This window comes from Pipistrellus hanaki (assembly GCF_964339955.1).
Source record: "Pipistrellus hanaki genome assembly, chromosome: 3".
Lineage (NCBI taxonomy): Eukaryota > Metazoa > Chordata > Mammalia > Chiroptera > Vespertilionidae > Pipistrellus > Pipistrellus hanaki.
In genome coordinates, this window is record NC_140505.1 from 150,630,139 (window position 1) to 151,206,854 (window position 576,716).

General features: G+C 37.0%; 2 protein-coding genes across 9 annotated transcripts; both read right to left on the bottom strand.

Annotated features, from left to right (window-relative positions):
• Positions 1-6,846: 6,846 nt before the first annotated feature.
• On the bottom strand, positions 6,847-276,817 carry CNTN1 (contactin 1). 5 transcript variants are annotated; one of them, XM_084876636.1, is made up of 26 exons: positions 276,634-276,817; positions 211,960-212,007; positions 174,369-174,686; positions 133,657-133,791; positions 132,276-132,308; positions 127,015-127,147; positions 123,332-123,504; positions 121,188-121,283; positions 117,916-118,122; positions 113,814-113,913; positions 113,479-113,660; positions 110,350-110,474; positions 109,573-109,690; positions 108,473-108,623; positions 103,902-104,029; positions 103,262-103,437; positions 84,229-84,349; positions 65,463-65,621; positions 57,291-57,440; positions 48,451-48,521; positions 45,283-45,517; positions 43,215-43,318; positions 38,587-38,773; positions 36,103-36,215; positions 35,207-35,363; positions 6,847-9,319 (listed from the first exon to the last, which is right to left on the bottom strand). In XM_084876636.1, exons 4-26 carry the CDS (start codon positions 133,715-133,717, stop codon positions 9,243-9,245), a joined length of 3,057 nt encoding a protein of 1,018 aa, XP_084732762.1. In that variant the 5' UTR covers positions 133,718-133,791; positions 174,369-174,686; positions 211,960-212,007; positions 276,634-276,817; the 3' UTR covers positions 6,847-9,242. The 5 variants fall into 5 exon arrangements, 4 of the variants coding, with proteins under 4 accessions (XP_084732762.1, XP_084732761.1, XP_084732763.1 ...); XM_084876635.1 differs by lacking the exon at positions 174,369-174,686 and having other exon boundaries at positions 276,634-276,816; XM_084876637.1 differs by lacking the exons at positions 132,276-132,308; positions 133,657-133,791; positions 174,369-174,686 and having other exon boundaries at positions 276,634-276,816.
• Positions 276,818-447,484: 170,667 nt separating this feature from the next.
• On the bottom strand, positions 447,485-568,268 carry LRRK2 (leucine rich repeat kinase 2). 4 transcript variants are annotated; one of them, XM_084877800.1, is made up of 51 exons: positions 567,551-568,268; positions 567,164-567,249; positions 562,319-562,428; positions 559,795-559,883; positions 555,898-556,032; positions 553,427-553,561; positions 549,505-549,636; positions 545,779-545,898; positions 544,942-545,081; positions 544,769-544,848; positions 543,145-543,251; positions 538,230-538,359; positions 534,948-535,072; positions 529,817-529,929; positions 522,305-522,449; positions 521,992-522,131; positions 519,321-519,449; positions 519,076-519,246; positions 512,107-512,365; positions 508,733-508,921; positions 507,687-507,808; positions 506,702-506,771; positions 506,028-506,245; positions 504,232-504,482; positions 503,578-503,726; positions 500,101-500,194; positions 499,095-499,281; positions 497,562-497,743; positions 494,568-494,797; positions 493,832-493,959; positions 492,322-492,540; positions 488,399-488,600; positions 487,280-487,368; positions 483,031-483,218; positions 481,780-481,934; positions 480,647-480,793; positions 480,309-480,500; positions 479,039-479,185; positions 478,079-478,179; positions 474,529-474,719; positions 468,866-469,026; positions 466,459-466,629; positions 464,955-465,055; positions 460,716-460,910; positions 459,270-459,457; positions 457,582-457,651; positions 456,625-456,809; positions 453,717-453,869; positions 452,099-452,307; positions 450,215-450,286; positions 447,485-449,627 (listed from the first exon to the last, which is right to left on the bottom strand). In XM_084877800.1, the coding sequence occupies exons 1-51, from the start codon at positions 567,702-567,704 to the stop codon at positions 449,506-449,508; spliced, it is 7,578 nt and encodes a 2,525-aa protein (XP_084733926.1). In that variant the 5' UTR covers positions 567,705-568,268; the 3' UTR covers positions 447,485-449,505. The 4 variants fall into 4 exon arrangements, with proteins under 4 accessions (XP_084733926.1, XP_084733925.1, XP_084733924.1 ...); XM_084877799.1 differs by having other exon boundaries at positions 450,215-450,282; positions 452,095-452,307; XM_084877798.1 differs by having other exon boundaries at positions 457,582-457,654.
• Between the last annotated feature and the right edge of the window lie 8,448 nt (positions 568,269-576,716).

Here is a 576,716-nt window from a genome sequence, read left to right on the forward strand (position 1 = left end):
TACTACACTCACCTTTTTACTTAAAGGGAGCACTCTGAGGTTCCTCTCTGGAATATCTGAATTGCCAGCACCACTAGTCCTGTGCATTGAGGCCAATTTTACTTAAAACATGGATTACTCAAACACAAGCACTGTGATACCAGTTCATTTGATAACTCAGATAACTAAGGACTAAAGGGCAGGTACCACATGTGGTGTGGATACTCTGACGAGATCGGGCGCGTTCAGAGTGGTATGGCCGTAGACTGGTGTGGATACTCTGGACAAAGGGATGATTCACCTCCTGAGTAGGATGGAGTAAGATGACATGGAATTTCATCATGGTGCTCAGAATGGTACACGATTTAAAGTTATAAATTGTTTATTTCTGTAATTTTTCATTTAATATTTTTTGACTGCAGTTGACTATGGGTAATTAAAACAGCAGAAAAAGAAACCATGGATAAGGGGGGACTACTGTAGTTGTCTATTATTATATAACAAATTACCCACAAATCTTGATGGCTTAAAACATCAAATATTTGTTATCTCACACACAGTAACTGAGGATTATGAATCTGGAAGCAGTTTGGTTGGGTGTTTCTGGCACAGGGTCTTTCACAAGACTGCAGTTAAGCTTTCAGCCAGGGCTGTAGTCATCAGAAGGCTTGACTGAGGCTGAGCATATATTTGTGAGATGCTTTGCTCACATGGCTGTTGGTAGGAGCCTCAGTTCCTCACCATGTGGGCATCTCCACAAGGCTGTTTGAATGCTTTCAAATGTGGCTTTTGGCTTCTCCCAGAGCCATGGTCAGCAAACTGGGGCTCACAAGCCACATGCAGCAATTTGGCCCCTTGAGTGTGGCTCTTCCATAAAATATCACGGCCTGGGAGAGTCTGTTTTGAAGAAGTGGTGTTAAAAGAAGTTTAAGTTAAAAAAAAATGGCTCTCAAAAGAAATTTCAATCGTTGTACTGTTGATATTTGGCTCTATTGACTAACGAGTTTGTCGACCACTGTCCCAGAGCAATTGATGGAAGAAGATATTGGAAGCTGCCATTGCCTTCACTAGCAGAGCTGGGTGGACAAGGAACCCAGAAGGCTGATCAACCTTGAGGCTCTGGCAAGGGTCAGAGCCATATACCCACTATCTGGTTGAGATAAAAGGAGCTGAAGCAACTTTTACCTTTCAGTCTCATGTAAATCCTTGCTGATGGGCTATTATAGAGCTTTTCCTAGTTAAAACATGATTTAGAAGTCATATTCTAAAAGCGGAGAATTTTTAGGACATATTACACATTTTCTGATAGTTTCCTTTTTGTCTATGCATAAGAATACCAAGTCATAAAAATCTTTGTGCAAACAAATGGCTATTTCAATAAATATAAAATAAAAAGCTACATGATAAGCAAATGTTGCATTATAGTTTGAGTATTTTTATTTTTCTTAATGGTGAAATTAGTGGCCTCCAAGGTCCAATGCCATTTGGTAAGAATTTGCAGTAGATTGCATCATTTGGCTCCAATTTCTCAATGCTTCTTACACCCACCTTTGCTTATAGCCTTAAAGTGCCCACCTGCTCCTTGGCTCTGGGTTTATAATGTGACTTGATCTGATCAATAGGATATTAGCAGACCTAAGGCAAGCAAAGGCTTGAAAGAGCACATGTTTCTTTGCACCTCTGTCATTGTCATGAGAACATGCCAGCACTCGCCTGCTGAGAGACAAGAAAGAAGTGGAGCAGAGCCAAGCTGTTCTGAAGGCCCCAACTGGAGGGAAACTCTGACAGCTGATAGTCAGCCGCTCTCAGGCATGCGAGGAAGCCCAACTCTTATTATCAAAGCTACAGAGCCGCATACCTGATCCATTGCTGACCCAGCTTTGTGCCACTGAGGTTTCATGGTCGCATTTCTGCAACATTATTGTGGCAATAAATAACTAAGATAGCTCACTTAAAGTGGTATGTGGTTTCAGCACTTTAATAATTGGCTAATTAAAATGTTGGTCTACGTGGATCAACTTTTCCAGGTTCTGAAGACCTCAGGTCCCTTGGGAACTTCTGCTATATCCGGATGTGCTCATGTTCTTTCTCAGGAATAATGAGAAAAAGGTCAAAGGGATGGCTTCAAATGGTTTCCCCTCTACCCTCATTATTGGAAATGGTATACATTTAAAATGTAGTTAAAGGAAGGTTTCGATGCCAACAGGCCCTTTTTCCTATTTTTTTTTACATTCTGATATTACATTCAGTTCGACTAAATCAGCTCTACTTGATTGAGGGGAACTGACTTTGAGTTCACTGTGAATGCTAAGCTCTGTGCTAGGTATGAACAGATACCAGATAGCTATGCAATCATCTGACCTAAGAATTGTAGCAGTAAACTATGCATTGGAAAGTAATAGTGGGAGGGGAAATTTAAGATCTGTTGGGATTTTACTATGTGTCAGGCATTTTTTTAACTCTATCATCTTCTTTAAATTCTCATGGAGTGGGAAATGTCCAACACCCTCCTTCTCTTAATAACACCTGATATATTTTTTAGGGGAATAAGCCCTTATCCATTCAAGGTGGTCCTGGTGGGAATGGCTATCACAGTGTGTTTTCCATCTTCCAAAAGATTTAGCTGGAAGGTTAGCCAGGAGGCCCAAAATATCATATAATAAAAGGCTAATATGAAAATTGACCAGAGGAATGACTAGTCATTATGACACATACTGAACACCAGGGAGCAGACACCCATGCAGGATCTGCCCCCTGGTGGTCAGTGTGCTTCCATAGGGGGAGCGCCACTCAGCCAGAAGCTGGGCTCATGGCTGGCAAGCACAGCAGTGGTAGTGGGAGCCTCTCCCACACCTGTGGTAGTGCCCAGTGCTTTTGGGGGGATCCTGGACTGTGAGAGGGGGCAGGCCAGGCTGAGGGACCTGCCCAAGTGCACAAATGTCATGCACTGGGCCTCTTGTCTATATGATAAAAGCCTAAGTGACCATTATGGCAGAACGACCAGAATGACCAGTCACTACGATGCACACTGACCACCAGGGGTTGGATTGGATGCTCAATATAGGAGCTGCCCCCTGGTGGTGAGTGTGCTTCTATGGGGGGAGCACCACTCAGCCAGAAGCCAGGCTTTAGGCTTGTGAGCACCATGGTGGTGGTGGGAGCTTCTCCTGCCTCCACACAGCGTTATGGAACAGTGAGCCAAGTGGTGAGGAGCAGTGAGCAGGCAGTAAGAAGCAAGGGGTCCCAGACTGCGAGAGGGTGCAGGCCGGACTGAGGGGACCACCATGTCCCCTTCCCCAAAGTGCACCAGGCCTCTAGTGGATAAATAAAAAACACCAAACTCTGGGGATAATCTGAGTCTTTAGTGAGATTTGGTATATATACCAGGTCAAAAAGAGAATCCTAATATGTTTAAAAACCCTGGGTTGTAACAACCAGCAACTAGAGGCTGACCAACCAGAAGTCAGTGCTGGCCCTGCCCCCAAGCAAGTGGTAAGGGGCAATCAAGCAGGCATGCAGTGGGGTTAGGGGTGATCAGGTAGGCAGACAGCCCCTCACAGGGCTGGCCTCACCCCTCCCTCCTCCACCCAGCAAAAAAAGAGGGAGGCCCAGACCAGCCAAGCCATTGTACCCCAGCCTGTAGCTTGCAGAGGGAGGCCACTGGTGGCAGGGGGCAGGGGTGGGGACAGCACCACACAGATGGCAAGCAGTGGCAGCGGTGGGGGTGGGGCCAGCTGCTTGCAGCCCAGGGAAGGAAAGAACCTATAGGCCCTGATCTCAGGTCAGCCTAGGGACCTTACCCAAAAGGTCCCAGATTGTGAGAGGCTGGGCTGAGGGACCCCCCCCTAGTGCATACATTTTCATGCACTGGGCCTTTAGTATCTGTTATATTTTTACCACTGACCAGTAAGATGTAGGCTTTGAACTGTTAGCACCCATAATTCCTGCCACAAGGAGACAACCTGCTTGAGAATGAAACATGTGCACAGAGAGAAGCAGAATCAACAGATGGTAAGGCAGTTTCTTGAGAATATTACTTAAGCCTTTATATCCAGTCTATCTGGTAGATCCCATTATTTGAGCCAATAAATTATCTTTATAAGCTTATTTGAGTTGTCTATTACTTGCTAAAAAAAATCTGAATGATTGAGGAATGCTATTCTCATTTTATGAAAGAGAAAATTTAATCATCCAAATCTCACATTATTTGTCCAACATCTTACAAATAATGACAGAGTTAGAAGATGGTCACAGGCCTGTCCAATGCCCATGATCTTTGCATAACTGCATTTTAAAAAAAGTTTAAGAATGTTCACACAGCAAAACCCACCCTTTTGCTGTATCATTTTATCAGTTTTGACAAATGTGTAGATTTGAATCACTACCAACAGTTCCATTACTTCCAAGTGGGCTCTCAGGCTGTTCCTTTGTAGTCAAACTTTGCCCCTATTCTTACTGCCTGGAAACCATTGACTTGTTCTCAGTCCCTAGAGTTTTGCCTTTTCTAGAATGTCATATAGATAGAATCCCATATCGTGTTGATTCTGGCTTCTTTTCACTTAGCAGAATGCATTTGAAATCCATCTGTATTGTTTCATGTTATCAACATACATGTTTTCTGAAAACATGCTTAGAGCAACTTCTCAACCAGACCCTCATAAGAAGAGAAGCATACCAAGAAATAGAATTCCGCCAAGATTTATATTCACCTGGAATCTTCAAATATGACCTTATTTGGAAATAAGGTCTGTGTAGATGTAACCAAGGTAAAATGAGGTCACAGTGGATTTGGTTGGGTCCCAACCCAATGACTGGTGTCTTCATAAAGAGATAAAAATCTCAACACAAAGACACACAGGGAGAATGCCAGGTGACAAAAAGAGCAGAGATTGGAGAGAAGCATTGCAAGCCAAGAACCACCAAGGTTGGCCTTCAACCACAGAAGCCAGGAGAGAGGCATGGAACAGGTTCTCCCTTAGAGTCTCCACAAGGACCTTACCTTGCTGACTCCTTGATTTTTGACTTCAGGCTTCCAGAACTGAGAGCTGTATCCTTGTTGTTGGAAGACACTCTATTTGTGGTCCTTGGTTGTGGCAGCCCTAAGAAACTCATACAATGCCAGAAGATATTCAGTATTGTTCTTAAGCCAGCTTCCCCCAGAGCAAAGGCCTAGTTGAAGACACAGGACAGACAAAGACCAAGTGCCTTCAATTTGCATTAGGATGAGCTTAAATGAATTCCAGAGTCAAATAGGAGTTGAAAGATATTATCTTTCCAAAGTATTAAATTTATTACCAGCAACTAAAAAGTGAAACCTATTTTAAAAATATGATAAACAGTGTAGAAACCTAACCCTTGCTCCCCATCAACTAATTTAAAGTCAGCTCATTCAAAACTACTATGCTTTTATTCTGGGGGGGAGGGGAAAAGGTTGATATTGGGGAGGGGACACCTTTCATCTATCTTTTTATTAGCAACCTCCAGGAGATTATAGACTCAGGATATTAAGTATTAAAATTTAATTAACTTCCCAAGTCACATGAAGAAAAACGTTAAAAAAAAAAAAAAAAGTAAAGGAAATCCACATTCCTTTTGAGAAGAAATCTTCTGAAGTACATTTCAGTCTGCTGCTTGGATTTTAGATATAAACAAATTAGGGGATATTTTGAATAGATCAAAGTATATAGTATTTTAATACTTAAGATGTAGAACCAAAAAGTAAGAATTAATGAGCACATTAGTCATGAGAAAATAAACAGTTTAGGCAAGCCAGAAGAATAGATTTGTTTTGTCTTAAAATATATTTAAATTGTGTATATATGATGTTGATATTGTTGATTCAGTTAAAAATATAAATTAACTTGTAGTAATGAAAACCTGCAATTCTCAAACCTGGCTTCCTATCATAGGAATTGACAAATATTATCCATCTTAAGTATCAAATTATTACTGGTAACTAAAAAGTGAAACCTGTTTTTAAAATATGATAAAGAATATAGAAACATAATCCTTGCTTCCCATCAACTAATTTAAAGTCAGCTCATTCAAATCACTCCTGAACAACCTAAAAATATGCAGATTCTGATTTAGTAAGTCTGGACTGGGCCCACAGAATCTATTTTACTTTTCAAATTATCCATGTTACTGTGATGGGCAACCATGTTGGAGACCTTTGGGTAAAGTGGATAAAGCTCTCACCGAAAGCAAGCTTTGATCTCCCAAAGCCTGGAGAATTAGAGCTTGGGTCAATCCAAGGTCAAATACCAAAAGCAAAATATTAGAATAGAAGTAATCTAATACCTAGGGTCAAAAAATGGAGGCAGGGTCCAAACGCGAAAACCAGAATCCAGGGTGGAAACAAGCTTCATGACTCAGGAAGCGGGTCAAAATGCCAATGTGGAATCACATGAGAACACAGGAGAAGATTATAAAGCAAAACATAGGGAGCCCTGTGAGTTAGAACTTAGGGTGCAGTCTGGCTCAGGACTCAGAGAAGGCTTTTTTGTATCAAACTCCTGACTGTAGAGTCATGCATGCCTTTCTGCAAACTCCTCTATTAGAGCATCAGCTCATTCAGAGTTAAACCAGTTTTTTATTTTCCAGCATCTAGTCTAGTGGCTTGTTTTAATGTCTAACAGTAGACTGAGAGATAGTCACTGACATCTCCATAAATTGAAGTTATTTATATTTCAATATAATATTGCATTCAAGCTCACATGTGTGTCTTTGTGTCTGTGTGGATACTTTTTGTAGAACCCTTCGAACATTAAACTGTTGGTAACAAGTTATAATTATTCCTTGATATTTGACTTATAAAGGAAACTTTCTAAAAATCAATTTTCAACATTAGGTAAATTAAAAGGACAGTTTTTATTTCTTGGATAACATTAAGACATTTATTTCTTTATATTTTTTTTCATTCATAAAAAGGACAAAGCACAGTCCTATACTACTCCATTGAAAAAAAATGATAAAAAATAACTAAAAAAATCAATTCAATATTTATCAGTATCAAAGAAATCTACTATCACCTTTCCTGAAATACAAAGAAACAACAGATATGCCTATATCTATATAAAGTTTAATTCAGAATCTTGCATCTTAAAGCAGGTGATATATTAGTTTGACAATAGTTTAAAACGGATGGTCCCAGTCAAATTGGTACAACTGTATGAGGAAATGAAAAGCATGAGTTATGAGTGTATGAGAGATATTAATCTGCCTAATCTCTGTCACAAATTTAAAATTAAACAAGTAACTTCCAAAGTCTGTTTTCTTCTTACCTTTCAGAACCATTTCATGCAAAATCTAACCAGTTTTGCTCTTTATTACCATACATTAGAAAATAAAAGGCAAGCATGCATTTGGCAAAAGATTTAGTTGGTGATTATATAAAAATGCCCAACATGGGTCATACTGCAAAAGGAAAACCCCCCAAAATAACAATGAAAACACAAACATTTGTACAGAAGGCTTAGAGATTATTCATTTTCCTAAAGTATGAAGATATGTTCTTTTTCAAATAATTAAATATTTTATGAAATTTGATAATGCTCTTAGGACTGTTGACATACTTCTGCTGGGAAATAACCTCTTTCGTTTATTTTTAAAAAGTTTCATTTTATAACAAAGAGTTAAATGTCAACTAATGAAGTGATATTTTTTATAACAAAAGCTCTAAGCATTTACATGTAGATATATAGTACAAAAATTATACAAATTAAAGAAAGGGGGGATAAAATAGTAATAGATCTGTTTTGCTTCCTGTAAATATCTTTTTACGAACCTATAAGGTTTCATTTCTAAAAAGATAAACTCTATCTCTAATTAGCTCGCAAGGTTGTGCTAATAAAATAGGATTATACCTCTCGAAGCATCTGTCATTGCACTAATTCAGGAGCCAGCTAATCCTTATTACTTGATTTCTTTCACATCCACACTCAAACACATTTCGGGCACACCATGAAGAATGAAGAAATGTGTGTCTTCCTTTCACAACTTATAAGCACCAGCACTTGGGAGACCACATTGGATGAACACATTATTTGTCTCCTTCTGGCCTTTCAGTTTTGCATACCCTTCAAAGTACCATCAGCAACATACAGATTTGGTATTTTTAGCCAGTTTTCGGTATTGCCTTGAAGCAGGAATGAGTTTAAAACTAAATTAAAAAAAAATAAGGAATACTGTGGTTTTTCCAACCTATAGGTGATTTCTTGATCCTATGCTTTCAGTAAAGACAGGTTTTTACTTATAAATGCAGCACAAAAACCAAGGTACTAGAATATTAATACATAATTCTGATACTTACTTAACTGTCATTTATTCCTAGTGGTATAAAGACTATCACATCTTGATTAAAAAATGGAAGCCCTCTACTTTTCAACATTCATTATTCCACATATGAATAAATACAGCAATATGATAGATAGTATTCTAAATAGAGCTGTGATTTTTGAGGTTTCAAATTGATAATAAGAAAAGCATAACATAATTTCACAGTAGAATACAAAAGTAAAAAATAACCTTCATATGACATGGTAACTTTACTATTAAAAACTAATTTAAAAGAATTACCCATTCTAAAAATTAAATGTTTAGAAAATTACTTACTTTCAAAATAAGAATACTGATAATAAGTTCTAGAATTTGGTTTTAAATATTCCAAATCTTTCAACCCATTCAGTAAGATGATTTGGTAATGAGATTTAAGTCACAATGTTTCAGTTATACCCTATTCTTTTTAAGAAAACTGAAAATGTCATGAATGATAAGGGCCATTTGAAAATATGCAGGACCCAAAACAGAGGGGATAATACAAGAGACTGTATTACTCTTACATTTACCACATACAATCAACATTTCAACCTCTATTATATTTCACAACTTGTTATTGAATTTAAAGCACCTGTGTATGGTGATTTTACTTTCACTCTACAGCCTATGGAATTGAATTGAACACTGTAACTTGTCCCATTGGATTAAATCATGCAACTGTCACAGAATCAGGTTAAGTGGTTTATAAGGCATATTGGAACGAGTTAAAAATCATTTTATATCCCATTTAAAAGCTTATTCTTTTGGATGAAGGGGTTCCTGAATGCCTCAGTCATAACATGTGTTGTAAATCAGTTGGATAGTTTGTTAAAGAATAATGTATTTGGCTTAGGATGGAGCCGCAGGAATTGGAAGAATCTGTAGTCAACGCAGGGATGAAGGATGTTCTCTGAGCTGGGTCAGGAACAGCAGCTGTCAGACCACATTCAGAATTCCAAGTGGATAAGGATGCCAAAGGCAGGCAGCAGTAAGCCAAGAAGACTTGGTAATAGGGTGGATGTACCTACAAAGTAAACCAAAAACATGTATGAAATTTTACTGATAACTATCACTATTCTTATCAATGCTTCGGGGAAAGTCAGAATAAGTAGGCCTGAAAACCAAGTGGTTCTTACACACACACACACACACACACACACACACACACACACACACCCTATTTCACTATTCTTAGGTCATTTAAGAAAAATAGAAATATTTGATGGAGGATTTTATATGAGAGCACATGCTCTGTTTATACATGTTCATGTAAATCATTTAAGATGATAAGATCACAAATGTTTGTTTTCTTCATGATCTCACAGTCCCAAATTCCTACCAGAAGGTGCCAGATCAAAAATCATATATAAATAAGTTAAAAATCTATATGATATGTTAAAAAATAAGATAAAGAGGTGATAGTAAAAATACTAATAAGGTTATCTGGGATAATGACATCATAGATATAACTAAATAGATATATAACTTCACATCCCAATGGTTTTAAGACATTTTGATGGTTATACCCCATGATTTCAAAAAATATTTTGAAACTTTTGCATACTGATTGATTTTAGAGAGAGAAAGGGGGAGAAAGAGAAAGATTGATTTATTGTTCCACTTATTTATGCATTCATTGGTTGATTCTTTTTTAAAAAAAATATATATTTATTTTATTGATTTTTACAGAGAAGAAGAGAGAGGAATAGAGAGTTAGAAACATCGATGAGAGAGAATCATCGATCAGCTGCCTCTTGCACACCCCTTACTGGGGATGTGCCAGCACCAAGGTACATGCCCTTGACCAGAATCAAACCCAGGACCTTTCAGTCTGCAGACCGATGCTCTACCACTGAGCCAAACAGGTTTTGGCAATTGGTTGATTCTTGTATGTGCCCTGACCAGAGATCAAGCTCACAATCTTGGAGTACAGGGATGATGCTCTTAAAAACTGAACTATAATACCTGTCCAGGACAAACAGAAAAATAATTTGAATAATTGTAAATTATCTATTCAAATTTAAAGAATAATTGCTCTGAGATGTTATATTGTAAATTAAAAATAAAAATGATATAACATGCTATGGATTTATATTACATACTAGTAGCCTGGTGTATAGATTCATGCACATTTAAAGGAAATTAATTAGTAGAAATACTTTATTATCGCTATTCACCCTTTTTCTATACTAGAAGTGTCAGAGATGAAAGAAAAGTAATAAAATGTATATGAAAACAATATATAAATTGATTAATAAATAAGCAATAACAACATGTTATAAGGACAACAACACTGGGAGGTTGGCCAGCCAGGGAGGAACTGTGGAAGGGCTCCAGGGCGTGACCAGCCCATCTTGCCCAATCTCCATCGGCCAGACCCCAGCAGCAAGCTAACCTACTGGTGGTCAGTGCACATCATAGCGACTAGTTGAGTGGTTGGACACTTAGCATATTAGGCTCTTATACATATAGATTAGGCTAATAATTATATCAGAAGGGCTTGTCTTGTAATCAAGCAAGTTTAAAGGTATAGGTCCTGCCCATACTGGAATTCTTGAGAAAGGGATGAAAAATGGGACCAAGAAGGCATAATATTCCATTCCATTCTCTATAGCCATGAGGCCCTATCATCAATGAACACACTGCTGGAATGAGTGACAGGCTAAATACCATCAACAGCTTGTAAACATGACAAATTTGTGTGAAGTTTTGGAAGTTTACTTTAAAAATTAAATCATTATTATTTTACCATGTTAACAGTGGCCTAAACACCCCTTTATTTGGCATATTCCTCTTATATTTAGGAAGATTTTGGGAATTTCTCTCGAATCTATGGTCATTAAAAGCACATGCATTCTTCTCAGATGATAGAAGATTTGTGTTGGTCTATCTGCATGCATGCATTTCACTATTGCCCTGTTAGTAGCATTCATGCTACATGGAAAACATCATCAAACTCAGTTAAAATAGTTCTTAGAAATAAACAAGACACTAAAGATCAAAAAGTGAGGGCAGAACTGGAAGGGCAATAGAAACAATCCTCAAATAGCTACTTGTAGCCTCATCAATGCTGAAAGAAAGCTATCAATAACAGTGATTATACTAATCACTAAAAGTGACCATGAGAGCTCCTATTTAGCAGCCATGAGACAGATACTATCCTGACTCTTTATATACATTTTGACATTAATGCCACAGCCTAGAATAATAATGGTCATATTATTCTGGTTTTATAGATAATATAACATAGAATTTAGGTAAAATGACTTGTTCAAGGCCAAGGCCAGTAGAGTGGGTGGAGGCAAGATTAGATCTCAGATTAGCCTGGCTCCAAAGACCATACTCTGTACCTCTCTGCCACTTTCTGTAGACAGCTGTAAAAAGGGACCAATTCTAGAGATTCATAAATACACTACACCCGGAACTTAATGTGTCAAGGCAAAGGCACAGAAAGAAAAGAAATGACATAGGGGAAGGTACAACACCAAAGCATTTTGAAGAATCTTACTTTGTTGCAGTATTTTGTCCTCCATAGTTTTCTACATAGATATATTTAAAATATGCCACAACCCACATGCCATTTCGTTCTGATAAGATGAAGAGTAATAAACCTCAATCATATTCAATTTAAAAAGTCAGTAGTTTTCAATGTTTGACCTAATTTAAACGATCTGACCTGAAGACCTTTGTCTGGGAATGACTGCAGGGACTGGGCAGTGCTCCCTCCTTGCACCACAAATGACATCAGCAATGAGCACACATTCTCATACTTGCCTGACTTTGTGGGTTGGCTCAGTACAAACTGTGGCCGCGGAAAGAAGTTTAGTCCATTGTGGATGCCATTTTGAAGTTCTGGTGTTAGTATGAAAACCAAATACAATTTCATAATTTGTGGCTTCAGCATCAGGATATTTGATTTATTCTAAATAAACTCTTCATGTTTATGTGTGTTATATTTAATTTCTCTAATGGCTCAAGCTTATGTAATTGTGGTCTTCATCTCCAGTTCTCTTCCACATTCCAAATACAAATTAGAGACCTGACTGATTCGCTATTTAAAGTCATTTCATATGTGGGATCCCTATATTCTTGAGGGATTTTCAATATATATTGGTTTTGTATCTAACAAAGTGTATATCACCACACTGCTATCAAACATAATCTCAGTATTTACTTGGTAGGTAGTAAATATGTATTTTCCTTTTCACATATGTACTGAATGTCAAACATGTAAAAAGTCATCAATCTGGTGAATTGTTTTAGCCTGTTAGAACTACGGTCAAGCCATTTTAGACTATTATAGCTCTTCCACTGGATTTTCTTGATTTTTTAAAAAAAAAAACTGAACTGCCCAGACTTATTTCCTTCAGGAAGGGTTCCTGATACAGGAAGGTACATATTCAGAAGAAAAATTCCAAGTAAAAGTTAAGCAATGTTTAACAATCTCTTCATATTTTTTTATAAGAAAATAACTGTTCTAGTTAGTTTTTAATACAAATCTCTTTTCTGATGCTTAAATTTGTACACCATGGTTCAATCCGAACTCCTTCTTCTTTGCTATTGCTGATGATTCCATAATAGTTGGAATTTTATCCTTGTCATATCACTATGTTAACAATGGTTGAAATCTCTAGATTGTGAATAACTTCAGAACAGAGAATATATTATATCCAAATCATATTTTTAGCTGTGTGGACTAAGTTCAGTATGAAGTGAGTACTTTGCTTTTAGTAACAGGAGCACAATTGAAGAGATAGCTGATGTTGTACCACTTTGGGGCAACTAGAGAAGTTAACTCAGCACCTGGGACTTTCATGTTTTATACTTTCATCTCTTCTCTCTTTGCAGATTGCTTCATACTCTTGGACTAATTTTTCAAGATACCCAAGAGCACCAAGCTCACAACAATATGTTCTCAAGATAAAAGAGATGACATATTTTAACCCCAACTCCAGTAAGAAAACTTTCAAGGAAAGATTCTGATTTGCAAAGTACGGGTCACAACACAACCCCAGACCAATTGCCATGGCTGACTTAATGAATTTCTATGATTGAACTGGCTTGGAACAACCTCCCATCCCTCAACCAATTCCTGTGGCCAAGGAGGCAGGGTCACAAGATGTCAATTTTTATTCTGATCACAGGTACTTCCTACAATACTTTCCACAGTGAAAGGGCTGTGTGGTTCCAGGAGAAAAAGAGGGATTCTGGGAAAGAGAGACTACATTTCAACAAGAAAGTGTAAATACATACAGAGAGTCACCAAAAGCAACAGCACAATTCCTATCTCCCAAATTGTTGACCGTGTAAGATTTTTGTCAAGTAGCATGTCACAAGAATACCATTTTGTCCGCAACTTTGGAACTGTGCTTTGTGGTAATTAAGAAAAGTGTTTCATGCAATTATTAGCCTGCATTATTCATAACCTCTCTAACTGACTTCCCCCAATTGCTTAAAGTTAAGAAAAGCAATTGATCTATTTAGCTAGAGAAAACTTAAAGAGCATTTATATAAATTACTTAGAGTACAGGAGGCATTTTTATGAGTAATCCTTGAGAGCTGTTCATGATAGGTGCAGCATTAAAAGGTGTAAGACTAGAAACTAACTTCTTTTTTTATTTTTAAATATATTTTATTGATTTTGTACAGAGAGGAAGGGAGAGAGATAGAGAATTACAAACATGGATGAGAAAGACTCATAGTTCAGCTGCCTCTTGCACACTCCCTATGGGGGATATGCCCGCAACCAAGGTACAAGCCCTTGACCTGAATCGAACCCGGGACCCTTCAGTCCCCAAGCCAACGCTCTAACCATTGAGCGAAACCGGTCTCGGCCAAAACTAACTTTTTTTTATACATAAATCTGTATAGTTATATTTATTTTAAGATTTGGAATTTAAACAGTGATAATTACTACATAAAGGGAAATATGCTAAGAAATTTAATAAACTACAGTAACTGGGACTATGTAACGTCCATGTTTCTGAACTTATTTATTTGTAGAGGAAGGCCTATTGGGAGATTGTCATTTTACACATTTACTCAACCATAAGAATTTAGTCTGGAAAAAAAAAATGGTAGCGGTTAAGAGCTTTGTTTTTTGATTTGGCCCAACCTGTTGGAAATGCTGAGTCACTTTTTACCCTTGTACACTCAGCAAATTATTTATGTCTGTTTTTCCGTTTGATTGTTGAAGGTGAGGTGAGACATGGTACTTATTTTCTTAAATTTATGGCAGACATGCATGAAAGGAGGAAGAGCTTTTTCTTCCTTTGAGATACTGACACATAATGCATGAATGAGCTTTCAAAGATAATTTAAAAAATTCATGCACTCCCAAATTTTGTGCAGAATTTTATACTTGAGGCAAAAACAAATATGTTAAAATTTGTCTTGGCTACTGGAATTTTACAAAGTGTCTGAGACAAAACAATCTTTACTGGTTAATTCATTTCTGGAATTTTCATTTTGTAGTATCTTTTCTTACTTGCATATTTTCTCTTGCATGATTTCCCCCCATAGATTCTCACCCGATTTTTTGTCCTATCTACATGTTATCCATGGAAATTATAGAATTGAGCCAAGGTGCAAAATGTACAAATTTATAAAATAGTAGAGTTTTGCCTTCTTGGGAACTGGCATAGAATCTAATAAAACTTGTGTAATTTAGTAAGGTTAATGTTAAAATTTCCTTTAGGTTATATACCAAAATCATTTTAATTAGTTGTCTAATGCATATTCAGAATTAAAAGAGGGCCCTGACCAGTTTGGCTCAGTAGATAGAGCAGAGGCCTGCAGACTGAAGGGTCCCAGGTTCGATTCCAGTCAAGGGCATGTACCTTGATTGCGGGCACATCCCCAGTAGGAGGTGTGCAGGAGGCAGCTGATCAATGTCTCTCTCTCATTGATATTTCTAACTCTCTATCCCTCTTCCTTACTCTGTGTAAAAAATCAATAAAATATATATATATTTTTAATTAAGAGGTGTATTTTTTTTTAAGTTAGTTGGTTTCTATTCAAATCGGTCTCTTGAGAAAAAATCCAAGACAGTTTTCAACTTTATACCAATTATTATAAGCATTAACTGCCTGCCTTTGACAAAATGAATATTTACCCCAATTTGTTTTAAGACTTTCTGGAAAAGAAAACAAAAGAGAAATGTATTTGACCTTTGAAATACAGCTTTTTTTAAACAACTGATGATTGTTTTTGCCTTTGGATACTTATGTTTTCATACTATCTGCATGTACCAGCTTGTTTATTTTGCTTTTAATAATTTTATTTTTTTGTGCCTCCTTCAGATAGCAAATTCTAAATTATGTGGAGAAGAAAAACACACAAAACAAAACAGCTTAAGACCTACTTCCAATTCTGCCAATAGTGAGTTGTATAACTTTGGGCAAAAAAGATATGGCTCTGAAGCTGGTGTGATCTTTGGCTACTTTACTTGTTACGGATGTGGATTTTCCTTCTGTTAAATGATAGGGTTCAATGTTCTAAGTCCTTCGGTTCCTACTATGGCCATGAGTCTATGATTCTAAGCAAACCATATATATTTAAGAATATCAAGCATTGAGCCATAAAATTTGCAAACACATTTGTTATATTTCCCCTTATTTATGATAATCAAAGTTGATATTGCTTTATAAATATATATATTAAAAACTTGATCATATAAGTGATAGTGGCTTTGATGGGTTTGTCAATTTGGTAAAACCCACTAATCTTGCTGCTCCTACTTGTTTGGCAATTATAAACCCATATGCCAAGCAAAATAGATTTTTTTTTTTGGCAGGGGTACATGTCTTGCTGGCAGTTTATCCTAGCAGTTGTACTAGTTCCTTACTGTTGACTCTGGCCCTTTCCCTCCCAGAAAATACTAGATTGCCAGGATGCATTCCTCTTTGAGAAAGGAGCAAGCATTTCCAACACAAAAAAGACTGATTATTTGCTGGTAAATGTGAAAGTGAATTCTAACTGCCTATTGGCCAACAAGCACATGCTCACACATACTCAAATAACCTAATTTTGACATCATTTGGGGGTAAGTTGAGACTATAATCCTGAGGACTTTTAAAATTGGTTTGCCTACATCTTTAGAAATGCAAAGTGATGCTTCACAAGAGCATGGGATTGAGGTTAGAAAGAATTCTATTCGAGCACATGTGACCTCTCACAAGGTACTTCACCTCTTGGAGCCTTCATTTCCCTATCTGTAAAATGAAGAGCACACTACTTAATAGCAGGATATTTGTGAGGATTAAATTAAAATAGTTTATCGCCTAATAATTATGAAATTGAAATATGAAATTTAGTTTCTTCATTTAAATGTGACTTTATTTAGCAAATATTTGGTAAGAATAGCCTGGGTCATGAAGGAAAACTGAAGAAACCCAGACCTCATTTGGATTATTTTCTCTAAAATGTGCAACATACATGTAATGGGTATCATGGATTTATTTTTTTTTCTCATCTTATACAAAATCTTTAACAAACAACATTCCAATTCCTTTCTTGTGATGAATTCACAGACAACCAGAGCAGGTTGATTCCATCAGTTCATCTTTGCTTTTGGCTTTGGACATGGCTGTTTGACATAGCGCTCTTACATGGACAGCCCAGCTTTGTGGAATGCATCACACTACCACCAGGATCCATTTCTCTCAACCTTGATTAATGTTCCAGGGACAGGAGACTTTAGATGCCCCATTCTATGTCGTCATACACACAACACATGTTAAATTATTCCTTCCACTGCCCCGACTGACTTTGCCTTCCCCCAATCAGTTTTTGAGGCAAAAAAAAAAAAAAAAAAAAAAAAACACACCAAAAAACAGCAAGTAGAGCCAGAGAGAAAAATTTAAGAATCTGTGTGTGTCTCATGCCAAAGTGGAAGGATCCCTTTTAGTGCTGGGCTTGAGGAACCAGTTGAGCACATCTGTGACTAAGACTTTCTGGAAATTTGGGGGCTACAGATACATAGCCCATTGGGTTCACTTAGGGATGAAAAAGGACTATTCCCTGCACCTTCCCCACCCCTCACAGGGACACACTGGCTCATCTGATAGCCTTGTCTCAGCTGGTGTTTCAGAGTACTGACAATAAAGAGTAAGAATAAAACTAATTGGTCACGACAGTCAATTTTCCTAAATTTATTATACCTCATCAAAAGAAATTCAAACAAAGAGACGCAGGCTTTTTATGTCTTCCCACAAAGCCCAATGAGTCCATCTCAGTTGTTTTACATAAATTTGAATAAACAACTTTTTTCTGATTTTAATACCCAGGTTCAAGGTCATGGTGGGCACAATGTTTATTTCTAGGTGAGACAATGGAACCAGAGGCAGCTGAACATCATAACTATTTGTTCATAGAGAATCTTTTTTGCATCGGCATCCCTAAAGTCATAGGAAAGATGACATATTTTTTAGTAGACATACATTTGTCTGCCTATTTCTAGTATCAATCTTTGTTAGAGAAATCATTCCCTAGTTCTAGAAAAAAATAGGTATGTTGCCCTTTAAATGTCCTCAGAACATTTAAGAAGATGAGAGCTATGGGGATGCCTCTGTCAATCGGTGCTATGATCTCCGAAGTGAAAGTTGCATCCAACTCTTGTGGATCCTTGTGGGGCTCTAGTTAGCAGTAGCCATTGAGTGGCTGGCCTACTTGGGGGTGATTTCCATTTTGGTTTCGGTTTTTATCAAAGTGTAGATGCAGATTAACTCCAATTTAAATTTTATCTCTGCTTCTCTTTTTAAATAAAATCTTTAATGATGAGGAAAATTCTAAAATTTAAATATGCAGATATGATCATATGAGAATAATAAAAAGGAGATTTTTTTTTTCCTCACTGGAGGAGTGAGGATATTTTTCTCTCATTTATTTTTAGAAAGGGTGGAGATAGGGAGAAGGAGGAAGAGAGAGAGAGAGAGAGAGAGAGAGAGAGAGAGAGAGAGAGAGAGAGAGAGAGAAAGAAAGAAAGAAAGAAAGAAAGAAAGAAAGAAAGAAAGAAAGAAAGAAATAAAGAAAGAAAGAAAGTCAGACATCAATATAAGATAAACACATAGTTTGGTTGCCTCTAGATTGTGCCCCAACAGAGACTGGGATTAAACCTGCAAACAAGGTACATGCCCTTGACCAGGAATCAAAACCTTGAGCCTTAGGCTGATGCTGTAACTACTGAGCTAAACCAGCCATGGCAGAAGGAGATTTTTTAAGTACTTAAAAGTACTCACAAGTTTTCTAGACAGTCTGGCCCATATCATGTCATCAGCAAATATCTGTTTAATGAATTGTTTTTATCATTTATTAGTTGCCTGCTCTGTTCAGGGAAGTTTGTAACTTATTATTTTGTTTCATTCTTATAGCATACAGTTGAAGCATGTACTATTGTTATCCTCATTTGCAGATGAGGGTTCTATGGCTCAAATTTCCCCACCTAGAACAAGGCAAAAGTGGGTATTGAATTCAAACCTGATTCTAAGTCCAGTGCTATTTCTTTTTTCTACTCCACAGATGCTTCATTAATATCTCTTACTGTAAATACGGTTAGAGGATGCAATAACCCAATCTTCCTTAACACAATGAGTAGAGAGTTGGAAATTACTGTCTGTATCCAAATACTTCCGTAACTACAGGAGCTAAGGATCCTGGCCCCTCGCTGGGTTCACGTGGTGATTCAGAGGCACAGCTACGTTGGATGCTTTCCCGGGGTAAAACTGGGAGGAAAGTCCTGTTTGATCTTTCTTGATTAATCTTTGCTTTGGGGCTCTAACAAATGAGTGACTCACCTGTTTGAGGCAGTGCTTAGGTATTTAAGATTTTTCTTCCTACTGTGTTCCTGAACTCATTTGTTTGTCAGACCCTGGGGCCTTGCTGCAGGACCCAGTGCCATCCATCTGTCAACAAGGATTAGTTGGTGTCTCAGTGTGTCTCCAGATGCATATAAATTTCTTATAAGAAACTGTCTGAATTCATGGAATCTCTACAACGATTAAGCAGATCATAACCAGATGAATGCCTTCTCTTTTGCTTCTGCGGGAGAAACGATTTCTCAGCTGTTTTAACAATGGTCTGAAGTGTGTAAGGAGTTACTGACTGGAACACAATTCTCATTTTTCTAAAGAATTTCTGAGTTCGTGCTTGTTTAGCTTCTCATTCAGGAGATATAAAATAAGTCCAATCACTTTGTATGATATTTGCATGGAATGTCCTTTTGGTTCTGTTGATATATTTTTCAGAATTTCTTTCCCAATGAGAGGGCTCATTCTTAGTCTCATTTTCATGGTGGTAAACCCTGAAGTTTTAAGTTATTTGCAAATTCTTCGTGGGTTCGAATAAGTGGAATAAGATTGGCTTTCATCATTTCTGCACAAAGTTTATTTTTTTTTAAAAAATCAAGAGAGTAGTTACTCCTTGCTAACTACCAGGAATTCTGAGAAATTCTTTAAGAAACCATTTTGTTTATATTGAGTAAGTCAAATTCCCAAAAAGTGAATGGACACTAAAATTCTTCTTTCAAAATCTCTATTTCTACCAGTAGCTCCAGTCTTCTAGTTATTCCATTATTATATTTTGGGAGTCATTCACTTTTCTCTCCTCAAAACTTGTGTCTCCTGTCTCTTGACAGTGTATTTTATGCTAATTGATGATGATATGCTAAAATGTTCAAAATAACATAGGCATTGCGAGAAATATTATAGAACTTAGAAAGAGCACAAAACTACTTTTCTCTTCATCTGCACTCCTGTTTCCTATCCTACTTTTATAAAATTTGCCCATGCTTCTGCATTACTTAGCTCAGTTAATGATGTTGCTTTTTACTTAGTCATTTACAACAGAAATTGCAGAGTCGTTTTCAAAAATGCCTTTTCTCCCTCACTTGCAATATACCAAACTTGGTCACCAAGTACAATTGATTTGATCTCCAATATGAACCTAGAACTGCCCTATTCCACTCCCTCTACTGCTTCTGCTTTAGTAATCCAGGACCTCTTCACCTCCTGCTCAAACACAAGAAATAGTATAATATGAGGGGGAAAAATGAAAACCACAAATTCAATTCCCCCCTTCTCACAGATTGGCTATAACCTACACTCCAACTATATCTTCCTTCTGTTCTTTGTTGGATCCTACTTTCCAGAATCAGTTGCCATTCCTGATTGAGATGCCAGTTGCATGTATTCCCAGAGTTCCCACTTATTTCCGGAGACTGGAATGCCCTCCCATTCCCTTTTATGCCTTGAAAATTACTGCTGATCTCACAAAATTCATCAGAACGATCATCCTTTGAAACAATTATTTCCTCCTCAATGCTTGCTTCCACAACACTTAACATATGTGCCACAAATATTTTCTTTGCTTTTCTTAATCCCCACTGAGGTTAGGGCTTCTTTAACCAGAGACCATGTTTTTATTCACCTTCAGACTTGTAAGGACCAAGACTTACTTGACATATGTTTGGCACTCAGTATATTTTTGTGGAATGAGTTGAACTAATGTTCAAAATCTGTTTTCATTTCTTTCACTCATTTGGATTTTTCCCTTCTGCCATAGATCTATCCCTGATTGCCCTTTCTCTATGCATGTCCCAGAAATACGATTCCTGAGAAAAAGTAGCATGAGAAATTAGCTTCCCCCTATTGTCCCCCATGTGTTGTAGGCTCAAAATGAAATAATCATCCCATCTAACCAACATCTACTAAAGCTCTCAATTCATAAATGTAAACAAACATGGTCTTTAATTGATATTTTATATTCTGAGAAACACTTTGCTAGCCATAGATGGATTTTATAATACAGATCAAAAAGAACATAGAATTCGACAAGAGAAATTAGCAGCACACTAAACCTTTACTATTTTTTTGTTCTCTTGTGAAAGTTCTGCTAATGAAAGTGTAAGATTTGCCACCTTTCTTGTTTCCTATAGTGATTGTGGCCTATTGTAAGTTGCAAATATGTTTAGAATATAATCCTGGACCAGAAAAAATGAGGCTATTCCTTTAAGAGGACATACTTAGATAATAGTTTAATTTGACTATAAATTGGTGCTTTAAATATTTTTTATATTTGACTCAGATAAATTTTCCTCTTATAAACTGTCTCAAATCATATTCTCACTGGGATTTTCCATACTTTTTTTTTTTTTTTTTAGCTAACTTTGCCTTATACATATCATGTTACAGAAAAAATATATATTCTAGAATAGTAGGCATTACCAAAAATTCTTACTTGGTTTATAAGGAAATGCTTACAATCAAATCTGCCCTCTGAAATATTTATAATACTTAATTTACTATTATCAGTACCCTATGTTTATTCTTCTCCCAAAATTATTGCTGCAGTTCCTAGCATAATTTGTTACTAATTTTATGTATCTCAAATTTTAGTAAAATAAGTCTTCTTCCAGAAAAATATAGTGATATTAAAAATTATTATATAATATCAAATAATCGTATAATAATAAAGAGCATGCAATATTTCATATTTTCAATCTTTCTCTTAAGTTAATTTGCTTTATGTTTTAGGTTTCTCCTTGGATTACAATCTCTTCGCAATCTTAGAATCACATATGCCAGCTATCCATTTGCCATGAAAATTGTCATACTAAATATATTATCACTTTTTAGTTTTTCTTCATTTTTAACATTTAGATTTTATTGGCTCTCACATTTTAGAATACAATCTTTATAACTTTATATATTTTAAGGAGCATTTTTAGCTTAGGTTTTAATCATAAAGCATATATTGGAAATCTGATATATGTGTTTTATTCTTCTTGTTAAAATATTTATGATCTAAGTCTTCGTGAGACATTTTAACACACCAGTATTATTTCTAGATAATGGTTTTTTCTTTGATAGTTTAATTAAAAAAATAAATATTGAGTCAAAATGCTTTGCGAGGTTCTTTGGAGAATAATATATATTTACATAATTATGTAAGTAAAGATTTATATTATTTTAAAAAGCCTTTGTGATAGTTTACAAAGATAAATTGTGAAAGAGGAAAAAAGAAGAAAATTGAGAGGAAAGAGAAGTTTAGGAAAATTGAGCCCTAGTTGGTTTGGCTCAGTGGATAGAGCATTGGCCTGAGGACTGAAGGGTCCTGGGTTTGGTTGCAGGCTGGATCCTTGGCTCTGTTAGGATGTGCATGTGGGAGGCAACTAATCAGTGTGTCTCTCTCACATTGATGTTTATCTCTCTGTGTCTCTCCCCATCCTTTCCCCTCTCTCTAAAAATCAATGGGAAAATATCATCAGGTGAAGATTAACAGAAAAAAAAATTGAGACAAAGCTAAAAGATAATTATACTAAAACTAGAGGCCTGGTGCACAAATTCATGCACTAGTGGGGTCTGGCCAGACTGCCTGATTGAAGTCTATCAGGTCCAGGATGGATGGGGGGAGGGAACTCGGGAGGTTAGCCAGCCAGCCCCACCCCCAATTGAGGTGGGGGAGGCTGACTTGGGCTGAAGTTCACAATAAAGCAACTGGTCACTTGGCTTTTATATATATAGATAGCAACATCAACATCAACTAATGTTACCACTAATATTACTAATATTTATTAAGTGTCTCTGTTGTTCCAGGCACAGTTAAAAAGTACTGTATCTATATTCACATATAGATAGGAAGATGTTGATAACCTAGTTAGAGTGTGTATGTATAAAGAATAAGGTTTTTATTACATCTGCTCTAAAAGTAATATCTAAGCTGCCTACATAAGAAATGAGATTTACTTATGTATTTTGCTTTCTTGAGTGTGTGTGTGTGTGTGTGTGTGTGTGTGTGTGTGTATGTTGGGATGGTGGTAGTGATGAGAAGATGAATTTTTCTAGAAATTGGACAGAGTTGTCCTCTTTCTCATCCTTCCTCTAATAAGATTTCACCCTCTCTATTAAATAGTGTCCATTTTAAGGATATTAATTTAATATTAACTATTGAATTATTTTATTCAAACATTTATTAGTGTGGCCCAGCTTATGCACTCCTCTAGCCCTGCCTGAGAGGATTGCCAACCAAGGTTCCTTAAAAGAAGAGCACTATATAGTACAGCAAAACCTACCCTCAACAATTATGAAATAATATGACAGTAGATTTGATATAATTGTTTTTTGTTTCTGGACCCTTTTATATAATGCTCCTCAGTATAAGTCAATAACATAATGCTAAACTACAACTTAATAACATTCATTCTATAAGATGCAAAACAATGTCTTTTAAAAACACAACTCAATGAAGTTTTGGATTGATCAATTCAGAAAATTGATTGTATGTCCTGGGACTGGGATGAAAGGGATATGTATGTATATAGAGTATGCATTCTCCAAGGTGCAATATGGCCCCCATGGAGGTGAAATGTTTTTTTTATGGGTGAAAAAATCTAAATGTAAGATATTATAATGGCTTTGCATCTCCAAAGGGCTACAGAGCGTAAACAGACATACTGCACATTCATGGTATTAAAATTCCATAGGTGCTTCAGTGCTAGGAAAAAAAGAAGTAAGGTGTTGTGTTTTTTTGTTTTGTTTTGTTTTGTTTTGGAGACAATAATGAAAAAAAATGTTAAGAAACACTGGTATAGAGTATTATCTTTTGCAATCATGCTTTCATTTGAAATTGGGTGGCAAAAGATTAAGGTATGTAAAAACAGGTTTTTAATTAATTTATTTATTACTCACAATAATAGCGAGTAAAACCTTATTCATCATGTACTACTCACAATAATAGGAGGTAATAATTTATTTATAACTTATTACTCATAAAAGGTTAACACTTATTTCCATTCTATATCTAAAAATAGACTATACTTATGCTAAATAAGTAAGGCATTTAAATAATACAAATATATACAAATACATAGGAATATTAGAGTCATCTTGATTAGAAGAGTCAAATTTTGCAGGATATTGGAAAAATCAATGGGATAGGATCAATGGTAGATCTGGGTAGGGGAGAGTGGAGAAACTGTTAGGAGGAGATCTGAAGGAATAAACTGGAAAGGTAAAAGTCAGTATATGAAAATAGAATACTTGAAATGAAAAGTTTAATTTTTTATAGTGATTAGTAAGGTAATTTTTGCCAGGATTCTTATTCTCTTTGTCTATTATAGATGCATTGGCAGTCTGTGAATCTCTGAGAAACTAAAAATAATGCTTTCACATACATAAAATACAATATGTAGAGTTAAAAGGAAATAGATTACATTGAAATACATATATATTTCAATATAATATAAAAAGTAAATTACCAAAGTAAATATATGTTTATTAACACATTAAAATGACTTATTAGCACATTAAATAATAAAATCTAAGATCAGGACTAATAAATATCATATTTTTAAGTGATATTGCAACAGATAAATACTAGTATATAAGAACATTTGTGATTGTAATTGGTGATTATGATTTGTTACTTAAATTTGTGTTTGAAGAAAATAATCCGTTTCAGTTAGAAATTAGAGAAAATTACAATTTTTTCTTTTCTCATTTAAGTGTCAGGGATTCTCAAGTTTCAGTTTATACTCGTCTTGAAACTCTGTCTAGACTGTGATCCTGAGTGGCTGGCTGAGGCAGGGCAGAGAGCATTAGTTACCCTATAAATTAGGATCATTAGGAAAGAGGAATTAAGAGGCCATGGTATTGGTAGGTCATCTACACAGATGTTGATATCCAAAGATTTCACAACTTCAAGGCACATCTGGACTTTGAGGTATCTCCTATGGGTTAGGAGCCTTGTTGAGCTAGTTCTCTGTAATTTATAACACCCTTCTCTCTTCCTGCTTTATGGCCCTGTGACCAAGCCTGGTGATTTGCTTTAGAGATGAAAGTCAGTTATATAGGGCTTGGAGAGGTAGGTTATAGAAGAATGAATATTGGCTGGATAAAGTCATATTCTTGGAATATGTTCTAAATGATTTATTTGCTCTTGGTCTGGCTCATTTTGCAGAAGGTGTCTGTAAAAAAGTGCCTCTGGAATGTCGTTCATGCCATTGCATTGCTTTCAAACTGTGAATAATCCATCAAGGGGCCTGGCTTCTAGCCTTGCCCAACTATGGGAAGTATTTTGAGACCTAAACATTCCTTCATAAATCACTAATGTTGGTCCCTAATGTAGTATCAAATGGACCATTTTAATATGTTGATATATCACTTTCCAGTTTAAGTGTTTTATATTCCCTCTCACTATAGCATTAAAGGTTTCCAGATCTATTTGTGAGAAATTTCCAGGGTTTTATTTTTAACCATGACAAAATCATTTTCTTTTCTAAATGGTTTCAAATTTATGTTACAGTGGGTAAGTGTCAAACCACAGAAGAGAAAATTTAAAACCCAACTCTCTCAGCACAAACAATTGTCTTTATATTTTCCTGAGAGGGTTACAAATTTCAAAATAGCCTATAATGTTTCAAAGGAAAATTAATTTTGAAACAGTGTTTTGATGGTTGATGCACATAACAATTCAAGATAATAGAATTATTTTAACTCATTTATTTGTTATTCTTATTTCAGGGGACAATATTAAGTAATATCTTATGGTTTGTGGGGAGGTACATATAAATATTCCTTCCTTAGGATCATAAAATATTTAAAATCCCATTAGCATACAGAATAGATGGATATGATATATTTATGTAATTTTTATGTTACTATATACCAACATTTATAAAAATGCAAAATTGAGTTTACTAATAATTAAAATTATACCTATAAGGTATGCATTGCACAGTATCACCCATTTTTTCATGATCAATTCATTAATGCAAAATATTATGACCCATCATACAATTTGTTGAAACTATATAATGCCATTCTACAAAGCTTGATATATGCAAACAAGTTGAAATAAATTACTATTTAATAAATCTGGAATTTTGCTGATACCCACCAAATTCAGCAAAATAAAGCCCATCTCTGAATCAAGATATTTCTCTTAAGAACATTTTCTAAACTTCTTCAATACAATTACATCTTCACAAATGATAAATTCCTTTATTTATAACCCGCTTTTCCAAAGACTTACTATATATGGGAATTCCTTCTCGTGCTAGGTTCCAATTTTAGTCCCATTAGAAATAATTTTCCATCTTCTGCCCTATTAGTATTACTTTCTAAATTTAGAAAAGACCATCAAATGTAGTTCTTGAGGGGAAAGGTGTCTCAGTCATCTGAGTATTGTGAAGTAGCTAATCTAAAATATAAAACAAAGCAAAAAGTTTATAATTTCTTTATGGCAGTAATGACTTAAACTGTTTCTTATACATTCCAACTTCCTACTTAAATATTCTTTAACAGTTGTAATGTTATCCTATATAATAAAAGGCTAATGTGCAAATTGACCAAACAGCAGAGACTGGTCACTATGACACACACTGACCACCAGGGAGCAACACTCAACGCAGAAGCTGCCCCCTGGTGGTCAGTGCACTCCGACTGGGGGAGCATCACTCATCCAAAAGCCCTGAGCTGGGCTCACAGCTGGCGAGAACAGCAGCAGTGGAGGGAGCCTCTCCCGCCTCCACGACAATGCTAAGGAGGTCTGACTGCCAGCTTAGGCTCACTTCACTTAGGGAGCAGGCCTAAGCCATCAGCCAGACATTCCCTGAGGGCTTCCAAACTGCAAAAGGATGCAGGCTGGGCTGAGGGACACCCCTCACCCCCCTCAAGTGCACAAATTTCATACACCAGGCCTCTAGTATCTATCTATGTATCTATCTATGTATCTATCTATGTATCTATCTATCTATCTATCTATCATCTATCTACCTACCTATCTATCTATCTATCATCTATCATGTATCGTCTATCTACCTACCTTCTCTCTGGATAAACTCTGTTTACTGACTTTGGATCAAACTTCTCTCAATTTAATTTATTGATATAACCCTTGGAACTCTAACTTGTTCAATGTCATAAATCCTTGTTTTAATATCAGGATCAACATTTACTGTCTCCTGTTACTTAAATTAAAAAATAAATAATCCTGCCTAAGTTTTCTGCTACTGAAGCCGACTTTGTATTTTTCCTATAACTCTTTATCCCTCTTATTGCACATTCTTATTAAGCTGCTTTTTTGCCTTGCTTTTTTCTTATTCCCTTCCCTGCATTCATCCTTATTTACCTCATCATTTAATTTTGAATATTAAGAAATCTTTTTATATCTGCTTCCTTGCTAATAACTTTCCATTAAAAAATATTTATTGTTGAGAGCATTACAGGTGTCCCCCATTTCCTTTCATCCACCCCCTCCACCTGGTTCCAGTTTTGCCCCAGACCTTCACCACCCTATTGTCTGTGTCCATAGGTAATGCATATATGCATATAAGATCTTTGGTTAATCTCTTCCTGCCTCCCCTCCCCACTTCCCTCTGAGATTAGTCAATCTGTTCCATTTTTCCATGCCTCTGGTTCTATTTTATGCATCAGTCTATTTTATTCATTTATTTTGATTTTTAGAATTAATTATTGATTGATATGTATTCATTGTCATTTTACTGGGCATATTTTTAATTTTCTTCTTCCTCCTCCTCCTACCCTCCTCCTCCTCCTCTTCTCTTCTTCCTCCTTCTCCTCCTCCTCTTTTCCCTCCCCTCCTCCTCCTCCTCCTCCTCCTCCTCCTCCTCCTCCTCCTCCTCTTCCTCCTTCCTCTTCTTAAAGAATATCCTTCAATTTTTCATGTAATAATGATGAACTCTAGCTTTATTTATTTATTTATTTATTTATTTATTTATTTATTTATTTATATTTTTATTTCTTGCCAGTCCCTTATGGTCTACAAAGTTTCTGTTAAAAAATCAGCTGATGGTCTTATGGGCATGCCCTTGTAGGTAACTAACTGTGTTTCTCTTGCTGCTTTCAATATTTTCTCTTTATCTTTAAACTTTGGCATTTTAATTATGATGTGTCTTGATGTGGACCTCTTGGGTTCCTTTTATTTGAAACTATCTGTGGTTCCTGGACTTGTAAGTCTATTTCTTTCACCAGATAGGGGAAGTTTTCTATCATGATTTCTTCAAATAGATTTTCAATATCTTGCTCTCTCTCTTCTCCTCCTGGTACCCCCATAATGTGAGTGTTGGCATACTTGAAGTGACGCCAACAGCAATCAAGGCTCAACTACAACAAGACTGTGCTCACAGCCCACTCAGGGCGCAGCTAGAGTTCCCAGTTCGGGTGACTGGGGAGGTTGAGCCCCTGGCCCTACAGGACACCTACAACAGAAGGCCACTTGACCAATTCCAGGATACATAGCAGCTCTACCTAATACATAGAAACAAACACAGGGAAACATCCAAAATGCAGAGACAAAGGAACAATGACACAAATGAAAGAACAGAAGAAATGTGCAGGGGGTTGGGGGGAGCCTAAATGGAATGAAAGAAAACAAACTACTAGAGAGTTAAAAAAAAATGATTATACAGTTGATCAAGGATTTTAATTAGAGCTTCAAAGAACTTAGTAAGACTTTCAAGGACCTTAGTGAGAATTTTAAAGATATGAAAAAGAACCAGTCAGAAATTAAGCATATACTAACTGAAATAAAGCAAAATTTACAGGGATCCAACAGTAGTGTTGGAATGATATGGAATATAAGGAAGCAAAAAACACCAAATCAGAATAACAAAAAGAAAAAAAGAATAAAAATATATGAGATAGTATAAGAAGCTCCTGCACAACTCTAAGTGTACCAACATTTACATTTACATTTACATTATGGGGGTGCTAGAAGGCAAAGAGAGAGAGAGCACTTTCCTTTTTTTTTGTTCAGATGTTCACTTCTCAAGGGAGGCTTTCCCACCCCCAGCTCAGCAGTAAATCTTGATCACCATGAATAACCATAGAAATGCCATTTTAGTAGTTCAGGGATAGATTTGTGACCCAATTCTGGACAATATGGGAAAGATTTCCTGAGAGCCTCCTGGGAAATTTTAAAATAGAACTTCCTTGGACAGTATTGGGTCTGTATGCAATAATTACTAGCATTGCTGCAGCCATCTTGCAACCACAAAAATGACAAATCTGAGAATGAAGCTGATTATGAGCCTTCCCAAGTAAAGAAAGAGGGGGAAACTGGTCCTTGATTATATTTTTGACACTGATTTCACTAAGGTCTAAGGCCACCTATCTCTCAGGCAATTCTGAATTGAGAATTTGTTATTGACAGCTGAAAATATTCTAATACATACACAATGCTCATCGATTTAAATTATTCTTTAACTAGAAGTAATGAATCCTTCTTTCCTACTCTATTAATGATGTAATTTGCCAACTTTGGGCACTAATAACCATCTGCTATCTCCATTTCTGTACTCAGGCTGGTATGTGATGCAGATAGCTATATAATTATGCCAACTGGTTCTTTGACAAATTTCTTATCTGACCTTAACTGGTTTCTCAGTTTTGCTAGATAATTTAAAAAAAAATTTATCTCCACCTGACTTCCCTTAGATATAGCATGAACTAGCATGCCAAAATTTGAACTCCTAACTTTTATTTTCAAATAATCTATTTTCAGTAGATGATTCTGTTAAGGTAGATATTTCTGTTGGCCATTTTAAAAGATGATTCTGTTGGACAATCTAAATTCTTCAAGTTATGCAAAATACTTTTTCACATCCCTTATGAAATTATCAGAAAACATTATTGGATCATCTTCCAAATAAATTCTGACTATAAATACTTTTTATTTCTTCTACTGTGACCACAATAGTCAAAGCTGACTTCATCTTTTAATTGACTATCACCGATTCCTACTTTATTTCAAAGAAAAACTAGTATCCTATCTAATAAAAGAGTGATATGAAAATTGACCATCACTTCAACACACAAGATGACAGCCCCCATGTGGTAAAAGATGGCTGCTCCCATGTGGACACAAGATGACAGCCACAAGATAGCCTGCAGAAGAGGGCAGTTGTGGGTGATCAGGCCAGCAGGGTAGGGCTGTTGGGAGAGACCAGGCCTGCAAGGGAGGGCAGTTTGGGGGTGACTGAGCCTGCAGGGGAGGACTGTTGGGGGGAGGGTAAACAGGCCTGCAGGGGAGGACAGTTAGCAGCGACCAGGCTGGCAGGGATGGCAATAAGGGGTGATCAGGCCTGCAGGGGAGGTCAGTTAGGGGCAATTGGGCCTGTAGGGGAGCAGTTAGGCATTCATCAGGCTAGCCCAGGAGTGGTTAGGGGGTGATCAGGCTGGCAGGTAGGGGAGCGGTTTGGAGCCAGTAGTCCTGGATTGTGAGAGGGATGTCCAATGGCAGTCGGACATCTCTCGAGGGGTTCCAGATTGGAAAGGGTGCAGTCTGGGCTGAGGGACACACAATTCCCCTTCCTGTGTACGAATTTCATGTACCGGGCCTCTATTAACACTTATAAAATATAAACCTGATCATGTCACTTCCTACCCTAAGCTGTTTTGATGGATGGCTTCTCATCCCATTTAAAGAAAACTCCAAAGTCCTTAACCAGGACCTATAAAAACCTTGTTAAGATTCAGGTCCCATCTACCTCTCCAGCCTCATTGTATCCACTCTCCCCATTGCTTACTCAGCCCCAGTCACACTGGTCACCCAGCTGTTTCTTGAACATTTAAGCATGCATCTAGTATTTGTTCTAGTAGGAATAACTCTTCCTTCAAGTAAACTATATGGACCATTCCTTCACTTTATTGAATTCTCTTTTCCACTGTTATCTCATCAGAGCAGGCTTTTGCTGCCACTCTTATTAAAAACATGGGCCCTACCTAGTCCTTTTCCATCACTCCTTAGACACCTTCCTCTGCTTTACTCTATCACTTTCTTCAGTTACCCTCAGATATTATTCCTATCAGACAAAATATTGCATCATTACAAAAATGATTAACTGATTTTGCCTCCTTCCTTTAGAATTTAAGTTCCATGAGGTTTGCTTAAAGAAATAAAACTTTTAACTCCACTATTTTATGGACTTTTTTCTGTTTAAATTACCAAGGAGCTCTGAGCTGAATTTTGTCCTCTCAAAAATTCATGTGTTGAAACCTTAATGCCCAATATATTAGAATGACTGGATATAGAGAGAGAGTCTTTAGTTAAAATGAGATCATTAGGGTGGGCTCTAATCCAACATGACTGGTGTTCTTATAGGAAGGGGAAATTAGGCCATAGATATACACAAAGGAAACACCACATAAAGTCACGTAGAGAAGATAGCCAGCTCCAAGCCAAAGAAAGAGGCCACAGAAGAAGTGAAACCTGCTGACAACTTGACCTCAGACTTCCAGCATCCAGACTTGTGAAAAATAAATTTCAGTTATTTCAACCATCCAGTCTGTGGTACTTTGTTATGACAGCCCTAGCAAACTAAGACAGACCTTTCAAATGCAAAATTCAATAACTTCCTTTAGTCCTTCGCTTTTTAAATTCTCTTTTAACTTTTACAAGTTGGAAATAAATCATGCAAGTTAGCATATTTAAAAATATAATTTAAAATAATAAGAACAACAGCTTACCTGTATACTTACCAGCCAGGCAAGGAAAAACATTGTTACCACCCTAAGCTTCTTCCCGTTGCCTTCTCCCCCCTGCCCAGTCACAAGGCAACATTGCAGTGATATTCATGTTAATCATTTTTGCAGAAGTTTTACTTATGCCAGATAGGTACTCCACTTTTGTGGTATGGTTAGTTCCTACCTAAGACTACTATGTATATTAATCTATCTATCTATCTACCTACCTATTAATCATCTATCTCAGCTATTGTACAATATTATAAACTCAAAAACAATTTTGGTTTTTGAAAATTCTTACAGAGGAGATATTTGAAAAATTAGCTATGTTAATGTTGCATTTTAATCTAATAACATAGAAATTAAAAATAAACCATTTCGAACACCTTCTTGTTTTCTTTATACTGTTCTACTTAGGCACTGGAGAGAAGAACATGTGAGTAATAGAATTAAATATCTATCTCTTCTACCTAAAAAAAAAAATGGTTTCCTAGCCCTTCCACTTCTGCTACTGGGCCGAAGAGGACAAAGGGAAAACACGAAATATGTTTTTCATCAGTGCTTAAGTCAGTGGCTTTGGTTATATAGTTTAACTTAATAGTTTGGAGTTACCAAAAATAGTAGGCTAAATGTTTAGACTCCATCATCTGTGGTAACATCAGGATAAATTACAGATTTATTAGAAGACATAAAGTCAACAAAATGAATATATGGGAACTTTAAATCAAATGGTAAGATGTCTTGCTTTTGTAGAACCCACCCGAGACTTTGCCACTGCCCTCTTTCCAGGCCAGACCATCATCATCTTTAATCATTCTATGATAATAACCTTGTAGTTCATCTCCTTACATCTTACTCCCCTACATATATACTTTCCACAATCACTAAAGTGATTTTCAAGTACAAATATCTTTTCATGTTTTTTTCTACATTGAAGGTTTCTGTTGACTACTTCTTGCTCAAGTCCAGATGCTAAAATGTCCTTAAAAGTCTCCCTTTAATTTGACTAAAATATCCGTAAGGAATATAAAGGTTCAAAATGTGCACGTACGTACATAAATACTAAAATAGATGTTTCTCTGTGGATATTTATGACCAAGAATACTCATCAATCTGTATTGCAAAATTTGTAGCAAATTTGTAATAAGTCAAATTAGTGTATTAAAATTTATAATCAAAATACTGTGGCTATCTTCACATTTTTCTTAATTAGGCTCGCAACGATGTATAAAAACAAAAACTTATTAACAGGAATTATAGAACTTATTAGAGATAGCATGCTAATGATGAAACATTTGCAGTGTAGCACATGCCTTGATGTGAGCTATAAACATCTCCTAGGGAATAATTTATTAAGACAGCAGATAACAGTGCTCAGGTCAGAGAGAAGTGGGGTTAAAGATTACCATGTCCAATAAATTTTCTGTATTAACTCTCACATTACGTCTTACTCTCTGTAAGAACCAAGCTTGTGGATTAGCCCATGGCACGACATAAATCATGAATCTAAGGGGAAGTGCATCTAACATTCTAGATAGCTGAAAAATAGTGTAAGTTGCCCAAGTTATTTTAAACTAAATTCTACTCTATAAAAAAATCTAAGTTTACTCAAACATTGTTTGTTAAAACCCTGTTCTGTGCCAGATCTGTATCCTAGGTGCTGGGGATTCAAAGATTAAACAAAGTACAAAAGGAGCTTATTCCCATAGAGCTTACATTCAAGTAACAATTTCTTCATTCAAAACTGTTAGCAATATAAGTACCCATGAATAAGAGAATTTTAAACAGTGATACATGTTATGAAGAACATAAAACAGTGATGCAATATGACAAAAAATTAGAGTAGGGGGTGATCTTACATTGAAGGCCACATAATTCTCGGAGGAGGCGATGTCTGGGCACAAATAAAAATGACAAGAACGAGCCTGCCATGCCTTGATCGGAGAATTCCAGACAGCAGCAAGAACAAGCACAGATGCTTCAAGGTAGAATAATGTTGGTATGCTCAATCAGAGAGAGAAGGTTAATGGAGCAAGGGAGAAATTATTTACTTGAGGTGAGAGATTTTGATGGGGCCTGATGATATAGGGCACACTAGGCCACAGTTAGAAATTTAGATTTTATTCTGTATCATTTCTTTCTGAGAGTAATATGATTTGACTCTCTCCAGCTGCTGCATAGAGAATGGACTAAAGGAAGATAAAATAAGCAGCTCAGAAAAATTTTTAAATTGCATTTGGGCCAGTGAGAATGATTATCATCTGGACTCGAAGGAATGTGTAAATATATATAAGTGGTAGCACATTTTATGTATGTAAACTGTGCATTGTGGGCAATTGATGAATATTTGTTGAATGAATGAATGCACAGCATAACTCATATGAACATTAACCTAGCAATGTTTATAATTTATATGAACATTAACCTAGCAATTTTTATAATTTCCAAATTTTATAAAATGACATGATATCTAAACTAAAAAAAGTTAAAATGAAAATTTTTTAAATTTTAAAATTTTTAAGAAAATCTAAAATTTCCATTTGTATTACCATGCTTTTCTTACTATAAGATAATTTAAACAATTTAATACAAATAAATACAAATTATTAAAAATTCTAGATAAGTACATTCACCAAATATATATTTCCTAATGTTAATTCTACAGTTTCTTTATGCAATTATGGTCATACTAAAAACTATGGCACTGTATTAAAGGATATTTTATGAGTTTAATACATAAATGTTCATTATTTAGGTATAAATCACTAACTTTTTTGAAGTCAATTATTCTTGTATTTCAGTTTCTCATAAAATTTTCAAATTAACATCAATTTTTATTCTTATAATTAAGCTACATTATCCATCCAGGGTGAGAAAAAGTATCAAAATTTAAACAAATAATAGAGTTCTACAAATCCTAAAAAGGGAAGAAATCGCCAGCTCAAATATGCATTTTGAATTTACTAGTGCTGTGAGAAAAATAATTTTTTTTCATAGAAAGAATAGATAAGCAGATAGGGAGATGATAAAGGAATAATCATTTACTGTCTTTTTACTTTACTACTATATTAATATGGGTACGACAAGAAAAAGGAGGTTAGAAGAATATTAACAATTGTCCAGTGAATTTCCTTTTAATATAAGAGAAGTTTGGACATTATTAGTTATGCACTAATACTATGTCTCATTTTCATACATCGTAGTATTTTAGTTATGCTTTGACACCCGGATAATAATCAACAAGTATGTGGTATGTTGCACATTTATTTTTGTGACTCAGAAGGAAAGAAATGTCAAGCTTCAGGGCATCCTTGACATTTCAAATTACTCATATTGGTGTAAATATCAGTCCTACCTTTACTCTTGGGAATCCATGTAGCCTAGAAACTTACAAGCACCCAACTGAAATGGGTCTTACACGACTGGCTTACCTGAAATTTTGACTTGAGACACCACACCATCTCCTCCATCACTGTGTGCACGCACTTCCACAACATACTCTCCATCCCTGGGGATTGGAACTTCTATGAACTGCTTATGCGTTGAATACAGTTTGCCATCGTGCTGGCCATCAGGTCTATAGAGTACCTTAAAAAGTCCCCAAATAAGTAAAATTAATAAAGTGGTAGCAATGAGTGAATGTCCTAACCAGAATATTCTTACACTTTTATTAATTAAATTAGTCCTGAGGTAGCTATTTGTGATAATTTCTGGGAAATTAATGTTATTTTGCACTCACATAAATCAATTTCACCTATGTGATTTTTTTTAGATAACCTAAAATAAAGACAGTGAAGAATGTATTTTTTTAAAAGTAGGGCTCTTTCAGTATATTGAAGTACTCTAAAGAATTGCTTTACAATTTAAAATTTTTTTCACATAATTTCTAACATTGAGTGTACAATGAAAAATGTGATAGGGTGTGATATAGAGAATATACAGAAATAATATTTTTCTCTTTTTGTTCATTTTTAGATGGCAACTCAATGCATCAAAGAGTTCGCTGTGTGCTGAAGCTCTATCTTAGTCATTGTCAAACGAAAGTGGATTCTTTCTGTCTCTGTTCTTCAGACATGATTATTCTAACAACTCTGTACTCTAACGCAGTTATTTTATCTTGCTCACTTGATGCATCATTTTCTTAGACTGCGCTGGGGACCTTTTCTCATTTCAAAATTTATCATAGCACCGTGCCATCTGATTCTGTTACACAGTTAGAATGAGAAAACTGAAGGGGTTTTCTAGAACCAGCAAAAAGCCCAAACACCAGTCCTCTTTGTAAGAATGAAGCTTGTGCGAGGGAATACTCCAATAATCTTTTATCTACCTTATATCCTGTCACTGTAGATTCATTTGATAGTGCGACCACATGATCCCAGGTGATTATGTAGCGGGAACCAGACCTTATGGAACTGGTGATCCTTGGCGGCTGGCTTGGAGCTGTGAAAAGTAATAACATGCAATTGACCATCACTATTTCCAGCTTCAATTCTGCAGGCTGTATGGTGTCAGGAATTATAACTCTGATGCTAATAATGTGACATTAACAACAGCTAATTTGATGATTGCTTCCTATATGCCAGGCACTATGCTAAGTACTTTATAACCCTTGGTCCTGTGAGGTAGATAATATAACTTTTGTCATCCTCTCATCATCCTTCACTTGAGTTTCTTTTTGAACCAATCTTATGAAACTGCTGCTCTCAAGGTCATCAATTATAACCACTGAGCCACTTTAAATGGCAGCTTTTTAATTCTTTATTTAACATTTTTTAAGCATTTTACAGAATTGACCTTCTGATTCTGTCTTGAATCTAATTTTTCCCCCTTAAATTCATGACCCTTTCATGTCTATTTCTGCCTCCTACCTCTCTTTCTCATCACCATGTTTGCTGCCTCCATATTCTCTGCTCAATTTTTACACATTGGAATGACATAGGACCTGATCATTAGCACCCTTCTCTCTTCTCTGCATCTTCCCTAAATCTTACATCTGGACCATAGCTCTATGTACTTACAATGCTATCTCTAATCTCTAATTGCCATAAGCTCTAAATAATATGTGCAACTACAGATCTCTACTTTAATGTTTCAAAGTCTTTTCAAGTGTAATAAAATCAAGATGGGATATCTGGACTGTGCCCCCAGATGTGCCTCTCTAGAAGTCTTTCACCATCAAACCCCCAGTTTCTCAAACAAAAATCTAGTTATTCAGTTTTTCATTTCATTCATTGTCAACATTCAAACAAGCAGCAAGTTGTCAATGCTGCCTGCAGAATGTGTTCTATTTCTCTATGTTATTACTTACGTAGTTCTGTCCACCACCATTTCTTTCCTCGACTAATTAACCTCCTGATTGGCTATTCTGCTTTCATTCTTATCCATCACTACCCACTGTCTATCTAGAATACAGAATGATTTCTTCCAGAAAATGTTAATTAGGTATTACTCTCAGCTTTAAACTCTTCCAATAGCTTTTTATACTTACAAATTACAAACTCCTTCTCCTTACTACAAGGCCATTCATATCTTGATGCCAATGTACTTTCCCTTCTCACCTCAGAACTTACATCCTGGCCCCACTGGCCTTTCTAGACTTAAAACATATCAAACTCTTTCTGCGGAAAGGCTTTGTCTCATTATTTCCTCTGCCTGAAACTATCTCTCACCTCCTGCAGCCCCGGTACTCACATAGTGGGTCCCTATTATTACTCATATCTAAGCACCAATGACATCTCTCAAAGAGGCCACTCCTGACTGCCCAACTGGAATTTGGTTCTTGCCCAAATTTCAGTTTTAACACCTGTTTATCACTTTATTATCTTACCATCTGTTATTATCATGTTTATTTGCCACAAATTTAGTTTTATTTTTGTTTTGTTTTTCTCTCTCCTTCCAATAGGTGGTAATCCCATGAGAAAAGACTATAAGACTAGTTTGATGTCTTCTGTATACTCAACACCTAGAACAGGCAACTTAGCATACTTTTGATGAATAAATAGATAGAAAAAAAAGAACAAAGAAGTAAATGTTCCTTTCACAAATTTGAAAACTGAGGTTTAAAGATGTGAAGTAATTTGTTTTATCATTACACATTTCTTTGAGTGGCAGAAACAGATCCAAACCCATGTGCAATACCAAAGACTGGCTCTTACCACCATGTTCTTTTAGAAGTTTCTTTTTTTTTCCCCAATAAAACTATAAGTTTTTAAAACTATAATGCTAGTCACATCTTCAATTAACTGCAAAACTTCCTGAATATAAATTCTCCTATTTGATATATTCAACTTGGTTTAAGAAAGAGATATCAAGCTAAAGCAAGAGAAATGGGAATGACCAGATCATCTGAATAGGGTTTACAATCTTGTTTTATGAGCAATGAGAGCATGTGGTGATAAGGGAGTAAATGCAGAAAGTTGTAAGTCAATGAAAAGAAGAAAAAAAGCAGAATTTGATTTGTTTCATGCTGTCGATGTATTTTTATGAAGTTTAAAATTATAACAGAATGAATAAAAAATTAATTATCTAATGGTGGAAAATTTTGAGGGGAGTCATTTCAAAGGGAGGTTCTGTAATTTTTTTTCTAAAATGGAACATGAATGTATAAAGGCATTCCCCGTATTTTTTCATCATTGACATTAACTGTCAAGTTTCTTTAAAGTTTTCATGTGATTTTAATGGGGGGGGAAAAGGAAGAAAAATCAAATATGCAAAGACTGCTAGGTAATAAATTTCTCTGAAATGTACCTTCATGGTGACTGAACCGATTGCTATTTTTTGACAAGGCTAAAATGCAAATGTTCAAACTCACGTGCTTTCTTGGTAAAAGTCTCAATCATATCGCTGGGAGGGCCACACCCGGCACTATTGCACGCCCTGACATCCACAGAGTATTGGGTGTCCGGCAGAAGGTTCTCCAGCCTGGCCGAGTACTCTTGGCTGTTGACTTGAACTCGGTGTGCAGCTGCCTCTTTGTCGTGAGCTGCCCAGTACCGAATCTGCAAGCATTCAAGTCGAGTAACAGTTTGTCATGTAGACACTTAAATTGTGACAAGTTCTTTTCAGTTGACTCTGTCGCTATTGATTATTATATTCTCAAATATTTCTGAGTGCTATTTACATTTCTATTGGTCTTAGACCATAGCAAGGCTTACAATGCAGATGATTAAAGTTGTCAAAGAAAAAGCAAAGGCTCCTGTGATTGTTTTAAATAGCCCTACAATGACAAAAACAAAATAAAAATATCTGCATAAGATTTACCTTCAAAAGGAAAAACCTTTCTGTGGAGGTATTTGCCACAATAATTTTTATCATCTATTTCCTGCTTTATTTCTGTTCACATGACTTCAACTTTGTTATGAGCCATTGATAAAGCAGTTTGTCGGTAACACAACTTTTTTGACAAAAATAATCATTATGTGGCCTAGAACACACCAGTGAAATAACTTCCTGCTATCTCATTTCAGTAGCATGAATATATATTATTTATTTTGAACCTGCATAGATGCCAGATATGAAAGAAATATTACACTTAACTACTTGAATAGACATAGAGGTTATTTACCTTTAAAATAATTTTTTTTAAAATTCTATCCATGGTGGGATTAGAAATGATTACTTTTACAAACCAAAGTATCAATGACAACCTTCGTTTCCTCTTAAAGTTTAAGTAAAAGCTATAAATTACAATTTTCATTCTTTAAATAAGATGTTTCTTTGGTCAGAAATCTATAATTATATCTAAGTTATAAGTAAAAGGAAAAATTATTTATAAGTGTACTAGTATTTGACAAATTTTAAATGTCCTGTCTACAAAACAATGGCATTTTAATTTCAAAATTAACCAGTGACTTACAAATAATATCTAACATTTATATAATCCTGAACTTTTCATTTACCTAAAAACATTATAAAATGGAACTAGATGGCTTAAATTCAACTGGTAACAAAGTGAGGTTTATGTGTGGAATGAACACTTCAGAACAAAAGCTTGCTACTAATTGCTTATTGGTTTCCTTTGGAGTTTTTTTATTTTGTTTACAATAGTATTTTCTGATCACAGTATTTTGATAGAATCTCTTTGGCATTTATGTTATCTGACCAAGAGGATGGCCCAGGCCAAGGACTGGAATTGCACCAAGTGGCTCCAGAGGCAGAACTTGGTTGGCAGATTAAAGGCTTTCTAGCCTTAACCGGTTTGGCTCAGAGGGTAGAGCATCAACCTGTGGATTCAAGGGTCCCAGGTTCAATTCCGGTCAAGGGCGTGTACCTTGATTGAGGGTACACCCAGTAGGGGGTGTGCAGGAGGCAGCTGATTGATGTTTCTCTCTCATCGATGTTTCTAACTCTTTATCCCTTTCTCTTCCTCTCTGTAAAAAAATAAATAAATAAAATATATATATATATTAAAGGCTTCCTAAGGATGGCACCCTCCTGGGGAAGGCATGCATTTCTTGGGGCTGGAAATACTCAGGCAGTGACTACACTCTGAGAAGGAGGACGACGGCCTACATTTAGTGGATATTTTAACTAGGTGATACATAGCCTTCTTCCACTGCTTGACAAATAAATAAAATGAACATTTACATTTCTAATACAATGACAGGCACGGCATAGGGTCATTCACATATATCCTTTTCTCAACAAACCTAGGATGACAGTCACTCTGTTTTATAGCAAACAAAACTGTAATCCCTGGTGCACATCCATTTTTGCATGCATACTTGTTGAATGAATGTGTACCACAGTTTGAAGTCAACATTCCATAATAACATTTTATTCTATCCAGTTTGAGAGGAGAAGTTGTTAAACGAGGTTACTATAACAAAAGCCATTTCTAAAGAATACTATGCACTAAAATGAGTGATAAAATATTTCTGCCATCATATCCAAAATTCCATGGGGAATTTTGGCAATGCAAAAGGAAAGAACACTAATTGACGTTAATTTCCCAATTAAAAAGTTTATATTCTGATTAAACTTATAAAACAGTCAATATACAATTCTTCAGCAAAGACAACATATAATCATCTGGCATGTTTTTAACAAAGTAAAATATACATTTAGCACTTGGACTAAATGAGTGGGTTATATATTAAATAATATATTCTTTATTCTTTTTATTACTTAGGAAGGAATCCTATCTAATAAAGAGGAAGTATGCAAATTGACCATCACTTCACCACAAAGATGGCAGTGCCCATAGCCACAGATGGCAGTGCCCAGTCCTCTCAGCCCTGCTGGAGTCCCCTAGTCCTGGGGGGCAGCTGCTGAGAGCGGGCAGCATGAGCAGCCTGGCAGAATGATTGTTTCGTTGCTTGGACAATGAGGCAAGCATTCCACTCTGGCCACAGAGTGCCTCTAGGCAGTGGGCACAAAGTGGAGGTGGGGGTGGGGGGAGGGAGAAACGCTTGCATCTTCGCCTTTGCAACAAGCATTCTGCACCCAGCATGGAGGGAGGGGCCTCTGGTGAGGCTGTGCACAGAATGTTTGCATCATTGCCCCAGTGATAAGGAGAGCATTCTACTCTAGGCTGTGGAGGGCTTCTAGCCAGGGAAGGCAGTTGGGGGCCATGAGGCCACAGGGGAAGGCCGTTTGGGTCATGAGGCCAATAGGGAAAGGCATTTGGAGCCAATCAGGCCAATGAGGGTGCAATTGGGGGCAAGCAGGCTGGCAGGGGAGGGATGATGGGGGCCATGAGGCCAGCAGGAGAGGGCATTTGGGGGCAATCAGGCCAGTGGGAGGGCAGTTGGGGGCTAGCAGCCCTGCAGGCAGAGTAGTTCGAGGCGATTGGGCAGGCAGGCAGGTGAGCAGTTAAGAGCCAGAAGTTCCGGATTATGAAAGGGATATCTGACTGCCGTTTTATGCCTGATCCCACAGGGACATTCCTAGGCAATCAGACATCTCCTGAGGGGTCCCAGATTGAAGAGGGTGCAGACCAGGCTGAGGGACACCCCTTCCCTCATGCACAAATTTTACGCACTGGACCACTAGTACTAATATAAATAAATAAATAAAATCCTATGGTCCAAAATAGCATTCAAACTCCAAATACTGATGTCTTCTCTTAAGATACCTTGGACTTGTTTGTTACAAGGGCTTATAACATCTGGTGAATTTTTCTCTTCCATTTCTTTTCTAATAGCGGTAAATCTAGTTGTCAGCTTAACAAGTTATGAATACTGGGTCTTCTCAGTCCACACCTATCATTCTACTCTCTAAACTTCAGCTGAACTCTTTCGAAGATTAACTAAAGACACGTTGAGATCGACTCAAATCATAACCTACAGTACCAAAAAAGAAAAAACCTTCCTGTCAGTTTGTGAGTTTATAGCGAAAAATGTGGGTGCGTGCTGTGGTTACCTTTTAGAATCATGGCTTTGAGAAAGCCAGGTTATAACACTTTATTTGATCATACTTCAGTATTTCTGTTAGCACCCGGAGAATATTTATTTAGTGCCTATGACGTGCCCAGCACTGTCTTGCACTGAGAACAAAATAGACAAAAGCCTGCCCTCATGAAACAAATACTCCATGAACGGATGAAGATGGGGAGAACAAGAATGGAGAGGACAAGCTGTCTGGAGGTGGGGGTGGGGCGGGCAGCTTATTGGCTGCAGCTCCAGAGGGGCCCAAGCTGAGTACAACATAAAAAAGTCTGTGGTTTGGCATAAAGCCTTGAACTTTGAATCAGATAATCTGAGTTTAGACACTGCTCTGAGGCTTTTCCTTAGTGCTAACTGAGGCACGTCATTGAATTTCTTTAGCACCCATTTGCTCATTTGCAAAGGTAAGATGATGCCAATTTTTTCTTACTTTTCACTGTGCTTAAAAATATGAGATGACTTCACTTTTCTTACACAATCAAGTCTAATTTTTAGCTCTGTATCAAAAATCCCAATTATGGTTGTAGCTTCAAAATTTTTCTCCTTTTGAATAAAACAAGTTTCCTTTCTATCTGGCTAATAAGTATTGATTCTTCAAGATCAACTCAAGGAAAGTTTTCTTTAGGACATTTTGCGTGTTACCAATTATGTTTTCATAGGTAACATATGAGACACATAGTGGGTATTTTATAGTTCTTTCCTTTGGAAATAGAACTACTAAGCCAAATAGGATGAAGAATTTAAGGATGCTTTTATAAATTACCAAAATGCCTTTTCAAAATACTTAAAAAAATTCACCTTTATGAGTATGTTTATCTTAACCATGGGTGCTATTATCTTAGATTTTATTTTGGCCAATTGTTTGTCAACATGTAGGACCCCAAATCTCTCCTAGATAGGAATCTCTGCTTTACTCTTAGCAATTAGCTTATAAATGCCCAACATATTAAACACAAAAAGTATAGGGGTAATGGCCATGTACATCAATGGGACACAAAACATTGAAAGATGAAATGTCGACATATTTATTTAGCTTGATAAAAATTGAACTCACCTGATAGCTTTCCACTATTTTCTCTACAACGTGCTCCCAATGAACAGATATCTCAGAAGATGACAGGACTTTTACGCCTACTTCTGTTGGGGCTTCACTGGGAGCTGAAATTTGATGAAAACATTATATTCACATATAAGATGTCTCTAATATAAAGTTCATATAGCTCCATAGGAATTTTAATATTTTACATAGGTTTAACATTTTCAAAATAAAATAATTCCAATAATTTTATTACCTCTTTCTCTATTTTTCTAGTTTATTTTATGGTCATCGGTGACACATGCACACAGATATTCATATACACAAATGTGAATGTAAGACATACATGTACACATACATATACACATGCACAGATACTTTTACAAAATATGAAAAGCTTCATGGGTTTCTCTGATATCTGTGAGCAAGAACAACACTACTTTTTTAATTTCTTCAAAGTAACCTGCTTAAGAAACCCTGTGGATGTAAATTAAAATTCATTATATTTATCTTATTAACTCTACATGATCCAAAACAGGAAATTTGGTGTTCATTCGAATTAATTTTCAAGTTTCTCATACTTTCTATTTATATGAGCTAAAGACACACAGCAATACTGCCCTCTTTCTCTTTTATGTTTCAGCTAAGACTTTTCATTTTATTTTTAAGATCCTTTCAACAAGTTGTGACATCCACTGCTTCATGGGCTCGGGAAACTTTTATAAGCCTAATCTTTTATCTGGGCATCCAGTCAAATATGTATCAAATCAGCCTCTGTTCAGTAAAAAAGAAAAAAGTAATTGACATCCCTTATGAAACCTACACAAAGAAACTAAGGAAAACTTTAAGCAGCAGTGATCAATTTTTATTGTCTTTTATTAACAAAACATAATCCTCTTTTATGTTAAAAATGTCCTGCATAAGAAGACTAACTTTCCAAACCAAGATAAATATGTAGTACTGTGATTAATTTCTTAGTAGTAAAAAACAGTAAAACGGTGAACACATACAAGTTTCGGCACATGCAGGTTTTATGAGACTCATGAAACATTTAGGAGAGTAGTTTATTTTATACAGATAGCCATGACTAAAGAGATGACAAGATTGTTTTTGCCCGATTACTTTAATATCAAATAAAGCAATAAAACATTGATGTTGGGTGGGAACATAACTTGTAAAAATGCTTTCTACTTTTATTTTCTCTGTGAGGTGTACTCATGCTGTTTAGATTATTAACATGTGCCATTATATTTCTGCTGAAACAGAACAAGCATAGAGAATGTCTTACTCAGGACTAAAAAGTCCTGAATTGGTTATAAACTTAAATAATTTCTGTTTTTTGTTATTTCTATGTGTTTAATTAACTAACTTAAAGAAGTATATGTGTTTATACAGACACACATACATACATATATGATTTCTTTACATGTTTGTACTGGAAGAAAAAATCATGAGATGATTTCAATACGTACATATTAATTAGAGTCAGTATTTGTTATTTTTATCCCTAAATAGACTACTAACTTTTTATCTTTTCAAGAAAAAAAAAAAACTTCATGTGGCTTTCTGACTCCTTTAGCATAGAATTATGCATAGTAGATTCCCTTTAATAAAATTCTAGCACTCTATTTTAATAACAAAATGTTATATAAGTGCTGAAATTATACAAATTTATTTAAAAGAGGGTAAATTTTACCAAAAAAAAAAGTTAAAGAATTTCTAAATAGGAAATCTCATGAATACACAGACATACTAAATTTCTAATCAAGTATGGAGAATTTCTGATGGTAAAATTATAAACAGAAGGCCAGGAACATGGGGTCTAAGCCAGCTATTTTCATAGCGATATCCTAACTACTATAAATATGATTTTAAAAAAAAAAGAAGAAAAAGTTTTTGCAACATTCTTGCCATTGGTGTGGAGAAATTAACATTTTAATTTGGCTTAAAATAATACTCATGTACTACATGTATAGTGTCACAAAATATATCCTAATAAGTAAGGTTCAAAGACAGCAAATGAAATGCCTACCAGAGAACTAGGTTCTACCCCTTGTCATGTTAGTAAGGTCTTACTTTTACCTACCGTCTTGCGCTGAATTAATGACTGCTATGAGGCTGTATGGTCCATCTCCTTTGTTGTTGAAGGCCTTGACTTTGACTTGAAACGCACTGAAAGGTCGCATGGTCTCATCTTTATGGACATACCGTCCAATATCTGGATTTGTCACCGTAACTTTTTTCCATTCATCCCCATCAAATGGCTTAAATGCTACTATATAACCGAAATTGTTGCCATAGTGGTATTCTCTTGACAAAGGCTAAATAGATATTGAAATGTTAAATAGGCGTAAGCAATACATTTAACAAAAGGAACAATCCTATACCAATAATAATTAATAATAATAATAATTCACATGGAAGCATGTTTCTTGTAAAAAACTTATACTTAGTTTGTAAGTTAGGGCTGTCGAAAAATTCTAGGGTAAAACATGTGATGACTTCACTTTCCGAGACTGCTATTCTTGGAACATTCCTTGGGGTGGGGGGGTGTCCCACTCTGGGCCTTTGTGCTTTTAGTTCCTTCTATCTGGTGCCTCGGATACTCTTGCTTATGTTCGAAGATCTCCTCCCTCACTTTCTTGAGGTAAAAGTCACTTACTTGTTTTCCCTGTCCAGAGGACTGGCCATTCCCACACTCTTTCTATAATACTCCATTATCTCACTTCTCTGCTTTATTTTTTTCTCTCTTTAATTCTATCATAATATACTCCATGTCTTTTACTTATTATCTGCTTTAAAGAGGGCAAAGCTTTTGTCAGTTTGATTACCTCTCTGCCCATTGTGCTAGAACTAAACCTCAAGTAGTATTTATTCAATGAATGAATAAATTAATTTTAGGATTGAAAGACAGTAATGAAACTGGAGAATCTGTCTTGTAACCAAACAATAGAAACTGGCGAGAGGAAAAACAGAAGGCAAAAGGAGGAAGGGCTAACACTGCACTCATCAGTCGGAGACTGGCTTTGGGACGTTCTGACTCCAGTGCTGAAGTAAATGTTTAGTTTTGCATTATTCTCTCAGAATTTCTTCAATTGCCCAAGAAAGAAGTCTGTGTTAACCTGCCAGTTCATTATTTGTAAACACTGGCTTATTGCTAATTCTAGAGAATACTAATGATTTAGTCATCTTTAACTAATAAGGGAAATGTGCAAATTGCATATTTACAATTTTTTTTCACCAGAAAATCCAACTTAAAATGTCTCAAGAAAAACTCATAAATTAAATATAACATAGCAACTTGAATATACCTATATTTAACATGAATACATAAAAATGAATAAAGTTCAAAGAATAGAAGAAGTTGAACATGGTTGTATGGTATACAGTTGAACTATTGTACTTTGGGGGTCAGAGGTGCTGACCCGCTGGTTCAGTAAAATATATGCATGTAACTTTTGACTCCCTAAAAACTTAACTACGAATAGTCACCGTTGACTGGAAATCTTACCAATAACAAACTATTGATTCATACATATTTTGAATTATGTATCCATACATATAAAGAATACAATTATATTGTATTTTTTTAAAAGTGAGTTAGAGAAAAGAAATGTTAAGAAAATCATAAGGAAGAAAAAAATACATTCACTGTATTTATTGAAAAACTGTGCATAGTAGTGGACTTGGACAGTTCAAAGCCATGTTGCACAGGAGTTTACTATAGACATCCTGAAACATGACCCCAAGAATATACAAAATGTGATTTTAGATTTTTAGAGTATCTCAGGTGTAGCCTAACATTACCATAATAGTTTAAAGTGTTTTTTTTTATTGCTAGTTCTCTACTTAGTTTATGTAATAGAAGTATAGCAGATCGCCTATAGAGCTTTCAAAAATTCCAGCCAGTGTGGTTCAGTGGTTGAGCATTGACCCATGAATCAAGAGGTCACTAGTTAGATCCTCTGTCAGGACACATGCTTGGATTTCAGGCTCAATCCTCAGTAGGGTGTTGTAGGAGGCAGCCGATTGATACTTCTCTCTCATTGATGTTTCTATCTCTGTGTCCCTCTTTGTTCCTCTCTAAAATCATTAAAAACATATTTAAAAAATTAATAATTCTCAGGCCTTATTCCCAGAAACTTGATTTCAACTTTTTGAATAAGATTTCTAATGCTGAATTATTTTTTTTTACAAACTCCCCAATTTATCCCAAAGCAGATATCCAAGAAACATCAAGCCTTATAAAAAAAAAAGTAACATGTTCTTATTTTTTTTATTTTCTTCAATTTTATATGTTACATGGACAATAAAGTTTACATGAAATAATTTGATATATGGACAAGTGAAATAGATTTTTTCCTAAATCTTACTAAAAAATGTAATTTAAGGGACAAGTATAAAATGTGACTACATAGCAAAAAGTAAAGTCAATTTTTGCTAAATATCTACTTTTATATAAGCCAATTTGATTGATGAAAAGAATAATACCTGATATTTTTCATGTAGTTTTTGAAATCATTCAGAGCCTACGTTATATTATTTTACTATCTGCAGTGATTCAATACTGAAAGTTTAAATGAACACATGGAGCTGGATAAGATATGGTAGGCAGACATACATCAGATGTCCATGTCAGACAAGGTGATGTTTCCCCACCCCAGCATCTCTCTCACTTCAAAATTCCAGCCACGATGCCTTGTTTTTCAGACATTACAATCTCTGATGTGGAGCTTCCCTTTCGGTTTTAAAAATTCAATACAACGTTTTCGATACTCAATAAAACACACTTGGGAGACTTTTGGGACTGACCTGTCATGAATGATTGCACTTAGTGATTGAAGTATGTCTCAAGTGGGAAACAAACTCCAATTAAAAATTAGGTACTGATATAAAAAACTTTTAAACCAAATCTTTGGAGTTTTGAATGTCCAGGGAAAAAATTTACAGTTGTGTTACCAGGTCACAATGAGTTAAAAAAAGAAAAAGAAAAAAGTCTGGAATCAGATAGTTGAAAGTCGGTTTAATCTTTTGGCCGACAGTCCCCTCAGCATAAAGAATCTATTTCTGCACACTAATCCTTAGTAAGCCAGGAAAAACCCGACATATATTTTTAAAAAAGATAGTTTAGTAATTTATTTTACCTGTGGTTTGGGCATCGTCTTTTATTTCAATTTAGTTTAGGAAACAAAATTGGTTTGAGACTAAGTCCAGGTAAAGCAGCCTGTGATAAGTACAGCTTGTGGAGACTCACCGCCCATGTGATGGTCAGCTCTCTGTTGCTTCCTCCTCCACCTCCTACGTCTGAAGGAGCCACATTAGGTGCTGAAACAAACAAGCAAACTAAGTAGCAAACCACAAAACGTATAGGCTACAGAATGATTTTCTGATGTTAAGAGTTCTTATTCAATACATAAACTGTACATTTTTTCTTTCGCTGGGAAAGACAAACTACACATGAGATCCCCTCAATGATAATAACAACTAGAGGCCCGGTTAATGGATTTGTGCACTGTTGGGACCCCTCAGCCTGGCCTGTGCCCTCTTGAAATCTGGGACCCCTTGGGAGATATCAGACTGCCAGTTTTGGCCCGGTCCCTGCAGATCCACGCCAAGTGGCAGGTGGCTGGGGAAAAGCCCGAGCCCGGGCTGGGCACTGTGCTGCTCCCTCTCATCCTGGTTAGAGGCTCATGCCTCCACAGCTACACTCTCCAGCCGTAAGCCCAGTGACTGGCGCCCATTGGTGAGCTGAGCAGTGCTCCCGCTGTGGGGGCGCACTGACCATTAGGGGGCAGCTCCTGCATTGAGTGTATTTCCCCTGGTGGTCAGTGCACATCATAGTGACCAGTAGACAGGTCATAATAGTCAGTTAGTCATATATATATATATATATATATATATATATATATATATATATATATATATATAGATGCCTCACTGTAGCTGTAATAACCTATTTTACTGCCCCGATAACAACTGATTCAATGCCATACAAATGTGCCAGCTTTCTGTAGCAATAGATAGCAATGTAAATTTGCCTCCCCCATCTTCATTTTAAAAATGTTTTCTGTATCCTTTCATTTAATATGATTTTGAAAGATTAATTGTACTTTGTTGGAAAATATTTCAGAGCTCTTGGACTACCTAATGACTAACTGATGTGTTAGTTTTATACTTCAATCTACAAATAATTTAAGAAATGGTGCATATGCATTAACATAGGATAATCTTCCCCCAAGATATCTGGAAATATTAGAAATATAATATTGTTTCTTGTGCTCCCACTTCTAATTCCTAAAACTCTTCTGGAGCATTACCCATCAATGACTCCCAACTCTCCCCAATCCCATCTTTTTCTATCAAAACTTCAGTTTTCAATCTCCCTACTTGACTCTTTGCAATCTCTTCATCCTTAAAGTCATCTTTAATACTGTTTTCTCCTTAGTCTCCAATCCATCACACCCTTTCCTGCTACTAAACAGCAAATAAGAATGAATAAATTATTTTTTTACTCCATAATCACGTTTTAACAACCTATAACTGTTTTCCATGTCATATTTCTGAAATCACTCTCCCCCAAAGTCACAAAATTGCTTATAACTGCCAAGTTCAATGGCCTCTTCTTTATTTTTTTCTCCAATGACTTACTCCTTAAAAGTCCTTCAGGGTAGGTGCTGTATTTTACTGGGTTTGAATACTGCATTTTACTGTAAGCTGTATTTCATTGGATTTGCATCTAATTGGAATTGTACAGACATTAAGCATAGTTGTCCCTGAACTTGAGGTACTTAGAGACCAGCTACCCAGCTACATCAAAGCAAGCTGTTCATTTACCAAATTTCAAACCCTAACAAATAATTGTGATTCAAAGATGGATACTTCAAAAGTCCTCCTTATATTAGCCACATAAATTCCCTGGTGAATTATATATATTATTTGTTCATAAACAAAATGCATGTTTTTCTTTAGACTTGTAAAACTATATCATGATTTCTTTTTCTGATGGAGAAATTTATCTGAAGTTGGAGAGAACTGTCACCATATGAGTGATAGAAATGAAATTAAATTCACAGATGTTAAAAGATAATCTCCTTGTAGCACTTTAGATAAAACTCAGATTGAAGGCTGGGATATTAAATAACTTCTGGAAATGCTTTGAACCCCATAACTCATATTCTGAAGTTAAAGCTCTCCATGCTATAAACAAAGAACATGCTGTGTTGTATTTAATGAATAAATCAAATTTTGTGTTTAACTATACATACAAGTATGGTGGCCAGAGGCAAATACTCTCAGAAATAACCATCACAAGCACCCTATTGTACTGCAATTTATTTAATTAAACATTGCCTTCACCAAGACAAGTATTATTTTTCAGATCATTTAATTGTACTGCTTCCTAGTATAACTAATATTAACCTTTTTATTTAGAACAGACCTAAATAATGGAGTATATTTACATTATATTGAATATTTCTTTTTCCATTTTAAAATGTTTACCTTACGCTCTTTTTAACAGCCTTCGAATAACTAACTCAAGATTGATTTTTCTTTTCAAAACTTACCCATTGAACTCAGGATGCTTAAGTAGTAAAACAAGCAAAAGCACAAAAATAAAAAGAACTATATGCCTTAATAGAGTGTTTTTATATCTTTCTTGGATAAAATATTAACAGTTTCCTCCATTTAGCTTTGGATGTGCAGTTGGTGTCTTAGCTGCTAAGGGACAGTGCTCCGCAGGTGGAAGTGACACAGCCTACACATCTGACATGAATCTGAGAAGAGAGCAGCTCAGTGCTCCCCATTAGCTTCCGGCCCTGCAGGACCAGGAGGTCTGGGCCAAATAGAGATTCCTTTCAGGGAAGTAAATCACCAGAAGCACAAAGAAGCTTATTTAACTTTGGGCTCTAGGGCATTTAGCAGTGAACAAACTAGACATTTTCTTAACAATAAATCATTTTTAAAAAGGATTTAAACAAATATTTAAGAAAAATACAGAATTACTGAATTAATCAGGAATAAACAATATTTATAATTTTACTATGAAAGGTTAAAAATAGTGATTTTTTTTTAACTTGTCCTTTTGCCATGATTTCAGTCTAACAGGGATCCCCTAATGCTGTTTATAAGAGTGCTTCTATATTTCTAAATATATCCTAAAAGAAATAGATCTAAAATATATCTTAAAAGAAGACCAAGCCAATGCAGTGGCTGGTTTTCTCCCACCTCCCCCCAACTCTCCCCCCCACCCCCCACCCCATGGAAAGAAACTAATGCTGCCAATTTTACTGTTAGATTTGAATGCTTAAATAATTTGAAAATAAGTATAATAGTCCCCCATTATCTATTCACTTTCCTCAGTTTCAGTTGCCGATGGGCATTTTCAGTGCGAAAATATTACATGGAAAATTCCAGAAATAAACAATTTATAAGTTTTTTGTTTTGTTGTTTTACAATTTGTAAGTTTGAAATTTTGCTCTGTTTAAAACTCTGTTTCATGTGCATAGTGTGTGTTGAGATAAAACCTCTTGTCCTGCTAGGACATTAATCCTCCCTTTGTCCAGCCTAAACACTGTATATACCACCACCCTCCCATTAGCCACTTAGTAGCCTTCTTGGTTACCAGATTGTAGTGGTATGATAGTGTTGAGTTTAACCCTTATTTTTTTTAAAGAGACTCAAAACTATCAGCTAAATCAGGGGTCCTCAAACTTTTTAAAGTGGGGGCCAGATCACGGTCCCTCAGAGAGCTGGAGGGCCAGACTATATGAACTACTAATCCCTACTGTAACACCTTGGCTGCGCTCACTGCCCAAAAAACCTGGCGGGCAGGATCAGACTCCCCTGGGGGCTGCATGTGGCCCGCCGCGGGCCGTAGTTTGAAGACCCCTGAGCTAAATAATGTGCCTGGAAAATTAAGGGGATGAAAGTCTTACATCTGCTTTTTTCTGTCTTTAAATACATATTCTTTTTGAAGAAGTATTAATAAAGTCAAATGAACTATATAATATTTGTATATTTAAATGAGAATAACTCTTTTAAAAAATTATATTTTATTGATTTTTTTACAAAGAGGAAGGAAGAGAAATAGAGAGTTAGAAACATCAATAAGAGATAAACATCAATCAGTTGCCTCCTACACACCTTCTGGGGATGTGCCCGTAACCAATGTACATGCCCTTGACCGGAATCGAACCTGGGACCTGTCAGTCTGCAAGCCGATGCTCTATCCACTGAGTCAAACTGGTTTCAGTGAGAACAACTCTTTTTAGTTCTTATGATCTCTTGGTCTGATGGTGGAACACACTGTTAACACACCAAATGTGTCCACCCTGTTAAAATCAGTTCTTTTCCATAGTAGGTAAAAAAATATACTGGCCAAGATAGTTCACAATAATATGAGTGTCTTAGGAACTTAACAGTCTGAAATTTTAAGTTTGTTTGTTTATCTAGTCTTCATTCTCAAACAAAATTTTTAAAAATTTCTTTCACATCTCTTTTTTACAACATATTATTTATTTATTTAAATTATAGTTTACATTCCCTTTTTTCTTCTACACATAATTTTGAGCATCAGTTATGAACCCTGTGCTGTGTTAAGCACAAAGGATAATAATATGAATAAAATCTGATTACGGTCCTGAAGAAGCTCTCTTTTAGTATAAATTAAATAAGTACAACTAATTTAAATTCAATCTTAAAAAATCCCTAATTCATATAAGTTTTCTCAATGAATAAAGCCCAGTTTAATAAAAGACTGGTTTAGACCTTAGAAATGGTTTTTGCACACCACACTTAATGGGATACTTAGATCAACACTTTGGAATAAGTATAGTTGACTCTTGGACAACATGGGTTTGAAGTGCTTCTTTTTTAATATATGTTTTTATTTATTTCAGGGAGGATTGGAGAGGGAGAGAGATATAAAAACAAAAGTGATGAGAAAGAATCATTGATCGGCTGCCTCCTGCACACCCCCTACTGCGGATCGAGCCCACAACCTGGGCATGTGCACTGATGGAATCAAACGGTGACCTCCTGATTCATAGGTCAGCACTCAACCACTGAGCCATGCTGGTTGGACTGAATTGCTTCTTTTAACATATTTTACTACTAAGGACAGTAACTAATGCTAACATATACCTTTCTAACTAAAAAATATATTCTCATCACCAGTCCTCTCCTTTATCAAACATATCTTTTTAAAAAATATATCTTTATCGATTTCAGAGAGGGAGAGGGAAAGAGAGATAGAAACATCAATGATGAGAGAAAATCATTGATTGGCTGCCTCCTGCATGACCCCCACTGGGATCGAGCCTGCAACCTGGGCATGTGCCCTTGACCAGAATGGAACCCGGGACCCTTCAGTCCACAGGATGATGCTCTATCCACTGAGCCAAACCAGCTAGGACAAAGCATATTTTTAAAAAGTTAAAAAAAAAACAACTAATTAAATTAAATAACATAATAGCTTCATTAAATGTGAAAATAAAGCTCTGTATATAGTATGAAAGTGTTGATTCTGATATTAGGGTTTTTGCTTTTTTCTTTCTGGGGTTGATCAGGTAAATAAATGCCAAAGCTGTCAACCTCACCTGAATGCACTGTTTTAGGATATCAACTCACCAACCGCACCAGCAGATCGATTAGCTATGAGGACACGTCTTGGGATGACACATTACTTTGAAGGGAGCTTTTGTTATCTCTTTCGTACAGTCAAGAACAAATGGGTTATAAGGAATTACAAACACATCTTCTAATTCTTCATTTGGGAGCCATCCATTTTATAATGCACTTGTCTGAATCCAAGGAATATACCCAACTGTGCACTGTGATCTGAACATTAAGTAATTGGACAGATAAGAGCATGTGCTGCACTAGATAATGCCACGTCTTTCAATCAGCATAATGAGGGAGCCAGGCTTTTTTCCACATAACATCTGCTGGCATCTGCTGGAGGGTTGCCATAATGGGACATGACAAGACAAACATCCCCCTGTTTTAGAAAGTATTTTTGTTTTCTTGCAAGGATGATGCATATAAGCATCCAATTATATGCATATTCAATCTTTTGAAAGCAGGTTGAAAGTAAAATAAGTATAGAGAAAGTTGGTTAAATGGTATTATATTAAATATACAAAATGATTCCCGTAAGGTGATTAGACATTAGATGAAATTAGATGATCCTCTGTGATGCTTATAAAAATGGAAATATATTGCACAATAAGGTGATCAATTATAGAGTAAATGATATTTTTATAAGCATATAAAAGTTTAGAAGCAGCACTAACAGCATAATAAATTTTATTAAGTAAATATTATGTACTAGACAGTATTAACTGTTTTTATTACATGCCTTTATTTTTTATTTTTTATTAAATTTATTGGGGTGACATTGGTTAATAGGATCATATTGGTTTCAGGTGTACATTTCTATGATATATGATCTGTATATTGCATGTGTGCCCACCACCCAAAGGCAAATATTCTTTTATCACCATATATTAGAAGCCTATTGCACAAAGTTCATGCATGGTGGTGGTTTCCCTCAGCCCGGCCTACACCCTCTTGCAATCTGGGATCGATGGCTCCTAACTGCTCACCTGCCTGCTTTCCTGCCTGCCTATCTGCCTGATTGCCCCTAACCACTAGCCTGCCTGCCTCATTGCCTCTAACCACTCTACCTGCCTGATCACCCCTAACCACTTGCCTGTCTGCCTGATCACCCCTAACCACTCACTTGCCTTCCTGATCATCCCCAATGCTCGCCTGCCTGCCTCGTTGCCCCTGACCACTCTACCTGCCTGCCTGATCACCCCTAACTGCTCACCTGCCTGCCTGATCACCCCTAACCTTCACTGCCTTAGCCCCTGCTACCGCAGCTTTGTTTGGAAGGTCATTCTGCCATCTGGTCTAATTAGCATATTATGATTTTAATATTATCGATTATTATAGATTATTCTTCCCCTCTGGAAACCACTATACTGTTGTCTGTGTAGGAGTATTTATTTGTTTTTCTTGTTTGTTCATTTGTTGCTTTCAGTTTTATATTCCACATATGAGTGAAATCATATGGTTATTAACTTTTTCTGTCTAATTTATTTCACTCAGCATGATATACTCAAGATTTATCCATGTTGTCACAAATGACAGTATTTCATCCTTTCCATGGACAGTTTTGTACTTCAGAAATGTGTTCAGATAACATGTAGTTTATCTTATATTAGTAAAGAAGACACGGGGAAAATTAAGCTCAATGAGATTTTTAAAATGTGTGTATTTGAAACAAATATGTTATAATTTTTAAATGAAACAAGTTTACTTAGACCAACTTAATTACTTGATTATTTTTCTGTTTCATTTTGAAATGAATACTTGTTAAATCAAATTAAGTGCATTATCTCTTGACATGAAATTATATGGTTAAAACTTCTAGTCAGATCATGTCTCAGTTTCTTTTCTTTTCTTTTCTTTTCTTTCTTTCCAGAAAGGGCAGCTGTGTTCAGTCCATCACAACAGAAGCCTCTATTAAAAACATAGGAAGCTCTAGTGAATATAAGTAAAAACCAAATACAAGGATCCTGGCTACGTGATATCTGTGATCTATAAGACATCAACTTACATTACCTCTATAGCCTAAAGAGATTTCTGTGAGGTAGAGAAAAGGGAACAACCTTATCTATTTTAAAACAACAAAATGTAATATTTAAGTTATGTTTAGTTTCATAGTTAAGGATTAAATCTAAGCTTTTGCTAGAAGTCTAGTAACATCTCATATAAATGGCTGCATTTTTAAGTGTGAAAATAGTGCGTATGCTAGTGTTTTCTTCCTTTATTACAGCATCATCATTTTTAATCTGGTAAATTACATGAAACGTTAAGAGATCAATGGAAATCTTGTGACTGATTTGGTTTTAAAAACTACAGACTAATACTATTTAGAAGTTAGGTCACGGAATAAGGTAGCCAGAAATGTGTTTAAGTGATATTAAGATATTAAAGAAGAAATCTAATGATAATCTGTCATCCATTTAAAATCCCCTAAATAAAACACTGAAAATAAAATTTTGGCAAGGCATAGTAAAAATAAGCAAACTCAGAGAGCATAAAAATATTTTCTTTTTCAGAGATAGGGAATAATAGAAAAATAGCTATTATTAGAATAAGAACAATATTTTTGCCTTGTAATGCAGGGGAAAAGAAAATAGAGTAGAATCCTTCTTGTACTGAACGCTACTTAAATGCAGTTGGTATTTAGCATAAAAAATATGAACCGCCGAAACCGGTTTGGCTCAGTGTATAGAGCATGGGCCTGCGGACTAAAAGGTCCCAGGTTTGATTCCGGTCAAGGGCATGTACCTTGGTTGTGGGCACATCCCCAGTAGGGGGTGTGCAGGAGGCAGCCAATCGATGTTTCTTTCTCATCGATGTTTCTAACTCTCTATCCCTCTCCCATCCTCTCTGTAAAAATCAATAAAATATATATATATTTTAAAAATCTGTTCCTACATTGAAAGAACAGCCAAGGTTGAGCAGTGATGAAATAGCATAGTGAGAGTGACTCCTAATATTAAAAAACAAACAACACTATAGCTATTTCTCAGAGATGCTATGACTCTCCAAGTGGTATAGATCTGAGAAGTCCTCATCACATCCTCTCCACTCCTCACTCCCCCTATCCTCACTGTCCACACCGTCCATCCAACTATAAATGTGTTTGAGAGACACACAAAACTGTGAACTTTCTAAATCATATTCCATCAACAATCTGCCTGGTTAATACTCACAATTTATATTAATGTTTATATTCTAAATACCAATTTCACTTAAGTGGTCTCCAGTGGCATATGCAGTAGTTTCAATTTACCTCTTCCCCTATGTTAATTATGTAAAAACATTCTTCAATTTCATATTTTTTTTTTAGGGTCTTGATATAAAATGCACACACTTGTGTCAAATACATATACACACAGAGTTTGGATGAACCACTTACCTCAGAGCATGATTTCTTTCCAAATACATTCAACTACATATTAAAGTGGCATTGTATATATAAGTCTTCTAAACTTTAAAAAAGCTTCTCTTACATACCAGCACCATCAGTTTTAATTTTGATTGACGGTATACTGGGCTCTCCTATACCCAATGTGTTGGTTGCTACCACGCGAAACTCATATTCCATCCATGGGATTAAATCAATTGCTTTTGCCGCTTCCATATTTCCTTCAATAATTGGGGGATCTAAATAAAATGAACATTAAATAGAGAATATTATTTGAAGAACATCATCTTTATAATATCCCATTTTTATTTTACTATTTAAAAAAATCTTTATTGTGGAAAGTATTACATTTGTCCTCCTTTTCCCCCCATGAACCCCTTCTAGCCTGCCCTTGACCCCCCATCCCCACCCCAGGCCTTCACCACCCTATTGTCTGTGTCCATGGGATGGATGGATATATATGTATATGTCAGTTCTTTGGTTGATTTCTTCCCAATCACCAACCCCTGCCATCCCTCTGAGATTCCATAGTCTGTTTTATTATTTTGAGAAAATGTCATATATTTCATTGGGTTGACGTGAAAATAAAAACAAGGAATGACAAACTGTTAAGTTCAAGGGAATAAGAGGAAAGGTCATCAATAAATAATAAACTACAAAGAGTAATATGCATATGAATCATATATTTACCAAGTCTAGGGTAGGAGGTTTGACTACCTCCCAGGTCATGGCAGTGCTGGTAGTCCACAAGCTATACTTTGAATAGCAAAGAGTTGAATCATCAAGTAGAATCTAGAAAGGTTTCTGAGGCAAGGGTACAATTGAGGCAGTGAAAAATTTAATGGACTGCCTCTAATGTAGAGTATAGGTAGTGAATTATTTATTATTAGGGCACCTATGTGTTGATTAGTTGGTTTTTTAGATTTAAACCCAAGTCATTTGAGGCAGAGATAATAAATCTATATTATAAAAGGCCAGCTGCCGTAATGCCATAATGCTGGAACAACTAAACAACCGGTCACCAGGAGGTACATGGAGCACCTCTTGGTCCCTTCCCCCGGGGCCCAGGAGCCACTCGTGGTGGTGATGGTGTGGGGAGAAGGGAGCTTACGCTGCATTGGAGGGTCTCACAGGTCATACAGCGCAGTGGCTTGTGGCAGCAAGCTACTTGCACACTGCAGGCCTGGGGTCCCGCTGCTACGGTGGGTCTGGGTCTCACATGATTTTGTGCACTGGGCCTCTATTGTTATAATAATTCATTAAGATTTATCAAGTCCTTTTTTTAATTCATGCTTCTAGTTGCCAGATATTAAAGGGAAGATTATAAATAATGGGTTAGATATGTTCTAAGATTGCTCGAGATATGATAAACCATGCAACCTGGGCAGAATTATACATTATTTTAAACTCTCTTAAAATATTTCCATATGTATTTTTAGTAATTTGCCTACTCATACATATGCATGTAAATACCTGTACAACACTTATGTGGGGATTTTGTTTCTTTAGCCTTGTCTATGACTCATTATCTTGTTAGTTAGGGATTTTTTATCTCCAATGCAGACCATGAATACATACATCTTTAAAATATTGTATCATCTCCACAATAACTGCTAAGCATTCCAGTGTACAGTCTATACTTTTGGACAAATTATTGTATGAGTCAGACTATCCCATGACTCATCTTGCCATAGTTTTAAGCCTCTTGGACATTAATTTTTGCCATCAATTCTCTTCTTGTTAGGATCTTATTCTATATATTTGACACATATTTTTGACTTTCTGATTAAAAGTTTGGCTTTGCCTTCCCCTCTGTTTTGATCCTGCTTCTTTATCTCCTCTACCTTCCTTCATACAAATCAAAATTTGTTTGTCTTAGTTTATATATATAAGGGATTTTTTTTAGGTAATTGGAAGAAGGAAGGTGATGTTTTGGTTTGCAAAGGCCTCTTCATGGAGAAAAAGGAAAAATAGAGATAGTTGCTAAGACACTGGGTAGGTGGCCTCTCTTCCACCTCAGATATCCTTTGAGCGTCTAGTAAAAGGAGGGTCTCTAGTGAGTTGATGGTAGCCACCAAAAAGACATGTCTATGTTCAAGTAATCAGAACCCATAAATGTGACCATATTGAAAAAAGAGTCTTTGTGGAGCCTTTTAATACTGGAATAAAGTTAAGGACCTTGGGATAAGATCATCCTGGATTATTTAGATGGGCTTTAAACCTTGCCTTATAAGAGAAACAAAGAGGAGGGAAATATATAGAAGAGCAGGATACAATGCGATGTGGCCACAAGGCAAGGAACATTTGGAGCCACTGGTAGCTGGAAAAGACAAGGAATGTATTGTTCCCTAGGGCTCTTGGGAAGGGTGTAGCACTGCATACACTTTGATTTTGGACTTCTGATGCCCAGAAATGTGAGAGAGTAATTTCTGTTGTTTTAAGACACCAAATTTGTGGTTATTTGTTATGGCAGCCACAGGAAACTAATGCGGAAGTTTAAAGGCAGAAGTTGGTGGAACTCTTTGAGATTTTGTAATTTTATGAGATTGGGGAATCCAAGTGTAAGTGTGGTAGATGTCTGAAGGAGGCAATCTGACCCTCCCTTGATTTCTACGTTGCAAAACCTCAGCACCATTTACATGCCTGGAGAGTGGAAATGTTGGTACTATTCCAAAGGGTTCTCTTGGCAAGGGCATGGTGTTCTCATGGTGAGAGTTGCAATGGGACTTTTCCAAGCAACTGGCCAATCAACAGGTATAGGCAGGTGTAGGCTGGGTCAGAACAGGAAGAACCAGATGGATGTGCAGTGGAGACTGCAGCTGATAGACTGATTTGAGAATTTGTGAGGATCCAACATGAAAATACCCCCTCAAAAATGGAAGATCAGGGATATGTTCAAGGAGTAGGAAGTCATACTTAACCACAGAAAATATTTGGAGAAATGGTGATAAGGTAGTAAAAGTCAACTGGGTTCATTTTGTGGTAGCCTTTGTATTCCAGGTGAGAAGTAAGGCCAGTGACTTTACTAGGAATGACTACAACGAAGAAAGGAAGAATAAGCAAAAGGCCTTGGAGTTACTAGCATAAGATGATACACCTCGGTGGGAAACCTTTGGCCCAGTGATACAAATAATGCTTCCAAGAGAGGAAACAGGAATGGATGTTAGGAAAAATGTATCCTCTGAATTATTAGGAAATAATTTGATATTTATAAGTTAAGATTAATATTCTCAACCAGGATTTCTAAAGGTGTGAATACTGCCCTTTTTAGAACAAAACCAATTACAATAATTATTTAATATATACATATATAAATATATATAATTTTATTTCAGTGAGGAAGGGAGAGGAAGAAAGATAGGAACATCAATGATAAGAGAGAGTCATTGATTGGCTGCTTATTGCACACCTACTCTAGGGATCAAGCCACCAACCTGGGAATCAGACTGAGACCTCCTAATTCATAGGTCGATGCTCAACCACTGAGCCATAATGGCAGGGCCAGTAATTCTTATTGATATGCATTAACATCAGTACTTATGGGAGTATAAATATCTCAAACAAACATGTTTTTAGTATTCTATATAATAAAAACCTAATATGTTAAGTGCCAGTCATCCATGCAACCAAAGTATAATATGCCAATGATATACTAAGGCTGCTCAACCACTTGCTATGATGTGCAATGACTGCCAGGGGGAAGGTGCTCAACGCAGAAGCTGCTTCTGGTGGTCAGTGCACTCCCACAGGGGAAGTGCCATTCAGCCAGATGCCAGGCTTATGCCTGGCGAGTGCAGCAGCAGTGGCGGGACCCTCTCCTGCCTCCACATCAGCTCTAAGGATGTCCGACTGCCAGCTTAGGCCCACTGCTCGTGGGCTCCTGAACTGGGAAAGAGTGCAGACTGGGCTGAACCCCCCCTCCCCCCCGCGTGCACAAATTCCACGCACCATGCCTCTAGTATGTTCATAATATTCACCCAATGAAACTATATGTATATAAGAAGTCAGGATAAGAGCAAAAACATGACTAACATATATCAATTAAATAATGTGTCTGGAATTTAAAGTGGATCTTCTATCTGGCTTGCTTTTTTTAAACCAGATTGTAACAGGAGTTTTGATCCACACCACATCAAGATAATAGGATTTAAAACTTGTATTCTCTCTAACTTATTCTCAACTCTAATCTTGAGGTAGGTAGCCCATATAATTATTACAGATGGAAAGTCAAGACTGGTGGTATCCATAAAAGCCCCACAGACAAAATATTTCTTTTGCTTCATCCTCATTCATTCATTTGTAGCTATCATTTGAGTACATATACATGTTTTACCTCTAACACTCTTTTTTGTTTTGTTTTGTTTTCTTCTGAGCCCTAATATCCCTATAAATGGATGTTTACCTCATGCACTCTTCTCTGACCCCTTCAGCCTTAGGAGGACCAGTTGGATACATTTTCTTTTCCTAGCACCACCCCACAGAATGGCTGGGAAGGGAGTTAGGTTTACTTTGGAAGCAGATTCATGCCTCAAGCCAAATACAAGAGCAAAACAGTCAGGAGCAGAGAGACTTCATGTCCCTTCCCTTCAGCCAAATTCCTCACAACCTGATTGCTATTCCTAGAGTCAGAAAGAGCGGAGAGTACTTTGTACAATAAAGGAAAGTACTATGAATCAGGAATGGGGACTCAAGGTCCAGATTTGTTACTAGTCAGTTCTGAGTGAGGCCAATTTTTATAGAAAATCTCAATTAAAAAAATCAGAACACAATTCAGATCTTAATAGAAACACAAACATATGCACACAAACATATATACACACAGTGTCCACAATCTGTGGAACACATAAAAAGTATAACATAGATGTCAATAGAGATAAAGGAGAGAGAGAGAGAGAGAGAGAGAGAGAGAGAGAGAGAGGGAGAGAGAGAGAGAGAGAGAGAGAGAGAGAGAGAGAGAGAGAGAGAGAGAGAGAGAGAGAATATCTAAGGAGAAAATGACTGAAAATTTCCAAAGTTGAAGGAAGACATCAACTCAAAGATCCAAGATGCAAATAAAAATCATCGGGGTAAGTATGTTCCCATACAGCTTAAAAGCAACTATAAAGAAATATTGAAAGTAGCTAAAGTAAACAGAAAAACTAAATGAAGGAATATAAACTTAAGAACAATAGTTACTTTCTCATTAGAAACAATGCAGGCAAAAAGACAAAGGCACAATATTTTTAAAGTGCTTTCAATAAAAAGCAATTTCGAGTTTATATCCAAATAATATCACTTAAAGATAAAACCAAAGATACAACTTTCAATAAATAAAATAAAAACTGAGTATAAAAGAAAACTTCCTCAACCTGATAAAGAATATCTAAGATGACATATTTAAAGTATTAAAAGAAAAAAATACTGTCCACCAAGGCTGTTATATCTAGTAAAACTGTCATAAAAGATAAGGTCAAATAAAGACATATCCAGATAAGCAAAAACTGAGAGAATTGTTTGCTAGTAGATCTACCTTAGAAAAAAATAGTAAATTATTGAGGTTGAAATTTGACCCCAGAGAGTAAATTGTAAAAAAAAAAAAAATCCCTATGCTTAAGGAACACTGGTAAAGGTATTATATAATTATAAAAGATAGTATAAATACATATTTCTTCTTTTGTCTTCTCTTATCTGACTTTAAAGCATTATAGAAAACCATATTTACATATTTATCTATGTATACGTTTATTTAACCATATTCACATATGGGTAAATATATACGTATATACTTAGTATGATTGTGTATATAAACATACATGCATATTATGTTAAATTAAATTGTGTAAAATAAATAAATTTGTGTTGTTGGGGCTATAGCATTTAGAAATATAAAATATTTGACAATAACTTAAAGGGGCAGGTAAAAACAAAGTTATATTAGAATAAGAAAATAAACTCAAATTTATAGGAAACACTGAGGAGTACCAGAAATAGTAAATAAAAAGGTTAACATAACAAACTAAAAATATATGCTTGCTTTTATTTATTTTCTTTAACTGCTTTGAAAGACATTAAAATTATAGAATGTGAAGATTTTAGCAGATTATCAAGTTTGTAATATATATGTATATGCAATATGTTTAACAATAATATATAGCATGGAAGGGGTAAAATAGAATAGAGCTATCTAGGATTAACATTTCAATGTCTCACTGAATACAAGTTAATTAAAATATGAAGTTTATTCTTATAAATTTAGTTGTACCTGGTAAGCCCTAGAGTAGCTCATTAAGGATATCCATATTTATACTAGAGGCCTGGTGCACAGATTTGTGCACTGGTGGGGTCCCTCGGTCCAGCCAATTGAAACCATGGGAGGGCTCCAGTGCATGCTAGCCCGTCTCACCCCATCCTGATTGGCTGGAACCCAGCAGCAAGCTAACCTACCAGTCAGAACGTCTGCCCTTGGTGGTCAGTGTGCAACATAGTAACCAGTCAAATGGTTGAATGAACAGTTGGACACTTAGCATATTAGGCTTTTATTACATAGGATATCTCTATATCTATATATTTACTATCTATCTATCATGAATATTATTAAAATTAAAACATTACTCTATAAAATACTCATTTAATGCAAAATAAAGCAGTAAAGAAGGAATAAAGGAACAAAAGCAATTGAAACATTTGAAAAACATGTATAAATGTTGTTATTTGAATAACAACATTAAAATATTAATGGATTAAGGAACCCAATAAGAAGGCAGAGATTATCAGACTAGATAAAAAACAAGATTGAACTATATGATGTCAACAGAAAACATACTTTAGAATCAAAGATACAAAGAGGTTGAGAATAAGAAAACATATGAAAACAGGAACTGTGGGAAAGTTAGGGTAACTATACTAATATAAGAATAATCCTATTTAAAATGCTTCTTCTGTCTACATTGTATATGAGGTCTGTCATTGAACAAAATGTCATTATGCAGCAAATTATTATATATTTATATATTGTACTATTTATATATAGTACTATGCTCACAAGCATATTGAAATAAAATATTTCCATCCCTTTCAAATTCATTTGAACTTCCTATGTATATATGGAGGATCATTTAATACTAAAATATACCATAAACCCTTGTAACAGATTACAAGTTTATATTTGGTTCATCTCTCATGATAGGAAGAAATTATCAAAGGAAAGTACATCTAAATTAAAGTTTCTCAGTGAGTGATACAAATAAGTTCCATTATATTAAGGAAAGCAAAAGTAAGAACAGGCTTAGAATATATTGGGGTTTATTCTTTTCTCAATTTTTAAAAGAGAGAAACATTTAATTCAACATTTTGTCATTTTTTCCTCCCATGAGTGAAACTGAGCCCATATTTCTATGTATCTTCTTCATATACCTAAAAGAATTTCTGACAACCACAAGTTTGTTTTAAAAGAGTATCAAGACTGACAAACATACTTTATCGAAAGGGTGCTCTATCTTCATTGATGCTACAGGAGAAAATAAACTATGGTATTGTAATCTAGTCATGAGAAATGGCAATGGCAATAGTTATAGACAATGGAAGATACCCATCTATATATGTTTTCCTGATCAACTTTTAGAAACTCTTAATATAAGAAAATAAAACAGTTGAGACCCAAAACTTCTTGAAAATAATTTTTGAGAAAATTCAACCCAAGGAAGATCATTCTCAGAATGGAAAGGGTTATAGTGGTAAGATATGGATGATTAAATTAATATTTATGATCAATGTGGCTTTTTTATAATGCAGAACTTGAGTACCTACATAATTGAAAAATGGGTCATAAATAATAAGCTATAAATCCCTTTTGAGAGAAAGAAAGAGGATGGGTGAAGGGAGAGAAAAAGAGAGAGAGAGAGAGAGAGAGAGAGAGAGAGAGAGAGAGAGACAGAGAGAGAGAGAGAGAGAGAGAGAGAAAGAGAGAGAGAGAGAGAGAGAGAGAGGAGTGAAGGGGAGAGAGAAGGGGAGAGAGACTTCTCAACGAAAAGAAAAACAGGAGGCCTCTCTTGGCTTTCCTGTTACAGATTTAGAGATTCAGCTTTTCCTCCAATAACTAAAATATTTAAGTTCCTTGTATTGCTGCTTTTCTCTATCAAAGCAATGGGATTTTTTTTTAAAGCTAACAATAAAATGGCATTTCTGGGAAGATAATAAAATTCTTAAAAATATCCAGGATTTTGCTTTTTATAAAAGTATTCATTTAAAAACATGTACAGAAGAATTGGACAAATAAAACTCACCAGTCTTTGCATCTTTCCAGTCATCGGAAAGAATAGTCTTGGTCTGGATGGTGTATTTAGAAATAGGACTATGATTGTCTGAACCACGGCTCCAAGTGAGTGCCACCGAAGTGGCTCTGATGTCTTCTATCCGCAGACCGCCTGGCGGGCCTGGAGGGCCTGGAATGAAAAGTTGGGTAATGAATAGGTGAACCCCAAAGAGTGAACTAAGCACACATTCGAATACAAACATGTCTTCATTGCAATTAATCTAAAGATATAACCAGTGTTGCCACATTGCTTTTAAATATAAAGTGTAAGAAGTGATAATGATGGTATTTATGGTTTTCACTAAATGATTTCATTTGTTGCTTTTTGATAAATGCTGTCACTGTAAAATATCATTATTATTCAGGATACATACGATATTGTTTGAAACATAAAACACAATTTGCATCAATGGGACTTAATACAGACTGTAGCATAATGAGAATGAATGAACTCTTGCTCCATGCATGAATCACAGGTAGTACAGTTCAGTCCAAACATGAGAACAGTCAAATATGTCATTCTGCTTCCCCAAAATGGAACAAATACTTTTTTATAACCCTAAATATTATAGGTAGTTTATTTTCCTTTGAGTAGAAATTTCTGGGAATAATGTTATGCATTATTTTGGGTACTACATTTATACTGGTTTTGTAATAGGAATATAAATAGTATTTCTATTTTTATAAAATGTAGAAAAGAATTGTTCTGAAAACACCAAATTATATAATGTAGCATCTTTGGAAAGAAGAATTATCACTAAAATAGATTTGTTTGATAATTCATATTCAGTACAAATATTATTCATTTATCCTGTGAGAACTATGCTGGGTGGTAGAAATGAAAAGATAAATGAGACGTAGCTTTGGGGTTTCAAGTTTTCTTTGTCTTGAAAGGGATGAAATGAACCAGCAAACAAATAGCTATAATAGAAAGTAGAAAATGTCATAACAATGGTATACAATGTCCTTATTCTTCTTAGTTTTTTGTTTGTTTTTTTTTTGTTTTTTTTTAATGGCTTGGTCAGTGTGGCTCAATGGTTGAGTGTCCACCTATTAACCAGCTCACCTTTCAATTTGATTCAATTCCCTTTCAAGGCACATGCCTGGGCTGCAGTCTTGATCCCTGGTGTGGGGTGTGCAGGAGGCAGCCTACAAATGATTCTCTCTCATCACTGATGTTTCTATCTCTCTCCCCCTCCCTTTCTCTCTGAAGTAAATAAAAATATATTTTAAAAAATTAGAAACATGTCTTTTAAGTGGTGCAACACTTACGATGCCAAAAAAGTCTCCCAGTTATCAAAGAGCTCCTCTCCTTGATTAGACATTTCAGAAAGTGGCATCACTTAGGTTCTTTGCACCAGAGAGAAGGCCATCCCCAACGGAATTGGGCATGACAAATACAATAATCAACAGCTTTGGTAAAGTGGCCCCTTCACTTTTTCATATTGAGTGGAACATGTTCTTATCATTTAGCTAAAAATAAATATCTTCCTATTTATATATCAGATCAAATGCTTAGCCTAGATAACTGGCCACTTTTTCCACATATGGGCTTTGGTCTTTGCAGAGGTATAGACAACACCCCAAACCTTCACCAATTTCTGTGTGGGTGGTCTCAAGGAGGAGGATGTGTATGTTGATCAACACAAATGCATGAATAGTAATAGTAACACGACACCCCCCATTCATGGTAAGAAATTTTATTATTTGAGAGCAAATATAATAAAAGGTAAAGTTTTATTAATGCATAATTTGTGAGAGTGAACTTATACTTCTTGATATTAGCTAAAAATAACAATAGCACACTATCCAAAATAAATGACGTCGAGACCGGCTTGGCTCAATGGATAGAGCGTCTGCTTGGGGACTGAAAGGTCCCGGGTTCGATTCCAGTCAAGGGCATGTACCTTAGTTGCGGGCATATCACCAGTAGGGGGTGTGCAAGAGGCGGCTGATCAATGACTCTCATCGATGTTTCTAGCTCTCTATCTCTCTCCCTTCCTCTCTGTACAAAATCAATAAAATATATTAAAAAAATATAAAAAAACAAAAAAAACAAAAAACAAACAAACAAAAAAATAAATAAATAAATGAAAATAGACACATAAATAATATAGAACAAATTTGGCATTCGTGCTCAGAAAGAACACAGTGCATGTTTTACGTGTAGAAACCACATTGCAATACAGTGCACACTCATGATCAGAACCAAGAAATTTGTTACTTTACATAAAGCACTATCCCAACTCGATTATCGCCTGTTTTTACTATTAAATCACCAACCAGAGGCAAATAATGGAAATATCTTTATATGCAATGTAGATTACACACATTTTAGAGTTCACTGAAGCCAAAATTTGCACGTTACATAGAATGTTGCCATTGAGAAGGGTGATTGCCAGAATCACAGTGAGTCAGTGGCAGCATGCAGAGTCAGAAGAAACTGGATTTCCTGGCAAAACTCACTCAAAATGAGGAAAAGCTCATTTGAAATTCAGATGGTGCAGCCCAAAGGTACCTGCTGCCAAAGACATCCAAAGAGCCACCTGATGTGTATATTAATGCTCTCTTGAATTTGTATTTCTTTTAATTAGTGTGAATCCATAACTTAAATTTACATGATGCAAAATGTTGTTAGTAAATAAAGAAAATGTGTATTGTACATTTGAATAAAATAATTTATTTTATTTTTATTACATTGCAGTTATTGCTAAATCTTTTATAATTTTTACAGTAATCCTTATTTTACAGATGAGGAAACAGACAAGGATAGGTTAAATAAAATAATCACAGTCACTCAGCAAATAAATGGAAAAGCTAGGATTTGAACCCAAATGATTTGCCTTGAGATCAACTTTTCAAAACCAAGCCTTTAAAAACAGGTAAGTAAAGATAACTTCACCCACTTACAAATCAGTACGCAATACATCTCCAGTTTCTGGTGATCATTAAAAGGTATTTGTTCATCTTTCCTGAATTTTTCTAGCTTATTTTTTTTTTTTTAAATAAGTAGCTACTTACAAACAAAATACAAATATGGTCTCCACCCAGTTCTCATTCATATGCAATTAGAAGGAAAAATGAAAAGAAATGCAATTATTTATCAATTTGTCTTTTCCTTTTTATGAATACATTCAATAAAGAAGAGTTTAGACATTTAAGGAAAGGCAGCTAGGAAAAAAAAAAGCTTTTTGAAATGATTACTCACACAATACAAATTAGCTTACCATATTATTTCAATCAATAAATTAGACTCATTTTCTGATAGATCAAATGAGATAGAAGATATGAAAACGGGGCCCTTCAGAATTAAAAAGATGCATATGTAATCATACCCCAGGCATCAGGGGGTTGGTAGCAACACTTACACAGTAGAACTAACGTACTCTATCTCTCTTAGGCACTGACTGGTTTTCTAAACAAGTAGATTTGGAACCAGATACAAAAATGTACTGGTTTTGGCCGGGACAGGTTTGGCTCAATGGATAGAGCGTCGCTTGGGGACTGAAAGGTCCCAGGTTTGATTCCAGTCAAGGGCATGTACTTGGTTGCCGGCATATCCCCAGTAGGGGGTGTGCAAGAGGCAGCTGATGGATGACTCTCTCTCATCCATGTTTCTAACTCTCTATCTCTCTCCCTTCCTCTCTGTACAAAATCAATAAAATGAAAAATTAAAAAAACAAATAATCATCTCTTTAAAAAAAATGTACTGGTTTTGTGGGGACTTCACCCCACGTAGCACACACTTTTAAAATAAACCCTGATGTCAAGCCTAAAGGACAACTTGGCATTGCCTTCCTTTTTTCACTTGCAATTTCCCAACATGTAATGAAAAGCAAAACACCACATACAAAATTACCTTGGTTCATCTTTAATTTTTACTAAAATAGCAAATTTTGATAAGAAGTTTGAATATCATCACGGAAACAAAAATCTTTTCAGAACAAATTATCCCCCCTTTAAAATAAAATAATCTTAAAATTACAATGCAAAAGAGTATTAGTTATATTAGAAAAGGTGGCTTCTTTTCCAAAATATGTCAAAGTCCCTTTATTACTATAATATGATCCCTCCTCTAAAAAGTATTAAGACAGTAGTTGAGTTATAAGTTTATAAAACACACATTAATGTTGTGTGGTCTCATCAATGTGTAAGGCTGTGCTAAGAGGAAGCTGAATGTTAAATATCTTTACTTTAACATGTAATCAGAACGTGGTAGTTTTTATATTACTAACATTGATTAAAGTAGAATTTGATCCCAAGTAGAAATGAGAATGAAGCTAAAGGGAGGTAAATGAATCTGTATAATTCTAGTTGATATCGAGGCACTTTTTCTAAACAAGAAGATTCTCCCTTTCTTGGAACCAGTCACATTTATGGTTTCTTTCTAAATTTTATTCTTTCTTTCCAAACCTCTATCTCTATTTGGTCTTGGTGGTAAACTTTCAATTATGGGCTCTGTAAAAAAATGCCCACAAAGGGATTCATGCACCATGTCTCCATGGCGATGTTTACAGACACATGAGATCCTCAAATTAATTTAAATAACTTATTAAAATGACAATTGATCTGGATCCCTGGTCTAAATTTTAAGATAACTCTTTCTGTAACAATAAATCGAGACTAGAACAAATTTTAAAAACTTTTTTTAAAAGATGGGAATAAGTAACATCTTGAGATATGTATTTATTTAAAATAACTAATACATTATTTTAAAAAGAAAATTATTCATATCATATTCAAACTATTTATGTCTTGTCTATATTCTTCAAACTTTCTTAAGAGTTCTTTCAACCACCGATGGGGATGCTTGAGTTAATAATGAGAAGTCCATACAATATCCCACATCCAAACATAAGCCCATTTAAGAAGAGCAAAATGTTTCTTCTGAAGAAACAAGAATTTTAAGCATGTTTCTTTGACCAAAGGGGGAAAGCGAAAGCATTTTCAAATAATTACACTTAAGGTGTGGGATATTGTATGCGCTTCAATTTTAATCCTTTACTTCTGCTCAAATATTCTGATCAGAATCTCAATCTTCCTCAAAAAGAAAAGATCTAAGGCTGATGGTAAGAGTTAATCAAATTAAATACGTATGCGTGCTATTAATGGCTTAGCCATCTTCAGTCTAATCTTATTTTCATGATCATTTTCTCCACAGGCTGTCCACTTGCACTTCCCATCCCCAGGAATTGTTCCAAAATCCCTACAGAGCCGCGGATAGTCTTCATTTGTTAACTGCTGCGTGCTATCCTTTCTTGCCAAAGAATATGTATGGCACCAGGATACCAAAGGCCGCAGGAGTAATGCCCCTTAGCTTATATCCTAATTAAGATGAGTCATTAGTCAATTTGACAACCTTGTTCATTCCCTGCTTAGGTAAATCAAACAATCCACTCGATAGCAACACTGCTGTATTATAATTCATCGGTTTCCTCGTAATTTCTTTTTCAAATAATGGGCTAATTTCTGAGATATGTGATTTCAAAGAAAAACAGGCTATGAAAACACAAAAATTATACTTGGCCATTAAATGATGCACTGGGTTAGTTCACTAGGCAGGTTTCAGATATTAGTGAAGCTGTCTCATGACATTTTTAAATACCCTTTTGCCCAAAATATGTTTAGAAGTTTCAAAAGGGGGAAGAAAAATCCTCTAAGAACTAGATTGAGGGGAGGGATGGGGGAATTGCAAAAGCTACAAGATTGAGTTATTAGTAAAATGTAGTATAATATGTTGAAACAAAAAGATTTTCACACAGGTGGTGAGTGCCCACGATCACCAGGTCGGAGGCAGGCTGGCACAGACGGGGAGAAAAGGATCCACCATGTTTTTCTCTCCACCTTTTCTGCTTTTACCTGCAAGAGGAAAGACCAAGGCTGAAGGGAGAGTGCGGATGCCCGGGCAGGGGCGGGAAGCCATGTCCTTTGGGGACTGACCACATGTCCTTGATAGGTAATTTAAAATAATGACCAAAGAAAAACATCTCCCAGTCACTGGAGATGCCAGTCCAAGAGAGAAAAGGCCGAAGGGACAAGCTTTGGGCCAATCAGGCCTCTGCCTCCAAGTAGGGACTGACTCTCTAAAGAACAAGAGCCCCTCGGCAACCCCTCAAAACCCCAAACTCTTAGGCCCTTTGCAATTTCACTCCACGTAGTACAGCCTACCTATTAAAACGTATGCTTAGACCTTGAAGGGCAAAAAACACTGAGGATGAATTTAATCAGTAACTATAACAAATTAATCAGCGGTTGGGGATGGATGTCATGGTAACTTGTGTATTGGGTAATATTGTATTTATTTTTTATGCTACGCTAAGGGGAAGGAAGTAAAGGAACGTTAATAAAAACTGCTCATGGGTGATGTGTGAACTGTGATGTTATTATTCTCTTTCATAGATATGGAATCGAAAGCTTACAGTGATGAACTGACCGGTCTAAGTCTCCAGGTAACTTAGTGGTGAAATGGATTTCTAATCTATGCCTAATGCTAAAAGCCATCCCTGTTCCATTGCACCATGCAGATCTTGTAATGACTCTATGCATATGTTTGTAAATTATTATTATTTTCTGGAAATTCATGCAAGATGATTGTCCAACTCTTTCGCCGACCCAACACTAGAGTGTAGTTTGATGATTAGAAGTAGGCCACTTAATAACCAATAGTGGCCCCTGGTGATAGTCATTTCAATAGTTGAAACAGTATCAAGGAAAACGTGTCTCTGCTGATTGCTTGTTGAATATGTTTCAAAGAGGAGACTGTTCAGTCACACGGGGAGCCTTCCTAAACTGCTCCACAGCGGAGGGCCATTTCTGAAATAGGCACAGGAACTGCCCGCCTGTGTAAGAACCTATCAAACAGTGGTCCACCCGATTGTTTAAAGCACAGACATCAGACAGATTTGACATAGTCCTGTCAGTGATAGTCCCTTCCTCCTGGGGAGGCCCTCAGGAATGTGTGGGGGGCTCCAGTGGCTGGCTGGTTGTGAGCCAGTGAGTCTGTGAAGAGCTATTGCTCAGAAATGTGTTCTTTGGTGCCACAGACCCCAGACTACTGAGCGACAGGCACATGCGGGTGTGTCCCAAGTTCCTTGCTACTAATAATATTGAAAATTCAGATGTCTGAGCATTTTTTTTTTTTTTTGTGAAAATGAAATGGATTCAAGAATATTCCTGCAACATGCTCTCACTCAGTGGCATTCCAATGCACTTTCAACTAAGGGGGTAGGTGCCTCCAGCAGTGCTGTGGGGGAACTCCCATGCACCACAGTTAACTTCCTCAACTCCTCCAGGGTCCACAGAGTGACCCATGATGGTCAGCATGGGACAATAAGAAATAAAGGCAGTGTTTTACTTAGTAAACAAGACTTGGATTTATGCCCAAATCTGCATTCACTTATAAGTGTATTGGACAGTTAACCGTTATAATAAAAAAATGTTGTGTCAGAATAAATATTGAGAACTTGCTGCTGGGCTGATCTAGTGAGATGTCCTAAGTCATACGTAGATATGACTTAGGCCTATTCTGTCACGTAAGTACAGGATGCTATAGTCCCCTTCCGGGAGGCAGTGGACAGGGCAAAACTATGAAAGGGCTGGATTTGTGGGATGCCAAGATAAATTTAGTTGTTCCATCCTTCTAACATTTCTTTCTTTTTCCTTGAGTCGGTCTTAATTCCAGTGATGAGGGTAGTTTGAGGAGCTATGTGATAGAAATTTAAAAGGACTAAAGTTTCTTCTCTGCAACTTTTTAAACATTTGTATTGATTGATTTTAGAAAGAAAAAAAGAAGGGAGAGAGAAAAATATCAATTTGTTGGTCCCACTTATTTATGCATTCATTGGTTGATTCTCCTATGTGCCCTGACTGGGGCTTGAACCTTCAACCTCGCATTTTCAGGATGATGCTCTAACCAATTGAGCTGGCTGGCCAGGGCCTCTCTACAAGTTCTTAAATTGACCATAGACTTAGAGGATAAAAGCTTTTCTAAGTTTCTTTCATTCTTAGTTGCTTAGGAGCAAAATCTTTTGTGACATAATTAAATTCCCTGGGGCTGGGCTGATAAGGTTGGCTGGTTGCAGGGCGATGTGGTCATTGGACATTCCTGAGACTTGAAATGGCAGACTTCATACAGATCATATATAAGAATGGTGTTTTACTTAAAAGGGATTTCTCATCATCAAGCCTTTCCTTGGTAATGTTTTCAGTAATGAAGCTAAAGTGTTTTGCCTTCTTTTGTTTAATAAAATGAACCAACAGAGAAGCTATAATATTCAGATTTCAAATAACTTAAAATTTTATTCTACTCTCTAACTTAACTTCAAATTATCAATGTCTCAGAGAGTTTGGGGTAGAATATCTAATCAATTTCCTAAAATAAATCATACACTAATAGTGAAACAGATGTACAATAATAGCTATATGATCTGATTTTTATATTTGGGGTCATTATGCTTAAGGAATAGGAGCAAGGAAAGTAGGTGATATAGTAAATTTGAATCACTGATATTTGGCCATGTCTGGATTTGTAATATGAAATATAAAAATATTTCCTTTTTAAAAATTTCTTTGCCTATGAATAGAGATTACTGGTCCTCCCACTAGACCTCACAGCATTTTGTTAGGTGACATGATAAAATTCACATGAAAGTCCTATAGATATAACTACTATAAATAATCTAAAACATTTAAACATGTTGAATGAATTGTTTTTAAGGCTAAAGAGCACATTATACAATCAAGTTTTAAGACCATCTACTATAATTTATTTACTGGTTTTGCTATTGCAATTATAATTATATGATATTGGCTAGTAGAAAAAAATATATGTTTTAAATTACTATAGCTCCCCTTTACCAGCCATAAATATATCATCAGCAAAAACAAAATTGCAAAGTGTCTGTCAGTGACCCTATAGCATAAACATTTCTTACCCCCCACAAAAGGCCTACAATTTAATGTTTACACACTGATTATTTTATCTCATTGAATATTTCTGAATTAGCCTCTGGTCATATTATATCACAGCAATGCATTGGGTGTTGTATCTGAAATCAGGCTGCCTGAATTCAAATTTTGATTTTCTACTTGGTGGTTGTATGATCTTGGGCAGGTAACTTAGCCTCTTTGGGACTCAATTTCTTCATGAGTAAATGGAAATAATAATAGTATTTATCTCTTAAAATAGTGCCTGTTAAATAATAAGCCTGTAATAAATACTGCATATCCTTATGTACAAGGTTGGGCAAAAATAGGTTTATTATTGTCAATATGAGAATAAATTCTTGTATTCTTATTTATTATTATATTATTCTCCATACAAACAACTGTAAACCTGTTCTGTCACACCCTATAATATAATAAATACACTACATATAATATGACATGTTTCATTATAATATATACCATGTAATTATATTTTATTATTTAATGTTATACATTAAATTATATAATTATATATTTATTGTTTACTTTATATTCAAAATATGTTTTTTCATAGCATAAAGATTGCAGTTGCAAACATATTTTGCTGGCATAAATTGAAATTATTTTTAAAACACGAACTATTGATAATTACCAGTTATTCATGCTCATCAAGCTTTTGGACATCACTGATTATCTGTACTGTTCTTGCAATTTGACATCATTAGCATGATTGTCAGCTTACTTTGGTGTTGTCTGGCAAACACACGCTGACGTGTGTGAAGTCTGTGGAGGGCACCGGAAGGGGGCACCTGGCAGCATGGCACATTGATGGAGACCTGTGCCCCCACTCTCTCTCGGGGTACCAGCATGGAGAACAGCAAGTCTGCTGGTTGTTTTCTAAGGGAGTCAGGGACACAGATCAAGTCTGTAGCAATGAATTAATTCCAGTTTGCCAAGAGCTGACCAGTTTGATTACAAGACAGAGTCAGGAGCAGGTTGCTGAAGAAGAGGGCAAGGACTCCTCAAAGGCTACTTACCTCACTGTAACCCCGTGAGGAAAAAGAAAAGTGATCTAAATTTATAGCGTTGCACATTTCATAACATCATCTACCTGTTTATAATGCTCACACCATTGTTTTTTTTTTTAAATTTATAAAATGAAGTGTTAAACTAGAACATTTTCAAGACCCATCTTGAAGCTTAAAAAAGTGTGACCATTCTGAATGACTTGTATGCTTTGTTAATATGGCTAAAAATTTCCTTGAATTTACAGTAATTTACACTGACCTTACATTGAGAAATAGGATTTCAAATCATTGATGTACTTTTTAACTTCAGTAGGAATTGGGAAAGCTGTTATATTTACTCAAGTTTTTAAAAATATAACTACTAATGAATGTTAACTTTGAAGCAATCAAGTTACTTTCTAAGTTCTGTATTTATTATAAACACATATACATTTCAACTCATCATTTCCAATTTAGTATATAACTAGAGGCCCGGTGCACAAAATTCATGCACAGGGGTGGGAAAGTGTCTCTCAGCCCAGCCTGCACCCTCTCCAATTTGGGACCCCTGAAGGAATGTCCGACTGTCCATTTAGACCCAATACTAGTGGGATCGGGCCTAAACCAACAGTCAGACATCCTTCTTACAATCCAGGACTGCTGGCTCCCAATTGCTCACCTGCCTGCCTTCCTGATTGCCCCTAACCACTTCTCCCTGCCAGCTTGATCGCCCCCTAACTATTCCCATGCTAGCCTAATGATGTCTAACTGCTTCCCTGCCAGCCTGTTTGCCCCAAACTTCCCTCCTCTGCTGGCCTGGTCACCCCAACTGCCCTCCCCTGCAGGGTTGATCGCCTCCAACTGCCCTTCCTTGCAGGCCTGGTCCCTCTCAACTGCCCTTTCCTGCTGGCCATCCTGTGGTGGCCATCTTGTGTCCACATGGGGGCAGAATCTTTGACCACATGGGGACAGCCATCTAGTGTGTTGAAGTGATGGTCAATCTGCATATTACTCTTTTATTAGATAGGATAGAGGCCTAGTGCATGGGTGGGGGCCTGCTGGTTTGCTCTGAAGGTGTCCCACATCAGAGCCGGGGGGGGGGGGGGAGGGAGGAGGGCTCTTGGGGTGTGGGGTGACCTGAGCGAGGGGCCTGTGGTGGTTTGCAGGCTGGCCACATCTCCTGGTGACCCAAGCAGAGGCCCTGGTATCTGGAATTTATTTACCTTTTACAATGGAAACTTTGTAGCCTGGAGTGGAGCCAAGCCTCCTGCTCACTCCGTGGCTGCCACCATTTCTGTTTGGATTTGTTTACCTTCTATAATTGAAACTTTGTAGCCTTGAGTGGAAGCTTAGGCCAGCTTGGCTTCTTCCATTGCCTGAGAAACCCAAGCCTCCCTCCTGTTCTCTGTAGCTGTAGCCATCTTGGTTGGGTTTATTTGCATACTTTCTCTGATTGGCTGGTGAGCGTGACTGGTGGGTGTGGCTGGTGGGTGTAGCAGAGTAATGGTTAATTTGCATAGTACTCTTTTATTAGGTAGGATGGTTATAGAGAACTGAACTGCCTCTAGTAGCTTTTGAATTTGTTGATTCTCAATGGAGAGGAAAATGCTTAAAATCTGGGCGGGCTTCACTACTGATAGATGTATTGCTATGGTTTAGTGGCAACCAGAACCTGGATGCCTCAGAATGGCGCTCCATCATTGTTCCAGCCAGTGAGAGCAGGTAGGGTCATTTTCCTGTCTCATTCCCACTAGGGCTGATGAGCTGGAATCTTTAAACTGTCTCTGTGGCAAACTCTCTTGGACAGAGCAAATGGAAAGCAGCGGCAATTATCCAAGTATCTGAGGTAAATGTGTGTGTTTTTTTGACCCAAATTCTTGAAAAACTACTTCAAAGATTCTCTTTGATTTGACTGTGATGATTAAGACACATCTTTCTGCCTAAAGTGATTCTCTTTTCTGTATCTCTTCACATGAATGTGTTGTGTGTGCGTGTGTATGTGTGTGTGTGTGTGTGTGTGTGTGTGTGTGTGTGTATGTCTATGTGTGTGTATTGGGGGCGGTAGGTATTTGTGTATTTGTATGCCTGTCTAACTTTGTGTATATACTACACAAAACCTTTTCTCTTTTGTTTCAAATTTTATGATTAAATTGACTTAGTTAAAGCTCCTTTTGAATGACTTTAGGTGTCATACCTTAACAATAATTTTGAATATAAACCCACATTTGATTATGAAATAATAATTTCAATACATACAGGAATTCTTAAACACACTATGAATATTTACAGCTGATACCACAGAAATCTAAATCCTGATTTAGCACCAAGAGTTTCACAAACATTTAACATGACGGCAGACTCTGTGTCCCTTTTCTTTCACTAATATCCAGGGTCTCTGAATTAGCCATACAAATAGAACATTAAATAACTCAAAAGTTATAAATATAAACTTTTAAAATGCATGTCTTTGGCTTTACCTTTTACCACAATATTTTAAAAATAAATTACTATTTATTGGTATGTGCCAGATGATGGAAAGGAAAGGGGAAAAGAGCAGAAGCCAAAATCAGCAACTTGCTACTTCGCGGCAGCAGTTCTAGGACAGACTTGGTAATCTTTCTGGATCACATCAAATTAACTATAGAAAGTTTTAGAGTACTAAATTTTAGAGTACTAGCTATTGACATTTTAGAAATTAACTAGATATTTTATTTTTATATATCTGCAAAAGCCTATTATAATGAGAAAACTGAATTGGAGGTCCAAGATGATTGTCACAAAGGAGATGGGTAATACAGGGCAAGTCTCGTTCTTTCAGAGATCAGTTTCTTGTAAAATTAAAGCCTGGCCAGTGTGGCTCAGTTGGTTGGCCATTGTCCCATGCACTGAGAGGTTGCAGGATTGATTCTCAGTCAGGGCACATGCCCATGTTGGGGGCTTGATTCCTGGTGGGGGTCCCAATAGATGTTTTATTCTCACAACAGTGTTTCTCTTTGTCTCTCCCTGTCCCTTCCCCTCTCTCTAAAAATCAATAGAACATTTAAAAAAAATTAAATAAGAGAATGAAAGTTGTTTAGATGATTTTAAGGACTAATCTAGATTTAAAATTGCATATTCAAATTTGAACATACCTGCAGAGATTTTATATAGCTACTGTAAAGAAGTTGGAAGGAGCCCTTGCTGATTTGGCACGAGTGGATAAAGTGTCAGCAGACTAAAGGATTCCAGGCTCGATTCCAGCCAAGGGCATGCTGGTGTTGCAGTCTTGATCCCCACCCCTACCTCCCCAGTAGGGGATGTGCAGGAAGCAGCCAATCAAGGATTCTCTCTCAAAATCGATGTTTCTATCTCTATATCTTTCCTCTTACTCTCTGAAATCAATAATAATAAAAAAAAATTTAAAAAGAAGTTGGAAGGAAAATACATAATAAATGCATAATTTGCTAAGGGATCATTAGGACCCTTTGTATCTTAACAAAATATGTTTATCTATTTTATATACTTTTAAAGAAAGAGTACTAATTAATCTGAAACAACTCCAAGTAAATGATTCAAAAATATTTGCCTGGACAGTGAAGAAAGGGAAGCCTTGTATATGGTCTCTGTTAATATAGAATAGCTGGAAGTAATACATCCTCAAGAAAATTTTCTGTAAGAAAGACCATTAGCCAACCATTATGATGATGGTATAAAATAAAGCAATATTATTCAGACTAAAATGTATATTGACAGCTTGCATCATATTACTTATTTGGCTATGTTCATTTATCCAACACAGAATTTAAAAGTGGGTTAGTCATCAACCAAAATGACCTCCTTAAGGAAGAATCTGTAACCATATCATTAGGCCAAGTAATAAAAACTTCAGTGGATTACATCAAATAAAGGTGACATCTAACTTATATGCTATTTCATTCTGTTACTATATTTGGCCTTAGAAATAAAGTGGAAAGCTTTAGAGAAATACATACATACATATTCCCATTTAAATAAAAATCTGCAGATAATGGTCTAAGTTTCTAATATAATAATATAAAAATACAAATTTGATTTGGAGATAAAATGATTTTACAATTTTATATTACCCACTTTAACTTCACTTAACTTTAAAACATTTATAGTCTGGCCAGCATGGCTCAGTGATTGAGTGTTGACCTAAGAACCAAGAGGCCATGGTTCGATTTCCGGTCAGGGCACGTTTTGGATGCAGGCTCATCCCCAGTGTGGGGCATGCAGGAGGCAGCCATCAATGATTCTCTCTCATCACTGATGCTTCTTTCTTTCTCTCCTTCTCCCTTACTCTCTGGGGGGGGGGGGGGGGGGGAGGAAAGCATTTCCAGCCCAGCCCATGTGGCTCCGTTTGTTGAGCATCATCCCATGAACCAGGAGGTCATGGTTCAATTCCCTGTCAGAAAACATGCCCAAGTCATGTGGGCTTGATTCTCAGTAGGTGATGTACAGGAGGAAGCTTCTACCTCCCACTCCCTTTCCCTCCTCTCTCTGAAATCGATAAAAATATATTTTAAAAATTTCCAAATTTTGTGCAGCCTATATTGGGATTGAGAATGAGACCAAATGCTTCAGGTACTAAAAGTCTTTTCTCTCTCTCTCTCTCTCTCTCTCTCTCTCTCTCTCTCTCTCTCTCTCTTTCTTTTTAAATTTCAGCCTTGCACTTTATACATTTTGTTTAATGCATTTTATCAGATGTAAAAAGGGGGGGGGTCTGAAAATTGTAATAATTATTGCATTTTCTATTTTGGCCATTTTAATGGCAAACAAAGCCGATAGCATTGCCAAGGATATTTATAATATTACAGAAATTCCATGGAAAAACAGTAAAATATGAAGGTCAAAGCCTAATTTCTTGCTTTTGTGGATTAATTTTATGGTCCATTTTTGAATGCTGTCCAAAAGTGCACTCATGAAAGAGAATTGAGATCTGGCACGTTGCATAAATGTTCCCACAATGCTGCTGAATAAATCTTGAAAAGTCTTTCCCCCTAAAGGACACTTTTTTTAGCTGAAGAGTTTTAAATCCTCTAGGAATAGCTTTGCTAAAGAACATTCATCCAGGGATGTACATATGCGTCACACATGCTTGATTTAGCAAACTGAAATGCATTTTATGGGACTTAAGAAGTAAAACATTTGTTACAACAACACAGAAGGAAATTTGTATCAATCCTCTTAATTTAGATTTTTATAAAATAAATTTAAAATCATTTTAAGTTCTATAGCTGATTTTTTTCTTAAACTAAGAATAGTTTTAAATCCTGAAGAATTTTTAAATATTAAGCAATTAATAGTTGTTTGACTCATACATTTCTTTGCCTATATTATACACACATATATTATAAAAGCTTGGTTCTAATATATTATAAAATCTTGTTTCACTGATACAATATTATTTTTAATTGATGTCATGAGATGATTGTGACCATTGCTGACTATGTAATCTGGTGAAAATCATTAATTCTGTTCCTAGGAAAATGCACATACACATGGAACTTTATGTACAATTTCAGGATGTGTATGGACCCCTTGATGTCTGTCCAGGGCATCCAGGTTATAATATCCTAGACTAGATAAAAACAAGTAATTAAGTGGATAAATAGACTGATAATAATATTACTTAAGGCAGTTGTTCTTCATATAGTATAAGAAATATAATAAATAAAGTAATTTTATATCCCATGATTTAAATATGTAAAGGATATTTGAAGGTCTACTTTATATACATTTTAACACAAATTATATGGAAGTTCATTTCACTATTTTAATTGCAAATGTCTCTTGATATAAAATGAATACCTTTTATATTTTTAGAAATAAAGTTTTCAGAATAATTATGACTCTGCTAACTTTTAAAATGCTAAGCAGGGAGCACCCTTCTAGTTGATAGATGGAATGCTGGCCAGTTCATGAATTGCTTAATAAAGCCAATTAGATCTCCAAAAAATAAAATAAAATGCAAAGCAATACTTTTCATCTGCTCATATAATTTTATGAACATGATGCAGTGCAGGGACTTAAAATGCTATCAAAGTATATTTGCTAAGTTCCATTGCTTTAAGATATTGTTCTAGAGACTAAAGACATTCATTGTTAGAGAATGAAAATAGTTATAATTTTACATAATACCTGCTATAGCTTTATTTTATTGAGTAAATAATGCATATTATGCTGTGTAAAATACACATTATGATGATTATCAATAATCTAAGTATGTGTGAATAATATCATTAGTATTCTTCAATTATATCTGTAAAACTTTCTGAATACTGGGAGTTTACTATAACATAATTACTATATGAAGAAACTGATATAATATATTCTAACATAACCACTATTATAATAATATTATTATAATATTATTATTATTATTATTATTATTATTATATTCATTTAATACAGGGTAGTACAAAAGTAGGTCTTCAGTTGTTTGTATGGATAATAATATAATCAATATCTATAATACCTATCTATCTATCTATCTATCTATCTATCTATCTACTTACCTATGTATCTATCTATCAGCCTAATATGCTAAGTGTCAGACCAATTAGTGGACCTTTCTGTCAACCACTCAACCAGTCACTATGACGAGCACTGACCATGAGGGGGCACACATTCTGACCAGTAGGTTAGCTTGCTGCTGGGGTCCAAATGATTGGGACTGGGCAAGAAGGGCAAGACACACCTTGAAGGCCTCCCACAGTTTCTCTCCGGCTGGCCAACTTCCCGAAGTCCCTCCCTGGCTGACTAGGCCCTAGCAGCCCCCCATAGGGACTGGGCAAAATGGCCATGATCAGCCCAATTGCAAACCAAGCCAAGGGACTCTACCCATGCATGAATTCGTGCACTGGGCCTCTAGTAATTAATAAAGAATAATAGAAGAGCCCAGCTGGCTTGGCTCAGTGGTTGAGTATTGACCTATAAACCAAAAGGTCATAGTTTTGATTCCCAGTCAGGACACATGCCCCGTGTTGTGGGCTCGATCCCCATTAGAGAGTGTGCAGGAGGCAACTGATCAATTATTTTCTCTCATCATTGTTGTTTCTATTTCTCCCTCTCTCTTCCTCTCTGAAATCAATAAAATATATTTTTTAAAAAGAACACAAGAATAAACTGAACTCTGAATTAAATGAACTCTCTTTGATTTAGTATTTTGTAGCTTTGGAGTCTTATTAATATTCAAGTAAGTGTTATGTGAAATGAATGTCTAAGTTCAGTTGGTTAAAGAAATTTCAGCTAGAATTCTTAAAACTTTTTTGGAGAACACAGTGAACTAGAATAAAATACTTCTCAGCAATTTCCCAGTTTGACATGGGGACTCCATATTATCAATGCTCTATAGGGAACTACAGAAGGCACATGAGATTGGGTGGAATTGTATTGATCTAGATCTGGAAGAGGGGTTGAGAAAAACAAAACACAGAAAACATTTTATTTGTCTGTGCAAAAATATTAACCAAAATGTGCAATTAAATAATGGTGAAGACATATTTCTAGTAGGTAAAATATAAAAAAGTAGACTTTTTTCTAATAGAAAAATTAGACATAGACACAGAGAGAAAATGAGAGCTATGAAACTATGCATGGGAATTCTGCAGCTCACTAAAATTAATTAAAAATTATGTAAATTATACAACAGTAGAGAATATGACAGGTACACAGATTGTTATAAAACACTAGAGAAGTAGTAATTGTTGTGAAAGTCTAAAAGAGAGGCTCATATTTGGAACATCCAGAAAGGACTCATGAATTTGTTAATACTTGAGTCACACTTTTTAAAAAAATATATATATATTTTATTGATTTCAGAAAGCAAGAGAGAGGGAGAGATAGAAACATTAATGATGAGAGGGAATCATTGATCAGCTGCCTCCTGCAGGCGTGTGCCCTTGACTGGAATTGATCCTGGGACCCTTCAGTCTGCAGACTGATGCTCTATCCACTGAGCCAAACTGGCTAGGGTTTGAGTCACACTTTGAAGGATAGGTAAGATGTGAACAACAAACGATGAGAACAGGCCATGGAAGAAATGCAGTGAACCAAGGAAAGGAACGGAGGAAGAAATGCTAGGGTATTTTTGTAGATTAGTTGGATGGTGGGATTGGTTATGAGGAATGGTGAGAGATTAAGGCTAAGGGCTGAGGTAACCCATAGAACTTCTTGGGTGCTTAGTTAAAAGGAATGATTTTCATTGTGCAGACAGCCAGTGAAGAGCCTATGGATGATTTTGGAAAAGATAAAGCATGCCCTGAGGTGGCCTCACATGTTTACAGTATTCAGTACCAAAGGGGTTACATTTTCAATATGCATCAGCACTCTCTCAAGTATGTATAAGAACGAAAGCACTAGTCTGAACACAAGCACAGAATGGAAACATGACACACATATAAATTCAGTTTAGATTCTAAGATGATAGTAATGAATAGATAACATTGGCACAAGCATATTTTTTTCCATGAAAAAATAAAGAAGGAAACACCACTATATTCAGCACATAAAAAAGCATTAGCAGGAACTGAGAACTTCTGGTAAGCACTGTTTACAAGCACAAGCGTTTAGTAGGGGGTCTGTGGTATAAGTTTCTAGAAGGCATGTAGTTAGTAAAACAAACAAAATCAGTGTTGTTTACTACTTGTCTGGCAGAAATTACTCTTAGGCATGACAAGCTGTTCTCAAGAATCAATTCTCGGAGTATCTAAGACTTTGGGCCAGAGTTACCAGAAGATTATACATATTTCTGCAAGTGGAACAACTTGGGCTTTATCATTTTAGAATGTAGGGAACTCTTACCTCGCACAACAAGGTCTGCCGAAGCGGAGGTGTTGTCCACGATGGTCTGCGCGGTGCACGTGTATCTGCCTGCGTGCTTCAGCTGGGCATTGCGAATGAGCATTTCCCCATTGTTGTCCAGCTGGGGGCAAAGCAGCAGGCATTCAAGTCAGTACATTTTTTTTGACCAATTACATGGCATGTAAGATACAGGAAGGACATTTTTAGTCTAATAAAATGAACCCCATGAAAAGGCTTGTATTGTAGATATGCCAACCACGTGTCTTTGCTCAGGATACTTAAGCTTTGGGCTTTCTGGGGGGAAGGGTGGAATAAAGTAAGTTAATTACTCAAGGTCCATTTTAGCCCCAGTATCTTTAATATTTTATCATTTCTACTAGCAGAGGACCATACTGGGAGAAACCAAGGCATGACAGACACTGTGACTTGGGACCTTTTAAAGAGAAATATTAAGGTAAAAAAAAAAAAAATCTTAGTGATGAATGCCAGTGAGGACAAATTCATGCTATATGGCTAGGAAGAATTATTAACGTGGTCTGGAAAAATTGATCTACTTGACTAATTTCAGGATGTGTCACAGTTCATTTTACAAAGTCTACAGAAACTGTCAAAAAGGAAAATTCTACTTACATCTTTTTTCTTTTTTTTTTTGCCAAAATATAAGCTCCATATGGGTGAGGATTTTTGTCTTGTTCACTGCTCTATTCCCAATGCTCAAAAGAGTACTCAGTACTATATATATATATATATATATTTTGAAGGAGGTTCGAGGGGATTTTGCTTGGGAATAATAACACACCACCTCACTGAAATTTCTAAAATTAGCTAATATTTACCAAATGCCTAGTCTGTACCAGGTCCTGGGCTATGCACGTATACATATTATCTCATTTAATTCTCTTTGGAGATAGTTCCTATTATGTTCATTTTACTAAAGATAAACGTGAGAGTTAAGAGTATCCATGTAATTTAACTAAGGTCATTCAGCTTCTCTGGTAGTGAGAGCCTGCCTAATCCTCGCTCATTATCTCCAAAAAACATTCTCTCTCTTTTTTTTTAATTTATTTTTTATTGATTTTATACAGAGAGGAAGGGAGAGAGACAGAGAGTTAGAAACATCGATGAGAGAGAGTCATCGATCAGCTGCCTCTTGCACACCCCCTACTGGGGATATGCCCGCAACCAAGGTACATGCCCTTGACCGGAATCGAACCTGGGACCCTTCAGTCCCCAAGCTGACGCTCTATCCACTGAGCCAAACCGGTCCCGGCCAAAAAAAATTCTCTTAAGAGAATTTTAAAAAGTCAATTTGGCTTTCCTGAGAACCAAACATATTGATGTACTTTTCCAATCATATTAAAGAATGAATATTAAAGAATGAATGGTTAATAAGTAGGTTAATATTTTACATAACGCTGGAGGGTATTATTTATGTGATATAATAAACCTGCAGTTTTCTATTTTATTTTAATGACCCTATATGAATAGATACTTCACCTCATCATAGGCTCCCCCAGAGGCCCCTTCACATATTAAATTCCAGGCTGGATTTGGAAGGTGATTGGGCTTACAGTCCTTGCTTGGTGAACGAGGTTAAGAATAAGAGCAGTTTTAATCTGAGCAATTCAACTGGTTGTAACAGAATACTACTATCTCCATATAAAGAACTGGTCAGTGGTTACACACCTTGTTCCTTGATACTAGTCATTCTGAGTGAAAACATAGAGGTTATGCAATTTAATTTCATTCGGGGTCTTGCTGTCTCTTGCGATCTAGATGGGCTAAACATACGATGTCTAAGGTTTGTTGTATAAATTCTTGAGGTAGGCGAGTTCTTTCCTTCTGCTTTTTTTAGTTGTTTCTTTGCCAGTCGAAGGGTCTCCAGGCTAGAAATGCAGCCCTCTCCATATTTCTGTCATAAAATCTACTAACACCAAGTGTTCCCTAGTAAAGTGGGTTTACTGGAGAACTGAAGGTGCTGGAACTGGTTGTATCCCCCAGGATAGGGCAAATCAACAGAAAGAATTATCTTCCATTTCAAAGGTCTATTCTTAAAGTCCAGGTGGTTATATTTTCAGCAGGAATTCCCAGTGACTGTCTCCTCCCCCAGTGCTCTGCCTTCTTGCTGGTATCCACTGCCACTCCCATCTCTAGCTTCTCTCTGGTCTTCTCTTCTATCCCCTGGACTAAGAATTATGCTTATCTCCTCATGTTAAGCTGCTTAATTCTTTGATGGCTGCTTGGATTCTGACCACACTTATTTTTCAAAGCCTTTGCTGTTTTCAGTGTTTTTCATTTCTTTACCTCTTATTCCTCAATCCATTTTATTATGGTTGTCCTATTTATTCAACTCACTTTATTTCTACTAACATTTGACTTTTTCTTCCCCCAAAACTTAAATTTTTCTAGTCACCTATGACAACACACTTTCCAAATACTTTGAGAACATTCTCAACCTCTTCTCTTCTTCAACTTCCTTATAATTCCAGCATAAATACTGCACCATATCCATCCCTTTTCATCACTACTGCCTCTGCCCTTCTCCAATCTACCAACATCTCTGACTGAGTTACTATCTCCTGTTTGGTCACAACTTCCACCCCATCTCACGCTATTCTTTTCTCCATTTGTCACCCAGAGTGACCTTTTAAAAATGCAAATATGATCAGTCATTTACACTCTCGGTAAAGACAAATTGAAACCTCTAGAAAGTGTCCCCTTCCCAGATAAGAGTTTTACAATGACAAATCCGGCTGCATTCTGTAGATTCTGTCCAATATTCCTCCTCAACTCATGCCACTGTTTCAATTACACTCTGATTTCAAAGGAGCACTCCTCCTTTTCTAGGACTTAAATTCACCTTGTTCTCTCTGATCTCTGGTCCTCCATGGTAATTCCTCTCCTAAATCCCGCATTCCCCACTCTCTTACCACCATCACCCAAATAGCCCTTATCCTCTCCCCACCAACACCACTTTAGGTCATTTCCTCAAGCAAATCTTCCCATTTTCTCTTGTTATATTTTGTCATAGCACTTCTTACCTCATGTCATAGTATATATCTCAACTGCAATGAAATAACTGTATAATTATGTGGTTAAAATCTGAATCCATGGAGGACTGTGAGTTTAATGAAGGAGAAAACACACCTGTTTTGTTCAGCATTGTATCCCTGTATATATATCTCCATATGTGCTATATCCATAGGAACCAACATAGTACCAGGAACTATACATTGTTTGAATGAACTAGTCAAGTTGCTTATCAAGAATTCTGGCATCTGCTTTTTTAAGATAATATGTATTCCCTTCAGCTACAAGCAGAATTCACTTAGCAAGTTCATATAGCCTATGAAAATTGCAGCACCTCATAAGCACATAATGGGACTTATTTTATTTGGTATCAGCATGAAGTATACACTCTTGCTGCCTCCTCTGACTATCCCTTCACCCAACTCCTAGCCTCTGGAGACAACTTACACTTTATCATTTATTTTCTTTCCTGCAGACTTGTGTACATATCTATTGCAATGTCTAGATTCCTATATGTCCCACTTTTATCACTTGGCTAACTTCAAGTCATAGTTTAGATGCCCCTTTCTTCTCTGGAACCCAAAGGCAGGGCTAGGCATTGCTCTTTGTACATTTTTGTTATAATTATCTCTCTCTACTATAATTGTTTAGTTGTTCATTTATTTTATTAGACTGGAATTCCTTGAGAGAGGGACTAGATCTTAATTATTATTGCATACAAATAACTTATTGAAATATATGACATACATGAGGAATTCAACAAATAAATATTGCATAAATGAATTAATAAACACCTATTGCCTAAAATATTTTAATTAAATTGTTTTAGTAATTTAATACGATTTTTCAGGCAAGATAATGAATATATATATGAACAGAACAACCAGAATGACTGGAACGGACAGTCTCTATGATGCACACTGACCACTAGGGGGCAGATGCTCAATGCAAGAGCTGCCCCTGGTGGTTAGTGCACTCCCACAGCAGGAACCCAGCAGCCATTCATTCCCTCAGTAGTCCTACAGGTCCAATCTCTAGAGAACAGGCTAGGCACCATTGGACCAGTGCCACCAGCATGATCCTGACAAGGCTCCCAGCCTCTAGGAAGTCAGCTTCTGGGGACATGGCTGCTTTTCCTCCCTGGACAGTCCACAGGAAGAAACAATATAAAAATGGCCAAAAGGTGGCTCTCGACAACCAGCATAAATGTCAGCGAGACAGAAAGGATCCTGGGCCACCAAGGGCATCCTGCTGCCTGCCCAGAAGGCAATCACATCCCACCCCATCCACATACACACACACACAACTTGGGACCTCATCAGTGCACGAATTCACGGACCAGGCTTCTAGTAATGTTATAAATTTTTTAAAAGCTGAATTGAGAACAACTATTGTTATTCATATACATAAGATCAATTACCCATAAATAATATATTTCAAATTATTTATATACTAATTCCATGAAGAAATATAAATGTTTCAGAAATAAAAAGCAAACTTATAGAGAAGAGAATGCATTAGCATATAAGAAAATGGAAGCCCATTTTTCCAACCAAATGTTTTATAAAAAATTGGGCCATTTCCCAAGAGAGGCCTGACCTTTGTCCTCAGCTTCTGAAAGGTAACCTATATGTCTTTCTTCACCTGGGTACCTTGGGTCATACTGAATAGTCTAACAATGTGATTTAGTATGGGAGTTAGCAGCACCTGTTTAGTTTTAGAGGAAGAGCTGGGGCCTAACTGGTTTGGCTCAGTGGATAGAGCATGAGCCTGCGACTGAAAGGTCCCAGGTTTGATTCCAGTCAAGGGTATTATATATCTTGGTTGTGGGCACATCCCCAGTAGGGAATGTGGAGGAGGCAGCTGATCGATGTTTCTCTCCCGTCAATGTTTCAAACTCTCTATCCCTCTCTCCTCCGCTCTGTAAAAAAAAAACAAAAAACAATAAAATATATTTTGAACATTTATTAGAGTAGGAGCTGGGCTCCATCAGAAAGAACAAGATTGGGATTCAGGCGTCTTGGGTCATGTGATATCAGTCAACCTACAGACTGGGATTAACCATTTAGACAATCAATCAGTTATGTCTATGTGATTAAGCCCCAAGAAAATCTCTGGAACCAAAGCTCAGGTAGACTTCCCTGGCTGGTAATACTCCGTGCTTATTGCTACATACCAAGGTTGATAGAGTGATGTGTCTTGATTCTCTGGGAAGAGAACAGAGGAGGCTCTGTTTGATTCTTTTCCTGGACTCTGCCTTGTGCACTGCTTCCCTAGGCTGAGTTTAATTTGTATGCCTTTCCTGTAAAATACTATAACCATAAGTGTCATAGCTTTCAAGGAGTTCTGTGAATTACTCCCAGCAAATCAAAACTGAGACTGGTTTTGGCAACTCCCAGAATGTGTAGTAGGTTTCAGAAGTGAAGTTGACCTCAGAGACTGTGCCCAAGTTTGTACTTGGCCTAAATCCTCATACCATATTAGTAATAAATAGAATTATTCCAATGGATGAGGTAAAGAAATATTTTATTACTTATAACTTATATTTAAAAGTTATTTGAGGGGAAGAGGAAAATTGTGAGGAAGGTAACTTTTTCTAAAGACTAATTAGAACATAGTTCTGAGTAATTTTAGCAAAATAAACAATTATGGTAAAATAAAATAACTTAAACACTATATATTTATAAAAAAAAAAAAGACTAATTTAATAGGCTTTGACATCCTTAATAGCACTGTAGTTTGACACCGAATATTCACTAATGGAAAGATATTAAGTAAAATCATTTAAAACTATTATGACATAGATAATAATATTATGGAAAGAACAATGTTTGCATAAAAATAAAAAGCACTCAGTTCAATTATATGCTTCATTATGTAAACTCACTACATTTTTGCTTTATGTTCTAGGAGAATGATAATCCTATTATTAAACTGTTATTTCAATGAGCCATGTGATTAAATTTAAATTTTAAAAATAAAACACTTCAGAAATTAAAACATTTTCTTTTAAAATAAAGAAATTGAGAGCAAAGAAATAATAATATAAAAATAAACAAATTGTGGCACTGTAATTGCTCTCTGTAAAATATATTTGAGTACTCTAAACTTAACATTATATTTTTCTTAATAAAAGTGCTCTTGTTTTTCCACAGACTCTCAATTTGAAGCATAGTGTTCTTTATTTATTTTATTCTGAAATCAATACTGGGCTCATTACCTTTATACTTTTCACATATAATGAAAGACACAAATTATTTTATGTCAAAATATTATATTGAACTTACACCTATTGGCTCTTCATAGTGAAACATGAATTTTTGGAGGTGAAAAAGACAGGTTTTAGGAAATTTTGGGAATTAAGGGAACCATGGAGGAAGCACAGGGCTAAAGAGCAGCAGAAAGTACATTTCCATAATATAGGGGAGCTGAAAAGCTGCAACAGGTACATTTCCATAGAATGAGGGAGCTGGGAACAGCAAGAGGTCTATATTTACAAAATAAAGGGAAGGAAGCCCTTCATCCAGAAGGAGGAGAAGGAAGCCCAAAAGGAATAGGAAAATAATAAGGAAGGAGTGGGGGAGAACTTCACATGTCCCATGTAAGGTTTGATCTTTGACTGGTTACTATAGTAACTTCTGTGTTCAAAGATCAAACCTTACATGGGACACGTGAACCAATCAGAGGGGATATCGGGGCACCAGGATCTATAGCCTTTATAAGCCACAGGGAAAAGGAACTCAGTGGGACCCTTTCCCCACTTCCTACATGGGAGTCCATTCTGTGGGACTCTCCCTCTCCCCACGTGGGAGTCTGTTCTTGTTCTTTAATAAATCTCCACCTTTGCTATAACACTTTCTGTAGTGGATTCATTCTTCGATTCCATCAGACAGAGAATCCAGGTCCCAGTCCAAAAATTCCATAACAATAGTAAATTCTCTGAAAGTTTTAATTAAACTATTCTAAAAGTTTAATGCTAAGCTCATTTTAAAAGTCAGCTCTTTTTAAAACATTAGAAATTAGTTGGTAATGACAGGCCTACTTTTATAAAGCAATAATAAGTGACTTTAACATTTATTCTCATTTGCTCTATATTTGGGGAAGGTGTGGCATTAAAATGCCTCAGAAGGAAAGCAAAGGAAAAACATACTATATCACTTCCAATATAGCTGTGTGTGTAGAAAAGCTTTCCTGGAGGTTTTATAAATGGCACTAGCACTTTTCATACCTCAGGAGAAGTAGAAGTTCTCAGTGGTCAACAGAAAGCTTACAAAGCAAGTAAAGATCATGGACCTCAGCACATTCTAGCCACAAATTAGATACGAATGCTCTCTATATTTTTCACTAAAAACCACAGCTTGGCTGAGTTACAGAATGCTTCCCTTCATATGAGGAGAGTTGAATCACATACTGGAAATTGTGATAGCACAGCTCAGGGATATTCCAAAGTGTATATGTGGTTTACCACTTAGAAATTTCCCAAATTTGAATCAAAAGACTTCCAAAATATAAATGCCTATATCTTCCTTCCCCCTTCTGACATGAACTAACTCATTCCTGTAGCATAAATGAATCTTACTAAGTTATATTAACAATTGAACTAATCATAATGAAAAATATTACTGATATGGTACAGACAAGGGCTGCATAAAATGTATAATTCATAATGGGTTTATATCAACAAAAACATTTTTTTTGCTCTATAAAAGTTCAGAATGAAGGCATCTATATTGAAGGTTGGAAGAAAGCACATCCTTTTAAAAGAATAGTTTAGAAACTTATAAGTAAAAATTATTATCCTATCTAATAAAGAGGGAATATGCTAATTGACTGCCCCACCCTCAAACGTGGTCATGCCCACAGCCAATAAGGAGGGAATATGGTAATTGACTGCCATGCCCTCAAAGATGATGGTGCCCACAGCCACAAGACGGCAGCACCTAGTCCCCTCAGCCCCGCTGGGCTGCAGGTGCATGGCAAGGCCAGAGTCCCCCAGTCCTCTCAGACTCCCAGCCACCCAGGGCTGGCCTAAGGCACAGGCAAGCCTTGGATGGCAACTGCCCAGGGCAGGTTGAGACTTGCAGAGGTGTGATCACCAGGTTGTCTCCTGCCTCTGAGGGGTCCAAGACTGTGAGAAGGGGCAGGCTGGGCTGCCCCCTCTAGTGCATGAATTTTCAATCACTGGGCCTCTAGTATATGTATAATACATGCTGTACTCATGAAAAATATAAGCATTTCTTTTTTTACTTTTGACTGGTTATGTTAAAGAAAACTTAGCTATAGCAACATACAACTTTACGTTACATACAACTTTAAACTTAAACACCACCATCATCAACATGACCAACAGTAAATATTTAGTTAAGGACTCCTAGGTGCCAGGAATTACTATAAATACTTTACAAATGCAAACTCACTTGCTCTTAACAATAGCCCTGTGTGATAGGTAATTTTCTTAAGCATTTTTGTTTTGTTTTTTAAATATATTTTTATTGATTTCAGAGAGAAAGGGAGAAGGAGAGATAGAAACATCAATGATGAGAGAGAATCTTTGATTGACTGCCTTCTGCATGCCCAACACTGGGAATCGAGCCTGCAACCTGGGCATGGCATGTGCCCTGACCAGAAACTGGATGATGACCTATTGGTTCATCAGTTGACACTCAACTACTGGGCCACACAGGCCAGGCTTGACTATATTTTAGAGATGAGGGTGCAACACTACTACTGCTACTGCTGTGGCTGTTAATAGGATACTACTACTGCTACTAATGCAAGTGTGTTATGTGCCATTGAGTTGGCTTTGATTCCTAGTGACTCCATGAATGAGTACGATCCACAATGTTCTGTCCTCAGCAGCCCTGCTCAGCTCCTGTGGATGCATGCCTATGGTTTCTTTTATGTAGCCAAACCATCCCGATTTGGCTTTCCTCTTTTCCTGCTGCCTTCTATTTTCCCCAACACTATTGTCTTTTCCAACAAACCCTGCCTGAAATTGTTGGGAAAATACAAGGAATAGATGGGATACCAATAGAATTATTTCAAGCCACAGAAACTTATTCTATCAAAATCTTAATATGAATATATCAACAAATATGAAAAACAAAACAATTGCCTGCAGACTGGAAACACAGAATATATATCCCAACCTTTAAGAAGGAAGATGCCAAGAAGTGTGGTAATTATTAAGACCATTGCTCAAATTTCCCATGCAAGCAGAGTGATGCTTAAGGTGAGGCAACAAAAAGTCTTCCAGCTTATAGGGGGCAAGAAAAGCCAGATGTTCAAGCTGCTACAGATGCTACTATAAAAACTGCTATTACTACTTCCACTATTGCTACTGCCACTGCTATCACTACTGCTAATTTATTAAATGCCTTTTAGATATATTATATGTGAGAATTTGTTAGCGACTTTATCTTTGTTGTCTTATTTAATTTATAATTATTTGGGAGACACTATTAACATTTCCATTTTAGAGAGAAGAAATTTGAGATTTTGAGTTAAGCTACTGGTGGAAAGTTTAATAGTTAGCATACAGTCCTGGTTTCACCAGGTCAAGCTATCACCAAACTAGTGCTTTATAGATCAGACAATAGGATTTAAGTTCTTAGTTTGGTAGGTAAATGTGTATACTGCCTCATAGCAGGGTGAATAAAATGTGTTCTTATTTTATCTATATATTCAAAAATAAGAAAATAGAAAGAACAGTACAATGGCACCTGTATACCAACCAACTAGAGTCAATAATTGTAAACTTCCTGCCATATTTGTTTTATCTAATTACCTATACAGCTGGTTCTATATTTTATTTTCTCTATCCCCCACCTATTGTTGAAGCCTTAAAAAACAAATCAGATTTCACTCCTCAAAACATTACATTGAATCTCCAAAAAAGGTAAAACATTCTCTTGCACGATAAAAAAAAATAAAAAACAAAAAAACATTTTCACACACAATTAACACTAATTTCCTAATATTATCTAACATTCAAGTTAGTGTGATTTTAAGGAATACATCAGCATTAAGATAGAATGTAAAACATTTTATATATATATTTTTTAAAAGTCCCAATTTTTGGAAAGAATCTTTTAAATCTTTTGGGCATTTTTAAAAAGTCGCAGGACGCGGACAAATTGTTAAAAATCAGGACTGTCCCACCAAAATTGGTCTGGTCACCTTAATATATATATATATATATATATATATATATATATATATCCCTTAAAAACATTAAAATGAAATAATGTTATTAAAAATTGAAAAGCATACATAAATTAGGGAAGTGGTGAAGAAAAATTATTGGGAAATCACCCTGTATATATAGAACCAATGGAAATGTTGAACATCCTTAAATTTGACCATCTTGATGGCCAAAGAGTCCAATTATGATTAACTGGATTATTTTAAATTCAAACTCAAAAAAGAAGAAATTTTTCTTGAAGTCTCTGCCTTAGCATTTTGAATGAGGGACAAAAACATCAAAGCTTTGGATTTAGAAGCTATGTTTTAGAGTTGAAAGAAAACTTGGGTATCATTTAATTTGTATGGTTTTTAAATTGGCTCCCATTGGCCTCAGGGTTCTGAAGATCTTCACGGACCAGTTGGTAGAGGAAAGGATCAAAATGTGGAATTTTTTTTTACAGAAAAGAGTGAGAACCCTATGGTTAGGCTTTTGGCTATGTCGTCTCCTTCACATGCTCACATACATGCACACAATTTCTTCAGTCAGAGCAACCTTACATTCATTTTTATAATTTATTGGAGTTCTAATTTAAATTTTCTTTGCAAAAAAATAAATAAATAAAAAGAATTCTGCTGCTAAAATTATTTATTGTTATTTTCAAAACTTCTGATGTAGCCCAACATCCTCATGAGTCAAATGAGAACCTTGAGGCTCAGAGTAACTGTTTTGCCCAAGATCATATAACTAACTCTTCAATGGCAAGACCAGCTCAGTGGATAGAGCATAGGCCTGTGGACCAAAAAGTCCCAGGTTCGATTCCGGTCAAGGGCATGTACCTTGGTTGTGGGCACATCCCCAGTAGGTGTGTGCCAAAAATCAATTATATATATAATTGATTTTTATATATATATATATATATATATATATATATATATATATATATATATATATATGTATGTATGTATAGTGTTCTATTCTTAATGACAAACTGGAAAAAAAATTAATGGTGTTTTCTTTGGGGGTTGGGGGGGGGGCGGAAATGCAACAGCTAATGACAAATAGTATAGATTCTCATCTGCTCAAAATAATATAATCAGAAATGAAATAATCAAAGTCCACGATGTAAAATACTAACATTGCTAAAACTCTATAAAGTTTCCATGCTTATTTTCTCTTTTTTGAAATGCTCACTGTATTTTGCAAGAATAACAGCCAGAATAATTACTGCAGCAATATTTAAGTATGCAAGGGGTTCTATATAAAACAAATGGGTCTTTAATATTCTATGCATTTTTGGAGATTTCCCCAAGCCAATACATCTCTGAAGAACAAAGACTGCTTCTATATGTACTTAATTCCTTTCACTTAACATTGCCACCAACAAATGCTTACATAGATGAGGCTATGGGATGTTATGCTAGGCACATGTGTCAAACACAAGGCCCGCGGGCCAAATCCAGCCCGCCAGGCCTTGCAATGTGGCCCGCACCGCGCTGTCATCACTGCACTCCGCTGTCAGTTTATGACATTGTCAGTTTGTGACTGTTCAGTAAACCATTCGGCCCGCGATTTAGGCTGGATTTTAGATTTTGGCCCCTTCTCTGATTGAGTTCGACACCCCTATTAGAGAGTAACTTTGTCTCATGTGGTCTCTATACTAGCAGTGTGATGAGATTAGAAGATAACGTGAGAATAGGCATACCTGGTGAACATAGATACCCACTTCCATGCTAACTGATGGGAAGAGCAAATAAAACACAATAGTTAGGTTTAAGGAAAGGTATTAGGGTAGTAAAAGGGAGGTCAAAAAGGCATATGTTCACACAGACATGCAAAGGAGAAAGATATGACAGAATTCTCTAGCTTTTTTTCAATTAATTACTGGTAAGAACTGAGAAAATATTTGGCCAAAGGTAGAAGGCCTTTATGAGTTTATGTGTCACAGACTATGTCAAGGGATTATACACATTTACATATTTCTTTCTCTCTTCCACTGCTTATAAAAATATATGACGCTAAATTCACACAAAAAAACCAAAACAACAACCATGAAATCTACTCTCTATTCCATACTTTTTTTGGCAATGTTTACTTTAGCCTCATAAATTTTTTGTCCTCAGCATTCTCATCTGCTCAAAATAATATAATGCTCTTCCTGCTTAAAACCTGTCAGCAGCCAATCCATTTATTCCCAGTCTCTCTTTTTTAATCTTCCTCTAGAGTAGTGTTTCTCAATTGGCACAACAGACAATTTAGATCAGATAATTTTCTGTTGTGGGGACTATCCCCGGTATTATAGGACGTTTAGTCACACACGTGTTCAACAGATGCCCATACACACTGCCCTCCTCCAACCGCCCTGCAGTTGTCACGACCAAAGTCGCCTATGCAGAAAAATAGCTCTGGGTTTAAAGGCCTATATCATCTCACTGTGCCTGCTTTCTTTTTTTTTTTTAAATTTATTTATTGATTAAGGCATTACATATGTGTGCCTGCTTTCTGTAGCTCTAATTTGACCTTTGCCTTTTCCCATGTTACTGTTCTACCCTCGTGTTCTCTTCCAACCTGTTGTTCCATAACTCTGGACAACCTTTACCTTGCTCAACAGTGAACAGAGTAAATGTGAAATTAAAATAAATAAAATGACCCTGTTTCATTATTGTTATTTCTCCCTCTCCCCCTTCCCCCCCCTTTTTTTTGGCATGTCTTGCAGAAGCAAAATTTCTGTTCAAGTTCATAACATGCTCTAGGATGGAATATATATATGTCTCACACATATTTAACATATTTTTGTGACATGTTCAGTTTAATTAATAAAAAAAAGAAATATGGCCTAAGGCACATGTGTCAAACACAAGGCCCGCGGGCCAAATCCAGCCCGCCAGGCCTTGCAATGTGGCCCGCACCGCGCTGTCATCACTGCACTCCGCTGTCAGTTTATGACATTGTCAGTTTATGACTGTTCAGTAAACCATTCGGCCTGCGATTTAGGCTGGATTTTAGATTTTGGCCCCTTCTCTGATTGAGTTCGACACCCCTAGTAAAATCTGTCTTCTTTAATTATGAATGGTGTTGTCAATATAGTCAGAAGAAATGCACACCCACATATCTGCAAACATACACATAAACCTGCCTACCTAAAGGAGATCACTAAGAATTTTATAGGTAGATGACCTGAGACTCTGTGAATTTGATTAAAATGTATTGCAAGGTAGCTAATAGTATAGCAAAAATGAAGTAATTTGGATAACCTTGAGTGAACATAAAAGGCTCATTAATCAAGAGTATTCTTTCACCATTTGCAACAGCATGGATGGAACTGGAGATCATTATGCTAAGTGAAATAAGCCAGTCTGAGAAAAATAAATATCACATGATCTCTATAGGTGGGATATAATGATCAACATAATTTGATGAATAAGAATAGATCCTGAGACAAATGGCAGGGGAGGGAGAGGGGTTAGAGAGCAACCAAAGGACTTATTTGAATGCATATTAGCATAACCAATGGACATAGTCACTGGGACAGTGGGGGCTTACCCATGGTGGGGATGACTGGGGCAGGGAGAGTCAATTGGGGGAAAAGGAGACATATGTAAAACTTTAAACAATTAAAAAAAGAGTATAGCATAAATTCTGAGTTGAACATTACTATCTTACAGTGGTTATCTACATAAATGTAGGTATGAATATTAACCAATGGATGATAAGTTTGAGTAGAGAGGAGCACAGGGACTGCAGTCAGACCACCTGGTTTCAGATCCTCCCTCTGCTGCTGGCAAGGTGAATAATTAATTTCAGCAAGTTACTTAACCTTTGTAATCCTCAGTTCTCTCACCTCGAAAATGGAGAAGATCACAACAATAATATGCATTCCATAGAAGACTGCTATGAAGATCAACTGAGAAATACATGGAACACAATTAACCCAATGCTGGCCAAATAGTAAACACTCAACAAATGTTGACTATTTATTGTCTCTTTACTACCCTCAGCAAGGAAATACAGAGAATTTTTTTTTCTTGGACTAAGTGTCTTACACAGCAAGCAGTGCAATAATTAATTTATGAAATATAGGATCTACAATTAAAAAAAAAACTATCTGGCAAAAGCTATTGTAATTTTCAGTGGGGAATGATTCTCTAGTATTATATAAAGAGTATTCATAATAATCACTTCCAATCGGCCACATCTTGTGCCAAGCAATCTATAGGCATTCTCTCATTGAATCCTCACAAAAATGGTATGAAGTAATTGGTTTTGCAAACCCAATGAAGTAATCTGAATGAAGTAAGTGAATTATTAATAACATTTTACAAAGGGGGAAATCTGAGGCTTAGAGAGTCTTACTCATAGACTCAGTCACAGGATCCGAATTGAAAAAAAATGGAGCTTAGAGGTCTGGTTGTGGCCCAGCCTCCGAATTCATATTTTATTTATAAATCCAAAGCAGATCAAACAATTAGCTTCTTGGTAAAGTACAAGGTTAATATTTATTTGTAAGAGAATCAGAAAAAAAAATGACATTGGCAACAGCCAGAATTCCAAGTTTAAGAAACTCATGTGATCAACAAAGATAATAGCTCTGACAGGAAGAATGTTGTCAAAGAGTTTAAAGAAAATGACAAAGTTTATGACAAAAGATAGATGGCTATTAAAAAAATAATTTCTGACGATCAAATAAGTAGTAGACAAAAGTCCTTTCTAGAACAAGAGGGATTATAAATTATATTGGTAAATAAAATGACTCTGCCTTTGGTATTTTAGGGAGTAAATAGCTATGAATTAGAAAATCAAAATCGAAGCCATTTCATAGTTTGAAGTAAGTCTATGGGAAATATATTTGTTTAATTTCATAAACAATCATTCCAGACTGAAATTTGAAACCTTATGCAAGTCTGCCACAGAGTGGTCAAAATCTGGAACAGCAAGCTAAAATTAAAGCACTGAGTACTGAGTAAAATTATTTACTAAAATTAAAGTGGAAAATAAAAACTCAGGTTCTTGAAATAAAATGTTTAAACTGTGAGGTCTATAATCTCTTCATTAATTAGAGCTTCAGATATTAATGTTAGCAATTAAAATGATTAAAACATTTGACAACTATGACAGCAACCAAATGTTTACATCTGAATTTTAAACTCACAGATTTGGCTCTGATTTATTTTGGATCAGTGCTATATTTGTTTCTGCCAGTATTTTATTCACCCATCACTTTTCCAGACTTGTGGTATGTGCTCAGTACAATATTTTAAATGAACAAATGATACTCAATTATTGAAATATTACCACAAATTTTTTTAAATATCAAAATATTATTTAAGAAACCAATATATATACTGATATTTTTACCTGTAACTTATTAGCAATGTTCCTTGCTTTGCTATCCCTAATACCTGATATTTCTATTATGTTTTTCTTTTTTGGTTTTTAATTTTTTAAAAATTTATCTTCATTATTGAAAGTATTACAGCTGCCCCCTCCCCGCTTTTGTTCACTCAGCTTTAGATGGAAAGAGCCCCTAGGACCATGGTCTAATAAGGAGTGCAGAAGCAATTACTGGCCATCAGGATTATCTTTCACAAGGCGGATCAAACACAGATGGTGTTTGCCCTTGGATCCTGTGTTGTACATTTAGCAGTGAAGTCTGGCTTTGAAGTTTGCCTTAAAAGAGAAAGAAGGCGTGAGGGAAAGCTTTATGGGTTTCTTAGGTTCAAAAGACAGAACGAAGTTTAAGAACTTATTTTAAAGTATTCTTATCTTTCCCCCCCTTTTTTTTATATTTAGAGAGTTGGATCCCATCTGTTCATCTACAATAAAAAAATAAAATAAAATAAAATAAAATAAAATAAAATAAAATAAAATAAAATAAAATAAAATAAAATAAATAAAATAAAATAAAACTATCTGGCAAAAATGCCAAAGTGCTAAAATGTGCAGGAGATATTTTCGCTCAATTAAGCTGCATAGTTAGCCAGGGCACATGTTTCCTACACCTCATGCATCATTATCTGGTGGGCTGAGCTGAAACCAGGGTTGGTGAGCCCAGAGCATGGGTGTGCAATTAGAGTTCTCCTTTGGGTAAACTGAGGGGCAACTTCAGGGATCTCTGGCTGCCTTCTGCAAAAGGGGGGAGGGGGGCGATCGTGAGGGTCAAAGTCTATTACATTCTTATGGTCTGCTTTATTATTTATTTCTAATTAGTGTTCCAGCGATTTCTTTATTTTTCACTCATTTAAAGGAAAGAGCTCTTTTCTCCCCTCTCCCTTTGCTAGTTTCTTTTTTTGTGAAATGTTTATTTACATTAACCAACACAATGTAAATATTGTGCTAAAAACATCAAGAGGCTCGGCAAATAAGAGATTCAGCTTCATTTAGGCAATGTTTACCCCAACATCTGTTTAAATAGACTTCACAGCAGCTATTAACTACTTTTATAAATTACGGTTGTTATATTTTTGGAATTATTCAATTTATAAAACCAAAGAAATAAGCAAATGTAAAGGTCTATTTTCAAAAAAAATAAGATTTCTGTTTAGCTCACTTTAGTTTTTCTTACATTGAGTACACACTGAGTATCATTTGCTTTTCTTGCAAAACAAAACACAATTGGAAGAAATTATTAAAGATTTTGGGTCAATTTTACTAGTTTTGGGTATGCTTATGATTAAGCATATCAATATAGTTTGACATATAAGGAAAATATATCACATGATATAATGATAAAATAGTTCTCTGCCGATACCCAGTTGTCATTTTTTATTTATTTTACATATATATATATATATATATATATATATATATATATATATATATATATAATTGATTTCAGAGAGAAAAAGAAAGGGAGAGAGAGATAGAAACATCAGTGATGAAACAGAATCATCAATCGGCTGTCTCCTGAATGCCCCCTACTGGGAATTGAGCCCGCAACCCTGGCATGTGCCCTTGACTGGAATCAAACCGGGAACCCCTCAGTACACAGGCCAATGCTCTATCCACTGAGCCAAACCAGCTAGGGCACAGTTGTCATTTTTTAAAGTGTTAGTTCAGAACCAAAGACAATCAGTGAATTTACTATAGGCTTAGAGTTACAGCTAAACCTATTTGATAAAAAAGAAGAAAAAAAAAAGGAATTGCATTTGAGATACAAAAAAGCATTAACATGATGATGCATCAACAGTTATTCTATAAATCTATTTAATGATATTTAAGAATAAATTCCTCCATCTAGTTAAAATAACTCTGAATCTGACTCAAAGCTTAGTTTGGCTTTTTAAAATGGACAGTTCTAGAATTTTTTAAAAGAGCTAGACTATCTGAAAGCATAATATTATATATATATATATATATATATATATATATATATATATATATATATTTATGCCAATTTTCAGATATCATAGGACTGTAAAAATCTTAAACATTTTATAACTCAGAACTAATCTAAACTCAAATTTTATTAATCCTATATAATAAAAGGCTAATATACAAATCAACTGAATGGCCAAACAACTGGTTGCTATGACATGCACTGACCACGAGGGGCCAAATGCTCAACAGAGGCGCTGCCCCCTGGTGGTCAGTGCATTCCCACAGTGGGAGCACCACTCATCCAGAAGCCCTGAGCAGGGCACCCTGCTGGTGAGCACAGTGATAGTGGCAGGAGCCTCTCTTGCCTCCATGGTAGTCGGACATCCCCTCAAGGGGTCCTGGAAAGGGTGTAGGCCAGACTAAGGGAACCTCCACCCACCACAAGTGCACGAATTTTGTGCACTGGGCCTCTAGTATATTTATAATGACTTCTAAAGTTAAAGTTAAAGTTAAAGTTTTATTAACTAACCACATATTCAACACAGATCCTTCTAGAGAACAAACTGGTAGGAGCAGTGCTCAATTTGTTTCTTACATGCATTGTAAACTAGACAGCCCTATCAATGCTCCAGCTATGCCTCCAACAAGCTATTACTCTCATATTACCTCCCAGTCTTGTACCTCTATCTTCTTTCTTTTTGTTGTTGTTAATCCTTACTAAAGGATATTTTTTCATTGTTTTTTTTTTTTTTTTTTTTTTTGAGAGAGAGAAAGAGTTAAAGGGACGGGGAGAGACAGAGAGAGAGAAAAAAACATGGATGTGAGAGAGAGACACATTGATTGTTTGCTTCCCATAGACCCCCAAGTGAAGCTGGGGATTGAACTGCAAATGAGGTACATGCCCTTGACTGGAGTTGAATCTGGGTCCCTTCAGTTTATGGGCTGATGCTCTACCCATTGAGCCAAACCAGCAAAGGCCTATGTTCTTTATATTTATACATCCCTGTGCTTAATTGAAGGACTTGTATCATGCATGCTTTCCTATTCTTAAACTGAAACAGCCATTTAACCCTTTTCTAATCGCATGAATTTGTTCTCCAAACCTCTCCTCAAAGAATAAAATAAATAAAATAATCATTTTAATAAAGGAAAAGTTTAGGCTCTTACCTCATTTAAAGTTAATGTGAAGGCACTAAAACCCAGAGTAAAAATATACTAAGGCGTACTACATCAATATAAAAACTTGTATAATAATCCAGGGGAAATGGACCTACAGCACAAAGAATAGTTATTGATTAATATTTCTACCAAAATCCTCAGGGCTAGCCATTTTTCCGAAAGGGGCAGGAGTGCTCTTATGAACATAAGGAGACCCATCAAAAGCTTTTTTTTTTTTTTTTTTGCCTGTTTGTCTGTCTCATGTAAATGATTATAGTAACAGAGCTGTAGTGCAGACCCACGGAGTCACTGGGATGTTAATGTGATGAAATGTAAAACACATACCATATAATTCCGCTGGTAATGAATGTTCTCTTTGTTGAAATCAATCACGTAGCCATTGAAGGACCAAACGAATGTGAGATCCAGGGCAGGATCAAAGGAAGCAGCACACTGCATGGTGGCATTTTCTCCAACGGTGATATCAGCGTTAGTTGGGGACAGTATAATCCGAGTGGGATCTGGACATGTAAAATAAAGGAGCAAAGCACAATTCAAGAAAATAGTACCTGCTACATAAGGTTAGGGAGAGGTGGGGGAGATAGATCAACCGAAGGACTTGTATGCATGCATACAAGCAAACCAATGGACACAAAACACTGGGGGGTGAAGGCATGTCGGGATGGTGGGGAGGGGGAAATGGTAAGATATGTACACATATGATACCTTAAGAAAAAGAAGAAGAAAAAAGAGAATGAAAATCAATATATTTTGATTGCTCTGTGCAAAGGAATATGATGTTTTCAAAATCAAATGCCAGGAACAATGTCATTAAGAGATTTGGCCAGAGGCTTTTCAAATGGAAACTTAGCAGTACATGAACTGTCTTAGAAGCTTAGTGCTGACCCACATCTTATAAGTACATTAGAAATGCATCACTGTCAAACTAAAAAAAACCCACAACTATAATTAAATGCTTCTTTACCTGTAATAACAAGAGTCCCAGTGCTATTAGCCTTCCCTCTATCATTTTCTGCAAAGCATGTATAGATGCCACCATCATTCCTTGTAATGTTATTGATTTCCAAGCTGCCATCTTCCCAAATGAGTGTTCTATTAAAATGAAAACAAGGAATTCATAAAATTAATTTTATGAAATACTTTATTTTTGTCTTAGATTATAGACACTCGTATCATTAGTTTAGTACATTTTACACAAATTAGTTGACAGTGAGATTTTTATTTTATTTAAAAAACAGTTTTTAAATTTATTTATTTGAGAGACAGAAAAGCATTGATTTGTTGTTCCACTTATTTATATATTCATCTGTTTCTTCGTGTCTGTGTCCTGGCAGCCTGAGATTGAACCCTCAACCTTGGTGTACTGGGACATTACTCTAATCAACAGAGGGATGCGGCCCGGGCTGACAGTGAGCCCAGGTCTTGCAGAAATGTGACCTCACGACTTCAATTCAGACTTGGAAGTGAGGACAGACTAACATTTTCATGCTACAGAGAAATACAAATATATTTTATTTTTAGGAACCTAAAAAAAAAGATATTCTAATACCTCCCTTAGTAAACAGCTTCTATAACAGATAAATATTTAGAAAATTAATTATTTAGAATATAAACCTGTATCCTGCTTATCTGCCCCTTCCTTATAAGCTAGAGACCAAAACAACTTATTATATATAACTGTACTATAACGTTTATATATAATGTATATTTATCATATAATGCCTTGCACTTTGATTTAATATCGACTCGTCTGCCACCGGATATTTACCTTCTTTAAATGTAAAATTTCCAAAAACTTAATTTATCTCTGAAGCTTTGCAAAACACATGCCAACAATCCTTCATATATTCTATTTTAAGGGCCAAACTTGATAAAGGAATAATACTATATATCTACCTTGCTAATAACAACCTCTGATAAGATTTTTCACCAATAATATATTTCAGAATTTTCTTTCCTTTCTTTAACTATCCAGTGCCAACTTAATTTCGGGAAGGAGTATGTGCTTTCTGCTTCGTGAAGAAGAAACGTAAACAAAATAATATAAACCTAAGAGTAATTGCTTGAGACTGTGGAAGCTTTGACCACATGCCTCTAAGTTCTCCAACTATAAGGAGTGTAATTGACCCACTGCCCTAGATGCCACACTCAGAAGCTATCAGTGTGTTTGAGCCATGCTCACACTTTCCACAGGCAGCTCTCAGTCAAGGACTGAGCCCGGGAGGGATTTTAAGGCAGGCCAGTTCCAGGAAGATACCAAACTCCTGTGGCAGGCATTTTTAGCTGGACAACTCTCCAGTGGCCTTCCCATACTCCCCTCAGTCTACACTGAAGCCCAGGTCATTTGTACCCAGATTTCCTTCCTTCCTCGACTCCTTCATCTGGAGTAAGATCTGCATCTGGTCATCTACCTGCTGTCCTCTCGGTTTTCTTTCCTCTTCATTGCCATTAATAAATCTCTCGTGATTAATCCCTTGTTGGTATCTGCTTTCCATCGTTCCATGTGATCACAGTACCAACAGTATCATGCCACACTTGTTTCTCACTAGGCTCTAGTAAATCCTTAGCCAATTTCCACTCCACTTCCATTGAATTATTTTGCAAGCAAGTAAATAAAAGTTATAGTTAGGTTGCAATGAAAACAACGGCGACAGTTATTATTTTTAGAATCATGCTGGTAGTGTTAGTATTCTCAAGTATATTAGCTCTCAATTGATTGTTACATCTTTACAAGTATACTTCCTGCATCAGTGATTTCACTATACCTTCAGGCAGTTCTTCCATGGCACTAAAATTAATTTTTAATAAGAATATGTAGGGAACTTGAATTTTTGTAATAATGGTCTTTATTCTTTTTTTAAAATATGTATTTATTTCAGTGAAAGGGAGGGAGAAGGAGAAAGAGAGATAGAAACATCAATGATGAGAGAGAATCATCCATTAACTGCCTCCCACACGCCCCCTACTTGGGATCAAGCTTACAACTGGACATGTACTCTGACCTGGAATCAAACCATGACCTCCTGGTTTTATTGGTTGATATTCTCACTGATCCACACTGGCCAACAAGATGGTCTTTATTCTTAAATCAATGTAGATCTTATTCTTATTTTCAGGTAATATGATATAGACAAGTAGTCAGACAAGCTAGGAACTATCTGGTCTTTAATAAATTACTCACTAACCATCGCAAAAAATTAGAATAAACTCAATCTTATTTAGTAATAAAGTATACCGACTCTGGAACAGAATAGAATTTTGGAGATATTTTTCAACATTGGCTCAGATAAAGATCACTTTACAGCTAACAGCCATCTATCAGATATAAATGGACAATTACAAATAATTTCTGTAGGCAAATATATATGATCATAGCCCAAAATAAAATCACACAACTGAGAACTTAGTTATAATTTATCAAGACTTATGTCTCCTCTCTATTGATTGCAAATACTGTGTAAATCATTTTACAAGCCACTAACCAGGAAGATAAATTAATTTGTAATGTAGAACCACTTTTTATAACTATATTAATCAGAATAAAATTGTTGTTACGCTTAATGAGTTATTCAGTTACTCACTGTCTATTTTTCAACAGAAATATTTATTTCTCTAAAATAATTTATTACTTTAACTTTTCTTTATACATACTATTTTATTACTTTCAAACTTATATTTATATCAAATACTATATTGGTTATAAAGTGATAATTGATTAAAGTAGTGAACAAAATTGGATTCATAGATCCTTTTCTTAAAAAATAATACAATTTGATTCAAAGACCTTAAAGAAATTATGATAGGACTAAAATAGTAAAATTTTAGGAAGTAGAATTTTATTTTCTTTGAACGTGTTGATATTTAAGAAAAACACATCCATGAAACATGGTTCAGGGAAATCCTTGGCTGGAGAGGCCTATGATATTGGTGCTGACTAGAACTGAAGCCAAGGTCTTTACATTAAAAACTGTTTCCGCAGCAAATTGAACAAATTGATTTTTCCTTTAACATTAATTCTTCCAGTGTCATTTCATTAAATTCTTAATAACTCTCAGACGTATTAACTATAAAAGTTAACATGTTCAGGGAAGCAAGTGCTATCCCTACACTGTCCTTTCTTCCCACCCCACCCCTGTTCCCTACACAGCTACTCTGGTGATCATCCTAACACGGGGACTATGTTTGCATACAATCGTTCATATCACTGTGACACATGTTTAAGTTTTCCAGTTTGGAGATTATCCATGTATTTTCAAAAGTTCACTTTAACCTTTCAAGGCTTTAGATGCCTCAACAAAGAGATGATAATGTATTTCTTATTGCTTTATTGGATTATTGTTTATCTTATAAACTTGGCCAGAATACTCTTTTAAAAGGCAAAATACGTTTTTCCTTCTTTATTCAAGCCTTTAGTCAGATTTCCATTACTGGTCGATGAAGCCCAAGCCCCTTAGCACAGAAACATTGTTATTGATGATCTGGCTTACTATATCTCATCTCTTAAAACTGTTCTCTATTTTCTTCTAAAGACAAGCCATACAGATTTTAGTTCCTGCATTCCTTACACATCCTATACTCTCTGAATCAGGGCCTTTGCACATATTGATATTACTCTCACTGCCTGGAATATTTCCTGATTCCCCAACTTCACATCTCACTGCTCTTATTTCTCATCCTGTCTCCTCCCCAGTCTAGTTCTCACTATAACCGTAGCTGCTTCTTAGAACCTTACAGAAAGCATTCAGTGTGACTTTTATATAAATAATCTATGCAAGTCACATGCTTTCTGTGTTACCCCAAAGCCACCAAGACATTGATAGATAATCTATTTGTTAGGAAGAGGAGGAGTTCTGTTCACTTAAGAAGATGGGAAGAGCCAAAACCGGTTTGGCTCAGTGGATAGAGCATCAGCCTGCGGACTGAAAAGGTCCCGGGTTCGATTCCGGTCAAGGGCATGTACCTTGGTTGTGGGCACATCCCCAGTGGGGGGTGTGCAGGAGGCAGCTGATGGATGTGTTTCTCATCGATGTTTCTAGCTCTCTATCTCTCTCCCTTCCTCTCTGTAAAAAAATCAATAAAATATATTTAAAAAAAAAAAGATGGGAAGAGGTGATTAGTAGTTTGAAGTCCTCTTTGCATTTTCTTACTGAAACAGTTAGTAGGCTAATGGCATAAACTTAAATAAAATGTGAATGGATATAGATGCCCTTCTGAGGAGAAAAAGAAGTTAAAGAGATCCTATTTTATATCTATTGTTCATTTTTTTTGTGTCCTTGGGCAATTTACCAAGAATCTGAGTTTCAGCATTCTACATTCCCTTATAAATTAATTATAGAGGCCTAAAAATTAAATCCTGATTATAATAGACACTGACAGTATTGGGTAAGAACTTCATTCATCTTAGAACTGGAATATCTTCTGCAAAGAGAAGTTGGAACAAACAACATTTTCATTATTAATGTGAAAACAAATCCTCTGTAAAACGAATTTTCTCTAATGGTGAATTCTAGTTCGATTCCTAGTTTCTGAACTAACCTGCTGCCATTGACAAGCCACTCTGTTCCTTTACTCCACGAAAATTTTGGTTTTGGTGCAGCTTTGGGTTTGCATTCGATGATAACCCTTCCGCCTTTAGCAGCCAGGATCTTCTTCTTCATAGGATTCATTTCAAAAGTTGGAGCCAAAGCTAAAAGAAAGTAAAGTATTATTTTTCTCTTTTGTTAAAAAAAACTTCTGCTATCCATCTTCTATTTCGTTTTGATTACTAATCAACAGAAAAGATTAATTTCATCAAATATTATTAGCTATGACCAATACACATTTTGTACTAAATACTAATACCTTTTTCTTTTACTTAATAATTTTATGGAGGTATATTTAACGTATCATAAAATTCACCAATTTTAAATATATAATTCTTGGTGACTACTGTATTATTATAAGATTTAGTTACAATCAAACACTATATATGTTTATTTGAGGATAACATATAATTCAATTGTTTTGACTGAATTGCACAAGAGAAGTTAAGTAAAAGACTGGAGGAAATTGAGCACCTTCATTAATGATGACTTATGGTCATAATCAATACTCTCAACCACACTGTAAATGAACTGTCCCTAGTTTACTAAGGAGAGAAGTGATAGCTATTAAAATTTCATCATTTGCTAAAGGTGTCACAGGCAGCAAGTACCAGCAAGGAATCACATTAGAATCTAGTTCCTTGTGATTTGCACATATGCTTTTTTCACTAAGCAATATGACTCCTTTTTCATTGAACAAACATGTATTGAACACCAACTGAGTGCAGGTACTAGTGATGGTAAAATAAACAGAGAGAGCCCTGACTTCTGAGTAATAATGAATCCAATTAAGGTCATGACTCTCTTGTAGTTAATCTATACCTCCATGTACAGAAAAATAATTATGAAAACAAGATAAAGGTTACTCCATTGAAGGCATGCTCTAAGAAAAAAATAATAAATATTCTAGTCCAAACCACATTGTAAGTATTTTTAACTTAATAATGCCAGAATATAACATGAAATCTAGTATGTTCTGCAGACACCCTCTGGTCATTTTTTAATGTATCACTTTCTTGCTGAATGTTAACAGGAACCAGAAATGATACCGACCTAAGATCTTCAACTCCGCGTTCGCATAAATGGCCCCGTATGTGTTTTCAGCAATGCACTGGTACATGCCAGCATGATCAAATGACACGTCATACAGTCTCAGTTCTCCCTTATGATACTGAAGAGAACACAAAGGAAAAAAATAACATTTCCTCAATAAACTTCCACAGAAACGCTTTCATTTAGGTGTGGGCTTTGGTGTCTTCTTATTTAAGTACATTCTTCTGCCCCTCTATGAACCAAACCAAGGGGAGTGGGATGTTTATGGGGGAACTCCAACCCACTTACCACACTCAGTGGCTCCTATTTTACTCCTCCTACCGAGCTGAGAGCCCACCTTTTTCCCGCCCAGCCCAGCCGGGAGGCCACAGTGGGAAGGTGGAGAAGGTGACTCTGCTACTCCTTGTTCCCAGGGCTAACAATAGGACTTTGCTCTTACCTCTGTTCCTGTGGGCCAGGAAAACAGTGGCAAGAAAAAAGAGGACAATATCATGGAGGGGAGATAGATGAGTAAAAAGAGGGGTGAAAGTGGAACAAAGGGAAACATAAGGAGAGAAAGAGAAGGTAGACATAAGATTGCAGAAAGTTGTTGAAGCTGAAAGAAGATAATTTATGTTCACTTTCTTGCTTGTTTTTTTTAATGAAACTTTTAAAAATTATTATTAAAGGTCCCATGTCTCCTTACTCTATTGACTCTCCTGATATATTTATCCCAAGACCAAAGAAGCGTTACCTAAAAATGGACCCAAGAACCACAAAGTATTTGCACATACATACCACATGTCCATTTTTCAGCCATCGGATGGTAGGAATGGGCTTCCCCGTGGCTATACAAGGCCAATAGAGGTTACTGCCTATATCCACCTCTGTGTCGTTGATATGCTCTACCCATTCAGGAAATGCTAAAAAATAAATAAAATGAAATAAAATAAAATAAAGAACAGTGTAAATGTCAAATGTAATTCTCAACATTCATCATAATCTTCAGTATAAATAATGCCTTTAGTTGACCTTCATTACATCAGCTCTGTGTGTGTCATAAAATCAATGTGAGAGACATTGAAAGTGAATTTCCATAGGTCTGCAGGTAAATTTTAACCTATGTTATTATAGCAGAAGTTAACTATAATTCAATTTATTATTATTTTTCTTATTTGTGAACCATGTTATATTAGAAAGATAATAGGCGGATAGCAGTAAAGTATTTTATATTTATAACATAAATCTTTCAAAATGACAAAATTTTAAAGAATATGTCTTAATTATGACACTATCTCATCCTTTTTAGGATAAAGAGTCATTTTTTTCCAACTCCTTCAGGTGTATATTATCTTTCTTTTAATGTAACTTTGGCTAGTGTCCACAGTAACTTGACTTGTTCACTAAAATAACCATTACATGTTATAAACTACATACAGTAGCTATAAATGGTTAAATCTATGCTTAAGAGAAATTGATCTCAGCCTTCAACTGATCCAATCTATTGAGAGCTTAAAAATGCTAGGCATTTCCCCCCCCCCCAAAAAATAATATTTCTAGAGAGCAAACAAACATCCTGATAATCTTTTTCAGTATTAGGTTATTTAAGCGAAGTAGTTCAAATAGATATAAGTAAATAAGTTAATATAAAATAAAGGAGTAGATAGGAGAGGACCCTAGTAAAGTATTTTATTTAATTTTCTTTGAAAGTAACTTTAATTATATTCATTTTATGACCAAATCAATAAACATATCTTTTATAAAATACTTAATGTGTATAAATAACAAAGACCTAAAACTTTTTATTTTATTTTATATTTTCACCCAAAGGTTTGTTTTCATTGATTTTGAGGGAGGGAGAGAGAGAGAAAGAGAGAAAGAGACATCAATATTGGTTGCCTCTTATATGCACCTGGACAGGGGATTGAACATGTAGCCTTTTAGTATACAGGATGATTCTCCAACCAACTGAGCCACCCGGCCAGGACGAGACATAAGACATTTTTATGGTCTCACTGAACTCCATCAACATTATGTCTATATATGTATACATATATTTTTATAGCACATATAATATAATTTAGTATGCTTTTTGCTTATAATTATGTTTTACCTATAACATATGGAGATTACTTTTAAATAAATATTCATAAAACGGTATATGAACTGATAGAGATTTTATTCTGTATATAATCTTAGTAATAGATAAAACAGAAATATCAGCACCATTCCTGCCTTAGCCTCACACAGGTGACACAGAGATGTCATATTAAAAATGAGAAGAATAAATAATTGAATCAGCTTGTTGCATCCTATATAAGATTTAATTATGCAATCCTCTGCTTGTTTGATTAGACCAAAAGATAAAACTTTGCAAGCCTCATTAGTTCAGAGAAATAGCAATTTCCTTTAATATCTGCTCTGTCACCTTGATTCTTCTAAGAATTTACATATTAGATAGCTAAGAACTCTACCCTGTTGATAACTTGAAGGGTAGATTTCTTAACATGTTGAATTAAGACCTAGAAACCAGACAGAGTGGCATCTATATATTTTTTAAAATGTAAGAGTTCTAAGCAGAATTTTTCTCCCCTCAGGAAGCCACCCATGTATATTTGAAATGTATCAAATGAATTTTGCTGGGATATTAAATATACAAGTTTGGAAGGCAGTGAAAATGTCTGGGTCAGAGTTTTGTGACTGAAATTAAAAAATAAAAATAAAAATAAAAATAAAAATAAAAAAGAGGTTCAAAGACCAAATCCCCAGGGCTCCAATGTTGGAAGGGCATGGAGTGAGGAGGAGGAGAGTGGTGCCGGAGGATAGTAACAAAGCGTGGGTTCCGGAGCAGACACCCAGAAAGCGTATCATGGAAGAGGGAGGGATCGACTATGGCAACTGCTGTTGTTCCATCAGGAAAGATACAGCTGAGGATTGGCCATCAGCTTTGGCAAACAATGGATGTCATGGCGATCATAAAAGCAAAGGTTTCAGTCAAGAGGTAGAGATAAAAATCAAATCAGAATGTATTTAAGAGAGGAGGGGAAAAAGGAGGCAGCATTTTTAGAGTATACACAATTCTGCCACAATTTTTATAACTTTCCTTTGGGGGAGACAAGAAGAAAAAAAAAATAATGGAGCAGTAGCCAGAGATAACATGAAGAATTTAAAGAAGAAACAAGAGCCACTAGTGGAATAATCTAGTAAAGAGAAAACAGTACTATGCTATAAGGAGAAGGGACGGCTGGGACAATAACCTTAAATAAGTAAGAAGGGTACAATCTGTACACAAATGGAGATATAGGCCTCAGAGAGCAACTGAATTTATAATAAGAGATATGGGTAAAGATGCAGGTATTGGGTAGATGTGGATGGGAGAATGTAGAAGTTCTAATTGAATTACTTTCATTTTCTCTATAAGATAGGAGGCCAACTTACAGGTTTGAAGGAAGTAATGAAGTAATGAACATTTATCTAAAAGAGTAGGCAAGTAAGTGGACCTGGGAAATGTAGTATAATTGTCCGGGAACACTAAGATTCACTTAAAGTTAGTGATACATCATTTACAATGAATTAACCAACATGGGAGCATTTATCTCAAGTCAAATTCAAGTTCCTGGTTCCAGGCACTGAGAGGCAGGGAGCTTGATTTTCCAGGGTTAGCCTCTGCAAAGCTAGTAAGACAAAGTAGAGAGATGAGTGAGCTGAGAGGGTTCACAGGAAAGTGATACTGATGGATCACAGATATATACTAGTATACTGTATAACCCATATGCGCCACTTAATTAGACAGAACACATATTTCATGATTTTGCATCATGTAATATACTTCACTGTCATTAAATTATTAATCACTGTGTGCTACTAGTTTTTCAAGTAGTATGAAAATGGCTGTACATTTATAAAAAATTAAAACAAAATATCTACCTTGAACATAAATTCTTGCCTGGTGTCTGTCCTTCCCTTTAATGTTCTCAGCCTCACATTCATAAGTGCCTTCGTCTTCGAGCTGGATGTTGAAGATCTTCAGGACGGCCCCTGAGGTGCTGATCTCGGCAGTGCTGGGCATGGGCTCCAGGACCTTTCGCCACCGGATGTCAGGAACAGGGCTTTAAATAGGAGATGAAAGAGCTAAGAGTCCACAATGCTTAGGAGGCAATCTTATATTTATATTGATAGCTAAACATTGACATTATTTATTTCCAAAAAAGCACAAAATTAATGTATTTATATATACGTTAATGAAAAATGTACATACTTACTTGCCCAGGGCAAAACATTCCAAAGTCACATTTTGGCCCATCAAAGCATATATGTCCTTGAACTGAACTACAATATCAGCAGGATATGGTTTTGTTGTGCCTAATATTAAGAAAAAGAAAAACATCAGTGAATTAAAAACAAAATACTGGTTTTTTTTGTGTGTGTGTTTTTTTAACACTGTACTTTTTTATGGTATTAGAATTTATTCAATATAGATGGCTTTTCTCTACACAGGTTTTGAAAAATATCTGATCAGTCACAATGTGTAGATTTATTTTTATGCATATTATGTATATAGTATTAAGCTTGTCAAGCATTTTCTATCACATTGGCGCCTCTGACAGCTGTGTAAATCAACTCACTAAAAAAATTTCAAGAATTCTTTAGGGCACATCAAATATACATGTCAAACATTGTTCTGGGTGCTACATGGGTCTTAGGAAGAAAAGGAAAGAAGAAAGAAAACAAGGGAGAAGGGAAAAGGAAGAAAGGAAAGAAGGAGAGGGAAAGGGAGAAATAAGTGTCCATGGAGAATAAGGCAAAGGGGAAGTAGTTGAAAAGAGGGAAGATAAAAGAGAAAGAAGGAAAGGAATTGTCTATTCAGACATCACTGTGCTCATAAATGCAGGTACATTGACCGATTTATGTAACACATCAGTCCTAAAAGATGGACTGTTCCTTTGTTGGGGAAGAAATTGGCTCAGAAAGGTGAAGTACATTATTTAGGATCACATGTGAGAATGTACTTTATACCAAATGATACTAAGGAGACAAGGAAATACACAATCACCTGAAATATAAGCCAAAATGGAAATAAATAATCTAAAAAAAAAGTAGCAGCCAAGAAAGATAATTGGACGTGGGTAGGGGAATTTATTTCAGGTAAGGAAGGCATTTGAACTGGACTAGTGCAGGTTGAGGAAATAGCATATTATGACAAAGCTCCAGATGTGTGCAGGGGATTAAAAAAAGAAAAGATCTAGCAATTCAAATTATGTTAAAGTAGATGTAGTTAAAGATGATCTTGAACACCAATCTAGAAGGTTTTTAACTGTGATATTAAATCTTTTGAAATTACCAACAGGTTTGGTACAAGAATTATTATAAATCTTACCTTTGGTTTAGGGAGAAGACCTTTTTGGTAGTTTTTAAGGATGGAGAAGAGAAATATAGGATAGAGTTAGAGATCTAAGGAAGATTGTTTCATAAATTTATAAAGAAAAAAGATGAGAGTCTGACCTAGAACACTCACAGAGGGAAGAGAAATGGAAGAAGAGATCTCAATGGTGTGTTAGAGGGAGAATCCAGAGGGCTACTCTTGGATCAATGTTTTCTCAAGATGTAGATTAAATATCTAACTTATCAGAATCACCTGGGATGTTCGTTGAACTTGCAGATTCTTGGGACACTTCCCAGGCCTGCTGAATCAGCATCTTGGGGTTCCACATTTCCCTCAAAGGTCCCAAGTGCTTACTAACTGAAAACCACTAAACTCACTGTCCTGAAGATGAGGGGAGGAAAGGAGTTGATTAAAAATGCTACCCTAAAAAAATGCTACCCTGAGATAGTAGAAATATAATGAGATTGCTAAAATTAGGGATAAGAACACCAGAAGAGATTTAGACGTAAGATAACAGGTGTGTTTGAAACATTGTGAGCTGAATATCCTTGAGCACCTTCTCTGTGAAGAATCCAGGCAGCAGATAAAATTAAAGACTCTAAACACAGGGAAAAATTTTTTGAAATGTGTATTGGGAGCCACCTGCCTCAGGTGACTGTGGAAATGTGTAAATGGGTGAGAATATCTAGAAAAGATTAGAGAGAAATATAAGAAAGAGGAAGATCTGCATAGAATTTGTCTGGGAGGCAAGTGGGAGACGAAGAGTGGAAAGAGGAAGGACGAAGGAAAATTGGGCAAAGAAGGGATAGTTCCAGAGAGGCTGAAGAAACCAATAGTGTCACAGAATTAGACTGAAAACTTCCTTTGGATAAGTAAATAGAAAGTTGTTTGGGTTACTGAAGATTGTTGGCACTGAAAACAAAAGAAGACAGAGAAAGAAAGGAATGGAGGGGAGTTGGAAGATTTAGAAAAGAAAGGAAGTAAGTAATGAAGTCCCTAATAAATCAAATGTGAGGTGAATCAGAACATTTGGAGGAATTAGGTTAAACAGGAGGAGAAACACTTCTATAAGTTAAAAAGTAAAAAATAAAAAATTAAAAAAATCAATAGAAACACTGAATTTCTGGGAAAGAATAAGGAAAAAAACGGTTAAAAAAATAAAGTTTTTTATTTCATGGCTCTTTTTAACTCTGTGAAGTAGTGAGTGAGAGTGTCAGTAATCTCACAGGGTGATCTGACTATCAATTCCCAATGGCCACGTCATGATGGGCAGTCAGGCCTTAGGCCTATCCCTTCTTTAGTGAGAGGTTTTTAAGCAAACCTTGTCCATTGTTCCTGTGCACCTAGGCTAATATACCTTTGTGAGATGTCGGAAGACATACCTCTTTTAGATTTAACCACCCTTAAGAAAGAAACGTTATCTTTTTATTCTGTAATCCAACCTCTGCCTTGCTTCCTCCCACTTTCATATAATCTTCTTTATGTCCCCTCCTTAATCTCACATGCATAAAAGAAACTTCAAAACTGTTATTTTTTCTGGAACATTTGAGATCTTGTTTCCCAGCATATATCATCAGTTTGGTTCAGATAAACTCGTACAAAAATTCTCTACAGGTTTGGACATTTCTTATGTCAAGACTACTGAGATTAGGGAGAGAAAAAGAGCCAGAAAGTCAAGAGATATTTACTGAATCCCAACCAATGTGAAGTAAGCAAATATGTTGTGATCTGACTTTCTGAAGAGATGGTGCATTAAAAAAAGGAAAGCAATGCCGAAAATGGTTTGGCTCAGTGGATAAAGAGTCAGTCTGCGGACTGAAGGGCCCTAGGTTCGATTCCGGTCAAGGGCATGTACCTTGGTTGCGGGCACATCCCCAGTGGAGTGTGTGCAAGAGGCAGCCGATGGATGTTTCTCTCTCATCAATGTTTCTAACTCTCTATCCCTCTTTCTTCCTCTCTGTAAAAAATCAATAAAAATATATTTTTTTAAAAAGGAAGGCAGTTTAATAGGAGCCTGGGAAAAGGACAGTCAATTACATCAGTGTTTACAGCATATGTAAAAAGTACTACTACATATGCTAATTACTTACATCAGAAAGGCAATTTATATACCAATATGCTTCATGTAAATAGTTCCTTGAAAATATCAAATTAATCCAACTGCCTTTTTCTTCTCATTCTGTAATAATACAGTTTATAATCTAATTATTTATTCTCCTTTATAAACTTACTAATAAGTGTGAATGACCATGAAAACAAGCAGATATCAGTGATTCCCTTGGAATTAATATTCTGATATTTGGCTAATAAATCAATACTTTATATTCCTGAACTAGATGAAGTCAGTCCGAACTCTGCCATCTTAGGTTACTTTCATGATGCTCATCACCTCTACTGAAAAAGCTAAGGAAGGACCAATACTCTTAAAGTGAGCATCCTTTGTTTGCCCTGACTGAGCAGCCAGTGCATCTCCCAACTGGATATTTCTTTTCATTACACTAGGTATTCCAGAAGCAGACAACCTTGCAAAAACAGAATCTATATTTTATATATATATATATATATATATATATATATATATATATATATATATAAAAGACTAAGTGACTGGCCAGTAGCTATGATGCACAATGACCACCAGGGGGCAGATGCTCAATGCAGGAACTGCTGAGCAACAGCAACTTTGCAGAATGCCCTCTTGCACTCTAGGACCCGTTGGGGGATGTTGGATTGCTGGTTTCAGCCTGATTCCTGCAGGTCAGGCTGAGAGACCCACCTGCTGGAGGAAACCCACTCACTCCGTAGATGCCCCTTTGAGCCCCAGGTGCGGCTGGCTGGAAAGGGACTTTGGGAGGTCGGCTCCAGGGCATGTCCGGCCCCTCTTGCCCAGTCCCGTCCCACCCGCCACCTTCTAATTAATTTTCTTTCAATGTGCACAAATTCGTGCACCAGGCCTCTAGTATAACAAATAAAATACTTACGTTCAGGTAGTGGAATGAGTGGGATAAATTTGCTGAATACACTCTTTGTAATAGAAGGACTGGATACAAAGCAGGAATAATTGCCTTTGTCTGATGCCTCAACATTCGCAATGTAGAGATTGCCATTTGTCTGAGATACAAATCTTCGTTTATCCATTGTGATAAACACAGGAAATTCATTTAGAAGCCAGCGGTAGCTAAGATCATCTAGAAAAAAATATATTGTCTAATAAGTATTAAAGTTTTCTCCAAAAGCAAAGACTTCATTATCTAGTAATAACCTAGAACATAATCTAATCTAGGCTATTATAGAGCAGATGTTGGAAGGAAGACAAGACAGTGCAAATTTTCTCAAAGCTACTATAGTGAGTGAATATAAGCATATTGCTAAGCAATTATATCTCTCTTTCTCAATTATTTTATGGACTACTAATATTCTTCCAATGCATTGATGGACTAAATGAAACTCAGAGATATTAAATGTCTTGCTTAGAATTTCATGACTATTAAGTAGAACTGGATTTTTTTTAATCAAAGTCTGATTATTCAAAGCTCATGACCCACTTCCCTCCCTGCGTTTTAAAATAAAATCAATATTATTAACCATACTGTAGCTTTATGTCTTTTTTGTTTTTGTGCTCCTATTGTAAATTATAGATTTAGAAATGAGTTTATATAACCTGTTCTGGTCACACTAAAAAGTAAAAATCACAGAAACAGAGAAATGCATGCTACTGGTTTTGTTAAATATTAGGAAGCATACCATATGGTACCTCAGGAAATTCCTTTGGCTAAACCTACTGACTGGCGTGACCAAAAGTTGAATTTCTTCATGAATTTGCTCCTTTTCATGCAGTTTTATCTTCCTATCTCCCCCTCCTACTCTGAGGGAAGATTCCCCGGGTGTCATGCCCAGCAGGAATGCACAATAGGGAACTATGGGCATTTCATACTTCTCAGTCACAAAATGCTGATGCCCTTGAAAACGCCATGACCACGTGATGATAACTGCTACTAGGAAGATTATAAGAGGGGATCTCTATATCAAGTTAGATCGGATGTTAGATGTGAGATGACACACTACCCTGTTGCTTAAGAGAGTTCACTGTGACTGGTACAGCTGTCACAGGGAGTGTAAGAGAGAGCTGACTATGGAAACCTACAAGAATTTCTTAGGCATAATAACCCAGGGCTTTCCATTTAGATTAGCTAAGTAATTTTCTTCAGCAACTTATACAATCAGGGAAGTAAATGAAGATGATTACATTATGCTTCTTCTTAATTTTTAATTTTAAATGACAGAAGTGGTGTATTATCAAAATAAATAGAAAGTATTGGTAGAGCTCAAAGAGAACAAAATATTAAACCACCGTAATTCTCCAATGTAAAGTTATTATTAGAATATATCTTTTTGGACATTTATACCTGTGAATAATTCTATCATTTTAATAGTTATCCTTATGCTGATTTAGGATACCACAGAAGTATCAAGATAGGAAGAAACTTAGGGGACAGCTTAAACTGCGAAATTGGGTTCTTGAAATTAGGCAGAAAATAATGCCATGTAATCTTTGCTTCAAAATGATACTGGAGCAAACTGTAAAACATACTGTAAATATGTGATTTGTGAAATAATTCTTTCCTATTCTCATTTAAAAACATAACTCAATGTGTTGCCATGATTTCTGGTTATAATTAAATTCTCAAAATAAAAATAAAAAGTTAAGGAAAATATAGATTTCCTTACAAAAAATTTTTCTAAACTTACACTGCTTTTAAGACAGCACACACAAAATGTATTCAGAATAGTCTGGGTACTCAGTATTTATGTGAATATGGAGACTTGCATTTTAATTCTAAACTAACTTTGGTCAGCCAATTTTACCACGCTATTATTCAATTTCTCTAAAATTTAAGATTGTGTTTTGTATTCCCCTGATAAGAAATGAGTGAAGAAGAATGGAATAATGTTTATATATTTGAACTTTTAAGGAACAAAAACTAGGTCAGTGAAATTATCATGATGATGTGTGTATGAACATAAGTATTGGACTATTCAGCAGTTGCTCTGGCTGATTTAATGCCCGATGAGAATTCTCCACTTATTTAATACATACTGAGGACTAGCCCTAGCCAGTTAGCTCAGTTAGCTTACTTGGTTAGTTTTGTTCCCATATGCCAAGGCTGCAGGTTTGATCCCAGTCTAATTTATGGCATAATATTAGAACTATAAGAATATTAAACATACAAAGCAGTTCTCCAGTGTGAAAAAGTGATATTTCTATATTGCTTCAAGACAAATATAATAAATAAAACAAGTGAAAATTATTGAAAATATATAAAGACCTAGCCAATTTGGCTCAATGGATAAAGTGTCAGCCCACCGACTGAAAGGTCCCAGGTTCAATTCCTTGGTTGCAGGCTTGATCCCCATCACTCATTGGAGTGTGTGAGGGAGGCAACCAATTGATGTGTCTCTCTCTGTTTCTCTCTCTCTCTCTCTCTCTCTCTCTCTCTCTCTCTCTCTCTCTCTTCTCCCTTTATTTTCTCTAAAAAAATCAATGGAAATATATCCTCAGATGAGGATTAACAATAACAACAAAAAAGAAAATATATGAAATGTTCAACTTCAGCAGCTTTTATTACAGCCATATCAAATTACTGAAAACATGTATTCAAAGTTTGAATCTTGTAACAGGTAACACTTAATTTATCTCCTTTCTAAATTAGATGATTATTCTTTCAGATTGGTGCTCCTAATGACTTTATCCCTTTCTTATGTCTAATTACAGTTCACAGTATATTGTAGATGTTAAATTGTTAATAAAATGACTAATTACACATCACTCCTCAGTACCATTTTATTTCAGGAGTAATTTGTAGAAAGTCTACCATATTTTCTCCAGTGTAACAGAAATATTAATGGGAACACAATCTAACAAATATAATATGTCCCCAAAATTTATAGACGCACGTTGAATAATTAATTATAAAGGCAGTGTTTATTAAAATACATTTCATTTTTAAAATTGAGCTATCAGCTGTCAAAGTGTGTATACATTTTTGAGAATATTATTTATAAACAGAAACAATCATAAATCTTTGGGATAAGGGCCAAGTAATTAAAGAACCAAAGAAAACACCCTTTCCAACCACTAGTACATGAAATATTATATTGAGTCCAATTTAATTATAAATGTACCATTGTTGTTAAGAAAATTAAAGCTTGCCCAGTTCATTCCATAGACGCTCACATTCATAGAGAAAGTTACCTGGAAAATGGTATGGAGGATCACAGAGAAGCACTATTCCTTTTCCTTCTTTCACTCTGACCTCAGGACGTTCCTCAGGTGGGAAAGTATCAAGATCTAATTATGAAAACAGGAAGGAAGCGTTCACTCTCTCTGGTCAGCAGAGATAGTGATTAAAGTCCACCTTTCACCTGCTAACTCACTTGGGATGGTTCTTCTCGGGTGGTTTGGTGAAACCAAAGTCAATTCCCCGTTTCTTGGTGGTAGATTTACATACACTACAGACTTCTGTGGGGAACCTGAACTTACAGATACTGGTAGCAGCCAACATAACTCTTCTGACAACTCTAAAAATTCCAGATATCCTAAACTTTTGCTTCACCTTTAGGAAAACTCTCAATAAGAATATCTGGAAATACAAGGATAACAGACAAAACCAGAGATCTACCAAAGAAAGCAATGAACTTAGAGGCATGGACTTATTTGAAAGGTATATTTCCCTTTCTGAGTTAGGATTCCAAGGTGGAGAAGGAATTAGGGTGAAAGGCAGGATCCTAGGTGAGAAACATGAAAGTCAGCAATCTCTTGGTCCTTTTCAAGTTCTGCGTTTTTCTCCATTCTCATTTCTTTGACTCTTCCCTATGTATTTATTTGGAACTCACATTTTTCTTGGTTTCTGCATGCTCCACTATTTGATTTTTCATTAGTTTTACTGTAGCTCATTCTGTTGCCACCTTGCCTCATTCCGTATCTGTCATCAGTACTCAAATTATAAAATCTAATTGTTATTTCTCTCAATATATTTATATCTCTGAAAAGTCATCCTCCTAATTGTTACCTTTGCCCAGAAAAACCTAAATATCATATCTAGTCCTAATGTCTCACTTCATTGCCACCCCCAACCTCAGATACTTAGTTCATATTTCAACATAGATAACTTACCATAACCTCTGCATGTAAAATCATTTAAATAAAACCACCCTTTAAATTGGTTTTATTTGCTCCCATTCCATTTTTTAAATAGAACAGAATGTTTCTACCATTTGATTAGACTTCCTTTAAAAATTATTTAGTTTCCCTAGCCAGTTTGGCTCAGTGGATAGAGCATCGGCCTGTGGACTGAAAGGTCCTGGGTTCAATTTCAGTCAAGGGCACATGCCTGGGCTGAGGGCTCAATCCCTAGTAGAGCATATGCTGAGGCAGCCAATCAATTATTCTCTCTCATCATTGATGCTTCTCTCTTTCTCTTCCTCTCCCTTCCTCTCTGAAATCAACAAAAATATATTTCAAAAATAAATAAAGATAAAATGTATTTAGTTAAGTGCAATGCAATCAGTCGATTATTTCTACAAGGATTGTTTATTACTTACAGTCCCACTGTTGTCACACCCAACTTAATCTGACTGTTTCCTGACCCTGTTTCATTGCCTCCCAGTAATCACTACCATGTGGATCCTCTTAAAACATCATTTTCATCCTGTAATCAACTTTCCAAAAGATGTAAATGCTGACCTATACACTCATATACTGCAGCACCAGGAGGCCAGCTCCTCCCCGGAGGCACAATATCCCTTCAGAACAACTTCTGTTAGCTCAGCACAGTGTTTCTCAAAATATGTTTTATTATTGCCCAACCAAAGAGACATTTAATTTAGTTTAAATTTAAAACAACTGATTTGATTAAATCATGCTTTAATTTATTCACAGTGAAATAAATTAAAAGAAGGGATGAGACTTTGTCAGGTAGGGTTGCATTTTGGAAAGCCACAAACCAGGATGCTGTAATATCCAAGATGGTTTCTCCCCACCAAGAACCAACTTTCCCTTTCGAGTGGCATCACCCCCATGGAGAATACATTTCCATTGAAGCTAATCTTTAGAAACTTATTCAAGATCTTTCAGGATATGGCCTTAGCTTATTTTCTAATGTTACCTTTCACTATTTCAAGTGCATTTATAATATCTCTCAGGATGCTTTGCTCTCCTGCATTTTTTTTTTTCCCTCTCCACACAACTAAGGCCCACTAATCACCTTAGACCCATCTATGGACACTTCCTCTCACTTCCTTTCTTCCTTATTGCTCCTCTTGTTGAACTTTTATGATAACATCTAAATTTTACTCCTCCAAACCATACTTGTGCTTTGTAAGGTTACAATTACTTACATCCAAAGCTCAGGGTGGCTTCAGTGCTCTTGACGATCCCGTAGTTATTTGATGCTACACAGTGGTAGACTCCAGCATCTTTCTGTTTGTCAGGGTTGTTGATAACAAGGTTTCCTCCTACCATACTGTACCGATCATTTGTCAGATCAATATCCCCATTATTCATTCTCCATCTATGAGGAAAAGAAATACATTTCATTCAAATGAACTTTGCATAGCTAATATCATTCTAAATTAATATGGGGACAGCTCATTGTGAATTCAGGCAATTAAATAGATGGCTCACTGTGGTATTTCTTTACATGCTATAATTGCATATTCTGGGTTCATGATTTATAATTTAGCTCAGGCACCGAAAGTTAAATATTCAAGTGCATAAAATAGTCCCACTTTTTTTCATGAAGCATCTCAAAGGATAAATACTATATTTAATTTTCTAGATAAATTGGTTTCTTAGCTGATATACATGGTTTATAAATGATGCCCATCTTTGCACTAGTTCAATTCATGCATACATGGGTATGGTGTTTAAATATTAAAAGCATTACTTTGAGAGAAATAAATATAAAGTAATATGTCAGAATTTTCCAATAAAACAAACTAATTGAAATCTGGATTTTCTCTGTAAATGTCATAATCTGACCACATAATTTTAAAATGATAAAAATCAATTGAGTTTTGGTTTCCAAGCCACAGATGTAGTATTGTAGATATGGGGATTATGTTATAAATAAATTGACTAGAAACAGGAATCCAACTTTCCCGGTGGGATGATAAGAAGAATGCATGTGGACAGTAGTTTTCAATTAAGCTGCCCACCTGCATAATTTTATAGTGATTCTGTATCAGGGTTCATCCTTAAGGTTCCTTGTCTTCCACAGTGTTATAAGAGCTATCACCCTCGCTGGTTTGGTTCAGTGTACAGAGTGTTGGCCTGTGGACTGAAGGGTCCTGGGTTCCATTCAGGTCAGGGGCTCCCAGTTGCCAGCTGGATCCCCGGTAGGGGGCGTGCAGGAGGCAGCCAATCAATGACTCTCATCATTTATGTTTCTATCTCTCTCCCCTCTCCCTTCCTCTCTGAAATCGATAAAAATATATATTTTTTAAAATTGTAAGATAAGAGCTATGGTTAAATAGGGACTGTGGTTGCAGTTATTTCCTGGCACTGTTCTGATTAGGGTCAGAATCTTGGCAAAGAGGCCTAAGAATATTTGGAACATTCTTAGTTTTAAATTTTACAATGTAGCACATGATTTCAAAGCAAACATGGAAAACCTTGCTTTGTGATTTAAAAAATTACCAAATTGCCAACCAGTAAAATCCTCTCCCTTCCCCAGCTGATGGCACTCTTGTCTCTGTTCGAACCATCCAATGTCAAATTGCTTAGCCTTTGCCAAGTGAATGAATGGGTTTCCCTTTGGGCAGTTCCAGTTGTTAAGTTTTGTTTTGTTTCTTTCCCCAAAACAGTATGTTGACTCCAGTTTATTGCCTTAGCTTCCACCCAGGGGATCTGATTCTGCCTTTCATGTCATATAATAATCAGGTTTTGCTGTGTTTGGGTAAGTTCACTGGTCTCTTTAATTTTCAGAAACACCCACAACATTGTTGAAATCCCTCTCACAACATCATTAAATGCAATTTTATCTGAACCCTTGTTATTTGGGGAAACAAATAACAAAATCCTTAAGGCTGGGAAGTGGAAGGCTTAGTTCACTGTTATACCTTTTAGGATGTTATCAGGAATAACAAATTATCACAGTATGTGCCACAGATATAAAACCACTAATGACAAGTTGCATAATGACCAAGTTAGTAAGACTTGCCCCAAATATTAAGTAAATTTTTAAAACTTCAAATGTTCTTTCCCATCAGACAAACTAAATCCTTAGCTAATTTTTTTTTCTAATTATGCTGTGGATGGCAGACAGCCTTCAGAACAAACGAGACACATGCTTTTCCCTGCCAGCTCTACATTAATGTGTAGAGTCAGGCCCCACTTGTCCTGGCAACTTCTGTGCCGTGCCACCTTGGGAGGGGGTTTGCCAAGCGAAGTTGTGCTTCTTATCTTTATTTTTGAAATTTTGGTAAGAACACTTAATGGGACTGGAGGGAGGGGGAAATAGGGGGCTGCTAATAACAATGTATGAAACTATAGTTCTCCAAAGCTTTGCTTCTGTCTTTGTGGGGGATAGGGGTAGCATTGGGAGGGCGGCAAGGAGGAGCACATGTTTTTAGAACACTGACTACAACAACTCTTGTATCTGTTTGCCTCCTTTCCAGCCTGATATGCTAAGGTTCTATGTGTGCACGTCAAGGACACAAAGTCACAGAATAAGAACTACGGATATAGCTTTTGAGATGCTGTCAAACTACTAAACATTACACATTTCTTTGAAAATCATGAAACCTGTGTTTCAGTCCTGGGTCTCTGATTTACTCACGTTGAAGAAAGTCAATTTACTTATTCAGGGCTCAGCTTCCTCTCCTATAAAATCATGTGCTTGGATTAGATCTCCACTACAGCTCCTACTGGTGATATTGTTCCATGTCCATAAACTCCCATTATGTATGGCTTAGGGGTAGAAATAAGTCTATTCCATCAAATATATTCAAAACAAAGTATAATTTATAACATATATACTTATATTGCACTCCCATGCATGAAATTAAAACAATAAAAATAATTTAAAAGGGATAGTGATGTGGTTTCTAAATTCATATATTTTGTTTTAAGAATAATTTTATTATAGCCAGAGGCAAGTAAAAATGAGTCTAATTAGAATTAAATGGGGGAAAGTGGTATTCTCTTTTTATAACAATAGAAAAGCCAATTTTATATCCAGGGGAAAAACCTACTATTAAAATCAACCTTGTTTAATGACAACCTTCAATTATGTGAGGTGACATTAACATACTAGAGCCCCAATTTCTGCATCAATCACTTGCTTTGTCTTCATGGAACCATTCTATAAGTGAAATTCAAATCCATTGGCATCTGTTAAATTTTTGAATCTTATTTTTTGCATCAGGCTAGAAACTCTTAATGTATTTTTCTGAACCATCCAAAGCAGAAAAACTCATTGTTATATTTTTTTAAAAGTTATTTTTTATATCATCAATAGGTACCCCATAAAAATAGGAAAAAAAGATTTATATAGATTGTTCAATAGGTAGAGGCATTTAAGAAATGTGCTGTGTTGTCTGGACATATATTCGAGACTATTGAAAAAAATGTGTAGCTTTCTAGAATTATTTATGCAAGCACTTTAAATGAAGTAAATATAGAAATGTTATCCATCATTTGTAGGTATAAGTTATGTAGGCCAATACATATACGAACATTTTATCTTCACATGTGCATGATCTTCATATAACCTTTTGTATGATTAATATGATTTCCATCACACAATTTTTAAATTGATAATGTCAAATGGCACTGGCTTTATTTTTAGCAGAAATTAGTAAGTAAATTATTTATTTGCATATGTTTAAGAAAATTACTATCTACTTAGGCATTTAATAACTTTTTAAAAATCACTTGTCTGCCAACATTTTTGTTAATGTCCCTGGACTTTGTAGAAAGCCTTACAGCACAGCTGTCTCAGTTGACACTGGTCACCGATGCTGACCTGTAATCCCTAGTTCACTACCCCATTTGGAAAAAAGGAAGGGCAGAACGTTACTTGTAAACCGGGAAAGGGCTGGCTCGTGCCCTACAGTTGAGTGAAACTTTTCCTTCTGGTGATTCCTCTGGATAAATGGTATTAATTGGTTGCTCTTCAAAAATTGGTCCAAATCCTTTGTCTTCCTCAGAAACTGTAATGAAAATGAAATTATTTTACATTGTGCTGGTTTATAAGTAAAAATAAAATAAAATAAAATAAAATTGGGGCTATTAAAAAGGTGCTTTTTTTTTTTTTAGGAAAAAACAAGTCAGAACAGAATCTCTATTTTTATTCAGACTGAAGATAATTTGCTTCTATAATCCCAAGGAAAACATTTAGGTTTTTATTAAAAAAAAAAAAAATGTCCTGCCCATCTCGTATTATTCCCCCCAAAGCACTCTGCGAGGCCATGATTCACTGCACACAGCCCCTCAAACAAGTCATGTTTCCACGCCTCTGAGCTTTGCACGTGAGGTTCTTTTCCACAATCAGCATCAACATTTGTGCGGTCCTTTATGACCATAGAGACCACTCCTTTAGCCATAGAGACCACTCCTTTAAGAAGTCACATCCCACCTGGCCTAGCTCATTTGTATTCTCATAACTCTTTGTCCAGCGTATGGTACCTATCCTGTGATTCTCTTTGTTGTTGTTGTTGTTGTTAATCCTCACCTGAGGATATTTTTCCATTGATTTTTAGGGAGAGTGGAAGGGAGGAGGATAAACAAATATTGATGTGAGAGAGACACACCAATTGGTTGCCTCCCACACACACATCCCCACCAGAGCCAGGAATGAAGCCTGTAAAGAGGAACGTGCCCTTGACCAGAATCAAACCCAAGACTTTTCAGTCCAAGGACTGATGCTCTATCAACTGAGCCAAACAGGCTAGCACTACTGTTTGATAGCTTTCTATTCCACTAGCTTGTAAATACTTGGGGACAGGTGGCTGTGTCCATAATCTTGGTATAATGCTCTTCTTTGCTATCTGTGTAGTAGTCTGTAACAAATAAGGACTTAACAACTTTTGAACAGCAAAATAAATTAATTTCTAAATGCTCTGTGGAAATTTGTTCCTTTCCTGTGTTAGTTTTTATTTTTTCCTAAACATGTGACCAACACAGGTACTTAGCAACATCTAGAACAATCAACAAATTAACATGAATATGGGAACTGGCCAACTGGTTTAAAATCCGTCAAAAATATATATACATGTTGGAAAGCAGTTGTTCCTGACAGTGCATCCTCTCTGGACAAGAAGAGGAATACCTCACAGCCACAGGAGGAGAAGAGAATCACTCCACAACATCACTATGACAGCATTTACAGAACAGAGCAAAGAGTCATATGTCCCAAATGAATTAATACTGATGTGTATGGCTAGGAAACAGGCATTTCCTTACAAGAAATCACTGTAGTACATTTTCTAGATCCAAACTATGGCTCACTTCTCCAATTTATTGTGTCTGCTCTAGCATCAACCTTGAGGATGAGAGCTTTGTTCATTTCCCTTAACAAACAGCTTAAGTCATTTAAATCTTGCCTTGGTTGTATTTAACAGTGCATCTCCCAGCCTATTTATTAACCTCCATACCATGGGAAGAATAATAAAATATACTTCATTAGATTATTGTGATAATTATTTTGAGACCATATATGAAAGACCTGGCTTATAGTAAGCAATTAATGCTATTTTTCCTCTCAATGACAAGTGCTTTTCACAAATTGTTGTTTTCAGGCCACAAGATATTTTAAAAAAATAGGTTATTATCATGTTTTCAATATATATTATTATTTTTAAAGTATATACCCTTTTTCTTAGTGGGTAGACTCTTCTGAAAAGGAGAACAAAATTATAAGTGACCTTTCTCACATAATTGAAGAAAATAACTAAAATCACACTATGTTATCTGCTCTTAATACAAATTCATTTATTTTCTACAAAATGGTTATAAGTTATTGCAAGAGGAAGTTCGTTTCACAAAAAGATTAACACAAAAGAAAGAAGTCATATCTGAATATTTGCTGTCACAGTTACAGTCTCCTGCTTCTTCCCGCACCATCCTCAGCTTCGAGATTATTATCATCAGGTAGTTGGACGATCTAAAATGGGATGCTTCACCTCTCACTGTGTGGAAATGGCCCACTGTCATCTTGCTATTCTATGTTATTTCTGGAAAGTGTAATTACAATTCATGTTCGAGAGTAATTTTTTATTCATTTTACTTCCATTTTGAAACAAATTCTATTTCTCATTCTGTAATGTCATCTCAATCTGTTGGTTATCAAACATAATCTTACGTAATTATATTTATTGTAAAAAGAGTCTCAGGGAGAAAAATCTATTAGAAAAAAGCAATGGTGAAAAAACTTGAACAGAGTCGAATATTGGCATTTTTACAGTATTGACAATGCTGTAACAGGGTTATGGCCTGTGTTACAAGCTCTCTTGAAATACAGTAACTATTTCAACTCTCTCAAAACATACTTCTTCCAGACAGTGCAGGCTGTTCTCTGCTGTCAGCTTTTCTTCCCCGGTAAGAGAACAAGGACATTTAGGACTTGAGCTTTAAATGCTCTGGTGCCCCAATCTGCTAGGAACAGATTGCAGGTAATAGGTAAACGATAGTAATTTATCATAACTAAAATGAAAAGGAGTTGGTCTCAAGAACGTGCAGCAATTACTCAGAACAAAGACCAGGTCAGGTTAGCAGGAAGCTTAAGTTGACTAAATTTTCTCTTGTATGCCTTTACCCGCCCAGGAAGAGCCTACCACGTGTCTTCATAGCAACTATGTCTTTGGCACATAGTCCACCCCTTAAGCCTCTAAACCCTGTTTTGTATCACTAAGGATCTTCTCACACCCACCTTTCTGTCTGTGTATGTATGCTGCCTTAAGCTTGGGAATGTCAGAAGCTGGGAGGGGCCAGGAGGAGCCTTCCCTACAGGCTCAGAGGGAACAGGGCCTTGGTAACACTGGTTTCGAACTTCCAAACCTCCAGAGCTATGAGACTATTTTCTGTTTTTCCAAGCCACTCAGTTTGCGGATGGCAGTCCTAGGCAACTGATACATGTATTATACTTATTATATAAGTAGTTTAAGAACTATCTAAAGTTCATAATAAACTGTTAAACTTTAATGAACTAGCCTTCCCCAAATTAAATGAACATTCATGCTCTTTCTAATATAATTCCTATGAACAACCTGCAGAACAAGTGTTCTTTAAAATACAGACCTAGCACACCCCATATTTTCCCATCCCTGTACTTTCATTTGTGCTACTTCCTCTAAGATTAGCTCCATTTCTAGCATTTGAAATACTTACCTACTAGCTCCAGCATTAAATATTTCCTAATTCCTCAAAGTTGTTAGTGTTTTTTATATATATACACGAGTAGCCCTGCATAGGAATGTGCCAGTAGCTCTCTGCTGTCCTCTGGTAGTGCCCTCCCCGCCCCCTCCCCCCCCCCCCCCCCCCCCCGCCCCCAGCTCTCCCTCCCACTCATAGCTTGCTGCCCTCCTGTAGCTTTTTGCCACCCACTTGTAGTTCGCTGCCCCACCCTCCTGCAGATCCCTGATCTGGTCATTATGTGGTTGGTCTTTTATGCCTCAAGGCATAACAGATAATTAGCATATCCCTCTCTTATTATATAGGATTTTTATTGATTTCAGAGAGGAAGGGAGAGAGGAGAGAGAGATTAAACATCAATTATGAGAGAGAATCATTGATCAGCTGCCTCCTGCATGCTTCCTACTGTAGATCAAGTCTACAACCCCAGCAAGTGCCCTTGACTGGAATTGAACTCGGAACCCTTTAGTCCACAGGTGGACACTCTATCCGCTGAGCCAAACCAGCTAGGGCTAAAGTGATTTTTATATTTTTCTTATATATGTTATTTAACTTTTCTTATTCCCTATTCTGTGGTAAGGTTCTTTAAGTCCACATAATGATCTTTATATATATAGCCTACATGTGGTGATTCCTGACTAATGAGGTGGAAACAAAAATAGCTTTGGTGGAATTCAGGCTAAGATTTTCCTTTCTCTTAATCCTTATAGCCACCTAAAAGTGGGAGCTCTCTATAAATATCCTTGCTTTTTGTGAATATCCCGGCATGAATATCCTTGCTGCATCATGGAAGGTGTAGCCATGTTTGCTTGGTGATTCTTCCTGAGTATTCGCTCTCCTCACTACTGAGCAGTGGCTTTTATGTTACCAGTTTTACTGTATTTATTGAGCACATAGTATGTAGTTACTGTGCTAGGATCTATTGCCACATCTTTTTCTTAGTTTTAAGTCTTCATAAGAATCCTGTGACTTTTACATATTGGAAATTAGAGGTTTGCAGAAGGTGAATAGTTGAAAAGATTATGTTGTGAGTGAATACTAGATTGCAAATGCAACTCCCAGGTTGGTCTTACTCTAGGCTCTGATTTCTTCACCATATCATACTGCCTCTATTTCTGGCAAGAATTGTTCAGTGGTTGAAGTAGGTCTTGACAGGGTTATTAATACAGTCTGTAATAACAAGCAATACATTTTGCAACATCTTTGGACTCCTTAAACTGAATTTTAGAGTACCTTTAGTTCTCTCTCTCTTTTCTCTCTCTTATTCTCTGTCTCTCTCTGTCAGCAATGTCTAATAAGTTATTTTTTTGACTTATTAAAAAATAAGTTAGGTTTTTATAACATTTAAAATATTGTTTCAAAATTTAGTAGCAAATATTATTACAAAGAATACAAGAACAACACAGGCTACATTGAGTATTGTCCATCTGTTGCAAGCCTCTAACACAATGATTTTCAACTGCTATGCCTCAGGAATTTTTAAAACATTTGATACCTGATTATTTAGTCAGGGGCATGGACCTCTTTTCCCTTAGAATGTCATATTAAAAAAATGCCTACAGCCAACACCAAAATGGCCATCCAGTGTAAATGAATCAAAATTATATCTATCTTTTTTTCAGAACAGCAAAAAAATATATAATATATTTTTTGGTGTTCCTCAGAATTTTAGTAATTAGTTTATGTATGCCATGAGATGAAAAGGGTTGAACATCACTGCTCTAATAGGATATTTATGTTGTATCCATTCATTTATTTTGGCAATTACATGTTGCCTTATGACTTCAGATAAAGCTTCTTTCAAAATTTCCAATGGTTTTAACATTAACCATTTCGCTTTAAGTTTATAGAGTTTGTAGCTTAAGGCAGAGATGAAATATGATTGATTTGAGAAAGTTATTTTTAAAATGTACCCTTTCATCAACTTACCTCCATGACCATACCTTCTGTGCCATGTAAACTCTAAAAATGAAAGAAAAAAGATTTTAATCCCAAAGCAACTCTTCAAATTGTGGTTTCAAATATTACTCAACTACTGAGGTGCTAGTTAATGAAATGAGATTACCTGTTGTTTACTATTAAGGTTAAAGTATCAAAACAGCTTTGCAGACGTTTGTCTTTGCAGTTTAAAGTTGTAGTGCTAAAATTTATGGTCAACAAAATTAGTAGAATATTTAGTTCTAATAAAATTATTTTAGTTTTATTTAATTCATAAAATAAGACAGTGAAAATAAACCTACCACAAAAATTTTCTTTATTATATTTGCATAATATAAGTATATATGCATACAAACATATATATGTATAATTTCTGTGTCATATCAATATCATTGAATTTATTAAGTACTGCTTAAATTATAGATTTTTGGGATTCTTAAGTCATAATAATTACTCCCCAAAATAAAATATTGATAGCATTTTTAATTTCTTTAATAATAAATAAGATGCAATAGAATGTCCATTAGGTCAGCATTAAGCAATCAATGGGGATTGTTAAATGATAGAATCCATTTATGTCTTGAATTAATAGCAACTCAAGTATTTACTAAAGTTAAGGTAATAGAGATGGAGGTATTAGAAAAACTGATTGTTAGAAAACATGCTGCTTCAAAGAGAAATATGATATACCTCTCCTTGCAGAAAAGATTTCTGAATCCTTCAAATTTGTCTTTGAAAAATAGTATATGTTTGTCCTAAAAACTACAGCATTCTTAAAGCTGCTTTGTTATTCTTAATGTGCCTGTACATATTTTTAGATTATTTTAAAATTGTTTTTCATAAGACTGACCAGCCAGTTAATATAAAATAAATTATATTAACTTAATAAATAAATAAATAAAGGTAACAAAAGCTTAAAACCAAGTACTAATCATTTTGCCATATTTTACTTTTATTTATGCTAATGAGGTTATTTAAGTCTATTATATCTATATAGGAAAATACTATATAATAATGAGTTGTTAACTATCTTTTCCAAACTACACTAAATGCTTTCAAGTTGAAATAAGCTACAGTAGAACTATTAACCCCCAGAAACTGATAAATGTTATTCGCAGTGTTTTTCCCCTCCCAGATAATCTGATATTACACATTTACCAGCATACCACCAAATAAGATTGACTGAGTCTTGCGAAATTTTATTGAAAGTAAATTAAAAATAGAGTCAACCTTGACATATATTAATTTACTTGCATGACCCCACGGGTCAAAAGAAAATATTCTAACTTTCTACACCAGACTTAATGAAGTGGACACACACATTGATTATTTAGACATTAGTTATGGGTAATATGGAAAGGGTATTTCTTACCTGATAGGCAGGTTGTAAAAGATAATATCACCAGGTGACTAACCAGCAGCCACATTTTCATCTTGTGTTCAGTAGAGGTTAAGTGCAATTTTCAAAAACAACTTTAGCTTTATGGCAGTTGGATAATATTAAAAGCTGCATCAAGGAAAGAAAAGAAAAGAAAACAAAAGAAAAGAAAAGAAAAGAAAAGAAAAGAAAAGAAAAGAAAAGAAAAGAAAAGAAAAGAAAAGAAAAGAAAAAAGAAAAGAAGGGAAGCAAAAGGAAGAAAAAATGTTTGTCATTTGGGTGCAACAGCATTATTAACTTTACCCTACTTTATATTCCTTGTGTTTAGACAATGTTTTAGTTTATTTTTTTTTCTAGATGGCTAGGGGTTTTTTTTGTTTTGTTTTGTTTTGTTTTAATATATTTTATTGATTTTTCACAGAGAGGAAGAGAGAGGGATAGAGAGTTAGAAACATCGATGAGAATCATTGACCAGCTCCCTTTTGCACACCCCCTACTGGGGATGTGCCCGCAACCAAGGTACATATCCTTGACCGGAATCAAACCCGGGACTTTTCAGTCCGCAGACCAACGCTCTACCACTGAGCCAAACTGGTGCCGGCTGTTTTAGTTTATTTAAATACATTTGTAAACCCCATGTAGGAATGGAAAGAGTAGATTCAGTATCAGGCCCTCAGCTGCCTCCTAGTACTGACACTCTGTGACCATAAGCAAGCCAATCAATTGGTATGTTTTAGCTTCTAACAGTTTAACAATTGAGTATGATATTATCTTTTCTACAAATTGCACAGTTGTAAACATTTTAATATCAATGTTTTGATTAAAGATTGAATTTATCTGAAGGGCTGGTGGTACAAAGATTCAACTAATGATTTGTTTGTATAAGAGCTTTGACAAACTCAGACATTATACACTAGCATTATTTGTTGATAGTTTGTGAAAAAATTTTGCCAAGAATGTTGATTTTTAAATGTTAAAATATATTAATTAATAATAAAGTTGTTCCCGTTCACTTCTTTCATTTATTCATTCCACACATGTAAATAATTGCTCCTCATATGTTAGGAAGGGAGAATCTAGGATTTGTGGGGCAAAGTCATTAAAAGTTGGAGAGCTGTATTTAAGAGCAAGAGGAGAAAATTACTAATACAAACTAAGCTATAAAAAGGATATCTTACTTTTATAAATTCCCTCCAAATTTATGACCACGTGATTATGTTGGTGAAGCCTTATATATTACACCCAGGGCCTTGGAATAGCCTCACATGCATGAGGGGATCCATAACTTAAGCTTCATCATGTTTGTGGTAAACCCACCTCTATGAACAAGCATATAGACAAATGAATAAAAAAGAAAGACATCATTTGTTTACCCTTAAGAAATTCACAGATCAATGGGAAGCATGTATAAATAGTTCAGTGAGATAGCTGTTTGGATCTGTATACTATTAAGCTTGGGGACGTGTCAATCACTTTAATGAAAAGCATGGTAGGAAACATCAAGGTGGGCACAGGTCTGACTGTGGCAGACAGGGCATTGGGGTGAAGGTACTGCACTCTTCGATTTAAGTTATTTGATGGCTGCAAAATCCAACTGCTTCTTCTAGAACTTGTTGAGAGCAACATGTCCCAGGATCATAGAAAGAGACCTCTTCAATTGAGGTACAATGGGAGTGTCAATATAAAAAGACATTCATTCATGTTTTCGAAGGATATCTAATAGCCTGGGAAAAATCTCATGACATACAGTTAGATATTATATATAAATTAAGAATGAGCCTGAGAGCATTTCCTAAAAGAAAATACTTAGTGCTATAATGTTCAAGATTTAATATTTCAACACTTTCTATAATTGTGAAAATAAAGTGATGCTGATTGCTTGCATTGTAATGACATGCTAAAGATCCTTCTTATGTTTTTAGAACCTGTTTACCCCCATCCAACCACTCTATCCTGATTTGCCAGATGCCTAGCATTTTCAGAAACTTACAAAAATATTAATTATACTACGTGGGACAAGACAAATATATTTTCCCTTTTGGTATATAGATTACTCTGAAGTGAAAAATCATTTATTTTGAGATAAAGTTGGTGGAATTCTTGGAGAAAACAGTTAAAATGGGTCAAATTCACAATAGGATATATTTAAAATATTTTTACAAGGGAAAAATATTCAACAGACAAATTTTTACATTATTAAAAAATAATTTATGATCAAATTTTTTTTACATATGTGAGAACGTGACAACTATACATCTGTTCTCTCTTGAAAAATTTGGACCACATGTAGGTATTCATTTTTCAGCTGGAAAGACATCATCCAGCTCTCCTGTTTTTTTCTTTCTCTCAGAGAATAACCCAAATAAATTATTCAAAACAGCATAAACAATACATTAAAAAGCATGTAGCTGCCGAAACCGGTTTGGCTCAGTGGCAGAGTATAGGTCTGCGGACTGAAAGGTCCCAGGTTCGATTCTGGTCAAGGGCATGTAAGTTGGTTGTGGGCACATCCCCGGTAGGGGGTGTGCAAGAGGCAGCTGGTCGATGTTTCTCTCTCATCGACATTTCTAGCTCTCTATCTCTCTCCCTTCCTCTCTGTAAAAAATCAATAAAATATATTAACAACAACAACAACAACAACAAAAAAAAACCACAAAAAAGCATGTAGCCATAGCAATTATTCAAAAAAATATTTCATACTGCTATATAATTAAATGATGTACCATCAAGACAATAAACTAATATTTTATTGAACTAATTACTATACAATAATTTACACTGAATGAGAACAAGATCCTAGAAATTTTGATTAAATATTTGTAGAGAAAAACTAAATAATACTTTATGTAGTATATATATATTAGAAAATAGCCCCATCTCTATTTCAGAAAGAATAAAAAAGATTTGGGGATATGTCAGAAATCTATTCTGATATGTCTTTAACATAGCCCACGAAAAGCTAAGTTAATAAGAAAATTTAACCTACAATTTTACTCATGATGCTCACCTGGTCCTATATTACATCTGGTCCTAAAGAACATTTGCTATAAAGTTCTATATCAAAAGACACCACTGTCTCTACTCTGCACTGTAAAACCAGGGGACATTTTATCTTCAGATTTCAAATTTTAATTTCACTCTGAGATTCTGCCTCTGCTGCCCAAGTCACTTAATCTTCTTGAGGTGTCAGCTTCCCAGTCTGGACCATAGAAAATTAACTTCCTTCTTCAGACAATTAATGTGAGGACTAAATCATGTATGTTATGGATATGTGTTTGGGTATGTGTGTGTAAAAGTCCTTGGTACATTCCAGAAGTCAAAATATTAAGGTGGAATACATAAAATTTCCCAGAGATAAAATTAGTTTTGAATTTTTATTTTATTTTATTTATTTATTTTTTTTATTTTTAAAAATATATATTTTATTGATTTTTATACAGAGAAGAAGGGAGAGAGATAGAGAGTTAGAAACATCGATGAGAGAGAGTCATTGATCAGCTGCCTCTTGCACACTCCCTACTGGGGATATGCCCGCAACCAAGGTACATGCCCTTGACCGGAATCGAACCCGGGACCCTTCAGTCCCCAAGCCGACACTCTATCCATTGAGCCAAACTGCTCCCGGCTAGTTTTGAATTTTTAAATGCTAATCTTTTAGAAGGGGGATGGGGATAAAGAAAGGATTGGGATAAAGAAAAATGAATGAAACCAGGTTATGAATGGGAGGAATGAGGGTAACAGGCTAACCTCAGATACATGGGGATGGTAAAGAAGCAATGACATGCAAGTGTGCTAAAATGTTTACAAATCGCTAATCTATACGATATATCATCTTATCTGCCAAAACTCTGAGACTTCTGCAGGTAAAGTGAATTATGGGGACCATACGGATTGCCCAAAGACACACAGCTACTAACAGAGCCAGGGACTGTCCTTCTAGTCTAGACAGATTTAAATACTACTATTTTTTTAAAAGATACAAAATGTTCTTGCTCTAAATTGAAAGAATTGATATTTTGTAAATCCAATGATTAACATACTTTTCAATACAATCAATTTCCCGAAATAAGACCACCTACATTATTTGGTTGTACTTGTTAATAAAATAGACTTACCAGCAACTCCCAATAATAATTAGTCTCTGGGGAATAGCTGAAGTATCCGCATTTTAACCAAGCTTCCCAGGTAATTGGTAGGCACACTAAAGTTCAAGAACTATTGTACTAAGTGTGTTAGGTAAAGGTTAGGAATATTTTCACCACTCAGAGAGCGTGCAGATGTGTCCTGAATTAAACAGGCCACATCTTTAGCCACTGCACTCTAAAGACCAGAAGACATGCAACATTTAATAACCTGCCTCTTAAAATGACGTCTGCCCTGTCCTTTTGTGTGGCACATTGCATAGGTGAGAATTTAATATCGCCTATGACTACATCTGATTTACTTTACCATATCATAGTGAACAAGGCATTTTGATATTACGTTTTGACTACTACCTGGAAGGTTTCCTACTTTTACATGAGACCCTCTTATTGGACTATAATGACATGACTGAACGTGCTTTTAACTTCTTTTGTTGTAGTTCAAAGTGATCTGAGATAGCAGAGCCACTACAGAGCAATGTGCTCTGTGATACCTTCCCTGTGAATCATATCTAAAAACCCAGAGCAGGATTTAATAACGCTTCGACTGCAGCAAAAATCCCCCTGCCAGCGAGACAGAACTTTCAAACTTCTTGCCCTTTTGTTCCCTCACCTCCTGCAGCCACCATAATGCACAAAAGGACAAGACCTGGGAGGAAACCGACTTTGGAAGTCTCACTCAATTTACACTGGGAGCTTTAAAGACTTCCTGGGTTGTAATCTCCCTATTGTATGCCTCTATTTCTCTGCCAAGGTGGCCATATCTATTAAAAAGACATTATTGCTACTGTGTGTCTGTTTTCTGAGTCTCCACTCTAAGCCATTCTCCCTAACGGAACAGGATGTTAGCTGCTGCTCCTCTCTCCACAGTATTGGTATGCCCCGCAGATATAAGAGCAAGTGTTTATTCTACCTTGCCAATCTAAAGGTACACGTAATATCTTACTATCTTCTGACAAGAGGCCCACCCGGGAGAAGGGGGTTGAGGGGAAGGAGGCTGAGGATTTTGAAACTTCTATCAGCTGCTGTTCAGAGGAAGAGAGAAACTAAACAGAAGGCACAGTCCTCCTGGAAGAGCATGATGTAACTCTTGACATTCTATTTTTTTAAATGACAAGGAAGACTGAGTCATTGTACTGATACAATGACCTTATAGTATCAGTAACATGACTGTATGTCATTGTATTTATTCTTAACTGATGAGTGATTCCTACTCAAATAATGTAGGCCTTTAGTCTTAGAAACAACATTAGAAAATTATTTTTTAATGCACCTCAACTCAATTAAAACAATTCAAAAAGTTAATTTTGAAACATATATTACAGAATATAATTGAATGTTTCTTCAATCTCATCAGATATAAGGTTGTATTGCATGTTGTTCAAATACCAAAAAATGTGTTTCGTTTTCTTTGAAGAGTATAAAATAAAACAATCATGTAAAGGTAAGTGAATGTCAATTTTTATTTATTCATTCATTATCCCATACACATATATGAAGTGTTATCTACCAACTGGAGACATTTTTAGCAGCAGCATAAGTACAGCATAAGTTTATACTTTGATTTACTAGTGCTTATATTCAGTAAGGTGCTTTCTAGATTAGAGCATATCCCTAGCTGATTGTCTCATTCATTTTTCTATAACCATATTGCCTAACACTATGCCTTACACAGTAAGGATACTTAGCATCTGTGGAATAAATTTATTGAGCAATTGCTAAAGCAAATCACTGGTCTATATTTCATAGACAGATCTACACATGCAGAGGGGAAAGTGGCAAAAGTGAAAGCACAATGTAGCAAAGTACCAGTAAAGGTCATTTCAGAGAACCCTAAGAGTTTGACATGGCCTGAGCCTACACACATAGGAGCATTTGCAAAAGATTAGTTGAGATAAAAGTGTAGTCAAATTATAGGACTTTAAATGCTATGAATTGCACATTTGATTCCTTCCAGAGGCAAGGAGTTTCCATTACTAAATTATTCTGTAAGAAAAAAAAAAATACATATATATATATATGCTTAATATGCTAAATGTCCAACCATTTGCTATGACACACATTGGCCACCAGGGGGCAAATGCTCTGACCGGTAGATTAGCTTGTGCTAGGGTCTCACCGATTGGGTCTGGGCAAGATGGACTGGACATACTCTATAGCCCTCCTGCAGTCTCTCCCTGGATCTAAAACATTTCTTCTAATTAGTTTCCTTTCAATGTGCACAAATCCATGCACCAGAACTCTAGTACCATTATAATATTTAATTGTCAGTGCTTTGGTTGATGAATGTTCTATTCTTTTGGCTCTTTTCAATGAAAGAATAAAAATGAGTGACTAGCCAAAACCAGTTTGGCTCAGTGGATAGAGAGTTGGCCTGTGGACTCAAGGGTCCCAGATTTGATTCCAGCCAAGGGCATGTACCTTGGTTGCCAGCACATACCCAGTAGGGGGTGGGCAGGAGGCAACTGATTGATGTTTCTCTCTCATCGATGTTTCTAATTCTCTATCCCTCTCCCTTCTCTATAAAAAAATCAATAAAATATATATTTTAAAAATGAATGACTAATAAGTGAATAAAAAATACAAAATTTAAAAAATGCTCAGTATGTTTATGTGATTAAATTAGTATAGCTTTGTGATTAATAAGATTCAATGTTGGTACGAATGCAAAAGTAATATTTTTCTATGTTGCTACAAGAAGCTGCAATTAACACAATCATTTAAAAATAATTTAGTAATATGGATTAAGATTTTAAAAGAATCAAGATATTTTGATATAGTGATTCCTCATAGAGAAATCTATTCTAATAAAATAACGTGTCTTAACTCCATTTCTGTTATTACAACAGTACAATGAAGTATTAGAAAGGCTTTAAAATTATACTTGTAAGTGCTTTATAATCATCAGAATCAGAGTCAAATAAATTTTATTCTATATTATGTGAAAAAGCAGAACTAAATATTACAGAGCATGAACTAAAAAATACAAAGTATAAAAAAGACTCTCAATCAAATAGAAGAAAATAAAAGAGGTAAAAGATAATAGAAAAATGTGGGTATTAAAAAAATAAAATAAGATTTTATAAATACATAAGGTACATAAGAAATTATAATAACTATAAGGAATTAAACTAATCCTGTGCTAAAAGTCAGGGAATGTGTAAAACAAAAATAAAAACAAAACTCTCTAAACTCCTTTAAAAATTTTTTGCTAACATATACTAAGTATTTAGAAGAAATAAAATATGAAGAAATTACCAACAGTTCTGTGTGGTAGCATAATGAATGATCTCTACCTTCATTATATTTTCTCTGTATCCAAAATCTTTTGGAATATGTACATTATTTTAGCAATCAGGCAATTATTATTAAAGCAAAAATTAAGATGACTTATTTTTGTCAGTGTATTTCTTTTAAATGTGATTTTTTGACAATGTGTGATTATAAGCTTAAATTTTTATTTATTTATTATTTATTTAAAAAAAAAAATATATATATATATATATATATATATATATATATTTTTTTTTTTTAATTTTTTTTTTACAGAGAGGAAGAAGAGCTAGAAACATCAATGAGAGAGAAACATCGACCAACTGCCTCCTGCACATCACCTACTGGGGATGTGCCTGCAACCAAGGTACATGCCCTTGACCATAATCCAACCTGGGACCTTTCAGTCCGCAGACCCACGTTCTATCCACTGAGCCAAACTGGCTTTGGCTAAGTTTAAAATTTTAGCTGTACTCAAATAAATACATGGAAGTTTTGGTGCAACATAAAGAAACAAACTATTCCCAAAAATGAAGCTATTCAAGCGAACCTATAACAAACTTCCTTTGGATACAGCTGTAACAGATTAATTTTCTGTGTTGGTTTGCTTTTTAAATCAGAGCATGCTACCGTGACACTTTTTTTGCTATGAGATGGAAGAGAACTCTGTAAGGGTTTTCTTCTTCAATTATGTTTCCTAGCAACAACCTTAAAGCCAAAGTAGTGTCGTTGTTTTGTTTTTAAATCAATCACTCCTAACAGTAGCAAATACTTAAAAATATCTCTTTCATCCTGTGAATAAGCAATGCCAATTAGATTGTAAGGCAGCTGCAAAGGAAAAAGGAATATCAGCTCTATGTTCACTAGAATTCTCTTGATCCCTTTGTAATACTATGATGTCTATGCATTAAGTTTGGGAGAATATATGTGCAATTTTTTCAGTCATAGTTATAGGATTTCAGAAACACTTTTATTTGTCAATGACTTTAAAAAACACTGCCACCGTAACTATATCATTTTCTCAGGACCCGTGATAATTAGCAACTAATTCTAAAGAATATATTTAACATAAAAAATTCAGCCTTCTGATCAGATCAGTCATTCTGTGGAACAACTGAATAAAAGATGATCCTCAAGAATATCTTAAATATAATAAGTTATACATACATTTGCTATAATGTGTCAAGTATAAAATTCAAATAAATCCATGAAGGGACCAAAATGAAAAATCAATGCTTCATACCTTAAAAGCAGGTATGAAATAGTTTTCAAATGTCTGTATTTTGCTATAAACTATTTTACCTATATTAAACATAAAATATGTTAAATTCAAAGCATCTCCAAAGGATATTATGTGTATATGTGTACTGATATTTATGTCATCTATACTACATGGGCTTATTAAAGCTAAGTACCTTTTGAGCTTTAATGCACAATTAAATGTGACACAGGTTCTAAGAGGTGGACAACAGGAGAAAGAGGTTCAGATGAGATTGTGCCCTTTGAAACAAAGAGTTCCTATTGTTGCCTTTGAAAAGAATAGTTTCTACTGAAACAACTAGTCGTATAGAGAAGAAAAGAAGGTCCAGGACAATGTTCATATCACTGTTTTCTATGTTTCAATTCCAGACAATCTATAGAGAACTCTCTCTGAGAGTGAATCAGAAACCAGAGAGCATCTGGGATACTCTACACTTTATTTTTGCTCTTCACATCTTTAGACTTGTCTACCTTTATTGTTGTTGATGACATTTTTCTTCTTATATGTAAGAGGTTTTGATTCAAAGTAAGAAAAGGCACAAATATACTGATGAGGTTTGTTTAAACTCATGTGTCTAACTAATCAGAATGAATCACCAATACAGTTTTAAGTATTTCAAGATGCTTACTAGCTCCACTTGTTCTGTACATATTATTCCATGTGCCTATTGTCTTAATATTTATTTGGCTCTTTTGTTGCCTTCCCCAATTACAATCAAGGTTCACTCTCAGAAAATGCAGAAGTGATCCAAATTTATCAGATAATTATTGTTCCATGTCTATGTATCTTTCCTGTTCCTGTGCTGCTTTCTCTTTCCACTTGATGCTCTTTGTAACGAAGCTTCATCCTCCTGTCCTTCATTTCTCTCTTTTACCTAAAATTCTTCCTTTGAAAATTTATAGTAAAGTATAAATTACATAAAGTTTACTTCATATATTTAAAAACAAACAACACTTTGCAAAGGGGGCAAATACAGAAAGCAAGCCAATTTATTCTCCAACAGCTAATGCCTATATGTAAAATTAGTGTTGCCATATTTTACTTTCTAGTCATAGTCCATTAACCAGAACTCAAACTTGGAAATATTTAAGCAAAATGGTATGTATTAATCACCTACTCCAGGTCTACATAAGTATGAAAGTCTTGTATATACACTGTTACTGTGATACTCATGTTATCTATTTTTGGTTTCCTGGTCACTATTATGAATAGTGACTTTTTTGTAAGACAATGGATATAGCTACAATTCACAAAATAGGGGTACCATGTTTTAATCTTTTAGGGTGAAACTCAACCACATTATTTCTCAGATGTAAATATTTATCAAATTGATCTCTGAGGTATTGATTTTAGTACAGAATGCCATGCAAAAATGACTGATATTTAAGGGTGTCATAATTTTAAAATCTCTGGGACATAATATAACTCTAAATCACATATAACTATAAAAATATCTACTATTGAAATAGCTAATAGATCAACAAGCTCATAATCATCTCATCATCACCATTATCGCCACCAACAACAGCTAGCTAATCAATCACCAAGTTGTATGCAATCATACTTGAAAAAGTATACTCATTGCCATTACCCTTTCGGTTCCAATTTATACAGCCTCTATTTATAGAATTCATAGCAATAAAATTCTACATACTGCTCTCATAAAATACTGTAAACTAAACATTTGGATTTACTTGGGCATCAAATATAACACATATTGCAAATCTTCCTTAATTCTCACTTATGTGAATGTGGGGTATAGTACAGGCTTCTAGGCTTATCGTCTCCCCCTGGAAATCTGTAAAATTCCATTCTTTTTGGATTGTCTCATAGATGAGTTTGTGAATCTATTGATAGAAGTTTATTCAGGAGATAACAACTTCTCTCTCTTTTCTATTGAACTAATCCTAGAAGAACATAAGCCTAAGAATGAAAGCCTGAGGATAAAAACAGAAAAGGAAAAAAAAACAATTCCTTACTAAACCATCTGTGCCCTAGGATATTCCTGAGCTCTGTTTACCTCTGAATCTTTAGTGATCTGTACTGGACCAGCCTTCCTTCTTCAGCCAGCTGTAGTTGGGTTCTCTGTCCTAAGTGACGCAAAATCTTTCCCTGTGTCATTTACTTAAGAAGAAAATCTTTTTTTTTTTTTTTTTTTTGTCCACAGCACCAAGTGTACATATCATAGTAATTAAATCCTGCCTTTTTCAAAACGTTCCCTTTTCTAATATTTAAACTCAATCCATACTAGTCAAAGCAATTTACCACTACTATATCCTGAAAACTCAATGGCTTTGCTTTACTGAGTAAATGGATTTAGATCCATTTACTCAGAAAAGAATGCTCTCCTACTTCCTCCTAAAACCCACTTCACCAAAAAACTCAGCAAATTGAATCCTTTTCATAAAAGACTTCCTGAATCATAGATCTCACAATGACCTCTCAGCCTCTAAAATCTAATTGAATATAGATGTATTGATACTCAGCAAATTCTTGTTGAATGAATAAAAAGACTTTTAGTGTGTATCAGCTAAATAATTTCTCTTTTCTTTATTGATATCCTGTCTTACCTCTCTATTTCATATTTAGTTTATTTATTAATACTTATTGCCAGAAGTAAATCTGCCTGTAAGGAGAATACTGCATTACACTATCTTGTATTCCTTATAGCCATCAAATCCAAACTCCCTAGATTACAGGTATTATCACAGATATTTTTGTATTCATTTATTTGATTATGTATTTTCATTATAGCATACAATTATCACTAAGAATTTCTTGTTTCTAAAGCAAGTAATAAATGTCCAACTACAAAATAAAGTTGTACTCAAGATAAAAATCACACTATATGTAGGATTGACTGTAATGAAAAATTTATGTCTCTATGACCCACTTATCCTCTCTCATTCCAGGAGACTTTATTTTCCTGACATACTTAGGAAATAAAGAACAAGACTGAGAGTATTTTCTTGTTTCAGCCTTCAGTCCGTTTCTCACTTTCCCTCCTTGCTTTCCAACACATGTCTTGTTATTTTGTGTTGGTAATTCTAAATTTCTTGCTTTGCTCCTACCTCTTGTATCTATGCCATAGTGACTCATTTTCCATAAAAGGAAGGGAAGGGAGAGAAGACAAGAGAACCACTCTGGGTGCAGCATAAAATTCTTAAATGTATTTCTTTTTTGGGAATCCTATATCTGGTATTGCTTTGAACAACAGGACGAATCTTTGTTATTTTCTCATAATGTTTTATTAAACTATGTAACAGATACAAGAGAACATATATCAGATAAATGGATATTATTTAATTAAAAGAGAGATATATAAAAAATCTTTTGGAGAAATAGCAAAATACTGTTTAGCTGATCACTCTTCCAAAGGTGATACTGATGAATGTTCTATAAAGAAAGAGCAAAATATCCTGTGTATAACATTTTGATAAGTGATTTAATATATGCAATTAAAATCATCATAATGCATCAATATCTCAACTTGAAAAACCATGACATTAATTTAGTCCTGCACATTAGCCAACTCCAAGGAACAGCTTAGTTATTCATCAACCTCTGCATAAAGCAAGGCTGGGAGACCTGACCTCACTGCCCTTCAATCTCCCCAGTCGTGTTTATTTTATTTTCATAACATTATTAATTTCAGATAGAGCACAAAATATAATCCAAAATGTCCCATACAAAGCTAACTAGTGAAAAAAAAATCCGTTAACAGATAAAAAGTTCATTTTAAACATGTCAATTTCATGAAGATTAAGATAACCTCTTTCTTTGATTAGAAATATTTTTAATACATTCAGGTTTCTCACTTTAATTCTTTTACAAAAAGAAAATTCTACACTAGAAACCAATGTTCTGTAAAATTTAAAAAATGATTGCCAGATGGTATGGGTGTATTTTGTTAATTATCCACGAGTCTACTTAACTGAACATCCCATGTTGGGTATTAATCTAGCCCTTTGCACTCCGCTGTCCCCTCTCAGGGGACATTGGAATTCTAGCATATCACTCGGATGTCCTCTCTCAGGGGACATTGCAGTTTATTAGTGATTACGGGGAATTGAGTTAATTCAACGCACGTTTCCGCCATTAGCGTCGAGTAGCTGGTAGCCAATGTCCAGAATGGTTCGGAGTGCAAAGGGCTAGAATAGTTACAAAATGTACAGCACAACAGCAAGAAAATTAACTTTATAGTTTTAAGTGGATAATACTGAGTAAAATGACATTCTCTGGGCCCAAACTAGGAGAATTCAGCTTGAGCATTAGGCTGGCTATTGATGGAACAGGTCAAGATGTTCTGATAAGGTCACAAAACAAGAGCATTCCCCCTTGCAATTTTCTTTGCAAAATTTAGTTATTAGATCAACTCAAAACCAAGTGATTAATTCAATAGAAAATAAAGGCACCTTGAATTTTAGGTTTTGAAACATATATAGACAATACTTCAAGTAGGTTACATTTTAGAGAATAAGGCACAGAGGTAAACATGTTAGAATTATCAATTATTTTATAAAATGTAATGGGTTTTTAATTTTTGTGCTGATATCTCCCTTACTAGAGCTTTGTCTTGCATTTTTGATAGCTATAATATCCTAAAAAAAAATTAGGATGAAGAAAGCCATATTTATGGCTCAAATTTCTCATATGGAAAACACGTGCAAATGGATTAAGAAGCACAAATTGGTAGTTACAAAGTAGTCATGGGGATATAAAGTACAGAAGAGGAAATACAATCAATAATATTGTAATAACTACATATTACCAGGTGGGTACCTGAAATATTGGAAAAAATTAAATAGTGAGTTGTATATTTTATTAAATAATATTAGCAATATTTAACTGGTGGCTACTTCTTGTTTTCCAAGGTTATAGAAGTAACATTTATACTCAAAATTAAAAATAAAATATTTGTGATAAAATATCTGTGATATCAATAGAGTAAAAAGAAGTAATATTACCCTGAGATGGACACTGACTTTTACCTTCAAGTTCGAGCAAAGAGAAAGATATTTGTGAATTAAACAAAATTTCCTTAAAGATCAAGAGTAAGTTAAAGATCTTCTTCCATGCCTTCTATCTATGCAACATTATACTTGAGTGTTGTGTTTGAGGTAAGAGAATAAATATAAAAGAAGGAAAGAAAGCTGCTATTATACAAGACAATATGGTTATCACATATAAAATCTGGAATAAAAATATCAAATTATAATTAATAGTATAGTAATCTACACTAATAAAAGAGAAATATGCAAATTGACCATCACTTAGTGACACCCACCAGCCAATCAGGAGTGAATATGCAAATTAATTTCATCACCTCCATGAAGACTAACAGCAAGGAGGATGCAGCTCCACCGAGGCCTGCTTAGCTTCTGCCACAGAGACTAGGGAGCAGGCAAGCATAGCCGCAGGCAGCACCCAGCACAGCCTCAATGACCCAGGAGCAGTGAAGTGCAGCCTGCAGGCAGCACCCAGCATGGCTATTGCCAAGGTGTGGAGCAGGCAGACCCTGCAGAGAGCAGAGAACCATGGTGGGCAGGCCTAAGCTGTCAGTAGGATATCCCTTGAGGGCTTCTGGATTGGAGAGGGTGCAAGTGAGGCTGAGGGACACCCTCCCCTTACCGCTCATACACAAATTTCATGCACTGGGCATCTAGTTTTATTGTATAAGATTTATAAAAATAAGTTGCAGTCCTATAAACAAAGAGAAAATACAGTTAAAAATATTCACATTAAACAAACAAAAAACAACAACCCAGACATTTAGAGAAAAAAAACAAAAATTCACAAAGTGGTGTGAAATCTCTCTGGAAAAAATCACAAAGTGTTTTACTAACAGGTTTTTAAAAAGGTCTAATCAAATGAAAAGATATGGCTAAATGTCCCAATTTTAAGAAAGGGGTGAGAGGGAATTGTGTATAGGAAAATTCAATATATTAAAGATTTCACTTTCCCCCCAAATTAACCTACAAATCCAATACAATTCCAGTCAAAATACCAACAGTGGTAGGAAATTTAGTAAAATTATTTTAAAATTTATGTTGACCAGCACAACCCAAAATAGTGAAGACAATTCTAAAAAAGAAATTGGGAAGTCCTTATTTTAGAAGATCCATGATTTAGTATAACATTATAATAATGATGACTATAATAATAGTGCAGAGGTGGAATAATAAAGCAGTGGTACAAATCAGAGAGTACAGAAACAGATCCACCACACAAGGAGAATTGCTAATGACATGAACATCTTTGCAACTAGGAGGAAAAGGATGGATCATTTAATAATTGGACACTGGGACAACTGATGACCATGATGACCCCTTTTGCGTTAATTCTGAGTTTAATAAAGAAAATTTCAGCATAAAACTTCAAAGCTTTTAGAAAAACAAACAAACAAACAACAACAATATATTCAATTAATATATTGAATCCTCACAATGGGAAAGAGTTTTTTTTTAAAGGATAGAAGTACAAATCACAATGGAAAGAGTATATAAATTCGGCTATATTTCAAAACACAAACCAACTTTTGCTCCATCAAAAGATGCCATGAACAATATAACAATAAGCCGCAGCTCAGGGGAAGTTATTGCAAATCATATAAATAATGAAAGTTTAGTGTCCAGAATATGTTGGGAAAAAGCCAAATCAATAAATAAAGAAAAAGACAAAAAGGGAAGAAAATTAGAAAAGTAGGCAGAAATTTTGACTAATCACCTTAGAGAAGATGAAAGTTGCAAAGCTTATAAATGTATAAAAAGATGCTTAATTTCATTAGTGATTAGCGTGATGCAAAATAAAATCATAATAAAACACATTAACATTCATCAACTTGCAAACATTTTAAGAGTTTAAAATACCAAGTGATGGTAAGGGAGAGGCAACAGGCTAACTTATAGGAATATAAATGGTCACATTCATTTTGGAAACCAGTTTTGCCAAAATCTAATGGTATTGAGAATACATATGCCCTATGTCGCAGTCATGCAACTCTCAGGTAAAAACCCTAGCATAGTGATATCCAAAACATGAGGATCTTTAAAAATACTCAAATCAGGGTCATTTGGAAGTTAAAGAACAAAACATGAAATTACTACAAAATATCACAATTGAATTTCTGGCCATTTTATCCCATAGAAATGCAAATGTATGGTCAAACGCAAGTTTATAAATGACTATTTATAGCAGTTTTATATGTAACTAGAGGTCCAGTGCACAAAATTCACACACAGTGGGGGAGAGGGTGTCTTCTCAGCTCAGCCTGCACCCTCTCCAAATCGGCACCCATTGGGGGATGTACGAATGTTGGTTGAGGCCTGATCTTGGGAATCAGGCCTAAACTGGCAGTTGGACATCCCTCTCACAATCTAGGCATGCTGGCTCCTACACGCTCACCTGCTTGCCCGCCTGATTGCCCCTAACTTCCCCCGCTGCTGGCTTGGTCGCCCCCAACTGCCACCCCCTCTGCCAGCCTGGTCACCCCCTGCAGACTGCTCTTCATTGTTTGGTCGTCCTTCACTAATCCGCCTGCTGGCCTTGTTGCCCCACACAGCCTGCTTTTCAGTTGTCTGTCCGGTTGTTTAGGTCATGATGGCTCCTGGTTTTTTATATATTAGGATAGTTAAAAAACTGGAAACAAGGCAGATGTGATTCAGCAGGTGAATGGTTGAACAAACAATGGTACATCCATACCATGGAATATGATTAGTTAAAAAAAAAAAAAAAAAAGGAACAAATTATTCATACATCCAACAACTTGGAGGAAAGAATTATGCTAAATGAAAAAAAGGCAATTTCAAAGGAATACTATAAAATTTCATTTAAATAATATTCTTGAAATGACAGCATTATAGACATATGGAATAGATTAGTGGTGGCCCAGGTTTAAGAAAGGGTAAGAGGGTATTGGTTATACCTATAAAGGGGACACAGGAAGAATCTTTGTGGTAATGGGCATGTTCTTCAGTTTGTGTTAATGTCAATCCTCGTTGTGATATTGTATTATGGTCTTGCAAGTTTGCATCACTGGGTTAAAAGTTTATTTAAAAAATAAGATTTAAAAATATTTTTGCACAGACCCTATCCCAAGATTTTCAGTTTGGTTTAGAGAGAAGATTGGACACAAGTCACAAATTTTTTTTTTAAATATATTTTATTGATTTTGTACAGATAGGAAGGGAGAGAGATAGAGAGTTAGAAACATCGATGAGAGAGAGTCATCGATCAGCTGCCTCTTGCACACCTCCTACTGGGAATATGCCCCCAACCAAGGTACATGCCCTTGACAGGAATCGAACCCGGGACCCTTCAGTCCCCAAGCCGACGCTCTATCCATTGAGCCAAACCGGTTTCGGCACAAGTCACAAATTTTAATTGGCTAGATAAGTCTAAGGTGCAGAAATTATTGAGAACCAGTCTTGGAGTTGTTATGATATGTGTATAGAAAGAGACATGTGATTAAGAGTACTGACTCTTGAGCCTGATGGTCTCATTTTATTTCTACCCACATCATGTACTAACTTCATGAAGTTGACTCAGTTTCCTCGTTTGTGCATTGTATGTAAGTCACTTAGAATAGTGCCTGAAACATCAAGAATATCCAGTCAAAAAAATGATCATTCAAATTATATTAGAATGATAAAGTTTGTCTGACTCATTCCATGAAACTCAAAGACTGTGGCCAAAATGATTCTATTCTGTTTTGGCAAAGTAAAGGTAAAACGTAATGGTAAAACTTTACATGAAATATTTTAACTTTTATTATTGAGGATCACCTCAGAGAATTGAACTAGCATTCACTCAGTTGATCAGGCAAAATCCCTAGAGATTATCACTAATTATCCTGTTTCTCTCTTTTGATATATAATTTATTAATAAGTCCTTTGGACCCTATCCTCAGAATATTCCAAATTTAAATACTTAAATGCTTTGCCCCTTTCTCAACTTGCCTCCTTGTAGTCCAGTCTCCATAGGATTGCTAGAGCGCTCTTTTTAAAAAGTAACCTGTACCTCTCCCCACCCCCATACAAAAAAATGTTCATTGCAATAGGCTTCTCATTTATTGAGAAAGTACATACAAAATATTTTGTGTAGTCTGTAGTTCATACTGAAGGATTGATTGTGATAATATATGTATATACAAAAGAAATACAGGGATAGATTTAATATTCTGTTACCTATATATTTTTTTAAATATTTGAATGTTTATTTGAATGTCCCAAGATAAAAATCTTAGTTATTTAAATTTTTATTCTATTATTTTGTGATTTGTATGTTATCTATAATATCCATAAAATGAAGCATTTTATTCAAAATTAATATGTTTAATCAGAATTTTTTCCAATTTTCACATATATATTAACCTTAGTATTTTTTTGTTGTTGTTAAATATATTTTATTGATTTTTTACAGAGAGGAAGGGAGAGAGATAGAGAGCTAGAATCGTCGATGAGAGAGAAACATCGACCAGCTGCCTCTTGCACACTCCCTACCGGGGATGTGCCCACAACCAAGGTACATGCCCTTGACCGGAATCGAACCTGGGACCTTTCAGTCTGCAGACCGACGCTCTACCCCTGAGCCAAACCGGTTTCGGCAACCTTAGTATTTTTTTAAGGAATCTAAAATGAATAATGATAAAATAGTGTTAAAAATATTTCTAAATAGGAAGAAACAATTCTCAAGATCTACAACTGAAGCTAAACTTTTAATAGGTTGGAGTTTTTAATTCACTTTATAGCTTTTTTAAAGTTTACTTTTATTGTCGAAAGTATTACAGATGTCTCTTTCCTCCCTCATTTGACAATTTTTTTTAAGTATTCCAGAATAGTACTGTGGCTGGAGATTATGGGGATTACAGCTGCTGGTTAAAGAACACACAGTTGATCTTGATCCAGGAGGAATCAAAAATCCACGGAGAGGCCCTGACAGGTAACTGACAAGGACAGGTGTTCAGGCTGCCAGGAGGGGAACGCAGCAGCAGGGATCGGTGGCAGCAGAGGAGCCTGTGCCAAAGCATGAAGAGTGGCAAAGTGTGTCAATTAGGGAAGAGCAAGTAGTTCCAGGAGGGGGTGGCAGACTGCAGGAGTGGTACGGCTTGAAAATAAACAGAAGAGATATGCTTCTGCAGACATCAGTGTGGCTGCTTTTGAACCTGCTCATGCTACCCTTTGTAGCTTTTATAGAAATTGTTCTGACTATTGTTCCTCAGGCAGTCTTATTATCATTCTCAGGCACACAGGTACCTATTCAACCCATCTTCCATAGTGTTGTCCAAATGCACAGTGATTCCCGCCTTATAGGATGTGACCATGACAGTGCCAGAGATAATTGCAATAGATCCAAGAATTAACATGAAAATCAAGCTTTCCTATGAACTAAATCAGTAAATGCAAAACTTCTATCCCATAGGGAGCTTTCAACTTTCCTTCATACTGTAGAGTTTATGTCATGATTTCTCTCTTTCTTGTATACTCACTTCTAGTGAAAATATAATAATTGAAGTGCCAGTCTCCAAAACTTTGTGGGGTTACTGGAGAGTGCAACAAACTCATCTGTGCTTCAGTGGCTACTATTTCTGATTGGCAGTTTAAGACTAAATAAGAGTTTTTAGCAGAAAATCCGTTAAGTAGGAGCAATGGCTCAGTGGATATGAAATTGGGGCATAGCAAAAGATACATGGGAGGCAGGAAAACCTAAAATGAAAACTCTTAAATAAACTCAATATTTCCCCCCTGGTGTATATTTCCTGGAAATTATCCCCTTATATGTGGGTTCCAGCTGTGAAATTATAGGATATCACTCTTGTCAATAGATTGATATCCTATATAATGTCTTATCTAGGTGAAGGTGAAAAGATACTGCAAATCTAATTAAAGGTATCTGTTGGTTTTGAGTTAGTCAAAAGAGAAACTATCCTTCATGGGATTATTAATCAGGTGACAGTCCTTAAAAGAGGGCTGGTTCCTTCATAGGAGAAGTTCTCTGACTAGCCTTGAAGAAGCTGCCCTATGAAGCCAGTGAGGGCCCTGTGAGAGGGGTGTGTGCCCTCTAGTTGCTGACTAGAAAATGGGAACCTTAGTCCCACAAATACAAAGAACTAAATTCCACAAACAACTAGAAAGGAACTTGAGCTCTAAGGACCAGAGCTAGCTGAACTTGACTGACACCTCATGAGACTGAGCCAAGGATCCAGTTAAACTGTGCCCATAACTCCTGACTTACAAAAATAATGTATGTTTTAAGATGCTAAATTTGTGGCCATTTGTGTAAAGAAGAGAAATGCAATATCCCACAACCACCATGAAAGACAGCAAAAACAGAACACACACACACACACACAAACACACACACACACACACAAAATGTTAGATTGGGGGCCTAGCTAGAACTTTATGGTTCTGAGTTATCTCAGGAATGGAAAAGAACTATATCTGCAAAGCTCAGCCTTTTGTGCCTGACACGCAACAGTGACTGGCATTGAGATTTTTAAAAATAAACGCATGAGAATTTACTCATTGGGAATAATTTCTTTCATCAACTTTGTGTTATTTTACATTTAGGTTTCAGAGTTCTGACTTGAAGTTTTCTACAGTAAGCAACTTCATTTTCTTACTGAAACGATATCATTATTCTACCTCCTTTCTGAGACCACTTGCTTTCAGGTTATGCATTTTCTGCAAATGGCTTAGAGATAAGTAATTCTAGCCCCAGAGCTCTTTCTCCATCAGCTTTCCCTAAAGACTCACCAGACATTTCTACTGTGAACAAACTTCACTAAGCACTAGTGTGATAAAAACAGATGGATCAAGTTATTCCCCACAAAAAGGGATATTATTTCCCCACATTTTCTTCATTCTTTTCCACAGTCTGACCAATCTTAGAATGAGTCATTGGGTGAATATGTGTGGAATACATGTTTGGTTTTTAAATTCTTTGGAAAAATTATGTACATTAATCATTAATTTTTGCCTCTCAAGCTACCACCACAATATACAACACAATATGTTATCTAGCATCAGAATCATCTGTAAACCTCTAGTCTTTGTTGTGAATGCTTAATTTCAGCAGCCTACAAAGTTTTGCCTATAACTTCCTTAGTATAATTTTTAAAAAGCTATCTAGTGCATTTTGTATTGGAAATTGACACCTAAACTCTTATTACTGTGTGTGTAAATATTTTGAAAGAATATAATTTTCAGTGTATTATGAATTATATATGTGCTTTAAATATAAAGTTGTAAAACCTTGGATATACTAGATTAGATAAAGTTTAGAATAGTCCAGGACTTTGCCTCCTGGATCAAAAAAAGGTGTCATTTTTCTTATTTCCCAAGGTTACTTTCTTTGCCTTGATCTCACGGGACTTTTTCTCAGGAGATACATATTCTGAAAATATCTTTGGCTATGCTGCCTCTGGGTTCTTTCTCAAGTTCTTTTCCTTTCTTGACATACTCTGACAAGCCTTCGGGTATATTCCTCTTTTTTGAGTATTCTTTTACTTTGTCCTATTAAGAGAAATTCAGTGAGCTACTTTTCTATTTTGTCACCATATTCTTAAAAAATAGAGACTTTGTTTTCTCAAATATCAGTCCCAGGTTGATGTTTATGTCAATAAGGCAGAATTCTCAACCAGAAATCTTCCCGAAACTGCTTTCTCCAGAACTAGGTCATCATCTGCTTCCAGCTGTCAGAATAGAGAAGCGCATGGAAGAGCACCTGTTGATGGTTTTTGCTTTGACAGGCCTGGAAACTAGGCACATTGCTTCTGCTCACATTCCAGTGGGGGGAGAGAGAATGGGCACGTGGTCACATTTACTTTCAGGTGGCTGAGAAATGTAGTGCAGCGTAGGTGGGTGGCTAACAAAAAGGATAATTTTGGCTGACAACTAAGTCTTCATTTAAATATTCAGTTACTGAATTTATCCTTTGGTATGTGTTACAAGAACCTCAAATTAATCTAGATAGAACTCTGAATTCCCCATTCTCATGCCCAGCAAATCTTTCATTCACTGAATGGTACCATGATCTAACCAATTGTGTATATCAGACACATGTGTTCAGTAAAATATTAATTCAATGAACCATTAAAAGGTGCAAGGTCCTTTATAGGTTACTAGAGGCTCAGTGCACAAATTTTTGCATGGGTGGGGTCTGGCCAGCCTGGCCACAATAGGCAGATCCGGGCTGGACCTATTGGGAGGAGGAGATGGTGGGAGGTTGGCCTGCCAGCCTGCCCCCAATCAGGCCTGATCAGGGCCAGGCTGGGGGAAGGGGCTGCAGGCCAATCGGGGGGGGGGGTGGTGGTGACCAGGGATAGGGCTAGCCATGGGTAAGGGCTGTGAGTGGTGGGCCGGGCAGCCATGCCCCCTATTGAGGTAGGGGAGTGGTCAGGGGTGGAGTGTGGCCTGCCAGCCCACCACCCACAGATGGTGGGAAGGGTCGCAGGGTGGTGTGACTGGCCACCCTACCCTCAACTAGGGTGGGAGAGGCTGATTAGGGGTGGGAATGGCCAGGGAGAGGGGCTGTGGGAGGTTGGCTGGCCAGCCACACATCCACAATCTAGGGGTTCACTGGCTGCAGTGGGCTCATAGCGACCAGACATTCCGGTCATTACAGCCTTCAGGTTACTGGATTTTTATTTATATAGATTGGTGTAGTGCAGTGGTCAGCAAACTTATTAGTCAACAGAGCCAAATATCAACAGTACAATGATTGAAATTTCTTTTGAGAGCCAAATTTTTAAACTTAAACTTCTTCTAACGCCAGTTCTTCAAATTAGACTCGCCCAGGCCGACCACTGGTGTAGTGTAAGGAGCACAAAACTGGCTTCCAATTCAGACCTGCCCACTACTCAACTGTGAGTTCAACTCTCTACTGTAAAGTTCCTAAGAGACAGGAACATATGTCACAGCACCCAATGCCTGCTTGGTAAAGAAGAAAGGAGCTAAGGGAAGAAGAGAGCCTCATGTGAGGTTAACAGCTCAGCTCAGAAAATAGAACTATTATTGCTATCATTATGCATAATTTTTTGTTCCCATAGGGCCGTGGTCGGCAAACTGTGGCTTACGAGCCTCATGTGGCTCTTTGGCCCCTTGAGTGTGGCTCTTCCACAAAATACCATGGCCTGGGCGAGTCTATTTTGAAGAAGTGGTGTTAGAAGAAGTTTAAGTTTAAAAAATTGGCTCTCAAAAGATAGTTCAATCATTGTGCTGTTGATATTTGGCTCTGTTGACTAAGGAGTTTGCCAACCACTGCCATAGGGCAAGACCCACCTAAGGATGCAGTTTCCTCCTTCTTAGCAGGCTCCACCTTCTGCTCTACTTTCTGCAGTTTCTTTCTGGTGTCATAAATCTCCATAGCACCAGCACCGAAAGAAAAAAAGTTTGTCACGTCCATTTAATTTTTTTAAAATCGTTTTTTGTGAGAGAGAGAGAGAGAAACAACAATGTGGGAGAAAAACATAGATTGATTGCCTCAAGTATGTGCTGTAACCAGGAATCAAAACTGAAACCTTTTAGTGTATTGGATGAAGCTCCAACCAACTGAGCAACACTGGCCAGGGCATTACCTACCTTTTTAATAATTCATATTCATCTCATATTTCTCAAAAGTAACTACCTGAAATTAATATAATAAGTCCCTCTCTGCACCTTCACGCTGGTGGTTTATGACTGCAGAGAAAAATTGCATAAGTTTGCAGGTCAGTGCCCTATAAACTTATCATCTCCAGTTATCAGAATAAATGTTTCATGTTTCCCAGATCAATTTTTTTTTCATTTCCTAAAAAAAATATGGAAAGTGAACTCCACCCTTGTCAAGGTCTAGAAATTTTACACACACTCACAGTCTAACAGACTACCAAAATTCACTGAATTTTCCCACCTTATCTTTCTAGTTTTCTCCATTATCATTTATTACTTTCTTACGCTTAGCTTAGTAGTCTTAAAACTGGAGAAAGTGCAAAAATCATCTCCAAGGGGTCCCTGGGAATAGATTTAGGGGAAAGCTAAAGATACAGCTATGACAGAAATGAATATTCTACTTTCCAGCTACCCATTTCCTAATTATCTTATTGTACAAAACAAAGTCATAACTCTTACCCATTCAGAATTTTATGTGCACTAAACCACTAAAAGGACAATTGATACAAATGTCGAGAAATACTGATGCTACTACTAAGAAAGTGAACTGCAAGAAATTATTTTGTAAAACAGGTTGTTTCCAATTCTATGCACTCCACAAAAGTGATATATTTTTTATAATAAATGTTGGTAATAGACTGCTGTGTGATTGTTTACATATGATCCAAAGGAGTTCAAATAATTGAATAATATTATAACCCATCTCTTAATCTATTTGTTCACATCTATAAAAGTGAAAAGTCAAAATAGGATCATTACTAAATCCAGATTTGTTTTGGCAAGATGTAACATTTATGTAACACTTTCCCAAAAGTAGAGGAATTAATTAAAATGAAGAGTTCCACCTGTCACATTCGGCAATGCATTTCTAATAAAGCTATACTTTTTGTCACTAAAACTTTTCATATCGTAGCATATAATAATATAATTTTGGTCAAATGTACATAATAAAGATTGCATTGACAAATCATTCTAGAAGAAAAAAATAACCCTAAGACTCACAGTTAAAAGAAAAATGAAAAAATAAATTATAAATATATTTTATAAAATTATGATAGCTTAATGAATTAAATAATTTTAAGCATAAATATGCACTAATAGGCTAATTTCCATGGGATTGAAAATATGAATTTAAAAAAAGGACCACATACATTTTTTAAAATTCTATCAGAGCTATTTCAAATATTTTTAAATGCATAATGAAGAGCATAGATAGAATATCAATATTATTCAGACTCTAATAGATATATCTAAGAGTACTACAACAGGTTTATTTTTAAATGTCAAAATTTGTAATATACTGAAGATAACATATTTTACAACTATTTACGATGAATTTGTATATCAATTCATAAGTATATGAGAGGATATATAAGCTTACAAAATTCTCTTAGAGGTGTTTAAGAAAAAAGGATTTGGAAATTAATAGTCTATACCTTTATCACTACTTACTAAGGACTGCAATGCCTTCTTCTTCCTGTTTGGCAGCCATGCCTCATGCAAAAATGTTTTAAAAATATGCAGTCAGAATGATCTTTACTAAATGCAAAATGCCAATCAAGTCACTTCTCTATTTAGTACAATGCAATGGCTTTTCTTTATTCTGTGCACCTTTCCAGTGCTGGAGGCTAATTCCAGCAGGTCATAAATGCAAGAAGTTCATCTAAAGGTTGGTGGACCTTAAGCTTTCAGCAAGAGTTGAAAGATACATATTATTGCCTACTGGAAAAGCCCAAAAGCATTTCCCCAAACCTGAAAAAGATGCATAAATGATTACTTACTGACGACAGCTGAGGGCATTTTGATCTACATGTTATTGTCTCCTGCTGGCCAAACACCGGAATAGCCAAAGGCAGTTCCCCCAAACTGATAATGCCTACTGTATATTAAACCTTACTATATATATATATATATATATATATATATATATATATATATATATATATATATATATATATATTCTTTGCTATAGGGGAAAATGTGGGAATAAAAAGAGCCCTGGGTCCAGAGATAGAATATAGCTACTACAGCTAAACTTCTTGCAGCTCTCCAAGGATTACAAATTTATATTTCTAATCTCTTTATTAATTTCTATGCAGCACCTCCTCCGGGTTCCTGAACCCTCCCAGATGCTGGGAAAGACCCCCAGCATTCCAGTGCTGTATTACCACTACTGCCTTTTACCACCACTTCCTGGAAACTGAACTAGAAGACTCCCCAACTCTGCCTCTGGGCTCTTTCTCAAGTTTTACTTTTTTCCTGACTCATCCTCACTCCCTTCCTCCAGTCCTCCTCCTTTCACCATCTGCCCTTCTCCTAATTAGCTCCTAATCATCACTCAGCTTTTCATTCTGAAATCAATTATTTTAGAAAACATTTCTCAGCTCTCTGATTATGAGTTAGAAATCCTTTTATTGTATTGTCATAGCACATAACTTCAGGTTCAGAAACATAAATTATAATAGAAGCTGAGAGATTTCAGTTGCTTTATTGTGCTTTATTGGCTCCTCAAATTCTACTATTTTAAATGGATAGATGTTTGAATGATAGTCTTTTGTTTCATTATTTACCTAACTTATTTCTGATTCAGGTTTGTTGTCATGTAAATTTACAGTAGTTTACATCTTTAAAAAACAAGACCAAATTTGTAAATTAGAAACATAACATGAGGGGCTTAGAATAACTCCCAAATGATAAGATCTACAACAACAAAAAATACAAACAGAAAACAAAAAACTATACTGTTGCTTACCAGTAAAGCTCCAATGTCTAGCATAGTATCTCATATAGTTAGTATTCAATAAATTGATGCTGAATGAATGAATGAGTGAAATCGGACCAAGACAATGAAAATAAAAACTGCTTCTATTTCATTACTTGTTGAAATAATTTTGATGTCATAGGTCTACTACAAAATGTGCCTTGAATTGAGCTCCCTTTACCACAAGGCTAGGTCCCTTCAACCAGAATCCAGCATCAGTTCCTATTCTACATTTTAATTTGCCACCCAAAATGGATCACTTGTTTACGTTTCAATGAACATAATCACACGAAATGCTATTCACAGTCATGTGTTGCAAACTGATATTTTACTCAACAATGGGTTGCATATACCATGGTGGTGTATAACACCATAGATTTTAATGAAACTGAAAAATTCCTATTGCCTAGTGACATCATAGCCATTGTAATGTCCCTGCACAACATACTATTAATATGTTTGTGGTATAAACAAACCTACTGTGCTCCTAGTTATATAAAAGCATAGCCCACACAATTTATAGTATCAGCCTATCCCATCTAGTTTTGAGTAAATGCACTCTAAATATCTACACAGCAACAAGATACTTTAAAGATGTAGCTGGCCTAGATTAAAAATTAGTATCTCTGCTCATCCTAGTGACATTTATGAGGTAACACATTGAGGTATCTCTGAAGGTATCACTTCATCTATAAAATGATAATAAAAATACCTTTCATACCAACCTTAAGAATAGCGGGGGTATTTTTATGGGAAGGCACAATATATATATAATAAAGATTTTGCTAATTAAAGTTTGGTTTAACAACGAGTATGTAATTCTGCAGCAGAACTAACCCCATAGATCCCAAAAAGTGAATGATTGAAAGTCAGATCCCACGGGGCTCCAAAAATATCTATATAACTTCCTTTTTTATTATATAGATAACATGAAGTATTTAGTCCTTTGTGAAATATGATTTCATACACATACACATGAATGCATTATATATATATAATTGTATATATAATTATATACAGGATGGGACAAAAGTAGGTTTACAATGGTTTGTATGAAAAATATGAGCATAATTAATAATACAATAATAAACTATTTTGTATGCTCAAAACTTCATATATGTATGTGTGCATACCCTTTTGAGCTAGGACTTTCATTCTCAGTGCACTGGAAAAAGCAGTAAGAATAAAAAGGAAAGAGAAACGTGAAAGAATTTATGTATGTAAACTAAGGAAAGGAAGTTACCACTATATCTAAGTCACCCCTATGTTTTTATTAAAGTATTAAATTCAGTCACATGGGAACTCTATCAATACCTTTGATTAAGAGATTGATCTAAAGGGTCCCACTTCTACTACTATCACATGTCAACTCAAAGGCTCTGGACAAGACTTTCATACCAAGTCAAGAATTCACTGCATGGTAAATACAACCCCGATCAGAATTTCAGCAGGAATATTTCCATTTTATGTCCTAAAGCTTGAAAATGATCTAGATTAGGGGTGTCGAACTCAATCAGAGAAGGGGCCAAAATCTAAAATCCAGCCTAAATCGCGGGCCGAATGGTTTACTGAACAGTCATAAACTGACAATGTCATAAACTGACAGCGGAGTGCAGTGATGACAGCGCGGTGCGGGCCACATTGCAAGGCCTGGCGGGCTGGATTTGGCCCGCGGGCCTTGTGTTTGACACATGTGATCTAGATGAATGATGTCTAGATGAATGATCTAGATGTCCTTGTTAAAGACAATTTGATGAACAAAACTATTAACATTGAATTTACTTTATCATCCTTGTGCCAAAAAAGTTGGTGTTTTATTCATCAACACGATAAAGAACACAATGGAGAATGGATAATTTATAACTGATTTAGATTTGGTGCCATAATAATATAAACATGAGTAAATAGCCTCATACATCTCCCATTAAAAAAAATACTCTCAAAGCAATTAGTACATATCTGCACCAACTATAATCTCACTGACAGCTAAAAAATACAAAAGCTATCTATACTGATTAATATAGACATGCAACTTACTCAAGATTAGCTCATATTTTAATATCATCACTCTGAATAACTTGATTCCATTAACTGATAGGAACTATAATAGATTCAGACTATGTGTGCATCTTCTGAAAGATTTTCTTAAATACAAAGAATGACCAAGGGATAGATTGGAGGCATTAATAATTCCATTTTGTTTTATGACACACAAAAGAACAAAACTTTTAGGAACTATTCGCTCCTTTTACCACACTCCTGGTTAGCCCTGAAGAACATCGGGATGCCATCTAATACAACAGCTGAAAACTATTAAATCATAATTCAGGCTCCTGTCAGGAAAATCAAAAGAAGGAAAAAATATAATTCTGGACATGTCCTTAGAAACTTTAAGTGAAATGACTGCAAGCTGACAGTCTTTAGAAAACTATAAACATTTAGATTTATTATGAGTGGATGTCAAATGAAACAATATAGTACTTATTGGGTACCTTTGTATGCAACACAGCATAATTTAAATAGAAACTTGCAACAGCATATGCAATGCTAAGAATATAAGCATTAACAAATAAGCCACTTTCATTATCTAAAAAGTTGGTTGGTTGATCACCAATTGTTCATTGGACTCATGTATATTTCCCACTGGTATAGTTTTCTGTGTCTCCTGAGGAAAAATAAATAGACTCTTCAAAATTTAAATTTGTTTTGCTTTGATTTATATGACTTGGCTTAGGAATTACTTAAAATTCATTATTTCAATAATACAAATAATCATTAGATATTAGATATTATTAAAAAAGTATCTAAGAAGGTTGTTGGGATTCCATATTTCATGGTCAGTGTCTCCCCAGTAGACATTCTTCAGTGATAGGAGAATAAATCAGAGAGCCTAGCATAATATCTAAAACTAGTTAATTCTGTTCCCCCTGGAAAATCCCAACAAAACATTATTCTGGTGTTTGTGGAACCAGAGGATAGATGGCTAGGTTGGACTGACACATACTTGTGAGTCAGTTTTGTTGAAAATGGTTCAGAGGTTGATAATGATTTTCAGTTGGCAATATGCTTGTTTGGGGAGTCAATCATTAATGTAAATTTTATATTTGTTCATGTTCACTTTTGCTGACTAATTTACCTTGCATATATATTAATTATATAAAATAAACATTTTCAATTAAAAGTGTAGTTTTGATTGTTGTTTTTAATGTTAAGTTTATTCTTTTGGTCTTCATACGTTTTCTTTTAGAGGTGTAAAAGTTCTTAACAGTTGCATGGATCTTTTATTTTTATTTTACAAACAGTTGGAGAATTGGTGAGGCCAGATATTACTAACAAGTATTTTAAAGATTAGTAACCATTATCTTAGAAGGATTAAGCCAATTGTCTAAAATCTCAAAGAAATAAATTCAGGCTTTTTGATTCTTAGTGCACTGGGTTCATGGTACTACAACAATAACCTACACTAATAAAAGAGAAAGATGCAAAATTGACTGTACCTCTGAGACACACACCCGCCAATCAGGAACAAGTATGCAAATTAACCCAACAAAGATGGTAGTTTAATTTGCATACACAGGCACCAAGTGGCCGGGAGCGAGGCAGGATGCCTATATCAGTATAGCAGGCATTCCTCACTGCTCCAGCAGCTCTGGGCATCTGGGCACGTGGGAAGGCAGAAAGGGGGCTCTGGGACAGAGCAAAGCTGGAAAGGCAACTCTAGACAGACTGAAGGTGGTGCCAGCAGCCAGGGGAAGGAAGTCCCATTTTTGCATGAATCTTCATGCATAGGACTTCTAATATTTAATATTCCTCTAACTGTGCAGAAATGTTTTCTCTTGGTATTTCATCACTTATTGCTTAGTAATATATAATCTAAATATATCACAAATTCTAAACCAGCGCAATAATATATTTGTACATTTTGTCTGAAAAGAAATTCATGGAGGTTGGGAAAAGTGATTTTTCTCCTTTTTAACCAGTCCCTACTGCCCTTTTTTCAGTAAGAAGAGCTGAGGCTCTGGGTTGCATTTGTACTACAAAGCCATGCTGCATAACTCAGTGCAGTACAATTTCAGTAGTAGTTTCATTCTTGAGAAAATCTAAAATGAAGTGCCCTTTCCAGATGCCAGACATATGACACACATCCTTGAAAGGACTTGAAAACAATAATGATTTAATTGGAAAGCTTCACTGAAATATTCTCTTTTCAGTTTATTCCATCTGTATCTCCTTTAGAGAGAACTGGGTGTAGTCAGATTAAATTCCAACATAGCATTTGAATGTTGTGAATCAAAACAGTGTGGGTCTAAAGAAGGAACAAAACAAAACAAACAAAAGAACAAGTGAGGGTCTAGATGCTAATTCATAAATTATTCACATATTTATTTGTTCACATATATACTAATACTTCCAATGAAATTTGTGACAGCTTACATAGTCAATATAGCTTTTAAGATAGTAATAAAATAAGGAGACTTCAGTATGAGAGAAATCAAGTGAAATTTAGCTAAAATCTGCCAATGCAAGGAAAGGGGGGGAAAAGGAAAGGCAACCAATTATATAGCTCATACCTAATAAAAGTAATAATAATAACTTTAAATAAAATTATTTTTTCCTGAACACTAAGAGGATTTTGACTTTATAGAAATATTACTGGGGAAAATAATTTAAAATACAGTTATAAAAGAATATCTGATGCATTTTTATATAATTCTGGTATCAAATTGCAGCTCTGGGAATTCGGTCTATGTAGGTATAAAGCTTACTATTTCTATGACAGCATAGGTGCAGAGCTCAGAACAACTGACTGTTTAATACATTAAGTCCACTGCTTTCTATTTAGGAATGTGCCTGTGGCTTTACTAGTAAGATAAAATTCAAATTGCTATCTACATTATAAATTCACTGTTTTTAAACTTTTCCCTAAAGATCTTTGAAAGTAATAAAATTCAAATAATTTGCAGTTCACATTTTTAATTGGCATATAAATAGGCCACATAGTGTTTGAAAGTGACACAAATTGAAAGGAGTAACCATTAGTGAATTCAGATTTTTTTCCCTCTGGAAAAATAAATGTTAAAAAGAAAAGCATTGGCTGATTTGAATTACTTTACTACAGAAAATAAAAATAAAAAGCTGCTTTATGGGTTGATAATGCTTAAGAAGAAAAGAAATGAATACTTAAGTCTGCGCGAGACTTGATTGAAGCATTGGAGTTCGCAGTACTCTCACCCCTGACCCCTGCCATTATTTTATTACTGGTAGATCTGCTTGTCCCTTCCACATCAATTTTCCACATGAGTTTACTCTTTTTCTAATTTCCACTATAATGTGATTGATAAATCAATTTCTTTTATCACCTTTAAACTGAATATTTTCCATAGATTGTTTGCTGAACTTATTTTAGACCAGCTTCATCAGTTATCACATTATTGTTTCTCAATTAACTTAATCTGTATATGATTTTTACTACATATTAGTAAAATATTACTATGAAATATTTAATTTCCGTTCTGCCCATGTATTGTCGAGACATTTCTTTATAGCCCAAACTTAATCCCCCCATTCTTTTAACAAAATAACCTATACTAATAAAAGCCAAGGTTGTCCTCGCACCCTCGTGCACAACGTTGTCACAAGATGGCCGCATGCACAGTGGAGGTGGGGCTTGGTGGCTGCTCCATGTGGTAAGGTATTGGGGTCCTGTGGCTCTGTGTGGTGTGGAGGAGGCTGGGCCCAGCAACTCTGCCACCTTGTGCGGTGGAGGCAGGTCCTAGAGGAGGAGGCAAGTCATGGCAGGGTAGGGCAGTTGTGGATGATCAGGCTGGCAGGGAAGCAGTTAGGCGTCAATCAGGCCAGCAGGGGAGTGGTTAAGGGACAATTAGGCAGGCAGGCAGGCAAGCAGTTAGGTGCCAGTGGTCCCAGATTGGGAGAGGGATGTCTGACTGTTGGTTTAGGTCTGATCTCTGCTCCCACTGGGGCTGGTAGGTCAAGAACATGTCCCGCAGCTTCCATCAGCACTTCAAATCTCAGCAGCAGCAGCAGCTGTGGTAGCAGCAGTGGTGGCAGTGCCCAAATGAACTGCCCCAAGTGGGCAGCATGTTCCATCAATGGCCAGCCCAGCACACATACATGGAGATGAAGTTGCTGGCACCCACTTTCCTGCAGGCCTGAGCCCCTGAGCAGCTGGGGATGAGCTGGTGATCCAATGGCCTGACAGCCTGGTGGCAGAGGTACGTTCAGCCTGGGAACTGGCGAAGAGGCAGAAGATGGCCCAGATCACAGGAGACTAGGCTTCGGGACCCTAGTCACACGATTTTGTGTGCTGGGCCTCTAGTATATATATATATATATATATATATACACACACACATTGATACAGTCTCTACTTCAACTTTAACACATTACTCATATTTCTTCCTAAATTACAAGCCACTGAAAGTTCTGTTTTTAATAATATAACCAAAGCATTAATTTTAAGCATATCAGTGGACACATGACTGGCTATTATAAGGAAGGATTAATTTTATATTGATGCCAAGTATGTCTCTACAGATGCCCATTTCCTAATCAATGCTCATGAATGATTTCTTCCAACATTATATTTCTGTGGTTAAGCTCTAAGAATTCTATGTGTTTTGAATCATAGAGGAATAATTTTCTTTCGCTGAAGTTTTCTTTGTTAAGAATGTTTCTCAAAATTTATAATTTAGAGAAGCAAAAGCAATTAATTAAAGAACATTCTCCCTCAAACTAAAATGTTAATTACATAAAAAAACATTAAATCTGAATCAAGAATTCTATAATTAAAATGATACTGCAATTTTTATATTATTAAATTTTTAACCTGATGTGCTTTGAAAGTTATTTTTTTTATATTTACATAGATGTTTAAGTGAGTCCATAAATAGTAAGAGTCAATCATCAGAAACTCAGTTTTCACGTGTAAAAATTAAAGAATTTTAATATGAACCCTTTCAACTCTAAGATTTATTTCATTTTTGATGTCAGACTTGAGAGATAAATTTTAAATAATGTTCCTCTTAGATTACCAGAAACATTTTCTTCAAGACTGCAGGAATCATCTATTTAAGGACAATGTAAATAAAAGGAGGTCTTAACGAAAAGGCACTAATATTTCCAAAGGTGAGAATTCATCCTACTGAAGTAAAGAACAGAGAGAAAAATAACCCATATTTGTGATTTTTCTTACATTTAATAACTTAAAATATCATTGTGCCAAAGAATTTCTTTTTTTTTCTACAATAATGATTAAAATTTGTCATTTATTAAAAAGCCAACAATATTTGGCATTCATGCTTTCCTTTAATGGTCTAATACAAATGTATCTACATAAACATTTGGCCATCTTCTCTCTCTCCTAGATGAGTATGCTGGCACAAATGCCCACTTCTCTCAATAGCTTTATTATTATTTCTACTTAATTCTACTTCTTTTAAGAATTTCTTATGTATTTAATATCTTCAATAATTAAAAAAAACCTAAAAAACAAACAATTTACTATTTCAATTCATTTCAACAACGGGACACAATCCCAGACCCAACAAATCACATTCTTTTTGGCCTAGATCTCTGCTTATCTTACAGGTCACTTATTTCTAGCAATTTGTTTTATATGATTTGTCTTTTAGCTATGTGTGTGTGTGACAGTATGAAATACATTCACTTTTTTAAATATACCTTTTTAACTTATCTCATTATCCATTTCATTGTAACTATTATGAATTAATTAAGTGAGTAAAAAATTATTATCATATTCCCTGCCTAGGTGGCTAAGAGTGTTGGAGCATTGTCCCATGCACCAAAAGGTTGCTGGTTTGATTCCCAATTAGATCACATACTAGGTTGTGGATTTGATTCTAGGCCGGCTCGCCCTTCATTCCTCTTTCTCTAAAAATCAATAAACATAAGTCCTCGGGTGAGGATTAAGAAACAATATCACCAAGACATTAATGACTAATATTTACCAACTATTTGTAATGTATCAGACAGTATGCTAAAGGCTAAGGATCTGGACATGAACAGAATAATAATTGCTCCCAGGAAATCTAAAAACAGGTTGAATGTTATATAAAACTAGAGGTCCACTGCATGAAAATTCGTGCACTTAGGGAGATCCCTCAGCCCAGCCTGTGCCTTCTCGAGTCCAGGCCCCCCTGGGGGATGTCCCCCTGCCAACTTAGGCCTGCGCTTGGGGAGATCAGGCTGGAGCTGACAGTCAGACATCCCTTTAGCAGCCTGGAAACCCTCGGGGGGATGTCCACTGACAGCTTAGAACAATTTTAAGCACTGCACTTGCAGATGTCAACGGCTTGAGGCTGAGTGGAGCTCCCCCTGTGGAAGTGCACTGGCCACCAAATGGTATCTCCTGCGTTGAATGCCTGCCCCCTGGGGGTCAGTGTGCATCATAGCGACCAGTCTTTCCTGGTTATTCCACCATTAGGGTCAATTTGCATATTACCCCTTTATTATATAGAATAATTTAAAATATTTTCTCTTCGTTCCTTCTATTCACATAACTTTTAAGTAAGAAATGTATTATTACAATATCTGCAGTACTTTTGCTGGGAAGAAGATCTGGTCAATTTTTAAATAACCAGATGTTTTTATATTTATTTTTTTGTATGCTCACTCATTCCAACCATCCGAACCTGCCATTTACAACATAATCATTGTAAAAACTATCACAAAATGTACTCATTGATAGCAGTGGGAGAGCTGGCTCTGGGAGATACAAAAATATCTCAATCTTGATGGTCAGGCATGTTTCCTTAGGTACAGTCTTCATTGAGATTGAAGGCCACATTCATAGAGAAGCTGACATCATTAACATGACATTCAAATCTTGAATTACAGATATATCTTCAGTCTAGCTAAAACCCATCCTCATCCTTCCCAACATTTGCTTGTACAGAACTCTATCTCCTTCTAATAGTCCCCCCTCTTGCTTAAGTTAGTTTAAGATATATATATATTTTTTGTCATTAAAAAAAATCCTACTACTAAAGGATTCATATTACATTCTATATGTTCATTTAACATAACACATGTTCTCTCCACTTGATGATATGACAAGCCATAGTGTCTTAAAATTAATGAAATGTGATAACATTAATTCATATGATCATTCATTCAACACATAATTTCTGGCACTGTATCAGACACTGGGGAAGCAATGATGAACAAGAGAGATATATTCTTTATACAATAGGCTTTCCTGGTTAGTATCACTTTTTTTCTCCTGTAGGAGCTAAGAAGGAGGGCAAAAGGGTCTTAAAACATCTCCCTAAGGAAAAGAATTTTTAAAATATTCTATCACTAAATAATTTAGAAAAACCAATAACTACTTAATCTGAATTTATTGATGACCTATTATTTATTAATCTACTCATGAAATTAATTGGAAGGCAGATATTTTAGAAATGATCATATAGGCTAAAAATATCAAAGTTTTGGTCATGATGGCATAAGAGCTTGACTAGCAAACTAGATAGCAATTGATTGGCCTGAGAACTATAATTGACAGTATCAGAAAAATAAGCATTTAGGTTAGATAGGAAAATAAGAGGAAAGAGTGGTGTTAATTCCAAGTTTATATAGGGAAAATGGAAGAGGCTCTTCCACTTAGAACCCATGTATCTATCCTGAAGTTCAATCAGAATAGCCACATTAAGCCAAGCCCCTCCTACAAATATTACTGTGCATGGGATTTTGCTATTAATCCACTAGAGGCCTGATGCGTGAAATTCATGCAAGAGTAGGCCTTCACAGCCTTGGGGTTTCATCTGGAGGGTTGTTCTGCTGTTCAGTAGTTCAGTCGATTTGCATATTATGCTTTTATTATAATAGACAATAATTTAAAAGGTGCTTAACACATTACATTCATTGAGACATTGCTATTATCACTTAGTAGACAAAGACAACTTAAGGAATTTTCTTCTAAAGATAAGATTATATTCAGATTTTCTATAGTCTGACAAATTCTCTTTTTAGTAGGGTTAATGTTCTTATTCTTTACTTTTATTTATTATTTTTCAATATTATGTTCCAGCCAAATCCTCATATATTATACTAATCAATCTAAAGCCAGAACTTATAGAAAACACAAAACTAAAAAATAAAAAGTAAATTTTAATCATATAATAATTGCACAGAATAAATTTATTCAGTGGTAAGCATTTCTAAATTTTCTACTAAAATTTCCCCTCTGTATAAACCAGTTCATTATAATTTCAAAGCACTTCAAATAATAATGAACGTCATTTTTCCAGGTTCAAGTAAAGGGGAAAAAAGTAGTTGTTTTCTATTATTCTTATCTAATTGTTCTTAAACATGGGTACCCTGATACTAAACTATTTTATTATTGGTCCATCTAATTCACCTCTTGGCTGTCTTCTTATCCAGTTCCTCAATAGATTCTCCTGTTTGTAACCCTGCTTTTCTTCTTGCCAACTAATATTTCAACTCCCATCTGTTTAAATTCCTATGTTCTTTCTGGCACAGCTCTGCCTCCAGATTCCCTCCCAGCCTCCTACCTTGTTGCCCTTCCATCTGCTAGCATGACTAGTATCTTTTCTAACCTATTTCCAATCTAAATCATCTCCAATTCTCCATTTTATGTTGCAAACAAATTTCATCAACATTTATCTCTTAAAGGGCTATTGTGATTGTGTGTGTGTGTGTGTGTGTATATGTGTGTGTGTATATATATATATATATATATATATATATATATATATCGATATATCTTGGAGTTGTATATATAGTGTGTATATATATCATCAACATTTATCTCTTAAAGGGCTATTGTGATTGTAATAACATCGTGTGTGTGTGTGTGTGTGTGTGTGTGTATCTTGGAGTTATAAGGGGAAGTTAAAAGATATACAGTTTAAACATAAATTTAGTGTTTGAATTCTTATACCTTTTAAAGTCACTCATGCATCTCAACTCTTCTCAGTGATGATGTTTTCAAATAATAGAGCACTGCCGAAAGACACTGCTAAGGGCTTTTGGTATATACTCTTCAGAGTACTAACTACTTCTCTGTGGCCCAATTTGAGTTAGTCTTGGGCTTAACTGTTTGGTTCATTTTTCTCAAGTTTTGCATTCACTGATGAGTAGCAACTACATTCTCAAGTTAGTTCAATTCATTTTTTAGCAGAAATTTTTTTTTAATCTAGAATATTACCTAGTTACCTTCTGGATATCAAAGACATTATAATGTAAACAACAGTAGCACTTGTTAATTGCAGTTTCAGAATTTGATATTTAAGTAGCATGAGGTTGCATTTTCTTTTAACATTGATTTCGTTACTTGACAAGGTAGATGCTTATTTTCATGTAACAGATATGATATACTACAAATTGTAGAAGACTCAGGAAAATATTTAAAATTTTGGAACTATGTAGCTTTTCATAAAAGTAAAAACTTCTAATTCTCCATTCTTATTTCTGAAGGATATACCCTCCTCTGTTAACCACAGTTTGGAAAAGAATAAAATACGTTTATGGGAAGTTCACTCAGAATTTACCTGCTCATTTAAAATAGCATGGATGTTTATTAAAAGCACAATGATTTTTTAAAAATTGGTTTGTTTTTAGTACTGGGAGTATAATATTTCCATTGATATTAATTGGTGCTAAAAAACACATTAAGAAGCGTTTAATTTTGTTTTAATAAAGATTTTATTCTTATCCAGGTATAGTACACTCAGTAGGTCTGGAGAGTACCGCCATTGACAACTTAGCTTATTCTACTCACAGGTCCCAAGAGAAGGGGGCATGCCAAGCAATGGGGTGTGGTGGTGGGGTTGAGATCATGGGTGATGGTCAGGAGGCCAAGGGAGAGCAAGCTGGAACTGTGAGCAAGAGTCTTTCTGTGGCTTTTGCAGGAAGCAAGCAAAGTAAAAGCGGATTTAGGATTGGCTAGTTGGAATAATTTCAGGGAGCTCTGGGGCATGGGGTTGTCTTTAGATTTATGGTACTTGTCCCTGGATGATTAAGGCAGGAGGAAAGTGGCCCAGAGTGATTAATAACTTTCCCACAATCAGAGTTTATGGTTAATGTTATAGAACATGTAAGGTTAGATGTAGATGTGTAATTTTTTTATTATAACAGTGCAAAAATCCCTTATTAGTTTAAGCATTTATTTCCTATAAGAAAATTGACAGTTTATAATTTTAAAATATTTTTCTCAACTGACCTCATCCTCTCATCTCAAAAAATTAATTTTACATGAATTATAAAACCTTATACTACTAAATCATATTTCAAAATTCTTACAAGTTGATTTTAAGAGACACTAATAACATATACCAACTATGAATGTGAGTATATTTTCTTTCAAATATCTTATATTTTATGTTTCACTTCTATAGTTTTCATTCCATATCACCTTTCCCCCCCCCTTTATTACATATTTTTTTTATATATTCAGTCTCTTTTTCAACTGTATTTAATATGATTATAATTTGCAGTAATAACCACTAAACTCATCTTGGTGGTTCATCTCATATTGTGGTTGATATTCAAATATTCTTGTGAATTCCTTGTTAGTTTCTTCCAGTTGATAACCTATAAAAATTAATTATAACTACTCTGGGAATAGGGAATGGAGCACATCTCATTTCAGATTTCCCTCACATATGCCAGGAAATATTCTTCATCTGAACATCAAGTATTTTCCATGAAATTGATAAATGGCTTTGTTTGAGACACAGCAATGACAGAGAGGTTTAAACAAGTACAAGTGCAGAGTACATAGACCACCTTGCTTATCCAACCTCCCCATGTCAGCCCATTAATTGTGCTGCCCTGATCTTGTCAGCCAGCTTGGAGTTTTTCTTCTTCTACTGTCACCTCAGCCAGATCCAACAAGTGGCACTGTCATAATACTCATTACTCAGAATTTAGTGTATCATTAGGCAATAAATATATTTAAATGTATGCCCCTTCCATTCTGTCTCATTTTCCTTTACACCCCGTTTTATTTGCTCTTAATGGGGCACCTCAGCCAGGGGCATTTGAGCAGAACTGAACCATATGACTCAGCATTAGGAGACCTCTAAGTTGTAGAGGCAATCACTCCTCCTTCCTAAGGAAGCGATCCAAGTGTGAGTCTCCTCCTGTTCCTAAAGGAGATCAGCTGGAAGATTAAAACACACTGGACAATGCTGAGGGCTCTGGGCCACTCCCAGGAGTTGACAGAAAACCCACGTAACAGAGTAACACCATAGCAGAATTGAAATGCACTGTGAAATGTCTGAAAGGTAGCTTTTCTGACCTCTAATTACCATTCCTATGTAGTTCTCTCTCTCTTTAAAAAAATTAAAATAAGTGATGCCTGGTTTACAAAGCACACTTGGCCTTATCTATTATTTGGGTCTTAAGAGATTATGTAGCAAACATATTTTTTCAAAAAGCATCATTAACATACTTGAGGAAGTAGATATACATACATGTGACACTGAATTTTTAAATAAATCCTATGTTACAATGTATATATACGTGTGTGTGTACATATATATTTTTATGGATATATATATATATATATATATATATAGAGAGAGAGAGAGAGAGAGAGAGAGAGAGAGAGAGAGGAGAGAGAGTCTAATAGTTTAAATTACTATTTAAAAAATATTTAAAATCTTCACTATCCTTAGAGTTTCTTACTGAATGGTTGTTCTTGCTTCTTTTCCACCCTAAAGATATGTCCAGGAATTCATATCATATTCAATTCACATTATTTGCATATTTATTAACTATTTGCCATGATATTTAACCAAGCAGCTTTAATTCACAAAGTCTGACAAGCATAGTATAAAACTACATTATTTAATTTTTCAGAGTTGTAAATTTTATTTGGTTTTTACACAGTTGAATAAGTCTGATTTTTAAAACACTAAAGAAAGAAAGCTTTCTTTTGGTAAATTTCCAAATATGCCATCTACCCATTTGTCTCGGAGCAAGGCATGATAGACAGGGGGAAAACAGCACCACAGGTAGAAGCCAAACTCTTTTGTTTCTGACAGCAAGGTCTTCCTTCAAGGACATGCTAGTCCAAACCGTTTTCATTCCATCTGCTCGATTTGTATGCTGCACAGAATTTGAGTGTGAGTCCCTCGGACTTCCCTTTCCTTCTGGGAGGACTGAGCATTTGGGGCGTCTACCAACATCTTTCACCATAATTTGAACACGTTGGCATTAAGGAAATAATCGGAGCCACAGCAATACCACAGCCCTGCCGAAACTTCTCCACGAGGAGGTAGTTTTTTTAATTTTTTTTTATTGATTCAGCAGACTCTTAGTGCTGCCCCTCCCTAATTTGCAGGCTTCTGTCTAGCCCAGACCCACATTCCTCAGCTCTGGTACCTCCTTGAAAAGCTTTGCATGCAAAATAATATACCTTATGGCACCACAATATCAAAAAAACATAAAATACAGTCAGCTTTCAGTTAGCATCACAATTGAGAGCCCTGACACTGCATCACAATATTGAGGTCTGAGTCAACGGTACTGATACTGCACCGCTGTGATCCCCACTCAGCACATTCTTGTTTACAACGATCTAACCCAGAGAAAAACCTCGGACTTACCTCATATGCTGAGAGATCTCTCCTTCTAGGTATAATATTTATTGCAAATTACCCATCTGAATAAATGCAGCCACAGTTACACCACAAGCCGCCTCTCTCCAGCAGCGGGAAGCAAGTTAAAAGGACTTCAAGCTGTGACCTCAGAGGCAGGCACACCCGCTCCCCTCCTTCAGCCAACCTTCTGAGAAGAGCAGGTTAGATGACAGCCAAGCTGGCTCTCTGCACAGCGATACTTTCAAATAAAGCATTCTGTGCCTGGAGCCTGGGGGACTTACATCTTCCAAATTCGGCTGGACCTAGTCAATGCTGCTTCTGTGCCTGCAAATATTAAGCATTTCACTGCAGTCACTTTAATGCAAGAAACTATCTGAGGCGACTTCACAAACCCTGTCATTCTGTTCCGAGACTGAAGAATGAGCACCGCATGCATAATTCATGCATTAACATCTTCAGTGCACTTCCTGTAGCCACTGTTCTATCCAGTAATGGGCTATTGATCACCTCATTGCTAAGGCAATTGGAGCTCCGTGATTGGTTCACTTCCACAAGCAAAATTACAACCGAAATCGCAGGCAGAAGCCTCCTACCCGGCAGCACCCACGGGGGTAAAACACTCACATGGAGGAGATGACATTTGCATACTGCAGAGTGTTTAAACTGAACTCTCATCTGCAAAAACGCAACAGCATCTGTTGTCTTTTATTCAGAAGGCATATTTCTGCAGATTTAGGTTTATTATTTTACATCATAAGTAAGATCTCTGGAGGTGTTGTGTTTTTTTTTTTTTTTGTGTGTGTGTGTGTGTGTGTGTTTTGTTTTTTTCCTCTACCATTTTTGGAAAATTAACAAGGCTAAACTGAAAATTAAAAGAAAGGGGGGAAAAACACCACACACAGAAAAAAATGATGTGTGGCTATAAGTCATAAACACTTACCCGGGCTCATTTGAATAACCTTTCTTAGAAAACTTTAATTTAAAAAATAATACATTTCTCATTTCAATAATGTGGAAGACGTTTCTTTAAAAAAATGATTATAATTGGTCCACGTGTTCCTCATTGTTAACTGTTTTGGGCTGTAAGCACATCTCCTCTGGGTGTGTCAGTAGTTCTGAGAGCCCTTTCTCTTAGAATTTACGCATCTGAGAACACATCATGGCTTCTCTTAGTCTTTTTTACTGCCTCCGAAAAGCAGGCTTTTAAACAAAATGTGCATTTAATTATGCTAATGTTCACCAAGGAAAAACACAGGTAGCATTTTAAAATGCCATAGTAGGCCTGGCAATGAGGCTCAGTGGTTCAGCGTCATCTTATGAACCAGGAGATCTGGGTTCCATCCCTGGTTAGGGCACATGCCTGGGTTGTGGCTAGATCCCCAGTAGGGAGCATGCAGGAAGCAGACAATCATCAATGATTCTCTCTGATCATTGATGTCTCTATCTCTCTCTCTCTCCCTTCCTCTCTGAAATCAATTAAAAAAATAGATTTAAAAATTTTTAAATGTCATAATAGTGTTTGCAAAAATACTATAGTGAGAGATCCATATAAATTATGTATGCATATATAGGAAATATTTTTTATTTTCCAAAGTATCTTCAATGTTAAAATTAATTAAGCTGCAGTTGCTGTTTTTCACCAAAAAAAAAAAACACAAAAAAACGAATATGAAGTTATGAAGAACATTTAGAAGCCTAAGGCCATATCAGAGTAAAACCTTCAAATTTATGGGTGGGGGCTAGAGGACATGATAACTGTCAGGGTATACCCCATCTAACCATTACTAGTACACTGCAGGGAGCAATTCACTCTTGGAGGAGGCATGGTAACAGCGAATTTTGGTCAATAAACAAGTAAGAATTGCTATCAACCTTCAAGGGTAATACTGGTGCTGATGACAATAGAGATGGAGTTTAGGGATGTTCAGAGAGATATCTCTTCCTTCCTAGTGCATATAAAAGGTCATAATGCCTGGTAGGCCATAGATATGATAATGATACCTAATTGATAAAGGCTATGTTAAAATAGTCTACATGGCAATTTGAGAAATTTACCATCTAAGAACCATGTATATCCCATATTCTGTAATATTTAGTTCTGCCCCAGGTAGATTCTATTTGTATAGAATCTTTAATATAATCAAATTCCAGTAAACTACATAGTAGACCTTATTTTACAATATATATCTAAATGATATTCTTTATTCTTTAAAAAGAAGACTGGAATACCTCAAAAGCTTAAACAATACAAAATTTGTAGCCAAGGACTAATAAATATCCTGTTAAGAGTTTTACCAATTTAATAATCTATGGAAGCAATTTCATATGAAGATACTATCTCATTTAAAGATAGTAGGACATTTGAATTCTTAGCTTTTAAGTTATCAGATATGAGGATACAGAGTTCAATAATTAAGAAAATCTAAATTGCTGGCATAAACTAAGTTCACTATACATGTAAGCTCTGGAAATGAAAGCTTTCTGAAATGACAGGACTCGATGTATAATCAACTGGCTAGGAAGAACATTAACTTAATCCACCTCTCCTTCAGCAAGTGACAGGAGAGTCAGTATCTTTTCTCACAAATACCCACGACCTTCGTCAAAAATGAAGAGAGTAACTTTGCTTCTACTTGGAAGATTTGCAGACTCAGCCGTTTTAAAGGTAGGGAGAGAAAGATGAGAAACACACAAACACCTCATCAGTCTAGAATAGCACAAGATTAGAAAAGGGTACAGTATGAGAGAAGCAATGGAGATAGTAAATCCCAAAGAAATCAGAAGGAGGAAGCAAACAAGTCTGAAATGAAAACAACTGGGGCAAAGTGGTCCATTGCATCCCAGATGAAACAAAGGCGAAGGCCGTGATAAAGAGCCAATTTCCACTTTCCAGAAGTCTGGCTATCCCTGAGAAACACACTTAACCGATCTTTGCAAATGGATAGAAAGCAGAGATGGCTACTTTAGATAAATCTGATCTCTTTGTAGATCAAAAGGCCTCCCAATATCTTGAATTTATAATGCATGTAAAATACGGAGTAAACTCCATAATGTACAACAGGGTCAATAAAATGAATCAAAATTTATGAAAACATCAAAGAATATTTTGTCTACTAAATTTTTAATATCTCCTAAGATGCATAGCTAGCCTGCCTATTATCATTAGGAAAAATACAAAATGTATTTCCTTATAAGAAGATATAGTGTCATATACAGTTAGGAGAATAATTCAGCCTACCAAAGTTTCTACATTCCTGAGCTCAAGAGTTGTTCTGAGATTTAACACATTCTTTCTACTTTTCACTTTGTCCTATCAATACCATAGTCTTTCCCTAATTATAACGCATTCATTTAATTTTAAAATATGCATTATTTTACATAAAAGGAATTGTGCCAAATGCTAGGAAAATACATAATTATAGATCAGTGGATGATTCCAATGTGTTTATTCTTTAGTTAGGAAAATAAGTAAACACATAGATGTAGAGTGATTAATATAATCACCATAATACACATGAAACAAAGCAGACAGAACTGTGTCTATATCATTCATACTTTCTAGGGAAGTGTTAATTCTTCTTATTTTTATTCCACTATATGAGGCAGACCAGAAGAAGAGATATTGACATTACCAAATGCCCATGGGACATTAAACAATAATTTGTAGAGGGGGTAATATTTAAAGGAGCTGGGTTGTAAATTGCATTAACATAGTTCTTAATGTTTGACAAATCTGAGATTAATTTCAGAATTCTCTGAATTTGCATGACCTTCCATAAGCATCAACTTTATTATACAGAAACCAAGCTAAGTATCTTTTGATGAGAATTAAATTACTTAAAGCAAAAGAGTTAAAAATTCAGTTTGTATAGTCAGTCAGAGTTTAAATCCTACTTCAGCTTTCTAATCTTGAAAATGGGGATTTTATCAACATTATAGAGTTATTAGGAAATTCAAACATTGCAATATCTTTACAGCACTTAACATAGTTTCTGACACACTAAAGACTTTAGACACATTAATTCAATTACTCCTAATGCTTAGTCTTGAAAGAAAGGCTTGAGTGATAAGTCATTTCTAGTAAAGAGAACAACATGGACATTTGTAGGGAGGCAGCACAATGTGCTTAAAAAACTAAAGTAGCTATATTATGAGAATTTTGGATACAATAGACATTTTGTCAGGTGATAAGGCAATATTATATAAAACCTGATTTCTGCAGTATCTTTTTCTTAAGCTCTGTTAAAATCCTGATTACATAGAACATTTTTAACACCGTTAAAAAGTGTGAAGCTATTCTACAGAGAGATATTTCAAAATTGCTCCATGAGAATATGACTAGGTTTTATGATGGGAAGATAAATTAGTTGTAGTAACCAGAGGGAAAGAACACATTTAATAGGACACACCACTTGTAGTCCTCCAGAGTGATAAGGGCTTAAACAAGGCAGATACAATGATGTGGAGATTTAAAATATATATTCTAGAGATATTTATTTAAGAAATTCACCAGTAGGATTATGAGATTAGGAAGAATAAAAGATTTTTATGGTGGTGACTTGGGTAACTCAGTGAACTTCTCTTCCCTCACTTCTATGTAACATAAAAATAAAAATCTTTTAAAAATAACTACTGATATTATAAAAAGATATTGAGATTATAATATTAAATATAAGCAAAGGAGGGATAAACAAGGAAGCAAGAGAAAGAACTGTTCAAGAATTAAAAAGAGAAATTTCCAGTTGACACCTGGATAATAAATAGGTTGGGGAGTTACCAGAATTGTTAAGCAGGAAAGTAAAAGAAATAGCTCAAGGTAGAATGTGTACAATGAAAATAAGATGAAGCATGAAACCCAGAGACAAGACCACGTACACAGGAGCCTTATGTCAATTTAACATCTTGACATGATTAACACATTCATTGCAAAAGGGAAAATTGCTAACATATATTAAACATATACTAGAAGGCTGGAACAATGCTTAGTACTTCAATAAACTGATTGCATTTGATCATCAAAAAGCCCTTGTGAGCTAAGGTGCATTTATTTCCACTTGTCAAGAAGTCCCACTGAGCCAAAACTGGTTTGGCTCAATGGATAGAGCGTTGACCTACAGAGTGATCGGTCCCAGGTTCGATTCCGGTCAAGAGCATGTACATTGGTTGTGGGCACATTCCCAGTAGGGGGTGTGCAAGAGGCAGTTGATCGATGATTCTCTCTCATGGATATTTCTCTCTATCTCTCTCTCCCCCTCTCAGTAAAAAATCAATTAAAAAAAAAATATATATATATATATATATATATATATATATATATATATATATATATATTTTTTAAAGAAGTCCCACTGAAAGAAAAGTTAAGCAATGAACAGGTGAGCATCCAGATTTACGTTTTCCTTTCAAGTCTCTTCCCTGACATCAAACTGCTGACCAATCTCACTGAACCATCATAACAGAATGTTTTCTCTTCATCTCTGCCTTTTTTATTTCTCAGAAGATCATTAAATCATGTTTCATATGAAAAGTATATGTAGTAATCAATACTAGTTTAAAAATTTAGAGAAAGACACATTAGAATATGGAAAAGAAATGTATTATTGCTTCAAACACATATTTTATATATTACAGATTGCCAAATGAATATTATATCATTTTGTCTGAATCAGTTAACAAAGAAGATATTATTCCATTCTATAGGTAAGAAAATAGGCTGAAATAGTTTAAGTAACTTTCTTCAGGATATATAGACATAAGGAATAAGATAGAATTTAAGTTTCAAATGATCAAAGTCCATGCTTATTTCACTTTATCATACTTTACAGTATTTTTTAAAAATCATCAAGTAATGAATTAAATAAAGTGCAGAAACCAAATATCATAATTTAAATATATGAAAGTTTAAAAAAACCGTATGAATAATATTGCATATTGTCTAGAGATATGCACAGATACATGAAAGTAATGTCTGAAAAATATATAAACACTAAATCTCTTCTGTAGTTACTTCTTGGGACAGGATGGAGGAAGGAGCATAGAGAGAACTTTATATGTTTATATGTTTATTTATTAAGCTGGTAGTGGGCTTTCCTATACTATCTAAATATTTTAAATATTAATAATGAATTTTAAAGTTAGGAAAATAAAAAATATGTAAGACAAAGAACTCACAAGGTTTAGATGTGGATTTCCCCTCCCCACTCCCCGGCTTCTTTTTTTCCAGTTTGTACTTCTCTTTCCAAGATGGAAATCAGAAAGAAAATAAAAAAGTTCCTAATGACACCCAAATCCATTATTAACATCTCTTCAGTCATTAGAAATAAATTTAGTTAAATAAAAAGGAGAAAATATATGTAGGGAGTAAATATCAACACATCTCAAAAGTTTGAGAAGTTGGACATTGTCTATGTAACATGAAAGGGTTCCTAGTTACGTTAAAACACACATTTTCTTAACATTTCAGTTGGTTTACAGACATCAGTATTCCAAATTATTCCCCAGGTTTCACAAAAATGACCCAATTGTAGCTTCATCTCCATATAAAACAAATCTACTAAGCATCCTCCTATGGTTACAGATATAATTGAAAAATATAATTAAAGTCTTTTAAATCTATGAGAGTATAACAACTCCCAAATAATCCTAATAATCCGTATTTAATTATATTTACCTTTAGTTATCTTAAGAAAGGCTTTCTGTTTTGTAAGTGACTAAATCCTCTTGCAGGAAGACATTAAAAGTCAAGTAAGAGATATCGGAAGCCAGTTCAACCCCATGAGATTCACGGAAGCAGCTCAGGTACATGCCAACCTGTTCTCCCATATACACATTAGGGAAGAACTTTTAAAAGTATATCCTCCTTCTCTAGTAAAAAAATGTGAATATTTTCAAACTATTTTTGTTTAAATATATTTCTAGTTTAAAAATAATTAGACCTATCTTGGGGTGTGTGTGTGTGTGTGTGTGTGTGTATACACACACACACACACACACACACACACACACACACACACACACATATATATATATATATAATTTTTTAATCCTTACCTGAGGATATTTTCAACGATATTGATATTTTTGAGAGAGAGAGAGAGAGAGAGAGAGAGAGAGAGAGAGAGAGAGAGAGAGAGAACCATTGATCTGTTGCCTCCTATATACACCCTGAACCTAGGTATGTGCCTTGACTGGGAATCAAACCCTCAACTATTCTGGTATAAGGAACTATGCTCAACCAACTGAACCCCTGGCTGAGCATCACAATACTTTTTGTTAAAACAAAAGTTTGTACACTCCTAAGTCTTTTAGAATTTTTGAGGTTTTTTTTTTTTTTTTTTTTTTTAAAGGTCTTAACCCATAACTTACTTCTTTAAGAAGGTTTATTTGGGGGGGCGGGGGATTTATTGCATAAATTCATGAATGAATAAATGACAACAAAAGAGATGATACTGCAATCTTTGAATAACACATTAAAAACACGAACTCCTTTTATGAGCTTTATACAGGTTTTAGTTTTGTTATCACTAAAAAGGTAGGTAAGTAAAAACTTGTAAATAGATATATTTTTTAAATAACCACATCATGATTATAGCACACAAGTGCATATATGTGAATGGGCATATGTATAAAATTTTCAAACTTGTATGGAAGTACAGTATACTATATTTCACATTAGTAAAAATATAACTATACACCTTGTTGAAATTTTACAAACTGACACAGCTATGTGACCCACACTCAGATCAATTAATAACACATTACTATGAGCCAGAAGCCCTGTGTTCTCCTTCCCGCCCTTCACTGCCCCCTCCTACTGCCTCTGTACTCATGCTAACTATCTACATTAGTTTCACCTGGTTTTTCACACACCATTTAAAACTAATCTCTAGTGCTCCAGAATTCTCCAGTTACAGAATCCTTACAAAAATAAGTTTGAACAAAAGTTTTTTTATCCACAGTCTTCTCATTCATACTTAACTGTAGATTTAAGATGTCAGGTATAACTGTTTGCTTTATTTAATAAGGCAATTTTGTATGATCTTTTTTATATGAATAGTTTGGAACATATCTTATTTTTTTTTTATCAAACAACTAGGCCCATCCTGGCTGGTACAACTCAGTTGGTTGGGCGCCATCCCATACACCAAAAAGTTATCAGTTCAATTCCCAGTCAGGGCACATGCCCAGGTTTCTGGCTCTATCCTCAGTGGGGTGCATGTGAGAGGCAGTCAATCAATGTTTCTTTCTCACATTGAGTTCTCTCTATCTCACCCTTGTTCTCTCTCTTTATAGTTGATAAAAAAAAAAAACATTTTAAAAGAAAAACTAGGTACAACAGCAGGATATTAATGTAGCAGTAAGATCTTTCATAACATATTTGGTTTTCTGCATATGACAATCAACTTTGTTTCTTCATATGAAGTTTTATCTTTAAACTAGCAACTATAATTTCCTGGAAAAGATTTCATCATAGATATTTGTGCTATGAAATTTAAAAGTTACTCAGAAAAGTATCTTACAAATAGAACTAATATTTTAGTTGTAGGCAGTGGGTGTGTGAATCTTTCTCAACGTGATACCTTAATGCAATACATGACTTTAATTTAAAGTAAATAGTTGCTTTAAAATAGGGATAAAAGTCCTAATTTATATAAGGATAACTTATGATCTGGACAACCTTCTTGGTGCAAAATTGTGAGATGCAAAACTCTTGGCTAGTATATGACCCAATAATAATTCTGTGTGAAAAAAAATCATCTGAATTGAGTAATACAAACAAAAAACAGATTTATGAGGGGGAGGGGAAAGAAAAACTAGCTTGGGATATGCAAGTGTGAAGGCAAAGGACACTCGTCTTTCTTACAATGACTTGAGTCTTTTCTTTCACAAATATTGGTGCTGGGAACTTAATAACTCTTGCTCTCAAAGGCTTAGAATCAGTTGTCTTTTGGAGCTCTCCCATACTAGCTCATTAGAATCTATTTTAATGTTCAGGATTTTTGCAAAACAGTTGTCAAATGAAGTAATTATTAATAATTAAGTGATAAGATTTTTCTTATTCACCTGCATAAATTGAAAGATAAGGCATAATAAATTCAAACATATATTTCCAGCCAAAATGTCTTTTTCAAACTCCAGACCTATCCACCCACTTGCATAATTGATGTTTATTTTATACTTGCATATATCCTCAAGCATCTCAAACTCAGGAAGTTCACAAATGAACTGTACTTTCTTTCTCTAAATTTTTTTTTCTCCCTACTCTGTTAAAACATGTTACCACCATTCCACTCATTGGGTCATACCAGAAACTGAGATACTATCTTTTATACTTGTGGAGAGCATTATATTAAAGGAAATAAGCCAGTCAGAGAAAGATAAGTACTGTATGATTTCACTCATATGTGGAATTAAATGAACAAAATGAACTAACAAGCAAAATAGAGACAGACTCAGAGAAAGCAGACTGATAGCTGCTATTGGAAGGGCCAGTGGGAGGATTGAGCAAGAGACAAAAAAGAGCGATAAATAAATCATGGATATAAACAACAGTGTGGTGATTAACTAGGAAAGGGTGGGGTAGAGGGAGGTGCCAGAAGGTTTGGGGTGACTTGACTTGGGGTGGTGAATACACAATAGAGTGTACAGACGATGTGTGGAAGAATTGTTCACCTGAAACCTGTATAATTGTGTTAAGCAGTGTCACTCTGATAAATTCCATTAAAAGGAAAATATAAAAAATAAAAATAAATAAATAAAATACAGGGTATGGCAAAAGTAGGTTTACATCTGTGAGTGTACAAAAACATATAGCTTATTCTTGTATTGTTACTTACTAATTATTGTTTTATTTTTTGCATGAACAACTGTAAACCTACTTTTGCCACACCCTGTATTCTGATTTTAAAAATATTGACAATTTAGTTATCTCAAAGTGAGATACAAGCAAGTGGAAATATGAAGTTGATGTGTCTGAATTTCTAAAAAGATATCTTGCCTAGAGACAAAGTTTGAGTTCAATGAATTGTCAATATTTTCCTCAAATCTGGTCTTCTATAGTTATTCTTCTTGCAATAAATGGCACCACACTATAGGATGTGCTCATGCCTAAATCTATGGTTTTAATCCTCATTTCTGCCTCATAATTATATGCTGAATCTATCTACTTTTTTTCTATTTTCATTGTTAATAACCAAGTTAAAGTTATCATCATCTGTTTCTTAGACTGCTGAAATAGCCTTATAGAGGAGCTCCCCACAGCCATCCTGCTGCCAGGTAATCCATCCCAAATACCATATGAGATCACAGAAATGTGATCTTTTAAAAATGCAGGCGTCATCATGTTATTTAACCACATAAAAATGTGCAGTGTTCTCTCACTACAACTAATATAATATTCAAAAATATTCAACACAGCATTGGCTGTCTAGCTGACCCCTAATCAGTCCTCCAGCTCCACTGTGTTCTCCTCTCCCCTTTCCTCATGATATTCCAGCCACCCTGGACATCTCCCTGTCTCTTCCCAGTTTTAGGACATGAATCTCCTTCTGTCAGGAATGATATTTTTTTTTCCAAAATAGTATTTTGGCTAAGTGACTCATCTTTCAGGCTATGTCTTCTACTTTGCAAACTAGGATAGTTTCTTCTGCACTTTATTCTCACAATATGTTCTACCTTTCCTTTATAGCTCATTAAAATCATAATTAAAAACACACATTTGTAATTATTTACTGCCTAACTCTTTTACTGTAATGTAAATTTCACTACATCACAGACCATATTTGTTTTATTTGCTTTTCATTTATCACAGATCTGGTGTATATCACGTGATTGCCACATAGAGGGTATCAAATATTTACTGAATGCATGGATGACTGAATCAATGGCACAATGTGTGCTTGTATGATCTTGTAAGAGCTGATTCTTTAAGTTTGAATGACCGGTTACTGTGCTAGAATTATTACATAAAACTGAACTTCCTGCCTTTGAATAAATGGTTCATTTTCAACTTTGGTGAAGGATGCTTATATATTATACTTCTCTCTAAAAGGAGGATTTTGTCTCCTGAGGTTGTCAAACCTATGTGTCAGAACTCTTTGACCTATTGTCACCCATGCTACACCATCCACTCTGATTTTGTGCCCAAACTCATTTATTTTTAAGTGGGAAGTTTTATCATCTCCACAACTCTACCTCTGTCCTGACCTACTTGAATTTTCTGTTGTCTTAGATTCCCACTTAGGGTCAGCCTCATATAGAACACTGATTAACTGTGATTAATTCTAGTAACTCTAGCTGTTGTTTTCACTTTGCTTTCTCCAGGGAGATTCTCCTCAGCCCTTTGAGAATTTTCTTAGCTGGCGCCTAAATTTCTAGTATTTTTAAGGCTCATGTTTTCTAACTTTCCAGGGCATGATCTATTTCCATACTCTTAGCAATTAAGCTGACAGTTTCCATCTTCATAAGAACTGTGAAAACCTCAGTTGTTAAATAAGCTTATTAATATTTTCTAATTTAAAAATTTTATAAATATTTCTTGTCGAGAATATTATTTTTAAAAAATTAAGGAGTATTTTTTCTTCTAAATTGTATTGTCCTCTGTTTAAAATAGATCTCCCTTGCCTTCCCAATGAGTTGTAAAAAGAGAGAGAGGCAATGTATCTAATAGTTGAAAGCATAAGTTTTTGTTTTTACACAATGGGATTTAGTATCATGTTTTACACTTACTGTTTATCTACAAGTTACATAAGTTCCTTAAACCTCAATTGTTTATCAAATGAAAATACTAATAACAATAATAATGCCTACATTATAGGAATACTACAAAGTTAGATTAAATGAAAGAACATGAAAAGAACTTACCTAGTATAGTGCCTCAACATTGCAAGGGTCAACAGTTGTGAGTTATTGCATAAACTCTCTGCAGACTAGCAAATTTTTGTTGCTGGATCATAGGCATCCAGCACAGAACTTGCATAAAATGAGTTTACAATAAATGCTTATTGATTGATTGATAAATTCAACTAACTTTCCAGAGTCTTTTTGTTCTGTTAGATCTTAATAATTATCTCCCATTAAGAGAGCCATTCATTACTTTCTACCAAAAATGATATAAACACATAATTGCTGATTTTTATTTAAATTTTCCATTAACTCAATGCTAAGAGGAAAAAATACTTCTTATCAGATATTTAAAGTAATTTAAGTATTGAACAAAATCTGACCCTATTTTATATTCTGGCATGGTGAAACGGGTAATCTTAATGCAAATTCTAAAACATAATGTATTTTATTATATATATATATATATATATATATATATATATATATATATATATATATATATACTAGAGGCCCGGTGCACAAATTCATTTACTAGTGGTTCCCATGGCCTGGCCTGCCGGAACTGGCTAAAACTGGCTCTTTGACATTTCCTGAGGGGTCCCAGATTGCTAGAGGTTGCAGGCCAAGCCAAGGGACCCCACCAGTGAACAATCTGAGCCTGGGAAGGATGTGGGAGGTTAGCCAGCCTAGAAGGGACTGCAAGAGGGTTTCAGGGCATGTCCAGCCCTACTCACTCAGTACCAGTTGGCTGAACCCGGACAGCAAGCTAACCTACCAGTCAGAGCATCTTCCCCCTGATGGTTAGTGTACATCATAGCAAGCAGTTGAGTGGCCTTAGCATATCGTTACCATATTACACTTTGATTGATTGAATGAATGACTGGACGACCAGACACTTAGCATATTAGGCTTTTATTATATAGGATTGTTAAGTAACTACTCAACAGTACTAGTTCTTGTGCCTATAAATATCCATCTTTTATAAAACATAAAATAATAGATTTCATTATAAGTAATAGATTTTGTTATATATACATTTTTAAATAATTCTGGCTTGCTGAAACCGGATTGGCTCAGTGGATAGAGCATCAGCCTGCAGACTGAAAGGTCCCAGGTTCAATTCTGGTCAAGAGTATATACATTGGTTGCGGGCACATCCCCAGTAGGGGGTGTGCAAGAGACAACTGATCAATTATTCTCTCTCATCGATGTTTCTAACTCTCTATCCCTCTCTCTTCCTCTCTGTAAAAAATCAATAAAATATATTTTTAAAATAAATAAGTAAATAAATAAATAAATAAATAATTCGGGCTCACAATATAGAGATTTGTTTGTATAAGGAACTTTTCTAAATACTTTATATGATTGATCAAATCTAATAATCCTAGCAACCAGCCTCCTAATGTTTTGTTTGCTTTCAGTAATGCTCCAATAACCTAAGAGATAAATACATTAATTTAATTTAATGAGGTTCATTTGTAAATATATAAATCATTAAAAGATAAGATGGTATACTTGCATTTATGTCATATTGTTTTCAGCTTCTGACTTGAAAGTAGTGTGAATGGAATAAGGACTTTGATAGTCTGGGTCTCCATTTGCATAGCACCAGGGAACACCATCTGTTCTCATTTCCCTCTGCCTAAAGCACTTCCTTTGCCAGTACTGATGGCAATGAGTTTACTTAGCTTTTGTTTATATGAAAAAAGTCTTTATTTAGCCTGCATTCTGAGAGATATTTTTGCTAGGTATAGAATTCTAGAATGATAGTGCTTCTCTCGTCCCCTCCTCTTTCTTTCAGTACCTTAAAGATGTTATGATTTTAAAATATATATTTTATGTCAGAGTTTAGAGAGCTTTTTTTCTTCCAAGCCAGATATCTGGCTTGGAAAAAAATCAGTGAATGTTGACCCATATTCGAAATTGAGTAAGGAAGTAAAGTAAGTATAGGAAAATAGTGGTAAATCAATCAGTCCCATTCAATTCATTCTTTTAACCCCTTAACTCTCTGTCCCACATTTATTGACTCATTAGTTGTACATCTATTCAACTAATTTTTTTGGACACAAACTCATTTCCTTTGCCTCTTGCTTCTCTGCCCATTCCTTTTCAATCTCTCTTACACTAAAGCATTTTAATTATCATTCTTTAAAGATTAAAAGATAATAAATCATTTCTGATTGCATTCTCTCTCATTAGGTATTTTCACCCATTCGAATAACTAGACTTATCATGTATAATGAATCCATATTTATATCTTTAGACAAAACGTTTTTATCTGAGTTCCACACTGACCCATCAATCCACTCACATACTTTATTTATTCACTTGGATAACTAACAAGCATTTCATATCCAGGCAGTCCACTTCTGAACCCTTGAGTTTTCTCCAAAAATTTAGTTCTTCCAATATCCCCTATTCTAGTTAATTACCAGTCTGTACTCATCTGCCCATATCAGAAACCAAAATGTGGTATTTTTTCTTCTTTCTCTATGGCCACTAGCTCATTGGTTTGTACTTGATAAGAATATAATGAATCTGTCTACTTCTTTCTCTACTCATTGCTATTAATCTACTCCAAGTCATCATCATTGCTTCACTTGCCTGAACTATTACAATAACCTATTAAAATTTTCCTTAAGGAATCCATATTAAATACCCCATCACAGAACTAAAAAGGATATATAATAATATAATATAAGGCACTAGAGGCCCAGTGCACAAAATTTGTGCACAGGGGGTGGGGGGGGGGGGGGGTCCTTCAGCCCAACCTGCATCCTCTCCAATCTGGGAGCCCTCAGGGGATGTCCTATTGATGGCTTAGGCCCACTCCCTGAGTTTCTCTGCTCTGTGCAAACCTACCTGCTCCATGCCAATGCAGACCCTGGTGTTTGTTCTCTAAGAGGGACCTGCTAGCTGCTCTCAGCGGGGACTCCTGCCTGCTCTCTGTAGGGGCACTGCTGTCTTCTCTCTGGGAGCCTGATTGCCCCTCCAGCAGTGAGGGCTAAAAAGACTGGGCGATTCTGGCAGGGCTGAGGGGATCTGGTGCTGCCATCTTTATAATGGAATGACAGTCAATTTGCATATTCCCTCTTTATTAGATAGGATGATATGTACTCATCATGAGGATGTCATTAAATTATTTACTTGGTTAAAACTGCCCAGTGTTTTCTGACTGCAATTAAAACTTTCTTCTACATCTTCAACTGTTCATAGCAAGTCTGTATTGATCTTGCATGATTCTCCCATCATTCATCACATTCCAGTCAATCTGGCCATTCTCCTGTTCTCTCCTATTCACATTCTGCACAGCACCTATCTTGACCTAGAATGCTTTTCCCACAGCTCTTTTCTTAACTTCACCCCATCGCTGAAGTTGTATCTTAAAATTTACTTTCTTTGAGAAACATCCCCGATTATATTCCTACCCTTTGCTCCTTGTAGAGTAGGCTAAGTGTCTTGGGATTCATTCTCACAATATTTGTACTTTTTCTTGGTACCACTTGTAGTAATAATAATTAAATACTTACTTGTATAATTTTTGTAAATATATAAGATATAATTTAATGCCTGACTCTCCTAATGGCAGAGAATGCATTTGTTTCACCTACCTTTTCATCTCTGTTATTTATCACAGTATTTGGCAAATAGAGGGTGCTAAAATATTTTTACATTAAGAGAGGAATGAAATTATGGCACAATTTGTGATTTTATTAGCTATTAATAGGATCTGTTTTCTTTAGGATGGGTAATGAGCAATTGTGATAGGGATGGCCTAATGGATCTGGGTTGCCCACTTTCAAATATTTTATACTCAACTTCAAACTTTGGCTACTGATCGTACATCTTTTGTTTCTCTCTAAATTAGCTGTTCTTTTTTCTAGGATTTTTGCCACCTTGGCTTACCATACATGCACTACCTAATCTTGAATTGTGCTTTGATCCTTGACACCTACCGCCCTGACCCCTTTCACTTACACTTATGTAACCTGTTCTGGCTGTGTTCAAGCTCATCTTCACTTAAGTAACAGAGATTCACCTTTTGTATGACCCTACTGGAGTCAGTCCCTCCAAAACTTATTTTTGTCCCAGATTCCAACTTGTTCCTCAGCCTAAGACATAACATTCATCAATCATGGTTAATTTCAGTTAGTTCCAGGTTAGCTTTTTCAATCTGTTTTCCTGGAGAAGCTCACCTCAGCCTCATGAAACCCTTGTTTGCTGGTCCCTGTTGGTCTACTGCAGTGCCTTCAAACTCTACTTGACATGAAGCACTTGGAAACCTCCATGAAGCACAGGCCCCACTCTAGGAAATTCTGATATGTAAGATTGGGGAAGAAGCCCCCAAATTTGAATTTCTACCAACTTCTTGGGCCATGTCAATGCTGGAATTTTACTATTATATTTTATATAGCACTGTTTTAAAAGTCTGAGGCAAGTTTGTGAAGATCTGGTGTAAGTTTTGAAAAATGCAATGGTTATTTTAACTAATCTTAAATTGTTAATCACAATCTAAGCTACTTTCCTTTTTATTATTTAAACCATTAACTTCTTTCTGTAATCTATGAAGCCTCCCAAGCTTAGACACTCTTTTCTAGAATAGACATGTCTCTTTATGCTTTCTTTTTATATATTTACAAGTATAATTTTATTCTGCTAACTGGCCATTGGCCATAGTTAAATTGTTTTACATTAGGAAAAGATTTGCTTTATAGTGGTTAAATACATAATTGTTTCATGTGCTGTATCAGATATTTATTAGATGTGAATTCAGTTTATTCATCTGTCAAATTAGACAGATAATAGCTACTTTAATAATATCTTTGTCATAACAATGTTGTATTGATTGTTAAGTAACAGAATTTGGAAAAACCTTAGCACATTGTCTACCACACAGGAGTGCTAAAACTGTTCACTATTGTTGCAGAAAAAGCACTAAAATTGGCACTACATTTTATGCTACTCCATAGCATGTAGCATAAACATGGTATGAAAGGATGATCAAGAAAAGCTTAAAATTATGACTTAAAGTAATTCTTTGTTTGTTTAAAATTTTTAATAACTCTTCAAGTCAGGATGATCCAGAAAAATAATAAAAGCAACAGAATATATATTTATATCATATTTGGAGAATACATATTTTCTAGGCTATATACATTGAATATATACATTATCATATTTAGATAAATGTTTTAAGGAACATTTATAATAACATCTAGATTAGTGGTTGATTAAATAACTGGGTAATATAGCCTAGCCACACTGGTACATAAAATTAACCACCACAACTGCTTTATATCTACAGAAAGAACAAAAATCAAAATTTCTCTTTGTATTTAAGGATTTCCACTATTCAACTCAATTTCTCTCTTCTGATTCTTCTCTCCTCAATGATCACACTCATTTTTCAATTTCCATCATTTTGTGAAGCCTTCTCCAATTGTTCATCTTGAGAGAAGTAGTTTCCCTTCTTTGTCCACATGGTCACTATAACTTTCCTGCATCCCTCCTATGTTATAATTCTCTGTACATATACTAATGTTTATTGAGTGCAACTTGATTGCAGGGACGATCTTTCCTTTATTTCTATCCCCTAAAGCAGGGGTCCTCAAACTTTTTAAAGTGGGGGCCAGATCACGGTCCCTCAGAGAGCTGGAGGGCCGGACTATATGAATTACTAATCCCTACTGTAACACCTTGGCTGCGCTCACTGCCCCAAAAACCTGGCGGGCAGGATCAGACTCCCCTGGGGGCTGCATGTGGCCCGCGGGCTGTAGTTTGAAGACCCCTGCCCTAAAGAGACTTTTACCATGGCATTCAAGAAACATTTGTTGAATTTGTTAAATTATCTACCCGCAAAATGTTTTCAATAATGCTTTTATTAATAATTAGAGGCCCAGTGCACAAAAATCATGCAAAGGAGGTGAGTATCCCTCAGCTCAGCCTGCATCCTCCCCAATCCAGGACCCCTAGAGGTATGTACAACTGTCTGGTTAGGCCCAAACCAAAGGGAGGTCAGACATCCCTCACACAATCCAGGACTGCTGGCTTTCAACTGCTCACCTGCCTGACTTCTTGATTGTCCCTAAATGCTTCTGCCTGCCAGCCTGATCACCCCTTAACCACTGCCCTGCCAGCCTGATTGCCCCTAACTGCCCTCCCCTGCAGGCCTGGTCACCCCTAACTGCCCTCCCCTGCTGGCCATCTTGTGGTGGCCATCTTGTGCCCACATGGGGGCAGACATCTTTGACCACATGGGGGCAGCCATCTTGTGTGTTGGAGAGATGGTCAATTTGCATATCACTCTTTTATTAGATAGGATAGAGGCCTGTTGCATGCATGGGGGCCAGCAGTTTGCCCTAAAGGGTGTCCCAGATCAGGGTGGAGGTTCCCTTGGGATGTGGGGTGGCCTGTGTGAGGGGCCTGTGGTGGTTTGCAGTCTGGCTACACAACCCGGTGACCCAAGCAGAGGTCCTGGTATCTGGAATTTATTTATCTTCTATAATTGAAACTTTGTAGTCTTGAGAGGAGCCAAGTCTTCTGCTTGCTCCATGGCGGCAGCCATTTCTATTGGGATTATGTATCTCCTATAATTGAAACTTTGTAGCCAAGGCAGGACACGGCTGCCAAAGCTTGGCTTCCTCCATCACTGGGGGCTACTCAAGCCTCCTGCTCTCTCCAGCTCCATGGCTGCCACCATTTTTGTTTTGATTTGTTTAACTTTTATCATTGAAACTTTATAGCCCTGAGGAGGAGCTTGAAGATGGCGACCGAACAGTCGGACTTGTTCTGACTCTGGTCCCAGAACAGATAAAAGTAACATCTGAGTCGCTCAGGGAGGGTTGATTGGCAGCTGAGGGGCAGCAGAGGTTTCAAGGAAGCTAGGCAGCGATCCGCTGGACAGGATTTCCAGCCGGGTGGCCAGCACTGCCACAGCGGCGGCCACGGCGGCGGCGGCGGCAGAGGCAGCGGCGGCGGCGCTGTGAGAAAGGAGTGGCTTCTCTGAGGCCTGGAAAGCCCACTGCGGAGAGGTCCATCCAGTAGCTGAGACGCCCAAGTTGGCGCTGGCGCGTGGATTCAAAGGAGTTCTTCGGTCACCCACGGAAAGGTCAGAATTTGCGGGGAAAGCCTGAGAGATCGCGGTCCCGCGGTGCCGGCAGCCACAGTAGCCGGGGAGTTCCGGCCCTGCCTCCATGCAGCGCCCGCAAAGCTGAGCCCTAAGAAGGCTGCAGCGACATCTAGTGCTGGGTTTGGCATAAGCTTCCCCAGAAGCGGGAATTTTTTTTTTTTTTTTTTTTTAAAAAGCCAGGGGACACGGGACAGAGTGTTAAGAATCGCGGCTGTCCCGCCAAGGGCGGAACATCTGGACACCTCGGCGCCTGATCCCCTTCACCCCCTAGCTTCGGAATACTAGGGAAGATCAGCCTAGTTGGGCATATCCGGGGAATTTGCAGGGAGAAAGTGCCTCCCTGAAAACAAGGGATCGGAGCCAGAAGAGATAGTCTGGGAGCCAGCTGGCACCCTGCCAGCTAGAGCCATAGAGAAAGAAGGCCGGAGCAACCAAAAAGACTGGGAGGTCAAACCGGAAACACTGACACCTAAGAGCTGAATTACAAACTGCCCTTCTTTTTTTTTTTTTTTTTTTTTTTTTTTTCTTTTTTTTTTTTTTCCTTTCTTTTCTTTTGTCTTTTAATTAATCAAAAATAAATGGACACAAATATCTAAGATATAGTCTACTAAAAATTAAGGATTACCTTACAAAACTGAGGTGCAGTGGAAAGCTGGGAACTGCAAGACTGTCTGGTCCGAGAATCAGAAGTGCCAAATACATTAACTGAGGAAGTGAGTGACCAGTACTGGTCATTTTTATGCTAATTTTGCTATACTTTATTTTATTTTCATTTTTTACATCTTTTATTTAATTTTCATTTTTCATATCTTTTACTTAAGAAACAATTTTTTTTCTTTTTTCCTTACTTGATTTTACCTTTTCAATTACTACATTTTTCAATCTCTATCACTATTACTACTGCTATTTTGCAATTTTTTTTAAAAAAAATTTTATTTATTTATTTTTTTCTTTCTTTCTTTTCTTTTTTTTCTCTCTCTAGTACCATTTTATTTTTTCTTTATTTTACATTGGGAGTAACCTTCATTCTATTTTAATCTCTACTATAGCATCATTCAACCCTATCTCAACTCAACCTTTACACTATCACTCTCTTACTAAACTTTACCCTTTAGTCTACAGTTTATCCTATCCCTTTCCGGCTTTAGTTTTTCCTCTATTCTCTCTCTATACCCCCTGCTAAAGCTCTCACTATACTTATAGACCTAAGTTCCAACCCCTGATCTAAGTGTATAAATACCAATCTCTGCACTATATTAACTAGTTAAAAAAAAAAAAAAAAAATCCATTCTCCCCTCTATCCTTTTCGCATTGTATGTGTGAAGGTTGATTATTGTGAATTTTTATGCCTTTTAGTGAAATTGTTATGCTTATTCCTGTATTGTTATTGTTGCTTTGTATTTTTTTTTTAAATCCTCTGTTTTTGTTTGTTTATTTTACTTCTGTATATCATAGCCTTACTTAATAATAGTGGATATTGTAGTTTGTATTAATCTCCAAGTATTGTTACTGGCATTGGCTGGGTCCAGAGGTTTTTCTATGGCAATTTTCTCCATATATATATAGTTTGTTTCCCATTTCTCTTTTAGTTTGCTTCTTCTCTCTCTTTCTCTCTCTCTCTCTCCCTCTTCTTTTTTTCCCTGTTTTCCAACTTCATTTTGTCATTACTTTTTTCTTCTTCTTCTTTTTCTATCTCTTTATCCCTCTTTTTTTTTAATTTACTTAATTTTTTTTTTAATTTTAATTTTATTTTTTTTTAATTTTTCTTTATTTTATTTTTACCTTTATTCCTTCTCTCCTGTCCCCTAAGTTGCCTTTCTCTAGTGGTCACCTTTATTAGAGGTTATTAATATTGTAAATACATTCCTGTTAAGTGCCACTTGTGTTGTACCTGGTAGTGTTGTATTTTGTACCTCAAAATCAACGCAGGAGAAGGAATACCACATAACCAGACATCCTGAAAAGAGAGGCCATGGGGAGACAAAAACATAGTCCGCACTTGAAAGAAAAGCAGGCATCACCAGAAAAGGAAGTAAACGAGCCAGAGGTAAGCAGCCTGCCAGAGCAAGAATTCAGAGTAATGATCATAGCATGGCTAAAAAGAATGGAAGAGAAATTTGACAAAAGCCAAGAAGAAATGAGAAAGAACCATGAGGAAATGAAGGAGAGCCACGAGGAACTGAAGAAGAACCAAGAAGAAATGAAAAGTGACATCGCTACCATGAAGAACTCAATAGAAAGCATCAAGAGTAGACTAGATGAAGCAGAGGACCGCATCAGTGAGCTAGAAGATAAGATGGAAAAAAATACCCAAGTAGAGCAACTTCTAGAAAAAAAGATTAAAAAGCAGGAGGAGAGCCTACGGGAGCTTTGGGACAAAACAAAACAAAATAATATTCGAATAATAGGGGTTCCAGAAGGAAAGGAAACTGAGGTAGACATGGAAAAAGTATTTCAAGAAATAATGACAGAAAACTTTCCTGAAATAGAAAAGAAAAAACCCACACAAATCCAAGATGCCCGCAGAGTCCCAAGCAAAATGAATCCCAGAAGACAGACTCCAAGGCACATTATAATTAAATTGGCAAACAACAACGACAAAGTAAGAATCTTAAAAGCAGCCAGAGAGAGACAGAAAGTTACATACAAAGGAACCCCCATCAGACTAGCAACTGATTTCTCAACAGAAACTTATCAGGCCAGAAGGGAATGGGATGAAATATACAAAGTCATGCAAAGGAAGGGTCTGAATCCAAGAATACTGTACCCAGCAAGGCTATCAATCAAAATTGAAGGGGAAATCAGGAGCTTCACAGACAAAAAAAGACTGAAGGAATTTATCTCCACCAAACCAGCAATGCAAGAAATGCTAAAGGGTCTACTGTAAAAATAAAGAAATAAGAAGTGAAGAAGGAACACGGGTATAGAATAAAAATGGCGTCAAATGAGTACCTATCAATAATAACCTTAAATGTAAATGGATTAAATGCTCCAATCAAAAGACATAGGGTAACAGATTGGATAAGAAAACAAGACCCATACATCTGTTGTCTACAAGAAACCCACCTCAGAAAAAGAGATGCACACAGACTGAGGGTGAAGGGATGGAAAAAAGTTTTCCAGGCAAATGGAAATGAAAAAAAAGCTGGGGTAGCAATACTTATATCTGACAAATTAGATCTCAGAGTGAAGGACATAACAAGAGATAATGAAGGCCACTTCATAATACTAAAGGGAACAATCCAACAAGAAGAAATAACCCTGGTAAATATATATGCACCCAATACAGGAGCAACCAAATACATTAAAAAACTGCTAGAGGACATTAAGGGAGAGATTAATAGCAATACAATCATAGTAGGAGATTTTAATACCCCACTGTCACCCTTCGACAAATCATCTAAACAAAAAATCAGCAAAGAAATATCAATCCTAAATGACTCACTAGACCAGATGGAATTAATTGACATCTTCAGGACACTCCACCCCAAAGCCACAGAATATACATTCTTCTCAAGTGCACATGGGACATTCTCAAAGATAGACCACATTTTGGGACATAGGCAAAGTCTCTTCAAGTTCAAGAAGATAGAAATCATATCAAGTATCTTCTCAGACCATAATGGCATAAAACTGGAAATTAACTACAATAAAAATAATCCAAAGAAATCAAACACATGGAGACTAAACAGCTTGCTATTAAACAAGGACTGGGTTACCAGAGAAATCAAGGAAGAAATTAAAAACATCCTGGAAACAAATGACAATGAAAGCACAACAATCCAAAATCTTTGGGACACAGCAAAAGCAGTTTTGAGAGGGAAGTTCATATCCTTACAAGCCTATTGCAAAAAACTAGAAAAAATAGTAACAGATGATCTAACTCTACAACTCAAAGAGTTAGAAAAGGAGCAACAAGAAAAACCCAGTGTAAGCAGAAGGAAGGAAATAACAAAAATCAGAGCAGAGATAAACGACATAGAGACCAAAAAAACAATACATAAGATCAACAAAACCAAGAGCTGGTTCTTTGAAAGAATAAACAAGATAGATGGACCTCTAGCCAGGCTAACCAAGAAACAAAGAGAGAGGACCCAAATAAACAAAATCAGAAATGAAAGAGGTGAAATAACAACAGACCCCACCGAAATACAACGGATTGTTACAAAATACTACGAACAACTCTATTCCAACAAACTGAACAACCTGGAGGAAATGGACATATTCCTAGAAAAATACAAACTTCCAAAACTCAATCAGGAAGAATCTAAAAATCTCAATAGACCAGTGACTTGGGAAGAAATTGAAACAGTCATCAAAAAGCTTCCAGCAAACAAAAGCCCAGGGCCAGATGGCTTCACAGGAGAGTTTTACCAAACATTCAAGGAAGAACTAAAACCTATCCTCCTCAGACTATTCCAAAAAATTCAAGAGGAAGGAACACTTCCAAACTCCTTCTATGAAGCCAGCATCACCCTAATACCAAAACCCGATAAAGACAACTCAATGAAAGAGAATTACAGGCCAATATCCCTCATGAACATAGATGCCAAAATCCTCAACAAAATTCTAGCAAATCGGCTCCAGCAGAGCATCACAAAGATCATACACCATGACCAAGTAGGATTTATACCAGGAATGCAAGGTTGGTACAATATCCGCAAATCAATAAACGTGATACATCACATAAACAAGTTGAAAGATAAAAATCATATAGTCATATCAATTGATGCAGAAAAAGCATTTGATAAAATCCAACACCCTTTCCTGATAAAAACTCTTAACAAGGTGGGAGTACAAGGATCATACCTCAACGTAATAAAAGCTATATATGATAAACCCACAGCAAACATCATACTCAATGGGCAAAAACTAAAACCATTCCCTCTAAGAACAGGAACAAGACAGGGATGCCCACTATCGCCACTCCTCTTTGACATAGTACTGGAAGTACTAGCCATTGCAATTAGACAAGAGGAGGAAATAAAAGGCATCCAAATTGGAAAAGAAGAAGTAAAGTTATCCTTATTTGCAGACGACATGATATTGTATATAAAAAACCCAAAAGACTCCATTAAAAAACTAATTGGCTTAATAAATGAATTTGGCAATGTAGCAGGATACAAAATTAACACCAAGAAATCTATGGCATTTCTATACACCAACAGTGAGTTTATAGAAACAGAGACTAAAAAAGCAATTCCATTTACGATCGCACCAAAAAAATTAAGATACCTAGGAATAAACTTAACTAAGGAAGTAAAGGACCTATTTGCGGAAAACTACACGACACTGAAAAAAGAAATAGAGGAAGATGTAAACAGATGGAAGAACATACCATGTTCATGGATTGGTAGAATCAACATCATCAAAATGTCCATACTTCCTAAAGCAATCTATAAGTTCAATGCACTCCCCATTAAAATACCAACGGCATATTTCACTGACCTAGAAAGAACTCTCCAAAAGTTCATTTGGAACAATAAGAGACCCCGAATAGCCACAGCAATCCTGAGAAAGAAGAGTAAAGTAGGAGGTATCTCAATACCAGACTTCAAACTGTATTACAAAGCCACTGTTCTCAAAACAGCCTGGTACTGGCACAAAAACAGACATATAGATCAATGGAATCAAATCGAGAACCCAGATATCAACCCAAATCACTATGCTCAATTAATATTTGACAAAGGAGGCACTAATATACAATGGAGTCAAGACAGTCTCTTCAATAAATGGTGTTGGGAAAATTGGACATATACATGCAAAAGAATGAAACTAGATCACCAACTTACACCATACACAAAAATAAACTCAAAATGGATACAGGACTTAAACATCAGACGGGAAACCATAAAAATACTTGAAGCATCCACAGGCAACAAAATCTCAGACGTATGCCAAAAAAACTTCTTCACTGATACTACCCCTAGTGCAATGGAAGCTAAAGAGAAAATAAACAAATGGGACTACATCAAAATAAAAAGCTTTTTTACAGCAAAAGAAACCATCAACAAAACAACAAGAAAGCCCACTGTGTGGGAGAACATATTTGCAAATGTTACCACTGATAAAGGTTTAATCTCCAACATCTACAAACAGCTTATACAACTAAATAAAAGGAAGATGAATGATCCAATTAAAAAATGGGCAATGGACCTAAATAGAATATTTTCAAAAGAAGACAGAAGGAAGGCCAAAGAGCACATGAAAACATGCTCAAAGTCACTAATTATCCGAGAGATGCAAATCAAAACAACAATGCGGTACCATCTCACACCTGTCAGAATGGCCAACATCAACAAATCAACAAACGACAAGTGTTGGCGAGGTTGCGGAGAAAAAGGAACCCTCGCGCACTGCTGGTGGGAATGTAGACTGGTGCAACCACTGTGGAGAACAGTGTGGAGTTTCCTCAAAAAACTGAAAATGGAACTCCCATTTGACCCAGTAATCCCACTTCTAGGAATATATCCCAAGAAACTTGAAACACCAATCAGAAAGGATATATGCACCCCTATGTTCATAGCAGCACAATCTACAATAGCCAGAATTTGGAAACAGCCTAAGTGTCCGTCAGCAGATGATTGGATCCAAAAACTATGGTACATCTACACAATGGAATACTATGCTGCCATAAAAAAGAAGGATTTCTCATCATTTGCAGCATCCTGGATGGAATTGGAGAACATCATGCTGAGTGAAATAAGCCAATCAATGAAAGAGAAACACCACATGACCTCACTCATTTGTGGATAATAAAGAACATTATAAACTGGTGAACCATAAGATAGATATAGAGACAGTATATCAACAAGTAGACTGTCAAGTTACAGTGGGGACGGGAGGAAGATCTGGGGGAGATAATAGATCAACCGAAGGACTTGTATACATGCATATAAGTGCAACCAATGGACACAAAACTCTGGGGAGGGAGGGGATGTGTGGGAGGGAGGGAGGGGGTAAAAAAAAATCAATAAAATATATTAAAAAAAATAAAAAATAATAAAAAAATAAAATAAAAAAAAAAAAAGAAACTTTATAGCCCTGAGTGGAGGCCTGGGACCACCAGGGTGTGTAGAAAGCTTGGTTTCCTCCATTGCTGGAGAAACCCATGCCTCCTGCTCGCTCTGAGGCCATAGCCCTCTTGGTTGAGTTAATTTGTACACTCACACCTGATTGGCTGGTGGCCATAAATTGTGGGTGTAGCAGAGTGATGGTTAATTTGCTTATTACTCTTTCATTAGATAGGATGTAATGTTTAATTCACTTTGTCTGAAAGAACTACATTTTAAAATTGTAAACACATTGGCAAATTATCCATTTCTTGTTTTAACAATGATATGATTTGCTTAAAATTTTCAATATTTTTAGCAATGTATCACCAGTGGACTAATATGCCAGTGGACATATTTTTAAATGCACATTTATTTTTGAAAATATTATAGATGTCCCCTTTTTCCCCCTTGAATCCCTCCAATCCTGACCCTCCCACCAGGATTCATCACACTACTGTCTATGTCTGTGGGTTATGCATATATGCATATTTTATGACAATATTATGAGTTCAGTTTTATTTAAATGACATTTTCTCATCACCCATTCAAGAGAAAAAGAATACATTCATTTTCAAATTCATGGGGTAGGCTATAAAGCAGCAGGAACTCCGGCCATTCAGCCATCCATCTATCTTGAGAGGAATAAAACACTATTCCACTCTGCACTGGCTGGCACAACTCTTCACCAACAATCCACTATTTAGATATAAAGACAAACTGGCCTTTGTACTCTGTTTATGCTGTCACCGGGGCATTGCTCTCAAAGCACTTCACCAACGCAAAAATAATATTGCTCTCTCTTACAGGCATAGTTTAAAAATATTCATGAAAACTGTTGATCAAAAAGCATATTTATTTTACTTGTTTTCCCTGTTGTTCAATGATAGGAATATTAAACTAAATATCTTCATGGTGTCAAGATTTTCAATACTTTTCTCATTTTGTATACATGGGTAAATTCTAAACTATGGAACATTATTGGATATGTATAAAAGAAATGTTCTAGATGTATTCCCAGGAGATTGTTCTTTACTCCTTCCCAATCCAGTTTTTACATTTCTAATCTAATAGGCATAGAGGTCAACAACAGGAGCAATAATGTGTTACAGGTGTGATGATAAAAGATGAGGACTTGATCACAGGAAGCAGTAAAGACTGGCTGTTAAATCTTGACAATGAGAGGAAGAAGGAGGTCAAGAAAGATGTCATTCAATTGAGTGTTGGAATAGAGTAGCTATTTTCTCGATGGATAAGATGGAGGACAAGGGCATCAAATATTTCAGGAAGAGAAGGCCACATAAAAGAAGCATTAGGAATGGCACAACTTGGCTTATTTTATTTAAGGAATTGTCAATGGTTTCCTTTGCTGTGCAAAACTTTTTCATTTAATGTGGTTCCATTTTTTTATTTTTATAAGACAACCTATTAAACAGAGGCAGTGAGAAAAAAAAGTCACCCTTTTTCTATTCTATGAATGCAATATAATCTGACACTAGCTTTATCAGTAGCTGGTACACTCTAGGGTGCATATAACACTGTTGTCCTATATAATAAAAGCCTTTGCATGGCTTTAAAATATCACAAGTTGTTAACAAAAGCCTTTCTATGAGATATGAAGTTTTGAGTTATATCTTTCATTTTCTAAGTTTTTAAAAATAAGTGTGTATTTTTTTAAATTAAAGGGCTCCAGTTATAGAGCACTCATACACCCATTTGCTCTAAATATACAATCATTTAATTCATATGAATTTGTGCCAATTCAGATTCCTATTATTCCATGTCAGTACAATTATATTTTCAAAATTTAATGAGGAATACTGTATTTATATCTGAAATATATTATCTTGTTAGTTTGAGCTCATTTTTATAATTGTTGCAATAAATTTGGATACTTGATTCTGTCATTGAAAATAGTAGTTACTGGGTTACATAATGGCAATTGTTGTTATATTTAACTTTAACTTTTCCATGTTTGTATTGTGTTCTGTAGAATATGATTTAGGCTACCACTTTCATTGTATAAACCTAGAACTAGAGCTCTGATGCCAAATCTGATAAAGCACAAAAAAAAGGAGAAAAATACAGATTTGTCATAGGTGCTAAGTAATAAATAACATCTTATCAAATCAACTTCCAAATGAATTAAAAGAATACACTTTTAGATGAAAGAGCAGTTTGATGGCAGGAAGTCTATGGATTTATTACAACACGGTGTAGCAAAGGGAGATTTAATATGGACTGTGGAGAGAACACAGAAGCTGAGAACTGAGGGACATTAAGCCACTGGAATCACTCAACAGATGAAGTGTATGCTATGAGCAACAGCCCTGGGCAGCACTCAAGTGTGAACAAATAACAGATCTACCCAAGTCATGGGTCTGTGGCAGTAGTATTTCAAGATTAGATGGATCAAGGCATGTTAAAGTAACAAACATCAATGGTGTAAATGTAAAAAGTAAGAACCTCACAAATGTTCATAGCACATTTTCTAGTGAAATATACATTAATGTGGCCATATTACAAAGATGCTAACAATAAAATTATTTTAAGTAGAACCTTAGAACAAAACTTATGTAACTATGAGAAATGGTCAAATTATATAAGTTATAACATTAACATAATGTTTTTGAAGAATTTGTGGCATGGAAGTATTTCAAAAGGACACATAATATGACAAAGTAAAAGGAAAAGAAAATGAAAGGGTACCTAAATTTATATATGTACTAGAGGCCCAGTGCATGGATTTGTGCACCGGTGGGGTCTCTTGGTCTGGACTGTGGGAATCCCCCAAACAGGCTCTCTGACATCCCCCAAGGGGTCCTGGATTGTGAGAGGATGCAGACAAGGCTGAGGGACCCCAGTGGTGTACAACTGGGCTGGGAGCCCGACTTGCCCAGTCCCAATCAGGTAGATCCAGGCAGATTGGGGCCTGGTGGCTGTGTGAGGGCTCCAGGGCACATCTGGCCCATCTCGCTCAGTCCCCACAGGCCAGACCTCAGAAGCAAGCCAACCTACTGGCCAGAGGGTCTGCTCCCTGGTGGTCAGTGTGCATCATAGCAACTTGTCAAATGGTCAAATGAATGGTTGGACACTTAGCATAATAGGCTTTTATTATATAGGATGGCTTTAAAATATCACAAGTTGTTAACAAAAGCCTTTCTATGAGCTATGAAGCTTTGAGTTATATCTTTCATTTTGTAAGTTTTAAAAATAAGTGTACATTTTTTTTTAATTTAAAGGGCCTCTGTTATAGAGCACTTATACACTCATTTGCTCTAATCATTATAATGATCTTTTCTTCATTTCCCCTTTCCGCCACAGGAGGAGAATTAAATGTCTTATTTAATATTCCTACAGATGTCAGTGTAAATCTAGAACTCAAAATTAAGTTCCTTTAGGTTCTTTTCACTGCAACACATAAAAATGTATCTTGCTCCGCCAGTTGTCAATCTATCCCATATAACACATAGATACAGACAACAGTGTGGTATTACCCAGAAAGAAAGGAAAGCGGATTAGGTGGAGTGGGCAAAGAGGGGGGGCAGATAGGGACTGAAAGAGACTTTGCCTAGGGTAATGGGTACACGATGTAGTGTGCAGATGATGCTTTATTGAGTTGTACGTGCAAAGCCTATATAGATTTGCTAACCAATATCATCCCAGTAAATCCTATATATAATAATTATTCTGAAAAAAATACCTTCCTCACCATTATTTTTCTTTTTAAACTAGATGTCAATTGATATTGGTCTACTTAAGCTCAAACAAAAGACATTGGCAAAATAAACTTCCTCACCATTTATGAAGAAGAAAGAAACCCATCATTTCAAGGTTACATAAAAAATTCTAAGCTATTTAAGTGTTATTGACAGATAGCTGATTCAGTAATCAAAATGCAAATATATTAATTAGAATTGTATCTCCTTCCCTTGCCAAGTTTCTTCTCAGAATAATAACATTATTATAGTAGCAGAAAGTCATAGAAAAAATTAAAAATCATATTATATTATATAACTATGGAAAATTCAATCTCAAAGTAATCACTAAACCAATAATTAGATAGCAATTAATCTATTAGACACGATGCTGAATAATCTATGGAGGCTTGAAAGATGTACAAGACATAACTCTCTTCCCCGAGAGGTTTTAGAATCTTACTTTGGGAATATGTATTTTAAAAATAACAATAAAGGCATAAACTGGAAATTAAGAATATGGGACAAACAAGGGAAATGAAAAGGTATTAAATGTGTATTATGTAGTGGGTGCTGGTAGGTACTTATATATGTCATCCCAGTACTTCTCACAGCAGCAGGACGTGTGACCTATCTGACGAAGCAGAACATACAGAGATAAGAAGCTTCTCTAGTCATTTCATTTGTCCCTAGTGAGCTAGCTGGCACTTATTTCCCCAAGGAAGGTAATAACAGAACCTTTTATGAATGGCTAGATGATAGCTCACTCCCCCAAGAGCAGGTCACTGAGTACATTTCCAAGCAGTTATTTAAATTGGAGAAGGATCCTTTATGTAACTTCATGTTTTTTGATCCTCGCTGAAGGATTTCTGTTGGCAGGAAAGGATAGCAAGAGTTTTCAAGAGATCACCATGTGGCAAGGGAGAGCATGGGCATTGACCCAAGCTCAGAACCATGGTTACGAGGTTCCTAAGGAAGGCTTGAGGCTGGTAGACATTCCTGTCCCGGCCACTGTATGATGGTGGGCATTGTAGAAACAATGGCTGAGCTTCTAGATCAGCAATTTTAAACAGGTGTGCCACAAGAATTTTTAAAACATGCAATGCCTAACTATTTAGTCGGGAGCACTGACCTCTTTTCCCTTAGACTAGGGGTGTCGAACTCAATCAGAGAAGGGGCCAAAATCTAAAATCCAGCCTAAATCGCGGGCCGAATGGTTTACTGAACAGTCATAAACTGACAATGTCATAAACTGACAGCGGAGTGCAGTGATGACAGCGCGGTGCGGGCCACATTCCAAGGCCTGGCGGGCTGGATTTGGCCCGCGGGCCTTGTGTTTGACACATGTGCCTTAGACAGTCAAATTTAAAAATAATAACAACCAACACAATAGCCATTCAGTGTGAATGAGTCAAAATTACACTTATTTTTTAGTCAGATCAGAAAAAAAATTATATATATATATATATATATATATATATATATATATATATATATATATATATATATTGGTATGCTGCAGAATTTTAATAATTAGTTTATGTGTTCCAAGAGATAAAAAAAAAGGTTGAAAATTGCCATTGTAGATGCTAGGTGAAGTCATGATGTCTATAAGTGTGCAAGGATCAGTTTCAGTGAGGAAATCCCTGAAGCAGTGCATCATCACCAGTTAAAAGGTGATGGGGAACCGCTTTTCCATAGCAACTCCATATGCAGTTATAGAAAGCAAAGAAAGCAATGGATGGGCTTCGCAGTTTTCTCTCTGCTTGGGATTTGGAAGCAGGGCAGACTACATTAGAGAGATTAATCCTCTGGGAATCTTGGAAAATGGCAGTGGGGGTAGAGAGAACCTCAAGAGGTAGCCATTGGATGTCTTGCTAATATGAGCATGCCAAGAGGTATGACTGCACTTTATTGACAGTTGTCTTTAAAATTTATTTTTAAAAAAACCTTGTTTATTAATATTTTGAGAGAGAGAGAAAGAGAGAGAGAGAAGAAGGAGGAGGAGGAAGAGGAGGAGGAGGAGGAGGAGGAGGAGGAGGAGGAGGAGGAGGAGGAGGAGGAGGAGGAGAAGGAGGAAAAAGAGAGAAAGGAACATCAATTTGTTGTTCCACTTATTTATGCATTTATTGGTTGATTCTCGTGTACCCTGACTGGGGATCAAACCTGGAACCTTGACTTTTTGGAACTCTCTAACCAAGTGAGCTACCCAGACAGAGATGTTTTTAACTCTTTTTTTTTTTTTTTTTTTTTGGTGAAATGAAGGCTCAGAGAAGTTGTATAACTTGTCTAAAGAGTCACAGCTAGCAATTCAAATTAATTCTATTTGATACTAATATATTTTGTCCAAAAGAGATATCACAGAACTATATATTTTCCCCAAATAAAAGTATGCATCTAGCAAAACTTAGCAAGTTATTATTTGCTAACAATTAGTAAAATATTTTCTTAAACTCCATATGAATGCCACTATGTAATTCTGGGAGAAAAATAAAGCCTATGTTTGCTTTCTTAAAATTCACAGTCATTTTATTCATTTTGCATTGAAAATCCCCTGTACATTCTTGGATTTCCTTTTATTGAAGAAGACATTCTTGTTTTGATGAAATGGAATAAAGAGTCATGAGATTTCCTAACATTAGTCATGCTTGAAAAATAAAGCAATGGCTTTTAATATCTATTCTGTAATTCATTCTAATATAATTGATGAGAAACTCAATTTATTAAACATTTAAAACAATTCAATTGTGCAAAGGAAATAACAAGGAGAGCCTGCCAAAATTTACTATAATAAACAGCCTTTAATGACATTGAAAAATACAGCAGGGACTGCAACACTTTTCCCAGTTTCCCAAAAGTGCCAAGCAGAATAGTGAACACATATTCAGTGCTAAGCAAATTACTTTTGATTGATGATAGCTGCCAAGTCCTGAGTAAACTACAGTAATTAAGACAGCCCATGGAGTTGTTGAAAATCTTGTCTAATGGGGTGAATCCTTGTGACATCCAGGAAGTCCCACAGAATGTTTGATCATTTTATACAAGAGAAAACTTCCAACTTGAACTAAAGGAGTCAGAGAGATATGATGCAAGGCAGTTTCAATCTGCGATTATGGCTTTCAAAATAAAAAGGAGCCCAATACCAAGGAATATGGCAGCACCTGGAAGCTGATAGAAACCCTCAATTTAGAGCCAGCAACAAAACTAGAAGATCAGTTCCTACAACCACAAGGAACTGAATTCTGTCAACCACCCAAATGAGCAAGAAACCAATTCCATTCTCCCCTAGAACTTCCAGAATAGAATGCATCTTGCCTACACTTAGATTTTTATCTGGTGACACTTGTATTGGACTTCTGCCCTACAGATCTGTAAGGTGATAAATCTGTACTGCTTTGTGACACTGTGTGGTAATTTGTTATGGCAGCAATAGAAAATAGTACATTAAACGTATATATTTATCTGAGTCTAATCATTCCAATATTATATATCTTTATAAAACTGTATTTACTGTGATGTTTTTTCAGTGTCCTCTCAAGTCCATATTTTTATTTATGCTTATAACTTTTAAATTTGTAACATTTCTTTAGAAATTTATCTTTGAAGCCAAAACTGGTTTGGCTCAGTGGATAGAGTGTTGGCCTGCGGACTGAAAGGTCCCAGGTTCAATTCCAGTCAAAGGCATGTACCTTGGTTGTGGGCACATCCCCAGTAGGGGGTATGCAAGAGGCAGCTGATTGATCATTCTCTCTCATCAATGTTTCTAACTCTCTATCCCTCTCTATTCCTCTCTGTGAAAAATCAATAAAATATATTTTTTAAAAGAAATTTATCTTTGAAGCATTGAAGTTGAATTCATACTACAAACAATTTATTTTGCTTTCCTCCACTGACTTTGAATCTGGAACCACTTAATTCATTGATGAAGTTTGTTGGATCATGCAGGTGAATTCTGCCACCAAACCTCAGTGAATGCTGCCTCAAAATTCTGAATTCTAAAGGAAAATCTGTGTTTCTCCACTCAATGGGGAAGCCTAGAAAAGCATGCTTCTTTGATGTGCCTTCTCGAGTTTATTTCTTATATACCCTTACCCATAGAGGGCTGTCATTAGGATTCTTGTCCTCTGAGAGACCCTTCTGTTGGACTCCAACTGGAGTTGGCCACAGGCTTTATCTTTTGTTCCCAACTTATATTTTATTAAATATCCTCACTCAGAATAAATTTATCAAATATTTATCCAGTCGGTAAATTCAGTGCTAAATTCTGGCCCTACCACAATACTTTTAGTCAGTATGACTTATCCTTTCAAGATGTTCACAGTCTAATAAAAAAAATATGTAAACAAATTATTACAGCATACTGTAATCCCTTGGTTAGAGAGAAGTGGGGTTAAAGATTACCATGTCCAATAAATTTACTGTAATATCTCTCACATTACGTCTTATTCTCTCTAAGAACCAACCTTGTGGATTAGCCATGGCACAATATAACTCATGAGTCTAAGGGGAAGCGCATTTTCATTCTAGATAGCTAAAAAATGGTTTAAGTTGCCCAAGTTATTTTAAACTAAATTCTACTTTATAAAAATTATAAGTTTACTCAAACATTATTTGTTAAAACTCTGTTCTGTGCCAGATCTGTACTCTAGGTGCTGGGGATTCAAAGGCTAAACAAAGTACAAAGGAGCTTATTTCTATGGATCTTACATTCAAGTAACAATTTCTTCATTCAAAACCATCAACAATATAAATATACATGAATGAGAGAATTTTAAACAGTTATAAATGTTATGAATAACATAAAACAGTGATACAACATGACAAAAAAGTTAGAGTACGGGGTGATCTTACATTGAAGGCCATATACTATTATAGGTATACCAATTAATACTGAATCGAATCCACTGTATCAAAAGAAGTAATCCCATTCCATGTGCTTCCATACCAAGGGATTACAGTATGCTGTAATAAATTTTTCCATAGTATTATTAGACTGTGAACATCTTGAAAAGATAAGTCATACCTACTAAAAGTATTGTGGTAGGGCTGGAATTTAGCACTGAATTTACCTACTGGATAAATATTTGATGAATTTACTCTGAGTGAGGATATTTAATAAAATATCAGAAGGTTATAATTCTGTAGCACATATAATTTCATCCTGTATTTTTTACAATATTATAAAAACATTTCATAATAATGTTATAGTATTATGAAAACATAACAGTGTTGTAGATCAGCATTACCAAAAGACATCACAAATTAAGTAACTTGTAGCCTAAGTAGAGCTTCCCTTCTTTCTTTCTCTTCTTGTTTATTGTTTAACTAGTGGCCTGGTGCACAAAATTCATGCACATTAAAGGAGAATTAATTAGAAAAAATAGTTTAATATTGCTATCTGCCCTTTCTCTATAATAGAAGTGTTGGAGATGAAAGAAAATTAGTAAAATTTATATGAAAATCTTCCTCCTGTCAGAGTCTCAGGGCACACCATGAGACCCAGAGTCAAGTCCCCATCCACCTGTGTATGCCTTGAAATCACACAATACCCAGACCTGGCTGGCCCCAGCCCCATCAAGCCCTGCCAGATCGGGGGGAGGGGTGCAGCCTCAGGTCTTCTGGCCCGGCACTGGGCAGGGAACACAGCCTCGGGCCCCTGGGTGCACTAAGGTGGGGAGCGCAGCCTCCAGTCCCCCAGCCTGGAGCTAAGGGCATAGCCTTAGGTCCCCTGATCTGGCACTGGGGTGGAGGATACACCTTAAGGTCCACCATTAAGCCCCACCAAGTCTCAACTGGCAGTGAGGCAAAGCTTTGGGTTCCCTGGCCTAGCGCCCAGGCTGAGGATGTCAGGTCCCTCACTCTAGCACGGCTCCGTGCAGTCTCAGGTCCCTGATGATCCCTTGTTATGGAAACCCTGCCTCCACTGTGGGCATAGCCATCATGTAATGGCATGATGGCTAATTTGCATATTACCTCTTTATTATATAGGATTCATGTATTTCATTACACAGAGAATGAATGAGAATTTTGATTTTGAAATAAAAATTATTTTAAATTGCATTTATCTGAAGCATTGTTAACAGATTAATGATAATGCCAATTATGGTGGGAGGGGGAGGATAAAAACTATGCTGAAAGTAAGGGAAGTAACTCCAGAGTTGAGTTTTAAGTAGTTTGCATTTATTTACTTTTTAAAAATCAATGTTGTACTGTCAAACAAAGAAATAAAAAATAACCCGAAACAAACAAAATCTTTGAGAATTTAATTAGGCATGGAAGGCAATATTATTATACAAGTTATATCAATCCACATATTTTTCAATTTTACATAGCTATATTTGATTTTTAAAATGTTCAACTGAAAATGGCATTTCAAGTAACAGCCCAATGTGCTTCCATTTTTATACTAATCCTTTCATAGTAAGCTACTCACACTAAAGTATTAGTCTGTCTTTGGCTTTATGTAAAGCCTTAAATAAACAGAGTTAATGGAATTAGGATCCAATCTTCACCTCTTGATTCATTTAACTTTCTATGTCCTAAAGAATATTCAAATGTGAGTCCCCATCAATATTTCCATGCAAAATTAAGAATCCAACTCATTCTATTTTCTAACAAGAAAAAATTTTGCACTTTTCCCCCCCACAGGAGCAAACTTAAAACATCTCTGCTCTTCCTTTTCCTTTATTCCTTTGCCCAACCTATCCTAAGGACTGTCACATTTGCTTGCTGTCATGTCTTTTGGCAAAACATATCTCCCTATTTCTATTACTTCTAGCACTCCATGCCTTGGCAGGACTAAATACTTTTCAACAATCCTTCCAAATTCTAGTATTTTTTGTTGTTGTTGTTAATTTTTTAAACTGATACCTTGACTATATTGTGGATCTATATATTCAACTACAACTCTGAAAATTTAACTAAGTAGTTTGCAGGTAGAGGACATTGGTAATGAAACTAGAACACTCAATTTTATCCATCAAAATATGTTGGTAAACTTCAAGTGTACTAATTATACGATTTTTATTACATTTCCTCAAATGCTCTTCATTCCAACTTGTCACTATGGGACAGTGCATATCTATTTCACTTTTCATGCTTTTGTTAGTGGTCTTCATGTAGCAAAAAATTCCCTTCTCATCATCTCCTCAATCCAAAATTCAAAAAATGCTGATTAACACATATCTTTTCCAGGTAGTTTAACATAGTGGTCGAAAACCAAAACTTAGGTTTTAAAAAGACCTCAGCTGGTAAGTATGCCACTTACTAACTCTATAACACTAGACAAGTCCTAATTTTCTCATTGTAAAATGAGATTAAGAATAATAATAATACTTTTGCTTTAGTAAAATTTGAGGATTATTTGACATAAAGCATATAAATAAAGCATTTAGGAGAGTATCTGAATTATAACATTAAGTAAACAATATTGTTATTGCTGTTGACATTATTATTATTAATTCAATGGCATGTCCCCATCACACCATTCCACATCTGAGAACTCATTCCAGCTTTTGTTAACTCAGCAACATTGAGCATTACACTATTCAGTATTCATTTGTCTCTAGTGGCTCTGTGCATTTGCACAGTGATTTGTTGGTATGGGTATTTTCAGAGTGAATGCTGAGAGAACATTTAACAAGTAGCCATAAAACAATTTATCATATATTTTGATATTTTTATAATTGAAAAAGATTATAAAAATAAAATGAAAATATCATTGAGTGTTTGTCATGGGACAGAGATTTTCTAGGAGCTAAGAAACTAGAAATATGTTTGAACATTCTATTACACACAATTTTGCCACATATTCTACACACACACACACACACACACACACACACACACACTTGCATCCCAAATAAACAGCTTACCTTAATGTTGTTCTGAATTCAGCTTCAGAAATGATCCAAAGTGGATGTCTACAAATAAATAATTATAAAATTACAGTCAGTTAGCTTAAAGATAAAGATGTTTCTACTTTTAGTAATAATTTTAAATATTTTCTATAATAAACTAGTTGTTTTTTAATCAACTAATTTATAGAAGTTTATATTTGTAGTTTTGATGATTACAGGAACTTTGGCATATTTGTAAAATACATTTATACAATCAGTAAACATTTTTAAACTAAAGGAATTTGACTTTTTTATGGCTTTTAAAAACTATCGATGGTTTACATCCGAAATATCATCACTGAATTGTATTGAAAATTAAAATTTTAAGTCAATTCATAAAAATAACACTGCTGAACTAGCTCCATTTTATGATACATTAGGCTGTAATTTATTTTAGAGGAGCCTGAATATACAACATTTACACCATACATACACCATATGTATATGTGTGTATATATCTCATATGTCTGTACACATAATAGGTAAACAGCACACAGGTGTACATTTAAGAAAACAAACAGTAGATCTGAAATCTCTGGTAGAGGAAATCAAGTATTGGGGGCAATCAAATCAATCAAATTCAACCTAGCTCAAGTATTTAGATAAACTTGTATTTCAGTGATATTGACAACAATAAAAATTTCGTGTTGAGTTTTATAGTTTGTAGAACACTTTTTCACATTCTTGCTCAGGTCTTCAGTAACTCTCGTGACCATAAAAGTGTTTCCTTTCAAATACTGTCTAAGTAAGCTTGCTTGGTCTGAATTGACAAAGATGTGGTTACAGAAGAAGCTTCTCCCACCAAACACACATTCTGAAAATAGCATTTACATTTAAAACACATGTCATGAAAAAAAATAAGATAGATGTCATGTCCCCTCATGTATAAAACATGATTGTAAAATCTACTTTTCCTATGGCTGAAACTTGTCTCTCCCCCAGAATGATGGCAGATCTTAAATAAGGACTCAAATCTGTACATAACATATTAAATGTCATAAAGAAGACTGATATAGTACATTGAGTACAGTGGGAGTCCAGGTTTAGTTAGGAGGGATAGGGGGAGGCTTTCATGAGGGATAATATTTTAGCTGAGGGTTACCAGGTAAAGGGAGGGTTATAGAGCAGGAAAGGGAGAGAGTGACCATTTTAGAAGGACTGGCAGTTACAATGTGCTAAGGTATGAACCAGTGTTCCACTGTTGAGGAGCAGGAAGAAGACCAACAGGGCTAAAACACAAATAGAGGGGTGAGTCAGGGGTGCGTAAAGCTAGAGACATTAGGCAGGGCCATGGTGAACTATGAAGAAGGTTTGTTTTTATCTTACACACTACAGGGAGCCAATGAAAGGATTTATGCAAAGGAGTGAGTTAATGAGACATCCTTGAAAATGGTAGCTCTGTTGAGGGGAAGAGAAAGAGAAAGTGTGAAAGTATAGAAATCCACGGGTTATTACTCTGAATCAGGAAAAATAGATAGTGACTTTGACTACAGTGTTTGCTAAAGAGAGGTGAAAATGTCCCAGATGGTGTGGCGCAGTGGTTGAGCCTCAACCTCTGAACCAGGAGGCCATGGTTTGATTCCCACCCATGTTTCTGGCTTCATCCCCAGTAGGGGGTGTTCAGGAGGTTGCCAATCAATGATTCTTTCTCATCATTGATGTTTCTGTCTCTCTCTCCCTCTCTGAAGTCAATAAGAATATATATATATATATATATATATATATATATATATATATATATATATATATATATATATATATTTCTTTTTAAAAGAGATCTGAAAATGACTTTGTTTTAATAGGTGTGGGGGAATAGAATATAATCTGTGTCCCTCACTTGATTATAAGCTCTATGCGGGCAGAGACCATATCTCTTATTTTGATCATTATATTCTCTGCCACACAAAAACAAATTTGAACATATGAATGAATGGTAGGCAAGGAAAAGGAAATTGGAAAGCATGAGGAACTTCATAAAAGGATATTGTTTTCTGTGATAAGAAGCATTAGAAAGAATCAGGTTTGCAAATGAAATCATGAGTTTGGACTTAAACAAATTGTACTTGGGTTGCTATTAGACTTTTAAATGGAGATGTAAAATAAGAAATTTCAAGTGTCTGAAGCTCAGAAAAGAGGATTTATAAATTTGGAAGTCCCAGGATTATCAGTAACATTGAAGCAATGGGAGTGGATGCAATATCTATGGGGAGATTAAGGATAGCAATTGAATATCTGCGGGCTCTTACTATACATTAAGAACTGTTCTAGGGTTTTACATGTACCAGTTAAAGTAATCTTCACAATAACCCTATAAAGAATATTCTATTTTTTTATCACACTTTAAAGCTGAGAAAAGCCAAAGCACAGATACATTGTATAACTTGCCCAAATTTGCACAGCCAGCAAATAGCAGAAGTTGGGTGTGGTAGGCAGAATTCTAAAATGGCCTCCAACATTCCCAACCCTTGGTATACACACTTGTACAATTTCCTTTCCTTTGTGGGTCAGAACCTATAAATATGACGGGATGTAACACCCAAGATTTAGTTACTAATCAGTTGATTTTGAGGTCATCAAAATTAAGGAAATGGTCTTTCCTGATATCAGAAATGGGGAGTGTGAGAGGGCTCATGTAAGGGGCCATAGAACAGAGGATCACAGGTAGTTTCCGAGAGCTAAGAATAGCCTCTTCCCAAAGGCCATTAATAAAAGGGGAACTCAGCCCTGAAACCACAAATGGAATTCTGCCAACACCATTGAGCTTGGAAGACTATCTCAAGCCCCAAATGAGCCCTCAGAACAAACTAATGCCTTGATATCAGTCTGTTAATGCCCTGAGCAGAGGACCAGCTGACCTCAACCCAGACCAGGAAAGGAGACCTTCAGAACTGCAAGATACTAAATGAGTGATGTTATAAGCCACAAAATTCATGGTGATTTGTTATACAGCAATTGAAAACTAAAGCACATTATCAAACCTAGGTAGTCAGTTTACATAACCTGTACTGTTAAAGACTTAACTATACCGCATATAGTACACGAGTTGGGAAGGTGAGGAGAGAGCCCTGAAGAATACAGAAATTGAGAAATGAACACAAGAAAACAAATCAGCAAAGGAAACTTTCGAAAAACAAACAAACCAGGAAAAACAAACAAACAAACAAAAAAACACACAGTTGAAAAAACAAAAGAATGTGGCAAGAAAGAGGTCAAGAAGAAGAATTTATGGAAGGAGGGGCCCTGAGTGAGCAAGCATGTGGAATGTTGCCCAAAACAAATCAGATGAGAAATGAAGTTCATTCACTGGATTCAAGAAGATAGAAGGGGGTAAGATTTGTTTTCCTTTGGTCCTTTAAAAAAATGGATTTGGTATTTTAGAACCCCTTTTGTGTTTTAATGAAAGGGGAAAACTATGTGATGGTTGGGGACAAGAAATGTCTTCCAGACATGTTTTTATTAGTCAACTAATGGCCTGGTGCACAAAATTCATGCACATTAAAAGGAAATTAGAGGAAATATTTTAAAATTGTTATTTGCCCTTTCTCTATAATAGAAGTGTCAGAGATGAAAGAAAATTAGTAAAATATATATGAAAATCTTCCTCCTGTCAGAGTCTGGGGTGCGCCCCAGGACCCAGAGTCAAGTCCCCGCCCACCCATGTGCACCTCGAAATTGCGGGAGGCCCAGACCTTGCCAGCCCCACCCCCATCAAGTCCTATGGAGGGGGGGGCACAGACTCGGGTCCCCCAGTGTGGCCTCAGGTCCCCTGGCCCCAGCACAAGGGCACGAGGGCGTGATGACCATTGCATATTAGCTCTTTATTATACAGGATATTTTCATTTAGAAGAATTGTAGAGCTTTTCCTCAAGAATTACATAAACCTTGTCAATTATAGTAGACTTGAAAAGTAAATCAATGGAAATATTGTTTTGTCACAAAACTGAACTTCAAGGATGAACGATCTCGCCGAAACTGGTTTGGTTCAGTGAATAGAGTGTCAGCCTGCGGACTGAAGGGTCCCGGGTTCAATTCCGGTCAAGAGCATGTACCTTGGTTGCGGGCATATCCCCATGTGCAGGAGGCAGCTAATTGATGTTTCTTTCTCATCGATGTTTCTAACTCTCTATCCCTCTCTCTTCATCTCTAAAACATCAATAATATATATATATATATATATATATATATATATATATATATATATATATATATTTTAAAGGATGAACAATCTCTCGTGTGACGGGGAAAATTATATTAAGGTAATATTCTAAGGAATGTTTAATTTTACAAGATGACTAATGGAAAATAATAGAAGGGAACAGAATAGAGCATTTGATTTCCAAATCTCAGTTTCACTGATCATATTTATTCCTTCTCAAGGGAAAGGCATTCTTTTCTTCTAAAATAAATAGATAAATAAATACAGATGCAGAAACCAAAATATAAACAAGCATTAAAATAAATCAATAAGGATCCATTTTGTCTAGAATAGAGTACAATTGAAAACACACAGTGTACACAGATAATTAAATTTAGGGTCTTTTAAAAGCAATGGAGTTGCTTTTAGGTTCTCTTGTTCCAGTACTTCACTTTCGTGACTAATTTATGGAAGGCAAAAATAACAATGACCTACCCTCCTCTTATCACACATCAGATATTAAAACAACAAAATTTATACTATATATAAGTTGCTAATACATGGAGGAGAAATATTTGTCTCCAATGAAAGCATGAATAAAAGCAGAGCAAAGTTTCCTCAGGGATCTCCAATCATACTCAAGTTATGATTAGACCATATTCAATGGCCGAGCCTGAAGAGAGATTTAAATTTTCTATTTTGAATAATCAAGACAGGTACCAATAGGATAGAGACCCAAATGCGAGAGTTCATTTTTAGTGGGCCTTCTGATGGCTTCCATGAAATCTCTCTATGTCTGACTGCCCCCTTTGTCTCATCTAAGGCACTTCTTTTATCTTAGGTATGTTGTGAGTTCATCTGGTCCTAGCACTTCACCTATCTGTTCAAAGATGGCTCAGTAGGTCTAATACAGTTGTCCTTATATTTCAAGACTATCATTCCTTTTGCTGCTCGCTTACTCTTCAAGGATCTTGAATTTGATTAACATCCAATTCATTTTCATGTGTTTGGCTCCCACTTTTAGGTGTTTATGGATGAGACAGCTCTTGTTTACAGAGGTGTCCTTAGTAATGAGCATGTGATTGTTTTCTAGGGGAAGACAAAGCCTAATTCATTAATGAGTAATACCATCTTCATAAAGAAATGAGACTTCAGTCATCCTGCATAAAATTAAAAAAAAAAAAAGCCTACCTTTTTGTGTGACCAGTTATTCCAAGAAACACATCAGATTTTCTTACTCAATGAGCCCTGAACCTTTATCCCAAAACAGGAGTATTAACTAGAGTTGTTGTTATTTCTTCTTTTTTTTTTTTTTCCAACTGACTGTTGTGAAATACAGTCCTGACAAACATTAATGCTCCATTAATTGAGTGTCTTGACCTCTCCTTAAAGACCTTTTCTCTTGACTCAGAATTTTGAGATGAAATTTAAAGTGAAGCTTGGTCGTTTTTTTTCAAAAGAAAAACAACAAAATATTCTATGAAAATATAAGACCAAAAAAGTATGAGAAACATTTTTAAATTTTTATTTTACATGTTGGGTATACTAAACCAAATTATAGTTTCTAATAGTATTTTTAACTAATTTATTGGCTAATATTTCAACTCTTTCATCTCAAATATTCTAAGCCCTAATGGCCTTAAACTTCAAATCCAGATTCAGAGTATTTTTCATTTCTTTTCCCATTTGGGATGTATATCTTTCTAATTATGCCTGTCTTACACAAACTATAAGATAGATGGCTCCTTGCCCAACCTTAATAGTTTCTTATAATTTTCCTCAAAATACATATTTTGCCTTAGGCTGTACTCATTACACATAAATATTTCACATTGGTTTCAGATTATTTAAAATTCTACTATATTTGAATATGCTCTACTGTATATCCCTGCATGAGTTAGAGTCCATATCCCTGTGCTATATATCCCTGTATACACTAGAGCTAATCTTTGTAGTAACATGATCTGTAAAAGGATATCAAATGCTGTATAAAACACACTTTGTTCTGAGGTCCTTCCAGGAGAAAGATGCATGGTCAAGAATTTCTTAAAAATCCAGACTAAAATCTAACCTCAAATTCCTTAAAATTGCTCCAGAACTACACCTGTTCAGAGAGAATTGCCTTTTCAGCATAAAATGAGTCCTCATATGCTGGAGGCTAAGTTCAGGAGGTCATAATAAATGGGAAAAGTCCTCAAAAGGTTGAATGGACTCTTTCAGTAAGGCTAAAAATCTGCATGCATGCTATTACCTGCTGCTGGAACAGCCAAAGGGATTTCCCCTAACCTAATAATCTTTTACTGTTTACCAAACCTTACCTTTGATCTTTATATCTGCTTTGCTAAAGGGAAAGTTTTAGAATAAAAGGTCATGGGTCCAGACATTCAGAGAGCCCAGTTCACTAGAAAGTGGAACCTCCCCTGGCTCCCTCATGCCTCCCAAATTTATATTTCTCATCTAGTCTCTTTATTCATTTACCTCACAACCCTTTCTCCAGATTCCTGAACCCTTAATGGTAAAAGACCTCAGCACTCCTAACAATGGCAGGAGCAGGTATCAAAACTGGATGGCTCTCCTGTTTAACTCTTCTTAATCCAGCCAAAATGTATCCTGGTGTAATTTGATTGTATCTAGATTTTTATATCAGTAGAAAAAGATACTTTTTATAATTAATTTATTATTTTAAAAAGGGATTTGACTTCCATTCCCATTTTCATTTAACTTTGAGGCTTTGCTACATTGAATCCCAAAGTTTTTCTTTACTGAGTCACAATTAATAATAGGAGACCTTAAATCTTCATGTCTTGACTCTACAACACAAAGAATGTGTTAAGTGAAAGCAAACTTCTTAGAGGATGAACTTATAATTAAGGTCCAATCCCTGGCCATTGATATTTTGGACCTTGGAAAGCTGTATAAAAATAAATAAATAAATCTCTTTTAAAGCTTGCTGTGTATTCTCTTGCTCCATAACTAATTATACCTTTAGATGTAACTGTATAGCCAAATGAAACCAGCCAACTAGCTTTCAAATTATGTTTCCTTAGTAGAATTCTTTTAAGTGGGAGGTTAAAAAAAAGTGAGAAAGTTTAAATTCTTATTCAGTTAAAAGAATGAAAAGTAACATAAAAAACAAATAATAAAAAACAAACAGATAGGGAATTGAGTAATAGATGTTTGAAGCATGCATTCATCAATTTTTGAACATACATTGTTATAAGAAAAATATGAATTCTTTTCCATGTGAAAGATATGGTGTCAATTATTGGATTTAATGAACAAGATAGGTACTCATAGAATTCCATGAGTTTCAATAAAAATAGTTTCCAACAGTGACCTTCTTAGTCATTGTGTCATCAAATGCATGCTCTTCTGGTTATTAAATGGACTTTTCTCCCACTTTAATTTTTTAATAGAAGGGAAAAGGTTAGTAACTGAAAAGATTATTTATTTTGGAAAATGTTTTCTAGGCAGTCCTAATACAAATCTGGTAAAAAAAAGAACAAGTTGTTCTGCCTTAGGGTTTTTGTTTATATTGTTCTGTTTTTAACAAAGCCTAAGAATTGTGCATGGTAAAGGCAGCATACTGCAACTAGGTTTCATTAGTCATCTACAAAAAAATATTTTAGAAGGAAAAATATGACTCATTCTACTCTATTTAATACTGCCTGTATTTTCACCCCTACATGTAGAATTGAGCAAAATAAAAATTCAAGTGAATTAATATTTCAAAAGGGGTTAAAAGGCAAACTTTTTAGGTAAAGGGCTAGATAATAAATACTTTATGCTTGGTGGACCAGAAAGTCTCCATGACAATTATTCAACTTTACCATTGTAGTAGCAAAGCAGCCTATACAATACACAAATGAATGTGTGTGACCACATCCAACAAAACTTTATTCACAAAAACAGCACATGGCCCATGGCCTGTATTTGGCTGATCGTGAAATAAGAGAATAATACAATATGATCGTAATGTAGAAATGATGAAGCCACGACACTTTCTGACCTCTCATTGTTTTGTCCAAATAACATAGCTGCTACATTCGGTTAAATATGTTAGGTTCTGGACTACATCTTTAGTCACTGAAAAAAATACGACTTTTTCTTTCTTTTGGAATATTCTCAAAGACTATATTGTAATACTTATACCGAGCTGTTAAAACCAACAGTATTTTCTCTTATCTTTATCCTATATAATAAAAGCCTAATATGCAAATTGTCCCCTTGACCAGGAGTTCCACTGCTCCCTGTGATATGTGCTAACCACCAAGGAGCAGCAGGGAACATAGTGGGTGTCGACAATGCGGTGCTGGCAGTGGGCGGCAGTAGAGGCACTACTGCCCAATGAACCCCAATGAGAGCAGGACCATGGTGGGATGGTGGAGCAGTGGGTGGCTCCGGGCCAAGGTGGGGTGCAAGCTAGGCCCAATTGCCTTGCCAACTGCCCTACAAATAGTGACCAGTGGCAGCAGCAGGGGGCGGAGGCATACAGGGCCCGGGAGCCCAGGTGTAGCCCAGGGGCCAGAGATCAGCTGGGACCTGCCCTTCTACATCAGATGCTCACGCTTTGATCGCTGGTCAAACCTAGGGGACCTCAATCATGCAGGAATCACGTGCACAGGGCCTCTAGTATTAGTATAAGAAACTTCACAATCTGGCATCATACAATGACATATTTTTGTTATTGTCAGTAGAACATTACATATAAGAGCATAGATGGAATATAATTGCTTTGTTGTTGTTGTTTTAAAATATATTTTTTTATTGATTTCAGAGATGAAGGAAAAGGAAGAAAGAGATAGAAACATCAATGATGAGAGAGATCCATTGATCAGCTGCCTCCTACATGCCCCCCACTGGGGATCAAGCCTACAACCTAGCCATAAGCCCTGACCAGAAATCAAACCAGTGACCTCTTGGTTCCTGGGTCGACACTCGGCCACTGAGCCACACCTGGTTGGATGATGGAAATATTTGTTTATTTATTATAGAAATTTTCCACAGATGCAGTACTTGTTTTTGTTGTTGTTGATGTTGTTGTTGTCTTTTCAAAATCTGTATTATGACTATTTTTAATTTAAATATGTATGTTTCAGAAGGAACCTTTTTCTAATTATAATAATGTGCTATAAATGTAATACCAGTCCTGGCCTGACTTAAAGATCTTGTGCTACGTTATGTTGATCTGGGGCCAGGAGGGCACCTGGAGTGTTACAAAGAGGAAGGTCTTGAGGGAATTCTCTGTTCCCACACTATATGTAACATTAGCCTCTTCCTTGCCATAAGTCCTGGAAAGAGTTTCTTATTATAAAAACAGAAAGATTTTATACAGATGAAAGAAACTGAAAGGTAGAAATTGGTAGGACTTTGTAAATGAATGAATATGGAGAATGAAAAAAAAAGAGATAAAAATTAAAGATACTCTGAACATTTTAGCATGGTTGACTAGATGTATGGATAGTTAATTAAGGTTGGGAAGGAGAAAGATAACTTTTTTTAATGTTTAGTAAGAGATAATGAAGAAATAAAAAGAAAATTGAAATATGTACCTAAATTTTAGAGCACAGTGAAGGCTAGAACTAGGGATTTTTGTGTCATTTTTATATCACTATGAGAGCTAATACCAAAAGAATGAGAGGATATTAAAAAATAAGAAACCAAGACTAAGACAGGTGGGACCCCCAAGATGAACCAAAAAAAAACCAATACTGTAAATGTGTGATCAGGGAAGGGATATGACAGTTAAAAATAGTCACTGAAGCCAAATACAAACAAAAATGTGTTAATGAAAAGAGGTTCTCAAGAATGTGCCCTACTTCAGAGCGTTCCAGGAAGATGGGAACTGCACAGAAATGACTCCGCTGGCAATTCAAAAGTAACTAGTCTACTCTGCAAAGGGAGTCTCAGCCTCAACAGTGAAGAAAGAGGCCAGACTTGTGGAGGGAGGAAAGATTTAGAAACAGAATGTGCACACGAGGTTTTTAACCTAAACTTAGGAGAAGGCAGAAGAGGCGGAGGAAGGAAAAATAAAGATTGACTTTGTTTCGCCTCATGTTTGCTTTTAAGAATGTAAGCTCATTGGACATATTTATGTTGGTAAAGTACCCAGGGGGAAGGGAGCAATTGGAGCTATAAAATGGGGCATTGATGTTTGACAGGACTGTATTTCACAGCAGACCCAGGTTAGCAGTGGCTGCAAGTGAAAGCCTGCCTTTGTTTGGTTTCAAGCAGCCTTCCTGAGATAAAATGGGCAAAACATACAATTGACCCATTTTCAGCGTTCAATTAAATAATCTGTATTATGTTTACAGAGGCTTCACTTTTAAGTGTTCAATCATTGAGATAATCTAAGAACTCTTGGTCTTATCTCAGGACATTTAGGAACTCTGAACCCAGTCATGATAACAAAACATAAACAGAATAGAGAATTATCAGTGCTAGGGGCTGCAAAAACCTTACAGTTCATCGTGTAGAATGAGGCAAGTCCTCTAGAGAATGGCTTTTGTAGCTTTTACAAGAGATCATTGATGAGCTACACTGAACAAATGAAGTAAACTTTTGTCTTATACCGTTAAGAATTTGTCTAGACCTGTAACTGACTCATGATGTAACGATGCAGTAATACACTACATACAGTACGCTTTTGCCTCCTATTGACTGGTCTCTAAATGAAACAAAAATGAAGGTTTGTTTTCATTTGTTCTCTTGTTTGTATTTGGCTATACTCCCCAGGGCAATTTGGTGTCATTTCAACCTCATCTTTGGGTTGTAAAAACTTGCTGGTGCCTGGCAAATAACAAAACGCCATGTGATTCTTTCTGTAGTTTTTTTGTTTTGTTTTGTTTTTTTCATGAAATTCGGGGATTTCAATGCTTGCACACTTTGGTTTCTGAGCGATGATTCAAGGACTTATAGAATGTTCATGCTTTACCTGGAATTGGAAGAAAAGGCTCTTCAAATAGAGCAACAGTACAAAAATAAAAATAAACCTTAGCTGCATATGCTATCTATCAACAAGATTCAAGATTTAGAGAGATGTAAGCAAAGATCTATACTTAGTTTGTACTCACAAGTTTAATGGAGAAAAGAATTATAGAGGTAAGGCTAACCTTTCCAAGCTTCTAGGTAGTTGTAACTCATATCTAAAAATTTCTCCTAGGATGAAAACCAAAATTCTCAGAAGGAAATCTAAAGAAACATTTACAATATTTTTTTAAAAATCCATGTAATTCAACTTTTCCTCTGAATATAAGTTACCTCATCTTCAAACACAGTATGTAAAAATTATTAAAACAAAGCTCTTCCCCCATCTATAATAATAAAAGCATAAGTAAGTGGATTGGACAGCCAAACAACCTTCCAGACATCATTCTGGATGTCCTTCTGGACGAAGCAAGAGTGGCAGGGGCCAAGACAGAGGCAGTTAGGGGTGATTAGGCAAGCAGGCGAGTGATTAGGAGCCAGCAGTCCTAGATTGCGAGAGGGATTTCCAACTGCTGTTTAGGCCCAATCCCACAGGGATCCCTGATAGTGAGAGGGTGCAGGCTGGGCTGAGAAACACACCCTTTTTAGTCTCACTGCCCCACCCTAAAGAAGCCTTTCTTTCTATTGCTTCATCACAACTTTCTAACTTGTTGCTCCACTTTCTGCTGCACACTGATTCCAGATAAATATTCCATGTCTTAGCCTTAGTCATCTGATTGGCCCACTTAGATACATTCAATGATATCCAAACATCGGTTGAATATTAATTTGGAGTTTATAAAGGCATGGAATGATATTCACATCCCTTTTAGTGAGCTAAATACTAGTATTCAACTCTGAGTATTTCATCATTAGGTGATAGGAAACATGGAAAGATTATTATAGGTATAAAATTAATCTTCAATAAATAGGGACATGAAGAAATATTTCACATCTTCCATAATATTAATTCCATAATAAATTTTAGTTACTTGTTCTCTAGTTTTAAACTCCTGACATTACAACAAAATACGTATTACAGGTACTTAATCATGAAATTCATTGATCATAAAATTGATGAAATACAGTGTATGATTACAGACAAATGACAGTGATTACTTCAATCAAAGAAAGAATAAATTCTCATTGCTTTTTACATATATAATAATCATAAAAATAAATGTATCTGTAAGACTAAGATACCTGAGGTAGTCTAGAAGCAATTCTATTGAGAATCACTCGAATAATTCACAGATCTGCATAGCACCTACATTATATTATTTTGCAGATAAAACATTAACATGAGAAATAAGTTTATATGAAAAGTTAGAAGTGAAGTCAAAATTAATATTCCAATTTCTAGGTATCCAGGTTTTTGCTCAACTGACTTTAACATATAAGCATGATTTCCTGAGAAAGCTAAGGCATCAGGAGCCATCGAGATTTAAACTCTAATCCTCCTCTCTGACATTTGCCATCTGACTCCATTCCAGTTGCTCTGTGTGCATATCCCATATGTTCTTCCTTAAGAAATAATCTGCTCCCTCTGCATTGCTGCAAAAGTGCCAGAAAGACCAATGAAATGCATTCAACATAGTCTAAGATGAGGAAAAAAGTTCAAACAAAATAGGAAACATTTAAAATTTAATTAATTTTCCCAAGGAATTTTATTGTTTTCTCTGCCACAGTTATCCTACGCTTTCTTGGCACAGTAGAGGGAAAGAAAAACAGCCCACCCCACCTCTACACTTACACGTTCCTCTGCATAGCAGTTGGGGCAAAGGGAGGGGATAAGGAACATTTAATAAATGGTTTTTTGCAATAACAACAAATCTTTATAAAATTGCTATAATTAAATAATTGGTGTTACTAAATAATAACAATGGATGCTTTATTTTATTTGCAGACACCTATAGTAGAAACACAGCACTCATCCTAAGCCATTTGATTTTCTAATTGGTCATTCACCTCCTGGTGAGTGCCACCTAAATGACATAGTTAACTCTGCAGCTCAGATGCTCACAAAAACAGTGATACAAGTTTTTCTCACTTATTAATGTTATCATTAATTAGTCCAAAATTGATGCCTTTCTAAGCAAAAAAAAAATATATATATATATATTTGCCTTAGCAACCGTTATGACCAGATGACCAGATGACTTGTCACTATGACACACACTGACCACCAGGTGGGGGCAGGAGCTCCCCTGTGGTTAGTGCATGCCCACAGCCAACCTCCAGTAGCAGGCCAACCTCCCAGTCCTTCCCCCACCCTCCACCTCTGGCTAGCCCCAATCAGCCCCTCTCCCCCGACCAGCCAACCTCCCAAGGTCAACCTCCCACCCTTGGGCCAACTTGCCCTGATCCCTTTCTCCCCCTCCCCCCCCCCCCCCCATCGCCCTAAATGGGCTGGGCGAGATGGCCCTGATCGGACCCAATCGCCAGCCAGGCCAAGCAACCCCACCAGTGCATGAATCCGTGCACTGGGCCTCTAGTAGATTTAATATTTCTGAATGGCCTAAATTAGACCATATCTTCTTATATATAATTTCCATAATAGCAGAATATTTATAAGAGTAACATTATAAAAGATATAACACTAGACATTGACTTTAGTGTAGATAAAAATCAAGCTGCTAAGCATAATATCCTTAAGCCAGTGTTTAAAAATCTGCATATTGACCATTCAAGAAAGGACTCCAAGGAGACAGGCTGAAAAGAGGAAAAAAATTCATGTTTGTAATCCTGGAGAAGTGCTATTAGCCCAGATCCTAATATATTCTGTGTTTCTAAATCAACAAGCTTTCACAGGCCTCAATTAAAAAAAAAAAAAAAAAAGCTGCAGTAAATAAATTGGAAAAAAATAAATTAAAATTGAAACCCTAATAAGAAAGTTTCCACATTATTAATTTCATAATACATTGCTTCTGCTTATTTCACTGTCACTAGTAGAATTTAATTGCATCCTATTTCATTTTTTTGCAGTACCATGCACTTTAGATTATACACTATATCTCAAGTAACAAAAAAAGCATTAATCAACATAGGCTGGTCTCATTATATTACATCATCTCTGATCATCCTCTTTTATACATACATTTTGGAAATGTTTGTGATTGTATTTTTGTTAATTACATGTTATCTCTTTGGCCCCCTGTATTTCTTAAGGCAGCATCTCTCCTAAAAATTTTACTTTAAACCTTGATGTGAAAATTGACAGGAGCTCCATGGATACAATTTAAAAATTATGTTCATGCCTGCAAGATTTAAAGTTCTGAATACACACTCATATAGTTAATAATACCTAATGGCAGTAATTAAGCAACACTTTTAAATAGAAATTTTCTGGGTTTTTTTTTTTTCATACTTTTTTTAGTACAGATTTAGTTCTTCTATTCCTAGTTTCATTTCCAGTTCCAGATAATGCCACACCTAAATGGCTCTTTAGAATAGACGCAAAGGAATCTTAATTACTTCCTCTGAAAATTTGCTGAATGAAACACTGGACCTGAGAGCTATTCTTTTCCCAGAGGTCCAACTCAGTGAATCTCCCTCTCTAAAATAGCAGGTTACATCCCCAGTGGGGGGTGTGCAGGAGGCCCCTGGTCAATGTTTCTCTCTCATCAGTGTTTCTAGCTCTCTGTCCTTCTCCCTTCCTTTCTGTAAAAAATCAATAAAGTATATTAAAAAAAAATAAAATAACAGGTTACAAAGACTGCTGAGTATCCCAGGTAACAATAACATCTTCTGAGGCGCGAAAGTAATTTGATTGCTTTATAAAGAAGAAGGATTTGGTAATATTTGATGAGATACAAAGCCAGGCAGAACTAAGGTCACAGGGTTTCTCCAAGCTTGACAGGGTTATAGTTTCAGTTTTACGACCTCTTCAGTGTTAGTTTTCAGTTTTAAGACAAAGCAAAACAACCGGGCAGAATTCTCTTTTCATTTGCCTGCAACATCGTTCTGAAGCCCTTGCATCTCCAGCCATATATGTTCTCTGTCCTACCAGCCCCCAGCCCCCAATATTATTCTGTAAAAGAGACATTTACAAACAACTAGTGAAGATAGTGGGCTAAGGATAAAATTCACAGGTATATGTGTACAAATATTGCAATTTGTTATCGCCTTAAAAAAGTCTAAACCTAGTCCAGGGTGAAGACTATAAGACACCTAAGCCCAGGTACAAAATCTGCAGGAAGCCCCCCTAAAATCAGTAATCAAAATAAGTCGTATTTTAGTGTAACATTCTAAAATGTCAAAATGAATGCAAAAATTCATTATAAACAAAACATTAAAATTTAACTAAAAATCATCTGATATACATATCTATCTAAACAAGCCCTCACACTCACCAGTCCTTTCCTCTTCCATTGGTTATTTGTAGAATAGCTACACATAAACCTCAAGCTAAGTATCACTCAATGCTAAATCTAGAATTCTGTTGCTTTTCCTCCTTTAGCAGTGGAATTCTAATTGCTGTTTATGTGCAAATGTGAGATGTACCTTATATTTTGCTGCTGTTTCAAAATAATTTCAATTATACTCAGTAGTATTAATATCATGTTTACTAGGAGGTCCAGCATAATACAGCACTACTCTTCTCTGCTTATGAATAGTACTCACATTGTTCATTCAAAAATAAAAATATTCTTTATAATTACATTTTCACCTTAATAGAATCATTCAATTTATTTTAAATATTTTTAAGCACTTGAATCTACAAATGAAAAGAACAATGATAAACTCTTTCCACTTCCATGCAGATGCACTGTGGTCAATGTGACGTTGTCATTTATATAGAAACTAGAGGACACCTGCACCCTCACCGATCCCAGATCCTGCTTTTGGAGGAGGCTCACACTCCCCATCACAGCACAGTGCTGGGGGGAAGGCGGGGACCACCAGAAAAAACACTGTTTCTATGTGGCATGAGCACAACAGAATCAAAAGAGATAGCCCCTGACTGCACACAAGCCGAGGTCTCAGATCTTTAAAATTTGAAAAAATGTAGACAATGGGCACTGGAGTTTCTCCTTTTGACTTGGAATGGAGGGAGCAGCCTTTCTCAACTAGTGGAAACAATTCTGCAAAAATGAGAGGCCCATTTTTTTGTGTGCAATTGCAGGTCACCCAGAAAGAATGCTAATTCTTGGCTTTTGGCGCTTTCTTTAAAGAAATGATCCAGGCCTTTCTGCGGCGTGGAACACTGTGACCAGCCAGGAACTGTTGCAGATGAAAATACGCTTTCTTTGTTATAACCGCCAAAATGTAGTGCTTGTTTTAATCACACAGGGCACCCTTGAACCTGTTAAAAAGAAAAAAAATTGGGGGCATAGGATGGAGTCAGTCATGCCTAGCCATTTTCTATCTATTTCCTAACTTAGTATGTATTCACAAGGAATTTGTTGGATTCGTATGAGGAAGTGTTTTTAGGAAATATGTATCATTTAAAAATAGCTCAGGTATGGTGAAGGACTCTGGACATAGAAGAGGAGGAGCTGACTTGAGGGCCCTCTCAATCCTTACAAGCTGTATGACCTTGACTTCTGCTTTGAAGTATCCTTTTCCATTAAAACGGATTACTAATGCATATGGCAGAGATGTGGTAAGAATTAAGTAACATGACAAAGACAAAACAATTATAAATTATGGACTGCTACCCAAATGCAATAAAAGAGATTTTAAAGATAGCAAAATACTATAAGAATATGAAGTAAATTTGTAAAGGCAATCTTCATTTGAACTGAGAAGAAATGTTATTTTAAAATTAGTATTCAGTCCATAGAAGTATAAGTGATAAATCAAAATATTACAACAAAATAATTTCTTACATTAAGGAGGTTCCATGATAAATAAATTAAGTCAATACCTTCCAAATCATATTTCTCTTAGAGCAGTGGTCAGCAAACTGCGGCTCGGGACCCACATGTGGCCCTTTGACCCCATGAGTGTGGCTCTTCCACAAAATACCATGGCCTGGGTGAGTTTATTTTGAAGAGGTGGCGTTAGAAGCAGATTAAGTTTAAAAAATGTGGCTCTCAAAAGAAATTTCAACCGTTGTACTGTTGATATTTGGCTCTGTTGACTAATGAGTTTGCCAAGCACTGTCTTAGAGGTATCAATATGTTTACTTGAGAAAAAAGGATACCTGTCAAATATGTGTGTCATATGCTACAAATATTCTTAGAAGAATGTTTCCTATAACCCTCTTTGAAGTATAAAATGTGCATTTCTAACAAACCTGTTTAAGTTGACTATTTCAGATTTTTACTCTAAAGTTATTTGGCAGAGTCATTACTTTTCGAAGAAAACACAGGTATTTTGGGACATAGTTTGGGTAAAGGGAAGCCAAGTAACGGAGGATATCCCTGGCCTTTCACAGTGAGATCAAAGAGGCAAAGCTGTGTAACATATCTCTGATGGGAACTGCAAGATACTGTATTGTTCAGAACTGACTCCATGTTGTAAATGTTATATTAATGACTATTGAATAATTTAAATTGTAGTTCATTTATATCCCTATAAAGTAAAAGCAAAACAGAAAATCCAAAAAATTACAATTCAAAACATTTCCTATAAAAAAGAAGAAAAGATTTGAAAATATATTTTGAGGGTCACAATGCAAACCTTGGTAAAGAAACCACTCCAAACCAAAACATTTCCTACTAAAATGATCAGTCTTTAAAAGAAAATAATATTTTGGGCATCTGTTTAAAATAGGTAAGCAACATATCAGAAAGAGAAAATCAGATTGTCATTTCAATATATATATATACATATACAAACTATGCTGCAATTCATTATATATATATATATATATATATATATATATATATATATATATATATATAATTTATTAGAGGCCCTGTGTACAAAGTCATGCAGGGGGTGTGTCCCTCAGCCCAGACTGCACCCTCTCCAATCTGGGACCACTTGAGGGATGTCCAACTCCAAAAAGAAAGATGAAATGAAACCAATAAGTTCGATGTGTATCCAGTTGGTGGTAGAACCACACTGATAGGAACAACTCCAAACAAGAAGATGCTAATCAGCAGGCCTTGGGTTTCCATTATGCAAGATAAATAGTTCTAGAGATCTGCTGTACAGCATATCACTATAGTTAACAATACTGTATTGTACAATTTTTTTTTAACAAGGTAGATCTTGTATTTTTACCCCGCTAAAAAAAAAAAAAGTTTTAATATACATACAGCATTATTTGAAGATTCTTATTGAGCTGTTCTAGATGCAAAAAGAACTGCAAATAAATGCAATCACCTGCCATCAGTAATAATAATGTTAGTGGTAGTGTTTGTATTATAGAAACTGTTGTGTGCATAATGTTGGATAAAATAAATGTGTAATTTTGTCATCACTGATTTTCCTGACAGAAGACTGAGCACGGGAAACTGGAGAGATAGATGTAAAAATAGAAGAGCTTACCTAAATATCCTGAATCCTTAATTTCAATTGTAGAAAAGAGTATAAACTAATAATGTGTTTGATGTTCAAAACCAAAACAAAACATATATTGTTTTGCCAACAGAACAAAAGCCAAAAAAATAGTATCCCAGTAGCAGTAAGATTCCTTAGGACACACAGTAAAGTCTTGAACTACTAAAAGAATCATAGAACTTATAGGCAATGATTGGAGCTGGATTTGATGCTATTATGCACCAGTGAGTGGGGTACAAAGGAAACAAGATTCACCTTGAGTTGATAACTGTTGAAACTGGGTTGTGAATGCATAAGGGCCCAATACATTGTCTAGTATTATACATATAAATACATTTTTATAATACAAACAACAAAAAAAAAAGAACCAGATCATAGTCTCTTTGAATGCAAAATATTACATTGTGAGTGTCCATATGTCCATACATGTGTCATAATCTATAAAAACCATAATTTTGAAATAGCTACAAAAGGGCTACTTTCAACAGGAAATATAAATGCCCTCCCTTGCAGACCTGGTCCCCCACAACTGTCCTGCCCTGCAAGCCTGGTAGCCCCCAACTTATCTCCTCTGCCAACCTGATCACCTCCAACCACCCTCCCCTTGCAGGCCTAGTCCCTCACAACTGTCCTCCCATGCTAGCCTGATTGCCCACAACTGACTTCCCTTGCAGGCCTGATCCCTCCCAACTGCTCTTCTCTGCTGTCCAACTTGTGGTGGCCATCTTGTTTCCACATGGAGGTAGGATCTTTGACCACATGGGGGCAGCCATCTCATGTGTTGGAGTGATGGTCAATTTGCATATCATTCTTTTATTAGATAGGATAGAGCAGTGTTTTTCAACCTTTTTTGGGCAAAGGCACACTTGTTTCATGAAAAAAATCATGAGGCACACCACCATTAGAAAATGTTAAAAAATTTAACTCTGTGCCTTTATTGACTATATATAAAGTAATTCTCTTGAATAGGAATCAAATAAACACAAAGAAAGTATTTTATAATTACTTTATTATGAAATATTAAGTAAACAAAATAGTGAAAAATTATAAAATTCTTGTCTTGTCTGCACCTACAGCACACCAGGCAACATCTCGCGGCACACTAGTGTGCCGCGGAACAGCGGTTGAAAAACGCTGGGATAGAGGCGTGGTGTATGGGTGAGGGCCGGCCAGTTTGCCCTGAACAATGTCCTGAATCAGGATGGGGATTCCCTTAGGGTGTGGGGTGGCCTGTGGTGCTTTACTGGCTGGCTACGTTCCCCGATGACCCAAGTGGAAGCCCTGGCATCTGGGATTATTTATCTTCTATAATTGAAACTTTACTGTAGCCTGGTGTAGAGGCCAGAGCAGGCCAGGGCAGGCGGGAAGCTTGGCTTCCTCCATCACTGAGGGAAACCCAAGCCTTCTGTTGCTCCAGCTCTGTGGCTGCCACCATATTTGTTTGGTTAATTTGCATACTCATTCCTGATTGGCTGGTGGGTATGGTTTATGGGTATAGCAGAGGTATAGTCAATTTGCATATTTCTCTTTTATTAGGTAGGATGCTTTTTACCTCAAAAAACATTGGATGTATATCTTAGCTAGGGGCCTACTATGGACTGAATTGTGTCTTCCCCAAATTCAGATGTTGCAGCTCTAATCTCCAGTGTGATGGAAACTGTAGATGGGGCTTTTGAGAGGTAATTTGTTTTAGATGAGGTCATGAAGGCTCTCATGATTGGATTAGTGCTAAGGAGAGGCACTGGAGAGCTTTCTCTCTCCCCTCTCAACTATGTGAGGACACAATGAGAAAGTGGTCATCTGCAAGGTAGGAAAAGAAACCTCACCAGAACCCAACACTGAACCTGGAATTTCCAGCCTCCAGAACTGTGACAAAATAAATTTATCTTATTTCAGCTACCCAAATGAATAATACAGAGCCTTTCACTTGGCAGGCACTCAATAAATGGTAGCAGAATTTAAAATGATAGCATATTTCTATTTAGTTGCCTATAAAATTCTCAGAACACCAAAAGAACAGATTGTTTTGAACTTGAGATATTCTGATTATATATAAAAAATCAACTACTGTATAAAATATTCATAATACCAGAGGCTTAAAATGTAAATTATTATAAACATTAAATCACTGGTGTGATTACAGAATGACAATTTACAAAAATAGGGCGGCTACAATTAGAATCATGCTACTTAATAACCATCTAAGATGTTCCTGCCATGGGCTATAAAATTAAGGTGGATAATTTTATTCCATGCAACAAGATGAATAACACATATCTCGTCTGTTAAAGAGAAAAGAAGGGGAAACAAATTTACATTTGTTATTTTAATTAATCCTTGACAGTACCATGGGCTCATTCCACTACCATGCTATTTCTAGTTTCCTACATATAAACTAAGTAGCATGTTAATTAATCACCTAATATTTCTAGCTATTGAAAAAATATAAGACCATACATTTATTTCTAATACGTTGTATTTAGCATAAAAGAAGATATTTAATTTTTATATAAAGAAAAAAACTAAAAATATATAAATGGTTTTTCTTTTTCTTTTTATTCTGACTAAAAAGTGAGCAAAAGGTGCAGTCTTTTTTTTTTAATATATTTTATTGATTTTTTACAGAGAGGAATAGAGAGGGATAGAGAACTAGAAAAATCAATGAGAAAGAAATATTGATCAGCTGCCTCCTGCACACCCCCTACCGAGCATGTGACTGCAACCAAGGTACATGCCCTTGACCAGAATCAAACCTGGGACCTGCCGAGACCGGTCTGGCTCAGTGGATAGAGCCTCAGCCTGCGGACTGAAAGGTCCCAGGTTCGATTCTGGTCAAGGGCATGTACCTTGGTTGCAGGCACATCCCCAGTAGCGGGTGTGCAAGAGGCAGCTGATCGATGATTCTCTCTCATTGATGTTCCTAACTCTCTATTTCTCTCTGTAAAAAATCAATAAAATATATTAAAAAACAAAAACAAAAAAAACAAAAACCTGGGACCTTTTAGTCCGCAAACCTACGCTCTATCCACTGAGCCAAACCAGTTTTGGCAAAAAGGTGCATTCTTACTGAGGGGAGCATCAAGTTTACAGTTGTGGGGTACTAGTATGTGCTATTAACTGACTATGGGTTAGATATAAAAGTGTGTAAAATAGTGACAGTGAAACCAATAAACCAGGAGACAGTCATACTTCAAGTTAATTGCCCCATTAATGAGTATTTCTTGAAGTAATGAAGACAACACCTTTGATTTCTAACTTTAATAACTTAACTCTCATAAGGCAAATAGTTCCTACTTAAGATTTCTAATTCACCTTTCTTAAGGACAACGTTGTGAAGAAGAATGAATTCTTTGAGCTGAAAATATGCTTTAAAGTATATTTGGATCCTGGGAGATGTCACAAGAGAGTGGGATAGAGTATTTAACTCTGTAAATATTCACTCAGTTATTCAACATCTAATTGTTGATTATTGATTTTCTGCCTACTATGTGCTAGCAATCATTTAAGTCTGGGAAATCAGCCACCCAAAATACTTATATTTTGAGAGGCCTATCTCATCTCCTCACTACCTCCTGATTTGTTATAAATTTAATAATATATCACTAAAACCATTCCACTCTACAAAACTCTGTCACTCTTGCCCCATTTTTGTTTTACTCTCTTCTAGACTAAATCCAACCCTAGTTAAAATAACTTTTATTTATTTTGTGCCTGTACCTGCCTACCTAAATGCAGCTGGAAAATCAAATGGTACCATACAATCAGCGTGGTTTTACCACACACTCGCGAACAGTATCCTGAAAAGAGCTGTTAAACCAGACTATTCACTCTCTCACTCTCCGAGATTACTATTGCATACTTAACTCTTCTCTCTTTAAACTGTGCACATTTCCCCCCCATCTCCATCCTTACTAAGTACCATGTAAATGTTATTATCCTACAATATCAAAGTTTCCACTATTGATAAAATCCCATCCTCTAGCCTGCTTGCTTCACACCAGTCTCCCCTTTTCTTCTTGTTCAACAGTGATTTTCAACATCCATTGTTAATTCCCATCAATGTACAAACTTGCTGTTACTTCTCTTTACCTAGATTTTATTAGAAGAACAAATAAAAAAATAAGTGTGATATTTTGGGAAGAATAAATAATAAGAATAATCAAATAAATTTAAAACATTACAAAATTTATAAAAAATGTATTAAAAGTATTAGATCATATTATAAAGCAACAATAATATTAAAATGGTACCAAAGTAGAAATATAGTTCTTAATAGACAAGAAGTACATAAACAAATCTAAGAGTATATGTGATAATTATAGCATCTTGAAACAACGAAATAGGTAGAAGAAAAAACACACACTATAAACATCACAATGGCATGAAATTAGAAATCAACCATAATAAAAACACTCTAAAACATCCAAACACATAGAACATAAATAATATAATAGATAAAAAGAAAATATCCTTAAAACACAATTAACTGTTAAAAGTGTTGCTTGAAAGAAAAAATTGGGCAATGCACATAATTATACAATTCAAAGGAAGATATAGAAATAAATGATAATATATAAAAAAATTCAACTTTATAAATATACTCGAGGCCGGATGCGTGAAATCTGTGCAAGGGGCTCAGTCCTTGCAGCCGGGGCTTTGACGGGAAAGTCTTCTGGAAGGAAGTAGGGAGGGCTGTTTGGCTGTCTGATCTAATTAGCATATTATACTTTTCTATTATAGAGAAAAGTATAAAACAAACAAAAGTGAGATACCATTATTGCCTATATTATACATTTGATATATGTTAATTAATTGATATATTTACCAATAAATATAGTGTACCCCATACTGTGAAACATACAAGAAACTAAGAATTCTCATACTACTTGGAATATCAAGTGACTTGGCAATAGGAAATAAAATTGTAAAAAATGTGGTTATTTTAAATAACAAAGAATCAAAAACAATATAAATTTCCAACATTACAATATTAATTAAATAAATTATAATACATCCTTATTTTAGAACGTGATGGAGCAATTAGAAATCATCATCTTGAAGAATGTGTGAAGATATTTGACATTGTTCTAGGCATATGGTCAAGTCTACGAATTATAAGACAGTATGATATATATCGTCTCATGTTTCTAAAGTAATCATTATGAATAACACCAAAAAATGACAGAATAGACAGCAAAGTATTTATATTGGCTATTCTGTGTAATGAAGATATGAACAATTATAATTCAGTATTTTCCATTTTTATAGCAGTATATTCAGAAAGTTAGGAAAGCAATAAATATTGAAATATAAAAATAATGAAAAGGAAAGAGGCAAGTTTGTAGGAAGAGTAGGGTTTTCTTTTCTACATTCTTTTTACAGGAAATTAGCCAGAGTCATATGGAGTTTATTGCAGGATTAGAACAAATCCTACTCTATTCTGACCATCAATGCCATCACCACATTTGAAGATATTTAATTATTAAAGCCAATAAAGCGATGATACAGTGCATTGATGTAGAGATTCTAGGTTCTATATTCCAAGCACTGAGGCAGTCAGAATATTTCTGAACTTCAGTTTTAATTATAAAATTAATAGATTTAATGAGATATCCTGTTTACCTTAGTACCTTACTTACTTGTTTTACTTAGTAATATAGAAGAGAATAAAGGGAAATATAGTATTATTGCCTTTATAAATCAGATATTTTGTACTTAAAAATTGATTATAAAACATTATAGAATTTAAAATGTTTCATTTCAATTTTTAGTCTTTTATAATAGCATTTTAAAAGCTTAAGTAATAACCTTTAAAATTATTGGAAACTTCCACTAATAGAGATTAGAATTATAAACAACTTAATGTCCCATGGATTGTTTTACTTAAAATTAAATAATATATCCACAAATTAAAATTTATACTTGGATCAGATTCATTAATACTGGTTCCTAGGGGGAGAATATGGGACAAGTCCTATACAGATAACATAGATATTTTTCAAGATTGTATCAAATAAGGATAAAGTATCCATTTCTTAAAATATTTCAGTGTCTTTATATATTTCAACATTTTAAAAGGAGTTTCCAAAACCTAGGAAAGAACCTTAGAAGTCCTAAAGTTATATAGTCTCTTGACTCAAGCAAGATTATTATTCATAGGGACAGTGAGTGTGCTACACACGTTGTAGTTCTGAAACAGTGAATTTAGGACAAGTTCAACTGCACCAAGGCATGGGCTAATAAACATCCAACAAAGCAGTCATTGTAAGCCAGGGCTCATCTATTATCGCATGTGATCACATAGGGCACAATAAAGTTGTTGTTCTTGTGTTAGTCCACAATTGTCAAAGGGGAATTATATATTCTAATTTATTTTGTTAGCTTGCTTATAAAACACTTAATTAAGAATTTTATAAATAGAATTGTATTTTACAAATATAAAATAATATATTAATAATAAAATAGGAAGTTTCACTTTAATTATACTCAGATATATGAAAATAAATCATGATTATAAAAAATTTGAATGTGAATTTAAAAACCACAAAATATAGGTCACAAGATTGTGCAGATGTGCCTTGTCAATGAAGCCTTTGATTTATTAGGCTTTTTAGAGAATATGTAATCTCATTTGACCAACGTAATAACCCTTTACAGTTAAACAGATAGCACTGATTTACACATGAAGAAGCCTTCCCAGGCTAAGAGAAACAACCTAAAGCAGAATATTTTGGATCTGAGATTATTGTCTGATTTGTTCACAATATCTACTTTGTTCAAGGCTACTTGAAATAGTGTCTAGAACAGACTGATTAAACAGAAAACTTCCCTAGACTCCACCTTATTTAAAAGCTATGAACCTCTCATGATGTTTCCTCTTGCTGTCATGGCTAAATATCTTAAAATTTAAGCAAACTTAAATTGTAACTTCAGACCCACAGCTCTTTGGACACAATTCCCACTTAGATAATTAACAACCTCCTAATTTTCAAAATGTAGTGGTATTTTTTTTAGTCTTTATCCAATTAGATGTCATTTAAAAATTGAACATTTTTAAATGTTCATCTAGTTACTGTTGTTGCTATTTATACTTGTTTTCTTTTCTCTTTACTGGAATCTCTTCTCTTACTTAAATAATAATGCATTCTTTAACTGACCTTGGCCTGCTGGCCTCACTTTGCTTGCTCTCCCTCCCTGGATATATAATTTATGTCAAGTTTTAAATTACTGTATCTGTGCCACTAATACCCAAACCTGTTTCTAATCTTCATCACCTGACTAAGCTAAAGAATTGTATATCCTCTCCCCTTTCCCCTTGAATGACCTACAGGACCTCAAACATAACATCTTCATAATAAACATTGTTTTCTTTATAATCACTGAACTGTCTTCTCTTGTGTTCTTACACTTCCATTCCCTCACTAACTTTTTTCTCCATTTCTGATTCTCAGCTGATGTCTATGAACTCTGTTTCTTTTTTTGGGGGGAGGGGGTGGGGATAGATGCAAGCAAGAAGAGAACTTCTAAATATTGCCAATAGCACATCCACCAACATACTTTCATCTGAATCCATATATTACATCCTTTCTGTTGTTAATATGCATGAGATACCCTATTTCTATCTAGAGATAATCCCTCATTTTATACTTAGAACATTCTAGCTACTTAAAGAAAATACTGCAGAATACGTCTTCTCCTCTTCCCTGCCTCCTTGATTTTTCATCTCTATTAAATGATTCCCATAATCATCCAAACTTGATTTTTAAATATTTTCCATTTAAAAACAACAGCAAACCTCCCTTGATCCACATCTGTCTAATCACTATTCCATTTCTCTGCTTTCCTTTATAGCAAAACTCCAAAGAGCTGTTAATGCTATCTCACTCCCTTTTCTCCCATTCTCTTGAGCTCAGTTCAGTCAGGCTCATATTCTTACTAAACCGTGCAATAGCTTTTGTCAAATCCTCACCAAATTAATGGTCAATCCTCAGTTCCCATTTTCTAGGAATGAGTAGGAGCATTTGACAAAGTACATCACTTCTTCCATCTTAAGACAGATTCAAGGCCTGCCTAACTACATATACAAAACAGTGACGATCCTGTCCCAGCATCCCAAGCCCCAATGCCCTTCTTCCCCACTCACTCTCCCCATTAGCCAGCTTCACTGAAGTTCTTCACAGCACTTATTACTTGACATAAATCTATTTGTGTGTGTGTGTGTGTGTGTGTGTGTGTGTGTGTGTGTGAAAAGTAAAGTCAAGAAGGGAAGGGCTTTGTGTTTATACCAGACTTTGGTTCATATAACTACACATCATTTATATTGTTTCAATTACTCATACTATTATCTTAATTAATGAATTTGTTCAGACCCAGAACTATATCATGTGACGACAAAATGAATATTTCTATTTTTTTTCCTTTAGATCTACTTTCCAGGCTATTATCATTCCAAGTCATAAATTGAGTTATATAGTAAATAAATCTACAGCAATGGTCACATGCTAAAAAGAAGGAACAATAAATATAATATTCTGTATGACTTGATGAAAGTACAGGAAAAATCTTATTTTACTAATTATTTACATTAACCCATTAACATATCTTGTAATTTCTACTAAAATAATATAGTACTTCGGAGCACTTTATAGCACTTGATGTCTTATATGTTGAATTATAATGGTGGTTTTACCATTTTTATTATACATGAAAATGACATAATCATAAATGGGAGCTGTTTCCCAGGGGTGTTGGGATAATTAAATGAGCTAATGCGTGTAACTATTTTTAGGGCTATTATTTAAACATTTATTTTTATCATGAGCTCAGTGCTCACTCAGGACCTATCAGCTACCAGGTTATTAATAAAAATACTTATTGAACCGAACTTATATTCTGGCTCTTAGCTGACCCCCAAAACGGTCTTGTTTCCTTCATTTGAAAAAAAAAAAAACTTTAAGTAGTACAAACATACCTCACTATATTTGTAAACACATGCACAACACTAAGCATAATTATCAAAAGAAATATATTTTCAGTCAAAAATATCAGCAAGTTATGGTGGATAAAGCTGAAAGGTGGACAATGGAGATATAAGCTGTCTACTTAAATATACTATGTGTCTATTTTGCTATAATACTTGGGTCCAGTTGGAGCAATCAATGAATATTAATTTATGATGATAAACCTTAAATCTTTAAAAAGAGTCAGCTCTGTACAGTTGTTATATAACTCAGTCCCTAAACTGACCTATAGAAAGGAATAGAATTCCAGATAGTAAAGTTCTGGTGTTCTCTAGGTAGCACTAATTAATCAGAACTTGAATTTATTAGATCACATTCCTATAACAACTTTAAAAAAGTTAAACTGAAATAATTCATTAATGGGAAACTAAGAAGTTTCCTGTTTTCACATCTAGCACATTTTAATTTTAACATGTCGAGAAAAGATAGATTAAAGATATTGCTTCTTGCCGAAACCGGTTTGGCTCAGTGGTAGAGCCTCGGTCTGTGGACTGAAAGGTTCCGGGTTCGATTCCGGTCAAGGGCATGTACGTTGGTTGCAGGCACATCCCCAGTAGGGGGTGTGCAAGAGGCAGCTGGTCGATGTTTCTCTCTCATTAACTTTTCTAGCTCTCTATCTCTCTCCCTTCCTCTCTGTAAAAAATCAATAAAATATATATATTTTAAAATATTGCTTCTATAATTTTTAAACTATTGCTTATTGTAAAAGCATTTACTCTTCTACAAAATTCCTTATTTAGCTTGATTCCTCTGACTTTATTCCACTTTCTTTTGTGTAATTAGACTTGTCACAAAAGAGTTGATTAAATCAATAGAAAACAGATGTGATAAAAGATTAAATATATAAGACATTAGAAACCTATATATTGATGCCATTTTTATTACATTTATTGGGGGTGACATTAATAAAATTATATAGATTTCAAGTGTGCAATTTCATAACACAACAGGTGTATATTAATTAGGTTTCCACCACCCAAACTCAAATCTTCCATGATCATATATTTTACCCTCTTTACCTTTTACTACTCCCCCCAACTAGAAATGCAAATCAAAACTATAATGAGTTACCATCTCACACCTATTAGTATGAAAGCTCCTCAAAAAAATTAAGAATAGAGTACCATATGACCCATAACCCCTCTTCCAGGTATCTACCCCCCAAAATTTAAAGACATTTATTTGTAACTACCCATGTATATGCAGCTCTGTGTTCACTGTGGCATTATTCATGGTGGCCAAGACATAGAGACAACCAAAGTATTCCTCAATAGATTACTGGATAAAAAAGATGTAGTACATATAAACAATGAAATACTACTCAACCATAAGAAAATATGAAGTACTTCCATTTTCAACAACATGGATGGATATTGAGAATATCATGCTAAATGAAATGAGTTTGAAGAAAGAGTTAAGAGCCATATGATTTTATTCAAATGTGGGATATAAAACTGAAAGCAACAAGTGAGCATACAACAAAAACAAATAAATACCAAAATCATTTTGTGATTAAATGAAAATAATGAGAATAAAAGACAAAGCTTTATCCAAACACAGTTTTATTTTTGTTTTGTGCTTCAAATATCTGGACCACAACAGCAATACTTATAAGTGAGCTCAACAGTTTTAAAATAGAACTATTTCAACATGAAAATAAATATCTTGCAATAGAGTACAATATACTTGGACATCCAATTTTTAGAAAGTGTAAATTGTTTCAGAACATTCTGAGGACTGTGTTATATAATTTACCTGGTTTTCAAATCCCATCTGATACTCAACTAGCTGTGAGAACCTGGCAAGTTACTATGCCTCTTCATCTGTAAAATAAGAATATTACCAACCTCACCAATTTGTTGCAGGGATTAAAAATCACATGTCTTTCTTATATAAATTTGGAGTTACCTTTTATTATTTCCTCTCCTTCAACCTATTACATGAAGTCTTTTTTTCAAAGTCTGTCACTTAACCGTTAACATTAAACTTGGCCTTTGCCCAGCTGCTCTTTTCATACCCCGTCTTCTACTTGACCCCATCTTAGGTTTTCTTGAGTCCAGTCTTAGATCCTTAAAACATGTTCTAATCTCTTCAGGTCAATATGTTTAAAGCAAATGCTATGCTTTAGATATGCACATTCCACAGCCTTCTTCAAATATCTGCAGCTAACTCCCATTACTTACAGGACAAAGTACAAACTCCTGAATTTGTATTTTATGTCCTCCATAATCTGGGTCGCTTGCCTACAAGGCTTTATTGTCTAACATTCTTTCCTTTCACTCAATTGGGACACTCATTGCCAAGAAAGGTAATACAAATATTAATCTTCTTTAACAAGACAGTTTTCCATTGCCTGTAATGGTCTTTTTCCCATCTTTGTTTCTTCGACTTCCAATTAAGGAATATTTCTTTAACAGCAAACCATAGTCAAGTCCAATGGTATTAAATATGACACATTTCTTCTCACTCCTTTGTATTATTATGCGTGCTATCACTTTAGAGCAATAACCTCCTGACTAGACTCTACTTCTTCTCCCCTATGCAATTCATTATCCATACAGCAGCCATACTAATATTTTAAAAATGCAAATCATATCAGGTCACAGCATTGCTTAGAACCCTCTAGTGGATTTTACATTCCTAGAGAAATAAAACAAAAGCATCATGCATAACTCTGCCCCTGCCCGCCCTTCCTCTTCATTTGTGCTCTGGGATTTATCACCATGCCTTTGTTCAATAGGCTCCTGGAACCCTGCACATTCATTTTTCTTTGTCCATTTAACTCTGTCCCCACATATTTATGTGGCTTACTTCTCCGATGAGGCTTTCTCTGACCATCTTTTCTCACATAGTCACCAAAACACATATATAACACACTCACACTCACATTTGTGCACACATAATCACTCCCTGTCCCTTCCCCTTCTTTCTCTTCTGAGAATTCATCATTTTGTGAAATTATTATTTTTGATGTTACCACATCCCTAACTAACCTTCTGGAGTACAAATGGTCTTCTTTGTAACTGTATCCCTGACTGTATCCCATATGTTGAAAATGATCAGTAAACAGTTATTCAATAAGTAATCCTTCTATTTAAATGCTTAAAACCACTCTTTTAGTCAGAATAGAAATTCCTTAAGAAAAGTGATATTTTCTGAATGTTTTAAACTTTTTTAATAGAGTGGTTTGACAAGGGTAGCTGCTCAAATATTTGTTTGTGTGGTGTGTTGTGTGTGTTTTTTTTTCTTTTCTTTCTTTTTTTTCTTCTTTTTTTTGGTTCTTTTAATCAGGTAAACTCAAAAGTTAAAGTAAAATACATGCTAAGAAGTAAATGAAAATAAATAGAAAGTTCAAAGTGAAACAGAAAATGAAATATAAAGTAAATATATCTTTCTACCCATTTTATAGAAGAGCTAGTTTCTCATTCATATGCCATGAAAATCTGTTTTATGTAGAGTTTTATTCCTAAAGTTATCTGTCTGCCATATTATTTTGTACTGAATTTCAACTCTATTGAAATAAAAATAAACCACAAAGCTTCAAATATTAAATGAAGTGAATTTATCAATTACAGGCCCCACAAAGCCTGCAAGGGGACTTTTTGTCAGGTGCATAGTTCTAACCTAAGGCAATGACTTTTAATTTTTTTCCCTAGTGTCACCAAATTTCTCATTATGATGATATATATGGGTGGCACAAATCTCTAAAAACACCAATTACCTGAAAACTCCAAAAGACCCAAAATAATTAATATCAAAATGTTTTCAAAAATCTTCTAACAGCAAACTACTTTGCTGAGCTTTCTTTTTCCCCTTCTGCCTACTCAAACTCAATGCTAAAGCTTACAGTGAAAATGTTTTAAAAGCAGAAAAGGTTAATTGGGCAAAATGCCTAGCACAGTTATCATTCAATAATTATTTTTAAATAAATAAAACAACTTAAAAGACATTCAATAAGGAGCCTGATTAAACATCTAGTCCTAGAATATTATTATACTAGAGGCCCAGAGCACAAAATTCATTCAGAGGGTGGGGAGTGTATCCCTCAGCCCAGCCTGCATTTTCTCTAGTCTGGGACTCCTAGAGGGATGTCCAACTGCCCTGTTAGGCCCGATTGCACTGGGATCAGGCCTAAACAGGCAGTCGGACATCTTTCTCACAATCTATTGTAGGTCTGCTGGCTCCCAACTGCTCACCTGCCTGCCTTCCTGATTGCTCCTAATCACTTCTGCCTGCCATTCTGATCATACCCTAACCACTCCCCTGCCAGCCTGATTGATCTCTAACTGCTCTCCTGCCAGCCTGTTTGCCCCTAACTGCCCTCCCTTTCAGGCCTGGTCATCCCTAACTGCCTCCCCTGCAGGCCTGATCACTCCTAACTGCCCTCCTTTGCAGGTCTTATCACCCCCAACTACCCTCCCTTGCAGGCCTGGTCCCTCCCAACTACCTTCCCCTGATGCCATCTTGTGGCAGCCATATTTTTTTTCTTAATATAATTTTATTGATTTTTTTAAAGAGAGTAAGAGAGAAGGATAGAGAGTTAGAAACATCGATGAGAGAGAAACATCAATTAGCTGCCTCCTGCACACCCCCCACTGGGGATGTGCCTGCAACTAAGGTACATGCCCTTGACCAGAATCGAACCTGGGAACCTTGAGTCTGCAGGCAGACGCTCTATCCACTGAGCCAAACTGGTTTGGCTTGTGGCAGCCATCTTGTGTCCACATGGGAGCAGCTGTCTTTGACCACATGGGGGCAGCCATCCTGTGTGTTGGAGAGACTGTCAATTTGCATATTACTCTTTTATTATATAGGATGCACAAAATTCAACTGATTTGAAAAAGTGAGGTATAAATGTAGTTTGTGATAACTCATTTGTAAAAGATGCACCAAGTGGGACTTAAGAAAATCATAAATAAATAAATAAATAAATAAATAAATAAATAAATAAATAAATTACCAGTCACCAAATACAAACTATTCCACTCCAGAAACCTCCTGAATTTGATGCATCTTCTCTACTCTCGCTTTATTTATGTATTCATGCCTGGTATTCTTTTCCAAATATGCATTCTAATTACTAAGTCTATATCATCTCTATTGAATTTTTACATCATTCATAAGCACTAACACTTTATTGTCCAAACAAATGCACAAAAAGAGTAATTTGATAGCATAGCTAGTAAGTTGTAGAGCTGAAATCCTTAACTGTTGCTACAATTTCCCTGCCTCTGACACTCTAATTATTATTTTTTAAATATTGTTTTGCCTCCAGTGGTCATGTGGCAACAATTCAGACTCATTAGTGTTTCAAAGAAAACTTTTGAAAGTCTAGAACAAGTGTAGTTGTCCAAGCTCATCTCTTGACACTCCTTACCCCACACCTTGTGTTCCTGCCAAAATGAACAGAGAGACTTAGGACAGGCTGGGTCCTTTCTCAACCCTGTCATTTTGTGCATATCTCCACTGTTTCCCATTCACTCCCCTGCAGAATTCTTTACAACAAGGCTCAAAGGTTTCTCCGTCAATGAAGCCTCCCTTTGCCAGTATTCAATCTGCAGAGTAACTTGTTCTGCTCTCACTTTTTCCTAACATCACTTTCATTTATCTGGCACATACCTACCATAAGGTATCAGAATTTAATTATTAGCTAGTCCATCCTCCTTACCAAATGATAACCTCCTCCAGAGTAGAGTTTAGGACTTACTAATTATTGTGCCATGTTTCTCATCCAGGAATATTAGTTGCATGTCCACTGCAAGCTTAACTCAGTGCTGGGCACAAAGTAGACATTTGGTAAGAGGTTAGGCAGGAACTTATCATAGCACTGTATTAAGAAACTAAGATTAAAATTTTATTTTTTTAGTTGAATATGAGCACTGGAATCTGAAAAAAAATAAATTTAAACTTCAATAACCTTGACTTTATTAAACCTCTCTGATTTTTGGCTTTCTTGTTTATTGAATAAAAAATAATAATAACTTAATCCTCCCAAATCAGATATTCATGAAAAGAATAATTCTTATTAGACAGTCTTCAAGGTCAGGGGGATTTATAAGAGAACTACTAGCAAAGCCTAAAGATTTCTAAGGATAGAAGGCAAAGGACATGAAAGAGGATGAAATATGGGAATGACAGAAGAGTTGAAAAGCAGCAAAGACAAACTTAACTCCCTTGGAAATTTTGTTATTTTCGAAATATTAGGCCATCAAATGCAAGTTAACTTGGACCAAATTCTCTGCAACAAAGACAAAGCATTTTTCTCTTTCCCTCTTTGTGCAAACTCTTGGTTCAGCTATTGAGTGGCACAGCTGCTATAGCAAAATATCACTCTACCAAATGGTTTTAGTTTTAGTCCATTTAAGCTATTATTCTGAAATTCAACTTGGCAGTCACCTTCCTGCACAGTGAAAGGGCAGGATAAATGAAACTTCCCTGAAGTTCCTTTGTATCATTAGGCAGAGGAGAACATTATTGGCTCCCTGCAGCTGTGGCTAGGTTACACGGGTTATACTTGAGCATTTCAGGCCAAATTCTCACTGTAATGTGATATTATTGGGCCAGTTTGTCTAACTTGAGAGAAAGCCCTATTATAATTAGAAGTATATTAGAAGTATTTTTGTTTCATTTCTTGAGAGTATATATAAGGCTCCAGAAAAAGTTAAAAGCCTCAGATGTTTTGTCCCCAAGAATGCATGGGGAGAGAAATTAAAAGAAAATCTGCCTGACTGCCTTCTCCTGCAGGCCTGGTCCCCCCCACCCCCCACCCTTAAGTGTTCTCTCCTGCAGGCCTGCCCTCCCCTGCAGGCCTGGTCTCCCCCAACTGTCCTCTTCTGCTAGCATGGTCACCCCTAACTGCCCTCCTTTCTAGCCTGATTGCCCACAACTGCCTTCCCCTGTAGACCTGCCCCCCAACCCCCACCCAATTGCCCTACCCTGCTGGCCTGGGTCCCCTTCAACTGTCCTCCACTGCAGGCCTGGTTCCCCCAACTGCCCTCCTCTGCCATCCTGGTCACCCCAACTACCCTCCTCTGCTGGCCTGGCCACCCTTAACTTCCCACAACTTCCCTCCCCTTCAGGCCATCTTGGAGTGGCCATCTTGTGTCTTGGTGTGATGGTCAATTTGCATATTACTCTTTTATTAGATAGGATTTTATTACAAGCTTGGATTTTACATTTTCTTATTCATCATCCTCATCTTTATCTGACAGTTATTGCAAACTTATTTATCCTTATGAAGTTTAGAACCCATTATGTTGTTTAGTTCACACAAAAAAAAATTATGTTGAGCTTTTGGGGGAAAACTCATTAAGTATATTGATTAATACGAAAGGCACAGGTTTATTTATGTTATAAGTCTTCCTATCCAAGGACAAAACATAGCAAATATTTTATCTATGCATATCTTCCATTATATCCCTCACTGGTTTAGCATGTCTTCTTCATACAGATCTTGAATATTTATTGATAAGTTTATGTCAAGTATTACATAAGTGTTGTTTATACAAGTGTTGTTATTACCAATGAGGTCTGATCTTTCATTATATATTTTTAATTATTTAAAAATGTAAATAAGATTAAAAAATGAATACCCCCATACTAAATACCAAGCTCTGACCATTCTTACTTCCTATATCTTATTTAAAAAATCAAATATTACAGATTTGTTTTGAGACTCTCTGACCTTCATGGAATGGGGTTGCCAGATAAAATTCAGGACTCCTTGTTAAAATTTCATTCAGATAAAGCAGTGTTTCCCAACCTTCTCTCATGATGAGAATCACCTGGTGGAGTTGTTAAAATACAGATTCCTGAATCCCAACTAAGAAGTGCTAAACTAGAATTTTTGAGAACATATAGGTAAAATTGCATACCTAACTTAGTGCTCTGTATATAAAATCTGTCTTAGAGCACTAGTTAAGTATACAATTTTACCTATATGTTCCCAAAAATTCTAGTTTAGCACTTCTTAGTTGGGATTCAGGAATCTGTGTTTTAACAACTCCACCAGGTGATTCTCATCATGAGAGAAGGTTGGGAAACACTGAGATAAAGAATGATTCCATGTTTAGTATGTCTCATGTGATATGCAATTTGAATGTATTTTAATTTGCTAAATCTGACAAACTTACCCCCAAGGAATAAAAATATCCTGAATTTTTAACCATTCTGATTCATTTCAACTCTACTGCTATACATATGTGTTCTTAAGCACCTTATAGCATTGCTTTGCATGTCTTCAAAACTTACATAAATGATTCAAGCATGTTTCCATCGATGCTTTTTCTCTATAGCATACTCCAATGATTTGAACAGTAATTGTGGATAGCTGGCTGGCTAAGATATATATGTGTGCACTGTATACATTCTCTGGATTAATATTTAATGAATTTGACAATGCTTCATTATAAATTGTGAGTCAAAAGTACAGATAGTCCGCCGGGACCGGTTTGGCTCCATGGATAGAGCGTCGGCTTGGAGACTGAAGGGCCCCAGGTTCGATTCCGGTCAAGGGCATGTACCTTGGTTGCGGGCATATCCCCAATAGGGGGTGTGCAAGAGGCAGCTGATCGATGACTCTCTCTCATTGATGTTTCTAACTCTCTGTCTCTCTCCCTTCCTCTCTGTACAAAAATCAATAAAATATATATATTTTTTAAAAAGTACAGATAGTCCTAGTTTGTCACAAACATGGTTTATATTTTTTGTTATTCTTGTTTCAATGGTTTGAGGGTAGAGAAAGGGAAAGTATCTATGCTTTTATTTTCCACAATTGGAAATCACTTGTGCCTTTGAAAAATATTGATGCCTTAAGCTGCATTCTAAGCAAATAAAATCAGAATCAACAAGAGCCAGTCTAAAAGCTGTGCAAGTGAACAGACCCCACCAGTGATTCTTCTGTGGGGGTGAGATCCATTGTCTTAGCCAAAGATAGGCTTTTTAATAATATTTAAAACATTCTATTTAATATGAATGAATTTGTATTCTGAACCAAATGTACATTTTCAAGCACCTTGGTATACATTTTTAAAAGTCTTGCTACTTCTAAAAAATAGCACCAAATTTGTTCCATAAAAGCTACCATTTTTAATCTCTAAAGTTCACAAATGGTTTTAAGTATAAATAGAAGTTAACTGGAATTTTATAGAAAGGTCAAGTCTGTTTTGGTTCTGTTAGACTCCCTGATGTGTAATATTTGGGTCTGCAAAAATTGTACAAAATATCCTGTAAAATATTTTTTAAAATCTTTGAATGATTTAAATATAGGCAACCCGCAATATTTATGCCAACCTTTCTCTGTAGCATATTTTTTTCACTCTATTACAGAATCTTATGCTCTAGTCAGTTGATTGCTATCCTGTCCCTCAATTACACATTTTTTTCCTGCTGCATTATTTTGCTTATATTCTTTAACTAAAAAAAGATATTTTCACCTTTGTTGATAAATTATACCTATCTTCTTTTTTTAAAAAAAAATATTTTATTGATTTTTTACAGAGAGGAAGGGAGAGAGAGAGAGGGTTAGAAACATGGATGAGAGAGAAACATTGATCAGCTGCCTCCTGCACACCCCCTACCGGGAATATGCCCCTAACCAATGTACATGCCCTCGACCAGAATCGAACCTGGGACCCTTCAGTCCACAAACCAATGCTCTATCCACTGAGCTACACCTACCTTCTTAAGTAATTTCTTCAAAATCAGCTTCTCTTCCTCCTTCGAGATCTCCTAAGCCAGATGTTGGTTCTCCATTCCTGAATCCTAAAGGCAGTTTATTTGTATATTTCTTGGCATGTTTATTACATTATTATATTACAATAATATGTGTACTTGATTTTTTTCCTTAGTAATAAATTTTAATGTTAATAGAATCATATTTTATAATTATTTAGCATCTACTAAATTTCATACAATGGATTATGGGCATTATTTGCTTTAAACTTTAATATAAACATAGACTATGTAAAATTACTTTTTTCTATTTTCCTAATGAGAAAGCATGGGTAGAATGAAGTTGAATAGTTCTTCCAAAATTACACAATTAGCATAAGGCCAGTATTTGAACATGTCTCACTGCAAATGAGCACAATGCCTTATAGTGTCATAGATCTATTGCCTTTATGGGGTCTTGCTCAGAAACTCTTCAGTGGTAAACCCTAGGATATTTATTACATTGAATCTCATCATTTAACCTCTATCATCAGTTTGATCTTATCTAGGCCGCTTTTATATAATTACTAGAGGCTCAATGCACAAAATCACTCATGGTAGCCCACTGCTGCTTGCAGCCCCACCCACCGACCTCATGGTGACCAGTCATTTGGTCATCACGATTTTTTCAGACACTGGATTTTTATATATAGTAAATGTGGGATTCTCAAGTCAATATTTTTTAACATTTCTGTCTCCTCATTATACTTCAGAATTTTAATTAGAATATGTTCCCAGCTAAAGAACAAGTCCTAATCAATCGTTTTTATGCCTCCCCTGCCTTCTAGTGGACTCCAAATGCTTTGTAGACCTGAATTGACAGCCATTACATAAAGCAACAAATGATGATTAGCCTGGAAAGCTGAATTTTGTCAGATTAATTACCAGTGATACACACTGACTTTGATTCATGAGTATGGCTTTTAGCAAGGCTCTTAATGCGAGATGTTAATCAGTCAACACTAGTTTTCACAGTTTAATGGAAATGTAAAAGGAGAGTTTCAGGGAAAGCCCAGGCAAGAAGGACCCTGGTGTGCGCTGAAAAAAACAACATAAAATATAAAAGAAACATTCATTTAAAGTGTTTTGGGGCTACTTGATCATGAAATGAACACTCCTTTCACTGCTGGAACTGCAATCAAATCAATCACCAGTGCTCTTCACCAACCCAGAGATAAATTGAGAGATTGTACTCGGCCTTTCAGGAACAAACTTCTCAAACTAAATGGAGTTGTGTGGCACCGCGGGTAATTGCAAAATGGCAGGAGAAAGAAGAAAATGTACTCCTGTAAATATAAAATATTTAAAAGGTATTATAAATATAATATATTTAAAAGGTATTACATAGTATTTGATCAAATTGGAAATATTACACAATCTCTTCTTAATTCAATGTTGAAAATGTTACTGGAAATAAAGACATTCACGACCTAAGTCTTTTATGCAGTTTGTTAAGCTTGTTGGCTTTCTTTGTCTCATCTGAAAAAAATATCTTGGAAAAAGACCTCTTTACCTGGACACATTTGAAAATGACCACATGATAGGAAAATAAAAGCCTTATGTTTTGTTGCCAGTTTTTTGCTACTAAATATGTTTTTATTTCTGGGGGGAAATCTGATTTTTATAGCATATGACGGATTCAAGTTTTGACTATATATTTTAGCCTCTAGTTTTAGGCAATTTTTATGACCAAGAAAAAAAAAAATACCAGAAAAATAAATGAAACCTCATTTGGGTTTACAAGCTCTTTGTTACCAGGGAACACTGTACTTTAATATCACTGGACTTTATCCATCAAATTATACTAATCAAGTATGACATGACTCACAAAATATCATAACCAAATGCATTTGCTTACAATAATCATAAATAACCTCTCCAGGTCCACCTGTCTCCAATCAAAGCCCAACTTCATACCCAGGAGCCACATCTCTTTTATACAGACTATGGCTTCTCATCTCTCTACAGGTTGATTGGAAGACTAAATTTCCAAGTAAAAATAACAAGGCAGTTGTAATTTGTGTATCAAATTAAATATATATGCCAACTTTATATGCAAGGGCAGAGAAAGGGAAAAAAAGCCTGCTTCATTTACTAATATATACACAAAATTGAACATTTTGATATTTAAGAGGACTATCAAAGAATGCTACTGGGTTAGAAGTTTGACATCAGTGAAATAAGTTGAAAGAAAAGATTTTTATGGAATTAACTCCTGTCAGCTGATCCAAACATTTAGATAAATAATATTGTAGGCAAATCATTAACACTTCAGTGTTCTTCTCTTTCTTTTTCCTCAATAGAGGAACTAATCAATTTCTGAACCAATGGCGATTTCAATCTTCTTTTTCATTTAAGACTATTGCAGTCGGCATTTTCTTGTGCTCCCTTTATATTAGAGAAGAAAATAACTCAATCCTAAAATTCACTTTTCTCAGCACAACATGAGACTGGTCTATAAAATTATATGACACCTTCTAGGACTATTTCTTTGAAATTTGAGAACTTGGACAATGAATAAGTAAAATATATTTGATGCAATTTTATATATCATTATGATAGATCAAAATACTATGTTACCTTTCTATCTTGAACTTGTGGGTAGACATTTTCCTCATAAGATTATATATTATCATTTATTATTGGTCTTTTCATTATTTCCCACATCAAGTAATAGTTATAAAATTAAATTGGATATTTTCAAAGATAAACATAAAGTTGACATAACTTCTCGTAATAATATCTTATCAGATGCAGTTACTGAATACATTTAGGAAAAATAATTGCCCACATTGAATATTATAGGTTTAAAATTGCTTTAACCCTTCCACATCGTGGGGCAAATAAGTTAATGAACAATTTTCCTAGCTCTCCTCATTTGCAATTTAAATTTTTCTCTTTTGTGGTATAAATATTTATTTTCAATCACGTGAATATTTGCAGAGCTCTCCCTGCACCAGGAATATGATGATTACCTATAATATAATATAATGATTACCAAGCCAAATACCTACTTCCCAAGTGTATATCATTTACTGGAATATTACAAATCAATAGATGTGTGTTATGTGCTTATTTTGTTCATTTATTAGAATTAATTACACAACTAAAATCACTACTAATCCCCTCACGCAGAGATAACCAGTTAAAATACTGGAGTATGTAAATGCAGTAGGTATGTTTATTTGATTGAAGTATATGAAATCACTGTTTTTGTAAATTAGACATGGTCAATAGCAGCAATAGCATATAAGTCAATCTAATATATTTCATTGGGTGTATAAACTACCATCCATGATAGTTGGATATTTCTTCTCTCCTGAAGAAAAATCTCTCTAAGCAAAACATCTAATCTAGAGAATATGTACTTTTTTTTTCTTTTAATAATTATTTTTAAATTGTACTGAGGATATTTTGCTCAACTGTTGCTTTACTTCCCATTTATGTTGTTCTGAAATTAAATGACTGCTTCACCCATTTTCTCCTTTGTTTTCTATTATCTATTAAATCAATTTTATTCAAAAATGTATTTTACTGCAAGAGAAATTTCACTTGACCTACATTTTTTGCCTTTTGTTAACAGAATTGTCATGGTATTTTCTTTATTCTTAGGGGGAAAACACAAAATATATTGTTATATCCCATCCATCATTCCTCACATACTATAGTATCTTTCTCCCTTGTTTTCCTGTAAGTCTTGTCAATGGGTGGTCTGTTTAATTGACCTTGTCAAAGAAGAAATATTGGATTAATTAAACAATGCTTTCCCCCCCTAATTTTTAAGGGTCATCTTTTGGTTTAGGTGTGTTTTTTTCTTCTTCTTCTTTATTTTTCCTAAGTATATTTTCTTATTCTTTCTAATTTTTGCTTAGTTCAATACTTAACTCACTTATTTTCAATATGTAAAATAATTTTATTCTGAGTATGGCTTAGACCCATTACATCATTTAATATGTATTTTTTTTCTCTATTTTCCAAGCATGATATAATTGTGGAAGTGAATCTTGGATTTCCCAAGAGTTAATTAGGAGTCATTTATCTCTATTGTGGCAAACACTGAGGGTGTTTAGATACCAAATCCCCCTTTTCATCTGACCTCCTTCCTGTAGAAGTTAAACAGCTAAAATTCTCAATAAGTCCTTGCAATTTGGGGTGAATGTGTGGTCTAGTTCTAACCAATGATATATTACAAAAGCCGCTGTACTACCAGATAAGCTCTCTAAGAGATCTCATAGGGCTTATGGTACTGACTGGCTTGTTCCTTTGGTCCTCTGCTTCTGTGCCTGTTCCTGCCTGGAATGTGATCATATGCCCAAAAGTTTTACAACCATCTTGAACATGAGGGTGAAACCACATACTTAGGATACAAATGTAGGAGAAAGAGCAAAGATCCTTAGGGGTAGCCTGAAGCTGATCCATAGGTCCAAGTTGCCTATCTCTGGACTTCTTGATTCATTTAAAAAAATAGAGCCTTTACTTTGTTTAAACCACTTTCATCATGCTTTCACTTTCATGCAGCCAAAATTAATCTTAGCTGAAAGGATAGCTGTAGTAAATATTGTCAGTTCCCAACCCAGATCATCTTTATTGGTCAATGTGCCTGATCCCCAGCTGCTGTGAGCTTACAGCTATACTCTTCTCTGGAAAGCTGTCCTGGACTGAGAAAAGCTGCCTCACTCTGGGCATGGCCCAACATCAACAGTTTAGCAATAAAGCAATACAAAAGCCAGCCTCTCTGGTGAGCAACACACAAGTTTCTCAGCCCAGAATAAAAGGAGACCTTCAGATTTGGGGTAGAGGAAGAAATTAGATTGTTTGGACAGGGCAACATAAAAGATTTATAAATACCATACTGCCCAGTTGGTGTGACGCAGTGGTTGAGGGTTGACCTATGAATCAGGAGGTCATGGTTTGACTCCTGGTCAAGGCACATGCCTTGGTTGTGGGCTTGATGTTAGGGGTGTGCAGGAGGCAGCCATTCGAGGATTCCCTGTCATTATTGATGTTTCTATCTCTTTCTCCCTCTCCCTTCCTCTCTGAAATAAAGAAAAAATAAAATAAAATAAGATTACACCAATGCTTCAAAGTTTGGTAGGTCTCTAGAACCATTTTAATGTACTTTGTGAATATCCAGATTCCACTATAGACTTTTAAATCAGAATTTCTATAAGAAGAGGTTTAGGAATAGGTTTTCCAAGATGGCTTTGATGCTTTGCCAGATTTAAGAAACACTGGTTTACCTGACTGGAAAACAAGGATGGCTTAAAAAGACTCAAAAAATTCTGTCATTGACAATGACCACTTTGTTTCACTATTATATTATTCCTCTGAATGGGTCAGTTTTGTTTCTAAAGCTATTGGTTTCTATATCTTGGTTTCCCCTTCTCCCATCTATGGATTTCCATTCTGAGATTCTTTTGTTAGCATATGAAATCTTGGGAGAGTTTTGCATTTGTGGGAGGAGGATTATTTCTGCCTGAATAGTAGACAAAGATTGGATACTTTTGCTGAAAAACTCAAGTAAGGGGTGGGAAGTAGATTTCAGTAATCAAAATCATTTAAACTAACTATATCAATAATAAACCACAAACTTCAGAGGAGACCAAGATAGTAGCTGTGCAATTTAGCTGGGCCAGGACTTGCTGGCTCTAGTTCATGTTGAAAACAAAAGCAGGCTTGAATTCAACCAAATGTTACTTATTAATATAAACTATAAAAAAACTGATGGAAATTAAAGTAGAACAGAAGATGGTTTTAATAATTTCACTCACTAGCATTTAGCTTAAAAATCTACCCATTTCTTTCTGTGAGGTATGTCCTTCCTGGATTATATTCAACTTGAGTTATATTCATCTTTAAATCAAGACAGTTATAGAATACTAGAGGCCTGGTGCATGGATTCATGCACCAGTGGGGTCCATTGGCACAGCCTGCAGGGATTGGGCTGAAAGCCTCAGCCTAACAATGCGTGCCACTCCTGCCTGCCTCTCCTGTTCAGTCCTTACTGTGCCTGCTGTCACCATTCTGCTGTGGACTCTGGGCTGTGGTGGTCAGCAGTGAGCCCTGCGTTTGGCACCTGTTGGTCAGCTCTGCTGTTGGAGCACACTGATCACCAGGGGGCAGCTCCTGAATTAAGCATCTGCCCCAGGTGGTCAGTATGCGACAAGTCATAATGTGACCCTACTAGCATCTCTTCCACTTCCTTTTTATTATTTTTTTATTTTTTTTAATAAATCTTTATTGTTCAGATTATTATGAATGTTCCTCTTTCCTTCCCCTCCCATTGCTCCCCTCCACCAGGTTCCCACCCCATCCTCTGCCCTTTCCCCACCCCCCATTGTCCTCATCCACAGGTGCACAGTTTTTTGTTCAGGCTCTTCCCGCACCCCCCACTCCCCTTTTCCCGGAGAATCATCAGTCCAGTCCCCTTCCATACCTCTAATTCTATTATATTCACCAGTTAATATTGTTCATCATATTTTTTTAATTCCCCTAGCTTTTAGTTTCACTTGTTGATAGTTACATATTTATTGATCATAATTTTTATCTTTATCTTCTTCCTCTTCCTAAAGAACCCCCTTCAGCAATTCATATAATTCTGGTTTGGCGGTGATGAAGTCCTTTAGCTTTTTTTATTTGTGAAGCTCTTTATCTGGCCTTCGATTCTAAGTGATAGCTTTGCTGGGTAGAGTATTTTTGGCTGTAGGTTCTTGCTATTCATCACCTTGAATATTTCTTGCCATTCCCGTCTGCCCTGCATGGTTTCTGTTGAGAAATCAGCTGACAGTCATATGAGTGCTCCTTTATAGGTAACTACCTGCTTTTCTCTTGCTGTTTTTAATATTCTCTCTTTGTCTTTTGCTCTTGGAATTTTATTTTTTTATTTTTATTTTTTTTAAATATATTTTATTGATTTTGTACAGAGAGGAAGGGAGAGAGATAGAGAGTTAGAAACATCGATGAGAGAGAGTCATCGATCAGTTGCCTCTTGCACACCCCCTACTGGGGATATGCCCGCAACCAAGGTACATGCCCTTGACCGGAATCGAACCCGGGTCTCTTCAGTCCCCAAGCTGATGCTCTATCCATTGAGCTAAACCGGTCTCGGCGCTCTTGGAATTTTAATTATGATGTGTCTTGGTGTGGTCCTCTTTGGATTCCTTTTGTTTGGGGTTCTGTGCTCTTCCTGGACTTGTAAGTCTATTTCTTTCCCCAGGTGGGGAAGTTTTCTGTCACTATTTCTTCCAGTATGTTCTCAGTGTTTTGCTCTCTCTCTTCTTCTGGGACTCCCATAATTCTGATGTTGGTCCATTTCTGTTTGGGTTTATTCTCCTTCTATAATTGAAATTTTGTAGCCTTAAGCGGAGCCCTGAGCTGACCAGGGTGTGCAGAAAGCTTGGCTTCCTCCATTGCCTGGAAAACCCAAGCCTCCTTCCTGCAATCTCCATGGCTGCAGCCATCTTGGTTGGGTTAATTTGCATAATTGCTCCTGATTGGCTGGTGGGCATGGATGGTGGACGTGGCTAGTGGGTGTGGTGGAGTGATGGTTAATTTGCATATTACTCTTTTATTAGATAGGATTTTACAGATAATAAACAAGGCCTAGAGATTTTAAGTAACTTACCTAAAATCATAGCTACTAAGGACAGAAATGAAAGCCAATTAAATTCTATATAGTTCTTTAAACCTGTTATACAGATCTCTCCTCCAAACAGCTTTAAAGAAAAACATACTTGCTAGAAATTTTATCAAAATTTTACTGCATTATTTGTGTTTCCTTCAATATACATACAAAAGATTCCTTATTGACTGTGGCTTTGTTTTACTTTATTAAGAAACATATTCAAAGTTACTAAAGAGAAGTTATACTTCCTGGAAGCTTTTCCATCACTAAACTTATTTTAAAATAATATTTTTAACCTGTACAGAACTACAAAACTAATATTATACACATTATTTATAAAACAGTTTTACATTATACATAAAATTTGTATACTATGTAGGGAGAGAATGCTACATAATTAATTCTTAGCTATATAAGTGTGCATGTGTACATCTGCCAATTGGCAGACTCTCAGTAACTATTTCTTTACTACCAGTTTGAGGGCAGCATTTCCTGTCATGCACCTCAATAAACTACTAGCTACTTGAAGGCAAGGACAACATCTAATAGACACCTACAGTCCCTTTCCCAAAGTCATAGGGCACAGTATGCTTTGGATTAGATTATTTTTTCTAGATTTTAGAGTTTTGGAAGGGTATATACCTGTCTAGAGTAGCAACACCTAAACAAAGATATCAATATTTTTTCAGGGAAAATTCTAAATATTTACACGAGACAAAATAAAGTATAAATAGCCTCAAATCAATTCAGAATAGGTTTTCTCACCAAGTGAGTTCAGGTCACAATCAGATGCTGTAGCTAAATGAGTCACAAAGACTGCATGTTTAGAGCTCTGTTGATCTTCAGAATTACAAAAGAGGAAACGTTGACCTGTACTCTTTTGTACCCTGTGTAGCTACACCATGAGGTACTTATTAGTTGATGGAGAAGTCTATTGTTCCCCATAGCTCAGATTTGTGCAGTATGCCCCAATTCAGTAATAATCACCTTTTGGTAATAAATTACAAAAAATGAATTTATTAAGTTATGAGATTGAGTATCAAAGTAAAATTAATATTTGTTTTTGGTCATGAAAATAAGATCATATTTTAGAGTTCTTGCATAAAATAATTTTAAAACTTAGTGGAAAAGGTCCAACATAAAAGAGAAAACAGGAGCAGGCCCAGAGTGTTTTTAAGGCTATCACCTATGGCACTTATTTTGTTGACATACTAGTATTTGGGGTAGGGAATGTGATAGAAAAGGTGGAAAGCTGAGCACTTGAAATAGTTATGAATGAGGATTGAGAGTCCTACAACCTTTTCATAAGCATCATTGTCTGGAACAGGACTGATAAGTGAGAATATCTAGATTAACTGTGATGCTTGAGATTTGGAAGGAGAAGATGGTCAGCTAATAATCTCTTTTCTCAAAGGCAAAAGTGTACTATCTTTGCTTTATATTTTATACAATCATAGCTGGACTTTGGTTTAAATAATCTCATAATATTATTTTCAAAAAATGTTGAATTACCCAAAAAACAATTTTAGTTACAGTTTCTTTTTCAAAGGGATTTGTAATATGATTAAATTATCCAATAGTCATATTATTTACAATTCCAATAAAATTCAGTTTTAAGAAACACAAAATGGTCGCACAAATTAAATGCTAGTTGGCTGTGTGTCCTACTCATTTGTATACTACTCAACACTTATGTGTGTACACACACACACACACACACACACACACACACACCATTGAGACAGTAACTAGTACTTTGAGATCCATCAATAGTGTTTAGCAATAAAACAGTATACTCTGAAATAAATCTCTGAACATCTATGAAAAAAACTAGAACTTGTGACCAAATTACTGCTAGTAAACATGCTCTTCTAAACTTATCTTTTTTAGTCTGACTTACTTTATAAACAAATTTGAGCAGACTAGTCTAAGAAGAAAGCCACATTATTGAAGGTCAAAGTGTTAAGATCAGCTGAGTAGACTTTTTAACAATATTCTATTCGATACTCTTAACTTTAGCCTGGTACTGACACATGATAAATACTCAATAAATACTTGCTCTGTTGTCTAAGAGCTCCCATAGTTATGCATTATGTACTTCCTCTGAACCAATAGCAATATATTAAGCAAATAAGAGTGATTTATTTTACTGATCTCAAAATACAACGAGATAAGGCAAATTCCACAATTTTACATGAAATATAGCAAAGATCTGATCCTGATGCCAACTTAAATGCTCTTTTCCAAAAGCTACTGCTTCCTTTATTTCAGCTGCTATATTTAGCAACTGTTTTTATATGCCAGATGATCAAGTTAAGAAGGACTGCTATTTAGAAGTTGTTTATACAATAGCTTAGAAATAACATAACAAATTCTAGAGCTAGAAGAATCTTATGGTGACTAAAGGATTAGGCTTATATATAAAGCGTCCCTAAATATTGTCTTCTGAAAATATAAATATCCTCAAATTTAAAATCAAAGTGACTATTACTTCATTTTTCCATTGAATTCACAAATAAATTACTGATTTATTTAGAATGATCGAATATTATACAAGAATATGCATAAATATGCATTATTCCATCTGATGAATCAGCAGCCTTGCATCTTAAGCACATTACTTCTAACAGAATAAGCAGCACTTCTATCCTCAAGGGAAAGATGACTATAAAATTACTTTTAATTGTCCAGTGTTTGAAAAGTCTTGAACTGTAATAACATGCAGGCAATCAGAGAGGAATGATCTCGAATAGCCTATCTTAAAAAACTTAACACCTAATACCATCTGAGGTGAAGGTAAGCAGTTTCAATGAGGATATCTAGACACATTGAGAAATAGGCTTTGATGGAAAGAAATCCCAAATTTTCAACAGATGGAAAGCCAGGGAATAGACCTGCACAAAACAGTTTGTTCAAATAAATAACAGCAGAACCTGGGAAAACTGAAGGATAGGTGCAAAGTCTGTTAACTCTGATTTCAAATCCCAGCCTACAGTTGTGTCTCTAATTAGGAAATCTCACTCAGCCTCGGTTCCTTCATCTGTGTACAGGGAATGGTGATCTCTGTCTCACAGTGTCACGTGGGTATTCTATTCAGTTGCACAGCTCCACCATGTTGAGCTTCAGCCATTGTGCTTACAGGGCTTTTGTTTTGCCCATTGGGACAAAACTAGATTGATAAACTAGACAGATATGACTGAATTTAATGAAGCCCACCCACTGTTGACAGGAAGCCTCCTGAAATGTGTGTGTGTGTGTGTGTGTGTGTGTGTGTGTGTTTTATCACAGAAGGCATTTTAAAACGTTCATAACTTTCAGGAGTATCTTTAAAATGATTCAGCAGGTTATTGGTTTCCAGGCATTGCTTTAAAAAAGAAATACCCATCAGATGGGATAAAAGAAAAACAATATAAGACTTGATTCCATGGGAAAACAAACAAAATGCTGAGGTAAAATTAAAACTTAAGTTACTGCACTTATATTAGTCAATTAAAAATTTAGAATCTTTCTTCTTGAAAGATAAAATATATAACCCACTAACAAAGAAATCCCATTTTACTTAGCAGCTTTAAAGCTTATTAAAGGATGAATAACGCAGGCCTAAATATAACAAACCTAATTTTACAAGAAATTATAGCACAATTACTTTACCAGAGGTTCCTGTTTTGCTTGAGAAACACTAAAAGGGATTGCTACAATTTACTAGGTACATCATGCTTAAATTAGTGGTTTTATCCGATGGTGCTTGAAATGCTAAAGTTTCCACTTAAAATCAATGCAAGAAAAACAAAATCATATTTTATATAGAGCTGTGAAACTATTTTCCCCATGAAGTTATAATGCTCCTTTAAGGAAAGAATAGAATTGACTTGACACAGAAAAAATGAAGTACATTTGTAGATGATTTTATATTTGCTAATGTTGACACCCAGTTAATGAGCAGACATAGACATTCTCTCATATTAAATATTAATTTATATAACTAGCTGAAGTTAAAATAAGAGCTTACTGTAGAACTTAAAGTAAGAAAGACTTAAGTTGGAAAGCAAATGTATACAAAGAATATAATAAGCAAATTATTTGACAAATATTGTCCTAATCTCTTTATATGAAAGTAGTTCAATATCCATTTTAGATTAGTTTATTAAATTTACTATTATTATTTTTTAAGTCTCATGGATATCCTTTATTGATTTTATTGTCCCTATAACCAAGGGAAGAGAGCACAGTTTTCAACTACAATTACAAAAATAATTGTTACCCAATTTTTTAAAATATATTTTATTGATTTTTTACAGAGAGGAAGGGAGCAAGATAGAGAGCTAGAAACGTCGATGAGAGAGAAACATCGACCAGCTGCCTCCTGCACACCCCTCACCGGGGATGTGCCCGCAACCAATGTACATGCCCTTGACCAGAATTGAACCCGGGACCCCTCAGTCCGCAGACCGACGCTCTACCACTGAGCCAAACCAGCTTCGGCTGTTACCCAATTTTTAATCTATACCTTCTACCTCATTTCTATGCCTTTTTTCCCTGCAGGATAAGCCTGAATTCCAAACATGCTTGGGAAATGCAGTGAGTATTCCTATTTAGACATTTGTATTTGCTCATATCCAACAGCAAGGTACTATAAGCATAGCTTTTATTCCCCATGTGAATTGAGCCTCTATTTTTAAAAATAGATACATTGCTCCTCATATGGTGCAGAGGTCTTTCAACATTTGTTAGAGCTTGTATCTTATTCCAAGTATTTAGATTTGTAGGGAAAAAGGAAAGAAGGAAGGAAAGAAGGAGGGAGGGAGGGAGGGAGAGAGGGAGGAAGGGAGAGGAGGAGGTAGAAAGGAAGGGAGGGAGGGAGGGAGGGGAGGAAGGAAGGAAAAGAGGGAGGGAGGGAGGGAGGGAGGGAGGGAGGGAGGAAGGAAGGAAGGAAGGAAGGAAGGAAGGAAGGAAGGAAGGAAGGAAGGAAGGAAAGGAGAGAGGGAGGAAGGAAGGAAGGAAGGAAGGAAGGAAGGAAGGAAGGAAGGAAGGAAGGAAGAAAGGAAGGAAGGAAGGAAGGAAGGAAGGAAGGAAGGAAGGAAGGAAGGAAATGAGAGAGGGAGGAAGGGAGGGAGGGAAGAAAGGAAGGAAGGAAGGAAGGAAGGAAGGAAGGAAGGAAGGAAGGGAGGGAGGGAGGGAGGGAGGGAGGGAGGGAGGGAGGGAGGAAGGAAAGAAGGAAAAGAGGGAGGGAGGGAGGAAGGGAGGGAGGGAAGAAAGGAAAGAAGGAAGGAAGGAAGGAAGGAAGGAAGGAAGGAAGGAAGGAAGGAAGGAAAGGAGAGAGAGAGGGAGGAAGGAAGGAAGGAAGGAAGGAAGGAAGGAAGGAAGGAAGGAAGGAAGGAAGGAAGGGAGGGAGGGAGGGAGGGAGGAAGGAAGGAAAGAAGGAAAAGAGGGAGGGAGGGAGGAAGGGAGGGAGGGAAGAAAGGAAGGAAGGAAGGAAGGAAGGAAAGAAGGAAGGAAGGAAGGAAGGAAGGAAGGAAAGCAGAGAAAGAGAGAGGGAGGGAGGAAGAAAACCTACTACCCCTGCAAAGAAAAGGATGGACTATAGTCACCCTGACCTGGGTTCTCAAGGACAGTCCCCTGTTTACTAAACAGCCTCTGTCTTGTCAGATATTTTATCCTCGTATTCAAGTCTCTTTAATTTTAAGAAAAGGCTCTTGATTATCTTGTGTCTTTATGTGAGGTTTAGGGGCAGTGTTTGTAAACTATCTAATGTAATACCTGACATATGAAAACAACCTCAAGAAATGGTTGTTGGTTTCCTGTCTACACTTCCCTTCTTAACCATCCTTCTCTATCCATTTCCTTACATCACAGTCAAGACCGGACCCAAATAAACTAGACCTGAATGTCTGAACGTTGAGGCCCAGGTATTAGTGTTGCTGAAGTTATCCAGGTGGTTTTAACATCTAGCTAAGGTTTAAAATACTCTATCATCCTTGATTTTCAAAATGTTCAAAATGTCTGTGGAATTTCAATTCTTAATTTGACGAGTTGTTTGTCATGGCTAATTACATCTACTAGCATATTCTTTAATTGCTAGCCTAAAAGGCTTGAAATCACTTGTTAATGAGAAAACATCAGGGGCTTCCCACTTGCTCTCCACAGACTATAACAAAAAATTTAAAATCTACAAGCTTTATTTCTTCAAAGCAAGGGGGAATGTCAATATTTTCTCTAACACAAGGTAATCAAATTGGGCCTTGGAAGGTTTCTTGTGTCATTTATGGTGGTAAGGAAAAATGTGTGAGTAATGTTAAATCAAGGCAAAAATATTCTGTTAATGCAGCACCATCCTATACAATAATTAATCTGTTTCATTATTTTCTTCCATTAGTTATGCTTAGTTCTTTTCTTCCAAGTTTATATTTATCTATTTTCTTACCGTGTTTCCCCAAAAATAAGACATCCTCCGAAAATAAGACCTACTTACAGGTTTCCTTCTGAGTGAAATATAAGGCATCCCCCAAAAATAAAGCCCCCCTAGTCTAAACATGAGAGATTTGGTCCACTGATTCTGAAAGAAATGGAGTCACAAGAAATTCACCAGGAAATTCAGGAATTGGATTGTTATGATGATGTTCCAGAAGATGATGACATGATTGTCATTGAATAAATGAGTAAATTCTTGATACTGTAGGATTCACAGTTTGTCTGGTTTGTGTTGACAACTACCATACTACCGTACCGTATACAGGTAATAAATTTCCTTTATTTTCATTTAACAATAAATGTGTACCATATTCTTCTTCTTATGGAAAAATAAGACATACCCTGAAAATAAGACCTAGTGCATCTTTGGGAGCAAAAATTAATATAAGACACTGTCTTATTTTCGGGGAAACAGGGTATTATGTTTAGTTTTTGTAGTTATCTTCAGTTCGTTTCTTCCATGAGTAATACTCTTGGCATGATTATCATTTGCTGAAGGTGTCACCAGTTAACAAAGAAGGACTGATATCAGAGTTACTGAGGGCAATAATACCCACGGGGTGGTTCTCAAAGGCAGCATCAGCTGAGAGCTTGCTAAAATGAAAGTTGTGTGGCCCTACTCCAGATGACTGAGTCAGGATCTTTGAGAGCATCCTTTCTAACAAGCTATTCCAGTTCTACTTAATGCATATTCATTCTTGAGAATCACAGGCTTCCAGGATTTCTAAAGCTAATAAAATTTAATTTGTAATATATGGTGTTATATAGCCTCATTTCATCCCTTTCTGCATCCACTTTTTCCAAAAAAAAGTGCTTATAAAATAATTATTATGCAGAAGAAATGTCTTCAATTAGCTGCAGAGTAACCACGAGGACTGGATGAGGTTCTGATCTGAAAGGATCAATATCTATCTTTTTATAAGAAAGGGAACACTTGAAGTCCATTTTTATGTGAATAGATCACATACAGAACATAGAGTTTATTATGAAGGCTTAGGGGCAGTATTTAGAAGCTGTTTTAGCAGGTCCTGGAGAAATCAGATTTCCCCAGGAGCTGGGTTCTATAAAATTCAAACAGTAGCACAAGCTGCAGAATGTTAACACAGAACACTTTTCACCCGCAGTTGTAAGATCTTGACTTTTGGTTGCTTTATAATGAATGCCTATATGTTTGTTTATAAAAGAATTTATGTGTAAAATAGACTTCTTGACAACTCTTACATCTTATATGGTAAACAGTTCAGAATGGAATAAATGAAAGTCTCCAGGAAAGCTAATCAAAGTGTCATTTCTTAAAACAAATAATACATAAAATTGCCCAGCAGCATCTATTTCTGAGACTGAAAGCATACCAATGATAAAAGATTAGCAGTTAGAGGTGTTATTGTATCTTTTCTAATAAGGTTGGATAATATAACTTCATCAATTATAAACATTTTAATCTTGTTGTAATCCAGTAATATGCGATCCTTTGTAATATGTGATGCTTTGTGTAAGATTTTACAATTGCTACTCCCCAACCCATTAATTTCAGAAATGCTCCATACTAAAAATCCAGCAAGACTATTTTTTTATGAGTTACCCAAATTGCATAAATTTCCTGGGTTCACCAATGTTTTACATGAACCTGTAGTTCTTGAAATTCTAAAAATGTTAATGTGGAGAATTTTCAAATAGAAAAGATGTTTAAATCAACTCTCATGCTTATAATTAAAGAACACCTATTTTATGGATAAGGAAAAAAATAGATAATTTTAATTCTTTTATATTAACTCTTGACTATATATTTTTATTCATATGTGGTCAAGCCTGAAATATTTGTAGTTAGTATCCCAATCCTAACAATAGAATGAGGCCATAATTAACCATTCCCATCTCTTAGCATTTAGGTAGTCCAGGAGAAGAGATCTTTGGAATAATCACAAGAATCCCAATTGCTACCCAGGGAGGTCACTTGATCTCATCCTGTTTCTCTTAGCAGTGAGAAATAGAGCAGAGGGTCATTTGAAAATACAAGGGGAAAAGGGGAAGTTATAATTCTGCCATTTAGTACTAGATTAAAATAAAGCACTAAATATGTAGAAAACATATAACTTTACTTTCCAATGCTTCTCAGGGTAATAAATTTCAGAGTTCTGAGTTGATCATTTTATTTACTTTTTCATTTACTTTATTATATACATAGGAGAGATCCTCAGTTTTCTGCCTGAATAAATACTTTCTTCTATGATTTCATAATACTTTTTTTCACATAATAGGACTTTAAAAATATAGTATTTACAGCATGACTTCCATTTCCTATTGGAGTGGGCCAGCCAATCCTATCTGTGCACAAATTCGTGCACTGGGCCTCTAGGTAATAAATAATAATATAAGAATAAACTGTTTCCTGTACTCACAACTGTGAACTTACTTTTGCCCTGCTCTTTATATCTTACCAAAGAGGCTGAGCAAAAGAAACCTGATGCCAAAAGGTACACACTGTATAGTCCTGTTTATATAATTTTCAAAAAAAGGTAAAACTATTCTGTAAAATCTTAAAGTCAGAAAAGTGGCTGCCTTTGGAGACCAGCAAGATGGTGGTGATTGGGAAGGGCTAAAAGAGATCTTAGGTGGCTGACAAGGTTCTTTGTTATAATTCATGGCACTTCACTGTATTTCTGTTATTCTTTAACCAAATTTTTTAAAAAATATATACAATGCTTCATTGAAAGTAATTTCTTAGTTTCATCACCATTCAATTGTGCATAAACCAAAATTTTAAAACTATTTTTTAATAAGTGAATTAATTTTTAGTACTAAAATAGTTACCTCTCTAAAATAATATATTCAAAACAAAAGAAAATATAGTAAATCAATCCAGCCAGTATTTTTTTTAATTTCAATAAAAACATATTCTTTAATGAATACAAATATATGCAATAGAAGATTTTACTCCTTATAAAACTCTGTTATATTAATGTGGGTGTCCAACTGGAATATATAAATATTGTTAATATTTTTAGCAATCTTGCCTGATAAATCTAGCAAATCTGTACTTTCAGTTACCATAACAATTAATTCAGATTAGATGTCTTAGGACAGAATTACTGTTTGTGGTTTGTCATGTTAGGAAGCAAAATTAGGGCAGAAAATCATAAAAACTTTGGATGCTTAGTTCAAAGTTAAAACATCTGTTTTCAAATGGTACACTGTAATTGTTTAGTTCATATTTGGGAAACTGCCTCCTGTAAATCACTGTAGTGAAAGACCATTTTGTTTATGAAATATACGTAAATAAAGCATACATAAACTTAGAATGATTTAATCTCGTGTTGATACTAAGTATATTTGGGAGTCTAGGGATAAATACTGATGACCTTAAACAGAGAAAATTTAAACTGTGACTCACAAAAGTATTAAAACTAGCCATCCTAGAGAGGAAGAATGACACAGTGATTAATAACTTAGACTTAGGAGTCAGATAACTTAAATGTAAATTCTAGCTTCTCTAGTCATTAGCTTTATAATTCCTCTAATTTTTCTTATTTTTAAAATGATAAAAATAATAAATAAAATCCAATTCACTGCATTTGATTGTTATGGGATAGCACGTGCAACATATACAGAGAAGAAATCATTTGCACAAGTCATCTAGAAAAATCAGTCTTATATTCAGTATTTTTAATTTTCAAACTAGGCTAGATCAGTGTTCTATCAATAGGTAAGAACCCAAATATTTTTCATAATTTTTTTCAACAGTTGCACTATTTCTGGAAAATATATTTTACTTGGTCAGCAGTGTTGCTCAGTCAGTGGTTAAGCATTGACATAGGAATTGAACTTCCTGGTTCATTGACATATGAGCCAGGAAGTTCAATTCCTAGTCAGGGGACATGCATGGGTTGCAGACTGGATCCCCAGTGAGGGACTGCAGGAGGCAGCCAATCAATGATTCTGTCTCATCATTGATATTTCTACCTCTCTCTCCCTTCACTGAAATCAATAAAAAAATTTTCTTAAAAAATATATTCTTCACGCTATTCTCTAAGATTGTACAGAATATATACTAAGCCATACTGAAAAGTTAAATATTCTCTAATCTAGAATATCTAGAAAAAGTATTTTAATAATTCCGATTTAAAAAGACAAGAAAAAGAACATTATCACCAAAATTAAAAATAAATACATTTGAAAGTAAAAAAAAAAGGGGGGGGGAAGGGGGTGTAATATGTGTGTGTATAGTTTAAATAATCAAAATTAAAGCTTTTAAAATATGTTTAAACCAATAACAACCATCAGTGTGTTTCTTCTCAGATTGTTAAAAACTAAAGTGAAAATTATAAATAGGTATTGATACACTGTATTTTTACTGGATTTCTCAGGACTCTGAGTGGATTGTTAATATCAAGACTAATATCCTTTACTTGGAAAGAATGGTGGCAGATGGCCAGCTCCCTCAATGAGATGTTTTGGCTAGGCATAATATACTAACTTGCAACTATTCTTTTCAAGCTATGCCACTCTTATATGATTTTAGTCAAATTACTTATCTGAGCTTGTTTCTTGATATATTACATGTGATAATCATGTATCTCAACCTAACCTTTAGAATTGTTGAGAAAGATCAAATGAAGATATGCATGTAATCATGCTTTGTAAACTACTAGATATCACCCCCTGGAAGACTATTCATTAAATACAGGGAATGGGTAAATTTTGCCAATATTTAGCTCCAATACAGCTAAATTTATATATCTACATTATCCATGTAACTATACATTTCTTCTTCCTTCTAAAATTGAGAATTATTTAAAAGAGTTTCCCACTGATTTAACATTTGGAAATTATTCAGTGTCCTAAGTGCAGTTTTTCATAATAAAATTGCTTATTAAAGGACTATATTTTATCGATTTTAATGTATAAATCAACAAAATCAAGAAGTTAATTCCTGAAAAACTGTGAAGACTAACATAGCTTCTATGTATTTGTTTGTTTATTTATTTACTCACCCATTCATTCATTCCAAGGAATATATATAAATTTTTATTTTTTGAAATCTTTAAATGAGTTTAATTTTAACCTTCTTTTATTCATTTCTTCATAAAATAGTTCAACTACATGCCAGGTTCTTCATTCCACACAAAGAGGAATAAGGTATGACAGCTATCCTCAAAGACTTAGTGTGTGGGGGTAGTAGGAAGTAAACTATCAGTTACACTGTATATAAGAAGTGCTGTGGTTAAGGTATCCACAGGTTGTTATGGAAGCACTGAATAAGAGCTCAAACCTCAGCCTGGAGTTTAGGGAAGTCTCCTAGCAGTGGTCAGCAAACCGCGGCTCGCGAGCCACAGGCGGCTCTTTGGCCCCTTGCGTGTGGCTCTTCCACAAAATACCATGGCCTGGGCAAGTCTATTTTGAAGAAGTGGCATTAGAAGAAGTTTAAGTTTTAAAAATTTGGCTCTCAAAAGAAATTTCAATCGTTGTACTGTTGATATTTGGCTCTGTTGACTAATGAGTTTGCCGACCACTGGTCTAGAGAAAGCAGCAGTTGACCTCAGCCTTGAGGAGGTTAGCAGATCAATTAGAGGGCAGACAAGGAGACTGGTCATTTCCAGCAGAGAATAAACTACAGAGGGAGAGCAGAGTTTGGAAAAAGAGAGAAAAGGCAGAATGCATTAAGGGAGGCGTGAACAGTTCAGTGTGATTGATATTGTGAGAGACTAGAGATGGGAGAGATTGAGGTTGTGAGAAATCAGATTAAAAGAAGTAAACAGGCACTGTTTAATAAATGACTTTAGGTGCAATGCAAAGAACTTCATGCATCTTTTTATAGAATAAAAACAAAAGAGAGCCCTTTCAAAAGATTTTCAGCAGAATAGGCGCCTGATGAGATTGGCATTAGAAAAACAACTTTGGTTATGGTGGGAAAAATATATTTAAAAAGACTATAAGACAAGGGAGTGAAGTAGGATCTCTGAACTCTGAAAATCTGTCTTTCCTAAACAGGAAACAGAGATAAAGATTAAATAACTTGACCCAAATCACACAGATTGTAATTGGCCAAGCTGAGTTTCATGCAAAGCTCTGTATAACTGCAGTGTGCTCCTACAGACAAGGGAAGCTGCCTCTCTGGACAAGGGGAGCTGCCTCTCCTAAAAGAAACTATAATTCAAACAACTCTAAGCAGTTAGAGAAGAGTAACAAAAAAGTGAAAGAAAAGCAAAGGCATGATCAGGTCTACATCATCAAAGTCAAGTATGGGGCGAGCAATTATCTAGTGAAGGAAGGACCATCTGGGTAATTCTGGCAAAAGCAGATTTAGTGCCTGACTCATTCAGATAATTGTGCATACAAATGTGCCTGCTCTGGCTGAGTAACCTGGTCATTAATAAGGTCCATAGTACGTTTTTCCCTGTGGCACTTTTGGAATGGACAGTGGTAACTCAGAAAGAATTAAGGTACTATTCACTTCATGGGAAGAGTCACATAAATAATAATGGGATTTTAATAGACTGAGTGCATTTTATATGTCCCTATGAGCCAATTCATCACATAGGGAAATGTACATAATATACATAAGCCAAATCCCATTTCAAAGAAGGAAAAACGTTCAGCAATAATACCCTTGAATGTGTGTTTTTATATTCAATTATTTGTCAGGTAGCAGAAAGTTTTCTGAGCTTTAGAGCAATGAGAGGTAATATTACAAATAGGTTAGACTACAATAAAGTTACAAATTTATATAAACTACAAAAGGCAAAAATCAAGGTGATAGAAACTTTCACAGTAAACAATAGGTTTTTAATTGAACAAAGAAAACATGAATGCCCCAATAGTGAAATAAAATCCAAAAATTAAAAAATACAAAGAACTAATAAACCTGAACACATTTCTCGAACTCATCCAAAATTATAGAAGTACAACTTCAAAGAGCAATTAACTAAACTTTTACTATCAAAACAGTCACATTTTTAACCCAATACCATGTGTGAAAAGAATATTTTCACATTGGTTTATAGTGAGTATCAATCTGTCTATAAACTTTTTGCTGGGGCAGTGTGGTAATAAGCACTAGGTGTCTAGATATATGTATGTGCTTGACAAGGTAACATTTAAGAAGTTATTACAAGAAAATGGTCAGAAATAAAAAATTAGTGTATATTCGTGTTCATTTTCATAAGTGTGAAAAACCAGTAGCAAAATCTAAAGTCTTTGTGTGAAAAAAATATTTGGCATTCATAAAGATATGGTTAGTAAGAATATTAAAATGAGATAAATAAATATTTATGTCATGATGTTAAGTGGGGGGAAAGCTAAATGCAAAATAAAAGTATTCCCATTTATATATTTTAAATAGCTATGCATATTTATTCAAATAAACCTGAGAGGTTAAGAGTGGATCTCTTTGCACAGAATTTTCTTTTATTTCCAATGTTTTCTGAGCGATTCTATATAGCCTTGTAATCATGAAAATGTTATTTTAAAAGTAATATTAAATGTATATAATTTTGAAGGGAATTTTACATAATAGTTCACTCACACAACCATAATGAAATGTCCCATCGACTGGTTGTATTTTCAAGGTCAAACAACTGCTAAGTCAGGTTCTAAGAATTTGAACCCAAGTGCTCTTGCTACAAAGACAGTGCTTTTTAAGATATGACCTAAAGCACAATGAGAATTTCAAAGCAGAGTAGAACTAACAATATAAATTTAAAATACACCATACCAAAACTAATAAGCTGCCTCGTAGATTAAATGGGGAGAGACACACATTTGATGAGTTGCCTACTGTACGAATCTAGGCATACAAAGACAGGTGAATCTGGTACCAGAGAAAAACAGACAGAGATACAAATTAGAGTTGAGAATAAAAATGAATAAATTAGTTATTGAATAGATAGTGGGTACTTGGAGGGAGAGGAAACAAAGTCATAAAAAATTAATCACAAACCTTTGCTAAAGGCCAATTTAAGGGTGATGACTACTGATGGGAAAAAGCAAAAACTTGTTTTCACTATGTACATTATCATTACTGTAAACAGAACTTCTGCAACTGACAGCTATTATTTTTGAGTAATTGCTATTGGTCAAGCCCTATTTTAAATATGTTACATTCATTATCTCACTTAATATTCAAATAAACGCACACAAAAACTGAGGTAAATGCCATTATAATCCCCCAACTGACTTACCAACATTCACTTATCTGCATAATGATACATAAATATTTACAAATGGTTTCCTTACAAAGCCTTAGCCAGTCTTTGGCAGGATAATACTTTGGAATGGCTAATGAAGAAGAGATTAGAAGTAGAAATGCAGAAAGAGAGTTTTGTTTGCAATAAAATAAATTGCCATCAATTTTCAGGATTCATTGGAAAGCTTGAAGCAGGAATATGAGATAGGAGGGGCACAAAGAAAGAAGGGTTAGAAAAAGTAAGAAAAAAATTGTGACATCAGATTATAGTGGTATCAATAAATATTCAAGGAGATGAACAATATGGAAAATGGCAGACCAGAAGAGAAGAAAAATGAACAATCCTATATAATAAAAGCCTAATATGCAAATCAACTGAATGGCACAATGACCAGTGGAACTGGTTGCTGTGATGCACACTGACCATCAGGGGGCAGACACTCAATGCAGAAGCTGCTCCCAGCTTGCAGGCCTCAGGCCACACAAGGCAGGTACCAGCAGGGACCCCAATCGCCCTGCCAGTTACCCCACAGATCAGCCCTGATCACCAGCCAGGCCTAGGGACACTAAATGTGCAGGAATTTCATGCACCGGGCCTCTAGTATACTATAAGAGAATACAAACATTTGGCATGAAGAAGGAGAGCTTATAGATGACTTAGAGAGGATAGATTCTGTGATGTGAGGCAGACCATGGCCAACTTACATGTAGAAATGCAGGGGAATGGGAAATGGAAATGGAAATGAATACTCTTTATTTTTTAAAAGCAATTACATGGCATGTTTTGTGTAGAAAAAATATGAATTTTCTATCTCTTATCTTGGTCTCTAGTTGGCCTCCAGAGACACAAGATATGAAAGAATATATAGAATCACCTATACAAAGTCATAACCCCTATTGGAAAATTGAATCATTCTGTGCAAGCATATAGAAACATTGGTGTCATCCATTATTCCTCATGGAAAGAATAAGGAAGCCAAAAGTAGTTTCCAAAACACAGCCTTATATCAACTAATAAAGGATCCCCACGTCATCACTGCATCCATCCAGTAAACAGCTCCTTATGGTGACAGTTCCTCAATAAGAATCTTTGAGCCCTACCCAGTTTGGCTCAGTGGATAGAGCATTGGCCTGCAGACTGAAGGGTCCCTGGTTTGATTCCAATCAATAGTATTATACATGCCTGGGTTGTGGGCTCAATCCCCAGAAGGGAGGTGTGCATGAAGCAGCCAATTAAATGATTCTCTCTCATAATTGATGTTTCTAACTCTATCTCCCTCTCTCTTCCTCTCTGAAATCCCATATAATAAAAGGCTAATATTCATATCGACCAAACAGTGGAACAACTAGTCGCAATGATGCACACTGACTACCAGGGGCCAGAGATTCAACGCAGGAGCTGCCCCCTGATGGTCAGTGAGCTCCCACAGGGGGAGTGCTGCTCAGCCAGAACCAGGCTCATGGCTGGCGAGCACAGCAGTGGTGGCAGGAGTCTCTACCACCTCTGTGGCAGGGCTAAGGTCCAGGACTTGCAAGAGGGTACAGGTTGGGATGAGGTACTCCCTCTACCCCCCTGAAATGCACAAATTTTGTGCACCTGGCCTCTAGAATACATATATATGTGCATGGAGGAAGGGGGTCTCCTCAGCCCAGCCTAAACCCTCTCCAATCCAGGACCCCTCAAGGGATGTCCTGGGGATTGGGCCTAAACCGGCAGTTGGACATCCCCCTCACAATCCTGGACCACTGGCTCCTAATGCTCACCTACCTGCCTACCTGGTCACCCATAACTGCCCGCCCTGGCCTGATCACCCTTCACTGCCTCTGCATGCCAGCTTGATTGTCCCTAACTGTCCCCCCTTGCTGGCCTTGTCACCCCTAACTGCCCCCTCCTGCTGACCTGGTCACCTCCAACTGCCCCCACATTGGCATAGTTGCCCCTCACTGCCCCTGCCAGCCTGGTTGCCCCCAACTATTCCTCTCTGCCAGCCTGGTTGCCCCTAACTGCCCCCCTGCTGGCCTGGTCACCCCCAACTGCCCCTCCTGCCAGTCTGGTTGCCCCTCAATGGCCCCCCATCGCCACTAGCCTGGTCTCCCCACACAGCCTGGTTTCTCAGTCATTTGGTTGTCCCTCACTAAACCCCCTGCCGGCCTGATCATAGATAGCCATCTTGTGAGGGAATGATGGTCAATTTGCATATTACCTCTTATCTATCTATCTATATAAAAACCTAAGTGACCATTGCAACCCAACAGGCTACATGGGATGACGAGGCCAGCAGGGGGATTAGTGAGGGGCAACCAAACAACTGAGCAGCAGGCTATGTGGGACAACCAGGTCCGCAGAGGGGAGGGAGAGTAGTTGGGGGTGACCAGGCCAGTGGGGAGCAGGGGGTGACCAGGTTGGTGAGGGGGGCAGTTGGGATGGCCAGGTCAGCAGGGAGGGCAGTTAGGGGCAATCAGGCAGGCAGGCAGGTGAGCAGTTAGGAGCTAGTGGCCCAGAATCAGGCCTAAACTGGCAGTTGGATATACCCTGAGGGGTCCCAGATTGGAGAGGGTGCAGCCTGGGCTGAGGGGGACCCCCCCCCCATTCATGAATTTTGTGCATATGGGCTACACATACACACACACACACACACACACACACACACACACACATATATATATATATATATGGAGAGAGAGAGAAAGAGAGAGAATATCTTTGAACCTACTTAGAACTGGATTCAATTCAATGGTAATGGTTTTTTCCTGCAAAATACTTCCTGTCTAATTAGAAGACAAACCAGATTACAATAAGGATTAAGTAACAAAATACCAGTAAGACTTTCTGAATAACTGAATAACATTGGCCTGTATTATTACTGATATCAATATTGACTAAATTTTGTTACCAGAACCAAAAGCTGTAGAAAATTGAACTACTCTATTTGAGAGAAAAACACTATACAATATAATTCACAGTACATTATTACAATACTAGTAGCCCTGGGCACAAATTCGTGAGCCAGCAGCTAGCTGCCACCCTCCAGTAGCTCTCTACCCACTGCCCCACCCTCCCGTAGCTCCCCCTGCCCCCCCTTCCTTAGCCTCCCATCAAAGCTTGCTGTCCTGACACCTTCTCTAGCCCTGGACCCCACCCTCCTGCTGATCTGTGATCTGGTCATTATGTGTTCAGTTGTTATGCTTCACAGTGTAAGGACCATTGGCATATTACATCTTCACTATATATGATTAGCATTGAAATAATGGATTTTTGGAAGACTTTACCCAAATTACTTGTGTCCTTTAAATCTTAGTTTTCTCATCTAAGAAAATGGAAATGCTATTATCAGAATTAAATAATTCCAGGCAATAGGAAAAATAAATGCACATACAGCTATAAAAGAAAGTCCATGAAGCACACATAGACATAATATGAAACAGCAGCACAAATTTAAGTATCAGGTCCACACGTAAAATGTATACAAAGAAATAAGTCAAAACTACTCCAAAGGCTCTGAGGATCCCTTAGCTCTACATCCTGCAAAGTGGGTGGATTCTTTTCCCCCAAATTCCCAAATGCTGCTAGCTATATTACCACCCAAACCAATTTATTATAAAAAAATCAAGGTACAGGCATAAGCAAGCCATTATGTCTCAGTGAGTTTAATAAAATATCCCAGATATATGTATTTGCTACTTGATATGTGTGCTACATTTCAAACTAATAAGATTCGAAGCTGAAAAAATGCAGGGAAATAGATGAATATCAAATAGCACTCTAAGAATGTATTCAAAATAAGATTTGGAATTATTGGTCTTCATGTGCATCACGGAAACATTATTTCATGCAGGGTTTCCTCAGTCAGAGGGCCTCTTCTCTGGCTTTTTTCCCCCAATGGAGAATTTGTTTCTCCTTTTCCCCTCCCACTCCATGCCTCCAGATTGCTTCGCAAGGCCAAGGTAGCCTGCTCAGCACCCGGCGCGGGGCTGGGCGTGCAGGAGCTAAATATAGCTCCACCTTGGAGATGCGCGCACACAAGCCCGGGTACAGATGCCCGTGCTGGGTTTGGCATCAATAACAGAGAAAGCGATGCAGCTGCCCCCTCTCCCTCTTTCCCATCAGCCCGGGGTTTTTTGTTTGTTTGTTTTTTCCAATCATTTTCAAAGCGGGGTGTCATCAGCCCCCGAAGTGATGCAGCAGCGTCTCATGTCTCTGCAGTTCTCCAGCCCGCTGCTCCCAGCCATCCGCTGGTCCCAGAAAGCGGCGCTGAGCCAACACCTACTTCCCGGCTGCGGTCACCCTGGCAGCCTCCGCCAGCCCATCGGGCACCATGACTTCCCTCTCCGGGAGTCCCCGCGGAGAAGCCCACCTTTCAGAAACTCTGCGGGAAGGTGGCTCCCTCCCGGGGGACCACGCCGGGCTGGGAGCAGCTGAGCCTCCGCGGCCCCTCCCTCCCCGGCTGGGTCTGCCGCAGAGAGGGGAGCCGGGCCCGTGCACTCTCACCGGAGGCGGAATGAATGGAACGAACCCCTCCGGTGGCGGGGACGCCCCCCACCCCCGATCTCAGGGAGCCAGCAAGCCCCTTCTTCCCCTGGGTGCAACCATTGCCTGTATTTTTTCTGGGATGCGCTAGAGTCTGGACGCAGGTAGGAGAGGAGAGAGAGGTGCAGAGGGGAGACAGGCATAGGGGGGAAGAGAAGCTCGCCTCTCCCCAGTCCTGGAAGGCGCACGGGTCCCGGCGCTTGGCTGGCTCGCCCGCTCCTCCCCAGCCCCTCCCCTCCCCAGCCCGGCAGACATGGCACCCCTCGGGCGCATCCCCGGTGGCTGGAGAGGAAGCCTCAAAGTTGACGAGACACCGAGACACCGATGGGGGTTCGGAACCCTCTCCTCCGGCGCCGCCGCCCTGCCCACGCACCTGCTCCCCAGCGCCAGACCCCCCGCGCTCCAGACCTCCCCGACCAGAGCTGCGGCGACCTCGGGAGATTGGGGGGTGACGAGGGCGGGGCAGGATTGGGGGGAAGGGGAGGAAAGGCACCAGCAGCGTGGAAATACGCGTTCTCTCGACCCGATCGGCAAAGAAGGACCAGTCCTGCCTCCTCCTACCTGTTCCCGGCTCCGGCTCGCCCCGGCGCGGCGCCGCTGGACCATCACCTACAGGTTTCCTGCTTCCGCCGCCAACACCTGGGAGCGCATCGCCCCGGCCCGCGCCCCTCCTCGCCTCGCCGGAGCCCACCGGAGCCACTTGACAGCAGAAGCCCAGCCTTGGAGAGCGCTTATTGGCGCCGTGGGGAGAGCGGGGCGGGCACCGAGGAGAAATTGTCGTCTCTGATTGGACAGGCCGGATGTCACTCTCAGCCCAGGATTCTCAGCCCAGTACTCTCAGCTGCGGAGCTGAGGCTGCTAAGGGTCTCTGCAGTGCTTATGGCCAAAACCTGCGGCTCGGGGGATCAAGGACCCCTAAGAAAGAGGGAAACTGGTTTGATGACTTGTCATTGGATAGTCCCGAGAGGGGTGGAGAGGCCAGGCATAAGCAGACACCCAACACTTCCAGCGCTTCCCTGGAGGGACCATCTGCTCTGAGGTTTGACAGACAAAAAATATGAGGAGCATTGCCTCCATCAGGAAACAAGAACCTCGGTGGAGAACGGAGACAAATAGGAAAAATACATACACTTATTGTAAAAAATGAAAATCACGAGGAAAAATAAAAACAGGGAAGGAGCGAGCGTGAGGGGTTTTTTGTTTGTTTGTTTTGTTTCAAGTTTCCATTTTTTTGCCTAAATGCAACGTGGCCGTTTTGGTGTGTGTGTGCAGAGAAAAGGTTGAACTGCTTACCTATAGTGCAGAGAGACTCCCTATATCCTCTGATAGGAACAGTGTAAGCCCCTAGAACAACTTCTAAAGAAAGAATAAAGGAAGGAAACTACTCCTAAGGCCAAACTGTGTGAGGGGCTTGCCTTGGACAGTTCATTGGGTAGCAAAAGTCTTGAAATACCAGCAGACTGACTGATAGTCTGTTCCCTTTCTACTGATATTAGCCATCATTCCTTTTGTGCTTAATCCCTGAGGCTGCAGAGCATGGACAAGTCAACCCAAGCCTAGGTGATCCCTAACCTGCCCTCTAGGTTCAGGGCACAAGGGCAAAACAAGTTTGTGCCCATCTTCCAACTTTGCCATGGCCCAGGTGAAATCAGGAAGCAATGGAATTTAAGGGACTTCTTAAACAGGGGGAAATGACTTTAAAAATCACAAGTAAAGTTATGGGTAAGGAAGGGTCTAATTTTAGCTCCACGTAAAGAAACAATCTCCCTCAATGGCTGCATGCTGTCAGCAAAATAGCCAAATTCTTCATCCACCTAAATTAAGTAGCTATCTTAACTAACTCTGAGAATAAGACACAACTTCCATCCTTAAAGACCTTATAGACTTGAGTCATTAGATAGCTGGCTATTAGAGAAAATGACTTTGTTATTAAATGCTAAATCACTGTAAACTCTTAGCTTAGTACTTATGGTTGTTATTTCTATTAGACTAGACTCTTCATAAAAATGCTATCTTAATAAAACTGGAGAAAACAAATTAATGTTTTGGGGAGTGAGAAAAGAACCCTAGAGATAATTTATAGTGAACAATAAATATGGTTCTTATGCCAGAAAGCCTCTGAACATTGAATGAGGATTAAAAAATAATAATGATAAGTTTTAAAACCTCATCAAGTCATGTTTCTACTTAATATACCATTAGTCTTGCACCTCCACCCCAGGCACCCACACCAATTATTCCACTGAATTGTACAAATCATTCATTACTTAGTGTATTTACTGAGCGCTTAGTCTATGCCACACCCTGTGCTAATTACTAGCGCATTAAACAAGAATTATACATTGAATTTGTTAAGGAAGGACTGAGGAAGCGATTAAGATAGCAAAGTATATAACAGGGAATGTATGTTTTTCAGCACTAACATTTTTGTTTATTTCTAAGCATTTGAGTCCCAATGAACTCTAACGGACCCTCCTCTAGATTTAAGCAGCGAAGAAAAGGCATAGTAGCAAGGAAATAAAATGAGGATCCAGGTCAACACAAGAGTGGAAACTGAGAGTGAAAAGAATGTTAAAGAAATCTCTTCTATCCTAAATTTTTCATTCCTCAACTCATTCATTCTTTCAACAAATATTACTGTTGTCACTACAGAGATGAATGCCATAGGCAAATTCTTATGAAGTTTTTTGTTGTTGTTGTTCTTCAAACAATGTAACTTTGTATTTTTACACACAACTTGGGAATAGTATTAGGAGAATTGCTATCTGGTCATCAGTCACTGCATATATTTTCAGATAAAACAGACCATCTCTGGGTTATTAGTTATTATCCTATAGAGAATACATGCATATCTGTTCTTATTACATATATCCTTAAGTATATGAACATATCAAAAGTATCTGCTGCAGAGCATTTTAAATTTTCCAAATCACTTTCATATACAATCGTCCTCTTTCTTCTTAAGCAGGAGATTCATTATTAGCCCATTTCACAATTGAGGAAATCAAAATAGCAAAGAAAATGTAAAAGTAATCCTATACAATATAAGGCTAATATACAAATCGACTGAATAGTGAAATGACCAGTTGCTATGATGCACACTGACCACCAGGGGGCATATGCTCAATGCAGGAGCTGCCCCCTGGTAGTCAGTGTGCTCCCACAGGGAGAGCACCATGAAGCTGGTGACCATGGTGGTGGGAGCTTCTCCTGCCTCTGCTACAGGGCTAAAGATGTCCCCAAGGGCTCCCAGGCTGGGCTGAGGGATGCCTCCCCTGAGTGCACAAATTTTGTGCACCGGGCCTATAGGAAAAAAATAATTATGTATATAATGCTTGGTATATACAAGACATCCAGTACATTCTTATTGATGAATATATGGCTTACAAAATGTCAGAATTTGAAGAACTTTAGAAACCATTGTGTCCTACCCATTATGCTATGAAGCAGAGAATCATATAATTTTGCTCAACATGTTGAACCTAGTTAAGGTCAAAGCTGATCTGAAACACATGTGTCAGGGCTATTCACTCATTGTTTTTTCCACCACAGTGAACAATAACTTTTCTGGTATCTTCTTTAGAAGAATTCTTGCTATTTTTCCTCCCTGAACCACCCAGCCTTTGAAGTTTTCAGGCCTCACAATGGTGTACTCATCCTCCAGCATCTATGAAAACATATGAAAGCATGCCACTTTAACTAGAAATTAAGCCGAGCATAAAAAGTAGCCAAGGCTCAGTTCACTTGTAAGTGTGGGGTCTGCCCCCTGAGATTGGCATCAGAGTGATCAGGGCTGGCGTGTCAAGGTATAAAGAAAGCTGATGGAAATGGCTGGTGAGGCAGGCAGATTACCTCAGGCACATATTGTCTCTAAAGTGAAGAGGAAAAGAACCGCAGAAACATTATCTGAGTCCCCTTATCTGGCAGCCTTATATAGAACCTATTTTGAATTCTTCAAAAGGAACAGTAGGAAAAGTTTGCCTTGTTCCCTGGATGGCTCTGATTCCCTAACCACTCAACAAGTTCCAGAGCACAATATATCGGGCATTGCATTGCTAAGCTTCCCTTAGCCTTATTATTAAATTTTTCTGCCACCCCCTCCTTCTTCCAGCATGCATTGGCTCTCATTCTTGAAACATTGCAATTTCCTCCAACCAGTGATTAAATCTCAGGGAGAGGAGAGGAAATGCAGCAACAGCACAGCTTTCCACAGCATGTATTTATTTTCATTCTCCTCTGCCCCACCCACAATTTTCTCACTTCAAAGCTCCCCAGGGGAACAGTTGCTAACATAGCCTAATATAGTAAAGAAGCGGGAGGATAAGGGGAAAGGGTGTTTTCCCATCAAAATTTCAAGCTACACTCCACACAGCAGGAAAACAAAGGAGGCTCTGCCCACTAGTTTGAAGAGAGTCATGTTAAACCCAGACTGCAGCATCTCAGAGAAGATCACATCAGTCCACTGGCCTAGCTTTTACAAAGCCAATTGGGAACACAAGCATAGGGATGCACACACACACACACACACACACACACACACACACACACTCTCACACACACACTTACTCACACACACACTCACTGTCAGTACCATAAGGCTGGAAGAAGAGTATTAAATTCTGGAAACACACAGCAGCAGCTTGCTACTCACTCGGGACCACTGAACCTTCCCGAGATTCGTAAGATCAGAATGCCTTTTGTTTTGTGAGTGATTGCTATGCACCAAAAAGGCAGATCTGCAGAAAAGCCACATGCTAACATTGCAGGCCCATCTTCATTCAGATTCCATTGTTCCAGAATAGAATCCATTTTTTCTCTTTAATATTTGATATGAAGTGTACCAGAACAGCTTGTTAGTTCATACATCAGAGCCAATATACCCTCCAAATGTTTCAACTCAAGGAACTCATACACAGGAGCCAATACTCAATTGTTAAAATGAAGCTTTAGCCTCTCTTAATTCATGGAGAGGAGGCAACCTTCATTAAGATGTAATTTTTCTTCTTTTCTAACTGTCATTGTAAGATACTAAATTTTTATTTTATTTATGTTCTTGAAATGATAGATAAGTCAGCATGTGGAGTGGACATAGGATGGGACATTAGACCTTTGTTCTACTCTAGTCTAGTAACTAGCTGACAATAGAGGAATCGGACTTTAACCCTTAGTTTCCTGTGCCATAAAATGAGGGGCAGAGTTATACAATTCAAAACTGTTTGCTAAGAATATGGTGTTAGCATCTTTATACAAGATCATCTACCCTAATATTTGTCCTACCCTGAAATCAACTAAACGAGGTGAAAGGACAGGAAATAATTTGTCAATTTCACCCAAACGTATTGACCTAAAGTTGTTCATACTATCCCCATTTTTTGTGTTTAATATCTAGTCAATCTCTATTTACAGCCCAATTTTCATTTCCAGTATCGATAAATTCTGTTTTCCTTTGTCAAGTTTCCACTATTTAGAAATTTTATTAATCATTTCAAATATCAATCTTGGCTTCATTATTTTTCTCTAATGTATATTTGTCTTGTATTTTATTGATTTGTTCTCTTATGTCTATAATTTCCTTCCTCTTACTTAGTTTTCTTCTTCACTATTCTTGAAATGGAAGTATAAACATTGATTTTTCAGCCTTTCTTTTTTTTTTTTTTTTAATATTTGCCTTTGTGGCTATAAAATTTCTCTAAGTAGTCCCTTAGTGTATCTGACAAGTTTTAATGTCTTATCTTCATTGTCATTCGTTTAAATATTTTCTAATGGCTGCTTTTCTTTATTGTTGTTTTTTGTTTGTTTGTTTGTTTTTTATCCAAAGATAATTTAAAAGTGCATAGCTTATACTCACTTTGGGTTTTTCTACTTATCTTTTTGTTTGAAAAAAGTTAGTTTAATTTTGTTGTTGTCATAAAAAATACTCTTTTATTAGGGCTTTGTTTATAATGTAAAAATTGCATTTTTGGTAAATGCCCCTTGTACTCAAAAAGAATATAGAAGTTCAGTTTCTGGTAATAGAGAAATGGGTACTATTGAGCCATGTACCCTATACATAGATGTAAGCTATAAGATCTGGCAAGAAGAAAAAAGCTACTTGAGAGCATGGGGGAATAACCAAAGCAGAAAGAACATGCAGGAGTATCTATGCATGGAAAAGGGAAATGGCCGTGGGTCAGTTACCCATTTTATACAGCTTTGATGTTGAGAAAAGGTCCCAGTAGGTTCCCCTTCTCTCTCTCTCTCTCTCTCTCTCTCTCTCTCTCTCTCTCTCTCTCTCTCTCTTCCTCTACTCACTAATTTTATGAAGAATTATATACTTTGTTCTTGGTTCTTGACTCTCTTATCACTTAGCCTTTTCTCTTGTGTGATATTACACATTCTTCTGGTTCTAACTTCCTCCTGTATATAATTTTTCTACATCTCCATTTCCAATCTTGGCTCTACTCTACACTGCAGCCACATAAATTCATTTCTCTAGTAAATTTTTCAACCTGGATGAATCAAAATCATATCAAACTCAAAATGACCAAAACTGAAATAATTACCTTGGTACAAGTTACAAAGAAACATTATTAAAACAGAACCTCTGCATGTCTGGGAGAGGACAAGGAGATATGTTTAGGTGAATTGCTAAAGGAAGAATTTATTTTCTTTTTTTCAGTATCCAGAATTCCTGGCTGAAAAAAAAAAGTGTGGAAGATATTACTAGTAATGTAAAATATCAAGGCACAGTCAATAATTGTGATAATATGATTATAATTAAAGCATAATCATGAAGAAAATGAGAAGCAGATTAGAAGTGGCACTGGCCTTCTCACTTTTCCTCAGATGAATGAGGCACACTCCACATGTAGGCCCTTTGCATATACATTTATCATAGGTGGGTATAATATTTTGTTATAAGGATTTGCTGATGTATCTCTTTATTGCAAATAAAAGGCTCCATGAGGCTAGGGTGATATTTGGTTGATTGGGAATCCTGGTACAAACTAAGAAGCTAATTACTTCTCTAGACCTTCTGTTACATGTTATCTATCTGAGAAAACTTCCAAAAAGAAGGCATACAAATCAGATCTTTAAACACAAAGAGAAATTAACTAGATAAAGGGTAAGAAAACCAGACATACAGTTTTATAATTAAGAAACATAATTTTTAGTTTTCTTATAGCTAAATGGAAAGTGTAGATTTTTAGGATCGCATTAACACTTACTAGAGACAGAACATTTCTATCACTTTTTATCTTAATGAGCTATTAACATGAAGGTTAATTGTGAAAATACAGCAATTTGGTGGTAAAAGCACAGAAAAGTATAGATCAACCTAGACAACTAGAGAATACGTAAAATTTAAATTTGAGGACTCTGAGTTCTTGCTTGTTTCTGAAGAAAATGAGGTCATAAATGCCATTAGTTCTTTTGCCCTTTTTTGAGTATTCAGTAATAACGTTGAGAAACACTTAGTATAAGTATCTCAGCACACAAGGACAATGCAAAACATAGCTTAAGAGAATAGCATTACCTACTGCCAGTAAATGAGAATAGCTACCATCCAATTATCTTCCAAATTCTGCTTAAAAGAAAATTAACTTTAACCTTTATGTGAATATAATTATTTTTTCCCAAAGATCTGTACCAATTGTTACTGACATAAATTTGGCCCAATCTGGAACTCCTCTACCTGAAGGGAGTTTATAGCCATATATATATTAGACTAGAGGCCTGGACCATGAAATTCATGCATCGGGGAGGGAGGGTTCCCCTCAGCCCAGCCTGCACCCTCTCCAATCTGGAACCCCTTGGGGGATGTTCTACAGCCAGTTTAGGCCCGATCCCAGGGATGGGGCCTAAACTGGCAGTGGGAAATCCCTCTCATAATTCTGGACCGCTGGCCCTAATAGCTCACCTGCCTGTTTGCCTGGTCCCCCCTAACTGCCCCCACCTTACCCCTGCTGGCCAGATCACACCTTACTGCCTCTGTGTGCAGGCCTGATTGCCCCTAACTGCCAGCTAGGTTGCCCCCAACTGCCCCCTCTGCTGGCCTGGTCGCCCTTCACTGCCCCCCCCCCCCGCCAGCTAATTGCCCCCAACTGCCCCCCGCCCCATGCCCGCTTGGTCACCCCATACAGACTGCTTGTTCAGTCATTTGGCCGTCCATCACTAACCCCCTGTCAGCTTGGTTGTAGGAAGCCATTTTGTGAGGGTGTGAGGGTTAATTTGCATATTATCTCTTTTTTATATAGGCTTTTTAGACATATTGTTAATGTCAAATGGCACCAAACATTAGACCTTGGTCTTTGAGTTTTGGCTAAGAAAGAATTCAGAGCCAAGACTCAAATACAAGGAATCTTTTATTTAGAAAATCACTGAGGTAGAAGTGAGGGTGAAAGAAGTGAGCCAACTGAACTGCTTGGGCTCAGGGAACAAGTTACTGAGGCAAAAGTAGGGCCCTTGGAGCTTAGGAGAAAGAAAGCAAAGGTGTGCACTTTGAGGAAAGGAAGGGGGAGGAAGGGTGTGGGCATGCTAGAGAGAAAGAGAGTCAGAACATGCTGGGGAAAGGAGATGAGGAAAGGCATAGGAGAGAGAGAGAGAGAGAGAGAGAGAGAGAGAGCGCCATCCTGGAGGCTTCAACTAGAGGGTTTTTTTCTGGAGGTCTCTGGGGAGGATCTAAATAGAATATTTATCTCCCTTCCAGGTGTGTCTCCTCAAGGTCTGGTCTCTGATTGTTCAGTCAAAACATTGGATCTTTAGTCATCACACCTGGTCTTGATGTCAGCCATGCTGTCACCACATGGCCTTGCAGCTTTGCTGTGGAGCTGAAACAAAACTGAGGCCTACAAGTTATCTCTGGGGCTTAATACTTAAAGGAGTTGTTGTACGAGGACTTGTATGGAGCTCCAAAGAGACTGTTCTCAGCCCCCCTGTTGCTCCTCTAAGGGGTCTACCACATGACTAGTGACATGCCAGTGGAGGAGAGGTCAGGAGAGGTTCAGACCACTTCACCAAGGATTTGTTGAAGGAGGAAAGGTCCCTCTGGAGGTGAGATCCTGGCCCAGTTTCTCCTGTTGCTAGGTACCTGGGAATTTCCACCCTGGTGACTTCCCACACCTGGCTTATCATTCCTACTCTGCTCATATCTGTCTGTCTACTATATCAATATCGCATATCTCTTAGGCATACAGGGCAATCTCGGTTCTCAAACTTAATTTATTCCAGAAGGCTGTTTGAGAAGCAATTTGTTAAAAAATCAAATCATTTTTTCCCCATTGGAAATACTGTAAATTGAATTAATCTGTTCCAGACAAATGATTCCCTGTTTTAATCTTTATTAAATACTGTACATGTCTAATGTACTATTTAAACCACAAATAAATACTTTAAAAGCAAAAAGGATGTGAAATATAAATGAAATTTAGCAAAAAGGAAATGAAATTCAATTGTCTGTGATTTTTGTTTCATGAGCACTTTCACACTCTTAGCAACCACAGCATTCTTAATGGCCTCTTATGCTTTAAAATTGGGCTAATAGTTGACTTCACCATACCATACTCCGTAGCCAGATCAGACATGCGTACACCTCTATCATACTTTGCATTTATTTATTTGTAAGCTCTATCATTGTTCTCAACTCTTCTTTTCACCTTGCTGCTATCACTAACCTTCTTAGGCCACATGGTGACTTACTGTATCTATTTAATAACTAGAGGCCCGATGCATGAAAATTTGTGCAAGAGTAGGCCTTCCTTCCCCCAGCTACAGGCACCAGCTTCCCTTTGGAACCTGGTATCCAGGCTGCCTCACTGGCTTTCCTCCTGTACCGGGCACCTGGGACCTGGGCTGCGTCCCTCCTCTAGCTGCCTGCAAGCACCCGGGACCTGGGCTGGCTTCCTTCTGGCACTGGCTTTGTCAGGAAGGACTTCTGTAATGATGTCTGGTCTAATTAGCATATCACCCTTTTATTATTATAGATAAGCATCAACAAAAGCAAAAATTGATGGAATTATTCAGCACAATTTCCTGAGATGTTAACATGAGGTTTAGCAGTAAACTAACTCATACTAGCTCATTCTCTCTTCTGTTTGTTGCCTGACAGACATGACTGATCATACAGGTATCAGCATGAGAAGGTTGTCGGTTCAAGAACTGAAGTTTTATTCGACAACTAATACATTTTCCCATGAAAAACTTGGTTGAGAACTGAATTGTTCCCAATGGGAAGTATTTGAGAATCGAGGTTTGACTGGATATATATGTGTCAATTGTTTATATGTGATTGTGATAAGCTAAAAGCTGCTTACCATACCTCCTTGGATTACATGAATGCCTGAGGGTTTTGTGTTTTTTTTTTCTATGTTGCTATTGCTCTTTACAATTCTATTAGATATTCTAGATTAAAAAAGTAGTTGTTATACTATCAAGAATCCCTTTGTTGCCAATCAGTGGTTGAGCATCTTCCTATGAACCAGGAGGTATCTGTTTGATTCTCTCTCAAGGCACATACCCAGTTGCAGGCTTGGTCCACAGTATAGGGCAGGGGTCTTCAAACTACGGCCCGCGGGCCACATGCGGCCCGCAGAGGAGTCTGATCCGGCCCGCCAGGTTTTTTGGGCAGTGAGCGCAGCCGAGGTGTTACAGTAGGAATTAGTAGTTCATATAGTCCGGCCCTCCAGCTCTCTGAGGGACCGTGATCTGGCCCCCACTTTAAAAAGTTTGAGGACCCCTGGTGTAGGGCATAAAGGAGGCAGCCAATCAATGATTCTCTCTCATCATTGATGTTCCTATATCTCTCTTCCTCTCCCTTTCTCTCTGAAATGAAATTTTATATATATATATCTGTTAGTCAACAAAGGCATTTTTTAATATATATATTATATATATATGCCTTTGTTGACCTACAGATGTCTAATATGAACTCAAAGAAACAGGGCATAGATCAGATCAGTTAGAAAAGGGAAAAAAGACTGCAGTGCTTCATTTGAATCGTAGACTTGAAAACTACATGAGAGACTAAAATTTTCCATGTGTTTCAGAGTTCTTTGTAAAGGTTGTTTGGAAGAGGTCAACAGAATTCCACCTGGATTTCCCCTCACTCTGAGTCCCCTCCTATTTAAGTCCTCTATGGTTCTATATTCTCTAATACCTTGCATTACAACTTAAATATCAAACTCTTTTCCATTATAAGTAATCGGGCTCTTCCCTACCTCTGAACCATATCTCCGCTCTCTTAGTTCTTTGCTTAATATGTACCAGCCAAGCTCAGTTGGTGTGGCTTTTTTTTTTTTTTTTTTTTTTTCTAAAAAATTCTCCTGCTGGCTCTATATATGATTGGATTTCTAGGAGTTTTTCCAAGTCTAATCTTCAATCTCACCTCCCAGATAAGACTTTGTGATAACATGACTGGACAAGGGTGAACAGGCTGCCGCATGTTGCAGCACAAGCAACTGCTCTTAGACCACCCGCTGAACCCCTGCTGACCCTAATGACACCATAAAATTAAACTGTAAGTTTGCACCAGGTGCAACAAAAGAAATGGAAACTTCCTACCAGTCTTCCTTTTAGCTCTCATTCATTCCTCCTTCCCCTCTTTGAGATCACCCTAAAGTATATCGGCAACAATTTCTGCAACATGAAATGTCAATTAGATTGCATTGTTTTCCCAACGTTCAATTAGAGGCTCAAGTCCAAAATCTAAAAGTCATCCTACATTCTTCCCTTTTTCTCACCTACCAATCTACTCCATTAATAATTCCTATTAACCATTCCTCCCGATTTGATAATGTATCACAGGGGCTACCATTCTGATCAAGACTACCATTAATGTGTCCTGAGCCTCGGACGGACAATAGCCTACTAATTGGTCTCCTCCCTTCCACTCCCAGCTATATGCAAAATCATCCAAAGTGATCATTTAGAAGCAGGAATCCCTTTAGATCACTTGCCCATTAAATACTCTAATGACCTTGCATTACAATTTGAAAGTCCAACTTTTTTCCATTACAAATGATCTGGCTCCGCCCTACCTCTCTAACTTCATCTCAAACCACTCAGTTCTTTGCTGGCCTTGATTCGGTTCCTCAAACATGCCAAACTCAAAACCTGTTTCATTTTTCCTAAAAAGCTCTTTCTTCTCCCAGTTCTTTATATGATTGGCCTTCTATGAGTTCCCAAGTCTAATCTTCACTGCCATCCCTCAGAGAAGACTTCTGTGACAGCACTCCTAAAATACATCCTCTAATTCAGACTCTCTGTTACAACACACTGCAGTTTCCCTCCATAGCATCTTTCTGTAGGAAATGATATTAGGTATTTCAATGTTTACTTGTATATTTTATTTCTCTTTATACCGAATGTATGCTGCATAAGGACATTGACCTGGTCTTATGCACTGTCTCCCCAGTGCTAAACATGGTACCTGCTCAATAAATATTTCTGAATAAATAAATAATTATGACACATGTCTACTTTTTAAAATATCCATGGAAGGCTGTAAAAAAAAAAATCAATGAACTCTGTTGGTGAGCACGCACACTGTCACAGACTGACAGGTCCCTCTGGATGGACTGTCCTGTAGAGCTGTCCATCTGGACTTTTTAGAGCAGGCTGCTTGGTTTTGCTCCTGAGGCAGTTGGTGGGCTCAAGACAGTTAACACTTAGTTGATGCAGACAGTCCATTTAAGGAAAGCTTTCTAATATTTTTATATTCAACAACCTGGTGTTTTCTCTACCAGCAGTGGTAATTTATTAATTCCTTCAAATAATTAAAATAACCTCGTAATTTTTGCTTATGTACCCAAACATTTACTCCCCTCATACACTAAATGACCCTAAATTTAGAGCAAGCATAAGATTTAATTTGGGGAAGCAAATAAGAGAGCTGAAGGGCTATTCAATTTAACCATAAACTGACCAGATTTAGAAGCAGGATCACAAGATTGAATCCAAAGATACTAACTCTAATTTATTTCTGTTATATATTTATGAGAAATTTTCTTGAAACATACTAACTTATTCAGAGAAAGATAATATTCTAAGAAGATGAAATAATGTTGCTCTGATGCAAAGACATGAATATTTTCAGGAGAATATAAACATGCAGACTGTGAGACTTGTCTTGCTAGGACTGCATATGGAGGTTTACCATGTATTTCCTAGAGTTTCAAATTAAAAAAAAAATTGTTCTGGTTAAATGAACATAACAAAATTTCACACCTTAACCATTTTTTAAATGTATCTTTATTGTCCCCCCCTCCCCATTGACCCCCTCTATCCTGCATACACACCCCCCCAGGCCTTCATTACACCATGATCTGTGTCCATGGGATATGCATATAAAATTTTGGGTTAATCTCTCCCCACCTACCCACCCCTGCCTTCCCTCCAAGATTCATCAGTCTAGTCCATGCCTCTATGTCTCTGGATCTATTTGGTCATCAGCTTACCCTGTCCATTAGATTCTACATATGAGTGAGAGCACATGATACTTGTCTTTCTCTGACTGGCTTATTTCACTTAGCATAATACTTTCCAGGTCCCTCCATGCTGTCTCAAAGGGTAAGAGATGCTTTTTTTTCTGCTGCATAGTATTCCATGGTATAAATGTGCCATAACATTTTTATCTATTCATCTACTGATGGGCACTTGTACTTAATCATTTTTTAAGTATAGAGTTCAGTGGTATTAAGTGCTTCATATTATTGTGCAATCATCCATCTCCAGCACCATGCATCTTATAAAACAGAACCTCTATATCCATTAAATAATAACTCACTATCGCACTTCCCCCAAGCTCCTGGCAACCACCATCCTACTCTCTGTCTCCATGAGCTCGACTACTCTAAGTATCTCACAAAGTGGAATCATATGACATTTGGCTTATTTCTCTGAGCATAATGACGTCAAGTTTCATTCATATTGTAGCATGAGAAAGAATGTTTGTCAATTGGAGTTGACATACAATATTATATTAGTTTCAGGTATACAGTATAGTGATTCAATCATTATATGTGCTATGAGGTAATTGCCCTAATAAGTCTAGTATCCATCTAGTACCATACCTAGTTATTACAATAGCACTAATTCCCTATGCTGTACTTCACATCCCCAAAACTATTTTTATAACTGGCAATTTATACTTCTTAAACCCATTCACCTTTTTTACCCACCCACCCCAACTCCCCTCTCATCTGTGGATCATCCCCAAGTAACTTATAAACAGAATATTTTATATATCCACAGTCTAGTGAAAAGATAAAAAGAAATCAAATAAAAACAAATCTTAAGGACATTTGTAGTAGGTTTTATAACTGGATTGTAAGATGGAGCAACTAAAAAACATTGGATAATATTGAAACTCAGAGAAAGCAAATAGCTTGCCCAAGGTCATAAATCTAATGAGTGTCCTGACTGTTGTTGAAATTCAGATATTTGGACTCTGATCTCACCAGTCTCTCAATTACATCATGTCATTTTCCTACAGCTTACTCCTTAAACATGAAACAGGGTATAGGATATTAAAACATCACATTTAATTAACTAACCAAGAATTAAAGAATATACTAACAAAACTTGTCTAAAATATTAATAGTTTCATAGTTAAGCATGTGACAGGCAGCAGCAGTTCCAGGTTCCCTTTTTACCAGCCTTAAGCACAGAAATGTAGACATGCTAATAGCTGGCCAGACTTGTAACATCCTGTCCCCATATATCAGCCATCAAACCCACAGAGAATGAAAAGCCAGACATTGACACATAAAAGAGAACATCAAAACCACCCAAGAGCTGGATTGTGAAATTGCACTTTGCCAGGATTCCTTAGTTCCTCTCTTCCCATAACCCCCCTATCAAAGCTCATTGCTACCCTGAGAGATTAAGATGAGCTTTGGTACAAAATTCACCCAACTTCTAAGGTGAGTGGCACTTGAATAAATCTCTTTCCTTCCATCAGTAGTATGTTGTGTATTTGGCTTTATGGCAGCATGCAAAAGAACCTGAGGGTCGTTTGGGCTGGTTTCAAACAGTGCTTAAGTTCAGCAAGTCAACAATTACTTTTTCTTTCCTCCTTTGTTGTGCTGACTTTCCTGCTCTCATGGTATATGTAAAGAATCAAATCAACACAATAATGTGCACATTGTGACTTATAAACAGGATATGCCCACTTATAAGATGGAGTAGTACAAATTTGTATTCTATAAAGCCTCAGGCATTAATCCCAATAAAAATGAAAAGGAGGGCAACTCTAGTTGCTTCTACATTTCCCTTACATTGTAGGAGCAGTGAAATTTTGCTGTTTAAACTAAAAAAAGAAAAAGAAATAATATTGTTTATTCAACCTAGTAAGTAAGCATACACTCCCAAACTTTTATATATATAATTATTCCCAATGGTAGCCAAGTAATTTTTTATTTTATTCTGAAAATCCCAATTGTTTCCCAAAATATGAGAAAACAAGACAGATATTCATTTCTCTCTCAAAGGGTGAAAAAACAAACAAACTTGAATTATCACTACATAGGAGTTTCTCTAGGTAAATTCCAAGTTTCTGTGTAGCCCTTCATTATAGTGGGAAAGAAGAATAATGTTGCTGTAATAGACTCACCCATTTTCCCTGCCATCCATACAACTAACCATCCTAAATAAATTAGGATAAATGGACAAAAATAAGTGCTTAAGGAATTTCAGGAGAGCTTTTCTATTGAGAAAATTAATTCCCAATTCTACTGAAAATTTTAGACCAAAAAAATTATATACCATAAACTTATTACAGTCAGAATTCAAAACCCCTACATTTCTTAAGCTAAAAAAGAGGAAAGATCCGTTGATTCACTACCAAGTAATTATATGTAATATTTAAGAAGATTAAGGGTAGTGGTGTTGTCCTGTTCTATTAATGCTTTTCCACTTACATGCTAAAGTGTTTAATGCATGTACCCCCCAAGTCAGACATCTATTTTACTCAACCGTAGTGCTAATATGGATTGTTTTTTGTGTGTATGTACTAGGAAAAATATAGAAAAAGATTACTTTATGAACACACATAAAAACCATGTCTTTATAACTTCACCCACTTTTGTAACTTTAGTGTTAAAGAGTCATTTTTTTTTCTGTTTTCCTAAGGGGGGGTGGGGGAAGACAAAGTGAAGCTAAATTGATGATTAACAACAATTCTCAGCCCTAAAGGGAAATCCTGATTAACTAGTACAATATTGTTTCCTTTCAAGTTTTTCTTTGTGTTAGTAATTACCAAATGAGAAGGGCTATAATATAATAATTTCACAGACCAAATTCCAGCTTTTATGTAACAATAGATGTTCTCACACCAGTTAAATTCTTGATGAGAAATATATTTTAAAATACAGTCTATCCTAAATCCTAACATTTCTTGCCTTCTCTAGTACTAACTACCACTTTAGACCAAACTATAGTCAATTCTGGCTTGATAACTACCCCTGGCTTTCTGCCATTTCTTGGTCCTCTGCCCTCATTCAGCCACTCAGCAAGAGAGAGAATGATACTTTCACACTGTAAATAGATCATGTCATCCCTATGTGGAAAAATATCCTAATAACTTTCCAGCTCTCAGAAAGAAAGAGGAAATTTTTACCCATATCCTGAAAAATCCCTCAATTACCTGGCCCCTGCCTATCTCTAGTGAATTCAAAAAGAGATACACATGATCAGACATAAGGTGTAGGCAATAAAATGTTCCCAGGAAACAGACCTGTGAAAGAAATTATGGTTGTCATTTTTATAGTAAATTTAATTCTCTGAGACTAGATAGAAAAAGGGGTGGGCATATGTAGGTTCAAATTATAATTGAAACAAAGTAAAAAGAAAGGGAATGTTTCCAAACAGAGATAAAATAAACTTTTATATAGAAAAAGAAAGAAAGAAATTAAGGGATGTTGTATGTGTTGTTTAAAGAAAATCTGGTCATTTTATTTCAAAATGACTTATTTTTTTGCATAACTTTAATGTGAGCATTCTTGGCCATGCCACACAGAAATGAAAAACAATTTTCACTTTACTTTCATTTAAAGTTTAAAAGAGTTCTGGTGTCTCCTTTGCATTTATAAAAGTCTATAATAAATACATAAATAAATAAATATTTTTAAAGTAAAGGAGAATAGTCCACAGGACAATATACCAAACTATGGATAGATTAGTTCAGACTATTGTATAAATTAAGCCTCAAAATTTATAAGTTATAATGGATCTGATAATTGCTTGGCATTCACTTTAAAATTGAACTCAGCTTCATAGTACCCACCATACAACAGGAACCACAAGAGGAACTTACTGAAATGAGTCACCTCCACTTGCACAAAACAAATACCCTAAAGAGCCACCACTCTGCACAAGGAGAAGTTGGCCTGGGGAAGGGGGGGTCGGTGCTGGGACAGGGGGTGCAGAAGCAGCAGCTGGAAGAACAGTTGGCTGCACACAGGTGATAGCCCCTGGGTTGGTGCCAGTTCTTCTGGCCATCATCTTGCCCCTCCCAGAACCCTCTGCAGCAGGCTCTGCAGACGAAGATGGGAAGAGCCATTGCAATACCACAGCCTTAGAAGTCTATTATGTGTCCCTGGCTCCAGACTCTGAAGCCTAAGCCAAACTCCCAGAGTTAAACTTCCACAAACAGAACTTTGTCTCCTTTCGATCCCTGCTGTGTCTCCATAGCTGACCTCAGGGCCTGGCACAAAGGAGGTGCTAAGTGTTTATTAAATCTATCAGTTGTATATCTTCATGGTGAGCCAACAAGTGAATAATCCTATTCCATATTTATAAGCTTCCTTATCATTTTCTACAATAATATTATTAAATTAGGGGCTGACATTTATTGAGTGCTAGGTGCCAAATACTGTTCCAAGCACTTCCCATGAGTGAACTTATTTGCTTAAGGACTTTAAGTACGGGTTCTTCGCTCTTCTCCTTTGCCTATTTCCCAATCTAAATTTCACTCTTAGATGCTGCTGTGCTGACCACAAAATGTCCTCCACACAAAATAATTCAACTTGCCCAACCTCACACGTAGGGCCTAACCCAGCTACCCCCAAACCTGGCAGAGTAAAGAGCCCTTAACTCTAGCAACTGTCTGCCTTTATTGTATCAACACTGCATCATAATGATTCCCAAGAGGATCAAAAAGAAGTTCAACCAGAACAGATTTTGTTTGTAAGTATGTTGTTTATGCATTTCAGCTTCTGAGTATATGGAATGGCAATCCGAAAGAATCACCACGTAGACCCTAGACTTTTAATGATTTGCGCAAGTCATTTCATGATCTGGTCTCTCTGCCTTCTAATCAGTGTCATTTTCTGCCACTTCCCCCTCCTGAAACACCATGCTGTTTTGTGTTCCCCTGTTCCCTTAGCCATTGCACTGCTAATTGCATCCTACATTGGAGTCCTCAATATTTCTCCCAGACCTTGGCATGGTAATGGGTGTTAGGTACTCATAAACCCTCATTAGACTAACAAGGGAATGGATAAAGAAGATTCATGCTCGGCTGGTGTTGCTCAGTGGTTGAGCATCTACCCATAAACCAATAGATACCTGGGTCAATTCCTGACTCCCAGTCAGAGCACATGCTGCAGTGCAGGCTCAATCCCCAGTAGGGGACATGCAGGAAGCAGCCAATGTTTATAAATCTCTATCTCTCGCCTTTCCTCTACCTAAAAAAAAGAGGAAAAAAAATCAATAAACATTTTTTTAAAGAAAGAATGTTCATTGCAGAATAATCATGAAAGTTCTCTGACTCTTGTGAGCAGATACAGTGTAATAAAAAGAAACAAAGAGCCCCTTTTAACCCCAACATTGTTTTGTTTTTCATAAGAATTCTCCCAAGGTAGCTTTCAATCCCATCTCCCTGACACTCCTCTCTTTAAAGGCTAGATCAATTAAAATGTAGAAAAGGTTTAGAAAGAGAAGGAGTAATAGCAACTATGTTCCCAAGACCCCTTTGCAAACACCTTCTTCTCTCTCTGCCCCAGCCCAAGTGCAGTCTGCTCTGGGCTTCTGGAGTAATCCTCCTTATACTCTGCTCTGGACAGTCCTTAGCATATGTTTGCCGAAGCAAGAGTGGTAAAGGGGATATTTCTGTGAAGCACTTGAGACATTGTGACATATTTGCAGATACAAGAAATCTCAGGAAGAAACTCTAATAAACATTGTGAAACATCTGAAATATTTTTAGGTTAATAATGTGCATAAGCCTAGATCAACATTATATGTAGACTCTTAAAGGTCAAACTAGTCTTCCTCGTGGGAAATACATGGATAATATCTGTTTGGCAAATTTTAAGAACCAGATGTTGGTATGGCACATTTTTTCTTCCTCCATCCTACCTTTTCTTTGCCCACAACACCACACAGACTGACTTTCACAGCGCAGCTCTGGCCATGTCACTCCCTGACATCAAAGCTTTTAATAGAACATTGCTATTATGAAATAATATACAAGCATATTCATGTGATGCTCAGAGGTCTTCAAAGTTCAGGTCAACTTCTCTTCCCCTTATAGTCCATCATTCATGTATACGTACTTGATTTTTCTAGAAAATCATTCCCCTGGCTATCCTAATTTTGTCTTTATTCTTTGCCTAGAATGGCTCTTCTCTGAAATGCCTCATCATTCAGTAGTTCTCTTTAGCGTATGTATTACGCTAGCATATTTAACAGTCCTGTGTGCATGCATGAATATGTGCATGCATGTAATGTTGATGAACTGTAAGCTTTTTGCAGGCATGGTTTCTTATTTATCACCTCCACAATTCAGAACATTTCGAATAGTAAATAATAAATGCATATGAATAAAAGGGTAAATGACTACAGGTCCTACTAGAACCACCCCTCTGATTAGACATGAAGATGTTTCAGTCTCACCGTTATCACCCAAACATCAGATGTCTTTCCACCTGTTGCTCGTTATCCACCAGTCTGATTGCAGAAACCTGCTGGACAAAAGAATCCCCGCTCTCTGGAGAGTACTGCCCTCTTCTGACATTGCAATCTGCCTGCGCTGTTCTTTTACGTGGCTAGTCAAACTCTCAGAAAGGGAAACGTTATTTTCACATATTTTCATAATTATAGCCATGTGGGACTGTTACAAACCATGCCAACAATTTTAAAACACAGACACTGATAGTTCCCGTTCTGCTCCAGAAACATCCAAATCACAGCAATTTCAGAAATGGCCCGTAGATTGGAGTAGAGATTCCACCGTGGCAGTCATTTACTCCCGAAAGTCACAGGGATGCATTTGCATATTTGAAAGTCAGGCTTATTCTTAGAAACTAACAAAGGTGCATTCATGAAAACGAGGGAGCACATTCCACTCTCTTGACTCCCCAGAGAGGCTTAGGTTCAGCACTTTCACTTCTGCAGCACAATCCATTACTTTAAAATACATGTGCTGACTTCTCTTAAATAGTGTTGGCAGGACAACCCTCCACGTCGCCTGTGGCTTGTGAGACGGAAACAGAATGGGTCTCTTCATGAAGATGGTGTGTGTGTCCTGTGTGTAAGTGTAATTGGGTTTGGGTTGGAAAACTCTTTAAAGGGGGCCTTTTAGATAAGCAAATGCAAAGTCAATTCTGTTCCAGAAAGGAAGATTGGGTAATGAGGTACCAAATGCTCTGCATAATAGCCCTCGAGTTTATATGAATAGGGAGGTCCACATGGAAAGGAATGAAACCAGGTGGCAAGACTACGCCTTCAGACAGTGAAGGCAGATGCTGGGCCAAGGGGTACTACACAGGGATTCCAGAAACTATTATGTCCACTCTCTGGTAAAGGGGGGATTCTCATGCATCTCTTCTTCAGTCTACATGGTAACCTTTCCTGTTCTCAGGCCTTTAAGAAAAACTTTGTAAAGCAGTAAACTTGAAGGAATAATTGGATGGATGTGTTCTCACATTTAGGAGAGAACCGATGTCCTGGAGGAGTGATGTTAACTGGGCAAACAGTGATCTATAGAGGAGCCCAGAGAAGCAGCCTGAATTGAAGATGCCAGGTGATATATTTGGGGAACAAGAAAATGGTCCTGAAAGGCACCAAAAAAATATTTGGGTAGGGAAACTTGGTAAAAGACAAAATTTCCTGGAAATAAACCATAGAAGGAAAATGTAAACTATTGATATTAAGGCGTGTGTGTGTGTGTGTGTGTGTGTGTGTGTGTGTGTATGTTTTCTCTAAAATGAATTATTTATTTTATTTTTAAAATTTATTTTTATTATTGTCAGTTTTTTAAAATATATTTTATTGATTTTTTTACAGAGAGGAAGGGAGAAGGATGGAGAGTTAGAAATATCGATCAGCTGTCTCCTGCACACCTCCTACTGAGGATGTGCCTGCAACCAAGGTACATGCCCTTGACCAGAGTAGAATCTAGGACTTTTCAGTCCACAGGCCAACACTCTATCCACTGAGCCAAACCAGTTAGGGCTACTGAAAGTTTTAAAGAGAGAAGTGACAAAGAAGGCTATAGAATTTAGAGACATTAAGTTCTTGAGTCAGATATTAGCAAAATGATTCACAAGTGTAAGAATTAATGCTCAGTAATACTTTATCAATAATGTTTACCTTCAGGAGTTTCTCATTATTCAGAGAAATTCCGTTTGGCTTCTAGGACCAAACCATAAACATCAATGCTATATTCAGTATATATATATTTTTTCCACTCCTGGTCAACAGAAGCAGCAGTTCAAAGGAAAACATTTATGATCAATCAATAACCCCAAGTCTGACCTCTAAACATCTCTAATGATGCCTTTGCTTCTTACCCTGGAAGATAAAGATTGTTCAAATAACTGTAAAAGGCACTATGTAAAAATAGAAATAGTAGTCAAATAGAAAAAGTCAAAAATAGAAATGGTACAAAAAATGTAGACTATAATGAATTCTACAGAAAATATATACAGATCATAATTATATATTTAAAAATGGGCCATTGATAAATATAAATAATTTTTAATAATAAAAAGTATTTACATTTTCTTTTTATATTTAAACAATTAAATACTTTATCTTTTTACTAACTTTACTGAGGAAAAGTAGTTGACATTTTTCTAACATCTTAAGGTTAGTTATTTTAAAATTAATATTATATTTTCAGGAGCACATTTTTACCTGCCACTCATCTATTATAGAAGAAAAAAATACAGTGCTATATACTTCATCTTTGATCTTTTAGCTTTATACTATTCAATTGTTGCTTTTTAATAACATCAATATGTAATCTTAGGGAAAATAAATGTAACAATGGCATTCTGCCCATTCTTCACTGGTATCTTTACCAAATCTGGCCCTCCAAGGCACATGCACAAAACTTTTCTTTTTATTTTCCACATTGAGAAGACCCCCTATGTCAAACACCTGTCTGACTTTCTGAATTTTTATTGCCTGTGTAGTAGGCATGTATTATGCAACTTTCCCTCCTTCTTATTGTGTAACTAGAGGCCCGGTGCAGGAAATTTGTGTAGAGGGGTATCCCTCAGCCTGGCCTGCACCCTCTCCAATCTGGGACCCCTCAGGGGATGTCTGACTACTGGTTTAGGGGCATTTTCCAGCCATTAGGAAAATCACACAGAATGTCCTTGATGTACAAACAGTGTGGTTTTATGAGTTGCTTTAATAATAATGGCCATTTCTTTAAATAATATCTGCTTACATACAACATAGCTGGTACTATGTGAATTCAGAATGTTAATATCACAAAATCATTGAAAGTTATAGTGGAAATAACCTTGAATTGTCTAGTCTAAACTTTTACAAATATTGTAATTCCCTTTTCAAAGATTTTTGAATGCTTTTTGTCCTAAGAAGCTTAACCAACTTTTGAGGCAACCCATTTTCTGTGAAAGAACTGGGGCCCTCCAATGGCAGGCAGGCATGTGGCATGGCCAGACGTGCCTGGGGGCAGATCTGGCTGTGACACGTGCTTTGTCACCCATGGGACTGGGAGACTCCAACAGTGTTGAGGGGACTGGGCACCGCCATCTTGTGGTTATGTGTGCCACCATCTTTGTGATGGTGTGATGGCCAATTTGCATATTCCTTCTTTATTAGATAGGATAGAAATCCTCTTTCATCTGGGGAGCTTATTCTACATGGGCATGTGAGTCTTGTAACTCCCCATAAAACACTGAGAAAGAAATATGACCTAGGCCTGGCCAAATTTCCATCATGTTCTTGGATGTTGTGACTGATTCAGGAATAAGTACAAGACTTAAGGCAGGCCAAGCAGAACCTTTCCTAGAACATTTCTTCTGGGATCTCAGAAAAGACCTACCCTGTTGGAGTTGATAGACTGATGGGATAAGAAGTGGGGCTTTGGTGAGCCATCTGACCTATCATGGAGCTTAAGCTTGTTCAGGAGATGAAAAGCAAGACAAAGTACTAATATCCTCATTTAAGCCCCTGGGTATAGCTGTGATTAGAAGAGTGCTTTCAGACTTCTTGGCACATAAATCAACATATCCCCTTTTGTGAGACAGCTACTTTGATTTGGGTTTCTGTCATTTACACTGGAAAGACTCCTAACTAATAAACTGATCTATGCCCCATCCATGGGCCAGGATGCCCTACTATTTTATTTTAATATCTCCATACCTGCAAGACTTGCTTACCTAGATTACCTATTTATAGACTTTTAACTTACACTGTGTGGTCTTTGCTAGATGTACACCTGGTACCTGCTTGATTTCATGGGCTTGTCTGCTCCAGAGCCTGTCCCTGTCCCACAGTAGGTGATGGTAGATCATGAACAGTTCCAGCCATGTCTGAAGAGACAAGAGTATTCCTCACAGAAAAAAATAACAGAAGCAAAACTCACTGAATTTCACCCTAACCTGTTTGGCTCGGTGGCTGTAGCATCATTCTGTGAACTGAAAGGTTTCAGGTTCGATTCTGGTCAAGGGCATGTACCTTGGTTGCAGGCACATCCCCATTAGGGGGTGTGCAGGAGGCAGCTCTGATCAATGTTTCTCTCTCTTCGATGTTTCTAACTCTGTCTCTCTCCTTTTTCTCTGTAAAAAATCAATAAAATATATTTTTAAAAAACTCATTGAATTTCTGTTGACTCCTAGATAAATAAACAAAGTTTTATTTTGTCACAGTCTAAACAAGTTACCAGGATATCTTAAGTTTCAATTTTCTTTTGCCTAAGACATTTAATATTTCTAACTTATTGTTTATTCTAAAAAAAATACCTCCTCACCAAACAAGTCAGATTAGTTAATCTTATGATGCCCATTTATTTATTCATTCATTCAACAATATTTATTGAAAGATAATCTAAGAAAATTATTATTCTAGGCATATATCAAAGAAACCTATCAAAGAACAGGGCAAGCTTTTTGCCCTCATGGAATTTAGAGTCTAGGGAGAGGAGGTAACTAATAATAAAACAAAAAAAAATGTAAAGACAGAATGACATAATGAAGAGGGGAGTAATAGGAATACTTGTGAGGTGTGATGCTTCTTAAAACAGGGTCAGTGAGGCTTTTCTGATGGAAGACACATGAGTGTAGCAACCTGAAAAAAAAGGGACAAAAGGATCCATTAGACTCTCAGGGGAAGTGCATTTCATTTGAAAGGAACTCCATGTGCAAAACTCCTGAAGCTGCTTTTTCTCTGAACAGCAACAAACCCGATGTGCTTGAAGCAGAATAAACAATGAGGGAAAGGTGGAAAGATAACAAACGTAAAAGGTTGGGAAGAGGAGGGCTTTGTAGCCACAGCAAGGACATTGGTTGTTAATTGACTGAGTTGGGAACGCATTGAAGGGTATTGGTCAGAGACGCAATAGGGCCTGAGGTTACATTTTTTCCGAAGGTCATTCTAGCTGATGTGTAGTAAATAGACTGAATACTGAAACAAGTGCAGAAGTAGAAAGACTAGCTAATAGTTTAGTGCAAACAAGGTTATAATGGCTTGGACAGTGGTGGTCATGGTAGAATTGATGAGAAGTAGGGATATTCTAGATATATTTTGGACACAGATCAAATGGGATTAGTTAATACGCTGAACATAGTGGAGGAGAAAGGAGATGGTAGTGTTTTCCCCTGAGCAATGAGATGGGGTGGCCTGCAAGAGGAGCAAGTTGGGGCAGGAATATAGGAAATAACTATTTGGATTGGACCTATTACACTTGAGAGGTCTATTAGACATTCAAGTGGAATCGCCACGTAGACAGTTGAGTAAAAGAGTCTGGAGTTCAGCAGAGATAACTGGGGTAGAGGTATAAATCTGAAACTTACAGCATGTTGAATGCCAGGAGTCTGGCTGAGATCACCTAGGGAGTGATGAGCGATGTCTGAGTACTGAGTCACGGAGCCTTCCAAATTAGAGTTAGGAGAGAGGAGACAGAACCAGCAAAGGAGATTGTGAGAAAATAGCTTAATAAGGAAGGAGAGTACTGAGAGGGTATGGAGAGAGAAAAATATTCCAGAAGCCAAGTAAAGAAAGTGAGAATGAGGAAATGTTCAGCTCTTTTCAATAGTTGATGAGAACAGAGAATTGACCGTTATACTTGGCAATGAACTGGTCACTGGAGACCTTGACAGAAGCTGTCTCAGTGAATTAAAAACCTGATTGGCACAGGTTCAGGAAAAGATTGGAAGAAAAGCATAGAGATAGCAAACAAAGGCATTTTTAAAAATGTATTACTGAAAAGGGGATTAGGAAATGGGACAGCAGCAAGAGAGGCACAGGTTAGAGATTTTAGATCATATTGGTGTGATGTCGGGGAAGATCAGGTAAAAGATGGGAAATGATGATGCCATAAAAAGAAGACAGTAGTTGAATTAATGTATCCAAACTGGCAAGAAAGGTTGGGATCCAGTGTTCTAAATGAAGATAAGATATGTCATTGGGAGTGATGGGGGAAAGGCATATTTACAAGTGGCTATCTAGGGATAATGCTGGGAGCATGTGGAATGTCCTCATCTTGTTTCTTCTATTTTCTATGGAGGAAGAAAAGCCAGCTATTGAGATCCAAAAGGAAGAAGGAGGTACTTGTGCTTGGAGGAGACAAATGAAGGAATAAAATAGCCATCTAGGATAGTGGAAAAGTAAATTATATATTAAGGAAACATGTGGAGATGCTGGCAACATTGAGGGCCCATTTTGAGAATTAACTCAGAATAATGGAAGGAAATGGATAAGAGCTTGCAAGGTCATAGTTGATTCACTATATTCCAGCACAGTAATGTTGGCCACACTGTTCCATCTTTAAAGGTCCCCAAAGTTTCAGGATGAATGCAGAAAGAAGGAATCACATAGGCTCCTTAACCTTGGTTTGAAAGTATTTGGGGTGGGGACAACATGGTCCAGACCAGAAAACACAACAGGGCATAAGATAAAAATGGAGCAAGAGTTAAATCCAGATAAGTAGCCTAGAAGTAATGGGTGATGGGAGGATGTAACAGGCAGAGCAGTGACCTTAGCTAAGTGAAAATGAAACAGAAAGACTGATTAGAAACTAGGAGTGGAGCTTGGAGAAGTAAAATTGGGCATAGGGAACCAAATCAAGGAGAGTAAGATAGGAGATGACAGAAATCCTGAGGTATGAAGCCAGTTATATCTGGTCCAGCAGGTTAATTAGAAAGGAGTGTACTTCTCTGCATTGTAATCTTCCCTATCAGAAGCTACACTAATCTGTATCTTAAAGGAATAGCACTATGCCTGACTCAGAATAGAACAACTATCCCAAATGCTTTCTCCATCAGTCTATTCTGTTTGATGGACGTCAAAGACTCCTTAGATTGCCTTCTCTGATTTCCGCATTGCAGGTTCCACAGTTAAAACACCATGTATATGGTCTGTAGCCAAAACACTAAGTTCCCTTTGGAGACTCAGGCTTTGAATGAAAAATGCACATCTCTATGGCTTAAATTCACTTCACTGAGCAATAATTGCTCATTTAAATGCGAGAAGATTAATCTTTATGACTTCCAAAGGAAGAATTATGAGAGCATGGAAAATGAAAGAGCTTAACAGTCAAAAGGAACTTGAATTTATTCTGGTTTCAGTTTACTTTAGTTAATTTTTCACAGGTCTTGGTTTCTTCATCTATATAAATAGGTAATAACATTTATCTAGGAAATTATTTTAAAGATTAGATCAGGTGATATATGAAAGCACCTGTTGCAATGCCTAAAACATAGTAAGTCCTCAAAAAATGTTTTCTATATTTTTGCTTTCCTCTATCCTTTTCTTTTTGCTCATTCTGGTGGGAGCAGAAATAAAATATTGTGCACTATCTATAATTATAAGAAATATGAATCATGCTCTAGTAACCATGATTGTTCTGTTCTTTTTAGAAGAAAGTACATTCTAACCTGGCTGAGAGTTGTACGCCTTGGGACATGGGAGCCAACATCAAATGCAGTCCATCCTCCTTTTCTGAGAACTGCCTAGATGAACAACCTTGCTGGTGAAACAATCTAATTCCAGAGGTGTCCAGAGGTGCCAGGAGGCACCCACCTTCTCTGACCAACCTCCAGCCCACCTTGCCTATAACCTGTAACCATTATACCTTGCCTGCTTTCCCAGGCTTATAATTATTACTTTCCCATGTAATCTTTGTCCTTCTACCCAATATGAATATTTGAGGGCAGAGCATATTTCTGTGGATGGCCTGCTGCTCTCCCATACTGCTGGCAGTATTGGAATAAACACTCATGTATGATTCTACCCTCTCTCCGCTTAATTGGCTCAAGCAGTGACAGGCAGTCCATACCCATTGGCTATCCTGTTACAGCTCCTCAAAAGGTCCCTTTCCCATCCCTTCCTTTTCATCCTTTCCTTTTTTGGGCAGTAAATCTCATCGCTAAGAGGTGTTTACTGGGAACATCTTATTTAAATATATTATTATTTCCTGTCTTCCCATCAGTCAGTACACAATGTGATAAAGGTCTAAATTCATGTACTTACAGGAAACATAAGTCTGCTGTTTGTTACAGAATCCTGTTGTTTTAATTCTGCTTTTAATTTCTTAATTACATTGATTTTATCATATCTTTACCCCTGAAATTTAGTATGACCTCAGAAAGTTCCCCCATTGACCCTCTTTTTATGAATGTTATTTGGGGTGAATAAAGTAAGAATGCATTTTCTACAATCGATCAGGCACTTTCTTTTAAAGTAACATAAGCATTTTAGGTAGGAATGGTTATTTTACTTTTGTACATTGCTTTATAAATATTAGATCTTAGGTATCTTAAATATCTGATGTCTGGAAAAAATAGTCCCCTTTAAGCAACTACCATGACAGTATATTGTCTCTTCCTCCTGTCTACATGATACATGTTATTTTTGCTTGGACAAAAAAAATTATTGAACTCTTAGCAGCCACATCAGCTTTCTCATCCTCCTGGCCTTCCATCACCTCAGAAACATCACAAGGTTGTGAAATTATCTCTTGGCAGCAGGATGATTAATGGCCTTTGTTGTTGAGTCTGGTCTAAATCGTCAAATTCTCTTTGTTGAAAGTCTCCCAATAGTTTGTACTTAGCTTGATTCAAATAAGTATATTCAAGATTATGATCTACCACAGGTTTAATGAAGTATTTTATAATATCCTTATCTGTGATGTAGGCAGTTTAGTTCTCTTCATTGGAAAACGTGAAACAAAATATTCTAGGTGATTGTACCTTCTTTCAACAAGGAAGACACAAAGCTTTGCACTTTCACAGGCATTCTTAAAAATTGTTGCATTGCTATTGCACAGAAGAAGAAAAAAATAAATTATATATAAAATATAAAATTTCATTTAAATAAAATTTTATTAAGACATTATTGTAAATGATTTTTCTACCAAGAGTTGGTTTCTACAGCCAAATTGCCAATGCATGGTAATACTGAGGATATAAGAGATAGATATGAGGGCGCAGGGGAGAGATGGGCAGTTGTTACTCCATCGGTATGATGTTTCAGTTACCCAAGATGAATAAACTTTAGAAACTTGTCCGCTGTGCAACACTGTGACTATAGTTAACCATATGGTGTTGTGCAGTTTAAAATATGTTGAGAACAAATCTCATGTTAATTGTTCTTGCCAAAACACACACACACACACACACACATACACACACACACACACATACTCACTCACACAGTCACCACCCCCACACACACACACACAGTCACACACACACACCACCACCACCACCACCACCAAAACAACAACAAGAAAAGTTTTGAAGGTGATAGTTATGTTTGGTGGTGTTAGCATAGGTGTATGCATAACTCCAAAACCATCAAATTACATTAATTCAAAATATGTAAATCTTCGTATTCTACTATTTAAAAAAGAAAATAGACACTGAAATGTAAAAGATTTGTTTTATGAGAAACCATAAATGATTCAAATACATTAGGAAGTAACACAGAGAAAATAAAATACATCAAGTAATGATAAATAAGCTTTTATAATATAGTATAAATATGTGTAGGTAAGATAAACTATTCTGGAGGAAAAGGAATTAAACTTTTACTCAGAGAATATTCTTTTAAGACCAAATCAGAATTAACACAGGAGAATATGAGGTCCCAAAGTACATATTTTAAAAATAAGAGGTTTGAGTAGACAATCACTGTAATCTTCCTAGAGATCTCCATTCAAGGGACTTAGTTGTTGAAGGGAAGAAAAAGGTGATTTAAAAAAAGCATGAAATAAAATACCAGAAAAAAAAATTTTCCTACTTGCTTTTGTGACAGAGATGGGAATGGCTTGTAAGCTAGTAATGGTTTGTCATTCCAAGAGAACAGACCCGCTCATTCAGGCAAACTGCCCTCCTATAGAAGAAGCCATGTATCTGGCTTTAGATTTTGATTGCACACAAGAAATATTACCTTGGCTACAGTGTAGTCTTCAATGCCAGTCTTTTAGAAACTCATCCTTAGTTCCCTGACATGAAGTTTAAATTAGTCAGTCATGTTGGGAATGATTAAAATATGTTAAAATATGTTTTCCACAAAAATAGATTTCTCCATTGGAAAATGACCAAATTAAAAAAATAAAACCCTCCTCTAAATTTTATCTTACCTGCTAAGAAACATCGCCATTGTGCCCCAGAAACACAGTAAGATCTTATATGCCGAGTTGCTTCTAATTTAAATCAACAACATTAAAAGCTGTCCATCCATGCCATTTTTTTTCTATCTTCAAGCAAATTGTTCAAAATAACTTTGAGCAAAAAAGAATAGTTGTAGGGTTTTATAAGATGTTTGACATTCAATTCCCCGAGAAGGCAAACCTTCCCCAAAAGCCAGAGTTATTAAATTTGATGGAAGCTCATAAAATATTCATTTTTGATGCCAACATGGTGTGAACTTGTTTATTCAGCCAGTCCATCAGGGAATTAAAATGGATAAGAAGCCTGGTGGGGGCGAGGGGTTCACAGCGGGAAGCCTGTCAGAGTTAATTCCCTGGAAGTCAGTGGAGGGAGCTTGGCAAGAGGATGCCTACCATCCATGTGTTCTTCGCTGCCCAGTCTCCTCGGCTCTGCAGCAAGGCTCTCAGACACGGGAGAGAGCTGACCAGTGCATTTTGTGGTCCATTTACTTTGGAAAAAATCAGTGATTTATTCACATCTTGGTATGTGACCTTAAAATATCTGTGGATCATAATAACACTTGGCCTTCTTGATGTGTTCTCTGAACCCAGGATGTAAAACTTAATTTTGGGGGGAACCTTCCCCAACATAATCTTATTAAAAATTTCAGTGATTGCTTAGTTATGATTACATATTTGGGATACGCTTAATTTTTTCAGCAAAACATTGCAAATAAATGCATTGTCAGTAGGTGTCATGGAGTCTGGAATTGCTTGGGCAATTAACCATTTTGTTTAACATATTTTTTGTCTTTAAATATATTCTAGGGATACTATTATTTAGTTCAAATTACTTTGAATTCCAAGGGACTTTAAAGTTCTTTACTGGTTGTAAATTGCCTTTTATATTTATAGTAGTGTTTGGTAAGATAGTTTGAGTTAGGTTCTGCCATTATAAAATCCAACCACCTAATGCAGTGCACGTGATTCTTCTCAGACAAAAGAAACCATAGATTTTTGTCCTGACTGGATAGCTCATTTGTTTAGAGCAGTGGTCGGCAAACTGCGGCTTGAAAGCCACATGAGGCTCTTTCGCCCCTTGAGTGTGGCTCTTCCACAAAATACCACGTGTAGGCGCACATGTACAGTGTGATTGAAACTTCATGGCCCATGTGCAGAAGTTGGTTTCTGGCTCTCAAAAGAAATTTCATTTGTTGTACTGTTGATATTTGGCTCTGTTAACTAATGAGTTTGCCGACCATTGGGTTAGAGTGTCCCAATGTCAAGGTGCCAGGTTTGATCCCTGATCAGGGCACACACAAGAATCAACCAACGAATGCATAGATAAGTGGAACAATATATTTATGTTTCTTTCTTACTCTCTCTTACTCTCTCCCTATATCTCTTTAAAACTAATCAATAAAGACAAGTAAATAAAAAACATGGTTTTTGCTCCCTGTCCCTAATCCCTCATTATTACATTTCATATTATTCTTACACATATTTGACTAAGTATTGCCACTTTTTAATAATTTAAGGAACAGGAAACTCATGCTTCAAAATTCAATGCTTGGCATAGATATATTCTTTACTAGTCCTAGCTATTTGTAATCTTAAATATTTTATTTGATGGTCAGACCTATGTAAGTGCAAATGTGAAAATATATTTTTAACCAGGTGCTCACTAGGATAGACAATACCATATATATACACCACACACACACACACACACACACACACACACACACACACATTCAGATACACCTCCCTACATGCAGCCCAGGTATCAGTTGGTCTCCATCCCTTCCTTTATATCTATGAGGGGTGGGGACAAATTTTATTCTGACAAGGAAAAAGTTTGGGATAGAGATTAGAAGATGAGAATTATCAGAGGGATAATGAGGACATTTTCCTTCCCCTGGTATATGAGACTGATTTTCAGTTCATGAATAGTTAAGACAAAAACTTAAGCTTAAAGGGAAGTTGTGAAATGCTAAACATAAAGAGCTGCCTTGGGGGTGTAGGTAGAAAAGTGAGGCTTGTGGTGGCATTAGGGCGCCCTCTCCACGATGAGCTTGTATCTCTGCAGAGGGCACTGCACCATTCAGATACCAGGATGCTGACAGCTGAGGCAGCCTGCAGCAATCAGCATTTTTGACATAGATTTTGATGACATTATGAAGGATAGTTCTGGCACACTAGGCTTTTACAAATGCTTTTGAACTGTCAATATTCTGGAGCAGAGGTTGGGCAGCTTTTCCTGTAAGACTAGATGGTAAATACTTTTTCTTTTCATACCACATGCTATTTTTGTCACATTGTCTCCTCTCCCCATCACCATCCTCCTCTTCCTCCTCTATTTTCTTTTTAATAAGTAAATCTTTTTAAAAATGTAAACAGGCCCTAACCCGTTTGGCTCAGTGGATAGAGCATCCACCAGGGGACTGAAGAGCTGCCTTGTTGGATTCCGGTCAAGGGCATGTACCTTGGCTGTGGGCACATCCCCTGTAGGGGGTGTACAGGAGGCAGCTGATTGATGTTTCTCTCTCATTGATGTTCTAACGCTCTATTCCTCTCCCTTCCTCTCTGTAAAAAAATTAATTAAATATATTTTTTAAATGTTACATATTTTTAGAATGCAGACAGTAAAAATACAGACTATGATTGGATTTGGCCAACAGTCTATAGTTTCATACTTTCAGTCCTAAAGGGTAAGCAGAGAGTGAACAATGATCTGGAATGAGGACAGTGATTTGTCAAAATACTCTTACTCTTGTTACAAACCACTCCCAAATCCCGTTACTTAACAAATAATAAATTCATTTGGCTCTCATCAAGGTCCAATGTGAAGGTCGGCTGGGGTGAAGCCAGGGGGAGGGGATTATACTGTCCCACCTAGTTCTTCAGGCACTCTTTCATCAAATGGCTATCACGTACGCCCTCCAGTCTTCCAATGAATGCTTTGCATCTGGCTAACAGAGGAAGGAAAAGCAAGAGATGGGGGGATCTCAAAGGAGATTTTCAAGGCTAGGTTTGGAAGTGTTGCACATTGCTGAACCCAGTCTCATTCCCACACCTGCAAACAGGGCTAGAAAATGTAATGTAGCAGGGTCGGTGGGAAGCAGAGGCAAACATAGGCATTGGGAGCTATTAACAGTCTGAGAAGCAGTGACAAGCAGACAGACAACAGCAGCAGCATGCAAGCCTCTGAAGGTCTGGGAGGTGGAAGTGAGGAGGGGAGAAAGGGAAGGGTACAGAAAGATCTGATGTGAAGGTAAGTCACTACCTACCCAACAGCCATCTTAGGATCTCGCTCTGTTAACATGCCATGTGCAAGGATACGAGTATCACTGAGGAATTTGGAATGACAGAGAGGTAGATAGATGATCAATTGACAGTCAAATTAGATGTACACAGGAATCAAAAGTTAGAAAGCATCATTTTCCAACTTGACAGTTTCCACCAGCAATTTTTTCAATTCAGAATGAGAGTTGGGGTCAGGCTGAGATAAACAATCTCTAATGTTATTTATATCAGTCAGAGCATTAATGAAAGTTTAATTATTTTTATTCACCCTCTCCAGTGGCTAGGATATTTGTTTACAAACTTTGTGTTATTTACACATGAATATTTTAATTTCATCTCATCTTCACAGTCAAGAGGAAATGACTTTTGTTTGACATTGTTTATTTTGTGAGAAAACATCCTATATAATAAAACCCTAATATGCAAATAGACCAAACAGCAGAACAACCAGAGGAACAACTGGTTGTTATGACATGCACTGACCACCATGGGGCAGCTCCTGCATTGAGTGTCTGCCCCTGGAGAGGGAGGCAACCAGCAGCAGTGATTGGGGGGCTGGGCCAGCCAACAGATGCCAGCTAAGACGGGTGCCAGTAGGGCACCCCCCGGTTGCCCCACCAGCTGGTCGCACCACGATGGCCCTGATTTCCAGCCAGGCTTAGGGACACTACTCTATATATTGGGGACAGACTCTTAGATTTAAAAATTAAAACCTGTCAAGGCTACTCTAACACTGAAAAAACTGGATGATACATTGATGACATGCATGGACTCTGGCTTGCACATTTTGTGGTCAGCCCTGATTCTGACACTTATAACTGTGTAACAAAGCCAATTGCTTAACTTCTCTCTGCTTCAGTTTTTTCTACCCATAAGATGAGGAAAATAGTACTACTGCCTCAGAAGGACTGTGTTATGTACTACTTTTTTATAATCAGGACAAAAAAAATGTAGCTGCCCATACAACAGCAAGATGCCTTTCACTCGTATGAAAAGTATGGTCACTGGTGCATGCAGTATCCTGGATTGTGAGAGGGATGTCGGACTGTTGGTTTAGGCCCTACATCCCCTAAGGGGTCCCAGATAGTTAGAGGGCTTAGGCTGGGCTGAGGACCCCCCCTACCCATGCATGAATTTTGTGCACTGGACCTCTAGTACTTAAACAACTTTCATTAATATAACTGTGGGAAGATGAGCAACTATAGGAGAAATTTATACATATAAAAGCAGAAAGGTTTATGTAAGCATTAGCTACTGGTAGCAGCCCATAAATCAGTATAATTATCTAGAATACTACTAGTCCCAGGTTCTTTTGAAGAATATATACATTTTCATTGCATTATTTAGTATGTTTATCAGGCAACATTTCACTGCATTATCTATCTATAATAAAAGTGTAATATGCTAATTAGACTGGACATCCTTCCGGATGACCTTCCAGACGAAGCAGTGGCGAGGCAGATTTGACAGAGACCCCCAGCTGCCACAGTGGGCAGAGGACAAGGCCGAGGAGGCAGAGGCAGCAGAGGCCCCCCAACTGCTGCGGGGGAGGGGGTGAGGAAGGCCAAGGCAGCCACAGCAGCAGTGGGGGCCGATCCCCTTGCACAAATTTCATGTATCAGGCCTCTAGTTGTATTATAATTATCTAGAATGCTACAAATATCAGATTCTTTCAAATATATATATATATATATATATATATATATATATATATATATATATATATATATTTTTTTTTTTTTTTTTTTTTTTTTTTTTTTCACTGCACTACCTATTATGTTTATCAGGCAACATTTCCACTGTGTTATTCCTGCTTTTATTTAAGAAAAGAAAAAAACAAACTCTTATTTAGGCAACCAAAAAGAATGCATTGAGCCTTTGCTCTTCTTTCCTGGCAGGGAGACTATGGGGAGCTATGGTCTCTGAATGACCAATTGAGAACTGGGAGTGATGATCTCTGAATGACATATAGAGATATTGAGATTTATGGTCTCTGAATAATATATAGAGATTAGCTTCAACCAAACAGCTTTCAGTTACAGGAAACAGAACCCAATCAAGATATATTTTAAGAAGACATTGTTTTAAAATGTAAGGAATTGGGTGCTTAAAAAAAATCACTGGAGCTGTGGAAAAACACACTTTACCCTGGGCTTTCAGGCATGACTTCCAAATCAATACTATTGAACTGACTGAGCAGGGAGCTACAATCTCTACTGCAATGAGGAAGATGGGAAAACAAGGAGGCCATCTCTGAAGCTGTGATCCAGAGAAAAGCTATGATGGAACGAGCAAGAAGCCAGCACCTCCACAACGATCTCCTGACAGTCCCTGAGGTTAGTGACTAGAGAATAACATGTTAAGTTGGACCACCAGTGCTCCTTGCATCTGCCTTCCTAAACCATGCTCTAGAAAAGAGCTTGACCAACCTGTGTTTTCCAGGCCAAATCCAGTCATCAAGCACACACAGACTCCTCTGTTCACATTTTGTCTGTGACTGCTTTCACTACATAAGCAGAGTTGAGAAGTTTTGATAGAGCTTGTGTGACCACTTGTGCCACAAAATAAAACAGACATTATCTGGCCTTTTACAGAAAAAATTAATGTCAACCTCTACTATAGAAGGCTATGATTAGAAGGTTGTTCTAGCAAAAAGTCAACAAGTATACAGTGGTGCTGGCCAGAAACACCACCCAAACAAGCTGGGAGACTTCTGTCTGCCATATCATGGTTAGTTTCGTCAGCTAGAACCCAATTATCAACCTCAACCTCAACTTCAAAGGAGTTTTAAAAATAGAGTTTGTGCTTTCCAGTATAGGAAGCCACATTAGAACATGAGTGCCATTTCACTCTTTCCACCAAATCCAATCTTTTTTTAAAAATACATTTTTATTGATTAGAGAGAAAGGAAGAGGGGAAGATAGAAACATCAATGATGAGAGAGAATCATTGATCAAGTGCCCTGCATGTCCCCTACTAGGGATGGAGCCTACAACGGGGGCATGTACCTTTACTAGAATCAAAATGTGAACTCCTCGTTCATAGTATGACATGTAACCACTGAGCAACACCAGCCTGGCTAAATCCAATCTCTATTATAAGCAACATACACTTGCTCCTATATTTAAATTTACAACAACAATGGCAAACTAAAATACCCACCATCAGACAAATATAAATGCATTCACCCTCTCCCTCATAGGAAAGAACCAAAGTCTCACCAATCACTGGTGATTGTATTTTGTATAGACAAAATGCCATCTAAAACATGTTGTCCTCCTTTTTTTCTCTTCTCTTTGCTCGAAGCTGAAAAAAATGTATGTAGACTTGAGCTATTTGAGACATGATTTGGGCAGAAACCACAATCTAGGAATGGGAAAGGAGACAATGAAAGAAGCTCTCACCTCTGGCAATAGCTCTAACTACTGTCCAGTCATAGACTACAACTCAAGCTAATAAATGAAGAAATCAACTTATATCTTAAGTCACTCTATTTTTAACTCACTACAGCAGCTTAGATTATTTTCATATGTATAAACCTATAAATTTAATTATAATCGAACATCAATGACACATCCTATCAAAAAGAGTAAAAGAAGAACCCAAAAGCTTACCTATTAATAGCCCTCTGTTGACATGAAACCTTACCAATAACATAAACAGTAGATTAACACTAGTTTCTATGTTATATGCATTATTTATTCTATTCTTATAATAAAGCAAGCTGGGGAGAAAGGTAAAAGGGGAGGAGAGAAATTAATTAGTGTGTGTTAATTAATTAATACACTAATTAATATATATATATATATATATAACATAGCCTTCATTTGAGGTGTCTGGCTTGTTCATGGTTTTGCAGAATATCATTTGGTCAATATAATCTTGTAATAACTTTTACCACTAGGAACCAACTCAGGGATCACTTGACTCCAGATGTATTCCTCCTTGTTCCCATGTGAAGCACTAGCCTATTTCCCTGTAATAATTAGATAAATCACTGGAAGACATAATTATTCTGTGCTCATCCCGTTTGATGCTATTATATTTTGTTTTGTTTTGCTTGTTACAAGAAAAGCCTGACCACAATCATCACTATGTTCCCTGTGGAAGCATGTCTTCCTTCAATGACTGGAAAAATATTACCCCAGACAGGAACCGGGTCTCCTATATATTTCACAACCTCCTTCTCAGGAAAACAATTGGCATTTCTAATCCACTTGCTTAGGCAACACTGTATACTTGCCTGAGCTCTGTTCTGGAAAACCAGTTACTCCTCGCCCCATCATTTATCTGTCAGCTGAAAGTCAGTTAGAAGTCTAGCAATCATTGACCAGAAAGCCTTTTCTTGATTATTTAACTCTTTTTCTTATAAATGCCACTAGCAAGAGATAAACCTTTCAGTTGATCTGCTTAGGTTCTTTCCTTTGAACAACCTTGAAATAAAATTTTGATATGTCCACATAATTAAGTTGGCATCATTGTTTTTTGTTTGTTTGTTTTTTTATAAATGGCAAGGATATTTGGAAGGTGACATTGGTACGGAGGTTGGAGCATCATTTTCATTCCCACTCCCTGGTTCCTCAACTTTTATAACTATAAAAAAGTAGCATTTGCCATATTTCTCCTACCTTTAAGCCTTTATATGTGTTTGTTTTTGTGTCTCTAACATTGGCCTGCTTCTTACAATGATTGCAAGTCATAGTTCACTTGATAGTAGTTTTCCCTTTCCTTAACAGTACTTAACATAATGGTGCTCCTTACATTCAAGGCGCATTAGAGCAGGAATCACTGCTTACCACCAGAGAATGCATTCTCCAAGAGAACCTCTTCACCTCACGAGATACTGTCTTCCAGAAAGTGCTGTCACCGAGTCTACTATGTGGTTTCATTAGGGATGTTTTCTTCGAAGTAACAGGGGACTTAGTACAACCAGGAAATTCCTCAGGCTTCGGCAAGGTTTTCCCGTCAAAGCCAGTCCGTTGATGAGAAACAACATTCTGAGGCATCCTGAAATTGTGAATGAGATATTCAATACGTCTACGGAGAAGTGTCTGATTTGGGGATAACACGCTGCAATGATGTGGTTCGAAGTAACCCACCAACCCCCAGATGTGTCTGGCGCCTCTGGGTTATGGCCACATCATATATGCAGCATTGTTCCTGGTTTTGGCAAGCAGGACATTTATCGGTCCTCTAAGCCCGCTGGCCTTGGTGAAGGGAAGCCTGCACATACATGCATGCTCCTGGCCATCACGGCTGTGTTGTTCCGGAGCCCCCTTGTGTACACACTCACTGGACTGGCTGGGGAGAGAGGCTGACAGGGACATGCATGAATCTTATTGGTGTGCCTTTTTGAAGTTCTCACATTTGTGCTTTTAGTAAGCCTATTGCTTTATAGAACATTACAGATGTCACAGTTATAACAAGACAAATTTACCAATCTGCAGTTAGCTGGTGCAGCTGCTGAGCATTTTTTATAAAGGAAGAGAAATGCAAAATCCCTGAGTGTGGGAGACAAATGAGATTCTGTTCCTCAGGTGTTAGAAGCAGGCTAATGAGACAGGAAAAATAACTCTTTACCAGCTGAAGAGCTGATGCCGTAGGCATATCCTAGTAAATATAAACTACAGCTTATACTGTAGTGCAGCTCTTGCGACATTTTGTACAAGTCATGCTCTGCTCTCAGACTTCAACATTGGAGAGTTTGGGTCTTTGTAAATCTCAAACATGTGGACTTTTCAGGATCAATATATTTGCTCTGAAATTAACAGTCTACTTCACAATTTCTTTAAAAAATTCGACCACAGTACTTTAAGCCAATCACATTTAATCCTAAACCCACACTACATATCCTAATGCAAACTACAAAATAGTTCAGGAGGTATGTATGGGTGGGGCTGGGTCTCTGAGTGATACTGATAAATGCTACACAACTTGTGGATGCATAAGATCTTTCTTCCAATTTGGTGACTCTGCTACTCTAATAATCAGTCATTAGGACATTATTAGGATTTCTTTTACTATGATTTTGTGAAAACTTATTTTATTAATTTTAATTCTGTGTCAGCAGATCCAAGTTTCTTTCATTGAATCAATAACTAATTACAAGGGGTTAAAAACCAACACTTTTTTGTAGCATTTGGGGTAACGGAAAGAAAAAGAAGTCATGCAACATACTGAAAGAATTATAGCCAATAGGAAACAAAATCAAAGAAACAAGATGTCACAAAAGCTAGTTTATAATCCCCATTATAGTCTAGTCTCAGCCTTTTATCCACTTCGCAGAACCATTTATTTCTCTCTTTTGAATTTGCTTTATTTCTATTGTTTCTGCTTTTGCTGCATATCATTCCCAATAAATCCTTTATCTTTATTAGGTTATCACTGCCCAGTGAAATGCATGCTTTAAATAAATGCTACCAAAAGAAGGTGCATAGTGATTTTTTTATACTCTGTAACTGAATCACTTAGTAATGTTCCAAACTTTACAATCACTTTATGACATCAATTATATACATTTTGTTAATAACACAAAAAGTACATTTCCTATTTCAAAGTTTATAGGAATTTCTTTTTCTTCTATTTTTGTTGTTATTGTTGTTTAATCTTCATCGGAGAATATTTTTTTCCATTAATTTTTAGAGAGAGAGGTAGGGAGGGAGAAGGACACAGAGAGAGAAACATCAACGTGAAAGAGACACATAGATTGGTTGCCTCTGTGCAGGGGGTCCAAGCCTGCAACTGAGGTATGTGCCCTTGACCAGCATCAAACCCAGACTCTAGTACACAGGCCAATGCTCTAACCACTGAGCAACACTGGCTAGGACAGGAATTTCTTTTTCTTGATAACAAGTGTATTGATATATAATTCACATAATATACAATTCACTCTTTTAAAGTATAAAATTCATGATTTCAGTATACACATTGTCTATTAATGTAGCCAATTTATCCACCAAGCCTTGCCTTCAGTAAGACATGTCATCCCAGTCCAAAAGTGATAATTTCAGGAGCTACATACCATGTGTTACCGGTGTCCCACTTTCCAATGGTAACTGGTTTCTTCCCACCTTTACACCAAAACTTGATCAGATATCTAACCCCAGATCCCCATCCGTGATGATCCATTGACTATAATCACTTCCTCTACACCATACATGTCAAACACAAGGCCCGCGGGCCAAATCCGGCCCGCCAGGCCTTGCAATGTGGCCCGCACCGCGCTGTCATCCCTGCACTCCGCTGCGTTCCATCACAATGACGCGCGACATAGGAGGCTTGTGATCTCGCCGGCTGCCTCGCCGGCCGCTGTACTTGCTATCTATTACGCATGCGCATAGATAACAAGTCACTCGAGATTCAGGAGGCGTGACCTATAGTCTGGCATCCGATGTGGTTGTGCGGGTGGCAGAGCAGAGGAGAGAGTGAGTGTGCGGGCATAAAAAATACACAGCAGAAGCTGCCAGTTCCTGGCATAAAGTGCAGGCATAAAAATCGCAACAGAATCTGCTATCTGTACCCAGCCAGGCATTTATTGACTGACTTTTTTTTTCTCCACTCCATCTGCCAAATCAAGCTATCCCTGTGCAGTTTTCAACTTTTTCCTTCTAACACAGATTTCCAATAAACTACATCTTTTACTGCCAATATTGATCCCAAAATGTCCAGGAAAAGAAAAGTTGACGGTGAAGGCAGACAATTTAATGACAAATGGGAAAATGAATACATGTTTGTGCTTAGAGAGGGCAAACCAGTGTGTATATTGTGTTATGAGACAGTGTCGGTGATGAAAGAGTACAATATACGTCGTCATTTTGACACCAAACATAATGTTAAGTATGGCAAATATACTTTGGAAGAAAAGCATAAAACTGTTAAAGAACTAAAAGGCAAACTACAATCACAGCAGCAAATGTTTACAAAGGCTACAGCGAAAAATGATGCTGCAGTGAAAGCAAGCTTTATAGTGGCTGAAGAAATTGCCCATACTTCAAGGTGTTTTTCAGAGGGTGCCTTTTTGAAGCAATGCATGCTAAAAGTGTGTGAGCAAGTATGCCCAGACCAGATACAGAGTTTTCAAAATGTCAGTTTGTCAAGAAACACCATTGCAGATAGAGTTCAAGAACTCTCAGGAAATCTATCATCACAGCTGGCCGAACAGGCATGCAGTTATCTTGCTTTTTCACTTGCTATCGATGAAAGCACAGACAACACTGATACAGCGCAGCTGTCCATCTTTATACGTGCTACGAAGACCGACCTCTCTGTCACTGAGGAACTTTTGGATGTAGCTGCCATGCATGGGACGACGACTGGTAGAGATATATTTGAGGCTGTGGAGAAATCTATAAATAATTTTAAATTACCCTGGGAAAAGTTGGTGGGGCTAACTACCAATGGCGCACCTTCAATGTGTGGAGAAAAGAAAGGCTTGGTTGGACTAATGAAGGAAAGAATGCAAAAAAGTCACTGCCACACACCCTTGATTACTTATCATTGCATTATCCACCAAGAGGCTATGTGTGGAAAAGTTCTGGACATGAATGACATAATGACCACAGTCATTAAAACTATTAACTTTATACGGGCATGTGGCCTGAATCATCGCCAGTTCCAGCAGTTTTTACAGGAGGTGGGTGCAGAGCATGGAGACGTGCCATACCACACAGAAGTAAGATGGCTGAGCAAAAGCGCAGTCCTCAAAAGATTTTTTGAGCTCAGAGAACAAATTGCTCTTTTCATGGAAAGTAAAGGAAAGCCCTTGCCTGAACTGTCGGATCCCGCCTGGCTATGTGATTTTGCTATGATGTGTGACATATGCGAGCATCTCGCCCAACTGAATCTGAAGCTGCAGGGACGCAAACAAGTCATCATGAAGATGTCTGACATGATCACAGCATTCCAGCGTAAACTTCAACTATGGAAGTCCCAACTGGAACAGGACAATCTTGCCCACTTTCCCGTTTGTTTGAGTATCTCAACCACTATTTCTGGTACTTTTCCTTGCAGTCGGCTGGCTACCAAAGTTAGCCGTTTACTAAGTGAATTTGAGCGGCGCTTCTCTGACTTTAGAACACAGCACTCAGGCTTTGACATCTTTGCCAATCCTTTTACAGTTGATGTCAACAATGTGCCCCATCACCTTCAGATGGAGATAATCGAGCTTCAGTCTGACAGTGGCCTGAAATCAAGGTTTCAGGATGTTGAAATTGAGGACTTCTACCCTCTACTGCCCCCTGACTCAATGCCAGAGCTCCGACTTCATGCTGCCCGTATTCTATCCATGTTCAGGAGCACCTATCTTTGTGAACAGATGTTTTCAATAATGAATCTGAACAAAAACAAGCACAGATCACGCATTACCGATGACAACCTCCATGCTGTTTTGCGGGTTGCTACAGCCCAAGAAATAAAACCGAACATTGACTCATTGATCCGGGGAAAACGGTGTCAGACATCTAGCCAGAAAACAAAACAATGAGCATTTTAGGTACATTCCAATATTACTGTTTTGCTTGATACCAATATTACTGTTTTGCTTGATAGCATGTGAGTTGGTTAACAGCACTGTTAAGGAAAAGATTGTTCCACTCATTTTAAATTCACATTTCTGGTTAACATTGTCAGTTTATGACTGTTCAGTAAACCATTCGGCCCGCAATTTAGGCTGGATTTTAGATTTTGGCCCCTTCTCTGATTGAGTTCGACACCCCTACTCTACACAGTGCTACATGTGCCATTATTCAGAATTTATTTGCAGGAAATAAGAATCTCTACACCTTTGGTATCTTAAGCATAAAGGAATAAAATAGCTAAAGGGAATTATGTACTTATAAAAAGGACTTGATCTCTTTTATTAGGGTCAGAAGAAAGTGAGGAGAAGGGGAGTCAGAATTTTTACCTTCAATTTTGCCTTCCATGAATACTTCTATTACAATTATGTTGATTTTTGCTGTAAAGAATAATCTTAATTCTTTGATTGGTTTTCTGCTCTCCATCCTCTAAATCTATCATCTCCTAGACTTTTTTTGTTTAGCTCCTTGTTCTTTCTTTTGTATTCAGTGAGTACCATTCAAGTTGGTTCCCATATTTTCCTGAGGGTCATTTTGGTACCTTAACTTCATGCAAAGTATATAGTGTTCACCCCCCAAAAAAATATGCAAATTTAACAGCAGATAGCTCAATTAATATTTCTGTTTATTTTTACAGATTTAACCCACTGAAATTAATAATTATTCAAAGTGTGTAAACATTTTTGGAGGGCACCCTGTATATTTTAACTCATTGATGAAATTTTATTTTTATTTGTTGTTTTTCATTTTTTTATACTTTAGTTCATTTCTAGATGTCAAATTATTTAATTGTGGCTATGTTTCTTTATGGTGTCCGAATGCCAAAATGTTGTCCTACTAATTCATTTTCCAGAGTTTGTTTTTCTTTACTCTTCAGAGTAATGCTTGTTTTCCCAGTGCTGCAGCATTTTCTCAGAAATCCATATTGAGGATCTTTTTTTTCTATTACACTTTTCAACAATAAATGAGGCCAAAGATATAGAGACTCAGTGGGTGCCACAAACAGAATACATAGATCATTTTTTGTTAACATGTGTTATACTATTCACCTGCTGGAATAGTATAACATATTCTCAGAAGGTAAGCTACATGCCCAATATTATGTGTCTATTACATCTAGGGAATTTTCAGAATCACAAAAGTCGGATGTGCAAAAATTGAACTTTCTCATGATTTCTCAATAAATGAACTAAACTTAGTTCCCAAGCCTCCATTTTGTTTTTACTGAATACAGAAATCTTAATCTTAATAGTTCTCATTAAACTCAGTCTGCACTGCATTTAAACAAAATTGTAATTCTGTTAATTCAAGAATATTTGCTCCCTCTTTCTCTTCCCTTCTTCTCAGGGGAGGAAGTACTTAACATGCCATTAAGACTATAAAGAAAAGCTGATATATATATATATTCATAACCATTTGTTCCCTAGTTGTCCTTCATCAAGATATATAATCCATATTGGCCTTTAAAGATTCTCTCTGTCACCTGCTGCTGGTATCCATGGTACTGCCTTGTTCCCAGATTGCCAGGACAATATATTCTTCATCCCAGCTCCAAGGCATATTCAATGCCACCTCCACATTTCAGACTTCCTCTGTATCATTTCCAAGGACATGGAAGTAACTCAAATACTCATCCACATTGGCTCAGGGCTCATGAAGAAGAGTAGAAAAGGGGTAATAGTTTCTCTCTTCCTAGCACTGCCTGGCATCCATTCTCACTCTATATGACTAAGGTGCTCTGCAGGAGCATTTCCCTCCTAAAAATCCAGGTAAGAGATAGGGCACAGGATATCCCTGCTATCTAATTATCAAACCTACCTAAAGGTTTATATCAAGCCTGACCCAGACTTCGGCCTTGAGATAGGCAAATGCAAGATACTTTTCCCAGATTCCCAGGGACCAAGCTTTCTCTCCTTTCTCCAATTTCAATCTCTTTCCCAAAGAACAGAAAGGGCTTTTATTTTCTCTATCTTCCATGGATAAAAGGGGAAGATGTATATAGTGGAGAGAATCAGAAAATGACTCCTTATCTACTCACTTTCTAATCCAAATTGCATTTTCTTCCTTCAAGTTTTGTCTCAATATGGTCAAAGCTTCTATTTTTATTATTATATAGTTACTTTTGAATACCAAATCATTTTTATTTTTCTTATATTTTGAGACCATTCTTTCCAATATATTGTTTCTTAAGAATTCATTTAAAAATTAATTTTCCCCTCAAATTTTTAGTGCCCTTCTTTTTCAGAGGCAATTGAAAAGCATTTAAGACAATAAAAACAAATAATTGTTTTGATGGATAAGTGGGTAAATGGATAAATAGAATACAATGTTAGTGTAAAAAATTAGGAGAAATAGATCCAAATTTTATACTAATACCCGAATATTCCTCTTATAGGCTCTTTTATGAGTTGGACTATTCTTCTACAGCCTGCCTGCTATTCTAATATGAATTCATGTAATATAGGCAATTAAAATATCCTCCTGGATTCCTTAAGACTTCTGTCTACTCCAACCTAACCTGCACCACTTTACTTGAGGGCAGGTAGAAAAGGTTGAAAAATCAGCCTCTGACCACTTTAAAATTAAGATGAGCATAGCAGAGGAATTACTTTCTTTTTCTTTTTTCTAGTTAATAAAGAACCTGAGTCACTAATCAAAAGATAGACAATGGGTGGGGGGAGATCGTGCAACTTTTGTTCAGATGGGTGGGTTTATTTCCTTTCCTTTAAGAAAATGGCAACCATTATATTTTTCTCACTCCAAATCACATCCAACTAAAAATTAATGAAGATTTCTAAAGTTCCTGGAAATAGATGATCTGTTAAGCAGTAGTAGATTGCATGATGGTGTTAATCTGATTCTTCTCAAGATTCTAAGTAGGAAGTGTGGGTCTGAGAAGGCTGTATTAGACACTGCTTATCATTTTTAACTCTAGAAAATTTTAATAGCAATCTTATTAAGAATAATTTGTTCCTTGATAAAATTAAAATTCTACAATAGTAACAAAGCAATAATGCAGCCAGCCTGAAATAACCCTGCTGAAGTAAGTTTGTTTTGGGCAGGACTGGGGCGGGGGGGGGGGGGGGGGGGGGGCGGGGGGGGGGTTGGAGGGAGGGAGGTTGACTCCAATGGTTCCTTTTGTGCTCTGGAAATGTTAATCATCTCACCCTGTCTCTGCACCTGGAAGTAAAAGAATTCGGCACTTTGTGAGGGAGAATCCTTGCCATGACCCAGTTCTCATCCCCCACTGCATCCCTTTCTCTCCTCTGAAAGCACTGATTGAGTTAAAAAAAAAAAAAAAAGAAAAAAGAAAAAGAAACGCTGCAGAGAGAGAGATCGTCTGCGATGTGAAGAGAATTAGAATTGAACCCAGAGGTACAAGCGTAACTGGTGCTAAAAATAGCTCACACTGTAGAAAGTTGATTAACACAAAGGAAAAAAAGATATTAAAATGTTCTATTAGAATCTCTGCAGCTCGGAGACTCTATTTCAATTGTTAAGGTATTATGAATGCAAAATGCAGAAGGCTGTAAACCTTACTAGGAACAGGAAAATAAAAGGAGGGAGCCACAAATGATTCCTTTCAGAAGCAGCCACAGAAAGAGTTTGACAGGAACAGGAAGTATTATTACTGCAGATGTCCCAGTCCATTATTATAACTGACTCATTATCATAAAAAAAAAAAAATGGCCCAGCTGACAGGCTCAGTGGTTGAGCTTCGACCTATGAGGCAGTTGGACACAGTTCGTCACAGTTCGAGTCCCAGTCAAGGCCCATGCCAGGGTTGCAGGTTCCATCCCCAATATGGGGTATGTAGGAGGAGTCAATCAATGATTTTCTCTCATCATTGATATTTCTCTATCCCTCTCCCTGAAATACACACACACACACACACACATACACACACACACACACTAATAAAAGGGTAATATGCTAAATAGACTGGATGTCTTCCGGACTTTCTTCTTGACAAAGCAGGACCAGGGCAAACCACCCGAAGTCCCCAGTGCCTGTGGCCGGCCAGAGGGAGGAAAGCCCAGGTCCCAGATGTGGAGGCCAAGGCAGAGGCAGTTAGGGGTGACCAGGCCAGCAGGCATAGTGGTTAGGGGTGATCAGGTAGGCAGGCAAGCGATTAGGAGCCAGGGGTCCTGGATTGTGAGAGGGTGCAGGCCAGGCTGAGGGACCCCCCAGTGCATGAATTTCATGCACCAAGACTCTAATATATTGTATTTCTTTGTGATCCCAGAAATTCTTTTGGATATGAACTTTTCAAGCTCCATATCCTAGATTTTAGGTATTATTATATGAGCTCTAGACCACATTAAAACAGAGTATCAATATAATTCTTAGTATCAATTGGTAATATAATCTATCCACCTCTAGAATAGCATAACCATCTACCTAGCTACTCAGTGTAGTAACTTTAAAGCCACTTGACTCATTTCTATCTACCACTCCTGGCAGTCAGTCACCAAGTCCTGTCCATTCTGCCTCTAAGCCACACTCAAATCATTCCACTTGCCTTCTTCCCCATAGAGACAGCTAGTTCAGACCTTAAAAATGTCTTGCCTAGACTATTACAATAAGCTCACTATGTTTTCCCCAAACTGGTGTGTTCTCATCCATCTGTTCTCCACATTGCAGTTAGAATCTTAGATCAAAAACACATCTGATCATTTTATTCCTCTTCTTGAAAGCTTTTGATTTTTTTCCCTATAGTCTAAAGTTCAGTGTCCTCAATAGGTTTCAAGGAACCTTCACAAACCACACCCTGCTTAACTATTCACCTTATCTGATGGTGGTTCTTCCCTTTATCCTCTCTGCTCTAGCAAGCTGGACTTATAGTGTTCTTAAACAAACTGGAGGCCCAATGCACAAAATTCATGCAAGAGTAGGTCTTCCTTTCCCAGCTGCTGGCATTGGTTTCCTTCTGGCACCTGGGCCCCAGGCTTCTCTCCATCCACTGGCAGGCAGGCACCGGGGACCTGGGTTCCCTCGCAGTCCCAACTTCGTCCAGAAGGACATCCAATCTAATTAGCATATTACACTTTTATTATTATAGACTAGAGGGACGATGCATGAAATTAGTGCAAGGAACTCGGCCCTTGCAGCCTGTTGGCTATCTCAGCCAGCCCTCACAGCCTGGGCCAGCCCTCACAGCCCTGGCTTCATCCAGAAGGTCATCCAGAAGGATGTCTGGATGGTCATTCTGCTGTTCAGTCTAATTAGCATATGAGCTCTTTATTATATAGGATATACAGCATCTTTTAACAAAGCGGTTTTGCATATGCTCTTTCCTCTGCCTGGAAGGCTGTCTCTTTGTCTAGCTAACTTCTACTAATTCTTGGATTCATTTTCTAGGAAAACCTTTACTAATATGTAAAAAGACATGTTTTCCCAAGTGTCTTCATAGCCTTTATCATACTATTATTTGTTTGCATAATGTGTCCTTATTCTGATAGAATCTATGACAGTGGTGACATGCTCACTCTATTTCTTGGCACTCAGTATAGTGCATGCCTAATGAAATAATAATTATTTACTAGATCAGGGCATTTTTGCCTGAAGGAGTGTGAAAGGAAGAAAAGCTTTACAAAGGAGTTATAGTTGAGATAGATCTTGAAAGATAAGTAGGACTTGTCAGATAAAAAGAGTTGGTGGATTGTTCTCAGAACTGAGACTAGCATGAACAAAAGCAGTGACATGAATAAAATATTTGGGGAATGGTAAATTCCTGTGAATAGAATAGATGATGGAGAGGAAAATGTTTACAGATACTGTTGGTAAAGCTAATTCAGGTTCAGGATGATAAAAGGCTTTTATGGCACCCTACATAGTTTTTCTAAGAGGGAAGCAAAATGATCACAATTATTAATAAAAACAAAGCAAAACACAGATGTGTTAGTCCATTACTATTGAGAGCACCTGATACAACAACACATACCTTTTCTTATTTATTTTTTTTTTTTTTAGTAAAATTGGTGTTCTGGTTCTATAAATTGGCAGTGTTTGAAATAAACAGATAAATATACCAAATGAAAAAATGTATGAATGCTTTAAATATATCTGGAAAACACTAGTATTTTTATATCCTTCAATGGGACACAGTTAATAGATAGCCATGCAAGAAGAAACGACTCTTTGCTGCCATCTGATGGCTGCCCATTGTGCCACCAGGTCATCTTTTCCGGTCCCACTTCCAAGCCCCTGTGAAGAGAGCAGGCCACCTCAACCAATAAATAGTCTTTTGAGGACCCAACAGAACTTGTTCAATCTGGCATGAGGCTTCTCTGACCTTCATAGTTCTTTCTTGAAGTGGTCAGGGCTTTAACTTCTCTTTTTAATATCTAGCAGGTGGAATCACAGTAAGATTAATTAATGTAAGAGATGCAACAGACTCCTTTGAGGCAAGGCAAAGCCAACATGGAATCCTGAAGAGACTTCTGTTCCTGAATGCTGTCAACACAGAACTCCTTGGACACTGCCCCTAACCAGAGAAACCTCTTGTGATCCATCTTCTCCAAATGGTTCCCTTATATAAACAAACTAGTCTTTTTGACCATTGATCAATTCATTTATTTTATAAGTGGTTGAGATACTTTACAAGAAGGAAGTCACGAAGCTTACATTATAGTCAGGGAAATAGAAAATAAAAAGAAAACAGGCAAATAATTCAGCAATCACAAAATGTAATAATAATTTTGAAGGAAAAAGGGGTTTTCTTCAGATAAGCACCTACACTGGGAAAGGTGCTCAGGGAAAACCTCACGAGGATATAGCATTGAAGTTGAGTCCTGAAGAGAATGTAGGAATTTGGGATAAGTGCATTCTAGACATAGAAAATAGTATGTGTAAAACCAGGAGATAAGACACATCTTGGAACATTGAGCACTTAGGGGATGTTAGCTATGTGGTGTAGTGAGGAGAATAGTGGAAGATAAATTTAGGCCTATATAGGATGTGTAGGCACTGAAAGAATTATGGATTTCATTTTTAATTCAGTGGGGGGAAAAACATCGGGAAGCTGTAAGCAAGAAAGTAACATCTTGCAATTTATATTTACACTGCTGGCTAACAATGTATTTATTATAAGAGGACAGGCATGAAAGTGAGAAAACTAGGAGATACTGTAATCCAGAGAATAAGTGATAGCATCCTGTACTCTGTGATGAAAATGGGCTTTCTGGGAAGTGAGTATATTCAAGAAATCTTTTGGTAATAAAATCAGTTGGACTTACCCAGGTGAGTAAAGAAAAAGGAAGATGTTCTGACATTAGCAATTGGCAGGAGAGTGATGTTGCCATGGACCAAAATGAAGATGAACAGGGGAGAAAAAGGAGTTGGGGGAAAATGCAAGATTTCTGTTTTGGAGAGGATAACTTTTAGACATCCTAGTGAAGATACCATGTAGACAGTTTATGAGATTTCTGCTCAGATTGAAGGTCAGAACTTGAAATATGAATTCAGAAGTGACCACTGTAAAGGTATTATATTAATCCATTGAAAATGTCATCTAAGAAATATAGACAGCAGAAGAAGATAAGTCAAAAGAGAGATGAGAGGGTCAAGTTTAAAGGTACATTGAGTTTGCTGTTTATAAAATTTTATATATTGTGATTTTAAACAAAAGAGCAGTTCTTTTCTAGAATCCTTTATTCCCGAGCTGGGTCAGAGGCACATCTGGCATTAGCCTTCTTCTTTTTTTTCCCCCAGATTGAATCTTACCCTTTGAAATGATTAAGCAATTTCAACTAGAAAATAATTTTTCCTTTTAAATCACATTTACGTGCTACTTAAGTTCCCGAAATGAATACAAATAAGTTGGCTTAAAAACATTTTGTTTTTAAATAAGTAAACAAATCTTTGTAATGGGAAAGAGTTGAAAGTTAAATTACTATGTACAAAAAAAATCAAAACAACACATGGAAGTCTTTCAAGAATTTTCTTTCTGGCTTTGGAACATGTTAGAGTTCAAAAACTACTTTGTTTGCTTTGATTAAGTTCAAAACTTGTTTATTATTTCTAGGCGGGACTTACAAACAATAAATAAAAATTATGAAATGCCCAACTAACTTCCTTTAACCACAATATAAGTGAGTGGCACAGAAATAGGAAGCATGACACCGAAAGGTGATGCTAGGTCATGGAAAGCAGGAAGTTATGCTTCCAAGGCAGGTTTGGATGCAAGATACACTTCTGCTGAGCTGCACATCTGTGGGCATCTCAATTAATCTCTTTAATTCTAGGAATGCATCTGTTTAGTGGGGAAATAAAACTTACATGCGGTTCTTTTGAGTATTAAAGATAATGAATATAAAACATCTGGCATGTAATAGATGTTCTGTAAATGGTAATAGACTGATGATTTCCTGGTCAGCATATGTGAGTAAAATGAGCTGAAGATTACTCCAGAGATGTGTTTTTCTATCTTTCAAAGGCAGTCTTTTCATGATTGTTTTTTATGCTGCAACATAAGAAAGATTTACTACCAACTCACTTTGAACCAGTAAGACATGACCCAATTTCCTAAAGCCAGATGGCAAAGCCACTTCCGGTGGGGCAGATGGGCCTATTGACTTTCATTCTCATGAAAACATCAAGCTTAGAAGATACCCTGGAACTCAGCTAATGAACCAATAAGAGAGAGAAATGCCTTAGATATTGGCCTGGGTATCAGGGAAGAAAAAAAAAAAACTATCAGAAAGACATGTGTAGTTTTAGACACTCACACAGTATTTGAGGCATAAAATAGAGTATTCAAAGGAAGCCAAGTTGCTTTCATTGGCAGTTGGGATATTCAAGAAGCATCATCAACTAACCCTTTTTGTGTGAGATTGCAGCAGCACTTCTGAGGACCAGATGTGCTTATCCTGAAAGGAAATGGAAAAACTAGACACATTCATATACACTAGTTAGGCTATATCAAAGTTAATTTATAAAGGCAACTATTTGCTGGAGCCACACTGGTAACAAACATTAAAGAGAAATATTACAGCAATGGGAATATATATATATATATATATAAATATATATATATATATATATATATATATATATATATATATATATATCAGGAACTCTTCTGCCTTTAAAACAAACATAAATTATATTGAAATAATAACAAATCCAAATTCTACACTATGAATAGAAAATATGTATTTAGCATACAGTGCATTTAAACTCCAAGAGATGTTTTATCTTTGTAAGAGTGTTGGCTATAAAATAGAAGACAGATTCTTGTAAATAAAAGGAAAGAACTTTCCAAAGTCAGATGTTTCTGGAAATGGAATTAATTCTATTGAGTTCCTCTGGAACTCATACATGCCTTACACAATGTGGAGAGAATTAGAATCAGCTCCCTATAAATCCTAAACCATATGACCTTGTGTATAAATCCAATCCTTAATTTGTCTCTCTTTACATAGGTCACACTTCATAGCCTTATTCTTTTTAAGCATCACCAAATTAAAAACTGTAGATATTATTTTCAGAATAGCAAGTGAGATGTTATAAAGATGGGATTAGAACCCAGGACTCATTCCAACCATGCTGTTTCTACAACATCATAACGGTTCTCATTTGTCACAAACTAACTTACAATCATTAGATATATAGATCTATTTATAAATCAGTCTTGTAGAAAAATGACAGCTGAAAAGTCATTAAATGTGAAGTTCAGAATATATTGCATCTGTAGAAGACACTGCCATTTGCCTACCAAATATACATTTTCCCTGAACATCTTACTTACTATCCAAAACCCCAATTTCATTTAAGGCATAATTGGATCCTTGTGTTCCTTGGCAATTAGGAGTGACCAGGCAATCCTATTCAGGTCAAGGTTCTATAAATGGAAGTGCATTTTATTAGGCTTTGGGGAAAGCTACATTTCCCCACCTTTAAAATACTTTCATTTTATATTTCCATTGTGAAAATGCAAACTAGCTATAGAAAAAAAGAGATATGAAAAATAAAACTAAATACATCTACAGTTCAATTTATACAGATAACCAACCACTTGATGATTAGTGTTTAGTCCAAACATGTATACACTCTCCTAAAATAATTTTATAAAAATAAAAGTGAAAAGTGTACCGTATTTTCCGGCATATAAGACAACCCTTAATTTTACAGTTAAAACATAGGTTTAGGCCTATATTCGCTGTATAAGACTACCCCCTACTTCCGAGGCAACACCAGTTCTTTTTTTAACAGACTGCCTCTCTGACTCTGGCCAATCTGAGCAGGCTTTTTACTAGAACACAGTGTAGCTTCGGGTACAGAACATGTATAATTTGCATGCATACTCTATGAGTGCTATTCCTTTTGTAGATTAGAGATGCTTCTGGAAAAGCTAATTTTATAGATTTAATATGTGTGGAAATAATATGTTATGCTAGCTATGCTTAGGATGAGGCAGATGATGGCCAGATAGTAAGACTGTGCTCAAAGGGAAGCACTTACATTAAATACAACATGGGGTGATAGGAAATTCTAAATTATTATTATTTGAAACTAGAGGCCTGGTGCATAGATTTGTAACCTTGAAAGTAAATTAATTAGAGCTTGTTTGGAGGTTCTAGCAGGGGAGCGCAGCTACTCGTATATCCTTGACCGAAGACCGGTCCTCTCCTCTTGGGGGAAAGTCGTCCTCTTCGACAGAGCTCGCAGCTTCGGGAGGGACGCACATGGATCGGTGAGGGAGGAGGGGGACACCCGCCTAGCCAGCCAGATCAGCCGAATCAACCCTGGCGATCAATGGGGTGACAGATGTCGCAGCCAGATCGCCCTCACATCCGAAAGTAAATTAATTAGAAGGTGGCTCACAGGCGGGACTGGGCGAGACAGGAGGGACATGCCCTGGAGCCAACCTCCCACAGTCCCTTTCCAGTTGGCTGCACCTGGGGTGATGCCAGGGCTTGAAGGGCATCTGCAGACTGGAGTCCCTCCGGCAGGTGGGATCCCTTGGCCTGACCTGCGGGGATCAGACTGAAACCGATTGTCTGACATCCCCCAAGGAATCTCAGAGTGAAAGAGAGCACTCTGCAAAGTTGCTGTCACTCGGAAGCTCCTGCATTTAACATCTGCCCCCTGTTTGTTTGTGTGTATTATAGCTGCTGGTTGGAGCGTCTGCCCCCTAGTGGTCATTTGCATGTCAAAGTTGCCAGTCGGACAGTCTCATAGGCTTTTATATATGTAGATGTGCAGATAAAAAAATCTTGAGTATCAGAATATACAGGGAAACATAATGTACATCAAATGCTTATACTATTTAAGGCACCTGATCAGGTTTGTATTCTTTTTGTTGATTAAATCAGTGTCTGGATCAGACCAGTTCTCACTGCTGCCACATTTCCTCCAGAAATCTTGGAAGTGAATTCCAGTGATGATCTTCTCCATTTCCCCATATCCTGCTGACCTTCCCCAGCTCTGCAATCCACAAGCATTTCCAAAACTCCAAATTAAAATAAAACATTTAAACAAATTATTGGACATTCTCAACAATTTGGCATTTCCTTTTCTGGATGGTATGCACATCTATAGTTCAGTGAAAACAAACTGTAAACTTCAGGGGAAATACGGTTATGTTTGGGATTATTAGTTTAGGACACAAAACTCATATATGAATGCTCAATAGTTAGAATGAAAGGAATAGAATATCTCACAACTTAATAAACTTATTAAATTTATTATCTTTAATAAACATATACATTTATATTCATCTTTATTTTATATGTTATGTATAAACTGAATTAATAATATCTCTAGGAAGATAACAATTGACAAATTGGACTAAGCACCTTGCTAACTACAACCATAATTTCTCCAGATTTTCATATGGAAGTATAATTATGAGTGTCATTCCCAAGCAAAATTCATTATTTTAACAAAAGTGCATTGGTCTTCCTGACTTGGAAATGAGGAGACAGTGGTAAGGAGCAGGACAGTATTAGAAAAGGGAGTGTAGACTTTACCCTCAGAAATAATCATGCTTTACTTCAATTATTCTTTTCCCTCCTTGATAATCAGTGCTAGTACACTATTCATCCTCCTTCCACACAGCAGAAAATTGGCATACAGTCTCCTCTCAATAACTGCAGAATAAAAATAAAATGAAATTCTAGTACTTTCTCCACCATGAGAAAATTGCGTGGTTTTGGGTAAATCACGTAATCTATCCTTACCTGTAAATTACCAGAAAATGTGACAAGATTGTTCCCTAAGGTTCCTTTCAGCCTAAAAATTCTATAAATGGGAGTTTATATGTACTCAACTTCCATGCCCTGCCACAGATATTGTCATGATGTTATTGCTATTTCACAGAGATTTTAACTTTTTATTGTATTATGCCATAGATAACAGATTAGATCAGCAGTCTAGCTCTGAAACTAATTTGTTCTGTAACATCAGCAAGGCCATTACATGTCTCTGCCTCAGGAGTGATTGTCTGTATGATATGGTTGGTGATGCCTGCCACTTGCTTTAATGTAATACCATTTTGTTGAAAAGCTCTTTGTAGATGAGCAAAGAACACCATCGTGGACAGTTGAAAATTAATAGTATAAAAGATCTTAGGAACATCATCTCTACAATACCCATGGTTGAATAATCAAAATGGTTTTGCCATAAAAACAGGGCATAACAGAGACATAAACACACACTTTATTTGATGTTTTTAAATGCGTTAGTTTAATGAAATTATTTTTACGAATATACTATTAGGCTATACAGGGAAAACCATAATACATAATTTCATAAAACTATATTTAATTCATAATAAAAACTACATTGTTGAATTTTAATGTTAAAAATGCTGAATTAAGTCAGATGTCACCACAAGTAAGAAATATTCCCAAATTTCTAGAAATTTGGTCTACCCCAACAGTGCCTAATCTGGTACTTACCCTCTTCTTAATTCTCTCATTTTTTTTATATTAAACATATTTTTAAATGCAAGTCCTTCGTTACTGTTCACAGAAATCAGAATGTTATCATAACTTAGCAGTGATCGAATAGGTAATGTGTTGGACTCTAAACACATCCACTGATGAGTACAGGCGAGTCCTGGTTGTTAAAGGAGCGCTATGTTAAAGAATCACTAGAGCAAATGACTAGGCATTAAGCCAGAACTAGAGATGACCTTGCTTACTTTTGTGTACTTTACTCTTTTTAAAAAGTTACAAAAAAAAAAAAACAAAACAAAAAACAAAACACAAAGAAATAAAGAAATAATCTATGTAGCATGCTGGTTAAGAGAATGACACTGAAATCAAGCATGTTAAACCCAATTCTGCCACTTCCCAGCTAAATAACAGCAAATAAACTGCCCAGTATCATTTTTCTCGTTTCCCATCTGTGAAATGCAATAACAGTGTCTGCTTCATGGAGTTCTGGTGAGGATTATGTGAGCTAGTGTGTATATCAGAACAGTGCTTGGTTCAGAGTAAGTGTTCCACAAACGAAAGTTATTGCTATCAGCATTATTATTGGTTAAAAAGAGAGTGTGCTTAAAAAGGGACAGCTATGCACTGAATGCTTTTGTCCCCCCAGAGTCATATATTAAAGCCCTAAACCTCAATGTGATACTATATGGAGGTGGGGCCTTAGGAAAGTAATTAGTTTAGATGAGGTCCTGAGGGTGGAGCCCCCATGGTGGGCTTAGTGTCCATGAGAAGGGGAAGGCACTAGAAGACTTTCTCATCCCACCAGGTGAAGATATAGCCAATTGGTGTCTGTCTGCAAACCAGGAAGTGTCCTTACTGGATGCCAAATCTGCTGGCAACCTTGATATTGAACTTCTTAGCCTCCAGAACTGTGAGAAATAAATGTCTGTTGTCTAAATCACCCAGTTTATGATATTTTGTTATAGATTACCCTAACTGACTAAGACAGAGAACACTGAAAGTAGGAACAGGAAATAATGTGAGATTTTAAAAATTAATAAGGATAAAAAAATGAATTGGATGTGATTCCAAACATTATATAAAGGAGAGATATTTCTGTTTTGGAGACATATGTACAATATAAACCAGATATTGGGTATTCTTCAGTAATACCTCTTTTTAACAATGCAGATTAATTCTATTGATATTCTAATGTCTGACATTTTGTTTTCCAAAAGAGTAATAAGACAGTGGCAGTGAGTTCAAACTAGGATAACAGAAATTAGAGTGAGAGTTACAGTTTCCAGAAGAAAGCATCTGTTTCCTTTTGTCATGCAATTTTAAAAAAACTTTATCACATCCATAATGCTAACCTAAACATTTTTCTAGAGAAACATAAACTCATAGTGGAAAAAATACATGTTCACATAGCTGTGGTGATTTTTAAACTATCTATAATAATAAAAGCATAATATGCTAATTAGACTGGCTATTCTCCGGACAATCTTCCGGAGGGAGCTGGGACTGCAAGGGGAGCCCAGGTCCCGGGTGCCAGAGGGAAGCTGGTGTCGGCAGCCAGGGAAGGAAGGCCTCCTCTTGCATGTATTTCGTGCATCGGGCCTTTAGTTGTTTAATAAAGTAAGAGTTTTACAACTCTTTATCTGTCCAACTCTACTATAAATAATTACTACACCTGGAGCCCAGCAACTTAGTTGGAGGTTACAAGACTAAAAACCAAACTATGTATGTAGATGGATGAGTTCCCTATAGATTTTGGAGATTAGGCCCTTATTATTAGACTGCTTAAAAAGGGACAGCTATGAACTGAATGCTTTTGTCTCCTCAATGAAATCCCTAAACCCCAATGTGATAATATAAAGGACCTAAATAGATACTTTGAAAGTGGACATACAGAAGGCCACGAGACATATGAAAACATTCTCAAAGTCACTAATTATCCAAGAGATGCAAATCAAAATGACAATGAGATACCATTTCACACCTGTCAGAATGGCTATCATCAACAAATTAACAAACTGACAAGTGCTGGCCAGGATGTGGAGGAAAAGGAACCCTCACGCACTGCTGGTGGGAATGCAGACTGGTGCAGCCATTGCAGAAAACAGTATGGAGTTTCCTCAAAAAATTTAAAATGGAACTCCCATTAGAACCAGTAATCCCACTTCTAGGAACATATTCCAAGAAAACAGACCAATTAGAAAGGATATGTACACCCCTATATTGATAGCAGCACAATTTACAATAGCTAAGATTTAGAAACAGGCTAAGTGCTCATCAGCAGATGAGTGGATTAGAAAACAGTGGTACATCTACACAATGGAATACTACACTGCTGTAAAAAAAAAAAAGAACTCACCATTTGCAACAGCATGGATGAACATGGAGAACATTATGCTAAACAAAATAAGCCAGTTGGAGAAAGATAAATGTCACATGATCTGACTCATTTGTGGAATTTAATGAACAACATAAATTGATGAACAAAAATAGAACCAGAGACATGGAAGCATTGAACAGACTGTCAGACTTCAGAGTTCCCTGAAGTTTAGAGTTCCCTGAGGGAGGAGAGGCTGAGGCAAGATGGGGGAGGGCGGGGATAAGAGATTAACCAAAGGACTTGTATGCATGCATATAAGCATAACCAATGAACATAGACACAGACACTATGGGTTGAGGTCATGTGCTGGGGGGTTGGGGTGGCTGGGGAGAGGTCAATGGGGGAAAAAGTAGACATATATAATACTTTAAATAATAAATTTAAGATTTAAATTTAAAAAAACAAAGAGAGAGAGAAGAGTTGAGCTTTTATATGTAGAAGAGATCTGTTGACAATTTTAAAGAAGATGAATGGAAATCTGGAGTCCATAAATCATTAAAATGTTTTCCAGTTCTAGGGGTTATGACACATGGCAACAATGTAGAAGCTCTGATAAAGAGAAATGTTACACATATTTTTCTAGGATTTGACTGTGTAGGTCACATTCCCTATAGTAATACTTTTAATGTGGTATTACTAATCACTGAGCCTAAAGTTTCAGTCAAGCAAAATAAATATGCTCTAAAGATCTGCTATATAACATGGCATGTGGGGTCAATGGTAATGTACCCTAAAATGTTTATTAAGAGGGTAGATCTCACATTGTGCTCTTACTACAAAAAATTAAAATAAAATACAGAAGAAGAAAAGAAAGTATATATATAAAATCATCCACACAGAACAGACAAAACCTAGCTTTGCTTTACAACACCTTGAATGACTTGGAAGTAGAATTCGGGGATCCTAATTTGACATCATATACTCAGCAAGCTATTTTATAGACAGCATAGCTTTATTCCACATATGTCAAACACAAGGCCCGCGGGCCAAATCCAGCCCGCCAGGCCTTGCAATGTGGCCCGCACCCCGCTGTCATCACTGCACTCCGCTGTCAGTTTATGACATTGTCAGTTTATGACTGTTCAGTAAACCATTCGGCCCGCGATTTAGGCTGGATTTTAGATTTTGGCCCCTTCTCTGATTGAGTTCAACACCCCTACTTTATTCCATCAATAAGAAGTAAAGGACCATTACCGAAACGCTATCACGCCAAAAGCTATACTAGGACATATTACAATAATTTTTAATTTTCAGCAACTCGATGAACTCATTTACTATTAAAAAAAAGTAAGAAGAATTAAAGAGTTAAAGAGGAGGATGAAGGTGTTAAAAAATTTATCATATGTAATATTCTTACCACCCTATGTTCTTGTATTTCTCTGGGGATACTTTCCTCAGATTAGGTGATTTTTAATAAAGCAAATGACATTTTGTCAGTAAAAGTAATATTTTTATTAATGTTTTATATAATTTCCTGTGGAATCCTTTGTTCATTTTAAGAAATTTAATGGCCCTAATGACTAATTCATTTCTTTCTCAGAAAGTTTCTTCTAATAAAAAATCAGTTTTTTTCTAATAGACTGAATTAAAGTTATTTTTTAAATTCTTCAAGGGAATTTGACAAAATTATACATTTTTTAAATGAACCTACTTTAAATTAACCTAAATTTTAATATATATTTAAGCTTTTAAAATTTATTTAAGCTTTTGCTGTATTTTAAATGTTTGCTTCTAGTAATAGTTCTTTAAACCAAATCTGTTAACTCTATTGGAAATTTCAGAGACTGAACAAAGGTAAAGGAATTTTAAGAATCCATCAAAAAGTCAAATAAAATTGAGATTATCCACAACTGAGCTATGCATTTTTTGAATAATCTGAGTTAGCTTTAGACTTTCTCCACCATTCTGTCCAAGTTGCTCCTACATTAACACAGTATCCAGTCTTCACACAATACCACGCACAGATGCATGTATGCTAATTGCCTGGAAGTGTGTATCCATGAGTGAATCCCCGATCATAAATCTTGTTTGGAATCTAAATATAATTTGTTATGTTTAATCTAAACTGAGTGAGAGTTATGCATATTGAATATGTAAGACTTTTTTGGGGTGGGTTTTGTGGTGTGTCTTTTGCAATTTAGATTTAGAATTTTGGAGAAAGTGTATATCTGAAAAAGTCATATCCATTATATATTTTAAGTTATTCCATAAAGAGGGAGATAGACAAATTGATATTTCAAAGATTTTTTTTCATTAACAATATTGTATTAATAACTATTAGCATAAATATTGGTTCTTAATGTAGTGATATTAAGAGAAACCATTATCAAGTCTCATTCCAGCTATTAGATTAGTAGAGACAGTCAGGGTGTATGGTATAAGAGACATGGTAGAGACTCAGGGTTTCCTTCTCCTTCAAAAGTCACTTAGTCATCTTTCTCTGTTTGTTGGAGTCCTCCAGGGATCCAACATCAATGCTTCTCAAGCTAGACTCAATCGCTAGGTGATTTTCCCAGTACCATAGATTATCTATAGTGGATGTATGACTCCCTAATATACATTTCAAGTAGAAACTACCCCCTGAACTTCAGGCTCAGATACCCACTCTTTCTATGGCATTTCCACTTGATTACTAAACAGATGTCTTAAAGTTAACATATGCAAAACTCTTCCTCCCAAACTTTTCCTCTCCTAGTATTTTCCCATCTTAGAAACTAGGCATCACCCAAATATTCAGGCTCAGTGTTTTATTATGATTTCTCTGTCCCATTCTTGCCACTTCTCATTGTCACAGCCCCAGCCCTCAGCCCCAGAGAACAGCATATTTTATCTGGTTCACTACAAAATTAAAATTATCAGCCACCTTACTTTCTCTATAGTAGTCCTCACAGTATAATCCACATGATAAGGATTAGTAATAAACCTTTTAAAATTTAAATCTGGTCTTGTCAATCTTCATCCCTCCTTTGGTTTTTCATAACACTTAGGAAAGCAAATCCATTGTCCTTCCCAGGTCCTCCCCAGAGTCCTGATCTGATAAGTTGCCATTTTTCTTTCACTCACTCCTCTTGGAAACATCAACCATATTCTTAACTCATTGCCTTTGAATTCAGGATTTCATTGCCTGTTTATTTGTCCCCTGAATAATAAAATAAATGGAGAGATATTCCAGGTACATAGATAGGAACACTCATCTTGTCAAAATATCAGTTATTCCCCAATGGCTCTATAGACTTAATACAATACAAAATCCTATAAAGTGATTTTGTGGATACATATAAAAAAAACTAATTCTAAAGTCTATATGAAGAAGTAAAAGACTCAGAAGGGCCAACATAATATTGAAGGGGGAAAAAAGACAAAGTTGGAGGACTAATACCACCAGATTTCAAGTATTACTATAAAGCTACAGAAATCACTGTGCGATATCAGTGAAAAATAAATAGTTAGATCAATGGGATATAATGGAGAACCCAGAAATAGATCCACAAAAAAGTATAGTCAACTGATCTTTGACAAAAGAGCAAAGGTAATATAATGAAGAAAAAAAAAAGAGTCTTTTCAACAAATGGTGCTGGAATAACTGGACACCAACATGTATTGTAATATAATAAAATAAATGACACAGACCTTATACCGTTTACAAAAATTAAATCAAAACAGATTATAGACCAAGATGTGTAATGTTAACTATTAAATTCCTAGAAGATAACATAGAAGAAAATGTAGGTGACTTTGGATATGGTGATTATTTTTTAGATGTAAAATCAAAGGCACAATCTAGGGGGGGATTGACAAAGTGGACTTCACTATAAGTAAAATCTTATGTTCTATGAAACACAGTGTCTAGAAAATAATAATAATAAAAAAAAAGCCACACACTGGGAGAACATTTTTACAAAAGACTCATCTAATAATTTTTACCTGAAGCATATAATGAACTATATAACCACAACAAGAAACAACTCATTTTTTTTAATGAGTAAAAGAACTGAACAGACACCTCATCAAGAACACACACAGATGAGTCCCACCCTATAGTGAGCAGAAGGTGACCTTCTCTTTCCTCCTGGGAGGCTCCGAGATATCCACCACCACCACCACCACTGCTGACAGCCTACCACCCCTCTGCTCTGTCCGCCAACCCCAGCATGCCACAACGCCCAGCAACTGCCACCTTAGTCAGCTTCTCTGCCAGGACGCAGCCCCTCTCAGGAAAAAGCCTTGGCCTTGGTGCCTGCTGTACCTGTGCCACCAGCCATAATGACTCCACAACCCTAGCAAGTGGGCCAGAGCTACCAGCCCTACTGCTAGGCCACCGTCATCAAGCAGATCAACCTGGAGTTCTAGCCTACTATGTGTACCTGTCCATGGCCTCCTGTTTGGCTGTGATGATGTGGCCTTGAAGCACTTGTTCTTCTTGGGGCAGTCTAGCAAGGAGAGGCCATGTTGCCAAACGGCTGATGTGTCTGCAGAATCAGTACGGAGGTCTCATGTGCCTGAGTGAGATCAGGAGGCTTGACCTCAACTATTGGGAAAACAGCTTAAGGGCTATGGAGTGAGCCTTGCAGCTGGAGATGAGCGTGAACCAGAGCCTGCTTGATCTACACCAGCTGGCCACCTAGAAAAAGGATGCCCACCTGTGCCCCTTCCTGCATGAGGAGGTGAAGTTCATCAAAGAGTTGAGGACCATATCACCAACCTGAGCAAGAATCCGTCCTTGCCTACAATCTAGTGGGCAAGCGCAACCAGAAGAGATGAGCTTGGACTGCCTTCTCCATAGACACCAGTGACTTCCCCTCGTCACCCTGCCGAGCATGCATGTGCAATATTGCCCTTGCAACACATTCACTCTATTTTTCTTCAAGTTTTGCCATTGCATGTCTTATATAGTGATCGTACTCATATGTGGAATCTAATGAGCAAAATAAACTGACGAACAAAATAGTTCTAGAGATCACATGGAAGAATGGAACAGATTGACAGATCTCAGAGGGGAGGGTTGGGGGGATGGGAAGAGATTAACCAAAGAACTTATATGCCTATATGCATAACCCATGGGCACAGACAACAGTGCCATAAAGGGGGAGGGGGGGAGGGAGGAAGGGAGGGAGGGGGTAAGAGGGGAACATCTGTAATACAGTCAACAATAAAAATAAATTTAAAAAAAGATATACAGATGACAAATAAGCATATGAAAGGATCCTCCATATCATATGTCATCAGGAAAATGCAAATTAAAACAACAAAGAGATATTGTTACCTTCCCATTGGCTAATATCAAAACACAAGCAACACCAAATGCTGATGAGGATTTGAAGCAATAGAAACTCTCATTCATTGTTGGTAGAAATGCAAAATGATATAGCTTCCGGGGCTGACCAGCAGCCCCTGAGGGATGCATGAACAGATTACCAGTATTTTGACACACGTTTCTGTGAAAGAGAGGGCTAAGGCACTACTTGACTATCACCACCAAGTACCCTGTTCGCCTGCCTTTTTTGGCTTTTATTGTTCTAACAGCTTGAACTAAAATTAACCTATAGATACAATCAGCAGGGTAAGTGTCCTTGAGAAAGTACATGCTTCTATAAAGTCAGGACTTTAAAGACTAAACATAAAGGTTCTAGCAAAACACCCAGGGGATTGGACTTGTTTGGAAAAGTCAAGGTAGGGGCTGCTGCCTTCCTTTGTCAAGGTCCCCCAGAGGACCCTGACCTTTCAGAGAATCCTCCTTACAGACATTCCAACCAAGTCCTGTGCTTCCCCACAGTTAGCAGTATCTTACAAAACTAAGCATCATCTCCCCATAAAATCCAGCAATCATTCTGCTTGGTATTCATCCAAAGAAGTTGAAAACTGATATCCACAAAAACCCTGCACTCTGATGTTTATAGCTGCTTTATTCATAACTAGAGGCCCAGTGCACAAATTTGTACATGGGTGGGGTCTAGCCAGCACAGCAGTTGGCTGGCTGGCTCCGCCGTCTGGTCAAACTCCTGGTTGGTCTAACTCCCACCGGAGGGGACAATTTGCAAATTAGCCTTTTATTATATAGAATTACCAAAACTTGGAAGCAACCAAGACACCCTTTAGTAGTTGAATTAATAAACAAACTGTGATACCTCTAGACAGTGGATATTATCAGATTTCATTTGTATATCTTCTCTGACTTCCTGACAATAAGAATAAAAGTTTTAAAACATTTTTTAAAAGCACATAAAGCCAAATATTCATTTCTTAGGACCAGATGTATTTTGGAATTCAGAATTTGGGGTATTTAACTGGAATTTATCAAGATTATATATTCTGTGGCATTATCCCATATTTAAAAATATTAATCTTTCTGTGGGCAATGTATGAATATTCTTCCCAAGAGGAATAAATAAAGACTATAAATAGCCTTATGTCAATTGAGGTCAAATTTTGTCACTAAGTGAGTTCAGTTGAGGTCAGAATTTTGTTGTCAATTAGCTATGAAAAAAAATTGATCTTTGAACTTTTGGAATTGCAAAAGTACAGATAAAGTGCATGTGCATAAAATATGATAATTTGTGTGCAAAATATTAATAGTTTACTTCAGCTTACTTAATATTTTCTATTAATTTTTAATTTTCTACAGAGATTTTTTTTCCGTTTTCTAATATGTGTCCTATTTTAATAAAATGTACAAAAAATGTGAACTATATAGAATAATTAATAATGTAATTAACTTTCATAGAGTGAACACATTGGGTAACCAGTATCCAGATCAAGAAACAAAACATTCCTGGAAGGACTTCCAGAAGCTCTCCTCTGCCTCGTTCCAGCCATCCCTCTAACACTGCTAGGGTAACTACTCTCTGTTTTCACCAGAGATAACTTTTGCTTGTTTTTATACTTTTAACAAATTGAATTATAAAGTATATATTATTTTGTGTCTGGCTTATTTGTTTGAATATTTTTTATAAAACTTGTCTGATCCTGACTTGTATAGCTCAGTAGGTTGAGTGTCATCCCATGCACTGAAGAGTCACTGGTTGAATTCCCCATCAGGGCACATGGCCAGGTTTCAGGCTCAATCCCTGGTTGGGGCGCATGCAGAAGGCAGCCATCAATATCTCTCTTTCACCTCTCTCTCTCTCTCTCTCTCTCTCTCTCTCTCTCTCTCTCTGTCTCTCTCTCTCTCTCCCTCTCTCTCTCTCTCTCCCCCCTTCATTCTCTCTCCCTAAAATCAATTAAAAAGCATATTTTAAAAACCCACAAAATTATCTGCATTATTGTATGCAGTATGCATAATTGCCTTATGTAGGATTCCTTATGTATGATTTATCCATTTTAGTTTTGACAGACATTTGAGTTTTTCCATTCTAGATCTATTAAAATTAGTGCTACTATGGACATTCTTGGTAAATATATTATATATGCACATTTCTTTTGGATATATTCCTAGGAGTGAAATTTTGGGCCATAGGGTTGCAGATATTCAGCTTTAGTGGATACTGCCAAACAGCTTTTCAAACTTATTTTCATATATTATTTGTATAATCAGGACAATAATAGTATGAATTTTAAAAAAAATCTATCTGTTCCTTGGAATGAGCACTTGATTGTACCATCAGTGACTTGTGTTTTAGGACTGTCTCTGCCACCAACTAACAATGACTTTGGGCAACCCACCTCTTCTCTCAGGCTGTTTCCTTATCTTTAATCTAGAAGTTTGGAGTAGATGACGGCACGAGATTTATCCAAACTCTAAGCCTATCAGCAAATCTCCTAGAGCCAAATGTCTGAAGGATGGAGTCTGCTTCTTTTGAAGTTAGTTACTCAAACTCAAGCAAACAAGCTAGCTGAGGTCACACATTAGTTAACAGGTCATCATTTATAGAAACAACTAGCGGGGGATCCCTCCACCTAGCCTGCCCCCCTCACAGTTCAGGAGTCCTTGGGGCAGCAGGCAACCTGGAGATCAGGGGAAGGCAATGCTCCCATCACACCTCTGCTGCTGCCACTGCCAGCAGTACAAGCCTCAGCTGGCCCTGGTTACCTGAGCCTTGGGTGGCCCTGGGAGGCTGGGCAGCTGCCATTTGAGGCTTGCCGGCATCTCAGGCCTGCCCTGGGTGGCAGGGATCTGGGACCTGAGGGGACTGGGAGAGTGGAGCACCCAGACCTGCGTAGGGGCAGGCCCAGTCATGCTGCACACTTGGCACCCCAGCAGGGCTGAGGAGACTGGGCGCCACCATCTTGTGGCTGTGGACACTGCTATCTTTGTGATAGTGTGAGGGTCAATTAGCATATTCCTATAGAAACAATGATAAGAGAGAATCATTGATCAGCTGCCTTCTGCATGCCTCCTACTGGGGATTAAGCCTGCAACCCAGGCATGTGCCCTTGACTGAAATCAAACCCAGGACTCTTTAGTCCACTGGGTGACACTCTAGCCAAAACAGCCAGGGCAATTTTCATTCCTATGACCACCACAATTTTTGCCCCTCTAGGTATGTTTTGCACAGTCTACAGCTGATTTGTACAATCTCGCAGCAAACCACATTCAAATTCCTAGGAGAGAGAATTCAGTCAATGCTAGTTGTACTCATCACCAGTCCAAATACAGTCATCTTTGTCCATATGGAGCAGGGTCTTTAGAAATATGGAATTTTCTTTTCCAGGACTTATGCATTCTCATCAGAAGGGATTGTGATTTAGCAGGCAATGGTAGTTGAGTTAGTATTCCTCACATGGACAAAGTAAGAAAGAAAAAAAAATAAATGATGATGGCAGTGAGATGACATAGAAGGGTATGTTGAAGAAAATGTAAGTGCTTCACTATGATTATCAGGGTAACTAGAAAATAGGTAGTAAAAGACTAAAAAAGAAAGTACTAATATAATGCTTCACATATTGTGACTAGAGAAAAATACCTAGCATAAAGTAACTCTTCAGGAAAGGGCACCACAAAAAAAAAAAAAAAAAAAAGAAAAGAAAAATAGGTTAAGACATTTGCACTAAAAAGAATAAAAGATGGTGGGAAAGATAACATCAAGAGGGAAATCATTAACATACCTTACACTAATTCTTCAACTATTTGCATGTGATTTATGAGAACTGCCTATTAATTCTGTGCTTAACATGAGAAATGTTCTTCCTTTCTATGCTACTATTGTGGCTAAATTTGACCCTGAATTATAAATCACTAGTGCTTGCTAATTTGCTGTCAGTGTCTACGTTCTGTTAGTTCTTAATAACAAAATAAGTCGCTGGTAATAAGAGAGAAGAGTCTCTGCAGAAATACACATAAAATGATTCAGAGAATATTGAAAAAGTTCTGAAGGCGTAAACCACGGGGGAAGTCATCTTTGCCCTGCTATGTCAGTAGACAAAGCTCTCGGTAACATTGCATACATCACTGGATGGGTCAGTGTGAAATAAATTAACCTACCACACTCTCGCTCTAGAAAAATGTTTAGCTTGTCCAGGCAGTAGATGAAATAGTTTTAAAGTCCTTCAAATGTACCTTTGCTGTTCTTTGTTTTTTTTTTTTATAAAGCTGAATGTCATAAAGAAAGGACTTGTTTTCCTTTATTTGGTTAATTCTTTTAAATGTCTCTATTTGAAGCCGGGACCGGTTTAGCTCAGTGGATAGAGCGTCGACCTACGGACTGAGGGGTCCCGGGTTCGATTCCGGTCAAGGGCATGTACCTTGGTTGTGGGCACATCCCCAGTGGGGGGCGTGCAGGAGGCAGCTGGTCGATGTTTCTCTCTCATTGACATTTCTGACTCTCTGTCCCTCTCAATTCCTCTCTGTGTAAAATCAATAAAATATATTAAAAGAAAATAAATAAATGTCTCTATTTGAAGATTAAAAATATATATATAAGTTTAAGTAAAAACACTGGGAAGTAATAACTGTTGTATTTCCCTGACAAAGAATGAATTCCTCCTGTCCTGTTTTGATTGTCCACATCATTGAGTTTGATTACTAATCAAAGTTGAGATTTGGGATGGACTTGGGTCCTGCTTTACATGTGAGTCTGTTATTAATATACTTGAGGCTCAGTGCATGAAAATTCATGCACTGGAAGGGGATCACTCATCCTGGCCTGCCCCTCTCACAGCCCAGGAGTCCTCAGGGCTGGGAGGTGACCCAGTGATCAGGAGAAGGTGACACCCCCATCACACCTCTGCTGCTGCCACTGCCATCAGTGCAAACCTCCACCAGCCCTGGTCACCTGAGCCTCTGGCAGCAATGAGTGGATGGGCAGCTGCCATCTGAGGCTTGTCTGCACATCAGTTCGGTCCTGAGGAGAGGACTGGGCACTGCCATCTTGTAGCTGTGGGTGCTGCCATCTTTGAGGGTGTGGCAGTAAATTAGCATATTCCCTCCTTATTGGCTATGGGTGCCACCATCTTTGTGAGGGCATGATGGGCAATTAGCATATTCCTTCTTCATTAGATAGGATGTTCACTTAGCCCTTCAAATTTAGCCTCCTTAACAAAATGCTTCTGAGTGTTGATTAATTTAATCATTTTTATTATGCAAATATTTCCTCCTTTCTAAATCAGTTTAACTTAGAAAATGAATTCTTTTTTTTTAAAATATATTTTATTGATTTTTCACAGAGAGGAAGAGAGAGGGATAGAGAGTTAGAAACATCGATGAGAGAGAATCATCGATCAGCTGCCTCTTGCACACCCCCTACTGGAGATGTGCCCGCAACCAAGGTACATGCCCTGGCCCAGAATCGAACCCGGGACCTTTCAGTCCACAGGCCGACGTTCTATCCACTGAGCCAAACCGGGCCCGGCAGAAAATGAATTCTTAGTCCAATTTTCAGCATAAGATTTGAAAAAATCTTATCAGTATGTTGTGTCATAATTGGCTCAGGTCAGACAATAAAATAATTCATAGAAATATAGAACTAGAGACAGCTAAAGGGTTTTGGTTTTAGTTATAGACATTTTATAATAGCTTTCCTTGGGGAGAGGATGTCAGGATTTATGCCCACTGCCTTATTCCACATTTCTCCACAGCCGAGATCATAACTGGTTCATACAGATTGAATCTGGTTGAATTATGACCTATTCATCAGCTGCATTGCTGACTTAAAGATGAATACATGCAAATTGGGAGTTTAGAGAAGATATTTAGATATTTGAATATTTTGGAGTTTACATATTTATCTACAAGCAACCATAATTCAGTTGCAATCTGAATTCAGGAACACTTTATTGAGTAACAATTTGAAAAACACATGTCTGTAAACCAAAGGCTGTATCTGCCGTGATTTCCTTCTCTATGAATGCATAATATATAAATACTAGGTTTAGCATTTAAATGTTTCTTCTCTTGCCCTTTTTTCCAATTCTCAGTTTGACTATTGAAATAAATTCTCCAAATAGCAGTCAAGTTCAAATAAATAAATAAATAAATAAATAAATAAATAAATAAATAAAATTAGAATTAGAATAAACTACAGAAGCCATACCTCGACCTATAAGAATACCTTGTACATTTGGGACCTGCCTGTACTCTGGCCTCATCCCAGGACACACTGTCTCAGTAAATTAAGCAACACACGTTATTTTTAGCTTTTTGAACACACCAAGCTTCTCTTATGTTGTTTCTTCTGCCTATAATACTCTTTGTGCTATTTGTACAGCCAGCACTTTCTCATTTTTCAAGTCTCATCTCCTCAGAGAGGCCTCCCATGGTGCTTTATGTATGTATGTATGCATGTATGTGTTTTTGATCATCACCTGAGAACATGTTTAGAGAGAGGAAGAGGGAAAGGAGAAACATTGACGTGAGAGAGAAATAGAGAAACATTGACCAATTGCCTTCCACAGGTGCCCTGACTAGAGATCAAACCCAAAACCCAGGTATGCGCCCTGACTAGAATCAAATGGGCAACTTTTGGTGCACAGAATGCTGCTTCACCAGCTGAGTCACTCCTGCTGGGCCATGCGGCCATATTTCAGGTTCCACTTTATTTCCTTTGTGATTACAACTTGTAACCATTCTTCAGTGCAAGAATATTTCCATGGCATATTTACAGAGCAGGGTGCACAGTAGATGCTCAGATAAAATGTATTGAATAAATGAATGAAAGAATAAGAAGTAATTATAATGAGACATAAATAAAATGAGCATTCTTTTTCTTTCTTGAGATGCCCTTATTCCCATTCAACATCAGAATTACTTATTTAAACAAGTACAGCTTTTGCCCCTAATTTTCTTCATAATGTTTACATTCTCCTCACCTATTTACTTAATGTTCTTATAATTGGTAGTTAGATTTAGATGCCAGATTGGATTCAGATTTAATACTGTTAAAATTAAATATAAAATGGAGACCTCACTTGAAAATCCTCTGAGCAGACAAAACAATTTAGGTCATGTAAGCAAAACTAATTCTAGTTTATTTTATGAACATAAATAAAACTTAACTTTCATTATTTCTTGTAAATGCTTCTGATAATTATAAAAGAAACTTAAATCATCTTCTTAAAAATGGTATGAAATCACCACTTTTACCCAATCCTTTGCCATCTGAAAATCTCCATTAAAAGAGCCAATACTTGCGAAGGTTACACGAATTTTAGTTGTTACATAATTCCTGTTTTCATTCTTTTTTTTTTTTCTTTCACTTATCTGATTGGATAAATTCCACTCTCCTCTCTTCAAGTTGTATCAATTTTATCATTCAGAGAGGAGATTGGGTCTGGACATATAGATTGGAAATCCTCAGTGTATAAACACATCCACCTGTGTTGATGAAATCATCTAAGGAGCCTGAGTAAAATGAAAAGAGGAACACGATGAACATTTGGAGACCTCAGAGTTAAAGAACTGGCAAAAGTGAAGGTTTTATCTCAGGGGTGTCCTCGGTGTACCTATCTATTATTGATAGAAGTGGGCTCCTTGGGGTCCCACGGGAATAAGAATTTCCTGAGACCCCCTGGGAGGGTGAGGTACAGTGGAAAGCTTTATTTCTGTGGAGTGAAACCCTTAGGTTTCCAAGACCCCATCTCCCTCCATCCTGCCTTACAAAGTCCCATATTGTGTTCAGCCAAGCTAAGATCAAAACCACTGCCCAGAGCTTCCACTCCATATTGGCACAGTCCAGTCCAGCATCTGGCTTGTTCCCAGCTGCAGTCCATTGCATGTGGGGTTGCATGGCCATGGGCCATGTAGTTTCTAGGGCCACATGATGGGCTAGCGTAGGTCATGAACAAGTGAGTGCAAGGAAGCAGTTTCGAAGCAAGAGGAACAAGAGAGAGAATTGTTTGTCTCAGGGGTTTTACCTTTCCAAGACTTGCATGTTTCAGTGGCTTCACCCCCTACCTAATAATCTTTGTTCCCAGGTTTGACCGACAGGCAAGTACCTTTTCTATGCCGTCCTGACTTCACTGTCCTAGTGATCTGTAGGGAATGGACCTGGGATTTCCTGAAAGGAGTGTGAAACGTGAAGCTTCCTGGTGAAATTTCCACATGACCATGCTTATAATGTGTGGCCTCCCCTTTGGTCCTCTCTTATATTAATACTAGAGGCCCGATGCACGAAGATTCATGGAAGAATGGGCTTTCCTTCCCCTGGCTGCCAGCACTGCCTTTGTTCTAGCCCGGAGCTGCCTTTCCGCCTTCCCACTCAGAGGCCCAAAGCGGCTGGGGTGGTGCGGAATGCATCCTGCCCCACCTCCAGCTGCTTGATGCCTGCAGGGGCAAATTAACCTGCCATCTTTGTTGGGTTATTTTGCATACTCACTCCTGATTGGCTGGTGGCAGTCATAAAGGTATGGTCAATTGGCATCTTACTCTTTTATTAGTCTAGATCACATGTGTCAAACACAAGGCCCGCGGGCCAAATCCAGCCCGTCAGGCCTTGCAATGTGGCCCGCACCGCTGTCATCACTGCACTCCGCTGTCAGTTTATGACATTGTCAGTTTATGACTGTTCAGTAAACCATTCGGCCTGCGATTTAGGCTGGATTTTAGATTTTGGCCCCTTCTCTGATTGAGTTCGACACCCCTAGTCTAGATTAATAACTATCCAAATACAATGGTAACAATGATGTCCACAAATGCAGAGCATTAGTTAAAAATGATGTATCAGAAAGAAGAAAAAGGATTCAAGCCCAAGCTGGTTTGGCTCGGTGGATAGAGCATCAGCCTGTGGACTAAAGGGTCCTGGGTTCAAGTCTGGTCAAGGGCACATGCCCAGTTTGAGGACTTGATCCCCAGTAGGAGGCAACTGATTAATGATTCTCATAATTGATGGATATATATATATATATATATATATATCCCTTCCTCTCTGAAATCAATAAAAATATATTAATAAAAAAGAGAAGGGATTCAAGGAAGAGTGAAAATAATATCAGCTCCTATAAAAAGAATTATAAGGAGGCCACTGGTGTCTGAAGCAGAGAGAGTTGTAGCAGAATGAAAGAGGCGATGCAATTTGCATAGAGAAATAAGGAAAGAGAACAAAGCCTACATTTTCAATAAGTTTAACAAAAGGGAAAGAAGAAAACCAGAGAATGGCCTCACCAGATGAAGAGGAGAACATGAACATAGTGGCGAGCCATGATCTGACTCAGTTTCTCCTTAGAATTCCTATTGCTAGAGCCACCTATTTACAGCTAGGCACTGCAATTAAAGAACCCCAAATAACTTGTTTATCTTTAAATATAAAGCACATTAAAATAAAAAATAATTCTTATTGTTATAAAATAAATACATTACTCACAAATTGCTTGCAAAATTGTATTTATTTTTAAAAATCTAGGCAACAAAAATTAACGCACTTCATATTGACAATTCACTTTTGGGTAGAGATACAAATGTTTCTTTATTCTCTCAGCTGAGTGCTGATATTTGTACATTTGTAAAATAAACACCCGCCTGTTACAACTGGGAAGGTAATGTTAACATTAGGATTGTGATGAGGATGTAGATTGATGGCACTTGTTGGAGCAAGAACACCCTATGATGTGCCTGTATTTGTAAGGAGAGGTGTGGCCACCAGGACAGTCAAGAAGAACTTGTCTGTACTCGAATGTTTCTGCTTGGCAGCAATGGCAGGAATTTTGCAACTGAAAGATGTCATAATTGTAGCTAAAAATAAAATATCCAATAATTAATATTTTTGGAATGTCTTTGGAAATAAAGAGATCAATGCTTAACTTCTAATTGTCTAAGTGACTTATTTACCAAGCCTCCCAATCAATTTATTATTTTTCCCTACACCTTGTATTACTATACATTTCTTATATAAATCAGTGATAAGTGGTAGTAAGATTAAAAAAAAAGAGGAAAAGAAATTCAAAATGGATATTTATAATCTCATAATTAGAGCATTATGGTATAAAAAAATAAAACTGATTTAAAAATATGCAGTTTAACAACCAATTATTATTCTACATAAATTAATTTATATGTGAAAGTGTACATGAAGGAAAAAATGTAAAATGTTATAGCTAAAATTCATGTGGCAGTTTAAAAATACACTTTTAGCAAGAGTAATTACTTAACTACTCTCTGTAATCACTATACAAATATAAATACAGTTGCAATCAATGTATTATGTTTGATATATAGAGAAAGCTACTTCAAAATGATTCATTACTTATTAGGATTCTCATATCCTAATATTTTAAATATTAAGATCCTGATCATTAGCTAGCATATGAAAATTTTCCATGGCCCAGGCCAGTGTGGCTCAGTTGGTTGGGTGTTATCAAAAGTTTGCACCAAAAGGTTGCCAGTTTAATTCCTGGTCAGGGCACATGCCCCTAGGTTGTGGGCTCAATTTCAGGTAGGGAGCATGTAGGAGGCAGCCAATCGATGTTTCACTTTCACATCAATATTTATATCTCTCCCACTCCTTTCCTCTAGCTCTAACAACCAATAAAAAATATTAATTTTTTACATATATGTTTTAAAGATTTCGTGCCTCAATAATGTTGCAAAATTAACACACAGTACATGATCAAAGAAAAACTCACCTGATGCTCTGTTTACATTCCCCTGTGCATCTTGTCATCTCAAATCTTTTCTTGCAACCATTGTATGAAACAGTCACATTGACGGGTGAAGTTCTGCAACTAGTATTACCTAAAAAAAAATGAATCAGAGAGTCAGAAAGGTTTAACATTAAAATTGCTAAGCCTCCATTTTTCTTAACCATAATTAGAGAAGAATAATAAATATTATTATTCACAATTTTACTGACAATATTAACTATGTCAGTACTCAGCACAGTTAACAGTTTAATACTCAATAAATGTTATCTTATTATTATTGCTATTATTTCTACCATAAGAGGAGAAGAGGACAGAAGAAAGAGGAAGAAGGGAAGAAGGAAGAAGTAAAGGAAAGAAGGAGGGAAAGGAAAGTGGAGGGCATGGTTATTTTTGGTATCTATTTTCTCATTGCTGATCATCCTTATGATTTCATACTAGAGGCCCAGTACACGGAATTTGTGCACGGGGATGGGGGGGGGGGTAGTCCCTCAGCCCAGTCTGCACCCTCTTCAATCTGGAACCCCTTGAGGGATGTCCGACTGCTCGTTTAGGCTAAACAGGCAGTCGGTCACCACTCTCACAATCCAGGATTGCTGGCTCTCAACAGCTCACCTGCCTGCCAGCCTGGTCACCCCCTAACCACTCTCCTGCCAGCCTTTTTGCTCTTAACTTCCTTCCCCTACAGGTCTGATCACCCCTAACTGCCATCCCCTGCTGGACTGGTCTCCCCCAACTGTTCTCCCCTGCAGCCTGGGTCTCCCCCAACTTCCTTTCCTATAGGCTTGATTGCCCCCAACTGCCCTCCCTAGCAGGCCCGGTCACCCTAACTGCCTTCACCTGCTGGTCCAATCATCCCTAACTGCCCTACCCTGCTGGCCTGGTCCCCCCCTACTGCCCTCCTCTACCATCCTGGTCACTCCAAACCTTTTTGACTCTCTGATTCATTTTTTTAATGTAGTTGTGCCTGCTCACCCACAACTACCCTCCCCTGCAGGCCTCTTCTTCCCCAACTGTCCTCCCCTGCTGGCCTAATCGCCCCCAATTGCCCTCCTCGCACTGGCCATCTTATGGCAGCCATCTTGTGTCTACATGGGAGTGTCCATCTTGTGTGTTGGAGTGATGGTCAATTTGCATATTACTCTTTTATTAGATAAGATATCAATTTACAACTACACCTGCTAATGTTAGGAGAGGAAGTTAAATTTATTTCCATGAAAATTAATTGTTTTCCTTGTAAACATAGCTAGTTTTTACTAGGAGGGATTTTACAACCAACACGAATAAGTAACTATAGTATATTGTGTGCAAATATCCATCGTCAGTTTATGCATATAGATTAGAATACCTATTGTGCTAAAAACACATGATACTTTCTCTTAATGATCTGCCATTTGGTTTAAAGAAGCTAATTTTTTTTTTTCTAACAGTTTATATTTCCTCTACATGGGGAGCTTAATTTTACTTACATTTATAGCAACATTTTTTGGAATCATACACTCGGTCTGCCTATAAGGGTGAGAGAAAAAGAAAAAAGACTGACATTTTTCTGTATTTTTCTATAAACAACGTAACATTTTTTAACTTATTGAAGTATTATTTCAAAGGGAGAAAATGGAACAAATGAACATGCCATTCAAAGAGCGTGGATGTGAGAGAGTAGTAATAAAAATGAGACTATTTACATTAATTTTAGCAACAGTGAGTTGAAAGGGACAAATAATACTTGAATAAAATTTTCTTTAAAATAAAATGCAAAGGAATTAAAAAATCATCCCTTAGTTATTATAATTGAAAATACTTTAACAGTGATATTACTACCAGACACTAAGTATCTCGCAGGCAGGAATTTTTTTTACCTCACACATTATTATACTCTTTAGCCTATCAATGTCTCAGAATAAAAATTCAATAAATGTAAAGTTATTTTAGAACTCTAATATTGATTAGAGTTCTAAAATAAAGCTTTCAACTATATTATATCAATTATACTGTATCTTCAGAAAGAAAAATAAGTTAAGCTTAAACCTTTCTTAATAACTTGCATTTAAGTATTTATTAATTCAAAATCCTTTCCACATTTGGGCTCCATAAAAATAAAGACTGGGGCACTAAGAAAACTCTGAACAGTACACATATATGGAGTTACATAAAATTTTTGTATTTTTACAGAAAATTACTAACCTGACTCTATAAACCTTGAAAACAAACTAGGTTGTTTTTGTTTGTTTGTTTGCTTAAAAATAACAATATGCTTTCCACAGCAACTAACTTCTAGAATAGCCCTAGATTAAATTTTAGAGAGGCTGCAAATATATCTTTGATATAAAAAAATACACATGACAATAAAAGGTGGATGAGAAATCTGGAATGAAATCTATAAGAGGTCTATTGGCCAGATATAAACTTTTCCAAATGAGAAAAAAACCAGGTTGTGTTTGTATCGAACATAAGAAGTGAACCTTGTTGTTTTGCTACTTGAGAAGATGACTTACTTCTGCACACCAGGTCTGCTTGGGGCAGTCCTGGACCAATGCACGGAAACCAGTTTTGTCACAGGAGTAGGAGATACATGGGTTGTTGGGGTCATCAAATGAAGCACCAATCTGGGGGGTGGGCATGGGGAGAGAACAAAGTAATTAGTCACCTTGATTTCTTTTTGCTGTTAATAATAAAACCTGTATTTTTTAAAAAAAAATCAAAATTCAGATGGTTAGTGAATTTTCAGAGGTATGTTTAGGCATTAGGTTAATATTTAAGGAAAGATGGATTGAAAGCCTTCTACTTCCATGAGTCAAAGTTTATCATTGAGAGCACAGAATGTGTCAAGGTTCTCAAATTAAGGCCTGATATAGTTATTCTGTTATAGTTTTTTTTAAAAACATATTTTATGGATTTTTCACAGAGAGGAAAGGAGAGGGATAGAGAGTTAGAAACATCATTAAGAGAGAAACATCGATCAGCTGCCTCCTGCACATTTTCCAGTGGGGATGTGCCTGCAACCAAGGTACATGCCCCTGACCAGAATCGAACCTGGGTCCCTTCAGTCCACAGGCCGATGCTCTATCCACTGAGCCAAACCAGTTAGGGCTCTGCTGTAGTTTTTAAGTGTTTTCAAGAAAGATTATTTTATTTCTAACAGTCAATTGACTAGTTTTTATGCTCTCAGTTTAAGGGGAAACAAAAAGGAAATCCAAATGGGGGCAGAAGGGGCATAAAATAGGTTTATCACAAATGACAAGTAACATCTTCATCTTTGCTTGTGTTTCTATACTATTTTCTTTTTATTGAATTTATCTGGATAACACTGGTTAACAAACGTATACAGCTTCAGGTCATATACTTTTAAAGCTCTCTAGATGTCTTTATAATGAATTTATGCTCAAAATTCAAACACCAGTTTGGGAAATTGCATTTCTTTCAGGACTTAAAATCACAAAATAAACTTTCTGGTGAACTAAATAACAATTTCAATTATTTTTCATATAAATGCATCGAGATAAAATGTTTCCTTTGTTCTTTAAACATCGTAATATTTTATGTTTAAAAACTATCATACATTCTCAAGTCAGGCCACTTTTGGAAACTAAAAATTAAGAAACTAAAAATTGAGTGTAATAAATAAGTTACCAAATTAAAACTCGCGTGGGCTTTGTTTCTGTGTATTTCCTAACATGCCACATATACTTTATTTCAGGGTTGTTGTTTTTTAACACTTAGTACCACCAGTTAAAATGTATTAAAGTCATTTTGAGAATCATCTGGTTTTTATGGCTTCCTGGTACTTTTTCCAAGAAGTTAAGCTCCTTTCCAAAATGCCAAATCAGTTGTCAAAACCCACCCCTGTATTGCTATATGCACATAATGGGGTTCTAGTCTTTGGGGTTTTCTTATTTGGTCTCTGACAGTTTGGCCATCTGATCTTCCTGGTTATAATTACAGTTTAACTCTGTTCATTGATTTGAATGTTACAGAGTGTGTCTTCTCCATCTGGCAAGCCCTGGGGGAAATATTATTCAGAAGCTCCAGTGCTGGTTGGTTAATGATCAAGTATATTATCTCCCTGGGAAAAGAGCCATGCTGAGTGTTACATTTGACATTCCTTTTGAAAACTGACTAGAGGGGGAAAATTCTGCCCCACAATTGACAATGAAATTTTCATGTCATAAGCTGAAAGAGGCTGCATTTATTCATAATGACATTGATAAAAATAGGGTAAAGCAAGAGGAAAACGACCTTACCTCATAGTCGGTGTTGTTAAATAAACATGTTCTGGGTTCTGAAAAACAAATGTATTATTTTATCCTAAAGAAAACATTATAATTATTTTTTTTATTTATAAGACAGAAATTGTAAATGGGATTGTACTTCTCAGCCAATCATAATGTTCTTCCCATAACATCAACATACTTCTTTAATCTGCTGCTTATATTCATTGCTGTTACTTCTGGGTTTCCCAGTTACAAAGATAGCAAATTTTTAAGAGGGCAACTACTGATTCTGTTTTATTTATCACACCTATCCTGCATAGTGTTTGACACATATTAGTAGCTTAATAACTACCTCTTGGATATGGAAGCAAACAACTATTCAATTCAATCCAAATAAGGTGAATACACACCACAGTATCCAATTTCACAGCAGGTGTCATTATCTTTGAACTTCACCAGCCTCTCTCCATCTTTGCATGTGGGGGGAGAAGGACACTCCTTGGGTTTACAGTCCACCGCGTTAGCCTTGGTGCAGGAGCATTTGTGGCAATTAGCAGTCCATGTATCTCCAGGCTACAGAAACGAACCAAGTTTAAACTTTTACTCCAAGACAGGAATGACAGCAAATTTGGATTGAAGTAGAGAAGAACTATGTACTTACTGATTTCTTTTCTCCCGTTGGACCATGGCAAACTGTTAACATGAAATGACAAACGCTAATTAAATTTGGCAAAATATAACCATCTGTTACTTGTAGATAACCATCAGGTGGCCAATACTGTAATTAGCACTACGATTTCAGAGACACAGAATCATGGAGGATTATAGTGCCATAAGTGGAAAAATCATAACCACCTACTTTGGGCAAATTGTCCCTAACAAGCATATATTCCCTATGTTTAGAAACCCCAGGAAATGAGAATTCTAAATTTCTCTTGGCAGTGGTTAATAAACTTTATGGCTACTGTTTTGCTTCCTGTTTGACTTCTGCCTCCATAATCCTAGAAGTCATTTAGACTTTATAATTACGTTTCAAGGGACTTCTCCATTTTTAAAGTTAACAATAGCTAACACTTGTAACTCTCATCTTGAAAATTTCTTCTTTCAGATTAAACACTCTGGAATTCCTCTATCAGTTTTTTCTCCAGTCTTTCCCCTGGTATTCTCTTCTCACTCCACAGGGTCCACTGTAACATTAAGTAGATGACTTTCAAGTGTCTAGCTCCAGTCCAGACATCATGTGTGAGATGGACCCAGATCTCATTCCATCTAATAAATAGCATGCTGGCCAATCTGTAAGAACCTTAAATTCAATGTGCACAAAACAGATTGTATTATTTTGCCCCCAAAACAATTTCTCATCTAAACTGGCTTCCTCCTATTAATGGCCAAATTATTCTTCCAACCATTTACTTAAAACTTAGGAGTCATTTTGATTCCTTCCTGTCACTTGCTATCCAACCTACTGCAAAATCTTGCATCTTCATCTTCATTTGAATCCCTTCTGTTCCTGGCTCTGCTTGCCATATAATACTCTGGGATCTTAGTATCACTGATGTAGCACACTTGGGTTTTTCGGGGGTTACTCTGATTCAGGTATTTTCCTGATCGAATTAATTTTCTATAGGATAGTTAGGATAATTTTCCTAAAGTCTAATTTTCATCTCACCACTTCTTTGATTAAGAACTTTTGACATCCCCATATAATCTTATAAAAGATTATTAATTTTAGCATTTTAGCTTCTGATATTTGATCCAATCTACCTTCTCAACCTTATCTTACTACTTTCATTCATATGCCCTGGACTAGTGTATATATTGTTCTAAAATTACAATTCTGTTACATATGTCACATTTTTTACTGTAAAATTTGTTATCAGCCATATATAAAAATTGTCTATGTTTCTTTAAAAATCTCCAATTTCCCATTATATTCTAAGGTCATAGAATGATTTCTTTTTGGTAACTTTTGCCATTCTACAAAGCACATCACTTTGTCTTGAGAATAGTAGGAACTCAAAACCCTCTGAAATTATTGAACTCTGTTTAACATCAATTTTTCTCACTACAATTCAGCCCTCAGAAAAGCTGGAATTATCTAGTTTAAAAGAAACTACCAAGTGACATATGTTAATCAAGATATATAATTACATTATATATTTTACATTGTAGGTATACTCTATTTTGATTGATAACATTTATTTGGTTTTGTTTCATTAGCTTGTGTGTCGGGGGGTAAAACAAACCACTATTCATTATTTATTTGGTGAATAAAAACTAAATTCATCCACTTTATGTTTTCTTATTTTATAACATCTTCAAATCTGGTGGCCTTTTATTGATACAACCTCTGAAATTTGATTTATAAGAAACATTAATGCAGAATGATTGTTTTTCAAGTGCAGGTGTTCTTACCTGGAGGTGGTGGGAGTGGTTCTGGACAGTCTGTGTAAAAGCAGATAGCTCAGATTAGTCCCTAAAGTCCTTAGAATAGTTTCGGGGTAAATAGAGTTATCTCATTACTGAAAGTAATTGGCTACATTGCTAGCCTACAAACAGACACATTCCTATCTATTTTCCCTTTCTGCTCCTCCAGGAATTTGAAATTCCACCATTAGAGGGTATTTCCTTTAAATCTCAAATTTTAATGGCAGGACATTTTCTAAAGGAAAAATGTTAAGTCATCAAGGTAAACTTCTCTTCAAAATTTTCTTGGGAGACAATTCTGATGACTATGACAATAAAATACATAATCAAAAAAGAAAAAGAATAATTGATATATCTGAAATATGTATTTTTAGTTACCAATTTATTTAATCCTTTAAGCATTTTTATCTTCTTTTTGTCTTCTTGGACTACTTCAACCTTGCTCCATCTCTACCGTAACCAAATACTTTAAAATATATTTTTAATTTATTTCTTACAGAGAGCAGGAGAGAGGGATAGAGAGCTAGAAACATCGATGAGAGAGAAACATTGACCAGCTGCCTCTTGCACACTCCTTATCGGGGATGTGCCCGCAACCAATGTACATGCCCTTGACCGGAATCCGAACCTGGGACCTTTCAGTCCGCAGACCGATGCTCTACCACTGAGCCAAACCGGTTTCGGCCCTAACCAAATATTTTAAAATAGTCATATGTTTCTTTCTGAGGCTTCGCACATCACTTATTTTATTCAACCCAACAATTTACTGATAAATTAAAATTCCATTTTCAAACAATTAATAATCCGATTAGTACTTTTATTCTATCTACCAAATAAAAAGTCTGGCCCAGAAGCAAGAGAATATTTGAGAAGCACTTAAAATTTCTGCATATTTAGGTAGAGAGATGCCAACAAATAATAGATACAGAAAAACAGAAAAGAAATTAAACATGTGAGAGTTTGGGGGATCAAATGTCCCTCTTTACTGAGGGAAGCGAGGTTAATCCCGAACTAAAAAAGTTTGGCAGGTTAACAGAAACCAACAGCAGGAGAGAGTAATGATCTATTGGGCATAAATACAGCAGAAAAATCTTTCCTGAACCAGAATTTCAAGAATATATTGGATATTCGCAAGAAAAAACATAAACGAACAATCTCCTAATCTCCATCTTGTTATCAGAGTAATTTCTCTAAAATACCTATCTGATTATATTATTCTCTTAATACAAGTCTAATAGAGATCCCATTTAGTGCAAGGAGTAATGTCTTGTTTAAGTTTGTAAATAAGGTCCTTCATGAACTTTCCTCTATTTACCTTTTCAATACTATTTCTTCCCTGAACTTCACACAGTCATCACCAACATCTGGTTGACTCCTGAATTCACTCATGCTGTTTCTTGTCCTGTCTTCTCAAGGGCTATTTGGTAGAATTCCCTTCTTACTCTGGCCAATATTAAACTCAAGCATATCCTTTGTGATCCCTTCACTCAACAGTACCAACTAATAGATGTGTATTAACACTTTCCACTCACTGTACCCCTGTGGCCATAATTGTACATGTTTATGGGTTAGCATTAAACATACTGCAAATATAGTTTTGGTCCTCATGTCCCCCCTCTTACACTCCCCCCTACACACACACACAAAGTAATAAAATGGAAAGGGCTATCTTTTATTTATATTCTTGCCATTAGTATAATATTTGCTATAGATTCTAACACATATAAGGTATTAAAGAAATGTTAGTTAAATGAATAATAAAGAAATTAAAATTTTTCCCATACTGACCTGCTCTCGTTTTATTTTTTTGATCTCCTGCTGCTACTATAGTGGTTTCTGAGGGGAAAGAAGAGGATGGCATTGTCACTTTATTTATCAGAATATAATGTATGCACATCAAGCCTCTGTGTATATGAGTGTACAAATAATCACACAAATCCGTGCTCAAGGAAAACTTTGGGTAGAATAGATAGTTCATTCCAGTATATTTGGGTCATTTCATTTAATCTAGTTAGGACACTTTGGGGTTTGTTATTATCCCATCTGTCAACAATAGCACATTTCATAATCTCATACTCAGAGATTTCAAACTAAGAGCTTTATAACTAATTCTCCAGGAGAGGAGTTCTGGAAGAAGCCTAATCAAAAAAAATATCCTAGAAAAAAAACACAGCTAGTTGAGCTTCAAAGTCATATTCCAAAAGGAAACTTAGCATAACTTCCTATCCTTACTCTCCTTTTTATTTTCCACCACTCCTCTCCCCCAAACTCAACTCCTTGTATGTAATCACAGGCACACTGGTCATGAACAAGTATGTATTGCCAGTGTTCATAAGGTTGCATTCCAGTTCCAGACTCTTGTGGAAGCAGTGACAACTAAGGGAGGAATAAACATGGTGCATACAGTGGACTGGAAAAGATAAAGAGTTTAACTTCTGGTAACCTATCCTGTCTTCTGAGATGCCACCAAGCAAAGTTTATTTATTATTATTTGGCTTACCCATGGTAGAAATTCCAAAAGCAGTGGTCGTTTCAGATGCTTCCTGGGAGGTACCTAAAATGAGCAGCAAAAGAGCAATGAGCTTTTTCTGGTCTCAAAAGAGCATGTCCCAAGACATCTCTACATGGAACAAAGTCATTTCATCCCAGCACTTAAAAAACTCTCCTGCCTTTTGTCTCAGCAGAGTTGAGTTCAAAATCTCAACCTTATTGCAGTGGTCTTGACTCCTCTTGCAATAATCTTATATAAAAGTATTTCTTGCCTATTTAAGTCCATCTGGAACAATTTTTCTTTTAAAGTTCAATTGGATACTCATTCAAAGAGATGAATATTGGATATATGAAACACGTGGGAGAAGAATGTTTAGCATGTAAACTTCATTTGAGTCAGTCATTTCTATTACCTGGGCTGGAACTTATTGGGCCACCAGAAGTACTTCCACCTGCTGCCACAGTAGTAGCTACAAAGGTAAATGAAGAACATTTCATTTCATTTCAGATGCATATTATTATGATTATGTTCAAAGATCAACAGCAAGAGAGAAAGTAAATCAGATGAAAGACTGGGTGAGTGCTGCAGCTAGTCCGGAGGGTACCTTTGTGAATTACAATAAACATCCCTTTCAGCAGATGAGGCCTCATGGATTTACACCTTGTTGTAGGGATACTGGCTGAATTTTAACCTCTATTCCTCTGTTTAGCAGGTGCCCGTGTTCACCTTTACAAACCTACCTGGGAGCTCTTATCTGAGCTCAGAAATTCAGAGCAAAAGACAAGCTTAGACGGCTGGAAAAGTACATTTTTAATGGGAGTCTGCTCTATTTCCCGGGCCTTTATCTTTATTCTCAATAATCCCCTATGTTGGGTAAAAGGCATGAAAGTTATTAATGAACAAGCAACAGATGTGAACCACTGATACTTTCCTGTTTGCATTCCAACTCCAGTGGTAGCCCCTAAGAAAAGCAAACAAGAATGGGGTCAAGACTGCTGTGTTGATGTTACAATAGACAATTCCAGAGAAGGGCTCTTACTTTTTTAGGCTTAGCTACTTAGATCCAATTACTAAATATTTATTTGCTTGCTAGTAAATTTGTAAACTAGGGCCTTTATTGAAATGCCTAATCCTTGATCATAAATTTAGAAGCAATTAAAAAACAATGTTTTTTAATGCGTTTATTTCCTTCCATTGAAGAGCAGGAGAGATAAGTCACTGGAAGAAAATCATGTGACTGTAAGACAAACAGTAGATCCCAGAAGTACCTGTAATAAAAGGGAAGGATGAGCCTTACAAAGGTTTTCTCACCCTAAGAAGAAGAGTGTGATATTGACAAGTGTTCCTGTTTCTCTTAATAGAAAGCAGTTTAACAATTTTTCTTGCCCAAATATTAAGCCATGCATATCATTCAATGCACTTTCTAATGTTTGCATGTTTAAAAAAAAAAAAAAAAAAAAGGGAGGAAATGTCCTAATTTCATCATAGATTTTATTTCTCTAGGTCTAGAATCATCTAGAATCTAAATACTAAATTAGGGAATGTTTGTCTTACAGTCACATGATTTTCTTCCAGTGACTTATCTCTCTTGTTCTCCAATGGAAGGAAACAATTTTTTTTTTAAATTAATTGCTTCTAAACTTTAAAATTAGAAGCGAAAACAAATCTTATTCAAAAGCACACATGTCCCCTGAAAATTCTGGTTGATCCCATATGATTTGAGATTCTGAATTCCCCAATTTAGAACCAGTACAGTTTTCTGGGTCACATCCCAGAACCCCAATATTCTGTCTTATGGGTTTGACTTAATCCAAATCAATTATTGCGCCCCAATTCTTTCTCTTTTAAGGCTCCTTTGCATTTGACTACCCCTTAATGCCCAAGGAATCATGTTTTAATTTTTGTCTTCTCATCTCACCTCTGTGTGTTTATCCTAAATAAACTCACAGTTTTAAATCTCATTTGTAAGCAAATGACTGGCAAATCTCTTCTCCAGTGCAGGCCTCTCTTTTGCACTCTAGTTGTGCTTCTCATTCCTGCTGAGCATACAGCTTGGATACTTCAGACCATTTTAAATTGAAACTTAAATTTAACTTCAGTATAATTTCTATTAATTATCTTTTTTTTTCTCCCTCCAGGATATCCCCAAATTTTGTGGATGGCACTATTGTCACCCACCCAGACAACCAAACCAGACTGGAACCCATCTAAACTTCTTCCTCTTTTTCGTCTCCAAACACCACCCTCTACAACCATGTCAAACTTGTGGCCCACAAGCTGCTATCAGGCCTCTTACTTTGGAGGAGAGATAAGAATTTTCTTTCCGTATTACTATTTACCTGTCATTAATTTGATTTTATGATGGTCTAGTGAAGGCTCTTGTAAGCTTAGGCAATCAGGAGGTAATGTAAGGATTGGCTTACCTTTCTACCTGAAATTGATTGACATAACATATCTAATAGTGTAGATATATTTTCAGAAGACTATTTTAAGAAGTTACTTTGAAATACAGGTATTAGCCTAGAGCACTTACCTGTCGCTACTCCAATGGTAGTTGTTTCCCTTTCCCCAAGGAAAGTTGTGGCCTCTGAGGGAGAGAATGGGGAAAGAAGTGATTAAAGAATATTTCAGAATCATGGAAAAGATATGATGGTATCTTCCAATGAGTAGTCTCAGAGGGGAAATCTAATTTGTGGGAAGAAGTGGGGAAGATTCTATTTCAAATTGTAGACTCACCTGTTTTGGAACTGCCTGGGGCAACAGTTGTGCCAGGAGCTACCCCAGGGGTGCCTAAAACACAAAACCAATGTTTTCACCATGTTTTCTTTTTTAAAAATGTGCACCTAAAAAGAACCTAAGTACAATGCCATTTTATCTAACTGGCTTGCTGTCTACCTCTTCTTTGCTGGTGAGCTGTATGTATTTTCCCATTAACCATTTTTTATTCCCAAGACTTTCAGAGGGATAATGTTCTCAACCTGAGGCAACTTCCGGGCAATATTCTATTTTGGTGAACTGGTTTAGTTTCTCCCACACTCACCTGTTTTCCTCCCAGTGACTTCACTTTCTGGTGATACAGTGGTACCTGCTGGGGGGTGGAAATGGAAGAAGATATGAGTGTTCTGAAAATTACAGCTACTGAGAAAATATTGTGCTGTTCTTTGTTTTCTTTGTGTGTGTGAAAAGCCAACATCTAATGGGGCAGACATGTTTCCAGGGTTTATGTATTAATAGCTCTTCTTTATATATCACAAATAGAAAATGTTCTCACTTTCCTCTTCAAGTCTCATAACATCTGTAAATTTCTCAGAACTATTTAGAAAATCATGCCATGTTCAAGGATTACAGCTGTAATTCAGAACTCTGTTATTAGCAGTTTAGCAGGACAAAATTTTAAAACTTAAAAAGAATCAGTTGGCCCAAAATACAGTATTAATAAGGAAAATGTGAACAGCTCTCCACAAAGTCTTTCTCGGCTCTCCTATGAGCATCATAATTAGTGGTTAGCAGAAGGCATGTGATACTTCCTCTCACCCTCTCTGAATCCATCTCCAGTGACACCCCTACCTCCTGTGGCAATTGTAGCCTCTGAGGGAGAAAATAGGAAAGAAAGTTCTGGGTGTTTGGGATGTTGGGAAGAGAGAGGTATTTTGTATTATATTATCACAGCAAGCCTATAAACCACTTAATTTCCATTGTGTCCACAGAGATGGTTTTCTTATATTTCAACTCCCCCTGTGTTGGAAATGGCTGTTTTAAGAGATCTTTTAGCTCACTGCATGACACACTGAGAGATGCATGTCCAATGGACCCCACTCAACGAAGGCAGAATCCAGTGGATCAGATGGACAAGTGTGGAAACCAAACACCTCATCGCATAAGGATCAAAAAGGGGTTTTATATCAGTGAATAAAATAAGACAAAAATATCAAATTTTATGGAGCTTGTATTTGATTGTAATTGCTCAAGAACTGCAGAAGTGGACAATGTTTTAGAAAAGTGAAATGTTATACCGAACACCTTTTTTTCTTTTGCTTATTTTTTAAAACTTAAATTTTAAAAGAGACATCAGGAATCCATAAAAAGCTAAAAATTTTCATGAAAATGGTAAGTGACAATGCTAATATACTGAGAAGTATGGTACTATCTTTTTTTAATGAGGAGGATACTTTTAGAGTTATCTTTATTTACTTGATTTTGTATGTTTACGCACAACCAATGTAAAATTTAACTATCATGTAAGAAACTCAATACACCTTTGTTATGATTTCAGAAGGCATAAGAATAGGAAAAGTAAAATCTCTATGCTACCAAACTCTAATTTGAAATTTATGTTTTATTAATCTGACAAATTATGACTTCTGCTATCTTATATTCAATTCTAGTTACTGTAACACAATTTCTTAAGTGTATATTTATAACGTTATATTTTCTTACCTGTTACATCACTAAAAATTAAAAATACATTTTTATTTATCTCAACTCAAAGATTAATTTATATTAAATTATAGTTTAGGAAGTATATCACAGTCATTCAGTTACTTTGCAGTGCTCAAATGGAAAAGATAGTAATATTTCAAACTACATTGTACACAAATAGTTTTGTGATTTTAATTTCAACTTACCTGCAATGAGTTCTGGTAGAAATTTGTTCGCTGAGCCAAAAAAAGAAAAGATAAAATTCATGTTTCAATTAAAAAGTATACTTATTGAATTGCATTTTAAAAATTCACTTTAGTGCTTCAATGGACTATATAATTTAAAAAAACAGAAGTGCTATTTCCATAGGAGTTTATCTAGAAATTCAAGTCAGGAAGAGGGATCTATTGGGGGGGAAATCTGTAAAGTGTTCTTGTAAAAAATCATTCATAAGTTACAAATTATTAAACTGAAAACAGAACCACTGCCTTTTTCCCAAGTTAAATCTTTACAAACAGTACCTCTTGTCTGGTTCCCTTTAATTTAAGAGTAAAGTCTTAAACTTGGGAAGAGCGAAAAAAAAAAAGTAATAAAAAAATAAAATACATACTGTGCCCTAGTAGTTAGATATCCTAGTAGCCATGGTACTAATTTGTAATATACTCTTGGTGCTCAATAAGTAATATAAATCATGTGAATTCATTTACATTTACATAACCATTGAATGAGTAAAGAATAAATATGAATTTAGTCTGAATTAAATTTTTGAATAAATTATTTCCAGGTTGCTAGTTTGTAAAATAAATTTACATCAGTGGAGTTTTTAATAGTAATTAGAATAGATGTAGCATAAATCTTTACCAGAAAAAAATTATTAGCGATCTATTCCTTAAATAATAGACAATTTAGTCACTAAATCTTAGGTTCTATTAGATAACCTAAAAGTGAGACATGTCTTTCTCAAGTACTATGATACATTCCTACTCCAGAAACTTAAATAATAATATACACTAGCCTTGAATAAATAATTTAGTCCATGTATTGTTGTGAGAAAATTATCCTAGAAGTGTTTGTAAATTTTATGTCAAGTTGGAATAACTGAAAAAAGAATAGAAGTGATGAACTTTTTATTTATAAAACAATAGAATTATAGTTTTGTCAAGTAAAATGCCTGAACCCTTGCTGTTTTGAAACAAATGCCAGAATTTTTCTTGTATAAAAAATTTTAAACCTTTTTTTAATACCTGTTGCTGTAGTTATTATAATTAGAAAGGGGGAAATTTAAGTTTTGCACATATAAAAAGGCAAGCTTTTCTTAATAGGTCATTAAAGATCATTGTATATTTGTCTTAGAGGATGACATGTGCATGTGGTAAAGATCAGTCTCTGGAGTCAGGAAGCAATGGGTGAAAACACAGGCCTCGCTATGATTGGCTGATAAACCTGGATCAACCTAGGTAATGGCTTTTTTTAAGTTCCTCATGAGTAAATGAGATAACCATCCTATTCAAATAGTTAAACAAAATAATATATTTAAAGAGATTTTAATTATGTAACTGGTATTTTTATTAATTACTTTATTATTTAAAACTAGTAAATGAACATGAAAATAAATAAAAAACATACATCCAGCATGCCCTGCAGGAACTACAATGGTAGTTCCTGATGGAATTGTTGAGCCAGGGGTTCTTCTTATGGAACCTGAGACTAAAAATGGAAAGTCATAAGCAGTGTTTTTATTTTGGGGGGATATAACCTGGATATTGTCACTGTAACTACTTTGAGCCCAAGTGTTGTAGTTCCAATACTGGTGAGAAAGCACCTATCCTACTTATTTGCAAGGGTAATATGCAAGAAGACCAAATGGGAGAACAACCAACCAACCAACCAATCAAAACACAATATGGTAATGATATGCTAAGGCTGCTCAACTGCTGGCTATGATGTGCACTGTCCACCAGGAGGCATATGCTCTAACCAGTAGGTTACCTTGCTTCTGGGGTCCAGCCTATCAGGACTGAGAGAGATGAGCTGCACATGCCCTGGAGCCCTCCCACAGTCCCTCCCAGCCCATTTGTGCACCACTGGGGTCCCGCTAGCAATCTAGGACCCCTTGGGGGATGTCGGAGAGCTGGTTTCAGCTCAACCCTGCAGGCCACTCCCCTTAGGAGGGTGCCAGATGCAGGACTCATGGCTGCAGAGTGCTGCTGCAGCAGCACCAGCCTCTCCTGATAGGGACTGATTGAGCACAAGCCCTCAACAGTCACAGTGGGGCCAAGATGAGTGGGAGCAGCAGGTAGGAGCTGCAGATGGTATTGGACTGCAGGTTTTGGCCCAATCCCTGCAGGCCATCCAGAGAAACCATGCACCAGTTCAAATATAAGGCCCTAAATATTGGATCTGGTTTTCTGATTTTTATATTTATAGTACACAGATATTCATGATTAGATGTGTCAGAAAACCTTATGTTGAGACACAATCTGAGTCAATAGCATCCCTTCCGACTCTTCTGTTTTACCAGGTATGGTTAATCTGGTTGTGCTTCCACCTGCTTCAGTGATTTCTCCATATGATTCTCTAGTTATGCCCAGGTAAAGAGACAATTGATTATTATCTTTACATGATTCACTTTTGCAAAAATAACAAACTGACATCCATTTAACTAGACTTCAATTTTAATGTTGATAGTTAGCCTAGAATTTAATTTTATATTCCAAAATATTCAGGCTTTAGTAATTAATTTAAGCTCATCATCACAATTTGGGTGTCAGGCATATTTGTGCGGGATCACCCAGGTGAGCCTTGCCTGATAGGTAACCAGTAGGAAGTACCATGGAGGCAAACAGAGGAAGCACAGCTAGAGCAAGAGCCTCTGGGGTCACTGTGCTTCCTCCCTCTGCCTCCATGGTACATCCTACAGACACTCTGAATGCACCTGGTCAATAAAAAGAGTAGCAGGAATGGAAACATCAAATTATTAAGAAGTGTGAAAAAGCAATTTAAAACAATAATGTAAAATAAACTTCATATATAATTAAAAACTTCAGGGCATAAATAGTCTAATCATTACAAATTTATATGCATAGTTCCAAGTTATTAGACCAAAACTCATATTATTAAAACTCTTAGGTCTATTTTTGAATAAATTCACTTACCTCCAGAGTTGGAAATAACATTTCCTGGCAAACCACTGGTTCCTGACATTCCAGCTGTAGGGCCAGTGGTTCCAATCTCTCCCTCAGATGGCCTGTTAGTGGCACTTCCTTCAGATGATGGTTCAGGAGGTTGAGATCCTGTAGCAGATGTTACAGATTGTGATGTTCCAATTGTTGCTCCTTTCCCGGAATCCACGCCATTGGTTCCAGGCATTACACCTGTTGGGCCTGTGGTTCCGATTCCTCCCTCAGATGGCCTGTAAGTTTCAGATCCGCCTGGTGATGATTCAGGTGGTTGAGACCCTGGAGCAGATGTTGCAGATTCTAATGTTCCACTTGTTTCTGATTCCTCAGTTGCCACGACACTGGTTCCTGCCATTCCACCTATTGGGCCAGTTGTCCCTGTCCCTCCATTTGATGTTCTGGTTGTCCCTGGTCCAGCAAATGAAGAGTCAGTATCTGCGAAATCTCTGAGAGATGTCCCAGTTGTCCCTGATCCTGCAGGTTTTACACCAGTAGTTCCTGACATGGGACCCATTGAGACAGTTGTTTCTTTCCCTCCAGCTGATTGTCTGGTTGTTGTAGGTCTTTCAGATGATGATCCAGGAATTGCAGAACCTTTAGCAGGTGAGCCAGGTGCTCCAGACTCATACGTTACAGTTGGCCCTGATCGTCCAGGTGTTACTCCAGTGGATCCTGGCATTTCAGCTGATGGACCAGTCCTGCCTTTTCCTTCTGCTGGGGTTCTGGTTGTCCCAGTTGCTTTGGATGGTGATTCAGTTGTTCCAGAACCTCTAACAGATGACCCAGTTGTCCCAGATTGTCTTGTTCCACTTGTTCCTGATTCCCCAGGTGTGATACCATTACTTCCTGACATGCCACGTGTTGGGCCAGTGGTTCCTATCCCTCCCTCAGATGGCCTGTTAGTGGCACTTCCTTCAGATGATGGTTCAGGTGGTTGAGATCCTGTAGCAGATGTTACAGATTGTGATGTTCCACTTGTTCCTCCTTTCCCGGATTCCACGCCATTGGTTCCAGGCATTACACCTGTTGGGCCTGTGGTTCCGATTCCTCCCTCAGATGGCCTGTTAGTTTCAGATCCGCCTGGTGATGATTCAGGTGGTTGAGACCCTGGAGCAGATGTTGCAGATTCTAATGTTCCACTTGTTTCTGATTCCTCAGTTGCCACGACACTGGTTCCTGCCATTCCACCTGTTGGGCCAGTAGTCCCTGTCCCTCCATTTGATGTTCTGGTTGTCAATGGTCTTGCAAATGAAGAGTCAGTTTTTGCGAAATCTCTGAGAGATGTTCCAGTTGTCCCTGATCCTGCAGGTTTTATACCAGTAGTTCCTGAGATGGGACCCATTGAGACAGCTGTTTCTTTCCCTCCAGCTGACAGTCTGGTTGTTGTAGGTCTTTCAGATGATGGTCCGGGAATTGCAGAACCTTTAGCAGGTGAGCCAGGTGCTCCAGACTCATACGTTACAGTTGGCCCTGATCTTCCAGGAGTTACTCCAGTGGATCCTGGCATTTCAGCTGATGGACCAGTTCTGCCTTTTCCTTCTGCTGGGGTTCTGGTTGTCCCAGTTGCTTTGGATGGTGATTCAGTTGTTCCAGAACCTCTAACAGATGACCCAGTTGTCCCAGATTGTCTTGCTCCACTTGTTCCTGATTCCCCAGGTGTGATGCCATTACTTCCTGACATTCCACGTGTTGGGCCAGGGGTTCCTATCCCTCCCTCAGATGGCCTGTTAGTGGCACTTCCTTCAGATGATGGTTCAGGTGGTTGAGATCCTGTAGCAGATATTCCAGATTCTGATGTGCCGCTTGTGCCTCCTTTCCCGGATTCCACACCATTGGTACCAGTCATTACACCTGTTGGGCCTGTGGTTCCGATTTCTCCCTCAGATGGCCTGTTAGTGGCACTTCCTTCAGATGATGATTCAGGTGGTTGAGGCCCTGTAGCAGATGTTCCAGATTGTGGTGTTCCACTTGTTCCTCCTTTCCCGGATTCCACGCGATTGGTTCCAGGCATTACACCTGTTGGGCCTGTGGTTCCGATTCCTCCCTCAGATGGCCTGTTAGTTTCAGATCCGCCTGGTGATGATTCAGGAGGTTGAGACCCTGGAGCAGATGTTGCAGATTCTGATGTTCCGCTTGTTCCTCCTTTCCCGGATTCCATACCATTGGTACCAGGCATTACACCTGTTGGGCCTGTGGTTCCGATTCCTCCCTCAGATGGCCTGTTAGTTTCAGATCTGCCTGGTGATGATTCAGGTGGTTGAGACCCTGGAGCAGATGTTGCAGATTCTAATGTTCCACTTGTTTCTGATTCCTCAGTTGCCAAGACACTGGTTCCTGCCATTCCACCTGTTGGGCCAGTTGTCCCTGTCCCTCCGTTTGATGTTCTGGTTGTCAATGGTCTTGCAAATGAAGAGTCAGTTTTTGCGAAATCTCTGAGAGATGTTCCAGTTGTCCCTGATCCTGCAGGTTTTACACCAGTAGTTCCTGACATGGGACCCATTGAGACAGTTGTTTCTTTCCCTCCAGCTGATTGTCTGGTTGTTGTAGGTCTTTCAGATGATGATCCAGGAATTGCAGAACCTTTAGCAGGTGAGCCAGGTGCTCCAGACTCATACGTTACAGTTGGCCCTGATCGTCCAGGTGTTACTCCAGTGGATCCTGGCATTTCAGCTGATGGACCAGTTCTGCCTTTTCCTTCTGCTGGGGTTCTGGTTGTCCCAGTTGCTTTGGATGGTGATTCAGTTGTTCCAGAACCTCTAACAGATGACCCAGTTGTCCCAGATTGTCTTGCTCCACTTGTTCCTGATTCCCCAGGTGTGATGCCATTACTTCCTGACATTCCACGTGTTGGGCCAGGGGTTCCTATCCCTCCCTCAGATGGCCTGTTCGTGGCACTTCCTTCAGATGATGGTTCAGGTGGTTGAGATCCTGTAGCAGATATTCCAGATTCTGATGTGCCGCTTGTGCCTCCTTTCCCGGATTCCACGCCATTGGTACCAGGCATTACACCTGTTGGGCCTGTGGTTCCGATTCCTCCCTCAGATGGCCTGTTAGTGGCACTTCCTTCAGATGATGATTCAGGTGGTTGAGGCCCTGTAGCAGATGTTCCAGATTGTGGTGTTCCACTTGCTCCTCCTTTCCCGGATTCCATGCCTTTGGTTCCAGGCATTACACCTGTTGGGCCTGTGGTTCCGATTCCTCCCTCAGATGGTCTGTTAGTTTCAGATCCGCCTGGTGATGATTCAGGTGGTTGAGACCCTGGAGCAGATGTTGCAGATTCTAATGTTCCACTTGTTTCTGATTCCTCAGTTGCCACAACACTGGTTCCTGCCATTCCACCGGTTGGGCCAGTTGTCCCTGTCTCTCCATTTGATGTTCTGGTTGTCAATGGTCTTGCAAATGAAGAGTCACTTTTTGCGAAATCTCTGAGAGATGTTCCAGTTGTCCCTGATCCTGCAGGTTTTACACCAGTAGTTCCTGACATGGGACCCATTGAGACAGTTGTTTCTTTCCCTCCAGCTGATTGTCTGGTTGTTGTAGGTCTTTCAGATGATGATCCGGGAATTGCAGAACCTTTAGCAGGTGAGCCAGGTGCTCCAGACTCATACGTTACAGTTGGCCCTGATCTTCCAGGAGTTACTCCAGTGGATCCTGGCATTTCAGCTGATGGACCAGTTCTGCCTTTTCCTTCTGCTGGGGTTCTGGTTGTCCCAGTTGCTTTGGATGGTGATTCAGTTGTTCCAGAACCTCTAACAGATGACCCAGTTGTCCCAGATTGTCTTGTTCCACTTGTTCCTGATTCCCCAGGTGTGATGCCATTACTTCCCGACATTCCACGTGTTGGGCCAGGGGTTCCTATCCCTCCCTCAGATGGCCTGTTAGTGGCACTTCCTTCAGATGATGGTTCAGGTGGTTGAGATCCTGTAGCAGATATTCCAGATTCTGATGTGCCGCTTGTGCCTCCTTTCCCGGATTCCACGCCATTGGTACCAGTCATTACACCTGTTGGGCCTGTGGTTCCGATTTCTCCCTCAGATGGCCTGTTAGTGGCACTTTCTTCAGATGATGATTCAGGTGGTTGAGGCCCTGTAGCAGATGTTCCAGATTGTGGTGTTCCACTTGTTCCTCCTTTCTCGGATTCCACGCGATTGGTTCCAGGCATTACACCTGTTGGGCCTGTGGTTCCGATTCCTCCCTCAGATGGCCTGTTAGTTTCAGATCCGCCTGGTGATGATTCAGGAGGTTGAGACCCTGGAGCAGATGTTGCAGATTCTGATGTTCCGCTTGTTCTTCCTTTCCCGGATTCCATACCATTGGTACCAGGCATTACACCTGTTGGGCCTGTGGTTCCGATTCCTTCCTCAGATGGCCTGTTAGTTTCAGATCTGCCTGGTGATGATTCAGGTGGTTGAGACCCTGGAGCAGATGTTGCAGATTCTAATGTTCCACTTGTTTCTGATTCCTCAGTTGCCAAGACACTGGTTCCTGCCATTCCACCTGTTGGGCCAGTTGTCCCTGTCCCTCCATTTGATGTTCTGGTTGTCAATGGTCTTGCAAATGAAGAGTCAGTTTTTGCGAAATCTCTGAGAGATGTTCCAGTTGTCCCTGATCCTGCAGGTTTTACACCAGTAGTTCCTGACATGGGACCCATTGAGACAGTTGTTTCTTTCCCTCCAGCTGATTGTCTGGTTGTTGTAGGTCTTTCAGATGATGATCCAGGAATTGCAGAACCTTTAGCAGGTGAGCCAGGTGCTCCAGACTCATACGTTACAGTTGGCCCTGATCGTCCAGGTGTTACTCCAGTGGATCCTGGCATTTCAGCTGATGGACCAGTTCTGCCTTTTCCTTCTGCTGGGGTTCTGGTTGTCCCAGTTGCTTTGGATGGTGATTCAGTTGTTCCAGAACCTCTAACAGATGACCCAGTTGTCCCAGATTGTCTTGCTCCACTTGTTCCTGATTCCCCAGGTGTGATGCCATTACTTCCTGACATTCCACGTGTTGGGCCAGGGGTTCCTATCCCTCCCTCAGATGGCCTGTTAGTGGCACTTCCTTCAGATGATGATTCAGGTGGTTGAGGCCCTGTAGCAGATGTTCCAGATTGTGGTGTTCCACTTGTTCCTCCTTTCCCGGATTCCATGCCTTTGGTTCCAGGCATTACACCTGTTGGGCCTGTGGTTCCGATTCCTCCCTCAGATGGCCTGTTAGTTTCAGATCCGCCTGGTGATGATTCAGGTGGTTGAGACCCTGGAGCAGATGTTGCAGATTCTAATGTTCCACTTGTTTCTGATTCCTCAGTTGCCACAACACTGGTTCCTGCCATTCCACCTGTTGGGCCAGTTGTCCCTGTCCCTCCATTTGATGTTCTGGTTGTCAATGGTCTTGCAAATGAAGAGTCAGTTTTTGCGAAATCTCTGAGAGATGTTCCAGTTGTCCCTGATCCTGCAGGTTTTACACCAGTAGTTCCTGACATGGGACCCATTGAGACAGTTGTTTCTTTCCCTCCAGCTGATTGTCTGGTTGTTGTAGGTCTTTCAGATGATGATCCGGGAATTGCAGAACCTTCAGCAGGTGAGCCAGGTGCTCCAGACTCATACGTTACAGTTGGCCCTGATCGTCCAGGTGTTACTCCAGTGGATCCTGGCATTTCAGCTGATGGACCAGTTCTGCCTTTTCCTTCTGCTGGGGTTCTGGTTGTCCCAGTTGCTTTGGATGGTGATTCAGATGTTCCAGAACCTCTAACAGATGACCCAGTTGTCCCAGATTGTCTTGCTCCACTTGTTCCTGATTCCCCAGGTGTGATGCCATTACTTTCTGACATTCCACGTGTTGGGCCACGGGTTCCTATCCCTTTCTCAGATGGCCTGTTAGTGGCACTTCCTTCAGATGATGGTTCAGGTGGTTGAGATCCTGTAGCAGATATTCCAGATTCTGATGTGCCGCTTGTGCCTCCTTTCCCGGATTCCACGCGATTGGTTCCAGGCATTACACCTGTTGGGCCTGTGGTTCCGATTCCTCCCTCAGATGGCCTGTTAGTGGCACTTCCTTCAGATGATGATTCAGGTGGTTGAGACCCTGGAGCAGATGTCCCAGATTCTGATGTTCCACTTGTTCCTAATTCCTCAGGTGCCACGCCACTGGTTCCTGCCATTCCACCTCTTGAGCCAGTTGTCCCTGTCCCTCCAGTTGATGTTCCGGTTGTCCCTGGTCTTGCAAATGAAGAATCAGTTTTTGCGAAATCTCTGAGAGATGTTCCAGTTGTCCCAGATCCTGCAGGTGTTACACCAGCAGTTCCTGAGATGGGACCCATTGAGACAGTTGTTTCTTTGCCTCCAGCTGATTGTCTGGTTGTTGTAGGTCTTTCAGATGATGATCCAGGAATTGCAGAACCTTTAGCAGGTGAGCCAGGTGCTCCAGACTCATATGTTACAGTTGGCCCTGATCGTCCAGGTGTTACTCCTGTAGATCCTGGCATTTCAGCTGATGGACCAGTTCTGCCTTTTCCTTCTGCTGGGGTTCTGGTTGTCCCAGTTGCTTTGGATGGTGATTCAGTTGTTCCAGAACCTCTAACAGATGACCCAGTTGTCCCAGATTGTCTTGCTCCACTTGTTCCTGATTCCCCAGGTGTGATGCCATTACTTCCTGACATTCCACGTGTTGGGCCAGGGGTTCCTATCCCTCCCTCAGATGGCCTGTTAGTGGCACTTCCTTCAGATGATGGTTCAGGTGGTTGAGATCCTGTAGCAGATATTCCAGATTCTGATGTGCCACTTGTGCCTCCTTTCCCGGATTCCACGCCATTGGTACCAGGCATTACACCTGTTGGGCCTGTGGTTCCGATTCCTCCCTCAGATGGCCTGTTAGTGGCACTTCCTTCAGATGATGATTCAGGCTGTTGAGGCCCTGTAGCAGATGTTCCAGATTGTGGTGTTCCACTTGTTCCTCCTTTCCCGGATTCCACGCGATTGGTTCCAGGCATTACACTTGTTGGGCCGGTGGTTCCGATTCCTCCCTCAGATGGCCTGTTAGTTTCAGATCCGCCTGGTGATGATTCAGGTGGTTGAGACCCTGGAGCAGATGTTGCAGATTCTAATGTTCCACTTGTTTCTGATTCCTCAGTTGCCACGACACTGGTTCCTGCCATTCCACCTGTTGGGCCAGTTGTCCCTGTCCCTCCATTTGATGTTCTGGTTGTCAATGGTCTTGCAAATGAAGAGTCAGTTTTTGCGAAATCTCTGAGAGATGTTCCAGTTGTCCCTGATCCTGCAGGTTTTACACCAGTAGTTCCTGACATGGGACCCATTGAGACAGTTGTTTCTTTCCCTCCAGCTGATTGTCTGGTTGTTGTAGGTCTTTCAGATGATGATCCGGGAATTGCAGAACCTTTAGCAGGTGAGCCAGGTGCTCCAGACTCATACGTTACAGTTGGCCCTGGTCGTCCAGGTGTTACTCCAGTGGATCCTGGCATTTCAGCTGATGGACCAGTTCTGCCTTTTCCTTCTGCTGGGGTTCTAGTTGTCCCAGTTGCTTTGGATGGTGATTCAGTTGTTCCAGAACCTCTAACAGATGACCCAGTTGTCCCAGATTGTCTTGCTCCACTTGTTCCTGATTCCCCAGGTGTGATGCCATTACTTCCTGACATTCCACGTGTTGGGCCAGGGGTTCCTATCCCTCCCTCAGATGGCCTGTTAGTGGCACTTCCTTCAGATGATGGTTCAGGTGGTTGAGATCCTGTAGCAGATATTCCAGATTCTGATGTGCCGCTTGTGCCTCCTTTCCCGGATTCCACGCCATTAGTACCAGGCATTACACCTGTTGGGCCTGTGGTTCCGATTCCTCCCTCAGATGGCCTGTTAGTGGCACTTCCTTCAGATGATGATTCAGGTGGTTGAGGCCCTGTAGCAGATGTTCCAGATTGTGGTGTTCCACTTGTTCCTCCTTTCCCGGATTCCACGCCATTGGTTCCAGGCATTACACTTGTTGGGCCTGTGGTTCCGATTCCTCCCTCAGATGGCCTGTTAGTTTCAGATCCGCCTGGTAATGATTCAGGTGGTTGAGACCCTGGAGCAGATGTTGCAGATTCTAATGTTCCACTTGTTTCTGATTCCTCAGTTGCCACAACACTGGTTCCTGCCATTCCACCTGTTGGGCCAGTTGTCCCTGTCCCTCCATTTGATGTTCTGGTTGTCAATGGTCTTGCAAATGAAGAGTCAGTTTTTGCGAAATCTCTGAGAGATGTTCCAGTTGTCCCTGATCCTGCAGGTTTTACACCAGTAGTTCCTGACATGGGACCCATTGAGACAGTTGTTTCTTTCCCTCCAGCTGATTGTCTGGTTGTTGTAGGTCTTTCAGATGATGATCCGGGAATTGCAGAACCTTTAGCAGGTGAGCCAGGTGCTCCAGACTCATACGTTACAGTTGGCCCTGATCTTCCAGGAGTTACTCCAGTGGATCCTGGCATTTCAGCTGATGGACCAGTTCTGCCTTTTCCTTCTGCTGGGGTTCTGGTTGTCCCAGTTGCTTTGGATGGTGATTCAGTTGTTCCAGAACCTCTAACAGATGACCCAGTTGTCCCAGATTGTCTTGTTCCACTTGTTCCTGATTCCCCAGGTGTGATGCCATTACTTCCTGACATTCCACGTGTTGGGCCAGGGGTTCCTATCCCTCCCTCAGATGGCCTGTTAGTGGCACTTCCTTCAGATGATGGTTCAGGTGGTTGAGATCCTGTAGCAGATATTCCAGATTCTGATGTGCCGCTTGTGCCTCCTTTCCCGGATTCCACGCCATTGGTACCAGGCATTACACCTGTTGGGCCTGTGGTTCCGATTCCTCCCTCAGATGGCCTTTTAGTGGCACTTCCTTCAGATGATGATTCAGGTGGTTGAGGCCCTGTAGCAGATGTTCCAGATTGTGGTGTTCCACTTGTTCCTCCTTTCCCGGATTCCACGCCATTGGTTCCAGGCATTACACCTGTTGGGCCTGTGGTTCCGATTCCTCCCTCAGATGGCCTGTTAGTTTCAGATCCGCCTGGTGATGATTCAGGTGGTTGAGACCCTGGAGCAGATGTTGCAGATTCTAATGTTCCACTTGTTTCTGATTCCTCAGTTGCCACAACACTGGTTCCTGCCATTCCACCTGTTGGGCCAGTTGTCCCTGTCCCTCCATTTGATGTTCTGGTTGTCAATGGTCTTGCAAATGAAGAGTCAGTTTTTGCGAAATCTCTGAGAGATGTTCCAGTTGTCCCTGATCCTGCAGGTTTTACACCAGTAGTTCCTGACATGGGACCCATTGAGACAGTTGTTTCTTTCCCTCCAGCTGATTGTCTGGTTGTTGTAGGTCTTTCAGATGATGATCCGGGAATTGCAGAACCTTTAGCAGGTGAGCCAGGTGCTCCAGACTCATACGTTACAGTTGGCCCTGATCTTCCAGGAGTTACTCCAGTGGATCCTGGCATTTCAGCTGATGGACCAGTTCTGCCTTTTCCTTCTGCTGGGGTTCTGGTTGTCCCAGTTGCTTTGGATGGTGATTCAGTTGTTCCAGAACCTCTAACAGATGACCCAGTTGTCCCAGATTGTCTTGTTCCACTTGTTCCTGATTCCCCAGGTGTGATGCCATTACTTCCTGACATTCCACGTGTTGGGCCAGGGGTTCCTATCCCTCCCTCAGATGGCCTGTTAGTGGCACTTCCTTCAGATGATGGTTCAGGTGGTTGAGATCCTGTAGCAGATATTCCAGATTCTGATGTGCCGCTTGTGCCTCCTTTCCCGGATTCCACGCCATTGGTACCAGGCATTACACCTGTTGGGCCTGTGGTTCCGATTTCTCCCTCAGATGGCCTGTTAGTGGCACTTCCTTCAGATGATGATTCAGGTGGTTGAGGCCCTGTAGCAGATGTTCCAGATTGTGGTGTTCCACTTGTTCCTCCTTTCCCGGATTCCACGCGATTGGTTCCAGGCATTACACTTGTTGGGCCGGTGGTTCCGATTCCTCCCTCAGATGGCCTGTTAGTTTCAGATCCGCCTGGTGATGATTCAGGTGGTTGAGACCCTGGAGCAGATGTTGCAGATTCTAATGTTCCACTTGTTTCTGATTCCTCAGTTGCCACGACACTGGTTCCTGCCATTCCACCTGTTGGGCCAGTTGTCCCTGTCCCTCCATTTGATGTTCTGGTTGTCAATGGTCTTGCAAATGAAGAGTCAGTTTTTGCGAAATCTCTGAGAGATGTTCCAGTTGTCCCTGATCCTGCAGGTTTTACACCAGTAGTTCCTGACATGGGACCCATTGAGACAGTTGTTTCTTTCCCTCCAGCTGATTGTCTGGTTGTTGTAGGTCTTTCAGATGATGATCCGGGAATTGCAGAACCTTTAGCAGGTGAGCCAGGTGCTCCAGACTCATACGTTACAGTTGGCCCTGATCTTCCAGGAGTTACTCCAGTGGATCCTGGCATTTCAGCTGATGGACCAGTTCTGCCTTTTCCTTCTGCTGGGGTTCTGGTTGTCCCAGTTGCTTTGGATGGTGATTCAGTTGTTCCAGAACCTCTAACAGATGACCCAGTTGTCCCAGATTGTCTTGTTCCACTTGTTCCTGATTCCCCAGGTGTGATGCCATTACTTCCTGACATTCCACGTGTTGGGCCAGGGGTTCCTATCCCTCCCTCAGATGGCCTGTTAGTGGCACTTCCTTCAGATGATGGTTCAGGTGGTTGAGATCCTGTAGCAGATATTCCAGATTCTGATGTGCCGCTTGTGCCTCCTTTCCCGGATTCCACGCCATTGGTACCAGGCATTACACCTGTTGGGCCTGTGGTTCCGATTCCTCCCTCAGATGGCCTTTTAGTGGCACTTCCTTCAGATGATGATTCAGGTGGTTGAGGCCCTGTAGCAGATGTTCCAGATTGTGGTGTTCCACTTGTTCCTCCTTTCCCGGATTCCACGCCATTGGTTCCAGGCATTACACCTGTTGGGCCTGTGGTTCCGATTCCTCCCTCCAATGGCCTGTTAGTTTCAGATCCGCCTGGTGATGATTCAGGTGGTTGAGACCCTGGAGCAGATGTTGCAGATTCTAATGTTCCACTTGTTTCTGATTCCTCAGTTGCCACAACACTGGTTCCTGCCATTCCACCTGTTGGGCCAGTTGTCCCTGTCCCTCCATTTGATGTTCTGGTTGTCAATGGTCTTGCAAATGAAGAGTCAGTTTTTGCGAAATCTCTGAGAGATGTTCCAGTTGTCCCTGATCCTGCAGGTTTTACACCAGTAGTTCCTGACATGGGACCCATTGAGACAGTTGTTTCTTTCCCTCCAGCTGATTGTCTGGTTGTTGTAGGTCTTTCAGATGATGATCCAGGAATTGCAGAACCTTTAGCAGGTGAGCCAGGTGCTCCAGACTCATACGTTACAGTTGGCCCTGATCTTCCAGGAGTTACTCCAGTGGATCCTGGCATTTCAGCTGATGGACCAGTTCTGCCTTTTCCTTCTGCTGGGGTTCTGGTTGTCCCAGTTGCTTTGGATGGTGATTCAGTTGTTCCAGAACCTCTAACAGATGACCCAGTTGTCCCAGATTGTCTTGTTCCACTTGTTCCTGATTCCCCAGGTGTGATGCCATTACTTCCTGACATTCCACGTGTTGGGCCAGGGGTTCCTATCCCTCCCTCAGATGGCCTGTTAGTGGCACTTCCTTCAGATGATGGTTCAGGTGGTTGAGATCCTGTAGCAGATATTCCAGATTCTGATGTGCCGCTTGTGCCTCCTTTCCCGGATTCCACGCCATTGGTACCAGGCATTACACCTGTTGGGCCTGTGGTTCCGATTTCTCCCTCAGATGGCCTGTTAGTGGCACTTCCTTCAGATGATGATTCAGGTGGTTGAGGCCCTGTAGCAGATGTTCCAGATTGTGGTGTTCCACTTGTTCCTCCTTTCCCGGATTCCACGCGATTGGTTCCAGGCATTACACTTGTTGGGCCGGTGGTTCTGATTCCTCCCTCAGATGGCCTGTTAGTTTCAGATCCGCCTGGTGATGATTCAGGTGGTTGAGACCCTGGAGCAGATGTTGCAGATTCTAATGTTCCACTTGTTTCTGATTCCTCAGTTGCCACGACACTGGTTCCTGCCATTCCACCTGTTGGGCCAGTTGTCCCTGTCCCTCCATTTGATGTTCTGGTTGTCAATGGTCTTGCAAGTGAAGAGTCACTTTTTGCGAAATCTCTGAGAGATGTTCCAGTTGTCCCTGATCCTGCAGGTTTTACACCAGTAGTTCCTGACATGGGACCCATTGAGACAGTTGTTTCTTTCCCTCCAGCTGATTGTCTGGTTGTTGTAGGTCTTTCAGATGATGATCCGGGAATTGCAGAACCTTTAGCAGGTGAGCCAGGTGCTCCAGACTCATACGTTACAGTTGGCCCTGATCGTCCAGGTGTTACTCCAGTGGATCCTGGCATTTCAGCTGATGGACCAGTTCTGCCTTTTCCTTCTGCTGCGGTTCTGGTTGTCCCAGTTGCTTTGGATGGTGATTCAGATGTTCCAGAACCTCTAACAGATGACCCAGTTGTCCCAGATTGTCTTGTTCCACTTGTTCCTGATTCCCCAGGTGTGATGCCATTACTTCCTGACATTCCACGTGTTGGGCCAGGGGTTCCTATCCCTCCCTCAGATGGCCTGTTAGTGGCACTTCCTTCAGATGATGGTTCAGGTGGTTGAGATCCTGTAGCAGATATTCCAGATTCTGATGTGCCGCTTGTGCCTCCTTTCCCGGATTCCACGCCATTGGTACCAGGCATTACACCTGTTGGGCCTTTGGTTCCGATTTCTCCGTCAGATGGCCTGTTTGTGGCACTTCCTTCAGATGATGATTCAGGTGGTTGAGGCCCTGTAGCAGATGTTCCAGATTGTGGTGTTCCACTTGTTCCTCCTTTCCCGGATACCACGCCATTGGTACCAGGCATTACACCTGTTGGGCCTGTGGTTCCGATTCCTCCCTCAGATGGCCTGTTAGTTTCAGATCCGCCTGGTGATGATTCAGGAGGTTGAGACCCTGGAGCAGATGTTGCAGATTCTGATGTTCCGCTTGTTCTTCCTTTCCCGGATTCCATGCCATTGGTACCAGGCATTACACCTGTTGGGCCTGTGGTTCCGATTCCTCCCTCAGATGGCCTGTTAGTGGCACTTCCTTCAGATGATGATTCAGGTGGTTGAGACCCTGGAGCAGATGTCTCAGATTCTAATATTCCACTTGTTCCTAATTTCTCAGGTGCCACGCCACTGGTTCCTGCCATTCCACCTCTTGAGCCAGTTGTCCCTGTCCCTCCAGTTGATGTTCCGGTTGTCCCTGGTCTTGCAAATGAAGAATCAGTTTTTGCGAAATCTCTGAGAGATGTTCCAGTTGTCCCAGATCCTGCAGGTGTTACACCAGCAGTTCCTGACATGGGACCCATTGAGACAGTTGTTTCTTTGCCTCCAGCTGATTGTCTGGTTGTTGTAGGTCTTTCAGATGATGATCCAGGAATTGCAGAACCTTTAGCAGGTGAGCCAGGTGCTCCAGACTCATACGTTACAGTTGGCCCTGATCGTCCAGGTGTTACTCCAGTGGATCCTGGCATTTCAGCTGATGGACCAGTTCTGCCTTTTCCTTCTGCTGGGGTTCTGGTTGTCCCAGTTGCTTTGGATGGTGATTCAGTTGTTCCAGAACCTCTAACAGATGACCCAGTTGTCCCAGATTGTCTTGTTCCACTTGTTCCTGATTCCCCAGGTGTGATGCCATTACTTCCTGACATTCCACGTGTTGGGCCAGTGGTTCCTATCCCTCCCTCAGATGGCCTGTTAGTGGCACTTCCTTCAGATGATGGTTCAGGTGGTTGAGATCCTGTAGCAGATGTTCCAGATTCTGATGTGGCGCTTGTGCCTCCTTTCCCGGATTCCACGCCATTGGTACCAGTCATTAAACCTGTTGGGCCTGTGGTTCCGATTCCTCCCTCAGATGGCCTGTTAGTGGCATTTCCTTCAGATAATGATTCAGGTGGTTGAGGCCCTGTAGCAGATGTTCCAGATTGTGGTGTTCCACTTGTTCTTCCTTTCCCAGATTCCACGCCATTGGTTCCAGGCATTACACCTGTTGGGCCTGTGGTTCCGATTCCTCCCTCAGATGGCCTGTTAGTTGCAGATTCTCCAGGTGATGTTTCAGGTTGTTCAGACCATGTTGCAGATGTTCCAGATTCTGATGTTCCACTTGTTCCTCCTTTCCCAGATTCCACGCCATTGCTTCCTGGCGTTAAATCTGTTGATTCTGTGGTTCTGATTCCTCCCTCAGATGGCCTGTTAGTGGCACTTCCTTCAGATGATGATTCAGGTGGTTGAGACCCTGGAGCAGATGTCTCAGATTTTGATGTTCCACTTGTTCCTGATTCCTCAGGTGCCATGCCACTGGTTCCTATCATTCCACTTGTTAGGCCAGTGGTTCTGATTCCTCCATCAGATGGCCTGTTAGTTGTAGATCCGCCTGGTGATGATTCAGGTGGTTGAGACCCTGGAGCAGGTGTTCCAGATTCTGATGTTCTGCTTGGTCCTACTTTCCCCGTTTCCAACCCATGGTTTCCTGCCATTGCACCTGTTGAAGCTGTCGTTCCGATTCCTCCCTCAGATGGCCTGTAAGTGGCACTTCCTTCAGATGATGATTCAGGTGGTTGAGACCCTGTAGCAGATGTTCCAGATTCTGATGTTCCACTTGTTCCTCCTTTCCCGGATTCCATGCCATTGGTTCCAGGCATTACACCTGTTGGGCCTGTGGTTCCGATTCCTCCCTCAGATGGCCTGTTAGTGGCAGTTCCTTCAGATGATGATTCAGATGGTTGAGGCCCTGTAGCAGATGTTTCAGATTCTGATGTTCTACTTGTTCCTCCTTTCCCGGATTCCACGACATTGATTCCTGTCATTCCACTTTTTGGGCCAGTTGTCCCTGTTGTTTTTGTAAAAAGAAAATTTCTAATTTGAAATTTGAAATCCTTGTTGATAAATTTTTAGTAACCCACAACCTATTATTTAAATAACAAAATATTTTATTGAACTCTTATGTATTTCTAGTATTGAAAAATTACATTTTCAATTAGTGAAATGCAAAACTGGCTGACATATCTTATAATTATTTGGCAGTTTTAATCATCATGCATTTTTGCTTGTTGCCTCAGTGGGTTTATTTTTGTTGTTGTTGCTTTTTGTTTTTTTATAGAACAACGCAGACCTTAGATAAAGAAATGTAACTAAGTAGATGAGCATAATATGTAACTGAAAAGAAGTATCTAACTCCAAACCTTCATTTAAGGATCAATCATAAGATGAAATTTTAGATTGTCACTGTTGCTTTTTGCTTAAGTCCACTATGATGTATCAAAAAATATTCAAGTGATTTCTAATTGAAATATCAATTATAATATGTTATATTAAACTTGTTTAGTAATGGAGAATGTCTGAACTGTCACATCAATGTTATTATCTGTGACATCTTTGGTCACACTGACATCCCAGTAGTAATTCCCAGACTCTGATGTTCCCCCTGACAAACGCAGTATGAGGAGAGCATGTGCATTATTGTGACAATCCAATACTGTGCTACTTTTGAAGGGAAGATTTGGAGAAGCCAGAAAAATGAAAAATCTTAAAAAATGTTAATCTTTTTGCCCTAACTGGTTTTCTTCAGTGGATAGAGTGTCAGCTTGCGGACTGAACGCTTCTGGGTTTGATTCCAGTCAAGGGCATGTGCCCATGTTGCGGGCTTAATCCCCAATGGGAAGCATGCAAGAGTCAGCCGATCAAAGATTCTCTCTCATCATCCGTGTTTCTGTCTCTCTCTCTCTCTCTTCCTCTCTGAAATCAATAAAAATATATGTTTAAAAAATAAAATGTTAATCATTTTTATGCCCCTATTTTTCTCCCCTCGTTTTTAGATGATTAATTTGAGTGAAGTCAGCAAGTTCTGGTTTAATTTAGTCCTTGTTGCCAAAGCCACGACCTCTGAATGACACCCTTTGCTCATTGACTTGCCTTCCTTAGAGGGTGTCCCTTCACTGCTTGGTGCTTTAGTGGTTTCCCCAGTTGATGACCCAGTCTCTTTCAAAATAAACAATAAATATATGTATCCATGAGCTTTGGTTAAGCTGAACAGATTTTGCTGTTCTCTTCTTTTAAATACTTTGCATATATTCGCTCACACTTAAAACATTTCAAGTTCCTAAATTTCACTCTTTCTAAAAATTAATTATAAGAATCATCTGGGTTGCTTACTACATATATAGATATCCTAGCCTAGTGGTTCTCAACCCATTGCAACCAACTATAAGGCTTTTAAAAGACAATTGTGCCTGGGCTCTTCATCTAAGAGTTCTGATTCAATTAGCCTATAAAAGGCCCTTTAATATGCATTTTCAAAAAAAAAAAATTCTAGTCAATTCCAATGTGCAGCCACGATTGCAAACCATGACCTGAGCCCCAACCAGACTCAGAACCTCAGAAGTTCAAAGGCAGGAGTCTGCAATATAATTCTCTTTGCTCTAAGTTGCCTGTGAGCAAATGTTAGTGAAACACAGTCATTAAGCCCGTCGAGCAGGGACGGTGACGGGATGAACATGCAAATTTACTAATAGCTAAGAACCTAGTAGAAGCTGCCGTTGGCTTCCCTATGGGCAGTAAGAAAATGCTTCAGAGCCCCCATTTCCATACCTGCTCTGCCTCCTGATGTTGTGCCTGGGGCAGTTGTGTCTCCTCCATTGGTGCTCTTGTGCCCAGGTGCGGTGGTGAAGTCCTCTGATCCTTCTGAGGTCCCTGGCGTAACAGCAAGGAAGGGGCATTACTTCGGGAATGGTAGGATTCTACAGATCACTCCAGTGTGACAGAATGGAGGATTCTAATGTAAAGGAAGTCTTAGGTGACACCTAGGATTTCTGCAGCGAGATGACCTAATGTCACAAACAGCTTCGTCTTTAGTCCGACCTGTAATATGTTCAGGACCATTTCACAGGCGTTCAAGTGCACATCCTAACTTGCCTGATTTTCCTGTGCTTGTTGCTCCTGTGCTCAGCTCCCCAGGTGTGCTCTCTTGTTCAGTTTCAGTAGGGGCTGGTGGTGCAGTAGGGGCTCCTTTTCCAGCTGTGGGGAGAATAGCAGTTTAAAAAGTACCCTCGACATAAATCCACTCATTCACTCTAATACACATCCTCTGAGGCAGGTAATGTTATTCCCAGTCAACAGACGTGGGGAAGTGACTTTCTCCAGGTCACTAGGTTGGCTGGCAGCAGACCTAGAAGCCAAACCCAGACAGTCTAGCCCCAAAGTTTACTGTAAACTTTGCTTCTCAAACAATCTGTGGTAAAAGAGCAATCTGCCCTATGTGGGTGTTTTGGGAAATGCCATGAAAATAGAGAAATATGTTTTTAATAAAATCATTTCAAACATAAGCTTGTATTTTGGAGGTATTAAAAGGCACTGTGTGAAACTGCTGTTTCTATTTTTTAAAATATATTTTTATTGATTTCAGAGAGGAAGGGAAGGGAGAGATAGAAGCATCAATGATGAGAGAGAACCATTGATTGGCTGCCTTCTGCACACCCCCTTCTGGGGAACTAGTCTGCAACCCCCACCTGTGCCCTTGCCAAGAAGTGAATTGAACCATGACCTCCTGGTTCATAGATCGACACTCAACCACTGAGTGACACTGGCCAGATGAAACTGCTGTTTCTAAATACCTGTTCTCCGTTTCAGTTCTTACCGCATCACGACCAGTAATCAATAGTTCTGATGGTACTCATTTGTGGACCAAACTTTCAACAACCCTATTTTAAACTACTACCTGATATCAAAAATAAATAAATAAATAAATAAATAAATAAATAAATAAATAAATAAAAAATTTACTGATTGAATTGTCACTATTAGCCAAATAATTCTGATTCAAATTTTAAGGACTATCGACTAAACCGTCATTACCCTAAAGTTTCAGATCTAATTGAAAATAACCAGTTTCTTAATTTCTGTTGCTGTAGATTCTTCTAACACATTGTTTTCATGTAAACTATATCTTATTCTAAAAAGTGTATGACAAATTTTAAATAAAGAAACTTGCTTTAGGAAAATAAATATAGAAAAACAAAAGCTGGCCATAGATTAGCTCTTAGAATCAGGCCATGAATTAGATCATAAAGGCACAAAGAGATGTCCCATGCATACTCTAAAGGCATAGCTTTTAGTGATATGTAAAGGAGTTTTTATTTATCCTAAAGCAACCAGAACAATGGAAGGATTTTACATAGTGCAGTGACATGATCACAGTTGCATTTCAGGAAGTCCATTCTAGCCAGAGGTATTGACTAAAGCATACATTGGAAGAGAAATAGAGAAAGATGTTCTCAACATTGATAAGCACTGATTGCCAAAGGGGCTTGTGAATTAATACACTGTGCTGGGTTTCACTCTAAGAGATTCTGATTTCAGGGAGGTGGCCCCCCAAATTTTCCTTTCTAAAAGGAGAAGTTGTTGTTGTTGTTGGTCTGGGAACCACACTTTGCACACCACTGTGTTAAGATAAGGTGAGGTAGATGGACAACTGCAGAGACCAGATGGACAATGCCTAATACCTGAGCAGAGGCAAATATGATGCATAGCAGAAATTGTCAGAGTATTTACATTAACTGATGAGTATTATCTATGTTTAAAGAATATCAATAATGTCTTATTCATGAAACTAGTAATAGTTGGAATTTAGTCAGTGATGCGCCAGGGCAAACATGTCCTCATTTGGCTTTTTTTTTTTTTATGTATACTCTATGCACTGATCAGGAAATAGTGGAGCTATTGCAGAGGAGGCTAGGGGTTCTGGGTTCTATTCCTGCTTCTGTCAGCTTTGACTTGAGACCTTTTATTAATTTCTTTCTAATGGCAATGAAGAGATTTAACTACCATGGTGTTAATGTGGATTAAATTACGTTACATATTTGAGCATAATTTAGAAATTCTAGTATACTTTAGAAATATATCACTAATATTTTAGTTAATATAGAGAGACTAATTTTGAATATTTTCCCTAAGTCATCCAGGTGACTTAGTGCTATTGCTGGACCCCCATTTCCAAATGCAGGTCTCAGGGTACAATTGTCCCTGACCAGAAACAGAGGACTGCTTGTGAAAAGAAGCTATGGAAGGAATAGAATTTGACTCATTTCTTTCTTCTTCTTCTTTTTTTTAAATATATTTTGATATTTTACAGAGAGGAAGAGAGAGGGATATTGAGTTAGAAATATTGATGAGAGAGAATCATCGATCAGCTGCCCCTTGCACACCTCCCTCTGGGGATGTGCCCGCAACCAAGGCAAATGCCCTTGACCGGAATTGAACCCAGGACCCTTCAGCTTGACTCATTTCTTTATCTCACCTTCTCTGAGGCCTGTGTCACCTGGCTTTGTTGCTTTAGCTCCTGTGGTTGTACTTGTTGATGATCCAGTGGTCCCTGAGGAAGGCAGAAAACAAACACATGCCAGAAAGAGTTCATGGGTGCTGTCAACACTCCAGGTAATGGGTGTGTATACCTGTCACAATGTGATATACTTTAAGGAATCAACCTGTGAAAAAAACCAAAACTCTACACTTTAATTACATATAAAGCACTCTTATGTCATCCTGGAGGGTGGGAGTGTCATCCAGGGGTCGATGGGACAAAAGAAGACATTTGTAATACTTTAAATAGTTAAAAAATAATAATAAAACAAAAGAAATATAAAAAAGGGGGACAGACATATGTGATGCTTTCAACAATAAGTAATTATTTTAAAAAATTTAAAAAGAACACCTACATCTGATATAACATCTAAGCCAGCTATTTTTATGCTGTAAAATATTGTACTGAGCAGCACTGCCTAAAACCAGTTGCTTAGATGTGGTTGTGTACTCTCTTCTGGACTTAATGTACCTGATACGTGCCAAGGACTGGTGAAGAGGGGACCCACTACTCCAGTGGTGCCTGCACTTCCAGATGTGAAGTTGATGGGAAATGGAGTACCCATAATGCCTGAGAAAAACAGGAAATGAACTCAGCTCAAGTAAACTTGGGCTTTGCTGCCAATGGGTGATTTAACTGTCCAGTCAATTCCTAGCATAGAAAATCCAATCAAGAACCCAGTACTTTCCACCCAGAGTTCCCTACGATATTTTTCTGGTATTATTTTTGAAGCTAGAGTGTTAACACCCTCAAAAATATCTTTAATACAAAATAGGTTTGTAAGCTAGTTTAACAGCCACAAGAAGGAAGCCACATAGCACCATGTTAACCATTAGAGAGAATGCTCAGACCAGGATCTGCTAGGCGGTATATGACAAAGGGGCCCCAGGATGCACAGTTTTCACCCCTGCACACCAAGGTAATCTATTGACATGATTTTTTAAGATGGTTTTCAGCCCACAAGGTGGAATAACCACCCTACTACAGTCAGTCTCTCTGAAATCAGACTAGAGGATGCAAGGAGGGCAGTAGATTTGTGGAAGATAAAAATTAACTGCTTACATAAATTAAGCACCCATCAGCGAGCCTCACAGCCTTAAGCCTCTTATTCATAATTTTTGTTCTATTAAAACCTCTTGTCTGTCAGTCATTGGCAAGTTGGGATTTTGAGCACCAGCTCCCCCTTCTCCTGGGTGGTGCCATCCCAATAAAACTACGCCCATTTCTTCGCTGAAAATCCTGGTGTCAGTTCTCATTGGCTTGCTGTGCACGGGTGGGCAGGATCTCCCTCTCGGCTAGTTTGATTACACTTTCCTCTAAGATTTTGGTTTAGTCCTTGCTATTTTTTTTCTTTAAAAAAACAGTCATGTTCTCTGCATTTAGAATGGGGTCACACTAAGTTTGCATACTTCTGTCTCAACAAGGTCGCTTTCAAAGAAATGGAACCTAATCACACTGTCATTCAGGGATGTAATAACAATGATGAAGTAGCATCACCAAGTAGCTAATTGTACTTTTACACTTAAAACACCTAAAAGAACACAATATATTTATATTTATTTATATATATATATATATATATATATATATATATATATACATATGTTTTCTCTTATCTTATACTAGAGGTGTGGTGCACAAAACTTGTGCACTCAGGGGGTCCCTCAGCCCAGCCTGCACCCTCTCACAGTCTGGGAGCCTTTAGGGGATGTTCGACTGCAGGGGAACAGGCCTAAGCCAGCAGTTGGACATCCTTAGCACTGCCTCATGGAGGGAGTACACTGACCTGCAGTGAGCATTTGCCCCCTGATGGTCAGTGTGCATCATAGCAACCAGTTGTTCCAACATTTGATTGATTTGCACATTAGCCTTTTATTATATAGGATTCTTTTTTTAAAAAAAATAAACTTGATATTATTTAGTGCTATTGTAGATATTATATTAATAGTTAATAATAAGGAAGAAAATAATTAATCAATATAAACTGGCCAAACACAAGTTAAATTCATTTTTAGAGAGTTAAAAACCAGTGGGAAAAGTCCAGTGTAAACTATTTGTTGGTAATATTTTTCCAAAAGTTAAATTCTCATATAAATTTTTTTCTTAGAAATCCAAAGTTACTAGTAATTTATACTACTACCTATTTTTAACATATAAAAGTCAGGAATTAATATTCTGACCTGTAGTAAAAGCTTCACTGGGTAGAGTTAGAGTTGTTCCTGATAAGAAAAAGAGATATATTGTGAATTTTTCTGACCTCAAGGGAAAATACAGAAAGATTGGTCCCTTGTTAATTTTTAATAGATAGTAGTTTGCAATGTATTTAGTGTTGAGAGTAATAAGATTTTATTTTATTTTTAAATAGTGACATTATAACATACATTTCAATTTATGTGTATAAAATACACATAGACATATGTTGAATTCTACTAAATACAGAATAAATGGTATAAATATGCAGGAGTGAGCAACAGTAGGTTTATAGTTGTGAGTATGTAAAAGAATTTATTCTTGTATTATTATTTATTTCTTTTTCCACTCCTGTATATTCTTGATGACAAGTTAATTCTCTATTAAGCAGAGGCTGATTTTATTGTTTGTTTCTTTCAATTCTCTCTCTTTCTGACTATCTGTGCCTCCAATAATTTTCTACAAAATACAACTTAGCCTGTTAGGGCTTGGGGTAAGAGGAAGAATTATACTTTTGAGGAATTTCTTAATGATTTGATAAATTTGTGGAGATAAATTTGAAATGCCCAATATGCTCCTGAAGAAAAAGACCATGTTTTCATCTTTGCATCTCCAATACCTGTTCTATTGGCAAAAAGGTGGTAGGAGCTTATAAAATGTTTGTTGAGAGGGGTCTGTGGAGTTAAAAATAAGACTATTAATTTCTGGCTTTCCTCAATAATTAAGAGTCAGCTGTTTTCTGTATTTTAAGTCTTAATTTCTATCGAGAATCTCTGGAAAGCTGTTGTTTTTGTGGTTATATCCCTTTACAATTTTATAGTGTTTTGTAACTTAAAAAAGAAGAAAAAAATACATTTCTCACACAGTCTCTCTATTTAATTCTCACTCTGTCCAGCCACATTGGCCTTCCTTCAGTCTTTTATACCTGTTATTTTTACTTCTCTATACAGTTTCCCTCCTTTTCATCTACTTACTATTTATTGGTCAGTTCTCAAATCAGCCATCTTTACTTCAGCTTTTTCTGACCATCTTGACTTAATCAAACCCCTGCTCTACCCTCTTCACCCACATTCGAATCGCTTCACAGCTCTTTATGCAAGCTTTTATGTGTTTTTGTAATTACTTAATTGATATCCTGACTAGACTATAGGTTTTATGAATGCAGGAAGCATGTCTATTTTAACTCATCTTTATATCTCTAATAATATTAGAGTATCTAGCACATAATAGATGTTTGGTAAGTATTTGTCAACAGAATGAATGAATGAATGGATGGATGAATGAATGAATGGATGGATGAATGAATGAATGGAATAACAGTATTGTAACTATTCTACATATGAAGAATTGGACACAGCCCTAACTGGTTTGTCTCAGTGGATAGAGCTTCGGCCTGAGGACTGAAAGGTCCCAGGTTCAATTCTGGTCAAGGCATATACCTTGGCTATAGGCACATCCCTAGTAGGAGGTGTCCAGGAGGCAGCTGGTAGATGTTTCTCTCTCATCCATGTTTTTTAATCTCTTTCCCTCTCTCTTCCTCTCTGTAAAAAATCAATAAAATATATTTAAAAAAATAATTTGACTCAGAAAAATGAAGTAACTTATTCAAGACCACTGCTAGTCAGAGACAAAACTGAGACTAAAATCTAAGTCACATAGTACCTAGGACTATGACACTAGTCTACTTTAAAATTGGAATCTGTAATTTTATGCTACTTCAATAATGGATTTAAATTAAACTTTATTCTCTTTCTTAAACATAGAAGCATTAGGAATAGAATCTAGAAAAAGATGTCCTGAATTTTAATCCTCTTTCTGCTCCTTATTAGCAAGGAACTCCATATATACCTTTACCTCTTTGTGCTTCATGGGACCCACTTCATAGAGTTTTCTGTACCAAATGTGATATTATGTGTCACATACTTAGAACAGTGCTCAGTAAATGTTAGCTCTGTGTCAAGATCTGTCAATTTAAACAGGGGGTAAAAATAGAACTGCATATATTTCTTCTTAAAATAGCATACTTAATTGGAATGGTTGGGTAGGCATCTCTCATGATATTTTAACCCTTTGAAGCATTTACTATATGAAAAAGCAAATGGATATGTAAAACATGAAAAAAGCTTAAGCTTTTGTACATTGCTTCACGTATGCTTTTAGATATTTCTATAATGTTTTTCTAATTTCATCAAAAGTGCACTTTAATCCTATGCTATGTACCTCAATGATAGGCTCAATAATGAAATCATACCTCAACTTCTACCCAAGATGCTCGAGTATAAAGTCAAATGAGCCATCAATCCTCTCTTGAGGACCTAGTCATTTCTTCTTCTATTTGACAGTAATGCCTTTGATCATCTGAGCAAGATAATTTTTTATTTGCTTGTTTGTTTATTTGGGAAGACAGGGTATATTTAGAATCACTATTCCAGAGTTTCATTATTATCTTTTTAAAAAAATTTAAGTATAGTTGAGATACAATATTATATTAGTTATATTAATATCAGGTGAAAATATAGTGATTCAACATTTTTATATCTTACAATGTGATCACTTCACTAATTATAATGACCATTTGTCACTGTGCAAACTTATCATAATAATACTGACCATATTGCCCTTCACTGTTTTCACCCACCTCCTCATTCTCTTCCCTCTTGTAGCCATCCCTTTGTTTCTGAATTTATCTTTGTTTTGTTTGTTTACTTGTTTTGTTTTAGATTCCACATATAAGTAAAACCATATGGTACTTGTCTTTCTCTGTCTGAGTTCACTTAGCATACTACCATCAAAGTCCATCCATATTGTCACAAATGGCAAGACTTCGTTCTTTTTTAATATTTCATTCTTCATCCATTCAGCTTTTGATGAGCACCTAGATTGCTTCCATATCTCGGCTATTATAAATAGTGGTGCATGAACATAGAGGTGCATATATTTTTTTGAATTAATGTTTTTGTTTCCTTTGTATAAGATGTCAAGTAGTAAAATTGCTGGGTCATACGGTCTTCTGAAGAATCTCTACACTGTTAGATTTATGGAAAGAAACTTTAAAATATTTTATTTAATCTTTTCAAGTTTTGGTAAATAAATAAATAAATAGTAATTGCCAGTGAAAAGTACTTAATTCAGAGAAGTATTTGATCCAGTATTTGATCAAAAGTACTTTACCCAGGGGACCAGATCATAGCAAAGAGCTGCATTCCCTTCATATCTCAACAACTCTGATATCTCTCTACATAATACCAGAAAAAAAAATGTCTTTTTCTTCTGATCTTTGTTAACCTGAAAAAATATTGAAAGTTAACTATTATATAGATTAGGGTTGGGCGCAATTGGGAATACAGAAATGGCAAACCATGTCTCTGCTGTCAAGGATATTCACTGGACTTACATTGGCAATCATTTCTCAATATATATAAATATTGAATCATTATGTTATATACCTGAAACTAATATAATGTTATATATCAATTATACCTCCATAAAAATATCATGGATTTAAGTATATGTATATATAGATTAGAGGAAAGAAAGAAATAATAAGAGGAAACGAAATAGTGTGAAATTGGAGGAAGTAAAGGTCATAAATATTGGATACTGGGAATGTTAATTCTAATAAGTAAATTGAGATAAAACAATTTTATTACTTATAAAATATGTTGTCATTTTATAGGCTTTCTAATTCACCTACCTATTGTCTCACTGCTTGATGTTGTAATCTCTGGAATGAACGTTGCTGAATTAAAGAAAAAAATTGAAAAAAAATTACTGTTATGTAGAGGGGAAATTGTTTCTGAGAACATCTATGGTCATATGTAAAGTGGGTCAAAATGAATGTTTTTGATAAGTTTGATCATATAAGTGAATGGATGTTAAAATGTGAAATTAAAGTTTTAAAATCTATAGTACACATGTAAATGGTAAAAAAAAAAAAAAAAAAAAACACCTTATTTTGTATAACATTTTTCTGAACTCTTCATCTAAGACATTTTAAAAAATAATAAAATAAACAAAAATTCCCCCTAAATACTACAGAAAAGGGAAGTTTTGAATTTTTTAATGCCCTCTTGATTAAGGTGTGGTTCTATATTATGGCTTACCTGTGCCTGAGCTTCTAGTTGACAATGTAATTGCTATACAAAGGAGGAAAGAAATATTTTAAAATATATGTTAAAAAGGTGTTGAAAGACATGTTGTATTTCTAGAATGCAAATAAATTAAATGTAACTTATTTACCAGATATTCACACATATTAATATATTTTTGTACTCTACTGGTTACCGCTTTAATTAAAGTTATTTGGTGCTAGGAAAAAAGAAATAGTAAATTATTTTCAAAGAATTTAACAGAGTTTTCTTTAGTAGCCACTTTTCCCAAATTAGTAATACAGGGAAGGTTCTTTTTAGGACACATCAGCTCCAAAAAGAGATGCTTCTTTACTCATATTACAATTTAGATGTAGAACATACTATTTGGCATTTATGAAATAAATAAATAAATAAATAAATAAATAAATAAATAAATACAGATATACATACATATTTGAAAATAGGGCCAAAATGCCTAAATGGCAAATTCAGGTAGTTGCGAATTTAGAAGTTAAAAAACAAATAAGCATTTATGTTTTACCTGTTGTGGTGCTTAATCTGGAGGTAGCTGTTGTAGTAGAAACTGTTTAGGGAAGACAATTGTTACTTGAATCATTTTTGCTGGGAAATTTAGTTAAAGAAACAAATTGCCATAAAATTAATAATAAATTTCTGAAATTATGTGTAAAGATTAAGTGAAAAAACAATCTTTCATTTAAATCAAAAGATCACTACCGTATATATTTATTGCAAGTCTACCAAAGTAACTAATTATTTTTGGTTAGTATCTTAACTAAAATCTCATAGGAGCCTTATATGGGTGAAAAAACAAAGTTTAGAACCTTGATATATATAATAACCTTAGTGTTAAGTAGGTAACCAATATTAACTAAAATGTAAATAGCATTTTACCAATTATCACATAACTTTATAAATATTATCAAAACCTAAGGTTTCTGATTTACTGTGCTACCTCCAAATATCAATCAACAGGAAATAAAAGCCCTCATTGAATCACACAAGAAGGAGTAGGAAAGTATACTGCAGCAACTCAAATTCTTAGATTGCCAATAAATTAAAAGTCCACAAGCTACAGTGAAATTGCATTTTGCCCAGCACTCCCTCGAATGGACATAACTGAAATGCTCTCATAGCTTACAGCAAATATGTAAGCTAAGAAAAAGAAAACTTTTTATTTCTATGTTTTCAAATGATCTCCCAGGGTCATCATGATTTTAAACTATTTACTTCATGGAAGACCACATTTACTGCTTTTTCATTCCATTTATTCCAATTATTTTCTTAAAATGTCAAGCTTTAAATTATGTATTTAGCTAACAAGCAAACAATATCTATTGTATGTCCTAATCATATTTCTAACTTAATTCACAGGAATATAATGAAATAATATTTTGACGTATTTTCAAGTAACTTAATTTTAATTTGAAATCTTTATATCAGCAGACTTATCAGCCTATCTTTTTCCTGCACAGATTCATCTAAAACTATAAAAGTTATCCACAAAACAAATCAGAAATACATATTTAAAACAATGATAATTTTACCTGTCACTGTTGCATTTTCAGAACCAGTTTCTGAAATAATAATAAGTTATTATTATTAATGCAAAACCATAAATAAATTTAAATCTCAAGTTGCCTATGGGTTGCGTCTTTTGTATCTTACTCTTTACATTTTCTAGTACACAAAAGAGTAGCTCATGTGTTCTTTAGAAGCTCATTGGATTTATTTTTAAGATGTGTCGCTCATGAGCGATCCTTCCATTATTTAATTGTACCTGTATCAATCCACACTTGCCACTCCACCATTTATTCAACTATTTTGGCTGATGTCTCACTCCCTGAATTCCCAGAACCTACAAAGAGGCAGGGCACCCATGCAACAGAAGAACCACCTGCATGCCAGTGTTCGCAGTGACTTGGCAGCATTGGGTTTGAACTGACCCAACATCATCAAATACACTGCAATGGAATGAATGGCCTCCCTTCACTGAGGGGCAGCAGGTAGCATTAAGCACCTATTCTTCTTTTGCTGACGAACTGAGAAGATCCCAGACCCTTTATCTAGTCTTCCCTAAATCAATTACAGTAAAATGCAATGACTCACCACTGCACTCCAACTCTCCTGCGATGCAATAGCTGAAAGTTAATGTTTAAAGAATAATAATGAGATTGACATTTTTAACTCCTAGTGACATGCATCTCCAAAATGTAAAACAACAAACTGTCTACCAGTGAAAATCAAAACAGGAACAAATAAGAGAACAGTTAACCATTCTTTCCCCAAAAAGCGTGGTATTGATTCAAATTGCTTGTTTTGTTTGTTTGTTTGTTTGTTTGTTTGTTTGTTTTTTCACATACTGTTATTTCTAATCATTTCCCTAAGGAGTTCTTGGGACCTAAAAGAATGCCTTGCACTCAAGCTGTAGAATTAGTTCTCCCTCTTTCAGTTTCAAACATGACGTGGCTTCTTTGCTTCCATTTCTCTGTCTGAAAGGCTTTTGACATGATCTTACATTTATAGAAACAAAACTTTTGTTTTACCTAAAACTACATAGTGACATTTTTTTTTTCTTATCTTCTGCATTATTCGGTATAAGATTTAACAAACCATTTGCTGATATGTGGGATTACTGAATATATAAAATAACTAACTGAACTGATGTAAAACTAAAGCTGGCCTTTTTCTTTAGAAATGAATTAAAAATTACATGCATATATATATATTTTTTTCTTGGTTTCTTTTCTAAATTAAAATGCAAGAAACAGAATTGCTTATTAGAAAGTAAGGAGAGAATGTACCAGGTTCTTCCACAGTTGTCTTTGATCACTCCACCTGCTGGGATGACGTCATTGTAGAAGCAGCTGCACTCGGATAACTTGACGCATTTCATGGTGTTCTCATCCAGGTAAGGAGCGCTCTCCGGGCACTTAGCATAACAACCTGTGAGTGAAAATGACCCACACAGTTGGTCTCTATGTACTGAAACTATAGATCACACCGAATTATAGAGTCGTGAAGTTACTTAAATGATTTCAGGAGCTAAAGCAGAGAATAGCAAAATGACAGCACATTCTTAAGAATGACAATGGGCAATGGGATTGTAGCACTGGATCTCCTCTCTCTCTGTCTCCCTCCCTCTCCTCTCTCTCTCTCTCTCTCTCTCTCTCTCTCTCTCTCTCTCTCTCTCTCTCTCTCAACAGATCATGTACATCTAGAGAAAATATTTTCAATGTAGAAATATTAATGTCATAATAAAGATAACTAATCATTAAATTACAAAGTGTAGGACACTAAATTTTCAGGAGTTAACAACAATTTCAAGTTTTGGGTTTTTTTTAAATATATTTTTATTGATTTCAGAGAGAAAGGGGAGGGGGAGAGAGCTAGAAATATCAATAATTAGAGAGAATCATTGATCCACTGCCTCTTGCATATCCCCTATTGGTGATTGAGCCTGCAACCTGGGAATCGAACCATGACCTCATGGTTCCTAGGTCAATACTCAATCATTAAGCCATGCCAACTGGGCATCCAATTTTATAATATCAATATAATTTGTACTACTTCATGGATATTATAAAAATTCACCTTACCTTCTAAAAGTGCAGAAAATTTCTGGCCAATAACTTGATCTTTGCATGTTTTTGCAGTCACCGTCCCGCAAGGCTCATAATGCCAGCTGCATTCTCCAGGGGCATTATAATAATCACAGTAGACAGCTGTAACCGAATTATAGCCAATTACTTCCTCTTGTTAGGCAACAACTTTCACTTTCACTTCCCCAAGTAGTTTTAAAAAGGAATTTGAATGATATTACAATAAACAGAACTAAAGTAAGCCATTCTGTCTTATCAACTTCCTTTGTGTTTATCCAAATTATTATAGAAGCCCAAATAGTTCACACACACACAAAAAAGCAAATAGAATCATAATAACACTTTTCTTTGACATCTAGCATTCAGGTTGGCTTTGGGTGGGAAAGTAATATTAATTTTCCCATTTTGAGATAATTCAGGTCATAGTCTAGATTCACAGTTTTAATGTTCAAAATTTAAATTAGAAAAATAAATCTATGCAAAAATTAGGCTTTTTAAAATATGTAAGTAGCAGTTCCCAAATGAGGTGACTAAATATTTCAATATTATATAGAGCTGAGCATAATAAACTGAATAAAATGAGGATTCAATTTTAACATTGCTCATTTATCATATTTTCTCATGATACCTTCCTTTAGAAGGAAGAGTTGACTAATTCCTATTAAAGTTACCACTTTCCATATATATCAAGATCCAGTTTGCATTTATCTTACAGTGTATCTTGACTAGGGCTCTACAAAAGTTTTGATGATAAAGAGTGAGGACTCTAATCAATAGTGACATATGACATAAGTTCTTAAGGACTTGTGACTATAACAGGTTATGTAAACAATTTATTGTCCATCTAAGTTTTAATGAGATATTTTCCATCAGTCTTCAATTTCCTCCCCCTGCAAAACCAAGAACTTCTGCACGTAACATTGAATTTCATGTGATATGCTAGGTTGCTATGTTTTTCTTTAAAAAGGTATTTTCCCATTATGACTTATTCATATGTTTTTAAACCTTTCTAAGTACAAGATTTTATATAGATAGATAGATATAAATAATAGAGTTTATATGTAATTTGTAGTATATATAGAGAGAAATTATGAGAGGAATGATTACTAACAAAACAACTCTACCTAAGTATGATTTTAAAGGACAATTTGTGGGCTCGACTTACGACAGAGGTCGGGCTTTCTCCACTGGACACAGACCCCAACCGCGCCGCACGCCTCCGCATACATGGCCACGGCCGTGCAGAATCCCATGTACTTGCCCTCCATGTCGCACGCACAGGCCTCTTCCATGCACGCATCGTAGTAAGTGGTGGGGTCCACCTGGAGCAGAGCACAGGGCGTGAGTGTCTGGGCACCCCAGGGCGGGCACCCCGGGGCAGGCCCCGCCCTCAGAGCAGCACTACCTTGCTGTGGCACTCCCTGAAGGTGCTGTCCCGGATGATCTCGCATTTGCGCACAGCCCAGGCCTTGCAGTAGGGGTTGGAGTCACATGGGAAAGTTTGGGTCACGGTGTCCGAGCATTCTTGAGACGTCTTCCAGCTATTTCCGAACTCCAGTGCTCCGGTAGCTACTGAGGAGTGTCGTGTGGTGAAATCATCCTTGAGATCGCCGTTGCTGTTTCCACAAAGACCGCACACCTTGCCCTATAAACATCAGAGAGGGAAATTAATGGGAAGTTGTTAGGGATATAGACACAGAGGTGTGTAAATATATAGGGAGATGAGAGCAGAAAGGGAAAATTGAATGTGAAGTTGTACGAGGGACATATATAGAGCTAGATGGGTAATGACATACATATATATTATAATCATTAATCTATTATTTAAAATTTAAAATTTTGAAAAGAAAGAGTTTGTGGATAAGATTCTGCTCCATTTAATCCAAGAAACCCTATATTGTAAAATGATCTAGTATCAAGTAAGATAAATGACTTAAGAATTAAAACATTATTATATTCACGAGCTTCTAAAGGTACATGAGAATCCCCCTAGGTTGTTAGAATATTTGCTCTCAGGAATACATCTAATTCTATATATACATCAACTACCTCAAAAGTGAATGATGCAATAATTTCAAATTACCAACCGTGCTTAAACTAAAGCGCCTCAGGTTTATTACATTTATTTTAACTGGATTCAATTATCTTTCATTATAGTTCACACTGCATGCAGATTGAACATATGTGGGAGGCTTGTGCTATATCAGAGACTACCCTCCTCCCACTTTCTATCTACAAATATGTGCATAATTCTCAGTAACAGAAATGATTTTCGCTTCCCAATTAATTACTTATTAGTGATGTACATACATTCCAGTATGGCTCCAATATAACAGTCATTCTTGTGTTTTTGTCCCAAATCACGGTTATTCCAGAGGCAAATTTCAGAATCAAGTACAGTCCAACGGTATGCACAGTGTACGCATTTCCATTGAGTTCACACTCCTTACTTTCCGACGTTTTGATGGCTGTTACTTTGCCATCTTGCAAGATAACATTCTGATCCTGTAAATAAAAACATATACTTACAATTAAATCTCTTTTATTTGGCCAATCCCAATCTGAGAGGAAATGGAAATAAAGAGAAATGGCACTGTACCTGAAAAGCCACTACGATCTTTCTTGAGCACGTGAGCCCATCTTCACAGCAAGGGACGCTTTCAGTTAAAATGCGGAATGTGCCGTTTTCACTGCCACAATAATCCTTTGAAATTCAATTATAGTAAGTTTATGAATATCAAGAATGTGGAACTCAATGGCAATATTTGTACCAGACAAATAGCTCACTCAGTGACACCTTAAACTCAACAAATTACCATAAGCTGGTAATTTATCATGGGATGTTACAGAATTCCCAAAAGACAATGGTCACCTGGCTAAGTGCAGACTAGTTACCTCTCTTTGACTCAGCCTTTTCTCATTTCTTCTATTCAGGTTAAGAATTATGTTATAAATAAGTAAGTATTTAAGTTATAAAAGTTTGTAATCATAAATATATAGCTGGGTGCTGTAAGTAGGTAAAGGTATGTGGTTTTTTTTCCCAGTGATTTATATGAAATTTAATATTCAATTAAAACTAATCAATACCAACAATTAAATTTCGCCCATTAGATGTTATTGAGGAAGGAGCTTAGTTGTATGTAACAAACTCTGGAATCAATCAGATCAGGTTTGAAAATGGCATTGTCTACTTAGCAATTTACATTGCTTATCCTTTCTAACCTTCATTTCTTCAGCTTAATCGTAGGAATACTATCAGCCTCTTAGTATCATAATGATTAAATGAATAAAATACATAAGTTTGCTTGGCAAAGAAGCACTCATAAAATGCTGTTGTAACACATAGTGCTGTTCTTGAAAAAAATATCTAACATTTAATAAGCAGTTCATATGTGGTCCAATATTTTTTCTAATTTCTTTTCAAGTAAGGACTATTTCCATCCCCGTGTTATTGATAAGGGATCTGAGGCACAGAAAAGTTAAGGGATGTGCCCAAAGTCACACGTGTGAGGAATGGCAGAGCCAGGATTCAAATCCAGGAGGACTGCCTTCAGAGTCACATTACTTTGTTACATTTTATTGTCTTTGAGAAACAGGTAAGGTGAATTTAAAGTATTTTTTTCACATTTTCATAATAAAATAATCCAGAGCTTATATACAAAAAATTATAAATAAGATATATAGAAAAACTGTGGCAAAACACTTGCAGTTACCTCAACAAAGGAATACTGGCAGAGACCATCGAAGCTGTAACTTTTTTTGTCAAAAGTTTGAACATGACCTTCCCCATAGATGTGGCAGGTACTTTGACATTCATTTTGTGTACATTCCCAAGATCCTTTTATGCAAGTACTAAAAGAAAGCAATGATAGAGTGTATATCAATTGTATTATTCCAAGATGTATCTGTGCATACTGTTTTTGTATAAAAGCACAAAACAGTTTTTCTGTGGACTTAAATTTTGTAATTGTCTTCATTATATTTTATGAGGGTCATCATCTATGCTGTTATATAAAGTTCCATTTAAATATATAGCATTGTTATAAATACATTCGACCATTATTTTTGAAATATCCCAAAGTATGACTTTTTCTCTCCCATAAAAATAAGGGCAGACAGTACACTTCTTACTATCCCCTCACACACACACACCCCCACCCCCACCCCCCAAAAAATAGCAATCGTTAGGCACCATTTGTTGCAGCCAACTGAAGTGACACTTCCTTGGCTGTACTCTCGTCCACCAAAAGAGCAAGGGCAGTCATCAGGAAAGACACAGTTCCCTTTGGAATCTCGGACCATTCCTACTGGACAGTAACACCCACGCTTGCAAGGCAAGTCCTCCTACAGGAATAAGTACAAAACACACATCAAAAGGCACTGCTCTAAGCACATGGCCTTATCAGCACTCATTTCCATACATTGATGTACCAGGCATGCATTTAGTGTCAACACTGGACAAGTCAAAATAAGCAAGCGATAAATAATATGACCTTGTAATTATTATTATTTTTTTTTTGGTCTGCATTTTAGTTCCTTCTGCGCTGACACAATGAAAAGCTCTAAAGAGCTAAACGCTGATGCCATGCCACTTACCCCAAAATTAGGTATGTTCCGGGTGCTACATGTACTGTCAACTCTTCTCTTTGCGTTGGGATCACTGCAGTCAACGAATTCAGCCCCTCCAGGGCAACTCTCTGCAGGATAAAGGAAGGCATTAATCAAGGGCCTCTTGATCTGTTTATTTTATTTATTTATTTTCATTTTAACCAAAAGAGGTAGCGTAAGCCTTCGCTATGATCTCAACACTTACGGTAGCTGGTTAAATCAATGGGAGTCTGGCAAAGAAGAATTCCATCCCGACAGACACTAGACAGAAAAGAAAATGATGCGTTTAAACATCGAATTTCAGTAACAAAATCGTAATACCCTGTTACAATAAATTTAACCCCTCATCCATGAACCACCCGTTTAAGCGCATGTGGTAGCATGAATGAGGCACAGTCCTCAGAAAGTGCAAATGAACGAAAATATAAGATATAGCCTTGGGTGTATGAGAGGCATGTCCAAACAACATTATATGGACATCAGAGAAAGCTTGATTCTCCCAAGAGTCAGTACCCTGCTTGCTCTGTGATTCCAAGACAATGTTCATTCATCTTCGCAACTGCTGCAGTAAGCACAAGGCTTGGCACACAGTAAATATATATTTGATGTGTTTGTTGAATGATGAATGCTGAGAGACAACTAGAAAGTATTGCCTGAATGGGAACTCATTTTTACATAGTGTGCAGGTTGGAGCTGCTAAAATATTCTTCTACTAGTATTTAAAACCAAACAACAATAGGAGAGACTGGTTACAGCCATGACAATGCAATGGACACTCCTAGTAAAGGGTGTCAATAACCAACCTTACTCACAAATGACACTGACTTCTCTGTAGAAAATGGATTAGAGGAACCAAGAAAGAAAGTGAAGGAAGCTATTGCAGTGACAGGTCTAAAGAAGACATCACGCTAGCAAGAGACTATTTCTCTGAAAAGGACAATCCCTGGATTTCAAAGCTGCAACAAATATATATATAATCTCCATACCATTTATTGTCATTGATCTGGATGAGTTTGCCTGGTTTTATGACCTCATCATTCATGTGGCAGTCACACTGAGACTTTGAAACACAATTTCCTTCGTCATCCTGGTACATCCCATCAGGGCAAGCGCATCCGTCTACCGGGACATCTTCTATGTCACAGCTCCTATCCCTCTCTGACAGGGATCGGCAAGAACTGTTGCAGGCTTTTACGTTGTACTTGAAAACGAAGCCACTGGGACAGGAGTGATCTGTCGGGAAAGAGTGAACATGTACATATTCAGAAAAATTAGCATCTTTACTTCAACTTGATGTTTATAGATATTATAGTAAATTGTTCATCAATGGTTTTTAAATATATTTTTATTGACTTCAGAGAGGAAGGGAGAGGGAGAGAGAGACAGAAACATCAATGATGAGAGAGAATCATTGATTGGCTTTCTCTTGCATGCTCCCCACTGTGGATCAAGCCTGCAATCCAGCATGTGCGGGCTCATGACCGCCTGGTTCTTAGGTCCTCTCTCAACCACTGAGCCACACTGGCTGGGCCATAATTGAGATTATTTTTAAAAATTCAAGAAAAAGTACTCATTCATTCTTTATCTCCCCCTTCTCTCCCAGTTAATACTGAGTCCCTACTATATGTTTGCATATTTTGCTGGGGATAAAGCCCATAAACAAGAGCGGTAAACACTACTCTCAAGTGGATTATGTTGCTGGGGGAAGGACCCTTTTGTTACGTGCTGTGTGCAGCCAGAACCTGCTCTTGGTGAAGAGGAGGGACAGCATGAAGGCCGCTGAGAGAGGTAATTCTATGTCTGGGCAACAGCCTAAGCTAGAAGAGGAGGAAATTCTTATAAAGACCCTGAGTCAGCAGTTGGAACCCACAGGGCCCTCTTAGGCAGTTTGGTGTTTTAGAGCCATGACCAGCCCCTGCCTTGTGTTAGACTGAGTGCCACACAATCGGTTTTGCTTTATTGGTTTTCTTTAAAGATGACACTGACTTCTCTGTAGAAAATGGATTAGAGGAACCAAGAGAGAAAGTGAAGGAAGCTATTGCAGTCACTCAGGAGAAAAAAATCATGGTCTCTCAGACTAGATTGATGGCAATAAAGATGAAGTGATATGAATGGATTTTAGAGAAAGAACTTATTGATTGACTACATATCGACTATGAGGTTTTAAGTATGATCTATATGAGATGCCTTTGTACAAAACGTTATTTTTGTCAATTGAGTACTTTCTAAAGTTGCATTCAAATAGTGCAGTATTTTAAAACAAAGCAAGGTTTTATAGATGATAGTTGAGAGTTTACTGATTTAATTTTATTCAGTTTCTAATAAATAAGTTTTTAAACATTTGACTCTGACTTAGAAATGCAGTAGGAGTCAGAACATTATTTAAATTTTGGCAGATAATGATTGAACAGAAATGTATATTTATACATAAATACATACATATTCTGTTCTGTTTAAATATGAACATATTAAATCAAGATAAGAAATACATAAGGAAGTAAAAATGCAAGGATTGCTCAAAGATAAAATATTTTATATGTGTACGTATAGAGACAAAGATACGCGCGCACACACATAGGCACTGAATGACCATATGTAAATCACACGCTAATCCCCTGTCCTTCAGCAGGCTGAGTTGCTTTGATTGGTAATTCTAATTAGATTTATTCCAACGAAGATGGGGCAGATTCCCAAAGAAATATCAGAATTTTATTTCAAGAAAAAAGGGAGGACATGGATCTTGAGTAATCAATACAACTAAAGAACAGAAATGTGCACTATTAATATTTTTAAATTGTTATTGTTTTCCTTGGTGTATTTCCCCAAAAGTGTAAATGTAGTATCAGGACAATGAAGATTTTTATAGTTCCTTCTGCCTAACATCATACTGATTTCGCAAATGCCACACCAGTGCCTGAAGATCATCCTCCCCTGCCCAGGACCAGGGGTACATTGTTTTAAACCACACTTCTGTCAACTAAACATCTGTTCCGTAGCAGAAACAGAAAATTCTCTTTGAAAGAATCTAGTACAAATTTGTTAGCATATGGGACTAAACTCTCTTTCTCTCTCTCTTAAAATTGAGAAGGAAGAATTATCTGAAGCCTTCATCCTTCTTACCGCATCGTCCAGTTCTCCATTCCTCTATGTGTGTTTCTTTCTCAGCACATGTTTTCACATAGTTGCCTAAGATTGTACACAGGCATTCTTGACCATCTTCACAAGCACAAGTGTATTTTTTGCATTCCTTTAAAATAAAAACAAATTATATTACTCTAGGAATATAGTCAGAAGAACAGATAAACTGAGTATGATGCTTCAGTTCAAAACCATTCTGCTTCCCTAAATAAAAATTGTTTTTTTGAAACTTTGGGAAATATTTCTTTTTAAAAATTTGCAAGACGGCATATCAATCATTAACTGAGTTTTCAAAGAACTTAGAGAAGACAGAAAGAGAACATCATTCAAGATTTTACTCATTTTTGGACCACATTTTAAATTAAAATTGGTATATCTAACAATTGAATAAATTAGTAGAATCCAATGTTAAATTTAAACATATCTTCATCTACTGTCAATGGCTGCTTTTAAATTTTTTAAATATCTATAAGATTTTTTTTATATTAACAATGTATTTCCTTTAAAAGTTGTTACTGTTAGACCCTCACATACCTCATGATATGGTTTAGGGTTCACATATGGATGGCAGGAAGCAAAAGGCCCATTTGAATCAAGAAGAATTCCACATTGCTTTTCAGCAAACCGTTCTGGAAGAAAATTAAGACACCCCAAAATTATATTAATAACTTTATATTTTTAATTACAAGACAAAGTGCAAATGTTAACAAAGTTTCATCTTTATTTAAGTAATTGTATTTTATAGTGTTTTTGTTACAATAAATTGAATTTGTTTTCACTATTTAAAAAATAGCATGATATAATCAGAGACACTTTAAACCAAAGAGGAAAAAAATCTTCATTAGATTTGGAATTTTATATAAAATCAGCTAATCAGAAATGCAGTTTATATACATAAATGGCAAAAAGAGAACCAGATTATTTATTTTGTGTATTTTAATTTAAAATATAAATTTATGTCTGTGTTAACAAGTTGGGTAAATGAAGCCACCACAACACCTCTCATTTCACCGCTGTCACCCTGTGTAATTTCCTTAATAAGATAAATGGTTTGGTATAACTAATATATTTAATAGCAGTGGCTGGGAGAGCTGGATCTGGCTACAGCTCTAATGTTAAGTGGCTCACTGTTAACAATTTCAAGCAATGATCATTTCCATGGGCCTTGTTTAATAAACCAAATAATCTATAAAGTCTCTTCTACCCCTATTATTCTATAACCATGGAGAAAACTGATTAAGAAAGGGAAAAAATGGATATAGAAAATGACAACTGAGATGACCCGCCCATTCCCTGTGAAAGATGTGTTTGCTACAAATGCCCTCGGCCAGCCAATTTCTCTAATGTTTTCTCTAATCATGGGACAATACACCAAACACCAATTAAAACCAGATTTATCAGTTGGAGCCCTATCATTACCAGAATAAGCATATAATTCCTAGCACGCGATATTTAACTACAGAGTTTGGCATTTAATTCACATTACCTGTTTCTATGCTGATGCATGAAGCTGGCTTTCCTTTAGGACAGGACATCATTTCCCAAGAATCAGCAAAAGCCTGAGACGACTTCTCCAATATATTCTGACTTGACATGAAATCATCCTCTGCTCTGTTGTTGTAGGAGCCACAGAGTCCTGAGTAAGAGCACAGGACAAAGGTTTAACATTCCCTTCCCTACTCAACGTTTTGGACTCATATCCTCACTTCATACTCAGTTCTTTAAGTCAAAACTGTAGAAGTTATCTACAGTTTTGATTAGTCTTTATACATGTAAGTGACCATGGAATTTGCCGTAATTGTTCTTGTTTGTTTTGTTTGATGTCACTGACAGGAGGTAAGAGCTGATTTCTTAGTAGAAAGATCTTCAGTGGAAGATGTGAACACCCAATCAGAAAAACAAGTTATACTGTAGTCTGAAATATGATTTTCAGAAGGTTGATATTCATAATATCTTAGTTTATTCTTTTACAGACCAAAAACCCTAAAAATGCATATTATCAAAAGGATATTTAACATATTATCAAATATCACTATATTTGGAAAATAAAAGTCTTAATTTAAAAAACTAAAATGTTGAGAACCATTTAGAAATAGGTTTTGTAGTAAACAAGGTTGTCATTACTATAAAAAAGCAAATTGAAATTTTACTGAAATATAAAAATGACTTATGGTTTAATATCATTAAGAGACAGTTGAACATTATAATAGATGATTGTCATATTAGGGCCTTGGAAATAAAAACATAGGCAGAGGACTTACCAACGGTGTCTGTGAATTGGTTAGGTGGCATGGAAACATATAATTGCATCACGGGATCAGTTTGTATTTGCATTTTTACATGAAAGTTTGTTTCTACTTGGAAGTATGAGAGAGATGCCTTGAAAATCTGTATTTGGTCTGTTAAAAGAATTATTGACATTATTAACAGATTTAAATTTATTAAAGTGTTTTTATTCTTTAATACATGTTTAAAACAGAAGCATATTATCATTAAAACTTGAATAAATGAGTGCCTCTTACATTTATTTTAAGTGGTATTATGAAGCTTACCTGAAGAGTAATAATGTTGATTTTCAATTTTGTCATTTGAGACTGTTCCATCTCTATGAAATACATATTTGTCAACTGAACCAGACTAAAATTGAAAATAAATTGTTAGTTCACATCAATTTATAAAATTATTTCAGTTTAATGCAATGAAATACATAATAGATGCCATGAAAACGGGTTTAATTTTATTGGATTAATTCCTAAATATCTATAATAACCATTTTTTAAGCATTTTCAATTCATACTTTGCTTCATTATTTCTCATACCAAGTTTTTGAGAAATTTTGTAAAGGACTCTTCCTCCTCAATTGTAGGTGAGACAACTAAGACCCTTGAAGGTAACTTGAATTTCCAAAGGTTAAAAAGCTTGTACGTGCAGGCTGGCTGCTCTTCGTTCTCATCTAGGTCTATTTTCACTTAAATGTTAGTTTCTCATACATGAAATTCTAAACAAATATAATTGCCTTCTTAAATGACCCACAGTATTTAATAGTTTTCTAAGCACATGAGATTGATGTATAATGAGCATGTTAGTTGTGTATCTATAGTATATTTTTATTATTTAAAGATCCTTGGAACTATCCAACTCTTCCAGAGACTCTACCAATTTTCTGCATGATGTTTTTTTGTGTTTTAAATTTACATAGTCAAGCCTCTTTTCTGCAACCTCTGAAATTCTGAACTTGAGATATAAATTATTTGGTTGTGCTCTGAGTAAGTTTTAGGAAGCTGACGACTTACCACATTTAAGGCGACTGTAACACTGTTTAAGCATGTTCCTGACATACCACTTGGACATTCCCGAAGCTCAACACTAACAAACCAGTCTTTATCCTGTTAAAAAACACATTTCAGTTAGATAGTAACTAAAATGTTATTGATTACATGTTATCCCTATTTTATTTATTCACAATGCATGTTTGCATTCTTTATCTTAAATTGATTGGGGTAATATTGGTTAATAATATACATCTCAGGCATACAACTTTATAATCCAGCGTCTCTAGATTCCATTGTGTGCTCACCACCCAAAATCTAGTCTCTTCCTGCCACTACAATGCCTCTGTATAATCATTCTGCTTTGAAAATAGAATCTAACTTCAATCCGTGGTGTAGATTAAAATTGGTCAAGAGCTTTACCGATCAGCTCTCTCCGTGTGGTCTATGATTGGTGGTTTTTCATAGCCATTGTTTTTTTCTTAATCTTTATTTTCTGTCTTCTCTTCCAAGGGAGTGATGTTGTATTGTGGAGACTAAGGTGAACTAGAGGCAACCTCGCTTGGTTAGTCTCTGGACAATCCACATTGTCTATTTAGACCCGATGTAAGAGACAATTTATGAAACCTCAATATAACTCATGTCAAACATTGACTTACAGTTCTCATTTTAAGATCTAGGAATCCCTAACCTATAGGAAGCAAACATTCCATACATTCTGGCTTATTTCCTTCTCACTTTACCCGTCCCCCATCCTCGTGGATTACATGAAGCATACAAAGAGAAGAAGAGAAAATTTGAAAAATTGACTTTTAGCAGCAGCAAGTACATTTCTCAAAGTACTGGATATTGACCCACATCTCTCACATCAGGAATCACAAATTCTGTTCATCTTTGTTTCTTACCAGGAAGGCTAACTAATATTACTTATCCTCATGCTAACCGAAGGTACAAGCAATGAAGTGGGATTCCCCCTTTTATTAAAATTCAAACTACTTAAAATTTTAATACTGAAAAAAAATTTAAACCTAAGGACAGCTTCTATCACACTGATAATATTGTCATAAAAACTAAAAATAAATGCAAAGAATCATGATGAAAGAGAAAGATGCTCCATCTACAATAATAAAAGCACAATATGCTAATTAGACCAGATGTCCTTCAGGACAACCTTCCGGATGAAGCTGGGGCTCTGAGGGAAGCCCAGGTCCCAGGTGCCAGAGGAAAGCCTGTGCCAGCAGCCAGGAGAAGGAAGGCCTACTCTTACACGAATTTTGTGCATTAGGCCTCTAGTAGAATATAAAGAATACGTAGTTTCATTTGAGACACTAGTGAACACATGCAAAGAAAAGTAGCACAAGTAATTTTCCAGTGTATTTAGAGAATAATTAGTGATGAAAAGGCTTTGTTTGTTTTTATGCAGGAATTTCTAAAGAGCACAGGTAATACTCGTTGCCAATGTCAATGTGATAGCAAACACACTGAAATATATAACCAATACCTGAAAGGCTGTTTGTAAAATGCATTTGTTGTGTGTTTTTTGTTTTGTTTTGTTTTTGTTTTGTTTTTTAAACAATTGAAGGCAAAGATTGTGTTTCAAAATAATTTAAAAATAGTAGGAGCCTGTATTAATTTTTTGAAGTATCAGAGGTTCTTACGTACATAGATGGCCAAAAAGTGACAGTTTCCAGGATGATTATATTTTTCACCATCAAAGGTGGTAATTGAACTTCCTTCCACCTTACATCTTCCAGGACACATTGCTTCAGTGCAAGACCACTTTGCTTCTTGGCATGTGCTATTAAAATAAAATGGTAATGTTAAAGACCACCAATCATGTCTTTAAAAAAATCACACCTTACACTGACATTTAATTAAGCTTTCTTAGGCCATGTACATTCCCCGTTCAACATCTCAGTTCTGATGTAATGCCTCATTGACACTGGTATCTTGGTATTTTAGCAGTCATGAATTCCACTGAATAAAATGATAACATCTGCCTGCATTAAACAAATAAAAACTTGTAAGCTGAATCTCAGGTGCTTAAATAGAACATATTTCACTGTGAGTCTTAAAGCATCTTCTACTTGCCACATTGTAGACCTGTACTTTCCAATATACTACAGAGTCATATACTAGTAGCTATTGATTATTTGAAATGTGGCTAGTTCTAATTGAGATCTACTTTACATGAAAAATATACAGACTATGAAGACAACATGAAAATAATTGTAAAATCTCATGTTAATGTTTATACTAGTTTTATGTTGAAATAGTAGTTAAAAGTGTTAGTTATCTATATGGGTGACATTCATGACTCACATTAACTTCTCTTGAGCAGCATTTTATATATATATATATATATATATATATATATATATATATATATATATATATATATATATATAAAGAGCCAGGGTCTGTAATGTCCAAAACTACCAAATGAATGACCAAACACTGAAAGTCAGTCCTGCAATCAGTGCTAAGTTGCTGTAGTGACCCAGCACTGACTGCCACCTCTGCAGGCCCAGCAACGCAGCACTCACTGCTGAGAGGGCTGCAGATCAGACCAGGAGAGAAGCCCAGAGAGAGAAGCAGAGTGATCCGCAGCCTCTGTGGCAGCTGTTGATCAGCCCTGACCTCTCTTTCTCTTCAGGCTTTGTCAGCAGCAGTGGGGGCTGCTGATCATCTCTGCCTCTTTGATCAGGCCCAGAGATAGGGCCTGGAGATGCTGACTAGCATAAAAACCGACCAATCAGAAACAAATCTGGGTGAATTGCTAGGAGTCAATGGCTGCCTAGGAGGTGGAGCTTTTGACGATGACTGGCATAGAAACCGACCAATCAGAACCTTATCTGGGTGAACTGCGAAGGCAGAACCTAAGGTGGGGACTGATGAGGGGTTTTAAGGATGACAGTTGTTTGTGTAAGGTATAAGAAAGTGGTTCAATTTTTTAATGACCAGTTTGGAGGTATATTGCATATGGCTGACTATCAGTCCAGATATAGGGATCATATATTTTTGTCTGCCAAGGGCATCTTCTCCTGCTGAAAAAGGCTTTCTCCACCCCCATTTAAGCAATCCTATCATATATAATCTATCTATATAAATAAAAGGCTAATATGCTAATTAGACTGGGTTGACCAGCCATCCTCCAAACGTCCAACTTCCTTCTGGACAACGCCATGGGGGTGGGGTCCAAGGCAGAGGCAGTTAGGGACAACCAGGCAAGCATGGGAGGGGCAGTTGGGGGTGAGATCAGGCCAGCAGGTGATGGCAGTTAAGAGCCATCAGGCAGGCAGAGGGGTTAGGGGCAATCAGGAAGGCAGGCAGAGGCAGTTATGGGCAATCAGGTAGGTAGGCAGGTGAGTGGTTAGAAGCCAGCAGTCCCAGATTGTGAGAGGGATGTCCGACTGCCTGTGAGATCAGGCCTAAACTGTCAGTAAGACATCCCCCAAGGGGTCCCTGATTGAAGAGGGTGCAGGTTGGGCTGAGGGATCCCCCTTTCATGCATGAATTTTGTGCACCAGGCCACTAGTTATTAATAAATTATTACCACATGAATCAAACCTTTTCTATTTATAGGGAAATTATTATAGTATAAATAATAGATAATTTTTCATTGAGTTAAATTATTTACCCAGAACAACATAATATATTTCTAGAAAAGTCCTTTTGAATCCTACAGAAATTTGAAGTTTCAGAGAAAAGTAATAATGAGGAATGGAAAAATCTTTCTCATCAGCAAATTCTTGCTGCACTTAAAAGGAAGAATCAAGCTAACTTTTCAAAGAGGAATAATCTACATTAGCCTTTGGCACATTAAAATCTACTCCAGATTAAATTTATCTCCACCAATGTAGCCTTATATAAAATTATTTTAAAGTGTTGGGTTGTTTCTGATTATACATTTTATTAAATATTCTTGGCAATTAGAATGATTACTATTTCATTATTGTAACCATACTCTTGTATTATTCTTTGTTCTGTATTTGCAACCACCAACTGGATCAATACTCAAAACACTATTTCAATGAGTGAAACATATTATCTTTTAAAGACAGACAGAAAGTTCACATGTTTTATATAAATATCACACTAAACATTCCTCAAACAAAAAGATAAAATATTAACAGAGAAAATCCCCTGAGCCTGCTAAATTTGTCTTAAGGGCAGAGTTAGGGATTATTTTAAATTAGACTAAAATATTCATATTTTTTCACTTATCAACAAAATGAGGACGAAAAGCACACACATACCACTGAGACCCACAAGGACCTTCTCGGACTTCTCCTGACTGGTAGACTTTTCCATTAGACTCACAGGGACAGTTAGCCTTTAATACACATCTTCCTTTCTCTCCAATGTCATCCAATAGGTAACCTAGAATACATTATGTAAGATGAATCTCAAAACATGAACATCAGTAAATTCTCAAGCAGTGCATTGTGAAATTACTGTTGATCTAGTTCTTCTAGGTGCAGACATGCACTTAACATAGTAATTTATATTTAAGCAGTTACTTCTTCTTTGAGAACTTGCAAGTATATAATTTTCTGAACCACAGAGCAGTCCTACTGAGCCAAATATAGAATCAGAGGGTAATCTGTGGGTATTACAGATCCTCAGGTACTGCGGAGATAGAAATCCACATTAACTTTAAAGGTCTCTCTCTACCCCTCATCTGCAGTTTGCTAGAAGGCTGTACTATGAATAATCGAATTCATTAAGTATCTTGTTAGAGATAAGACTCCACTAGACTGAGTCACTTCTGTATCAGTTCTTTTGGTGTAAATAGTATTACCTTCTGGGCAGGTGCAGCCACTCACACATTCACTGTCTTGAAAAGGAGCCACATTAGAACAAGTTGCAGGATTTGAGAGGCCACATTCTTTGTAGATATGTTTTTCTGGGCATTGAGGTTTTTCTGGAGAAATATAGAAATATTGATACATGAAAATTAGAAGAAAATTTAATGTGATAAATATATAACATTCTAATGATAATCTTTTCAAATAGAATTATTTGAGTCTAATTTTCAAGATCTATGTTTTTAAAGATAGTATCACTATATTATGCCAATTGACCATGCATTATTTTATAATACAAAATTTAATGTGGAGGAAATGTATGCTGTACATAATATCATTTTATCTTACTTTGATCTTATTTGTATTCTAGCTTATAAGGACTGAGCTAAGCATATGTGGAAAGTATATTTATCTATGTGTGAAGCTTGTATTTATGTTTTACTAATTTTTTAAGAAAATCATAGTACAAATTAATATGCTTTTGATAACATTCCCAGGACTTTTTACATTTTTTGTACAATTTTACTCATTCCCCACAGTGAATTTTATTTATTGTAAATATTATTAAGTTCCTCATTAAAATCTTAACACTTCACCAAAGGGCCTCAGTGTCATCACAAGGACAAGTGAGGACAAGACTCTATTATCTCTGAGATGCTTCCCAGGGCTTCCAGTCTGAGAAGATCTCTATGAAACATAGTTCAACTTTAAAGTCCCACACAGGGCTGATCCAAAGTAGTTTTATGATCATTCGTATGGAAAATAGTGCAATAATTAATAAATAATAATACAACAATAAGCTCTGTGTTTTGTGTACTCACACCTGTAAACCTACTTTTGTCCACCCCTGTATAAACTTCCTGGTTGGAAATCTACAATAAAATGAAAAACCTACCGCAAAACACATCAGAATCGTCTCGCCAGGATTCGTATTTGCCAGGACCATCTGAGGCACAAAGGCGGGACAGTTCTGAATAAGTGTCACATGTCGACTTTTTGTCTCTCTTTTGGCAATACTCATCAATGCAGACCTTTTTGTAGTCACTGGACAAGGCAGAAACCTTTGTACATTCCTCAAAGTAGGTTCCAATAATTTTGTTACAGTACTGCAAAACAAAATATGAAGTTTTAATAAAACATTAAAAATGGGCAAATGAATAAGAAGAAATCAATTCAGAAGTACTTTTTTGCATAACATCCCATAGTTTTGACAGGGAGGATTATTGATGCTGGTTGAAATGAAGAATTTTTAAGGATTATAGTAGATACAGTCACTCCTAAGATAGTACTTCACTTGTGGCATTTGAGTTGCTATAAAACAACTTCAAAAACTATACCTGAATTTATTCCAAATTTCTCTAAAGATGACATGAGATTTAAAACTTGAGAAAGTGGAAGAAGTGAGAAAAGGAGAGATTGATATCAGAAATTGAATGGTAAATGATTGATAATACAATAGACACAAGGGATATTGGCCTTTTAACTGTTAGTTTGCTTATATTTGGTGAGCAAACGGTTGACAGTAAAATATAGTGACTCTGTTTTCTTGGTATGGGCTATGTGAATTTGCTCTGGAAACAATATATTTGTTCTCATGTTGGTTCAGAAAGTAAAAACATTAATAAATCAAAAAGTTCAAATTTCAATATATCTTAACTACCGCATAACAATCTTCTATTTCACCAATTTTTGTTTGTTTTTGTTTGCTTTCTTTCAGGAAATGTGAAAGTTATTGCCAAACAAATGCACAATTTGCACTAATTAAGTTCTGAGACAATTGATAATATTCTCTAAGCAAGATACAAAATAAAGTTAAATAACACCTTCAAAGATTGTTTTTTTTATCTATTGTTCTTTATTATCTTTATCTATAAATTATAGGTCCCTTTCGGGCAAGAAATATAACATTGAATATAATATAACATAGATAATACCAGGTCTTAATATCATAGGTCTTTATCAAGTATTCATTGGCTTTAACATAAACTTATATAAACATTCAACTAACATTTTTAAGCAACAGGGCTAACTTCTCACACAGTGTGCAACTACCACAACAAATGAGACATTATCACACAACTCATACATAATCTTATAGAAAACATGTGAGAAAAACATGGGAAATCATAATAGATGGTGTCTTATCGTAAGAACCAAGGAGTGACATAGGAAATGAAAGAAAGAGAAGGCATTCTAAGTGCAAAGAGGGTTTCACAGGAAAGAGAGTAGATGATCTTGTATAACGTCAGGGTTTAATTTTATTTGCTAGATGGTTATAAATGCACTGTCAATAAAACAAAAATCTCTTCTATCTTTTGATTTTGTGAATTTTGTTCTAGATTGAAACTGGAACATGTGAATGTTCATTCAGTCATCAAATGAACCTTTGAAATTCAACATAACACAAGGTTGGAAAATGCACAGAGTAAATAATGACTATTTTCAATTGTAATAAAAAAATATTACCGGTAGCTTTTTCAAAAAGAAGGTAAAGGATATAAAGGATGACAATTCAGACTGGTTCTCTGGGGCAAAAGTAAGAAAGCAAGAACAGAAACTAGTTCTTAGGGACACAGTAGATGGATTTCTAAACTGTAAGAGTCAAGTCAGTACCCATGAAGAGATAAATAATGCAGAGGTGAAACATGTCAATTTACAGATAAATTAAAACACCATGCAAAGGGAATTAGAATTGTCACACTAGTACATAGTTAATGTTAGGAAGAACGTTATTTTGTCATCTATAGTTAGACTAAAGCTCACACTACAGGAACATTGGAGGGGAAGCAGTCACAGAATTCTAAGATGTGAAAGATGAGAAAGGAGGCTGGCTATCTAAATTGAAACCCAGGGGAATATTGCAGAAAATTTCTATTAGATGAAATACTAATTTCTGGGTGTAGGGGGCAATGGTAAGATATGTACAGAAATACCTTAATAAAAAAAATGAAAAAAATACTAATTTCTTACCTCTACTCCAGCTTCACAAGTTTCATAGGTTTTACTAGTAGCTTGAGGACAATCATCAGAAATTTTACTATTGGCAATGTGCTCATTTATATCTTCTCCTTAAAAAGAAAGCAATGTTTGATTCACAATATGCATCACATCTAAACATTATCGCCAAACTAAACATAGATTTGACAACATATAGACATATGTTTAACATTTTTTTACATTCTTTAGACAAATGCAAAGTGTTGTTACAGTTATCCAAACATAAGCATTTACTTTGTAATTTTCTTTTGGGAAGCAATATTCTTGTACATAATACATTGAAATCTTACCTGGAGTGGTGTTGAAATTACCACAAAGACCGCAAGTTGGGTATTGCTTGTGAAGAGTGAGCTTTAAAAGAAATGGAAATGTATATATTTATAAAATATTGAAAATATCTTAAGACAAGTTTTACTCAAATCAAAGAACATGGTTCTTTGTATTTTATTCTATCTAAGCTGGTTACTGAGGGATGTACTATAGGGTGTGTGATTTTTAAGAACCTGGCTCTAGAATTTGGAATAAATCCCGACTTACCACTTACTAACCATGTGTCTTTGAGAAGGTTATTTAACTTTTTCATTAGAATGAATCTCCTGAATTCCATCATCTTTAAAATAAGATCAATAATAGTATGCACTATTATCAAGATGTTTTTAATATTAAGATAATGATTAGTACAATGACAAATACATAGAGATTGCTCAATAAACTTTAGATCTGGTTTTATAACATATTGTTTTTGTAACTAAAAGCAACAAAAAATAGCATAGGATTATAAGATAAACTTACTGAGAGTGTGTTATTTTTGTCCCACAGTAAAGACAAAATTCCTCTACGGCTGTTCAGGACATTATATTCTCCATATTTTTTAATGTGAATCAACTTGTTGTTATATGGTATCTGTACACTGAAAAGTATAAACATACAAGTACATATAAATGTAAAAAGTATTCTAGTAACACCTTTATCTGGTAATTAATTTTTCTAAAGTTAGAAAACCTGTCTAGTAATTATAAAAGTTTTATTTTTTATATCATTTCAGAAGAGATACAATGGCTATTTTCCAATATTGGAAAGACTTTTAAAGAACAATGAATAAATCTTTGGGACTTTGGAGTAATTAATAACAACAACAACAACAGAACACAGTGGTTCAGTATGAGAAAATAATGATGAAATAATTCTAAATGTTCACAAACAGAATAATATGCCACATTTTATTACCTGGTAACTATTTAAATATGCTATTTCTTCCAAATGTAAATTACTATGTCTGGAAATCATGGCCTAAGGGCTTTAATCTGTTATAAAACCTCAAGTTTCTATTTAATGTTAAACATACAAATGAAAATTGAAACATTCTTTTAACAGTTTTTTTTTAATACACATGTTGCCCAAAATTGAGATACTCAAAATAGTCAACTTCTTTTTCCCTACCTTGTTACAGAAATAAATATATTTTATAATCCCACATATATCTGTATTAAATAATTACCAAACTCCTTTTCAAAAATGTATTAAAAATATCAACATGCATTAAAATAGGAAAAGAGTACATCATCTTTCACCATCTCTTCCCTATTCAACTTTTTTGTTTGTTTTGCTTAGGTTACTTCAAATAATTCTACAGCATTTATCCAAACACTACCGCATTTACCTTTCTCCGTTAACTAAGATGGTATCACCAGATATGGAGATGTCATTATTGTCAATCAAAACCATTATTTTTTCAATCTCACTATCACTGTTTCGTTTGATCTCAATATTGAAATCTCCAGATTCAACGCAGTGGCGGCAGAAAGTGTATGTGCATGATGACTTGAAGGAAAAGATATGGCCGTTAAAAGCTTTGTACGCTCCTTTGTCCCAAGTAACAGCTTCACCTGTAAGATATTTTGAATAAAATATTCGTAATTATTCAGACAATTAATGTACTATCTAGTTCTGATTTATTAAAGTATTTATTCACCAAGATTTTAAAAATCACTGAAAGATTCTACTCTCACAGCCATTAGCTTTATTCATTACTTTTCTTTCACACATACTGCAAAAACACACTCAAAGTAGCACCTGAGTCCTTGGGAATACCCAAAGTTGGCTAACTGGCAAAACAAAAGCTGAGTCCAGTTTGGCTCACTGGGTAGAGCGTTGGGCTAAGGACTGAAAGGTCCCAGGTTCAATTCCGGTCAGGGGCACGTACCTTGGTTTCGGGCACATCCCCAGTAGGGGGTGTGCAAGAGGCAGCTGGTCAATGTTTCTCATCGACGTTTCTAACTCTCTATCCCTCTCAATTCCTCTCTGTGTAAAATCAATAAAGCATATTTAAAAAAAAAAAAAGATGAATAAAACATCTTGTTTCCATTGGAAAAGGGAAAAGGAGTGTTTACTATGGGGAGGAATCTATGGAGGGAAGTGGTGGTCTGCTTAATTGTTGTCTGCTTAATTGTTTTGCTCTTTATACAGGCAGTCTTTTTAATGTTGTCTGAGTTGGTTAACATTTTTATCAAATGAGTGTAAAGAATTCTATTATTTTTTTCTATACATATATACAATTTGCACATGTGTACGTGTGTATGCATGTGCATATCTACAGTATTTATATGTATATAGTGTCTTTGTATGTATCTTTGAGGAAAAAATAGTACTGATGTAATGCTATTCACCCATACAACGAACAAATAGATGATGGCAAATTGGTTACTTTCTAACCTCACTAGAGGCCTAGTGCATGAATTCGTGCACCAGTGGGATCCCTCAACCTGGCCTGTGGGATCAGGTCGAAACTGGCTCTCTGATATCCTCTGAGGGGTCCTGAATTGCAAAGAGGTGCAGGCCAGGCCGAGGGACCCACTGGTACATGGGAGGAGTGTGGGAGGTTGGCCAGCCAGGGAGGGACTGTGAGAGGGCTCCAGGGCAAATCCAGCCTATCTAGCTCAGTCCCGATTAACTGGACCCCAGCAGCAAGCTAACCTACCAATTGGAGCGTCTGCCCCCTGGTGGTCAGTGCTCCTCATAGCAAGTGGTTGACCTGCCTTAGCATATAATTAACATATTACACTTTGATTGGTTAAATGGCTGATTGGATGACTGGACACTTAGCATATTAGGTTTTTATTATATAGGATTAGGTACTAGCTTAGGTATATCAATATGAATAAGAATCACAATAATTTTTACTTACCAATAATTGTATTTGTTTCTGAGTATGTGGGAGTTGCTTCTGGAATATGAGATCCTTTTTCTATTCAATACAATGCATAGGTTAATTAAATTTCAGGATATATATATTGATTTTAAATATACAGTTCATGTGGGCATCTATATGGAAATTAAGAAGTTGGTACTAAAAACCATCAATGGGGTTTTATTCTGAATATATAGTTTTATTTTGTGAGAGCTGTGATTTGCCAAGGTCATATACATAATTATCTCTGAAGTTCATATTTTTTCTTGGGACAGTCAGCCATAGTAAACTCAGAAATTAAGAGCTTATTCGCCAGGACCGGTTTGGCTCAGTGGATAGAGCGTCGGCCTGCGGACTGAAGGGTCCCGGGTTCGATTCTGGTCAAGGGCATGTACCTTGGTTGCGGGCACATCCCCAGTAGGGGGTGTGCAAGAGGCAGCTGATCGATGATTCTCTCTCATCGATGTTTCTAACTCTCTGTCCCTCTCAGTTCCTCTCTGTGTAAAATCAATAAAATATATTAAAAAAAAAAAAAGAGCTTATTCATTATGGGTGTCTAAAATTACAAATACATGTTACTTCCCTAACAGAACTATTTTTTCCAACTATAAGTTTTCATTGGCCATTGCCCAAACAGACCGAAGATATACTATATTAAACCAGTCTACTATATAATACTATAATTCAATGATCTATATATAAAGAAAAACGAATTTTCCTGATCAAAGGGAAAAATAAGTACACCATGAAATTTGTTTCCCATGACTATTTATTTCTAATACACTGGCCCTTTTATGTTACCAAGTAAATTTATAAGAAATCTTGGAGCAAGGTCTAAATGCAAGTATAATAAAACAATAACAAAAGTAAAGATTTTTATATAAATCTAAAAACATTTTTCACAATGCCATTTATTGTGTATCTTGAAGCCACTTTTCTTCACAACAGGTTGTCTTTACTAGGAGTGAGTGGAAATAGATTTAACTCTTTATTCAAAATTAAATTTTAAAATAATGTATCTAAAATGATGTAGAAGTTACACTATATTTTATTCAGGTTGACTTAAAATGATGTACTCTCTCTTATCCATGAAATTGTTTCAAATAATCACTTGGTCATCTAAACTTTAGTACTCAGAAGAGCACTTAGAAACTCAATTCAATATGAGAAACACATAATAGGATATTATTGATTTACTAGTATTATTACTTATACTTTATGTAGATATGTACTTTTTTTAAAAACTGAAGTCATAACTTAAACTACCTGGAGGTCCCGTGGTACTTCCATCAGATGAGCTTTTCACACCTATTTAATACAAAATGATTAAGTTGTTTATATGTGTCTTTTAGTTGTGAAAAATGAAAAAGGTTTTAAAATCTGATGAAAAAACTATAGATCCAATTTTAGCAAAGCTAATGCTAACACATTTAAAATCACGTGAAGCTGCATAAGATAGATAGATAGATAGATAGATAGATAGATAGATAGATAGATGACAGATAGATAGATAGATAGATAGATAGATAGATAGATAGATCGATCGATCGACAGAGAGAGAGAGAGAATTATACACTGAACAACCTGCTGGAGTAACAAAATGAAATGCCTTGCCACTAAATGGACTGACACAAAATAACTCTGTTCCAGATCAATGTCCTTAAAACTTATTCAGGAAAAAAGGTCAGGATTGCAGAGAAAGGGTTCCAGGTTTCCTATCCCAGTTTCAGTCAAACTTATTCCCACTTTAAATTATTTTACATTTGGGAAATCTAGCTGAAATTTCAAAATGTCAAATGAACAAAGGGTTCTGCATTCTCACAGCTGGAAGTGTGAAAACCACTCATGTAGATGAACAAAGATATCCATCTCAAGATGTGAAACGTCAAGGGAACCACAATCTGCCATTTCAAAGCCACTAGGTTTATTGCCATGAAATGCACTACCAGAGAGAACACTAATCAATAAAGGTCTGTCTGATTGAGCAAAATGAAAGCAGTTGAAAGCTGACGTTGAGCAGAAAAATCTCAAATTAATAATTACTACACAATAGAAAGATAAGAGGCAATTACTTCTTAGTACATTTCTCAGGGACAAACCCTAAATTTGTATACCTGAGCTAATGGCAGCAGATCTCAGGGTCAGAAATTCTGGCTTCCTTAAACCATTTGTACCAACTGTGCCTAAAGGAAGTCAGGGGCACTAAAAAATGGGTGATTTTAAACTTCTCAGTTCTGTTGAAGTGTTGACCTCTAAATTGATGTCTAAAACTTAAGAACAGCACAAAATAATTATTTTTTTTCTATATGACCAAGACTTTTTTAAACAGATTGATTGATGACCAATTTTGACTGAGGTCAACCATTATTACACTACACTGTATCTAGTACTAAGTAGACTTCTCTAAATTTCCAGAGGTCCAATTACTAAATCCAATACAACATGTTGTACTGATGCTACCTGCTAATTTTTAAAAAAGATTGTCACCGGGAAATATTTAAATACATCTTATGACTCTTTGCTTTTTATGCACAAAACCTGAAGAGTAATCTCTAGAACTTGATTTTCCAGTGTTTCCTATTTCATTTCAACCAAAGCCTTTTTGTTCAAGACCACTGATGACAACTCCACATGACAGAAATACTAAGACCAAACAAACCCTTCTCTTACCACCCAGTTTAAAATTAAAGAAAAATGAAACTGTTGTCAGGATCAATCAGCAAAGGATGTAAATTATTTGTTAGTTTGTTTGTTTTTAATAGAGCCCGGATCAGAATTTCTGAGCCACTGACATGGGAGCCAAAGCCCATGGATTTATGCACAAACTTTTTGCTGTTCTTCCCGTTTCCACCAACCTCCACATCTTCTGAGATAAATAGCTCTGACACAAAACATATCTAGATTTACTGTACTTGATTGACTTATATTTCTTTGACTTGCTTCAATTCTTTAATATAAATTTCCATTTATCCACACTTTTATAAATCTACTTTTTCCTGACATTTGTTTTTCAAGAAAACTAGTTTGAATATGAGTAATAGAACTTGTAAAGTTATAGGGTAATATAACTTATGAAGCATTGCAAACATCATAGAAACATAAGACCAAAAGGTTTTTGTTCTTATGTCAAAACTTGTGAACAAGAGAAATAATTTAGCAAGAGAATTTTTTAAAAAAATATTATTTATTGACGAGAGAGAGAGAGAGAGAGAGAGGGGGAGAGAGGGAGAGAGAGAGAGAGAGAGAGAGAGAGAGAGAGAGAGAGAGAGAGAGAGAGAGAAAGGGAGAGAGAGAAATATTAGTTGGCTGCATTTGCATGCCCCTATCGGGGGTCAAGCCCAAAATCCCAGGCATGTGCCCTGACTTAGGATGGGGGGCAGGAAGAACCAATGACCTCTTGATTCATGGGATGATGCCTAACTAACTGAGTCACACTGGCCGAGCAGGAATGAGAGACTTTAAGTGGCTTTCCCCAAGTCCACAGAAGCTTCCTGAGAAATCCTGAGGATAGAAACTGGATATCTCCCGTCCAGTCCAAGCCCCCTCAATAAAGCATTCTATCTTTCTGCCTCTTTATTAAAACCTTTAAACTCCTGTTGAGGATAACACAGATCCTTTAAGAATCAAGCGTAGCTTAAAAATCTTCCCCATGTGTTCCTCTAACAGTAAGTCGGTATTTGTCAAAAACACGACCAATCCTGCTTTGCTCATGGATGATTTTTTTCTACCAAAAGAAGAAACTAAGAAACAACCTAGAATACTGGCAGCACAATTAGAGCCAGCTCCATTTTTTGTTTGTTTGTGTTTTTTTTTTTTGTTGCATTCTCATCAAATACACTTGGGCCAGATGGATCCTTACCAGCTTCATTTTTATTTGAATCAGTGTAATCAGTGTCACTAGCAGTCGTACCACCAGAGTCCCTGTTGTCAGAACCACTTGCTGTGCTTGTTTCCTCTGCAAAACAATACGATCATTATCAGAGAAAAGTTGCATTCATTGACTAGTCACTATACATACTGCTTGAACTACGCCTACATTTCAATTGTAATGTATATCCCCCTTCCTCTCCATGTATCTTTCCACAGATGCTTCCACATTGTGTAACCAGGGGTGTGCATGGCACCCAGTTGGCCAGGAGATTTGATGGAATTCCATTAGCGTTTCATTGAGTTCTGTATAACATGAACAAACAACGAACCGTCTCACTATGGTAAACACGTGTGAATGATCATTAGTCATACCAAGTTTGTCAATTCCAAAACAGATGAACGGACAGACAGGAAATGGTGTCCTTCCTGAAAACATCTCAACTGCACCCTTCCACCCAAGGCTGCTTCTCCTTTTTCAGATATCGTGAAATGAACTCAAATATTAGATTGTGGTATGAAATATTGAAGTTATTTTCCTCACTGAATCTCCTTTCTCATTTATGAAGAGCTATGAAATATAGATGTTCAGGGACAAGACAGGTAAAGTAAAAGCCTGAATCGACCAATAAGGAGTAGTTTATTGAACCAGAGAGGACATGCCTCATCTAGAGAAATTTAATCCCCCCAAAAAGAAAAATTGCAAGGCTAAAAACTGTTTAGAAACCCCTGCTTTCTGCTATCACTCAGCAAATTGACTATGAAAGTTAAAAGAGAAAATACTGGTATAGGAAATGAATTGTGGTTGCAGACAGAAACATGAGTAGAGAGATTAAATTTGGGTCCAGAAAGCATTTTAAATTAGTAACTTATACATTATAAAATGACTGATCATCATGATAATGGCACTACGTAGAAATATAACAGGAGAAAAGAAAAGGTATCGGGGGAAAGTTTGGTTTAATGTACACATCTTCGCTAAAATTCTCTAAAGACGGAATTCATCACTTTCAATGGCACTGGTATTAGTGACTAGATTATTCCTACTCCACTGTTGCTATTAAGACCATGAACCTCAAATAAAACAAAGATGATCAGGTTCTCCCAAGTGAAAAAGAAACCCCTGTTTCCTAGACAAGCATTTGTCTCTAGCTGTACCTGTTCGCATGTCCTCTAGCTCTAAACTCTCAGTGTCTCTCCGCTCTCGCCGCCTGCCCTCAGCCTTTCCTGGAGAACCATCTTCTGGGTTGAAATATGAAACAGTAACAGATTTCCATCCGTCTGAGTCATCAAAGGATGAACCTCCAACCAGCAAATCACCTAGTGTGAGAACAGGAGATTTCATTTGAAAACAGCATTGCTGGTACAATAAGGTGATTTGATTGCAACACTATGAAAAGCCATATTTTATTTTCTATCAGCCTAGTTTTTCTGGCAGCAATTGAAACAACACATGCTACTGATTGACTTAATCGCCATAGTCACATCTTTTTGCCTTGGTTTTAAGACTTCAAGAAAGATGAATACAATGGTGATGGAAGGAGACTTAATTTGGGTTGGTGAACACACAATATAATATATAGATGATGTAGTCTAGAATTGTACCCCTGAAACCTATATAATTTTGTTAACCAATGTCACCCCAAATAAATTCAATTTAAAAAGGAGATGAATAGAGCTGGGAAGATGCATCAGATGTGTCCTAGAAATTCTTCTGTGGACAGGGCAGGGACTTCCCTCTGTTTCCTCCTCCATTGCTAAGCTCCAAGTTTCAGTGTCCAAGTTTCCCCCATCAAAATACTAGTGTGGACAGTCAAATCCACACTAACCTTGGCTTAGTAATAACTGATAATTTTAAGATAACATACCTGTTTCTCTTTTCCTTATATCTGCAAAGAAAAAGATTAAAATGTCTACTCATAATTTAATGGTAGCATTCACCTCTTCAAGTCTTAGCTGAAAAGTCATCTTAATGAGGCATACTCTGAGGATTTAAAATTGCAACCCCATCCCATTCTAACACTCCCAACTACTTTTATTCAGTCCAGGATTTTATCATCTTGTCATATACCATGTTACTACTTACAATGTTTATTGTTTATTGACTGTTCATTCTACATTTTATGCTCCATCAACTTAAGGTGTTTTTTGTTTTGTTTTGTTGCTTGTGTGTGCTGCTGTTTTGGTTTGGGTTTTGGGTGTTTTTTTGTTTTTTTTGTTTTTGTTTGTTTGTTTGTTTGTTCTGTTTTTGCCTGTTTTATTCTCTGAGACACCTCAAGTGTCTAGAACAGTACCTGAAACACTAAGGACACTCAAGTAATATTTACTTAGCAAATGCATTCAACAACAAAACACTCTTGTTAAGGTAATATACACTATATTACATAAGGTATTTTATGCTCTCTGTCATACCATTTATATATTTTTTGAAATCTTGCAAATAAAATTAAAATACTTTAGAAGTGATAATGACTTAGTGAATACACTATTCCAATAAAGTTGTGGCAAACATGCATTTTGGTCACTGACAAGAAAATGAAATTCATGATTTATATATAAAATTTGAAGACTATGTAAAAATAGGTACAAATAAAAATAAGACATAATTCTCCCTAATGAAAATAAAGGAAAAGAGACGCCCCTCCTCTTTTGTAGATACTTTACTTTAGAAAACTTGTGAGCTCTTTATCTACCTTTCTGATCTAAAAATGCCTTATAAGAAAAATATAAAAGTAATCTTGGGCTATTTTGATTGTTGTATACGTTAGACTGGAATTATAGTAAATTTATATTGGTATTAGCAAAAATATTATTGTTAGATTTAAGAAAAAAAATCAATGAAAGCAGTATCAATTTGCTGTGGCTTTTTATTTTGCTGGCTAGGGAAACAAAATAATGAATACTATTCCATGATGTTCAATTGCCCAAAGGAATCAGTAGTAAAACTGTTAGGACTAGATTGAGTTTAATTAAAATAGGTCACTAAGGAATTAATACCAGAGTACAAAATGAGAGCATTTGGTTCAATGAAAATATAGAAAAGTAAAACCTTAAATCCACATCCACATTTCTCATCTAGGCACGTGATGTTAGAAAAGCTAATAATCAAAGCAATTTTCCATTTCAAATGTCACCACTTTATAAACAACTTATAAATATTAAAATGTCTGACCCAAAATATACAAAAATACACTAGAATATGTTTGTTTGTAATAATAAGGAAGATTTCATGCAATGTTTTAGCGATTTTCCCAGTAAGATATGCCTTCTTTTCAAAGAAAAGCACTGCCACTGTGTTGTTACTTGGTGTAAAGAGTATAAGAAAAGAAAACCAAATAATTTACCTGTTCTGTTTTTAGCCACTTCATCATCTAAAGAAAAAAAAAAAAAGAATTGCTGTCATTACTAGCATATTTGACAGATTTGATAATAAAAAGTGAATCTTGATTGCAGTCATTTCTTATCCTTGGGAGGTATTCCCACAGAGATAGGCTCATTGAGTTCAACACTCAAGACATGAATATGGAAATTATCCTTTAACCATGGTATGTCTATACCCCTTCAAAACAACCTTATGAAAAAAAAAATACGTGTGCCAGTCCCCCCGCCACTTTAAAGGATAGCCGAGATGCATGAATTAGAAAGCAGCAAAACACAATAATTCTTGGATGACTGCAAAGCATTTATTGTTATTTAGTGGGTGAAACGCAGATATAATATTTTAGTGAACAGATTTTTTTCATGTGACAAAAATACTGTGTAAACTAAATTCACTTAATTTGAATCAAATGACCTCAATTTTTATTTATAACTGGATCCCATAAAATTAATGTGCACATAGTTTACAAATGGTTTAAGGGTTATTATGGTTAACCAAAGTGAGTTTTCTTCATATTTAAATGAGTAGCATATAAGTTTGCAAACCAGTCAAGCTTTAGTAAGTATAACTGAGTTAATGACTCACAATAAGAGTATATACAACATTTGGCATAATTTGCATATAAAGATAATTTTATTTTAAAAAATCAAAATCATTCTTATCTAAATAATTTTCTTAACAATTATGTGAAGTTAAATACAACAGAATGGCCACATAATTTTGCATAAAATTGCATATTAATTATATATTCAAGAAACTTCAAAAAACATTTTAGATAACATTTTTATTTGGAGACTTAATGGATTGCAGGTTGTTGGTAAATTTTCAATGCTTCTCCATACTCTATAATTTTTACAAATTTCCTAAACCCATTCTGATCACATGATTCAAGTAAAAGTCAAAGCATATGGTTGTATACTAAGATAAACTTCTAAAAATTATAACTGTCCCAGAAAATCAAGGATTTGTGGTCAGCAAACCTATCTCAGACCTATAGGTGTAAATTAAGATGAACAGCAAAAACAGCCAGTTAAAGATAAAGGGTTTCCTATGTGTGCTGATAAGTTGTTACTAAAACCAAATTTTGTATACTTACACAAATACATGCACACATATTTACCTGGAGGCTAAGATGAAATGCTTTACAGATATGGTTTAAAGAGAATATAAATGTTTCTAAAAAATGTATAATAACATATCCTCCATATAGGTTAAATACCTGGAAGAGTCTCTCTAAAATACAAGTTGCAGTCAAAAGTCATCCCTAAATCTTCTTGCAAATAATAGAGTTATCATAAAACCCATGCATGAATTTTATCACCCTGAAAAACCCCATAGTGTCTCAGAATGCACCTATTACTACAAATACTCAGCTAATAAGCTTGGATTGATGGTGTTCTCACCCCAGTTGATGAAAGAAGTAAGATTTGGAACTATGTATAAAAAAAGCAAATATAATGATCCTATCAGGATATAAGCTGGATGTTCAACAGAAGTAGGAGAGACAGAAAGGCAAATCAAAAGCAGATGCAGTAACTCAGAAACCATCTTTGGAGTAGGGACCAACAGTTTTGTTCAGATCAGTAGATCCCAAGGGCAGCATTGCTTATATGTATTGAGATAACTGCTATTCATTTTGATGTCCTCAAACAAAGGTGAAACTATGTTTGCCCCAGCCAGTTTGGCTCAGTGAGTAGAGTCTCAGCCTGTGAACTGAAGGGTCTTGGATTCGATTCCAGTGAAGGGCACATGCCCAGGTTATGAGCTCAATTCCCAGTAGGGGGTGTGCAGGAAGCAGCCGATTAATGATTTGCTCTCATCATTGATGTTTCCCTCTCTCCCTCTCTCTTCCTCTCTGAAAGCAGTAAAAATATTTTTTAAAAAAATAAATAATCAAAGTTTAAACTATGTTTAGAAGGCCCCTATCTTCTTGGGTAAGACAAAATATGTGTGGATAATTTCAGAAAATATATCTTGTAAAGGATTTGGTTACTTTCAGAAAGAAAAAAATCTTTTAGGCATTAAAAAATCATATTTATGATTCTAAATGATTTTATCAATTCAAAACAGATATACACTGAATGCATGTCCCGTTTTAGATGCTGTTCTCAGCATTGTGAATACAGACTGACCAACATTGATCAAAATTCTATCTTTGAGGAGTTTACAGTTCTGTGGGATATGTGAGAAAAGAGCCCTGGCAGATCACTCACAAAATCAAGTGTGTATGAAACATCAATTTTCCGTATTCCATGTTGCTGGGAATATAAATTGGTGCAGTTATGGAAAACAGCTTGTAGGTTTGTCAATAAATAAAAAATAGAACTACCATGTGATCCAGCAATTCCACTTCTGGGTATTTATCCAAAGAAAATGAAATCACTGTCTCAAAGAGATATCAGCATCTTTGCACATTTTTCACAGTAGACAAGACCCACAAACAAACTAAGTAACCATTGACAGATGATGGCTAAAGATATGGGATAGTATTCAGCCATAAAAAAGGAAACCCTGCCTTTTGTGACAACATGGATGGACCTTGAGGTTATTATGCTAAATGAAATAAGTCAGACAGAGAAAGACAAGTATTATATGGTCTCCCTTATATGAAACCTGAAACCTCTAGCTCATGGAAACTAAACATAGAATGGTGGTTGCCAAGAGTTTTTGGTCAGGTGATGTGGGGAGATATTGACTAAAAGTACAAATTTCCAGTTATCAGATGAAGAAGTCTGGGGGATCTAATGTACAGCATTATGACTATAGGTAACAATATTGTGTTACATACTAAAATGTCACCACGTGTGTAGATCTTAAATGTTCTCACCACAAAAAATAGTTATTATGTGAGGTGGTAGAGGTGTGACCTAACCTTAGTCTAATAATCATTCCTCAATGTATATGTATATCAAATCATCCAATTACACTGCATACCTTAAGCTTATACAATATGTCAATTATCTCTCAATATGGCTGAAAATATTTCTGTGTCAAAAGCAGGCTCAGAATACACATTGAGAACTCTAAGATCAATTTCTGAAAGGTACTGACCTGACTTCAGGTTAAAAAGTAGGGCTTCACCATCTGTAAAAAATAAAAAAGTAAAAACATCATTTTAAAATTATAGCATATTTTTAAGACAAGGAAATTAATCTTCTTGTTTCATTCTTTTTTATAAGTGCAATATATGCTATCATCTTTTTATATCTAATAATTGTTATATTTCAATATTAACTTGTTATTTTGGAGTTTTTTATTTATTAAATAACATCTATATAGATCTAAGTACTGCATTTACCTGTCAACATACTTAAAGTTTCCAATGTCAACTCATTCTTGGAAATATATAGCCAAACAAAGTAAACCCACAAATTGATTAGTACTTTATATCCTTGTAACACTATTAAAATCTTTTACAGTTTTCAATCTGATCTAAATTTCTCCTGATTTTATTTCCCCTAAACATTTTTGGTTAATGTTTACAAGTAGTGAATTAAATTTAAAAGAAAGAAAGAAAGAAAATCAACTATAGATTTTACTCTACTGCGAGGATGGAATATCCTGGGGGGAAAATAAGAATTAAATATACATATACATTTCATGCCAAATCTACATCTCCTGTCACTGGAGTTTTTCCACTTAGCTAAGGAAGTGTTTTGTTTTGTTTTTTCTTTTCTTCTATACACTGATGGTTGGTTAAACAATACTACCTTCTTTACCTTCCAGCTCTCAAGCCTTCCCATCCTGTGATCTACTGAAAATCGAGAAAGTCTGGTTTGGAACAGAAACCTCATTGACAAAGAGGAATAAAAAGACACTTGAAAGATTCTGCAAAAAACAGTTTTACAGGTTTTTCTATTTCCTACCATAAACTTAAAAATAAATATATAAAAACTCTGAATTTTATCACTAAATCATTAACTTAACAAATTATTTGAAAAGAATGCATTTTTACTCTGCTATTTAAAAAATAAGAAATGCATTCATGCAAAGGCAAAAATGTTTATGTGTATGCAAAGGAGAAGCAAAAAAAAAAAGATAACAAAATGCTAATAAGATTATGAAAATCACTATTACTTAAAGCAACTATTTTCTAAAGGTCCATCAGGTGATTTCCCAGGTGAAAAAGTTTAAGGATAGAAACATTTTCTCTTAATCTTAACAAATAATTGCAGTCCCCTCTATTCTGGCTTCTCATAAAAATGTAAATTATATCCTACTCCTAAGTTTAGAAAATACGTTTTAAGTGTAGATATAAAATGAGTCTTCTCCCTTTTGCAGACCTTCCTTCTTTGTTTGGATGTTAATGTTTTTCTGCCCCTTTCAAAAACAGAACTAATTGGCAAGAAATGCATTTGTTTCTAACCTTTTTTTTTTTTCATTTTTCTCAATTTTTTTAATTAACAAAATTAATCAAAGATGCCCTACCTTTCAATTAATTTCAGAAATCAGTTAATTGATTGTTTAAAATATCCAGGGAAGATCTTAGTTTAAGAAATTTTCCCTACAAAATGTTCTTTTGGTGATGAGCCAGTATTTTAATTTGTGATATTTTCATGATTTGTGAAACAGCAATTACTAACAGTGCAGGTCTTTAGTCTTAATGTGGCTATAACTTCAAAATAGTCATTAAAGGATCAATTGTGATAAAATTAGTAACAAACACTACATACATCTTGAGTAACCTATTCACGGATATTTCTAAGTAGATATACCATGAAGACAGGCTTGTTAAAGCTGAAATAATGCCCGATAGATTGAAAATCCAGGTGTGTGTTTTTTAATTTAATATATTACTCTAATTTATTAGAGTTTAAAATGTTGAAAAAATTTTCCAACGACAAAAATGTTTGAAGTAGAAAACACCCAACATTGAAGCAAATGTATACCTAGATCTATCACATTTGAAAGGATCTTTCAGTTAGTCCCTTACCTTTGCAGAAGACACAAAGTGTCACAACCAAGTACAAAAAGGTCAACTTCATAGTAGAAATTTGGGACCTAGAAATAGAGACAGGTCATCCTGGGAAACAGATCCACAGAGTACCCTCAGACTGGAACTTTTATACCCACTCATGCCACCATCTCTCACCATGGGCGAGGCGTGGTAAACTTAGTGATGACAGAACAAAGGTAAATAACACAGCATGCCAAAGATGAAGTCCATTTCAAGTCAGGTTTGTGTTTTATTTATGTGACATCTTCTGTAGCAAACCCAGTCAAGTTCATGCCAAGCCCATCCCTGTGCAAATAGCGAAGGCAGGAACCAAAAGCCTCAGGATTAATTACCAAACAGGCTGATGATATGCATTTATCTGTACCTATTCATCGTTGCACAAGCCTTAATACCTCAAGAAACTCAAATATTGTAATTAAATATTTCAACTGCCTCTACCTTCACAAAAATCATATTTTAAACATTAGACTACCTTGAAACAAAGAACTCTTTATTTATTGATATGTCAATAGATATTTTGAGAAATGTTTAACCCTCACAGAGATATAGGTATAGATATTGACATACAGTACTAAGGTATATAAATGCACCATGGCTATAGAAATAGCATTATCATTCACAGGATACATAATGCTCCAGCAAGATACATTTTTATCATTAACTTCATAATCCTATATATCCTATATATACTATATAATGAAGAGGTAATATGCAAATTGACCCTCACGCCCTCACACAAGATGGCTGCCCCCATGTGGTCACAAGATGGCCACCACAAGATGGCCGCCAGTGCCAAAACCAGTTTGTCTCAGTGGATAGAGCATCGGCCTGCAGACTGAAAGGTCCCAGGTTCAATTCCAGTCAAGGGCATCTACCTTGGATGCGGGCACATCCCCAGTAGGAGGTGTGCAAGAGGCAGCTAATTAATGTTTCTCTCTCATTGATGTTTCTAACTCTCTATCCCTCTCTGTAAAAAATCAATAAAAATATATATTTTTTTAAAAAGATGGCCGTCAGGGGAGGCCAGTTGTGGGCAATCAGGCCAGCAGGGGAGGGCAGTTAGGGGCGACCAGGGCAGCAGGGAAGGACAGTTGGGAGTGATCAAGCTTGCAGGTAAGGACAGTTGGGGGCAATAGGGCCAGCAGGGGAGCAGTTAGGTGATCAGGTTGACAGAGAAGTGGTTAAGGGAAATCAGGCAGGCAGGCAGGCAGGCAGAGGAGCAGTTGGGAGCCAGCAGTCCTGGATTGTGAGAGGGATGTCTGACTGCCAGTTTAGGTTCAATACCACAGGTCTAAATTGGCAGTCGAACACCCCTCAAGGGGTCCCAGATTAGAGAGGGTGCAAGTTGGGCAGAGGGTCACCTCCTCCCCAGTGCATGAATTTTGTACACCAGGCCTCTAGTGAACATATAAATAAGTAGAAGAAATTAAAATGAGAATATCAGAAAAAGAAAGTTTTAAGACAGTAATAAAGTTAAATAGAAAGTACCATGCATCAATTTTATATGTAGATATTCTGGAGTGAAGGAAGGAAGTTCAAGTTAGGGTTTAAGAGGAAAATGTCTGGCCTGTGCTAAGCAAGGCAGAGAGGAGTAACAATCTAGGAATCCCCGTACCAACCAGGTGGGCCTGAAAAATAGAAGGGCCAATTCCTTCTCTTTGATGAGAATCCACTTTATTTTTGCTATCATCACTACCAAGAAAAGACTTCAGTAGCTAAAGGGAAAACTTCTGTGTATGCTCTCCAGAAAAGTAGGAATAGCCCAGATAAGGGGGAAATACATATATAGACCCTTGCCTTCCCCTTTATCCACTCATTACCTGAGTAACCTTAAGGAAATAAACAAGTGGATAGTGAACACTTTTACTCATTTGCTCCCTGCTCTAAGAAAGGGATATTTCTTTTTCTTTTTCTGTTTTTACTAAAAATAATATATTTTTATTTGCGGTTTTGTTGTGCTGTGAACTTTGCAGAGAAAAAAAAAAAAAAAAAGAAAGAAATGTCACAAAACAACCAAAGAAAACTGAGGCTCCAAAATTGCATTCTTAGGAGCCAGTTATTATTATTGTTAGGCTTACAGGCCTATATATAATCCTCCCTATTATTTTGGGGGATAAAAAGAACAAGCATATCTGAAAGTAGCCTCTAAAGGACAAATGAGAGTGAGCATCTGAGTGAGGTGCCAAGGGGTAGTTGAAGTCTGGAAACCGGACACTGAGCATACTCCTGTCTTTATTTGTCCATGAACTATCCGTTTCGCTCAGCTTGGTCCATAAATGCTCCATTCAGCAGCATCCTGAACTCATCAAACCCTCTGATTTATAGCTATCCAGCACTGGGTTGCTCTTTGAAAAGTATTTTCTTTGTTCTTACCAATTTTTTTTCTTTTTTTCATCAAATTTATTGGGTTGACATTGGTTGATAAAATTTTATAGCTTTCAGGTGTACAATTCTATAACTCATCATCTGTATATTGTATTGTGCATTTACCAACACAAAATTAAGTCTCTTTTCCCCATCCCCAATTATCTCTTATATACTCTCTCCTACTTTTCCTTACTCCTCTCCTGCAGAAAGTCACTGTTTGCTGATATTGTCAGAGCGCACTCAGGCCGATGGACCTTGGGCATTAGCAGAGCTGACGCTAAGCACCTTTTGAGTTAGTGATGGCTCAAGGTAATTCCCTAACCTGATAATCCTTTTACTGTTTACCAAAGTTTACCTTTGGTATGTATGCATTTAGCCTGCATGCACAACTAAAGGGAAAATGTGTATTCAAGTAAATAAAAAGTGGGCTGGCCACATGTCAGTATGCTCTTCATGAAAAAGACACCACCACCACCGGCCCCCAGTGCCTTCTAAATTCATATTTCTTGTATAGCATTTTCATATGTGCATCTGCCCCTCCTTCAGATCCTGAACCCTGCCATGCAGGTCGTGGCACCATCCCCATCTAGCAATCACTATACTTTTGTCTATGTCTATGAGTTTTGTATGGGGTTTTTTGTTTAATCCCTTCACCTTTTTCATCAAGCCCTGCAACCACACTTCCCTCTGACAGCTGTCAGTCTGTTCTCTATCTATCAGTCTGTTTCTGTTTTTGTTGGTTTATTTTATTTATTAGTTTCCACATATGAGTGAAATTATATGGTACATGTCTTTCTCTGAATGGCTTATTTCACTTAGGATAATGCTCTCCAAGTCCATCCATGCTATTGCAAAGGGTGATATTTCCTTCTTTTCTATACCCAAGTAGTATTGTACTGCATAAATGTACCACAGCTTTTTTATCCACTCTTCTGATGAACACTTGGGCTACTTTTAAATCTTGGCTATTTTAACAATGCTGCAATGAACATAGGGATGCATATTCTTTCCAATTAGCGTTTTGGGTTTTTTTCAGATATATTTCCAGAAGTGGAAACACTGGGTCATAAGGCAGTTCTATTTAAAAAAAATTTTGATGTAATTCCATACTATATTCCCCAATGGCTACACCAATCTGCATTCTCACCAACAGTTCACAAGAGTTCCCTTTTCTCCGTTTCCTTGCCAGAACTTGATGTTTGTTGATTTATTTATGGTAGGCATTCTGGCAGATGTGAAGGGCTATCTCATTGTGGTTTTAATTTGCATTTCTCTGATGATTAGTGACATTGAGCATCTTTTCATTTGTCTATTGGCCATCTGTATGCCCTCTTTGGAGAAATATCTATTCTGATAAGGTGGGATTTCTTTTATATTGGGAGAAATGTGAAAAATATCATGGAGAGGATATTTTTTAAGGACTGAAGCAAGAAAAATAAATGGGAGTTGGACATGCAGAATCAGGGAAGGATTCTAGATGGAAAATGCATTTTGAACAAAGTCAAATGCAATTTCAAGCATTGTGAAGTCTCAACTCCAACTTCTCTCTTTCCAGGTCACTCATTCTAGTAATCTAATTCCAACAGTCTTCTGGCTTCACTCTTCTCAGCAATTCAGATTCCCTCTTACGCGGTTTAAGTACTATCACTTATCATTATTTCCTTGCATAAACTTTTAACTTCCTTGGCCTTGTTTATACTTGCTTGGAAAAACCCCAACCATGGTTTAAATGGCTTAAATGGAATTCCTCTCCTCTATATTTCACGTGGATTAATATGACAGGGTAAAAATACAGTTATGCTAATTTATTTTTCTTAAACCTGTTACCAAGTGTGCCCTTAAAATAACCGTGTAATTATATTTTCTAGTCCATTTGCTTTCCCATGCTTCTACTTTATAGTTTCTCTTTTCTCTAATATCCAATACCTCCTTCTTGTCCTTCCTCTTAGTTAACGGCCTCACTTCCAAGTTTACTGAGTAAAATAAAGCCATCAAAAGAGAAATACAAGCTCCTTTTACCACAGATTCCTAATTACTGCTATTTGTACCTTGTACTCTACCTTCCTGACACAGTTGAACTCTCTATGCTGCCTTCTGAGGCTCCCTCCCATTTGTGTACTGGATTCCATCCAACTATATTATGCCAGTAATTTACTCATCTCTATTCTCATCATCAGGTTTCCCTCCCCTTTTGCATTATTCCCAACAGTATAAACACTTCCATTATTTGCCCTTCTTTTTAAAAAACAACAAATATAACAAACCAAAACACTGTATGGTATCTGAATTATATCTTAATAAAGCATTTATTTTATTTAAAATATGTCTTCATTGATTCTGTTTAGAGAGAGAGAGGGATAGAAACATTGATGAGAGAGGAACATCAGTCCGCTGCTTCCTGCACACACCCCACTGGGGATTGAACCCCCACAATCCAGACATGTGCCCTGACCAGGAATCTAACCATGATCATTTGTGGGTTGACACTCAATCACTGAGCCATACCTGCTGGTCAATAATGCTTTTGTTTTTAAAAACCATTGAACCTACTCCCCTTTCAGCTCTTTTCCCATTTCTCTGCTCCCCTTAACGGTGAAAGTTCACAAAGTTACTTGGGTTCATTGCCTCCATTTCCTGACTTCTCATTATCTCATGACTAACTCAACTCCCATTAAGTTTTCACTACATCATTGCATTGGACAGAATGTGCTCTTGTCAAGGACAATGGAATCCAACAGTCAGTTTTCAGTCCTGGTTTTATTGACCTTTTAACATTTAACACACACAGTTGATTAATTCTTCCTTCTTGTTATACTCTGGCTTCTGCAATTCCAGGGTTGTGTGGTGTTTTGTGTTTTCTATCTCATTTGCTGTTTTCTTTTATTCTTCTCTTGCTGATTTTTCTCACTTCCATAACTTATTTTCTTAAATAATTCTTACTTTTTAATTATAGATGATGTATAATGTTCTATTTGTTTCAGGTGTACAATCCAGTGATTAACGTTCGTATAATTTACAAAGTGTGCCCTCGAGTCCCCCTGATATAAGCACACCTGTTAGAATCTAGTGCCTCTTTCCTCCTAAAGCCACTCCAAGGATTTCACTGTAGATTATTCATTTCACCTCCTAAGATTTCAAATACTCCATCATTGATAGCATTATTTCTAAAAGGAAAATGATTTTTATAGGAGGCCGACTGTTCCGCCTATAAAAATTTTCTGGAACTTTTTATTGGGTAGCTTGTTTTTACAAGTAAATTGAGCATTTAACTCTTTGGCAATAGCATATCAACTTGACAAAATCATATACTAATACCAAAAGCTATACTTCATAACTGATGTACATAGATTAAAAGCATATCCATCAATAGAACAATTGTCAAATGTTTCCTTCTTGATTTAAAAGGATGTGGCTTAAATGTCTGTACACCTAATGATACACTGTCAGAGGAAAGATCAACAGTCAAACGAACAATGGCATAGATAGTTTGTTCTTTTAACAGCATTTGTACTGGAAGGAAATACAGAAAATGTTTAACAGTATCTATTTGGATTGTGGAACAAGAAGTTCCCTATTTTCTTAAATATTATAATCTGAAATTTCATTGGAAAACCGAGTTTCTGAAAATGAGAAAATGTTTGGAAGTTTCATACCAAGGGAAATAATAATAATATAATTACATTTTTAAATAAAATGTTATTTAAATGGATATAATTATTACATATAAAAATACTTAACATTAGATATATATGAATAAATAATTTTCTATGGTAAATAACCACCTTCAATTTAACTTCTCAAAAATTTTAAAGTAGTTTATTTAGTAGGCAGAAGTAAGTGGTAATGTTAAAATAGACTTACAAAATAATGATTTTATGAAAGTAAACAAGAAATGTCAAGATTTTGAGCATATTACAGTGACACTGATAGTTACAACTTAGTGTAAATTTCCCTAAGTAAAATATTAAGAGTCATTTGACCAGCTGCCAGTTTTATCACCTGACCAGTCATTTGAATATAGGCTCTCTTCTGATAAAGAAATCTGTGGTGAGACATATTCCTGACAATAATAGTTTTATGTTTGTGTCTTCTGTCTCCATTTGTATCATTGAAATGGTTTGTGCTCAATCTAAAGCCATAATTTTAAAGATCATCCATCTATCATTGGTCCTACATGATTACCCCCACATTATTATATCAATTGCTTCTTCCAAGTTCATTCTTCTACTTTTGAACATTCATTGCTATCTTTCCATTCCCATTGCACCTTTTTATTGGACATACGCCTCTACCCACTTCAGTCAGCCTTCCCTTCTATAAACTATTCTCTAAATGGTCACCATATATGGCTGCATGACCACATTCACTTGCTTTATTCAATCCATATAGATCCTTATTTAATGGCCTGTCCCTTTGATTCCACTGATTACCTCCTTTTTTAAACTATCTTCTAGCCGAAGCTGGTTTGGCTCAGTGGTAGAGCGTTGGTCTGCGGACTGAAAGGTCCCAGGTTTGATTCCGGTCAAGGGCATGTACCTGGGTTGTGGCCACATCCCCAGTAGGGGGTGTGCAAGAGGCAGCTGGTCGATGTTTCTCTCTCATCAACGTTTCTAGCTCTCTATCTCTCTCCCTTCCTCTCTGTAAAAAAATCAATAAAATGTATTTAAAAAAAATAAAAAATAAATAAACTATCTTCTCAACCTGTCCCTTCTTATATCTCTTATGAATAGGGATATTTTCCAGACCCTTCTTTTTTCAGTATACCCTCTGCATTGGCCATCTCATATTCTCCCCTTTTAAAAGTAATAGTGTTATGGGATGAATTGTGTCCCCCAAAAAATTCATATGTGAAGTCCAAATTCCCAATAACCTAAAAAATGTAACCATATTTAGAGATAGGATTTTTAAAGGGATAATTAAATTAAAAGGAGGTCATTAAGCTAAACCCTCATTGAATCTCAGTTGTATTCTTGTAAGAAGGGAAATTTGAAGAGAGCCATGCACACGGGGAAGACAATGTAGAGACGCAGGTAGAAATGATCATCTGCAGGCCCGGGAGAGAGGCTGGGAGCCAACTCCTTTCCCGCAGCCCTCAGAAGGATCCAGCCCTGTGATACCTTGATCCTTCTTAGAATTCTAGCCTCTAGACCTGGGAGAAAGTAGGTCAAGGTGCCAGCAGTTTGCGATAGCCACCCATAACAAACTGATACAGATGACCTCTCCACAGAAGGCTTACAAATAGACCTACGTCTCCACAGTGTCCTCTGGGTCTTGGATTGGCATCCACCGCTGCCTGCTGAACATTTCCATCTGTACGTTTTACAAGAGGCTTAAGTAAACATGTCAAAAATTAAATGAAAATGATCATCTGACCAAACCTACTCCTCTTCTCTACTTCCTAGTATGTCTCAATATACAACAATCTCATCTTACATTTTCAGAATTATTTTGCTCGTGTGGTCTTAATTGTCATGTTAAGATGGAATGAAGCATTATGTAGTGATGTTAACTAGAAATGAGTGATTCATTTAGTTATCTCTAAGCTATTATACCCTATTAAACCATATGCTCTATTAACACTTGACAGGCTAGGGAGGGAATCAAAACTAACGGTGAAGAAATAAGAACTACAGAAATTTAAATTGTCCTGTTTTCAGGACAATTTTACATCATTTAGTGGAAGTCAATTAGTGTGTTTTATTTTTTAATAGAGAGATAACATACATGAATACATATGTTAAACATAATATATCCTTTATGGAACTATTATATAACAAAACCCCATTTAACCACCAACTAGGTCAAGAGATAGAATATTTCCCAGCATCCCTACTCCCCACCTGCTGGCTTCTCAACAGAATTCTCTCCCTTCTTATAGAGATAGTCACTCTCTTGAAACTGTAATCATTATATCTCTGCTTGCTTTATAGTTTTATCACCTATACATGTATCCATGAACATAAGGGTTTTTAATTTATATGAATGGAGGTATTCTGTGTACGTTCTGTTTTGTTTCTCTACTTTATGCGATTCATCCAAGACTTTTTCTTTGATGTTCTGTACTTGCAGTTTGGTTTGCCTGTGTGAAGATGGCTTTTAATTTATTCTAATTTAGGTTCTCCAGGCTTCTTGTGTATACATAGATTGGTATCTTTTATCAGCTCTAGCTCTTTCTTAGCCACTCTCTCTTCAAACATACCTTCCTTACATTCTCTTTTCTGACACTTCAAGCAGCCATACGTGAGACATTCTTATCCCATTGTACAAGACTCTTGAACCCTCAGTTTATATATTCAATCTATTTTTCTATCTATAGTGCAAAATTTACTTGACTTACTTCCAGTTTATTCACTTTTTTTCATCTATATCTATTATATAATGCTATCAAACCCAACCATAGCACTTCTAATTATAATTACTAGTATTGTGGTTTTTTTTTTTTTCTTTTTTAGAAGTTTCATTTGATTAGTTTTCACATCCCTTTGGTTATATTTGTAGTTTCTGTACCCTGAAGAAATTTTCAAGTTTATTTTTAATCTCAGAATTCTAGGCTGCACAATTCCAGTATTTAGACTCTTAGCTGGTCTCCTTTTGCTCTGAGTTGATTTGGAAGCTTCTCTCTCATGTTGTCCTCTTTTCTTGTGGGCTTTCTTTATGTACACTGTTTATTGCCTTTAAATTAATTTATATTATTTGTGAGATGGGATGAATGTACATTTCTACATAAAAGATTTAGGTTTTCTTTTTTTCAGGCACCTAAACACTACCAGTGGAGGTGCTTTCAATAATTAATCTCCAGATTTTTTATAAAAAACACATGTGGTGTAAATCTAGTCTGGAAATCTATCATGACTTCAGAGTTACAGTGCCTCAGATTCTTTTATCACTCCTTTCCTATGCTCAGCAACAAGACAATTTGAGTGAGGAGCTGCAAAAGTATGAGTTAGGTCTGGTTTGCCTTTATTCTCAGAGCATACCTCTTTTGGGTTATAGCTGTCCACGCTGGATGGGTCCTTATTTATGACTTCTGTTTCATGTATGTCACAGGCCCTTCAAACTGTCATCCCTGGTTCATCAGAATCAACAAATGTGTTCAAGCAATTGGTTATTTATACATGCATTTATTCCTTTAGGAACATATTGAAACTTTAATTTCCTATCACAGATGTTGTTCAACGCCACCAGGAACTGAAGGAAGCATCCCCTTAGTTGCTAGGAAGATTGTCAACTTAGCTTCCAGCCTTCTCCTAGAGATATCTCAGCTGAAAGTGTTGTTCTGCCCAAGGTCATTCTGCTCAGGCATCCTACTTCTGATGACTGGTTTGTGTGCGTACAAAGGCCTGGGCCTCTCACCCCAACTTCGGTCAGCTCTGGGGCCTATTGCAGCTTCAAAGTTTTCTTTGAGATTAACAGAAGCCTTGTCATGTCTGTCACACCCACCCATTCTGGTAAGAGAATACACTTGTATGATTTCAGCATTTTATAAGTTAAATAATTAATGACTATGGGCCAATTCATGGTCATTTTTTGTAAATGTTTTTTGTGTGATTGAAAAAAACACCCACATATGGTAAAGATATTAGTTGCAATGTCTATTTATGTCTATCATGTCAAGTTGTTGATTGCTTTGGTCAATCCTCTGTCCTCACTAATCAGTTCTTCTTCAACATGGTCCAATCTTCTATCAATTCCTGAGCAGTATGTTAAAATCTTTCACCCTGATGTGTCTAATATTCTTTGTAGTTTTTCTCATTTATGTTTTATGTGTTTGAGAATATGTAATTATATAAATTCAAATGCATATCTAACCTAATAATAAAGTAATATGCAAATTAACCATCACTCGGCAACACAAGCCACGCCCACCAGCCAATCAGAGCGAGTAAGCAAATTAACCCAACAAAGATGGCGGTTTATTTGCATATGTGGAGGGAGGGAGGAATGAAGACTGAAGACAGCATAGAAGGAAGAGGGAGGGAAAGTGGAAAGCAATGCATCTGCGGCTGCTGGAGGGAAAGCACTGGCAGCCCATGCAAGGCGGGGTTGGGCAAGGTGCACAGCAGCAGCGCTCTCTAAGCTGAGGAGGCAGCCGTGGTGGGAGGCAGCAGGGGCGGTGGGCGCAGAGGGACAGGAGTGCAGGGCAAGGCGCACAGCAGTGGTGGCAGCGTGTGTGGCCTCAGAGACAGGGGCGGAGGTGGCTGTGGGTGCAGTGGGGCAGGCGGGGCAGGCGGGACAGGAGGGTGCGCCCCACCCATTCTGCCTGCCCCGCCCTGGCTGCTGCAGCAAGAGAAGTGGGAGTGGCAGGAGGGAACTCATCAGGCAGAGGCTTTAAGCTTGGCCAGGGGCTGCTCACCAAGCAGAAGCTTTAAGCTTGGGAAGGGGCCGAGCATCTGATGGGAGAGGTGGGGGTCCCCTTCCCAAGCCTAAAGCCTGGGGCAGAGGCTTTAGGATTGGGAAGGGGCCGAGCCTGAGATCAGAGTTTCTGGGCGGGGGCTGGGGGGTTGACAACCCCTTCCCAAGCCTAAACCCTGGGGCGGAGGCTTTAGGCTTAAGAAGGAGCCGAGCCTGCAAAGGGAGATGAGGGTGGAGAACCCCTTCCCAAGTCTAAACCTGGGGCCCAGCCTGCGATCAGAGGTGCCGGGTGTGGAGGAACCTCTTTCCAAGCCTAAACCCTGGGGGCAGAGGAGGCTTTTGGCTTGGGAAGGGGCTGAGCTTGGGATTGGAGGGAAGGGGAAAAATATCAATGGAAACATATCTTCAGGTGAGGATAAGAGGGAAAAATAAAGAAATGTCATATCCACCCTAACTGGTTTGGCTCATTGGATAGAGTATCAGCCTGCAGACTCAAGGGTTTCCAGGTTCAATTCCGGTCAAGGGCATGAACCTTGGTTATGGGCACATACCCAGTAGGGAGTGTGCAGGAGGCAGCTAATCGATGTTTCTCTCTCATTGATGTTTCTCTCTATCCCTCTCCCTTCCTCTCTGTAAAAAATCAATAAAAAATATATTTTTTTTGAAAAAGAAAAAGAAATGTCATATCTTATGAAAGACACATCTTAAAAATGCTTAAAGAAAGTTGTCGTTTTTCATGGTGAAGGGACTGGAGTCCATGTTGATGAAAATACCTTGGCAGCTATGGTGACTGGCAGTGGCTGCAGCAGTGGGGTGATAGGGCTGGCGCCTTCCCCTGATCAGCCAGGTCACCTCAAGCAAAGGGAGGCCAGACTGTGACTTAGGTCCACTCCCAATGCTTAAGCCATCTGTAGGACATCCCCTGAGGGCTCCCAGTATGTGAGAGGGGGCAGGCTGGTAGGCTGAGGAACCCCTCCCCAGTGCACGAATTTTGTGCACCGGGCCCCTAGTTATATACATAAATGTAAGTTACATCTTCACAGTGAATTAAATATTTGTCATCATAAGGTTCTCAGGAAGGGGGAGAATTCCCCAATTCTGCCCTACTTTACTGGTAGTTCTATGGCTGGACTAGTAATAAAATAATGAAGTTGATAAAGCATTAGATCAACAAGAGAAAAACCAATTTGACATGTCGGAATGGGGTAATCACCACAATGCGATGCTCAGATAATAAAATGAGGCTCAAAGAGATGGTTAAAGGGGGCACCCTTGTATACTTTTTAGAAAGAATGAACTTGTGAAGAATTGACAGGACAAAAAAATAAAATGTTAGTGCTCACTAGAAAGGAATCTAAGGAAGGTTGGGGTATCCATTATGAAGAATTTAAACAAATTAGAAAAGAGGCAGAATATTTAATTAGACAGACTTATAAATTAGACAGACAAGTTGTTTAACTCTGGCAACAAGGGGTTGTTTTCCGGTGCAGGGAGGACACCTGTCACAGGGAAGATTTAGTTCCTGAATCCCAGAACACAGGGAGGGGAAGGTTCCCTTCCGGCACTGGCCCCTTGTCCAGTAACTTTAATTCAAAGTAATCAATATGCCGTAGCAGGACATTTCGGGGTGCACTGCCTAGGGCCTCAAAAAAGTGGTCCTGCTTATTTTGGTAATGATGTCTACCGTAAAGTGCATTTTGTCTCAGGTAGCTGCCTTGGCTTCATTTTAGTTGTTACGTGTGCATGTACGTGTATGATTGTGTGTATGTTTCTATTATTTCCTTTTCAATATTCATGTATTCTTATAATTTAGATGTATCTTATAGTGTACAGATGGACTTAGTTTTTATCATCTGAAAATCATGTCTTATTTCATTTATTTACATCTATTGTAAGCACTGGTATATTAATATCTATATCATATTTTTATGTCCGATTTTTTTCCATGTTTTGACTTCACTCATTTGTTTTCATTTGGATTAAAAATATTTTATGAGTCCCTTTTTTCTCACCAACTAGTTTGGACTGTATAGATTCTACTTATAAGTGCATTTCTTTTTTCAATAAATAGTCAAGCCCTTTGTATGCAGGCTTTGCCTTCATGGATGTGAAAGGCCTACTGTTGAGTCAAAAGCTACACTCAAATTTTGGACTGCACAGTAGTTGACAGCCCTAACCCCTGGTTGTTCAAGAGTTAGCTGAACTCTGTTCATAGTCTTTTAGCTGTTACTCTAGAGATGACAATACATATATATTAATATTTATCAGAATCTAAATCTTTTTTTTCTTTTTTTTATAGGAGGTGCTCTTTTTCTTCTTTTTTTAAACGTATCTTTATTGTTCAAAGTATTTCAGATGTCCCCCTTTTTATATCTTTGCCCTCTTCCTAGCTAATTCTTCTTTGCATGTGACTTGCCTGGGAATTAATTACATGATTTCATGGGCATGATCTCATTTTACCCTCATCCCTCGAGAAAAGGTGGCTACAGCACTCTTGCCATTTTCCGGATGAGGAAACTGGTTCTCTGGCCACTTGGGTGACTTGGTCTGGTCCACCAACCTAGTAAATGCTGAATCTGAAATTTAGGCCAAAGTCTCTCTATCTCTAAATGTGGAATTCTTCTCACTGGTTCCTTTTGGGACATTTTTTTAAATTTTTTTTTTTTTAAAGTGACTCTTTAGGTAAGTTTTAATAATTGAGTAATAATGGCAGCATTGACTAAATGAACACAGAGCATCCAAATGAAATTTTATTAAAGGGGATGGTCTTCATTTGAATGTACAAGTTCCTTTTCTATTTCTTTTTAGGCATACTTTGTTTAACCTGAGTTGTAGTTTTTCATCAAAGAAGCTCACATCCTGAAGTATAATAAGAAACTTATCTCTTCTCCAGGTCCATCCACGCTGTCACAAAGAGTAAAATTTTCTTCCTTTTTAAAGCAGAATAGTATTCCATTGTGTAGATGTACCACAGCTTTTTATCCACTCCATCTGTTGATGGACACAGGCTGTTTCCAAATCTTGACTATTATAAATAACGCTGCAATGAGCGCAGAAATACACATATTCTTTTGAATTAGTGTTTTGGGTTGCTTTGGATAAATTCCCAGAAGTGGAATTTTAGTGAAATAAGCCAGTCAGAGAAAGATAAGTATCATATGATTTCACTCATAAGTGGAATTTAGTGAACAAACTTAACTACCAAGCAAAATAGAAACAGTCTCATAGAGAACAGGCAGTCTTCTCGCGGCGGGGGTGGGGAGGGGGGGTGAGCAAAATGGAAGAAAAGGAATTCATGGATATGAACAACAATGTGTGGTGATTGTGGCAGGGAAGGGAAGTGGATGGAGGTGTAATAGGGCAAGAGGCTAAGGTGATGGGGGAAAAATAAAGAAAAAGGAAAGGAGGAAGGGAGGGAGGGAGGAAGAGAGGGAGAATGGGAGGGAAGGAGGGAGGGAGGAAGGAAAGGAGGAAGGAAGGGAGGGAGAAAGAGAAGAAAAGAGAAGAAAAGAAAGAAAGAAAAAAGAAAACATCTCTTTCTAAAAACAGTTACTTAAGTCAAAATAACAATGTTCTTATTCATCTGTCTGAAACCAGATTTTCTGGTTCAATCCTTTGACAAAGATATATGTGTCTGGTGATTGGCAGCAGAAATCCAGCTGCATCGTATGGCCAGATAACCCTTTTTTGCCTATAAGTATCTTCTATCTGTAGTTGCCTAATTACTCTGACATAGGCCCCATCTGCACTACACTCTGTATAACAGGAAAGCAAAGTACTGACAGCGTGAGACAATCAATTTGCAAAACATTCCCTCCAAGGGCTTCCACTGTGGTAAAGTACCTTTCCACCGAATACACCAGAGGTACGTTCTCTAGGAGGGGGATGAAATAAGCTCACCTTCCCAAGATAAGTGCACATGTGATTCCTCTGCCTCCAATGCTTAATTCCACTCTGAATGGCTCTGCTGAAATATCAACACAGGGTGTGTGTGTGTGTGTGTGTGTGTGTGTGTGTGTGTGTGTGAAAGAGAGAGAGAGAGAGAGAGAGAGAGAGAGAGAGAGAGAGAGAGAGAGAGAGAGAGAGAGAGAGAGAGAGATTCTCCTGGATTTTCTACTCTCTGGCCAAGTATTGATAGATGCATTTTCTACTCTCCTGTAGTACATCTATCACAGCATTTATCACCTGGTTTGTATTTTCATAAATAAAAGGGGATAGCAGCCTCCTCCTCTGGGTGGTCAGAGGAGCAAATGTGGGGAAGCTCAGGGCAGAGGGACCCACAGAAGGTTCTCCATGTTAGTTTTCAAGACTCTGATGGCCACGCAGAGTCTCGTGGAGGCCAAGCAGCAGCCCCCAGGACCCAGATGCTGAGACTCCTTCCCGTTCCCTGTTCTTAGTCCTGGGCGGAGATTCCCCCAAGCAACGACTCCCAAGAAACCACACAGGGGGAGGAGGGTGCAGGAGAAGCAGGCTCTGCTCACCCCTCACACTTGCTCAGGCTGCAGGCCTTTGCTTCTTGCCTGTGAGCCAAGGTATTAGGAACCCTCTGAATGCCATAAGGCAGTGGTTCTCAACCTTTCTAATGCCATAACCCTTCATGTTGTGATGACCCCCAGCCATAAAATTATTTTCGTTGCTACTTCATAACTGTCGTGACCCACAGGTTGAGAACCGCTAGCAAGGTCGCCTAAGACCATCGGAAAACCCAGATATTTACATTACGATTCATAGCAGTAGCAAAATTATAATTATGAAGTAGCAATGAAAATAATTTTATGGCTGGGGGTCACCACAGCATGAGGAACTGTATTAAAGGATCGCAGCATTAGAAAGGTTGAGAACCACTGCTAAGGAATAGGGAAAATTCAAGTATCTGTGTACCGTCAGCAGCCAGATTCTGAACGCTATTGGAAGCCAGGGCACCCAGAGTGGGAAACCAGCCAGAATGGAGCACGAGGAATTCCATTCTCCCGAGTGATTAGTGATCATGGTTTGAGATTTTACTGTATTGCTGACGGCTCCCATGAAAAATGCTCCCTTTCCCAGGCCGCGTTAGGCTGTCTGCAGTGATGTATTACATCGAGATGAAGAGTCCCAAAGGTTTGGGGCTTTATCTCTTCTCCGTATCTGAACATTTGTACGCTCACCATCTTTTTTTGCTACTTCTGCTGTGTTTCATCAATTTCTGTCTTACTCTCTCACTACAAAGTTGATTGTAGTTAACATGGTTCACGCATAATCAATAGCACTTGCCAGGGTTAGATGAAGGGCTCCGTTTTGTTTTGTTTTTTAAACGCAAAACTTTCCCGAAAACATCTTTTCTTGTTAAAAATAAATGCTTATGTGTTGATAGTGATGAGCAGATTATTTTAAGGCTCTGATCAGGAACATGTTTAAATCACGGTGCCTGTTTGCTTTTGCGTATTTTTTTTTTTTAACTCAGCTGCTATAAAATTGTATTCTTTGTTCCAGTATTTAAGAGTAAACAATTCTTTTAAAAAATATTTTGTGCATCTCTTCAGAGGCAGATGCAAGGAGACAGGAACATCCCCAGAGCTCAGCCCCCACCACCCTGAGCCTCCTCAGCAAAGTCTGGAGCGGGAACCCCAGGAGCTGCAGAAGCGGGGAGAGGAGGAACTGGACACAGCCCCCTCTCCAGGGGGTCAAGGGCAACACCCAGCTGCTTATCAGCAACAGGAAGCTGGTGGGGAGGCTTTTGACAGGCACAGCAACATGTTGACTAATGAGTTTGCCAACTACTGCCCTAGACTCTGGATTCCAATAATTACAGGCTGTTGTTCCTTGTGATTAAGCCCTAAGGCTGTGGTCGGCAAACTCATTAGTCAACGGAGCCAAATAGCAACAGTACAACCATTGAAATTGAAATTTCTTTTGAGAGCCAAATTTTTTAAGCTTAAACTCCTTCTAACGCCACTTCTTCAAAATAGACTTGCCCAGGCCATGGTATTTTGTGGAAGAGCCACACTCAAGGGGCCAAAGAGCTGCATGTGGCTCGCGAGCCGCAATTTGCGGACCATGGTCAGCTAGGGCACGGGAAGGAGGTCCCTCAGAGAGGCAAGAAGTCCAACCAGTCAACACAGACAGCTGCATCTCCGATTTCCTGCGCCAGGACTCTGCATCGTGGTGCTGTGGAAGCGCTCACCGCTGGCAAGCAGGGGCTTCCTCCCTGCTGCCAACTCTCACTTCCCCACCCCGCACAGGAGAACAATAAAATCCTGTATTTTTTCCAGTGAAAAAAATTTCGTGAGAACTTAAAAATAGAACATATCATGCCCATCACGTTTTATCCTGGATTCCTGAAAACTAGTTGTATTATAGAAAATGGATTAAATCTTCAAAAGAAAACTTCAGTTAACACTTCCTAGAGTGGATTGTCCCACACACGGATTACATACTAAGTTTCACATTAGATAGATTCCAGACCCTACATGTGAAAAAATGAAACCTTATCACAAACTTTTCACAAACAGGCTTTAAAAAATGTTTATTATTCCACATAAATACAATGTTCATTTATATATTTCACCATAATTGTCTTTTGTAAAAAACAAAACAAAAAACAAACAAAACATTGCATATAAATACAAAATTACTATGAGGAATTTCACAGGTACAAACAGCTCCATCATTTCTGACTTGTTAAAACAATATCACAAATTAAAACATAGGTCCCTTTGAAAAGTAGAGTCTTTCAAGGTCAAGAATTTGATTGCCCTTCATTTCATAAAACAGATGAAGACATGAACTGCCAGTTACAAAATAGCCACAGGAAAGCAGATAAAGCATAGGGAACATAATCGATCATATTGAGATCACTACGTATGGTGCCAGTTGGGGTACTGGAAATATCAAGGGCAACACTGTGTAAAGTGTATGATTGTCTAACCACTAAGTTGTATACCTAAAACCGATACAAAATAAAATTTTACAAAAGAGCTTGATTACCCTTACTATAAACAAATCTAGTCTCCATATAATAAAATGCCAGTCAGTCCTGAAAATACTAAATAGATGAATAATCCAACCATAGGGAATTGCTTGCAATTATTTACCAAATCTTCCTATTTAAAGCAGAAATGACAAATTGTTACCTATATATTTGGCCCCAATACTCCTATTACAGGACGATATTTTAAAAATGTATGCATAATTTAGAAAACTACTTTAGGAAGTACCCATCACAGCTAATGCTCCTTTCTTCTTCAGCAAACTAAAGAGTGTTGTATACTAGGCCCCAAGGTCTGGGTGGAAATTGTAAGATTCTACAGTTCTGAAAGCGTTATTCTACAGTTCTGAAAACATACATTTTTGAATGATGTAGGATTTGCAGGGCCAAAAATTTTAAAAAGAGATGAGTAGAAACAGTCGCAATTGGGGAGTGGTCTAGCTTAGCACTGAGAACCACAATAAAAGCATGGAACTATCACTGGAAAGACTGAACATTGCATTTACATGTTATAAAATTCAGGGCATCCACATTCAAAGATAGGGTACCAAAGGAGGAAAAGACAGAGGGTGGATATGAGGGCTTTGGCAGTATGTGACATTTTCCATCAGTACATTTTGTGGTTTCATGCCACATTCATTCAGGTGGAGTAAAGTTGTAAGATGCATTATTTGCATCAGCAACCAATTGGCTTTCATTACAATATAGGATTCTATTAGTGCAAATGCATTGACTATTTACAAGCAAATATGATAACTGCATTTAAAAGCAATCTTGAAAGAATGTATTATATGAGAAACTGTCCTAATATTTTTAATCTACTTTACAGAAAATCTGGAAAGTAATCAAGGAATAGTCTTGTTTTAAGCACATAATGTAAAATTAAGTTTACCTCCATTATGGGTAACAAAACAAAAAAGTTTTACATGTTGTAAATTTTGGTATAAGTGCTGCAATGGAGTACTTTTAATAGATTTTCTTTCATTACTTAATTCATAAAATTAACTAGGATATATAGGGATTATAATTTTACACTTTAAATAGATCTTTTTCAATGGTAACCAATATTACAATATTTACCTTTAAAATAAAGCATATAAACATTCCTTCATATACAGATGAGCTACTTCAAAGAGTGGGAATACCCTTTTCATATGTAAACATTTTTTAAAGTATTTACAAGAGAAGAGAATAATTTTCCCATCCAAAGTTAAAAATGTGTGTGATATCCCTCTTATTCAACAGTTATTCTTCTCATTCTTTCAGCTAATTCTTGTCTCACCTCAATATGTTTTTCTAAATTTTGCACTTCGTGTGGAAGATTGATGTCCCAAATAGACAAGCAAGATTGTAATTCTAAAAAGATGAAAAAATGAAGTAATGTCTCAAAGATGTGCCATAAGGTATTTTTATTTTAACTTCATTAATTTATATTCAGTTACTTTGGACAAATGCATATATAGAAATATACCTCTATATAATTACTAAATTATTGCTGTTTATATATAAAGATTCAATTTGGGAAATGTTTTTTAAAAATTGTTAAAATAACAACTAAATCTTTAAAAAGAATGTGGACCTCAAATAACATAACATATAATTTTCTGAAAGAAATAGAGCTTTTCAAACACTGTTAAAAATCAAATGGATAGGTAAGATGCAAGGAAAAATGTCCACATTTAGTTTAAGTTTGGGGTAGGTCTAATTTTATAACAGCTGATATCTCTACTTTGTCATAAAATAAATACTTAACACCCCTAAATCACTGAAAATTAATTTTGAAGATTTGTGTTTAAATTAATTGCATTATACAGAAGCTATCAATTAAAAATGCTTAGAGTCTTATAGCATATGTATTACTTACTATAAATGTATAAAGCACATATTATAATCATCCATATCATCACACTATGTTTAGAAAACAATATCCTATTAAACATTACCTTTTTGGTGTTGCATATCTTCAGTACCTTTCCAGGTATATCCCAAAACCAACATGGCATTTTTAAGGCTTCCTTTAAAAAAAAAAAAAAAAAAAGAGTAGTTTTCTGTTAAAAAAAAAATGTAAGTTGGACTAAAAATGTACATTTCAAATTTTAAGACACAAAACCTTGGAATTTAATTTACGTTTTACTTTTTCAGAGACACCTAATTATATTTAATAAAAAGCTCTACAGGAAGACAGGAAACTCTTTAAAGTTAGACAAGTTGTGATCTACCCCTCTCTATAACATGTATTAATTGTGTGGACCTGAGAAAATAGCTTAACCTTTCTGCAAAAGGTGTTTAATATTTATACATTACCCCTTCTCCAAAAGTTCTGTTACATAAGGTTGTGTGTGTGTGGAAATATTTTTTGTAAAGCACTGGCCAAATGGGAAGCATCTGGATGGACAGAGGCATGATACTCTCACAAAACCATTCTCCTCCTCCAGTCATTCATTAACTTATTCAACAAATAGTCACCAAAAGTCCCCTATGTCTGAGGCCTAGGCCAGGCCCTGGGAATAAAAGGGTGAACAAACACATGCAAATCCAACCCACAGGAGTTTATGTTCTAATGAGGAGATTAGTTACTAATTTGTAACTAAGTTAACTCAGCAGAAAATGAAAAACCTTCAGGCAGTAGGAAGCATGGTATTTAAGATGGACCAAACATTATTCTAGACCAGAAAGAGCTGGGAGGAATGTGGCAAATGATGTAGGCTAGAGAGGTGAGTGAAGCCAGATCATGCTCTATCTTGTATGTTACATTTAAATTTGTCTTTATTTTAAAAATTAATTTAAAAATCAATTAAACCCATTGAAATCCTACAAATTTTTGTGTGATAAACCCACAAAAGATTGAGGTTCCCTAAAATCTCAGTAGGAAACAACCTTGACGGATCCCAAAGAACACACAAATTAAATTAGAGGATATAGCCACCTGGTAGGAGTAAGATTAGAGAGCAGCTCACTACAGACCACATGCTCTGTTTGGTGACTTGTGTCCTGACAATTACCAATTGCTAGCAGCACCTTATTCTAAAGATGGGGAAGAGGAACACTTGTCTCTCCTTAATAAATTCCTGTAAAACAATTTACTATGTTCTTCACCCTATCAAACAGTTTATTGCTTATTTGCCAAAGTGACACAAATTCTACTTTTATAGAACTTAACCCCATAATGTTATTTTTATGATCAACTTTGTACATATAACTAATAGTATTATTTTAAATCAAACAATTAGTGAATAGCAGACAATGAAATGTGATTATTTATGCAGAACATATTTTTCATGCACCAACATGATTTCATCATATTTAAGGAAAGATACAGTCTTGAGTAAAACATCATGATTTGTCAATATTTGTAGAATGAGGAAGGAGTTCAGCATATCTTGTTACAACAATATAAACTCATTTATAGAATGAAAAGCCAGAGTTCTTTAACAAGGGGTGGGAAGCTTAAACTATCATAAAAATAAACATTTGCTTTCGTTTCTTTGATCAAAAGTAAAAAATACTCAGTGTTGTCCATTTCCCATGTTACCTTCTGCATAAAGAAAAAGAGGAAGTAAAACCCAGGCTTGTGTGCTCTTGCAATAATCTGCTTCTCTTATGGGGCAGAGAGAAGTTTCCTAAATGACCCTATTAAAAATGTTTCCTTAATGACCCTATTAAAAATGTTTCTTTAAAGACCCTATTCATGTGCCTCAGCCCTATGCTTCACTACATGAACTTCTGAGACACTTCAAGTGACACTGGAAAGTGAAGGGAAAACTTAAAGATCAATGTATTTCATAGTCTTAGAGATCATGAGAATAATCCAAAGGAAAGACACGTGCCTAACTGCGCTGTCATCATGACTCGGACAGAGTCACAGAAGTCGTTAATTACACGGATAAGCCTGAGAGTCGAAAGGTCAAGGAGTAGCATGTAGCCTCCCCCGGTTCCAATCCAGAGAGCCGTGTTCTTCTGCAGGCAGAGAGTTTTCACCCTCCCCGAGTAAGACATATTGTTTTTGGACTCCTTGTTCACTCTCACCATTTCCTCCCTAAAACCATAAAGAAAGTATGCATTAATGGTTTTTCAGTGATTAAGTGATACAACAGATAGGTCTATATAGATATATACAAATATGTAATATTTTAAGTTATGAATACAGAACAGTAGACATTATATTTCATTAACATTATACACAACTAATTTTGCTTTATACTGAATACAACCAGGCCATATTTTTCTACTTGAAGGAAAAGTTATCCAACAGAACACAATTGCCTCTTAACTTCAAGAAATTTTGAACTCAATAAGATAAATACTTATAAATAAAAATCCAGTTACAAAAAGAATACATTTTTCCCAATAAGAAAAAAACATTACTTTCAAAAGCTTTCCATGAAGTATAAAAGCCTCAAAGAAAAATAAAATTATAATCATTTATATGTAAAAGATATCAATACAAACCACTCATTTTCCCCCTGAGCTAACGAATAAGTCATCACAAAAATGAGGTAACAGAAATAAAAGAATCCTAATAATTTTGGAACTTCAGGTGGTAAGAGATCCTTTATCAGGCAGAACTGTCAGCATTTCTGCACAAAAATCTCCTCCCAAACAGGGGAAAAGCTGTAAGATAAGAAGATCCTAGGAAAGAAAACTTTGAGGTCTCCTTTCATGGGCATAGGGTCTAATTTAAGTGTTCTTCAGAGTATAAAAATGTATTCAGTAAAAATAAACCAAAAGTAGAACGTGGCTACCAAATCAGGCTGGTGAGAGTCCTACTTCTTTGCAATAGCAACAAAGGATGTGTTTGATGTCAAGTCTGAGGTTGTCTGCACTCGCTCGGTGTCTCAGACTGAGATCTGGCTCTCGGGCTCGGGTTTGGTCCTCCCTCTGTAGTTAGTGCATTGGTCAGTCCAGTGTGCCCTTCTCCCCCATATTTTTGTATTATTTTGTGACCTTTTACTTAAAAACACAGTATTTGGGGACCAATAGTCTAATTATAAGAAATATTAAATCTATAATTCTACAGCCAGCAATGAATACAGTATAGTCATTTTTAATAATATACTATTTTTTCATTAGAGGGTATTGTCTAATACCTTGAAGAAATCATAAATATTATGCTCCTATTTTTTTCCCCCCAAAAATGAAATTTGCTGGATTCTAAGACATGGTGCTGAGAAGCATGAACAATTTTATTTCTGGGTGTTTTGTTTTGTTTTTCCTTTTAACTTTCCATTTAGAGATAGAAAGGAAGAAAAGTAAGTCATACTTGCCCCATCTATAAAATTTGAAGTCTAAAGACAAGACAACTCTTACCGGCATAAAATAACCAATGACCTTGGACCTATAGTCACCAATAATATATTGTACACTTAAAATTTTGTTAAGAGGTGGATCTTGTGTACCTCCTGCAACAACATAAAATTTAGGGAAAGAAAATCCCAATGAATTTACTTTAAAAAGTGCGCACAGTCTATTAGTTCACAGAGTTTTTCCGTTTTCTTATCCCACACTTCCACAAACGGGCTGTTTTTCTTAGCAACGTAGAGAGCCCTGTCCACCACCACGGCTATGATGTTGGAGTCACTGAGAGCTGCATAAGTAAACCTAGAGGGGGGGAAAAGAAGGTCACTACTATTCATTTTCCTTCTATTTTAACATGAAATGTGACCCTGAATGAGTTCTTCATGCACGTAAAATGTTAACAGCATTTTGAAGAAGAAACAGGCTAATGTATTGGCAGGTTTTTTTGTTTTTTAACTTTTCTAATATGAACTAAATATATACCTTGCTAAGGTACTTATTTTTGGTCATTTTGTACTTTTCACTTGATAATAACATAAATTAAAGATCATAATTAATGTTTATTTCTGGTTTTAATTTTAATCTTATCTTGTTCTTTCTTTAATGTTTTTTTTTTTTATTTATTTCAGAGAAGAAGGAAGAGGAAAAGACAGGTAGAAACATCATTGATGAGAGAATCATTGACCATCTGCCTCTTGCACACCCACTACTGCGGATTGAGCCCATAACCCAGGTATGTGCCATGAACAGGAATCGAACTGTGACCTTCTGGTTCATAGGTTGATGGTCAACCACTAAGCCACACCAGCCAGAGCTTATCTTATTCTTTATAGAATTTTATGCTGCCCAAATATCCAAAACATCATAGTTTCTAAAAGAAATATCATCATATATCAGTGACTTTATGATGTGGCAAGAAAATTCCATTGTCAAAAATTGTTAGCCATCTATACCTAGAGTTATAAAACGTTAAGATGTTAAAATAAATTTTAATGGCAACATCTGCAAATATTAAAGTAAAAGGTATCTTTGCATCAACAAAGCCAGTCAAGTTATAAGGGGGGGGGGGGGGGAATCCATATCTTTCCCCCTTTGAAAATAAAGAAGAATGACAAGTATTTTTAAAATATCAATTTTTCAACATATGACATTTGGCATTTTACATATTTTGCAAACAGATTGGCTAACATAGGCTCCATCTGTATTGGCAAACTTCTAGTTAGCCTTTGGGGCTTAACTTAAATGTCAGCTCCTAGGAAATTCTTCCCTGACCTATAAAAATAAATTAATCATTCTTTTTTCCATACTAGTATAGGCATAATATTACAGGTCTTATCTATTTACTGGAGGCCCAGTGCACAAAATTTGTGCACAGGGCGGGGGCAGGGAGGAAGGATGTCCCTAAGCCTGGCCTGCACGCTCTCCAATCCAGGACCCTTTGGGGGATGTCTGAATGCCAATTTAGACATCCTCCTTGCAATCCAGGACCACTGGCTTTTAACCACTCACCTGCCTGCTTGCCTAATACCCCCAACTGCTCTCTCCTGCTGGCCTGGTCACTCCCAATGGCCCTCCCCTGCCAGCCTGATCTTGCCCTCAACAGACCTCTCCTGCCAGCCTGATCTTGCCCCCAACAACCCTCCCCTGCTAGCCTGGTTGCCCCCAATAGACTTCCCCTGCTGGCCTAATCTCGCCCCCAACTGCCCTCCCCTGTATACCAGTTTGCCCCTAACCATCTGCCAGCCTGATCTTGCACTTAACTGCTCTCCCCTGCTGACCTGATTGCCCCTAACTGCCTCTGCCTCTGCCCCCACCACCATGGCTTTGTCCAGAAGGAAGTCGGACATCTGGAAGATGGCTGGTCGACCTGGTCTAATTAGTATATTACCCTATTATTAGTATAGATATAAAAGCCTTAAGCAACTGGCCAGTAGCTATGATGTGCAATGACCACCAGGGGGCAGATGCTCCAACTGATAGCTATGACATGCACTGACCACCAGGGGGCAGACGCTCAATGCAGGAGCTGCTGAGCTGTGGTGACTTGGCAGCTGTGATTCTCTGGTAACACACCTGGAACCAGAGTAAAAAGCCCGATTCCAAGGTGCGTCACCCAAGAACCACCCTCTCACAATCTGGGACCCCTCGGGAGATGTTGGAGAGCCAGTTTTGGCCTGATCTCCACAGGCCAGGCTGAGGGATCCCACTGGTGGATGAATCCGTGCACGCACTGGGCCTCTAGTTAAATATAAAATTATATTTATTAGTGTGTCCCTGACACTAAATTGTATATGTAAATGCTTCAGGGCAAGGACCATGTCTTTTCTAGAAGCTCTTTCTGTAATTTTTTGTTTAGTCCTCCAAACATGCCTATAAGATAAAATATATTAGAGTCCTCAGGTAAGAGGGGACTGGAGATGTGAGAGGTTCTTGTCCAACTTCACATAACCAATACACGGCAAAGCCAATATCTGAACTATGATTGAAGTTCTTATCTACTGCTCTACACTGCTTCTCACTGAGAAATGTAATAAACAAGAACCAACTTCAATGATTCAGTTAAAACACAACTTTCAAATTGAAACAAGATTTATATTTTATTTTATTCTTGCTTGAAATTAGTATAACTCACTCTGCTGTAGAAGGGACTATCAAACCAATAGAGGACTTAATACTTGAGTGCCTATGTTTCTTACAATCAATACTTAATGAACATTATCCAAAACACATGTAAGATCCATAGATAAAAATAATTCCTTGCAAATTCTCTTTCTGATTTGATATAGAGATAGCAAAATAGTTAAACATTTAGATTGATAAATGGATTATCATAGGTTTCCATATTTATTCCAATTTTGAGTAAGCTGGGTGATTTTTTAATGTCCTGCTGCTTTCTTTAATTTTTCTGTTTTCTATAATAAATGTTTAATCTTATAACAGGAATATAAGTTATGTATTTTAAAAGATTTTCATTTGGGATTATCAACAGCATTAACTTTATTATAAAGAATAACACAAATACAATGATAAATTAATTGCATATGCAGGAATAACTTACAGCTGGTTTGTCCGGGTCTCAATGAGTTTCTGAATGGTGAAATCATCAGAAAACGAGAAAAGTTTTGTGCCACATCCTCCCCACATAATGTTTTTTTCAGCTGAATTCACGGATTCACTCAGACACATAAGTGGAGTGCTGATATTTCCTATGTTGAGTATCTTCAAAGGAGCAGCTCCTTTATACTTTGCCACAAAGAGAAAACGCATTCCATTCATTGGGTGTATGCAGAATGAAACACTGTACAATTGAAGCTTTCTAAAAACTATTTGCCCATCTTATATGGTTACAGGCATTAAAGTAAAAATTCAGGATGCATTTTTTAAAGGATTTATAAAAACAGGGTTCAATTTAACCAGAATTCAAAATATTATCCTATAACCAAGCTCTTCACTTCTCCATGCAAAAATTGTACCGGAAATAAATATTTCACTCCGCGTCTCTGTCTCTCATTAGATGATAAGCTTTTTGATAACAAGAAGTATGAAAGGGTAGAATTCTGAATGAATAGTTGGAACCACGGATGAATAACTGCTTTATTGATAAGTGAGAATCTAGAGAACAAAAAGTTAAGTGATATCTTCAAAACTAAAGAAAAACTTGATGGCAAACCTGACTTAAAACTTGTTTCTTTTGTTTTTTCCACAATATATTTATAAGTAATTATCAACTTTGCTTACATAAAAATAGAATTATTCATATTCCTATATTATACATCAGATCTCATTCATCATTTTTAGCCTTAGTTTTTTTCATATAAAGCATATACTCAATCGGCAAGTATTTATAGAGGATCTACAGTGTACAGTACCTTATGAAGCAATAAAAAGACAAAAAGCAGAATTTATGATCCTTGTTCTCAGAGAGTTTATAATCACTGTAGAAGGAGCTGGGGATGAGCATACATAAAACAAAGAACTTAAAATAGATTTTATGTAGATTGCATTCAACGCTTACCTTAACACTTTTATCTTCAAAAATTGCTAAGTTTCCATTAGCAGTTCCCACCAAAAGAAAATTTTTTTGCCTGCTAAAAGAAAAAAATGTCAAAATTGTTACAAAAAGAATACTTTCCTTGACTAAGGTGGCCTTAACCTTTTCCCTAGCTTGATTAAACCTTTCGACTATAGGCCCTTGATCCTTTTTCTTACATCATTTACTTAAAAAAAAGCAAATCTTACAACTATAAATTCTTTCTAAACCCAATTGAGTTGTAAGTCGTCTTCTAGCCTCTTGCCAGTTTTATAGGCCTTTCTCAAGAATCCTGGAACCCTCTCTTACAAATATATTCAGGAAAGAGTGGCCCATCTCCCTGTCTTGAGGGAGGGTCCCAGCCTAACTTCAATAAGGGCCAGTTTGCCAAGACAGATGGCTGTCTCACTGACAACTTCCCTTCACCCCCAAGTTTTCCAGTACTTTCCCACTACTCATTCGAGTGGTTAAGAAAGGGGTCCTAATATGAGACGACAGGAGAAGATTTGACTTTGGGTGGTGGGCACAGGGTACTACATACAGAGTTTGTAAATTAGTAATCCACACATGTAACCAATATGTTCATGTAGACTAATGACACACAATAAAATTTAAAATAATTTAAAAAAAAAACTCCCCTGGCTTTTATTTCAGCAGAGTTGAGTCCAGTCTCTCTCTTCTACTGCAATAGTCTTCAATAAAGTCTTCTTTGCTTATTTAACTACATCTGATGAAATTTTTCTTTGACAATATCCAAACAATTACAGCTTTAAAATTTCAAACACGGTTTACTCAAAATATTCAGCTGCCAAACCCTTGGGCTTCACATTTTTCTAATATTTATTTTCTAATATTTACTGACTTAACAAAGAGGAGTTTTGGGGTGCAATAATCCTAATGGCTTCTGGAAATCATCCCGCCACATAGATTACAGCAACTAACCTGCTACACCTGAACCTATGCCACTGAGATAATTTCCTTTGAGATAAGATCACGACAACTGATCATGATTAAGTATTTTAACCTATTAACATCTTATGTATTCATTTATTGGATTTTTTTTTTCAATTTGACAGTTAACCCATATGTTTTAGACTACACATAACAAGCAATTTATATATATATTCAAAAAAAGAATGAACAAGAAGTCGTCTTTGAAGAGGTCCTGCAAAGGTAAGTTGGTGTGAGGAATGATAAAGAAATAGAGCCCCCTGACCAGTTTGGCGAGGTGGATAGAGAGTCGTCCTGCAGACTGAAGGGTCCCAGATTCAACTCCAGTCAAGGGCGCACCCCGGTGGGGGGTGTACAGGAGGCAGCTGATTGATGTTCCTCTCTCATTGATGTTTCTAATTCTCTATCTCTCTCCCTTCCTCTTGTAAAAAAATCAATAATTTTTTTTTTTTTTTTAAAGAAAAGAAATGGAGCAATGGCTAAAATAAAACCAGGAACAAGGCTGGTGACCTAAAGAAATAATTGGCCTTTTTTTTTTATAAATAACTTAGTTTGATCTGGATATAGAAAAATAAATACCATTGTGGCTTCCCACAGTTCCCTTTAACAATAGGGAATGTTTACAACTGAGCGATCTTTGCTGATGCTATAATCATTTGCACACATTTAAGCCATCGAACAGATATGTAAATTCACCCCAATGGTCAAATTCACTAGTGTACCTCTGTTTGGAATTGCAATGCAAGCAAGTAACAGAATCAATCATCTTCTGAAGGGTATGCATCTTCTTCCCATCTTCAGTATTAATGACGAGGAGCTCGCCAGACTGTGTCCCGGACACAACCCAGCTTTCCTTTTCCAAGGGCAGGTGCACCAGGGCGAGGCACAGTATTCTGCTGTTGGTAACTTCCTGTTATGAAGAAAAAAAATACTCTAGAGAAACAGTCTACCTTACCTGACCAGAACTTATAGAAAATAAAAAACGCCATCCACCTACTGAACTCTTTTAATTTCTTTCTTTTGCTTTTAAAAATAATACCAATTTTATTTAATCTTCAACAATAAATGAGATAACTGGCAAACAAGCTTTGCCTACCTATAATGCATCTGAAACTAAAACTGAACATTGAAAAAGTTACTTCTCACCATTGCACACTCCATCGAAGTAACAGGAGGAGATTTTTCATTTTAAAAAGTAATTTTAGGCACAACATGAATTTCAAGACAACGGTAAAAAATTGGGTTATTTATAAAATCCAAGAATTTCTTTTCTATTTGCCAATACAAGAGCTCAGAGTTGCACCCTTCACAACAGATCTGTCCTCAGCTACTGAAAGCTGAGGCGGTTATACCACCTCCCAGAAATGGCTGGGAAGTTATACCACTGCTCTCCTTAGGAAGATTGTAGCCAATGACTGGTGGGTATGTGGGAATAAAGACTGGACCCCAGCCTCTTGGGCGGATAAATCTGTGCTCTTTTTCATACTCCAGAATTTCTTATAAAGTCTGAGGTTATACTTCCTCAGAAAATACATTTTGTTAAGATTTCCCTCTGCTCTTTCTGGCTTCCTGTACTTCTTAAAAGTTTCTCTATCTTCACCTGGCCAGTGTTTCTCAGTGGTTGAGCATCCACCTATAAACCAGGAGATCACGGATCAATTCCTGATCAGGGTACAGCATGGCTGGCAGAATCTATCCCCAGTAGTGGTCATGCAGGAGGCAACCAATCGATGATTCTCATCATTGATGTTTCTATCTCTCACTTTCCCTCTCTCTGAAATCAATAAAAACATATTTTTTTTAAATTTCTCCTTACATCACTCATACAAGATTTTCTGCCTCAGTCTCCGTTTTTAGAGATTCTGGCCTACAACACACATATACTGTAATTTTAAAACCAAGCACATACTATTTAATTTCATATGCATGCTCTTGTTCTAACAGGAAGCCAATTTAACAATACTCCTAAACTTGCTCTTACTTCATTTCTTCCTAAGTAACTTTTTAACTAGTACATGGTTTAAGGTTATCTAACCACCATGCAGTACACCGGAAATTAATAAAAACTAATATTGAATATAAACTGCAATTGAAAAATAAAATAAAAAGTTATAATCTGCAAAAATGAGTTTTCTATAGCATCTCTAATTTAGAGTATTTGTATTTACCTGCGAAGTCAGTCTTTCAGTAGTTAGGTCAAGAAAAGAGAGCTGGCCTCTGTCCCTGAGCCCGCAGCCCAGCCAGACGCTGGCATTCTTGCAGCTCTGATTTGCAGCCACCATGCACTCTGCAGCGAAGTTTTTGGGGATGGATATGTGTCTCATCAGACAGATCAACTCTGCCGAGTTCAAAATGTCAAAGACCTGAGCAAGTTTAAAAATAACAAAACAACACTCATCAAGTTAACGCGGGTCCTTTGGAAAGACCATCTTCTTGCACATAATGTAGAGTAAATGTTACAGCTCTATCAAGAAAAACCTAAGCCTGTTAGCTAACCTGTGACCCACCCAGAGCAGCAAGACTAGTAGTGCAAACCCATAGATGAAATTACATTAATATAAGACGTATTTTTAAACTGGGCATGACATATACTCTTTTTTGCATATGTGGTATGTTTTGTAACTTGAAAAGAAAAGCTGGAAAGTGGCAGTGACGGAAATTAAGCAGGGCCACTCAATTTTCCACAGCAGAGCCACATTATGTTCAAAAGTTATTTAGGAAGATAAATACTTGGGCCAACTGAAGAGAAAAAAAAAATGATTTTTGGTAACAAAGCTCACAAATCACTTCTAGATTCTGTGTTTGTTTTTCCCTCAAGCATAAAGAACTAGACAGCGAGAGTCTCTGTAAGGAAACAGAACCAGGAGTCACAGATTAGAATTGGAGCCACTTGCCTGCCCCTCATGAGACCCCAAGAAAGCTCCTTATTATCTCAGTACCTCATCTGACAAGGGTGTTGAGTTTACCCATCGTGTTCAGTATACATTGCTATTAAAAATTTACATATGTCAAAGTTTTTTTATTATGTCATGTACTAAAAAATTTCAATATGAAATACAGGTAAAGTATAATTAAAAATAGAAGGAATAAAAAGTAAAACAATAATTAAGCTATGAAAACTTTGCTCTGATATTGTCTGTGTGATTAAGACCAGTGGTAACCACAATTAGAAAACCATTAGTGTTAGCAACTAAGATGATTACAAAAAAGTTTGATAAAGTCAGGTAGATGTGTCCAGCTACTTTTACGTAGAAAATTTAAAGTTGAACAAAAATTTTTCAACAAATTATTATACAAAATAGAAGTTCAAAACATAAAGACAGCTCTTATTTTGATCTATTAAACTCTGCTTTGGTTTAAAACATGTAAGAGTTCTGTTTCCAATACTAGAAGAGGTTATTTGAAAACCTTCCAGCTAAAAATGACTTAAGATGCTTAAAAAGTTATTTATTTTTTTAATCTCTTAAAATCATTAAAGATCTGACAACACTATAAGAAATCACCAGGCGAAAATCATAGAAAGACAGAAGAGAGATCAGATAAACACTAAAGTCAATTTTTCCCTGAAGGCCTTTGTCTACTGAAGGCCAATTTGGTGTGGTTTTGGATACTCATGGCACCAGTAGAAAAGAAGTTTAAATCTGGGGCCTACCCAATAAAGACAGTCCAGTAAAGGCCCTGGTTCCCATAAAGCTAGGATCTAAAGGGCTGAATATTCAGAGTAAATGAAAACCCAAAATAAAGTCACCCTATATCCCACTTTCACTAGCACAAGGAAAGTTGCCTTAAGACTTTACAGACAAAGAGGAAGAGGACAAAAGAACCTAAGAAATTGTTATTCACAAGCATGCTGTCAAGATTTATAAACTTGAGTCTCATCACATGGGTGGTTTAAAATAAAAAAATCTCAAGCTTGGAATTGAGTTTAAAGCAATTTTCAACAAGGAAATCCAGAAAAAAATGTCCATGACCTATATTAAGAATTATAAAACTTTATTGAAAGCCACTTAAAAAGACTTAAGAAGACCTAGAGAGATAACCCACATTCAAGAAGGGAAAGATTTAATACCAGAAGGATATAATCCTCCCCAAATTGTCTACAGACTCAATGAAAGTGTAATCCCAAGCACAATAGAATTTTTAATAAAAGGTGACAAAGTTACTTTAAAATTTACATGAAAAAAATAAACACCAGAATCACTAACACATTTCTCAAAGAGGAAATTAAGTGGGGAAAGGAGGCTATTATAAAGCTACTAGAGGCCCAGTGCACGAAAATTGTGCACTGGAGGGCGAAGGGGGTCCCTCAGCCCAGCCTGCACCCTTCCGCAGTCTGGTAGCCCTCAGGGGATGTCCAACTGCTGCGGAGACAGGAGAGACTCCCACCACTGCCTCTGTGCTCACCAGCCATGAGCCTGGCTTCTGGCTGAGCGGTTCTCCTCCTATGGGAATGCACTGACCACCAGGGGGCAGCTCCTACATTGAGCATCTTCCCCCTGGTGGTCAGTGCATGCCATAGTGACCGTTCAGTCGATTCGCATATTAGCCTTTTATTATATAGGATAGAAATTAAATCAGGATAGTACTGAAGGAAGAATAGATAAGTTGGCCAATGGAAGAAAATGTGTATGTCAATATATGCATGCATCTTTGACAAATTACAGGGTGAACATGGGGGGAAAAAATCAATGGGGAAAAGAAACAAACTATTTAATAAATGAAGCTCGAAAACTAGTTATCTATCCATAAGGAAAAAAGGGAAATTGAATCTAGTTAAAAAAAATAAATAAATAAAAATAGAAATAAATTTAAAAAAAGTCAATTCTAATGGACTCAGAACTTATACATCAAAATCAAATTTTTAAACTTTTCAAAAAAAACATTAGGCAGATATTTTGTGATTCTAGAAGAGACAAATACTTCTTAATATAAGGCCCCAAAAGTAATAACCATAAAAAGAAGTGTTAAATTTATATATATTAAAATTAAGAAATTATTCTCATCAAAAGGTACCCTGCAAGAAAATAAAAAGAAATCAAAATTGGGAAAAGGAATTTGCAACATATAAAATGAACAAATAATTAGTATACACTATATAAAGAATCTCTTTTTTCTTATTTCATTTATATGAAAATATCCCCGAAAAAAATATGGGCAAAAGAACAGGCATTTCCCAGAAGAGGAAACATATATGACCAATGAACATATAAAGAGATGCTCATATTTATTAGTAATTAGAAAATGTAACTCAATATACAAGACTGAACTTATTTGGAAAAATTAAGAAGTCAGATAATACCAAAATTTATAGGGAAAAAATAGGGACATATCTATCCTAATACAGGTGAGGAAAGTGTTAAGATGTTAAACTTCTTCAGAAAACAATGTGGATATTCACATATTCCATGATTTTGTAATTCAACTCCTATACCAGGATTTGAATAGGATTATATATATACCATATATAATAATTTTATATATTATAAAATGATATATAAAAATAGTATCATTTTATATATGATAATTATATGAAAGCAATTATCATATAATCTGCATTATTTATAATAGCAAAATAAAAAACTAAGAGCAATACCAATGTCCATGGACATGATAATGAGTAAATACATTATTTATTTATGTTTATGCATTCAAACAGTGTAATGGAATAGCAGTAAAAATAATTAAGAGTTTATGTTCAACAGCCTGAAGGAAGCTGAAAAACCTCAAAATATTGCGTAGTTATGATTACATCTGTTGTTGTTGTTTATCCTCACATGAGGATATTTTTTGACTGATTTTTAGAGAGAGTGGAAGGGTAGGAGAAGGGGAGGGAGGGAGGGAGGGAGGGAGGGAGAGAGAGAGAGAGAGAGAGAGAGAGAGAGAGAGAGAGAGAGAGAGAGAGAGAGAGATATGTCAATGAGACACATTGATTGCTTGCCTCCTGCACATGCCCTGACCAGGGCCAGAAATCAAGACTGAAACTGAGATACGTGCCCTTGACCAGAATTAAACCCATGACCCTTCTGTCCATGGGCCAATGCTCTAACCATTGAGTAACCGGCTAGGGCATGATTACATTTTAAATAATATGTACATACAGAAAACTAAACTGAATGGCAAAATCGTAAAGAAAAGAAAAGCAAGGATTGCACAAAAGCTGGCAAAGTGCAAGGATTAAGGGAAAGGAGAGCGATGCAATCAGGAAAGGAGAGGCACGAGGGGACTTCTGAGGCGGTAATGCTCTTTTATTGTGTGTCTGGGGTGGCGGCGGAGACACGAGTTTCCTTTATAACTTTTGCTTATTTATATGTGTGAGTGTATGTATGTGAAGATTTTACATATGTGTGCATGTATATATGTATTTGATGTTCTGTTAAAATATTGATAAGTTTTGATCACAATAATACCTGGGCAGATGTAGGCCTTTCTTGAGGATTTTCTCTTAAACACCTTTTAATTAACTTCTCAACCATAGGCCACGGGGCACAACCATATTCTTTAACTGGATCTAAAACATTCAAAAACATGCCAGGACATTAGACAAATCAGAACATTTATTTTATTTCCACTCAGTGTACATAAAAGACCCAGATATTGCAAAAACAGTGACTTCTATAATCCTATATTAATTATTAATCTACTTATCACAAAAGCTAATTTTGTTAACATTATCTCTACTTAAGACACATTAAAAAAAGATTTATAGTTTTTTTTGTGGTAAAAAAAAGACACCAAAAACCAATTGAATAAAATTCTATATTTTCATTTTACAGCTGTATTTCAAATAGACTGAAAACACTTTTGTTCATATAATAATTAAACTCTATGGAAGTATTTTATTTGAACATTAATCCTCATGTCCCCACAGACTGTACACATTTGCTTTTTGTTAGAGAGATGCCCCTCTTCTAGTTGAAGTAAAACAGAAACCTGGAAACTTTGACTGGAAAGCTAACTGATAAATAAGGGACATGACCCAGGTTGTGTCAAAAGTTTATCCAAATGAGAATAAATTTCCTTTTGCTGGAAATCTTGAAAGACCCCAAAAGGAGAAAGCTAAAACAATATCCCTATAAGTGGCATATAGTGTACTCTTAAAAATAAATGACAGGGAAAGCAGAAAATAGGGGAAACAACTAAATCTATTTAAAAGAGTACTTTGTCCTGGGAGCTGAAGAATGGATACTCAAAGAATGGATGAAAAAAGTCCTAGAATTTCTTACAAGCATGAACAATCATTCAAAATGAGACTTGAACTCATTAAATACCCATTTACTAATCCTTACAAATATTTACTACTAAAAATTATTATAAATAATTCAAACTTCCATTCCTGCATATACATTATTTCACTCCAAGAAAATGAAAACACTCCAGGCAAATGGGCACATGATAACTTTTTATGGGAACAGAAGTCACAACGCCTGAAGTGTTAATAGCACAATCCTGTTCTGAGTATTTTTCTAAATATATATCAAATAAAGCAATATTGACTTGGGATTTATAAAAAAGCTTAGCCCAGCCAGTATTGCTCAGTGGTTGAGCATCTCCCCATGAACCAGGAGGTCATAGTTCTATTCTTGGTCAGGACATGTGCCAGGACTGTGAGTTCAATACCCTGTAGGGGACATGCAGGAGGCAGCAGAGCAGTGATTCTCTCTCATCATTGATGTTTCTATCCACCCCCCCTTACCTTTCCTCTCTTTAAAATTAATAAAAATATTTAAAAAAATAAATTAAAAAGCCTAAAACTGCTACCATACTCCTGTGATTTTTATTTGTGTCACAGATTTAAGAATATTCATGCACTAAACATTATCATCTGTGAAATGAATTAGTTACACAACTACAATTCAATAGCTTTTTTAAATGGTATTCTTTTTAAACCCATTGAAGATAAATAAAACTTACCCGGTAATTTGCCTTGTATTGCCAATTCATCAAACTCATTTGGAAACTTCAAACCCTCTGCTATCCTACCTCCAATTGTCAAAATGTCATACAGTAGTAAACCAAATGAATAAACATCAGCCTGTTGGTTATAAATTACATTTCCTCTAGCAACTTCAGGTGCTCGAAAGCCTGGAAATAAACAGATACATTAATAAATATGCCCGAACCAGAGCTCATACACCTAAGGAGACATATAATTAGGCATCTATGCTAATGAAGAGTCTGGGAGATGAGTTCTAAACTAGGCCATGTCAACTCTATAAGGAAACACCTTGATCAAGCAATTAACAGTCCTGTCCCAGGTCATTTCATCCCAAGGTCGATCTTGAAGAATAATAACGGTAGGCATTCGGTAAAGGATTAGTAAATAATGTTTCAAAATTAAGGAAATGAAACTTAATAGAAAAAAAAATCTCTATTATTTTCCTCATTCCTAATAATAACTATTCTCAAGGAAGTCTTTTAAATAGAGAAAGGGGCAGGAGGGAGATTTCTAGACTTCAAGTCATATTAACTTGGCTAAAATTCTAATGCCTTCATTATTTTGAGAATGTGTGACTGTTCCCTCTACCCAATAGAAAAATAAAAATGAAACTATCTCTAAAATAAAGTCCCTCTCAGGAACTTCTAACATGGGGCCAGATTGAGAACCCCTGCTCCACACCTACTGAGGTAGCACATGAAGGATACCACCCCGTGAATACTTTTTCTGAAGCTCTACATGCTATCTAATATAGAGCCGAAATTGAAAAACACTTTACTAAATAACCTTTCATCTTCCATCTTTCACTTAACCCATTCCAAATTTCCTGAAGGCATCTGAATAAGTCATTTTATTCCTTTGTACTTTTTTGCCTGGAATGTCTCCTCCGATCCTTTTTTTTTTTTTTCCCCTTCTTCCTTTTTTTCCAAGCCTTCAACTTTATTTTTGAGATATAAACTCAGAATCACCTTCCTTAGAAGGAAGTCCTGACAACTTATAGCTCATGGACTCACTTGCTCCCTAAACTATCACCAGACCTTGAACTAGATCTCCTATGACAATGACACATGCTTTATGATTATTTGCTTCCAGCCTTATTTCTCCTGGCGGAATGTATGCTTCTGAATGGCAACATTGACACTTATTCATGCACGTTCCAAAATTCACCACTAGAGTAACTGTTAACATACTTGGGGCATCCGCAATATGCCAAACCTCGTTCCATTATATGCATTATTTCCTTTTTACCCTCAATGACCCCTGGAGATAGGCATGCTTTTCCTCATCACAATTTATAGCAATGAAAACTGAGCCCCCGAGAGTGAATCTTGATGAACCCCAAACAGCTATTAAGTAATAGCACCAGTTTGGTAGTTGGTAAACTGTCAATAAATCATTGCCAAATTCATGAATAAATAAATAAATAATAAATAAGAATCATTTTCCCTTGGAGAATTATAATAATTATGTTGAAATAATTGGTCAAATATGATTCATTGTCTAAAAACTGCTTTTAAAGAAATAATATTTCAGATAAGCCTGATTTAACAAATGTAATGAGAAAATAGTCATAGATAAAAATTATAAGCTATTTATAAGCTATGTCTTATCTTACTTATATTACAAAGTGCACAGAAACATATATTTTCTTTCTTTTTCCCTTTCAGAGAAGTATGAGTAGGACACGTTACAAAATCTCTATCAGATGATAGTGAATAGCCAGAGACTAACATTTTTATTTACCCAAAGACTATTGTATTTCTATGGATGAGTTGAAGCCATCAGTCAGCAATGTTCTCAGTCAACAGTACAACTATCATAGGACCCAGAACTGTCACCCCCAACAGGATATAACATATCCATTTGTCTGAGTTAAGGTTAAAGGTCTCCAAGTTACTTCAGGTTGAAAAAATCCATCCCATATTTGTCTTTAAAAATGAGGACACACTGCACTGTGGTCCCTGCCAGTTCCTGAGCTGTTTCAGAGTTATGAAAAAGGGTTTGGGAACCTGAACGTGGCTTGCCTCAGTTTTAGGTAGAGGTCAACAGTACCCAGGTGAAAACTTCTGCTGTTCCTTTTTACAAACATCTCCGGAGTATGGAAATGTTGTAAAAGTTCAACTTTTAAAATAGAACTTGACAAAAAATATTCTCTCTTTTTGTTTTGTTTTCTTTCCCCTGGAAAGTTATATCAGTTAATTTTTTTGGCCTACAGAATACAACGATCAAAATTACGATGTACCGCTCACAGTTCTTCACACAGTAAGCCTAGTATCTGCACTCAATGAGTTAGGCTTCGGGATTCTCTTCATGCTCCTGACCTCACAACTGAAGACACCGTTGTCATCCAGAGGGAACTGTCAAGGAAACGGTATCCCCTACCTGGTGTGCCCTCTGATGTTTTGATGCCCATCCTGCAGCAGTACTGAGCAATCCCGTAGTCAGCAATCTTGGCGATGATGGCGGCATTGGGATACAGGGTGAAGAGCAGCACATTGTGGGGCTTCAAATCCCGGTATATAATCATGGCCGAGTGGAGGTACCTGCCAGAGAAAGGCACGGGCCATCGTATTAAAATGTGATTGCATCCTTATAAATTTTGTCAGGTTTCCCTTAAGTATGTATGTTCATTATGCAAAGCATTAAAAATTCTGTGCTAAGTTTGACCTTCAAAGTTAAAAGATAATATAGAAGGAAGTCCAATACTATAAAGTAAACTTATTCCTTAAAAACACACACAATAACATCAAACCATGTCAATCCTTATTAGTGATTTATACTTAAGGCACAACCACTTGAAACAAATGACCAGTTTCATATACCTTAATAATTACTTAAAAGGAATGCTCAATTCCTTCAATGATCATATGAGTATTTTTATTAGTTTAAAATGTAAGTATGTTTAATAAGAGCTGATGGGATAGTGTTGTAACCCCCATTTACTTAATAGTTTTGCTTTTCTTGAAACCATATAGAAGTTTATCTCAGATTTTTACATTCTCTTTATTCTATTTCTCTTTTCATATTTGTTTTTACTGACTAAAGTGCTTCCTAATTTTTGGAAAATATTTTCTGCTTTTCAATAGTAACAATCAAAATAAAAACACTTTTCTAGCTTTTAATATTGTATCCTTTTGACATAACTTACTTTAAACCCAATTCAATTATAAATTAAGGTTGACAAATAACATTTTGGGTAATACTTAGAATACATAAAACACTTTCCTGGGAAAAGTAATACTGGGTGATGTTTAAATCTTTCCTTTTAGACTAATCCATAAGCGACTAGAGCTGGATACTGATGATAAAGTTAATAAAATTAGTTAATATAAAAAATAAAATGTTTTTTTTGTTTTTATTTTATTTTTTCCATCACTGCAGCCATTGTGGAAAGCATTATGGATTTAGCTCAAAAAAATTAAAAGCTGAACTGCTTTATGGTCCAGCAATTCCATTTCTGGGAATTTACCTGAAGAAACCCAAAACACTAATTTGAAAACATAATAATCTGAAAACATAATAATCTGGCAATATATATATATATATATATATATATATATATATATATATATATATTAGAGGCCCAGTGAATTCGTGCATGGGTGGGTCTGGGCAGCCTGGCCAGGGGGAGGGGACATGGGTGGTTGGCCTGCCTGCCTGCTGGTTGAACTCCTGGTCAAGGGGACAATTTGCATATTAGCCTTTTATTATATAGGCTATACACTGAGTAGCCAGATTCTTATGTGTTCAGAGATCATAATAATCTGGCCATTCATTGTATGTACTCCTCTGTTCATTGCAGCAATATTTGTAAAAGACTAAAATAAAGCTTTAATCTCAACCAAGTCTTGTCTATTCTGGAAACATGGCCTGGGGGCTACTACTGTGCTCCAGCTACTACAGTAAGTCAATCATTGTCCCTCTTCATACATTCACAGAATTCACACTTTCTCCAACCCTGTCTTCTACCGACATTGCAAGAACAATTTCTCACAGTTCTTAATAGAGATAAATATAAACCCTTTGTTTGTTTGTGGTTTTTGGTTTGGGATCACATCAGCAAATATTTACTCCATTATCTAGTACCAATCACAGGCAGAGGGACCCGGAGGAGCAGAGAGGAAGCAACACCCTGAAGTTTCCATTGCATGATGGCCCAGGTGTACGCATCATTTAATCACATCAACTAATGCAGCTACAGATTCCCTTCCAGGATGTAGTTAGGACAGTTGACATTAGGCCTATTCATTTCCGTATATGAATTTTTTGGCTGAAAAATAAGATAAATGTACTAATGAAATTGACCTTCACAATAAGGAATAGACTTGAAAGAAAAATTTACTAAGGGCTTACTAAAAGGCCATGAGTCACTCTTGCCCTGCTGAAGAGAAAGCTGGGAGATTAAGAAGAAAAAAGTGAACGCCAAGTAATGCATAAAGAACAGCCAAATCCTTCATAATGCATGCCTCTTACAGAATATTTATAGACTCCAGACTCTCAGAATTCTTCAGAGGTTAAAAAAATAGTTAAACTTAATTTGGAATAATGTCACTGGGAGGGAAAGATTATCTGGGTTATTTAAAATGTTCAATTATAGAATTTAATCTTTAAAAGTTCAGTTTTAATCACTTTTAATAGACTAGCAAAATAAATTTTGAAATCTTAACAAGTGCAGACCTTGCCTTCCTAAATATATTTCAGCCATAATGACAATAGCCATTGTGACAATAGCCATTACTAATTTTTTATTTATTTTAAAAACTAGTCTCAACACAGTCCTTCCTTAACCATGACTATCACCAGTGTACCCTGGGAGGGGGGGGGTGTGTGTGTGTCAACAATCTAGAAGGAGAAATGGGGGCTCTAACAAGGTTGCAGAAATGTGGTGAGCACAACGCTAGGGAAGCCAGAGGGACAAAAGCATAGAGATAAGATAGCAAAGCAGACTCTCCCATTACCTGTCAATTTTTCAATTGATAAGAGCAATATCATTTCTACTTTTCCCTCTTCAGCACCCAACACCAAGTCTTGCGTGGAGTGGACTCCAGAAACATGTTACAGCGGCCAACCACTCATGGTACTGTTGAGCTTCCTTGTGGAGATGATATGTGTGCGAATTCTAGAGGAAAATGAGTTCTCTGGGCAGACAACTTTGTGGGGAAAGAGGAATGGCAAATGCAAAGATAGACGTGGATGTCAATGAAATGTCGAGACCTTCAGCGTGGCTAGAATGTAGAGTCAGGGCAGCGGAGAGGCAGGAGGCCAGGGAGGCAGGCCCAGAGCATACAGAAAGAGTTTTGATGCTTCATCAAGGAATTGGGATGTATTTTGTAGGTAGCCTGGGACAACCAGGAAATTTCAGGCATGGTTAGATTTTTCTTTTAGAGGAAATATTCTGATAATTTCCTGGAGGCACTACACCAAGGCAGTAGCAGGAGCATAAAAATAAATGGGATAAAAAGATAATGTCAAATAGTATAAAACCTGGTGGACAAATAGATACTTATTTTTGGAGGAGGGGGTTGGTCTGGATATGACCACAAAGATTTTTGTTGTCAAGTAGGAGATACAAGAGAAAAAGCAGACTGATGGGGAGCAGAGGTAATAGAGAAAGTAAAGGCAATTTTGAATGCACTGAAACATGGGCATGTATGGGAAGTATAGGTAACTCTGTTTTCATTAGTAGCTGAGAATTAAGACGAAGAGCTCAAAGGAGCAGACTGGATTAAAGATGTAAGTTAAGAGTTGAAGGCAAAACTGTGGAACAAAAATATATGTGATGTGAAGAAGTTCTTGTATGTCACTCAAATCAGCTCCACCATTGAAGGACTCCAGAGGAGTGTGGTTTCACTGCCTCTTTCTACCTCTGTAGTTAGACTCCGTACTAAAATATACAGGGTGTCCCAAACAATATATGCACACTTTAACAGCTGATGGCAGTTAAATGAAAATGAAATGTCTTAATAAACACTGTCTTTAAAATTATTTAAAGTGTATATATGCATTTTTAGGGATACCCTGTATTTGGGAAGACAAATATTAATGCTGAGTTTTATTAGTGCTGGTGGAAGATTGATAGCTACTGAAATCTACTACCCTCTTGGGCACAAGATCCAGAATGCTATCTTGACATGCTGAGAACAAAACAAGCAAATTAGAGGGAAATAGCTAAAATTTCACTTACTTCATCAGAAACTACTGGATTTGTTTTCTAAAGGAAGGTCTCAGAGAACCCGAGTAAGTTAATTTAGAGACAAGGTCTTTCAAACAGTGGTGAACAATAAAAATAACTATCCCCCATGTTATAAAGCAGCACTTCGGGGAGTACGTGGAAGAATTAGGGTAAAACTAGGATGTGGAGTTAGTTCAATCAAGCAATGTGATGGAGGCAGCTCTAAAACACAGGCAGCCTACTTGCACTTTATCTGGATTAATTTAACACAAGGGTCCCCCTGGTGTTCAAAAGCAGGTATATCAACCCAAAACCAAATCTGCATTCCTGTTTCATTTACTGACTCTATGTTTTAGTGGTTTCTGGACTCTTTCAGAAAGAGAAATCTACTTGTTTTATGCACTTATTATATTCCCTGTATGTTACTAAGAGTTACATCCTCTTGACTGGTTTGGTTTGGTTTGGTTTGGTTTGGTTTGGTTGTGAGCCGTGTTTATTTGTTTTCCCCAGTGTCCTTTCCTTTCCATTTACATTTCTGGATCCTGCCCAAAAGCAATAGACACACTCTTTCAGAAGGGAAGGAAATGTGTATCCACTGTGTGGCAACTATGGCCAGGCACTGTTTCCATCTCTCCCTCCCTCATTCCTTCCTCCCTTTCCCCCCAATGCCAAGACATATTACAGAGGCCCCACTGCTCCAGGTGCTGGGGATGCAACAGTGAACAGAATGCAAAGTCCCCGTGATTGTGACTCTCAGACTCTAGTTGCAAAGACAGACAATAAACAATTTAAAAAATAAAAACAAAGAATACCAGTCTGAAATGAGTGGTACAGGTACTAGAGAGACATGGGATTCAGGGAATCCCATCTATGAAGAGAACTGAGTGAAATGAGAAGTGAGCCAATAGGGTATCTGGAGTCGGAGATTGCTGGTAGAGAGACGAGCTGGTCTAAAACCTCTGGCATATTCGAGTCACCTCAGGGAGTTGAAGGATGAGCACAGTGACCAGAAAGTGAGGTAGAAGAGGGTTGAAAATAATAATCAATAAAAAATATATTAAAAATAAAAATCACAGATACAAAGTGTGTGGAGCAGTGATTTATCCCAGTCTCCCCCACCCTCCTTTTTTTCTGTATATGTTTTTATTGATTTCAGAGGGAGGAAAGGAAGGAGGGAAAGACAGAAACATCAATGATGAGAGAGAATCATTGATTGGCTCCCTCCTGCATACCCCCCTCTGGGGATTGAGCCTGTAACCCAGGCATGTGCCCTGAAGGGGAAGGGGAATCAAAGTGTGACCTTCTGGTTCATGGACTGTCGCTCAATCACTAAGCCATACTTGCCAGCCTATCCCACTTCTTTTAACTCCAAAGACCACAGCCTCTCTACTCTGCTGAGCTACCCCTCCATGGATGTCTACCTCTGACTGCAGGGTTAGGTGTGCCTCAGAGACACAACATATTATGATCCAGAACAACCCAGGTCACTCTAGTCCCTTTCAGAAATAGGAGCTCATCTTTGCATATTGCAATCATCCATGATAACTGACACTCTTCCTGATACTTGGAATGCTCACCTTTCGTTTTTTAGAGGAAGTAGGTCAGTATAAGAGCATGGGCCCTGGAACAGGACTCCTGGATTCAACCTCTCTACCACCTGCTAGGAGGCTCCCATGGTCTTTGTACTTTCGTTTTATCAGATTTTAAAACTCAATCAGGGAAAAATGGTTGTTTTTCATCCAAAAAAAAAATTTTTTTTTTAATGTTACTAGGACACATTGTTAGTGGGAAGTGCTATTCTCAGAGCCTTGGGAGTAAGTGTGGGCTAACACTCGTCATACAGGAAGAGAAAACCACATAAATAATTAAATACCTCAAGCCATCAGCCACATGGAGTGCGATCCTGTGCTGCAGAGTCCTCGTGAGACTGGCTTTGTCCTGCTGCAGCAGGCGGTCCAGGGAGCCCTTGGGGGCCAGCTCCATCACCAGCATCCGGGGACGAATCCCAGCCGCCAGCAGCGATATTAAGCTGGGGTGGTGGTGGTGGCAAAGCACCACCAGCTCCTGCAAAAGCAAATCATTTCAGAGGAACAGGACATCAACTCTGACCCAAGTGCCTCCTGCTTTAATTGTGTCAATACTGGGCATGTTTTTCGCTGGGTGACTAAATGATAGGAAACTCTGTTTCTTCTGTGAGCTTTTTACATTTCCCACATTTTGGGGATGAACAGCTGGTTTTGAAACTGTGGTATGAAGTAACATTTTAAATTCTATTTTTCTTTCTTCTCTGCATTCATCAGAACATTTAATTCAGGGACAGCACACACCTATGGTCATGCTAACAGGTCATGTTAACATTCTCACTGCTGGATTCTGAGTAGTCTCTTCTAATCCACTGTAACTGCCCTGTTAGGTACATCCTGCCTGTCAATCTCTGATTTGATGAGAAAAGTTTAATGTCTAAGTCCACAGAAACCTATGCTATGACCCTCTCCTCAAAACTCCACCGATGTAGACGGCATTGCTTTCTCCTGAACAATCTCTGATGACTTCCCGTACTCTTAGATTAAAATTCCATGTACTGCCTGGCATGCATGGTTTAGAGATTGAGCATCAACCCAGGAACCAAAAAGTCATGGGTTCTACTCAATCAGAGCCAAAAGCCCAAGTTGTGGGTTTGATCTCCAGGAGGGGTGTGCAGGAGGCAGCCAGTCAATGATGTTTCTCTCTCAGTGGCAGTTCTTTCTCTTTCCCTCTCCCTTCCTCTCTCTCTAAGAAGCAAAACAAATGTCTTTAAAAAATGTAATGTATTACCATGTTTATTCATGGACATTAAAAAAAAATCCCATGTACTATACAACCTTCATGTCCTGGCCCGATCTCACCCTGGCTTGCCTCTCAGATCCCATATCCCATCTCTCTTCTTTTCATTCACCACCCGTCTGCCATGCTGGTGTTCATTCAATCCCTGACACCCACCAGCTCCTTCCTTACAGCCATAGGTACTGTGCCTTTACTGATCTCTCTTCCTAGAAATCCCTTCCCCATCCACAGAGCTGAAGGCTTCCTGCCATTAATCTTAGCTCAAATACTCTCACTTCCTCGGAGTGACCTGTCTCAGATCGCCCTTACTAAAGCAGTCCCCACCTGCAGCAACCTCTTTCCAATCCCCGAAGTCAGAGATGCCAGTTTAGCTTGAACAGAGAGGTCTCCATCCTGATACTATTCTTTTTCTAGACCACATCGTGTGAGACTTTATAATCTTCTTAAAGATATTGCTGCTTTTTAAATTCTACCTGCTTCATTCTGCCTACTTCACTTTACTCTGAGACTGTCATTTCGATGAAATTTATAGCTTAGCTGATTTTAAATGGATTCATGCTTTCAGCTGTGATTTCTGCAGAAGCTCTGCTTGTTAACAACCAGCTTATAAGATGGGAAGTATCAGTGCCAATGGCATCTGTCAGGAAACCGAAGTGTGGAAAAAGATCTGCCAGCTGAATGAGAAAGGCTGGATGCCCTCAGAGGAGCTTTCCAAGGACAAAGGCTCCAGACAAAAGCTTTGAAGATAAAATCTTTTTCCCTATGACTGATTAGCTAAGTTGGTGAAAACTGATGAGAACAAGGCAAATTAGCTCTATTTTCTTTCACAGACAGAAGCCTAGTCCAAATTTTCTATTCTAGACAAGCAGCACTAGAAAACAGCAAAACAATGTAGTCATCAGCCGCAATTCCTGACCCCTGGCAGAATGACCCTCAAAAGATAGCACCGAACACTAACATGTTTTCATTTGATTTTTTTTTTAATTTGACTCATTGATTTATTGATTTTGTTTATTTTTAATTCTCACCCAAGAATATTAACCACCAGGCTCCTTTAAAAAAAAAAAAAAAAAGTATATTATTCACATTCTACTGTTTCCTTCTTTTTTTCCTCTCTCTTTATTAAGGTATTACATATGTGTCCTTATCCCCCCACATTCCCCTTCTCCCCCGCTCATGCCCTCACCCCCCTAGTGTCTGTGTTCATTGGTTATACTTATATGCATGCATACAAGTCCTTTGGTTGATCTCTCCTACTTACTCCCCCCACCACCACCACCACCCCCCACCTTCCCTCTGAACCATGCTTCTCTGTCTCTGGATCTGCTTTTGTTCATCAGTTTATGTTGTTCATTATATTCCACAAATGAGTGAGATCATGTGATATTTATCTTTCTCTGACTGACTTATTTCACTTAGCATAATGCTCTCCAGCTCCATCCATGCTATTGCAAATCATAAGAATTCCTTTTTTTTTTTTTTTTTTTTTTTTTTTTTTTTACCACAACATAGTATTCCATTGTGTAGATGTACCACAGTTTTTTAATCCACTCATCTGCTCATGGGCACTTAGGCTGTTTCCAAATCTTAGCTATTGTAAATTGTGCTGCTATGAACATAGGCGTGCATATATCCTTTCTGATTGGGGTTTCTATCCCTTCTACCATTTCCTTGGTTCACCTAGCTGTCTACGCACTAATCAGTCCTGTATACATTTTTAGTGTTCTGATTTTCAAAGAGTTCCCTGAGCACATTACTGAAAAATTTAAAACATACATTGAAGACTAATGACTTAGGCTGAAAAATCAATTTATACCACAAGTTGTTTATTAGCTATTCCTTAGAGCTACAGAGTGACTTCTAGCACTAATCATTAAATTTACTCCAGAGTATTTTGCACAGACATAAAATTATTTTTATTATTTAGAGTAATTAATATATTGTAACTGTGCATTTTCTAAGTTATTTAGATTCAGATTGCATATGAATCTGGTTATGCATTCAACATCCAGTCACCCTTCTTTCTTTCTAAGGATACTTTGATTTTTGCTAGGGCATCCAACCTTCACCCATGCAGTCCATCAACTTTAGGGGGAATCTAATCCCATCTCCAGCCTTGGGGAAAGGTGGAGATACTCTAAATAATACCACCTTTATTACCATAGTGATTGGTTCGGTGACACATAAGCCAATCAGCATACAGCATTAACCTGACCATAAGTGCTTGTTGAGAAAATAAAATGTTATTTAATTGAAGCCAGGAAAAGTTTTTAAATGGGCAATTGTGCATAAATTCTGATTCCTTTGAATACAAGACCTCAAAAGAGGTACCCTTTTTCTTCTGTATGTGTAGTATGTAACTGTGAAACCTGAAAACAAGAATTATCAGAAAACTGTCTTTTCTTTGTTTTCAACAAGATAAACACAAAACTTTTTTCCTCCATGAAGAGAGGACAAAGTGGGATTTCATAATTAAAATTAAATAAACTTTTGGGGAAAATGCGTTCATCATTTTGTATTTTCACAAACATGTGCAATACAAGAGTTCTAGGAGATTAACAGTGTATGGTTGAATTTGGTAATGTTATTGGATTTCTTACTTGTCTTAAGAGTCTAAGTGATGTATGTTTATTAAATATCTTTACAGCCACTTCATCTCCTTCATAGGTTGCTCGATAAACTGATCCAAAACTGCCATCACCTTTTGAAAAGAAAGTACAAAGCACATAAGTTAATTTGTCCAAGCAGAAAAAGTGAACTGTGTCTGGTGTAATTATACCTATTGTATACCTGTTGTATACCCACTTATTTTATTGAATCAAGTCTCCTTTAATGATTCCTCTTCCTTCATCTGCTCCATAAACTAAGATGGGACTAAAGATCTTATCCCTACTCTTCCTGTCTTCATCTATACACTTCCCACTCAATGACCCCATCCACTCCCTAATTATTCTACCCCTACAGACAGAGGATTTTCAGTTTCACAAGCTACCCCCTGAACTCTTTTTACAAATTTGTGAGATTTCCACTGATATGCTTCTCCAAATCTCACATTCCACCAAAAGGCACATTCATTATCTTTTCCCCAAACTAGTTTTTATTCCACCTTCCATAGCTGATAAAAACAAAACTCTTTTTGTGGTTAATCTGGAGTCAAAACTGAAAAATTATCATAGCTCTTTGCCCAAGGCCTAGCATCAAAGCTAACTGGTAATCCACCTGGTCTTTTTTGAGACTGAAAAATGGCTGTGACACTCATTTTAAAACCTCTTTATCTGCCTTTGAAACCCTGAAAATTAAAGAAAATGCAAGGACATATTTTATAAATATATGTGCTTCCATGCTAGTCTCATTCTCATCTCAAACCTAATCTATAAGACTGTGTTCAAAGCAAATTCTATATCCGAAACATAGTACTTTAAAATATACCATTCCAAAGGAAAAAGCCATTATGATAAATATATGAAAACACCAAAAAACATAATTATATTTGAAAAACGTATAGATTATTAGGAAAAATGCATCCTAAATTTTATTCTCAAACTAACAAAAATAGTTACCTAAGAGAAATTCCGGAGCTTGTTCAAATTCCAATCCATCACTGTTCAACATAATATTTCTAGGTAGGTCAGCCAAAATCAAATCAGGAGCAATCTGGGATATTGGAAGGGTGAGCCTTGGTTGATCTGGATTTACTAGGAGGTCTCCTGAGAAGTATATAAAAGAATGCATATAAATTTGTGATTATGACTTTCACAAATTTTCTATTATTTCTAATCAGTCCTTTTGGTTTTCTTACCTCTCCTATTTTTCTCTAGAAAATTTGATAAAGTTCTAAAGATTAAATTAATATCTATTTATTGGAATTTTAAAACTCATTCCTAGGTTCACTCATTAGAAAGTAGAATTCAGAACTGCCTTAGACTATCCAATATCTGAGTAGGACATTATCATCTTTTGCCACATCTGCGGAGCACTTATTATATGACTGACATGTTACTAAGTTATTTCCATGCATAATCTATTTTAATTTTTATAATAATCTTATTAAGTAGTTTTGGTTAGTGTTCCCATTTCATAGATAAAGTTATGTTGCTCAATGTGGCAATATTCATCCTCTAAAACCAACATTCCTCTCAATTTAGAACACATGCTCTTATGGGTAACAAATATCCATTTTCCTGAATTTTCACTATAATTGAATGTAGTGTACATTAACTTATCTCCTATGGATAAGTATAATCTCTACATTTATTACAAAACTCACTTTACAAATACTGAAAGATTGCCAGAAGCCAATTTCAGCATGTCATAATTGCAAGAGTTTCATCGAAAGATTGATGGAACTTGGGGACTCAACAAGGGCTGAATCATATATGTTATTGCCTACTGGAATGGCTAAAGTCATTTCCCCAAACCTGAAAAGGATGATGGTTTGCTGCCAGACAGCTCAGAGCATCTTAATCTACAATTATTGTCTCCTGTTGGTCAAACACCTGAACAGCCTCAGGCAATTCCCCATTCTGACAATGGATTCTGTAACTAGCCCTACCCTTTGATGTGTATATCTCCACCTTGCCTTATGACAAATTGTGTTAATAAAAAGCAAGGGATCCTGAGACAAGGAGAACTTGGTTTCTTTAGCCAGACTCCTCTGCCCGCCCAACCACCTCCCCAAAATGCCTTTCAAAATTATGTTTTGTCTCTGGACTCTTATTTAATTTACACACAGCCCTTTCTCCAGGTTTCCTAAACCCTTCTAGAGCTGGATCAAGTTCACCAGTGTTAAGAGATCACTTAAAAACATCTGTAAGTTGCATAAACACATACCTTCTTCTGCTTTCTTCATCAAGTCATCAAGTAAGATTTTTTTATGTTCTTCACCATCATTGAAACTATATAATGCCCATTTCTTCAACAAAGTTTCTCCTTCACCACAAATATCAATCTCCAATAACCCAGGAAACCATTCTTCCATGAGAGAATCAATGTGGTCCACAACTTGTCCCAAAAGAACACAGCCTACATAATCCAAAGAAGAGCATATCACCATCCTATTGGAACTTTATTCTGTCACAAAACTAACAAAGAGAAACTATAACGTTTGTTTGTTTTTAAGTTTAGATTTCTTTCATGGTACAATTCAACATTTGAATTAATTTCCTTACCTTTTCTACAAGAAGGAACTGTAATTTTTAGGAAACTTTCAGGGTGATTATCTAAGACTTCAGATCCTACCAGGCAATAGGCTTCAGGAGACCAATTCAAATAGATGCCTTGTCGCCAATATATTCTGTTTGGGCGAAGTGCTCGTTCTGAAAGAAGTTTAAATGGACGCAGATATACTCATTAATTATTAATTTCCCCATAAATTAAAGGTGGTGGGGAACTGCACCTCCCCCTCAAAAAATAACAATAGAGATATATTTGCTTTGAAAAAAAGTATTGGAATAATGATTGATAGTCATCTTAGATCTAAAATATGATGCTAAATATCTTATCCTTAATTTTGCAACAATAATAACAAAAATGTCCAGTAGATAACCTAAAATATATTTTAAATTTATGGTGTTAAGTAGTTTAATATGTGTAACAGATGAAGAAAGATAATAAAAAAATAAGTTCTCATAACTTTTAAAAAGAAGTTGGTGGTCATGCTCAAATAAAAACTTCCTGAATGTTTTAATACAATGTAACTACCTAAATGCTGGTTAAATTATTTATTTCAGAATATAGTAACAGTGGCATTATGAAGACCCATGTTTATTCTTTTATTTTTTTTTAACTCCTCAGGAATTATGCAGCAGAATGGAGCTACTACAGTCTCTATGCTGAATGGTCTGAATGGTCAGGATGTTACACTTCGTTGAGTAAAACTCTCAGACTTTGCAATGCTCATTCCCAGTTGTTGTTTTTTTGTTGTTCTTGTGTGTGTGAGTGTGGGTGCATGCACTTGCATGCCTATGTGTGTATGTTTAAACCAGTGATTCTTGGTAATCCACCTTTTAAAAGCATTGCTTATAATCTGCTTTGGCATAGAAATCAAGATATTCATACATTTTTAAAATGTGTCTAAAATATGAACAAATGGGATTCAAGTGAAGACTTGAGGAATTTTCTTTGTGACAAATTGCTACACTTATTTGCTACATGTCTTTATATTGGCCAATCTGAAGTTGTATAAGCTTATTTTCTGACTTTCAGGTGCCTTACAAATAATTAAGCTCTGTGAAAATGGCATGCTGTTTTTAATGTGTTTTCCCCATAACTTCTCTAGATATTGTCTTCATTAAATACATACCTCTACCTGAAAGCATGTAAGGTGAAATTTCAAGTAATCGATTGATTAATCTTGACCAAAATCCCATTGGAAAATAAGGCATTTCATATAGTCGAATGATAATTTCAGAGTTCTCACAATGGGGGAGCTCTATCACAGGCCTGTGGTCAGATAGACTAAACAGAAAAGGACATCATAATTACATAGCTTTATAAAAGACACAAACATGTTGATCAAAGCACTTTATGACTTAAAATTGATGAATTGAAGATAAATATTCAAAGCAATTGCACATTTTCCTTTTGCTACATACTCTTCCTATTTTAAAAATCTAATGGCCTAGCTAGAGTGCTCACTGGTTGAGCTTTAACCTATGAACCTGAAGGTCACAGTTTAATTCCTGGTCAGGGCACATGCCCACATTGTGGGCTTGATCACCAGTATAGAGCATCAGGAGGCAGTAAATCAATGATTTTCTCTCATCACTGATGTTTCTATCTCTTTCTTCCTCTCTCTTACTCGCTGAAATAAAAATATATATATATATTTTTAATTTCAATGGTTATTTAATCAATTCAAATGCATGCTCAGATATAGTAGATGCATGAATTTTTTCAGTATTCTTATTTATACTAATAAATTGTTATAATTGGTTATGCACAAACAAGTATCAAGCAAGGGATTATATAAAACTTGAAAAGATTGCATGTCCAAAAAAAGTATACATCTATTTTTAGAATTGGTCACCATCAATGCAATTTGCACTTTTCAATGTCATATTACTTTCTAGCATTTCCCAGGCGCTTCTAAAGCAACAAGAAAATGTTCTATAATACAGGGTCAGAAATTAGGCATCCATTGTGTTTCCCCTCTTCTCTCAAATTCACTGCCACAGATTCTTTTAAAATTCTGATAACAACTCACTATCTCCCCAGAATTTGTCCACTATTACTCTCTCATTACTGTGTAAGAAAACACACACACACAGACACACACACACACACACACACACCTCCACTATTTACCTTCATTAAATAAACAGTTGTAAACCAAATAGTAATTATAGACATAAAATATGTCACTCTATCTTTAAAATGTCAAATGTAGTGTTTTCATTAAAAGTAAGTGTTATACTTCAGAAGAAAGTTTACACAATAAGCAAAAATAATACTTAGTACATTAATCATAGACCAAAGTTATTGTGACAATTAAAACAATATGATAGATGGTGAGTTTCTATAGGGTAGTTGAATGTTTAAGTTTTTTGTTTACCTGCTTGGAACCAGCAAATACTCTTCTCCTATTGGCAAGGCGATCTGAAATTTTTCTAGGAGTTTGAAGTACTGTTGTGTGTAGTTCTTTGGAAATCTCTTTTTCCTTGAAAGAAATTTTTCCACACTTCTACGTGAAATAATTCCTTCGGGATGTTTTGGACAGCCTTCTACTTTCTCTGTAAAAATCTGAAAGATTTACACTTATAATCACTGGAATTTACTTTCTGAAGTTTTTCAATTTAAAGCATTTTCTGTCAGGTTGCTCAGTGAAAATAATCAGAAGAATTGTAATGTTGTCAAATATAACACAGGACCTAACTTCCCTAACTAGCAGCCATGTTACCTAGAAGCCTTCTTCCCCCACTCCCCCCAACCTCCCCAACAAAAAAAAAGCATCCACTCACAAAAAAATAAAAAATCCCCTCACAAAATTATTAAATTAAGGAATTCAGATCTGAAATTATGTGAAGATCCTCTAAAGCCAATGAAGTTCAAAGCCTTCTCCAGCTCCAATCAACAGGTCAATCAAATACCTTGCATTCTTATTATACTTTCACTAATAATATATTTCTAGGGAAATTATCTACCAGACTATTTTATCACCAGTGTTTTCTAACAAAACCTTCACTATACATTTATGTAACAAAGGTGTTTTTCATCACTGAGACTAGAGGCACTGCAGTACAGTTTACTAATTTTCAAACAAAGGAACTGCTGCATTTTGTTGGATTCCGCTCAGAGTCATATATCTGTAGGTCTGGGAAGAGGCTTGGGAAACTGCTTTTTTTTTTGCAAGAAACCCATGTGGTTCTAATGTGGATACTATACTTTAAGCTTATTAATCATCATCACAGCAGTTTTAAAAGAGGTTTGTGCTTTGATTTTTAAAATATCTCTACGTGTGCTACCATTCTTTGTGGTAGTTTCCAAAGATGGACATGTCAATTCCTTTTCTCCCTATACATGCATGCTGCTCAGTTCCTCAAGAAGTGGAGTCTATCTCCTCTTCCCTCGAATCTGAACAGGCCTGGGGTTGCTCCATCCACTAGCCTGTGGCAAAACTAACATTATACCAGTTCTGGGCCTAGATGTTAGGAGGGGGAGCCATATGAGAGGCACACAGAGGAGCATCAGTCCACCAAACTATGAGCATAGCCTTCGTGGACCCTCCAGCCCAGTCAATGATGGAAGCCACTTGAATGACCCTGGCCAAGGTCTTGTGGACCAGCCCACTCAACTGAGCCTAATCAACCACAGAATACTGAAACATAATAAACAGCCGATGTTTTAAGCCTCCAAGTTTTGGGGTATCTTGTTAAAAAGCAATAGAAAACTGAAACATTATCTTAATTTTTTTCACTTTAAAAGATCTACTAATATTCCTTTAGCCTAGTAACTTTTAAGGCTTTCCTAAGCCCTTACGCAAGTAATGAGAATTTTTCAAACGCCCTCACACACGTTACCAAGACTTAATTGCCATGCAAAATTTTTAATACTCCACCCGATTAATTCAATAAGCCCCTTTTATATCTTGTATCATACAGTTAAATGAGTTTTGCAAACTTCTCTGTGCGTTGATGGAACCTTCTTTAATAAGCGTAGCGACCTAACAGCTCAGGGCATAGAGAGGAAAGGTGGGCTCATTAGCACTTCTGCCCTTGTTTGCCGATTCGTGGAGGAAAAATATCCATATTCATTTTTCATGATGGGTGTCAGACAAGTCATTCTTGTTTTCACTTGATTATTTATAGCTTTCATTCTTTATAAACCTCAGTGAAAATGACATCACAATTCACTGTATCAGCATAAACAGAATTGTGCTATTTATTTTTTTAAGTTAATAAGAAATTTAAATTATCACTCTATTGACCTTTTAGGCCTCTCTTTCAAAATAATTTTGAGCTATTCAAATTCTTGAATTGGCTTTCACTTAAATTAACATGTTTACAGTATAACCATTCTAATGAGAAGAATTTCCATGGAGTTTTAACATAATCATTCCATAGAATTATCAGACAGTTTATTGAGGTCATGGTGGAAATCTGCTTTTGCTAAATGGTTGTGATTTGGATACAAACCACTTCCTTAATCCACCGACTCTAATAGTGTCCAGCTGTGTGCAGCTTCCAAGGTTCCTAGTTCACATAGAAAAACACCACTTCTGTGTGCAACTTTCAGTCTCTTCTTGACTAGATAGAGCATCATAGCATGCCACCTAGGACAACAAAATCTTCAGGGTTAAATATTTAAAACTCCTTCTGCTGTTGTGAACGCATCTACTGCACAGATTTGTGGCTGTTGTTCAGCTCCATACTGACACACGTTCCAAAACTGCTTAAATACATCTGTACAGTTTTGAAGATTTTTTTTCATTTCCTAAAAGAATAAGCTTTAATCACTAAATGTATCAAATATGAAATTAGCTAATATTTACTGCTTGCTTACACTGAACTAGGGAGGCAATGTAGAAGTTAAAATTGTTACTATCCTTATTTTGCAAGTAAAAAAAAAAAAAAAAAAAGGAGCTTAAAACATTAAGAAATGTCACCAAGTAAATTTCATAAGAGATCTGAGTACAGGTCACGATGGCTCAGGGCTGGTGCTCTTAACCAGTCACTTTACTGGCTCCACTGTCATGGAGATGAGTAGCATCCCCCTTTCCATGGCACATGTGCAGAAGGATAAAAAGCTACCTAACAATAGCTACCAAAATAGTCATTGCTACCACATTACAATTGATTGCCAATTAAAATAATGTTTCAATGTGCTCTCAAGTTCTGTGATATAGGATTTAGATCCAAATAAGTTTCTTTAGATGGAGTTTAGGAACTATCATTCAAGATTAGCTGAGGGAATTTAGTCACCATTATAGTTTAATTAGAAGAGAGACTCCTAACGTAAGAAGATATCATTATGGATTCGGGGAGCCACATGCAAAACTATAAGTTATACTCATACACCAAATAAATGCCAGTGAATGCAGATGCCAGAGACACCCTCCCTGAGCTCACCTCTGTTCATGAGAGTGATTTTGCATTCCCAGCAATATGTGGTAATGTCTGAACACATTGCTGGTCATAGCTAGGAAGATGCTGCTTATATTTACAGGTAAGGCCAAAGATGCTGCTGTTATCCTATAATGCACGACAAAGAATTATCTGGTCCTAAGAGATGATGTTGAAAAATACTGAGCTGGTGTAATATTCTGTAGCAAACATATATTGATAGATTATTATAACTACTTAATATAAACTCAATGGTAATTATCAATGGAAGAAGAAATTATTTTCCATATGAAATATAAATGGAGAAAAAATAGCTATTACTACTGCCATCCAAAGTTTTCAAAAATTGTAAGCATTTAGAACTCAGACCATTTCTCCCAAGAGGCAAAATTCCCCTTCATGTTGTGTAAATAGAGGTTTCACAGGCTCAATGACACAATTTTCTTATATATATATTTACTCCAAGGATTTTCAGAAAGTTTTCATACAGTTGGCTAAATCAACCAAACCAAAGATATGATCAGGATCTAGGAAAGCACCACAGAACACAGTGGTACAAACATTCATCATTAAAGACAATAAAGGTGTTAAAGTAAATTCTTAGGTACCTTCCCTTCTTCCAAAAAGCTCTTCTTTAAGCAGTTTTCCACATGAAGTGCCCTATAGTTTTCTATATTTACTATAGTTTCTATCTCTCTCTCTTTTTTTTTTTTTTATTCTTGGTCGTTTGCCCTTCTCTCTCTCTCTCTCTCTCTCTCTCTCTCTCTCTCTCTCTCTCTCTCTCTCTCTCTCTCTCTCTTTTACATAAATCTTTATTGTTCAGATTATTACAATTGTTCTTTTTCCCCCCTCATAACTCCCCTCCACCAGGTTCCTACCCCATCCTCTGCTCTTACCCCCACCACTGTCCTCATCCATAGGTGTATGCTTTTTGTTCAATCTCTTCCTACATTCCCCACTCTCCTTTTCCCCGAGAATTGTCAGTCCACTCCCTTTCTATGCCCCCTATTCTATTATATTCTGTTATTACCAGTTTATTCTGTTCATCAGATTTTTTATTCCCTTGGTTTTTAGATTCACTTGTTTATAGATATGTATTTGTTGTTTATAAGATTTATCTTTTTCTTCTTTGTAGTTTCTATCTTAACTAAATAGCAACTCTACAATGTTCAATGCTCTGGGTGCCATTTATTCTCCTTTTCAGTCATTACCCCCATGTCACAAAAAATATAAGACACCAACCTGTGCCATGACTTTACAAAGCCACTTGGGTTCCACAAAATACAAGTTACTTAACTGTAGTGCTGGGTCTTGAAAATGAAGAAGAACCCCTGGAATAAAAAAATCAAACAATGAAACATGAAATCTAGAATATACAAACATCAAAGAGCAAGGGAATCTAGTCCAACTTCCTCATTTACATGTGAGACAATGTCAGCATAGTTAGTGGCAGAGCTGGGACTACAACTGGGCATCCCAGTTCTCCAGTCCCAACATCCAATATTACAAAGGAGTATTTCTTAATGATATGCAGTGATCAGATATAAGCATATTTGAGGCAATGCCATGTATTGCAGAGCATATATTTACAAACAAACAGAAATTCATAATTTTCTTTTCAGCTTTCTAAATATGCAATACCAAGACACATGTCATTTTTCAAATAAAGGTAAGAGACACAGAATATCCTAGAAGCTACTGGTTTAGGGATGATGGGGAAAAGGAACAGATTATAATCCATGTGAAAAAAATTATTTCATATAACAGAATCTAGGAATCAAAAGCAGCTTCCCAGCCACTTACCCTGGGATCTACAAATCAACTCACACATTGCTAGTGAGGCTATACTGATCAAGTACATCATTGAGAGTTGTGATCTATGAGGTCATGCTGACAATGTGTGATGTCACAGAGCGAGATCTGCACTCATAGCTGCATCCCGGGCAACCACTGATTCTCAAAGTGCCCCATCAGACCATCCCAATAATAATTCTATTCTCCAGTCGGCAAGCCACTTCCACACACACCAAACCCACTGGATCCTTTGGAAGATGTTTTGTGCTCAGGGTTCCACAGCTCCTGGCTAGGACAATCAAGATCTGGAACCCACACATTTTTACTCTTGCTCTTTCCACTGTTGCCCTTAGATGGTTTCCAATGTTTTGCTTATGACATGCCATATGATTTAACATCAAGGCAGATGATGATCTTCCAAGAAGATAGACATCAGTGGCCTATGAGAGAATTCTGCAGCTCTTCCGTTAAATAGCGACTGTAAATTCTAGCACGGTTCAGATCCATTTTTATAAATTACCATAGCCACACTTTGAAAAAAAATTCGAAACTAATAAACAGCCAAACCTGATTCATTTAGGAAGTGCACTGCATGAGGAAGCTCATTTTCATCTAGCTGCAGCTGATTTTCTTTCACCAGTTGTAATAATTGTTTCCGGTCAATTACAGGAAATTCAATTGGCACATTTTTACGCTCTGATAAAATGATTTTCTCAAGTTCCACATAGCAGTCTGGAATCAGCTGCCCAACAACAGGCTGATCTCGGATCTATGTAATGAAACAGGACAAGCTGTAAAAAATTCATTGTATGCATATACTTGTCAGGTGGTGGGTAAATTCCGTGCTAATAGGTTTAAAGAAAGGGGTATATCATTCAGAAGTGTGTTTTCAACTAAAATCCAATTGTGATTTAAATCATTAAATTTTGAGGGATAAACAAAATGGTGATAACATAAAAATATGAACACAGAAACCAACTTGAGAAGAACTATCAAATAAAATAGTATGAAACTACTTACCCAGCTATCCAGAAAATACATAGCAAAACCCTAACCATAAATAAAGCATTTTCTGTTTTCTAAGACATTAAACACATATGCAATAGATAAGCTAACATAAGCAATCAGTACTACAAGACCTTTTGAAGCTTGTTTATTAGATGAAAATATCCACACCCTGAGGTAAAACATTAAATTCTGTGCTTATTACTTGCAAATGTTATATTAATGCACATATCAACAGCGAAGCCTACAGACATGATATTTTCTCACCTAAGCAAGGCTTTTTGTTAAAACCTTGAACTTGAGAAAATAAAAAGTCATCCAAACACACTGACCAAATAGGATGATTTCTGTTCTGTGACACTCTGAGTTTAATAACTGCATACTAATTGAAAAATATGTAAAATAAAAAAATTTAAATTGCCTTAAGATGATGTTTCCGATAATGACAGTCTTTTCCCCCATGAAAATCTAATTTTAAAAAGCAATACAGCTCTAAATATAGTAAGGAAAATGCCTTTGAGAACCACCAGGTGGCAAACTCTCCCCATTTCTGGATCCATGAATATATTCTTGAACGTTGTTTATCTGACATATCAAAATTCCTACTTAAATTATTAAACTTATTACAAATAAAAACTGGGTTTGTAAACACACATAAAATGTAACTTGCTCTTTTTCTACTTGTAACTAGAATCTTAAGGAGCTTCATTTGCAACTACTATAACCATTACTTTCATCATCTCCTCCAAACAGTAATTTGATGTGTTCATCTATTCCTTGCCCCAGAAAATTAACTATAACTCTACTAATCTCCACTTTGTACAATCCCTCTCTGCATTATTTATAAATTAAACAAAACTTCAGGTTGAAGGTTATGTTTTAACTCAAGGAGGGAAACCTAAATTTAGAAATAAACAAGGGTTTTTCCCAGAAAGCAAGTTATATAGAGAAAAAAAAAAAAGATGAATTTTATAGGACTGGGCTCCAGGGCCAGCAAAGAACACCTGCTAATGGGTTAGACAGAGTGAAAGGGATATTGTTCTGTTTTGTCCTATTTCTTTTAATTTGTGTCAGGTCACCAACAGCCACACACACACACAAAAACACAATTTTATTCTAGATTTTACACAGATACATGTTAATAAAGGTGAAACAGGAAAAGATTAGAGAAGAGCCAAGATAAAAGAAGAAAAAAAAAATGAGAGGGCAAAAACAATGATCTCTAGTAGATTAAAAGCTGCTATTTGAATATGGGTTGAAGCACTACAGAGAGAAAAGAATATTAAAGCTCTAGCAGGCTCATTGGTTCTAGGTCATCGAGAAGTCACTATTCTACAAAGCAATCAAATGAACTTTCAAACAAAAATGCCAGAATGATGCATACATTAGCAATATATACCTTTCTTCAAATAGCATTTCTATTTTTCAAAGCATTTCTTTTACATCCTTGCATGGTGTTGCCTTCAGATTTCATTTATAAATGCAGGAAGAAATATGCTTTTATTGATTGATAGTGACAACATGTTATTAGACAAAAGTAGTACTAGTCCAGCTTCATGAACCAACCACTTTATCCACAGAGTTTGTTTCGACAAAATTCAGGCTTTTTCAAAACAAACCAAACCTCCAAGAAGTCTTTTTAAAAATATATCATGTATGCTCTAACAGTAATGATAAAAAGAGAAGCTATTAAAATAGTACAAATAACAACAGGTATAGTCTCAGAAGAAAACCACCTGGATAAAGATAATATTTAACTGGATGAATGACTTTTGTATATTTGTTTCTTTAAAAAGTCATGTTAATCTCTAATCATATGTCCCATGAGAGAGTAGGAAACTCAGCAATTAAAATAATATACCGCCGAAACCGGTTTGGCGCGATGGATAGAGCGTCGGCTTGGGGACTGAAGGGTCCCGGGTTCAATTCCGGTCAAGGGCATGTACCTTGGTTGCAGGCATGTCCCCAGTCGGGGGTGTGCAAGAGGCAGCTGATCGATGACTCTCTCTCATCGATGTTTCTAACTCTCTATCCCTCTCTCTTCCTCTCTGTACAAAATCAATAAAAAAAATATATTTTTTTAAAAAGAGCCTATGTGGCTCCTTTCCTTATAAAATAAAAAACTAAAAATAAATAAAATAATATCCATTCTTCTTACATAAAATGCCACGAGTGATCCAGCACTGGTGAAACCTTTCAGTGACTGAGATAATAAATGTGCTGAAAGATACAAACATGCAAATTGTCTCCTGGGGCACCACAAAGACCAGCACATTTACAAAAGGCTCATTAGGCTTTGGATAGGAGCATAATCAGTGGAAATGGGACAGAACTAAGCTAACTGGCAGGCACGTTATAACCAGGGCAACCATAACATTTCTCATCCAAACCGGAATGCTTGATTGAGGACATTCTGGGACACTATTTGTAATTATGCTGCGACTGTCCAGGCAAAACAATCCTTAGTTACAAGCCATGCCTTCATCATTAGTGCTAACGAGCTAAGCCAACAGGAACTAACAATAAAGGTCACCACTGTGTTTCTCATATTACCATGTCAGGGCCTATTCCACACAGTTTACACCATGTCTATAGGATCCCCGGAAATTTTCTCTCTCCTGCAAGTATTAAAAATAAGTATTCTGCCTGGCCAGTGTAGCTCAGTGGTTGAGCATCGACCTACAAACCAAGAGGGTCATGGTTAGTTCCCAGTTGGGTCATATGCCCAGGTTACAGGCTCAGTCCCCATTGTAAGGTGTACAGGAGGCAGGGAATCAAATGATTCTCTCTCATCATTGGTGTTTCTATCTCTCTCTTCCTCTCTTTTCCTCTCTGAAATTAATAAAAAAAATATATATATTTAAGTATTCTGCCTGGTAACTAATTTATCTGTGTTTTATAAACACAATGAATTGCATTTGATTTATTAGAAAGGCACTTTAGATATCAAAGACATCATTCCTAAAATGAAAAACCCTGTTTCTATGTAATTAAAGAAATTGCTTAGACATTGATGGAAACTAAATTAGTGATCTTGGCAACCAAGCGAAAAGCCATCTCACAATGTTGAGGGGAAAATGTCTTATATAATGAGCATCACAGGAACAGAGGTATGGAGGAGCAGCCTGGAACAGCAAGATGAGCATATAAAAGGAACTCCCAAAGAAAGAAGCAGGAGAAGAAAAAAACAGTAGAAAACTAATAAAAGAAAGATGATTCCATGACCCCAGTATTCCATTTATCCTGCTAATTACATCACCACTGGGGGAAGCTGGGAGAGAAAGGCCTCAGAAACATTTGCTCAGACTCTCTCAGAAGCACCCTCTCCATCCCTCAGACCCTCTCTTAGATCCTCTCAGGCCCTCTAATTGTTTTCATTCCCATTTCAAATACCTCGTCTTCTGGCAATTCTAAGCAGTTGCATAGCAAAAGAATTGATAAATTATATTTATCTACCAGACCCCAGTAGAAATTAACTATATTACCTTGAAATTGAGGCTCTCATTTATGATGGTTTTCCGAAGTTTTGCCAAAGCATCAGACTCCTCGGTGGCGTTCACAAAGTGGTAATCCCGTATTGCGGGAAACCCTCGCTTGTTCAAGAGCTCCTTGTTGATTTTACTTATGCAGGCTTTGCGCTGCTTCTCGTCAGAAACATCCAAATGTGTGCCCACGAGAATCACAGGGGAAGAGGACGCTCGAGCCTGCAGGGAAAGACGCAGAAGACTGATTACCAGTACATTTCCACGGAAATCCGCTTGAAGAGAAGTGGAAAATTAAAAGACACCATGAAGCCGAAACCGGTTTGGCTCAGTGATAGAGAGCCGGTCTGCGGACTGAAAGGTCCCGGATTTGATTCCGGTCAAGGGCATGTACCTTGGTTGGGCACATCCCCAGTAGGGGGTGTGCAAGAGGCAGCTGGTCAATGTTTCTCTCTCGTTGACGTTTCTAGCTCTCTATCTCTCTCCCTTCCTCTCTGTAAAATATCAATAAAATATATATTTTTTTAAATAAAAAATAAAAATAATAAAAGACATCATGAAGAAAATAGCTGCCTTTCTTTCCTTAATCCTAAGAAAATAATATAACATTAAGAAATTTTATTAAGTCATTTTTATGTATCTTCTTAATTCAATTATTAACACTTTTTAAGTAGGTAACTTTCTAAGTGTGCTTTGGACTTCAAAATAAGCATTTAATAAGACCACAAATTATTTCAGTGTCATAATATGGTTTATATTTTCTCTTCCTTCTCTGCAAATTCAATCCCTTGAATTCATTTCTAAATTCATTCTATTTGAAGTCTGCGGGGAGGGGGGGGGGGGGGACACACTAAAGTATTACTGCCATTGTAATATTTGCTCACTTTAACTAACTATAATAAAGTAAAAGCAAAAAAAAAAAGAAAAAGATTTCAAAAATTACCAAAATTACAACACTAGCTTTTCAGTAAGAGCTGACAGTATGACAGTAAAGGACAAAGTGGAAACTAACCAAGAGAGATTCCCAATAGAAGAGCATATTGCCAATTATACTTCAGTTTACATAAATAAATAAATAAATAAATAAATAAATAAGCACATTAATCTGGTACCATATATAAGTGTAAGATCTGAAAGACTTTATACTAAATTGCCACTGAGCATCTTCAAAGATGCACAGATTGGTTTTCTTTAGCATAACTTATTTTAAGTTAGAAAACCTCATGTTCCATTTAAAATATGATAAACATAATGTAGCCTGTGTATTTTCCATTTTTATAGCTTAAAAGGGTTCCAAGTATCTATAACACTTACCAATACGGAACACCTTATTTTCATGCCACAGCCTAATTACTCTGAAAATTTCCCAACTCAGAGTTTCAGTGCTGCTTTCTTAAAAAAACAAAACAAAACAAACACCACAAAACTCTTATAGCAACTCTTTGCCTAAATCACCTTATATACAAAAAAAATGAAAATTATTTTGTATTTTCAAATGATTAGAATAGACCACCTTTATATTGAATAGCCAAGGCTTCATAGCATCAACTTCAGCCTGCCCTTTGCTGAGGTCATAGACGGCGAGGTACAGTGACCGCGGGGTCATGAAGTGCGGATGCGTGCTGTAGAATTCCTCCCGGCCTAAACAGAGATTGGAGACTCTTCGTTAGCCTTCCTTTTTTCAAAACAATTTTTTAGATGATACTATATATATTTAGCATACAAAAAAAAAAAGAGAAAGAGTGAGAGAACAATCAATGATGTTTAAAAGACTATAACTGAGTTTTTACTAGAGATTGAGAACTTCTGGTTGAAGTGCTAGCTATGAACCCTGAACTCATACAGTTTCTTTCTTTTCTTTTTTTTAATTCCTTTATTGATTAGGTATCACATATTTGTCCTCATTCTCCATTCCCATCCCAAAACCCTAGTTGCTGCAGGTTGCCCAGGACCAAACCAGAGAGGGTCAGACCTGCATTACTACCATTTGTCCACCTTCCAGAACAGAAATATCATTGCTGACATGTACACATAAGGAACTGTTTGACATTGAAATGGGAACCCACCTACACTTTCTAACATTGCCTTCCATACACTTCTCCCTTCTGGTGGCAAGGGTAATACTGGGAGAGGTAAATTCCGTAGGATTCACAGGTCTCTTTGCAGTATTGGAACAGAAAACTCAGTTTTTAAATCCAAATTCTAAGTAAAAGATAAATATGATTTTAAAATTCTAGCAAAATAAATACCTGCAAAATCCCACACATTTAGAATCAGGTCTTTCTTCTTTTTGCCTCTTATTTGGATGGGCCAGTCATTCACGTCTATGCCAACTGTGGCACTTGGCATCCCAAGATCTGATTTCTTGGTTTTCATTAATTGCTGCAATAAGGTGGTTTTACCACTCCCAGTGTTTCCCACAATCATAAGTTTCATTCGGTTATAAGGCACGGCCTTTTTTAACCGTTGTTGGAGAAACCTGGTATTAGAAAGACAAAAATAAAATAATAAACTGCTTAATAGTATGCTTAAAATATAGGTAAATTCTTGTGCATTGAATTCTTTTAAATATAAGATTTTTAAAATATAGTATGCAAAAAAATGCATAACTTTTATAAGTAAAGTGCACTTGTCTTTTGGTACGCTGTTAATGCATATGTTTTATTATTAATATTAGTATAGTTGATAATGATTGGTAGTATTATCATACACAATGACATGTTACACTACCACCATAAGCAATCAAAATGTGAAAATGTTTGCAATGCCCATTAGAATTCTATACACACACATATTTATTTAAATTAACACAAAATCCTAAAAATTATAAAGTATAAAATTTTAGACAGTCCATGTGACAGAGAGCCAAGTTAGAGTATCCATGAATACTGTTATACTAAACCTGGATAGTGAGATTATATTGGGTACATTATATATGTGTGTGTACCTATATATCCATGGATGGCATATATCATGTATATATTCACATATATCATATATGCATATGAATAATGTACATGGAAGGTCATATTGGTTACATTATAAATTACTATATATAAACTATTATAGTATCAGATATATTGCTATTCCTAATCATCTTAGTAAAAATAATAGAAATGCCATAGGTAGCTAACAAAGCCACCTTTAAATCAATAGATTTTAAACTTCTCTAAGATATAATGGATATATAAAGATACATTTTAAGTATATTAAAATGTTGCCACAGTTTAAAATTAGAGAAGGAAACTAAATCATAACTGAATTTTAGAGATCATTGATGGGTCCATTCTCATAACTAACAGGAATCTGACCAACAGTCCTGGTGATCTGACCAACAGGCCAGATAACTCTTCTTGGTTTCTTTGACACTTGAGCAAATAAGATCTGAAAGATCATATCTCTACCTGCTATTACTGAAGTCAGTCATTTTCTCACATGCAAATAAAGTTCTGTTTTCATCACCAATAAACAAGAAAAGCAATGGTCCAGTGACCACTAACTATTCAGAATTCACCACTCTTTGAAAAAACTCATTCTTTGAAAAAGCAAAAGATGTCTACAATTTCTAAACTATTCCAGGTCTTTGTCTTTTCTAAAATGTAAAACAAGTTTAAAAAGATCTACTTATACAGTGACTCTATAATATGAAATAATACACTGAAAAGTAGTTCCACTAAATGTTTCATAATAATTACACCAATTTTCATATGAACATCTTTTCCAGTTTCAGGAGGGAAAAATTATGAGATATAATTATTTAAAATCAGGGGTCGTCATGTTTAGCATAGCAGGCAACAAACTCTTTCCTTTCAAATTGCACCAAGCTCAGGACAGAAATTATTCTTCATAAAAATTTAAATATAAATTGAAGAAAATTTAAGCAGGAGATAATTAGGTAAATACAGTTCACTGGTAATTCAAACACTATAAATGCCAGGCTTTGTGCCAACTATCAGACAGTGAGTAAATACAGCCATCGTCCCAGTGTTAATGGCTATTATAGTCAGGAACACAATGAGAGGTGATAAATGAGCTGAAACCTGTAAGATAAATATAGATATAAGTAATTTTGTGAAAACGGAAATAAATAAGTATATAAGTAGGTAACAATGAGACTAATATGCTTAAAATGTAACAAGGAGTGAGATAAAGTCTATCATCAAAAATATTGACATTTGTAAAGTGTAAGCATCAGAAACAGTGATACCTGAGTAGTTTCAGTGATTTCAAATATGATCAAGGTCAATAAGCAAAAGCAAAGTTAGTAATTTTTTATTATTTAAGAAACTATAATGCTTTAAGATAAAATAGACATATAACTAGCTGCTATCTGAAATGAAGCTTAAGAAGCTTATAGCCTGGCCAGTGTGGCTCAGTAGTCACTGGTTCAATTCCCAGTGAGGGCACATGCTCAAGGTTATGGGCTCAATCCCCAGGAGGGGGTGTGCAGGAGGCAGTTGGTCAATGATATTTCTCTGGCATTGATATTTCTATCCCTCTATCCTCTCTCTCTCTAAAAATCAATAAAGACATAAAAAAAGAAGTTATTACATTCTGCTGTATTTCTTTATATATATATATTAGAGGCCTGGTGCACAAAATTTGTGCATAGTGCAGGTCCCCTCAGCCCAGCCTGCACCCTCTCCAATCTGGGACCCCTCAGGAGATGTCTGACACTGACATATAGATATATAGATATATAGATATATAGATATATAGATATATAGATATGTAGATATGTAGATATATAGATATATCTACCTAAGCAACTGTTAGACCAGTAGCTATGACACACACTGACCATTAGGGGGCAGACGCTCAATACATAGGCATGGGAACAAGGAACAGACTGATGAATCTCAGAGGAAGGGGGGCGGGGGAGGGCAGGAAGAGATTAACCAAAGATCTTATATGTATACTAGAAGCCCAGTGCACAGATTTGTGCACCAGTGGTATCCCTGGGCCTGGCCTGTGGGGATCAGGTCAAAACAGGCAGTCTAACATCCCCTGAGAGGTCCTGATTGTGAGAGGGTGCAGGCCAGGCCAAGGAACCCCACCAGTGTATGAATCCATGCACTGGGCCTCTAGTTCATTATATAAAAGACAAACGACACACACAGCAACTTAATGTTAAATAGTACTATACATTTTTTTTTTCTTATTTTGTAATTCTATATCCCTCGAAGTCACAGAGAAATCTGAAACACACTTAACAGAAACAAATGGAAATAAAATGATCTAACCTTATGATGTCTTTGGCTTTACATCCTATATGTTTAAAATCAAAATTAAGACGCAGTTCATCCAAAGGAAGATCCCATATTTTGCTCAATTTCCCCATTTCATTGGGAAAGGATCTCAGTTCCAAGTTGTAGCTAACATCAAGAGATGTCAGGTTTTCAAGACAGCCAATCTCTGGAGGAATCTTAATGAAATAAAAAAAGGACAAAGTCTGTGGGTGGGAAGGAAGATGTGTGTTGCCAAGGAGCAAGATGCTGACAGGGAACCAGAGAGGACCAGAGGTCCCATCAGCGACATGCACAACCTTTCAACAGAGTTCAAAAACCTTCCAAATGCTTGTCACAGCTTTCACTATGAATATTTGAAGAGATAAATGTAAGGGACTTACCCAACACTATGTCACATATTTATAATCTTTGAAAACCCATGCTCCCTTGGTAACATATGTCATCTCTTCATAATACTGAAAACAAATTTCTTTCTAAATCCAGTCATCTGTTCCCTCACACTGTTTGTTCTTCATTAAAACTATAAAGATCTGGTCATCACAAGCTTATATACAACTTAATGCTATTAAAATACAACTAAATGTTTATACTTTAGGTTGCATGTTAATTGGAATTTGCTTTTTCCATTCCAAATTTTTAAGTAGTACTCATTACTTTTTTTATTTTTTTAATATTTTTTTATTGATTTCAGAGAGGAAGAGAGAGGGGGAGAGAGATAGAAACATCAATAATGAGAGAGAGTCATTGAGAGCCTCGGCATGTCCCTGCCCCCCACTTGGGGAATCAAGCCTGCAACCCAGGCATATGCTCTTGACCAGAATTGAACCTGGGACCCTTCAGTCCACAGGCCAATGATCTATCCACTTAGCCAAACTGGCTAGGGCTCATTACTTTTAAAATAAAATAAATAAAAAAAACATTAATTTTCTGGCAAAAATCAGGTATCAAAAAATATTCACAGTTATTCTAAACATCACTGTTATAGACAATTAATTATTTTTACCTTTTGAATTTGCCCCCCAAACAAGTTGTTTGTTTTTTTCTGAGATGAATGGATAATCAGATTTGTAACAGAGGCAGTAGAGTAAAGCAAAGGACATTGGCCCACTCGGATGAGGGGTAGTCTGATAAAGGGATGCAGGAATTTAACAATGTAAGTAAGAAAGTCAGGGGAGAAACACAGCTGTATGTGGCCCGGTATCAACGTTATAAGTGCAGAGTATCTGAGAGTCTGTAACAGATCAGTGATTTCCTGGTTAAATGACACACATAAAGCATTACACATACCACATTCATAGTTAAATAGACATATTTCTGTAATTAAAAAAGCAAAGCACAAAAAGTGGTCTTTTATGGAAATTAAGCATTCTTCACATACCAATTTATCTCAGGGTAGGTTTAGATCTTATTCAAAAAGTTGGAAATACAAAATGTCAGCTTTTAAAATGAAAATCTCTGATGATGCAAATTACGCAAGCCTATTTTCAAATGGCAGTTAACTTTAAGCAAATAAAGATGACCCCTTACCTCTTTCAGTTTATTATGAGAAAGATGTAGTTTCTCTACTCTGGACCATGCATGTGCTTTTTCGCTCAAGTCCAAGATGCTGATCTGATTATGGCTAAACAAGAGTTCCCTTAAGTTCAGCGATTTCCAGTGGGCAGGACTTGGTAGGTGTTTAATTTTGTTGCTGCTCATGTCTAATGATCGCAAGCTGAAACAATACAGTGTCGAGATAAAAACCAAGTGAGTGTTCCCAAAATACATAAAATTATATCACCAGTAATTTTCACTAGAGAATAAGAACTATAAAACTAACATTTATATAGAAGGATGCATGTGTGGTGCTTTGGGGTAGGCACAGATGGGCTAGAAAGGAGGCCTTCTCACTAGAAACATTTACATGAATAAGAACCACTAAAAGCAAAATGGAGGCCTAACTTTCCTCCTCCAGAAACATAAAAATGTCAATCTCAGAATGAGTGTTTTACAAATGTTTATGGCACATGAGAAATCATCATTAATAAATGCAAAAATAGTCATTAAAATTCCTGCTTCTGGTCAAATAAAGGAATTACAAATAAATATATCCCCTCCCACCCCCAATCTCTTTTCAATTTCACTCATTGCTAGGAGGATTCTTCAGAAGTTGGATCCTAGAGCTCATTAATACTGTGCACTCTTCCACCAGCCTGTCTCAGGGGGATACACAGCCGTTCCCTAACACTGAGCATGATGCCTGGCATGGTTCAAGTGACAGCCGGTGTCATCTCATTTGATTATAATAATGTGAACTATACAGTAAATAATCTTCAATTGTTACTACACAATAGCACACCAATTAATATAAAAGTTTAAAACTCCAAGTAACAACTTTGGCCTTTTGTCTAGTGAATGTCAAACATTCATAGATTTAAACAGTAAGCTAAGTAGGTTTAGAAATCAATTTCATTTTGTATGCCTAAATCAAAACCTTGTTTCTGAAGGTTCTGTTCCAGCTCGTGTGGCTTTAAAATTAAAATAATAAACTTACTGTGGAAGATTTAAAATTGCTTCTGGAACACATGTAAATCTGTTTTGAGATAACTTGATGATTGTCATAGAAGATGGTAAAAAAGGCATTGCGGCTAAAAGAAAATAAAAATGAGGTAACAGGCATTTAAATCATTTTAACTAGATTTCTATTGGATTCTACAAGAACAGCTACCAATGACCTGTCATTTAATTTAATTTTAATTTTTTAAAAATCTACTTTTAAAAAATGATGACATCCTTAATACTACCACTAAACATTAAAATAGTACACCATACATATACAAATCTAATATAAAAGCTAAACAACTATCTAAATATAATTAATCTGTTTAACATCTAAGAACATAAAAATTATTTGAATATCTATTTCAAATTATGTTTGATATTTTGTAAAATATATCATAGATTAATTCAAATTACTCTTAAATAACTAACAAAATACTTTAGAATACTAATATACAACATAATATATAAAAATAAAAATTCTTCATAGTACCATATCATAAAGAGTTTTCTATAGAATAATAATGGATGTTACTTAATAAAGGTATTCTTTGATCATGTGATCTTAAGAGATTGGGGAAACTTTAGGTAAAATAAAATTAAGTATCTCAGAGTTCTCAATATCCTGGCATATGTTATGAATTCCCAAGAAGGAAATATAGTATGAGGATCTCCAAGAAATGAAATTCTGTGGGACACAATATTGGAAACTGAGCAAATCATTCACCTTCTTTTGTCATCTGCCAAATAGTACAGCTAGACCAGATGATATCTGAGATTCTTCAGAAATATAAAAACTTATGGTTCCATGAAAGCAACTTCAGAAATTATTTCTCAGCATTTTCGAGATTAAAAATATGGGTTATGCTTTATCTAGAAAATCTTCAAGGGCCCAAAAGTTCCAGGACATGGCTAGATGCTGTCTTCCTGAAAGATGCACTATGCTACACCTCACCTGTTGCCCCAAAGTATAGAAATTATTCTCCACTTAAGAATTAAAGAGTCTTGAGGTTCAGATGCTGTATGGAAAACACTCTTATAAAACCAAAGAACTAAATGAAACTTCATTTCCCATGAGGTTATTTTCAATGGTCTGTGGTCCCACTCAGGGATGACCTAACTAGGGCATCCTCCCACAGATAAGACAACTTCTAAAACTATTCAAGTTGTGTAGTGAAAAGTAAATCGATTTTTGAACTTAGGTGATTTCATAGCTAGTTCATTTTCTGCCCCTGACATGGCACATAAAAATCTCAGTGCTTCAATTCCCTCAATTGGTCACGCAGAGATCATACCTGTCCTATTCCATAGGGTTTTTTTTTTGTGTGTGTGTGTAAAATTCAGAGGAGAAAACCTATTGACTGGAACCAAGCCTCAGAGTCCTTGCAAGTGCTCTTTTTTCCTGATCCAACTTAAACACCACACTTCCCTGCCTCCACAGTCTGCATCATATGTGCTTGAGGTACCCTCATAGCAACTGGGACATTTTCCTCACACCACTTAGCACAATACACAATTACCGTATTTTCTGGCATATAAGACGACCCCCTAGTTTTACAGTTAAGACATAGGTTTAGGCCTATATTCGCTGTATAAGACTACCCCCCACTTCCGAGGCAACACCAGTTCTTTTTTTAATAGACCGCCTCTCTGACTCTGGCCAATCTGAGCAGGCTTTTTACTAGAACAGTGTACATGTTCTGTACCCGAAGCTACACTGTGTTCTGGTAAAAAGCCTGCTCAGATTGGCCAGAGTCAGAGAGGCGGTCTATTAAAAAAAGAACTGGTGTTGCCTCGGAAGTTGGGGGTAGTCTTATACAGCGAATATATGCCCAAACCTATGTTTTAACTGTAAAATTAGGGGGTCGTCTTATACTCCGGAAAATACGGTACATTGAGTTGGGCCATAAGACAACTTCTAAAACTATTCAAGTTGTGTAGTGAAAAGTAAATCGATTTTTGAACTGTCTTTGGAAGTTAAGTACATGTTCCTTAAGGACAGAGACTATCGCCAATTTCAGGCTCCTGATAGGAACATGATCAATATTAGAAGAGGGTAGAAGGGAGAAAAAAAGAAAATACTATACACAATTAGCATGTTTTTTTTCCATTATTCGTTTCTGATATTCTGACAAATTAGCATATTTGAAAATAAGTGGTCAAACTGTACTCTGCTATTAAAAGTTATTAAAAATTATTTTACTAAAAACAATTTCACTGCGTCAGATATAGAACAGTCACATTGGCGGCAAGGTGCACGTAGCCTCCATTAGGAAAGATAAAATATGAGGAGTTTCTGTTTATGGTTATAAAAGCACTTTCCCTTAAAATTATAATTCTCAGATAGGCTGCAAATGAACCCAAGTCCCTGTTATCTCACAGGCTTAGGGTATTCCACAAAGAGTATTCCATGACTTGTAACAAAAGTAGTGGTCATATTATGTATTATTGTAATATCTTGCACAAAACAAGAACTGAATAAATGTACATTAACTTTACTAATTTGAAAACTGTTGAATGATTAATTTTATTTTGTGAAAGAAACAATAGTACTAATGATACTTATACTCCAAAAGTTTCTGGAGAAGCTCGGTAGGAACTCAGGATCCCTGTTTTACCCAGCTCAGACAGCCATAGGAGTCTTTAGTTTAGTAGACTGAAAGGATCCACGACATAGTGACTATTTATAGCCCAGGATATTGTCATTTTGATCTATGCCAATACTAACCTGATAAAATTATTTTTAATTTATAAAAATTTAACATTAAAATTTTAAACTTCCTTTTTAATTTAAAAAGTAGACTTGTTTTTAAGCAGCTTTATATTTACAGAAAATTTGAGTGGAAAGTACCAAATTTTCCATGGATCCCTTCTCTCTTCACGACCACCACCCATAAACACACTCCCCCCGCCCTTCTATGAATAACCTGCATAGTTTGGTATATGTTATAATTGATGTCAATATTAATGCCTTGTCATTAAAATCCATAGTTGACAACAGAGTATTCTCTTTGCGTTATCCATTCTATGTGTCCTGACAAATGTATTATGACTTGTATCCATGTAACAGTAGCACATGGAATAGCTCCACTGTCCCAAATCCTCCTTTCCCCCAGCCATTCATCCCTCTCTTCCTCACTCCAACCCCTGGCACCCACTAATTGTTTCAATGCCTTTTCCAATGTCTTTTAGTTGGAATTATACAGTCTGTAGCCCTTTCAGCTTGACTTCTTTCACTTAGCAACATGCATTTAAGTTTCCTTCCAGGGTCCTTGGCTAGACTCCCCATTTCAGTATACTTGGCAATACAATTCATTTTTATTACCAACCTGCTAGCTTTATATTTGAATCTCCACCATCCTATTTGAGCTAATAACAATACCATTAAATACCCACCAAAAATGTCCATATATGACTCATCCTGTAATAGTCAAAAGCACTGATAAAGAGAAGGATCACACAGAACACTTACCAAGAGAGTTCATTCTGGCGTTGAAATTCTCCACTTTAGGACAAGCCTCAAAAAAGTCCTCTGACAGGGATGAAATGTGGTTTTTACTAAGATTTAAAATCTTCAGCTCCTTCAGGCTTAGGGGGGTACACATTCCTGATATTTTATTTCTAGTCACAAGAGATAAAATGAGGGTTAAATTGCATGACTCCCTACGTTTTAAAGCCGTGGTCGGCAAACTGTGGCTCGTGAGCCACATGCGGCTCTTTGGCCCCTTGAGTGTGGCTCTTCCACAAAATACCATGGCCTAGGCGAGTCTGTTTTGTAGAAGTGGTGTTAGAAATTTAAGTTTAAAAAATGTGGCTCTCAAAAGACATTTCAATGACTGTACTGTTGATATTTGGCTCTGTTAATTAATGAGTTTGCCGACCACTGCTTTAAAGAAAAATAAAAAACAATTTGACTTCAAAGAATAGCATCAATCAGATTTAGCAACTTTAAAATTAGTTGTGAACATGTAAGTCCATTGATGCAAGCTGTAATATCAGTTGCCTCCATGTTTTAGCATGTTACCATTTAAAATTCATTGCGGTTGAAATAATGCCAGCGTATTTTGTCAACCTTACACAACTTCCCCGCAAGGCGACACTTTTGTCTCTAATGAGGCCTTCTTACCCTTCTAAAGTCAGCAGCTCCAGTTTTTCTGCCACACTGCCAAGGTTCTCGGGAACAGAAGACAGCTGGTTATATGACAGGTTGAACTGTTTCAAGGTCGGACACTTCACTGCAGGATCCAACACTACCGAGGGCTTGATGTCATTTCGAGAGACATCGAGGTTGGCAATACAGTTCATTTTCAACAAGTAGGAGGGAAACGCCGTGAACTTATTACTGTGCAAGTCCAAGTGCGTCACACACTTCAGCACCTGGAAAGACAGTATTTTAAAATTCCAAAATAAACCACCTGAGAAACTTAAATTTAGCTAATATTTCTTGCCTCCCATAACTCCGATAACTAGAACCATGAAGAATTTTCTGAAACTTGAAAACACAACTCACAAGAGAGCTTTAGTATACTGACTGGCCCAGCTTTCTCTGTTCCAAAATGGGTAAAGAACCAGGGGAAATGTGGCAGGTAGGTATTCAAAAGCAAGCTCACAAAAATAAAGTTTAGTATTTAACACAGATTTATTCCTTCAACAAGTAAAAATGGAAGCAGAATAGGCCTCAAAAATATTTAAACTAATGATTTCATGAATAAGTAGTACAACATAATCCTAGGAATACAGTTTTTTAAATGCTTGCTTTTGGAAATTGTTATACATTTTAATATAAATAAGATTTAACCATAAAATTAGTCACTGTACATAATGCATATTTTATTTAGAACTTCTTTTTAGGGAACTTTTTGTTTCAAATCTCCATTTTTATTTTTAAGGAATTTCTAATCCTACTCTCACAATAGCAAACCTTCTATTTACATAGTATGTCATTTTTTTTAATATTTGGTATGGATTATTGTCAAAGGGCTAAATTACCAAAAACAATCACTTCTCTGTGCTCTTCTTTACATAGCAACATAGTTATCTTCACTTGGAATTCTCAAGAGTTTGACATGATCATAAAGGCTTATTAATGGATCTTTGCCGCAGAAGTTGTTTCAAAATTTCTGCATTGTTTCAGATCCAACCAGATTATTCAGAAGGAAAGATTTTAAAATTATTTATTCCCAAGGTTTAAGTAGGAAATATTTTTATAAGAAAAAGTTAGGCAGGCACAAAAACTGCCACCTATGGGTGTCAATTTGAAATTTCCTTCAGAGAAGGTTCTGAGCTGGTCCTGCTTTCCAGTGCCTTACTGTAGCTCATTAAGAGAACTTTGCCATGTTCTCTTCAAATTCCCTCTTTTTAAGGTAGGCTGAATTCTAGTTTTCTTTCCTTATTCTTTAGCAAATAATTATTTTTAAGTTACCTATAAATTTAAAACAATAAATGCTTTTGTAGTAGTTTAGTCTCCGTGTTTGGCAGATGAGGAAATGAAAGACTTAGAGCAGTCAGAGTAACACGTTCTTATAATGCCACAGTTGGAAGCTGAGCCAGAGCCAGTGCCACCCAAAACAGGTCTGAGTCTAGTCTACCAAGTTTAAGCAGTGTGAACCGCCTTACAACAATTAAATAACCAAAGGCATAACCAACATCTAGCCTTGAGAGACTTTAACATGTACCACGAATCTTTAGGACAGGACCCTGTGAATTCCTTTTTAACCACCTCCCCATTTCCACTGCCTGCCCGCCAAGATGTTTGGGACCACCCAGACTAAGATATTTGTGTGAAACCCAGAAGACTGGGGAAATTATTGTCCAGTGACACAAAAGTAGAACCTTCTTTTTAAAGATTTAACCATGCACATTAAATGTAAATGCAAAAGCTCTTCCAACATGCTGAGAGTGAGGAAGACAGGTGAACTTTACTTCACTTAGCCGCCGTGGGAAGACAGTGAGTGCATTCTGGTGAAGCTCCAGCCTCTCCAGGTGCTCCAGATGGCCACTGATGCAGCTCTTCTGGCTCAGGGCATCAATGTCTCTGAGCTCGTTGGCTGAAAGATCTAGCGATGTAATATGTTCCCTCTCAGAAGCCAGGGAAGAAGCACTCTCCGAATGCCTCATGTGGGATGGAAGTTTCGATGACCCTTTTGTCAAAAACAGATAAGCAATGGGAATATAAGTGGGTGATTTAGCTGGGCAAATGTCTATTGATCATCTAATCGTGTAAGCTCTCTTCATGGCACTGGAAATGCAGTAAAAAAACCAACTATGGAAACCAAATCAGTGCCAGAGATGGAGAGTAAATAATAAATATTTAATCAAGCAGTCTTAGTGGTGTAAAAACACAACAGACCTGGAGAAAGGGGTGAAGAGGGCATTATTGGTGAGGTCATTATTTACATTTCAGAAAGACAGTAGAAAAAAATAAGTGTCCTGTATATACTATATAAATGGTAAATTTGTAAATCTATTATAACTTGAAGGTTATTAAGATGAAATGGGCACTAAGAAATTTGGGGGGGGGGAAACAGAAGAAATTTAACAAATATTATATTCTGCTCAACATATCAACTTAGTTATGATGACTTTCAAATACTTACTGAATGAATCATCTGAAGACAATATTTTTCTTTTTCGCTTCAGTAAGTCTTCTTGATCAAAAATGGGTCCCTATTAAACAAATAGACATTTACTATACAGTCACTGTCATTTTTTTTTTTTTCTTCACTATCATTTTTTAAGAGCAAAGAGAACATTTCCTATCTGGTTTCCTTATGAATCACTGTAAGATTTCTATCTAAAGTATTCATGGGATCAGTGACACCGTAAGACAGAGAGAGACCTAACATGGGCACATGGACATGGAGCTCTGAAAAGAGAAAGAAGATAAAATCACAATGAAGTACACTTAGTACACAGAGGTGGGGCCAAACCAGGATTACACTGTGAATATGTGAAAACAAAGTTCATTCTTGTATTATTACTTATTCACTAGAGGCCCGATGCATGAAAATTCATGCAAGAGTAGGCCTTCCTTCCTCTGGCTGCCGACACCAGCTTCCCTCCACCACCTGAGACCTGGGCTGCCAGGCCCCGGGCTTCCCTCCTCCAGCCACCAGCAGGCACCCAAGACCCAGGCTGCTTCACTCCTCCAGCCGCCCACGGGCTTCCGGGACCCAGGCTGGCTTCCCTTTGACCACCTGTGGGCACCTGGGATCTAGGCTGGCTTTGTCAGGAAGGACATCCGGAATGACATCCAGAAGACATGTGGTCTAATTAGCATATTACCCCTTTATTATTATAGATTATTGTATAATTTTCCATATGAACAACTGTAACCTACTTTTTTTTTGTCCCCATCCTGTATATGCCCCAAACATGCTAAAAAATCTACAAGTGTAAGTTAAAAATTAAAAATATGTAAATGTATATATACTTATTTTCTGATATAAAGTTCTCATACATCAGGAAATTTCTGCACCAATAGCTCCTAGCTTTTTTTTTTTTTTTTTTTTTTTATCAATAGCTCAATTATCAAGAGAATGTCAGTAACAAAACACACAACATAATCACAATTTAACTTACCAATGAATCGGAATGCTTCTGCAAATTTGGTGAGCAACAACGTTGCAAGGCAGGATCTCGGTAAAATTCTCCCACACTAATAGAACTTGAATTCTTTTTCATAAGAAATGAACCTTCACTTCCTATTTTTAAATGATAAATAAAGGCAAATAGAAAATGTTTACTCAATCATAAAATACTAATATCACATTCGATCATACGAGATTAAACATATTTTCATTAATAGAAATTGCCTAATTTTTGTTGTAACATCTTTAAAACAAAAATAATAAACTATGTTGGTTTTTCATTTTCAAAATTCAGTTACACTTTTCTTCATCCATAAATATTTACTGAATGGTTGTCATAGACTAGACACTGAGTAAGTGTTGGATAGAGATAAACTGGAAAAATAATCCAGACCTCCTGAGCTCTTACAGTAGAAAAGAGCCAAGTAAAAAAAAAAAGTAGTTACATACAACAATAGTAAGTATGTGCATGTGCAGCAAGCATAGAAAGTTATGTACAAATATGATCAAAATTATTCTTTTTTGTTTCTCTAAATTTTCTTAGAAAATTTTCAAATATTGTTTTAAATACTGAAACCACACTTGAAATTATTTAATATTCAGCAATCTTGAATACATTTCCTTTTAAATTTCATATTTTATGGTTTCATATGTAAAATAACATAAAATAAACACATTGTATTTGGTTAGCAATACTGTTTTGAGAGAGAAGAGATGAAAACTATTTTTAAATTATGAATTTAAAAAATAAAGATCAATAAGTAAATCATATTATTAATGATATGTAATCTGAAGGCATTATAGAAAATTATGAAATTAAATTACACTACTCTATCTTAGAAGCATAATTTTAAGTGTCAGAAAATTATATAAAATCTATATATTCAGAAATCAACTTGATAATATTCTATATAAATTGTAAAACTTATGCAATACTTCCTACTTGATTAATAAGGATTTTGTCTCAATTCCCATTTTTCAATGTCAGTGTGTAAGGGTTTTAACACACACAGGGAATTAATTTTTCATAATAAATACCTTCGCTATCTAGGTCATCACTTTGGCCAAACACACTGTCCACATAGGACTCGGGAATGAAGGTCCATTGGTCAAATTTATCCAGAATTTGCTCAGAAAAACTCCCATCGCTGCCTGAGGCTGTGCCCTCTGCCACAGCACTTTTCATCTGGTATCTGAGGACCATTCTTGCTAGGATAGATCCTATATCTAAAAGTAAAAAAGATACGGCAGCAACTTAGACATCAACAATTAAACAAGCCTAAACATATACCATACCGAAGTTCCTTATATTTTCTCATATTTATAGAAAAGTGTTTATGCCTACTCCCAGAGGCACTTTACAATTGTGATATTACAGGAAGTCAATCTTAATTTAAAAAAATAAAAATCACAGAAATTTATGCAAAGCTTTGGTGTAGATGACAGAACTGAATATGTATGAAACTCACTTAACCTTAGAAAGGGCCTGGGCTGTGAAGCCAGGCAAGCCTGGGTCCAAGTCATAGTAAGGCCACCTGTGAATTATATGACCTCCCTACATGTCAGTGTGTTCACTGCGGAAGTGAAGATGACAATATATACAACATAGGGTTATCGAAAAGATGAAATGATGCATATAAAATGTTTAACATAAATGCCTAGGTTACAGAATATGCTCAATGAATGATATTCTTATTTTTTACAAACTATTTGCTAAGTATTTCATTCTATTGGGGAATTATGTGGAATTTCAAAGTTGACAACCTTATTAGTTGGCAGGGTCCTCATTGTCTACATAAAGCCCGGAAAATTTTTTCCAATATGTATGTGACTCAGTTTGATAGTACATGAAAAAATGTTTTAAAGCTATGAGTCCAAAATGTTCTTTACTCAGACAAGCTGCCAATGAAATCATGCTCTATCCTCCAATCAAGTAACATTTGAATAGTTCCTTTTGAGAAATACAATTCTCCCCTAAATTTTCGCTGTTATAAACAAAACTTTAATGTGCATCCTTATACATGCATTTTTTTTTTATGTACAATGAGGATTTTTATATCACAGATTCCTATTAGTACATTGCTGGGTAAAAATTCTAATGAATATTAGGATTATCCTCAAATTGTCCTCAAAACAGGGTTCAGGGGAAGGGGAGGTCAGGTAGGAGGACCATCCCACCCAGACTTCACGGGGGCAGAAATGTTTTCTTATAAAAAGTGGCATGGTGCTGAGGCAGGAAGAATAAAGAGTTGGCCAGGTGAAAGAGCAGGTAAGGGAGATAGGGAGAGACAGTAACATTGAGAAAAGCCTGGAAGAGTATATGAAGCATTTAAGAAGCTGAGAGAAATTCAGCCAGATGGGGTCTTCTAGGTCCCACCAGGAAGTTGGAGACCTTGACTGTGCAGAAGCACCAACATGCATGGATGGATACTTCAGTAGAATACTTCCTTTCTCTGGGAAGAAGAGGAACAGACTGTTGGACTGATGAGGTGAACAGGGTTTTGTCTGCTGAGTGTGTCAGAAAATGACAGTAGAGAGAACATGTTATGAACTATAAAGTCCTTAAAGTGAAGAGTCAGAGAGTACCACCATTGCGGGGAGGGGAGTGGGTATAGGGGTAAGGTCAGAGAAAAAGAGGTGGCAGTTCAAGCTTTAAAATACTCTAATACTTTAACATAAAGATAATTTTTTAAAAAGTACTGAAAAAAATAGACTTAGTGTGAGTAAATGAGAGACAGCTAAAAAGACAGAAATGTTAAAGAGGTTCACGATAACTTGTCATTATTATACTTTATATATATATATATAGTATAATAATACTTAATATATATATTAACATATATGTTAACTTAATATATATATTTCAAGTTAATATATATATTAACTTGAAAATATGGAGAGAATATATCCTTAATTAAAATACAAAGTAAGCCAAAGCCGGTTTGGCTCAGTGGATAGAGCGTCTGTCTGTGGATTGAAAGGTCCCAGGTTTGATTCCGGTCAAGGGCATGTACCTTGGTTGTGGGCACATTCCCGCTAGGGGGTGTGCAAGAGGCAGCTGGTCAATGATTCTCTCTCATCGACGTTTCTAGCTCTCTATCTCTCTCCCTTTCTCTCTGTTAAAAATCAATAAAATATATTTTTAAAAATACAAAGTAAATGTTGGAGGAGATCATCAAAGGGACATTACTGCTGGTGGATCCATGAGCTGGACGGGGCAATTGGAGCTCCTCCCCTCTCCCTGTCCTTGGATTTCACATCGTGCCCATCCTTCCCACAGTAGGAGCTGCCCGCAGATGTAGCCTTTGAGAGAGTAGGTGTTGTTGAGATCACCTGGACTGCCTATGTGACTGAAACCAGTTCAGACCTGTACATAACCTTTAAGATTCTGGCAGGTGGGTGTGGAGATTTACTCATCTTGCAGTTGCCCAAGACAAGACTCGTATGTTGCCTGTTTATTAAACCTGCCAGGGATCCATATTGGTGGTCTGCCTCTCTCCTCAGTTTCTCCTTTCCCTCCATGTATGGGGCCAGTGTCAGATGTCAACTGGGAACATCCCAAGGCCATATCATAACACTGGGAAGTACAGAGATGCATTTTCTTGGCAGTCATTACATAGAGTTAGAAGCCTTGCCTAGTTCCAATAATGAACACAATATTGGAACCAATAGTATATTAACTTGAAAAAGAAAGTATATATGTTACCATATACATTTAAATGCATATGTATATGTAAATAAAAGTATAGGGGGAAAATCTACATTTATTACCTATAAGGGATGTTATTTTCTTCCTTATAATTGTTTTCCTATTTTAAAAATAAGTATGAATTACTTTTATAATAAAAATTAAATATATTAAATATAAAAAAAAAAGTCCTGGCTGGTGGGGCTCAGTTGGTTGAAGTGTCGTCTGGTGCATTGAAGGACCTCACATTCGATTCCCAATCAGGGTACACACCGAGTCAGGGTACACACCTGACATCCTTGGTCAGGGCGAGTATGGGAGGCAATGGATCGATGTTTCTCACATCAACATTTTGCCTCTTTCTCTCTCTCTCTCTCTCTCTCTCTCTCTCTCTCTCTCTCTCTCTCTCTCTCTGAAATCAATTAATTTTTTATAAAAGTAAATAAATAAAATATATTAAAAATAAAAGTAACCCCTCAGAAAGACCCCACAGTTTTACACTATCTTTATAAAATATGCATTTACTGGGTCATAAAAACCTAAATATAACATCACTTTCAAGCATTTCATGGCAAGAAAAAGATACCCAAACCCTTACAATATTTTTGGCTTAAGTTGCACTAGTCTAGAAGAAAAACTAAAAGATTAGTGACCAAAAAACAAAACAAAACAAAAAAAACACAACTAAAAATAAGACATACCAAGTATTCCTTTTAATACCTACTTTTTTCTTTTCTTGAATTGCATGTCTTATCTGGAAATAAAGGACCAAGCCAAGAAGGTTCGATTTTCCCGATACCGAATCCGCCGAGGCATATGCTGTTATTGGCCAGATCCAGGCCCAGTCTCTTTAAGAGCAAACTGATGATCTGGCTGTCACCTTTCCCGATGCTGATTGCCAGCGCTTTCCGTACGTCTTGTTCACGCGACCCACTATTCAGTAACAGCTCCACCAGTTTAGGACTGCTTGCTTTTTCACACACCTATTAAGGAAAAAAATATATAAGCTTACTAAAAGCCTGTATCTCTTCCCTTTGGGCCTCTGCTACATTGAAGCTGTTGTAAATTTTTTCCTAGGTACTTAAATATAGATAGAAACTAAATAAAATAAAGCAAAACTCATTTTTTGGAATAGACTAGGAAAATAAATAAGATTAGCACCACCCATATCAGAGTAGCATAAATCGAATAATCTACCACAGTCAGTTATCATGAGAGAGGCAATAGGATACGGAAGCTCACAAACTTGAAGTCACACAAATGTAAGTGAGGCTTACACTTTTGGGGCATCTGTTTCTTCATTGGGAGGCATCTGGCAAACTAGTGCCTTATCACAGTAAATGCTCTCTGCCCCATCTTCGTTTGCAAAAGAATATAAATATTACAATGTTCGTTAATGCCGTGTGCAAAGACAGACATCACTCATTTCTGGTTTTCCTGACTCCTATGGACAAGAATCTGAATTATCACACAAGGATATGCCTGGTCTCTCAGCTTTCTACCTTCCTTTGAATGTAGTATCTTCAGAGCTGTGTTCAGGTGGGTTAGCTTACTAGTGCTCCAAAAACTAGTGTCCACTGTAAGCAGAGAGAAGCCTGCACTGCCTGAAGCACAGCATACTGGCCCTACTCATAAATAGAGTGTTTTACAAAAAGAAGTTCAAAGTCACAGATAGTGGAAATATTACATGTCAGATACTGTGCTGAATCCTGTCCAGATAGGATCTATAATGCTTATAATAACACATATGTAATACCTTAATCAATAAAGAAAAAAATAAAAATAAAATAAAACTATGCCACAGAAATAATGATTACCATTTTATAGATTAATATTTAGAAAATGTGTATTATTTGTCCAAACTATCTCTAAGATAGTTGATTAGAGACTGGAAGTTAAAGTCAAATCTACTGGCTCCAAAGCCTGTGCTCCTTTTACTACTCAAAATTAAGGATGGGAAAAAAGAGAAGAGAAAGAGAGAAGAGAAGAGAAGAGAAGAGAAGAGAAGAGAAGAGAAGAGAAGAGAAGAGAAGAGAAGAGAAGAGAAGAGAAGATTCAAGGTACCAGGTCAGCAGTCTCCAGCATTACCTACCTTCAACATATTCTCCCTAAGGCTACTAAAGTACCTTTCTACAGTAGATACAACCAAGTACGGTCCAATTTAAAAATCTTCTAAAACCCCTCTGCTCCAGGATATTCCCCCAAACACCACTTGCAATTTTGCACATCTCATTACCTCCATTTATGCTATTTCTACTGCCCTAAGTGTCTCAACTAAGCTCTTCACCAACAAAATGAATAAAAAGAGGTTCATTCTTCAAGGAACAGCTTCAAAGTCTCTTGCTCAGTGAGTCCTTGCTGTCAACCTCCCAGGCCACATCTCACTTTGTTTCACAAAGTACCCAGCACACTAAACAAGACATGTCCATCTGTTTTATAACTAGAATGAAAGGCATGAATGCTATTGTAATTCAATTTGTACCTCTGTAGCCTAGTGAATGCCTAAGAATATATTTAATTTAACTAGAAAAATTAGTAAAATCCTCTTTAAGGGCCCATAGGGAATTTGGGTAAAAGGGAGTGAGAGAGAGAGAAGAGTCAAAAAACTCAATTACAATGCCTTCTCTCACAGCGCAGGCAACTTTTATCTCTACATTATGGCACTCACTGCTCACTTTGTATTAAGATGATTTATGTTTTGTCCTCTCTCCTCTCACAATATCCACTTAGAAAAAAATAAACATTTTGAAACAGGTAACCCCTTTTATATTTTTTTACTAATTATCTAGCACTGTGCTTTCTACATACAAGGTGCTCAATACATTGTTGTGGGAATATTGTCTCATCTTCTAATTTATAATTAAGACAGACAGCAATCCAAACCAAATATTTTAAATAAGCATTTGAACATGAATGAACAACCCAGCAACACGACTACCATGAATCTGCTGCGTAGACAAGAGATTAAAGCAGTAGACAGATGTATTGAGGCGCTGGATGCAGTTGTGTCACCAGCTCACAATGCAACCAGCTCAGAAACACAGAGGTGATCACAACACGGGGAACAAACAAACAAAAAGATGGCGCTTCAAAGTGAGTCGGATTATCACGGAAAAGTCTACAGTGTTGTACAGCATGTTTAAGAACCCGTTTTTGGCTGGTGAAGAACATTCTGCAATCACACGAGTGCTGAATAAATCTCTTGCGCAACAGAGACAGTACGAGGAAGGAAATTAAACCAAAGATCAAGGGGGGAAAGGGGCCAAACAAAGGCCTGGAGGATCTGATGCTTAAGACAGAAATCAACCACAACATAATGGAGACAGCAATGAAGAAGGCAAAGCCGAGGCCGCAGTAAGAAAAAGCTATCCAGTGCAGAGAGACTGAAATATCTCACAGGACTCTACGATAGATAACGAGGTTGACATTCCTGGAACATAAAGAATATTTGAGAAGCATGTAATAGTTTTCATTTTTGAAATATTCAGACTGTTGAAAATTTTTATAAGCATCGGTTTTGATGGTTAAAACTTGAGGGATAAAATCCCTTGGTCTTTGTTTCAAAGGAAACACTGCTTACTTGCACCTGTGCAGTAGTAACAGCTACATTACACAGTAAATATGAGGGACAACCCAATTAGGAAATGCTGAGCTGCGTCTGAGACATTGGTTGTAGAATAATCTCAATTAGTGTGTGTATGCTCATGTGTAATTGTTAATAGGAAAAATGTTACATTTTTAAAATGACTACTTATATAAACCTTTTCTCTTTTCCCAACTATCATGAGTTTTGTGCATAGTTCTTACAAATCTTGAATTTATCCAACTGTCCTTCCACTGTTGGTGGGTTTTATATCAATAGAAGTTATGCATTTTTATGATAGATAAATGTTACTTCAATATAATTCCTCCCTTCTTCCCCCTAAAGTTAATCTCACCATGATCTACTTTGTGCTACATCATCCTGCTGCTTTGTAACAATATATGGTCTCTATGCCTTTCTGTATGATATCCAAACTGTCCTACAAAGCACAAGACCTGTGTTAACTTTAGAGGGTAATTTAATTTTGTGGCCAGGAATTCAGTGAAGCTGCATGACTTTCCTGCAGAGAGCAGAGTGGGTACATATAGGAATGAACCTGGCTCTAGGGTTCAGCCACCTAAGATCCTTTACAGGCAGTAGTAGCTGAAACTGAAAACTAAATGACAAAATTTCATTTGTGGTGCATGGAACAACCCTCCACCAACTAAGCCACACCTGCCAGGGTGAAAGTTAAGTCTTTGAGATATTTCTGAATTTTTAACAGATATATTGTTGGAAATACTATTGTATATGTCCCCCTTTTTCTTCCATTGAGCTCCTTATAGCCAGTCCCATCCCCCACCCCAGGCCTCCACCTCCCTATTGTCTGTGTCCGTGGGTTATGCATATATGCATACAAGTTCTTTGGTTGATCTCTTTCCACCCACCTACACCCACCTCCCTCATTAACAAATTCACTAAGTAGTATCCTTTTAATTGGAAAACAATCCATGATACTTATGCAATGAATAAAAGTAAATACCATATAACAAAGCTAACCTATGTGAAAACGTGGCTATATCAGGGAGGATTTTTATTTTTGTGTGGTTCATGTGACAGGATTGCAAAGAGTGGGAACGTTAGTTGCTCTGAGGCATGAAGACGAAGGAGTGGTTTCTGATAGTCTGCTTATTCACATATGTGGACTAAATCAGAATGAACCAAGTTTACACACAGAACTGAAGGGTCACTTAACAGATGGCATTTCTAAGATAATTTGATAGGTCAGTTGGTAGTTCTTTGAAACTATCAATATGGGAAAGGAGCTTTCAGTACTTCAGTGTTTGCATGTTCCGTGCATTGTATGTTTTGACTTCTCTGATAATTGTTTTCATCTATAGATACTTTTTTTTTTATCATCAATTACTAACTTATTTCAGTAATTGGAGTTTCACTGTTTTGAAGGAACTCTTGGCTATTATATTTTTTGGGGCTTCAGTACAATCAAAATTTGTACAGATTATTCTAGTTAAGCCATAAGTGTCAACATATAAACTTGTTTTGATTAAAGAATTTTTCTGTCAAACTCTAAAAAAAAAAAAAATTTAATTAAACCAGACACTCAGGAGGCACTACTTACCAGGAGAAGTGTTCTCAGGCAATTCACCTAACCTCTCTGTGCCTCAAATCCTGACCTATATAAAAGAAATAAAACCGGGGACCCACTCCTAAAGATGTGATGCGAGTTAAATTGTGTAAAGAATGCAGAGCAGTGCCCAGGTGGTCATGAATACACAAAGGTGTGTATACTTTTATTCAGACTGCATTATACGTGTTCTTCCCACCATGATTTGAAGAGTTTTAGCTTCTGGTCTCTATTCAGAATTAATTTTCCATGTTCTTTTCTATCAATCATGCCCATCCTATATAATAAAAGGCTAATATGCAAATCAACCAAACAGCAGACTGACAGGTCACTATGATGTCCCCTGACTACCAGAGAGCAGATGCTCAATGCAGAAACTGCCCCCTGGTGATCAGTGTGCTTCCATAAGGAGAGCACCACTCAGCCACAAGCTGGGCTCAAGGCTAACTAGTGCAGTGGCGATGGCAGGAGCCTCTCCAGCCTCCATAGCAGCACTAAGGACCCCTCAGGGGCCCAGACTGCAAGAGGGCACAGGCTGAACTAAGGAAACCCCCTCGCCCCCACTGCACCATTGTTGTGTTCTTGGCCTCTAGTTACAACATAAAATCTCCTCAGAAAGCCTAACAAGAATCACTCACCCTGCTCTGACTAGTCTTTAAATATGCAGCATTGTCACATAAATACCCCTGATCATCTGATTTTGCACTAGTACACAATAAGGTATGCTCAATCAATCTAGCCACATTTTTAATCACATTTATTATTTGATAGGCTAAACAATTTGACAACTAGGATAAATTCTTTAAAGTTAATACACTCATCCACTTAAAGATCTGATTTTTTTTAAAAAATAAAAAATGTATAATATATACATATATGTGATTAAATTTAAAAGAACATGTGAAGAAAAATAAAAGCTTTTTTGTACAGAAAAGAGTTGGATAAATTCAGAGACAGATACAATGCACTTCTGATGGAAAATGTAGAGTACCTGCACCCAGGTGCTTTTGTGTATGTTGTTTCCTAATGAAAAAAAATTGAAGGGAAATATTCTTCTAAGTTTTTGGAATACCCAAAAACATTAATGCAATGATCTTCACATATCAGAAAAGATATACAAAACATTAAGTTATTGAGGGGAGTGATTTAATTACCTTTAAATGGAGAAGCAACTCTTTTTAATATTGCTAGCTTTAAAATTTTTTACTAAATTTGATTATTTTGTTTTAATGCTAAATTAATTATGCATGAAAGTGAGTAACAGGTTTAGTTTTCTTTTATGCATATTGCTAATTAGCACTAACTTAATCTCACAGTTGAAAAAACTGATTTGAATCCATAGGCAAGTGAGAAATTAAATAAAGACTTTAAAAATAAATTATTAGAGCCAAAACCGGTTTGGCTCAGTGGTAGAGCGTCGGTCTGTGGACTGAAAGGTCCCAGGTTCGATTCCGGTCAAGGGCATGTACATTGGTTGCGGGCACATCCCCGGTTGGGGGTGTGCAGGAGGCAGCTGGTCGATGTTTCTCTCTCATCTACGTTTCTAGCTCTCTATCTCTCTCCCTTCCTCTCTGTAAAAAAAATCAATAAAATATATATTTAAAAAATAAAAATAAAAATAAATTATTAGAAAACAGTACTCTGTTGGTTATCTAATAATATATATTAAGTCATTACATAATTGCTTTGGTAGAATTGTTTATTAAATTTCTAGAAATATATACATGATGTGACTTGAATGCTATCAGAGACTCCAAATTTTATACAACACACACAGACTTTAACAAACATGCAATGCACTTTACTAAATACTTATTGAATCGTACTGAGAACTGGACATTGTACATTTCTACTTTCAGGCAACTAACTCACAAGAGATATGAGAGGTGAACATAAATTGTCATGGACTTCCAGAAGAAGTAAACCTTTATTTTGTACGGAAGTCCGGAGAGTGTGAGGAGGGCTTTGTCCAGGAAAAGGAATTTGGGTTAGAAATGGAAGGAAAGTAGAACAATTAGACATGTTTGCTCAGTGCAGGAGTGAAGGCAGAGAAGGCAGGCAGGACCAGTGCTACACAACTGTGGGGGTGCCATTGCAGGGGATGTGAACGAGGGCCCCTGAGGTGTTCGGTACCAGCCTACATGGCCACATGCAATAACCTTGAGAGAGAACTTTCTAGGCAAAGAAATACAAAATGAAGACAAAATGGTTGAAAAATGATCAATACCAAATAAAGCCATGGGTCGAGGGAGTGTGGCTGCTGTGCACAGAGATACACAGGAGACACATCTGAAAACTTACATATCAACCTAACAGAGTAGCTAGACAAGTAAAATGAAGGATTAGACAAGAATGCCTGAGAACCCTATTACCTCTGAAATTCCATGAACTAATCTCCTACTATAAATCACAAGGGGTTGTGCGATAAACCTGCAAGTCCTGTAGCAAGGAATAATGGGATGTAGGTAAAAGCTATACAAGGGCAGAGTCAACGGAATAAAACAAGTGTAGTCCTGAAAGTTTACCTGACAGATTAAAGAAGTTTCCTCCTTTGCTCGATTGGCATCCGCTCCCAACAGAAGCAAGCACTCAACCATGACGCTGTTATTCTGATCGCATGCTCTCTCGAGCATCACACCTTTTAACTCATCGTCCATGGCTAATTTTGCAAAGCACTTGCAACAAAGGTTTAGAAACTAAAAAGAATGGAAATAAGGATTAGAGTTGTCCAAATACATAACAGTTAGCTCACAGGTGAGAAACATGGTACCTGTTGATCCTTCTGTTCCATGAGACTGGAGGACATCTGATGGAATATTACTGAGTCCAAGGAATAATGTACCAACAGCCTGGAAAAAGACACTGACAGTTCCAGCACGGTCAGGACTGTCTGAAATCCCTGAAAGAGTGATAAAAAAATAATAATAGAAACATAAGCAATTATGAGCAAGAAAAGAATAAATAATATTAAAAAGTGTGTATCAGATACTAAAAACCTGAGCTGTTTGCTTAACTATATTTTTTGGGTTTGTACTTGAAAGCTATAAACCTTGAAACAATCCTATAAATACACCTTGCTCTCTCATTACTAAGAAACATAGCAGGCACACAAAAAAATAAAATGCTAACAAATAGTTGTCTAGCAGAGCAGGAAAAACTCCTAATTCACTGATATTTAGCTTTGAAAGATCCCTGACTGAGGCTATTCCTACAAGATGCAAGTCAGGTATTAATCAGGATGGAAACATCACAGGCTGCAGAGTTGCAGACCCAAATAGGCCAGTAAAATTGTTTTAATTATGAGGTTGCAATTAGGTTTTATAGATAACCAAGCGTTTCCCCTAACATTTTGTGATTTCTTCTGAAATTTTAACCTCAGAGACAAAAGTAAGCACTTGGATTTCATTTATGTTCAATGTATTTGAGAGAAGTGCTCAAGGCAATCTGAGGTTTATATCCTTAAAGCAAACATACACTAATAAAAGAGAAAGATGCAAATTGACTGTACCTTCACAAACACCCACCAGCCAATCAGGAGTGAGTACGCAAATTAACCCAACAAAGATGGTGGTTAATTTGCATACCCAGGCACTGAGCAGCTGGGGTGGGATGCTTCTGTCATCACCATGGTGACGATGCAGGCATTCTGCACCGCCCCAGCTGCTCTGGGCCTGTGGGCAGCATGGGAAGGCAGAAAGGCGGCTCTGGGCCTGAGCTAAGGCAGAAAGGTAGCTCCGGGCAGGAGCAAAGGCAATGCCGGCAGCCAGGGTAAGGAAGGCACATTCTTGGATGAATCTTCTTGCATTGGGGCTCTAGTCTATAATGATAAAAGCGTAATATGCTAATTAGACAAAGCCATGGGGGCTGGAGGGTGGTGGCCAAGGCAGAGGTGGACGAGGCAGCAGTGGGGAGGGACGGACGGGGCCAAGGCCCTTGCATAAATTTCATACATTGGGCTTCTAGTTATTTCTAAAGAACTGATCAGTCATGCCATTACTTTTTAGAACCACCTCAGCATATTTCCAAGAGTTCTGGGCTCTCCACCCAGAACTCTTGGAAATATGAAGGGAAGAATGAACTTTTTGGGCTTTACTATTTATTACTTAGTGTGAGTAAACTCACCAAAGATCAGCTTTACTTTCTAGATGTATCATATCTTTCCATTTCATATATTAATGAGATCATCAAAATATTAAAATAATTATCTTGAGCACTTAAAATGCTGAGTTCCTATAAATAATCCCTAATATTTGATAAGAGATGTAATCTTACTTTATGCAGGTCTAAGGGACATGTGGTCCACCCACCTCTACAAAAGAGGTCCCTGCAAACTCAAATGCAGCAGCAAAGCAGGTAATGTGAATGTGTAGAAGGCACCTAATTCAAATTAAAAATGTATAAACACAGAACTGGCCAAATAAAATATGTTGGCATGTCAAAAGTACTAAGTCAATAGTTTGCAACTTCTTCTATAGAGATCCTAGACTTTATGCCCCAATGAATTAACACTGAGTAACTGAGAGTTCCATACCTGCACAAAATCATGTACTTCCCCTGGGATTCCTTTTAACCAGTTCTGCCTTGGCTTTAAGCAGTCTCGGTAGAGGCATATTATAAAGAGCAGATTTATAAAGCACACTGTTGTTTTTCATCTAAGAATATTGTGTGTTCAGCAGTACTTTATAATTAAAAACTTTATATCCATTATCTCACTTATTAATAATGAATCTGCAAAGGTTAGAGCTGAGACATGTTTAATCCTTTGTGAATGCTTCCATTTGTGAATCAATTTGCTGAGCATGGTTTAGGAAAGTTGCAAACTCCATTACTGAAAACGACAACCAAGGCAGAAATCTTAAAGAAACTATTGTTTTCCCAACATTCTAAGGGGGGAGGGAAATAAACTTGAAACCATGTATTTCTTAAATCTTGCCTTAATTAACCCTAAAGCAGTATCTTGGGTTCCTCATAAAAACAGTGGTTGATTATATGTCACATTTTAAATGTTGCTTGATGAAAAAAATTTTAAATATTATTTCACTGCAAGAAAAAAAAAATTCAAGGAGCAAAAATACTACAGGTAAGCAGCCCACAACAAACACAGAGAATGACAAACTTCAAAATAATTATAACTTCTATTTATATAAACTCTAAGTAAATGAAGCTCAGATGCCTGGACTCTCTTCAGCACACTCTCTGCTCTTTCGTGGAAAAGACAAATGGCAAATAAACAAGCTGATCTTGGAGATTTAATGAAGAAACATAGGATCTTTAGAGATTTAATCCAATTCTCTTCCCCTTCTGTAATTAAAATATTACAAAATGATAGATGGTTTTCAATTAACTAGAATATCTCCATTAATGTAAAGTGGGAATTGTACCAACTGCTCTGAAAGAGAAATCTGCACAAGATCAAATTCCCTTCAAGACAACGCACATACTTTAGTCTGTAATTCAGTAATATCCTTAAATCGTTGTAAACTGGAAACCAGGATTTTTGCCAGCAGATGCCCATTTCCTAGGAATAAATTCTTCTTGGTAATCAAGCATCCTATAAGACTTAAACCCAGATGCTGAATTTCTAGAAGAATAAGGGGGAAAATAAACAATATTAATTGTTTTAAATCTCAAAACTAAAAAAACAAACAAAACAAAAACAAACAAACAAACAAACAAAAAACTTTAAAGACATCCCACCAGCAGCTAAAGGCCTATAAAAATCTACTCTAAACCCTGCATTCCAATTGTACCAACCTTGGTCGTCCGGATACATCTTTAGTGTTTGAAGCACTGATTCCATAGCACCTTCCAGAGATAAGACCTCTACGGCATCAGGAAAATGTGCTATTGAAGTAATTACTTTTAATCCACACTTCTGAATCCCAGGATTTCCAATGAACTAAAATCAAAAAGACAATTCAAAATACTTGCTTTTAAAAATGAGTTCTTAGTACTTAGTTTACTTAATGCCAGTTATAGACTGATCAAACATAAAATAAGTATTTAAATAAAGATTAATATCCTTGATTCTGCCTCATACTAGTAATTACTATTACTCATTATTAAGGTTAAAAAGCTAATACTTCAATACACATTGAGTACCTGCTCCGTGTCAGGCACTGTGCTAAATACTTTACATGCATTTTCATAATCTTAGTAAATATCATACTCTACTGATTTCATTAAAGGGCTTGAATAACTATTCCTACAGTCTCACAGATTGTAAATTGCTAAGTTAAGACCATATTGGGGATGTTTGATCCCACAGCCTGCCATGCTTAACCAAGAAAATGCAACACTGCTTGTCACTATAGGAAATACTAATTGAGAATATACTCTTTACTCTAAGTGCTTTACATACCGAATCTGTTCATTTTCCCTCTACCACCTCATGGAATAGGTTCACCAAACTTTAAAGACATAGGAACAAGAGCTGAAGTCACACAGCTAATAAATGTCACGCCTGAGACTTGAATATAAACGTGTCTGCCTTAAAAGCCCAGGATCTTAATCCACTTCCAACCTTTCATCTCAATTCTTCCAGGTGATTTGTCATTATTTACTGATATTCTTTAACAGAGGCCACTCCTTTTTCCAGGCCATCATACTAACTGAGAAGAACACAGTCCACACACTTTCCAACCACACGACAATCACAGCCACACCTCTCCTCCTTTGACATCGGTTACATATAGCTAACTCTTAGACTGATCCTCCCTGCTTTCCCATGATGCTCTCCTAACTTCTACTTTGATGCACATGTCCACCAAATAAATAGCTTTCCTTTAAAAAAAAAAAAAATGATGTTATCCTTCTCAGAACATTTTCTTTTATGGACACTGGTTTCATGGTATCTCCACTCCAAATCTCTGGTTGATGTCACCACAGATCACCTTAGAGCAGAAGTGGCTTCAAGCCAGAAGTTATGCTCTGATGTAGCCTCTCAACCAACACCTTCTACCCTGTCACTTTTCTCCCGCCCACCCTGTCAAAGAGCAGACATTCATTCCTTTAACAATCTAGTCCCTCAGTGCCTAGCAACTGTCCTCATTGAGCATCTTTTTGTGAACAGGGTGTGGCTATGCATCATTTTATCACCCTGTGCCCTTCTCGACATGTCTGGTATCTCCCCACCTAAGTGTGTTTGCTATAAACTCTGCAAACATTTTCAAGGCACAACTAACTGGCTGCAAGGCAATTTCTCCATAAAAAATAAAATAACAAAAAATAAGAGTCGCTAAAAAGGACAAAATAAAACATGAAAAATAAATAACAAATTTTTTAAATCTTAATTGCGAAAAATGAACATACATTGTTTTGGAAGTCTTTCATTCACAGTATTATACTATACTTTTTCTTTTTAGGGTGTGGATTCGTCTCTTTGTTTAGCTTTACACTTTTTCACTTTTGGTGGCCACATCTTTCCTATTTGCCATAGCTTGGTAAACTTTTGGTGCTGATGGTGGAAGGGATGACTGTGCACACTGAAGAATTTGCAAACTACATTACCATTCTCCAACATAGTATAAAATCGGGTTTTACACGTGGTTTTGCAATCTGGCCTCATATATAATACTTGTCCTCCACTACTTTAGGTTCACCATGTCTACTCCTTACTGTAGATACCATTAAGAGGGCTAAGCTTAATATAATACTAGGCCCAGTGCACAAATTCGGGCACCAATTGGGCCCCTCGGTCTGGCCTGCGAGATCGGGCCAAAATTGGCTCTCTGATATTCCCTGAAGGGTCCCAGATTGCAAGAGGATGCAGGCCAGGCTGAGGGACCCCACCAGTGCATGACTGGGGCCTGAGGGACATGGTAGGTTGGCCAGCTAGGGAGGGACTGTGGGAGGCCTCCAGGGCATGTCCAGCCCATCTCACTCGGCTGGACCCCACCAGCAAACTAACCTACTGGTCAGAGCACCTGCCCCAAAGTGCTCCATGTACATCATATCGACTGGTCAATTGGTCCACTGTCTTCTCCCTGGTGTTCATGCACATCATAGTGAGTGGTTGAGCAGCCTTAGCATCCATTAGCATATTACACTTTGATTGGTTGAGCGGATGACTGGACGATTGGACACTTAGCATATTAGCTTTTTATTATATAGGATAACAATGGGGATACTGCAAGAATTTAGTCAATGGAGAACTGAAACCAAACCGGTGCACCAACTAGCTAAAATACATTAAGTCTGACAAATGTAAACCAAACCATCAACTGGTTATTTATCTTTGAGAAATTGCCTTCCAGCCAATTTGTCACTCAGCAAAAATGCTTGCAGCCAAGATGTTTGTGTCAAAAAACATGCTTGTGATTAAAATTTTTAGAATCTCTCCTCCTTCGCCTCACTCACTGCTCAGTGGGACATCATTTCATCTAGCATTTAACAAGACACTTCTAGCCTTGCCTCTCCTTTCCCTGCCATTGTTTCCATCTTAACAAATCTCTAGGTAGTAAGCCAGTTTTAGAGCCAATTAAGTTTGAGTTTAAATCCTGTCTCATCACTTAACAGTCCCATGAATTTGAGGACCATTAAAATGAATTAAATAATATTTTTCTCACAAGTGGTCTTTATTCAGAAAGTGTTATTCAAAAAAATATTTAAAATTTTTAAAGTGGTGCACGTTGAAGCTAGAGGGATGGCCCAGTATCTGTCTTGGCTTCCTCGCCTCTAAAATGATCCTAATGCCAGGCGGAACTTGAAGTATCCGGAGAATCACTTTGTACATTATGATTGTCTAAGCACTATCCTGTATACCTTAAACTAATATAAAATAATAGAAAATGTCAACTGTCATTGAAAAATAAAATAAAACAATTGAATGATCCTAATATTGCTGGGTTCTTCTGAGGATGAAATGAAATCACTCGTCGTGTAATTAACATTGAGTGATGTCCACAGTTCAGGCCTGGGGCTGACATTCTCCTCGGATAGAAAGTACTTCTACATGGGAAACAGACTACACTTAAATCCATTCCATGAAACTACCACTTCCCTTCAGTTCTAAACTTAAGATAAAAGTCTACACCTACTAACTCCACATTCTCCCCACTCCTCAGTTTCCTATAATCAGACTTCTGTCCTGACTACTCTGAATTCAAACCATTCAAATAAAATAAAAAAAAGTCCTTTAATAACTGAATTGCTGCTTTTCCCTCCCTTGGTGTCCATGACACATCATGCCCCTAATTATTCCATGACACAATATGCCCCTGAAGCCATTCTTTCGCCCATCTCCTTTACAATCTCTTCCTTCAACATCAAACTTTGTCCAAAGTTCTTTTCTTATAACTCTTCTATTCATGGAGGGGATTCCACCGTGACACAACCTCAAGTCACCATAACAACAATAGCAGCAACCACAAGGATAATGCCAAAGACCATGGAACACGTGCTATGTGCCAGACATTCACATACATTAACTCATTTGATCTTCACAACAACCCTATAAGATAGACAGACTATTAGTAGCCCTCGTCTATAAATGGGGGGAAAAATTTGAGATTGAAACTTTTGAGCAGGTAACTCAAGGTACAAGTGTAAACTGTTTTAAGCTCTCAGCCCACATTTCTCTTTGCTTGACATCAGAAGCTTAAACTCAGATGTACAAAGCCAAAAATTTATTATCTTTAAAAAAAAACAAAACACAGCAGTCAGCTTGCTAGTATGAGCTTTGTTTGATTAGTGGTACCGTCTCTCCTGCTTCCTCTCAGGGCCAGCGTCACAGTGTGCACCTGTGCAGGCACCCCGGGCTCTGTGCTTAGGAGCGCCCACTCTCTCTGTCCAATACTCTGCTGCCACCGTCCTGAAATTTTTAATAACTTTTAAACAAGAGTCCTGTGTTTTCATTTTGCACTGGGCCCCACAAAGTTGGTCCTGCTCTACATTCAAAATGCATCACAGGCTTAATGCTAAAAATTAAATCAAACTGATATTTACAAAGTACCTATTCCTGTCCTTAATACCACCCCCTCTAACAAGTTTCTACTACATTAATGGTTCTTCTACTTTGAGGTCCTCTAATTTCTAACCATTTCAGGTGTGATTCAATGATGACTAAGGACTTACAACAGGAAATCTGATGTGTCTATGCAAAAGGATAATTCAGGGTATGACCTTATTACATGTGATGGAGCTCAAATAAGCTATTTGGTAATTAAAAATAGTGCTATTTAATTTTTGACAGTTTTGTAAACTTGAAAAAAATGTACATAAACCTACAATAAACTTTTTTTTCACTTAATATAATACTATGTCATGAAAACAGTGATTTATTGCATTATGGCTCAAATGGGAATTAAAATTTATTTACTAGTTTGTACTTAAATAAACTAGTAAAGGGTTGACCAAATGAAATCTTTGTAAATTCTAATTAGAAACATCCTATCATATATGCTCCACAATTTTCCAAGTTTTTTCAGAGAATACAGAAATGATTAAAATGGTTTCTCTGATGAAAGGGCTAGCTAGCTTAAGGCTAGCCTCTTACCTAACTTCCAACTAAATCAATCGCAATTCAGAAAAGACTTTCAGGGGGGAAGAGGGGAGATTGAATGTATAGCTAAAAAGAAGACACCATAGCTTTGAACTAAGCTTCAGATATATCCTAGTAAAGTGGATTTCATGAAAGGTATTCCTTTGAGCAGACAGGTAAAAACATCAGCACTTAAAAATAAAAAAATAGCAGGTCTCAGAATTCTCCACTAAAACAATCAGTAATAGAAGACAGTGAAATGCCTACAAAGTTTTCAAAGAAAGAAAATAAAACCCTGATGTTTTACAACAAACTAAAATGTTTTTTCAAGAGTCCAAATATAAAACACCACCACCACCAATAGCAACATTCTAAGGTTCAGGCAATAAATCTTTTTTTAAAGAAGCTCACATAACTGGAAGATGAATGGAAAATCTATAACAAAAGAACATGTGGTAAACATTGAATCCATAACTATCGGAATAAGGTGAAAACAAATTTAGGAAGAATGGTTATAGAGCTGAATGTAAATATCATAAACCTTGTTGATGTGGAATTTGCAATGAGATGATCATTTTCATCTCAGACCACAGAAACTACTGCCTTAAAGTTAATACAATATCTCAACTAAACAGAAGGAAAATGCTTAATATAAAATATTCGCCTCGTTTTTAAGTGTTTCCTGTTAAATATATTCATAGAAACAAATTGACATTTTAGTGTGAACAAAATAAAACATCCATCTATTATAAATGATAAAACATTTGCCACTATAAATCTGACATTAGCATTGTCATTGATTAAAAAAAAAAAAGCAGGGGCAACTGTAGGTCAGTGGGAAAAAAAATTGGTGAGAAAATAGATAACATTAACTGATATTTACTGAGTATATACCTTGTTCCAAGCATTGTAACAAGTGCCTTACATTAGTTATCTCATAAAAATCCTTATAATACCCTAGGGGGAAAAACATTGATTATCTCTGTTTTAGGGGTAATGAAGCTGAGAATTTAAGTAACATATCCAGGGTACATTAGTCTGTACGTAGGTGGCAGAGCCAGCTTCAAACCCAGATTATCCTAATCCCAGGGCCCAGAAACTTAACTATGAGAAAAGTGGGTACCATCAAAGCTATAAAGGCAAATACTGTATAATCAACTCTAATTGAGTGATACAGGGGAGTGATAATTGAGTGACAGAGGGGAGTAGGGAGAACATACACTAATTTCATCAAAAAGTGCGTATAGTGTTTACATACATGAAGGAAAGAAAATGAATTACCTGGGATATACGTTTATATTCATGGGAAATTGGAGATTTTTCCACAGAAATACCAGAGGAGTCTTAACTAGATGTTTTTTAGTCTCTACATAGAATTACATAATTTGGAAGTACTGTAACTTATTTAATTAGGCAGTGTATTGCCAGGATAGGCAGTGTATTGCCAGGATAGATGAAATTAAGCTATAATAACACCACCAAAGTTTCATAAGCTGAAAATAGAAAGAGTTCACTTCTCAGTCATGTTTCACGCATGTGACTGCTCATTGCAATCACACAGGGACCTCTGCTGATGAGGCAACGACCATCGTGCACACTACAGGTCAGAGTGCCTGCGAGGGGCCTCTGAGAGCTCTCACCGGTAATTAAATGTTTGGAGTAGAAATGACAAACATTTTCCACTTACTCCTTGGCCAAAACTAGTTACATAATCCAACCTAACCACAAGAGGGCCGATAAGTACCATGCCAGAATTTCCGAAAGCTGGAGAATTGAAAACATTTGGCAAACAGCACTAATGATTACCACATAAGGATTTAGTTTACCACGTTTTTCTTTTCTTTTTAAAAAAATATATTTTATTGATTTTTACAGAGAAGAAGGGAGAGGGACAGAGTTAGAAACATCGATGAGAGAAAAACATCAATCAGCTGCCTCCTGCACTAAAGCAATCAAAGGCAATAGAAGAAGACGTTCATGCTGTGCCACAGGTGTCTTCATGGGCTGAGCTTTTTGGAATGGGGCCGGAAAAGGAAGACAAGCAGCTGGGAGGAGAGGGAAAACAGCAGCCATAGCTCCTGACATGGCTCCTGAGGCTCAGCTGTGTATCTGGCCCTTCAGTTCTCTTCCTAGTTGGGCAAACATGAGTGGCTTTATGTTACCAGCAACCAAAAGAACCTGTCCAAGCCAGGGGTGGATAGCACACTCACAGTTGATGGTTGTCGTTAAAAGTATACTTATCCACTTGGGAATGGCACATTTCTTCACTCCTATATCCCTACCATCATCTTCCTGATAGATCCTCCCTTCCCCCCACTGGTGGGCAGAGTATGATGTAACCCGCAGCCCTGAAATACCTGAGTACCTAACCAGGCACCAGGTATGGACATATACATTGACTAACCAATCAGCACCTGCCAGATACCCTAAGCCCTTGCCCCTAAGTACCTGAGTGACTATGTACCTTATTGGACCATACATTAAGCCACCAGTCAGCGCGCACCGAGTATTCTAAGCCCCATCCCTTCCCATTCCTCCCGCAAAAGGTGTGTTCACTATTGCATGGGTTGCTAGTCTCCCCTTGCGAGACAGCCTGGCAGGTCTCTTTCCCCCAATAAAGCCTGTAATCCTGCTTTTTCTCTTACCACAAAACTTCTCTAACCACATAACTTCCTACTATCAGAGTAAATAGAACATAGAAAACTTTCACTAAAAATGCCTCCCATTTCCCCAAACTTCATACCCCGAGTAACAGTATCAAGGCAGAAAATCTATATTGTACCTACCCTGTTTAAAGATACCAGGACCAGCTTGTGAATATCATTCTTGAAACACTGATTTGTTACCATTTTTAGCTTGTTTTGATATTCGGTATCTCCTGTGAATTCTTCTGGCGTGCCTACAGGCAAAAATACAGACATAGATACATACATATATACATACTTTTCTCATAATGATTTAAGCTGAACAGATCGTCACTTGCTAGGAATGATCGTAATTAACAATATACATATTGTACTTTTTTCTAATACACACACACACACACACACACACACACACACATATCAAGGGGATAAAAGTAGTAGGAATTTATAAAAGTAGTTCATCCTTGAATATAAAAAAAATACAGTGAGGGTCAATGTTTACTGAATTTAAAGGAGCAAGAAGTTATTTTGGTGGAGGAATTTTCTGTGAAACAATCTCTTTTTTGTATGAGAAAGCTGTACTCATACAAGGAGCTAGAAGAATTTTTGTGTAACAATGGACAACTTGAGAAAAGTTCAAATTTATTTGGATTACAAAAAAAAAAAAAAGTCAGATGTAAAATGTAGGCAAAAAGAGCAGTTGAAATAATAGTGAAAAAATAAAGATTTACATTTTAGTGCTGGGAGGAGCATGTAGTTTTCTGAAAAATTCCCTAAGGCTGTATATTGTTATTTAAAGGAAACATATGTCTTATTAAGCTACATTGTAGCTAAACTATCCAAAACTGTTAGAAAAAATCTGAAAGTCACAAAATTGACTATCTAATAGAATATTAAGTAAAATTACTATCAATAAATGAGGTTTCCAAAATCTGAGACTGTAAAAATAATTACTAATAACCAATTATTTATCTTTCACTTTAAAAATTGTATTAATACAAATTATAAATTGGCTGTACGTAGCTTTTCATTTTTTAGCAAAAATATGAATGTCCGCTATCAGTAACTATGGCATCATGAAATTTTCCCACATGCAGGGAATACCACAGTGGATAAGCCAGGCTGGATTCTCAGACTCCTGGAATTTGCAGCCCTCTTTGTTTTCTCCTATTGTATTATATGGTATCAACTGCATATTGATAAGCAAATACATTTTTTCTTAGTTCAGTTTATTTGTTTTAACATCCATCCACAATATTTGTCCTTCTAGCATCATAGTTCTTTTAGCTATTTGAATACAGCTTCTCTCTGTTGTTGTTGTTTTTCTGCTTAAATACCATACGATCTTATTTATATGTGGAATCTAATGAAAAAATGAACTGACAAACAAAATAGGCCCGGAGGCATGGGTACATGGAACAGACTGACAGATCTCTGAGGCTGGGGGCTAGGGGAGAACTGGAAGAAAGCAACCAAAGAACATATGTGCACACGTGCATAGCCTATGAACACAGACAATTGGTGAAGGCCTAGGTGGGGGGGAAGAGGGGAAGGGTAGAGGGGTGTAAAGGGGAGTGAAAATGGGAGAAATCTGTAATAATGTCAATAAAATCAGTCCTTATTTTAAAATATATTCAAACAGGTGCGAGACACTCACTATAACTGTAGGATCTTGGGGAAGTCACTTAAACTCTGTGCCTCACTTTCAGAGACCAAGACCAATTAACCCCTGAGGCTGCCCATTACATCACACGCAGATGTGACAAGAAAAAGCAGGCCTGTTGAGCAGTAAAAACCCCAAGACACATGTAACAAGTCTTATTAGACAACTCTCTTTTATTAAGACCAAATGAACATTTACATAAATTTCATCTCTGCGGGGGGCAGGCAGGTGAAGATATATGGGGGGACGGGAGGAGAGGCTTGGGGAGATCAAAGGGGGGGAAAATGAGACATATGTACTACTATTTGTAATGCTTCAAACAATAAAAAATAAAAATAAAAATAAAAATTCATCTCTGGACTTCGTTACATCACTGAGGTTTTACTATCCAGAAAGTATCTAATTTCCTTTCCACATAAGAGCCCTTTAAAATGTATGGACAGCAAAGTTAATGAGGGCAGAATCCATAATTTAATCTTCAAACCCCTAAGCAAAGTGCTTTAGATGTAACTGCTGTGCGATACACTGTAGTTGCACAAATGGGTATTTAAAATCGCCTACTCAAAAGTCAGGCTGCAGTTGAATATCTGGCTCCATTATATATGCTGTGACCTTAAAATATCTGCATCTTTGATTCAGTTTCATCATCTGTTAAAATGGCAACAACAAAAAGTAGCAACTGCTTGAGGGGCTGCTGCAAGAATTTTAAAAGTTTATATACATAAAGCACTTCCAATAATATCTGATACATGGTTAGGTATAAATGAGGGGACTTTAATATAGTTTTTGTGTCCTCCTGAGTCATCTCTTTTCCAAATTAAACACAGTCAGCCTCTCTTACTGTTCTTAGTGATGTGGTTTTATACTACTAATCGCTTTCTTCTATGCACTTTTTAGTTTGCCTATGCCCCTTCTTAAATAATTTTGTTATTTCCACTGGAATTGACATGAGTCAAGAAAGAACAAGCCAAATGATATTTCATTAAAATAACCCGGTCCTGATTATTATTTTGTAAAGCAACTTGCTCAATCATTCCGATAAGTTAATGGTGTTTTTAAAAAGGGAGGAATTGAACAATACTAGATTGAAAGAAATTTAAGAGCCATAACACCAGAGAATATATGTAAATTGGATGCTGAATTATACAAACTTGCTGTGATGAACATCTTTGTTTCAATTAAGGAAGTATTAATATGGTCTAGTTAATGAATGAGTGCATGTACATGCAGATATCTTAATACACCTCAACTTAACTATAGAACTATATAACAAATTAGAACTATATTTAACCTTAAAACTACTGGGGTACTGATGCCACAGTTACTAACGGATATACAGTATAGACTGGGATGATAGGTTATAATATTATACAGTAAGGTATGGTGTAGCATGGTGTGGTAGAGTGTCAATATGATATAGTAGCATAGAGTAAAGTAGATGATTAAGCCTTTATCTAATAGAAAAAAATGTATTCATACACTGACATACTTAGAAAGTGTGGCAATTAATATAGTTCCTACACATGAAGTATAATCCTAAAGTTATAAAATTATTTTCAGGGGCACCTGTTTAATAAATCTAAACATCTTTGTAAAAAAAAATCATTCAATTTATCATTTAAATGTTCCATTTAATATATCTAAATTATTATTGACTATCAATGTTGCTTCAGAGTCAATCTAAGAACAGTAAAAGAAATAAGAAATTATATTTGAAACTTGTTTTTAACCTAAAGAGTATGATTTTATTAACTAGTAGATTAATAGATCTGGTTCTAAATATCTTTTGATTATCTTTAAAACTCAAATCCATCTTTAAAAAAATAGGGCTGACACCTTTAGGATAACCAAAAGGGTTTTGTTTTTTGTTTTTGTTTTGTTCGTTTTTTGTAATCTCCAACAAAATTCAAAGAAAAACAATATTTTTGAGCAAAATTATCTCTGTTAATTTTGTTGACTGACAACTATAAATGAGATACCATGATCCAATTCAGACATACAGCATCTCCCCAAAAAATGTATACACACTTAACAGCTGATAGCTCAATTGGTGTTTCTTTCTTTTCAGGTTTAACCCATTGGAATTAATAATTACTCAAAGTATATATACATTTTTGGGATACCCTATATTTATTGAATAGCAATTTTTGGTCAAGGTACCAGTTAATTAAAAATAAATGATAGAATAAAACTCTGACCTAGAAAATATTTATACTCTATTACTGAGTATACCCTTATACTCAAAAATATAAAATACCTATATGATGACAAGTAATGGCAGGTTAAGGAGGATTTCATTTTAAAAGAAAAAACAAAACAAAAACTGGGCTTCCAAAAAAATTGGAAATTTTACAGAACCCAAAAAAGTAATATCCCTGATATGAATGGTCAGAAAGCCATGCCAAATGTTTCTCCTACGCTTCCATCCTCTCCTCCGTCGCTGGGCCCGCATGGTGTCTCACCTGACATCATCACCTCCACCGCACCTTCCTGTAACCAGGCTCTCCTGTGCCCCTCGCCCTGGGCACCACTGTGCTATGTTGTAGTCTGCAGATCTGGCCATGGCACACCGAGTTTTAACACCTTAAATGCGGTAGAACTGACTTGCATGAAAAAAGCACAAGTTTCTCCGTATTGCATTCAAGGCCCTGCACCCCCAGGCCCGCGCCTGCCCTTCCACATTCACCCTCAGGCACTGCTCTCCTCCACCGCAGACCACGTGGAGCACCTTCTCCTTCCGCCTGAAATGTCCTTCCTGACCTTTCTACCTGGTCAGCCCCGCTCACCCTTCCACCTCGACAGCACAGTCTCTGACCTACTCTTTTGAATACATTCTTTATGCCTCCTTCAAGATCGTAGCCTTTATACAGAGATCTGTAACAGCTCCTCTCCCACTGTCTGAAAACTCATTATTTACATGTTCATCCGTCTACCTCTGAGCTCCTAAAATAGTACAATCACGCTTGCTTCCCCTCCCCCTTCCCACCCACCCCCCACTTATCTTTCATACCCTGTAGCCATCACAATGTTTAGAACATGAGGCACTTAATAAAAATGTGTTGAATGAATGGAGGAGCAGATGTTTTGAATGGACTGTGAAGGACAAACAGGTCATAACAGATGTAAGTAGGAGGAAAAGGGGGGAGGAGAAGGGAGCTGTCTGGGTTAATGAGTGAAAATCACATGGTTATGTTTGAGAAAGATTAATTCGGCAGCAGAGTGAAAGGTCTAAAAAGAGCCAAGAGAAGAACCATGAAAGTTAGTTAGCTATTTTTGTAGTTCAGACAAAACCAAAACAAAGATAACTTTGACTCTGTGATGCCAACAGAAATATCAATAGAAAAGACTTATTAGAGATGGATACTCTCCTTGGAAATACTCACACTGTAATTATGTCTTGTGTACATAAATCACTGAACTTTCTTATTAGATTTCCTTCTACATTAATCTGTTCCACATCATTTTCCTTTCTTTAGGATTAGTGGGAAGAATTGCATTTATTAGGCAGAAAATAGCCCTTTCATTTTTGCCTAGAAAGCTCATGCTTGTAAAAAGACCAGAAATCCATTTAAATTGCTCTCTCTTCCCACAGGCAATTATGTAACTTACCTGGAAGCATAAAATGTAAAATGGCTCGAAGTGCCTCCAGCTGCACTGACAATGAGGCCCCGTGACTCTTCATCACTGTTATTATTTTGGGGGCCACTGCTGCCATTACATCCAGGGGCATGTCACTAGAGATACAAGATTGAAATGCTTATCAAAAACACAAACTGATTTCATTGCGCAAGCACCAATTTGAAACAAGGGCGTGGAAACAGAACCAATACATTCTATCAGAAAAGGCTATATGAAAATGCATTTGAGCCGAAACCAGTTTGGCTCAGTGGATAGAGTGTCGGCCTGCGGACTGGGAGGTCCCGGGTTCAATTCTGGTCAAGGGCATGTATCTTGGTTGAGAGCACATCTCCAGTAGGGGGTGTGCAAGAGGCAGCTGATTGATGATTCTCTCTCATCGATGTTTCTAACTATCTATCCCTCTCTCTTCCTCTCTGTAAAAATTCAATAAAATATATTTTTAAAAAAAAGAAAAGAAAAGAAAATGCATTTGAATGCAGTCATATGAGCCCACATCATTTTAATTATTCTTTAATTAAACTTTAACCTCAAGAAGTTGAATTCACAGTCACCTGGGCATTCTTTCCTTTCCTTTCAAGCACTAACAACTCCCATATGAGCTCCACATGGGTTACTGGCAACAACCCTAAAAAGATGCTATTATCCCCATTTTCCAGATGAAGAACTGAAGCTGATGGAGGGTAAATATCAAGGTCCAATCACTAGAAGTGACAGGGCCAGGGCTGGAAGGCAAACTCACCTGACCCCCACGGTAAGGGCTCTTCACAGCATATTGCATGCCTCTTCTGGAATAACAGCACCAGACTTCTTACATAGTTTTCTCGTTAGTTTTATTTGCATTAAAGTTTTGACTTCTTTGAGGTATTTTAACTATTCTTTCTTAATTTTATTTTTTACCAGAGGCCCGATGCACAAAAATTTGTGCAAGAGTAGGCCTTCCTTCCCCCGGCTGCTGGCACAGGCTTCCCTCTGGCACCCGGGACCCGGGCTGGCTTCCCTCCAGCCCTGGCTTCGTCAGGAAGGACGTAGGGAATGACCTACAGAAGATGTCTAGTCTAATTAGCATATTACCCTTTTATTATTGTAGATTTTCAATTATAGTTTCTATTCAATATTTTTTATATTAGTAATCATAAACTTTACAAATAAAATGGTCCCGTTGATATTTCAAATATCCACCTGCCCCATACATAGTTATTACAATATTATTGACTATATTCCCTAAGCTGACCCTACATCCCATGACTAGTTTGTAACTGCCAATTTGTACTTCTTCATCCCTTCACCTTTGTGCCCCAGTCCCCCAAAGCCCCTCCCCTCTGGAAGCCATCAGTTTGTTCTCTGCACCTATAAGTCTGTTTGTGTTCTGTTTGTTTTTTTCTTTAGATTTCACATATAAGTGAAATCATATGGTATCTGTCTTTGTCTTATTTCACTTAGCATAATACCCTCTAGGTCCATCCATGATGGTGCATATGGTAAAATTTCATTCTTTTTCTATGGCCAAATAGTATTCAATTAGAGCCATGTCCTCTCTTTGCATGGTTCCACAGTCACTGACATATAATCCCTCTTTTCCACTTTAAAGTTCCCGTTTAAACACAACCCCTGTTTGTACCCCCTTCCCTTTATTTGGCAATCCCAGCTGGGTTCTTACCACTAAGCCTTACACATCACTGCCATTGCAGTATCACACAGTATGTGATTATCTATTTGCATATCAGTCTTCCCAACTGCACAAGGAATTTTCAGCAGAGTATGCTGTCAGTTAACTCTGAATCTCCCGGACTGGAACTGTATGCATGTTATTTGCGAGAAAATAGCCAGAAACATGAATTGCCCAGAATCTACAAAATCTTAAACTGTTGGTTAACTCCACTGTGTTTTCACCTCATTTATAAAGATTCACACACTTCCAGGACCATAAAAATCATGATTATGATAAACTTCATTTAAATATTCAAGAGCATCTTTTAAATAAGAGAAATTCAACTCAAAGATGTGACATATATAAATACAAATGGAATAGCTGAGCTGATGAAGAAAACAATGTAACCCTATTCCTTTTACATCTGTAGATGTGCTACATGCAATTCTTCATGCTGTATGCTTTCCATTTATTCATATTCAATAACAGCATTAATAATAATAACAACTATGATTTATTGAGTGCTTATTCCACCAGGAATTATCCTAATCCCTTTCTTTAAAGTAATTCATTTAATTCTTACACTCTAAACGTACTGATGAGGTTATAATTATACCTCTTTACTAATGAGGCACCTAAAATTTAAAGAAACAGTTGGCTCAGATTAGTAGGAAAACCAGGCAAGAAATCAGTTTTTATTGCAACATCTGTGCCATACAGTTTTCCTTTTATGCATGACAGCGTTCTCTACGGCCTATTTTTGTTTGAAATTTACTCACTATGACCAAGTTACCTCACATTCCTTGGCATAAATGTAAAAAGGCCCTGAGCATATCCTGTAGCCCCATCGCCACCCCCAGATGGCGATGGGTCTCTGCTGTGCCTCTCACCAGCCAGACAGTCTCGACATCTCTGGACTAGGACTACCTGTGAATAAAAGTTTCCCAGCTAAGGCCGAAACTGGTTTGGCTCAGTGGTAGAGCATCGGTCTGGGGACTGAAAGGTCCCAGGTTCGATTCCGGTCAAGGGTATGTACATTGGTTGCAGGCACATCCCCGGTGGGGGGTGTGCAGGAGGCAGCTGGTCGATGTTTCTCTCTCGTCGACGTTTCTGGCTCTCTATCTCTCTCCCTTCCTCTCTGTAAAAAATCAATAAAATATATTTTTTTTAAAAAAAAGTTTCCCAGCTAAGGAATAAGCAGGAAGAGAAGACAAAGTTAATTTAAATGAAAGGACAACCATAAAAGTTAGTTGTGGAAAATCAAGAATTAAAAGCCGTATCCTGATCCGAACTTTTATACCTTTCATACACAGTAATTTGAAAAACTATTTAAGGTTACGTGCTATATAATTGCCACTTTGAAAAATGTACTCAACACCAGGCATGAAGCATAGATGCAAACCTTCAACATATTTCTACAATATCTACCAGTCCTTTCAATATTCAGACAAATCTGTGATATCTTGATGTGATATTATATTACACAATGTTTCAATTATCAAATGCCTTATTTTTCTTTTCATTCTTAGGAATATGCTTGAAATATTTATATTCTACCTGGTCCAATATTGCATCTTCTGCATAAATTTATGAATCTACATTACCTTCCTTCGAAAAGATGATTGAGCATTTTGCAGCCACTTTCAGCCACTTCAGGGGAGTGTATATGCTTCTGCATCAACTCCAGCACGTTCAGGTAGATTCCTTTTGACAACAGGATTTTTCTGAAATTAACTAAAAGATTTTTTAAATGTTACTTGTAGAAATAAATACACATAGAATACTAAAGAGTTCAAAATCATAGGAAAGTACATATACAAGTCTATATGCAATTTATATTTTATTGACAACTTTACAATCATTAATGTTTGTTTCATTATAATATACTAGAGGCCTGGTGCACAGAATTTGTGCACAGCAGGGGGGAGGGTTTCCCTCAGCCCGATCTGCACCCTCTCCAATCTGGGAGCCCTCAGGGGATGTCCAAATGGGAGGAATCAGGCCTAAACTGCCAATTGGACATCCCTCTCGCAATCAGGACCTCTGGCTCAGCTGCCTGCCTTCCTGATCCCCTTAATTGCCCTCCTCTGCCAACCTGGTCACTCCTAACTGCCCTCCCCTGATGGCCTGATGGCCCCTATTAACTTTTTTTTTTTTTTTTAATCTTATCCTTTTCACACATAATTGTATTTGACTTCCTTATTGGCTTCTCTCTCTCACACATTTTTTTCTCTCCTTTATGTAACACTTTTTCCTACTAACTCATCATTTATAAACTTTTCTTTCCTCCTTATTTCCCAGTAGGGGAGGGGGTGTGCAAGAGGCAGCTGGTTGATGTTTCTCTCTCATCGACGTTTCTAGCTCTCTATCTCTCTCCCTTCCTCTCCGTAAAAAAAATCAATAAAATATATTTAAAAAAAAAAAAAGATGTGATAAGACCTTGGTTCTTTTGCTTGGTTACATCAGAAGTTTTAACATCCCCTCCTAAAGAGGTTAAAATCTAACCAAGGGAATACTTTAAAATATAGAAGTTATTCTAGATAAGCAGTTCGCACATGTGAAGTGTGCCTCAGAATCACCTGTGAGCTTACTAAAACATAGATTGACTGGGTCCCAACTCCAGAATTTATGATTCAGTAGGTCCATATAGGGGTCTAGAATTTACATTTTTTAACACATTCTGAGGCAATGCTGCTGAGCCAGAGACCACACTTTAAGAACCACTATCCTGGACACAACTCAATTTGAGACTTGAAAATTAAGAACAGAAATTTAACGAAACACTAAACCTAGAGAAGAAACTTTATCACAGAGTCACTTTACAGTTTACAGAACACTTTATACATTTTATTTTATTTACCAACTATCTACATAATATTCTTGACTTCATTCCATTTTAGTGATAAATTATCTGCTTTTAAAGGCCAGTAACAAGATGCTTCTCCCTTCAGGGCTGTACTTTGATAGTTAGCTTCTTTCATGGCTGCATAGTCTCAGTTTCATCTCCTCTGACTCCTAACACATTTCCTCCAAAAAATTGTTTTATTTTTTTTTTTTTAGCTACCAGGCATATCAGTTATTTTTATTTAGTCTTATTATCTCTCTTCCCCACTATAGGTTAAGCTCCATGAGCCTGAGATTTATATTAAATTGTTTTATCCCAAATGCCTAAGCATGTGTGATACACAGCAGGACCTCAATAATTAATTAATTAATTAATTAATTAATTAAAAATAAAAAATAGCCAAAACCGGTTTGGCTCAGTGGTAGAGCGTCGGTCTGCGGACTGGGAGGTCCCAGGTTCGATTCCGGTCAGGGGCATGTACGTTGGTTGCGGGCACATCCCCAGTAGGGGGTGTGCAAGAGGCAGCTGGTCGATGTTTCTCTCTCATCGACATCTCTCTCCCTTCCTCTCTGTGAAAAAATCAATAAAATATATTTTAAAAAATAAATAAATAAATAATGAAATAATGAAATTAAAAATAAAAGATGTTTGATTCTTTGCCTTAAGACCACAATGGCAGAGTCTAATGGACTGGCTGCCAACAAGAGAAGTAAAGAAGAAAGCACACTGAGACTGGTAGGGGATGCAGAGGCACGGAACAGACTGGTCCAGTGCCCACATGTGTCACTTTTTTCATCAGGAGGGAGATCGTCTTTGTGGAGACCACCCAGAGGAACATGGGGTCCCAACTCCACACCAGACGCCCAGCCCAAGGTCCTAGAACTGGGGAAAGAAGTCCCCATAACTACCAGTGCGGATTGGGGCTCAGTGACACAGAGGCTACTGGAGACTCAGCTGCTCCTCTTAAAAGGCCAGCATCACAACCTGAACCTACGAGGTTCTATTTCCTCTGAGCTCCATGCTGGGCAAGGCTGGTGGACTCAGACACATACAAGGAAAAACTGGACTTTTTAGAAGCAAGGCAAGAACATGGGTGCAGCTTTCTCCCAGACAGAGGTGCTCACAGAAGTCATTGCTCCTATGCTGGGACCTTCCAGGTCACAGTGCTGACTGGCAGCCATTTCTGTTTGCTCCACTCTAGTGATTCCCTAAGACCCTGCCTCATCCAATTTACAACCCTACCTAGGCCTTGTGCAACTGTTTTTGCATATGAATGGCCTGTCCTTACTCAGTCTAAAAATCTCTCAAACAAGCTGCAGCTGGGACAGGAAGCACCAAACCTATCAATAAAAGGCCCAATACCTGGCACCCGCACCAGCACCAGCACCAGCCTGCCTTGCTTCATAGCTGGGCCTCATCTGGGTACCTCCAAACCCGATGCAAAGAGGAGGAATCTGCAGCTCTCTCTGTAGCTCCTGCTGGGTAGCCCCAGGCAGTGGCTGACTTTACACCTCCCTGGAGACCCAAGAGCCAATGTACCCAATGGTCAGTGTCAAACCATACCAGATAACAACTCTTCACATCCATAAGTGACACACTCAAGGGGCAGACTTAGTGAACACCAAAGCCCCATTGAAGCATGTCCTGCCCCATAAGGGTATCTTCTGCACAGCAGCTCTTCCACTGTAGTCGCAAATGGTCCCCACAGCCAATTGTCCTGGATGTCAATTCCTCTCAGGGACACCAACAGCAATTAAGGCTCAACTACAACAAGACTGTGCACACAGACTACAAAGGAGTGCACCTAGAGCAAGCATGTCAAACTTGTGGCCAGTGGGCTTTATGTTTGACATGCTTGACCTAGAGTATCCACCTCAGGTGATTGGGGAGGCTGAGCCACTGGGCCCTATAGGATACCTACTACACAAGGCCTCTCACTCTATTAACTTAAGAAAACTTAGCAGCTCTACCTAATATATAGAAACGAACACAAAAAAGCAGCCAAAATGCAGAGACAAAGAAACATGTCACAAATAAAAGAAAAGGAAGAAAGCAAACTACTGAATATAGAGTTCAAAACCAAGATTATAAGATTACTCAACAATCTTGTAGAAACCTCCAAGCGACTTAGTGAGACTTTCAAAGATCTTAGTGAGAATACCAAAAAAGTAGAAAAGGACCAGTCAGAAATTAAGCATACACTGACTGAAATAAGGAATTCATTAGTAGACTAGAGGATCCCAAGAATCAAATCAACAATTTGAAATATGAGGAAGCAAAAAATACCCAAGCAGAAGAGCAAAAAGAAAAAAGAATCCAAAAAATATGAAGGTAGTGAAAGGAGACTCTAGGACAACTTCAAGCATACCAACATTCACATTATGGGGGTGCCAGAAGAAGAGAGAGAATAGATATTGAAAACCTATTTGAAGAAATAATGACAGAAAATGTTCCCTACTTGGTAAAAGAAACAGACTTACTAGTCCAAGAAGCACAGAGAACCCCAATAAGAGGAACACATCATAATTAAAATGTGAAAGGCTAAAGACAAAGAGAGAATCTTAAAAGCATCAAGAGAAAAGTAGTTAGTTACCTACAGGGAGTACCCACACAACTGTCAGCTGATTTCTCAACAGAAACTATGTAGGCCAAAAGGGAATGGCAAGAAATATTCAAAGTGATGACTAGCAAGAACCTACAACCAAGGTTACTCAGCAAACTATCATTCAGAATTGAAGGTCAGATAAAGAGCTTCACAAACAAGAAAAAGCTAAAGGAATTCATCACCACCAAGCCAGTATTATATGAAATGCTAAAGGGTATTCTTTAAGAAGAGGAAGAAGAAGAAAAAGAAAATGATAAAAAAAAAAATATCAACAAAAAATTGCAACAAATACATATCTATCAACAATTGAATCTAAAAATCAAACAAATTAGAAAGCTAATGAACAGAATAAACTGGTGAATAAAATAGAATCATAGGCACGGAAATGGAACAGACTGATGATTCTCAAAGGAAAAGGAAGTAGCAGAGGGGTGGGAAGAGATTAAACAAAGATCTTATATGCATGTATGCATTACCTATGGACACAGATGATAGAGTGGGGAAGGCCTGGGCGGGGTGGGGCAGGAACTGGGTGGAGGGAAGCTTTTGGAGGAAAACAGAGGGACATCTGTAATAATCTCAACAATAAAGATTTTTTTAAAAAAAGAAAAAAACTGTTTCATAAAATAGAATATAGGCATACATTGGAAAACTACCCAGTCATTAAAAATGTAAATGTAAGGATTTATATTTATCCACACAAAAAATGTGCACTTTGTCTGTATAAGAGTGTATGATCCCATTTCTGCAAAAAAAAAAAAAAAGGAAACATTTTGTCTATATCACATGTGAGTACATACAGAGAAGTGCAGAAGAAACACATCAAACTATTTATTTTCTTCTTTTTTTACCTATATATATTTGATATATAGTGTATATATATATATGATATATAGTATAGAGAGATATGTATAATATACATGATATATACTTACTATATATAAGCATGTATATACTTACTATATATATCAAATATATACATATTACATTTTTTACAATGTGTTGCTTTTATAATTTAAAAAATACAAAATGTGTTTCATTTTATTGAAAACTAAGGTGCACTCCTTACCATTTTGTTCTAGAAGAGTGCACAAAGCATTCGCAGATGCCTGGAAGACTTCTTTTGATGAAGAATACATCAGCATGGAGAGCATCACTTCCCGGTGAGCTGGGAACCTTGCACAAATTCAAACGCAATGTTAATCTTTCCAATCATGATCTCAAATATTCACTTTTCTACCCTAACAAAATACAAGGGCACATATAGATATATTTTTTATATCACCTTCACTTACAAGAGTAAATTATGGTTAAACAGTTTTATATGTATTTTTAAGTTAGATTTAAATCTATTAAATGCTAATAAATTAGTATTTCTGTTTCTTCAAAGTTGATAAGCAGTAGAGGAGAGGAAAGACAGCAAATCTATGAAAAAGTGGTTAGATTTAAAATAGAAAGATAAAATGAGAAAAAGAATGGAAGCAGAAAAGGAAAAATAAAAAATTGTAAAGCAGCAGTGTGAGTTTTTGAAATGCAGAGCACAGATAAGTTTTCTTTTAATGATGTATTTATTTTAAAGATTCCTATGGCTATTGACAAATCGGTGTGCCATGAAGTGAAATTTATAACTGCAACATGAATCTACCTTACCCAAACCTCCTGAAAAGATTGCTCAAGGTGAACCAGGATTAACATTTCCTTTCAAAATTGAGATGTTTAATTAAATAGTAAGTGTGTTATTAATTCTCTTCTAATTGGCTGTGGGTCACTATGCAAACAGGCAATAAGGATTGGATATTACCATTGAAGTTTCCAAGATAAGTCATTTAAATACTGAGTGAGAGTAAACAGCACAAATGTAAGCAGCTGCCACAAGACACGAGTATGGCTCTGATACAAATCTAATAGAGACAGATCTCCTGTTTACAGTTTGTATCTTTGGAAAGAAGGCCCGTGTTAGGTTTGAATAGCATTCCCATGGAAAGCCTCCTCAAGAGGTATCAGCTACAAATAATGCTCCCAGGAGAAGGCAGGTCAACAGTGCAACATCGAACAGGGAATTACTACAGGAGGCTTCTAAACACATTTAACTCCTGAGAGTGACCACCTGCTGGCTAGTCACTGCAACAGAAAAGGTCACAGGTGACTGTGATTTCTATCACCCGAGACTATTTAAAATGGCATTATTTAAAATATATATTTTTGTTGATCTCAGAAAAGAAGGGAGAGGGAAAGATATAGAAACATCAATATTGACAGAGAATCATTGATCAACTGCCTCCTGCATGCCCCCTACTGGGGATGGAGCCTGCAACTTGGGCACACGCTCTTACCAGGAATCTAACCATAAACTCCTGGATGCTCAACCACTGAGCCATGCCAGCCAGGCTAAAATGGCATTTTAAATGAACAGCATAGCATTTTAAGGTTCTTTCTTGATGATTCATAGTTTACTGAATGACTCTTGACTCCAAATGTCACGGTAATAACTCAGACACACAACCTTTTACTAATTCCTGAAGGTAATGGGATCACAATATTATCTATCCACTACTATTTTGTGAAGGGACTTTAAACATGTGTGCCTATATCAAAAATCTTTCTAACCATATAATTTGCAGTTATGGTATTTCATATACATTGATTAGAAATATAACTAAAATATTCTATCATATAAAATCAAAACAACTGACTGGCCATCTTCATCTCCAATCTTCTCGTGCAAACTGTTTTGGTACATAAGGAGATTATTTAGGGCCCAGCAGGCAGCCTCCTGGAGTAGGGGAGGAGGAAAAAAAAAAACTTGTCAAAACATAAATCATTGAACAAACAATTTTGAATAACTATAATATTTATGGAGTCCAACCTGTACATGCTCTGTCTTTCTATGCCACGTTAGGGCTTTGTAACAGGCTTCTAGCCAAAACAATTTTTCTTCTTCTTCATCATCATTCTCCTGATTTTCATTCTTTTCCTCTAAGTCTTGATTTAAAAAAATGGTCTCAGCTTGAAAAGAACATAAATATATCTTACTTACAGTTTGAATGACCAGATCTAAGTTCATATTTTGAAACAAAATGAATAGAGTGAGGTACTCTTTAGTAGCGGCTTTGGTTAATTATAAAGAAACTTTTTAATAGATCACACACCTCATGACACTGCTATCCCATTTTGCTAGATGGCCAAATGAGGAAGAGGGAATCAAATATAACTAATGGACTATGGGAAGATTAATGGAGATTAGCTGCCCTATAACAAAGTCAAATCAAAGATGTAATGGTGTATGAACTTGGGAAATGTTAATTCCCTTGAAACAACATAAACGGATGAACAAAAACAGACCCAGAGACAGAGAAGTATTGATCAGACCTTCAACCTTCAGAGGGAAGGAAGGGGAATATGGGGGTAAGGGGAAGAGATCAATCAAAGGACTTGTATGCATTCATATAAGCCTAACCAATGGATACAGACAACAGGGGGGTGAGGGCATGAATGGGAGGGTGGGGGGATAGGGACACATATGTAATACCTTAATCAATATAGAAATTTTTTTTAAAAAAGTATCCTCTACTGGAAAATGAATTACATTAGGACAGAAAAGGCACTTAATGGATCCTGCTCTACATATGACTTTCTTGTTATAATGTTAACAGTCAGGATCAAATGTACCTGTAAGAATTTCCTTTTTAGTAAAGTTACTTACTGAGAAGCGCTAAACAGCTGAGCCCTGCAATTTGCAACTTTGCATTCTTTGAATACCGCTGCACAGCTTTCACCACAAACTCGTGTACCTGGTTTAATACCAGGATATTAAAAAAATTACCTGAAAGTTAAGTGAAATATTAGCTGCGTTCTCACTCAATGAACTAAAATTAACTTTAATTATATAACAGCATTTAAATCAGTACATTTAAATAGTGAATAGTTCAATGACATTAAAACATATATTTACCTTAATTAAAATAGCTGAACATGATGGCATTAAGATTTAAAAACTTATTTCATGCAGTCATTCATTAATCTTACTTAGGCAATGGAACTGACTGGGCAAAAAATAATATGTTTGAGTGATATTAACTTTGTGTTCTTGGACTCCCTCTCATACCATCATTATATGAAAACAATGAGGTGTCTGTTAAACCTGGCTCTACAATATTCATTGTACGTAACAGCTTAATTGTCCTGTCTTATGAAAGATGGGGCGGGGGAGGTAAGGCCCTCCCTTGCCATTAAATGCTTTTGCTAAAACATCCTTCTTTCGCTCAAAGAATACTGCTAAGAAATTCCATTGGCACACTTATTAATACTTGATCTTGTCTGTGGAAATCCTAGAAGACAACCAAGCAAATATGTCAACAACTTTAACCCTACCCAGAAGTCCTACACCTTTTTACACTCATTCTTCCAAGAATCAACACATCATTCAAAAATCTAAATCCTACACAGATAATAATTTAATAATAATAAAAAAAATTTTAAATCTAAATCCTGAAGAGGAAAAATAAATAATATTCTAAAAGATGTGCCTCTTTCCATTCACTGGTTTGTAATTCACTGACCGTTGCCAGGTTTCCTTCTAGAAGTAAGAATGGCACTCCTACTTAGCTGTAGGGTAATTAAAATGATCCCCGAGAAACAAAGCCAGAATAGGAAAAGATCCCATATAATAAAACACCTGAAACACATTAAATAACAATCAGAGCTTTTAAAATCAAAAGGTAGTTTTACGAGGCATAGCTCTTCGTTACAAAATACCCTCATATGTTCTGTCTCTTCCAGATGCACCCACTAAGCAGACATGCTCCCAAACCCTTAATGATCTCTGGTCTTGGAGTCATTTTAAAAAGATTCTCTTCTACTTTTATCCATTTATCTAAACTTGGTTCTTCTCCCTACTATTATTTCCATGCCACTGCCAGTTCTGTGACTGGGCAAATACCAGTAAGCCTGGCCCCACCTTCTTTTCAGACAATTTCTGTAAAAATACATGTAAATTTTATAAGGCTATAAATGCATTAAACCCCTAATTAGATTACATAATCTGACAAAATGCTAAGTATTTATATCTTGACTTTGAGTTTTTATTTTTATTATGAAGAGAATGTTAAAGGTTTTATCCAGCTTCTTTGGAAATAATAACAGGGACAATAAATTCTCTAGTTTTTAAATAGAACACATAGTAAACCTATTGAGAAATTAATGAGAGGGGGAAAAAGCATCCTTGTCTGAAGATAAATTTTGTAGAGAGCATCTGAGAAGGCACGTGAGCATTTCTTTAATTATTATGAGCTGAATCCAGTAGCATTGGCAGAGCCATGTCCTGGAAACATACCTGGCCAGGGGCAGGAGTGTTGTCAGCCTGACCTTTAGCCCAAGCACCAGAGGAGGGGTTTCATTATCTAACCCAGCCAAGCACCAGGAACAAACATGATTATCTGGGCCCACCAGAAGTGTCAATTATAAAGAACCCTCAAGAATGCACATAATCTTCTTTGTCTTGGGTTTTAGTAAAACTTCCTGTTTTTTTGCTGTAGAAAACTCTGTGTTGGCTCTTGATCCCAGTCTCTCCCTCAGAGGACAGTGATCCCACCAAGTCCCAGCTTTCCCTACTGTATTTGTGTCTGTCTCTTTCATTTTCTCAATCCCCCATCGCCCCTACTCAGGAGCCAGACCACTCTCTAGCCTCACAGGATGTGGAAAAAGAGAGATATATTTATAAAATTTGATGGCTTTTTATTTTCAAAAAGTTACAGAACAACACAAAACTTAGTGATGTGCTATTTTTTTTGGTTCATTTAATTTCAATAGCATAATGCCAAGCACCCTCAGGTACCAGGACAGTCCTATTTGTTAAGCAACTACCATTTCCCTGCTTCCAACAATGAATCACTTCCTCTGACTCATTACCAGGGATTAAGGTGAACTCATATTTTTATTATAAATTGAGCAAGCTGTAACTTGACTGTGGAAAGTGGCAGAACATGAAATAGAGGATTGTATGTTAGTATGGCACTCTAATCTCTACTTTCCAAAGTGAACAGTGGCATTGCATTAAAATGTTCTCAAATATGTCCTTCGTAAAACATAATAAGTAAAAATCTCAACTGATAAAAAAAAAAAACGATAAACTAGTAAATGGCTACTACGTCTTAGAAGAAATGCTTTTGTTTAAAAATTCAGAAATCCAAGCCCTCAGCCTGATTTCACCACTTACTCACTCAGGGGTCCTCAAACTTTTTAAAGTGGGGGCCAGATCACGGTCCCTCAGAGAGCTGGAGGGCCGGACTATATGAACTACTAATTCCTACTGTAACACCTTGGCTGCGCTCACTGCCCAAAAAACCTGGCGGCCGGATCAGACTCCTCTGCGGGCCTCATGTGGCCTGCGGGCCGTAGTTTGAAGACCCCTGCTACATGATCTTGGGTAGCACACAGACTTGCTCAACTGGGTCCTCATCTGTAGGTTTGGCGATGTGGTAATATGTCTTAATATTTGAACTTTTATTTCACAGTTTCCAAAGTCATTTCTTATATATATATAATAGTGCTGTTTTATTGATCCTTTAAATAATCCTGGAAGATGGGTTGGGGGAGGAAGTGGGGCAGGGAGGTTCACCAGGGAGTTGAAACAAGAAATGTGAGGCGAAGGAAAATGGGTAGCCTTGTAGGAAAGTATGGGTCGCTCAGATCAATGGACTAGCCCTGGACTCTCTCCAAGGTAGGGTATTTCAACCAGAGTCCCTCACATTCAGCTTGGACCTTAAAATGATTCTGAAGTGCTCCTAGATCAGTCCTGTGCCCTAACTCCTGCGAATCCTGAGGATCTGTAACTCAGATCCTCGGGATTTGGAGAGATTAAACTCAGTCAGAGATGCTCACAAGCATATAGGAAAACAAGACTGCGGCAGACTGGCAGCACAGAAGCCCTAAGGTTCAACTCCCAAGAACTTCTTATATTGGAATTCTCAGATACAAAACACAAGGTAGCTATGGATTAATGATGAAAGAAAACCAAAAAAATCTCAACACAAAATTCTGGACAGTGTTAACCTCTGTAGAGAAAGCAGAGAAAGAAATAGCCCAGAGCAGCTTTACCAACCTAGCAATACACTAATATCCAAGTTGGTTGGAGAGTCCTTTTGCATTATGCTTCACATTTACTGCATATTATGCTCATTCTTTATGTGTCAACTATTTGCATGATGATACTTAAAAGATCGCACGAAGACTTCTCTTACATTGCCCACATCTATGTTTGCCACTCCTTTTAAATTTCTCCTAAGCATGACAGGACAGTTTATACTTTTACAGTATTTCTACCTAATGTATGTCAGTATGTTACTTTTCCATCAACATAAAACATCCATATGCTATATACACTTACATCATATAAACTATGATAATAAATGAACCAAGAATTATAACTCACCTAATGTAAGCCTATGGAGCAAGCAGCAACTCACTTCTTGAATTTTTTCATTGGCAGGGAATGCTTTCATGGCTTCGACCACAATGTTGTAACACCTGACATTGCCACTCATGAGGACTTCAACATTGTTGCCTAAATTTAGAGAAATTCTAATCATCATTAAGGTAAGAATATTCCCTTGGGAATACACGTACAAAAACTTCTTACATAGACTGTAAATCAATGGCAGCATAATGGCTACATTTCCAAATTTAAATAACATGTTTTGTCAAATAGCTATAAAAATACTATGCTGTTCATTGCAGGTATAATAGGATTTAGGATTCATCTCTAGCATTAAAGTTGCTCTATTCCTGTTTTGTTTTGTTTTGTTTTGTGTTTTGTTTTGGCTTAAAGACTTAAACAAAATAAATGGAAAATTGAGAGTGTTTGTATATAAGTATAAAACTATAATGTCTTGGCCATAAATTTCCCAATAAATGAATTTAGGACCTATTTCTTAATGAGCCACTAGTATATTGGATAAAGGCTTTTAATTGTTCCTTTTCCTCAAATCATCACAAGAAAAATGAAGATTCTATTCCATACCTAAAAAGCTAAAGTCAGTTATGATCAATTTTCTGACCATCCAGAGGGACAGCAGAACAGCCTGTGTGTAAGGCAATAAAACCAAGCTTTCTGAAGACCACAAGACAGATGATGAAAAGGATGGGGGACGGGGAGGAGAGGCAGCGTACTGAAATATATGACTAAAGGACAAACACTGGTGAACCAGAAAGGGAGGAAAGAATCTCTGGGAAAGACAACTAATTAACAGAGAGAGGGAGTGGGTGAGCAGAACATATATGGAGAAAACGATATGTCCGAATGAAATGTTGACTATTATTAAAACAAAAAAAAGATGTTTGCAAAATATTTTTATTTCTTTTTCAGCATAGTCAAAATTACCATTTCCTTAAAGCACATATTTTTATGTTTAAGTTGTACTAAAAATATTAACTATAGAAAAACATGTTAAAATGAAAGAAAAAAATGACCTCTTAAAAACATTTTTCTGCATTTACTCAGAAGAGCAGACACGATTTTCTCTACGACTCACTGGTAAATGTCTTCCAAGTATCAGTGTTTAAAACATTGACTTTTTAAATGTGCTACTTTCTTTGACCTTTACATTATGAATCCACACATTTTCCCTGGGGTTATGGCCGATGTGGGTGGGAAACACTGAATTTCAAAAGCAGCCAGCCCCAAATCTATAGTAATAAAAGCATAATATGCTAATTAGACCAGATGGCCTTCCAGACAACCTTCCGGTTGAAGTTGGGGCTTTGAGGGAAGCTCAGGTCCTGGGTGCCAGAGGGAAGTTGGGTGCTGGCAGCCAGGGGAATTTCTTGTACAAATTTCATGCATTAGGGCCTCTAGTAAATAAATAAATGTATAAACATAGCCAAGGAAAATTAAAATGAAGAGTATATTCAGTTTGTTGACAGTGGATGACTCAGAGAAATCTAAAAGTATGTCTGTTATCTATTATTGCTCAGCCCCATCTACTTCCAACTGTTTAATTTCCTATGGATAAGAAAATGATGGCTTTTATAACCATTACAAACAAAGGGCTTTCTTTCACAAGGAACCTGGGTTTTTACTGAAGTCTCACACCTGCAGATTTTCATGTCTGAAACCATGTGTGCATATTCATGTAAAGTACCATATATATGAAATACAAATTAGGTAATAATATGGTCAATGTTTTTATAACACACTAGAAGCTCACTGCACAAAATTCATACATGGGGGTTTGTGTCCCTCAGCCCAGCCTGCACCTTCTCCAATCTGGGACCCCTCAAGGGGTGCCCAGTAAGATTGGGCCTAAATGGGCAGTTAGACATGCCTCTCACAAACCAGGACTGCTGGCTCCCAATCACTCACTTGCCTGCCTTCCTGATTAACCCTAACTGCTTCTGCCTGACAGCCTGATCACCTCCTAACCACTCCCCTGCCAGCCTGATTGATGCCTAACTGCTCCCCTCCAGCCTGTTTGCCCCTAACTACTCTCCCTTGCAGGCCTGGGTCCCCCTACCCCAACTGCCCTTCCCTGCAGGCCCAGTCGCCCCCAACTTTCCTCCTCTGCCAGCCTGGTCACTCCTAACTGCCCTCCCCTGCAGGCTTGATCACCCCCAACTGCCCTCCCTTGCAGGCCTGGTCCCTCCCAACTGCCCCCCTCCCCTCCGCTGGCTATCTTGTGGTGGCCATCTTGTGTCCACATGGGGGTAGCCATCTTGTGTATTGGAGTGATGGTCCATTTGCATATTACTTTCATTATATAGGATAAAGGCCTGGTGCAGAGGTAGGGGCTAGCTGGTTTGTCTTAAAGGGTGTCCCAGATCAAGGTGGGGGTTCCCTTGGGGCGTGGGGTGGCCTGGGCGAAGGGCCTGTGGTGGTTTGCAGGTCGACCATACCCTCTGGTGACCCAAGTGGAGGCCCTGGTATCTGGGACTTATTTATCTTCTATAATTGAAACTTTGTAACCTTGAGTGGAGGCCTGGGCCTGCCAAGGTTGCAGAAAGCTTGGCTTCCTCCATTGCCTGGGAAACCCAAGGCTCCTGCTCATTCAGTGGCCACAGCCATCTTGGTTTGGTTAATCTGTATATTTGCTCCTGATTGGCTGGTGGGCGTGACATGTGGATGTAGCATGGTGATGGTTAATTTGCATATTACTCTTTTATTAGATAGGATTATATAACAGGGACTAGTCTGCATTTTTCACATCATTTAACCCATCTATGAGCAGATAGGAGCCAGGAATCCTGAATTGTGAGAGATATGTTTAACTGTCGGTTTAGGAATTGGGCCTAAACCAGCAGTCAGACATCCCCTGAGGGGTCCCGGATTGGAGAGGGTTCAGGCTGAGCTGAGGGGGTTCCCTCCTCACTCCCATGCACAAATTTCATGCCTGGGCCTCTAGTTACTAGATAAATGCAGGTGTATCTCCTGGATAAACCCTCCCAGCTAATACCTGAAATACAAAATGCTCATGCACTTACAAAAGTAATAGAATCTGAAGCATTATCTGAGCCCATTGACAATCACTGGTAGCATCCATGGCAAATTAATGTTTTATCTGTACTTTTTTGGGATTTCACACCAAAAAATGCTAAACAAGATCACAACAAAGTTTAAATTCCTTCCTGTGCCTGTTTGGGTCCTTTAAGATCTTTTTATGTTTCTCTTCTCATCCACTGACTCTTATCAAGCCCTGCCACCACCTCCATAAATGACACATGAGCAGACACTCAAAGCTGTGCACTTACACACACACACACACACACACACACACACACACACGCACGCACGCACACACTTATGTATGCACACAGATGCATGCACACACGTACACACTCTGAAACACAGTTTACTGAGCTACTTTTATCTCCTTAAATGCACTGTGCTCTCTCTTGCTTTAGCATCTTTATACTTCATGCTCCTCCCTCTTTGCCTACACTTCCACTTCCCCTCACACCTCCCTATACACAAGAAATCTCTTCTCATCATTCAAGTCTCTGTTGAGAGATCATGCCTCATGCCCTGTTTGTTCTCCTAATCCAAGGTACTTCGGCCAACTCTTGCCTTATAATTCATTGCAGTCGCCGATGTACTTCTCTATACTTCCCATAGTACTATGGGCTCCAAGAGAGCAAGAAATATGTTTATGTTTTCTATTACAGTTTCCCTATATAAAGCCCAGAGTCAGCTCCAGTACAATATCAATAAATTAAAAACCAATGAAATGCATAAATAAATGAATGGGTTCAACACCCATAAGTTTCTAAATAATAAAAATATTTTTAAAACACACTCCGGAAGGAGATATGTTATAATTGTTCACACATAAAAAAAGAAATCATGTATATAGGCTACTTACAAGGACTTGCTAGAGAATGTAAACAGCACAGTACATAAAGCACAATTTCCTCCTCCTCTTTAAAGTTTTTTAACGCAGTTAGCAATGTCATATAATCTTTATTCTCCACAAATTCAATCAGTTGCTCCTCTGATACTGAAAAATAAAAGGCAAAATATTGAAAAAGCTTAAAAGATGACATATCAAAAATATAATACTCATGATAGTTGTATGAGATACAATAAATACAATAAATGTATGTTTATATATATCAGCAAAAAGCCCTTCCTAAATTTTATAGTGGGAAAGGAGCTATTGAGATTAAAATAATTTTGTTTTGACCTATATTAGTTCCTCTCTAATTTGAAATGTAAAAAGTGTTAGTCATCAGTTCTCAGAAAAACGAAATTATTTACAATTTCATTTGGGGAATTTGGGAGAATCCTGACCAATGACTAATAAAGATAGCCCACGCATGGGAAGCAAACATACCATAGTACTGAAAAGGAGTGGTTAACTGTAACCGTTGAAGGACAGCTCAGCTAAATCTACCCATTCAAGAGGAATGAACTTCAGCAAATGACAAGTAATTAGACTTTCAAACACTCTGTCTTAATGGTCTTGATTTCATCAATGATCAAAAATTATCATTAATTTTCATAATGAAAGTCTCTTGATCAAGCCAATGAGTTCCATTTAGAGTCGCTTTATTGGGTGGGAACTTCAAACACATGTACCAAAATCCGATTTATCCAGACTGAGCAAAGCGCTAACAAAAATGTTAGAAAATGCAACACTCCTCATGATCAGTGTTACTTTTTTGTTTTTCAACTTTTTACCGACAGCCTACATAATATAATGTGAAATTAGGTCCTTCTAATAAGTCAGAAGTATCATGAGCCTTTCATTTTGTGGAACAGCTTCCACAGCATACTTTCAAATCGTGAAAAGTAACTTTCCAGGTGCCACGAAGTCCCGGGAGACACTCCTTGGAAAATTTAGCAATTTTCCTACCCTACACTGACCACCATAATACTGTCAGCACTGTTGAACTTTCCACTGAATGAGATCTTGACATTCCCTGGTGCTTCTCCGTATGTCATGGATGGGTCCCACATGCTGGTGAGAGTGTGATGTTAGCCCTTCTTCCTTGAAGAAGGATATTCCCTAACAGGCCCCATAAGACAATAAAACCTCATGCCGCACTTTGCCCAATTCTTAGCGAGAACCTTGTTGCAAGATAAAACGTTTATAGAAGATAACCCACAAGACATGCAGTTCTTCCATTCGTTACTCACAGCAAATTCTTCTCCCCAAGCATGAGCAGCTTGCAGGCCAATGCTGTTCTGACTCTTGACAGAGTGTCTTTCACTGAAATACATTTTGTATCTCTTGCATATTGTGTGTACTTCATCATCTCATCCAAGGAAACTTTTGGGAGGATTTCTCAGGTCTCTCATGAGACCCATGGCCTGTCCTCATAAATAGATTTCCTTTTATCTCAAGTAAATTTGTAACCAATGATGTTTACCTCTTTTCTTTGCCGGAGAGAAAGCAAAGAGCTAAATTTCCGGTCCAATGCTTTGCAAATGCACAGGACCTGAGGTAGGAAATCAACTTAACCTATCGTTTTCATATCATTTTCTCTTCATCCATTTCCTCATCATTTTTTCCTCTAGTGTATATAAATATCTATCTATACGCTATTTAAAGTCCTTCCAGAATGAGATGGAATTCAACAGTAGGGTATCTATCCTATTCCTGGAGCTGCCAGGCAGTAGAGTGGTAAACTGATAAGGACACAGGGCTCACATAAATTATTCTCATCCTAAACTTCCCAGCACAGTCACCTCTCATAATGATGCATACGCTGCTCTCAAAATGTAGTGGTAAATTGAACTGCAGTGGTGGCAGCTAGCTGTGTGCCCTCAGGCAGGTGGCTCATTTCGCCTGATCTATTTCCCCATCCAGCCAGTGAAAGGACCAACTCTAAAATTACATGATAATCTCTGTTATCAATCTCAGTGCCATCTGAGAAGACACATATTGGACTTTTTCCTAAGGGGCATTTTGTAAACCTCCTGAGTTACCAATTTCTAAAATCTCTGGTGATGACTCAACGTCATAAACCCAAATGTAACCTAGCTTGTCTTCAGTTTTATTTGTTCTTTCTTAACACCCACACATTTGCAAAGTGAACCTTACGTCTTGTTAAGCAATGGAAGAACGTGTACTATGATTATGTCATTTATAACCCATGAATAAAATTTATTCCACAAAAGCAAGCAATATTTCTGAATGAACCCCATTATTTATCCAAGACTGACAACTCCTGCTTCTTAATAAATAGTACATATCTTCTTGGTATCATAATTATATTTTACATATTTTCTAGGTATCATAATTATATTCTACTTTTCCTATTATACACCTTTTTCTCATATAAATTTCTTATATAAATATAAAAATAAAGAATTTGACATTTTAAATACCTCTCTCAAATAGCACGTGTAAAGCTTTGCATCCAAGTTTCTGGACCTCGCCATTGGCTGAAAACCTTTTCATGGCATCAAAAATTAATAAGAAAATATCGCTTTCTTCATCCAATATTAGCAAAGTGATTTTACCTGGAATGAAGAGAACAATATGTCCCAAGTAAGCAGCTGCTTTAACATTTAATGAGTTAATTTTAACATGAGGATGACATATGGTTTGTGGGCTTTTTAGTTTTGATAAACCACGAAATTATCCCAGATGTTAGATCTACCAACCTCTACCATCTTTCTAAATAAATCAATTTCTAGTACACTTTACTATGCAATTCCCAATCAATACCTGTAGCCAAGACATCTTGCCTTCAATTCCTGAAACGTATTTCTATCTGCCTCTTTTACAACACTATTCGAATATCCCAAACATAGGCTACTCCTGTTCCCAATCATCATCAATGATACCATCACCCAATAGTTACCCAAGAGAGAAACCACCAGGTCATCTTCCTTCTTCACATTCCCTTCACACTCTGCCCAACCAAAGAGTCAACTCATTGCCAAGGTAGATTCAACTCATTGAATCTATCTCCTAAATATCTTGAAAAGTCCTTATGATCTAGGCCCCTCCATGCCTATTGTGTTCAGGAGCTCATCTTCTCTCGCCTGGAATGCAAACACAATTGCTTAACTGCTGGGCTTTGCCCAAATTTCTACTTAGTTTATTCCTTGAATGATATTTCTAATACTTTCTACTTAATAAGATCTCAATATCCCCTGGTACTTCTCCTTATGTCATGCGATGGTTTGAAACAGAAATAGATATAGACATATAGAGCTTCAACTATAAACCTACAGAACCAGGAACTAATAATTCAACTATTACATGCATAGTGGCCCTTTAAATAACTATCTTACCTTATCAAAGGGAGGGTGTTCGGTAAACCTTTTGCTTAAACTATTGAAGGCCTTATCATACCCTTCAGTCTGATAAATAAGACTCTTCACAAACTGGCTGCTTTATTTCATAAGCCCCACATCTCTCCACGCATTGCTGACTCCAAACCCGCTAAACTCCTTACTGATCACTAAACATTTTCTTTTTTCTCCCTCTGCACTTGCACTAGCTCCTTGCTCTTTCCCACCACCAACATGCTCCTACCATAATTCAAGAAACAACAACAACAATACCTATTCTGTCAATAAAAACAGTAGTCCTGGAATGAAAGTGGTGGTAGTAGTAGCAAACCCTGTATAGTATATAGCATGTTAAATATGATTGAAGCACTTCCTGCTACCACGTATAAACCCACCACAGCCCTACAAAGTAGGGGCAATTTCCATTTTAGAGATATGAAAACGGAAGAATCTTGAGAGGTAAGTCAGCTGTGTGACTTTTTCCAAGGTCCAGCAACTAATAAGAGGCAGGGTTGGATTAAACTTGTGCCTGTCCATGGTCTTAACTTCTACAAACGAGTTTAGCTGCTCTCTTCTCTGTATTCAGAGGCTGGTTTTTTTTTCATATCCGTGTTGTAGTACTTTTCTTAATAAATTGAAATTGTTTATTTAAATACCCTCGATGTCGCCGAAACCGGTTTGGCTCAGTGGTAGAGCGTCGGTCTGCGGACTGAAAGGTCCCGGGTTCGATTCCGGTCAAGGGCATGCACCTTGGTTGCGGGCACATCCCTGGTAGGGGGTGTGCAAGAGGCAGCTGGTTGATGTTTCTCTCTCATTGACGTTTCTAGCTCTCTATCTCTCTCCCTTCCTCTCTGTAAAAAATCAATAAAATGTATTTTAACCCTTTACACTCCGCTGTCCCCTCTCAGGGGACATCGGAATTCTAGCATATCACTCGGATGTCCCCTCTCAGGGGAGACATTGCAGTTTATTAGTGATTACGGGGAACTGAGTTAATTCAACGCACGTGTCTGCCGCAAAGTAGAGTCGAGTAGCTGGTAGCCAATGTCCAGAATGGTTCAGAGTGCAAAGGGTTAAAAATAAATAAATAAATAAATACCCTCGATGTCTCTGCCTGTGCTGTCCATTTGGTACCCACTAAGCACATCTAGCTTTTTCAACTCTTAATTAAAGTTAAATAAAATTAAAATTCAGTTTCTCGCATTCTAGATGTTCAACAGCTACCACGTATGGCTACTAGCCATGATATCACAAAGTGCAGATATTCAACATTTCCTTCATTTCAAAATGTGATACTGGGCAGTGGTGCTGAGCTGTCCAATATTTCTATGTTGAAGGAATTCTGCTTTATCTCTCTTGCAGTTCTCCACCACAAAGAAAGTGTCTAGTAACTATTAAATCAACTAATAGGCCAAACAATAAAAATGATTCATAAATTAACCTTTAATAAGTATATGGAATAAACTTTAAAACATATTAAAAACTTGCCTAACAGGGCAAAATTATGAAAGTTATGTGGAAGAAATTAAATTGACTAGTCTTTTCAAAACACACGGCAAATTTCCTGTCGGCACACTGTTATATAGTCCAGTGTTGGTAGATTTTTTTAAAATTCATAAACCCTCAGCAGCTTTCTGTTCATTGCCAAAAGAGAACGATTCCTCTCCCCTCAAAAAAAAAAAAAGAAGAAAAAAATCCCAAGGATGAGTTTAAAGTAAATCATGGCTGAGATTCGTTAGAAGGTTCCATTACACATTTTAATAAAAGGTTGTGAAGTGGTGAGTACATTCTGGCCTTTCCTCTCCCTCTTCCCTCATACTCTGATCTTTACCTTCTTTGTTCCTTTCTCTCTCTCCTTTTGGGTCCTCATGGCTAAGGGAGTCCACCCGCAGGTCCAGCCCCTCTGGTGCTATTCTCACAGACCTCTCCACTCTGCTGAGCTGTTCTCTGACGTACATCAGGCTCCACCACTGGGAAGGAAATGCCTCCCTGCCCTTCCTGATCTGCTTTCCTGTGAGCAGGTGTCCATCGCAGCCATGAGCACAACTAGTTCAAAATATCAAGAGTCTTTGTTTTCTGATCCAGACGAAGTTTCCTCAGGGAAAGAACCTAACACATGGAACCACACCCTAATTCTGTTACTTATGGGATGAGGCCACCTCTCTGTGCTTCGGTGTTCCTTTCCCAAAAAACTGAGATAAATACCTATCTCCAGAGATGTTTGGAGGATTGTGTTCTTAAAGGCATGTGAAGTATTTTATAAGTGAAGCGTGGCATCTGTCAAGCACTCAAGAAGTAATGCTATATATTTTTTAAATATTACTATTATGTCATATTCTAAAAATATATGATATTATTATGTTATAATTTATATTATATTATATTTATTATATTATATTATAATATTATTATTATACTACAGGCCCAATGCATGAAATTCATGCAACAGTAGGTCTTCCTTCCCCTGGCTGCCAACACTGGTTTCTCTCTGACACCTGGGACCTTGGCTTTCCTCTGGCCACCAGCCTCTGGGCTTCCCTTGCATACCTGGCTTCATCTGGAAGGTCATCTGGAAGGACATCTGGTCTAATTAGCATATTATGCTTTTATTATTATAGATTATATTATATAAGATATACTAAAGATATAATGAAGAAAGATATAATAATGACAAGGATCTGTTTGGACAACAAGCTAATGGGAATATGAGATGTGGGACCAGATTTTAAGAGTCAAGCTAAGGCTAGATATATAAACTGGGGTGTAGTTCTATATAAGGTAATATTTAAAGCCAAGATATTATGTGGGATTTGATAGAAAAGGTTAGAGAAAAGAGATAAGGAAAGAAAAATGAAAACAATGAATTTGGGGATCATCAATATCTAGATTATATTGTGTTATTGTACTTTAAAACATTAAAACATAGCAAATGGTTTAAAATATTAAATGGGTCAACATTAAAAATATATGTGTATATATTACCTGAAGTTAGAAGGAGATCTAAGGCCTTCAGTCCAACCATTGACAGATTCATATTGGCATTATGAACTGTAAGCATTTTAATAATCAGTCTGTAATTAAAAAGAGAAATTGAGATCAGTGAAATATAATACCCAGGTATTTGCTTTTCTTAGCTATTGGTTTTAGTCATCTATATTTTATTCATCTCATTGTATTTCATTCCCTATATTGAAGTTTATGTATGTTTTTTCTCCCTATAAACCTGAGCAAGGCTTACGACAATTCAACAGGGAATCATTCTGATTCTCAATATAGAAGTTATAACTTTTTCCTCAAAATATTCAAATTTAATTATTAATGATTTTCTATATCTAAAATATGAAAATTTATATGCATCAAGAGATCAAGCCCATTTTATATGATATAAACTTATAAAATACATGTAATACTATTGATGTCTTAAAATATAAAGAGATGTTATAAAGGTATTAGTTTGTGTATATAAATTAAGAATCATTTGAATATCTAAATTATTGATATTCAAAAAAAACTAGTGGTTTATATTAGGTCTATAATTTAAAAGTCCTATTTTTGAAAAAGAAACATAATATTTTACAATAGAAAGTAAACCTAGGATATCAATAGTATTCAATCAGTATTTATTAAATTTGAGTCTCTGGGTTATCAATTCTAAAATATGCAATCTTTAGCCAAAGCCGGTTTGGCTCAGTGGTAGAGCGTCGGTCTGCGGACTGAAATGTCCCAGATTTGATTCCGGTCAAGGGCATGTACATTGGTTGTGGGCACATCCCCAGTAGCGGGTGTGCAAGAGGCAGCTGGTCAATATTTCTCTCTCATCGACGTTTCTAGCTCTCTATCTCTCTCTCTTCCTCTCTGTAAAAAAATCAATAAAATATATTTTTAAATAAATAAATAAATAAATAAATAAATAAATAAATAAATAAATAAAATATGCAATCTTTAGTCTATTCCAACCCAGTGATGCTTGGCTTCCATTGTTAGGTAGCATCCATAGCTTCATTTAGTTCCAAGAAACTTGTTACATCGTCTTCAATTGGTGAGGTGAGGAGGTGAGTGACCCCATCCTTCAACACTGTGGATTCTCCTCCTATCCACACCACCCCTACCTCTCCCTACACCATTCCCTCTATTCAGAACTTCACCATCCAAGGAATTTCTTGCTCAATGCTGTAAGCCTTTGGCGCAGGCAGGGGGGGGGGGGGGGGTGGTCCTTGAATTTAGGGAGAAATGTTTTACAATAAACTTTGCTGCTAATAATCTAATATGCTCCACTGTAGAGAACAGTGTCTATCTTCTTCACACTTCTTCTTGCCTAAAGAAGGCGTGTAATAAACAACTGATGAATGAAGGGTAAACGAATGAATGATCAAACAAGTGAATGAGTGACTGAATGAATGAGCTCTTATTTGTCTAAATTTGCAATTATAGTTGATCCCAATAAACAATCCAAGATGTAAAGTTTCCTTTTGCATATGTTTTGTTTTTCACAAGCAAAATGCCATTGGGAACAATATGTATTCACTTCTCTGTGCTAAAGGAAAGTCCCATTAAGAACAAAGAAAAAGTTCATGACCATAGTTTTTAAATGTCACAAAACAAAGTTATCGAAAAAGAATTTTCCTAGAAACAGATTTTCCTTTGAAACATTTTTTCTTAACTAATTATGGCTAAATAAGTGGTTTCATCTACAAAGCAATTATGATGCAAACTGCAGTAACATAGCTGGTAAAACAGCTGCAGATGTGCTGAAGGTAATTTCCTCTTTTCATTTTGAAAGCTGTGCTTTAAGCTCATTAAATATATATGTATGAACGTGCATAAATGTACTTCTTAAAAACAGTAAAGCATCTAACTTTTTATTTCCCTTTTTTAAAAACGAGTGGTTTGTATCAGTTCTATAATTTAAAAGTAAAATAATGTCTCTTGGTTTGAATTCATAAGTAGTCCTTAAAAATCTACAACTTAACCAATTGTACAACTGTATTACATTATTATTAAAATAATAATGCCTGACATTTTACCTCAAATATTAGTCTCCTTATTCAATTAGATAATATACTTCTGATTTGAAAGCTCTCTATAAAGGTAAATCATTGATGCCTTTACCAGTGTTCCCAGTGGTTAGAGCATCAACCCCACTAAAGGATTTCAGATTCGATTCCTGGTCAAGGGCACATACCTGGGTTGAAGGTTCAATCCCCAGGCCCTGTCGGGGCATGGGTGGGAGGCAACCAATCAATGTGTCCCTCTCACATCCATGTCTCTCTCCCTCCCTCCCTTCCTCCTTTCCACTCTCTCTTTAAAAAAATCGATAGGAAAAATATCCTCAGGTAAGGATTAACCCCCCAAAAAGTAAATCATTGATCCAAGAAAAAAAATATCCTTGTATTTTAAATAATTTTGCTAGATTGATTGTATTACAAATATAACATATCAAGAAAAGGGTAGTCATATGTATAGAGAAATATTTAATACAGTTTTTTGACACATCTGTCATACTTACTGGTGAACACCAAGGACTTCCCAATCGCATCCAATATCCTGGGGTCCCGTTAAGCTTTGCATTGTATCTGGACAGATTTCTATTAATTTGCATAGCAGTGACCAACCCACCTGAAAGCAAGAAAGGCAAATATTCACATCTTTTAAAACATGCCAATGGAACATTTTCAGTCAAATGTGAATATCTTCATTCTTAGGACAGGTGACTAGGTTACTTTTAAGTAGTTATTTTTAACAAAATGATAATCTAACATACTTCCTAAGAAAAGCAAGTGATGTACTTACATCTTGTTCCAAAAATCATACCAGGTCATACAAAAAAAAATATTACAACATCTTTCTGAATGACAAATGAAATGGATGTGCCTGTTGTCTACGTATTAAAGAGTAAAACACAAAAAAAATTGTTCTCAAGGGCATAGCAGCATTATGAAGTGCAAGAAAGGCTATATGCAGGCCTCAGTATTATTTAAGTCACATCTACCTGACAGAATTTCTTCTAAATATTTAGGATTTAAATAATAGGGGGAAATGAAGTGGCTTGGAATGGAGGATTAGGGAAAGTCGAAGATTTTTATGGCCAAGTGTGAGTTATCAGGAAAGACTGCATCTCAGGTAATGGACCCAGGACAGCAGCATCATTGTCTTATGGCAATATAACAAATGTTCCAGAAAGAAAGAGAAAGACAATACAACATAGAGAGGAGGTAGAATCTGTCCAGGGAACCCTCCAGATTTCTTTAGAACATCTAAAAATGAGCTGATGATGTCTAGACATCAAAAGTGTCCCTAGGCTCTTTCATAGTTCCAAATGAAATACTATCTTACCGATGCATGCTTTTTGTTTTTATTGGGGGGGGGGGGGTTGTTTTCCTTTTTATTGAATGTATTCGGATGACACTGGTTAACAAAATTATACAGGCTTCACATGCACAATTCTACAGCACATCACCTATACACTGTGTATAGGTGTGAACACCCAAGCCAGGTCTCTATCCATCACCATTTATCCCCCTTACACACTCCTCCCCTCCTCCAAGCCCCGACTCCCAGCAATCACTACACTGTTGTCTGTGTCCATGTGTGTTTTTTTCTCTCTTTTTTTTCTTTTTTGCTCAATCCCTCCACTCCTCCAGCTCCTTAACCCCCTCTCTTCCCCCAGCTGTTGGCCTGCTCTCTATCTATGAGTCAGTCTCTATTTTGCTTGTTAATTTTATTCATTAGATTCCACATATGAGTGAAATCAAATAATGGCACTTGTCTTTCTCCGACTGGCTTATTTCACAGAGCATAATGCTCTCCAGGTCCATTCATACTTTTTAAATGTATCTTCATTCTAAGACTGGATAAATAAGTGGAATTGAGGGATGCAGAGAGCTGAATGACAAGGATGAGACACTTCTGTGCATCTAATAAGGAATAATAGCACAACATTCTTATTTACAGGAATAAGGAACATTTCACAAGATAAAAATAATTACACAAGATCTCTTTACTATATCATTTCTGGATCTTTTCTGGATTAAGCATGAATTGCTTTACTCCATCATCATTTCCTTTTAAATGCTTTCAAATTACTCGAAAAGGCAACAATTTCTGACAGCTATTTTTCCTATACTTAAGTAAAACACCCTCCTCCATATAAGCTGAATAGACATTGACAATGCAGCTGTCATAGAAACCGGCTATTTTTGTACTTTCATAAAATACATTGAGACTTTTCTCCCAAGTATTTAAAAAAATAACATTGGAAACAGCTTCCGGTGGAAAATAAATCATTAATCACATAGGATGCTATATTCATTTCTGTAGCTGCATGGAGAAAACCTGTTTTGTTTTGGTTGGTGATGCAGCAACATCAGAAATTGCTTTGCAAAAAGATTGAGGCAACTAGGCTGCTATGATTAAATAGAATTGTGGGCCTTAGCTGGTACAGCTCAGTGGATAGAGTGTCGGCCTGTGGACTGAAGGGTCTGGGGTTTATTCTGGTTAAGGGCACATGCCAGTTTGCAGGCTCGATCCCCAGTAGGGAGCTTATAGGAGACAGCCGGTCAATGATTCTCACTTATCATTGATGTTTCTATTTCTCTCCTGCTCTCCCTTTTCTCTGAAACAAATAAAAATGTATTTTTTAAATAAATAAATAAATAAATAAAATAAATAGAATTTCTGGCCCTAAAACATGGGTAGCAAGTGATCTACCCTGATTCCCCGAAAATAAGATAGTGTCTTTTATTAATTTTTTCTCCCAAAGTTGCGCTAGGTCTTATTTTCAGGGGATGTCTTATCTTTCCATGCACTAGGTCTTATTTTCGGAGGATGTCTTATTTTCGGGGAAACACGGTATTAATCTGTTCAATTAAAAGCTTATTTTTCAAAGAGAGAAGATTTCCATCCTATACAGTTATGATTCAACTAGAGGCTCGATGCACAGATTCATGCAGGAGTGGGGTCCCTCAGCCTATCCTGTGGCGATCTGACCAAAACCAGCTCTCTGATATCCCCCATGGAGTCCTGGATTGCAAGAGGGCAGTTCTGGGGTGACACACCTCGGAATCAGGCTCCCTTCTCTGTGATTCCCAGTGGGTCACCTGAAAACTGCAGCTGCCAAGTCACCACAGCTCGGCAGTTCCTGTGTTGAGTGTCTGCCCGCTGGTGGTCGGTGCACATCATAGCTACCAGTCAAACAGTTTGGACGGTTGCGTAGGCTTTTATATGGAGAGATCAAATTGGTAGTTCCACTTTATAATAATTAGCCTATAAACTCAAAGATCTAATTAATGCACAATGGGAAAGAGTGCAGGGGATTAAAGAAAATTTTAGGCCCCTTCATTAATTTCACTCCCTTACCTCTAAGGTTGAAACTGAGTGGACAAAGACAAGTAATGTAAAATTGAGGAGCACAGAGAATCATCAGATGACTGGCAGGAAAAGAAAAGTAATTAGAACAGCTAGCCTAACCACCAATTCCCTAAAGATTGTCATTTGTTAAGGAGCATGAATAAAATATGAAAAGACCTTGAAAATAAAAATCCATAATCTGGACTATCATGTTAAATGAATTTCTGAAACAAGCTTTAATATTTTATTATGAAGAGAATTTACCTGAACTGCTTCAATTCATCATTAAGAGCTTTTCACTCAGCACTTCCAGCTAATTCAACATACAAAGCATGAAAGGATATCTATATTAATTGCAAAAGTAATACAAAAAGATTCGAAGAAGAAAAAACCCACTTTCTCTTAAGTGGAGCATTAAAATATCAGTGAGAGACCCCCTTTCTGCAGTCCTTTGATAAGACCGATGATAATTAAAATTGATAATGTCATTGTGTCTAGCGTGGCCACAATATTTGCACCAAATGGCTGTGATTTTTACTTGCATAAAACCTTGTGAATTCAGACAGCTAGCGGGGCTGCCTGATGGGAAGATATTATTATGTGTGTGAAGACTTGAGTCCTGGCTCTGTCACTGCTAGGCAGTTGCTAAAATAAAGAAGTGGGTGGTGGGTTTTTCCCGGGCTCCCCTTGGTTCTCAAGTCTATCACTGCCTCCTCTGGACCCTGCAGACCAAAGCCCAGCCACCCAGGGTCCAATGGTTCTGCGTGGCACCCAACAGAGGTGGCTCCATCAAGCACAGAATTCAAGGAATGGAGGGTGCCAGACAAGAACAAGCAAGTAAGAGGGGATGATGTGGGTGGAAAGCTCAAAGGGCCAGAGCTAAAAAATGACTCATATTTCATGGGCGAAATTCAGACACTGGATGCTAAAAAGAACAGTGTCTTTTTCATGCCTCCATCTTTTCATATTTTATTAGTGACAGCCTGAACATCAATAGTCAGATGGTAACTATTTCAGCTGAAGAAAAACAAAAGTAACCATTTATCCCAGATATAATTGCCCCTATATAAAAGAAGCTAGGTATGTGTTCACCCAGATGAGGCTAGCTGGATACAGAGATAGGCAGGAGATAGAGATTTAGAGATGCAGATGATTCTTACAGGTGTCTAGCCTCACAAGTAGGTATTATGACTGCACTGAGAGTTCAGAGTTCAATTCTCTTTACCTCAGGACCTTACATGCAAATGACAACACTGATTTCAGTTCTCTAAATCTCTATGTCTACAAAGGAAGTTAACATGTTAGGAGGTATTTGTTTTGTCTGGTTATCATCCTTAATTATCTCCTTTGGGCTCTCTCTATATAATAGAGCTAGCAAATATCTGGCTTTCTAATGGTGCACATTCTAAGTTTCACTTCTACATTCATTTTTATGTGAAGACAGTTGAAACATACAAATCTGAGCTTATTGAGGAATCATAAACCATGATTTCATTTAGATACTACAAGATAACCACAACTAAAGAGAGAAATCTGTCTTAAAATTTAAAAAAAAAAAAAAAAGCTTAACCCTATGAAAATTTGTGAGTTACCTCATTTTATTAATTTATTATTAATTTTACTACTGTTTTCACAAATTATTCGCAGTGCTGTCATCTGGAGCTGCTGTACATTGGAAAGATTGTTGGGATGACTTTTACTTTAATACTGATGCACTCAGCCAATAGCAGAACTAAACCTCAACCTATTATTATTCACCTCCCCCCACCACCACCCATATTGTCAGTCAACTGTAATAAAGTTACTTCTTGAAGACAGTTAGGGACCCCTTTAACACCGTTAGCTTTTGATCACGATTTGACAATCCTTCTCCATCTTAAAAAATCACAGTCCGGGTTTTATCAAGCCAAATCTCAGAACTGACGCATAGCTCCAGGTATGCAACCTTGACAGGAAAACATCCATCTCCAAAGAGAAGGGGAAATGGGCGGCATGAACACTTTACCTGCTGCACACACGCCACTCGCACGTAGGAGTCCAGGACGATCAACAGAGGCACGTGGACATTTTTGCCTTGAAATAACTTGGCGGCTGGAAAAGAAGGGGGATGGGGGTATAAAAAACTAAAACGTAGCAAAGTCACCATTCCCAGTGGCACCCTTTTTTCAATCTGACAAGGGGGAAGGAGGGTGGAGCAAAAGGAGCCGCCGCAAGCCCTTCCTAGAATTCTCAGCTGCTTTCTGCACTAAGGAGTGGAGTTAGTGGTTTCCCTAAAGCATAGTTTTGTGCAAAGATCGGAGGAGAAAGTTTGCAAAAGCGGATCAGGGGAAAGATAGGGGGTGTTGGGGGGAAGGGGGGGGGGGGCGGTCAAGGAACAGCTGCAAACGATTACCGTGGTCCGCGTAGGTGAACACCTGCATGTCCTCCAGAATCTGGACCAGCGTCTCTATCTGCTTTCCTTCCTGGAGATTGTTCAGCCTGACTATCAACTTCTTCAAAGTTTCCTCGTCCTCCTCCTCGCCCCCCTGACAGCTGCCACTGGCCATGATGGGTCCCACTGCCAGCAGGCCTCCCTGCCCTCCTGCGCCCAGGCCCGCAGCTCCCAGGCCCCGCTCCGGGTCGAGCACAGCTCCCCGCCCGCAGCCCGCGCGCCCCACGCGTCCCCACGCCCGCCTGTGTGCGCGGAGGGAGGGCGGCGACTCCCCACCCCGCTCGCCCTGCCCTCCCGGAGCCGCTCCTCCCGCTTCCTCCTCCCCCACCCAGGCCCCAACACGGAGCTCAGTGGCCTGCGAGAGGCTCGCCGAGGCTGGGGACCGTGGCGAGCAGCGCAGACAGGGCAGGAGCGGGGACCCCTGGCCTGGATGACCCTGACCGTGACCCCTTCGCGGGCCAAGGCAGCCCAATCCCAACGGCAGGGGCGTAGCGCGGCCCGGGATCGCGCAAGAAACTGGCTCAGCGGACCCGGTCCGCCCAGTCCCCCGGGCCCAGGGCCTGGGCAGCGGCCAGAGGAGGTGCGGGGTCTGCCCCGGGGCCGGCCACCAGCTCCCGGGCCCAAGCCTGGGCTCCCGCAGCCCCGCCCGAGGTCTGGGAATTGGGAAGAGGGAAAACGAAAGCCGCCTCCTATCTCCGGATCTAAGAATAGAAATCTGGGCGTTGGGAAAAAAAGGACACCGCCCAGCTGGCCCCTTTTTGGAAAACATTCTCTTTAGAGTTCCCCCTGTAGGAAGATGAGTGATTTCCCCCCAAGGATGGAGAGAGATTTTTGCAAAAAAAACAACAACAAAAACCCATAATAATAATAATAATAATTTTGCAAGTCACCTGAATAAATACTTTTCTATGATTGCTGTAGCCCTTTTTAAGGTAAGAAATTTAAAAGAAAAATGTTTTCCCTGATAGTTATCTGAAGCTCTGTTAGCTAAAATGCCACTAAAATTAACTATTAAAATTTCGAGTTTGCACTCAGGAGATTCCTGATCATTGGTGCACAAGAGAAACACAGGGAAAGCTGAAGTGAAAAGGTGATAGATGCAAACCTTAATGAACACTGTTTTCTCTTGGTATACAAAATTACTATGAGGATGCCCGGCTAGAACCCTAACGTTAAAAGAAAAACAGTGGAAAAGCAGTGTGAGAAACCTACAAGGAAACACCGTAGACCCGGGCTAAGCAAGGCATCTATTGCCTTCAGATGGTTTGCCTGAAGGTCATTTACAAAACAGAGGATTGGACGGGGAAGCTGAGCATTTCACATTTGTTTTCAATTCTGTTACCTCATCTTGATGGCAATACTGAAATGGATAAGACAGCTACTTACCTTCCTTTTACTAATGAAGCAGTGGAGATGTAGAGGTGACAGAAGAGCATCCTTGGAGTCACACAGATAAGTTGGGGGCCATGACTTAACCCCGGGTAGATCTCCTAAAGTCCACCTGAAGGTTCTTGGCACTCTTCCACTTTAATCAAGACGAGCAAGATTGGTTGTTGGGGAGCACACAAGACTTGGTAGGAAAGTTTGTAAGGAGGACATTCCAAGAAAAGGAAAGTGCTGAAGGCGGCATACCCCGCTTATCTGAATTCAACTTAGGAGAGTGTTGAAGGCTGCAGCCCTAATTATTCGCATAAACAGGCGGGCGTGGGTGTGCATGGGGTGTGCAGGGAGCTCAGGCTGTGCTCGGCCTGGAGCAGTGGCCTGGAGAGGGGAGCAGCCGGCCTGGGTGCAGGAGGGGAGATAGGCCTACTGGGAGCAGGGTCCATCATGGCCAGTGTCAGCTGTCAGGAGTGCAAGGAGGAGGAGGAGGAAACTTTGAAGAAGTTGATAGTCAGGCTGAACAATCTCCAGGAAGGAAAGCAGATAGAGATGCTGGTCCAAATTCTGAAGGACATTTTCAAACAAATCTGTGCATATGCAGCGCTCCTGCTGTTTACTGGAATCCTTATGCTTAATCTTGCTTAAATGACACTGCAGACACATGTGTCCTTTCACTATTTCCCTACTGATTGTATCTAAAAGATAAACTTTATCTCAAATTGCTGTTACAATAAAAGCTTAAGGAGGCAGGCAATTGAGGCTGTCTGGTTTCTTTTGCCAGGCAGCCCCTTAGCTCTCTCTTTCACAGCAAACTTTGTGTCAAGGTAATCCATTCATCCATCGCTCAGAGTCTGCTAGTCAGCCCAGGCAGTTGGTAAGAGTGCAAATTTAAATTCAACCTGGATATCATGAATGTGTTTTGTTGTCCTAAAGGCTTTTTATCTTTTACAGATGCACAATAAATATTTTGTAATTGGAATGATAGAATGTTTAGGATTAGCTTCAAAGTAATCCAGTGTTGGGAACAAAGTGAAATGGGAAGAAGTGGAGATGAAACAAAACCAACTTTTGAATTGATGATTGTTGGAAGAAAAGGGATGTGTTCATGTGGGCTATTGTACTATTTCCTCTGTGTAAAATTTTTCATAATGAAAACTAGACAAAAAAAAAAAACAAACAAAAAAAAAACTCTCAGCCTTCTTACCTTTATCGTACTTGCAATTATCCTTTCCTTTTTTTTTTTTTTAACATGTTTCAAATTCTGACAAATGAATCAAGCAATCCTAGTAATTTTTCCTTTCATGCCACCTTCCTCTGTATCATTTCTCCTTCCCAGTCTCCTGTATTATTATCTTGCAAAAAATCAAAACCTAGCTTCCTCCCAAAGAAAACTAAATCTAAGTAAAAAGGTGCCCCCTCTTTTTCTCAATTCATTCATCCATCTATCGTCTATTTATTGTCCATTCTCTCTTAGCCAGACTGGGAGGAGGCAATGTAGGAACCCGAGTCCTCTGTTGGGAGCACTCTCCCACACAACTGCAGTCCTAGGTCAGAGTATCCTCTTAGCTTTTAAAAATGTTTAATTGGTTGACTAAAATATAAGACATTAATTCTTCAGGTAATTAACAAGACTGAAAAGGAAGGATACAGAGACAAATTCATGATACAGGTAGTGTTCAGTGGAGAATTAAATAGTGCCAGAACACTTGGCTAATTTCCTGGGAAGACAAAATAAAAAATAAAATGGACATTGCTAATTATAGCAAATACCCAAACAAATTCCAGATGGATAGAAAATTAAATGAAAATAATTTTAAATAGAAAATATAGATTAGTAGTTATTTATTTTTGGCATAGGAAACTTAAAAGCTAAGAAAGAAACAAACCACAGAAGATTAGTATATGTGACTCCATAAAAATTTAAATTTTCTGCAGAGAAGAAAAAAAATAAATGAAGCAAAAGCAAAAGGAAAACTAAACTAGAAAAAGATTACAATACATATGCCAAAAATTAAGTAACCTTGATTTCTCAAAAGTTCTTACAAATCACTGGGTAGAGGAGACACTCCCAGGTACCCCAGGAGAAAAATGGGTGAAAGTTTTGAATAGGAAATTTGCTGTAAATGGACAATAAGTATAAGAAAAATATGTTTATATACAGTATGAATAATGTATATTCAATATACAAAATTTGTGTACCTAAACATCAGTAACAGTTATAAAATGTCATTTTATGTGTTTTTATGTGTGTATACAAAAAAACAATGAGAGAAAACTTAGAAATCAATCCCACAAAATAGTTTCAAAATCTTTTATGAAGAAATTATTAAACTATATTAATAGGTATTAACAAGATGCAAATAAATAGGCCATATCAATTAATGAAATAAAATACAAAAAAAGTTATTTCTTCATAAAATAATACAAAGCAATGAAAATCCAATGGAATCCTCAGGGGGAAAAAAATTATGTAGATTTCAACAAGAGTAGAGAGCCTAGACTAGTCAAGACATTATTGAAGAAAAACAAAGGGTTATAACAGCCCAATTAGACATTGACTCAGGGGTCTCTCCTAGTGTTTATCAATTTCCCAGAGGAGGAAAAAGTACCTGATGATGTCTTTCTGTGAATTAGAAAAATGTGCCCCTCCTTGCAGACAGACAGAGCCCTATGCAGGGTGTACAAAGCAGGAGGTAGATTTCAGACACCACCTATTCCTTCAGCTTGTTGGTCGTGGGGATTATAGAGAGCAAGAAAGGGGGCCTGTGAGTCCACGGGCACATGGAACTATGCCAAATTTGCCAAGCTCTCTGGGAGAAGGCTTCTTGGAAGAGAGCCATCCAGACTGCTCTTGATTTCCTCTGTCTTGAATTTTATGTATTCTTTAAGTGTTCCATGATCAGTTATGGGGACACCCTCAAAACCAAAGCCAAATCAGAGTAAACAGAACTGGAAGTACTTCAAGGTATCCGAAACAGTTTAGGGTAATTCCAAAAGAAAAGGATTAGAAAGGGAACATTTTGATAGAAAAGGAGAATAAAAATGTATTGATAGTTAAGGCAAACATCTTCTCTAAAAGGTATCTCAATTAAGCCTTTTTCATTCAGTAAATGCTTATTGATTGATCACCTACTGGATAGTTATGAGCTAAGTGAGATTCATGCCTTTTCGTCTAGTATCTACTGCCAAATATTGCCAAGATGAAAAGTTTACTTAGAGAATAATAGAATAGACTGGATAGAAAGGATACTCATGTCAGTCTCTTAATGACAAATTTCTTCTGTGACTCCATCCAATTGCTGAAAATAGACAGAAATACGCTGAAAAGGTTTATATTATGTTTACCACAGAAGATAATATTAATGTGTTAGAGTCTTTTAAAAATGAATTTTTAGAAGTTGAAAATTGAATAAAGGTCCTGGCCAGTGTTTTTCAGTGGTTAGAGCACATGTGTCAAACACAAGGCCTGCGGGCCAAATCCAGCCCGCCAGGCCTTGCAATGTGGCCCGCACCGCGCTGTCATCATTGCACTCCGCTGTCAGTTTATGACATTGTCAGTTTATGACTGTTCAGTAAACCATTCGGCCCGCGATTTAGGCTGGATTTTAGATTTTGGCCCCTTCTCTGATTGAGTTCGACACCCCTAGGTTAGAGCGTCAGCCTGCCCACCAAAGGGTACTGGGTCCAATTCCCCATCTAGGGCACATACCTGGGTTGCAGGTTCCATCTCCAGCCCTCCTGGTCAGGGTGATGCTGGAGGCAACCAATGCATGTCTCTCTCACATCAAATATTCTCTCTTTCTCTCTTTCTTTCTCTCTCTCTCTCTCTCTCTCTCTCTCTCTCTCTCTCCTCTTCCTCTTTCTCCTCCTCTTCCTCCCTCCTACCCTTTCACTCTCTCTAAAAATCAATGGAAAAAATATCGTCAGGTGAGGATTTTAAAAAAAAATTCCAAAATTAAAATTATTAAATTGGGTAAAGGAATCAAGGAATGCCTTGAGAAAAGATGTATAAGGCATCAAGAAATGTTCACCTTTACCTTTCTGATTTGAAGAATAAACAGACGAAAATGACAGAGGACATTTTTATACAACAGTTAGTACAAATGTTGCAACTGAAAGATCTCTCAATGCTAAAATAATAATAATAATAATAATAATAATAATAATACCAACATCCTTTAGGAATGTGTATAGCAAACTCTCTAGACACAAGGCTAAAAAAAGAACACTAAAAAATGAAGTCACAGGGGATCTTTGCAATACAAAAACACACAGTTCACTGTATTCCAGAGAAGAGGTCTGGCAAAATAAGAGAAATAGAAAAGATGAAAAGGGTAACAGAAGTCCGCTGGCTGTAAAAGCTAAACCAGTTGTTTTTCATTGTTATACGTTCTACATACATACACACAGACACAAAACACACACACACACATACACACACACACACACACACACACACACTCACACACACTCTGTTTATAAATTATCCCAAAGAAGAGTAACAACTTTTTTCAAAGGTTAGACTGTTAAAGTCCTGGGCACTTGCTACAGCAACAAGAAGGAAAAAGAGAAACCATAGCTTGCCAGTGTAAACGAATAACCATGAGAGAGTGACAGTGCTTCAGTGGTATGTGATATTTCTCTGTGCTTCTGGCTCATGGGTATTATGTCAACATCCTGGGTGGACTCAAAGATATTTTCCTCAGTGTTCAGCAAAGACTGTGTAGTCCAGGAAGGATTTTGTGCCATAGTTTTAGATGGCTACATAGAAAATAAAAGAGGGACAGGCAATCCTACCTAATAAAAGAGTAATATGCTAATTAACCATCACTCAGCTCCATGTGCCACACCCACAAGCCATGCCCATCGGCCAATCAGAGAGAGTATGCAAATTAACCCCAACCAAGATGGCTGTGGCCACAGAGGAGAGAGGCTTGGGTTTCTCTGGCAACAGAAGAAGCCACGCTTTCTGCCTTCCCTAGCTGGCCTAAGCCTCCTGTCCAGGCTACAAAGTTTCAATTGTAGAAAGTGAATATATTCCAGATACCAGGGCCTCCACTTGGGTCACTGGGGGAAGTGGCCAGTCTGCAAACCACCACAGGCCTCTCGCTCAGGCCACTCCATGCCCAAGGGAACCCTCACCCTGATTTGGGACACCCTTCAGGGCAAACCAACCCAGCCCCCACCTGTGCACCAGGCCTCTATCCTATCTAATAAAAGAGTAATATGCAGATTGACCATCACTCCAACACACAAGATGGTTGCCCCCATGTGGTCAAAGATCCTGCCCTTATGTGGACACAAGATGGCCACCACAAGATGGCCAGCAGGGGAGGGCAGTTGGGAGGGACCAGGCCTGCAAGGGAGGGCAGTTGTGGGTGAACAGGCAAGTAGGGGAGGGCAGTTAGGAAGCACCAGGCCTGCAAGGGAGGGCAGTTGAAAGCAATCAACCCTGCAGGGAGGGAAGTTAGAGGTGACCAGGCTGGCAGAGGAGGAAAGTTGGGGGCAAACAGGCTAGCAGGGGGCAATTAGACATCAATCAGGGTGGCATGGGAGCAGTTAAAGGGTAATCAGGCTGGCAGGCAGAAGCGGGTAGGAGCAATCAGGAAGGCAGGCAGGCAATCAGGAGCCAGCAGTCCTGGGTTGTGACAGGGATGTCTGACTGCTGACATCGGTGGGTGGGCCTGGGAATCAGTGGGATCGGGCCTAAACGGGCAGTCGGACATCCCTGGAAGGGTCCCAGATTGGAGAGGGCGCAGGCTGGACTGATGGTGGAGCTGGGATTGGCACACATAACTGCATAACTTTGAAACAATTCTGACCAAGAAGGACTGGACCAAGGCATCAGTTGGTGGATACAGAGAGCTGCACCAAGTAACGTGGCAGGTATGGGACCCAGAGCATAACAGCAATGGTTGTTAGAATGTGCTTTGGCTAAGAGCGTAATGAAACCACAAGTAAAGTGAGAGAGACTGGGAATCGAATGGTGACCTCCTAATTCATAGGTCAATGCTCAACCACTGAGCCACACCAACTGGGCTATTATTGTATTATTTTTCATGCAAACAACTGTAAGCCTACTTTTGCCAACTCTGTATGCATGCATATATAAACTTATATGTGTGTGTGTGTGTGTGTGTGTGTATGTATGTGTATATATATATATATATATATATATATATATATACACACACACAAACACAAACACATACACATATATTGAGTGGCCAGATTATTATGATCTCTGAATGCATAATAATCTGGCCACTCAGTGTACTTCTCTTGAGTACCTCACTTATTTGATAGCAAAGACACTATAAATCATTTACCTGATCAGTTTTCCCTTTGCACTGGCTGATAGAAAGCTCAGGGCAAATAGGTGGTTGATCTTCAGCAAAAGTCTAGAATATTTTGGTACCCATTTGAGATACAAATGCACTGAGTGGCCAGATTATTATGGGTTCGGAGATCATAATAATCTGGCCACTCAGTATATAATATATATACATGAAAAGGAAAGGTGGGGGAAATCTTTAAGTGAAATTAATGGGTTTAGGGTTTTAATTTCCAGATGTTCCCTTCTAGAAATTGGTGCTCACCTAAACTTGTACCTAAGGGACGTGGTTCTGATTTATGACCATCTGCATTAGCTCTGACCTGTGTTTAACATTACTTACATCCTGGACCATCTGGTCCAAATCATCACGGGCTAAGTCAAAAGGAAGGACGATTTTGTAATTTTTGTTGTTGCTGGAGATTACAGTATTTTGGATTTTTGTTCTCAGTATATTTCCTTTCACTTTCTATTTTTACCTGATTAGTCATGCCCTTTGTTTTTCTTGCCCAAGATTTATGGGGCTCAGAGAGCAGATTCTTTCCCAGCTTTTGTTATTCTAAGGCCTATCTACTTAAGTAGATAAAGCCGATCGCCAATAATAAAGAGGTGCTATTTGGTGGAGAGAGGAAATGCGAGTCAGGGAGGTAAGCTTTTTCTCTTAATGTCATAGCTGAGGATGGGAGAACTGGGAGAGATGAGGCAGTGAGAGACAACAAAGCAAAATCCCTCAAGGAGTAAGTAGGAAGCCTGGGCTTTCCTGAGGATCTTCTCAGAAGCAGCTAAGACCCCTGCACCCCTAGGTGGCCCAAGAGCAGAGATGGCCGGGACTTGTGCAAGCTTGAACAAAAGCAGGACCAGGGAACCCTGGATTCCTTCCAGCCCTTTTCTGAATTCCATGTAAACCTCTCTGATGCTCTACAACCTCAGGGGTGGATCCAGAGACGGAATTTCCTGCCACACAGTGGAACAGATGTGTGGAGTTAGAATTCGGCTGATTTAAAGAAAACAAAGATAGTAATAACGTTTACACAATCAGATGTTCCAGCTGAGATGTGATTCTGTTGTTAAGACTTCTTAAATTTTTCCTCAGTGAACTCATTCATTTGAGAAATATTTATTGAAGGACTTCCAAGGGTGAGACATTCAGGATAAAATGGTGAACAGGAGAGACATGGCAGAGTTTGCAGCCCAGCAGCTGGATAAGCTAGTAAATGGAATTAATACAGTCTGCTAAGAACAATGATAGGGTAAGTTAAGTTTATTATAGGAGATCACTTAACTGGGACCTGGGGAGTCAGAGAAGAGAATATTCATCCCAGAGAGGAGCTAGTGCAGGGAGTGCTGGAGAAAGCAAGATAAATACAGAGTTCAAGGTGGGGAGTGGCTAGAAATGAGTCCAAAGAGACCATC

Coding starts and splice junctions, on each gene's coding strand:
- CNTN1 (XM_084876636.1), bottom strand. CDS start 133,717: ATGAAAATGTGGCTGCTGGTTAGTCACCTGGTGATATTATCTTTTACA. Junction 109,691..110,349: donor GGCTGAAAAATGGACATGTG/GTATGTATGTGC, acceptor TGTTCTCTTCAG/TATCATAAGGGAGAACTGAG. Junction 38,774..43,214: donor AAATAGTGGAAAGCTATCAG/GTGAGTTCAATT, acceptor GAATGCTTGCAG/ATTCGGTACTGGGCAGCTCA.
- LRRK2 (XM_084877798.1), bottom strand. CDS start 567,704: ATGGCCAGTGGCAGCTGTCAGGGGGGCGAGGAGGAGGACGAGGAAACT. Junction 556,033..559,794: donor AGATCTCCTTCTAACTTCAG/GTAATATATACA, acceptor TCTTCATTCCAG/GTAAAATCACTTTGCTAATA. Junction 453,870..456,624: donor GAGACCCGGACAAACCAGCT/GTAAGTTATTCC, acceptor CCCCCCCTCTAG/GTTTACTTATGCAGCTCTCA.